Below are 432,301 nucleotides of genomic sequence, written 5' to 3'. Positions count from 1 at the left end.
TATAATTATTATTATCGGTTTGATTCCCTGGTTAAAAAATTCCGTTTTGCAAATAAATAGGTTGTTTTATAAGAATTTTTTAGTTTTCATTAAATTTTTTATTTTAATGAAACTGGCTCTTTTTTGGTGAAATTTAAAAAAAAAAATGTTGTCGCTTTTTTATTTTAATAGGTGGCAGCCCTGGTCACACTTTACATCTTTTATTCGTGCTTCTCTCTCGCAAGACAAAGTTTGCCTTATCTGGCAACGCCATATTAAATCTTGGAGCATCGTAAATGCTTCTTATCTTTTCAAAACAACCATTTTTTTGTAATTGTTTACCACAAATATAAGCTGCTCTTCCCTAAAGCAAAGCGCGAAATTCTTTAGCAATCAAATAGTTGCCTCAGTTTGCCCTTGCAACTCGCTCCATAAATTTTATTAATCTATTTACATATCGATTTTAACTATCCGAATAGTAGGGCAAAACTTACCTGACAAGTTTGAACACAATTCATTCTGATAATTACTACTATTTTTATCGTTTGAAGTTGTTTTTTTTTAGCTAATTTAAGTTTAGCGTTCACTTGAGCACGATAAACATAGCTGCTCTTAGAGATGATAGTTTAGATTTTGTTATACAAGTCGATGACTTAACTCGGTGTGTTGGAAAAATATATCTTCTTTCCACGATGTGTTTTTCTACATTTTCCACTTATAAATTTATTTGTTTTTATTTTTTACTTTTTGCGATTAAATGTGCAACCGAAAACCTACTATAATTACTTAAAGCTCCAAAATATTTTTATTAAATGTATTATTTAAGATATGGATAATATTGTGATCGAGATTTCTGCAAAAAAAAAAAACTGAAATACGTTTCCAAATATAAATTTTTTCAATTAGGTTTTTTTTACTAACATCAGCAATTGATTGTTTTTATTGTCAATAAGCATAGTGTGCTTCAAAATAATAATATTCAGGCCTGTTCCGGTTTTCACTTTCGGCAAGATTTGTCGGAAGTGAAAATCTTTATCCTGTTTTTATTGCAATCTGGAAATATTTAACGCATTGAATTCACTTTGAGTTTAAGTTTAAGTCCAAAAAAGTGATAAAATATAATTTTAAAATATTTAGCCCAAATGCAACGTGAAAAATTACACTTTTTTTAAATCCGATAAAATAGAAAGTGAAAACCTGAACAGGCCCGATTAAAATGTTGTATTTAATTTTATTTTCAGTGAATGTCATGAGAAATGTTATGAGAAATTGAAGCTAAAAAATGCTTACAAATTGACCTATTGCAATGGCGCCAGCTGTCAGTTTGTGTGATTTCCCGTCAAATCTGGTCTTTTTGTAAGGCCAACTGCGTAAAAAAAATGGGAATTGCGTAAAGCGGGAATTGTGTATAGTTTTGAAATGTGTTTGGTTTTATTTCGCTTTTTAATTTTGTCACTAGCTTGACGCAAACTATCATCTTCAGTGTTGCCAACATAGTTGTTGGCAGTTCGATTGATGGAAAAATTAGCAAATTGCATTTAGCTGAAATCTGGCTATTTTTACTATATATTTTGCTTTTTTGCTATTCATTGTTTTCTAAAAAAATAAATTATTAACTCTGTCTGCAATAATAAAAAAAAGATGCATTTGGTGTGTCGATACTCTGTCGATATTAAAAATTGCACATTTTCAGCAAACTGTCATCACTATGCGATGATCTTTTGGTAATCGAAATTCCTTTAAAAAGTTGGTAGCACTGTTTACGTTTGTTTTTGTTTGTTTGTAAATACAATTTGAGGTTTTCTAAGTGTAATGTGCGGAATATTTTGTGCAATAAGTGAAAATAATGAGGTAGCATGTGAATTGCACAGTGCATTGGAGCAACTGCTGCATAATCGTGGACCCGATGTTAATGACAAGTACTTAATTGATAACGTGCTGCTTGCCGGCAACGTTTTGTGGCAACAAGGCGCTGCGCCTCAAAAGCAACCCATAACTAAGGGCGAATTGTCGCTACTTTTCAATGGAGATTTGTACAATTTGGAGACAGACAAACCGGCAACACAATCCGACAGCGCTTGGCTAATGGAAAAGCTTACAAAATGCAACAGCGACAATGAGCTGTTATTGTTGTTGCAACAGCTGCAAGGTCCCTACTGCCTCATTCTCTACAATAGGTGTGTGTGTGTGTGTGTGTCTGTGTGTAAAACAATGATAACCATTTGACCGATTTCTTCAATATCTCAGATTGGTTGGGATACATATATGTATCTCAAGAAGTATATAGTAAGACTGTACTTCACAGGATCATTTCTGTAGTCAGTCTTCTTTTCTTACTTTCACACTAACTGAAAGCCTTTAACTGTATCCCAAGAAATAGAAGAGCTTTTTAAACTAAATATTGATTTTTGACCAATCGTTCCCATGACAGCTATTTGATATAGTTATTCGATCCTGCCAACATCAAAAATAAATAACCTGTATCAAGTTTTATTAAGATAGATTCAAAACTAAGAGACTTGTTGTTTAGAAACAGACTTAAAGACAGACTCAGCTTGTCTCTGATCAAGCTTTTTCATACTAAGCAATTCACTCCAAGTGTGAACCCCAAATTTGACAAACTAGCAGGTCGAATTTTCCAAAAAGCCGCTTAAAAGCCCGATCAAATCATCTCAGCTAAGTTGCGTGAAAATTTCAGCTTTCTAGGTCTAACGGCTTAGTCTCCACAATGATCAGTGAGCGAGTCAGTGAGTCGGAGCAAAGAGTTTTATATATATAGTAGGTCCTATGGTTAGGGCTGTGTAATGATCAGTGAGTCGGTCAGTGAATGCGGATATATAGATTTAATCTGTACAAATTTCGAATAATAACCTATTAAATCCATTAATTATAATTATTATTACTTTGTAGACATGAAAATACTTTGTACTTTTGCCGCGATGCTCTGGGCCGAAATTCGCTAATCATCGAGAGGGACGCACAGTGCATCAGGCTGTTGAGCACCTCATGCCACTTGAGGCAGACTAGTTCGCTGGAGCTGCCACCTCTCGGCCTCTATAAGCTGAAGCTTGCCGCATTTAACAAATGTGAACTTTATCCTTGGCAGTGCCTCAATGAGGGCACAATGCAACAGCTGCAAATACTGAACGCCACAATGCGCTGGGAAACGCATGTGGCATGCCCCATAGCGCCGCAATGGCTGAGCAGCGGCGTACAAACAACGGATATCTACGATCTTTATGATCTAGTGGACAAAACGGAGCCAAAGCTGGAGCAGCTCTATGAGAGATTACTGGACAATCGGCAGCTGAAAAAAACGCTGCAAACCTTTGATAAATTGTTGCAACATTCAGTGGCACAGCGTGTATTGAATACAGCGCCCGTTTGCCGCAATTGTGTGGCATGTGGCAAGTGTGGACATGCCAAAATATGTGTGCTCTTCTCCGGCGGCATTGATTGCACCATTTTGGCGCTGTTGGCCGACAAATTTGTGCCACAAACGGAGCCCATTGAGCTGATTAATGTGGCATTCGAAAGGGTTGCAAGTGCCACAACCGAGTCCAGTTGGAATGTGCCGGATCGTCAGACGTCACAGCAATCCTACGAGGAACTGCAACGTTTGTGCCCGCAACGCATGTGGCAGCTGCATGAAGTGAATGTGACACGCGATCAATTGAAACAACAATTGAGCTCACATATCCATCAATTGATCTACCCACTCCAAACGGTGCTCGATGAATCTCTCGGTTGTGCCTTCTGGTTTGCCGCCTCCGCTGCTAAGTCGACGGCACGTGTTGCACTCTTGGGCAGCGGCGCCGATGAACTCTTTGGTGGCTACACGAGACATCGCAATGCCTACAGACGAGCTGGCAACGATCTGAAGACATTGCACCATGAACTGGAGATGGATTGGCAACGCATTCCGGCACGGAATTTGGCACGTGATGATCGTGTCATTGCCGACTGTGGCAAGACGGCGCGTGCCCCATTCATTGAGGAGCATGTCTCCCAATTTGTGCGCTCGTTGATGCCACAACAGCGTTGTTGCTACTCGCTGCCCGAGGGTGTCGGTGATAAGTTGCTGCTCCGTCTCTATGGCTACAGTCTGGGATTACGGGATGCGGTGCTGCTCAAGAAACGCGCCATTCAGTTCGGTTCCCGCATTGCCGACAAGAAGCAACAGGCCAACCAAATATCCGAGTATCTCAGATTCGAGTCCTTGCAATTAAATTGATTATTTGGGCCAAAATCAGACATTCAGATACTTTTTAAACAAGGTTTCCCCTTTGTTAGACTCCATTTGATAGAACAAACTTTAACCTTTTATAATCTTTCAAGAAACATCATCAAATTCAGCAAATCAAATGAATAACGGCTTAAAATATGGTTTGAAAATGTCAGCGAATTAATTTAAAAATTTTTATTTAATATTACAATGATGATAGCTAAAATTGCTCACACTTGTCTGCCAAATAATTGTTTTCCAAAATGTAGAAAATATTTCTTTAAATTTTTTTATGCGTTGCAAAATCTTTATTTTATGAAACTTATTTATTAGATCAGATTTATCAGCAACTGAATTGATTACAAATTATAAGTAAGCTTAAGACATTTCTTATTTATACCCTTATTTCCGTTTTATACCCGAATCACAAAATAATTTTTTAAAATTTATTTACCTTCAAGGAATACTTAAAACTAATTTTTTTCTATTAAAAAAAATAGTTATATAAGATTATAGAATTAAAAAGTACAACGTTTATTATGCTAGAATTTTCTATGTAAGTCTAGACAATTTTAATAGCGTGCTAATTTGTGAGCGAATTCGAAGAATTCCATTTTTTGCTCCCAGGCTCGTACTTTGCTCTCAACAGAAGAAAAGAGCAGAGGAATTCGCAAAACTCGTATTGTTATGAAAAGTGTAGAGGTAGGTTTTTGTTGGGGTTACATATGAAAATGTTAAGCTTTTATGTTTAGCTAAAATCTTGTGATCACTATTGAAAGGAATAAAAAAAAAGGTTGAAATATTAAACTATCCAAAACATCAAGTGGTTTTAATTTGTGCGAGTCTACTGTATTTTCAATTCTAGCTGCGCTTAACTCTGAAGTGAAGTTTAACTCAAAACTTGAACAGAGTATGAGGCACAAAATTAGGCTTAAGACCTGTTTTAAAATAAGTTTTGCTTAAGCTTAATTTTCATCGTATTAAAAATGTGTTTTGGTTTTACATTCCACAGCTGCAAAGTTGAAATATTCCCAAGAAATTGGGCGAGCTATGAAGTTGTATATACATTTATAAATAATATATATAAATATATATTTAAGTGTATGCTAAGTACATAACGGACATACAGAATTATGTACAAAGGGAATTTATAAAATATATATAAAGTTATTTACAATACAAATTGCATAATTGGCTAATTATGGAATTAACTAAATTGGTAAGGAGAAGGCTCATAGATCATTTTTTGGCCATGCGACCGGCACGCTCCTTTGTGGGATCAGCCAACTCCCATGCGGGCTTATAGCAACCGGAGTCGGTTGCGTCCGGACTTGGATTGCAGCTGCGTTTCAAATGCGGATTGGGCAACGTGTTGGATTTGTAACCAATCGATGTATATCCATGAGAATACAGCGGACAATAGGGTACTTTGTACATGTGTATATAATGCCATATATCGTGATAGCTCCACTCCAGCAATGGATTCAAGCGCATCATTTCCGGCCAATCGCTGTCCGTTTTCTACAATCAAAGAGAGCAAAGAGTGAGAGAGAGTGCATGTGAAAGAGAGAGAGAGAGAGAGAGAGAGAGAGAGAGGAGAACTAACCTGCATCGATTGCAAACGCTCACAATATGGATCCGTATTGCGGCTACCCACAAATACGGCTTTAATCCGTGGCATATCCTGTGTCATGTGGGTGAGTGCCACCTTTAGTGAATCCTTATACTTGATCAACTGGACATCGTAGAGCTGCACACAGCTGGAGACAAACTCATCGATCTCGGCAAATGAATCATCCGACTCAATGTAGAGCATGGGTATATCCTTGCTGGCAATACCCTGGGATCGGCAATAGCGCATCAACAGATCCAAAAGGACCGTGCAATCCTTGCCGCCATTAAAGCAAAATATCAACTGATCCACACGATACAATTGCAGTGTTTCCTCAAAGAAATCATAGGCTGTCTGAAGCCTTCTTTCAATATGCACACGAATCTCCGGTGTGATTGTGACGGGACAATTGTTGACACATGAGGATGCACTCCTGTTGCTCCCGTTGCAAGTTGTTTTCTGGTTGTTGCTTGTGTTGTTGCTGGTGTTGTTGGTGTTGTTGCTCTTGCTGTTGTTTTTGTTGGGGAACATGTCAACAATATTGGACGACTTTGTTATCGTCGCCTGTTGTGTCGTCTGTATGCAACATTTGTTCATGTTGAATGAATTCAATTCCTGACCGACTGACCGACTGACTGACAATTCTGCTTGTTAACTCGACCGTGCCATTGTCCCGCTCTCTTATCTGCTCAAAAACCACAAACAATATAACTATTAAGTAGAAAAAGATACAGTCGAGTGAGCTCGACTGTTAGAGTTCCTGTAACATAAACATTCACAGAATAGAATAACTTTTGAGTTTATTCTCAGTTCTTTATCTAATTTTTATGATATATTCCGACTTTAATACTTAATATTCATACTAAAACTCAAGACCGTAGCTTTTAAAAGTGATCTTGTTACATTTTATTTTATTTGCGGGGACAAAATGAATTAATTTTAGAAAGAAAGAAAATTGATACAATTAGCTCATTATTAAATTTTACTTGATATTTTATGAATTATTCACTGAACGTAAGAGAAGTTTAAAAAAAAAAAAAAATTTATTTGTTTTTTCTGTTTTTTGAATCATTACACTTTTTGGAATATCATCAGACTTGAATTTTAAAATTCTCTAGTTTAACTGCTTTTAGTTGAAATCAAATATAACAGACTTTGTAAATTTCAAATACAGGGTATTAAAAAAATTTTCACTAAACTTAAGAAAAGTAAAAACAAAAAAAAAATTGTTTTCTTTTTTTTATGAATGAGTTTTTCTAGATGTTTGAATCAATAAAAATGTTTTTTTTTATATCCCCGGATTGGAATTTTAAATTTTTCTAGGTCAACTGCTCTCAGCTGGCAATTAATAAATCGACTCCGTAAATTTCAAGTACAGGGTCTAAATAACAATAATCATGTTAACTTTCACCACAGTGCACAACAGAGTGAACCTTCTTATATAATAATAATATTTTGTCTTTGGTTTTTGCAGATTACTGCACAGCCAATTGAATGCACAATATTCCAGATTACTGGTGGCAACATAAAACAATTATAATAACAATAACATATTTTGTGCAAATTTTGCGTTATCTGCACCACAAATTACATCACATAATGACACGTGCACTCACACAAACAAATACTCGCACACTGCTTTTACTTACAATTGTTAAAATGAGAATGTTACTGCTGTTGATATCGCCAGCAAACTTTATTAAAATGCAGCTTGCATTCGCAGCTGACTCGCCTTTTTTCCTTATATTTTTTTAAATTTCTAGTAATTACCATATGGCGCTGCCAGAAAGCGCACAAATCAGCTGTCTGGTAACTGGTTCACGAGACGAACTAGTTTGCTTTGGCTTGCAGCACTCTGGCAACGGTAAGAATAGTGCTGTAAAACGCGACGTTTATTTGAAATGTGTTGTGTTGAAAAAGCGTTTTATTTGCATTGAATTACATATTTTCGATTTTTGAATTTACATATAACAAATGTGTCTCTCTGTGTGTTTGTGTGTTTAAAGTTTAACAAAAACAATGCAATATACGCTTTACATAGAAAAAAAAAAAACAATACAAGTACATTTAGTTGCTAGTTATATATAAAATATGTATAACGAATGGGCACTGTCGGTTGTTGTTGTTGTTGTGTTTTTGTATATTGCTGCTCGTTAGCTAAACATCCACATTGTCAAGAACATTGTCAATGAGACCGACAACCTTCTGTTTAAAGCGTCGATTCTGTTTGCCACTCATTTCCTTCAAATAGGGATGCAGGCTGATTAAAAACGAATAATCCGCATCTGGCGGCGTACCAGCAACTGTTGCTGATCCCAGACCAGCTCCAGTTCCAGATGTTGCTAGCGATGCTGGAGCTGGTGTACTGGCAGTTGGTGGCGGTGTGTTTGCTGTACCAACAATATGTCCATGATGCGACAACATATTGTTGTGGTTTAGGCTGCTGCTGTTGTTGTTGTTGTTGTGGTGTAGGTGATGGAACTGCAACTGGTTGGCGTTGCTGTTGCCTTTTAGCCACTCGGTTAACTCCGTCCAATCGAGATTATTGCGTAATGCCGCCGCCATTGTCACCGGCAGTGTGACCAATGAATGTTGTGCAGCAGCAGCAGCAACAATTTTATCGTTATTCTGTTGCTGGTGATGTTGTTGATGCTCCACTTTGATGGCCTGCAATCTTAGTGGTGTCTGTGTTGCATTTCTATCATTATCATTATCATTATCCTGCTGATCCTGCTCCTCCTCAGACACTTGCACTTCCAACGGCTGAGCAACTGTTGCTGCTGCTGCAGCAACAACTCCAACTGCATCGCTATCGTTGCTGTCTTTGGTGTCCTCATCATGGTCAATGGCATTCGCATTCGCATTGCTGTGATGTCGCATCTGTCCAATTCGTGTCATTGGCTGTGTGCTCAATGTGGCCAAAAATGTTGCTGCCGTCGTCGATGTACTTGGTTTGCGCAACACCATGCCTCCATTTGGATTTGGATGTGGATTTGTATTTGAATTGGGATTGGGATTGGGATTGCAATTGGAATTGCTCGTGGCATTGGCATTTTGATGGGCATTCGGTGGCATTTGCTTGTGACACGCCCTCGACTTAGTGTAGGGTATCAGAAACTGCAAGTACTTGGACAAATAATATTTACGCTTGCCTCGTCCCGTCTGTGTACGGGCCAATTTCAAGGATCGCAGAAAACTGCTCCTGATGGTTCGCCAGCGTTCCCTCGAGTTGCGCACTTAAATTAGACCAAGACAATAGACAAGTTATAAAAGTGTAGTCACATTCGCTGGGGGGCTTGTGTGTGTGTGTTTATGACAGTAAATGCGCTATTAATGAAGCCATAAAATCCCTGAACAAATCACCTATCAACTTGGCATGAGTAGCGTAAGGAGCAACTGAACAATTCTGAAATGTATTCTAATATCTCAATTTGCTATAGAAAACCCTCTAGGATACCCTCTAGAGTACCTTTTTAAACTCCTTCCCTTTTTAAACACCCACTCATTAATTCTTCTGCAACATTCTTTATAGTTTCTTTTAAAGCAACCTCTATAACTGATCGTTATTTACTCCGAGCCGATTATTGAACAGTCTCAGTCTAGATATTCAATCGAACTGACTTTGAATAAGGAATGAATGTAGAGAGGTCAAACCATAATTAAAATGGCATTCCACTTGAAAATCGGAACCGTCTTGACAAAGTTATTCAAGTTTGAAGTTTTAGCCATTATCAAAATGACATTTCGTTCGAAAATCGGTTCAGTTTTGACAAAGGTATGATATTTTTTTAATATAAAGCAAAAAAAAAACTATTATTGTTCAAATGTGTCGGTTTTCGGTTCTTAAATAATAAATTATTTTGGTAACGGCTTCGGTTTCGTTGCCAAAAATAAAACGCTGAGTTTCGGTTAACGGTTCCAGTAACTAATCATTCGTTATGAAAAAAACTTAAATCATTTCAAACAATAATTATAAATAATTATAATAAAATTCCAAAATCTCAATAATTTAATTATTCACGCGTGTTCCAGATATGTAATCCAACCAAATATTTATGGTTTTTATTGTTAGGTTTTTATTTCTGGAAGGCCCCAGATTTACTGTAATTTAAAAGCTTGCATCTAATTGGAAGCTAACCTAAAAAGTGCGCTTAATCCCAATAAGGGACACTGTGCAGTGTTGTAAATGACAGCAAAATGATCGTTGCTGCAGTACAGTGTGGTTAAAGGCTGCGGCAGTTGCTGACAAAAAAAACTTAATTACATGCCAAAAGCGGCAAAACAGCAACAGCAGCAGCAGCAATAAAAAAACAACAATAACAGCAGCACCAGCAGAAACAACAACAACAAGCAAAGCAACGACTAATTGCATGCAAACGCCGCGCGCTGCGATTGCTGTGTGTGACACAGTGACACACCTACACACACGCACACATGGACACACTCATATACGGGCAACTTTATATTTACGTATATGTATGTATGTACAGTGGCTCTCAGCTCATTTGAAATTTAGAAATTTGAAATGAATTTATCTCTTAATGAAACGGAAATAAAAATATAATTTAAAAAAGATTTGTTTATTAATGTTTAAATTTAAATAAAGAATTTGTATTTAATAATAGGAATGTATAAGAAATGAAAAGAAATCATGGCTAAAAATGTAGTGGGTTCATTAAGCTGGAAGTCACTGTATGTACACAAACGCAGGCGAGTAAGTGCAAGTGAGTTGGCACGACTACAAATTGCGATTGCATTGAAATTGCACACACACAGATACACACACACACACACACATGTACAGACAGGGGCAGTGAAAAGCTTGCATCATAGGCGCGCGCCAGCTACATGCACACACACACACACGCATACACTCGCACATCAAATGAGCACGCAATTGCAATGCGAAAAATAAAGAAAACACAAAAAAAAACATACATAAGCAAACTAAAATGGAAATCTACAAATGAAAAGTTTCTGTTTCAATTTGTTGCATTTTTCGCAATATTATTGTATTTTTTTTGTTTTGTAATTGTTGCTAATGCTTATACCTGTGTCCTTTATCTCATTGGCCACATGTTGCCAAGCTTTTTGTACCTCCTCCTTTTTGCTGTAGCCCGGATGCGTGTAGTTCCACAAGCAAGCCTGCTTCTCAACGAGTTCCACAAATTTCACATTGAAAACGGGATCATCCTTGCGTGCCATGCTCGCGCAATGTGAACGCTTTACAACACTGGCACTGCACTGACTGTGGCACCGTTAAAATAACAACAACAATAACAGCAGCAGCAGCCACAGTAAACACCAAATACATTACACCACACAATTTCAGCGGTAAATGCGCGCGCTGCAGCTGTCAGTTGGGGGAGGTGGAGTGGGGGAGTCAAGTGCAGTCGATTGGATTTTTTCTTCTTGTTTTTTTTTTAGATTTTGCGCGCGCTCAACAGCTGCAACAAAACGAGTAGCACTTTATTGTTATTTATTTTGGATTTTGTATTTGAGTTTTTGCTATGGCACAGCAACAACTTGTCGCAACGAAAGCGCTGAGAAAACTGAAACTGAAACTGAGCGTAAAAGCTGACAAATAAAAGCTGCAACGTAAACAATGCCAAACATCAAATGCAGCAAACAGCAATAGCAACAACAATAACCAAAACAACAACAACAACACATCCAAAGCAGCTGCAGCGTTAATGATTAAAATAAGCTTGTGTTTGACTATGTATGTATGCGGATGTGTGTGCATGCAAAAAAAAGCTTTAGCTTTAACTCGCAACGATGACGTCGCAGTCGGCATTTGTTGCATGCAATATTAGACACACACACACACACACACAAACCATCACACGCATTGCAAATTGTGTCAGCCTTGCATGTGTGCACAAGTGCATGTGCATATTTTATGGAACTGCATACATGTATAATGTACATACATATGTACATATGTAATTTGGCACATTGCAGCATGTTTACATATTTATGAATAAATATGGCGCCAATTTAAATGTGTCGCTCTTCCCAACACTTTTAGCGAACAGTGGCAGCACCAATAATATTGGCAAGTTGTTCGTTTAGTCCACATGTTTGTAAAATGTGTGCATTTTATTCTATTTTATTTGTATTAAATCTAATATCTAACAATTATATTTTACAATATAATATAACAAGCCAATTTAATTGTTTGTTTTTTGAATGCGTTTTGGCTCGTCACAAAAATTCAAAAGGCCGCTCCTCACAAAATTTTTCGCTCACTGTGGCAACGTCGGCAACTGTTGGCTCCAACTCCGGTTCCGCGACTAGTTCACTGAGCGCATATGTAACATAATTTCCAGCTCGCTGACTTGTTTTGTTTTAGATTGACTTAAAATATGGCAGCAAGTGCTAAATTAATGGTAACCAGTCTGCTGCAGCACAGACTGACACAGGTGAGTGGTTCGCCGACAAGTGCCATTGATTATTCATACAACAAATGCCAATTAACAGCTCACGCGATCATTGCACACACAACCCGCACTCTTGTCCAACTTTCGCTCGTCCCGGGAAGTGCAACCGTTGGATCAATATCCCGAAGTTGAGGTTGTACACAATCCGCCCGAATGGAAGTTCGTGGAACGCCTGCTGCCGCCAACAACAGTGCCACAGCCGGTCGCCAAGGCGGCATATCCATCCGGGTGGAAGCCACAGGCAAGCGATGGCACAACTGATGGCTACTTTGTGGCACGCACCAAAAATCACATGGTGCCCGTCTATCTGCACACCCGCTTCCGCGGTCAGCGTCGCCTAACCGTCGTCCGACGCGTCCAGGGTGACATCTGGGCACTGGAACGTGATCTCCGTGCCGTCGTGGAGCGTGCGCGCAATGGAAAACTGTGTGCCACACGTGTCAACGAGCTAAGTGGTCAGATTCACATCCATGGCGACTACGTGGACGTGCTGCGGGAGCATCTCAAGGCTAAGGGCTTTTAGCTGCTTCCATTTCATGTTATAATTGCCTAGAAATGTGCTGCAATAAACAATTAAATGTTAAACTATACAACATTTCGATATAGTGACGATATTGAGTTCTAAACGCAAATAGCGACATTGTTATAAAATGTTTTTGTTGATGTAAATAAGCCTACAAGTTTCAAACTCATCTACATATATCGCAAGTATTTGAAATATTATCTATATACATAAAATAATCAAAAAGACCGCAATTCAAGTTACGACAAATAATTTCACAAAATTTCGAAAAAATATATATTTTTTTTTTGGTTGGTTTTCGGTAAGTTTGTTTTTCTGGAACACCCCTGAATAAGTTTCAAACGCATCTACACTTCAAGTATTTGATTTATTATCGATTATATACATAAAATATATCATGTATATACATATATATATCAAGTTTCGACAAAAAATTTTCACATAACATTTTTTTTTTTAACTAAAAGAATACTTTACTCTGTAAATTTCAATATAGACGCTTGCAATGTTTTCGCGTTTAGGACTCGATATAGTCAGAAAATCAAATTTTTATAGGATAATTCAGCAGAAAAGTTCTTTTAAGAAGGGAAGAAGAAGTTCTTACAAGTTCTTGAGAGGCTGTTTTGGAAACTGTAATACATATAGACTTAGATTCAGCGAATTAATCTTAAAAATAATAAAAGCCTATACCATATACAAAAAATAAATTTTCTTTAGAATATTGTACTCCCATATTCATCAAATTTGATCAGAATGTAAAAAGCTATACCGAAAGGTATTACAGCAAAATCACTTTTAAAATCCAAGTTAAATATCCCAGGACACAGATAAAGCACGGATTTCTTTTTTTCAGTAAATTGACTCGGAAAAAGCAAAGGAGTCAGTTGTTTTTTTGACCAAATTGAATGGGATTCTTGGCACACCCGCGATTGTGTTTTTGGTTGAAATATCTCAAGGAACAAAATCTTCATTGATCTTGAAAACTAAAGTTAGTTGCATATATAGTTAGGATTTTCATATATTGCACTCCCGAAAAATATTTCCGTCTATTTGTCTATGAAATTCGACTTAAAAATATGCACAAAAAAAACAAATTATTTGAGTCACTTAAATTTTTGTTCGCTTTTTTAATATTTTTCGGAACAAATATAACACAATTTTATTTGTTTACTTCATACAGCAGTGACTGTGTAAGCCTTTCGGCTACCTACATTTTGTTTTAGAATTGTTTAAAATCTAATGCGTTACACAATTAATTCGATTGATATTCGAAAAATTTAGAGAAAAAAAAATGGGATTTATTTTGTGTACAATTTGATGTTCGTCTCTAGAGTCTAGAATATATATGCTTATATAATAATTATACATATAATAAATTACATGCATTTACTGCGGGGATGTGTGACCTTTATTACACAATGTTTTCTCGGACAACAACGTGGTACGCGTTATTCATGGAGCTTTCAAAAGTTTTATAATTCATTATATACAATTTGCGTGCATAAGTTTATAACTAGATTAATTTATACTAAATGTATGCGCTTAAAATTAGTTACATTTGTTGTATCTTTCTTGATTTTTTGTTTTTCTTGTTTGTGTGTGTTTGTTTAGACTAAGCAATAATAAGTCATAGCATAATTGAACGTAAGATCGCAATCGTAAGATCGTAATGATAATGTTAGGGGCAGCAGTTAACAACAATAGTGAGGTGAGTGGAGGAGCAGCCGCTTGTGTCAGGTAAATTCCGTGTTGCGGGCATGCACATGGGCATAAGCAGCAGCAGCTGCACGCCACCGTTATCCATTGGCCCCCGCCATTGCGGTGGCCGTTAAGGGTACGCCCACCAGACCACTGACTCCACCCGCCGTTGATGTGGCACCACCGCCAGTTGCTGCCACGGCCGCCGTTGAGGATCGTTTGAGCGCCTTTCGTATAATGGTCCAATCCTCCATAATATCCTCTTCGCGCAGCATATATACAACATAGGGACCCGTAACAGTGACTGCCTTTTTTCGTCCCGGTCCTCGCACTTTACTTTGCCGCTTGTCATTGCCCCAATTATCCCACGAGATCTCCACATTGTGACGATCCTCCTCGAGCCGTCGTATGCGCTCCATTAGATCCTCCCGCAGATAATCTAAAGTCATTTGCTTTTCACTCTGTAAGCAAGATGAAAATGCATATAGATATGGTGACTTTGGCCTAGAGATTGGGTTGGGAACATACCTCAAAGTGTTGGGAGGCTGCCTGCTCCTCGGACAAGTATTTGTGTTCAATGTTTTGCAGGCGAAACTTGCGCAAGACGTCGGCGACCTCAATCCGCGTGCGATACACCTTGTCCAGTTCCTTCTGTGGCTGTACAAACTCCTCGGATCTTCCAGATCGCACCTCGGACAGTTGCCGCTCAATGAGACTGATTCGCTCGTAGTAATATTGTTCTCGCAATTGGCTAAACTGCCGCTCCAAGCTCGCTATTAATGGTTACGGATAATTGTTATTTACAATTGAAGTCCACAAAATTGGCGCCAATTTATGCATACCCAAGTCTTCCATATGTTCAGCTCGACGTCTCTCAATTTCGCTGGCATCCATTTCGGATGAATCATCGGAGTCGCATTCATTGGCCTCCTCCTCCTCCTCGTCGGAGGTGTCGTGTGCCTGGCTAGAGTTCGAGTGCTCCGACTCTGCCCCAGAGACGTCGCCCTCAGCATCCGATTCGCCATTTTTTACTGGCATTTGTGTACCTCTCGTTTGTTTATGTTGCTCACGCGGTCACGTTGCTGTTATTGTTATTGTTGCCGACAATAGCACTCGTTTTGCACGGCGGTGTACAACTGTGATTTGATTTGATTATTTTTGTATACCTCCCACTTTGTTAACAAATCGAGTGAAAAATGTTGGAGCTGCGAATTGTTTTGTGCTGCAGCTGCAAAAAGTGTTGGCTGACGACGCAACGAGCTCCAGTGTTGTACATTTCAATGTTATCGATTGCTTAAGCATATCGATGTATCGCTTCGAGCAGCTTAGCTATTTTAAAGCTAGTTCTGGCTATTTTTAAAAATCGATGCTAGAAAAATTTGAAATTAGCTGGAAATATGGCTATGATTTAGTTTTTTTTTTTAGTTTATTAGCAATAATTTGTGATAAATAAAAATAAAAAATTTTATGAACAGTTTGAAAATTCTATTTTGCTCAGTTGTTCATGCCTAATCAGTCGTCCTGTTTTGTTCAATTGCTCATCTTTGCTCTAGTTTTCCTTAGCACTTGTAGATCGGAAAGAACATTTTGCAAAGATTCTGTTAGCTAATTTAGAGTTCTTGCTCGTCTTTTCAAAATATACTATACACATTTTTTTAATTTTAGTTCTATGTATGTAATACATACTATGTATCATATCACAATGAACAAGTGAGAAACTGAGCAATCTGAGTGAGAAAGAACAAGAGAACTTGTTCACCTAAATGAGCTGTGTTTATCCATTTTGCAGCGCGATTTCAGCTACTTTCCGAATGCTTTCCAGCCAGAATAGCTATTTATTTTTCTCTAACAAGTTGGCAGCACTGTATATAATACGTTGAAGGCAGCTCCAAGTAAACAGCTGACGTATGAGTATGAGAAAAAACGAGAAAAACAAATAGTCAGTGAGATAAATACGTGTTAGATTTGCGGCATAAAACGTTAGACAATTCAATTGTGATTGGCATCAGCGATATGGAAACACCGACCGCCGATGATTTGCTACAGTTTCGCGACTACAGCGCAACAAATAGCGGCGCACCAGCACAAATCAATGTGAACTCGCCAACGCATGCAACTGGCGGTGGCGGTGGTATTGGTAGCGGCAACTTTAACGCACAGCGCCAACGTGGTGATCCACTGGCCGATCTTATCTATGATATGAGTAATACGGCACAGTCGATGACTGGCGGTGGAGGCGGTGGCTCTGGCGGTGGCTCTGGTGGTGCACAAGGCGCCTCAACGGATGCGGCAGCTGGCGGTGCACGTCTCTCCTTTCTGACCATCGAATACTATCAGCAATTCTTTAACGTGGACACATATATGGTGATGGAGCGTATTGTCAACTCGATGATACCAAAACGCGCGGCTGCCAACTATTTGCGCATGAACATTGGCGAGAATCCGGATTTGTATGGTCCCTTCTGGATAACCATAACGCTGGTAGGTATTTGAAAATAAATATATAAAATATAAAACTAAAGTTTGTCCTCCTTTTTAGATCTTCTCGATTGCGATTAGTGGTAACATTGCCAGCTATTTGCAGCAGGCAAATGAAAAGTACCACTGGCATTATAATTTCCATCTGGTCTCTTATGCTGCCACCTGCATATTTTTATATGCCAACATTCTGCCAGCCATTCTCTGGGCACTCTTTAAGTATAGTCTCAAGCCGGTGGATCAAGCGGATGCCGTTGAAACGGACAGTGTAAGTTTAACTTTGACATGCACTTGAATGTTGCATCTCTTACTCACTCATGCGCTCTCTCTCTCTCCTTTCTTTTTATGTATTTTGTCTTGCTCGGTGTATGCAGGCGAGCTACACGCCCACTTTGTTGTCCCTCATGTGCATCTATGGCTACAGTTTGGCCATCTATATACCCGTTTCCATACTCTGGGTCATCAATGTAAGTATTTCTATTTATATATGAACATAAATGGGTATTCCCAGTATCCCAGTATCTTTAAATTTACCTTTGATATAATGTTTGCTTACGTGTTTAATGCCTTTTACCATAACTATTTTCATTAAAAAAGACAAGCTTTGAAGACTTGTCGTTTTCGAATTATTTATAGAAAACAATGCATCGCGAACGCGACAGAAAAATATAAGTAATTTTTTACTTTATCTTTAAAAATCCGAAAGTCTGCGAAATGTGGCGAGTAATTTAGAAGAAAATATTCGTTAACCATAATATAAAAATGTAGTTTTCCATTTTAAGAATTATTTTGATTTGTTACTATTATTTTTATTTATTTTACAAGATTTCTTAGTTATGTCTAACGCAACATCGCGAAAGTGACAAGATTTCCACCTAGGTTTTTGTTGCAGAAAAAGAAATTTGCTTAAATAATTGATATAATACATACTCTCCATTTTGAAAGTCAATTTGTAAGAAAACTTGAATAGAAAACTCAATTAATTCATATATTCATTCGGAATAATCATTCTAGTTGGCTTATATATGTGTTAATTGTTTAAATAAGTAGCTTAAACTTTTTTTTCGAATGAAAATTTAACAAATTTAAGTTTTTGGCCGCGGTGGACCTTTCTGTGGAATTGCCCATATTCTTTTTATTCTATTTATTTTTATTACTCCCTATTAAATATTTATTTCGACTCGTGTCACTATTACTACACACAGAAGTAGAAACACTTTGAAAATTTATAGACATTTATAGACAATATGATGATTTAAATTTGACATTTAGCTTTATTTATTTAACTTCTATTAAAGTTATATTTTTTGATTTGACTTAGTAAATTTAGTTATAAAAGATCTATTGAGTTTTTCCCTGTTTCTAATGTAAAAACTCTTGTTTTTATTGCAGATATCATTATTACAGTGGCTGCTGGTTATAACGGCCGCAATGCTCTCTGGCACCGTGCTGATTGCCGTGCTCACTCCTGCGCTACGCAATTCACAGTATTCCCTATTTCTTATCATTGGCATACTCAGTGCTCACGTTGTTCTGGCTGCCGGATTTCTGCTTTACTTCTTCCATAGTCCACCCGATCCTTTGACGGGTCTCAAGATGACACCGCCACCACCCGTTAATGCCATACAAAAGATGGTCACCCAAGTAGTGTCCGGAGATCTGCCGCCGTCTAATCAAACGGGCTAGATAATATATACATTCCTGTGCAAATTACAGGCGACAAATATACTTTTTTTTAATAATATCTGTTGTACATTAAGTTCCACGTTTTTTTATCTTTCCCTATTTCCTTGGTCTGACAAATATATCTACATGGATGCATATAACGAGATGATACACCGGATGCAGCCAGAACTGCAGCTGTACTTTAAATAAATTCTTAATTGTTAGTCTACACAAATGAGTTTGATTTAAGGGCTCTACAATTTATAACTCTTCAGAGGGAAGGCTCCGTCGTCCACCTAATGATTAAATGATAAAATGGGTCAAAGAAGGATTACCTTCGGGAAATAATACTTTTAGATCTGATTGAAATGTAAAAAATTTGACTTTTTGTAAAGACATCTAAAAAAGTACTAAATTTTTTATACAACAGTGTAATTTTTATAGGTTTTATTCCTACGACAGTTATATGATTGAGTAAACTAATTGGTTTGGTTTTAATATATGTTATAACTGTTGCCAAAAGAAGAAACTGTACCAAATTTCATTAAAGGAAATCTCGTAAAAGCCCAGATCATATAGATAGTTAGGGCATTTTGTTAGGTATAACTTTATATACGCATATTATAGAAATAATAATACGTAAGCTTGTTGGTAAATTATGTAACACCCTTCGTGCTGCTTTCGTCACTAACGCGAACTGCCGTCCGCAGTGACTACAAGAAAGTTTTGAGCTTTTGTGGTAAATAAATGAAATTTTTATAAATTCATACATCCAAACAAGATTATATTATATTATATGAAAATAGTTAAAATTATTGGTCTAGCATAAATTTGATAACTTTAAAAGCGTTCTATTTGGTATAAAGAGCATTGTAAATAAGTCGAGGCTAAAGCTTTAAGATAAGTATATGTAAATACTTAAATTTATATGCATCGCATTTAATTTCCAGGTTCACAAAATGTGCTCCAGAGTTGCCCAATTGTTGTTGCTGTTTAGAGCATCACTAATATTCTAATGGTAAAGCGAGCACGTGCACACACACACACACATACAATCACCCACACACACACATACTCGCACACATACAAAGATATTTGTGCATAGATTCGTGTGACGAGCATCCCCTGCGATGGGGTGGCTCAACTTGGGTTGTGTTCGCTTTGACTTGGATGCCAGTTGAGTTGAATTCTAGACACACATACACACAGATACACACACACCCACACAGTCACACATACACCTACAAACACAATGAGAAAACACGCTCAAGCAGCGCTTTTTTGGGCATTCGATTGTGTTGTTGGTTTTCCCTCAACGAGTTTCCTCAATCCTCCATTCTTCTTCACACCCAGTCCAACAACTCCACCATTCTCTCTGTCCACCACTCTTCATTCTGGTTTGCTGTTGTTGAAATGTGCTTTGGTGAATTTTATTCGCTTGGTTTATTTATTCCAGCAATGTGCAAATTATTTCTACGGGTGCAACATCTATTTAAACTGGGTGTTTCTTCTCAGACATAAAAACTCGACCGATGTTGTTTTATTAAAAATGCAACAAAAATTAACAACAAAACGAATACTTAAAAAACTACTTCTTTAATTTCCATAGAGCTTATCTGAAATTTATGGAAATGTTTATTAATTTGCTTAAATACTATACACGCACAACGAACTTTCAGCTTTAAAATATGAATTTTAGCAAAATTTTACAGGGTATAAGAATTTCCAATTATGGCATTCTTTATTGAAAGCTAAGTTTTTCACAATTAAAATTTGTTCACTGTATTTACTTACTTATTCATGAACCTACCACAAAATGTCACCCTGTTCTTTGTATATACTCGCTAGAAGAGCTGCATGAATACACAGTGAGAGCCAGAGTAAAACTGAGTGAGTGTACACCTACATATGTATGCTTGCTGCAATACAGTGTAGACACAATAAAAGCAACGACTAGTTCCTAGCTTAAAATTTTAAATTTATAATAAGTAAATAAACAAAATGTTTTTCATATGGCAATTATTTTTGTACATTGCTAACTAAAATTTTGGCTATAACTTAAATTAAAAAATTAACTTGTTGTTTTTCAATTATATCGAAATATTTAATTTATATACTTTTATATGAATTGTAGAAATTGATTCGAATAAATTTTAATTAAAATAATATTTGATTTAAGTTTGAAATTTTCTGTCGCTCGTCGTGTGCATTTTTGCAGTGTTTAAATACATGCAATATTTACTTTCATCGAGCACATATGTGTATGCACATACACATTTGATCACGTCATACACACACATACACACGCACATACGATGCATATAAATAGAGGGATAATTTCTCAATTTCAAATGCAAATATTCCAGCAACGCATCGTTAGATTTGTCTGTTTTTTTACCCTGTAAAAATTTAATACAATAAAATGAGGGTATAATTTGTACACACACACAAACATATATGTATTTGAATTTCATTATGTATCTTAAATTTTTCAAAAAATCTAACAATAAATACGAAAGTTACTGAAACATTTCCAAAACACTGAGTATGTTCTAGTCGAGCATGAAAAACATTTGCAAGTTGCATGATTCTTTTACTGTTACCTTCCTTTTGCCTTTACACCTTTCTCCTTTCCGATTTACCGATATATTTGTGTGCGAGCGAGACAGCCACAGCGTTTGTTGCATTCTCTCTGCTCTACTCATTTCACTCACTCGTGAGTGTGTAAGTGTATGAGTGAGAGCTGAATTTACACGTATACATTCATGCGTGAAAATGATGTGACTTTGTATGTGGGAATGGAATGCTGCATAGTTTGGATTGCAGGGCGTATACGCAATGTCAGCAGCAGCGCGGCAAATGCGAATGGGAAACGTTACTTGTAATTGAAACACAAAATTCGAGTTATCTTTTCATGCATTTCAATTAAAATGAATATATAAGTATTAAATTGCGCAAATATGCATAAATTAAATGCAGAAATGTTTGGTAAAAGATGAAACTCGTTGTGTGGATTGACTGACTGGTGGATTGCTTGAAAGATGGATTGAAAAATAGCTCACAAAATAACAGACTGACTAATTGACAAAGAGTACTGACTGATGGACTGCATAAAAAACTGACTGATTGATTGGAAAAAATGGCGATCTGAACGAATAAATGAATAACTGATTCAATTTCAAAGGTATACTATATTCCCCCTAGGTGGAAATCTATTTAACTACATATACAAACATGTATACGTAAAATTTATCTGATTACTTTTTATTGAACGAAAAAGTTTAATCCAAATAAAGCTTACAATGAATATTAAATGTAAAGCACTTTAAAGGCTTAAAAGGAAATTAACCCCGATGGGAGGATAAGTACATACATATATACACTGATAAAAAAAAGTTCTAAGATCAAGATTTTGGTCTCAAAACTAAGAAGCCTTAAAATTCAAAAAATAAAAAAATTAAAGGAAATTTTTTTGTAATATATAATTTTTCTTATTGTTTTATTTCGAAATATATAATAATAATAAAATTTGACATATTTATACTTTCTTATCAATTTAAAATTGTTATTTATGTATTAAAAACTGCGATTTTTAAATAAATATTCTTAGTATTAGTAATATGGTCTTATTTTAAGAACAAAATATTTAAGATGAATTTCAGAAGTTGGTCTTTTTTTTTTAGTGTAGTAAAAATATATAGTATAATTACTTAAATAATAAATATAATAAGATTAAGAATAATAATAATATTGAAAAGTCTGGTTGAAGTTCAAAATGCGAATTGATCGACTACGAAGTTCTAAGAATGTTTATAAAATGCACGGCCAATGCAGAAATAACCACAGATATTTGTTAAATAAATACGTACGCGAATATATATTTGCATATGAGAGTTTCAATAAAGCCACCAACAGCCGCTGGCCATGTTGATTATTTTCCAACTGATTAGTATGCGTTTCGGGAAGCAGAATCAGGGGTAGAAATGAAATTGAGGAGGGAAGGGGGCTGGCAGACACCTTCCCCTACCTTTTGTAAAAGCACTCATCGTTGTCGTTGCGGAAACGGAAGTCACTCGACAGCTGCTTTGAGAATTTTCATTCTTTTTTTTTTTTTTTTTTTTTTGATAAATTAGCCAATGTGCAGCGACTTGTGAGACATTTGTTGTTTTTGAAATTTCTCCCATTGCCACTTAAAGCAATTAGTCGGTCATGTGTGTGTGTGTGTGTGTGTGTTGCATAAACCCATTCAGCCACCCTCGTTATGCATTTGAAGCGTTAAAATGCCACTTGAGGACTGGGTAAACTCTGCATGTGGTTGCGGTTTCTTCCTGTGCCTCAAAAATGTCGACCAGTAACAGCAACCGACTGGTCACATGGGGGACAAGAAGGGGGATGATTAAGCCAAAGTGCATAAAACATATTGGCCAATTCGAGTCGTTAAAATCCACTTAATTTAAGGATGTAAATTCTGATTTTAATAGATGGAAGTTTGATTTTATGCCATGAACTTTGTTCAGGATTTTGTTTTCTATACAGGAATTATATATTTTCTTTCGAAACTTTGCCCTGTAAATTCGGACTAATATTATAATACGTTCATACTTATTAATCCCTTTACTGAAGCTATTCCTTTGAGGTCAAGATTTCACTCATCCGAAGTTGCAGAAATCTTATTTCCAGCTTCTATTCTCTAAAGCTGCATCGTGTAAGACTTGGCTAATATCCTAAACCTTTCTTTTTGTTTTTGTTTGGTCGAAAGTAAAGCCATTTCTCTTTATTTTCATTATACTTGTAAACTTTGTAATCCGGACATCACCCAATTTTATTACCTCTTAAATCCGGCCACAAATGTTTTTCTTTGAAAAAAGTCATACATGTAGCGAAAATAAGTGCAAAAACAGTCAGTCAGGCGAATTTTAATGCTTTGAGAACTATCCGTTTATATATTTTGGTCTTGGAAAGAGAGTTATATTTGTGTTAAACTAAGGTTGGTAAATCCGTAGCGTCGGACAAAAATGTTAAGTCTTTAAATTGATAAGAACTATAAGAGGGGTTTTTTTATACATTATTGTTTATTTTTTTAGTGACATAACAGAACTCTCTAACTAGACTGGAAAAATGTCTCCAAAAACTAGTGATGTAAATTCAAACTGTGAATCGAGTGTAAAATGGAAATTTAAAAATCGTCAAAAAACAACCGAGCTGTCGAACACTCGTCAAATAATACAATGGGTTACAAATATTGAGTTTTCCCAAAACACTTATTTTTTTTATTTAAACAGCATCAAGGGGAAAGTATGGAAAAAGTTGACATGAAAATTGATTTAATTAACTCGATTAATCGTCAAAAAAAAAGTATTGTGTTAAGTACTTGAAAATCGCTTTCCAGAAAATCAAGTTGTCGATTTTTCAATGTATTTTTACATCTTGGATACTCTATATCCATATTGAATATAGATGTATATGTACATATATAAAATAAATCAAAAAAAATCGAAGATGAAAGTAAATTAATAAATAAATTAATTCATTTGGTAGAAAAGTTTTATAAAGAATTCATTTCGTAGAAAAACTATATAAAAGAATCATACTTGGAATTTCTGTAGTCTATTGAAAGCCTCTCATAAATTTGTCGAATTATTTGCTATTGGAGAAAATGTCCAAGAGCATCATAAATTAATCTCATTAAAATTGCAATTCTATCCCAACTTGCTTGAAACTAAAGCGGCTTCAATGAGAAATTATTAATAGAAATGTCTTTGTTTTCTAGCTAAATTCAGCATTTAAGTGTGTTGATTTGCATACCCTGTACTAGGGGTAAAAAGCAGGTATGCACGGCTGTTGTAAGTATAATTCTGTTCAGTTTCTGTAGCATATTGACATTATTGTCGTAACTGTACGATTTGGTTCAACACTTTTTGTTGCTTCACTTACAGGGAATTAAACAGTCTTTAAAATATACTCTCTTCGTAGCTAAGGACTATTTATAGGCATACTATTTATAGGTTAGGTTGCCTTTTCCTTATGCCAGTTTTCCGCATATTTGATTAGCTTATTCGAAGCTTGCACATGCTTATCCAACTGGGAGTTCATCTGAGTTTCGGACTTAAGGAACTTGGCTGAGCGTAAGGATTGATTAGAAGGGGCGTGAGTTGAGCTGGTGTGTTTTTTATGGAGAGGGGGAGTGTGACACGTGTTTGGAGGCAAGTGGCCTATATGGCTTTAATGCCAGCGCAATTTTTGTGCTAGTCAAGTTAAGGTTAAAGAGATGCTACAATTATTGAGAAAAGAGATGAGAGTTGACCAAATCCATATATGGAAAAAAGTCGCATGATGAAGGAGAATGGGAGGGGGGGGGGAAGGTAGGTAAGTGTGGATGCCGATGCCGGCCGGCGCTTTTTCGGGGCGTGTCTCTTCGCCTCGCCTACTCGCCAAAAGCTTGACACAATTTCGGATGCGGCAGCGTCGGCGGTTGTGTATCCTGCGTTCTGCAGGATGTTGCAGCCCCGTGACGAGTTGCTCCAATTTCAACTACAATGGAGGAGGCGGAGAGGAGTGGTAGGCTGCCGAAAGAACTCTACACGGGCTCGACTGCGCCCCGGCATAAGTCTACACACGCTCCAGAGGCAGCGCCCCTACGGGAGCTTTTCACTAAAAACAAAGTGGAGAAACAAATACAAGAATACTACAATCGAGTGAGCTCGACAGTGAGATACTCGCTAAAACTAAAACTAAACTCTAAAACTATTAAAAAATAATATATATTTTTATTTTAGTAAAAATTTGAGTTATTAGTTTTACCGAATTGCAACTCAGATATAAAAAAAACTTATTACAAATTTGACTTTTTAATGATTTTTAGACTCCGTAGATTCTTCTATATTGCAGGCAGGTCAAGCTTGTTTCTTTTTTTGATCGGACCACTATATCATATGGCGCCCATATGAACAATCGGTCGAAAATCAAGTTTTAGTAAGATAAACTTTTTTGTTATATGAGATATCATAACCAAACTTATAAAATATGCATTTAGGTTAGTCCTATACATTCTTACTGAAGTTGGTTCAAATCGGACCACTATATCACATAGCTGTCATAAGACCGATCGGTCGAAAATCAAGTCTTAGATCGAAAAACTTTTTTGTTTTTTGAGATATTATAACCAAACTGATATAATATGTATCTTACTTGGTTTTATATATCCTGACTACAGTTGGTTCAAATTGGACCCCTATATCATATAGCTGTCATGGGAACGAATGGCCGAAAATCAAGTCATAGAATGATAAACTTTTTTGTTTTATGAGATATCATAACCAAACTTATAAAATATGCATTAGGATTAGTCCTATACATTCTCTCTGAAGTTGGTTCAAATCGGACCACTATATCATATAGCTTACATAGGACCGATCGGTCGAAAATCAAGTCATAGTATGACAAACTTTTTTGTTTTTCAAAATATCGTAACCAAAATGATCAGTCGAAAATGTAATACAGCGCTCTGCAAGGGCGTCAAGTGAGCAGAATATTTTTGAAATTTTCGCAGTCTTAGCTTTTTCTATTGTAAGTGCGGGGTCTCCGACAGTCGAGAATGCTCGACTGTAGCTCCGTCCATCTAGTTTTTGTCACATTTTGCCGTACGATTGTAGAAATGCTTATGTTGGTTATATTAAACCTGCTAAAAAATCCTTGAAAACAACAGAGATCTTAATAACATTAATTTTGGACTGATCGTTCCTAAGGCAACTATATGATATGGTAACTAATTGCAAAATTGTAAGTCAAAAATTCTGATAAAATTTGAAAATAGCTATGTATATCGACTTGCCTGATTAATAATATATATTATTTTTAGAGTTGCAGATGCCTTCGGTTACATACATAATCAAAAAATTATCATACTACACTTTGGTAGCGGAGTATAAAATGCAGAAAGCTTTTTGCGCTGTGCTTTGCGCAGTTGCATTGATTTTGTTTTGCCTGCATTTTCGTATATAGAGCAGAGGCACCACACCACCGCACCACCCTCTTAGCTGATTATGTATGCAGCACAGCTTTTGGCTTAGATAAGACGAATGGTGAATGCCCAAGCGGACGCTAGGATCCGGTTGCCTAGTGTCCCTCCAGTGCACCACCCAACCACAGCGGCAATGTGGTGGTGCGAGGGTTCGGTGGTCGGGTGGTGCCTTTGGCAACGGCCCAGCAACCGCACATAATTTCATTATTTATTTTAATTAATTGAAATTGTTCAAAAGCAACTCCATTTACTCTTCCCTCTCATTCTCTCTCTATACCTTCTCCTGTTTCTCTCTTTTTTCCTCTTCATCTTGCATTCTCTTTATCCTTCAGCTGTTGACCCGAATGTAACTTGAGCTCTCTAATTGCAATTGACGAACCCTCCGAGCGATTCTCCCATATATCTAACGGTAGTTGCAGCAGTCCTTACTTTGCATACGACAAGGAAGTGGGGAAAGCTCTCAAATGAATTCAGTATCTAATTATTAAAAAGAAAAGTACTCAAAGAACAGAGCTAAAGTAATAATCTGCAACGCGGATTTTCAAGAGCTCTTCATTAATGTTCGATGTTCAAAAAGAGGGGGAATAACTAGCTAGACTTGTTTTTTTTAATGTGCAATGTAATATTAGAATGAATTCTTACTTTTTGTACCAAATCCCTATCAACTTTGATCTCTACATTCTGCAGCAATAAGATTAAACATATTAGATTACCTCAAATTATGTTTATTAGAGTGCATCGATTTGTATGGGCCAAACAAAAATTCAGATATGGTATCCCATGTTCGTAATCTACGGTCAATTCTAAGATATTTTCCAAGTCCTCGCTTTTTAAGTTGAAAAAGGTGATTTTTTTTATTTTATTATTATGAATTATTACCATATCTTTAGCATTTGTAGTCCGATCCTGACAAGATTGGTATCAAAACTCGTGCTAGAACAAGGACTTTCAAATACAAAGACCTTAAAACATAATTTTCGTAATGCTAGGGACTAAAAACAGCTTAGAATTGACCGTAGATTACGAATATGGGGTACCACTTTTTTTTCTTTTTTTTTTCGAAAAATTAATGCACCCCTATGTTTATTGTGTTAACATCTTAAATTATATATGAATCGATTTTAAATTTTAAATTCTGACTGCCCTAGAAAAATCTCATTTGAATATTTCTGAGCTTGCAAAAACCAAAGCTCACATAACTGGACCGATTTTGAAGCGGAATGTCAAATTCGACATGATTTGGCCTCTGCACTTAAGCAATAAATATCGATCAAATATGTTTTTTTCCTCTAGATCTAGTCCTCGGTTCTTGAAAAAGAATTTATTTCGGTTACTGTTCCGGTGCTAAAAATAGAACGATGAGTTTCGGTTCCAGAAACGGTTCCGATATTATTCCCTGCTCTTAATAGTTGTTTCGGGGATATATATAACGATTCGCTAAACCAACCTATCTGGCTCTTTATGGTTCGAGCCACCGAACCTTTTCCAACATATTGAATAAAAATAAATGTACTTGACTTTCTTAAAGGATACTTTGAGAAAATTTGATATTGTATGAACTGATAAGCCCTCAATTAGTGGAAACAAAGCACATATATACGTATGGATTTGCGTATATCCCATTCTGTATAGTTGAGACTTACTGCAAGTGTGCACAGTGTGTACACACTGCAAATATATGCGGGGCAAAATAAAAAAATAACTGAAAATGTAAAATGAAAAGGCAACGAGAAGGACAGAAGTTGAAGAGGACATGTCTGCAAATGACATAGATTATATAGATTGTATTTTTAGTGGCAAATGATATCGGCAATGATGACGTATATAAGTTAGTTATGCATACATATGTAGTATGCACATATATATAGTTGCCTTATATAGTACAGTTGGCTATATTTAAGTCAACTGTAGCTTGTTTGTAAATTATCAAATGCAGTTGCCAACAAACGAAATCAAGTTTTGCTTTGGAGACTTGTCCCAGTTGCAGTCGCAGTCGCAGTCGCTGCGGCAGTGGCAGCGCAGCCTTGTGTAGAGTTTGATGCCGGAAAAAGCTGTGTTGAGAGCTTCACAGGAGCTTTTCGGGGCGCCTTTAGGTGCCGCCCGCTGTTGGGGCAAGTTAAAGCATTTGTTGTTATTGTTGCGCTCGCTCAACACAGGATACGTTGCGGCCGCTGCTGCTGCTCCTGCTGACGTTGACGTTGGCTTCACTGTCTCTGCCGCTGTCGCTGCCGCTGTCGCAGTCGCAGTCGCTGCTTGGTGGGCGAGCGTCGCTCTCTCTCTCAATCAGTACGAGTCAAGCAGTCTTCGGCGTATCCAGCAAACGCGGTTCTTTTTTAAGCGCGTTTTGTATTATTCTACTCATATAATTTATCATTTGCGTCGCTGTATGATTTCTCCTTGTTTCGTAGTACACAAAACAACAACAACAACAACAAAACCGCAACAACAACCAACAAAACAAAAATAAACAAAACTAACTAACAAACTAACTAACTGGTAAACAAACACAAAGCGAACAACAACAGCAGCAAGCAAAAAAAAAAAAAAAAAAAACAAACAGACTTCAACTAAGAACTTAAAGAACAACCACAAACGTATTAAGTACATATATTAATGAATATATGAATATATTCTACGCCAATTTTAAAGTCGAGCTCAGAAGAGAGCGCACGTCGTCGTCGCCTCAGTACGTCCAAAAATTCAGGAACTTGTAGATCTACAAACATATCTCACAGCTCAAATTTTAGAATTTTATTTTATTAATTGTAATTATTTTATGTTTATATAGAGCTCTATTGTATCTATCCTACATGTAACTTTCAACTAACTCAAAAAAAAAATTCCCTTCTTTTCAAACAAGAATTTCTATAGAATTTCATTATAAACAAATTTATTCAACACATCCAATTGAACATCTATTCTGAATGTATAGTCGTACCAAAGATCGTTCACGTTTCATTGTGATACTATTACTTAAGATTTGTCAACTTTTGTTTTAAAATTAAGCCTAAACTTAAGTCAAACTTTTATTTAGTTTAGAAACGATGTCACACTGTTAATACGCTGTTGTAAATTCTATCTTTAAAATTGTCTAACATTGTCTGTAAAGCTACTGTTAACATAACAGTAGAAGTCTGCTCTTTGAATCAAATTTATTTATAAGTTTAAATTATACTATACTCAATAAAATACAATAATTTATATTTCATTCAGAATATCTAATTTTTAGTTTAAGATCATGTAAAATAGCATAAGCACATAAAACCCAATGCTGTTAAAGTCTCAGTAAACATTGTTAACAGTTGCCTAATATTGTTAATTTTTTTATCATTGCAGATAACTGAGACTCTCATAAAAAAAGTCTGCAGGCAGCAATCAAGAAAAGAAAAGAGGAATTTCTCAATAATATGCTTAAATAAGCAAAAAAAGGCATAAAAAGGAAAAATAAAAGTGCGATCTTAGTTTTACATAAAAGAATTCATTAAATTTCCCACGGTTACTTTGTGTTTAAATTTTTTGAATGTGAACAAATGGAGATGAGAAATTAAAAAAGTGGAAAGAAGAAAAGCAATTAAAAAAAATACAAGTGTGAAAATTTAACGTAGTTCGCGTGTTTTTTCATCAAAGTTTTTTAAGAAAGTGTTGTACGATATATCGTATAAGAGATATACAGAATCATCGGTAAAGAAATTCACGGGTTGTTTCTCAATGCTCAACGTTTGAGTTTGCGAAAGCAAAGGCGGTCTGCGAGACGATATACCACAAGGTTTTTTTTACAGAATTTACAGGGCGTTACGAATTGGGGACGCACTACGAAACGAAGGTTCGGGCATATAGTAAATATATTATTATAACACCAAATATAGTAAAGTTAGACAAGTGTTTTTTCTATTATATATAGGTATATATATATATAATACGAGTAAAATATATTATATATATATTAACATTTCAAAACAAGACTTGAACTTCTTAAAGAAATTAATGTTTATACAAGACATTTAGAGAAAAAAATTAAAACAGATAAAAAGAGAACACCAAACGGACTTCCAACGATTTCAAAGTACGACGAAATATTTTTTAGAACAAAACCAAAATAGTAAATTCCGGTTAACAACAACAACACCAAAGAACAAACAACAACAACAACAAAAGCAGCAACAACCAATTTGCCAAAGGAAGAGCCATTAAAACAATTCTATTTTCATCAAATCTTCATAAGAAGAGATATTTGATTAAGGGCAAGATACAAGAATTTATACAAAGAAAAGATCACAAAGAAAGATCACACGAGAAAGAATAACAGAGGTTGGCTAAAGAGCATCGACGAAAGAGAAAGAGACAGAAAGAGAAAGCGATCAGCTGCTTAGTGATATTTTATAACACAAAATATCAGTTAAGGACAAACAATTATAAGGTAAGTCTTAAAAAACAATATATTTAAACAAATAAATATTTTAGAGTTTCTAAGGTTGTAGTTACTGGAATAGTTGCGAATGGAACTGCTAACCAAGGCTGCAAGCCTATAAAATTAAAATAAATAATTGCGTAATATTAGAAAACTATTAAATTTATTTAATTTTTTTTTTCGAGCCGAACCTTTTATTTTAGAAAGCGGTTCGGTTTAGGTTCGGGTTTGCAAAGTAAATAATTTTAAGGGTTCGGTTCATGATCCGGTTCAAGCTGCTTAAAATCCCGAACCGAACCGGTTCTTCGAGGTTAGGCTCAGAACCGGTTTGCAGACTTACTGCTAACAATACAAAAAATTACTTAATTTCTAAAATATCAGTTCTAGAGTTTCTAAAGCATAATAAATTTAATAGAAAATGTCTTTAGGGTTACAAATTAAATTGAAAACTTGAATATCAAAGTGATAAAACTTTGGGATACATTAGGCTTGTAGTATTGAACGCAATGGGTAAACTTTAGAATTAAGAATCACAGAATTCTTAGAGTTTTACCTAAAAGTTTTCTTTAATAATAGTTTTAGTTATTTTCTGCTGTCGAACTAGAAACAAATTTGTTTTTAAAGGATTTCGGGCTAAAAACAGAATCGTTTCTTGAATAAAATTCAACTATAATAGTATTAATAATACTTGATATAATACGTATCAAATCTCTCCTAAAAATGCACTGAAAGTTCGGTTTCCCTGGGGAATATCCGTAGACGGTGTGAGGCGCTGACAGCACAAAGGGTTCAAGTGTTGTCAGGGAGTCTCCCTCTTCCTCTTCCTGTGTCTCTCCCATTCTGTCTCACTCACACTCTTAATGTCTTGATTTTTCATGTCTGGTACACACACACACACAAAAACTCATGTCCATATTTACACTCCAACTCATTCAGAAAGCAATTTATGCATTAATTGTAATCGTTGATTGCATTGTTGTTTTCAATGATAATAATGTTGTACCATGTTAATAATGACGATGTCCCTGATGGCCCATCACTTCTCTTCTGTCCTCCAAAAATAGACAAATCGCGGCATTACTGCTGGCAGATACTGTCAGAGAACACTGCACAAAATAATCCAATTTGATCGATTTTTAAATTGAAGCCCATTAAATTAAACCGTTTGCAGTCTAAAAATTGCCATCAATAAGTAATTTCCATTGGCTAATTTGAGAACAATTTCGACCAGACATGATTTGGCCATTAGTAAATGAATTAGTTATGACAATTCTTGAAAAACAAATTATCAACAGAATTGACTATCGTATGGGTTAGAATTACCTAAAGCTGTGAGTTGATTTTTTGCAATTTTACTGAAAAAGCTAAATAATATGTTACTCACTATTTATTAATTTTAAATCAAACATTTTATAAATGTGTGTTGTTTATATCAATTTATGTACAATATATATTTTCGAAATTTAATTTTAATTGATTAAGACATGCAGAAGTTTTTAAAGAAATTATATCATTTAAAAACTGTATATATTTTATATGACAAATAAAAGGAAAAAAATTTCAAGCAGACAAAAATTAAACAATTTTAATTTACTATCTCTAATTTAAATTCAGTTTATATTAAAAAGTTGGAAATTAATTTTTTTTACATGCTTAGAGGAATAGTGAAAAACAAATGCGAAAATAAAATAATTTTTTTGTACATAAAATTAGCTAAGGCTGTAACCAAAAACTAGGGCTAAGGTGTTTCAAAAAATCGGCTAAATCTGGTGGAAAATACTCCAAAAAGGAAATCACCGATCGTTATATTTAATCACAGTAATGATTGTCGGTTGGGGACCCACCCAGATTAGATCGGCAGATGGGGACGTATGGTAGAGATAACTGTATTTAGTTCAACAATTATGATGTTTTCTCCACAAATCCAACAACAACAACAATGCGAACGGACAACGCCTAAAAGCAGGCAACAAATAGCATGCATATTTTATCAAAAGAACACGGCAAGGAGGGAAGGGCGGCATATGGATTGGAGGGAGTAAAGTTGTAGGTGGTGTGAAGAGAGAGGAAGAGAGGACGAAAGGAAGAAGGGAAGGGTGGCACTTATGTAAAAGTCAGCACGGACGGCAAAGTCAAACAGACAGACGAAGGAAGGCACACAAAATCAATTATTTAAATGTAACTCGACAAAAGTTCAGAGTTCGATGCAGTGCAGCAATGGACCTGGACATTTAAACAAAATCAACCACTGTACACCCATCCATATGCACAACCTTACACACACACACACACACACACACACACACACACACAGTTGTCGCTTGTGCGCGATGGCATAAAATTAAAATGAAATGAAATGAGATTTGTGTCTGTCCATTGAGAGGAAATTATACAATACAATAAAGTGCAGCATATATATATATATGTATATTTACACATGCACATAATACATGTATAGCTCCTCTATATAACTGTATTCTATATGTATAATATCATATACTTCCACTGCCTCTTTCGATTGATGCAACATCCCAACCAAAAAAGTGCACGGAACGAAGCCATCTTTGTTACATGTGTGTTAGTGTGCAGAGTTAGATACAGATACACACCGTAAGTGCTATAAAGCTTTTGCAGTCTTCTTGTGCCCAGCCCACCCCCTCTCTGACCATACTAAAAACTGCCTGTCACTCGCAGCAACAACAATATCACAGCACAACAACAACACCAGCAACACCTCCCACATTAACACCACTGTCAATGACACCACCATCATCAACACTCGCCACACTGTCCATTAACATTATTTTGAACATTTCAGTTTTTAATTTTTTCTGACTGTTTCCAACATATGTCATTTTGTTTCCACCAGGTGAAAAGATACAAATGTATCTCATAAAAGCAACATGAGATGCTTTTGTAACTACACATGAGACTACAATTAACTTTACAACTTAATTTTTTTGACTATATTTTTAGCTTGCAGATGAACATTTGTAACTCTTTTATCTTTAAAATGTATTTAAATTTTTTTTTTGTCTTTATAATTTATATTAGCCTAAATTGTAAAGATGTTTCTTAAAAATGTTTCAAAATGTTCTGTCTGCAACTGAATGTATCTTCTAAGTTGCCAGCAAGCAACGATATTTCATTAACGATATTTTAACTACTTGTTTGATTATATTTAACGGTTGCCACCTCATCAAAATGATTGGATTTTAGAAAATATTGATTAACATGAAGATTCTTCTCTTAACACAGAAATACCTTAAGCATTTAAAAACTTTCTCTAAAATGACAGATATAAAATATATATTTGCCGATTAAAATACGCATCTAAAGAACACTAACAGATAGAAGGATTAATTAGAAATTCCTATTCAATATTAGACAGTAATATACTTTTATATTTGCTATACAAACTTAAGTTAATTTTAAAAAGTAATTATTTTATTATAAGAAAAATGTCATACAAAGTATTTCCCTCAGTGTACAACATACGCTGCGTTTCATCGTTCATTGTTTGAGCAGCCTTCCTATTGTGTGCTTGTATGTGTGTGTGTGCTCCTGTGTGCATGTAATTTACAGCAACATTTTAGTCAACGCTCGTGCTAGCTTGGAAAATGCTTGAGATGAATTTTCCACGCTCAACAAATGAAGATTTTTAGCCACAACTTATTGCAGTTTTACAGAGAATAAGTGGTGGGTGGTTGGGTGGTTGGGTGGTTGAGTAGTTTGAGTACTCTTTGGGCTCAGTGAAAATGCTATTATGAAGCTTTATCTCTGCATGTTTCTCTCCTTGTTTTTGTGTTCAACGCATTTGACAAGTTAACAGAATGCGGCGAGCAAACAGAATTAAGCCCAGCATAAGAAATTTAATTTCAAAGAGTTATTTAATATTTTCTCTTTGTTTCTTATACTCTTTTTGTTTTGTTGTTGCCTTGCTTATGCATTATTGTGCGTCTTGACTCTTGAGATACATTAGTTCTTCCTCTTTTTATACCCTGAGCCCATTGAAAATGGCCAAAAAAGGGTATAATGTGTTGGGCAGAATGTATGTAACAGGCAGAAGGGGGCGTGGCAGATCTCCCAAAGTATATATATTCTTGATCAGGATCAACAGCCGAGTCGATTGAGCCATGTCCGTCTGTCTGTCCGTCTGTCGCGTCAATCTTAAAAACCATAAGAGCTAGAGACTTCAAACTTGGTATGTAGGTTCCTGGATACCATAGGCAGATCAAGTTTGTTTTTTTTTTTTTGGATCGGCCCACTATATCATATAGCTGCCATAGGAACGATACATCGAATATGAAGTTTTAGTATAGAAAAGTTTTTTGTTCGTTGAGATATCAGAACAAAACTGATAGAATATGCATCTGGGCTGGTATTATACATCCTGACCAAATTTGGTTGAAATCGGTTTACTATATCATATAGCTGCAATAGAGACGCTCAATCGAAAATGAAGTCTTAGTATGAAAAAGTTTTTTGTTTTTTCAGATATCCTAACCATACTGTTAGAATCTGCATTTAAGTTGGTTTTGTACAGTCTAACCAAATTTGGTTTATTTCGGTTCCATATATCATATTGCTGCCATAGGAACAGTTGGTCGAAAATTAACTTTTATAAAAGAGTACCTGGAATTAGGGTATCCTACTGTCGAGCGTGCTCGACTGTAGCCGCATCTCACAGCGAGCGAAGCGAGCAGGGGGCGGAGCCACCTTATTTCTTTTTGACTCGTAAGGGCTTATTTTTGCTTTTTATCACTGCTTTGCCCATTTTTCATTTCCTATTTGCCATTTCCGCACATCCACATTTTTCCATCATGCTCTTTATAAACAAGTTAGCTGCCTGACTTGTTTTCAGTCTTCCGTTGTAGATTGGGAACAATGCCTGAGCAAATTTAATGAGTTTCTGTCCAGAGTATTTTTGTTGAGCCAACTTAATTTCATTTTACTTGCATTTCAAATAAAGTATTTACTGTGCTCATCAGCTGTTATTTCCTCCCTCACTCTTCTTATAATACACCCTCTTTCTTTCTTTCTTATTCTCTATATTTATCTTTAGTTTCTTAAACTTTACATAGAATTTCATTACAGCAAGTTCTTTTAACTCAAAGCTTAGATGGAAAGTCTAGTAAAGTTTGTAAACTATTTGTGGCATTTTACAAATATTTATATACAATATTTTTTATTTTGTTTTATGAAGAAAATTTCACTACTCACTGTTAACTTCGTAAATACATTAACACAAAGTTTACGCTTTATTTGATTGGGAATTATAAATAAAATCTACCAAATAATTTTATTTGCCAAATCCACTCGTAATAACATTTCAAATATGTTTAACGAATCTGCTGTGCATGTAAATATATAATTAGAGAGCACTGTGAGTCGTATAGAAATCCATTCAAATCCCCATAGAGCGCATATATTTGTTTTCTGATATTTCAGGCGAAAATGTGCTTATTTTTTTCATAGAGACAAACAAATATTGGCGCTTGGGCAACTCTGTGCTTTACACACACACACAGACACAGGAAGAGAGAAAGAGACGTAGAGTTTGGAGGAAAGAGACACAGCATAACAATTGAAACAACGCCAATTTGTTGAATAGTTGTGGCTATATTTAAGCTGCGTTGATTGTTTTTTGTTCGATTGCAATGGGGATTTGTCAGATCGAAAATTCTAAAACTCCTCCCCTATTCCCACCCATTGGAGGTGCCACAAACTCGTGGCAACATGAGATATTAGACAGCCTCTTCTTTTAGATTGAATATTGGCACTCCGATATTGCATATTGCAGCTCACATTCCGGCAAATTTTGTCGGCAAATTTGGGGTTTCCTTTTGAAGCTCATTTTTGGGGGCCGGATACGTTCAAATGGCAAAATGAAAATCAATATGACGCATGCGCTTGCCCCCCAAAATAACACACACACACACACACGCTTGTAGGTATGGGTGTGTTCCGGCAACACACAATTGCAGGATATAACTAGGATATTATAGCACATGGGTTGCATTATTCAGCCTCAACAAGGAATTAAAAAGCTCGTTAAGTCAATTCGATTATCGGCAACTTTCTTAAAACTCGTTACTGTTGAAGTTAACTTTTAGTTTACACTTACAGTGCGTTAACATGACTTGCAAGTGTTGGTAAATGCCTGTCACAACTAACTTTGATAAAATTGGTTTAAATAGTTCAAATGTAATATTTATGAAAGGATGAAAACTTAAAACTTTAACTAACTGTTGCAATGAAATTAAGTTTGATTTTAAAATGATATGAAATATTAATATAACAGGGAACACTGCTAAAGCTCTGTTAAAAGTGCAACAGCAATGTTATATATTAAAAGCGTTTACATCGCATACAACTAAAAGAAATAACTACGCAAATGTTTTGATAAAATTGATCTTAATAGCTCACATGCAATATTTAAACATATAATAACTTGACTTGGATTTTTATCAAAACTATCCATAACATTTACAGCCTTTATGAACTGAGTTGCCCAAAAGACTAAGCTGCTGAAACTTGACTATTTACTGGTTCTATTTACATTAAGTAAAGCAGAAAAGTAAGCACAATATGATATAGATGACACAGTTATGTATCATCTTAGTATTAAATATTTATACTAATTTCAAACTTTTTAATACATATATTTTTTTTTTAATATCCTTCTGTAAAACATGGAATTTAGTTAGGAAAAGTCTTTCTCATTAAAAATATAGAGCAACATCAGAATTTTATTTCTTATTTAAACTTTAAAAACCTTGCTTAAGTGTTCTAAATAAACTTTCGTCAAGTAAAACTTGCAGTTTTCTTCTTCTCTTGTTTTTAAATACATCACAAGACTTTCTTGTCAACTTTTCATGATTTGTTGGTTTAAAAACTGGTAACAATTTGTATGGCAAGTTTTAACTAAACTCTAATGAAATGCAATTGAAGTGCACTTCACAGCAATCAAAAAGAAACAAAAAAAAAAAAAAATAAAAAAATAAAAACAATTTTAAAAACAGCCACCAACTGTGCGAGCACCACCCTAACCCACCCAGTGAATAAAACCGGCCCAGGCATCCATCCATTGCCCAAACTCGCACAAAACTGACAACTTTCATTACCTGCGCGACAGCAACCATAAAGTGCAGCAGCCACAGCAGGAGACGCCACCACCAGTCGCACTACCCTTCCAAGCATTAGCAGCAGCAGCCGAAGGAGATGGAGAAGGAGAAGAAGAAGAGAAGAAGAAGAGGCATGGACACCACCAGCGGCAACCACATGCAAATCCATATGACCATTAGCAAAGTTCAGTGTAGTCTAAAGGACCTTTGGCCAAACAGGCATACGCATCATGCAACGCATTGTGGCAGCTGTAAGGTCGCATCGATGTTGCCTTTTTTATACCCATGCTAAGGGTATTATAATTTTGTCACGAAATGTGTAACGCAGTAAAGTAGATAGACTCTATAAAGTAAAAATATTGATCATACTAGTCTTTCAGTTTGTAAGCTTTAAGCTTATGTAACTTGATATCGTCAAACCAAACCAGATCTGATTGCTATGTCATAGAGCTTTCATAGGAATGTTTCGTCGAAAATCAGCCCACAGAAAAATATTATTTTTTTTTTAATATTTCTTATGCATCAGATAACTATACCATAAAACCAGAAATATATATCATATTATACCATTAAAAAAAAAAATCGAATGATAATTTAGATATAGTGGAAAAAACTTCGTTGTCTTTTAAGATATCTCACCCAAACTTGGAAACTGTGTATTTAAAAATATTTTATTCATTCTGATAAATTTTTGTAAACATCTGAATACTACGAGTATAGCAGCCATAGTATCAAAAGGCGAAAATTAAAATTAAATAAGACTAACTTTTTCGGTTTTGCGATACTCTAACTAAAGCAAATGTTTTATCAATGGCAAGTCAGTTGGAATGTATAGAAATTAATTTCAAATACAATAATATCTCTCAGTTAAAATTTTTTTTGTATCTAATTGTTTCAATTGAGTTGGTTAGCTGGCTCGAGGTCTCTCAGTTAAATTTTAGCTGGACTATAAACAAAACTAAATAAAAAGCAGTTACTTAAGATACATTAATTAATGTACATTTTTAATGAAAATATAATACTTGCTAAAAAGAGCTGTTGTTGGCAAGGGTATCAAGTCTTCAGCGTGCCGAAGACAACTTTTCTTCAGTGTTTTGTTTTTTTTTTGCTTTTGATTTCTATAAACATCAAAAATGTATAAACTGACAACAGGCGGCAGCAACAACAAAAACAACAACAACAAAAACAACAACAACAAAAACAAGAACAGCAGAAACAATGGCTGCAAAAATTCAAAATTCAAGCACCACTCCAAAGCGCCCAGCGCACGATAATTGAAATGGACAGCATCCGGTTGCAGCAGCCATAGTCCTGCCCCTGTGCCACAACACCACTTGCCAGGGGGTGGGGGCATTGTGGCAGGGGGCAGTGGTCCTCGGGCTAGGACCAGTTTTTATTTTCATTCTTTTTTTTGCATTAGAAAATTACGTATGCCATGAAACTGGCTGTCGAAATGTTATGTACATTGTCTGCAACTTGGGAGCGGGTTATACATAACCTCAACAAAGAAAAAAAGAGAGAGAGAGAGAGAGAGAGAGAGAGAGAGAGAGGCAGAGAAAGAAAAATATAAATCTAAACGAGAAAAAAATAGAACTGCAGCCAGTCCGCGAAACTTTTGCAACCCTAGTCAAATTTTAAAGTAATCCTTCAGTAAGACCTTTAACAGAATTCATCATCAAGTTGATTGCTGCTTTCCTTTTTTTAATTTCTTCGCGCATAAAATTAAAAAAACAAGACCCTATTTGAATGTTACAGCTCTGTTTTAAGTAAGCTTTAAAATAACTTAATTCTTATTATCTCATCATCATTATTATTATAAATTTGTAAATTCAATTTCATCATAATTTGTCTTTTTTTTCCATTTCTTTATTTGCCTGCAGTTTTCCTGAAAAACTGTGTTTGAATGTGGCATATCAACTAAAAACATTCATTCAATAGAAATCTCATGCACACCAATTATATATTTCACTATCCACATAATCGTTAAGTGCCACTAGTTATCCATTTAAAATTCGAGAGTTACACTTCAATAGAAACCTCATCTATACAAATATATTCCTTCAATCTCATGCAACACTATCGCTAATTGCTGTTCTATGAAATTTTGCATTAAAAACCACAGAGTACTATGCAAAATTGCAACTAGTTATTAAAACTTGGCAAGCCTTATACAATTTAAAAGTAATCCTTCAATTGAAAACCTCATTTATGCAAATTACATTATAAGCATCATCGCTTGCGGTTGTTACTTAAAATTTCTGCTAAAACAACCTGAATAAAACGTGCACACTAATGCAGCTCGTCATTCAAATCTGGCAACTCTGGTGGATTTCCAGCGAATTATCAAGAGGCCTTAAGTTTTTCGTCGAATTCAAGAGGAATCCTTTAACAAGAAACTCATTATTAGCATCTTCATTACCGTTCTCATCATCATTTACGGTTGCTGTTTTCATTTAAAATTTTCCATGCACATTTTTAAATTTGAAAACAAGAAAAAGTAAAGAAATGGAAAAAAAGTTGCCAAGTTACCAGGCAGATGAAGTGCTAAACAATTAATTAGAAAAGTTTTTTCTTTTCTTTTTTTTTTTTTTTTTCTTGTTTTGGCCATTGGCCGACTTGACTCGACTTCAAAAGCAATTTTCAACTTGGCAAGTAACGACAACAGACGCTGCCAAGAAAGCCCACGCAATCGCAACAATGAAAACAACGACAGCAACAACAATATTGACACAACAACAAGCACTTGCAATAGAAAAGAAAAATGTATTTTTTCTACTGTCAAGTTAATAGAACATGGATATTTTTAAAGTGTTACTGGAAAAGCCCAACAACGAAGTGTAAATACACTGAGAAGATTAGATTTCAGGAAGATTTTGCGTGCCACTTTCAATTTTATTTCGGAAACAATGTTGTAGCATACTTTTTGGCAAAATTATATCTAAGGACAATAATATTTAGTTTTAAGGACTCTAGACGGATTTGAATATATATAGGATTTTCTTAGCTTATAAATAAGTGATCGAAGTACATTCAGTTGAATTTACAGATTCATTGTAGTATTATTTTTATCAGACTTCAAATATTCTGAAATTTCCCAAAATCCAAACTAATCAAAAGTTAGTTGCAAAAATAATATCTTTCGACAACTTTCCGAAATTTTAAATGGGAAAGTTTTTAATTTTAGATTAAGTCTAATTATGTATGAATATTTTTGTATTATCAGGATTTTTCTTATTGTAAGGGTATTTTTTGAGATAGGAATTTGGCTAAAGAATAAACTAAGGGCAATGCCAATAAATTTAGAAATATGCAATGAAATAATTCTGCATACATAACTGATTCTGTTAAATATTTTTTTCTATTTTTACGGAACTAATTATGTAAATATATATGATTTGGTTTGATGATTTTTTTTTTGTCCATTCTTTGTTGTGTTAAAGCATATCGCTGTTAACAGTTTTATATTATGTTAGACTACTTGCAAGGCTGTTAACAGCTGCTATGTTATGATAAACGGAAATGGTACTGTGATTCTTTGGGAAAAACATTTACTTCAACTTAAAACTAAGTCTAGTTCTTATTATCAATCTTAATGAATAAAATTGTGTAATCTAATCAACTTAAAGGTTGTTCAATCTACATTTATAATCACAGCTGCCTTTTGTATGTCCTCGCTCATGTTGAAGTTTCCAACTTTTCGACTATTTAACTTGTTAATGGGGGAGTTTTCGTCCTCTTCCCCGCAGTCCCCAGTAAAATGTTCATGTCTAAAGCAAACTATTTGAAATTTATGTATAACTTTTCGGGCACAAATAATATGCAATATGAATGGGTATAACCTCCATATACCTCTCCATCCCCACCCCCTCCCCACTACTTACCCGGCAAGGAGGAATCCATTTAGATACCGTAATATTTGCTACCCTTCGTATCGTTTTTATGCCGAGAACGTTCAATAAATGTTAATGTGCAATTTGGAGTTTTCCTTTCTTCCTCAGCTGGCAGGTAAAATGTACATACATATATGTACATATATGTCTGTGGGATATGTATTACACACACACACACACCCATAAACATACACGGAAAAAATCAGGGGATTACAGTAGTAAGGTAATTCCGGCTTTTGTTAAAACAAGTAATAAATACTTTATCTTTGCAAAACTTTTTTCAGCAATATTTTGAGCTATCAAATATTCTTTATAAAACAATAACATGCTGAACAAATACTTAAATTATACAAAATGGTAGAATGGATAAAATGGTAAAATCCAGAATTTCTAACCTGAAATTTTAGAAAGATTTTTTTTCTGTGTACACATCTGTGTGCGTGTGTGTGTGTACTGTATCTGTTGCAATTTATGAAAAAAAAATGAGCAAGAAAAAACCATCACAACCATTTTATGTGCTAACGAAATAACAAAAGCCGGTTCCTTATGTGTGTGTGTGTGTGTGTGTGTCACATGTACATATATACACACACACACACACACAGGCATATCCTCAACGTCGAGCCACGTCGACAACACATAAAATGCAATGAGGCAACTTTTTTTGCTCTGCTTTTGCGTTCTGCGTGTTGTTTTTGCATTGCTGTTGTTTTTATTGTTTTTGTTGTCGCCTTTGTTGTTGTTGTTGCTTTTGCTTTCTGCCACAAATTCAATTTCCGCACATTGTGCGCAGCTCCCCAAATGAAACGCCGCCAAAGCAAATTCCCAAAGAAACCACACACACATGTACACATATACATATATCCTTACCCACACCCACACATATAAGAGCTCTCACTGACATGCGCCATCTGCAATGGTCGCTCTCACGGTTTTAACTCTTATTCTCACGCTCTCCGGCAGTTGCTCTCTCGCATTCAGTTTGCTTCCTGCCTACTAGAAAATGTGTGTGAAGCGTAGATTGCGCAATCTATGAAAATCAAAACAACGCCCCACAAATACAAAGACAAACGAGCACACACACATACACACATGCATACACTTATAGAGAACATGAATGAACAGCGCATTGTATAGCAGGAAGAGAGAGAGAGATAGCGTGGACAAGCGCGCGCGCGTTAGAAAGGGAGAGTAAGAGTGGGAGAGCTTTGCAGTTAGTTGAACAGAGAAGAGCGTGTGAGGATGGGAAAGCGGTGAGGGGGGTGTTGGGGGAGCAGCCCGCATAGACAAGTTGGCCACCGGCCGGCATCGGGCATTTTTCGGCTGTAAGGAGGCGTGGCAAGGGGCAGTGGGTCTCGGAGGATGGGACACGCCTTTATGTTGTACATACATACATACATACATACATACTGTGTCAGAGTTCAATATCCTGCATGAGCGCACAGCCTGCAGGTGGCGCTGCATTGTGCTCAGGTGATTGCAGGAAGTAGTTGCAAATTAAAGAGAGACAGAGCGAGACAGAGAAAAGGAATAGGAGAGCATATGCATGTGTAAATACACATACCATACATATGTTACATACATATGGTACATATGTGTGTATGGTCTTCCTAGAAAGCTTACAAAGTCCCAGAACCGATCGCAAAAAAAAGGACAAATGAGCAAAGAGAGAAGCAGCAAAAAAAAAGGTTAGAGAGGTTTTGTATGGGAACAAGAAAGGGAAAGGTCCAAAAATTAAGTTATGATAAGAAAGTGACAGAGAGATAGAGAGAAATACACTTTCAATACTTTTCAGTTGAGCTTAAACAATTCACTATTCTTGATTAAACTGGATACAGACTTGTCTTTTTGCTGTAGACAGTACATGTATGTCTAAGCTGAGCGGATCTGTTTACTATACCATATAGCTATCATGGAAGCAATCTACTGTTTGTTTAGTTGATGGTGTCTCATATATCAAATGACCTGACCAAATTTAAAGAAAATCGGATTACTCTATCCTATAGCTGTCATAGGAACGATCAGTCAAAACTCAAAGTATCGGATCTTCTTTAATTTGTTTTCTTCTGCTATTTAAACTATAAATTTAATTGTTTAAAATAAGCATAGAGTTGGTTTTACTTATGAGCTTAAATGTATTGAAAGCTCATCTACATTAAAGTAAACTAAAGTATTGAATGCTCAAATTATAGCGATCTCGATTTGTTTTCTAAAATGAGCTTTATAGGTACAAAGAAAGCTCTACAATCATTTAAGTGCTTTTCTGGTCAAGAATTTTAGTGTCACGCTCGAAGTAATTAACCCAAGTAGAATTTGTCTATAATTATGATGGTTATCGGGGAACACGACCTCACCTCTTGCAACACGGAGTGCCAACCCTTAACCAACTAGGAATATAAAGTGGCATGCCACATGTATGTAAATGTGTGTATGTGTGTGTGTGTGTGTGTGGCACGCTAATGAAGGCAGAAACCGTCAGAAGCGTTGCACAAACCGTTGAAACGTTTTGTCTCTGCTGTTGAGGGTTGCTCAACAGCATACCATGCCTGCCAGGCTTCACTGTAGTCCGCCTAATGTCCGAGAATAAACAGCTGAGGGCTGGACTTGGTCCATTGGACTGATTGGTTGGGACTTGCATCAATTTATATCAATTCAATTCAATCTTCTACCTGAATGAAATTCCAAGTGCATTGAACTCGTCGCTAACAAGCTGCGAATGAGAAAGAGATGCATAGAGAAATTGCGAAAAATGGGGCGCTAACAAATTTTCTAACAATGCAAACTGTGAACCTTTGCCAGAGGCGTCGAGCAGAAAATTGACAGAAATGGGGGTTGATGCAACTCAAACAAGCGGGTTCTAAACTATCTCTAACAAACCAAAAACAGGGCAAAAGCAATTGTACGTATTTCAAAATCCAAGCAATTTAAAAAATATTATAAATTTTAAATTTAATAAATAAATAATTTATTGAATATTCAGCTAAGTATTCAATTTTAGTTAGTTAGTTTTAGTTTTTGATTTTTAATAATAAAAGTTTGAAAATTAAACTCAATTTATGGTAGTCGATATTTTTGACTCCGATAATATGGACGAAGTATGAAGTCGGATTTTAATATACTGACATTTTCTAAAGCAATTTCCATCAACAACTTTAAAAATAGCAATTTTCAACATTTAGAATGTGTCATTTCCATTAAGAAATTTTGATATTCCCCTTAAAAACTCCCCACGCCTCTGGCCTAACAGAAAATGTCATTACATAAGATTTGGCTGTTACATATGGCTTGCAAAAATGCAAACCCTGCAAACCCTACTGCTAAATGTCAATAAGTCGCTTGTTCGACTAGAGATTTGACAGCTGTGATCCCTTTTGTTATGTTAGGAGGTGGTGGATCGTTTGCTAACCCTACGATGGTGGTGATCTTGGTGGTTGGTGGATCGCTCGAAAGTGTTACATTTTGCGCAGTCCCTCGAAATAAATACAAAGGACCAGAAAGAGAAATGCAAATCGATTCGTTCTGGTTCCGACGAGTTACCGTTTACACGCGTCTAAAAACTGGTTTTACAACACTGTTTTCCCATTGTGATCCCTCTATTCTCTTTCTCGTTCTCGTTCTTTTTGTTTTTGTTTTTGTTGAAAACTTCAAAGCATTTTGGCGTTTTGACACATGTCCTGTGTGCATTTTAAAAGTCGAAAATGTTTTGCAAAATGAAGACATATGGCCACATATATTTTTGATATACTGCACAGCAAACTAAAAAGGGGTTGCAACAGATCTTAAACCTGTTTTGTTCTACTCTTTTTTCCCAAACTTATTAGTCTTGTAATAGAGGAAATAAAAGAAAGTAAATTGAGAAAAGAGGATTACGCCGAACTGCATAAAACTGTAATGATAGCTCTATTAGCTATAGGAACAATTTACAAAACTTTCACTGATTTTAAAGGACATTTTCTTCAAGGTGTGCAAGCGAGGATCAAAATGTCTGCTTTCATACCTTGAAATATTTTTATTACAGGGATCAAAACAAATTAATATTATTCTTTAAAGTAATCTTTTTAATAAGTTACTACAGACAATAACTCTAGTTGGTTTGCAAACAATTCTTTACCATTACCATTTAAGATTGGACAACAATTCTATGAACTTAAGCATATTTTAATATTAATATTGCTGTTAGGTGCGTGAAATATTGACGAAAACTGTTAGGTTTTCGTTAAGTCAATATTGTAAAATTTCTGAAATTCCGAAATACTCGTACTTTGAATCTTTTGTATATTTTTCGCCCACATTATGAATGGTTATTTAGCACACAAGCTATAAATGGCAAGCAACCACTTGACACTCAATACTCAAGGCCTCGTACATGCACACACCCACACGCACACACACACATATATATATATATTAAAAAGAGAACCACCCCAAAACAAAATTAAGCGAATTGGGTCAAAAGATAAACGGAATTATCTTCAAGAGCCTATGAGTAAGAAACACTTTAAATTGCAAAGTATGGGAAAATGGGAAGAAAAAAATACGGAATGAAGCATAACGAAGGAAAAATACAACGAAATCCTTTAAAAAAAATGCAAACGGTTGCCACTCAAGAAGCAAAGCCAACCACCCCCTAGGCAACCACCCAAACCCACCCAAAACCACCAAAGCAACCAACTGATGTTTAGGTTGACTGCGTTTACTTCCCCATCCAAAAGATTGCTCCACAAATTTTGCTCATCTTCAGTGTTGTCAGCTCTGAATGCTGAAATTACATTATTTATAATACGGAAGCTGTGTGTGTGGTTGTGTGTGTGTGTGAATGAGAGAGACAGTTTTTGTGTGTGTGTGAGTGGCAAGTGTACATATATGTAACTCTGATTAATAGACTGTTGTTGCAAGGTGCTCTCTGCTCTCCACTAACTACCGACAACCGGCTGCCGGCAAAAAAACTTGCGCTCTCGCTTTCTCTCATCTCTTATTCTCTTTCTTTTTCCCCCTCTGCCGCTCATTCTCTCTCTCTCTCTCTGCATGCGTATCCTTATTGCGTTTTATACCAGAAGAGAGAGAGAGAGAAAGAGAGCGTGCAGTACCAGGAAAAAGGGTAGCGTGTGCGGCTGTGTCAAAATTTTTATTGTCTTTTGTCAAGCTTTTATCTAAAATCCAGTTGGGAATATCTACAAATATAATCCAATTAACTTGTCTAAGAACATGAGCACAAGCAGCTGAAGTTACATCTATAAAGCTTATATAGCTTTTAGATTGCAAAATTAAGTATAGCTGTTAAGAGCACTTAGTTGAGATCCAATTAAAACTAAAGCATCATATTAAATCCCAACCAAGACTGCAAAACTCCAGAACTCAAGAACTATACATTTCTTTTATATCTCAATTGTTTTCATATTTAATAGATATTTTATTTATTTATGATTTTTATTTTTATTTTTTACCTTTTTCAAAATTTAGCCAGTTCATATATGCATGTATATATATAAAAAAAATATTTTTTGGTTTTTCTATCATTTAGGTAACCCCCGTAAGTATTGTGTAAAATGCTATATTAAATTTTATGAACATTTCGAGAGCTATAAGCTTAATCTTTCTTGGCAATGAGTTTTATCATCGTATTTCATTGTTTGCACTTCAAGCTAGCTTTGATCGTCGATAATTTGTTTGGATTTATTTCGCTAAATTTTTAAAGTGCTTTTGAGTTTCAACTTGGATTTAAAAGTGGCTTTTATTCAAAGCTTCTGCAACTGATTTGCATATCAAAGTATATAATATGTATATCTATTGCTATAGCTTCCTTATATAGGTAGGTACACACTTGCATATTTTGCATTCAAATTTCCCCCACTAGTGCCACCCACCACATCCCAGACTCTCGTTCCCACCCACTAACTGCTGCCTACTGCCAAGCACACGCAAATTCACATCCCACATTCCACATCCCACATTCCACACACGCATACATATATGTATGTATGCAAGTATGTACGCTCTCGCAAAGCCAAGCAGTGCTCTCTTGATGCGAGAGAGCAAGTGTGCGCGAGCGAGATAGTGAAGCCGAAATATAGCTATTGGCCATTGCTATCTCGCTCGCTCGATAGGGTGTGTACCAGCCGGCCGGCGCTAAGCTGCGCTCGCAACAAAACTGCACAGCGCTATGGGTGCAAAAGGGATACAAATATATTTATAAGGTGGTGGATTGCGCTCTCTTGGCGTTCTGAGTGCACAAGCTAAGTGGGGGCAAAGGCGCAAGAGAGCAAGAGCAAGAGCGAGAGGACGGAGAAAAAAGGATACTTTTTTTTTTTCCTTTTGGTTTTTTGGTTTATCTAAGGATACGAGTCGCGGCGAGGACCGGCGCCTGTTTTCTGTTTTCAGTCGTACGTGTTCGTTCGTTGCTTTCGTTCGGTTTTGATTCCATTCGGTTGTGTTTCTCAATTCGAGAACATTCATTTATAATTTTTTGACTCCTCTGCACCAGTTTTTGTGTTGTATTCAGTTACGAATTTGTTGTGTTCTCGGTTTTTTCCAAACTAAACTAAAAAAAGCAAAAAAAAACAACAACAACAACAACAACAAAACACACAGCCAACAACAGGACACGGCAACAACAACTGCAACAAACTGACTGCAATAACTGTGCATGACGCTCTCTGTGCAATAGTATAGCCGATATACATATATGTATATATATATACAAACTATCGCAACTATCGTATAGCATTCTATACACTTTTCGAATTCGATTCGTTTTACACGCTTTATTGTTTATTTATTCGTGTCGGGCCCTGACAATTGCAATAATAATAATTATACAAAAAAATATATTAAAAAGAAAAATTAAGCAACAACAACATCACATCGATTGTGTTCAACAGTCCTAGTCAAATTTTTGTCTATATTTTTTTTACGATCTCTGTTGTTAATCTGTGCGAATTTCCCACTCGACAACAACAAGAACCACAAACATTTCGTGCAAAGTGACTGTCAACAACTACAACTACAACAACACTTACACCTTAACAACAAGAACCGTTAGCCGCACCATTAGACAAAGCCGCTAGAGCGAGACAGCTGCTGCATTCCCGAAAACCGTTAAAAACCGTGCGACGTGGCGTCGTGCAAGCGAGACAGCTGCAAGCTTTAGCAATTGGTGTGAGTGGGAGTTAGAGAGAGAGACAGAGAATTTTGCAATCAATAGACCGAGTATTGTATTTTCTACTTCTCCCAACAAGGAACTCGCTTGTCTTATTTATATAGTACATATATATTTAAAACACTTTTTGTTGCTGTGTTTTTTTTTTTTGGAACGTGTTTGCAACGCGAGATTGTCGAGTGTTGTCGCCTATTGCCAGAAATCTGTAAGTATTATCATCTGTTATACAGAGTATTATAGATATAACAGTTGGTTTTGTTTTTTGTTTTCTTTTTTTTTCAAGTGTGTGAAAAATGTGAAAAGTGTTATACAAATCTTATAAATAAGATCTTTAAATATGACATACCCAATCTATATGATCGAAGGAATATATGACTTAAGTGTCATATAATAATAAGAATAATTTATATTATATTATAAATGCAGCTCAATTTTAAAGTGCAAAGTAAAGTTTAGCCTCTTGGTATAACAGTTAACTGTGCTACAATTTGGAGGTTAAATTGAGAGTTGAATACAAAGCTCAGCAAGGGAGCGTGTGTAAGAAGGGGATGCAAGAAAGTGCAGGGTTGCAAAAGACAAGGGAAAAGTGTTGAAAATTGTTCATTTAATTGACGACTGTGAATAATATTAAGGGCTGAATAAAGTAGAAAATACCATATTTAAAGTTAACAGATTTTTGAAAATCTAAGGGCTTTTGAAGATTGAAATTTGTTCAATAACAAAGTGTGACGATTTTCCGCAGAATTCCCTAGAATCGAGATATAGCAAAAAATAGAGACTGGCTGACTCGACTGAAAGTGTGATCATTAACTAGAGATTAGGGCTAAAATGACTTAGAGAACAATAAAGCTACAATTACATATGCACAAGAGAGAGAGAGAGAAAGAGAGAACAGATACTGAGATAGAAAGAAAGAGTGGGAGAGTTATTCAATCATAGCTTTATCAGTTTTTTATATGAACTGCAGCTGTCTTTGACTAGTTCTTCAGCTTTGTCATGTCTCTCTCTCTCTGCCTCTCTTTTTCTGCATATAGCTCTGTCTCTTTTACTTTATCCATCGCTCTGTTTTTTACTTGAGTCTTGCACCCTTGGCCGTCAAGACATATGCCCTGACCCACCTCAAGGTGCTCGGCTGCGGGCGACACACATTTTAAATGAGGTCACAGATATCGGCGCAAAAGTGTCAATTACACATTTCCTTTTCTTTTCCTTCCCATTCTCTTTGTTTCTTGTATTTTTTTTTTTTTTTTTTTCATTTTTTTTGCACATGCTATTCACATATAGACACACCCTTTGCACAGCAGGGTCGCTGCCCGTTGGGGTTGGGGGGGTGGCACATAAATAAAGGGAAGAGATCTGAGATGCAAGCTCGCATTTTTGCAGCACAATTAAACGTTTGCCTCTAGGCAAGAGTGTGTGTGTGTGTGTGTGTTGTTGAAGGTGTAAGGTTGTGCGTGTGAGTGTGCTCTTTGCTTTCCTTGCATGCCCCTTTGTGTTGCACGCCTCCGCAGATGTTGTTGCACTTCTTTTGTATTGGGGTCGTCTTTTTGTGGCTTTCGCTTTGACTTGCTGTCGTTGTCGTTGTTGTTGTCTCTCTCGTTGCAGTTGTTGTTGTTGTTGTCATTGTCTTTGCTACCTTTTAAGCGGTGTCCTTTTGAGTGTCTCTGTGTTGTGGCAATCCTTGTTGTCATTGTCCTGGTTAGGCCGCTTTTTGAGTTCATTGAACGCAGCCGCAACAGCTGTTTCCCTTGCTTGTCACATGCCACAGAAGAGCAACCACAATTCTAACAAAAACAACAACAACAACAACAAGAACAAGTCAACGATCTGCTCGCTACGAAAAATGAGAAAATGCCGAAAACTCGGAAAGGGCAACAACAACAGCAACAACAACAGCAACAAGAACAATCCAAACACTGGCCGCAACGCGAGTTCATTGACCCAACGATTGGAAACTCAAGCCCAAAAGCGATTGCTTTGAACCTAACGTCCATATCCTGTACGGGAACGGTGAAGGGAGACAGGGTAGGTTGAGGGGTGCGGGGTGCGGGATACGGACCGCAGGACGTGCCGGCTTGTTTGTTTGTTTTTCGCGGCAGGTTTTTACCCTATTTTCAATGCGTTCCTTTCTAAGCATCTACATAGTCAGGGGAGTACCTTACTCTCTCTCTCTCTCTCTCTCTCTCTGTCACGATTTCAACCCTCTTCAATGTGCATCCAATTGGACCATAATTCCAATTGGAGTTCTTACCTCTGGCGTAAGCGATAGCGTCATATGGCTCCAGCTGTCAACTGATTCAGATTTCATTACGATTGCAATTGCCAAATTGCATATTGCAAGCAAAAACATACACTGTTGTGATCTAAGCGACTAGCCAATACCCTGCAATGCTTTCGCGTGAATTTAGATGCACTCAGCTTTTTTTTATAAAAAATATATAAAAGTTGCGATACTTAGGGGAAAAAATAAACAAAATATTCATATCTTTTATATTTCAAATAGAGGAGTATACGTACAAAAAGTCAAAGATTCTATATTTATTCTGGCTTTTTAATTTTAAGTTTAATATAAAATTTTTAAGCTTTTAGGAAATCATTTAAGGCTTTATTTTGTATAATATTGTTTTGCAATGATAATACAAATAATTTATTATTTAATTTTTAGCTCGTTGAAATTTTATAAATTTATAAACTTTTCTAACTACTACAAAAATTAAATTTTTAAAACTACTGCTTATCATATCTTTATTGTTTTTTGCTTACAACTAAATTAAAAGAGATTAAAGTGAAAAAATAACAATATTTCGGAATAATAAAAAACAATTTATTGTCATATGCAAGCGTCAGCACCAAGTTAATATATCCAACAGTTTATAGAGTTGCAACTTGAGTTTTCATGAAAAATGTGCTAGGCAAGGCGAAAAGAAGTGAACTGTCGGCTTTCGAGTGCAATCGCTCTTAACGCATTGAGTACTCGCTGTTCTGTGAGTGGTTGCTCTAATCCACTGAGTCGCTGAACCGCTCAACCGCTGAACCGCTGAGCCACTCGCATATTGCGCTTTTTTACATGCACACAAAACCATTAAATTAAATTCCAAGCCGTCAAGCAAAGTTTTTGCTGACAAAAAAAAAAAAAAAGAAATTACTGAAGAAAACTTGATAAACAAATTTGGGCTTTGAATTTGGAGAGGGTATTAGCTAAATGGACTCAGGGTGACTTTCGATTCGCTTCCTCTCTTCCTCTTTCACTGGCAACTCGACTGTGTAACTTGCTTTATAGAGGGATTTATTTGATTGTCCTTAAAGCTGATTAATATCTCCGTACTTAATTAAATCTCCAAATTTTTCTGTTATTCTTGCAGATTGAGTAAACCGAGCGAGCAATCGAATAGCTATCATTTATCACGGGAGACAGCCAGTAGGACGAAAAAGTATAAGAATAAAAGGAAGACAAGGTTTAATACTACGTATGAGAAAGATTTTTAACTGCAAACCAAGCAAAATAAAACCAAACACCACCAAGCAAAAACCAACAACTATTAACATAAACAAAAGAAATAATATATAACGAATAATCATATTTAAACGTATATATACAAGAACAAGAACTATAACAAATACATATACTATATTATATGTATACATATTTGCATAAACAAAACTAAGTTCCAAGGATTATTTCACGAAACCAAAACCAAAATCGAGCGAAAGCAGATTATAAACCAGCGCAAATTAGTAAAAAAAATATAATATATATAAAACAAAAAAAAAAAAAAAAAAGAAATTATTGCTATCTTTTTGCATTTTTGCAATTTTATATATAAACGAAAAATAAAAGAAAAGAAAATAAAAAAAGAAAGAGAGAGAATACTCAAAGCAAAGCGAAATCAACACAAAACAGTTGAAAAAATAAAAAAGAAAAACCAAAAAAAAAAAAACATTAGCAAAATTTACTCTTTTATCTAAAACTAACTAAAATAAAACATAAAGAAAAACAAAAACAAATTACTTCAAATTTAAATTAAATTTTAAACTCTAAGCGAAGCCAAAGAACGGTTAAAAAAAAAAAAACAAAAGGAGATACTTAAGATTAAATAAAATACTATTTTTTTTGCGATCGTAGTTGATCTAAAAACCCAAAGAAACGTCACGACGACGATTCAAAGAGAATAAAATAATAAAAGAATATTAAGAAAATAAAACATTGCGGCAAACAACTTCACGGGACTTGTGCAAAGCGCAGTCAAAGCTCTTTATGAATAAATAAAAGGAAATACCAAGAAATAAGAACATATATTCTAAGCGTAACCAAACAAGCAGTGAGATTAAATACTAAGCACACAACACAACCGAGTGTAAAAGCAAAAAGAAGCCAAAAACCAAAAAAAAAAAACAAACAAAAAACTGAAATTCACATTTTGAACATTACCAGCAACTGTTCGACTGTAACTGTTAAGTTACAGTTCAACGCTAACAGCATCAAGATTAGCACTAAAAGTAATAGTAACAGTAACGGCAACAGTAACGGCAATAGTAACAGTAACAGTAACGAAAGCCTGAACAACATGACCAACGCCATGGATATTGTTAAGAATGGTGGGAGCGCCAATGGCTCCGTCGATGGCAGCAATGATGAGTCGCGTACCAATTTGATAGTCAACTATCTGCCACAAACCATGACGCAAGAGGAGATGCGTTCGCTCTTCTCAAGCATTGGTGAGTTGGAGAGTTGCAAACTGGTGCGTGATAAAGTCTCAGGTAATTTGGGTAAATATTAACCAACATTCTAACAATTATTATTACTCGCATTCATAAATATACATTTTTTTTGGAAATAGCTGTAATTTTATTATTGCCATATATTTATTATATAGATCTTATATATAATTTTATTCTTAATACAAAAAAAAAATCTAAAAAGTCTGCACATTGAATAGTTGACTAAGGTTTATTAAAATTAATTATATATTTTGCAAAATATAAAAGTTAAAGCATTTTAAAGAATGTTTTTTAAGTTGGTAGATTATCTTTAAAATTGAAAGACAATCAGCGGTGTTCCAGAACTACAAAGCAACCGAAAACCAACCAAAATCCCATATGATTTACATTGTTTTACATTTCTGGAACACACCTGAATATCTGAAATTCGTATCCATTGCTTTAGAATATCTATGAACTTTTTTTAGCCACATATTTAAAATTTGTGTCTTATGTTTAAAAAGTTTAGAGGTGTAGCAAATATATCTATAATCTTGCTGCACTTAAAACGCTTACCACAATATCTATAATAGCATGTTGAACTGAACAAACCTATTAAAGCTCTTCTTTAACATGACAAAAACTTGCTCAATTTACAGTCTTACCAGCATCATTGACCGCACTCAATCCAGCTCTGCAGCAGGGTAAGTATCGATAACAGTACAATAATTATCGATGTATACTTATGATGATATCTTATGTAAAACTTAGGTCAGAGTTTGGGCTATGGATTTGTAAACTATGTGCGCGCCGAGGATGCTGAAAAGGCTGTGAACACCCTGAACGGTTTGCGTTTGCAGAATAAGGTTATTAAAGTATCATACGCCCGTCCAAGTTCAGAATCTATAAAGGGTGCTAATTTATATGTATCGGGTCTTCCGAAAAATTTATCACAACCAGACTTGGAGGGGATGTTTGCATCGTTTGGCAAAATAATTACATCTCGTATACTCTGTGATAATATTTCTGGTAATATCAAAGAATCACTTAAACATTTAGTATACGGATTATTCGAATATTAATAATTTGATTGTTTAGGTCTATCGAAGGGTGTCGGTTTTATACGTTTCGATCAACGCAACGAAGCTGAACGTGCCATACAAGAGCTAAATGGTAAAACTCCCAAGGGCTACGCCGAACCGATAACAGTCAAATTTGCCAACAATCCAAGCAATAGCGCCAAGGCCCAGATCGCCCCACCATTAACCGCATACTTGACGCCTCAAGCCGCGGCGGCTACTCGACGTTTAGCCGGTGCTCTACCATCGGCCGGACGTATCAGGTGCGTAACATTTAATCGATAGCTATCGATAAGTGATATCGTTTCAGTTGCTTTAAGTGGGGGTAAGATGATCCGCCCGACTGTATTCGATATGCTTATGTTTATATGTCTCTCTCTCCCTATCCCTATCACTTTGACTATCTCCTTGACATTTAAGTTGGGGTGTCTGTACAGTTAAAAAAAAAAACTAATATAAAAAAACCAACATTATTTAAGAAACATTTTTTGACTTCAACGAAAGGAAGACAAGAAAAATCTGAGACTTTGACATCAATTTGTTACAATATGATTTGTAATAATTATATATTTAAGTTGATTATTTTCGATTGTATTATTATGGATTTTTAACATATATACATAAAAATACTTTGTTTCTATTTCCTACCTCTTATGTGGCATATTTCGTTTTTCTTTTTTCTTTTTATAAAAAAAAAACAAATTTCTCATCATTTATAGCATTGGAAAAAGTCCCATGTTAGCGATTAACAAGGGTTTGCAAAGGTGAATTTTTCGACTTATTCATTTCTCACACACACCCAAAAAAACACACACAGACATACATATACATATATTGATTGCTGTTTTCAAATATTGTTTTAATAATTGATATAATGAAACAATAGGAAACTAAATGATTTTATTAAATGTTTAGATGAAATGTTTGTGTGTAATTGTTATGATACTTACATAAAATACGCAAATGTTTTCAAAGTAACTCGTAAAAAAATTAACCTATTTTTTAAGAGCTCTTTTCCAGTGTCTGTTGTATTTTTTTCCTCCATATCTAATTTGCACTCACACTGCGGCTTTTTGTGTTCCAACGTTCGATTCGATTCTGTTACAGCGCATGTATCGATTTTTATGATTTCTATCTATTGATACAACCTATAATTTATCTTTATCTATATAATCACTCTGTGTAACATATTCTTTTAAAATACATATTAACTCTTTCCAACTATGCTTTGATTTCCTACTTGATATAAACTTAATTACAAAATCTTTTCAATTGTTTGTGTTTTCATTTTGAACGAATTCAGCGACAATTACATGCTTGTGCCTTAATCGAAATAATTAATTGGGTTCCCACAAAGTGGCATTATTTCGTCACAAAAAAAAACTGAAACTAAATTATTTGCAGCACAGTGTAATGGTGGCCTACACATAGAAACATAACCTATGAAGCATGTTATAACGAACCAAAAAAGAAATCAGAAAGTAAAGCTTACTTTGGAATTGCCAAAACTTTAATACCCTTGCAGTCAGAATCAGATGAAAGTCATTCATAGCAGTCCGATATAAAATATAAACTTTATGAGAAAGACAGAGATAAAAATACACTAAGCATATCGATTAATTAAACAGATAAAGATAAAGTTGAAGAAAATAAAAATCACAAACATACAATATAAATATTGAGAAACGACTTAAGATCAAGATAAACATATAGTTATAATTATATTAATTTTACGTCTAAGGATTAGAAAAAAAATATATTTACATATTAATTGTTTATAAAAATAAAATAACAGTAAAGATAAATTGCAGGTTAAGGAAATGTAGGTATTCAAATTTTTAAAAAAATCTGATACATATGAAAGGAAAAAATTGGTTTTTTTTCTTAAACCCTTTCATTTTCAACTGCAAGGGTATACACGAAGAAATAAAAATAAAATTTAAATTGAAGAAAACACATACCCAGTATAGCGATACACATAGTTTCCTAAGTGTTTTTTTTATTCAAGGAGGGACCGACACCGTTAAATGTACCATAAACTGAACAATGAATACAACCTTATGTACTTAATCGAACCACAGCTATATCAATATTATCTGAAAACTAATCTCTATTAAATTTTCTTTCCATCAATATCAAATATAAATTGATTAAAACAGATACTCACCGCTGGCTGGTGATCTACTGGCCAATTCGATATTGCCGGGCAATGCAATGACCGGATCTGGGTGGTGTATATTCGTTTATAATCTGGCACCGGAGACCGAGGAGAATGTACTATGGCAGCTATTCGGTCCATTTGGGGCCGTGCAATCGGTGAAGGTAATACGGGATCTACAGACAAGCAAATGCAAGGGATTCGGCTTCGTGACCATGACCAACTATGACGAGGCTGTGGTAGCCATACAATCACTCAACGGCTATACCCTGGGCAATCGGGTGCTGCAGGTTAGCTTTAAGACTAACAAAACCAAAACAACTTAAGATCAAGTTTTTCTGTTTCTGAGATTCAAAACAATTTAAAGTAGGTTTTTGATTTTTCGGTCTAAAAACAACTCTCTTTACAAGAAAAAGAACAGAATGAAATAACACAAATATATAAATAATATAGTAATGATAAATATAATGCAAATGATAATGAGGAAAAATACTATGAAGCACATTTGTACATTCGACATTTGACAGCGAGTTGTAGTCAAAATTACTTAATAACATAATTGATGAGAGTGTGTGTGCATACTAAAAACAAGAAGAAGAAAAAATACTTAATAAATATATTGATTTATGATTGATTGATTCATTGATTCATTGACTCAATGCAATCTTAGCAAAAATTTATATTCCTTTTCTAATATTTTTCTCGTGGAACAGCACTACATAATCTTAATTTACAATTTTCTAAACACAATAAAATACCACTTGAAAAAATACTAAAAAACAAAGCTTAAAAGAGGCAACAACAAGAACAACACCCGAAATGGTTAGAGCAACAGACGAATGTCTATAAATTGACTAAACAAAAGACAAAAAAGAATAATTGAAAAGCCACATTTAAAAAATACTTAAATGAAAATACAAAAAAAATATTATTATAAAATAACTTAATTTTTTTTAAATTAAATTAAATTGAATATTAATATTACGTAACTAAATTATTTAATGTTTATTCATTTAACTAAGCAAGTAAATACCAAGAAGAACAACAAGAAAATAAAAATACCAAAATAAAATATACTTATATAATTAAATACTATTTATTAAAATTAGCCAGAAGTGCATCCGCAATGGATCGCCGAATGTGCTACTACAATTTCTATATTGTATTTGTGTTCGTTATGCAAAACTTAATTACAAAATATATTAATTATATGAATTGCATTCACTTTAAATAATGTTTATAATATGCTTATATTCAATTATGTAGATTCGATTCACATTAATTTGAACAAACAAACCCAAAAAGCCGCGTTCACTCAACGCAACAAAATAAACATACATTCATCATACGTACATCATACATCATACATACTTATAACCATTATTATTATATATATGTAAACATTTACTTTCATTTTTCGTCGTCGTCTATCTTTAAACTAAATGAAGAAAACAAAAAAATACCAAAGTATATTCAATATTGTATGTGCAAAAGGAAACGTAAAGAAACCAAGAAAAACTTATTATATTATATTACATTATATTATTATGCCTACTTATTATTCCATTTTTATAATTATAACTTATGAATAAAAACCACAAAATGCAAAAACATCAACAAAAACAAAAACGAGAAAATATAAAAAAAAAAATATGAAAAAGTATATAAATATATAAATATATATTTATTATTAAATAAATGTGTGACTTATTGAAAAAAAAAAACTATGCGAAATGAGAAAAAAACAAACCCAAAACCAAGAAAAAAAAACACTAAATTTGTTTTCTTTTTTTGCAACACACACAATCAGAATAACAGAAGAAGCAAATAAACTTGAAAAAGCAAGTGAAAATTGGCAACGTTGCCTGTCAGGTGCACAACCAAATTGACAACAGCGCATTGATTGTGTGAAATTTGTCAAACGCACAATGAAAACTGGCAACGTCGCAACGACTTGCTGTGCCAGCAATAACAATATTTTTAATTTATTTTTGTTGAAATACAGCTACAAATGGGTAACTGAAATGTGGCAACAGTGCCTGCACTACACAACTGCGCAAAGTCAGAATGCAGCTCAAAATTTGCTTGGCCTACATACATAAATAAAAAAAATTCTTAGCTACAACAATTAAAAGAAGCAGAAGCAGAAGAACAACAACAGCACTCGCATTTTTTAAATATAATTCAATTGAACTCGCAAACGTTCGGCTTAGTTTCAATATGATCTACAATGTAAAGGGATAAGTTTTAAACTGGTTTTCGAGTCAAATGCATAACTAACTAACTAACAAGATAGGTACCAACAACAACAGCAACAAAAAAATATACCAAATAAATATACTAAATATATATAGACATATATACTAATAAGAAGTGAGCCTATTAGATACACCCCATTTCACCCCCATGTTCCTTCTTTTGGGCCCCAATATTCCGTAGCGCTAAACAGCAATCAATGTGTGTGTCAGTAGAATTAGCGAAAAAAAATACTTACTTTTAATAAAAACCAAACTAATAAACATTTTTAAAAACGAGACTCTTTTTTTCTCAAAAATAAGTGCTTAAAATATAGCCACATCTACATGGCAAGTGGGCACTACGAAAAAAAGATTATAAGGTAGAGAATGGGAAAAGGAAAAATTCTTAAGATAGTTAAATCTCAAGCAAGGCAAATGTTGTGGGAAGTTGCATGCGTAAATTGAAAACACCAAATTTTAAATATATATATATATGTATATATATATATATATATATGCATATGAAATATATATAAAATATTTATATATATACATATGAAGGATGTAAAATTTTTTAATCGAAGATTTATAGTAAAATTTATGAATATATTAAATAACAAGTATATATACATATATCTATATATATACAATACATGTCAAAAAAATATTAACTAAATGCATGAGGCAGCGTTTAAAAAATGAGTAAAAAATGTGAAATTCATTTAAAAAACACCAAAAGATTGGAAATATACCCAAAAAAATCAACACGGAAACTGACAACAAATACCATAAGATTTAAAAAAAAAACAAACTGATACCCGAAAACGTTCGCCAAATGTGCCCATAAAAGATCGTAAAATCGGAATACAATTGATGGGCAAATACACTTAAATACTCGACAGTCGATACATTCGATAACAAAACTACTTACTATTTAATATGTGTGTGTACTCGTGCAAACGAATATAAAATGATTGCATTAACTACAGAACCTACAAATTTGAATTTGAATTTGAATACGAATCGTTTTGCCATCTATCGAATCGTTCATTTGCCGTTATTATCTCATTAGCTTGACAGTTCATCTTGCAAGTGAACTCTATATAAATTACCATACATACTCCATAAAGATACAGAAAAGTGAAATTCTATTTAAATACATACTCATTATGTGTGGATTGAGCTACAAAAATGTAAAATGAACTTAATGGACTTTAATCACATTTACATAAATCAATCACATATAATATTATAATAATAATAACCATCACATTAGCCAGGTGCTGATGAGTCCCAAAATACCATTGGGAACCCACAAAACCTCAGGGTTGTGTGTCATTATTCAAGAAAGCAATATTAAAATGTGACTTGAGGTTGCTGTGCACAAAAATGCAAAGAAACTAATAGGATACCAAGAAACTCAATCGATTTTACCATTTCAATATGCATTTCTACATCCAAATACCAAAGTTTTTTATACAAAGACGAGTTTCAGGATTCTTAAGCAGCTATTACACAACTTGTTAGTAACTGCAGTTGCTGGTTCCAATATACAGACATTATTGATAGATTTTTGAAAATTGAGTGACAATCGAAGGACTTTTACCAATTAAGTCATTGGTAAAATCTTATTGATTAGAAATTTGAAGCTTTTATGAAAGCAAAAGGATGCGTAACAGTAGCGAGCTTTCTTGAACGCACCCTTTGTGCTGCTTTCGTCACTAACGCGGACTGCCGTTCGCAGTGATATATATTAAAAACTACCAGTGAAGATAACAAATCCTCAATCTGAAGTTTTTTTTAGCATTTAGTATTTTCCCGTCAGACTTTAAAAGCTTACTCAAAAAGAAACAAAGCATGAACATATTATAGTATTCTCCTAAGGGGAAGATAATTATTTCTAGAGAATTCTTTGCCTAAGAGAGGTGCTGCTATTGTACAAAATCGTAATTCAGCGACTCGGTCACAGAACTCAATGCGTGCATGTATAAAGTGTATGCTATATAATTACCTAATAATATAGCTAAAGAATGTTAGTACATAAAAGAAGAAGCTAGATGATCAGAGAGTGAAGGAAGATAATAAATAAAAGAAAAAGAGGACGAATCATGATTCACTGATAAATAGTACGAAAGTACGTGCATGAACACACTGCACAATTCAGATAAAAGATAGAGAAGAATTCTATAGAAAAACGATAACGACAGAGATAGAAAAAGAAGATGGAGAAATATGAAGGTAGCTGAAGAGAAAAATACCGAAGAAGGTAAAAACTGAACCCAACTGAAAACGTGTGAACGAAATAACAATGAAAATCATAAACTAAGCATGAAATGCATTTAAAATTATTTCAGAAAAAATTAACTACATACATTTGGATATACATATGAATATAGGTGTGCATGTGTGTGTATATTTACTCGTATATATACATATACATATACATAAATAGTTATAGAGAAATATATGGTTACCCATTTGGCCGGACAAAAAGTAGATCATCGTACAGCGTAAAATAAGAAAAACTTCCAACATTTTTACAATGTACAACATTAACACACAAACACACACACACAACCACACATACTCATACATATACATAAATATAATGATACACACACACACAGACACAGACAAACACTTGCAATCAAGGATTTAAACAGCAGTTTTCAGCAGTTATGCAATCGATATCGATATCGATAACGATATTTAGTTAATAATAATACCTTAATCTAATACGAGTCGAGAGCAAGCCAAAATGATGCCAATGATGGGCGATTACACGGTATACAAGTATACTCACTTAAATTTGAATGAATGAGTGTATCCGTATGTTAAATACAGCCTAAATGTATGCTTACTGAGCCGAGGCGACAAAGTGCTTTCCTTGAGAATCGCGTAGGCAGGCGCTAGTCGCTGGCTCGACATTAAGCAGTGATTAAAGCATAACATTTTAAATATAAGTACTTAGCATTGAGTAAAAAACAAGACCAGATATCATCAAATTACAAAGATGAACGAGCAATGACTTGGACGAAAGCTTCGTGAAGAATGAGAGAAAGTAATACACGAAATATACTTAGCCGCTTTTGTCAACGGAACGCGCCCAAAAATTAAAAAATAAAATTTATTTTAACATTAAGTAATTGCTAATAGACGAGTAACAAGTAACAAATCCTGAATAAACACACACACACACACACACACAGATACACAAACAAATACAGATACAGCTACAGGTACAGATACAAGTACATAGATACACTCCAAAACGTTGACTGTCTATTTAATTATGTACGCTACTTATGATTGTCTATGAAAAACAAAATATATATTATACTTTTTATGCAGCATTTGTACTTCAATATTTATATTGCATTACTTAGTTTAACCACATCTTAACCAACTTAACAAAACTTAACAAGAAAAAAACAAATTAGAAAAACTTTCAACATATTTATAATAAATTATATTCAATTATATTATATTGTATTGTATTGTATTGTACTTAGCATTGAAATTGTATTGTATGATTCATATTCATGTATCTATTGGAAGTGGTTCTTTAATTGTGTTTCTGCTTTTGTAAAATCCCCAATACAGCAACAACATCAACAGTTTCCCTCCCTCAAAAAGTATCTAAAAAAAAGCAGCTAAATGAATCTATGGTTATTCGAAAACCTCGTAACGAGTATTTAAGGTATTAACTTAACTGTTCATACGTACATCTATCTATGAATTATAAGAATATGCATAATTGTACAAATATATAGCTCTATATTGAAATGGGTTAACAACATTTTGGGGCAAGCACAAAATAAAACAAAAACTAAACTGAAATAAACTAAAAAAAAAATAGCAGAATTTTTGAGAGTAAAAAAATCCGAGAATCGATTTGGAAAGAGGATATGAGATCGCATTAAGAGAAGATCATAGTAGATTAACTACAAGATTTACACATTTATATGCATATATTATATTATATTATAACTTATTACAAGAATTTAAACTATACTCGTACATACTTATAATTGATATGAATGTATGTATTATTATTAATTATAATTAAATTTATAATTATACAATTATCATTGTATTTGTATTTGTATTAGTTTTGTTCTACACTCTTTTGCTCTTTCATAAATAATAAAAAACCAAAAACAAATACAAAAAAGCCGGCAAGCAATGGTATAAAAATAACAGAATAATTAAATAAAAAAATCAAACACAAAACCAAAAAAAAAAAAAAACAACGTGAAATAAAATGAAATTAAAAAAATATATACACATAATTGTTTTATTTTTTTAGATCATTGGCTGGGATTAAGATGAAGTATATTTCCTCTATATCTATTCAAATGCACTCCCTCTTTCCCTCTATCTTTCTCTGTCACTTCTGATGGAAAAAGTTAAAAAATTCAAAAGTTTGTACACATTTTGAAAGATAACATGCTTTATTCTTTTTAAATAGTTACATATATGTGTAAGTATATTTATGTTGATCGGGTAAATATAATACTATCAAGATATATTTGGAATCATGTTTCAAATTCTCAATTTATATGCAATACACAAATATTTTCATGGAATACTCTTCTGGTCATATTTCAACTGATTCACAAATTTCTGGAAACAAACTGGAATTCAGAACATGTTCGATATATATAGTATATTAGAGTTGGTCAATTTGTTCTCGACCAAGAGGTTTTCAATTTCGTAATCTAAGACGAATTCTAAGAAGATTTGCCTAAGAAATTATGGGGCTAAAATCAAAATCGAGCTTCCCATTTTTATATTTGATCCACTCTAATATATATTATACATATGTATATATATTTTACACTCATATATGTACTTAAAATGTATATGAATATATTTTTATTACAATGTTGGCACAAACATTTGTCATTTAGGTACATGAAGTACGTATGCGGTTAAAGCTCGGGACGAAATTTCCACCTGAATATTTATAACTCTCCTGTGCCTTGATAAAAGAAATTTTTCTTTAGACAACCAACTATACACTACAAAAAAATACGATTATACCTATAATAAGACTAGAAAATCAATTGGAATAGCCACGTTTACAAATTTCAGCTGGTAATTGCATTACGAACAATATTGTAAACATTGATAAAAGAATAACAATCTTTGGTTTTTTTTCTTGAAATTTGATATGCCATCTTACATATGAAATACCTTCTTATATTGGCCATAAATATATTCATATGTATATTTTAATTAGTGGGACCTTTTTTCTGTTTTGCTTATATGATTCTTAATTCCATTCTTTACTCTGTTTCCAACTGCATTTCTGACAGGATTTTTTTTCCGTATTTCTCATTGTTTTTATTATTCTCTTCTATTCTTTGTACTGCATTTGTTAATGAGTTGCTTATTGGACCTTTTTCATAGTTCCTAATATGGTTTCATTGGGATATTGAATAGATTCATTACTGGAATTCTTACAATGTAATTTACTGGGTTACTTATAAGGTTCTATATAAATTTCCATACAGGATGTTAGACTTAAGATTCATACTGAGTTCTTTTCTGTATCTTCTTGTGGGTTTAAGATAACTTTAGTGTACTTATTAGTGTTGTCCTTTTTTTTTTTTTTTTTTTTGTACTGCATTTTTTTTACGGGTGTTTAAATGCATTATTTATAGGATGCTCAATTTCCCAAAGTGTTTTTTTACTGTTTTCTTTGATGATCTTCGTGGATCCTTAAAAATTTCTCTGCAAATCTCATTATTGGGATGCTAATTTGCTTATAATTGGATTTTCATGGTATTCTCTACTTGGAACAAAGTTCCTTTGAAGGTTTCCTTAATTGTACCTCACTGCATTCTTACACATTCCTTTACTGTTATTGTTACAGAGTTGCATACAAATGTAAAATTTTTTAGTTGATTTCACATTTTTTTTTTTTAGCCGATTATAAATGGAATTCAGAAGCGTAACTGGGTCATATCGATTGCTTGTATCTTGTTGCGTCTTTGCTTAGACACCCAGCTCGCGACTGGGCGTGGTTGTGGCCAATTGTCCAGTATTACTCCCGGCAGGCGGTGGTGACACCAAACTGGGCATTAACTTGTTCAACAGAGTGCGTACGGCAAAGGTAACATCATGGTTGACAAAACAGAACAGAAATGAAACAACAAATCCCTGTAGACTGACGAGCACAACCGAGAGTAACTGATAGAAACGATCCAATTGGGTGCCAGCATCGGGTCTATAGGGCAACAGAAAGTGTTGCAATCCAAAAAGTGGCACCAATATAATTGTGGCACGCACTGCCTTACGTATGGCCAATGGTGCCGGTTGTGCCGATTGTGGATGCAACTTGCGTACAATTACCCTCAGCACATTGATAAGAAAGACTGCAAAGAAAAAGCGAATTTGTAGTCAAATCCATATTTGTGATATCTTCTGAAAGAGATCGAAGAAACTTACTGAAACTGGCTAAGAGTGAGAGTGTGATGGGCACCGAGAAGATCCATAGATAGAAGCTGTCATTGATCCAGCAGCTGTAAATATAAAGAAGGGTTTTATTAGTAGACAATAGAATAGATCTTTCTACAGTCTGGAGTCTTCACTGGCTACATATATGAGATCTTTTATAATTCGAGTATATCAAATTAATTTTTTCTTTTGCCTGAGATAAATTAAAATGTACTTTAAATATAAATTTATAGGTGAAGACAAATTTAAACTAAAACAAATAATAATAGGTATAAAATTCAATAAAGACAATCAAATATTATATCTGAATTTTCGTGGAGGCAAAATTAAACTGCTAAGATAATTTCTGATATGAAGTCATGCTACTTAATATCTATAATATCTGAAAGATTTTCAAGATTTTCTGTTGCTATAATAAATAAGATAGTGAGCCAATTATTTATAAATACTCACTGCTGATTATCGTTGGCACTGAAGTGTCGAGCTATGCCATAGGGTATTACAAAGAGTAGGGGCGACACCCAACTGAGTAGCTTGAACCAGCGCATCACAATCGTATCCTTAACAAAGACCTGCAATAAGAAAATCACAAAAAGAAAGAGAACACACATGCGCACATATAAACACATAGGAAGATAAGGAAAATGATGGACAGATAGCATTTGGCATTTGAAATTTTAATTTGGCAAGAGAAGAAGAAGAACAAGAATATAGGTATCTCCGGTTCGCCGAAGAGTTGATACCCTTGCAGATTAACAAAAAAATGTTTAATTAATAAAAATTAAAAAATCAGCTTAAAAAAATACAAAGTTTTATTTCACTTAGCTAAAATATTTTAAAAAGCGAAAATGCTATTCATTCAAAAATTCTACACTGATAAAAACAGTTCAAATAAAGAGTTTTGCTTAAAAAAGATTTTAAGAATAAAATATTCAATATTGTAGAAACTTTTTTTACCATTTACAAAGTAGCTTTAAAATCAATGGACAGTAAAATAGACAGACGAACATAAATATATTTATTTTTATTTATTAATTTACGTCTACTAAAAGCAGTCAACAAAAAAATTGTCATAAATTTAAAATGAAAACTAACTGCATTTTCCATAATTAAAAATAATAACATGGTCATTACTATAATGGAGTATACTTTTTAAAGTCTATCAGACCTGCTTTTGGGCGTTACACATTTCGTGACATAATTATAATACTCTTTGCATAGATAAAAAGGAAACATAGTTGCCAAATTTGAAGCGATGCTTTCACATAAATTGAAACAAGACGAGGCAGCTGCAGCTGCAACCTCGTTGCAAGTAAATCTTATTAGATATTCACAGCAGTTGTTTGTATGAAGTATTCACACTTGCACAGAAATTACAGCGATTTGCATGTGAATGAAGGAAAAGGAAGGAAAGTCATTCATATATATGAAAAACTGTATATACGTACCACAACCAGAACCAAGTGTAGATGCAAACCCTCGCAAAACATCCAAAAATAGTTGACCAGCATAAAATAGTGTACGACCAAGTGGAGACCAATGCACCAGGGCTGCAAATGAAGGCAGATAAAACTTTTGTTGTTTATTGACCTAAATAACTCTTGAAATTCTTAAAGCTACAACAGAATGTTTACAGAAACATGCACTAGTCAAAAGATAATAGTTAGATATTATAAATGTATTATGGTATTTAATCGTTTATATTTGAATATGATTGTTCTTAATTTAGTTTTTCTTATTTTATTATATTAAATTTTATTCCCGTTGCTGTTTTTTTAAATTAAAATCTATTTGCAGCAATCTAATAGTGGGTTTATTTTCATTGCTTGTTTTACAACTTACTGGACTTTTTTTCTTTAACTTACTGGACTTTCAGCAATGCGCTCGTAGTGGTCAACAACCAGACGATACCACAATATCCAGGCGATGCAGGTGAAAGCAAGAGAGGCAAATAGATGCACATGTATCCTGATGCGAGTGCAGCGTAAGGATCTGTAGGATAAAGCATCAGCATCATCATACACAACTGGAGCTAATTGCCAAACTCGTACGTACTTAAAGCCCAAGAATATGATTATCGATATTAATAATGCCAGCAAAGATAATGCATATCCCTTCACATACAACGCATTGACAAAATGACGAAACTGAAAATGAATCCAAATATAAGTAGCTAAATTTTACATCTTTAATGTCAACTCACATCCAGGTCCTCGTAGTCCACACAGTTGGTGTAGTTCGACCAGATTTGATTGCTTTCCGGATGTCGATACCAAGAGCCATTTTCCAAGCATCTACAAATCAATTTGGGAGAGGAAATGAGCTTGGATTACATTGGGATTAAACTATTAAACTATTCAATTAATGAATTATTGACATAAGCAGCTATGAAAATATATGTAATTAAATAGGCATTTGGGAACAATTTGTTGATCGAATGAGAGCATAGAATAAGTTTCTTATTGACAAACCTGTCAAGCAGTTTTCTAAGTTGCTTGGATTATAGGAAAGTGGTACGAGAACTTCAAGTTGAAGGACACAATTCACGGCAGAAGTGATTTCAACGAAAAAATTATTTCATTTATCATTTTGCAGTTGAGTTTGTCTTTACAATTTTGTCAGTTTCCCATTATAACTTGAAGAATTACGTGTATATAAACAAATTTAAAATTAAATGGCAAACTAAGTAATACAAAATTAGTAATACCAATTTTCAGAGCAGCTAGGAAAATTTGCAATTTGTTACAAGGTTAATTAATCTACACAGAAAAAAAATGCATTCTAAAATTCAAGCTTAATATTCTTGATTTTAGCACGTTTTTTTTTTTAGGTTTGAATTTAGGATATTATTATTAAGTTGCGATAACGAAATTAAAAACTCAACTTTAAAAAAGTTAAAGAAGCCTAAATTATTTGATCTTACTGAAAACAGATCTTACAGAACCCCGAAAATAAAAATAATATTGAGAAAAATCGTGCTTGATTTAAGTATATTGTACTTGGTTTAAAAGAATTCTGACACCGCATTGTATTAATTTTATCCCGGAATCCTGGATTTTTTTTAGTTTTGTGTTTATAGTAATATTGAAAAGTATATTCGTTGCAAGGATTTGATATTGAACTCACGTTTTATGGGCAAAAAACTTGGCATTGAAACCCTCAACAAAGTCGGGGCAATATTGACTTAATACGGTGCCAGCTGGTGTGCGTGGCCAGCACAGATATCCATCAAAATTCACGGGACAAAAGAGGCGTTCGGTTTCGCTATTGTTGTTGTTCACATTGTTGTTGTTGTTGTTGTTGTTGCTGCCACTGTATGGGATGGAATGCTGATTTGTTGCCATTGTTGCGGTTAGAACCGTCGCATAAAGCTCATTGTCACTGGCCGATTGCTCATCAACATCCTGCATATCAATGTTGCCCTCATTGAGTACGGCCTGCTCTAAGAATTGTTTGGTATAGTCCTCCAATAGCAGCTCCTCATCGCCAGTCTCTATATGGAATATGTAGATGGAGAATCTATCTATTGGTAAAGTGAAGAGGGGCGGTTTGATTGGCTGACCTGTTGCCTGGTCCTTTGACGTGACATTCTGATAGCGATAGACGCACTCGGCATACAAATGCTTTAGGAATGTGCGTAGATTATCCTGCGGGTCTGGTGACATCTCCTATGATGCTAATGCTTAGAGAGTTCCTGTTATTGTTGCCAGTGCTGTAAAAGGTGAAAGGGAAATGTACTAAAACTGTAGGTGTGTGTTGTGTATGAAAATTGATTTATTCCCACATACGTGTATAAAAATAAACTCGCGCTTTAATGTCTGTTTGTTTTTTATATTCCCTTAAAAGTATTTGATTTTGTTGTTAAATAAGTATTTGAGTTAGGTAATGAACCTTTGTCAAATGTCCGCTGAGGCACAAATTCATTATATATTTCAATATCTATTATTTAATAAACATTCCACATTTCAAAAGACAAAAGAAAGTTAATCTTAAGTAGGTTTATCTTAACCAAATTGATTATTTTGACTAAAGAATTAATATTAAGTTTTCTATTGAGCTAGTTGAATTTATTCAGAGAAATTGTTGCATTTTAATTATAATCGCAATAAATATTGACTGCAGTGGTTGTCAGTTTATTCAGTGTTGCAGTGAAATTAATTTACAAACTGTTGTGAAGCGTTAACATCAACCACACACACACACACACGCAGCCCACAGGTGTGTAAATATGTTTGTGTGCTGTTGATGCCTATGGCAACAAATTGCACAAGTTGACAATGTGATGGCCTGAGGACATGTAAGTGACAGAGTCCTTCATCTACATACAGGACAAAGCAGAGCACTGTCAACAGGGATGCCAACAGATTCCAATAAATCAGTTTATTGTCTAATTAATGAGCATTCATTTCAGAGTTTGCCGTTGGGTATTCCACTTGTAATTAAATTTAAAGTTTGCAACTTTGCAAGGCTTAAATAAAATGCGCTTCTTTCATTGCATCGATCGAAGCATATATATTACACTCCAACACACTCCCACACAAGTTTCTTGTCTAACTTCGTTATATTTTTAATCAAAACTCATTTCGCTTGATTGAGTTTTAACACTAGAAATCCCTCTCTCTCACACACACACATACTTCGACAATTTGTGTCTGTGACAATTTGGTTAATGCATTTCAGACCAGTTCCAAAAAAAAAAAAATACAAGTTGCAAGTAGCGGACAACGTGACGTATGCTTAATTTATTATTTACGCTCTGTCAGATAGTGTGATAGTAATAATAGAAAAGTTCTAAAAAAACTAAAGGCAAAAGGGTATAAAAATGGCATATGCCACATATGGAAAATAAATTCTGTAGATTTATAAAAATGTTTTGGTTTTTTGCTAAAGTTTTGTTTAATGATTTAATTAATTTATTTTCTCTCTCTTTCAATTAAATTGTCCTCAATGATCACATTTATTGCTGTTTACTTGCAGCAGAAGCTTATCACAAATAATCTTTTTTAACTGCTCGTAAATAAAATTGAAAATAAATGCCAACGAGCTTTCACAAAATATAATTGCTAAATTCTTTATCCGTAGTCACTTTAATTGCAGTTTATTCTGTGAAAATTCCAATAAATTAAAGCGAAAAATTAAGGTAAAATAGTATAATTTTCTTAACAGTTCTTTTGTTGCTGTGGAGCTGTTGTCAATTAGCTGGTCTACCAGTGTGTGATTTGCAGCCTATTGGGATGCTCTTTATTCTTATTGGATGTAATTAATAAGAGCTAATTTAATTTAGAGACATTGTGTATACGCCATGTGCAACACGGTGGTATTTAAAGTCAATGCCCAGTCACGTTTCATCTTCTGCCTTTCACTCTTCCTTTCTCGCTCTCGTTCTATCTCTGTATGTTAAAGAAATATGATATTATCATTGCATACATCCAGGACCTTTAGCTTTGACCTGCTTTTTGAACCACTTTTCCTCTCGAGGCTTTCAGTAATTGCCATGCACCCAGCTGGACATGAAATTGTAAACGTTTTTGTTCTGTTCCTTGTGTATTATGATCCTTTCATAGTTATAAAAGGCCTGTGATTGAAGCTTAGGTCTAAAATTAGCATAAAATGAATGTGAAATAGGATGAGAACGACAAAAAAAATTCTTAAGCAATTTGCACGCGTTGTTTTCAAGAAAATGCAGAAAATATGTCTATGGAGGACGCAAGTAAAAAGAGTTATAATTTACTTTAAATTAATATTTTGAAGTTGATTTATGCACTCGTAGTCTTAAAACAATTTGAAGTGACTAAGCTGTTGAGTTTTATAGGCAGGATAAAAAAGAAGGATAAGACTTGAAAAATAAAATAATGGAGAACATAATTCAATAATAAATTGAAGGAAAACAAAAGAAGAGAATAAGGAGACAGCAGATAGATGAGTTGATGTACATTAACGGAGTGTATTTCAACAGGATCTTACATAAACGCATAAACCAATTCAATAAATTATAAAATACTGGATAAATATGAGAATAAATTATGGAAAACATAATTACAAGAAAAAAATACGCAAAACAAAACGTTTCGTTGCATAAATTAAATAGATATTGAAATTTATGTTTTCTAACAAAAAAATAAAAAGGGAAGAAAAACTGCCGCCGGATACAAAAATGAATACGAATAGGAAGGCGAGTGTGGGTTCGAATATGAATAAGAGTTCGAATCGATATTAATGGTTGCGAATCGAGCTGTGATAATTATATGTACACATAACATACTGAATGCTGAATATGGTTGATGACTTGTTACTGTTTGCAGTTTAGCGCACACACACACACACACACACACGCAGTGTGTGGGAGTGGGAGTGTGCTGTATATCGTTTGTGAGTCGTCTAGTTAATGATGATGGCAGCGCAAGTAGCTTGACAGCGGAAATCGAAACACACACACACACACACACACATACACCCACAACATATTGCCAACTCGATTTGTTCATGCTACAATTTTTTTCGTTGTTCTTTTTTTTTAAGCAATTATAATAATAAATGAGTTTAGCTATTGCAAATGTTGTCCACTCAATTTGCTTGTATTAGCCTATATGTGTGTGTGTATGGGTCACTAAATGCAATTATGCTTTTGTGTGTGTTTGCGCAAATTTTGCGGCTCACTAACTGGTTGAGAGACGGCTTTAACATCCTACAGCCACAGCACAGTGGAGCTTTAAATCGTTTTTCTTCTTTTCCCATAAGTTCGAAAATCTTATAAAATATGGCTCAGATGTGGGCACTAGATCCTTTTATTTGATGGCAAGCTGTGAAATGTGGCACCTTAGGTCTTTTTCTTAAAGTACGGAACAATTTCAGATAAAATAAGTAAAATACATTTGATTTAACTGTTCGATTTAATATTTTGATATTTTTATATTCAAATTCCAATAAATAACTCTAACCTTAAACTATCATATCAAAACTATTTTTATACCCGTTACTTAAAAAACAAGTTAAGAGGTATATTGTGTTCGTTGAATTGTATGTAACAGGGAGAAGGAGGCATCTCCGACCCTATAAAGTATACATATTCTTAATCAGCATCAACAGCCGAGTCGATATAGCCATGTATGTCTGTCCGTCTGTCTGTCTGTCTGTCTGTCTGTCTGTCTGTCTGTCTGTCTGTCTGTCTGTCTGTCTGTCTGTCTGTCCGTCTGTGTGAGCGCCTAGATCTCTGAGACTATAAGAGACAGAGATACCAAACTTTCACCTACAGACTCCAAATGCGTTGGAGCAGGTCAAGTTTGTTTGAAATCTCTACAGATTTCTATAGACCCCACGGAGATCAAGATCAATTTCGTTATCTATAATATCACTTAACCGCAGAAAGATCAGACAAGTAGAACTTCAGTAAAAGCTAACCAAAGTTATTAATAAAGTTATTATTTCGTTACAATCACCTAAAAGTATGCAATAGTTTTCATTAGGCCGTAATATCTTTAAAGTACTTTTATAGTATATATATTGAAATAAGTAACGGGTATCCTATGGTCGGAATCTCGTCTATAGCCTTTCCCACTTTTTTAAATATCTTGTTTGCAAGGCTAGGGATAAATAAAAAAATTTCAGCAAATAAAATACAAATGAGCGTTTAAATTTAAAAACTCTTTTAGGAATTGGAAGTTTGACACTACTTAAAAATTCACTTATTTTCATTTTTATTTTAAAGTAGAAAATGTAAAGATCTGTTAATCCGACTAGGTCAACAATCTGTAAATTGTATCCGATCAGTTTAACACAAAACATCTGGAAAAACAAAATAATTATAATTTAACCAAAGCAATGTTACCAAGATTTATTCACATAACTTGCAAAATAAAACCAAAATGATGTACTTATTAATAAACTGTTGAAAATAATCCAATTAAATAATATATAATTCAGTTTTTCGTCCATTGCCTTTATATATTTTTCCTTATAATACTACTATTTACTCCATAGTACAAAGTTTTTCCCTTATTCGCCGGATTTGGCATTTTGTTTAGCTGATTACCTGCTAGTCTGGCACTTTTTTATGCGATTATTTTTTCCATTTGTTTTCCCGTAATTTGTAGCTAATCAAAGTTAGTTAGTTGCTTATGTTGTCGACAACAAATTAATACAAAAATCGTCTAAAAAAAGAAAACGAAAAATACGCGAACATTTTATAGGAAAATATGATGAACCCACGTAATTAAATCGGCTTTTGTTTATAAAATTTGCTCATGATTATAAATTACTTTGTATCATTTTTTCGCATTGTAAAATAAAAAAATTAATATCTTCACATAATTTCGGAGCACAAATAAACAAATTTTTGCGGAACGTGAATGCGATTAGTTATACTTGACTAAATATAATTCTCTAATGAGAATTTGTATAGTACTGCTAGAATCACTTACAAATGGTTTCTTGTTCGGTTTTCTGCTTTTGTATTGTTTAATTAACGCGCTGCGGCTGCTGTTTCGCTTATTATTTATTTATACAAAATATTCGAAATTTATCTGGCGCCAAAAACATATCACAAGTCCCGAAACAAAACTAAATGCTGTCTGATTTCCCAATCGACTGTTCGGCCGCGTCGCAAGTTGGCAAATGAACCAAAACGAAACGAAACGAAATATTTCTTATGGCCACGCAGCAGAAACTGTCCATCATTCACACATGCCAACATCCCAAAAGCCACACAGTACCACTAACAGCCAACCACAGCCACAACCACCTCATGCTCCACTGCTGGACTGTAAACTGTGCAAAAAGCCTGGCGCACTGCTTTGCCGACGCCTATGATGGCTGGGAATGTAAGTGGAATGTAAGTGGTGTGCAAGTGGATTCCAAGTTGGGCACAAAGCAACAAGTTGCACAAAGCAAATGGCTTAGCATTGAAAATATGATACTGTACAGTGGCACATGGATTGTTTGTGTGTGTGTGTGTGTGTTTGTGTGTCTGTGTGTGTCTCTCTCTCTCTTTACTGGTGGGTGTTACTGTGAGTGTTTTCTGGCAACTATACCCTGTAACTTTCAAAGAAATGCTGCACAGTAGCTAGCTGTAGGAATTTTTCTTAAAGTTTAGTAGTTTAACAGTTTAACAGTTGTAAAATAATATAAGACTCTTTTTGTTTAGCCCATTTTTTATAATTCCTTAACTTAAAATAGTGAATTATAAGTAAAATAGAACAAAAACCAATTATCCAGCTACTCTGTATTTTATGGACCTGAATTGTCGCGTTCAACTGTTAGTAAGTTGATAAAAAATTTAAAACGTTTATTTTTCCAAATCCCATGTCAAAGAGATTTAGATTCATTTTTTTAGTTATTAAAAAAAATGTTATTATGATTTAGTGTATTGTAGTAAAACTGAGTTTCCTCTCTATATTGTTTTTACATATACACTTCCAATAAATGACAGATGCTACCTTAAAGTATTTTTTTTTTTGTATTTTCCAAAATTGTACACAAAAAAAGTACATTGATAAAATGACCGGCTTTTATAATAAAAAATATTCGTGATACCATAGCAATTTTTTGACGAATATTTCAAGTTTTGACACACAATGTATAGTTTTTAAGCTTATTTAATCAGAATACTCTTCGTGCAATTCTCTCCACTCAAATCACACTATAGGGTATCAACCGACAATCGTTTTGTTCATCTTGACAGTTGCACAGCGGGTGAACTATGCGAATTGTGGCGATATAGAGGCGCAGTGGGATAAGGGACTTGACTGATTTGCCAGCTGGTAACAGAGTCTAGAAAATGAAATGTTGCTTCAAATAAATTGAAATAGTTCTCCCTTTAATTTATATCTAAGAGCCGAGTTGAGCAACTCTTTCAAGCAAAATGCCAAATGCTCACAGCTGTTGTTCGTTCACACACTGTTTCAAAGATGACAAAGGAAATTGAATATCATAAATTGATAAGATATTCATCTGCGACATAGGAAAGCGCAGCTGAGAAGTATCGTACACATTGATTTGCCTAGATTTACACCATGGTACAATAGCATAAACTTACTTAACTTAAGCTTATTATTGTCAGCTGTATTCAAGGGACTAAGAAGGACTTACTCAACAGTTGCATGTCGAAATTTGAACAAGGAAATTTGTAATTTGTACTGACTGTTAACAAAAGAGACTATTCTAACTGGAGACAACTTACTAGCTTTCAGTATACAATTTAAAATTCTACTTAAATTTCTTCGAGCTTCATTATTTTTTTGCATATTTGTTTTAAAATTGTTGACTCTTCTAATCTTTATGTTTGCTTAAAACATTACTGCATTCGTCATATGATTACAGTGAAAACTAAAAGTCTACTCATTCTAATACTCGTATATTCTTAATCGTAAATATTGCTTTTTAGTTATAAGTCCCACAAGTTTCAGCTGCTATTCTCTGATTAGTTCTAACATCTGCTACGAATGTTTTAAATTAGTTTTTGTGTAATAGTTGATTGAAGTGATTTTTCTTGCCTCAGCTTGCTTAATAATTGGTCAGACTTTGTATCACAATTACTTTGTGAATTTTAATTACTTCGTGCTTCAATTACAGCACATCCATTGTGCACTTTTACTTGGATTACAAGTAAATGCAACTAATGACTCTCTTATTATTTAAACAATTTCGTTTTTAGTTTCATCACTGTGAAACTCATAGATTTGTTCTTGGCCATTGACTTGCAAATTGAGTTCTTTATAGGTTTGTTTGCATTAAAGGCTGTTATTAGTACACTTTAAGCTTTTTGAAACCGACTTCTTTTATTTTTACTTATTGGCTTTCCGTGTTGAGGTGAAAATTTGTTTTAAAAAAAATGTACAAACGAACATAGACTAGTTTTAACAATAAAATTTTTAATTAATTATGCAGCAATATTGACATAATTTTATACTAAAATTAACAGTTCAAACACAATTAAAAAAAAATTCAGCAACTTAACAATAAATAAATAACACAAAAACCAATAGTCATTTGTTTTCATCTTCTATGGGTTTTTAAGTGCAGCATTTTGGAATTTTCTTAAGAGATCTTAAAGGGTTTGAAGTATTATAGTGTACAATTTTAAACATTTTCAAGTCTAGTTAGTTGAGAAAAAAACATAAAAGTTGCATAATGAATTCGAATATTTTTTTGACCTCAATCAGAATGAATAATTGAATGTCACTCTGAACGAAAGTGCGAACTTGATTGATTTTGAATTCATTTTTTTTTTTTTAAATTTACATTGCCTTTATTATTGAATCTTCTCCAAGGGAGACTTACAATAAGTTTATCAAGTCAAAGCTTTAATTATTAATTCATTAAGTTAAAAAAAATGTTATGTTTAAATTGTATGTTTTTGCATAATTGTTTTTTGTTTCGTAACTAGCTTATAACAAAAAAAGAGTTGGTCAAGTGCACGTAGGGGTCAGATAGTAGCACTTGCAGAAGCATAATAATATGAAAGTGAATGTTCTTTGGTCGGGTGAGTGCGAGTTGCAACGAGTACCCGGTCTAGTCGAGTTTTAATCACGTGCCACAGCGATAGAACATGAATATGAATCTGTATTGTCGGAATGTGTGTTTTGTCGACAATTTATGTGGGACAAAGGCGAATTGGCGCCATCTGACGCCCAATAAAAAGGCGGCGTTGCAGTTGGCTAAGACATCAGTGAGACGACTGCACCACAGAGTTAACACCACAAAATGACAGCTCTAAGTTTCACTTTGCTCATCAGTCTGGCATTGGTTGCCACTGCTGAATATTATGGTGAAAATTACGATGATGTTTTCTCCTTTGGTCAGTATGGTTCAGCTCCCTCCGGCTCTGGATCGATACAAACGGATTATGCCTACGGCGAAGCGGCTCCTATTTTTGGTGGATCGGCTTACGGGAATACAAACTTCAAGTCTAGCGCCGCATCGAGTGGACTTTCTTATGCGTATGCCGCAGCTGGAGGATCGAATGGTGCCAGAGCAATTGCCGAGGCACCTGGCCCGTACCTGAGCTCCATACCTGTGCCCTACGCCAACAAAATGTATGCAGGAAAGCCGGCAGCTTATGCTCCCACAACAGGCAGCTATCCTTATGGCGCCTATCCAGTAACATATGCAGCAGCAACAGAAGCACCAACAACAGAGACACCGACAACAGAGACACCAACAACACCGACCACAGAGACACCAACAACACCGACAACAGAGACACCAACAACACCGACAACAGAGACACCAACAACACCAACAACACCGACAACAGAGACACCAACAACACCGACAACAGAGACACCAACAACACCGACCACAGAGACACCAACAACACCGACTACAGAGACACCAACAACACCGACAACAGAGACACCAACAACACCGACAACAGAGACACCAACAACACCGACAACAGAGACACCGACAACACCGACAACAGAGACACCAACAACACCAACTACAGAGACACCAACAACACCAACTACAGAGACACCAACAACACCAACAACCGAAGAGGTCACAACTCCAGAAACTACAATAGATGTAAGTGCAGCAATGTTAACACTCAGCAACATATAACATTTCTCATCCCTGTCTCCTTCTCTTCCCGCCTCTTCTACTTCTTTGCAGAATAATTCTCTTCAAATAATCATTAATGGCTCTTTGATCTCAATTTTTGATTTTACGAGCTGTGAGACACCCAATATCATTGTATCTTTGACAATTGCTGGCGTCTTAACCGAAGTTCAAGGCTGTCTTTAAAACTGGAACACTTAAAGGGATCAGAAGTATCAAATTATTTAAAACTGCAATAATAGCGACATTTTATATCAAACTATTTAAATATTCTAGTATCAACAAAATAAAAGTGTATTAATAAATATATTTTTATAAGTTATCAACAAGTTCAGCTCTGCACTATAACAAAAATTTTGTATAATGTAATTTCAATAAAGTTGTGTTGTGATTGATTGATCATAATAATCAATTATTTGGCTTATCATTTTTGAAAACCCATAACTCATTGGCATTATTTTGTTACTGAAGTCTCTCAATCGAAAAATTGGATAGCTATATTCATCTTATTGAAATTCCAATTGAATAAAATTTTAGTAGTAAACTTCACTTATCAAGACACACATTTACGCACACTTTTCATTCGATATAAAAAAACAATTTTATTCTTAGAAGTTATTTTTTAATAAAAGTTAACAAGCACAAGTTCTATGCCATCTCACATACCATTTCCAAGTTGTGTAGAATTCTCGAGAAAAAAAGCATTCTTACAATTTAAAATTTAAATTTCTAGCAATATAAATGTGGGGTATTTTGACTTCAACATAAAGACTGTAGTAAATGTTCTATTTTTTTATATTCAATTTTCTGTTTTCTATATTTTTTTGCGGCTTTTCCGCTTTGTTGTTGTTCGCCATTGTTCCCACTGATCTGCCTACAATAAAGTGGCATTAAAAAGCTTAAAAAAAAAACAATAGAGCAGGTTAGAGAAAAACCTGGAATGGGTATGGTTATGGTTGACGTGTAAGCAGTGTGGTAAGGGGGGTTGGGGAAAGGTTCTCCTTCTCTTTTGCCATTGCGGAAATTAAGAATAGGCCATGGCTGATGCCGTCGGCAACACTTTGCATGACAAACAAAATACATTTAAATTGTCTCTTGTTCAGCCTTTGTGAATATCCGTTGATTTTATACCTTAATAGCATTCCAGGTACCAATTTCATAATTTATTTTTCCATTATCTGCAGCCTCAAGTGGCGAAAAAAATATATACAAATTGTCCTTGACTTTCACTCTTTAATTGTAATTTGTGCTTTTCTATTAATTTTGTTTATTTTATGCAAATTCAGACGTCCTCCATTGCCTTTTATGGCTTTAAGTGACTGAGGTAATATCTTTTTTTTTCATAAATGTTTTTAGTTAAACTTTGTGTACTCCATTTTTATCGCTCAAATGTACTATGTATTTAAATGCATTATCTTTCTGTTAAGCCATTAAAATTCTAGTCTGATTTATGTATACATTTATTCCATTTTATTTGCCACTTTATTCGTTTATTTGTAAATTTCTTGGTCTGCTTAAAATAATTGCAATAAGGTGCCACTAAATTAAATTTTCTCAACTCCCAAAGCAATGTAAATATCATGAAAAGTTGATTAAGTTCATTTCATTTCATTCACGCTACAATTTGCATCTTCTTCTTTTTTATTACATTTAATTTTTTTGGTTTTTTTTAACTATTGCGAATTCGTCCAAAACAATTTATAATTGAATTTAATTCCATTTCGTTTTACTTTGATTTGATTTGTTAGCACTGAACGCCGCGGGCTCCTCGTCTTTCTTCAACTGCTGCCAATAATTTTGCTCATTAAAAGTTTTCAGAAACGCGAAGAATGAGTTGAAAATAGCTCAGGTGAGACTAGGGCACACAAAAGATGAATACCCTGGAATAAGTCAGATTCTTATTTCTGGAACTGAAGACTTGAACTTTTAGAAACTTTTGCATACAAATTTAATCAATCTCTTAGTTTTAAAATTACATTTAATTATCTTTGTTTCTCTCGCATTTACAACTAATATACCCAATTGTTATTATTTGTAATAAAAAATGTATCGACTTTAAATGCACCAATGTCTCTTTTTAGGTTTCTCACACCTTTCGGCATGTCGAAAGGTAAACACAATAGAGAAAAAGAGAGTGAGAGCGAAAAACGAATGTTGATGCCAAAAAAAAAATAAAAAAATATGGATAAATGTTGAGCTAGTGAAATTTAAAAGCCAGCTGCTTTTCTTTGCCAAGACCGATAACTGTTATCAATTTAGCCAAGCCAATTGTTCTTCCTCTTATGTTGTGGCCATTGTTGTTGTTAACGGCATTTTAAGCCGGTTATCGACTATCTATCAAGTCACATAAATCAACATTTTTTTTTTATACCCTAAAAATGGGTAATATGAACGTAACTATCTGCAACGATTCAAGGTACATAAAGTATTATATTTATATGTCAGTCTTTATTTTATTTACTATACTTTCCAAATGAAATGTGGCCTTATAAAAGAGACTAATGTCTAAAATCAAGAATATTCGACCTTTATATTTTATTTTTAAAATAAGACTATTATTAGAGAAAAATACAAATACGACCACTATAATATATGTATCTTTTCATAAACGTTTTTTTGATATAAGTGTATAACCGTTCAATAGAGTATTAAACAATCGTTTTTCTGAATCGTGTTGCTTACTTACATCTTATATTTTTTAATAAATTTGCTTAGCTGGGCAAATATTTTATTTAAATTTCAGAGGGCATAAATCAAAGACGATCCCAATACTCCATGGGCGTTGTTGCGTTGACGGCGTTGTAAACGTTGCTTAGCTCAAATTTGATTTGATTTCATTTGATTTTGAATTGATATTTATGGCCGTAAAATTGGCTTATACTTGTGGCATTACGTATACGCTCTGTTGTTGTTTACAATTAACCGAAACAGAACCGATGGGGATGAGCCACAGAGGGACAGGGGTAGGGGCATTTGTAGGCACGGCAGATGTGTGTTTGTTATTTTTATTGGTTTTGATTACTTGAACTTGCCCGAAAAGTGTTTTGCACTTGACTCCACAGTGTGTATGTGTGCGTGAGTGTGCCTCACACCATGATGCCGGAAATCAAATGAATCGATTAATGCGCTACAATTTACGACACCTGCCGGCCTATCTGCCTGCCTCTTTTTCTGCCTGTGCCACGCTTTGAGGCATAGAATAAATTTCTTGCCCCTTTTGCACTGGGTACACTGATAAAAAAATGTTCTAAAATCAAGATTTTGGTCTCAAAACTAAGAATTTTGGTCTAAAAATTGCGTCGAGAACATAAAATTCTTGAATTAAGAAAACACTTATTGGTCTTAAAATCATTTCAAATAAAACCAAGTTTTTGTTTTAAGAATATATGTTCTTGAGATGAAAATCAAAAAATAAAATAATTAAAAATGATTTTAAAATTTTTAATTTTTTGTTTTTTTCGATTTATAAAGATATTTATTTAATCTTGGTAATTTTATAAATCTTTGATTTTTTCGATTAATGTTCCTAAAATTAGGTCTTGAAATGTTCTTATTTTAATATCAAAATATTTAAGATGAATATTCTTGATTTTATGGGCTATTTCCACGACCACTCACATTTGCCACATTTGCCCACATTTAAATGTGTCAGATTTTTGACTTTCCACGGCCAAATGTGAAACTGTTAAAACATTTGCCATTCACCCGAAATAAATCAGTTGTTCGGCTTCTGTGCAAAAATTATAAGAAGCTGAAAATAAGAAATTTTTCATATTTATTTTGAAATTATAATTGGCGCAAATTTTATGCTTATCTTATTTATTGAACAAAACATCTGGTTAGAGAGATTATTGCTTTTCTTCCACGAGTTTATCAATAAACATCGGGTTTTCGATATTAAAATACTGAAATTCAGCAGTGCGAATGGCAAAAAATGTTAACATTTATTGTGAATGAGGCAAAATGATCATTCGGATTTTGTAGTGAAATGAAACATTCGGTCTGAATGATGAAAATGGCGTCGAATGTGCCGAATGTGCTGTCGGGGAAATAGCCTATTAGACGTTGGTCTTTTTTTTTCAGTGTAGAAGAAGCAGAGCTCGAGGCGGACTGTTCACGATATCGTAATCCTATTTATGGCTTTAGCATAAAGAAGTCATGAATTGCATGCTTCCAACTGGTTCCATAAAAAATTAAGATTTTCTTATAGCCCATAGACGTGCTTGTTAGTTATGAGCTAAGAGAACAAAAACTTCTAAATAGACTGACATGAGTTACCCTGTATAGCATAAAAATAAACCCAGTAGAACACAACTTCGTTAAACATATCATTAGTTCGTTAATAAAGTCTTTAATAACTCTTGCAAAAGAAAATTGATTTAAATTAGTATTGTAAGACTGATTCAATAGCTTTGTAGATTTGATAACAAAGATCTTTTTTAACACCTTTTCATTTTAGTTTTGTCTTCTTTTGCAGCTCCATTTGAAAGGATACAACTTCTCAAAGTGGTCACTTCAATGCCAAGTAGCTTCTCAGTCTCAGTAAATTCTTAGCTCACTTCAGGGCTGGATAAGCAGCTCGACAGTATCCTTTCCGTTGCGCATTACTTATTTAATTCACGTAAGCCACTTCTCTCTGCCATCCTTTAATATGTTTATGCTATAAAAAGATTCCCCCGTCGACTAGTTGCATTCAAAATGCCCAGTTGATTGTGAATAAATCTGATTTAAACAATTTTAATGGTGACTCCACGAGGAAATAGAGACAGATGTAAAATAAAATAAAATTATATTTTAAAATTATTCTAAAAAAAATTGTGGCAAATATCAAGTGGCAAGTGGCAAGTGGCAAACGGCAGTCAACAAATTGGGGCACGTTGACAGCAAATTGTGGCAAAGGGCAAGGTTGGACATTTGGCAACTGTGCAGTCAAGAGAATAAAATAAACAAAAAAAAAAAAAAAACAAAATTAAATATACATGAAGTGCGCAATTACCAAATTTGTATGTTCAATGTGTGTGTGCGTGTGTATAGATGTGTTTGTGTGTGTGTGTGTGCGGTGTGTGTGTGTGTGTGTGTGGCAGCGTCGACGGCAATGAAATTCAATCCAGTGTCCATTTCTTGTAATTTCTTTTTGTGTTTTTTTGTTTTTTTGTTTTTTTTTTATTATTTTTTTTTGCTTTTCCTCCCGCTGTTTGTGTTGGCATAAAAATTTAATAAGCGCCCAAAAGTCGGCTACAATAATACTTGAGTTGTAGTTGCCGTTCGAGGCCGGTAAATTCATAAGCCTCCGTTTGTCCGTCTGTCCGTCTGTCTGTTGGTCCAACATTGCCCCCAAATTATGCTATTAAAAAAAGAAAACAACACGAACACAAAATGAGCAAACGATGTGAACGGCACTTGAGCCCAAATTGACATAGGATCTAGTCCTGCGGATAGGCATCCAAGCTAACCTGGCCTCCAAGTGCAAGTGGGAGTTGAAAGGTACACGTATGTGACCATACACCAATATATACCAAAAGACTGTCGCCTCATTAGTCACGCCCAAAAAAAATGTGGAGGTATCCTCTGCCGCCGGCCTAAGCTCTTTGTTTGGGACAAACTGTAGGGGATTCAAGGTATACATAGATTCACATTTCCTTAGGCTATTTTTTTGGTAGGTGAAAGCAACATGTAGAAACTTAAGCAGTGACAAAATATAAAGAGTAAGAACGAAAAAGCGACGTAGAGATAAGAAGGACCTAAATGAAGAGCCTTAAAATACAAACATACTTTATCTATTTGATCCATTGTCTTAATGTTTTTGCCAATTCAATTTTTATGAGCTTATTTCCAAGTTTACTTTGAAATTTTACGCTTTAAATCAATTTTCTAGTTATTCTAAAGCATAGTTTTGGTAAGAGTAATTAAATTCAATTCATTTTTAATTAAATATGTCAGGGTTCCTCAAAGTATGCTATGGAATTTATTGCGGAACTATTTTTGGCTTTTGTGGCATCTAAATTAATTATGGCTTAGCACTATTACTATCATAGCTGTAGCTTTCCAAAGCTGTATCGAAACTTTGGTCGAAACCAGAAGTCCTCCAATGTTACTTAGCCACACAATATATCCTGTCTGTAACTATTCCTAGCACACTTAAAGCCAGTATTACACACACTTGTAATCAATCTATAGCAATTATAATAAAACAGTTTTCGAGTAGCTAACATAAGGGAGGAAAAACCCCTAGCCTTCCCTTCCCTATGATGCTTCAACTGTTAATCGAGCGTTGTCATATGTATTTATGTCCTGACCAGAAAAACGCTAAGAGTTTATTTTTTGCTTCATGTTTATGTAAATGTTTGAACTGTGTGTGTTTAGAAGGTTTGTGGGTGTGTGTGACAATCTAATAAGGAATGTCAGCACCTGCTGTGTCGCATGGCAACTTAACAAAAGAGAGCGAAAACGTAGCGAATAATGTATTGAAAAATGAATTGAAAAATATTTATCACACGCATTGCAGAAGACGTAGCGAATTGTTGTCGATATTGCAATCAACAATAGCGTGAGTGGAAAACTATTGAATGGTAAGCCAAAATAGACACAAACAAGCCCAGAACAAAAGCCAATTGAAGGCCAACTGTCACTCGAGCCAAGAAATTAAAGTTATATTCGCTACAGATTTAATACCCTTTCAAAACACTATGAATGAAAAAATACTTTGATAAAAAGTAACAATATTTAAGTGATATATTATTTAGTTGAAATGTCTTAAGAGTCGAAAATATTTTTCACATATAAATTAAATTTTTTGTACGATGGTTTCTTCTTCAGCTATTCATATTTTCAACAGGATTTATCATGGCGTGTCAATGAACGTGATAATATCATGTATACAATTTTTAGGTGTCTATTTTTAGCTTTTACCAACTGAAAATTAAAATACTATAAATTTTAATATTGCTGTTTATATAAAGAATGGGTATTTCTTTGATAAAAAATGATAAAGTTGCTTTTGAAAGAAAAATTGTGTTCTGAGAGAAAACTGGACATAGCTACCAAGACGTATGAGTTCAAATATTAGCTTGATGAAATACTCTGTATTTGGACAGGGTATCCTCAACATAGGATAGTTTTTTTTTTTTTTTGGTATAAAATTTAATTTTAGCTTTTACTAACCAAAAATATAAAAACAGCTATTAATTTAAATCAGTTTTAATTTTAGGCTTTTAGCAAAATGGCTGAGCTATTTAGATAAAATTGAGGTAATTCTTTAATAAAAGTTAAAAATATGTTCTTGAACGAAAAATTGTTTCCTGGCTATATTGACGATAGTCATGAATACGCGCTTCCATTTAAGCGTCACAAATTTCGTGACAGAAATTTATTACCCTCTGCAAGGGTATATAAATCTATGGTGAGGAGGCGGCAGGAACAGTGCGCAGTCAGTTGTTGCCCGCTCCCTTGATATAATATGAACCTCAAACAATTAGAAAATGTTGCCCGTGGCAGCGTATTTTGCTTACACGTGACGTGCCACAAGATGTTGATGCCACAGTCCAACCCGCAGGGCCATAATGAGCAATGCTTGATGAGCAGGCGGTGGTGGCGCGATGATGATGGTGGTGGTGGTGGTTAGACAGCGGTTAGGCAGCTAATCGAATCAGTAACCGCAACAGGGACATAAGCAAAAACAAACATGCGACAACAGCTAACGTTGCGTATACGCAGCGAAAAACATTTGCGACTATTATAGAGCTCTGTGCAAACATGAAATACAAGAATCAGAGAAATCAGTTTGTTTATTTTTGCCATAACATAAATGTATTTTTAAACCATATTTATTCAAGCGGTTGAACGTAACGTCTGTTCGTCGGTTCGTGCCACAAAATTTATGGACTTGGGAATAGGCATACCAAAGGGACGAGAAAGGCAAGGGTAAAAGGGAAGTCAATGGCAGGGCGACGGTTACGAATGAATGAATAAATCATAAATGCATCAAAGGCATTCCCAACATGATATTTCAATCGTTTTCGGTCGAGGAAATTGCACTTCAAAACACGAACAGCACTCAAACACTCAATATATGTATTCACTTTGCATTTGACCAAATAAATCTCCTCAAATTGAATTAAGACTTGAGAAGTTGTCTGCAGTGCTAAGACCGAACAATATTGTGGACTCACGCGTGGCCAAGAGTAAACATTCAAATCGAATCAATGGCACGAGCAATTTAATGCTACCCTCATCAAAAGAATACAAATAGAGTTCAAATACACGGATATTAAGTATACGTATCTAAGACCGGCCACTTACCTGCGCTTGCGGCCATCTGCACGCGATGTACTTATTTGTTTATGCTGTTCTTCTTGTTATTCTTGTGCCTGGCAGCACTTAAAGACTAGCAACTAAATCTTTGCCACTCACATTTATTTACTTAAGATTTTATAGATATGAAGTTATTTCTTTATTTTATTGCGCGCGCTAAAAATCTGTTTTCAAAACAACACAAAAAAAAAGTAATAAAAAAGACGAAAATGTTGAAGAAATTCTTTGAGTTGCCGTTCAAAAGATGCGACAACCGTTTGCCACAACTGCGAGTTGGTAAGTGTTGTCGCTGTGAAGCTGTTCTCAATGCATTCTGTGGCTCGCAGGACCTTTTGCTTTTATCCCTAAAGGTTTGCCGACAAGCAGTGTGTAACTGTAATTCGAGGGCTGCTCGAATTGTTTGAGCAAGTGAATGCAATCGACGCGTTCTTAATTTTCAAGTAGCAAAATATATTATAAAATATATATTAGAAGAACAATATATATCTGCAGAATATTTATATTAAGTTATTCATTAATGCACAAATGCAGATTACGACTGTAAAATATGTTCAGATTTAGAACATATATATACAAATTTATATTAATGAATAAAGTTCAAAAAGTTTTTTTTATTATAAAATAATTGTTTATATTTATCATAAATTTTTTTTTTTTTATTTCAAAATGTTATAATTATACATGTTATATATACTTACTGTGCTTTGGCTCTGTAAATGTATCAAGCAGCCCTTGTGGATGCTGAGTTAAAAGTTTACTACTTTATGCTGTATACTGCTTGTCAAACCGCTTGCCAAGCTGTCAAAGCTCTTTCAGTAAGCAGCGCAAAAGCGCAAAGCAGTGTAGCAAGCAGTGCAGATCAGAAAACGACTGGAAATGTTTAAGCAGCAGCAAATTTAACTAGAATATCATAACTTGACCACAAATGTTTCCAAGTATTGTTGGAGTAACTGCAACTAAATGTTTTAAACAAAGACAAGATAATGAGGGTTACGGACAGCCTTAATTAATTAGTCGGCAACAAAGTCTGTAATCAATTGCCTTTGTTGGCGCCAAGCTTTACATGTGCAACAAGTGTTTAAGACGGGCACGTAAAGCGTCTAAAGTTTTGATAAGCCGTCTGCGGCTGGTTGAAATTTAGCTGAAGCAACAAGTGAGTGCGTCTCGTTGCTGATTCTGGTTGCGTTCAATGTATAAATAGCTAGTGTAAGGTCAGCTAACCATATCATTGGTAAAGTACTCCCCTTTCAAGATGTATTCCAAGCAATTCAGTCTTATTGCCCTAATGGCAGCACTCTCGTTGCTTCTTCTGGTTGAGGCCCAGCTTTGTTCGGACTACCAGGAGCAAGAAACTCGAATTTCATTGGACTATTCGCCCTGTGGTCGTCCTGTGTGTGCTACCAATGGCTATTGTTATCGCACCTTTCGCAGCATTTGTTCCATGAACACATACAATTTGCAGCAACTGTTTGCGGGACAAGGAGGTAAGTTGACAGTCAAACAAAGAGGATTACTTTCTTAAAATGTTCTCTTTCTTCCTTTTTTTTTTTTAGAACTTGTGGAGGTTCACATGCAGCACTGCTTGCCAACGCCAACTTGGTACGACTACAACATACCCTACGGAGCACCACGTCCTGTACCATTGGCCTACGGCTCGCTCTATAACTCATACCCCCCTATTGCACCACAACATGCTCAGACCTACAATCCTTATAAACACTTCAACCATCGGGGTTATTCCCAGAACAATGGGTATGGCACTAGGGGTGGATATGCTGGCATATTGAATCATTATGATGCACCAAAACAATATCTGCAGAGAACAACATCAGCATCAAATTATTATACTAAGTTATTCACGACAACACCTTATATCACCACAACTGAGTCAACAAGTGAGTCAACAAGTGAGTCCACCACTGAGTCCACCACTGAGTCCACCACTGAGTCAACAACAGAGTCGACAAGTGAGTCCACCACTGAGTCCACAACAGAATCCACAAGTGAGTCGACAAGTGAGTCCACAACAGAGTCCACAACAGAGTTCACAACAGAGTCAACAACTGACTCCACAACAGAGTCGACAACAGAGTCCACAACAGAGTCCACAACAGAGTCCACAACAGAGTCCACAACAGAGTCCACAACAGAGTCCACAACAGAGTCCACAACAGACTCCACAACAGAGTCCACCACAGACTCCACAACAGACTCCACAGCAGAGTCCACAACAGACTCCACAACAGACTCCACAACAGACTCCACAACAGAGTCCACAACAGACTCCACAACAGACTCCACAACAGAGTCCACAACAGAGTCCACAACAGACTCCACAACAGACTCCACAACAGACTCCACAACAGACTCCACAACAGACTCCACAACAGACTCCACAACAGACTCCACAACAGACTCCACAACAGACTCCACAACAGACTCCACAACAGACTCCACAACAGACTCCACAACAGACTCCACAACAGAGTCCACAACAGAGTCCACAACAGAGTCCACAACAGACTCCACAACAGACTCCACAACAGACTCCACAACAGAGTCCACTACTGAGTCCACTACTGACTCCACAACGCCGTCCACAACATCCACAACATCAGCTAGCGGTATAGACGCCGTAAGTAAACGTCATATAGCTTCCAGCGCTGCTTCCTAACTTTAAGTTTTGCTTCGTTCTTTCCTCTAGAACACTCTGGTCTCCCTCCTCTTCACAAACCCCGAAGGGCAAGTCTTGAGTTTGTCGCTGGTTGCTCAGAATACTGACCCAATAAATGGTTATAAGACATGTGAAGGGGAGACAACGATCCTGGTGAGTTCCAAGGACTGTCCAACTCCCCGACTTTATACTGGATGCCTTAAAACTAGCTCATCAAGTTCCACAACAACAACAACATATCCAACTCGAAGGACGACAACGACTCCAACATATAAGACACCCATACATAAACCCTATGGATATCATTATGGTTATACGTATGGTTCTCAATATGGTGCTCATCCCTATCATATTCCCCATGGTGCATACGCTTCCGCTGCCGCCTCTGCTTCCGCAACGGCTCTTGGATCGCATTCGGCATCGGCATCGGCATCGGCTTCCGCAGTTTTTCCATTTAGCTGGACTCATTTCTACACACACTAGCCTATCTCATTGATTCTTTTTTTAAAAAAATACGATAATGTTCTAAAAATGACCTAATATATAATAAATAAATCGGTAAAACTTTTTAAATGTGATTAGATTCATTACCTAATCACCTTAAATTAAATACGAATCCCAAAAATATTTTTTATTAGCTAACACGTGTTTGTCTACGTGACATTTAAAACTAAACATAGCATAGATATTATATTTTTTGTATCCTAATTTCTATTTAAATACATAATTGTTATCGAATTCTTTCCCACAAAAACGTTGCAGATAATTAAAGAATCATTGTAATAATTAGCAAGACTTACAGCTAGATTTTAATTGTATATCATCGAATTCTTTCCCACAAATACGTTGCAGATAATTAAAGAATCATTGTTATAATTAGCATGACTTACAGCTAGAATTCGCACACGTTGGGCTCATTCAATGGTTTCAAATGATTGCATATGCTCATCACTAAATTCTTTTTTATAAATACATTGTAGATAAGCGAAGAATCAGTCATGAGCTCATAATAATACGATCAGACTGAATTCGGACACCTCAAAGTTATCTGCTGACCTTGACATTTGCCAATAACATATCATAATATAATGCATGCCTGGGCAATTACTCATTATCATTCGCAATTTACAGTACGATATTCGTAATTGCTTAACGAATAATTTTAATTCACAAATTTTCCCATTCCACAACATTTACGAATAACACGAATAAAACAGATATGAGAAACAGTTCGCAGAAAATAATAATAATAAAACTAAAAAAAAAAAGCAAACAAAAAATTAACAACAGTCAAAACAGAAAGAACCGTAAGTTAATTGTCTGAGCTTTTGACCAAGCACCAAGTTGAAATATATAATAACTGAAATAGAGCTCTAGACACGTAGACATTGCAATGATATGAGAGCATAAGCCCGTTCATCCATTGGACTTGAGGTGGTATAAAAAGCGCAGCCTGTGCTAGCCTTCCTCATAGTTAACCTGTGAATCGTCCCACAACATGTTGTTCTATTTCTCCAGTTTGAGTCTCCTAACAGTCGCCTGGAGCTGGGGCTATGGCGGATCAGAATATTATACCCCATACTGTGATCATATTGTGTGTCCGTCGACCCCAAGTAGAGAACGTGTATGTGCAAAGTCGATGATTACAAATCAGGAAGCCACCTTTGACAATGCCTGCGAAGTTCAACGTTATGACTGCTTATCTGAAGAATGTGAGTGTCACTTGGAAAATTGTTAAAGAATATAAATAAAACAGGGTTCTCTCTTATATATACTTAGCTTGGCATATCATCAATATGGGTACTTGTGACTGCCCAACCGAGTGTCCCCGAAATTCGAATCCCGTCTGTGCCGTACTAGGATCAACTTGGAGAACCTTTAAAAGTGCCTGCGAATTGCGAAAGCACATATGCTCTTCCAAAGAACGTAAGCTTTTGGCAGGAATAAAAATACTTCTCTACAAATGTCTGTTTTTTTCTTTTTACAGTCTGGAGACAAGATAATGATGAAATGTGTGTGCTTTTACCTCACCTTGAGCCTTATCCTCCTTATGGTCAACCTCGATATGGAGCATCTGCTTATGGAGCCCAACCTTATGGTTCTCCTTTCTATGGAGTCCCTCCAGCTTATGGACCACATGTTTATAAATCTCCTGCTTATGCACCTCAACCGCCAATATCGTATTATAATGCTGGTTATTTGAATCCCCCACCAAGTCCATATCAGAAGTCACAGATGCTGCCATACCACATATACATATCCAGGGATACTTTGCCCACTGAGCTTAACGGTGCATCTAACTTGGAAACCACTGAATCTTCAGTTAGCCCTGATACCGAAACAACTTCAAGTCCGATTCCAACAGAATCTACAACAGATGATAATTCGACATTAATAGCTGCATCCAACAATGCTCCGAAAATTCGAAAGACCAGCAAAAGTAGAGATGGAATTGAAGCTTCCATGGGTAATTCAACAACTGCCTCTAGTGTTACAACAGAAACCCCAAAAACTTCAGAGCAGTTCACGACGCCTGAAACAACAACAAAAGCTCCTTTGAGCTCAACACCGCAACCAAATCTGAGCTCTTCAACAGAATCCGATCTTGAAGCTCAAAGTTTGAACAAAGATGCCAATATGAATCCTAGTCAAGGTGCTTCAGATAATAGCACATCTACTTCGGTAAAACCAATCAGTTCTGAGGAGTCAACGACCCCAGAATCAAGAACAGAAGCGCCTTTGAATGAGACTTTAATGACTTTAAATGATCCCACAACAATTCGAACTGATTCCGCAATTGTCGAGAATGCTTCAGATCTTGAAGCTAAAAGTTTAAATGAGGATTCTACGTCAATTGCCGTTTATGAAATTACTGAGAACTCATTATCAGGCTTGACGACAGAGTCCACAAAAGGGTCAAAAGATTCTGCGATAGCAGAGAAAGATTCTGAACTTAAAATTATAACAGCCAATGCTGTGGACAATACCACATCTTCCTCGGTTCCTCCACAATCGGGGTCCTCTTTATATTCCCAGGATTCTACAACACCTCCAGCAGTCAATTCTAGGTTAGCTTCTTCTGGTGTTTCAACTGAAGCATCATTAAGTTCCACATCACAAACTAAACTGAACTCGACGACAGATTCAACTACGGAATCAAGGTTAGCAAGTTCATCTGACCCCGAAACAGCTGAGAAAAATGTAGATCTTGAAGTGAAAAGTTTAAATGAAGACTTTACTACTACTTCTTCAAAGGATTATACATCCTCTACAGCTATCAACTTCAAATTGGCTTCCACCAATTCCTCAACTGAAGTTCCTTTGAAGGATCCCACAACTGAAGCTCCATTGAATATAAGTTCTCCTGATTCCTCAGTAGCAGAGAATGCTTCTAAGCTTCAAGTTCAAAGTCTAGACAAGGATACTGCAGATGACCCTGTAGCCCCACATTCGGAGTCCTCATACTACCCACAGGATTATACAACCGCTTTGTCAGTCAACTCCAAGTTGGTTTCTGCTGATACTACTACTTCATCATACCCACAGGATTATACAAACTCTACAATAATCAACTCCAATTCCTCAACTGAAGTTCCTTTAAAGGATCCCACAACTGAAACTCCATTGAGTACAACATCCGTTTCCAATTCGACGACAGTTACCGCCACAAGTTCCCCTGATTCCTCAGTAGCAGAGAATGCTTTTAAGCTTCCAGTTCAAAGTCTAGACAAGGATACTGCAGATGAATTGAATTCGACATCACAAAATACTCTGAGTTCGACGACAGAGCCGACAACAGATTCAACGTCCAAATCCTCAATAATATCTTCTGAATTCTCAAAGGCTGATAAGCCTTCTGAGCTTGAAGCTATAAGTTTAAATAAGGATTCTACTAATGTGACTATTACGACTTCTTCCTCTGTTCGCCCACAATATGATGCGGCAGGATCGTCAGCATACGATCAGGATTATACAACCCCTCCAGTTAGCAACTTGTCTTCTGATGCCCCAACAGAAGCTACTTTAAAGGATTCTTTAACGCCAACAATTTCAGTAGCAAATAATGATCCCGAATTTCGGTCTACGAGTTCCAGAGAGAATCGACCTTTACGCTTAGAGCCCAATACATCTGATAATAATACACCCTCTTCGTCATCCATATCTCAGGAAACAACTCAAGGTTCGAGGGATCCTTTCACTGATTCTACGACAAGAGCTCCATTAGATACAACGACAGTTTCGGCTAAAAACTCGACACCAGAATCTCAAGATAGAGCTATGGTGATACCTTCAAATGAAAATACATATCCAAGCCGAGTTATTCTGCAACTGTCTGAAGATGAAAATGCACAAACAGTTAAGATCAATAATTCAAACAGTAATTCTGTTTGGATCTTATTTCTGCCATCGTCGAAAGGCAAACCAATTAATATTGTAAAACAGGACTGATCCAATAACACCAATTATAATATGCATATTTTCTTTAAATTACTAACATAAATATTAAACAAATTAAAAAACTAAAACTACATTATTAAATTGAAACTGATTAAATTAAATGATAACATTCTATACTTTATTTAAAGAATATTATTCATGGGAATATTTGACATGCGGAAGATTTCTTGAATGTAAAATAAAATGCCTTTGGGTTCAATATAACATGATTTCTTGATTGATCAGTACCAGATGCTATATATTTTTTTTTTAATGGTATTTACATTTAATTTCTTGGTCATGATATCATAGTACTTGGATCTTGCTGATGTTAAATATGATAAACATTATTAATTCTATCTTGGTAAATTGATCTTTAATTGATCTTAATAGTTGACTATTAAAAAAGGGTTTTAATAAAATATGTACCCATGTATGTGTTGTTGTCTTTGATTTTGCTTCGATTTCAAACCAATAAACTTCTTTATTCAATAGAAATCTTTGAACGTTTATTTATTTACTTTTTGATTTTGTGAACATTTGGCTTGGATATTGGGTTTTGAATTTGTTTTGCGGTAGTTTTCACATTTCCTTTGAATGTTGTTGCATTTTTGGCCACAGTCAATGGATTTAGAATTGGGGTAAGGGTGGTGCCATTGAACTTAGTGGTACCGCTGCTAGCAACTTTGCTGGTACCGCTGCTGGTTCCGCTGCTGGTTCCGCTGCTGGTACCGCTGCTGGTTCCGTTGCTGGTTCCGCTGCTGGTTCCGCTGCTGGTTCCGTTGCTAATGCTGTCGACGCTGGCATTCACCGTGGGTGTTGATGTTTTGTTGTAGGGCAGAAGAATGATGATTTCTTTCGGTGTGATTGGTTGTGTTGTTGAGTTGGTGGACGGAAGGGTTGTGTTTGTGGGCTTGGGTGTTGTGGTTGATGTTGTAGTTGTCGCTATGCTGGTGGTTTTCGGGGGCGTGTCAGTCACAATGCCGAAACCAGGTAAATACAAGGACAGATTCGAGTCCATTATTTCAGCATAGTTGTCACCCATATCGGGTATATTATAGACACTGTAAGCATTGACAGCTTGGGACACCGAAACACCTGGATTCGTATTGCTTAGGTATTTATGAAATTGCATTGGTGCCGGTGTTGTTGTTGTTGTTGTCGTTTTTGTTGTTGTTGTTGCTTCTCTTCTAAGTGCTTCCGTTCGTGCTGACAATTTAACAAAAATAGTTTTTGACCCTTCCTCTTTAATAGTGCTGTTGGCAATCGGAGTGGCTGTTGTGGTCGTGGTGCTGGTACCACGTCGTCGGTGCTTACGTTTTCCCTTCGACTTGGACTTGGATTTGGATGTTGACTTTAGCTGGCGACAAGGTCCGTCGTTTAGAAATTTCTGAGCTGGAATTTGAATAAGGTATATTATGATTAAGTAGCTTATTTTTCTGTCTGCTGTTAACGTTGATTAAGAATATTTATACTTTATATTGAGGGCATACACTCAGATAAAAAAATCAAGATTTCCGTACTTAAACAGGCCATTTTCAAGTACAAACGATCTAAAAAGCTGTCTAAGTTCGTAATTTCTAAAGTTGAGAACAAAAATCTTTCGTACGGAAACCCTAAAATGAGATTTTTTGGTGATACTTTAAGTACGTTTTGGATTTTATTCAAGTCTGAAAAAATTGAAAACATACTATTTTAAGTACACAAAAATCTTGAGCTAAACCCAAAATGTACTTGTATTTAGTACAAAATTAATAATAATTAATTAACTTTAATCTTAAAACTTACACTAGTATGTGTACTAAAATTGGGCAAAATAGCAACATTAAATACCATTTAATAATGGTGTACTTTCTTGGCTAGCGACCTTTCGGAATAGGTGCTGTTTTTTTCCAGCGATCCAAGCTTAACGTCATATTTGCGTCACTAGAACCAGTTGAGAATTCTAAGGTGCGACAATGAAAAGCAAATATCCCAAAACGTAATTGTTTTTGGTACGAAACGATCTTATTTGTAACTTTCTTTCATTCTTGAAAAAAACAATTTTATGTACAAAAAAATCTTAAACTAGCATAGTACAAATAACTCAATTGTTTCTGGAGGTATCTTTACGAGACTCACGGACCATATATATTTTCCATGCTCTTATATATTCTGACTAAGTTTGAATAAAATCGGACTACTGTTTCGGATAGCTGCCATAGTAATGTGAAGTCAAAATTCTAAATTTAAGATCGATTCATACTTAATTCCAGATTTTAAGTACACAGCAATCTTAAAATTTTAAGAACGAAACTGTATTAATTCAAGTACGGTCGTACCTAATTTTAGGATGGCATATTTTTCTGAGTGTAAGAAACCATAATTAACTATTACACACTACACTCTGGGTACCCACTAAATTCAGTAATTTAAAACTTGAATTCTAGTAAGATTTTAGTGTTTCGTCAGTATACGTACTTTCTTTGGTAATGCATTCACGTCGTCGCACCTCACACTCATTGGCATAGGTAACGCCCTGTCCCTGATGGGGTCCAGTTTCTGGAGCGGCACAAACAGGCGCATATTTGGTGGTGCATTCAATGTTAGCACAATTGGGCATACAACGCTCCAGTTCGGTGGGTTCCAATTCTGAAGACGAAGATGATCATCATCGATGATGAGGTAGACTTTGTCCAACTATTTTACTCACCTGTGCCATACTGGAAGAGTGACTTTATGTTGTGCGCCTCCAGTTTGCAGTCATTCTCAAAGTAAAAGTATTTCATGCCATTTGTTGCACAAACTGGTTGTCCACCAGACTTGCAGTTGGGTTGATAGTCCACATATTGATACTGAAAGGGTCCAAAGTGCTCCTGAGCAGGATTACTACCCGTTACCTGTCCAAAGAGCTTTGCATACTGAGCGTTGTCATATTGTTGACCATTGTATTGCCAATTATTATTAGCCTGTTTTCCTGCTGCCAGGTTGATCATCCAAAGTAATAGCACTACACGAACTTCCATCCGTTTCACCTGTACATGTATCATCTTGGCGCTTGTCTCATTAGCTATGCTCAGCTTACAGCAGCATCACAGCATTTTATACATGATCTGTAATCTATTCAACCCTCCCACAACGTGTCGATATGCAATGTTTATATCGCGGTAATCGACAATGAGGCAAAATGCATTTTTGCCGTCTCTGCAATCGACTCACGACTCCATAATTGGGTTAATGAACGCAACAGCTGGGCAAAAGACATACACTGATACATATATCAAGTGAATATCGATTCATACGTTCATTCACTACTTTTCTCATGTGTAATAGCCTATTTCCACAGCAGCACATTTGGCTCATTCGAAGCCATTTTCATCATTTAGCCCGAATTTGGACTTCATTTCAGTACAAAATCAGAATGATCATTTCGGCTCATTCATAATGAATAGTATTCAGTATTTTTTTTTATCAAACACGCGATGTTTATCGATAAGCTCTTGAAAAAAAGCAATTATCACCTTAACCAGCTGTTTTCTTCAATAAAAACAATAGGCATTAAATTTGCGCCAATGATAATATCAAAATAAATATTAAAATGTTGTTATTGTCAGCATTTTATAATTTATGCACCGAAACCGAACAGCTGATTTGCTTTGGGTGAATATCAAATGTCTTAACAGCTTCACATTTTGTCGTGGAAGGCCAAATATGAGCCACATTCAAATGTGAGCAAATGTGGCAAATGTGAGTGGTCGTGGAAATAGCCTATAAATCATTTATTTATGTATGCAGGTTGTACAGATTGCAGGCGTTCATTTATTTGGAAAACAGATGAGAAACTTTACCAAAAACTTTGAATTTTTGTTGATTGTTAATTGTTGAACAATTCCAAATGCTTCATACTTCAATCAATATTTGAGTGAGCAGGGCATAAATAGTAGCGATTGTTGGTTTTTCAAGGAGTGAGCGATCTATGTGATTTTCTACAGCATTTCTTAATCGTTGATTTACTTGTTCATGCATTCCCATTTAGTATAATTGCTCAAGAATTATAAAAAATTGCTCATAAAAAAAAAATTTACATTAATTTCATTCCAATGTCTTGCCTCACATTTCAAAAAGAACGTTACAAAGCTCCCAATATTTTGTTGACATTACTTTTTTAAGTTTTTAAGGTCAATCCACTGTACAAATGCATTGTAACTTGGAAGATTTGCAAGCTTAGCAATGTTTCAATAATTTTATTAAGTGTCTTGTTTAATATTAAAAAAAATACATATCTAACAGAAGCTCTTAAAAACTTAAATATTGACATAACTTTCTTAAGCTTTTAAGCTGCACCCACTAAAGAAATTTGTCTTGGAAAATTTGCAAGCTCAGTTCCACCACCAGAAATCAAGCTTTTGTGTGTGTGGTGAAAAGCTCGCCGAGTTCTTGCCATAAATGTTTGCTATAATTCTTAGCAAATCACTTTTTATGGATTTTACCTTCTCGGCATTTAGTTGCACAGTAGTTTTACATGTCAATTTTAGGTAAAAATATGCTTTAAACCTCTTTTTAATTATGTGATTTTACTTTTGAACATTTTGTTTACCAAATGTGACGAAAATGTTGGACAGCTTGTATTTTATTTACGTCAACTGTAAATAAGCGAACACTATATTTTTTTCCATTCGCTTCCAGCTTCAATAGCTGCCAATTAATTATGCTAAATAGCTGGGAAAATGCAATTCGATTCGATATGGTTCGGTTCGGTAGACAAACAAATTTGGATTGCAATTCGTAATCCCTGTGGCTCTTTTAACCCTACACTCAATCGAACAACAAATTGTAAATATGGATCTCATTAAAATTGCAATTTACGTGGTTGACACTTTGTAGTTCGAATGCCAAAATAGTTAAGGGAAAATAAAAATCAAATCTGAAAAATACTTGTTTGGATGAAATTTGTTTCAAAAACGTCACTTTGATTTAAGCATTTAATATTATAATTTATTCGACAAGCATTGTGTGTTTGATATGTTATGTTGTGTTGTAACCTGTTTGTATAATACAAAGTTCAACTGTCATTTCACTTTCAATCGGCATTTGTATCAATTGTATTTTGTAGCACTTAGTAACACTTATATTGAGAACGCTCCCTCATCACACCTCTCCCCGCAAGGTCCTCTCCCACCACACTAGGAAAAGCTTGTGAAGGTGGGGGTATCACAGGACGGGAACGGTGACGTCAAAGTTCAGGCTAGTAAGGTAATGTTTAGTGTTATAAAATTACAGATTTTTTTTAAAGTTTGACTTACAAAGTTGTTTACAGTTTGACTAATTATCTGCGCGGAGTTATGGATTATGTAGTGACATTGATTTAGCCCAAAAACAGATTCACTTATTTATTATTTTTTTTATCCGGAGGACGCCATCCACGCCCCTTTTTTGCGAAAATTTAGAGGGTGCGGTACCGTCCAGCTGTTGAAAGTAGAAGTAAAAAATTTTTTTTTAGAATTAATCCGAAAACTTGTTGTATTCTGCAACTTACTATTAATTCGGAGATTTTGCGGTTAAATAAAATATATCATTGGTATATTCAAAATATATATTATTTTCGTGTTTTGATATCCTGCAATCTAGACTGGTATTAAATTTGGCTTTCAATGTATTTAAGTTGAGATGGATTAAGAACTATTACCAACCTTGTAGTTTGCTTGCATCTTAATGCCTTGTGTTTTACTTTTTTTGGTAGTGAATCTGTTCAAATTGGAAACTCGAATGTCATCAACTCAAATGGGAGCTACGAAATATAAACAGAAATATAAAAAAGGAATTTAAAAATTTTGATTAATTGTATTTACGGCTAAGATGGGTAGAAACCTTGATATGCTGTGATAAATATTCCACTTGGCTCCGCACACCGAGTGAATGCTTGCTCCTTATGCACTGTGCATATGATTGCCTACAAAGATTCTTGAACATATTTAAATCCCCAAGTCCAAAAATCATTTATCTGCAGAAAATGGTGAACGTGTTCAGCGATAAAAATTTGAGTAACGTTATCCAAAATACACGAATTAACAAAAATGAAAATATCATTAGATATTTTTTGATCGACACAATTTGAACGACATTTTACTACTCTTAATTTAGTTTATGCGAAAAATACGCGCAACAAAAAATAATTTTTTTTAAATTTAAATAAAAGCCGAAAATTTTGTTGTTTCCCAGTTAAGATCTGGAACAAACTGATGAATTAAATGTTTAGCCTTGTGCTCGACGATGAAAACCACGTTTCAAGGCTAACTAGACTTAAAAAAAAAGTCATGCAAAGTTAACTACGATTCATATATTTTAAAAACATGTCGGAAAATTCTAGTAAGAGTTATCGGCTACGACTACTTGGTTTACCTCCATAATATTTTATAATATTTCTTCAATCATTTCTAAATTGGCGATAAATTTTTATCTAAAGTACTATACAATAATTTCAAAGTCTTAAAAAATTGCTTAAAAAAATACTTTCCTGCTAATAGTAAAGAGAATGCGCCTTAAGACTAAAATTGATGTCTTGTTCATTCCCCTTAATTACCTGGACAATCAAGTGTCTCTATCACTTAGGGCCCTATCACTAGGAGCCTAAAAAGAAGCATATAATAAATTGTGACTACCTTATGAGGGCACAAATCATAATCAAATATGGCAATTGAAAAACGCAGCCTTCATAATATAATAGAATAAGGTTAATGTGACCAGCATCTCATGATGATGTTAACAACCCCCAAATTGGCAATCGATCATTATAGCCATCCCTTGTGTCACTTTGCCTCTCCTCTCTCCTCTCTCTTTGTCTCTGTCCTTTTTCAAGCTCCCACAAATTGTATGAATTATTTAAATATTGATTTATTAGTTTTACATCTAATTTAATAGGCCGTCAGGCGAGGGGAGCAGATAAAGTGAAAGAGACGAGAAGAAAGGAGAAAAAGGAAGTTGCCTTGTTCCTCTGGTACACTTCAATTTCAAGTTAAATTTATGTGATGACTGAAGGGTGTTGGGAACATGGCAATCACACACACACACACACACACACAGACAGACAGACAGACAGACAGACACATATTATATGAAAGCGGCATAAATTGAAAATTAAATGTGGAAGATGCAAGCCGTCAAGCCTTTGACAAGCGACTGAAACATGGCCACAGATTGTTGCAAGTGTTGTTCTTGTTCTTCGTCCTCTTCACTGTTGGCTAAATTAAAACTCGTTTATTAATCGTCATCTATGTGTGTGTGTCCTTCCCCTGTCTCTCTTTCTCTTTTGCACATTCAGACTGTCGCTGTGGCAACAAAACAAAAGCAAACATGATGTCGCTTTTAGCTCAGGAATCTCATGGTCAAAAAGCGCACAACACACTTGCAAGGCCGCACACATACACATACACAGTCTCACACACAGACACACAGACACAGTCTCACACATATTTATACATACGTGTATGTGTGCATGCAAAGTTTATCCAGCGTCCGTTTTGCACATTAATTTACTGACCTTTTTGTGCCTTTTTTACATAGTTTCCCTACAGCGCCCACACACGCGCCACGCCTCCCCGCCACCCCCACTTCGTCCCCCGCCGCCGCTTCCAATCACAGTTACCTAGTCTTCACATGACTGGACTTTTGGCCACACAACTTGACCATGTCCCCGCATCGTCTCTTCGGCCATTAACAGAATGCGGTTAACTGAAAATGCGTTCAACCGAGATGGCAACATCTGTTCCGTGTATAAGAGGGAGAGAGAGGACTATCATATTGTCCGTGGGCAGGTGAAGAAAAGGGAAGGGAAGGGCTACAAGGGCTGTGTCAGTTTTGGGGCTATATTCGCTACTATGATGAATGTGTGACATTTTTGCAGCTTGTTTGTTTGTTTATGGTTTCCACTTTAACTTCTTTTTACTTTGCGATGCGATGTGAAGCAAAACGACGGTGGCTATTGCTCTCTTTCAGAATACACACAGAACACACACTCACACACACACACTCACACACACACACACACACATTTTAACGGATATATTTAACAAAAAAAAGAAACAAAAGTACATGACTCAAAGATACCTCGCATCTAGTGTTTTATACCTAAAAATCACTATTAATTTAGTCACAAAAATTCTTACCACTTGAAGGTGGAATTTTCCCTTAGAACTCTAAAATTTAATCACAAGTGACTAGTACTTTTAGCTCTTAAGCCAGTCAATACCACAGTTTTTATAAATACTTCCCTCTTGTGAGTGTAGTATTTTCATCTCTTGTGCCTTTTCACATTATAAATGGCAACTTTAATAAGTTTTTCATGCATTGCCAATCACTGGAACAGTCAGGTGTTTAGTCAGCTGTTTGCATTGATAAAATTGGTGCGAAACTTGTATTGACTTTGCGCGCTTGGCATTTGCACACTTTTGGAGCAAAACTTATTGTTAATATTGGATATTGAAGGTCAGGAAATGTGGAGTGGATAAGCCAAAAAATATTTTGTTAACAATTGCTATTCGTCATTTATGTATATTGTTTTATTTTGTCCAAGAATTAAGAAAATTCAGGAATAATGCGGGTTTTGCGATCTGTAATGTTAAAATAAAGTAGAAAGTGTCTATTAATTAATGTTTGTAATGCGTTTTGCGGCCTTTTGCGGCCTTTTCGGTACTTTAAATTTGCAAGTAAGCTTGAGTTCTCTCATACAACGCTATTGAACATTTGATCGACAATATCTGAACATATATGTATGTAGTTTTGTCCACCTAAAAATTAGTCATAATTCACTTAATATTTGTAATTTTTCATATTTACGACTATTTTGCATTAACAAAAATAATAAAAAATCTCAATCAATATTTATATTTCCTTTGTACAGGAAGATTACGTATCCGCAATGTGGTCTTATACGGGCGGTCAGGGTAGAAGTGGTCAAATTAACTCAAAATTTTGTTTGTATATTTTCCTACTATATTTATTAAATATGCCAAGTTTCAACTTGATATCTGCGTTTTTTGATTTGGCCTAGTGTGCTGTGGGTGGATTTCTTCTACCTTAGATCATAAATAACAACTAATGCAGGCTCTTATTCAGTCATAATTACTCAAACAGTCAGTTAGTTTCTCAATAAATCTTTTTTCGTCGAACTATTTCACTTGTGGGTGTATTTTTTCCCCTCTCTGCACAGTAATATCATAAATGGCAGCTACTACAAGCGCTAATGCATTGCCAATCACTTGGACAGTCCGTTAAACTGTCGATTCGCTTCTGATTTGTAATCGAATTCAATTTCTTTCCCCCAGCTTTGACCACAAGTAGTGCACTTGCGAGTGTCCAATTTAAAGAGCTTTCTCTGTACTTATGCCAGTCTTAAATAATAACTTAGTTGAAATCAGATATGAACTTAATTTACAACTCAATAACTGGCATAAACTGAGCTTTGTGAACATCTGGACGTAACCCGATTTTAATCTGTGGCTTTCCCAAAGATTTCAACAGAATCAAAATTATGAAATTTGCTTATATTTATTTGCAGTAAGCTAGTAATTATTGCAACCCAAGTAAATGGACACAATGAATGTGCTTAAAATGGAGATCAAGTAATTAAAATCAATAAAAACAAAATACAAATACAAAATTAAACCAATTTCAGTGAAATGGTTAGGAAGCCATTTTGGTCATCAATGCCGTTGAAAATATTTGTTGGACTTGTTGCAATTGGAGCTGTGAGTGCATTCTCAATTTAACAAGTTAAAGAAGTGGATTTAATTGTTACTCAGCTTGTTTTTAAGCAAATTAAGAGGTGCACAGCAGAACTTACACAATCTACTTAGTTCCACAACAATTGTTGTTGCGAAAAGCTGAATAAAAATGTTCCTAAAGTTCATTTTGGAGGGCTTCTCTATTTCCAGTCAGATTAAAGTGGTATCTTTTTCAAATTTTTTATAGAACGTCAATTCAGACTCGTAAAATAATGACAATTGAAATGATATAGTGGACTGTGAAATGCAAATCTATACTAGATATTCTTTTATATAAAACTGAGCATCTGTGTTGATCTTCTTAATAGAATACTTCAAGATAGAATTGAATTTAAAAACTTATTTTCCCCTATTTAAAATTAAAGAATTCGGTGTAGTATAATTACTTATACCATATTTATATATATTTATGTTATTTATGTTATTTATGTTATATTTATTTCCACGAAATAATTTTACATTTTCATTTATTTGTTGATTGCATTAAATTTTGTTTTGCGAGTAGTTCCTAGAAAAAAGATACAATACATAGTTACTGGTTAATATGATTATTTATATTTATATCTGTATCCCTGTAACTATAGTATATAATTATTATAACCTCGTAATACCCTTTGCAATCTCTCAAACTTTTACAGAGCCCCGGGCTACAAAATTTGCCGTACGTGCCAGTGTGTGGAGCAGTTTAATAAATTGTATCTTTTAGTTCACGCACGCACACATAAGAATATGCAGATTACTTTATTGTGATAGTGAGGAGGAAAGAGAATGAGAGAGAAGGAATGTGTGTGTGTGTGTGTGTGTGTGTGTCGCAGACCGGCCATCCTTTTCCATTTTCAATAACTGTTAGTGAATAAACTTTCACAGCAGTTTGTGTTTTTGTTGACGTTACTTTGGGTTGTTGATCGAAGGCCTACAAGCCAAAAATTTGCAGATACAGCTGTGATTGCCATAAACACATAAACAAGAGCTGAAACTGTAACAAATTGTGTTTGCAACCGATTCGAGCGTCCTATAAATATATATGACTTTAAGTAGGGATGTACTACAACTTGATACATCGATATATCGACTTTTGTAGAATCTATATACAGATATTTCTTGTGCAAAAACCGATTTATGTCTTAACATTACTTATTCATACAAAATTATGCATATAGACATATGTATATATGACAAATCAATATCGATTCTTAATTTTCTTTTTTACATGTCTAACTTTAAGGAAAGAACTATTAAGTAATTTTGTAGCAGAGTTGAATGTAAAGTCATGTTGCAATTTGAATATCCTTCCATTAGTATAGGAATATATTTATGTAATAAAAGTTATAAAATCCTTTAGTATTCCACAACTAGTAATCATGATATTTCAAACATGATGTAATCGTCTTCAATGGTCTCTTCAATTTGATAGTCTTCAGAAATATCCATTGATTTATTATCAAAATCTTCGGTTGTTTCCATTCTTTCGATGGTTTGTCCCATATCTCCATTGAATAATGGATCTATTGTATCCATATCAGCCGGTGGCATTGTTATGGTTGGCATCATCGAACCCATTTCTTCATCAAGCAATGGCTGCTCCACAGTTTCTATTGACCTAGATAATACCGGTCTCATCACTGGTTTCTCGTGTTCGAATATGAAACTTGTCGGATCCGTATATTGAACCATTCTCGCGACTTTAAATAGCTCAAAAATTCTTTCCTGTTCTATAAACATTATGCAGAAAAAACTTTTTTTTAAGTTTATAAACAGATTTACTGAATTTTAATATAACGTACAAGCTGTTTGACAAGTTTTGCCCTGAGACTCTGTTCAAAATGGAAAAAATTTTATGATTTTTATACAATATGTTTTATGTGTATTTCCATAGAATTGATAAATAAGTATATGACAATTAATGCTCTGCATTTCATGCTCAGTTATATTGAATGTAGATCAGTGTTCCTTTGAGTTTATTCTCCAAGAAATTTCTATAAAATACATTCATACATCTCGACATTTCCTTTGTAAAATGATTTCATTTTAATAAAATAAAGCAGCAACAAATGCAACTTGCAGATTGGATATTTGAATTAAGAAATGTTATTTAATTAAATTGAATAAAGGTCTTCAGACTCATCTGTAGATAATTCATAGTAGTTTATGGTTTAGTTTCAGTTAAGCGAAAGTTTCTAAAGGATTTCTATTTGCATATCAAGCAAAGGCAGAAAACAGAGACCAACAAAACGGCCACAAATAATTTAAGATTTATTTCTCTTTGGCTTGGGTTCTTTGTTAACCCATCTTCTTTTTTGCTTGTCCTTTATTGTGCTTTTAATTTCAATTCCAATTTCACACGAAAACTTTTGTCCTACCCGGACTTGAACTTGTAAGTTAGAAGTTGTGGACACCTAAGGAACTTTTGTCGTTTTCTCTCGAAAGTTTTCTTCTTTCTTGTGTTAATGTCGTGTCAAGCCATGTCGTGTCGTGTCGTGTCGTGTCGTGTCGTGTGTTGCGGTATCGTGTTGTGCCGACTGCGGTAAATGATAATAATAGCACCATTGTTTACCAAAGGATTCCATTTTACTTACTTCTAGTCTGCCTGTTGCTCATACGATTTATTTCTACTATATTTCCATGCCTTTGCCTAGCTTAAGCTAATAGACGTTGATACTGGTTCAAAACTCTTAACACAAATCCCTTCACTCAGCCTTGAGCGACAGCTGTCGCCTTTCCAACCAGAAAGTACAATAAGAGACTCGACTGTATAAATAAAAATCAAACTATTTTTGTCCAGCTAGCAGCTCAACTTGCCACAAATAAATCAATTTGTATTGCAACAAACTAAGTGTGAGTTAACTCAAACTTTCAACAAACTTTATGTGGTCAAATTATTGTTGAATTGACAGAAGAGCTTTAATTAATTATTTGATGTGTGTTGGAATAAATATATCACTCCATCAATGTGTATCACAGCTTCAAAAGTTTGATTTTTAAATCCGTACTCGGCTCTAATTTCCATCACGAATTTGCATACAAAATATCAGTAATACCAGTTACTGTAACTCAGCTACGACACTCAACCATTTGATAATCGGCTCAATAACTAGCTGCTTAGCTTTTATCAACAGTTTTCTCACACAAATATCCGATAGCACCAAGCATGTTACTTGTATAAGAATATATTTGATGCATATGATATTTTATTACATTTATTCGTCATAGAAATGTGAGGTGTCGTGTTAAAATTGTAGTTTTTCGTCCTCCATGGTCTGTAATTGTGATTGTCCTTTGTGAAAGCTTCTGAATGCACATTACATGAATGAATGTGCACATCGTGTCTGGCGATTTGCGAGAGTCAAGCAGGCATTTTAATATACATATGTACATAAATATTATAGCAGTTAATATATACAAGAAATACACACACACACACACACACACTCACTCTCACACACATACGATCACCAAGGACTTCCTGTGTTGCAGAGGCTTTGGCAGCCATCTTGGCGTCAGTCTTACAACGGTAAACAAGTCAACGGTCTAAAGCGAGCAACTCCAACTAAGCGTTACTGAGTATATTTGTGTGTGCTTGCGTGTGCGTGTGTGTGTGCATGTATATAGATATATCTGTCTCTGTCTGTGTGCTGGTGTGTGTGTTGGTAGGGGATGCTGCTTTGCCACAACAACGACTATAATAACAGCAATGACAACAAGTAACAATGACAAAATCACAATATGGTCGACTACTGAATACCCTGCCATGAATGCACACTAAAATATTATAAATAATAATAATAATTCCTCTTTGCGATTGGATTATTCCAAAACTAATATTTTATTATCAAGTTTTTATTTATTTGTGCCAAAGATCTTTAAAAAATATGTTTAAAACTGATTGAATAAAGTATAAGAAACGTGAAAATAACAGTTTATATCGTATCAATGTCATTGTTCGACATTATATTGCATTTAGATTAATTAAGTGTTGAGAAGAACCTTTAAAGAAATATATTATGTAATGTACTAGAATGTTGAATCACGTAAGCTGTTCATACCCCATTTAACGTAACATCCAGCTACAGGGTACCACAGCAAGAACGTGAAACCGGAAGTGAGGCATATTTTCCGCTTAAAATGCCACAATATGTTGACTCCAACCAGTCACAACGACAACGACAACGACAACGACAACGACAATGACAATGACAATGACAACGAAAACGAGCAGAAGCAACAATTTATTTATTTTTATTTTATTTCTTTGGGCCCGCTTTACAGTTGCCTTTCAATGTTGTTGGTTACACTTTAACATAAGACTTTTCACACCTTTTATGCAGCATGCGAGATAAGCCTTCACCGCGTTAGAAAGTCTAAATAAATAAATACCAAACAAGGGAAATGCGTTCAAATACAAACATTATATGTGCAACGTTTGTTTTAATGTCACAAAAATTGCAGACATTAATAAACGCTTTAAATTATCAGTTGCCCCAAAATTCCAAATTAATCTGATGAAAATATAACTTAAAACATATGATTGCCTATTATATATCCTTTAGATGAATTTTTGATAAATTCTCTGATTTGAGTTAATTTTTTTTGTACAGATTCAACAGCCCAGATATTTTGTGAAAGATTTGTGGTCTTATTCCTTTAACAGCCAAAGTCGATTCTGTGTGTAGCCTTTGCTTAATACTTCATACATAATTCCCCATTTCGCAAAATGAGCAACGAAATCGATTTATTTGCTATTTTCTCTTGAAATTTCAGTTCGCTTTGCCACTTTTGCTTAAAATTAAGCGGAAAACCACTTTGTGGTACTTTGTGGTCAAAGCCAGAACACAAAAGTTATTCCTCATAAATTGTCACCAACAGACCGAAAACTGCATCCATGAAGTGAGGCAATCCCTTCTCGCATAGTCCTGTTCTGCGGTTATCGAGGTCTTGAGGCCTTCATCCGTTTTCGTTTGGTTTGCCACATTTCAAATTATTTTTACGAGTTTCTCGCTCACTTTACTCAAATACACGATATACGATTGCGCATTTGTTTATGTAAGTTTCATATGAAAGCAAATAATATACAAGACAGTTATATGACAATATCAAAGGCAGCTGAGTCACAGCAGGAATGATACAAGTTCCGAATGTCAGTTGCAAGTTGGGAGCGATATGAATTACATTTGGAATATGACAAATTCGCTTTTGCCAACACACTATTTAGAAACATTATTTTTTTTGTACCTATCTGTCCTCTATCTAAGCAAATAGATCTAAAGTTAGAGATTTTTACAGATTAGTCATATTTGCATGTCTGTAGATTAAGCGGATGACGATTAAAAAATATAGAGACTATCGAAAAAAAATCTTGAAGTTACAAAAAATTGGTATTCTTAAATAAATTCGTTTGAAATATTTGTAAATTAAAAGTTTACTTAAGCAGTACAGTTTATATGTTGGATATCTGGATATCTCAAGTTTGATTGTGAACTGCTGAGCTTTGAGCTTTTCTTTGGAAAATCCACATTCAGTGGCAATCCCTGATGCAAATTCCTCAAATACAATAAGAGAAAGAGGGGGGGTATGAAAAATGGAGCATGACTAGAATATAGGACAATAGTTGGCATACGTGCTTAGTCCATCGGGTATTTTCGAATATGATCTATCATTCATATATCCAGATTTTTGTCTATAAAAACACAAGTTTGTACAGACAAATTTTTTTATTTAGAGGCCAAAAAAATTGAAAAATCCAGGGATATCATCAGGGATGCATCAAAACTATTTTAAGAAATTTTAAAATTTGTTTTATACTAATTATGACATAAAAAGCTGATTAAATGTTGAAACATGAGATTAAAAATTTTGAATTTTCAAAAAACACAAGGAGACCATTTGCATAAATTTGAAGGCAGAAATCTGATCAAAACGACAATCCACTTGGATATCGGTCCAGTTTTGACAAAGTTTTGAAAGTTAAGAGTTGATCCAACTTATGACTTAGCAACTTTACAAATCAAAAGATATATTCCATCTGCAAGCATACAGGGTAGCTTGCTGTTGAGCACACTTGATTAGAGCACTTTAACTTGGTCTTATGAATGTGTGATGTGTTGTGTTATGGCTTTTGTTGTGTTGTTCTTTGCATTCACTTAATTGTGGTCAAATTCAATTTATCCTGTGCTATTGAATTACCTGCTGCAATATGCACTTTTATGCAATGATTTTACAAATGCAAAGTTCGAGTAAAATTTGCATATATCCCTTCTTTTTTATTATCCGCTATGAAATGTAAAACCGTAACTTTACATTTGTCACAACAGATGTTTGGCTTTATTTTAAAGAAACATTTCAGTCTGTAGTCGTACCATGATTAATTAAACTCCTACAATAATTAAGAAGAAAATTTTACATTTGCTGTATGGGATAAAAGATAGAAAATTATGAGAGATTTTTGTTAAAGCTAAACGAACTGTGCATACATCTAAAAAATCGAAAACATAGATCAAATTGTAACTTCCAATTCACTCTGTTCGTGGACTCTGAGAAAAGTAGTTTCCGATAAAAGGCAAATTCAGGTAAAATTTTACAAAAATTTCCATATCGTAATGAACATATCAATATGCATCCAAATACATGAATTTACAAATTTTTTGTTAACATATTGGTGTGTACGTGTGTTTGCAATTGGAGCGTGCCTTTGAATCATTTTAATTCAATTGAAACGCAGCTCTCACTCCCTGCAGGTCTTCCATATATTGGTAAATATACAGATAGATGTATTTACTATATAAGTAAGAGAGCTTGAGAAATTTGACAACAATCTAGCAACGCATTTTGATAGTAAAAATCCATTCAAGTGAAAAAAGCAGCTAACCTAAGACATTGAATTCCAGCATTGCACTTTTAAATGACATGCGACCAATTAAATTTATCAAAAATCCTAACATTTTTGTTGTTGACAGATACATGCTATGAATTCAAGGGGAATACATGTCGGAATACCCTAGAGTTCAATTTATAGTGCAGTTAAACGTTTTTCAGATATTATAATCCCCTTACTTCCCATTAATTTCAAGTAGTTAAAAAATTTGTTCCTTGGTTTCAATAAAGCCTTCTGCATAGTTTAAAAACACAAAAAAAAAAAACAATTTTTTTTGTGTCACAAATAAATATATTAAACTATTAGCTCATATTAAAAAGGAAATGTTATAGAAATACTGTGTATGTGTACAGTCACCAGACACTCGTTTTAATTAGAATTGTCTAACACGCCCTCTTTATAAGCTTGAATTACTGCAGAGTATTTACATAAAATAAACACCTGATAATATTAAAGAGTGGGAATGCTTTGAAAACTGATGCCTGAATATATTTGCTTTTGTTTACACAAATAAATAAACAAATAATGCATAACGCAAATTACTCCTTGTCCATGTGTATGGTAATAGCTGCAAATGATAACGAAAGAGATGTCGTACTATAAATGATCAAATTAATGAGGTCGAATCATGCACAAATATCATACATGAATAAATGGAAATTAAACAAAAATATTCGATGCAAGTCTAGTTCCGAATTTTAATTATAATTCAGAATTAATACTAAAACAAAGCTATTTGCGAAATGTCAAACATATTTTGCAATTTGTAATTAATGAGTAATTGCTTATCTATCTGTGTGTTAACTTTAAATTTCAATTATGTCTCCAATATCATTTTTATAGTATTTATAATTGATTTCAATTCATTTATTATATTAAATTATTTAATTAGGAAAAGAACTATAAAATGTCATTAACGCCAAGTCTACGTAATTTGAACTGAAAACCAATATTATCTTTGTAATATTACATTAAAAAGTAATAAAACGTATTATATTCCATTCGAAATTAATTTAATTAACAATCAACAAAACGATGAGCGCAATTCACAAATCAATAAAGTTGTGTATTCTCTTAAATTAAGCACCTAACCGAGCCTCTTTCATGTCACGTTTATAACAGAAACACGGCCCAAAGGTAAATCAAAAACACAATTTTCCATTTTACCAACCACAAAACTGTCTGCACTCGAAAGACCGAAAACCAACTAGACCTTCCTCAGTTTCGACAGCTGAACATGTGTTGCGAGGGCTGAAAATGGAATTTGATAAAATCTAAGTGAGTATCAATATTTCATAAATACTTAAAACTTTTTTGTACGTATATTTATTGTGCTAAAATTTGTTAAAATTACTAGCATGGTCTATTCAAATGATTGATAAAGATAGATTTAAAATAGGTAAATATCATCAGTAGAGTGATTTATTATATATGTTACATAATTATACTGCAAAAGTTCTAACGAGTTTCATGTACTTATAATAATTATATAATTAAATGAAAGATAAAAGGCTAATTCGATTTTTGAAACTATCTTAACAAGCATTTTTTCGTCATTAAAGTGTTATATTTAACTGACTGATCTACCCTCGTAGTTGCGGTAGACTGCAGTATATATTTTGTAATCTGTGGTTTCACATCATGGGAACTTGTAATTGAGTCACTTAGCATTCAGGAATTGGCAATCACATCTCGAGGCAGACAAATGTGAAGAACAAATGTTGCTTGTAGCCAGTGTCCACTGTGTGGCCAACTGTACATCTTTGAAAGCAGTCAGACGGAAAAGAATGATACAAAAGGAAATGCAGCAATTTTACCAAAAACACCTACGTACTATCACACACACTCACACACAACCACACACACATAGACTCCTATGTACTTTCCTACACTTGTTTATCAAAGTGACGGTGCTGATTGCAATTTCAACTTAAGTAGCATGTGAGTTAAGGAAGCTGAGATTCAGTTTCAGTGTGAGGACTTTAGCTGGTTGGCCAAGTCCTTTCAACTTGGTCAAAAAGACTAGGCATCTTGTAAATAATATATATTACAAATATGTTATTGTATCCAAAAGACGTTTAATGCCATGCTAAGCAAATAAAAAATCATAAAACATTTGATTTGTTTAGCTGGCTGGGATGAATATATTTGACTTTATGTCAACTGCATTTGTAGATACATTAAAATTAAGACTTTAAGGTCAACGTTTTTAATTCATTTAGGATAAGTTCTTTAAAACATAAAAGTAGCTTAAAAAATATAAAAAAAGTTACTCAACTTGAACGAATTTACTGGAACTGACCTTAAAATTTTTTTTATAATTTATATGATTATCTTAAAAAGGAATTTATAAAATCAACTTTTCAAAATTTCCCCTGTCTTTGATTTTAATTGAAAGCTTTTCTTTCTTTCTCTGTTTTTTAATGTTCTAAATACTCTTTAAGCACAAAAACTTAGAATACAAATGATGATTAGTTCGCTCTACAAATCAACAACTGAGTAGTTTTATTTTGGAGATGCTGTCAGTATGTATTTTAATCTTAGTTACCTTTTATTTCGTTATTAAGTTTTTTCGTATACAATGTCGTCTGCTTAAATTTCAAATCTTTCATTTATTTAGTAATAGGATATAGAATAGAATCAAAACTAAAATAGCTGCAATATTTCTCGATCAAAAGTATAGTCTAAATATTGGCAATAACCAAAGAAAATAAGTATATAAATAGCAATATGTCGGAAGGACGTTCGCGTATTAATATCTACGTACCGACGGTTAATCGATTTCCGGAACTGAATGTGATCGGCGGTTATAGGGAACAGGATGCAACAGAGTTGCCACCGTTGAGCGAGGAGAAGACAACGGAACCATCGGCAGATGTTAATATTGCAGCCGCCGTCATGGAGGAGGAGCTGGGTATCGGCGGTAGCGGGCGTTCACTGTACGTCATCGATAGCCAGGGACGTCTATTGGAGCATGTGCGTTACCAGGGCAACGATTATCGTAGCGCTTTACGTGCTGCCACAAATGCCATGCCAAATCATTGGAAGGAATAACCACTTAAATCCCAACCACCCACCACCAATTTTCTCGACTCAACAAGAAAAATAAATTTTCAGTTTCAATAATCATTCAACATCCATCAAAGGATTGCCTCAGCTGTGGTAACTGCGACCTGTATTCAATTCGACATCAAATATGAATATGTTTAAGTATTCTTCATGTATTTGAAATTCGAATATTAAGGTAATACCTTACTGCACGCAGTCCACATCATCATAGTTGTTACTTAATATATTAAATATTGCACAAATTTATGTATTTATTTATTGGGTACTTTCCGTTTATGTTGTAACACTTTAGGTATATTTTTAAAATTTTAACAGTCTGAGGAAAAGTTCATTGGGCTATTTAATTTTATATTTATTTAACAACCAGGCATCACAATCATATTAACATAGATTTAACTAACATATAAAATTATAAAAAATATATTCTAGATGTGAATAACTTTGAAAATAAATCGGTATATTTGATTTAAACAAAAAATAAAAGATATTAAGTTGGCAAATTATCTTATGAATTATGTACGATTCTTTCAAGTTATGTTTCGGGTCTGTAAAATATTTTTAAATTTGCTCAAAAACTTATCAGAAAGGCTGTTGCTTAAGCCTTAACATACATACACCAATTAAGTAAACTTGTGGATTCTTTTGTTGAGTAACATAACACAATCTCTTGTCACAGCACGTGTATGCTTTAAATCTCAAACTTTGTATATCAACTCATCCTAATAAATTCAAATCAATGCTGAGCACAATCTGTACAAGCATAATTGAGTTATACACTTATAAATATGTTTACCTCAGCTAATAAATTGCATTAATTTGCTGAAAGAGGTTTTTCATAACCTCGAAAGTCGATTTATTTGATGGACTTTGAAATTGTTGTGCTGGACAACACAACTGACAAAAGCAAAGTTTGATATGTTTGTTATATTTATAACTTAAAACCAATTTAATCAAAGTTAGCTTTGAAATTTAAGCCCCTTGAGAATTTGGTTTGAATCAAAAGTAAAATATTTTAAACTTATTATATACGCGTATGTTGCCATGAAATGTATTGCATTTGTGTGGAAAAAGTTTATCTACTGAATAATGGATTGTGGGTTGGCTTGGTAGTGTTTTATACACGTGAACAACAATAAAAACAGATGGAGGAGTGCTTAAAGATGATGTACTCAACGAGAAGATACCCTATACTAACGAGTACATAGTACAGAAACAATGTTATATAAAATGGATTACAAAATATTTGTATTAAATATTGTGTACACCTAAATAAAAATAAAATAAAGCTGTGTAAAAGTGAAGTGCAATAAAATTGCATGGGTTGAGGTGACAGAGTCGTGGATAGAGCAATTTAAGGGGGCATGTGTGGTTGACTTGAAATTGAATTGTGTCCTGATAAACCTACATTGATGTTAGCGAATATTAAATCTACTCGGTTTTATGATGACAAAGGAGGTGCTTGAATTGCATTTGGTGCAGCCTTTTGTGACGCCTAAAAGCATGCAACAGTTTGCCAATTAACTGCTGCGTTGCATGGGGCGGAAAATCAGAAATAGAGCTGAATAAAGAGAAACAGGGAGGCGCGAGAAGAGTACTCCAATAACCGTGGCCCGTGCACAAATTGAGTGAGCTAAAACAAAAAAAAGTCAGAAAAGTTATCTGCATCACACCGACGAAGATTTAAATGAACATTTAAATAAGGAATACAACATTTAATAATTTGAAAAAATTATGTAAGCTTAATTTTGGAATACAAAATAAATATTTTATTTTATTTGGTAAAACATCTTAGATAAAAGTGAAAAATTCTTTACAAAAATGTTTTTGTTTTGACCGATAATCTCAGGTACAAAAATACTATTTTCATTAAATTTGGTTTGCTTAAGGAACGTCAAATCGAGCGGACACAATCAATTTTGCAAACTAGCAGCCATATAAATTAGTTTAATATTAACACTTGCTCTTATGTCACCAAATTAAAATTAAAATTCACACGCTACAAATGCCAAATTTATGAGCCACAAATGTTAAAATAAGACGAAAGCAAACAAAAAGGACAAAGCCGATTAAAACACGCATTTTTTGTTGCACTTTCGGTTCGCTTTGAGCTTGTCACTCACCAAACGCTCTCATTCCGCGACGCTTGTATACCCTTCCCAAAATTGAATTTATTATGCAGTAAAAATGATTTCACCAAACTATAGAATATTTCTTTATTTTGGTCATACATTCGAATTTTAATAATAAGTGCTCATCGCAATACATTCCACTGACATGCTGTGAAATATTTTACTGCTGGGGTGATCAAAGATTCGTATGCCCTTTATTTAATTACACTCTTATGAAAAAAAGGAGAGTCCACCTCTCTTTCTCCCTCTGTTAGCGTTTTAAATGACAACGCTGGATTGACAAAAATACATTGACTGCACCAGCCGTACTAAAGGGCTTTTATTGGATTTCAGCTGGTATTAAAAAAATTAAAAACTAAATGTTTAAATCTTATAGCCTATTTTCACGACAGCACATTTGGCTCATTCGACGCCATTTTCATCATTTGGCCCGAATGTGGACTTCATTTAAGTACAAAACCCGAATGATCATTTCGGCTTATTCATAATGAATGTGAAGATTTTTTGCCGTTCGCCCCAGCGAATTTCAGTATTTTTTTTATCGAACACGCAATGTTTATCGATAAACTCGTGAAAAAAAGCAATTATCACCTTAACAAGATGTTTTCTTCAATAAAAACGGTAGGCATCAAATTTGCGCCAATTATCAAAATAAATATTAAATTGTTGTTATTGTCTGCATTTTATAATTTGTGCACAGAAACCGAACAGCTGATGTGCTTTAGGTGTCTTAACAGTTTCGCATTTGGTCGTGGAAAGCCAAATATGAGGCACATTCAAATGTGAGCAAATGTGGCAAATTTGGCAAATGTAAGTGGTCGTGGAAATAGCCTATTAGTCTTAAGAAAGAATCTTTAAATGTTAGCAATTGTTATGCCATTAAAAAATATGGAATAATGGAAAACAATTGGGGAAATAAATTGAAACCTACGCCCGCATTAATGCGTTACACACGTTGTGACAAAGTTATAATGAACTATGCTAGGGTAAAACAAGCTGAAAATTGGCTTAAATGGCAAACAGAGGTCCAGCCAAAGCCAGTGTCAGGTAAACACAGAGAGAAAGAGAGCGAGAGAGAGAGAGAGAAAGAGAGAAAGAGAGAGAGAGATAGTCGCTTACTTGTTGCACTGCTCCATCATCTACTACCCGCTTCTACCCTCTCTCTCTGACTCTCTTCCTTCCTTCTCGCATCATGCCACTTCTTTTCGCGTCAGGTGTTTTCTCACCACCCCATTTAAAGTTTCAAGTTGCCCAAGCGACACTCGATAATGGCGAACACACGAGCTGACTCCCTGAACCTCTGCCTCCCCTCCCCACTCCTCACTCGCGTACTTGCGCTCACATTGCCAATCCCCTCAGACTTAACGTAATTTATGACTTTTGGTCTTCCAATATTACGAATGTACCTCGCTGCGGATGAGCTGACTCCTAAGCGAACCTCTGCTAACCTGGCGGGCATTATGTTAAATTTTATGTGTCTCAGCCATGGCAACAGGTCAAACAGCGCTGTGTGTAGTCGTAACCGTGTGCATGGGTCAGCACACACACACACACACAGAAAACACCCCTGTCTGTCTACCTCCATAACTGTAGAAGGTCGCACAGCCGCATTTAAAAGTCTCGCAATACATTGTAAAAATGCTTGTTGTATTCGCGTTTGAATGGTTCAATCGTTCGTCGCGTTGCCAATGCTTCAGATTCAAACACACACACACACACACACATACACAGATTATACCTTCCGTATGTGTGTGTGTGTGTGTGTGTGTGTGTATCATGTGTGCGCTGAACAAATTATTTGCCATAGATACCAAACACCTGAGCTTGACTCTCAGTTGAACACTCGATAACGATTCATGCAACAAACAGTAGAAGCACAGAAGCTTTCAACGAGTTGACCACTTTACTCCTAATTGGTTCGATAATAAAACTTACATAAATTACTCATTCGAAGCATACAAATCAAGACCTTAAGTGTGTAAAGTGAAGATAATTTTCAGAAAATTACACTAGCTAACAGACAAACTGCATCTGGTGCCACAACAACATTTTCTGATACAATTAGGGCCCAAGACAAATACAAAAGAAACCATTAAATAAAAATACCTACAAATTTAATTAAATAACTCTACAAATTTGTAAAACTTTCCCAACATTTTTTTATTTGTTTTTATTACTTCTCCAAACGCTGTATCTGTAAAAAAAAACTCAATTTTTTTGGAGGTCATCCTGAGGTGGTCAAATTGGTCGATAAATCCAAAAATTTGACATAACTGTGATTTAATCCCAAAAGATAGTTATTAAAAAAATAAATATTATTTTTCTTAAGTAGCCCTAGCTGTGTGTTTTCTAAAACCATATCTACTGTTAAAATCGGTGGAAAAGCATCGGACTTACAAATTTTTTACGAAAACCAATATTGGTAAACATCCGTTACATTTTAGGCGGACACGTTCTATTGGAATGTGCGCAATGCATGAAGAAGGCACGTTTTTTTTTGCAAATGTTCGAATGAATTCTTTAAGTTGATTTATTATACCCCATACTTAAAAAATAATTAAAAGGGTATATTGTGTTGGTTGGAATGTATGTAACAGGGAGAAGGAGGCATCTTCGAACCCATAAAGTATATATATTCTTAATCAGCATCAACAGCCGAGTCGATATAGCCATGTCCGTCTGTCCGTCTGTGCGTCTGTCTGTCTGTCCGTCTGTGTGAGCGCCTAGATCTCAGAGACTATAAGAGATAGAGATACCAAACTTTCACGCACAGACTCCAAATGCGTTGGATCAGGTGAAGTTTGTTTTAAATTTTTGTCACGGCCCCTTCCGCCCCCGCAAATCGCGAAAAACCGTTCGTTCGTCTGTATAAACAAAGGGACCTCAGAGACTATAAGGGGTAGAGAAACGAAATTTGGCACTCAGATTTCTATATTCCCCACGCAGATCAGATTTGTTTAAAATTTAAGCCACGCCCCCTCCGCTCCCGAAAATCGCGAAAAAAAACCACCATACCCACAGTTTTTAAGATAACACGTTTTTTTGTGGTAATAAACTTTATCTATTAGTATTATCAATTATTCCACTAAAACGCATCTTGTTCGGAGTAATACAAGTAATTTCTTTAAAGTACTTTTATAGTATGTATATTGAAATAAGTAACGGGTATCCCATAGTCGGGATCTCGACTATAGCCTTTCCCACTTGTTGGAATGGAAATTGAATTAGAAACAATAGCTTTGAGAACTTATCAATTTTCGAGCTCTGGAATAAAAGACTTTTAGAAATATATAGCACATTTTCAGACATTATCCGGCCTATTTCAGTTTTCACTTTTGGAAGATTTCAGATGTCTTAGACTTTCGTCCAAATTCCATTTTGGAAATATTTTAAGGATTGTATTTAATTATAACGAAAAATTATAAATCCTTAGCCTGAATTCATCGTGAAAATTAACATTTTATTAAACAATGTTGAGTGAATTCTGGCACAGGCTTAAATATAACTTAAGACTTTCGAAAAGTTAGCTATAAATTTGTGTATTGTTTCATCTGTTATAAATAAATAGCAACATTTGGTAATTTTGTTGATTCTCCTGTCGCAAAACGAGATTTTGTTGTGGCTGTAGTTGCTTTTGTTGTGTGGTCAGTTAATTTGAATGCTTAGCTTTGTTGAAGTACGGCGGGATTTGTCGAAATATTTGCATTGCACACAACTGAGTGAGGGAAGGAGGGTGGTAAGGAGGTTGAGGAAATCCCCGACGTGCCGCAACGAACACGGATTGTGCGCTGTGGTTGAGCATCAACGTATAATGCGCAATGCACTTAAGCTGACAGACCCAAAAAAAAAAAAAAAAAAAAAAAAAATGTCTAATTAATTAGATGAGCTGACGAAAATGTTGCACGTAAATACTGACTACCCCTCCGTCCACTGTCACCCCCTTCGCCAATTGCCGAGTGTGCTGAGGCCACAGGAGCTGAATGTGAGCGACCAATGGCTGTTGAGCTGTGCTTGCCCCGCCGCACGTTGGGCGCCTTGGTGTCTGGAGCATGCGCTGAATGGAATGAAGGGGGCAGGGTGGAGTGAGTAAGTTGTGTGCGTGCGAGCGAGCGAGCAGGCAAGAGCGTAATACTTGTTAGCTGGCCTTGGCAGAAAACAAATGTCCCTCAAATGCTCAAGGTTAACCTGTTGAAAGTGCATATTGCGCATACGCCTCGTGTTCGACTCGCCTGAACAACAACAGGTAAAGCCTCTACCTCTGTACGAGTACGTTCAGTGTGGGCGTTACATATGCTTCATATACAAATGTTGCCCCTTCCCCTCTGCCCCTCTGCCCCACAGCTGCTGCAGCCCCTCTGTGTGCCCTCAAGTGAGACGCATGCATTTGGCGGTCACACTATCGATGCTTGATGTTATCAAATTGCGTATACGCAGCGTCTGGCCGCTGCTTGTTGATTGGATGCAGCCGCAGGGGATGTGTTGCACCATCAATGTTGCACTGCCGCCGTGGCAAACACAATTGGGCAATACGTGAAGCGTCCAAAAGTCTAAGGCGTTTTTTTGGCTTTATTTTGTGAGCCATTCACTCGCAAGTTGCGGCAGCTTGTTGCATGCTACATGAAGGGGCAACACAACAACACAAAAACTAGCAGCTCTTCAAGTTGCATGTCTGCATTTCTGCAAGTTTGACAACTCTGTACTTTCATTGCCTCCGACCATTTCGTGCTTGCCACAAGGTAAATACACGCATTGCCCCTCGATTTAATTCAGCATTGGCTGAACAAAATCTTGTTTCCCCTGTGAGTCGCAGCATCGTCAGCTGCCACAGCGAGTGGCACAGACACCCACTGGCAACACCTGGTTGCCTGTTGCTGTTGCTGCCGTCGACGTCGACGTCGCTGCTGCCGTCGCTGCTGATTGTCCTTCAGCTGGGAGCTGCTGCTATAAAAGGCGGCGCAGACAAACGGCAGCGATTAGTCAACTGTGCAACGTGGGGCAGCTATATTTACAAGAGGCGAGGCCAGCAAAGCAATTGCCACAGTTGTTGCCACTTGTTGACGACGGAGGCCGTACCCACACACACCCACACACAACACATACACACACACACACACCCAGCAGACGCACACAAAAAGAAGGACAAAAGAGAGACAGGGACAGATACAGAGATAGAAGGAGAACGAACGACAGCAAAGGAGCGACGCAAAAGCCGACAGCGACGCCAACGTCGACGTCGACGCCAGCGCCAACACAGAGACGAGGCTGCCTCGTCAGTCGGGCAGTGTGCCGTGCAACAGATGCTGTGCAACATCCAAGCCCAAAGGTTGTGTGTGCCACAAGCCGCAGCGAATACGGAAGCCAAGAAGCAACAAGCAACACGACGACGAAGCAACAGCCTTCTCCACGGCACAGTCCACAAGGTCCACGCAGTCCACGAAGTCCACACAGTCCACGAGGCCCCGCACAGAGTCCACCACACAATTCACTCGCATGTTGAACGTGCAACAAGTTTTCAAAACTTCTGGCGCAAAAGCTTGAACAAAAAACGATACCAAAAACGAAACAAACAATTCAAAATATTCAAAGTTATCATCAAAATTTTCTTCATTTTTTTTTGCGTGTGGTGTCTCAAAAATTCAAAGTGTTTGATTTTTTTTTAAACGTTCTTGTTAGCAATGTTCATTTAATTGTTGCCACAAACGGTGGTCAGTGCTACAGTAATACCTAACTACAGTAAATTCAATGTACAAAACTTAAACGCAAATAATAACCAAAATAAAACAAAAACCAAAAACATAAAAAACTCATTCACAATATCACCTGATGATTTAGAAAATAACCCAACGAATTGCAATTGATGCGATGATGAGATTACCTGAAGTCAAAGTACAACTGATTAAATAGAGCATATATTTATATAGAATCCGTTACCAGAACAGTTCTGCATGTTTAAATATATACATATATATTTGCCAATTCATAGCAGACACATAGAGATAAATACTAAATAGATCCAGAATCATATTTTGTTTAACAACAATCCCGTTTACCGAACTCAAATTGTTGCATTGTTGCCTTCTCTTTCTTGATGACAATTAAAATAAGAAGAAGATGAAGAATATATATTGGAATATATATACAAAACTATTTAAAAAGATGAAAACGAGCAAAGATCTCAAAATTCATTAAGAAATCTGCATAAGAAGCTGAAAGTATGCAACTGTATCATAACAGAAAACTATAGAGAAAAACATTGCAATAAAATTAATTAAATTGAACGAATAATAACAGCAGAGCAAAAAAAAAGCAAATCATTAAGATAAATCAATTCAAGGACTCAATACAAAGACAAAAACCAAATCAACAAAATGTGAGTATTCATTTATTGATACAAAATATGCTAATTTTTGTCAAGTCTTAAAGAAATATTTTATAAAGTTTGAATAATATTAAATTTTTATTTATTTAAGATTCTTTTAAATTAGATTTCGTTGAAATAAATTAACTTGCAGAAGGTTATTATAATATTCAAATATCGAATTGCAACTTAAAGTAATATAGTACATAATAATTTATAATTATTTATATATATTTTATGTAATGTTGTATATATGTACTTTAGATGTTCCGATTGGAACAGTTTTCTGCAAAATACCTAGCCCTAAAACATTTTAGATTGGTTAATAATGAATATCCGATAATTTGTTCATAAAGGTATGAGTAAATTTCTGCATCATATGTTTTCAACGATATGTTTAGAATGAAATATTCTATTTTATTGTATTTTATAGTTGACATTTGAATCCTTAAAGTATTCAAGGAAACTTTTAATCAATATATAATTGAAAAAACGAATTTTAGAAATAATCTCTAGCAATTTACTTCATATCATATTGTAGCAAAAAAAAAGAAGAAAAACACAAAAAAGGGTTGCATAAGTTTGACCAAAAGTAGATGAGCCGTCGGAAAAGTTTCTTCCAATACTATACATCGAGTAATTATTGTATAACGAGTACTTGTTAGGCGAGCATACTATATTTACTCATTATTTCAATAGCTGGCAAAAGAATTGTTTATTTATTGGCACATTGAAGCTTCAGCACATCGATGTTAGCTTAACACATTTTTACATGAACAAATAATATTTCGAAAATTTTATTCTCTCACAAATAAATGTATATGTATGCACACATATATGTGAATTCACTCACACACAGATAGAAATCTGGGTTTACGTTAAAATGTGGTTGCATATTTGTCTACCAAAGTCTTTGTGAGGACGAAGGACTGTGGATATGGAAATATCCAATAATTAAGAGTTGTTGATAAAAGTTCATTTCGATTTGATTAAATTGAATATCACATCTGATTAACTCGACCGTAAAAAAAAAACATTTCAAATGAAGCAACTGAAATTTATTTAAACAATGTTTGAATTCAATAATAACTCGAATTACAATGTGGAATTTTCAATTATAATTAAAATTGGAAAACAGTGGGAAACGAAACTACGATGATTTAAATTGATATTGTTGGAGCTCGCATCATATCCATAAGTTTATCATCAAATGATGTGCAATAAATAAAGGTTGCAAATTTAATTAAATTAGATTCTCGGTCGCTGCTTAATGAGCCATTCAACGGTGCCAATTATGACCATCAAGCAACCACCAAAACCTTCACAAAATCAAAATCCCAAAATGCCTCCCTCATTTTCCTCTTCGCCATTTAACTCAGATTCCCGGCAGGGGTTGGGGCTCGGGCTATACAAGGGACACCCCTCCAGCAATTGTCCTGTTTCCAGGGCAATAACATGTTTTTTCCCATACATATACATTTCATATACATATAAGAGTATATTTCTTAAAGCAGTTGCACAAGCTATCGATTATGATGGGTAATGTGTTGCCTTAGTTATTAAACAGTTGTTCCAAAATGCTATTCATTCGTATTTACCTGCGAATATAGCCCCAAATGACATCTTCTTAAATATAAAAACAATATTTGTATACCGATAATGTCTAACAAGAAAACGGTGTTCAGTCTATAGATATAGTACAGCGATTTTTATCTGTTTCTACTTAGAAAAATGGTAAAGTTTTTAATCCTTGCACCTATGATTAATCGCATGGTTTTTATGGTACATAGTAAAATTAGCTCAGGTAAGTATAATTTAAGTTAATACTTAAGAAAATAAACGAAATTATTCCAAATGAAAGGGAAAGGCAAAATCGTCAAGATATCACACTTATTATAGGTAAAATCTCACGAAAGTGGCAAACAAATTTCAAATAACGGCAAACAACTTTTTGTTTACATTTCTAATACAGTTGAAGCGTTAACTTGTTGATTACTTTTGAATTATTTATATATAGAAAAACTGTCTGAGCACTTTAACTCGGCTTAAATGGTCAGCGATTCAGCCTTAAACTCAAGTTTCTACCTTCGTCTGGATGAACTTGTTAAGTCGTCCAATCAAATAAACATTTCAAGACGTAATTTTTCTGTTTTTTTGGGTACTTTTTCGTAAATGTTGATAAGAAAAAAGTGCAGACAGAACGCACGAGCGATCAAAATGATTAAATGTCTTGAACTGTTGTGTGTAGAGGTGTTGGATGTGTTGTGTGTGTATGTGTGTGTGTGTAATACTGTGTGTATTACACAGTGTTACAATGTTGTGGACTGAATTGAGTGGCAGCTCCACATTCATTTGTAAAATCAGTGGCATTAGTCAAGTCGCCTCATCGCTGGCAACTGGCAACTGGCAACTGACGATTGTCGTGCATCCTCTTACGCTCATTAGTAGCACATTTACCCAGTACGTGATTTAGTTGCAAATGTGCAGATACTTAGATGCGGATGCGGATGCGAGATACAGATACAGATACAAATACACACGGTTATAGTACAGAGGAGATACACAGTTTATAAACCAATCCCAGTGTCAGCTACAGTTGCAATTTGATTAAATGAATGGAAAAAATATAAATTTAAATTTAAACATATAATATATAAATTAAAATATATCAACATTCATTTATGTAACTATTAGAGTGCATCGATTTTTATGGGACAAAAAAAATTCACAAATGGTAATCCATATTCATAATCTACGGTCAATTCTAAGATGTTCTCACCAAGAAACCATAGTTCTAAAATCAATTCTTAGTCCCCAATTTTTGAGTTGAAAAACGTGTTTTTTTTATCATGAATTATTACCATATCTTAAGTATTTTAAGTCCGATCCTGACAAGATTCTTATCAAAACTCGTGTTCGGACCAGGACTTTCAAAGAAAAACTGTTCATAAAATATAATTTTCGTCCTTGCAAGGACTAAAAACGCAAAATTTTTCAACTCAAAAAGCGGGGATTTTAGAACTATAGTTTCTTGCTAAAAACATCTTAGAATTGACCGTAGATTACAAATTTTTTTCCGAAATAATCGATGCACTTTAATAACTATAAATAAATTCACGCCAATTTATCAGTATCAATTTCGTCATAGTCGAGTACGACTGTACCAACTCCAATTGTGTTAGACATGAGCATGAAGCACAATAATAACTGTTGCTTTTGTTGCTCAACTAGAGTACAACATAAGAGTGTGTATGCATGTGTGTGTCTGTGTGTGTTTGAGTGGTGTGTGTGTCTGTTTATGTGACACGTTTGGGAATTTTATGTGTACTTTGTATCCTGCTACCGCTTTTTGTCTGCTGCTTCCCATTTTCCCACTCACCTCCTGTCACCTGTCACACACTTTTCACATTTGCATTTTGGGAACGCAATGCAATTGGAGTTCTGTTTCTATTTTTGTTTCTATTTCAGTTTCTCCATATATTTAACTTGATGTTGTTGTAGCTCTTGGTTCGATTGCACTTAGTACTAACGGGGACAAGTGGGTGGGGTCACCCAGTTGAGATATAATCGTATCCAACGAGCATTTCACAACTCCCAAAGCCAACTTAATGCATACCAAATAACTCTAGATATTTCCTAAGATATGTCTGAAACATATTTGAACGAGTGATGATGATATAATACTTCTGCAGCTTATATACAAGTGTATAATATAGCAATCAGATCCGTCTCTTATATATTTAGATTCGAAACAAATAAAGATCTATTATACATCAAGCTACATTTACAACATTTACTGAATTTGACAAGAAGATTCATGAACTTAATACGTGTATACTTTCCCTTTCAATTCGCTACATAACACATGACAAAATAATCAATCCCTTTTCTTAAGATCCTTCTTTGCCTTCTGCAGAGCTTCTCATAATTAAGCTCTGTTATATTTTCACATTCCGATCGTCAGTAAACTTTTCCGATTTTCATAAGCTACAATCTATGCAACCAACTTTTGAACAAAACTGCTGTTATTATGCTTGACGTTAAATCTTTCTAAACATATTCGTGCTGTAAATTCTGCTAACAATAAGCACACATCGACACACACACACAGTGTGTCACACAAATACGGTGACAAACCGATCAAGCGCTGACAGACATATTTCCGGCACATGGCTGAGTTTCCGATTTATATCGTAGCTCAAGAAGAGCATATTGGAAGAGAAAAAGAGAAAGAGAGAGAGAGAGCAAAAAAAGCGAAACGCGCCAAGTTGATTTGCGCTACACACACACGCACACACACACACACACACACACACACACACACACACACACACACACACACACACACGGAATCACACTCATGCCTCAATGAAAATTTTCACTCAATTACGCTTTAAGACTTAATTTACAAAATTGGAGCAAATGTCGTTAACGGAAGTGGGCCACTGGGCAACAGTCAACGTCAGCCAATGTTCTGGCCACAACAGCACCAGTAACACAACTACCTTTGACCACACAGAGAGCGAGAAGTTGAGAGATGGGGAAATACACGTAGAATGGGAGGGAGAAAGGGAGGAAGTCACTGGAGAGCTGCCTCATCGTTGTCATATATATTTTATCATGGTTTCCTGAAGCGGCGATGCTGTCACTCAACTCCTATTGGCTAGTTGTAGTTTTTTTTTATATTTTCCATACCTTGTTAACATAAAATGACTAGCAAAAGGGTATGCTAAGCTGCACTCAAATGGAGACTACAAATATAAAATAGAGAGCAGTAGTAAGATCACTTTATTTTTTAATTTTTCCTAAATTTCTCCTAAAGTTGCCCTTCATTAAAAATAAAATAAAAGCAGTCTTCTTTTTAATCAGTGTCTCACAAATGTAGAGCATACCCCATAGATCTACCCTTAGGGTATGCCATTTTAAATTGTGTTACGGTTTATGTTCATGTTGCGGTTGTTGCGAATTTCAACTGCCTGTTGTGGCGACCATCAGTATCACAAGTAATTCATTATATTTAATGACATTCTCCATTTTTTGGGGTTTGAATAACAATATTTGTATGTGTATGTCATTTAGATTTAATTAGTAAATGGACCAGGAGTTAATCAATATAAACACTCAAACATTGTCCAATAAATGATATTTAACTGAATTGGCTAATTGCTTGTATGTTAAAGTGACACTAATTATGTTAATGATATGTTAATGTAAAAATGCTATGTCAATTATCAAAGTTACTGTATTAAAGTGCATATTTGATACTACTTATTGCTGAGCTACCTAAATATTATACTTCAATGTAATACAAAGCTTCCGTTGAAGATTCCTCGGACTAAAAGTTGCAAGTTAAGTTTCCTCAAATGTAATGTTAATGTGACAGCGCGCTGTTACCTATTAAAATTTCTGTTTCGAGAGCAATTTTTGAAGCGAGTCAATTCTAGAAGGTTTTTTTTGTTATCTTTCTACTACTAAACTACTCTTACAATTTGATGAAAGCAAAATAATTAATTCAAAAATAATGACAGCTTGGTTTGTCAAAGTTGACAATACAATCAGTACTTGTAATTGACAAGAGCATAACTAAGGGGAAATTTATAAAGCGCAATCCAATTTAGTTAATGTTACACTTAATTTGACAAAGACACTGGCCTTGTTTGCATAGCTGGCAATGCAATCTGCTTCGATTAGTTTGTTTGGCTCTAAGCTGGCCATCAGCCTGCAAGCCTATTATGCAGACACCGACAAGGACAAGGAAGCGACAGCACAGAGAGAAGAAGGGAAAGTTGCATAAGTTGGTTATAAGTTGGTTATAAGTTGCTTATAAGTTGGTTATTACTGTGAAAGTAACTTAAGTGCATTGTCTTTATACTTGAGCCAGCTTGGACGCAGACAAGGTGTATCTAATTTAGGACTAATTACTTGTAGGCTTTAAATAGAGTTATAAATGACACTCAGGTTTCAAAGTGAAATGAGCAAGCGCTTAACTAAAAGGCTTTCGCTCTCTCTCTCTCTCTCTCACTCTCTCCTTCTCTCAGGGTTTACAGGCACGCATTGAAAAAATTTAAGGTGCCAATAAGCTATAGGTATAAATAAATAAACAACACTCACACACACTCGCACAGACAGCCCGTGAAATGTATGTCAACCCTGCAGGGTTGTTCCAAAATGCATTCAAGTGTTAAAATTCTATCGATTCGCCGCTAAAAATAAATATTCACAGCTCGAAACAGGCACAACATATACACACGCATTTATGTATATACATTCATATATATGTATGTGTATATCAAGTCAGCAAATGGTTCAAAAAGTGTTTCAGTTTTATTTCTTCAAAAGTTCAGCAAGTACAAACACGAAAATTGGCATAGAATTGGTATTTTGTACAAAACCTGAGAATATTAATTTAGAATTTTCTTTAAAAGTGACTGCAATTTCATTACAGTATATTTATTTGTCGCTTGTTACGGGTAGTAAAAAGATTCTAATTGTATTGTCAAAATGTAGTTTAATGGAAATCAAATTTTCTCAAAAAGTTTTCAAGCTGTGTATCTATTTTCCTATTCGAAATTCTGTCTCTTAGTGAACTTGATAGAAAACCTCAGCTTGGCACAGCTGCGACACCAAAAAATAAAGAAAAAAAAAACACATTTGCAGAAAATTTTCAACTGACCAAAAAAAGTTTAAAAATATAAAAAAGTCAAATCAAAAAAGAAAGGAACCCCGCAAAGTTTTGGTGTCAGCCTTTGTGTGGATTGCCAGTTGGAAAAGGGCTTTAGAATAGGGGGCGTGGCAGTGGAAATAATTAAAACTGAAAAGTGACACACTATATGCAAAAAAAAAAAAAAAAAAAATCAGAGAGAATTTAATAAAAATCATGTCAAAGCATTTCACGTTTCAAATGCCAAAAGAATAATTTAATAAATCATAGAGCATTCAGCAATGCGTGACTAGAAGATGCCCATTAGAAAGATGAAAAATTACTTTAAAAATTTCTTGTAAATTTAAAAAGATAGGGTATCTCTCAGCTGACTCAGTTAACTCTTGAACTTGGTTATTGGTTTATAGTAAATAAAATCGGGATTAGTTAAATGTAATTAATAGCATGTATTTATTTACTAAGCAGCTCATTTAGTGTGCTAATTTAAGAGCAGGTTATTACACACGCACACACACACCACACAATTTTCCTGGAAAAATCAACAATGTGCACGGCAAATTTAACACGAGACATTTCATTGACAGACATTTTTCAGTTGGCAGACAAAAGGGTTAAGGCGTGTTGTAAACCTATACCACACACACACACACACACACACGACGCACACTCACGCACACCTTCACATATTCTTCTTTATCTTTGTGTGTGTGTGTGTGTGTGTGTGTGGGTTTGTGTGTCGCAGTCTGCTTCATTCAGAAGATGCATTCAAGTGTGGCCCATACAATTTCCAAGCTGAATGCATGTCAGCAATTGTATAGGTGTTACCGCAGCTTCTACCCCACCCCCTAGCTACTACGCCCCACCGCCGTGCCCGCTTATCGTGCTCCTATTCTATTTCTTAGTCAGGCAAGCGTCAAGGGCGTTGGTTTAATAATAGCTATAACTAAAGTATGACTTTAACATTATCCAGTCGCCTGTTGTGCTTTGTCCTTGACGTGCAACGCGGCGTATGAGCAATCGCAGCTGTGGCACTGTCCCCAATGAAATATTCGAGCTGAATAGTCGCTGCAGCACCAAAGATAACCAAATGTCAAGCAAATAACAAGCCATATATGCATGCATACACACACATATATACTATATACACCTACCACAACACCACATACTCGCATGTACAGTGTACACTGTACACCCCACCCACCAACATTAGCCACCTGCACCACCCGGAATGTATCCACTGTTTGGCTTGCCTCGGCATTTGACATTGGTATGCCACATATTTAATCCTGACCGGACAGCAACAGCAGCAGTAGCACAACAAGCACACACATCACACACATAAAACACACACACACACACACACACTTTTTTGATCTGATGCTCAACTGCAACAGTGGCAATTAGACAACTCGAACTATCCTGTAAATTAACAGGCAGCAGATTATCAATTAGAAAAATTAAAATAAATACAATTAAAACAATATTAACACACATTGAAGGTCACTTAAAATACACTTTACACACATATACTAATTAAACTAAAATATTATATTATTTTCTGCTATTTACAAATTGTCTAATTAAGCTAGTAATGGGCTAGTAACATATTTATTTTTATTTAAAATATTTGAAAAACTATCCTAAAACCATACATAAAATCTGTCATATGCGATATGCGTGATAGAAATACCCTATACACATGGGAAAGCAGCTGAGTATGCAAGTGTGTAACAAGCTTTGCATAAGAATGTATCTCTTTTTAGACCCCGTACTTAAAAAAATTACAGGGGTCTATTGGGTTTGTTTTAACGAATATGTGCGTAACAGGCAGAAGGAGGCGTGGCAGACCCTATAAAGTATATATATTCTTGATCAGCATCAATAGCCAAGTCGATATAGCAATGTCCGTCTGTCCGTCTGTCTGTCTGTCTGTCTGTCTGTCTGTCTGTCTGTCTGTCTGTCTGTCTGTCTGTCTGTCTGTCTGTCTGTCTGTCTGTCTGTGTCTCAGAGACTATAAGAGCTAGAGACACCAAACTTGGTATGTAGGTTCCTCTATATTGCAAGCAGATCAAGTTTATTTCAAAATTCGGCCACGCCCCCTTTATCGCCCACAAATCGAAAATAAAATTTTAATACCCAAATTATAAGAACAATTTAAAAGCTAGTGACACTAAATTTGGTATGTAGATTCCTCAAAATAGCAGGCAGATCCAGTTTGTTTCTTTTTTTAATCGGACCACTATATCATATAGCGCACATAGAAACAATCGGTCGAAAATCAAGTTTTAGTATGAAAAACTTTTTTGTTTTATGAATTATCGTAATCAAACAGATACAATAAGCATATAACTTGGTTTTATATAGCCTGTCCAAAGTTGATTCAAATCGGACCACTATACCATATATCTGTCAAAGGACCGATCGGGCGAAAATCAAGTCTTAGTATGAAAAACTTTTTAGTTTTATGAGATTTCATACACAAATTTATAGAATATGCATTTAAATTAGTCTTATACATCCTTGCCGAAGTTGGCTCAAATCGGACAACTATATCATATAGCTGTCATAGGACCGATCGGACGAAAATCAAGTCTTAGTAAGAAAAACTTTTTTCCATTATTAGTTTTTGCCATAGTAAGTACGAGGTCTCCGACAGTCGAGTATGCTCGACTGTAGCACCGGCCGACTAGTTTGCTTTGTGTGTGTGTGTATTGGCAAGTAGTTGTTGTTAATTTAGTTGCTGCTGCCGACACTTGAAATAATTACAAAACAACAGCAACAACAACAAGGACAACAGTTGCAAGTGCCAAAGAGCAAAAGACATTTGCTAACACTAAAAAAGATAACAATAAATAAAATATATCAGGTAAAAATGGCATAAGTTGACCTAAATATGTGACCTGAAGTATTAGTATACTAAATAAGTGGTTAAGTCAGATATGTGATTACATAGTCGACGGAGGATAGACAATGAACAGTCTGAATGACAGTCAGAAATGAAACTGAACCTCCTCTTCCTGCTCCTCCTCCTCGTCATCTACTGCTGTGTCCCCCCTTCCTCTGTTGTCATGTTTTGCTATGTCCTCTGCTCTGATGTCCTGTGTTGGCCAACGTTGATTTCAATCATCGCTTGGTCACAATGCGAAATATGTTGAACAATGGCAGCCAAGAGTTCAATAATAAACGGCAAAGCTAATAGAAAACTCAATCGTATTCGCAATCAAACTGAGATTTACAGGACGTGAGTGAGCAGCGGAAATGGAAGAGAACAAAAAGAAAACACACACACACACACACAGCAGCAAATCTATTGTACAGGCTTCAAATATATTTAATATTAAAAATTACTGATTGTATTTGAGCGCTTAAATTCAAAATGCACTAGGGACAGCAACCGTAGATAGAAAATTTAAATGCATAAATGTTAACGCAATTGCAACTTATAAAAGATACTCAAATGTCATTATACTCATTCAGATATTTCATGCGTTCTTCTTTACTGAAACACAGTGTAGAAAAGTTTCTAAGAGTCATAACAATGCTTTTGTTCACTGTTAACTCAGCTGTTAATATTTTAAGAGTTGTTAACAGCGATTCACAATTAAAAATTCGACTTTTAATTAACATTTCTATGATCAAATATAAAACTGAAATGTTAAAATATCCAAAAATTACTTGATAGACTGTAATCATAAGTCTGAGTTAATCAGACTTTGGCGATACATAAAACAAGTTTTCTATATTGTTCTAAAATTTTAAATTTTGATTCAATATATATACCCTTTATTTAAAAAAAAAAACTGACCATAATCAAAACAATTAATGATGATTAATTTGATTTCTGTATTGTCAAATCATATTAGTATATTTTACATACCCATTCTGTCCAGGCAAGGTCCTGGCAACTGCAGCGACCCTTCGGTAAGGATGAAATTTTGTGGTTATACTTTGCAATAAATTCTTTGCGGGTCAGTAAAAGGGGTGGGAGGAGGGCAACCTCGGCTGCATATTTTTGTACAAGCATATACAACGACAGGAAATTCCAATAGGAAAGTAAAAATATTTGATCATTATGCGGTTGTCGCTCTTACACCGATATTCCATCCTTCTTCCACACCCCAAAATCATGGTCCATTGGTCCTTGGAACGAGCTATTTTTTTTAGTTTCATATCGACTTTGCTTGTCAGGCATTCAGAAAATATTTTGATTTCATGCATTTTTGGCTCATGTTTTTCGTGGCGCTTTTATACATAATTTCGTTGTTATCATATTGAAACCGAAGGTTATAATAACGTCCTTTTAAATTAAATTAAAGTGTTAAAATAAAAGGAAAAAGTTTATAACACATTTTAATAATAACTAGCAATGTGTAAATGCTTTGAATTACTTCATTAGTGCTTAAAAAATGATACCCAAGTCATAACACAGTAGTTATTTTTAATGGATTAATAAAATTTCGTATTTAGGCTGATGTTAAAAGTATTTTTGCTTTAAAAGTGTTTACTATTTGTGAAACAAACTCAAATTCGTATTACATTGCTCTTCTTATTTGCTCAAAATTTGATTAAATTTCATTGTATTTTTCCGCCTAGCGATTTATGAATTGCAGTCAAAGGAATATAAATGTAAATTTGCACAGAAACAGATCATTTACAGGTTGTATTTTGAGCTAGTTGGCACTTTTTTTTACAGCAGCTGCTGTTGTTTTTTTACATTTAAACATTGACAGGACTTTCCCTTCACACTTTCCCCCACTCTAGTTTCCCTTCTGTAACCCATGCGACAGTAACAACTTTAGCCATTGCCAGTCGATTTTATGCAAATAACAGAAGCAACAACAAATACAGCAACATTTCTCTCAATGAAAAAATGTAGCACAGTTTTTTGAGCTTTTACTGTATATTGATGTTATGTCATGTATTTGTGTGTGTGTGTGTGTATGTGTGTGTGTGTGTGCTTTTGACAGACGCTAGCGAAATTGATTGAAATTTGGCGGGCCCGTAGTTGAGGCATAACTTTATTGCATTGCAAAAAGGCAATTGCATGATGCCTTGTGGCCGGCACGAGCAGAAAATTAAATACTGATTGCAAGGACATGTTTCATATTGATATTAAAAAGCCTGTCAATTGCAAGTTGCCACTGTAGCTGTTCCCTTACGCAGGCTATCCTTTATTAATTGCATTTCATTGCATTTATTTGGATTAACTGTTTACGTAGCTGAATTTACTCTTATTGCAAGCATGTAAATAATGTGCTACTGCAACATATATTAAATAAAGCTGTGCTCAACATGCTAAGGTATTCTGAAGAAGTGCGATCAAGCAGTGCGAGCAGAAACTGCTCTTTGGCACTGCTTAACAGTTCTGAAAGTAGGTGAGTTACGTAAAGAAAGTTTGTCTGTTATTGCAACGTTCCTCATTTAGTACTTATTCATGCCTTAGAGCATGTACAGCTGTGCACAGAACATCCCAGAGTGATTTCACAACATATTTTTGTTGTTTTTTTATACCCGTTATTTAAAAAAAAAAAAAAGGGTATATTGTGTTGGTTGGAATGTATGTAACAGCATCTCCGACCCCATAAAGTATATATATTCTTGATCAGCATCAACAGCCGAGTCGATATAGCCATGTGTGTCTATCCGTCTGTCCGTCCGTCCGCCCATCCGTCTGTCCGTCCGTCCGTGTGAGCGCCTAGATCTCAGAGACTATCAGAGATAGAGACACCAAACTTTCACACATTGACAAAGGCGTTGGAGCAGTTTAAGTTTGTTTTCAATTTTTAATACGCCCCCTTCCGCCCCCGCAAATCGCAAAAAACAGTCTGTTCGTCTGTATAAACAAAAGGATCTCAGAGACTGAAAGAGATAGAGTAATCAAATTTGGCATACAGATTTCTATATACCCCACGCAGATCGAGTTTGTTTTAAATTTAAGCCACGCCCCCCTCTGCCCCCGCCAATCGCGAAAAACCACCACACCCACAGTTTTTATGATAAGACGTTTTTTATGGTGACTACTATTATATATTATTATTATATATTATCCCACTGAATCGCATCAAGATCGGATAAGTAGAACGGCAGATATGGCCGTAGTTTGCAAATAAATATATATATATATATATATATATATTTTAATATAAATATATTGAAATAAGTAACGGGTATCCTATGGTCGAAATCTCGACTATAGCCTTTCCAATTTGTTTTTATTTATTTTATTGAAAATTAAATGACTGTGTACACTCTGACTGCTAAACAGCGATGATTCTTTTGACTCTGTTTCGTTGCATGCCACAGGCAAAATGTACTGCAAAAGAAGCCAACTGAGCTAATTAAAATGGCCAAAATGTAAATAAATGACAGTCGACTTTGTCAGCCAGACAGCAAGAGCAACAAGGCATGAGGGAAAGAGAAGGGGGATCCATCACTGTTACAGTGGTTTATGCTATATACTATATATAGCTATATTTGCAGAAGTAACGTTTGTTTATTTCGGTTTTAAATCAAATAAATATATATGTACATTGTACATACTCGTATATTGGCAGATTTAATGCTTTACAATTCAGCTTGAAAATCGCGTAACTTTCCCCCCTTAACCCCATTCCTTATAACCCTCCTTGCCCGTGGCTTGAGTGTTGTGGGTCGCAAGTCGCGGGTCTAAAATGGAAACGGAGCCAAAGCCCAAAATACTCTACATGTTATTGTTATTGTTGTTGTGCTTGTTGCAAAGGTTGTTGTTGTTGTTGCCTTGCCCGCACACACACACACACACACACCCTCGCACACACACACCCTCGCACACACACACACACACACTCGCACACGTACACTTAGAATCACCTGTGGGTTGTGCTATGAAAGGCAAATTTTAATGCCAACATTGACAGGTAACGCCATATGCCCCGCAAGCATACATATACATACAATTGTATGTATGTGTGTGTGTGTGTGTGAGTGTGTGTGTGTGTGTGTGTGTGTGTGTGTTTGTGTGAGCAAGGCAACGAAGCGTATAAGCCAGGACGAGGAGGCAGCTGCCAATGTAGCCAGGCACTCAGCCATTGCACGGCTACTGGGCCAATTGAGTGTGTGTGCGGGAGCGTGTGTGCAGGTGTGTGTGTAAAAAAGAGAATGGTGGCATACCCAGCTTCCACTTTACTCTGCCTTTCACAATTCTGCTCTCTATATCCACAGTATATTTTGAGTTTTGTCTTTCCATCTACCCTGTCGCCCTGTATGTATGTGTGTGTGTGTGTGTATGTGTGTGTGTGTGTGTGTATCTCGTTATTGGCAGCTTAAGCCGCTTGTGTGTTTTGCTGTATGTGTGTGTGTGCGGTAGTAGCAGCAGCAAAAGCACAAAAATAAAATGAAAACAAATCGAAGAAATATTAGCGGTATATTCCCTTTGATTTTTTATTGCGCGTTTTTTTTTTTTGCCATTGGCCCACATACACCTCTATACGCATACACAGCAAGCGTGTTACCTTGACGAAATACCAGTTAGCGTAACCGAGTGTGACCAGGCGCTTTAAAAGCTTTAAAGCAATCAAGTCGTTCCTATAAGCCAAACAATTCAGTTCAGACATAAAGCATATATAAATATTCTTATATAAAACGTAGAAAAATATTAACGAGTTTATTTATTATAATGCATTGCCATTTTACTAAAAAAAAAACAAATGAATTGCACAGTCAAAATAAAACTATATTAAATTTACAGTCAAATAATATAGAAAAATCTTGTTCATGAATAATACACATAAAGTAAATAAAGTGAAAAAACGCTAGTATTTATCTATTTATTTACATATACAAGCAATTAAAATAAATATATCTATTTATTTATGAATTTATTGTTCAAAAGCTTTCAGCAAATTTGGCAGCCAAAGGCGAATAATGCAAATTAATAAATGTAAATAATGAATTTATATAAATTTCCAAGGTACTCAAATAGTTAATATTAAATAATTGGTGGGTTTTTTGTTTTACTTACCGAACATATTGCTTGTTGAAAAGTTAAAGAAAATAAAAGAGAAAATTAACATTTGTTGCAGACAACAGGCTAACATTAAAATGGCCAACAATATAGCTAACTTCTTAATATTTATATTTATTTAGCTACTTTTAAAATATATATATTTGAAAAAAAAATGTATACCATATGAGAGTGCTGTCAACTGAAATTTGAAACAATTGAAAGTTGTTGTTGCATTGTGAAATGTTTGAAGAGTTCAATTACACTTCATGTTCGAGTTCTTGCAACACGCCTCCTGTTAATGGCTTCACTCACTTTGTGAGTGTACGAGTATGTGTGTGTGTGTGTGTGTGTGTGTGTGTATGTGTAGCCAAGTTTTCTTTTGTGCCAGTTGTTGTTGCGTAAAATTGTTTGCATAAATAATTTCTATGGATAAGAAGGCGACGAACTCATTGAGCATCATGTGAGCCCTGTGAACAACAACAACGACAACAAAGAAAGCAACGACAACAAAAAAAACAATAACAACAACAGCACCCACAACAACCAAACACCCCACGCATCAAAATTAATGATATTTTGATGTAAAAACAATTCCAGCCACTTAAGCTGCATTCATATCCATTGTCTTGGTGTGTGTGTGTGTGTGTGTGTGTGTGTGTGTGTGTGCGTGTGTCTGTGTGTAAGCATTTCAATTTGAGAGCAAAGCCCGTACCGGAGTTGGGTTGTGAGCCCCGGAAAAATGATAAGGAGTTCACTTTCAGACAGAACAAACTAAATAATCCCAAGCGAAAACTGCCTGAAGTTGAAGCAATCCTTTAAGTTGAATTTTCGAAGCGCCTCAAAAATAAAATACTACATAACTTTAGCAAAAATCATACACTTTGAAAAATGTGATATTTTGAGCAAAAAAAATAAGAATTAAATGAATTATTTATGCTTTCAAGCTGAGCTCTAATTTAACATATTCCGTTTCTGAATCAGTTTCAAGCCGATTACAATCGCATTTCAAGAGCCTGAGTCGAGTCATTAATTTCATAATTTCATAAATTTCTTTATTTCAAATTTTATTGGTTATATAATTTAATTGTCTGTAACTATTCCTTAATGGGAAAAAAGTCCGAGATTTTTGCATAAACTCTAAATATAAAGCTAGAGACTTGAAATTTGGCATGGACCTAAGTTAGACAAATGTAGAATTTCAATTTTTTTTTAATTGGACCACGCCTTCACTCCTGCCCCTCCCAATCCGACTTTGAAGGAATGTGTAATATATTTACAAAAAATCTAATTATAAAGCTAAAAGCTTGTAAAGTGGACATTAATTTTTTTTTGTTTTTTAGCTGGATCTTATCTTCACCCCCTCCCTCTTAGACCAATACAAAAATTTCAATAAAGAAAAAAAATCTAAATGTAAAGGTAAACACTTAAAATGTTGGATATTTGTTAGTTAAACTAAAGTAGAATGTATACTGTTTTATGTTTTTTTTTTGACCTTGTCTTCACCCCCCTCGAATAGCGTAGTCCCGAAAAATCTAAAAAAAAATATTTTGGTTCTATCCTGAGTATACAGATTTAGAATATTTGAAATTTTCACAACAAAATATTTTAATTAAAGGCAAAAACATATAAGACTTTTTTCCCAAAATATTATACAAATTTCGTAAAAATCGTGGAAAGTCTTTCACTTGGCATCTCTCTAGTTGAGGTTTTTTGGGCAGTGTATGCTTACTTATTGAGGTCTGTAATTGTTTGTTCTCACTGTTGTCATGCGGTTCGTTTGTTCGCTTTTGTTGTGTTTGCTTCTATCTACTCTTTTTGTTATGTTAAAAAGAGAAGAAAAGCAGCGTAAGAAGCAGAATCAAAATCACAAGCAGAATCATAAGAGGAAACCGAATTGAAGTTGCCGCTTTGTGTTGCATTATCCGAATATTGCCTTTGGCGCGACCCTTTGAAAGGCAACAACATCAACAACAACAACAACAACAGCAGCAACAACGGAAGCACCCACATTTCATTTTCATATGATTTTTCCTACTTTGCGACGCAACCTTGTGAAATTATTCAAGGAGAATGCGCTCGTATCGCAGAAAAATATTAACATATAATTGTCATTGTTTTTATACAATTTAAGCAAATGCATAATCATTTTGTGAAATAAATCAAGAAGAACAAGAAATGCAAAATAAAAACATTTATGCAGGTCAATTATGTTGTTATTGTTAATAGAATTATTTTGCGGGAGTGGCTTTAATATTTTGGTTATTTATAAAGGCACAAATAAATTGCCATAAGTTTATTTTAAATTTCAAGTATTAAATAAATAAATAAATTTATAGTGGCTTTCTATAATGTTACTAAACATGAATTTAATATTTCCATAAATTCAAGAGACTGCTAGAGATTGGTAATAAGTAATTTTATAAAACAAATGTGTTAAATGATTTTATACACTTATGATAAAATTATCAGTTGTACAGTGCGATTGAAGTGTGGAATACACATCAAAAAGATCTGTGGCATATTTGCGATGAGGTTTCAACAGAAATTCTCGACTTTGACTCAAATATTAAAGGAAGTAAGACACACAGCTCTTTGGCAAATTAATGAAATTGCAACTGTATTCACAGGAGTCTGGATTGAGTTCTCTCACTCTCCTACTTTCTCCACAAAGTACATACATATTTGGAGTACTTAGTTGCTGGAGGCATAAGTGTAACTCAAGGCAACTTATCCATAAGTGTAATTAAATTTACGTATGTATGCGTACTGTTGACTTTGGTATTGTTGCTCTTGTTGTTGTTGTTGATGTTGTCGCTGTTGTTTTTGTTGTTGTATGTTTTTGACGAAACGTCGTAAAGTATTCTTTGATTTCGGGACTGGAAAAATCAAAGTCCCCTATGAAGAATAAAGACGAGTGAGCTGAGCTGATCTTAAAGGCGAAGCGGAGTGTGTCAATAGGTATTAACACAACCAAACGCTAAGCTGTAAGTGTGTGCGAGTGTGTGTGGGAGGGTGTGTGAGTGTGTGTGTGTCTGTCTCTGATATGTACTTCACGCTCTTTCTCTAGAGACTTAACGCTAATTCACTTTTGCGCGACTAACAAAATTAATTGCTGACATTTAGCCAATCATACATGGGTAACACACACACATACACACACACACACACACACACAGCAAACTTGAGTTTTTTATCATTGAAATTAAATGCACTGCTTGGTTATCATCTAACAAATAATAATCGCATGTATAGTTTGTCTACAATTTTATTGTTAGTACATATATCGGCTTATCTCTGTATATCGTTTTTGAACGGTTATCGGATTAATTTTTTATGTTTCCCCTTCGAAATACGCTTCACAAAAACAGAGGCTTAAGAATGAAAAAAATATTAATTTATAAACAATAATTATTGGATTTCAAAAAAGAATATCTGTTTAATTGAAACAATAGTTTTATTAAAAATATGTTACAAACATTGATTACATATTAACAACATAATTTAAATCAACGCTTGATTGAACCAATATTAACCTTAATGCAAGAATCGGTTACAATACTGCTATTTTGGTTTGAATAACTTCGGCTTTTCTGTTCCGGTATAGAAAAGGTTATGCTTTGTTTAGGGTTTCTGTTACAGTGTTGAATTTCGGTTATTACCGGTTAACGGTTACGGTTCCGGAAACCGTTTTAATTTCTGATTAGAGAGGCGATAAATTTTGTGAGTTTTGCACTTTACACATAAAGTAATAAGTCAAATTTGAGTGAATTTTCCCCATATATTTGAAAATCCCATTTGGATGCTTAATCTTTGATGAATCCTCTCTCATTGATTGATTTTTGCAATGTTTTTTGGGCTGAGACCCCACAGTACGTCACTTGTGTGTACGTGAATGGGAATGTAAATGTGAACTTGCCTCGCATCACTCGCAATTGCCAACAAATTTGCCAACTCTGAGTACGTGCTTTCTCTGGCACACCTCTCTCTCACACACACACGCACACACACCTGCACCCTTGACAGAAGTAAGTGTGATTTATATATTGTGGGCAGCAGTTACTTGCAGACATCGTGTCTGTGTTTTGGGAGCTCTAGAAACGCATGAGAAATCGACGACATCATTTGAAATGCGCATAAATTACGCATAGAACTTGGGAATCGGAATCGGAATCGGATTTGGAATCGGAAAATGGACCGTGGACAACTTGTTGGCCATGGCATGAACCCATGCAGACTGTTCAAGCGACTAATAGCTATGATTCAATTACGATATCCTGCGGTCTGCAGTCTGCAGTCTGCTCGATTTGTTGCTGATTTCCCACCTGCGCTAATCAGGTGTAAATTACACACATGAAATCATTGGGATACATCCATCGTGTTAACGGCGGATCGAATCTCGGTCAAGATTGCACATAAATTTGGCTTCAAGCAAACATAGCGATTGTCCTCATTTTAGCCATCCCTAACAATAGGTATTTTAATTGATTAGAAACACATTCTTAGACATATTTGAAATTTTTTTTTAGCCTGATTGACCAATTGTCTATCTTAAATGCAATGTTTCTGATAACATATCCTAACACACTTTTCAGATATTCAATCTACATACACACCCAAAATTTGGTTTTAAAACAAAAAGTTGGTGCTATTTTTGAATATCGACAATTTATCGATAGCTTTCTTAATATTATATGCTTAATGACCCCGAAACGATAGTTATTTAAGTCGTTTGGAGTACTTAATCTTAGCCATGCTTTTGAGGCTTGCTTTGTAGATGAAATTTAGAAAGTATTCTTAGCCATAGTTTGATAACTACCTAAATCGATATCGAGCCACTAACAGCTTATTCTGAAACCAGGAATTTTTTTTTTTTTTTTTATCCAGATACATGAATTTATTGTTGTTCCTAATTATATACATCTCTCTGCCGCTGGCGACGCAATCGATCCTTCTCCTCCATATAGGGTATAATGGACGCCTTTGTGGGCAAAATGACAACCACGGGCAGCAGCTTTTTGCACTTGTCCAAAATGTGATTCATCCGCTTTGCGGTGGGATAATCTAATAGAATAATTCCAATATTAGGTCTTTTATATAGCGTATGAAAAAACTCCTCAATTTCCGACAGCGGCGTATCTAAAATGTTAAGAGTCGGATAGAGAAAAAATAATGAGATATAGTGTGTATAACAAACCCCGTTCCACCATTAAATAGTTGCGAAATTTTTGACGATGATAACCAATGCCGACGAGCAATAAACCCAGTGTTACCTCCTGATAAAAATGATTGGAGAAAGTCAAAACAACCAATTTTAGATTGGAATTATATTTCAGATTCTGCTTACTGTGTCCGCTATAACACCGATGCGTATCATACTGGGATCTTCCGGTTCCTCTTCGACATTTTCATCATTGTCATTTTTGAGCTCATCATCTTTTTTGGCAGTGGGAATGTAACCTGTCATTGTATCTGGATATTATTATTAATTTTCTTTATGCTTCTAACAAATGAACACTGAAAACTGGAGCACTTTGTTAAGTGAAATAAAAATGTTATTTCAATTTGTGTTAACATTGTCAAAATTTAAAACGGAAGGAAAAATAGAAAACAACCACATTTTTCAGCCTATCTTATTTTTTTTTTTTATGACTTTTTAATAAGTTTCCAATAAATGGCACTCTCACACACACACTTACACACACCGGCTCTGGGAAAACCCCAAATAAGCAGAGCTTAAGCTTTAAGTCAACTGGAAACTGTAACTAAAGCTCTCTGGCGCATTGTTGGGTGCCAAAATTAGTTTTTTTTTTCTCTCTTTGTATTTTGTATTTTGCATTTATTTTAATTATTAAATTTTGGTGCTGCTCGGCTTTGGCATTGGCTTTGCCTCGACGAAATTAAGCCCAAAATGAAAATTCAATTATGACATGAGTTTACATATTTTGCGTTGTGTAACTTTGGGCTTTGGTTTCTCGAAGAAGCGGAAGAAGAAGAGGGCCAGCGGCATCTTTGTGGCCACTTTTAGAAATTTATTAACTGCGACTTAACGAAAATTCGTTTACTTTGCATTTTTCCCATCGTCTTCTCTTCTTCTGCCTGTTGTTCCCAGTTCCCAGTTGATTAACTCAGCTTTTTCCTTTTCCTCTCTTCCCTCATATCGAATTCACTTTAGATGCGGCTTAGAGATGGTCTCCAGTTTCGATTCAATTATGCTTGAGATACATATTGACTTTCGTCATATTAAGTTTTGTCATTTTAAGCAGCTAATGTACAAAACACCAAAAAAAAAAAGTGCTTTTTCAGTCGAAACAAAAAAAAGATCGTCAAGTAAAAATTAACTTTCTTATTGAATATTTAATATTCAAAGCTATTATCTATAAATAATAGTAAAAATAATAATTCATAAGCTTTCAAAAATAATTTCGAATTATGACAAAAAATGAAATTAATTTATAAAAATATTTCTAGCTGATGATGATGATTAAAAAAATGAGAATAAAGAAGATTTTCTAAACCACAGACTTGAGAGATACATGCATATATATTTGCTTCTCAGACCACCATTTTTAATGCAATACAATGCTTTTTTTAAGGAAATTATTATAATTTATATATGTGGCTAAAAGTGGTAACAGAAAATAATGGAAGCCTCAATCGTAACGGTTGAGGTCTTAGTTTGTTTGAAGGGAATAGCAAAAGCACAAACAGAGAGAAATACAAAGTTTGTGCAGCTGAAGGATTTCATTAGATAAAAGGACGTAAATAACAGTTATCGCTTCAGGGATTGGGTGAAAGTCTTCAATCACAATCTATAAATAGGTTCGTCGCCTGCTTATTTGCTTATTAAGTAACAACTCTGATAGCGACTGTCAGACATCTGATTAATCTAACCACAAGCCAATGCATGCAATCAACAGGGATACAAAAACAGAGAGTGAGATGGAAATATCTCCAAAGCGAAGGAGCGAGAAAGAGGGCAATTGGCAACAGGCAGTCAAAGTTCAGACAGACAGACGGACAGACAGACAAACCAAATGCTGCTTTTGCCACACGATTGATGTTGTTTTTGTTTCATTTCTTGCTTTGGTAACTCAACAAGCGACATAAACAAGTTAGTCAGCACGCACACACACACACACACACCACGACACACACACATTCATAGGACTCAACCACATCTACACACACTCTAACACACAGCAGATCAGAGCAGCGACTGTAAAAGTATGCCATAACAGATAAAGTGCTTCAAATAGGCAACAGATCAACTGTGAGATGCCCTGCAATAAACCCGAAAGCAGCCACAAAGTTATAAAATACAACAAAATTTGAGAAAAAAGCTTTGACACAGAGATTAGTAAAAAATGGCAGAAAAAATGACAGAGAGATACCCTGTACATTTTAGAAGAAATCAACTTAGACGAAAATCGATAGAAACAGAGCTTGAGGAAAGAGATGAATAGTTACAGGGAATATGGGTGTTGCAGACAGCTACCAGAAAAGCTTAAAGATACCCTGCATTAAATCTAAATCCATAAATTGTGGTTTAAATTGTCAGAAACAGAAACTAGAAATATAAATGTTTGGTAATCACAGTCCAAGAGCTACAGACAACTGGCATGATGACTAGCAGATACCCTGCAATAAGTCATTTATTTGCAGAAAAAGTAATTATTGAATGAAATAAACAAATCGAGGATTAAAACGACGGATAGATATTTATAGTAATAAGTAATTTAGCAAGATTAAAGACTTTATTTGAAAAATAAGTGAGGTTAAAAATCTTAAGACAATACTTCACAAAGCTAAAAAAAAACACAGCAAAATATTATTAAGAAAGGCTGCACAACATATGTTAAATACTCTGTAATTGAAACCTTAAAATTTGACGTATTCTTGATAATTTTGAAATTGCTGATAGATTTGAAAACTTCAAGTGATTGTTAGCTGCTTTTAATGAAAGCTTCGTATGCTCTTAGATCAAGTCGTAGATACCCGCTAGCTAGACTACAACAACCCTTTTTTGTTGGTTTCGTATGAAGAACAAAGCCAAAAAAAAGTTGACAGCCGCCATTTGGGCATTGACTGTGGCCCCTGGAGCCAGGTTGATGTTCGTAAACTGACAGCAACAGCAACAACAGCAACAGCAACAACAGCAGCAGCAGCAACAGCAGCAGCAACAGTCACGGGAGCAACAGTAACAAGAGCAATGTTGTCGTTAGTGTGGCAACAGCAAGTTGTACAAATACATACGCAAATAAATACACTGAAAAAAAACACCAACTTCTAAAATGAAGAACATGCAGCTTAAATATTGTTTTCTTAAAATAGGAACATTTTAAGAGCATTTTACTAATTTAAAGAATATTAATCTAAAAAATCAAAGCTCTTAATGCAATAAAAAAAAACCTTAAATTGTCCAGAAAGTATAAAAATGTACCGCTTCAGTTGTGAAGCAGTAGGCGCCGGTTTGAATCCCACTCGTAACAAATTAAAATAACATTTACAAATTTATTAAGATTAAGATTTAGACAAAATAAAATCTATATAAATCAAATTAAAAAAAAAAAGATTATAAATTTAAAACTCATTTTTAATTTTTTATTTTTTGATTTTAATGTCAAGAACAGTTATTCTTAAAATAAGAACTTGGTATTATATGAAATGTTCTTAAGACCAATATGTGTTTTCTTAATTTAAGAATTTGATGTTCTCAACGCATTTTTAAGCCCCAAATTCTTAGTTTTGAGACCAAAATCTTAATTTTGGAACATTTTTTTTTTATCAGTGTACGCAACTGGATTTGGTTTCGGCAGCCAGTGTGATGTGGCAAGTGAGCAGTTTTCGAAAGCTAAACAATAAATGCCGAAACACTGAGACTGCTTGAGCACATCTTAAACTTAAAGGGCTGCTCCACTTGCCACAACATGTTGCATCTTGTTTGCTGGCTGAAGTAAGGAAAATGCGAAAAACGAATAAGAAACGAGACTCAACGAGAATAAACTCAAGCCATACACACACACTGACTGCTAAATTATTGTGTTCAAAGTGAATATTACGTTAACCGTAACAAGGGTCGTTAGAGCAGTCGGACAGACAAACAGACAGACAGACAGACAGACAAACAGACAGACAGTCAGACAGAACGACAGAGCAACAGACTGAGAAAATGTACAATTACAAGTGTACAACATGTGGCAGAGTCTCTGACTCTAACTCTGACTTGGCCTTTAGTTTATCTGAGAAATTTGCTGCCAGCTGAAATATGTAAAAGCTCGTATGCCATTGAGAATATAAGTTTTATTCTAGACTATTTTGCTAAAACTATCTCAGGGGATTGGGGAGACTTTGGATTCAATACATTAACTCATTTCGTTTCATTCGATCGGGACTAAACATTAACTATTTGATGCATCAAAAAGCGTAAAGTATTTCGAATTTAATCAAGTCAAGCTTAAGTTTACAAAGTTGCGACAACACGAATATAATTTTCACTATAAACTAATATCTTAGTAAAAATTGAATTCCACCTTCAAATGACCAAAGTGCTCAATTTCTAAAGATAATTTTATTTAAATCAGGCATAATAACTGATATGAGATTAAATGTTCCAGTATTGCTTTCACTGTAATATTCATTCTGCATTACAGGGTATCTGTCAGACTAACAAACTGCTTACTTTGCACTGTAGCTTTCTTCTAGTATTTAACTTGAACACCCTAAAAAGAAGCACTCATAGTATAACAGTGTATTTTTTTAAGCCGAAAAAGCTTTTTGCATCGCATAGTATATTAAAGATAAAATATTTAAAATTGGTTATTTTCTTAATTTGCAACAAATTGAAAACATAGAAATTAGTTGTTGAAAAAAATGCCTATTTAGCCATAATTTCTGTTAAAGCTTCACAGAAATAGAATAACCGCATTTAAGTTTGTTGAGAAACACAATTATGGTTGACAATTTTATGAAATCTATCGTTGGTTGCACCACAAACCTGCCACCTTGCACCACTTCTTAAGCTGCACCACCACACACCACAAAGCAGCCGCATTTTTCTATGAGTTGAGCTTAGTATTATGTAAAAAGTGCCTGCAATGGTCACAGCAGATACATGAATGTAACAAAGCCTTTGAAAACACAAAAAACACACACACAGACACACACACACATAAATACGGACAATCGTATGCTGAGCGAGTTCCTTTTGGGATTTGTATTGTGTGTACGAGTGTGTGTGTGTGTGGGTGTAAGTGTGTGTATGGGTCAGATGTGGTGCAGCTTTAATAAAAGCACAAATTGCGTAAGCTACCAACAACCATTAATAACTTTTGTACACCTGCACGCACCCGAAAACAGATGCTGGACCACAGACAGGGAGAGTAAGAGTGAGAGTAAGAGTGAGAGTGAGAGAGAGAAAAGGACAGCTAAAGCGGCACACAGGTCGTATGCTCAATTTCATTGTGGGAACAACAGCCTGATGTGTGTGTGTGCGTGTGTTTGAGAGTGTGGCAATTGTTTGCCCTTTGCCGTCTGCTGCTATTCCACTCAACGCAGACATTTAAGAGCATAGACTAAAGTATACCCTGTATAATACCATCTGTATAATACTATCCTCAACACTGATGTTCTAAAATCAAGATTTTGGTCTCAGAACTAAGATATTTGATCTAAAAAATGCGTCGAGAACATCAAATTCTTGAATTAAGAGAACACATCTTGATTTTAAGAACATTTTAAATAAGACCAAGTTCTTATTTTAAGAATAAATGTTCTTAAAATTAAAATCAAAAAATAAAATAAATGAAAATTATTTTTTTTTATATTTATATTTTTTTTATTTTTAAATTTGATTTATTTATATTTTATTCTGTTTTAGTAATTTTATAAATGTTATTTTAATTTGTTACGAGGGGGATTCGAACCGCCGCCTACCGCTTCACAACCGAAGCGGCCTCTCTAACCTGAGCGCCACAGGGCCACCATTTGTTTGATACGAAATAGAACCTATTTATACTTTCCTAACTTGATTTTAGAACATGGTCTTTTTTTTCAGTGAAGGAACTCCGTTTTAATAGCAACTAGAGTTAGTATATTTTTGTATGCAACTTCTCAAATACTAGCTTTTTACCTTATATCATAAAAATAACTGCAGAGCTTTAAGGTACTCACATTTGTTGAACAATAAAAACTCAACAAACTCAGTGACAATTTTGAAAATTATTGTATTTAATTTGACCATATTCCATTTATTATTTATGCAAATTTTAAAAATCGTATAACAATTATGGTCTATTTGATGTAATAATTAAAGACAATGGAACAATAATTAAGCATGTTTTGTAAGCAAAAGCATATAGATTCTAGCATACTCCTTCAAATTGGTTACAGGATATACACTTAACAAAAGTACTCAGTGTGCGTGTGGTTGTTTCTCTTTATGTGTGTGTGTGTGTGTGTGTGTGTGTGTGTGTGTGTGTAAATTGTGTGCTGGCTGCTGCCTTTTAATTATTGATTTCAACACTGAGGTGATTAATATTTTCGAAGCACACTGAAACGAAACGAAACGAAACGAAATGGCCCAAAGCGACAGCCGTTGATTGTTTTTATTTAGCACCATAATTGCATTTCCTTGTCATACTCACTGTAGTTGTATGATTTTCTGTGTGTGTGTGTGTGTGTGTGTGTGTGTGTGTGTGTGTGTGTGTGTGTGTGTTTGGCAACAAGTGCATCATCATTTAACGCTGAGGGCGAAATGACTTGAAACTTGAACTCCCAACAAAGATGGCCGCAATTCAGTTTTCTTAATTGTTCAACATTTAAGCAACAGCAGCGCCCTCTGGCGTTCAGATTAACTGCTCTTTTCTCTTGTTTAATTTCTCACTTTCTATTTTGATTCAAACGCAACAAAAACTTCTCTGGCATTCAAGATCTATTTAGCTTTCAAGTTTCAAATCGAAAAAGTTGTCGCGGTTTTCTTTTAGTTTTTCGCGCCGCGTGGTCCGAGAGAAAATTGACACAGCTGCAAGTTTGCATTTGTAATTACAATTTAAATTGTATGATGGAATTCAATTAGCACAGAGTTACTAATACATATGCTATTTGAAATGCCCAACTGTTGCGTAACTGTTGCTCAACTGTTGCTCAACTAACTGCCTCTCATTCACATCCATCATCGAGACCAAAAAAAAAGTATGCTACGATTTTAGTGTGACACTCAAATGACAGAGTTTTATTTGTGTTTGTTGTGTGTGTACAATTGGTAAAGTAGGTAAAGCACAATATTCGCAAATTACTTCTCCTCCCCTGTCTCTCCCTTTCCCTTGCCCATCCCAATTTACATACATGTATGGAGTATGGAAAAGTTATTTTCTTTTCCTTTTCTTATTTTTGGGGACGCAAAGCATCAATCTTCCTCCATCATTGTCAGGGACCGATGACGATGACGATGACACAGCATCACCCACAGCCATAACGTACCTTCCCCATACACCACTATACACACACACACACACACACACACACCCATTGTAAGCATACAAAATAAATGAAATATCATTGAAGCCATTTCATAAATGTAGCAAAAATATATTTTCTCTTTTATTTTTGTTGTTATTGCATTCTTTATTTTCAACATCTCAAATAATAAATTAATTATTCATTTACACAACCATCAATATTAATTTAATGCTTATATACTCTGTAACCGCAGCTAGTGTATTATAGGGCATATTAAAATAATGAATTAAATAAATACTCGCATTACTGAATCTATTAAGAAGTTTGAGTGCTTACAGGGTATCTGTTTGTCGATCAGAGTGTGTGGAACTAACATTATTAACTAATTTGTTTGCAGAGCAAACTGTTTAAGTCTAAAGCAGTTGTAAAGCTGGTTGGTAATTATTATAAAATTAATATGCATTTTAGATGAGAATTGATTGATTGCATTACAACCACAAATTTCATAATAAAAAACCTAATTAAATACATGAAATACTGCACTAATTAGGCCTACACTAAGTTTCATTATAGATGGCAAACTATATATTAATATTATTAAAGGTGAAGGTGCAAATATTTAAATTACCGATTGAAATATTTAAGTCCTTGCATAAAAATATCAAAAACTTGATTGAATGTAATAAACATTTATGCAAAAAAACAGAAAAAAGTAACTAGTAGTGTATATCAACAAATACTGGATTTAAGGAAACAAATACAGGTATAAAAAGAATCAGTTCATTTAAATAATTTATTTTTGAAATATTGCAACTTTAGAAGGAAATCTAAGCTCTGAACTTTTTCTTTATCAGTATGCTTTCTGAAGGTATTGAGATCTCGCTTTATTTATATTACTGATCGTACCAGATATTCAAAATGTTGAAATAAATGTAACAAATGGACAAAGCAAATCATTCAAAAGTAACTTAGTTTTAGCTTTCACTTTGTGTATCACTCACAAGTAAATTCGAAAGTATTTGTCGCTCCAAACAACATAAAAGTCGACTTTAAAATATAAATAGAGCTATAAAAGTTGAATGTTAATGTAAATGTATGTGGCACATGTTTTTGTCAAAGAACTGACAAATCGTGTGCCCATCCTGTTGCCTTTCTCTTTCGTTCCTCTGCTCTTTCTCTTTTTTTTTTTTGGGGACAAAAAGTTTAGCCAGCTCTGCGTATAGAAACTCATAATTTTAATGCAATAATTCACTTAGCTCGGCGTTGCCTGCATAAACAAATTGAAAAAGTTTTTCCAGCAGCTTTCATTTTACACTTCTTGTGTGTGCGTTTTATACTTTGAGAGCGGGACAGGCAAAGTGAAAGACATAACGAGAAAGAGAGAGGGAGAGAGAGAGAGGGAAAGAAAGAAGACATCTCTTTTCACATTCCCTGCAGCTGAGTCTGAAACTAGTCCACTTCAAATTCTCAAGCCGACCACAGACAGACATAACACACTTCCTCCCAACCCCCCCTCTATCACTTCACCCCTTTCAACTTACATATGTATACGCATGTCTGTCCCAAAAACTTTTATTTGCCCAATTTTTTTCTCTTCTTTTTGAAGCAGTTTCAAGTGTATTTAGTTACGAGTAACCACAGAAAGAAAAAAAGAAAAATAAAAGAAACTACTGAAAAACCAAATGAAAAGAAAAACAAGAAAAACTAAGGGAAAACCCTAACCACAAACCGAAACGACCATAACCTCAAACAACCTGACTATTTTATGTTAAAGTGCAGCATTCAAAATGATGAATTTCATGCAGCTGGGCTTCGAAATGTTTAAGGCTTGAACTAAAAACTTTTCAATTCTAAATTCTTCTTACGTTCCCAATATCATCAAAAAATGGAAAACTTTAAGAAATGTTGTTAGGAAAGAAATTTTAGCAATAAGTGTCTGAGTGCCAGAAAAAAGTTACAACAACGAATTTTTCAAATGCAATTTAGGCGAAATTGTGTCGAAAGCGATTTATGAAAAGAACTGCAAAAATTCAACAAAATATAAACGATGGTAGAACAAGCACTTTTAAATAAAATAAACGAACATTTAAATGCAACACACAGATGCCCAGTTAATTAAATTCAGTGTCCAACACACATACACATACACACACAACTAAACACTCGCGCACGAAGACACCCTGTAAAAATCTCCAATAATTTAGATGCTTTACCTGAGAATGTCGGCATGTTTTGTTGTGTATAATTTAATATTTTGTTTGCTCTGGAGCTTAGGGCCCAGTCCCAAAATAAAAACCCATGATGTAGGCTTTCCCACTCCCCCCGCCCACAGCTATCCTCCATCAAAAAAACCGTCAAACGCTCCCCTCAACAAAATCTGCGTCAGCAACGAAACCAGCTAAATATTTCTATCAAATTTCAATTTGTTGAAATTTGTTTTTTACAATTTTGGGAGGGCGATTTGAGAGCTCAAAAAAAAAAGAAACGAAGTAGAGAGTCGGGGAGACTTTGGGTATAAGAGTACGTTAAAAAGAAAGAGAGACAGAGAGTAAGAGAGAGAGAGAGAAAAGAGTGTGAGGGTTGGAAAGCTGAGAAAGCCGTCTGCCACATAATTAAGCTGCATTTCAAACTTCAACGAAAGTCCACAAAAGCCAAGGCTGTAATTAGAAATCCGCGAGATACGGCATAAGGAATACGCATCTCAGACAGAGCGCGATAGAGACTAGAAGACTCAGAGAGTGAGAGATGAATATGAAAATATATTTTTATAGTATATAGTCTTATGTATATATTTAGATACATAATTAATTACCGCTCGTCAGGCTGCGGATTGCGGCTAAAGCTGAAGTAGAAGTTGAAACTGGAGTTGAGAAGCTGTTGCCTAGCTTAAATGGCATTTAAATGGTGAAATTGTTTTAACCATGGCCAAAAATACATTTTTGTGCTACGGTCGATACTAATTACCGGACAGTTGAACAAACGTTGGAGTCGGAGAAAATACATTTGATGTGCAGTAGAAAGTTATGGCGCCTCTGCGGTGCCACTTAAGCCGCATTAAATGCGGATTTTGTTTACATTTTTACTCATTACATTGACGGCAAGAGCAACAATAATAGAAGCAACAAAATCAGCAACAACATTTCACACAAATCCAGCTAATTTGTTTGTGTCCAACATTGTCTGATTGCCCAAGGGCAAAATGGCAACCCAGGTGGTCTTTATAAATTGTCAAAGACTGTGTCTAGTAGCAACAGCACAGCTCAGACAAATAGAAATGAAAGAAAATATGTTGACGATACAAGGAAACTAAATGACATGAAAAAAACGTTAGCTGAAGTCGATGAAAGTAAATTACAAGGAATTCATACTATTTTTTTAAGACTTTGAAGTGAATTCATTAAATAAATAATCATATCAAATCAAATCGTGCTATCTCAAATATTTGAGGTCTTTTGCAAAAACCGCCTATAAAAAATCAACAGTTAAGCTATTTTTTTCCACTTTTGGAACTTTAACTTCAGCCTGTTTTTATTTCCTTGACCAGCATTGTGTTGTACCAAAGGCAATATAAATCCCCAAATATAATTCCGAGTTTATGCCCAAGTTTTGAGAGATACTCGATGGTTGTGAAGAGCAGTGTTGCCATGTTCGCTTTTTTCCCGTCAAATCTGGCGTTTTTCAAAGGCCATTTGCTAGAAAAATTTGCAAACAGCGGGAATTCTGGCTTTTTTTTTAGTGTTTCAGCTTTTTTGCATCGTTCCTCCCGTCAAAAACAGCTTTTTTTCAAACAAAAGTTGGCAACACTGGTGAAGAGTGGATGGAGTGGAGAGCATTTCAAAACAGCATTGAATTTCAGTTTTTTTTCTCTCATATTTGCACCAGTTTGGCTGCCTAACTGTTGCTTGTTGCCATGCATACCTTGTACGGAATGAATATAGAGAGTATGCACGTCTGCAATACGAAATGTATAATTGTAAAAATCATAACGAGTTTTATTTATAGAGAAATTAAAGTTTGTTTTGTTTTTCTCCTATGGCAAGTGAAAATATAATGAAAAGTTTTCAAATTTGCTTACAGAATATCTGTAACTTAAAGCTTTGTCTTTTGCGGCTGACAAGCCGAAATGTGGCAAGTTATGACACACACACATATATATATATATATATATACACTCATCCAGCGCGGCACTAATTGCATCGTTAGCGATTTTCGAACTGGACTTTTGCGGCTCCTTCATCGTTTTTCCGCACCTGTCCCTCTGCCTCCTCCACTCCTCTGTTGCGACTCCCTAGTGGACATTTTGGTATCAGGTAGCTTCTGGTTGCGCCTTCGCCTTTCGCCACGCCCATATGCACTTATTTATTTATTTACTTATTTATGAACTTTATGGGCGACCCACTTCGTTATTGATTGCCATTACCCCTCTGTGCTCTGTGATGTTTGCTTTTGAGCCAGCTGCTCTCTTTACACACACACACACACACAAACACACACCAACACACCCCACACACACACACACACATTTGCTTCATACCCTGTACTTCAAGTTGATGGCGCAATTTTTGACTTGTCAACTTGGGCTCAAGTCTTAAAAATTGATTCCAATTGCCATTACTTTGATCAAAGCTAAATCAATTTTTGTGTGGAATTCTCCAACTTGCTGTTCATTTATTTGGGCTGATTTAAGTCGTCACAGTCCGTGTAAATACAAACATACAGATTAATAGAAAATGTACTAATTTAACACAATTTGTTTTTCAATTTTATTTTTATTTTTCGACATTTGAAAACATAAGACTTTAAGTTATCCCTCAGTGAGTTAATCAGAAGCATAAAGAGACATTTATCTTCGTTTCCTTCAGCTTCTATCGTTCCTTAGCCATATGGCATTATCTATTGAATTTTATTTTGTTTCTCTTGGCCTTGTCTACAGCATATATGCGAGTCGTAGTCTTTCAAAAAAAGTCTCTTCTGTCACATTTTTGCTTGTTTTAGTCCTGTTTTTCAGTCATTGAATCCTTGTGAATGGTTGTAGCTGTTATTGTTGTTGTTGTTATTGCTATGGTTGTTATTGTTAATGTGGTTATTGTTGTAGTTGTTGTTGCTGTTAACCACATTGCTTTGAGGCGCTGTCGCCCATCGGTTCGTCGTCCTGTCGCGCCTGACAGCCTCTAACTTTATTAGCTCGTTTGCTGTCGACGTCGAGTGGCGCCACAGTGTCTGCCACCGTCTCTAGCCTCTTGCCACCGCCCCAACATATCCCCCTCCCCTCCCCTCACCTACTCCTCTTGGCCAAAGTAACTGCCACTGTTTCTGCTTCTGCTTCTGCTTCTGCCACTGCAACAGGCGAAACATGTGGCGTTAAATGTGCGGCGCGCGTTGTTGCGGCAAAATGTTAAATTTCCAAGTGACGTCCAGCAAATGCTCAACATCTGAAATGGGGGCGTGGCATGCCACAAAGACAGTCAGACCTAGCCATAGTTTAAGTTTGCTTTGAAAATGAACATTAAAGTAACCGCGAAACTGTCCCATAAAACTTATGTTTCCCTTTTGCTTATGTCACATGTTTAACGCAATAAACCACAAGCATACGCTGTGTGTGTGTGTGTTTTTGTGTGTGTTGGACATGTTTGTGTATGTGTGTGTGTGTGTGTGTGTGTGTGAAAAAAGCTGCATATGAATATTACTTTAGCCGAAACACGAAAGCTAAAGCATAGCAACCACAACAATATGTCAACTAAGCAAAACTAGCACAACTTGTAGATACCCTGTAAATCTACAAATTGATAATAAAGAGATCTTGATGTACTTTGTGCCTCATACATATACAGCATTTCTCTAGCTCATATATAGTTTATAAACTCGTTTAAATAACCAAATTACAGGGTATACAGTTGACAATTAATTTTTAAGCAATTTGTATAGCATTAGAGAACTTACAGATATTTAAATATCAACTGACAACTAATTCACAGGGTTAAGTCCTTAAAATTTATTTGTTTTATAGCTTATTTCCACGACAGCAGATTCGGCACATTCGACGCCATTTTCATCATTCGGCCCGAATGTTGACTTCATTTCAGAACAAAGTCCGAATGATCTTTTTGGCTCATTCATAATAAATGCTAAGATTTTTTGACATTCGCCCGTCGAATTTAGGTATTTTTTTATCGAAGACGCGATGTTTATTGATAAACTCGTGAATAAAAGAAATTATGATGAAATTGCCATAAAATATGCGTCAATTATAATATCAAAATAAATATTGAAACGTTGTAATTGTCAGCTTTTTATAATTTTTGCACAGAAACTGAAAAGCTGATTTGCTTTGCGTGAATGGCAAAAGTCTTACCAGTCTCACATTTGGTCGTGGAAAGCCAAAAATGGTGCTACATTCAAATGTGAGCAAATGTGGCAAATGTGATTGGTCGTGGAAATATCCTATTAGATATATCTGCAGCTGAACAACTATATATTAAATTTCTTACCTCTCACTTTTAAAGATACTAAGATCACATAGTTAGCTGTACCTTAAGTCAAACAAAACTTACATAAACTTAAGTAAATACAATTTATAGGTAACTTTCGTGTGCTTAGTTTGCTTCAAATATTTCAACAACTTTAACGTTCGGCCTTTTGCAACTGAATCCTTGAAATCTAGGACCCTGAAAAAGCGGGTCCGAATCAGGGCAATAAGTGTCAAGGAGTTCATAAGTCTGAAAATGTGCACCAGAGAAAGACCAATAGTAATATCAATAGCCTGAAGAAGAGTCAAAAGTCGGCAAAACAAAAGGTGAATCGACAAAATAAAAGTTGTACAAAGAGTAAAATTAATATTAAATTTCGTTACTGGTTCCCAAAAGTTTGCCTTCTTTACCCATCCCCTCTTTATGCTCTTATAGAGCTTCGGCTCTTTTAAGGGATTTAGATAGAAAAGTAGCTTAACTGCTGCGTACCCTTTATCAAGGAATCTAGTTGCCTTTAATAGTAAAAACAGTGTCTTAAACTCGACTAGTAGTGTATATGATTACTGAGATTATTACAGAATTTTCCAAATTTTTGTATCTATTGCTAACAGGATTATTTTTCAAAATGTCACCACACTTCATATAGTCTAAAGCACACCCTACATAGTACAGTATTCTAGTAAAAAATCGCTCATTAAACATGCAACAAATTATACAAAACGAAGCCATAGCCCAGATCAAATACAATGTCAAACTGTCATTCATTAAAGCTGAGAAGGCAACGTACCTACCCCTCCCCCTACTCCTACCCCACCATACCATAGGTCCAAATCCTAGCTAGGGTGCCGAAGTCAGATCCGTTACACATTCCAGCAAAATGACAAAATAGCAAATCAACATTCGAGTCCTTGTAAAATGAAAATTAAATGCCAACAAATTCTTAGAACTTGGCCATTTTCCCCCTCGCTTTCGTTCATCCTAAATTGGAAAATTCCGGACGAACGTTTTTCAAATAATTAGCAGTCATAAACATTACAATTATGTAATTAAAACAACATTTATTGACATAAAATTCCCATAAATAAAGCAATTTTAAAATTTAAGACGCGCTGACAAATGTTATACTTTTAATTTAACGTTTAGAATTTTCACATCAATTTTAAACCTTTAAGGTTAAAAAGCATTCAATGAAGTAAGTAAAAATCAATATTTTACTTTAAATAAATTCAGTTTATGCAAAACTCTTTTTGAACCTTGTTTTTTTTTTATTAAGAACTCAACAAAAGTTACTTATCAATTGATATAGAAATTGTATATGTATAAGTATTCTTTTCGGACTGTGAAAAGTTAAAGTAAAATGATGTTGGGTGTGAATTTCTTTGAAATTTCACAAACATTTCTGAAGCACACTCCAGTATTTGTGCGTGCCACTTAAAACTTTTTCAAATCGCTTGTCCTCTTCTTGTTTCTCTCTCTCTCTCTCTCTCTCCCTATCACTCTCTCTCTGTTCTCGCCAATGTCAATCTGTCGCTGTTTTCATTTATCTAGCAACTTTATGTGCGAACTATAAAAAGTGAAAGCGTTATGACGAAATGTGGCACATAAAAGCCTGCCTCATCGTTGCAAGTAGCTCGTTTATTAATTGCTGCCGTGTCGAGCACATTAAACACACGCCCAACTTCTGACTCTGTACGTGTGTGTGCGTGTGTGTGTGTGTGTCTGTGTGTATTTGAGTGCGGCCATTAAATTTGATGCTGCAACAGCAGCATCGAGTTGCCAGTCAGAGCGTTATTAAAAACTGCCAAGAAATAATACCAACGAAAACAGCAACAACAAGAAAAGAGGCTAAAACGTGGCACAGCCAACGGCTAAGTTGGCATAGGCATTAACCTGTCGTCCTCGATGTTGTCATCATCCTTAGTACAGCTGCAAAAATAAACAACAACAACAACAACAGAAGAATAAACACCAACAACAAAACTCAGCCCAGAGACCAGAGCAAAAATTAAATGAATTCGACAACAACGAATTTTGATTTCACTAACTGCCACAAAAGGTTACAACAAACATTAATAAGATAAATCTGAAGACATTTTTCTTTGAATTCGAGTTATTTTATATAGTACATATGCCTCCCTTTATATTCTAGAAAATAATTTAAAATACTTAGAAGAAGATATAAATTGATAGCTCAAAAATTTGTGAACAATAAACAATTAATTTTTCTTAAATAATTTCTTTCTCTTCAATTAATTATTAAGTTTTTTACTAACTGAAATTGCTTTGTGTCCAACCCTGTCACATAGCTAATATAATCGCAACTTTATGTGCCATTGCAAACTACAACAACAAGAACAATAACGACAACAATAATAACAGGCAATGGCGTCAAGTAATAATAACTGGAAATTTGCAGAAAATGCCAACAGGATTTTCATATCGTTTAAGCATTTCCTTCCTTTTCGACTGATTCGGTTCATGCACCATTTCCTGTTGCTCGCTTCGTTTCTCAATTTTTTTTTTTTGTTTATTGTTTTTTTTTTTTTTGTGCTTGTTGTTTTTTATGTCCGTTTGATTTCCGTTGTTGTGTTGTTATTGCATTAGCATTCATATTACGCATGCCTCTTTCTCTGTTGTTTTTACCATATTTCGTTGAGTTATTCTTTTCAACACAAGCAACAATTGAAGTTACCCCATAAAATACTTAAGATTTATTGCATTGTCAGAGCTCATCCTGCTCAGCCGATCAACAACTGGTTTAACTCGTTGTGCTTAAAAGTAGGCAACATTTTTTTTAATTATAGTTTGCTTTTCTTTTATCGTTTATCAGACGCCCCAGAAACTCGATTCAGGGAATTAAACGATTCATTAGCATAATCTGTGGCTCGACTCTCAGCTGCAGTTCGTTGCAACACTCAACCATTTGCTGATGTTGTTGCTTATGTTTGTGTGCGTGTTAAATTTTAAAGCAATTAATTAAGTAATTTATTACGCCTGCAAATGCTGAATTTAGCCTGCAAGCAGTCCTGTGAAAATTTGCAAGCAATGAAATAAATATGCTGTGGCAATTAAGACAATTAAGCGAGAAGATTAAGAATTTTCTATAAGTAAAAATGGAAAGTATAAAATAAAAGCCACTTTCTTGGCTCGAATTGTGAAATAAAGAAATTGCTGAAGATTAAAGTTGATTGAAATCCAGTTAAATGGAGCGCTTTCAAGGGAAAACGTTTACGAATGATGGACAAAGCGAAATGAAGAAATACCTTCACTTTTTTTAAAGGAAGCTTTATGCGACAGGGAAACAGAAATTAGAAATTAAAGAGATGCAGAGAAAGCTGACAGAATGACAGATAGAGCAAGCAAGATAAGTAACCAATTGTGTATTCGATTTTACTCAATCTTGATTTTCAACAGCCTGAATCAATTTGTACACAGACAATGAACCGGTTCACAAGCCGAAACAAAACCAAACAAACATAATTGAAGGACTTCAAGCAAACCAAGCTGTGCTATGGGAATTGCCAAAATATGCAAACCCATAAACAAGCCAACATTCTGAGAAGCTCTAGAAACTTGGTTTCTGTGAAACTCAAGTGAATTTTGTGTCTGACTTTGACAGGAACTTCCAAAATGGAGGGAGAATCGAACACAGCAGCAAAGAAAAAAATGCACGCTGTTTGCTAAGAGCAGAAGTGAGATGTGAAACTCATCCGAGATATAGTAGAGTATAGTAGTAGAGTATAGAAGAGAGAGAGAGAGAGCTACGAAATTGCTTACATAGTTTTTCCCCCTCAACAAAAAAAAAGTTCCACAGTGCCGGCAACTGTCGCACTTGCAACTTGTTCCGTAAATTTCCGTTTTGAATATTAAACGACTTTTCATTAGAGGCATTCTCAGAGAGAGAGACAGAGAAAGAGAGAGAGAAGGAGAGAGTGTGAGGGAGATTGAAAGAGAGAGGTAGGGCAATGGCAAGTGCTCGTTGTTGATGACCAGCCAACTGAGGGGAGGGAGGCGAGACTGTGATTCTGGCCTGAAGTGGCATTCAAGTGTACGTTGGCCCGTTAGCCGGGCCCAAGTTCCATTCAAGTGGACGCACAGCAGCTGCCAGAGATGAGAATCCATGACGATATTTTACGATATTTAAAAAACAATTTGATATTTAATGATAACAGGCCAGATCTGATTTTCACTTTCAGCTAGATTTATCGGAAGTGAAAATCTTTGACCTTTGCTTATTTCCTTTCAGAAACATGATGCATATTGAATTTTTTTGGGTTGATGAATTTAAGTCTGATAAAGTGGAAAAATACAATTTTGAAGTACTTAACTTAAATGCAATTTAAGAAATTACAGACCTGATAACAAAATTATGTTTCCAATCATTCAATTTGATTTTTAGCCAGCTCAAGCTCTTAAAATGAGATACATCGATTTTTAATACGATACATCGAGAGGTATTTTCATCTCTTAAATTATTTTCACAACTTTTTCTCTACATTTGAAAAATATTTTGGTTTCAAGAGTATCCTTTCAGTATATAATTGTATTAAATGAATTTTAACTTTATTGTGTCTTTTTTCAACGTTTCAAATTAATTTTTATTTAATTTTCATCGTATATATTAGTTGAAATGTAAATGTATTAATTAATTTGGTTTATTGGCTGCATAAATAACAAAATGATTAATACCGATTTTTTCGTTATTTAATGCGATATTCCTGATAAACATATAATATTATTTCTGTTATCAAAACGTATCCTGTTTTACCGATTTGCATCTCTAGCTGCAGCAGCCAAAAAATTTGTGTGTGAGTCCTCAGAAAATGGCAGCTCGAGTGAGACAGCAATGGCGTGTGAAAGAGAGCGAGTGAGAAAAAGAGAACTGAGAAATGTCAGCTGGCAAACAATGTGAGCAATACGAACGCATATGAATCCATTTTAATGGATGACTATAGCAACTTCAACTATAACCGGACAGCAGGCAAGTGCCTACAGCATAGACGTGTCAAGGTGGGCAAGACAAGGGGGTGTGGCAGCAGGAAAACGGAGGTAGGAGGTAGGAGGTAGGAGGTAGGTCGGCAACAATTACAGTTCGCGTAAAATGCAGAACTTTCAGTTTTCGTTGCGAGACACATTCGTATGCTGGGCAGATGTTGATAAGCGACGTCAAAACCCCCTCCCCCCGTGAATACGACCCTGCAGCTACTGTAACTGTAAAAGAAAATGCCCCCCTCAGCGTTGTAGAGAGGGAAGAGCATTGTGAAAGAGGACAACAAAGCACGAAGGACAGTAAAATGATGTTTTTTGTTGCTATTTTACGAGCGCTTAAATTGCACGCATTGTAAACACACACAGATACACACTCATACATACATACATTCATGCATACAGTGGGACAGACAGACATTCGATTTGGCTGGAAACAGTTAAAAGTTGAAGAAAACAAATAAAAAAATAAAGACAAGCATAAAATCATCGAAGCAAAATGCAAAAAGCAAATACAATGTTGTAAGCTACTTAAATGCAGATTTCTTTAGCACTTTCCAACACGGACAGCTTTCGAAACCAAAAGATTACAATGGCATTATACGAACATATGCCAAGCATTTCGCACAGTGTGCACCATAATCGAATGAGCTTCAACATAAAGCACATTTATGACATGTAACTCTCTCCCTCTTCCATTGACGGCCCTAAATTGAATAGTTGTCTTCTCTACAATATCGTAATAATTTGAGAACTTCATTATGAAGTATGCCTTTAATTGAAAAAATAAACCACATGGTAAATTTATTGAGAATCTTTTTATTAAATTTGTTGTTAATTTATTATTAATTTTATTGTAGTCAGAGATTCCACATAAATTATGTTTGCTCTAGCTCTCACAATCTCTCTTGGGTTTTATTGGGTTATTCGTATATATTCTTATCATCTATATTAAAGAGAATTAACCAAGATATCTATCAAAATTCATCTATCAAAATAATCGTAAAGCCTGGAAAGCATTATCTAAATTCTTGAATATTTTCTAGAAATGAATCCGTATACCGATTTTCCTTGCTCTAGCTCTAACAATTTATGAGTTCGATTAGGTCTCGGAACTATATCTTACTCGTATCAATTATAGAATATATATCACCACAGAATTACAGAGAGATGAAGTCATATCAACTGCACATTAATCCACGTTCTAAACTCTCCTAGTAATATATTTGGAAAGTTCTTTTATCTTAATCTTAAGTCGCACCATTTTGACTACAAAATGTAGCAAAGTAAGGCCATTAAATGAATTAGGAAATACAGTAAGAGAATGAAGGAGAGATTGGAAGATTCATTAAGGATATTTTGTGAGCTACTTAGCTAAGCTGCTCATCCAACTAAAGTAGTTATTAATCATGTCCAGCAACAACAACAGCAGGTACAAAAGAGACTCATCACAGCTCTGAGTAAAAGCTGTTGCCAGAACATCAAGAGATTTATGTAGCAGTCTGTTTGAGGTACAAACAAGAGTCTTTGGATATATGAAAATGTCAAGGAAATGGCCTGCAGCTTGCAAAGTGTCTTGATGATTTCGCAGCAGGTATTCGGTCCAAGTCTTCAACTTGGAGTCTCATTACAGTTAACCAGACTCATACATTTTAATTATCATAATGATAATTGCCTTTGCACGAGAGAATGGTTGGGGGCTTAGCAAATGGTGTAGTTTTGTGTGCTAATTGTTGGAGGGGAGGCTGGGAATATTGGGGCAATGTCTATTTAATATTTGATCGCCTTCCTGGGAAGAGGATTCGCATTGGGGATTGGCAATGGAATTGGGGATACGGATTAAGGTATGGGTGCGCCTTTGATGTATCTGAGCCATGGCAGACCCTAATTGGATTGCATCTTTATTAATTAGACTACGTCGTAATGTTGCCACAAAATTGTTACACTCTAAGACTCAATGAAGCTTCAGCTCTTTGTCAAGAGCTCAGTTTTTCGTTTTCTCCATTTCGCAGTTTCACAATTTCAATGTCTTGTGTTGCCTAGTGTTGTGTTGAGTTGGCTATGCAAATCAAGTTTAAATAACTTAGGGCAATGGCTCTGTGAAATAATTAAAATATGCTGGCAAAGGCAAACAACATAAACAACAAACGAGCCGGCAAAAAACACGCAAAACAAATTGATAAATATGCAAATTTAATAGACTTGCGAGTATTTGCATAAATCTTCACTGCGCCAAAAAAAAAAAAAAAAATATGTAAAAAGCGAAAAAAAAGCAAAATAAATAAATAAATAAATTTGCAAACGCTGGGAAAAATCTTTTCCTCAACAGAAAATATATGTAAAGCCGCAGCTGCCAAGTTGTGAGAAAATAAAAAGAAGAACGAGTTGCTCGACTTTAAATATGCCCTTGCCAAGGCTTAAACTGAAAGTGTTTATCCTTATTCATATTCCAATATATTTACATATTTTAAGCAAACAATATACTCTTCAAGTTATTCAGCCTCAGGAAGTTTTTCTACATGAGCAATCTTTTAAATATGTTTCTTATAAATCTTTATACAACAAAAATCTAAAAATTATTTCAATTTATACAATTTCGTATATCAAATTAAATTCTATATTTTGAAGAGCAATGTAGCCTTACTAATCTAGATACAATTAGCTAGCTAAAATAATCTTATTCGTATTAAAATTGTATTTTACTGCAAGTAAATGTAACAAGTCCTTGAGATTTCATTCAATACTTGCCATTACACCTTCTAGCCCAAAGCTGTAAAATTAACAATTGATTAACTTCATCAAACATTTTGTAATCAGTTTAAAAGATTTTGTGGTGTGTAATTTGAAATTAAATGAAAGGCAATCGACTATGAATGCATTTTGGCAAACAAAGCAGATCAAGATACATATACATATACAAAGATACAGAAACTCACACAAGGACTTGTATACTTAAGGTCAAAATAATAAGTACACTAGTATAGACATTTCAAATCGAAAGAAAGAATAATTTGATTAAATAATGTTAAAGTCTTTGAAATAACTTAAGATTGTGGAACACATATTCTATTCATGTACTTATTAGAAATAAAAAAAATGTTTATTCAGATTGAATAAGGATTTTTCACTTTAAACTTTATTAAGCGTAATCATTTAAATAAAAAATATTTCTGCATTGATATTTTTATTTTTAGTTAAACTGAAATTATTTCAGTTTAAAAATAAATAACGTTCGTGTACCTATTATTATGATCGTTAGTGTATATGTTTTGGGTTACAGCTATCACTATAGAACTTGTAAGATATTGCGCATACGACACGTTAAACTGTGTTGTGCTTCTCCGCCCACAATACACACACACACACACACACAGAGATACACAAAAGATTTGTTACACTTTGGTTACAGACTCGCTGTTTACTTACCACCCTCCTCTTGGCAATGATCTATGCGTGTTTATTAACGTGTACATTATTTGTATACACGACTGGCTTTTGCATATTAAACACAAACACGCATAGTCGAACAGTTGAGCTCCCAGCTCCCAGGATATCAGATTTCTTGAGGAACATTTTGTTGGCGCCTTTTTGCACATTTCCGAATTTCCAGAAAGCAACGTCAATGATTTTCTGTTTGTTTAGTCAGTTGTTTAACCGCCACAAGCCGAATTCAAACACAGTCTTCTTTTCTTCTTTTGGCTAATAAACCCATCTGCGGCCAATGGCCAATGGAAAATTCGTGGGGCGTGTGGTAAATGTAATAACACAGCTTGAAGGCCCATTTGGATCAGCTAACAGCTTCAATGCATGCATTTGGCATGAGTTGCCCACGGGCCAAATGGAAGTTAATCAAACAGAAATAAAAAGCACATATACCCTGGAAGTTTTGCTAGCGAAGGGAAGTAACATTCGATAAAACTAAAATGCGTATAAATATGTAATGTGACCTCACTCAATAATATAAAGTTCCGATTTTGTAGCCTTCAAGCTGATTACAGGATATGCTTTAGATCAGCAGTGTCAGCTAGAACAAATTTATGACATTTATAGAAGCCATAGTTTCTTAATTATTTGTACTACATAACGCCGAGTATTATTACCTTCATATTCATAATAGAGTATTTAATAGTCGAAATTTGACAATATTAGTAAAGTATATGGGGTCCGAAGCAATTATCTTAAGTTTAAATTTAAAGTAATATTAAAAATATTGATTACAGAGTATCTTAAGTCGAGCAACACAAGAAGAACAAAGTTTGATATGAATAACTCTTACCAACCCAGATTATTTTTGTCCCTACCATCATCAAGTAATACAGGATATCTTCACGTCTTGTCAAGTTTTACAGTTTTGCAACAATGTTACCGACATTTTAAGTGAGATACTTTATCAATTCTGCAAACCATATTTGCAAGCATTCAACCGAAATTTCAAAAACCTTTTTGAAGTTCTAAATAGGGCAATGTTCAGATTAGTTTGAACTTCAACAAGCTGCAAATCGATCGCATTCGCTCAGCATTAACTTTCCCCAAACACACTCAAACAGATAGGGACAGAGAGAGATAGATAGAAACGGAGACGGAGAGTGTATACCGAAAAACAAAGTGCTTGAAACTGGGTAACAACATGGGAAAACACTTAAATGCTCATTCACGCCTCAACGATTCGAAGCGTGCAATGTGCTTTGAAATGCCTACACAGGGAAAGGCCAAAAGCTATACGAGTGGTGTTGGTGGTGGTGTTGTTGGTGTTGATGGTGGTGCAGTGTTGCTTCGTTACGTAAGGCCACGTATATTGGCTAACAAAAAATTTAAAACATAGTTTTAAGCTGTACAACAAGAAAATTAAGTTTATCTTCCCATAAATAGTAGCATCGAATAACAACACAAAATTTGTATTTCATTTGCTAAAAAAAAAAATCAAGTGGGAAAGGGTATAGTAGCGATCTCGACCAAATGATACCCGTCACTTATTTCAATATATATAAAAGTAATATTATATTTTATTAATACCTAATAAAAACTACTGCATACTTTAAGGCGATTGTATTGAAATAAAACCTTTATTAATAATTTTGGTTAGCTATAACTCCCATTCTACTTGTCCGATCATGCTGCGGTTAAGTGATATTAAAGATAATATAGAAAAATTACGTTAATTCCATAAAAACTGTATTATCTTAAAAATTGTGGGTGTGGCGACTTGTGTCAAAATTTAAAACAAACTTGACCTGCTCTAACGCATTTGGAGTCTGTGGGTGAAAGTTTGGTATTTCTATCTCTTATAGTCTCTGAGATCTAGGCGCTCACACGGACAGACGGACAGACAGACGGACAGACGGACATGGCTATACCGACTGCGCTATTGATGCTGATCAAGAATATTTATACTTTATAGGGTCGGAGATGTCTGCTTCTAACTGTTACATACATTCCAACGAACACAACATACCCTTTTACTTATATTTTAAGTAACGAGTATAAATCAATTTATTGACCAACGGAGTCCGGTGTTAATTAATATTGGTCAGGTTGAATAAAATGATATTATCAATTATTATAAAATTTTTCACCTGACTGGTGAATTTTATTAAGAAATCTCAGTTTAAATTTTCGGTGTCGGATATTCACTTCAACAAACACTTTTGTTTATTGATGCGCTTGTTTTATCTGATTTTGGTTTTGTGTTCAGCAAAACTACAAAAGTGCTTGAGAAGTAACAACTCAAAATAACACTTTTGTACAAGCTCACAAAGAAAATGCTTGTAAAGAGTGTAAAACAAAATACGTTAATAATGGAAATTTCTGCTGCTCTTGTGTTTATTTATAAATAATTGATATTTTTGCTTAGATTATAAAACAAAAAAAATACATTTAAAGTTTATTTTACCTATGTCTATGTGAGAAATAAATCAAAGAAAGTTTCTTGCTTGAGCATTGACAGCAGTAAATAAAATTTAGAAAGACATTTGGCTCTGTATGTAAAGTGTCTGTGATTTAAAAGTGCAACAACAATTGTGAACTCTGAAATTAAAATATAAAAAGAAGTCTTGTTTTAGTTTTGTTCGTTGACTTTTGTTTAACAATGATAAAGGCATCAATATAATTACAATAGTTTCAGTTGTGTTAACAGCTGTTTGGTTAGCCAAGCAGTTTTCAGTTGCCGCAGATTCTTGGCCAGCAGCGACAATGAGGCCAAGGAGAAAATGCCTAGGACCAAGTAAAGGTTACACTTTCGTCTTAGCCAGGCTAAGATTGGACTCTTGACCGGCTGCTGATTCGGTTGCATCTCTTCTTTCTTTAACTGTTGAGGCAGCAACTGATGTTGTGGTGGTTGTTGTTGTGGTTGTTGCTGCTGTTGTTGTTGTTGTTGTTGTGGTGGTTGTTGTTTCTGTGGCTGTTGTTGCTGCCTCTGATGTATCTTGTTCCATTGGCGTCGTCGAATGCGTTGCATCTTCTGAGTGTAGTTCATGCTGTAGACGAGCAGATAACGCACTTGCAACTCGTGTGGCGTCTGCTGCTGCTGCTGCTGCTGCTGACATTGACGTTGACAAATGGCAACACAACGCAGCAGCGTGCCACATAGAGAATATCCCCAGCCGGGACACCATTCAGCCATGCCACATGCCTTCTCCAGATCATCATAGAACTCCAAATTTGAGGAGTTCACATCTCGATTCGTTGTGGCAATCATTGAGTACAGTTCCTCCATATCGCCGCTGTAGTACAGACAGCTTGCCACATCAAGTGGCAGACGATCGCTCTCCCTTCGCTCCTTTCGATCCACACGAAACACAATGTGCGGCCGTGGCTGTGACTTCAGTTGCAATTGACGCCACAGCAGCAGTTGCTCATTGCGATGCAGTTGCCGCAATTGTGGCATGCCACTGTCGATGAGCAACCAATGCAGCAACTCGGCCTGCTTCGGCGGTATCAGATTGTGCAACAGACGACGCTGAAAGACACTCAGCTCTGGCATCGTGCCACTGATGAAACTCAGCGAATTGATGCTATATGCTGTCGGATAAGGGACTAACAACTCCCCATAGCGATAACTTTGGATGGCCATTACAAAGAGCACCCATTTGATGTCCACGCCCAGCAAATCCCTCTCCAGTTCCGTGCACAGTTCGTCAATGACACGCAACCGTCGCGATTCGTTCATCACATGGATTAGAATGGGATCCACATTTTTTCCGCATCCACGTCGATTGCAATCACAGTTGTTTTGCATCCAATCAAATTGTGTCTCTCTCTGCATTGTTCCTCTCGCTGTTCTTCTCCTCCTTTCTCTTGTTTCTTTAAAGTGCTTTATTTGTTATGATTTTGTTTATTCCTTCCAGCATTCTTATTAGATGTTCATTTATTTTCGTTTCTTTTTTTTTTGATTATTAATTATTTTTTTAATCTTATGAATATTTAAAGGTTTTTTTTTCTTTCCAAATTTTATGAAAATTTTTTTTATAGTGTTCTGTTGTTGTGTATGCAAAAGCTGAAAATATACTAAGGGAACCTGACCTCTCGCATTCTGATACCAATTCTGACATCATAATCAACTGTTGCTCAGTAAGGACTGATTCAAAAGTTTGAGCAGTGTTAGATAAATGATTTTGAGCTATATTGAATTATTCCATAATTATATTCCATAATTTTATTTAATATGATAATTTTCTAATCCAAACTCAAATACTTTAATTTCAAATTGAAAATTAAAATAAAGTGAAAAATTCTTGAAACGGTTATAAGACGGTTTTACAAAGTCCGACCTCAGAAGAAGAAAATTCAATACATTACGAAACGGTTATGAACCGGTTATATAACAAAATTACATTTATTATTAAATGACAAGCTCAAAACTTGAAGTGCAACTAAAGAGAACTTTCTAAAACACAACCACAAATCCGCCCTGAGGCAATTCCAACAGAGATTGGCCATGAAAGTTTATTTTGAAAACATCTCTGAATTGATTTTCAAGGCGCTTTAAAATTATATTTTTGTTAATTCAAAGTGTTGCCGCTGGCAGTCAAATGGGAAATGTTATGAACTGACGGCCATTTTGCTCAAGTTTCGGCCATATTAGATGACGTTTAATGGTTGGCAACGACAGCAACAACAACAACAACAGCAAAAACAAAAACGACAACATTCAAGCCAGTCGAGTGCCATATAAATCGTTACAGGCCAATTCACAACTGGCTTTTGTACAGTTAATTTTCGAGACGCCTGGCGTTCAATTACAAAAGTTTTTGGCCAACAAACTCGGCCAAGTTAATAACATTTATCGCTGTTAATAAAACATGTGTGTGTGTGTGTGTGTGTGTGGATGTTGAGGTGTGTGTGTGTGTGTGTTTTATGTCCTGTTGGGTCTTTCTAAAAGTTATTGCAACAAGTTTAACCTATTTTTTGTGAATTGCCAAGTGCTCTCGCCTGGCATATCCGGTTTCCGCTTGGGATCTACTTCTATGTTACCCCTACCACCCCCCACCCTGTAACCCTAGCCCAGTTTGCCTGCGAATTGACTTCTATGTGTGCACACACAACCATACAAACAAACTCTCGCACATACATACAAAAGAACTTACTTAATAGTTGTGCAATTCTTTTAAGTTCTTTTGCGCTTTGCGGCATTCACATTTGGATTGGTTTCCCGTGGGAATTCGCCTGTTGCGCTTATTGGCTTTACTTTACTTAACTCTTTTGACAGTTTGACAAACTAATTGTTGCTAATATGTTTAATACCCTGTAATCCATCTCATATTGGCATGAACTCAAGCGATAAGGCTGGAGAATTCAAAATTGTCAACTTGGATTTTAATAGAATAAAACTCAAAAAAGGAAGTTCACATAGCATTAAGTAAATATTTCCCAAGAAAAACTGATTCAATTTAATTTGGTTGCAATGCTTTGAAAATCACGAAAATTAATTTTTGTTACGCACCTTTAAACAATAGGCTATTTCCACGACCACTCACATTTGCCACATTTGCTCACATTTGAATGTGTCAGATGTGACTCTGTTAAAACATTTTCCACTCACCCGAAATAAATCAGCAGTTCGATATCTGTGCAAAAATTATAAAAAACTGAAAAAAAGTACAATTTTATGCTAACTTATATTTATTGAACAAAATAGCTGGTTAAAGTGTTAATTCCTTTTTTCACGATTTTATCGATAAACATCGCATGTTCGATAATAAAAATACTGAACATAACATTCATTATGAATGAGACAAAATGATCATTCGGATTTTGTACTGAAATCAAGTCCACATTCGGCCCGAATGATGAAAATGGAGTCGAATGTGCTAAATGTGCTGTCGTGGAAACAGGCTATAAGTTACACATTATCAACTTGCCACTCTTCACCAATTTAATCATACATTGAATTTCAAGCCTAGGGTATCTGCAAGGCATGCTTGGCTTTTCGTCACTTTGACTGACACATTTTCCTTTCCAACAATTTTCGACATTTTGCTTAAACAAATTTCCGCTTTGTATTTCCTGTCAGAGCCAACGTCAACGTCCATTGCCTAATCCATTGGATGCCCATCATTCTTTTGGGTTGGCATAAATTATGCCTGGCAGCCATCAAAAAGCTGGGCAAACTGGCCACTGCCACGCCCACAAAGACACGCCTTTCACACTCGCCAATTGTTTGATCTGACAACTACAGTGGCTGCAGTAGATATAGTACCAAAAAATCAAACATATAATAAAATTGAGAAAATAAAGGCAAGATGAGGGAACAAAATATGCATAAACAAGCCGACAGATGCCAGTTGATGTCCTGGAGAAGGACGAGACAATCGAGTGGTGATGGGAGATTAAAGAGGGGGCAGGGGCACAAACTTTTTATTGTCAGGTAGCTGGCAAATGAACCTTGACGTGAAACATCAAAGAGGCATTTGCAGTTGTTGCTCGTAGTTGAACGGCTTCGGCATATCAAACATTGCCACGCCCATTACCTCCCTCGGCACACAAGCTTAGAGAGTTGGCATTGCTTTTGGCCCTAACGGTCAACATATGGCCAACAGGCGGGTGGTAAACCATTAAAGCCAACGGCCCATTGCTACAATTATTGCCCGTCTTCCATATGCTTTTAGGGCCTTAACTAAGAAACATTCGATAAAGTATAGTAAGAATGATAAAATAGTCCATCAATCGATAGTTATTTCTTATGTATACAAAACTATACATTTTACTAAGTTAGTTTTGGCTTTAACTATTCTGTCATTTCTCTCTTTTTATCGTAAATTGATTGTGTAAAATTTTTCTTAGATGAAACTTTAAATGTATAAAAAAGACGAAATAATGGGAGAGAGATCTATAAAAAGACAAACTCTAAAATGCAATTAATATATAGTTAGGATGATATAAAAATCCATCTACACTGACAAAAAAGAACAACTTCTAAAATCAAGAAAATTCATCTTAAATATATTGTTCTTAAATTAAGAACATTTAAAGACCATATTACTAATACTAAGAATTTAAATCTAAAAAAATCAAAGTTCTTAATACAAGAATAGAAATCGTAATATGTTAGGAAAGTATAAATATGTAAGAACATTTATTCTTAAAACAAGAACTTGGTCTTATTTGAAATGATATTAAAACCAAGATGTGTTTTCTTAATTCAAGAATTTTATGTTCTCGACGCATTTTTTAAGCCAAAATTCTTAGTTTTGAGACCAAAATCTTGATCTTAGAACATTTCTTTTATCACCGATTTCACCTTGACAATTAATAAAATGAAATTAAGGCTTAGTTAAGGGCTAAACTTTTAGATAAGTCACACATCGTGCAGGCAGGCGAGAAGTTTGGCTAATTGAGATGACAAAAACGTAGCCATTGGCTGTCGGCTTAGCCAAAAAAAGTGAAGGAAGAGAGAGAGTGAGAAAGAGAAAATGAAAGATGAAGACCGAATTTCGGGAAATGCTTTACGCCGTTGCACATTCTCACTGACATGGGCAAACATTTTGAGTCTATTTGAAGCGATTTAACAATAAACAAAGAGGAAAAGGAATATCGCTTTTAGGATTTGCACACTTTGAAATCATCATCCTTCGTGACTTACCAAAATCCCCTTTAAAGCCTTACGATGTATAAGAATACACAAACATGATACCTTTCTCATTTAAATCTATTGCAAGGATGAATTCATTGATGTACTGGATTAATATATTACTCCACAAGACAGTTTGAGATAAAGTTGCCAAAACTACATATTTTGTACAAAAAGAAAAGATTAATTTTGTAACAAATTGAATATTGTATTAGGAAGAAGTGCTCCAACTGTTTTGAGGGTTGTTTTCCAATGATTTGCGATTTAGTATATTTGGTACCGACCTCTGACGCAGCATCACTTTAGGTAAAAATTTCACTTGAAAGTGCAAAACTTTTGGCAACTTGAACTTGTTCAAAATATAAGTATGTGTATGAATAAAAAAAGGAGCCTGCAACGCATAATGATGGACGAAGCCTAGCTGCAAAACTGGCCAAGAAGAATCTCAGTACTCGTATCTCTTCACTCTCTACATCTGCCTTTATCTGTGTGTGTCTGTGTCTGTGTGGGTGGGTGTGTGTGTGTGTGTTCTGATGAGAGGGACGTGTAGCTTGTTTACATTGCTCCCACGCCATACATGCCCCGGGCTGTAAGCTCTCCACAACTTCCCCTACTAAAACTCTCCCCCTAACCAAAACTCAACTCGAGTCTCGACTCAGCTTTCATCATCATCCATGGCTATGGCTTGCGGCTGGCACAAGCTCAAAAACATGAAAAGTTTGCCACAAATTCACAACCCAACCAAAAAAAAAAAAAAAAAAAACCAAGCAAGACATGAACTAAGTTTCTATGTATATGCTCAACTAACAGTTATCGTGTAAAAAAATATTTCCTATTAATTTTTTAATATACTTTTGATGAAATCCTTATTTTTGTTTAAGGAGCTTTCAAAGTTACTTAAAAGCTTGTTTGTAGTTTTTTGTATATGTCGACTTATTTGCTCGTTTCATTGATCTTATTTACCAAGTTTTTGAAATATAAGAAATCTTTCAAGGTCAAGCAACTTACAAGTGATAATAACTCGTTTTACTTGCCAAATTTTTGGTATTTGTAAGTTAATATTTATTGTATTAATTTATTTATTTATTAGCTTACAAATACCAAGAATTTGGTTGAGTGATACTTTAAAATGTGAATAACATAAATGCACAAAAAATAAAGTAAATAAATTATTTGATTTAGTTTAATGCAGAATTGTCAATGAAATAAATTAAAGATACATTTATTAATGACTAACTTTCAGACATTTTTAGAGACACTTAACTGTTGATATTTCATTCACATTTTGCTGTTAAAGATATTGGCAGTAAATCAGGTATTGTGTTGTGAATTTGTTGTTGGTATTTTTTGTTTATTCAAGTTAGTCTCGTCCTCAAATTTAAAATGTCGTTAAATAATTGTGTTGTTGTTGGCCTTTATTTACCCGTAGTTTGGCAAGTTGTGACTATAAATAAAAGGGCATCAAATGCGTTGATGCCTGAAATTGATGTGCCCGAAAAGCGATTGCAATGACAGATGCGCGCTATTAACGGTAAAAAGGTGAATGCCAAAACCAGAGAATGAAAAGTACACGGAGAGGGGGCAGAGGAATACAGTGAGACTCATAAATTCTCAGCAGTTGCCAGGCAGCAAACCCTGAGGGTCCCTCAGGCATATACCAACCAAAAAAAAAAAAACGAAGTGGGCAATGCAAAACATTTCAATAATGAAAGCAAAAATAAAAAAAATGAAATCAGAGCAAAAGCTGCTAAGCATACACACACACACGCATATCATATGTGTGTGCGTGTGTGTGTGTGTGTGTGCAGTGAGCCATTTTATGTTAACAACTTTCTTGGCCTAAAGCGTTTTTCATCAAGAAGCAGAGAGCCGTCTTTATCATCATTTTGTTTATCATTAACAACTCGTCAGACATCATGATCATCATGATGGTGATAATGATCAAGATGATGACTACGCTCAAGTGTGTGCCATATGTCACACACACTCACACACACACACACACACATATATATATATTCGCACTAACACACAAACAAATAGAGCAAATCCAGACAAAATCGCGACTTGCGAATGAAACATTCAAAATAATAATCATAATAATAAAAAAAAATAAATAAAATGAAAAGAGAGAAGCAAATCCGTTTTTGGTTTTTATTCAACGTAAATCACCAAAACAAAAAATACATGTATAAATAACTCAGACAACAGATGGCGCTTGTGCGCAGGTTGAAAAACTTTATGAACCATAAAGCAGGTGGAAAAACGACGCATAGGCACGCGACGTCCTTTTGTACCTTGAATTTCCATTCCTCCTCCCCCGTCTCTGTCGTTCGTCTCTTAACTTAGCTTTGGGCGTGGCTGGTCTCCTTTTGCATATCATTCATCTGATGCTGAACTCTCTTAAAACGCCATTAGATTGCAAAAACGTAAGATACTTTTATGGTCATACAGCTCAGCGAAGGGTTTGCCGCTTATAAACCTTAGCTGACATTGTTCTGGCAGATGCAAAGAAGGAAACACGTTAGACTATGATAAGTTGACTGTACAGGATACACTTGGAACACTTTCTAGAGGTCAATATTTGAGTAGGTAAACAAATAAGGTATACTATTTATATACATGGAAAGAACGAATTAAATTTACGGAATCAAACCGAAACAAATTGCGGTTGCAATATAGGCTTTAAAATCGAAACCCAAAGGGAAACATTTTTTTTAGTGAAATCAATTAAAATTGAATGTTGAACGCATTAAGAAGTCCACCTATTATCAAACTTACATTATTTGTTAATATTATTTCTTAATAAAAAAAAATAATATACAGAATAAAAATAAATAATTTTTGAAAATTTGCACCGAAACTTATTATTACTTAAGCTTTTCGGGTTAAAGTTCTTGAAAATTAAAAATAACATGGCTAAAATTAATGTAAATACTTGTTTCAATCGAATTTGATTCATGAATCAGTTCAATATACTTCATTTAAAAACCTAGTAATTTGCTCTTTAGCAAATGAAATGAGTATATAAAATGTACAAATAATAAAATAAAATTCAATCGAATTTTATGAATCAAATCAGTTCAACTGAATATTTCAAGTGCTTATATTTGCTGTTCAGCTCTGTCATTAAATTGAGTTAAATTATATAGCATGACGTGTGGTTAGCTCAAGTCATTGAGTCTTATAAAGTGGAAGTCATGCCTCGAACAGATATAATTTTGTTAGACAGTGTAATCACCATTTCGATGCGATAATTGCGAGACCGACCTAAACCAATTGTCATTAGAGGTGACCATTTTTGTGGGAGAGGGTCGAAAAATAACAAAGAGTACCAGGAACCGAATCCGAGCCCGATTTCAAGGGCAGCCAAGCAGCCAAAAACGATGGGGAACAAAAGACCCTCTAAGAACATGCTATCAATTTTATTTGTATTTATTTTGCTGCCTCCACTCTCGGCACATTTGTTTGTTTTTTGGCGCTCAGCTCAGCCTCAGCATATTTTGTAGCTCGTAAAAGTTTTTGATATAAAAAGTAAACAAGCTGCCAGAGAGGGGAATGTGTGCTTGGGTTTTTGGGCTGAAACCCAAGGAAAAGGGGTGCAACGTGTAGCATCAACCATGAAATACTCGCGCAACACGAGACTTTAAAATGATGCCGCGTTTTACAAGCGGCAACCCGAGAAGTTTTCTCCACCAGCCTTTTTGGCACATTCCGCCAGAAATGTTGGCCAAAAGCTTAAGCTACAACCATTTTTCAGCCCTTCGATGTGCTCGGTGTTCACGCACTTGCATGCATTAATTAAAAGTTCAGGGCCGCCGACAGAAAGACAGACATCAGATGCCAGGGCGTGATTACAAATATGCCAAAGAAGCAACCAAACAAGAATCCATCCTGCCAGCCAGCTGAGTTGATCTATATTTCTGGCATACAAACAAAACTGAAGAATATAAGCTATCCAACTAGCAAGTACCCTATGCTATGTTAAGTGTAGTAATAATAAATAAAAATATTCTTAAAAAAAATAATAATAATAGCTACAATGTTGCAGCACTAGCACATACCCTGTTGAAATGTACATATGTAATTTGCTGAAAAAAAATGCAAAGTTGCCATTGAAATTTGCAGTACTAATGGAATATGATTTCCCCAGAGTCAACAGATTAAATTATACTCTGTATAAATTTGAATACACAGCTTACAATTTTTTTCAAGCCAACTATAATAAATTTTGAAACAATACATAGGATATCTTAGTGCAAAAAAAATAATATCTAAATAAACAGCCATGTTTCTTATAATATTAACAGTATACTTAATGTAGTAAGACTGTCTTCAAAAAAAAATGGTAGGGTATAATAAATGTGTAACCAATAACATTTTTAATCTATCTTACCCAGAAGCTTTATACAAACTTATTGAGTGGGATGGCTTTACTTAAAGTTTTAAATGAGCATATTATGTTACTAGCCACAAAAAAAAAACAAAAATAATAATAAATAAAGCAACAGATTGTGGGGAAAGCATGAATTAAATAGTTTATAGAGTGTGGAGTAATTGTATAACACAATTGAATAATACATAACTAGATTAGCTTTAATAAAAAATGAGTTTGTTATTGGAAAATGAAATGAAAAACAAAATAGCATGTGAAAAATGTGCTGAGGGAAGCTGCGATCGAAGTGTGCAAACAAAGAGGGAACAATTTAATACAGTATAAACATAAGCGTACCCTATTGACTTTATGGTTACAGGGCATTAACAACAAACAAGCTGTTTCTCCATCCGACATCTAACCAAAAAACGACAGAAGTACAGAGAGAGAGGGAGGGAGAGAAAAACCAAAAAAAAACCGTGTGCGATAGTTGACTTGCCGACGCAGTTGCTCCACCGCCTGCCATTTATCAGATGGACAAGCAGCCAAAGCATGCGGGCAAAAACAAAAGCAATACCTACCTCCTCTCTCTCTCTCTCACACACACACACAATGGCTGCTCTTTTCCCCGGCCATTGCGGCCCTTGGCTTGCTTCCCTGTGGGTCATGGCAACTGTGCGTAACTATAATTAATTTCATTTTAGACTTGTTAGCAAATAAACGAGCAAACGATGCGGTCCATTGTTTGGCTTTAGACTTGACATAGCAAAAGTGAAAGTCACAAACCAGGTTCGCAGGCAATAGAGGCGGGAGAGGGGGGAGAGGCGAGAGAGGGCTGAGAGTGTGGAGGTGACACTATTTTAGCATCATTTAGTTTACTGGGTTATTCGCGATGGGGTGTCTGCACTTGACACCCCACCATGACCTCAAGTCATTAGCAAGCACGGTTGCCATTTCAAATATATAGTTTATACCACACTTAACCAAGAGCATAGACTGTAAGAGACTCAGTACTAGGACACGACTTTGTGTCCAATTGTTTCTTGATTAATTTAGCATATGTGACAAATCTGTAAACTAAAGTCTTAATAGTTGTTTATTTTGAATAAAAATATATTTATATTTATCTCATAATTTATAATAAAAAAAAAAAATAAATAAAAAAACATACTGGTTCGATATGAATATATATATTTATATTTAAAACAAAAATCTTCATTTGTTTTTCCCTTAATTTTTGTCAGTGTACATATCTCAGAGATCTAGGATGAATCGGTTGTTGACTTTGATTTAGGTTATATAGACGCCTTCATCTGCCGCCTGCACATCCTTTTTACATTGACAAACGGAATAGACCATTTGCATATTTCTATACCAATTAAAAATACATCGTCATAGTAACTAAAAAAAAAGTGGCAAATATTAAAAAAAAAAAAAAAAAATGAATAGTTCTTATAGAATTGTAAAAGGAAAATAAATTTCACTTTTAAGCTAAAGTCAATTCTTGAAATCGCTAATGAAAGACTCTTCGATTGCAGACATATTTCTCATTATTATCTTGAAGGGAGACTCGTCATGTGGGAAAAAAGTTGTTTGGGCATCACCTGGGCAACAGCTTGAGCCCCTCAGCCATTCAGTGTGCACTTGAATTATGCACACACAAACACGCACACACGCACACAGCAACACACACATACAGTTTCTAGGAAAGTTGTTTCCAAGGTGGCTGTGGCGCATGCCAAGGAAATTAGATTTTACCTCCCCAACAACGAAAACAACAACGAGAGCAACAACAATGACTCCTAGCACACAACAAAGCGGAAAACGAAGAACATTGCTGTGTATGGGAGCGAGTGTGATAGCAAGTGGAAAGAGCAAGATGAAAAGGGGCAGCTGGTTTGGGGCATCTCTGTGCTGAAACGGCTTAAATGTTTTGGCATCGCCTTTTCGCTTGATTTGCATAATGGCTGCTGGGGTTTGCATGTGGCCGTAAAGTATGCTACACATTTGCACACTTTCAATCGACTGTCAACCAGGAGCGAACTTTCATTTTAACGAGCAGCTGTTTTGTCGAATCCCTAAAAGACATGGTTCAGAGCATAATATTTGGTATCAGTATTGAAAAAGAAATGCTAAAATAGGGACACAAAGTTAACTAGCTAGTTAAAGCACTCTTATAATCACAAGAAAATAAAACTTGAAATTTGACATTACTTTTCTTCCCAAAAAAGTAAAAAAAAACATTAAATCAAAACTCTATTTCATATAAATAATCTTAAAAAAAAACACAACATTGAAGAGCATGAACAATCTAAAAAAAGTAACAATTTTAAAATTATAGATTTGCAATTATATGTAAAATAAAAAAAAAAATTAAAATAAAATATAAAAAATAACAGATCATAAGTCCCACTCACACGAAAAAGACGCTGCATTTACTAAATGTAAAGAAACTGAAATAACGTATATATATGTAAAATAAATATTTAAAGATCTAGTTGAATACTTTAAGCGAAATGCAAAAAATATATGTAGTCAAAGCGTATGAAATTTATTAAACGTTCGCAGACAACGTTCTGCTGTCAGGGCCCAGTTAATACATTGTTACAGTCCTGTCTGTCGCCAGCTGTCTATTTTGTTCCGTTCCGTTTGTTCCGTTTGCTTTCTTTGGGCCATGAAGGCGTGCCGCATTGTCAGCGGAAATTATTTTGCTGTCAGCTTCTGTCAGTCATCATGTGAGGCAACTTGGCCATTAATGCGCCTTGTGCATTTCAAGCAGCGACTTAGCCAGCCGCTGACCCAATCCCCATCCCATCCCATACCATCCCATCCTAACAAAAGGAAGTGACCAACCTCACTGCCCCTTACCTTCCCTTCCCTTCCCTTCCGTTCCGTTTCGTTCCGTTCCCATCCCTTGTTAGTGCCACAACAACAGTCCGTCCTTGCATCATCAGCAGAAATCCCAGCAAGCGGATGCTGAATGCATGTGCCGCTCCGCTCTCAAACTTACTATGCTTCACTTTGCGCATATTAAATTGCTGTGTGCACATCAAAACTGGGTGAACTTTAATTATTTATTTATTCAAATGGTCATGGGCTAAGCTGACAGCAGCATTCCAGGCTCGAGGGCATTTTTCAAAGGCTATTTTAAGGTGCTTTTAAGGTCCATTTACAAATAAAAACCGAGCCAAATAGTATCCGCACGCTTTATAAATCATGCAGGCTACAAAACATATTTAAAATACTTCAAAAAAATCTAAGCCTATCACACTTGAATGCTCCCCAATGTTTATTCAGGATTTATCATTTTTGACTCTATAAGGAGTGTGGGTAATTTAATTTACCAATGAAATGTGTAACTGGATTTTTCAACAATAGTTGGCCATGAAAATGTTGAGGGAAAGCGTATTTAAGCTTCGTCACAGCACCAGTGTCAAGAATATTCGTCTTAAATATATCAACTTTGACTTATTTAAAAATTATTAACACGCTAATGAACAAAAAAAACTTGGCTTGGAGATGTTTTTTTTATTAGTGTACAAACTTTTCAAGTGTCTTGCAATAAATATCACATTATAAGTTTTACGTAAAGTTTCCTTAAGAGAAGGTAAACCACTGCCAGATTCAAAGCTCTTAACAATATTTGAAATCAATTAGCAGATAGTAAGGGTATTTAAAAGTCGTACATGCGTACATGCTTTCGCTGACTAATTTAACGAAAACAAATAAATTGAAATTGCAAAATGACTGAAAAGTCATTTATAATATGCGAGTAGTTAATATAAAAGAAAGTAAAAGCAAAAAGAAAGAGCAAAGACGTGAAGAAGAGAAAAGCGGCTTGAAGGGAAGGCAAGGGAAGAGAAGAGAAGAGGAGAAAGCAGAGGTGCTCAAAGTATATTTACAGGCCAAACTGCAGCCGAGTTACTTTTACGAACTTTTGCCCCCTCAAAAGCAGATAAAACACAAAAATGAAGCAATTTAGTTAAATGGCGGTCATTTACCGCTGCTTGTGCTGCCCATCCGTCTGTCTATCTGTTGGTCTATCTGTCTGTCCGTCTGTCTGTCTGTCTGTCCGTCTGTCTGTGTTGTCACGGCCATCGTGTGGGCAATAAAATGCAATTTCTTCAAATGAAAAGCAAAAATTGTAAGTAAACCAAAAACATTTTGTAAGTCTGCCACATGCTTAAAAGTGGTCAAATTAAGTGCGGTGGTGCGGTGGAGCTGCTCCTAAGTAACTTTTCATGTACATTGACCAAGGAGGGAGCAGAAGGTAGACTAGGTAGCTGTTTAGTTAATTTTTAAGCGTCGTCACTGCCTTTGAAAAATTACTTGAGCCTCTTGCCAACTGCTTTCTTTTGATGTAATTGCCGAGCAGCGTCAAGCATTATGAAGGACAGACTGTTGGGTGGGGTCAGCTGGGGGGGGAGGTGGTCAGCTGGATGCGGCTATTCATTGATTAACTGCCAAGGCTCAACGAAGCTGGCTTGGATGCCTCTTGGGCTCTTTTTCATTTGACATTTTCATTTTCGGCTTGTTGTGTTTCGCTTCTTAATTTTTTTTTCTTCATTTCGTTTGTTGTTGTTTTTGCTGCGTCGTCAGACTGATTGTTGTTGTTGTATTTGTTGTATTTGTTGTCTTGGGTTGCGCCTGGCATTCAAAGTTGAAATACCTGAAAATGTTTGGTAATTTAGATCAAAGGCGGACAAGTACGTGCAGGCATTTATGTTTTACTTCCCGCCTCCCTTAACAAATTTTCGCTCTTCCCCTGCCCCTGCCCCTGCCCCTTCGCCTGTCCCTTGCCCCAAGAGCAGCAGCGGCAGAGCCCCAGCTTTGTGTGACACACAAAAATACTTCTTAAGTCGGATTAAGTAATTTGCGCGTGCCACTTTCCATTTGTTGTTGTTCTTCATGTTCTTGTTGTTGTTGTTGTCGCCTGCATTTGCTTAAAGCTTTTCACTCGATTTTCCTTTGAAGAGGTGCTCAAATTTTTTGTCTGCTATTTTCTGTAAGGCTTTTCTTTTATCCACCTAAGCGTTACACGCACTTTAAAACAAGCAAATGTTTATATACACACTTTTGAACATGAATATATATTCACTTAACACATTATAACAACATCCAGTTTTGTTATTTGTAAACTGACAAAAAAAACCTCCGTTTTTAAAATCAGCAAATTTAATTCTAATAATCAAACTTTTATTTAAAAAAAAAAAATATGTGTAAAAGCAAAACGAAGAAAAAACTGTTATTTTTTTAGTTTTTGTGGTCTTGATGGTTAAATTTTTCGACAAAATCTACGTTATATTATATTTGAAAAAATGAAAGAAAGTAGTAAAATGTAGATTGTTTTGTTTTCTTAATAAGCCGATTGACAATCTATAACAATAGTCCAAATAAACAAGAATATCCACCTTCAATCCACTTGGACAGTCTTTCATAAAAGTATATGAACTCCAACTGAGTTATGCCCAATTTGCAAAAAGTGAAACGCCCTCCACTTGATGAGACTGCAAAGTCTCACTGAGGAACATTCTGTCGATGCTTAAGTATTTTGCCACCATCCTCTTGGTTAGTCTAGTAAAACAGCGTGAGTTCTCAGCAGGTTCCTCTGGGCCTCCGTCAGTTGCCAAGACGTAGTCGTATTTTAATGAGATATAGTCACCCTTTGAGTGTACAGCTTTCAGTTGTTCCATGAACTCCTCGGGCAGCTATTTGATGAAATATGTACTCACTTTGAGTAGTAGTAGTAGTATTAGTAGTAGTTGTAGTAGTAATAGTAGTAGTAGTAGTAGTAGTAGTAGTAGTAGTAGTAGTAGTAGTAGTTGTAATAGTAGTATTAATAGTAGTAGCTGTAATAGTAGTAGTAGTAGTAGTATTTGTAATAGTAGTATTAATAGTAGTAGTAATTGTAATAACTATTGCTGTCCTAATAAACTAGGTATGACACAACATTTTTAATCACTTTTATTTATACAAAATCCAAAGCAACATGAAAATATTGTGTCTGGAATTTTGCAAACTGTTTTAACACTATGTTATCTATATATTGATACGCTAAGAAATTCCCAAAAACATTTTTTTAAATCATCCAATTCTGCGATTTTAAGATACAAAATTATTCGAACTCTGGGAGTCTAACATTGAGAAAACTACAGAAAGAGCATAGAGTTCATTAAGTGAATTAAACATGGGGAAAATCAATCTATTATAAAACACAACAGATCAAAACATGCAATTGTAGCAAGAAAAATTTCAAACATGATAGAAAAAGAAGTTTTGAAATAACCTTATGCTTTTTTGAACACAAATGCTTGAACATAATATAATAATATATAATACTTATAGTGTGAGAGAAACGATTACTGCTGATCGAACAGAGTTTAAATTAGAAACCGCGGCTATTGAAATTGTTGGTGTGATTGCGAATTTAGCAACAACAAAGCTGCCACAAACTAAGTATAAGTATATGTATGTGTGAGTGTTTGTGTTTACCGTTTACTTTGTGAAATACTGTTCCGATAAACTAACGGTGCTTAGTCCAGGTAAAAACAGAACAAAATTTTGACTGCAATATACCCTTTAAAAATATATGTGTATTTTGAAGTAAAATGCAAAGAGTAAATATGAAAAAGTTGTAGACATTTATAAACTATGTATATTATAAATTTAGTTTGACATTTCAAGTAATTTCTTGATATTATAATATGACATAAATTGAGAATTGATTAATTAAATACACAAAATATGATAAATGAATTTTGATGTTTAAATTAATTTTCGACTTAATCTCCGATTGCTATAAAATTGACAGCAGCGTAAGAGTTACGCCTAACAAATTGAGGTTTGATTGAATTGCAGTCAAGTTGATGCCTTATTTGCATAATTGAATCATACCCTGCTCAAGCCGTTTTCGGGTCGCAGGGTATAAACTTGGAAACTTTGGGTGGAAATTGCTCACGGCAAACGCTTGACTGGCAATGCAAATTGACAGCTGTCAATCAAACGGGTCCAGACCCTGTCACCTGCCACTTGCCACTTGCCACCTGATGTTGCAGTGTGTGTGTGCTTGCCTCAAAATATGATAAGTGGTGTGTGGCGAGGATAGAAGATGGTTGCAAAGGGGGCAGGCTTAAGATATCCCACCAACTGCAACTGGCGTTGCACTTCAAATTGATTAAGTGAATGCCGACAGCTGACAATTGGATTGGCCAGGTTAAGCTTCGACTTTGGGTCATTAACTTTCCAAGAAGCCGCAGCAGCTTTTTAAAAACTATTTCGTTGAGATTCCCAGCCATTTTCCTAGCCATAAAAGTGTGTGTGTGTGTAAGTGTGTGTATGTGTGTGTGTGTGTGTGCTTGACAAACAACTTGAGCACACTTGGCACAAAATGACTCTGAGCTGCCAACTTTTCTTGAAGCTCGCACGCACTTAACAACTTCCGGTTGTGTTCATCTCTCTTCCTCTACACACTCACACACACTCACACACACAAACATAAACATAGATAGTCTGGTTGGATTTCAGCGTCAATGTCTGCCAGTTATTAAGTTTGCGGCCACAAACTTGTGGCCCAATAAAGTTTACGCTTCATTTTGATTGGCTTTGTAGGAATTTATTGCACTCGCCTCCATCTCAAAAATCCAACTCCAACTCTCGCTCTTTCTATTTCCAATGGAAACGTTGATAAGTCCATTAAATTCAGTTTACCGTGCTGTTTTTTTTTTTTTTGTATTTGTTTGTTTTATTTTCCTTAATGCGGCTTTGAACTTCTTAGAGTATTTGTTGCCAGCAGTACATTCAAATTGTATAATGCTTGGTATTGGGGGAATGGAAGGGTGAGGGCGGGGGAAGGCTTGCCACTTGCCAGGTTTACCTAATAATATGAATAATATATATAATCTTTGTTATTAGTTGGCAACGCAATTTCATGTTGTGGATGTTCTCATATTTTATTTCGCTTTAATTTCACTAATTATATTCAAAGCATACTTTTTGGGGAACTAGATGGTATTTTTTCTGAAGTAAAACGCTTCTGAAATCAAGTCCATTAAGTTTTTGTTGCTAAGTACTTGAATTTAAAGCATTTTCTATATTTATTCCTACAAAATTTCTAACCTTTATTTCCTACATAAACTTTATTTCTTGACGAGCAAAATAGACCCCCAAATAGTTATTTGGTTTGGTTAGCTTCACTTTGGCTTATTTAGCTTAAGTTTTGTTTGCGGCATTGACGAAAAATTTAAGAGATTTTCAGTTTTCTCTGATAAATTCGTACTGAGCACTTTCCCATTTATAACTTAGCCCAGAGCCTTTGTTATCTTTAACTCCTGCTCCTTAGTGTATTTTCTTGTTCCACTTAGTAGCAGCCTTTTCAAATGTTATTATATGCAAGTGGCCCAAGTTGCTGGCAGCCAAACAACACCCTTCCACTTTCCCCACCCCATCCAAAATTCCAGGAAAAAGTTTCCACTCGAATAAAATATGAAAAAACAAGAATGGGAAATGTTTACCACATTATTGGAAAAATAAGAGCGAAAAGACCAGAGCCCAATGCAATTCACATAACAATGGAAAATAAGTGCAATTATTTTAAATACGTACATCTGCGCTTGCATGCGAATTGAATAAACGAATATTCATGAGTACCTATGAATATCGAGTAAAGTTTTACATGTATCAAAACAGACCCATTAGTGGATATTTCAACATGGCATTTTCAAAAACAGCAATTAAAGACAATAATAAATTTATAGTATAAAGGTTAGATACAACTTTTTGGAACATAATATGCAATATGTCGTTTGTACCTTGCTAGAATGTTAAAAGATATGTGATTTCTGAATAAAATTTACTCGGTGTCAACACTGTCAATATTTACACGACAAACTCTCTTAATTAGAAGATAAACTCTTGATAAACAACTATAAACTAACTAATACTTTGACCGAAGGATAAACTTTTTGTTCAAGTGACTACAAAGATGACAATAATATTTTTTAATTGCGAGCTAGTTGAGAATTATTCTTCTTGTCCTTCCCTTATGTGGTTATTATTTTATGATAATCTTAATCAATCACACAAAAACTCGCTGTAAACTTAAATTTCACTTTACATATCAAAAGTTGCCTCCTACTTTTCTGACTATATTATAATACCTTCTGCAATGATAGAAATTAAAGTAAATTTTTTGAAAATCAATAAATAAAACTTACATTACAAACAGTTACATTATAGCATAATTGATTAGAATATTTCGCATGCTTGATTTGAGCCAATTTGAAAAGTTAGAAAGTAATATATTTTATTATTATACGTAGCGTAATACGTAGAATTGTTCGATTATTTAAATTTCAGTTCAGTTTATGATTTCAATAAAAAAAAACTACGTTTAGTATTTTTATTAAAATTTTCTACAAGTTTAAATTAAGAATACACTTACATTATCGTAGTTTTGGACCCTCAAAATTAGTAAAATGACGTTTAATAATACATTTTAAATTATAAAATCCCCTCAATGTTTTTTAAAACCGACAAATATTCTTTTCTTCGATTTTTTTCAGTGTATCTCTGTGTGTAGCAAATTCCCTAATTCCCCGCCCCCCTTAAAGAAAATATTTAAAATACAACCCAACAAAAAAACAAGAAAGGAAGAGCAAAACAATTACAGTAAAGTACGAAATCATGACTATATTCGGCCAGCCGAAGCTTAAGATACTCTTTCCAATCAGAAAGTTATATTTGGAAATATTCTGTATTTAAAAAATGGAATATTTACCAGATTGAATTTTATTTCATACAAAAACCGTTTTTGCCATTAATAAAATACAAATTTTTCTGATGAAATTATTGTTTGTGCTATTGTTTTACATTGTAAATTTTACATAATAAAGTCAAATTTTATGGCGAGTCCGTGATCCGAAAAAACTCCAAATAACATTGGAAAATGTGAAGCAGAATTAATGTTCTCAGAGATTGAGAAGAGTATTGTAAATGTCAATTGATTTTATTTGATTCAGCAAAACAAACAACAAAAAGTACAAAAATAACAGTAGCAATAAACAAAGACAAATTCAATAATGTTACATGTTAAATTTGGTGAATTTTAAAGACAATGTTCAGTTTATGCAATGTTGTTAACTAAATAAAACAAAATACCAAAAATAAAGAATTTAAAAAAAAAAACTTTAAAAAAAGTGCAGCGAAAAAAAGGCACAAAAGGAATCACAGGAGGAGCAGCAGCGACAGCATCAACAGAGGATAACAAGCAGGGTCGAAAGGATCAGGATAGCCACAACAAAGCTGGCCAGTAAAAAAACGGAGTTTGTAAATTTTATTGGATTCATTAAAGGGATCTGCCAAACAGCAGACACAGAACGCCATGCGCCATGTCAAAACTTCGGCATTACAGGTCCATGGATCAGACCAGCACCGGCGTCGTCATACGCAAAAAGTTAGCTTATAATCCAATCTACATAATTAATCAACTTCTTGATACGACAATACAAAACCAAAGAAAAACTTTACAAAATACAAAAAGCGATACATCAAAACATCTTCAGCTTCTATCAATGCTAATCCTTTCTCACTCAAAACTTTGCTATAAACAACATCTTTTCACCTTCACCACAAGGCACATAAATTCACCACCACCACAACACACAAAACAACACTCGACAAAAGCTTAAAGCCCAGCATGTAACACTCCTGAAGCTTTTACAAGCACATTGCATGCACATTTATCTAGATAAATGCAAGTTTATAGCATCCATTTCCTTAATGAGCCATGAGCTTTTTTGCACTTCAGTACACGCAAAGTTCATATACACACGAAAGCTAAGCAAAGTTGTTTTGCAAAGCTTTGCGACCACACCATGAGCTTTCTCACAGCGCATCCTTAAAGCTCATTGGAACCCATCATCACATACAAAAAGCACACTTTATATGCATGCCTGAGCTTTTGCTTGCACCCTCTATAAATCATGGCATGCTCCCTCACAATATATCTATTAGCTTCTATATGTCTAATCCTTATCGTTGCAGGAATATGACAGCAGTATGCTTCGTCTGCAACCTGCCTATTATGTCGCACCAGGTTGGCCTGGTGTGGCAAGGCGGCAACGGCTGGGACGACTTGGTTCGCGAGCAGGTAAGCCCAGTTCAATACTTATATCATTATACCCTTGAAGAGGGTATTAAGTACAATTTTGTAACCGCATTTGTTATGCTTTAAAGATGACGTAGGCAGCCATATTTGGCAAGAAAAAACTCAACAGCAACTTTGTAAATTTTTGTAATTGCCCATAAACAATTTGTGTTCAGCGCCTCGACTCGAAGCAGAACGTTTGCTGTGCTGTGGATTTTTTTTTAAATATTTGTCATTTCTTAATTGTTTTCCCAATCTTCATTATTTACTTCTGATAGTTGGAAGAGTCAACAATACGTCAACGTCTTGGCGGTCGTCGGGACTCGGCGGCACAGATCACAACACCGCCAAGCACATCGCCACCGCCGGGATTGCAACGACGTCGGCGCAGCTCGTTGGCCCAGTTAACTGACATATTACGCGAATGGAGCGGCGGTGCAAAGCAACAACAACAGACACAGCAGGTGGCACGCAACAAGGCTCAACTGAATCGACGCGAAACTCTTGCCGATTTGGCCCGCAGCTTGCCATGGCGCACCTCAACCACCGATGCCAGCACTGGCGCTGGTGGCAACACCACCGGTGGCAGCACCACATACGTCACACCACGCAAACGTCGCGAATCGAGCGCCGATTCCGGCATACGCAGCATGAGATCTCGTCGCGACTCCAACACCGCCGAGTTCGTCAAGCATTGGAATCGTCGGGAAAGCACCACAGTTGAGGAGCAATCCGGCAGCGTCGTTGTTCCCGTTGTCATTGAGTGCAGCAAGAGTGTGAGTAAACTCCGTTAACTGTAGCATCTAAGAGAATCTTCAGCTGACCACCAGACACCTTCTATTTGGGTTCATTTTATGGATTACAGATATTTCAATTTTGTAGATTCTAGAGTACTAAATCACATATTTTTAAGAAGATCTTATCATTGTTTTTAGAAAACTTCTTTGAAATTGATACTTAACCTTAACCTTAGTAACTTATAAAACAACCATTTGAACACTTTATTAATCAAATTAACAAACTGATCAAAAAAATAAAACCAGTTTCTAAATTCAAGATAACTAGTTTGAAATATTTTTTTTATTGCTTGATAAAACTTATAGTATGTCAAGTTTAAAGTAAAGTTTAAAATTAACAAACTGATCAAAAAAATAAAAACAGTTTCTAAATTCGAATAATTCGTTTAAAATATTTTTTTTTTTTACTTGATAAAACTTATAGTATGTAAAGCTTAAAATATCGGTACCTAAAGCGAATTCTGATTCTTAAACCACTCAAATTGATTATTCTATATTTAAGATAGTTAATTACTTGGCGATTTTGTCAGAGAACAAATCTTAGTTTTGTGACAAAAATCATGAGTCTTACCTTTGTATAGTCCTAAATAAATAACCTAACCGGAACTTGAAATCTAACCAAAGTCCAATATCCTAAACCAGTTAACCTAACCTCTGCATGCCTCTCTCTCTCTCTCTCTCTCTCTCTCTCTTTCTTTTTGTTATCTTTTGGTTGTTGTCCTTTACCAAATCCAATGAAGGCCTCACGACGCGGTTCCGGCGAGAGTTATCTGTCGAGCAGCCGGCGAGATAGTAATGTTGCCGGACGCGTAACAACGCCGCCTCCACCACCCAAATACCAAGTGACCAAAAAGCGTGACTCGCTTGCCGCACCGGAGTTTCCCAATTTCCGGCAGGAGCAACGTCCATCGACAAGCTCTGCCGGCTCCTGCTCCGACTCAGTGCCATTAATCTCAACCAGCACTTACCACCATCAGCAGGTGGACTCCGCCTGTCAGGCATTACCACCGCCCACAATTATAACCAGCTCGGTGACACCACCGGCCACAAGTCCAACGGCACCAAAAGGACGACGCGACTCCACCACCCAATGTGGTCGGGTGAATCGGCGCGACTCCAAGGCGGGCATAAGTCCAGAGCGTGCACCACGCCTCCAGCGATTGCAACGTCAGGCAACCGCCTTCGATGAGAGCTGCCTCCCTGGCGGCGGCAGTCGACGTGGCTCTCAGCCCGCTCTCAGTCCCGATCCGCCCGAGGAGGGCGAGCGTCGCACCTCACGGCGTGACTCTCTCTCACCGGACAGCGCTTCACGGGGCGGTCGTCGTGATTCCCGGACGCATCTCTCGCCCGATCGATCCCACGAGCGTGATGGAAGTCCTCGTCGTCATACGCTGCGACGTCAGAGCAGCTCGGCGGCTCGTTCGCCTCGCTCTCCAGACTCCAATAGCTGCTCCTCGTCGCGGGATCCCAGTCCCGGCTCTCGACCACCGCCGTTAACCACCGTCGAACAGAATCAACGGCCTGCCATACGGAGGCAGTCCACCACCGAGGAGATTCTCATTGCACGTGGCTTTCGCCGACAATCGACCACCGAGGAAATGATTCGATGCCGGAACTTTCGTCGACAAAGTTCTCAGAGCGATGATGTCTGTCGGTTAGTAACGAAATCATACTTAATCCAATTTATTTCTATTCCTATTCAAATGATATATTTAATAAGCAGCTATCGTGGAAGACGCGACTCTTCGGCTCAGATCATAGATGGCACCATTGGCACCATGACCGTGGAAACAACCAGCACTTTCTTTGACTCCAGCACTCAGACAGGTAAATTCAGCCATTATATTATAATGATCTTTGGATATAAACAGATGCGTTTAAGAATAATTCCAGAGATTTTTACTTGTTCAAGATACTTTCATAATTCAAAAAATTAAGTATTAGAAACTGAGTATAAAGAATGCAACCAAAAATTCAAAACATTTCTAGAATTAAATTGATTAGTTAAGGCAAAGATAAATTTTACATGATTTGGTATTTTAGAGAAAAAAACCTAATGTTTTGAAATTAATAAGACAGTTTGAAGAACTATAAATATTGAATTTAATGTATTGTATTGTATGAAACTCAAGAAAGAGGTAGAAATAAAGATAAAAAAAGTAAAGGTCTTTTAAGCTTTGAAATGCACATTTTTAGACTGAACTAGAAATCTTTCAATCAACTGGAACTCCAACTTTCACACAAATAAATACTTATAGTAAATTAGAACTCCTGTGAAATCTTGCTGAGAAAAACGTTTTCCAATAACAAAATTTACTTCACTAAAAGTTCGTTAGCAAGTTAAAGCCTTATTTTGAAATTCCGCCACGTAGAAAAGTCATAACATCCTTTTTGGAGCTGCCAACCTGGTGTAAAAAGCTTTTCGAAAGCTTTTCTCACATGTTATTTGTTGCTATAGCTTTTTAAGTCATAGAAATAAAGCAAGCTTTGCAAACAGTTGTTAAGTCAGCTGTTCAACCGAATAGAGCTGCCAACTTGTTTGACAAAGGGATGCCAGCATTATGCCGAGGAGACGCTGTCAATGCCGCCGCTTGCCGTGCCATCAGTTGGTGTTGAATACGTCGACGTGCCACAACGCAGCAAGCACCGAGCACAGACAGCGACAGAGAGAGAAAAAGAGAGATTTCCCAAAAAACACGCACACATCATACACCAAAAAATAAATAAATAAATAAAATACAAATAAAGTACGAACTTCCGCGAATTCGTCAATAGACAGTTGATAAGTTTTGAGTTTGAAAATTTTCGAATCGAGAATCGGGAAACGAGAATTTTGGTAGCATTTTTGTTGTTGTGGTTGTTGCATATCGTAACGTAGTAAATACTGTAAAATACAAATGAAAATTGCCCCACAGCATTGGATTTCGTTGCTCCGCGTGCGCCCTTGTCCACCACCTCGCTCCGCTCCCGCTCCCGCATTCACATTCGCATCCGCATCCGTACCCGGATCCGCATCCGCGCCCTCGTTTGTGCCCAAACGCGTTCGCCTTCACTTTCTCGGCCCTTGCGCATAAATTTATTGTGCGTTTCCCGCTTCTTGTTGTTATTTACATTACTTTTGTGCTATTTTTTTTTTGACGAGTTTTTTCACATATACATATGTATGTACGATAATACCAAAACAACAACAACCAGGAGATAAAGAAAGTTGCGTGTGTTTTTTTTTTTTATTGTTTTTTTGTTGTTACAAGAAAGTGCGCGTGAGCTGCAAACGCGTGCTTGCAAATCTATTTTTTGGGTCCGTTCAGCGACAACAACAAACGGCAGCGCAGTGGCCGAATACGTTGACGCTGTCAGCGACGTCGCGGCGCTGCGCAACGGTCGCCGTCAGCAGCAGCAGCAGCAGCCGCAGCCGCCGCAGCAGTCGACGAGCAGCAGCGCCAGCAGCAGCAGCAATCGCAGTCGCAGCGGTCTGTATAAAGCCGATAACTTATCCCTAAAGATATATGTTATTATACATACTTTATATGTAGTAAAACAATTTAATAAATATAAATAGAAATATAGAAATATATGTTGTGTGTATGTCTATACACAACCAACATTTCAAAAACTGATCAAATATAGTATGATATGTTTAATTTTTGAATACTGTCAAAATATGTTTTCCCCACATAAAACTACTGTCTATTATTTGATCTCTTGGGGCCGTTTTCTCATCTTGCTATCAACCCAACCGTCTAAACAAATTGGCTTTCAAAGAAACTTTAATTTTCTTGTCAAAAATTTAGTTTTCGACTGGCTGTAAGTTACAGGGCAGGTCATCAAAACTTTAAGGGCTTAACATTCGCCAACTACGATTATTTCGGTGTTGCTAAGGGCAACGCCATACAAAATAATAATTATTGCATACCTTTAGGAGCCTGAATTTTTTTATCATCATATATCCTAATTTATTACCGCGATGTTTATCTGATATTAATGAGAATAAACAAAATAACAGCTAAAAATAACACCAAACGTTATTTAATAACAAAAGAGTTATATATTCAGAAATGTGGGAGTAATATATTGTTTTTGCGATTTGCATTTGCCAACGGTGGCGTGGGAAAAAAAAATTTGAAAGGCTCTTGAATTACTCCACCATTATGGTAGTCGGTCTGCCAAATTTGGTTGCTCTAGCTCTCAAAGCGGTTAAAATATAGGCACAATTCACACAAAAATTTCAGGATTTTAAGTTTTGCGCCAAATTTTCCGACAAGTTTTGCTCATTTTTAAAAAGTTTAACCCTTTTTGTGGAACCGAGCTGCCAACTTAGTCACAATTCTAAATGTTATATTAAAATCAAGATGAGAGAAAAAAGTTATGGCCTACATTTAGGATAAAGTTCCCTATACGTAAAGTAGGCTTTAAAATAATGATGAGAAAACGGCCCTTATTCGTATATGCAAGTAGTTTATACTCAACTAAAAAATCAAAAGAGTGATAAAAAATCGGTTATATACATTTTTTCAGGAGCAACACTGATAAGCAAGTTCACAATTTTAGCTGCTGCTTTTGGTCCCGAAAAGTAGGCAATTTCTTTTTCATTTTTCCATGAAAATGTGTTAGACACGATCATTAAAATTATAAAAACTTAATCTATATGAAACATACTTTTCTGCATTAAAAAGGCAAACAGCACTTGATAAATACTCGGGTTGAATAATATTCGAATGTATATGTATCCCAATCGATAATTGGGGTTTCCCTATCGTTTCGTACATTAAGAAAAGTCAGCTCTAAAATTCAAATAAAATTTGCCAAGGTTGGTTCATGACTTTATTTTTATATGCAATGTGTTCCAGCTATGCTTAGTCTTAAAATTATTTTAGTGTTGCAAGAGACTGGAATTATTATTCCAATAGAGACGATAGGCCCATTACCTATTCGAAGGCGACGTGTGGCGGACACTTCTGCACTTTGTAAGTGGAAGTCCCCAACGTGTCCAAAAAGTCGAGATCATCACAGCGTCCCGTGATCACATCTTCCATCATATTGCTAGATTGCAAAATAGGTCGTCGACCTGTTTTCCGAGCAGTAAAACGATCCATATCCATAATTATGGATGGTCCCAGTCCATCGCAATTTCGTATTCTCTGCATTTCTATATTGTAACTGAAATCGTGAAAGTTAAATTTTGAATCACGCAAATTATTATTCTGGGTCAATTGGCTTGAACAGTTCGGCTCATCGGGCGAAATGACTTTGATGGTTGTATTTAGGAGAAGTTTGTCTGTTGGTCGAATTTTAAGCGACGGTCTTAGGTCCATTTTAAGTAAATATGTACAAGATTTACAAAATTATACTGCGTATAAAATTTTCTGAGATTTCTAGAATTTTATTAAACGTGCTATGAAATTTGTTGAATTTAAATATTTCAATGTAGTTACTCTACAAAAAAAACAGTGTCAGATATCAACTTTTAGTGGCAGTTTATGCTGTGCACACTTGTAGATAATATTTATTTTTATTTATCTTTTAATTTCTAGATATTTTCCACTAAATTATATGCAGAAAACAAATAACTTTCAAATGTATTTTTAATCTTACATAATTAAGAAATTTGGAGAGCTTCACTGCATTATTTTAAGAATGTCCGAAAAAATATATAATAAAACGTAAAAACTATTTTATATTGAAGCGATGAAGATATTATATTGTTTGTTTTTTTAATTAACGTCATTTTATTTCACATTAAATAACTTCAATTATATAATTATGTGATTCGTTAAACTTAATCCAAATGTGTCAGCTGTTGCTCTTACCACAAAATAAAATCACACAGTAAATAGTTATATTCGTCACACCGAAGATTTGATACACTTGCAGTAGATTGAAAAGCGTATTAGTTAAAAGTAGAATTAACGGACTTCTTTGCAATAAAAATCAATTTTTAATTTAGATAATTAGAATACATTGAAAACGAAGAATTGTTCATACAAAAATTAAATTTTCTACCGATGATAGCTATATGCATACAGCAATGTTGCACATTAGAGCTGAGAGACAACTCTGCAAAGAAACTACTTATTGAATCTTTTCAATACGTTATTCAAACCCTGCTTTTTAACACTTCTGCAGAATAGAAAAATATATACTAAATAGTATCTACCATCTGTAAGGCGTAACATATTTCGTTATAAAACGATAGCATCCTTGAATATAGCGTATTAAAAGTTAGACAACGCAAGTGACACACATTCAACGCTGCACACTCTGTTTACATTCAGCTTTCACACTTTCTCTCTCACTTGTGCTTTCGCTGTGAAGTTCAAAATCCAGCGGTGTAATATATATGTATCTATACACACACACAGATAGATGTAGCTTTAGATAGATATATGCGTACTTGCATTTGATAGCATGGCCAAAGCGTTACCCAAACGGTCTGCCTCGGTCTGTCACACTGACTTTAATGAATGAAAGTGCCCGGAGTATATATATCAATGAGTTTCTGTATATGTGTGTGTGTCTGTTGACAGCGAACAAATGAATGAGTGTTCACTTGTCTGGCATTCGTGTCTCTCTATCTCCCTCTCTTATGAATGAAATGTGAGTCAAGTTTTGCGTTTTGCTTTCACTGGAAAAAAAACACCCTAGATTCACCATTAAACCACCCCTGCACATCCACATCCCACCACAAAGTCAAACTCTACAACTAGCTGCCACAATCTATCGCATATTCTGTGACTCTGGTGCAACAAGTTTGCTTTATACTTGTTGGCAATGTTAATATTGCAAAGCGGCCTTAACTTTGATAAACCCAATTCAGTCATATTTTTAAAATTGAAAATATTTATTCATTTCTGATTTCCTAAATGAGTTATACTTTCTTTAAGCAATGATGAATTAGCTCAATATAAAGCGCATCACTAGATGGCAAATACTAAAATTATCTTTATCTGTCAACTTGGGATCTTATCATTCTCTGGTTTCTAAAGATCTAAATTAAAAATATTAAATTTTTTCAATGTTTACTTATGTCTCTAAAGTCTTGCTCTTTCGTATATTTAACCCTTTTTCTATGCATTACACGTTTTGGGCTTATATTTTAACACTTTCAAATAATTGTCTTTAATATTCGCATTAACTTTTATTGAGCTCCAAAAAGTATGCTATAAAAATGTTGAACGTTTATAGCGTGTAATTCGGATAATTTTCAAATTTTTTGAAAAGTTGTTTTCCTTTTCTGTCGAATTCGAAACGAATTCCAACTGACTTCTGACCCACAATTAACAAAAGCAATCGAATTTTCATTATTTTAAGAAATTTATTAGAATTTTAATCAAAATCAAACAATTGATATAACAACTCGGGTTTGATGTTAAACAAATATCCGACAACGATAGATTTTGTTTAACGTTTAGTTTTTCAACAAATTGGAGCGGCGAAATTTGCATGTGGCATGTGGCAAGTGGCAAGTGGCAATGTAACGAGCCAAAATTGGGAGGCAGGCAAACTGAGGCCAAGCTGATGGCTTTGTTTGTTTATGGCCCAATAACTTTATTGCATTTTACGAGCACGACCAACATTAATTAATGGCCGCCAAAGGCAATTCCAAAGCGGACGACAAGCCAAAAACAAAAAGCGAAAAAAATAAATATAAAAATAAAAAATGGAAAAAGATGAGGGAAAAAAATAGAAAAGAGAAGAGCGAAAAGCGACAAGTAGATAAACACACTTACACGGCTAAAATGCAGAAGGGTTTTTGGATACCGGACTGTAGCATTACTCCGAGTTGTTGTTGACTGAAGCCCATCAATATGACAACTGAACCGAAAATGTGTAAAAATATTAAATGTGCTTTCCTTCTTCTTCTTCTTCTGCATCTTTAATAGAGACACAAACATATTAAAGTTTTATAGAAATGTCTTGTTGTTATTGGGGTAATTGTCGGCGTAATGCATACGTTAGCCAGACACTAAAGTTTGGCATTGACATTGCCGTTGGCATTGCGTATCTGGTTGCATTAAACTTGCAAATTGTTGCACAAATTTGCTGCACGAAATCAAACTAAGTTGCAACAACGCGTTTCAATGTGGCAGGTGGCACAGGTGCCATAGTTCCTTATGCCTACTACAACTTGACGGTTGAGTCGCTTGCGAGAAATGCAACGCTGGTTCCAAGCAACCATAGTTTCCAAATGCCGCAGGCAAACGCAGCGAACTTTTGGTAAGCCAATTTAGCAAACGCACAGACACACACACACACACACGTACAGACTCTCACACTCACACTTGCCTTAGTTTGCTGAAGATACAGGATGAAATATGAGCTGGCTCTGTTTGAGATACATGAAAGTGCAGCATTCCAGCACAAGGCAAACTTGCAAATTGAATATGCCACACATCTTTGTGTGCGCCACATGCAAGCAAAATTCCAAAGCCACACACACGGATGCACACACACACACACACACATACACACTCACACACACCGGCATACGTTTGTTAACTGAACGTATACTCAATTTAAATTTGATGTAGTCGAGAACATGAAATAAAACTCGCCTCGTTCGCTAATAAATTCATTTCTATTAATAAACTGTCTGACATTCCGTTGTTTTATGGCAGCCAAGTGCATAATATGGCAACGCTGCACCACATTACATGCTCAATTTCGTTGCAACATGTTAAATTTAATATGAAAAGTTTTCCGCTTTGCTCATACTCATGCTCACATTGAAATAAACTACATCAGCTTTTGAAGTCAAAGTTGACTTAAATGTGTACTCTTCATTATCCAGTGATCGAACTTGAATAAAATTTCTTTTCTCAATGTTAGGTGATTGTCAAACTCTGGCAACCTTTAAAATTTCGAGATTATTATATATTGTACCATTTTAGTAGAATCTTGAAAGCTGGCAATCTCCAATTGAAATTATTGTTCTTACTTCCTATTGCTGTAAGATATGTAAGACTAAATCCTCAACAAAGATTATATCACAAGTATACTTCTTAATTTTAGTGAAATTTAAAAGTCTAGCCACCTTAAAATGCATTTAAAAGATGAACTTTAACTCTCACTTGAACCACAAATTAAATTTTATTGATTCTTTTTCATTCATTAATTGTTGTCCGACAACAATGTTAAATTATTTGACATCTGAAAATTTAGATATTTCATTTTAATAAAGATGTGACACTTCAAAATGTCTGGCAACAGAGTATGATGTTTGTTAGTATAGTGAGTAGCAGAAAAATTAAAAACTAAATAGAATCATAGTTGTCAACCCAAGTAACAGCAATTTGAATAATTCACTAACTAATAAGCTAGAAGTCAAATTGATTGTTCAAACATTGAAAATAAATCGTCACTTTTCTGAAACTTAATTAATTACGTAAGTATAACATAAGCTTTGACGAATTTCAAATGTATTTTCAGTTAAATTCCAGTAAGCCTCACTTCACAGTTTTATTGTGGCATTTGAAAAGTTAATTCCATCACAGTATTCTAAACTTCCTTTCTGTTTAATTGTAAAACAATTTAAAGTCGTTTATTCCATGAACAATTGCATTTAAAGTCAGTTTAAGTGTTGGAATAAAGTTAAAGCCTTGTCTGTTCCGGATCTTCTCATGAATTTCTAAAATATTTTATATTAATTGTTGTACATTTTATTAAAGCCAAAGCGCCTTGAGAGACTGCAGCTGATGGTCTTGTATCTACATATTGAATACCCAGTAGTCATAAAATGTTTTGAATATAATGCGCTCGCTACTATAATACGGTATTTTATGACGAGAACTTTCAGAGTTTGACACTCCAATACTTTATCTACATAAGTTTTATTTTGTATGTGTATTAGACGAAAATAAATTTCAGATAAAGAGTAAGTTAACAACAAGAGTTAAGAGATATATTAATAATTTTCGAAACATATTGTTATCAAGTTTTTTTTCGATAAGAATGTCACGATCTTTAGATTTACAAAAGATACAGTAACAACAATGTTCAATAAAATTTTAATTAAGCAAAAGTATAACGACATAAAACTAAAAGAGTAATGTAGTAATCTTTAAATTTTCGTAGGTCGTTCAGAGATAAAACTGTTACATTGAAAATTCTTAGGGCATCTAGGTATTTGTCAGACACAGAACTCATAGAGGTTTAGACAACACATGGGAGTATCATCATACCAATTAGTTGTCCACCTGGTGACGCCTCTGTTAATTTATATAATTGCACTTTGACGATGTAACAACAAATAAAAAAAAAACGATAATCCTAACTATACACATGCCCTGCCAACATACTATAGTAGGGGATTATAAAGGGTTTCTTCTTCATTTTATGCAGGGTGCGAAATAGCAACTTTAATTTATGAGTGCCACTGGCATTTATTGTACAGTTTTTAACGTACATAACATAGATGTGTCCCCAATACTCGTACAATGAAATGGCAACAAATGGGAGCGCAACATTGCGGTCCATTAGGGAATGCACAATGGGGTTTCTAACACTATCAAGTGAGCTGAACTCCATTGTTATTGGGTAGTGTAGTACTTGTATGTTGCCTAACTCATACAACGGCATTGCTATGACCCAAATGGCCTGGCCAATAGCTGACCAAGGTCAAGCTGTTGACTTTGAGGCTCGATTCGACTCGACTCAATTCGTCTTGTCTTGTCTTGGTTTGATGTGCACGTTTCATTAGCCATTGATAGGTTTATGAATGCATTAATAATGTTGCTTTTGCCATTGGCAATTGGCTATTGGCTATTGGCAATTGGGTATCGTCGTTGTCCCTTCGGTTTCTTTTAATTGATGGATTATACTTGATTGATTTATGAAGCAAAAGGCGTTCCATACACTACTATGTAAGTGTTCATCTTCCTGTTCAAGTCGCCAGCTTAATTATAAATGTGCGCGCGATGCATACTTGATTGATTTGTTAATAAGATGAGTTGACTAACTAATGGATTAGTGCTTAACTTATTAAATTTAGCTTGTGCATGTTGCGTTGCTTTTTTTTAAGTTGATTTCTATCGGATTTGGAAGTCATGTATGTGATTTCTTATACATAATATTTTAGGAGTCTACCCTCGTCTTATATTTATATAGAATGCAAGTTCCTTGGCATATATTATTACTCTAATTTCTTTTGGAATACAAGATTTTGAGATATGTTATATTAAGAAATAAAATCAGTGTTTTATTCTGCATATAGTTGAATAGGTTAAGCAGTTTGAAAGATTTGTTTTAGTTGTTTATGAGTTTAGCAAATGTGCTGTTAAAAAAGATTTAAGCTTGAAATATTTTTCTCTATAAAACTAATGTTCAAAAGACTAACTTGAAAGCATATTTTTGGATTGATTTATCTTTTTTATACCCCATTATTTCAAGTACTCTCGATATTTTCCTTCATTTAGTATACGCATAAATATGTATACAATAAGTGTCGGGCTTAATTCAAATAACAGCATTTGTTGAGTAAGTGCTTAAATAACGTTCGGATTAATAATAACGATTCTAATTAAATGAGCTAAGGGGGCGACTCTCGTTTAGCTTATTAATCCAACTAGTCACAGCTCTGTCGAGTCTATAATTGATTTATAAATGAGTTTTGTTTGACTAACTGATTAATTGGCTGCTAGGGAAATCATGCTGAATGGAGGCTTTTGAATTGTACGGTTGTCATAACGCAGCTCGTTTCGGCCAAATGCTGCACACAGCTTTTAACAGCTGCCGCATACAAGGCTCAAAAATCTGCAACAGTTTTCTACGTCTTTTTTTTTTTTTTATTTGAATTGTGTTGTTTGTGTCGAAGAACATAAAACGCAAATTGTTATAGCAGCAATTCTGGGCCAAACACTCAAGTTCTGGCCATAAACAACCGACGGCGCCAACAAAACTGCCCAGCCATCGATGCCATCAATCTAAAGGTACGATGCCCCTCCCCTACCCCGCTCTCTCTTTATCACTCACTCTCTCTCACTCTCTCTCTCTCCTCTTTTGAATACGTTTCGTTTCGATTTTGGCAAAGCAGCTACCATGCTATCAGCAGCACTTAGCGGCGGCTCAATCAAGCGACGTCTCACCTGAACCTCAGCGCAATGTCCAACTTAGGATGTATAATGCCATTAACAGCTGTCATTTCTTGAAATATTTGACAGACCGACAGACAGAACACACGAGCGGGGAAGCGTAATTCCAGTGTCGCAAAGAATGAAGGCAGATAGAACGCTACAGTTGAGTGTGCTCGACAGTGAGATACTCGCTAACCCCATTTTCAATTAAATCGCAAAAAATCAAAAGATTATCAAGAAAATTATATATATAGAAAACTCTTATTGCATACTTTTTGCACATAGTTGTTGTTGTTGTTACTGTTCAAAAACATATACAAACTCAGTAAAAAATGAACGAATGTAGATATAATAAGTCTTATTTTGCCTGTTACATATTTTCCCACAAAGTTAAAACACTTCTAGCGAGTAGCGAAAATAAAAATATATCCATCTTTCCCCAAAAAGAACGTAAACAGAAGTCGCCATAGTCATAATAATAATAATACTAATAATAATAATATTAATAGCTATAATAATAATAAAATTATTATTATTTTTATTGAGACGGTATTTTATTTTCGTTTCAATTGGGGACGTGGCATTTATTCGCCCAACGAGAGTGGAAGGCCAAACAATTCCCGTTGGCCGTTCTTATTGTTTTTTATCTATATACGAGATGGTTGTGGCTCTCTGAGTGTGTCTGTGTGTGTATAGACTGACCCCAATTGCCCCTTACTCATTGCAGCTGCTGAACTGTTTTGTTTTCATACCTCTGGCAATGTCGTCTAACCAGAAATAAAAGCCCCAAAGCTAATTTCTTGTTAGTGCATTAGTTTAAATGAACTTGTTCTTGTACTGGAAAGTAAACTTTAATTAAAGGAATTATTTAAACGGACTTTTTAAAAGAAGTATTGAATTCATTTTATAAAGCATTCAAGTGAACTTAAGTGATCAAATTTGATTGAAAAATTTGAGTAAATGAATTAAAAGAAGAATTCTTATAAACAAATGAATGGAATTTTGGAAACACAATTAAATGTCTGAAACAAAAGAACAATTCGATCTAACTAATCCAACATGAATTTATTTTAGTTAAGGATTTTCCTGCCCGATTTTTTCCAGCTTTTCCTTTGTGATTAAGCTTAATTTCTTCTTAATTTATTTATCCATAAATTGCAATTAGTTACATTTCAAGGATTAGTTAAGTAAATCTTGCTTTAATATTCTATTTTATGGATTTATCATTGCATATATTGGACACACACATACGAGTAGTTTCATAAATCAAATTAACGCACAACTTGACAATAAAAAACCATGTTTTTAGGACCTAAAGCAATGGGAACGACTAGCAAATACGCTGTAAAAATTTTAAGAAATTTTTTAATTAAAATTAATTAAATACAATTTTATTAGATACGTTCTGTTTTTAGATTAAACACTTGATTAACTATCAGAAATATAGCCTAATAATGTATAAAAATCTCCTTACTAAGGGTAATATTAGTTTGAAAATAAATAATGTGCCAATACACTGGGGATATGACCAAACTTCATTTCATTTAGAATTATGTGTTTTAAGAGCGTATAATACTACTTGGGTATTCATTCACATGTTGCATACTTAAGTACTCTTCGTGTATACCCCATACGCATGTTTACAGGGAAGAACAAAGCAGCGACTTGAATTAAAGTGCTGCCAACACTCACTAATTGAAGCAGCCTTGTCAGGTGGGTTATCTATAACTTGCAGGACATTAAGTAGAGTCAAGGGGTAATAGTAAAAGGGGGTGTAGAGGGGGAGGAGTGGGGAGGGGGCGAGCGAGGATATGGGGATAAGGCGACGCGACGCTAAGACATAGCGTTCAGCTTTAGCTCAATTAACAGCATTTACAAATAGAATGGCAGACTACCCAGGCTACAGATTCATTAAAACACGAAAAACACACACACACAACACACGCACACACGCATATGCTGGACAGTTACAAGCCAAGCCCATACAACACATACACACACACACACATAGCCATGCTTATGCTGTTGGAAGTGAACGCAAACAACAATATAGGAAAAAGAAAAAAGAAAAAACAGGAAGAAATAGTAATTTTCAACGCATCGAAGAATCAATACGCTTACAAAGTACCATAGACTAAAAAATGAGAAATCTTAAAATTTTAACTTTTAACAATAAAAAAAAACAGTTTCAAACCACTTTGTAGCCCCTAAACATAAAGCTTTAAGCTTTCTACATAATTTCACATTTTTATTAAATTCTTTTTTTTTTTGTGACAGTATAACGACTCAGTTTGTTGTCTTAATTAAGAATATGGTATATAGAGCTTATTTTATGGGATCTGTCACACTATTCGTGACAAAATTATAATACCCTGTGCAAATGTTATAAAAATAAAACAGTTCAAACAAAGCACTCAAGAGGGGACGTCTTTTTCCCTCTTTCTCCTCTCTCTCTCTCTCTCTCTTTCTATGTGTGTGTGTGTGTGTGTGTGTGTGTGTGTGTATTTTAGTAATTTGGATTAAACATGCAGAGAGTCCAGCGTGAAAGTCGAAGGAGGCAGCAGCAGGCGACGACAATAGAAAATCACCTGACCCATTAGACGGCAATGTGTATAAAACTTAAATGACATGTGTGTGTGTGTGTGTGTGTGTACCTATGTGTGATCAACATGTATGTATGTGTGTATGTGTGTGTATTGGTGTTGAAGTTTGAAGTTATTGCTTTCATTTGGCCAGACTGTAGTTAGTCGTTAGCAGAATTTCCTTCCGTCGGTCTCATTTTTTGTTCTTCTCTCCTCTCTTTTGTTGTCGTTATTGTTGTTGTTGTGTTAAGCAAACGTTAAGAATTTAATTAAGTCTAGCGAATTGTGCGGCATACTAACTTACACATGTATGTACATACATACACATAACTGTTTACAACATGCATATAACATTTTATTTATGCTAATATAAGCATATTTACTCGACTCGTTCTACATATCTATATATACAGCTTATAGCCTTGAGGATTACTTAACTGAGCTCTGATCAATTAAGTTGCAATAACTGCAATTCCAAAAAATATATATGTATGTATTCTATGGAGGAGAAATATTTATAAATACCGTTTACTATACTACTATAATTACTCCAAAAGCTTTCTGATTAGTCCTCTTAAATTTCTATCATCCTGTAATCAATTTACTTAGCAATAAAAAAAACACAAGTCAAATCGAGCTTCAACAAAACAATTAACATTTAAATGCGCAATGAATTATAATGACAATTCCTGACAAAAATATCATTCCGCTTGAAATCGGTTTAGTTTTGATAAAGTTATGACAGTTTGAAGTTGGTTAAATCTTTGACTTGGCAACTTACAAGTCAAAATATTTGTCCGATTTGTCATGATTGTTTACAAAAAAATGAAACGTCTCAGAATCAAAATTAAAGTATTGTTTTATACTAATTACGCTATAAGGAGTTGATTAAATGTGAAAGCTTGCGATATAAAATTTTCATTTTTTAAAAAATAACAAGGGGGGACCCTACGGTATTAAAATCTAAACCCATATTTAGAGGGAACTTTTTTTTTTACGAAATTAATTAACTTTAAATGCAGAATGAATTAAGAGGCCAAACCATGATCAAAATGACATGCCGCTTGAAAATCTGTCTAGTTTTGACAAAGTTATGAATGTTTAAATTTTATCGAACCTTTGACCTAGCAACTTTACAAGTCAACATGTTTGTCCGGTCAACCAGGATTTTTTACAAAAAAATGAAACGTCTCAGAACTAAATTTAAAGTGTTTAATTACTCTATAAGGAATAGATTAAGAGTAAAAATTTAAAATTATAAATCAAGAGCCCGAATCATGATTAAAATGGCATTCCGATTGAAAATCTTCACGTTATGACAGTTGGAAGTTTGTCAACTCTTTGACCTAGCAACTTTACCACAACCTTACCGGTATAAGCGATTCGGATTTCGGTCCTTGCAAGAGAATTCATTTCGGTTACGGTTTCAGTTCCGGTACTAAAAATTAAACGGTTTATTTCGGTTGACGGTTCCGATATCGGTTACGGTGTTATTTCCTGGTTATTTCAATTGCTTTCAATGCATTATTAAAGGAAATGTTAACTTGCTACTTGCTAACATAGACGATATTTATATAAATGTATATAATTAATGTATTAAATCATAGCTGCGACTGTGATTTCGGGATCGATTCATGAGATATTTTGTGACTTGTCCAAGTTTTTGATATGCGATGCCACAAAATTTCAACAAACATTGAATCCAAATCCCCAAACGCAGTGGAAACACAAATCAATCCAGCCGAAACACCCCTTTCCAGCTTCCAAACCAGCAAAATCTCTGCCAGAGTAAAAGAAATAAATATAAAAAAGAGAGAGAGAGAAAAAAATCAAGCAAGTGGCAGACCAAGGACAGCAACATGTTGATGCTTTGCTAATTGGAGCAGTCAAAAGACAGAGAGACAGCATCACAACGGGAGGAGGCGAGGATAACGGTTGGGAGAGTGAGAAAAGTGTAAGAGGAGTGACGAAGATGGTAGAGGTGATGGGGGATGGGGAAATGACGTGGCAGCAGCGGTAGATGAAAATAATTACAAAACAGTTTACTCAATAAAATTCCGAATGATTTAACTACAACAAACAGGACAAGGCGAGTACAGAGGACAGAGAGAGGACACAGGAGAAGTCGTAAGGCGGCGAAGGGGAATTGAATGCGGGGAAAAGCGAAGGGGACAGCATGACCACAGACAGAAAACAAAGGACAGACACGGGGGACAGCATCAAAGGCAAACTGAGCGAGGCGAAAGTTTTCTAGGACGGGACAACATAGCTGACATTGATTGAGCGAGGACGCGGACGAGGACGAGGACGAGAGCGAGGATGTGCGACTAGAAAGAGTAAGAGCAAGAAGAAGATGATGGCCAAACACAAGATGTGAGTGAATAAGCAAAGATTGCATACAACACGACATAGGTTGACTCTCTCCAGCCCCTCTCGCTGAGTCACCTTTTCCAACTTAAATCCAGCAAAAAGAAAAATAAAAGAGAAAAACGAACTCTGCTTTTTTTTCTTTTTTTTTTTGTTTGTAGGTACGTTGACCGATGACGATGACAGTGCCTGCTAATTCGCTGTGCACGCAAATCGTCAACCGTCGACAGCAGCGAGCATCAGCCGGATTATGAAATACCCTTTAGCTTCAGCATAATTCAATATTTATTAAGCTTTTCCCCATCAGAATCGCTTGGGAATTGCAAACAAATTCATGCTGTTTGTAAGTCGCACAATTTTTGCCATACACGAATACTTAAGTACTTGAACAAAAGGGCCGCTTTAATAATTTCAAAGCAATCTCGAGTTAAAGAATTCAAAAATATCGCCTATAATAATTTATGTAGGGTATGCCAAAGTGCGAGTGGTCGTTAGTGTGTAGAAAAAGAACCTTGGCAAAATTTCGGTTTGTTCACTTGCCAAACTTTTTACAAAAGTTTTTCGCTTTTCGTTTCGGCACGCAAACATAAGATTTTCACACGCACACACACGCACACACACACACATGCGTTTATGTATGTATAGTGTTTTATATAAGAAATTTTTGCGCGTTTGAAACCATTTCAAAACTGAATTAACTTTTGTTGCACTTTGGGTTCAGTCTTTGCTTTTGTGGCCGCCCCGAGCTCAAATCTCAAATCTCAAATCTCCATATGCCTTTCACTTCACCCAACCGAAACTTTCTTTCTTTCTTTTTTTTATGTTAATTTCAAAGCAACACACAGCTTCGTGCGAGTGTGTGTGTGTGTGTGTGTGTTTCTATGCTCATGTTTATATATACGTGTAGTTCTATGAAGATATGTTTGTAGAATTCTCAAACATACATAAGATTATACTTATACTCGTATGTTGAAGTGTTTTCCTCAAAGTGGCCTTTGGAGGTTTTCTTGTTGCGCCTAACAATTAAACAACAACAACTCTGGAGAATTTCTTTTACTAAACAGTTGGCAATCCTTTGACTAGAAATGGCCTAAAACTTTGGCATTCGATTTAAATATATTACTCATTAACTGAATATATTGCTCATTTTAGCTGCAGAATTATGGCAAACTTTTATAAATATTTGTTTTTTTATGAAAACTCCTCTTGTTGTGAATTTAAGCAAAAATCCAATGAATTTCCACATGCCTGGGAGCATTTTCAGAATCTGAATCGCGTTATTCGTACAGTCTTAACACACTGAAAAAATAACTAAAACTGTGAAATATACTCTTTTTTGATAGAATTATATTAACACTATTTTTGATGCAAAATTTAGGCATGGTCAATTTGAGTTTTCCCAAAAATATTGTTATCGTTTTCTATGTTGAAGTGTACGGTTTTTAACTTTAAACAAAAAATTGACTAATCAGCTTATCTTATCACAATCAATCAAGCCAAAGCTTAGTAGTTTTCTTTATATGAATCTCTCGAGTAGATCAATTGAATATACTATAGCAGTATTTAAATATTACATTAAATTATTTACTGTCAAACTTTAAAAAATCTAAAAATATTTTTTTTTTCAATTCTGCGCTCTTAATATAATCAAACTTTTAGTCGGCACTAAAAGCAATTAATTATACTCAGCTCAGTTGTGTATTAAATGGAATGCCTATTTCTCTGACTTCTAAGAACATCAGCTGACACTCACATTTCACAGCATACTTCAAGCAGGAAAATTCTATAGATATTACAACGAAACTCATGCTAATGTGGAATTCCTCAGAATTCCTTTAAGGTGAACTATTTTGCAACTCTTTGGTGGAAAATGTTAATTGTTGTTTAGCCGGAAGCAATTTGTGTTTGCAACAAGTGGCTGGAATGTGTTGCATGTTTATAAATCAAATTTGCAACGCATGAAATACACTGCAATTTCTATCGCTCTCCCTCTCTCTGTCTCTCTCTTTCTTTGTTTTGCTTGCCAAATGGCCCGAAAATTAATCACAACAACCGCCTTTAAAAGCCAAACGATGAAGCGACGGCTTTGTGGCACAAAGTTTGTGCCACAGATCCGCACATGTGTGGCTTGAAACAATGTGCTACAAGGCATTGAGGGGTGTGGGGAGAGTGGAGAGTGCAGAGAGAGGAATTCTCCGGGTATCTTTGGCGTTTAGTACGTTTAGCCTTAGAGCGAGAAACATTTTTACGCACGTTAATACCATTAAAAGGCGCATTATGCCGCTGGTGTTTACGTGCCGCATGGGCGTGGCCTTGGAATTTATGTTGCATACTTTTTGGCGACACACACACAAACACACACACACATACAGACAGTCAGAGTCTGAGACGTGAATGTATATGTAAAATTTATGATGGCAAAGATTTTGCAATACGACGCGCTTATCAATGCGTTGCTATAACTGATTCCCCCCTTGCCCCCCTTGCACCCTCTCCAGCCTCTTGCACCGTCTCGTCATCCTTTACAAATTAATTAAAAATGTATGTGCCTTGAAGTGAAGTGACCCAAATGCCGTCACAGACATCGGCGGCGTCACAATGACGCGTCAGCTCTTTCGCCTTTCCTTCAACGGACTTAATTCCATTGGCCCAAAAACAACAACAAACAAGTAGGTAACAATCGAGTGAGCTCAACAGTGAAATACTTGCTTTTCCCAGAAATCAAACATACAAAAAAATATATATATAACGACGTAAATCAGCTAAAGATTTTGTCACAGGACTTAAAACTAACTATACAGAAAATGATTATAAATGAATATATATTATTTAACCAAAGCTGAGAATTTTGAGAACAAAAACCTGTTATTTCTGCCTGAAACATACGTTGGAACAAAGATATTTTACTTCTGTAAGCTTTGGCTACCGGGTATGACAATTGTATAAAAAACCACTCAAGTCTCCGGTGAACAGCTGAACCCTCCTCATTCCACCCTGCGCCTCGCCCACAGATGACTGTCATATTTGTAAAGTGGACAACTCTTTGTTGGAAGTTGATTGCTCACATGCACTAACAAGTTGCAAGCTAGGAATCGTTAGAGTGGTCCCAACTTGTGGCAAGTCCATAGCAATTTGTATAATTGTATGCTTCAATTTAATTGCAAGGACGCTAATCAAGAAATGCGACGACAATAGAGCCGAAAGTCCCAAGTAACCTGGAGTTACATTGCAGCTTTGGCAACTCTGGTCGCAGCTGGTCGGCAACCCTATGAAACACTAGCGATGTTCCTAATTACTATTGACAAGCATATAAGTATTTTCTGTAATACAACTACTTAACCTGGACAGAAACCAACGGCAACTACAGGAAAAACAACAACACATTTTAATTGCTTCTTCCACACCTCAAATACTCTCTTCTCTCTCTTCCTCCTTCTCTCACTCTCTCTATCTCTTTCCCTCTCTACGGCTATGCCTGTCTATAAAACTTTGTGAAAGTTGCAGTCCAAGTACATTTTGAAATAAAGCTGGTGTTGCTTTCTTATATAAGAAATATGTGACAATTAGGAAATGGAAATAATTAAGTGGATATTGACATTGCCGACAGTCAAAGAAGTGACTCGTTAGGTAGTAGGGCAACAAATCTGTTGACGTATCTCACGACAATTGAGAGAACTTGGCTTAGATTCTGGTTAAAGTCAAGATCCCTTAGTTGATGCTGTTAAAAGTAGATTTTAATAAGAGTTGTTCCTACCCATCCTAAAACTAAAACTGAAATTGATTTTAAAAATACAATTGTTGATTGGAAATTTGCGAAAGCTATTCAAACTTTTATTAAAAAAAACGTAAAATTAAGATAAATAGATTAACAACAAACATAAGAGTTTTTTTGCAAATGGAAAATAAAGTTTAATTACTCTGATTATATCAACATAATTTTTGAAGAAAATTAACTAAAGAGCAGATTCAAAGAAATTGTCATGAAAAAATCGTTGTCTTTATTGAATTAAATTTCTGATTATATAAACTGCCTTATCGACTTTATTTAAGTTTCTTGATAGATAAAGAGCAAATAAGTTTCAAAGATGGAAACTAAAATGGAAAATGAAATACTTGAAATTGCTAACATTTTTGCTTTAATTAAAACTAAAAGCGTCATTTTAATATACCAGCTTCTGTTTCGGTTATCTCAACAATCTGCAGCAGCAACATAGTTGTCGAGATTAAATTAAATAAATTGCTATCTCTATTATTTTTTCTTTGTATTTAAATTTCACCTTTATAAAATCACAAAGAACTGAAGGAGCAAAATAGCTATCGGGCTTCAAGCTATAACCTACAAGTGCAAACTTTAATTTCTTTCGCTTTGGGTTCATTTCTGAAATAAAGTGATGACAAACTTGAGAAGTTCTTCAGTTAGAAAATTCACTGTAAGGCGAATAATGAAATTCTTTGGTTCGTATTCAATTCTGCTCTGAAGCAAACTCCTCGTCATTATTAACGCTCAATTAACTAAGGGGAATCTCAAGTTGCCAGGAACCTTTTACTACAGCAGCAACAGCTAATAATTTGCAATTCTCAGAGGGGCAGAAAAGACAAAAGGCAAGGGAGGGAGTCAAGTGAAGGTAGGAAAGGGGTTGGAGCCAGTACAATGCTCCCTAAAATGCAATTCACTGCAGTCACAATCTGTTGGCTTTGTCAGGCCACGTTCCGTTGCCATATTGCAACTACCCCTCACTTCATCACAACCTCCGGCCATCAAACCGCTTGCCACTTCAGTTCGAGCTTGAGTTTCGACTGATGCTGACTGCCAGTTACGAGCCATTAAGCAGACATTGTTTTTGCCTGGCCCTAACAAAAAAAAAAAACAAAAGCAAGAAGCAAAAGTAATGTTTGGCATGTCGAAAATTTGATACGCTTGCAGATTGAAGCGGATTTAAAACAAAAAAAAACTTAAGAGGCAACGAGAAGTAAGTTTAAAAAAAAATATATGTTTATTAAATTTAAATTAATTGAAGAATTGTTATTATTATTAATTAGTTGTTGCTAATTCTCATCAACATAAATGTCGTGCATGAGCAATAAAAGCAGAAAACAAAATTTAATGAAACATTTCGATCTTTTTATTCAACCCATGAAACCAACAATATTCGTAACTGTAACAAGCTCTGGTAAAATATTATTAAATACACACATATTGTGATAAAATTATAATATGCTCTGGCAGGATAAATATATGAGTTAAATCAAAAACAACAAGGAAAATACCCATGATTAAAGGGGTTCGAGTAGGGGCGTTAGCCTTATACCCTCTAAAAAATATCTGTCCTTCTTCCTCTACCTCTCTTCAACCTTGCAGCGTTACACGCTTAATTTGAAGCTCAAAAAGTTGGCATTCGCTCATATACTTAAAACCAGAAGTTTGCCATTCTTTTCGGTCATTAGTTGGTAATTTATCAAAGTCATGAATTTTATATTTAAATGTCGTGGCTCTCTTTCGCTCCCTTTGCCTACTTCCTTCCATCTTGGTCACTCTCTCGCCTTTTCCATTTCATCTTAGACAAACCGGACTGCAAATTGCAGATGCAAAGTTTCCATTTTCTTGCGGTAGATGTCATAAAAGCAAATGCCGCAATGAATGAAAAGTGAGTGAGCAAGAGAACGCGAAATGAGAACAGAGACAGAGAGAGAAAGAGCGGAGGAGGAACAGGACAAGGGTAGCTAGAAAAATTTGCTTGGTTTTCAATTAGCAAATTTGTTGCCTGGATAAAAGACATTCTAAAGTTTCTTTCCTAGGCTGCAAGTTCAGAATCTGAAGACCTTAAGCTGCACTTGAAAATGAAGCAAAAAGCGAGTGTAGCCTAAGAATACTCTGTAGTATATTAATATAGGGGACGAAATGTAGTCAGTATATTTAAAAACAAATAGAGATGTATATAATTAGCTACTGAATAGCAGATGATGTAATATTTGGGTTAATTGTAGATTAAAATATTATAAATTAAATGCATGTAGATAGATATAACTTAAAAGTATTATTAAAAACAACAGTGAAAATAAATATAATTAAATTGATTTGAAAAAAACTTATTTTATTTATTAGAGTAAGAGATTGTAGATTTCAAATTTAAAACCTTAAATTTTAAAGCAAAGGTAAAGATAGATAGTTTGGGATCTAGCGACAGAGATACAGATAAAGATACTATTGCAATATTTACATTTTCACATTTTCTTCAATTTAAACTCGAATCTTTTGGCCTGGTTTTTGCTTAGTTATGAACAAAAATCACATATAAGAGATAAGAGCCCTTATCCGTTGTGCCGCAATCAAATAGCCATCCAATAAAAGTCAAAAGCAATCACAGCAAAAGAACAAAAATCATGAAGCAGGAGAAGAAGCTGACGATGCCATAAATGATTTGGACTGCAATTCAGAACACAGTTTGTAATTTGTGTCATTCATTTTACAAGCCAAAAAGCCAGTAAACCACCGCACCATCCAACCACCCAAAGATACCCACAGTCAGCAGCTGCCTTGCACTTGACAATGCAATTTTATGACTCTGCCCCCTGCTGACATTCATTACATAAGTTTTCTTTCCTCCTACTTTTTTTTTCGTTTTTTTGGCAACAAGTTTTATGCAGTGCATCAATTAGACTCAAGAAGCGAAACGTTTTTCACTGTTATTCTTGACAGAATAACTGCTGCAACAGTCAGCTAATTTAGCACCAGTTCACCTGAGGCGAACAACCACAAAAAATACCTACAAAATAATTAACAATACTAGAAGGAAGAAGAAAATGTGCTAAATGAAACTGCAGTTAGACATAAAGAGATTGTGCATTGAAAATTGCTGTCAAGTTTATTAGCCATATGTTCAATTGACTTGTTGATTGTTCTAAAACTTTGCGAGTAGCTGCGACATTAAAATGTATAGATTTGCTTAATTTTTAATAGATTGCGTATGCTTAATATTTGTTTAAATCGGAACTAAACATATATTTATGAGTTAACTGTCAGGAAATGCTGTAACTAGCTTTTACTGAATAGGATCTGCCAATACTTTGGTTTGAAAATCTGCAAGACCTAAATAATTACCTTTTTTCTCGTGTATTGAATTTAAATAATATTACGCATACGCACAAAAAAGTTAATATATGTATTTTTTTTTTTTTTTAATAACATAAAAACTAGTTTGTGATCATCGTGTATTACTCAATTTATATTTATAAAGAATGTTTGTATAATTTGGTAATACAGCACTTGATTTAAAATATATTAAAATTTTTTTTTTTTCATCACAAAATGGTTTCTATTTTGTAAATCTTAATTTAAAATCAAAATTAAGAGTTATAAAAATAATAAAAATGTTAATTTAATTTTACGTTTAACTAATTAACTTAATTAACTGAATTCAAATGAAAGAATGTGTGTTTTAATAGTAAGTGTGGTCGAAAAGAATTGTAGTTGATTTGTTTGCGAGAGGAGCGCTCTCCACAAATTGAAATTTGGATAATGCATTTACATTAATGCCACAGAATGCGAATCAATTCAGGCAACTGATGATGACTCTCTCTCATCAAAAGCACACAGTGCACATTGTGGTTGTCCGTCGTTGGCTGTCAGATGTGGTACCAATTGTGAATGGTGGGGAGGTGGAAAGTGTGTGGCAGCTACAACACGCTCATTAATTTGCATAACGGGACAAGCTAATGGGTATGGCAACGGAGAAAGGAGTAGGAGAAGGAGAATCAGGATGAGGATAAAGGGATGGCGTCAATAGCAGCCGTCGACAGTTTGTCGAGCGACTCAATTACAAGCGGAAATGAGTTTCTAATACAAGCAAATTGATGCCTCATAGACCAATACACACACACACACACGCACACACGCACACACACACGCACACACACAAAGCAAGTCGGCGCCAGGAAAAGCGCAAAAATTTGCTTGTTGAGTTGATGAATGGCTGTTGATAGGTTTTGCTGTAGGGTTAGAGTTTGTCAGAGGATCCCAGGCGACAGGCGGGTCCAGGGGATGGGGTGTGACATAGGCGTGACAGCCTGTTTTCAGTGTCATAGCAATCAAGTAGCTATATTGATAATAATCACATGTGTATGGCTGTGTGTGTGTGTGTGTGTCTCACATTTAACGCTCGACACCGGAAATCATAATTAAATGAATCAGGCAAGTGGAAACACATTATGAGCATGTGACAAACATTTAAACATACTCATAAACCCTTGCAGACAGTATTCTGAGTGTTATTAGCTTGCGCTGAGACTAAAACTGAGACTGTTTCAAATTGCAAACGACCAAGCCCAGAAAGCGATTTTACAATGCACTTTAAATAACAATATGAATACAATCATGAGTATTTGAAATTTTACTACAGCGATTCTCATGAGTTGGGAAACTATTCTAAGGTAATGACACCATGTTAATTCTATAAACCCTATAAAACTACAGAGAAAGTAGACAAACTGCATAAAATATAACCACATGGGAATAGCATGTAAAAAAATATGTTGAGCACAACAATTTTGAGTTTTATTTGACAAGAATTTATTCTCATATTTTGCATACATTTCAAATTTTTACCCCTATGGATGGAACATGTCTAAAGATTTTTGAATTCAACTTGTTTGTGCTTTATTTTCAAACTTTAAAATCCACAAGAATTTTTAATAATATTTGCAAAAATTCATTAAATGTTTTATCTATTTTAGACAATAAAACACGCCAAGCTTGAAATTGAATCTTTTATAAGAGTTTATTTGACTAGACTAAAAAAATTATCAGTATTTCTTATGACATCTGTTAGAAGTCAAATGTTTTATGAATTTTTAATAATGCATACATACCTGAGTGGAAAACCATATTGTGAAATATTTAATAATAAATTTATTTTATTTATTAAAGTCATAATTTTAAAGCAGAACATACAATGTATCGACAGATACTCGCAACGTACAACGTTATAGATTGTTTAACATAATTGACAATGAATTTAAAATAAATTAATGTTGTTATTATAATTAATTAAATGCAATGTCTTTTTGCTTTTGCAGAGCCTTCACCGCTTTATGATAACAATCATTATCATGAGGAATGCCTGCGCTGCAATTCTTGTGGTTTAAATTTGACTGGCCCGAACCAGAAACGAGCCAGAAGGTTCAAGGTATGTATGTACAATACACACAATACACACAGTCATATGGCACACATACATATATAGACATTGTACAATGTACATTGCCGAGGTAAAACAGAGCTCATTTTGGATGCATTTGCTCATTTTGTGCAGGTCATAAAATGAACTCATTACGCATGAAATGTGATTTCAGGGCCTGGGCCCTCAACACACAGATCACATACACACACACACACACAGTGAAAGTGAGACAACACACATACATACATGCGTATGCATATACAATGTTAATAAGGGCAATTTAGCCTGGGAAATATGTTGTTGCATACTTTTGTGCGTTGGCCAGTTTCTCATTTCAAATGATGCAAAATAACTAAATAAATCATTTACACTCTCTCTCTCTCTCTCTCTCACTCTCTCACTCTCTCTCTCACTCTCTTTTCTCACTCTTTATTCGTCATATTTTCTTTTGCATTCCCCATAGAACCAAATACTGTGCGATCTGCATTTCGCCGACGTGGCCCTAATGGAGTGCTCCGATTTTATGCAACAGCTGCGAAGCTTCAAGCCACAATCGCTGGGCTGTGCGGTCGCCAGGCGCAAAAGCTCAACGACGTTAATATTTCCACTGCCGCCGCAAGCTTGTTCAGGTATGTGTAGTCACTTTTCTTTCGCCCCCGTCCGCCATCGTCACCCTTTGCATTTTCGTTTTACTTATTTCATTTTTTTTTTTTTGTTCAACTCGGCGTTGTAAAAGCCAAATTGAGCCCAACAGCTACAGCTGAAGCTAAAGCATCAGGCAAACCTACTGGGGCAAGTGTTCGGCTTACAGAAGCGTGTTGCCTGCTTCTTTTTATTTTTCCCTCATTCTTTTTTAACGCTATTCGTACCCTACACATATGCGGCCTGCTGCCGTACACATTTGTATGTATATTTATGTCCTTGGGGCATATGCACTGTCTGCTGCTCTTTGTGACTGCAGCAATTTGGTCTGCTAATTGATCAAAACAAAGTTTTCTCATTGGCTCATGAAATACATTTTATAGATTCAATTCTTTTTATATACAACATTTATGCTTATCATGTATGTTTCACTTCAAGGCAATTTAATTTTGTTTATTTTTTGTTTTAAAAATTGAATCTAGTGAGAAAATATTAAACTTAACACTAAGTTTGACGAGCAACTTGGCTCTTCGACTAACAAATAACAATTTATATGGCTACGGCTAAGCTATTTTAAAACTTAATGATTTTTAAAATAACTTAATGTTGAACAGATGAAGCATTCGGGTTTTTTTTTTTTAATAAAGTGCAACTGTACTGTTAAGAATTAGACCGAAGTGCTAAAAGTGTGGTAAATATGTACAATATTACATATGCTGTATGCTAAACCTACCATAGAAAGAGTATACTATAGTCGACTCTTTGAACCTTTTAATATCACTCTTTCTATATGCATGTGTGAAGCTGCCGGCGCCATCATTATAATTCAAATGAGATTTGCGCGCCTAGCCATCTGTACACACACACACACATAAACACACACACATAGATACCAGATACACAGATACAAACATGTAGTAGGTCAGAAAATGGAACAGAGAGAGGGAGAGAGGGAGAGAGCGAGAGAAAGGCGCTTGCAAGTCCACAAGTTGGAGAATGTTTGGCATTTTGCACAATAAAGTTGTTCAAACATATCGCACACACGCACACACACACACACACACACTGACACTCACTTGCACACATACAGAGCAACACAGATAGAGCCGCCATTTTTTCGCTGACATAAACTTTCAATTCAGTTTTTCATTTCATTTCAGCTTATTTCATTTGATATCATATTTTTTTTTTAAATTTTTTGCTGCCAATTGCCTATTTTATTTTTGTCATTTAATTAAAAGCGGAAAATGCCAAAAAATAGAACGTAATATCGTTCAAAAATCATTGCGAACCATTATCGAAATACCCTGTTAAACGAATTGATTTCAGCAGAAATAGTTAAAATGTTCCATTTGTCAGTTTCAACTAAACTTTTGCTTTGTCAAAGTTATGTCTACAGGGTATATAAAGAAAATATGTTTGCATTTTATACGTATGTATTTTTGCAATTCAGAAACGAAAAGTGTAACTTTTACATGGTCGTATTTGTAACTGGTTTTTAAAAGACTTTATATGTGTATTGACTGACAACTGAGGCGAAGTTCATTAACTCGATTTTTATTACGAAACTTTTCCTTCATCCTGCTGTTCCACTCTTTTCCTCTCCCTTCCTTTTCGTCGCTCAATTCGTTTGCCATGCGTTTTAATTATAATTTGCCATAAAAAAATGAGTTATTTTTCAAGTGTGTGTGCGAAAAGGAGAGCTATCTACGGTCGAATGAAATGGCAGCATGCAAAAGTATTAAGTTTAATTTGAGTCCGCTTTGAGCCTCGGATCGGATTATATTAAGAGCTCATGATAATATTCCAATTAATTGCAACTGTTGACTTTCTCATACATTGCGAATGCGTTGCAATTTCTGAGTTAAATTTAATCGGTAAATTTCTGTATGCTTTAAATTAACTTAAATGAAATCTAAAGAGCATTTAATTGAATTTTCTTTCAATCAATTAAATACTAAATAAATAATAGAAATATGTTAAGCACACTTTGAAGCCCATTATAATAAAATTAGTGAACAAACAAGAGAAAGCACAACTATCTAAGTTATAAATTACATGAGCTTGCTTAAACTACGCTGAAGTGGAAACGATAAAAATTACAGATTATTAAGGTGTTTAGGTGGTCTGAAATTAAAAGTTACATAACTTTAGATAAATGAAAGAGCTGAAAAATATGCAGTAAAGCCAATGCAATATTTTGAGTTTATAAATTTTAAAGAAAGAGGACCGTTAAATATCAAAACAATCAGTAAAGCTGTATAAAAAGTTAAGTCTCCTTATCTAAGAACAGTTATTAAAGCTATCAATGCCTTTTCTTGTACTTTTAAAACTCAGCTGTTAAATATTTTACCTTAGGTTTGTAATAGTGATCTAAATTCAAACTGTGAATCGACTCTAAGATCGAAATGTAAAAATCGAAAGAAAAAAATTTTAAAAAGAATCGAGCAAATAAAACATCGAGTAACAATTATCGAGTTTTTCCAAATCACCTTTTTTTTGAAGATTGTAAGGGGAAGAAAGGAAAAAAAATAGAGTCCTCCAATATTGATGCTGAATAAAGTTGGTTTTGAGTGCTCGATTTTGAATGAAAATCGATTTAATTAACTCGATTAATTGTCACAAAACATAATCGAGTAAAATTAGTTGAAAACCGTTTCCGCGAAAATCAAGTTGTCGATTCCTCGATGTATTTTTATTTGTCACAAGATAAATATGAATCTTCCACATACCAAAACAGTTAAACATACTCAAAAAAAAAATAATGCATCGCACCTGAAATATTCAACAAAATTTCTAAAACTAAAAAATGATCTAGAGCTTTATTTATGCTCTGTCTTTTGCCTTGTCACTTACACTGAAATGTGTGCCACTCTCTCTAATTCATTGCATACTTATTTGCACTTAATGCTGGGCTATGTCAACTTTTGCCTGCCACACGGATGGCTGCAGGGGCGTGGCAGGGGGGCTGGGGGTATTAAGTGTGCTTGTGTAAAGTGATTTGATGCGTGTCAGATTCAAGTGCAAGTGCTGCTTAGAAACTTGCCTCACATATTTGTATGCTGCACTTCAGTGCCAAAAGGGAGCAACTATAGCACGCACTGCAACACACACACACACGTACACACACACAAATGTATATCTATATATAACTGCAGTTCGCATGCATTGTCAACAAAAATGATGAGGCAAACTTTTGTTGCCTGACACATCTCTGCTCTCAATTGTTGCTCCCCCTCGTTCTTCATCTCGTTCTCAGCTCACGGCTCTCTGTTGCACGCAAGTACAATTTTTTTCTAGTGGCTGCGGACTCATGTTTTACCTTGCAACACTAACAACTACACAGGCACAACATCAATAACAGCAGAAAAATAACAGTCTTTAAGAAAACAGCAAATAAAAGGAGGAAGCATAAACAAATCTGGGCTTTTAACGAACTCGCAACATATTGTCAAAAACCTTTAAACTGAACGTAGTATTCAATGTATTCAATTTCAAGCTAAACTAAAGGAGTTCAAGCTACCAAAAACATAGTTTCTATATCTTTAACAACTTTATGTGTCAGTCAGTATTTGTTTAGTATCACAGTCGATTTAATGTTCTGAGGCGCTGTTATTCCTAATTCCTTATATTTTCTTATCTAAATTATAAAGTATTTCTTTAATGATTTAAGAGTTAAAAAGACTCATTTTGTATGGCATTATTCATTAAATGCAGATAGACTGTTTACTTTTGTGAACTTTTATTGCCAACTTGACTTTATTTCTTTAACAGTTTCCACGACTGATTTTGCCATTTAGCTTATTTCGATCGATCTGTCTTTTATAGGATTACATGACCAATTTTCAGTTCCCGCTCTAGATACCATTAGACCTGTAAAAGTAGTAGATAAATTTGATGTTGGCTTAAAGCGAAGTTTTTGGCGCAAGCAAGCAACTGAGTGGGACAATGGCAAGGCGCACAGCTCATAAAATAAATGAAATTATACAGTAAATAAATCATTTAGAACGCTGATCCATATTACGCATACGCCACGTAGCCGCTTGTAAAAAAAAAAAAAAATAAAGAAATAGACGTTTATGGCCCCCAATCGCAGAAAGGGAAAGAGACAGAGTTATAAACACGTATTACTTATATGCCCTAAATAGATACGCGACTTGGAGATACAGATACTTAGCCAGTGCATATTCATGTGTGTGTGCGTGTGTGTGTGTGTGTTTATGTGTACGTGACAATTAAATTTATGAAACTCGAAATTCCGTACCGAAAGCCGAAAGGCCATGGCACACACAACACTCACAGATAGAAGGCTAAGTCCAAGTCCAAGTTCAGAAAAGCCAGTTCAGAAGTCGCCTCGCCTCTGAATTGAAGAAAATGGGCGCGTGACTGCTTCCAAGATACGCCCAACTTGGCCCATTAGCAGACACACAAGTCATGGCTAAAAATGAGGTAAGGATCAAATAGCCTCAACGGCAAACATGGGAAATAATCCAACCAAACAGCTGTCAAATGGAGTTGGAAATGGAACAGCGCCAGTTTTTACCCTTTAGTTCATTGCAATACAATTTTCATGAAGTAAATTTAGCAATTAAATCAATGAAAACAATTCAGATGTCATTCCATTTAGCTATTACTTCGATCGACTAGCAGTTGCTCTAGAACCATTGACATACTGTAGTCGACAGAACTTATAACTATAAACAAAGCTCTAAATAAAATCAAAAGCAAAGATTTTCGCTCAATGATTAAAATAAATAATATATGTTTTGATTAGAATAACTTCTGCATTCATCAGGTGAACCTTTAAAATTGTTTTAAATATGTAGGGTTGATATATGAAATTCTACAGAAAAAATGTCAATGGCAATTAAAAAGGAAAAATATCATTTTATTTGTAAGCTATAAAAAATGAATTATTTAAAACAAAATGACAGCTGAGCGGATGAATCTTGCATATACCCTGTAAAGGCACAACTTGTCCTTTATCTTAAGTAGAGTATTTTATTGATTGTTTTTTTACTTCTATGTACTATATAACTTGCCATCTCACCTGATCTAGCATTTACATTTTAATATGCATTATTAGCTAAATAATTGCTTGAGAATATTTTGCCTTTTGGTGTTTGGCATAAACTTCACCTCCATGTCTATTTGACGCCTCTCCCCTTACCAACTTTGGACCCACCCTTTGGTGGGGCTGTCACTCTACCATTTAGCAATGGTTTTCATGCCACGCCCCGCTGTCATTTGGGCCATAATAAATTCAAAAGCAGCCACAGCACTAAGACCAGCACGCCAAAAATAAAACAACTAAAGAACTTATTTAAACTCGAATATTAAATACTCTTACTAATGTAAGCTTATATAAACTGAGAAAGAGTAGGAAGGAAAATCCTTTAAACTAATCAAAGAAAAATCTGTCGCGACTTTAATACAAATGTGACATTTCAAATGTTAACAGTTAATATTTAATTTTAATTTTTAATTTTTTTTTTTTCATAAATTCAACTGACTATTATTTTGAACACTTTTGTTCCTATGCTAGCTACCTTACATAGCTTCCCAAAAAGTCAAAGGTCCCTTGCAGAATCATGAAACAAATGAAAAGAAGTGCAGAGAAAAATGAAAAATAAATTATTTTGGCCCTGGCTTCCTCGTACATTTGTCAGCTGTGTGTTCTATTTGTTTGTGACGCGTCTTTAGCTCAGCTCCTTTGCTCCTCCCCTTCTCCCCTCCTCCCTCTTCACTCCTCACTGCTCAATGCTGCCGTTGGTTCCCCCTTCGGGGGCTATTTTAATATTTTAATACATTGTGGCACGCATTTTGTCTCATTATTTGCGACACGAAGCAACATTTTTGTGTTGTGAAAAATGATATTAATATTGCGCTCAACGTTGCGCAGATTTTCATAAATCGACTTCGAGTTTTTTATTTTTATTTTCATTTTTGTTTTCATATTAATTAATGGGCCTTGCCTAACACTGCCAGCAATTAATTAATTGCCTCTCCTTTTGTCTGAATTTGTATGTGTGTGTGTGTGTGTGTTGGCTTATAGCATGTTTTGGCCATGCTAAGAAGCTTACCACAAGAAAGGGAAATAATAAATCCAATTGCATTGCATCTTATTGATTGCACTTTGCAACCAGATCCTTGTTTCTCTGGTCAGGCTGCAGCACTTAATCCTTCTTTTTTTTTTTGCATACATTTTTAGCTTTCGTTTTCTATTTTCATTAGTTTGGCAATGCCATTTAAAGAAAAATGCAATCAGAAAAAAAAAAGAAAAAACCGAAATAAAACCCAAATTGTATGCAGTCGGTATGAGTAGTATGTAGGGTATACTAGGCTGTTCGATTAGATAATACCCAGTAAATTCTATTTATATTATCTTCTCTTTCAAATAATTTTTACTCTTTACAACAACACTCCAATTTGGTTACTTGCAAACAGTCATTAAATATATTTATTTAATGAATACATTTTTCAGTAATGTAATGAAATTCAAAGTTATTCTTTAATTAATAGCTTTTTGGGTCAAATACAAATATCAAATGACATCAATTTGAGTATGTGGCATGCAACGCTGCGTATGTTTCATCTTTATGGAATGTCAGTCAGTGTCAAATATCAATTTCTAGACAAAAAATTTAATTGGTATATTAAATAATTTTTAGAATAGTTCATTCATTATTTTTTGAGTAGTAAACATGTTAAACTTGTAATTGTCTTTATTCAAATGGTCGCAAGAAGTAACCGAGTAAACACTTAAAAAAAATTAGTTTTTTTCTTACGTAATAAATACATTACGTTTCAACGAATATTAAAAAGACTGCAAACTTAAAAATTATTTTAATTTAACGAAACAAGTTAAAAAGACTGCAAACTTAAAAATTATTTCAATTTAACGAAACAAGTTATCTAAATGGAAGTAATTTTAAGTCATTGATTTGTTTGTAAATAGATAATTTGTTTAAAATAGTAAATATTCTATTTGCTTCACATACCTTAAAATCTCTTCTATACTCCGCTTTCACTTTCTCTTTCGCGCATCGCATGTGTTGAAATTGTTAACAAAATTCGCTTAACTCAAAATACAATTGTGTGTGTGTGTGTGTGTGTGTGAGTAATTATTTTGCTGCTGGCATGGACATAAAAATAGACACAGACAGAGACACAGAGAGTTGTATCTGCTTAATGGTACACTCGTATAAGGCGTGGTTAGGCCCCGGGGGTAATACTTGTATTCGATTGTTATACGCACTTTCACAGAGACATTAAATTATTTGTGAAAGCAATTAAAATGAAATCTATAAAAAGTTAAGAAAGTAGAAGTCCTTAAGAGCATCATTTGTGCGTATTAGAGTTGTAAATAACTCTCAAGTTTCTCTCTCTTGATTTTGTTTTGAGTAATTGAAGTTGATAAATCGATTGCAAATTTTACTGAAAACAACCTAAATTCAATTTTATAAATTATAATATTATTTATAATTTAAATGTAATGCAAACCGCACCACATTATAAAATGCAGTCCACTAAAATCAAAAACTAAATGTATGATTTAAAAAATCTTAAGCTAGCATAAAACTTTCTGGAGATGTTTCAACCAAACTCGCAGACTCTACAAAGATATAAATAAGATATAATAACTATTAGGGAATCGACCAGCCGAGTTCTCGATGCTTTGCCAGTGCATTGGTTATCAGTTGTTCCTTGAATCGCCAGATGTTATCATCACGCAGTGGAGTCGGTTGCTCCAGAGTCGTTTTATCATCGGGTTCCCGATAGTGCTGCAATTGTGCTATGGAGGTGGGGACATCGTAGGGTCCACAGGCGGTACGCCAGGACATGGGGAAATGATTGTGCACCGCGGTCACAAAGTGTGTGGAATGTAGACACTTGATGGCCGAATTGGGGTTCAAATGATCGGCAACACGACGCACGTGTCGCAGCATATAGAAATGATTTGGAGGCGTCTCATCGATGGGCAGACTCTTGGGAAAATAGACATTGCGAAAGCAATAGCTGGCACGTGCCTTGCACTCATATCTATAAATTGCATCCATTGGAAGTGTGCTATTCCGTTCGAGATGTTGCACCAACTGGGGCCAAGTGTGCAACTCGCCCAGTGGCATGATCACCTCGTCCACATCAATGATGGCCACATAATCGAACTCGTACATATTTCGATAAAAGCAATCGATATACATGAGAACCTCATTGAGTCTCTTGCACAATCCCACATTAATCGCCGGCTTCGGATGTCCTTCGAGTAGAGTGTGTGCCCGGAGTTGTAGAAAGCCATCATGTTGCACGTAGTGCTTCAGGGTACGCCTTGTATTGGGCAGCAGAGAGTCGCCACCCAAATCGTAGGCTGTGACACGTTCAGCGCCAAGGAGACGCATTAATTCAAGCCATTCAACCCAACGTACGGACATGTCCATTGTGGGAAATTGTAGATCCTTGACGCAGACAGCAAAGCGTGTGGCATGCTTACGTTGTGGCGCCTCGTAGACAACGCGCAGCGCATTTGTGGCACGTGCACAACGATCCGTGAAAACCAAGGACACCAGCTGTGGCACACGATAACTTCGTGGACTATCTTGAAGTGGGCAATTCAATAGCACCGGATACACCTGATCTGGCTCACTGCCCCACACATCATACCAGGCAATTTTCTGGATTTGCATCTCCACAATATCCGGCGTATCGCTGTCCTCGTACCACACTTGACAGTATGCCTGCTCAAACGGTCCCGGAATGCTGCTCAACATGGCCAGAATGGCGATACTTGGCGCATACTCAACCGCATGACGACGATCATAGTACGCGGCAAACAAATAATAGCTCACATTGCCACCGACCGTAAACTGATAATGCACATTCTCAATATGCAGATCCTTGTGACGTGGATAGGGAGCGCAATCCCCATCTAGGGACCAATTCTTTTGGGCATTTCCATCCAACAGATGCTTCAATGCCAGCGGCTCATTTGGCAACGACATCGGAGCTGTAATAGAAATTTGTGAAAAGAAAATTATCAAGCTCAGTCACAGAAAAAAAATAAAAATTAAATAAAAAGAGGCAGAATGGAGGATCCTGTACTCATTATATGACAGATATAAACACATTAAAGCACCCTATAGCGTCAGTGTTCTCTTCTTCTTACGTTATTCAGACACTGCGTATAAATGTATTTGGAATAACTCTCGATTTTATTATCCGATCGTAATGAAATTTACAGGGAACATTTGGACATCAGTATATATTATAAAACGCCAATATTCAGGGCTGTTTCTTGAACATAATCCATTTGTATTATTTTTTCGATAAAGAAAAAACTAAACCAAAACTTATTTGCTTGGAATATAACAAAAAAAAAAAAAAAAAAAAAAATTGGGATCTGACTAAATCGACTTCTCATCAAGAAAATATATAGATACATAGGATCTGCCATGAAAATAAATTATAATAACCTCTGCAAGGTCATATAAAGTTAGCTTCGATCATTTCCATGTCCTTACCATGTTCTGCTCTTCTGGAAGCCGGATCAGCGCTTATCTTATTCGCTGGCAATCCATGGATATGAGAATTTTCCACAGGAAGTTTTACCAACGATAAGATCTTGACAATAGTAGCCGCGAATATAAACCAGACGAGTATCTTCACCCAATGCGACAACTTGTACACCTTCATGACGAAAGTGTCAAACACTCAATGACAGCCTCCATAATCGTGGCAAGACCAACAGAACCAGACTCGGAACTCACTTCATAGACAACGACTCCCCGAAACGAGTATAGACTCAAGTCAATCAGCTAATTGACGACACGCATTCATGACTTATTAACATAGAGGTATTATCAACTTTTACTTTAAATAAAAAAACCTAAGACAATTGAGAGCGTTGGACGAGCAGATACTCATTACAGTTCAGATAGATCTACTTCCTGGTGGGAAACGATGAAAGTGTTAGTAAGAAGACAAAAATAAGAAAGACTGGCACGAAACTGACATATTTTCAAAAAAAAAAATATTTCAATTTTCTGTTATTATTTGTTATTGTAAAACATTTCAAACCATGAAAAACTACATTGTGGCTACTTATTTCAAAAAATAAAACCAAACATGATCATTTTCAGACAAAACAATTATTTGACATACTGTATACACCTTGTATGGTCGTAGATAAGCCTATCTACATTTTCACAACAAACTCTACATTGTTTTGTTTACACACCTTCCAAGTAATTACTTAAGCAGCTTGTTAAACTCGGTAATTGTTGCACAATCTCATATGCAACTTTCAGCATGCAACGTGTAAGCATAAATAAATTATCATTAAGCGTGCAACTTTATTTGGAAACATTTATCTTCAAAAAAAGTGTTGGCAAATATATCAAGAGGGGAATAATTGTAATAATTTAATAATTGCTCAAAATTATTGTCATTATAATTGAACAGAAATAAGATATAAATTTGGAAGTCAACGATTGGTTTTATTGACAAACATACTGATAACTTCAAATCAGGTGTCTGCTTCTGGCAATCTGTTCTTGTCGATAACAATGTTATCGTTTGACGACATCTAACGAAAGTAAATGACACCAGAACAGAAACTCGAAATGGAATCTATGTCAAACAACTTGTACTTAAATATCTAAGCTGAGTATCAATTTCCACTAATTGTATTTATTTTAATAGCGAAATTTGAGAATTTAAGGCACAAAATAAAAAAACATATATTAATGCTGATAGAGCTCAAAATTATTTATTATGTTGAGTTTAAAAAACGAATATCAAAATAAGTTAACAACTTAAAATACAAGAACAGCATTTTTTAAAAAGTGCAACAAATGGAAATGAAACAGTTGTGATTTAAAAATAATTGATAATTAAATAAAAAAGAGAATTACACAAAAGTTTCATTGCCTAAGAGCGAAATACATATCTGGAAAATGTGAGACATTAAATAAAACATACAGATAACGAGCCAAAAATTATCTAAAAAATTTAAAATGTTCTTCTACTACAGGATTTTAATGGAAACGGAACAGACTACATAAATATACGAGTAGTGTACAATACTTGATCAACTTTATTCCACCATTCACGAACCTTTGCAAGAAAAAATTTAATGAAACGCCTGAAAATGGAACTCTTTACTTTTTTTTAATAATATTATGAGCACGCTACATGCTACTTAAGGCATTTTCAGTGCAATTTCAAGAATTAACGGAACAGGTTGGTTACAGATCTTTATAACATTTCAGGGTTCGAACCCAGTTATTTTTTAAACTGTGGTTCTAGTCATTTGATAGGTCAGCGACTCTAACAGATGGGCCAGCACACACAAACATATTACTATTATAATATTTTAGTCCTATGAACTTGGATTACAACTTTGCTGCACAACTTAACGTTATGCATTCTTAATAGAGTTTAAACTAAATTGTCCAGACACAAGGTAATCGCACTGGATTTTTTGCCACTATACCATCCTGACACCTGACTGCCCCTGTTCCCGTCTCCATCGTCATCTTTATGGCACAAAGTTCTCATGTCGACGCATTTTCAAGGGCTCTAACAAGCTGCAAACAAGGCCTGAACACATGGCCTGACATTATTATGGATGGCAACGTTCCGTTAACGCGGCAAATGGCCAGAATGACAAAAGAAATGGACACTGCCCCGCCCCTGTTTGCCGTCCCCTTGTCAACCACTTTAACACTGACAAGAGTATGGTGTGGTTGATAAATTGAAGGAGATTGAGGTGTTGAAGTTGCTGTCGGGGGAGGAGAAGAGGAAGGGGAAAGAGATTGGAGCGCCGCCGTCACCTGCATTAAATTATTGATTCGATTTCGCGCGCGGCTCGTTTTCCATTGTGGCAAATATTTGAGGCCTGAATGAATTGTAGCCGAGTCGTGGAGCCATTGTCAAAGTTTGGCGCCGCGTTGCTTCGTCTTTGTCTCCCCAATCCAAAAACATTTTTATACCCTTACAAAGTGTATTAGAAATAAGTCAAGTAATGACTAAAGGATCCCATAAAGTAAATATATATTTACCCTAGATCAGCAGGACGATATGTGTTCGCTTTAAAGCTATGTTCGTTAGACCTAATACAGATTCGTCCTTTTGCTCCAAACGAATAGAAAAACTATATCATTTATGTATTTAGCCTTATTATTTATGTATTGATACATTTACTAATTGTTTAAACTTTAAAGGATCTACATATAATGATTTTATTATCTTTCCATTGTTTCTAAATCGAACAATATCGCTAAAAATCAATCACACCTGCAGTCTTAAAGTTAAACTTAAAACACTTATTTTAGTGGTTAAAGCTCTCATTTATTATTAGCTACAATCTTACTTCAAAGTAACAAGATCGAATAAACATTTATGATTGTTTTAAGTTCTTATGCAAGTCAAGCGCCTAAAAGTATGCCCTGAAAGTTTATAATTAATAGATACAATTAATGTTTATCTATAGAATATTTTCTCATAAAAGAAGTAAGTGTTACTTATTGGAAAAGCTTATTAAAAACTTAAAATTGTTCTGCAAGAGTATCAACTCTTTGTCGTGACGAAGTTAACTTTATTCCTGTCACTTAGTCAGTTAGTCAATATCTCTTATGCCTTCGATGTGTGTCTATACATGTGTTTGTGTGCTTGTGTGTTTGTGTGTGTGTGTGTGCTATAATGCCACGCCCAGCAACGCAACAGTAACAAAAACAGAAAACAGAAAACATAGAATCAAATTTATGTGCGGTGTGAGTTGTCCTCATGAGTGTGTGTGTGTGTGTGTGTGTGTGTGTGTGTGGCACTTCTACTGTTTGCCAGGGTGTCTAAATATGTCAGAAAGAGTGTGTCTACATGTGTGTATTTCGTGGTTGTATATTTGCTAGCCAGCAAACAAGACATAATCAATCACTTAACCCAAAAAAAAAAAAAAAATGAAAGAAGAAAGAAGAAAGAAATAAGTAAAACGCGTGCCAAACGTTCGTTTCAATTAAAGTTTCGCTTTCATTCAGTCGGTTCGAGGACAAACGAAGTCCACGCCAGTTGCCCCCAAAATTGACAAAAGCTACCTAGCCCCAATCAAGCTCAGCCCTGTGCACAGTGCAAACTAAATGTTTATTGACACTATGCTCTAGCAACTAGCTAAGACACTCTCTGTTGATTATTTATAGCGAATTTTCGTTAGTTAAACACGCAACTTGTGAGTTGCTTCCAATTAAATTCAGATTCAGATACATCATAATTCTTAAAGATATATATTATTATTTCCAATCACATTGGAAACAACACTTCAAACACTTCGAATTTCATCAAATCTTGGCCCATTTTTAGGCGGACTGTCTGTCTGATGATGATAACTTAACACTTAACTAACTAACCAACTGAAACTACCTTTCTGTAACGAAAAGTATACTATACTATATACTTTACTCAACTTATTTATATGTTTTCTGCTATTAAAATAAATTTCCTTATGGTTTTCTTTTCAAATTACGTATTACATGAGTTTTTCATACAACAAAGATTATTATATTTACTTAAGAATAGTCCAAATGACAAATTGAATAAAAGTATTATCAGGCCTGTTCCGGTTTTCACTTCCTTATTTATCGGATTTAAAAAAATACAATTTTTTAAAATTATATTTGATCAATTTAAAGATAATTCAATATCCCAAATATTGCCAGATTTATATAAGAAAAGGCAAAAGATTTTCACTTCCGACAAGTCTTGGCGAAAGTGAAAACCGGAACAGGCCAGTATATTTTAAAGGTCTTCGGGTCGAATTGAAAACTCAAACTACACATGTTTACCTGTTTTCGTGCAGTGTACTCGCATTCATAGCATCGTCATTTTTTGCATAGAAAATCAAGTAAGTACATGACGTGTATGGGTTGCTGATAGATGAGGAAGGAAAAGAAACATGTTTAATGGCGTGATATGTGAAAAAGAAATGGAAAAAAGGGTGTGGCCAGAAGGGAGGGGGGGGCAACTGGACTACGGTGCGACGGAAGCTACCAATTTCCGGCTTGCAGCAAGTCCTCCGAGCTCATTTTGCATACATTTAGGCGCTCTGAGCACACACGCAATTTCACATATCACATCTGAACTGCGAACAATGTGAAGTGAGGAACGTGGAGTGAGGAGGGGGGAAAGGGAGGGGGAACAAGCCACATGCCCAACGGTTTTCAGCTAGAGAAAAAAAATCATAAATCTGTTGCTCATTGTTGTTGCTGCTGTTGTTGATGCTGTAATTGAAGCAATGACGCAGGCAAAAATATGCTTCTCAAATGGTGCCTCCTCTCACCAACCCCTCTCCTCCTATTCAGCAAACGGAACCCCTTCCATCTTGTGCTTCCCCGACAAACTGCACCTCCTGGACACATCAAAATCAATTTGCTAGAAAGTAATTTGTTTTTATTGAACTGCGAGAGTGCAAGTTCTTTAAAAGCTGCGACATTTAGTTATATTTAGTATCGAATGCACTGCACAAAATTATCGACTACTTGTATAACTCTTGGAACTTGGCCAACAGCCCTCTCGATGCTTCGTGTCCCTCTGGCAGTTGCCAGACTCGAAATCACATTTTGCCGCACATTTAGCATAATTTAGCACTTCATTACGAAAGTACAAGGCGTGTTGGCAAGCACAAAGCAAAAGCCGCAAGAATTCCCGCGACAGCTGCCTGCCTCAACGTTTTTTTTTTCCCCACTTTCCGCTCTCTAACGTCTACATCCGTCCCTGCCCCTTCCAATGTCTTGGCAAGTTGACGCAAGGATTATGCGATTTGCGGGCAATGAACAAATTGACAAAATCTCAAGTCGAAAGTTGCAGGTACGCATCGCGTACTCGTTATCTCGTATATAGTATGTATGTGGCAGAGTGATTATTATGCCCAAAGACAGAGGCTGCAAAACAACACAAACTCATCTAACAAATCATCCCTTACACGTACACCCTCTAACATTTAAATCCATCCCTAACCCATCTCTAACTCCAACTCCAACAATCTGACAACTTTGTGAGTTGTTCGAAATGGAACTGAAACTCTGCTCTTAAAAAGAATTAATCTCAAACTACTTTTGTTTATATTGATCAGTGGTTGAAATTTTTTATTCTTGAAATAAGAAAAGTTTAAGAGAAAAAAACCATCGTTTTTAAATAAGCGATCTTACAATTTAATTTTATGTTGTCATTATTTTCTAAGGATTTCTGATTCTTGCTCTGTCGTTTTCAGACAATTAATTCAACTTTGTATTTTTGCTGATTTTGATATTGTCTTAGTAAAAATATTTCCTGTTAGCCAAGATACCACAAGATACTCTAACTGTCCGTAAACATTCTATTAATTGATATATCATAAAGGTATACTATATTTACCACCAATATAAATCTAAACTACAATGTTTAATAAATATTGTATAAGGGGAATTAAGGTTTCTAACTTAATCGTATGTTTTAATTACGATTTCAAAGTCACAAATAATAAAACGAAAGAGGTTCGAGTTTGGGTTTGAAGTGTTAAATAATTTTAAAGATTGCATTTGTTATTATCTCTATATTGAAAACATTAGTACTTTTCCATCGAAGAATGTTTGCTGTTTGTTTTTCCCTCTTGGATCGCTTTAAATGAGAAAGTCTCCTGTTTTAGCCAACAATCCAATTGCAATGCGAAGTCATTTCGAGTTTGGCCACAAAATTGCTGGGCCAATTGGGTTTTCCAGGGCCGTGTCCTGTCAGCACTTTGCGGTGTTCAGTTTATTGGCCAATTTGCAAGTTGATTAGACCAAAAAGCAACGACAGTTTTCCAACTTTCTGCATATTGCAGTTGAAAAGGAAAAGCGATTGTTGTCCCTGTTACCCCCTGCTTACCCCAAGGCTCTCTTCCAATTCACCACAGCTTTTACATTTTTGCCCCCAAGTATGCAATGGCATTTCCCTTGCATTGTCAATATTTAAGTGCGTGTGACGTGAATAAATGATTGAATGAATAATGAGTAATGCTCAGCATATAAAAAGCGTGCAACACTTTGAAGGCAATAAACTTTAATTGCTGATTACGTATACGCCACCGGTGACGCTCACGACAAACTCACGCGCTGCCAGCGTCAACTGCGCCGCCGACGCGACCGTCGTGGTTGCATTGCAGTGCAAATTGTGTTAACAAAACATTCGCAACGCTGACAAACTTTTGCCGCAACAAAGAAAAATATTTCAATAATCTGCTGCTTCTGTATTAGTTGTTGTTATTGTTGTGGCTCCGCTTGTTGGTGGTGTTGGTGGTGGTGATGTTGGCGATGAGGCTGCTGCTGCTGGTGCCGCATAATTCGAAAATTGAAATTTCCATCACGTACATAACGCCGGCAGCGTCGCCAGCGCTGCTCCACTTGTCAACATGAATTTCCAATTTTCTGTTAACGTCGCCGCGCCATTTTATGCTGCCATTTTGGGAACATACCCTTACTTCGAAATGTCATCAGAGCTTTGCTCAAGTGCCTTGTACCCGCTGCAGGACAACCCTTCTGCCAATTCATATGCTTGACAACTCTATTAGCGTATATTCAGTCTCTTAAGCGGAGCAATGTGACAACCCTAGAGTGAGATGCACAGCATATCAACCCTATTAATAAGAAAGACTGCACTTGATTTCACTACAATATATTGATTACATACTATATATGCGACAACCTTTGCAACACATGACAACACTGTGAAAATTATAAAACGTTGTGAATATTTGACTTCGATTTGTTTTTGCAACTCTGTACATAAGACAACCCTAGCTGAATATTTTTATATAGTTACAACCTTATTAAAAATAAAAATATAAAGAGTTAATTTAAAGACACGGATCCCATAATTAGCCTTACTTTAAACTGCTATAGGCGACAACCCTAGGAGGTCTATTCAAGAACAAAATGGGTTATAAATTTTTCCGTGTTGTGTATTTTTTTTTCAATTCAATTTTAAAAGTTATTTGATTTTTTTTGTTGTGTTATAAGTGCATCTTTTATTTTTTTTTTTTTTTTACGTATGTATTTTCAAATCTGTCATTTTTTATCTGTAAAAACTGGCAGCAGTGGTACCGAATTTTTTAAGCATTTTTAAGTTAATACGTGTATTTATTATAAAATAAATGCATGTATATGCAAAAAGAAAGATTCCTAAATTCGATACAATGTTAATTAATGTAAACATATTATTACATTTGTTAGAGCATCCAAAGTTCTACTCTGTTACTCTACATTTATTGCATTAATGTATTTATATTTTCTCTTATAAGTTTTTTGTTGTTTTTTAATAAGTGCTTAAGCAACATGGTTGCTCTTTGTATTTCAACTTTCTGAATGAAGTTGTTGGGGTTGCAAGGTCAACATTTTCATTTTACGTAAATCTACAAGTTCTCTGTGTGTGTGTGTGTGTGTGTTTTTGGGAAAGTTTCAAGAGTCTTTCAAGTTTTGATGAGTTGTTAAAATACTTGAAAGTGCAATCAACATGCAACATTAAATTGAGGCTAAGTTCTGTCTGTTCAATGTTGGGGTAAAAAAAACAATTTTTGAATGAAATAATTTATTAAAAATTTGGGCATTAGTTAAATGTGTATAAAGGCGATATCATATGGAGAATTCTTCGATTTAACGTTAATTTATTGGGTTCGGTTTGCTGCCTTACTAAGCTGGGCTTTGTAAACTATTTAAAAATATTAGGACAGACTATGAGTATGATCCAGTTAAGAGTATATGAGCATTATTATAGACAAATAGGCTGCTTTTGAAAAATATGTGTATTTTCTTAAAAAAAAAATCTGTTTATCATTTAATTTATTAAAGGCATATTTTGCAAGTAATTCGATTTTTGTGAATATTAGCATTATGCTGTCTCCCCAAGCAAACCGCATTGTGATCTTCACAAATTTATACTGTTGTCTCGAAAGCTTGTCTGTTAGCTGTAAACAGCCGCTGGACAGCAGATTATGTGTGTTTGGTGTGTGTGTGTGTGTGTGTGTTTGTTGTCGTCAGCATTATCATTATTTTGATTAAACGCAAACAGCGTCGCAACAAAATTAGTTGACATTTATGCAAATGCATGCCGGACGCAACGATTACGAGTATAACAAACCATTTGCAGAGTCCAGCAAACTCCAAGCGGTTCCATCCCCAACTCCCAAATCAACCCCAGAGTCCTACCCCTCCACCATCCACCCACTCCTCATGGGCACCCCACTGTCGGTTCATGCTTATCGCCAGACTCATCTGGAGGTGTAACCCCTTGTTTCGTACCAAGTTACAGGCGAGTTTTAAATTCGCTTCAACTTTTTAATTTTTTTCGCTTCTTTTTTTTTAATTTCATATTATTAATTTTTTTTTTTTTTTTTTTTGGTCTTTGTCTTTTATTTGATTTTGGCGCTTTAATCTCTGGCTATCGCTGTGTGCTTTGCTTATTTGTTGTTGGTTTTGCCTTTTGCCAGATTTTTAAATTAATAATAAAGAAATTTCGTGCTTGCGCGTAGATGAGCAGACTTTTTTTTTCTTTAGGGTGGCCAGATTTCAATCAAGGAGAGCAAAACAACAGCAACAACGACGCAATTTACTTTCAAGTTTGTTATCAGCTTCTTAATTTCTTTGCTTTTTTTTTTGGGGGGCATGCAACTGACAGGGGACCACGAAACGATCACCAGTCAACACACAACCACACAACACACACTACTTACCTTATACATAAAAATGTTAAGCATACGCCGTGTAGTCGCAAGTGGCAAGTTGCATGTGGCATGTGGCATGTGGCAAGTAAACGATTGACGTCACGCCCGCTGTAAAATGTAACAATCAAAGCGTCTACTTTAACCGCTTGGTGTTACTTCTTACAGTGAATGCGACGCCTCAAGGTCCAATCGAAAGTTTTGTGAGATGAAGAAAAGTGCAATAAGTCGACAATGGAAATGTGAAAAGTGGAAATGTGGAAATGTGGAAAGTGAAAAGTGGAAAAGTGTAATGAAATGCAAAAATCGAGTGCTGCTAATGCGATCATCCAAATGTGTCTACAACCACACACATACTCACACTCACACTCACGCTTATTCACACATTCATATTCAATCACTCATCGACACAATCAAAAAAAAAAAAAAAATACAGATGAAAACTCAGTCACGTTGCTTGCTGGAAATTGAAAAAACGCTTTTCTCCTCTTTTGTGTTTTTTTTTCCCACTCCTCCCTTTGTGTTCGTCTCTTGCCGTTTTGCCCTTAACTTATAGGTTATCACCACTTTCTCATCTATTTTTGTCACATTTTCTAATCGCGTTTTCATTTCATTTCACTCGAATCATTCATAATCGTATCCATCGAAATTATTGCAAACGGTTTTTTATACTGTTTTCATTTTTCTGTTTCTTTCAATACAAATTTTATCTCTCGAAAATGTGAATTTCAATTGTATATGCTTCAGCAAATTAAGTTTTATATGAAATTCTATATGTTCATTTTCATTTATCTTATTTTTGTTATTATTGTTAGTAGTCCTTTATGCAGATCATTATTCCAAGCCTTTCAGTATTCTTTTTAAGACTTGAAGAAATTGTAGTTTTCATAAAAATTTTATATCAAAATTTACAAATATCATATCATTTTAATTCCAATATTTTAATATGAACTCTTAGTAAAATCTTACATACAGTTCTCAATACCACTCATTTCAAAATGAGTCAGCTTATTTTTATTATAAATTTCGTTTGGTATTTAATAAATATTTAATGGTTCAACAGTATTCATATCTTGGCAGTTCCATATGTTCCATGCCTACTCCAATATTTTTCATTGCCAGAGCTATTCACATTGTAACAAAAAAGGGTACACAGAGTGCGATCAGGAATGAAAGTAAAATAGGTATTGTGTTTTTCTGATGGTTTTTCGGTATCGTTTGATTTCTGTGCGCTTTATCAATTGGATTGTTGTCCTTGCCTATTGTTGTTTCACTTGACTTTCGCTTTTGTATAAACGTCTGTATACAACTTTTGATAACAAGAAGCGGTGACAAAGCCAAAGAAAATTCCAAAGCATATAACATTGTCAAAAGCTAAAAGTTCTACATGGTTTATGTTGGAGCTCTCGATTGAAATGAAAGCCCAGAAATGCGTTGCCAATGTAAAGTCAAAAAACCAATTGGTACTTAGAAAGGACAATAACAATATTCGGCCTGACAATTAGCAATCGACCATCAAACGCAAATACAGTAATTGGAGGGGGCAGCATTAAAAAAAAAGTGAGAGAGATAATGTGACTGCGATAGGGATTGAAGGGGAGGGTGTGGGAGTGGGAGTGGGAGTGGAAGCGGGATTGGCGTCCACTTGACCGAATCGTGGGCACTTTGTTGAGTCTAAGGCCTAATGTTTATAATATTTATTTGCTGACCTTATTGTCGGCATTGACATCATTAATGATGCCTCAAGTGTCCTCCATTTAGGCTGAACGAGCATTAAGAGAACAAATAAACCAAATGGCAAAAATACACGCTGAAACTGGAGCTGGTGGGTTGAAGTGGCAGCATCAAGCTTAATACATACAAAAATGCAAGTACAAGACACAAACGCGTTAAAAATCACGCCCCCAACCCAAGTCAAACAACAAAGCAGAACGCAAGAAATGGAAAATAAAACAAAATACGCAACGCAAAAAAAAAAATTAGGGAGGGAGAGAGAGAAAAGGAAATGCGAAACGATGCGCAACAAATTCAAATACAAAGATAAAAAAGTCAAATGTGATGCTTGACATTGTCGCTTGTTTTGCTGCTCTTCCAACAATGACGAGGATTGTGGCACTTCATTTTCATGCAACACACAAGTTTGATGGGCTGCCAGCGATATTGGAAAATGAAATAAATCACGAAATTATTACATTCTGGAATTTGGCTATCATTGTTGCAAAACTGTGCAAATTGCAACATGATACGTCAAAAATGCAACAATTTTAATAAAAAAAATCTTAACAGCTAAAAAGAAAATTTAAAAAAATTGCAATTATGACAAGTAAAACACCTAAAATTGGAACAGTTGAAAAGGGTTACTATTTGCTTAATATGCGAACACTTGCCTTAACCACAAGGTTTCTATTAATGCATGAATCTATAAAACCCATAATTCCTTACATAGATACATATATATATAAATAAAAATATAAAACTCTTTGTCCTGTCTCACTGGCTGACTGACGGACTCACAGACTCATTGCACAGCCCAAACCATAAGATTTACAGAGACAATTTCATCGTGTAATAAGATGGCGTTTTGCGAAATTCGAATTGCAAGGGGGTCAAAATGGGGGTCAAAGTAGTCTATAAAGCTTAAATAATGGAGCACTGAAAATTAAACACAAATACACTTTGCACAATTTCCTTAATCTTTAATTAAGTCTTTCTGTATTACCCGTTTTATTATTATATATTCTTAGAGATGAATTTTTATTTCTGTTGAATTCATTTCGAAATTTAATTCCAATATTTTGGAACATTTAGGAAGCTTAAAAGGAGATACATTGTTTATTTTTCGTTTGTTTGAAACGTTAGAATATGAAACACATAAGTTTACTTTGAAATATATTTATTAAGAAGAAATCTTCTTCATGAAAGCAAATGCAAGCAAATATGCATATGCATCCCTGAATGCATTCACTTGACATTTGAATACGAATATTGGTGTGAATTCCAAGAGTATTTAAGGCAAGTTTTAGTTAACGTTGCAGTTGCAGCTGCAACACGTTGAATGATTAAAGTGACTTGGCCATAAGGTCAGCTCAGTAACAGAAAACAACAGCAAATGGCAACAAAGTGTGGCGGACACTGTTGGTCATGCAATGTTTTGTGTGTGTATGTGTGTATGTGGGTGTGTGGGTATTGTTGTCATTTGCTATGTATTGTGTTCTTGTTTTGGGTGGCAACTAACAAAGGCGACAGCGTTGTTTGCGACTATCAAAACCGACAACAAACAACTGAGACGAGGTATCCTATCCATTGACATGGCCAGTGTCATTGCCACTGCCACATGCCACATGCCGCAGACAGAAAGCTGTGTGTAAGCGAATATCCTTTGGCTGGCGTTTAACTGAAAGAGATTCGCGCAACGATTCGCGAATATCAAAACCGAATAACTAAACACTGAATAAGTACATAAAACACTCAAAGCAAACTTTTCAAACGAATTACATTTCGACAGAAGGCAATTAAGTCAAAAAGACAAAGCACAATTAAATAAAGGCAAAAGCTCAGTTGAGCAGAGTTAAAGAGAGAGAGAGAGAGAGACAGAGAGAAGAGAAAATCTGGGAGATACGTTGAAAAAGCGAGAGAAATGAAACAGAATTTCTATAAACGATTTAACAATTTGCTCAAATGGTCCTAATTGTTGTTTATTTAGGATTGTTTGCCAATTGTGCAGCATTTAATGAGCTTCGACAAAAAGGTCACGTGTTATTGGCTTGTGTCAGTTTTACTTGCTGCATGCCACATGCCACATGCTACACATGTTTCACTCACCTCAATTGCATCTCATTCCTGATATGTTTTGTGTGTAAGATATTATGTCAAAGCCGCTTAAAATAATCTATTGATCGAATGTGTGTGTGAGTGTGTGTGTGTGTGTGTGTGTGTGTGTGTGTGTGTGTGAGTGTGTGTGATTGATTTGCAGCTAATCATACGACAGGCGGGGCGTATACGTAACGCGAGCACACACAGACATCATTCAAAATGCGTCTCCTGCTGTGCTGCAGATGCCAATTCACAAAATATATACAATAAATAGTACATTACAAGACAGCATACAGTCGACTCTCAGATACTCTACGAAACAAAAACCATAATTTACTTGATTTACATTATATAATCTTGGAGAACTTCAACAACTCAGTATTCAGGCAATTTTTAAATGCTCTAAAAATTCTAATTCATTCTCTCCTTAGACAATAATAATTAAATTATATTTATCCACTTTTTTCTCGAACAACTCAACTGGTAATCTAAAATATAATTTCAATATCATTTTAACAATCGCTGTGAACATTAGAATTCTGCACAAATTCATAAATTCTTGCATAGTTCGTTTGTATACTTGAAACTTAACGTGTTATCTTAATCAATAGGGATTAAAGTTAGTATAAATAGCTAGCTGGTTAAGTGTATTCGTAACTTGCCGTTTGATATGCCGATGCCGTTTAATAAGTATGTTATGTGTTCAATACTCGTAGCGTCATCAATGTGTTCGATCTCTGCGAAATTTGGTTTAGTTGATAAACTTTTATAGGTTTAACATTTTGTTGCACTTACCCAAGTCATGATTATAATTGTATTTTTTTTGTATTTTTCTACAACATATTTATATGGTATATTTCCAACTTGTTTCCTATTTCGAAATAAAGTGAATATAACAACAAAAGGCAACTATGTAAATTTTCAAGCAATGGGAATCTGATAGAAATGGAAGAAGCAGTAAATAGAGAAGCAAAGTGAAATTAGAAGAGGTGAATGAATAAGAATTGAAGAACGAGAAGAACATAGCAGCTTAATTCGTAAAAATGCTGAAATAGAGAGAATCAAAGAAGTAAATGTGATCTGAGAAGAGAAAGGCAATATCAAAAGTTGGAGGGAAACATTTTCTGAAGGGAGAAGCGATTAAAGAAGTCACTTGTCAAACGAAGAATCCAACGCACAATAAAAAAGTGCGAATTTTTAATAATGCAAGATGTGATATAATGCAACATACAAAGAAAAGTCAAAGAAGAAAAGAACTAATAGAGAAGTCAAGCTGGAATCGAAATTTAAGGAAGTCAGCTAAGAAAAATGACTGAAGCGAGTGGCGAATACAAAAATAAAGCAAAAAATGAAAAGTAAATGCGCTTCAAAATCAAATGCTGAAATAAGAAGCTCGAGTGAAGCTCAGTCCTTCACCTAACAGCAAAGGTTGTAGCGAGAAGCTTAGAGAGAAGTTGAAAAAAAAGTGCAGCAAAGTTTCAAAGAAGTTCAGACCTAAGCACAAAGGTTACTGAAAGGCGAAAGACAGTAAAAAAGATAAAAAGAAAAGCTGTCAGCTTTCAAGTCATGCAATTGGAAATGTGCGCACTCTTTTGTTAGGGTATTAAAAACTCAGTCTGACCGACGCGACTTTCACCATTCGTCAGCTTACAACGCGAGCTGTGGTAAATTTTAATCCCCAAACTCTGCATAAAAGTTTATTTAGCATTATGTGCCTGAGCAAGAGATAGAGACAGAGAGCGGGAGAGCGAGAGAGAGAGAAAGAGAGGGGTAGAACTGGGCTCGCACTTTAGAGATTCAATTTGCGGTTTCGGTTTTGTGGGCAACCGCAGAACGCAATAAGAATTTGGCACTGCTATGCAAATTGGGACTAGAGCTCCATCGATTTCCGGCATGGGCAATACGCAACATGTTCCCGATAACACACGTCGCACAGGACGATAACATTGGACGCGTTTATTCCCTTGAGATAGGCCTCAAAAGTTTGCGTCATCGTTGTCGTCATTGAAATCGTCATCGTCATTGTAATCGTCATCGTTATTTTTATCGTTAAGATGGCAGGACGTGCCGCCAGTCAGTTTTTAGTATTTTTGTATTTTTTGTATGACATATGATTGATAGACGACCCTTATTCTCAGGTCTCAGTTCCCAAAGCGCTGGCCAACCGAGCATGGCATAATGGCCAATTGGTTTAATGGAGAGACACACACAGAAAGAACGAGAGAGATAGAGAGCGAAAGTGAAGAAATAAGAGCAAGCTCGACAGTGAGATACTCGCTTTCATAGTAGCTAAAATAAAACGCCAAAAGCAATCAAAACAAAAAAATTAAACTGGGGAAAAAAAATATATTTGCAATTATGTTATTTTAAAATAATATTTTTTCTGTTTCTTAGAATAAAAATGCAGCACAGTTCGTTTACATACAAGCAAACCTAAATGTGATTGTATCGTTGTTCAAATTGCTTTATATACAACAAAAAATAATCGCAAATTTAACCTAATAGTCTTATTTCGCTGGTCATATTTTCTATTTTTGTAAGTATTTAAATCAAGGCTGCAAACCTCCAAAATTTTGTTAAAGGTTCGGTTCGGCAGTTCGAACCATGAGCAAGACATGAACCCTAGGTTTAGGTTCGAACCTTGGTTTTATTTCCTTAAAAAAAAATATTTGTATTGTTATACATTTTTCTCTTCAGGTTCAGGCTGCTTAAAAACCCGAACCGAACCGGTTCTACGAGGTTCGGTTCAGAACCGGTTTGCAGCCTTGATTTAAATGCATAACTGCTTTTCACGCTAGCCTCTTGTATAAATTTCTTTCTCTTAAAACAGTTTTCAATGTTAAAAGATACATTTTTTCAGCTAATTATGTATCATAAAATAATAATAAAAAAAATAGAATACAAAAATAAATAAAAGTAAAAATTAATTTACAAATTTAAAAGCTGTATGTGCAATTAACTCAAATGCGGTCTATTACATAATTAAACATGAAAATATAACACTCATGTACCGTTTAGTTAACGAGTATTAAAGTTGAGGGAGAAAGTTGGGAAAGCTCATGAATTTCGGCGTAAAAGTGTCAACGCTGATAGACATCCCAGTCCAAATGGTAAATGAAATGCCAACCTAAAGATTTGTACACATCAATTTGCTCACATTTCAACCTGCGGCTATTGAAAATAATACGACCACTAACGCAAAATTGTTGTCCAGCATTTAACTGTTAGTCGATAGAAACTTAGCCAGCTGCTGAACTATTTAAGATAGATAGAGAGGCAGAGAAATAGATAGAGAGAACGGAAGGAAATGGATCAAATATCGAATTACTTTATTCCACTTTCTGACAGATGCTTAAGCAACATGAAAGCCCTTTTAAAGCCTGGATTCAGCATTTGCCACACTTGGCGCCACTTGCTGCAGCTGCAATATATGTGGCATAAAGAGAGCCAGAGAAAAGGCAGCCAAAGAAAAAATATAAAAGTATATTTTAAAATCGCTAGAAACAATTCCCCTAACCTATTTTCTAAAATATTAAAAGAAGCATTTTTTACAATCCAAAAAAAAAATCTTGTAATTTAAGCCTTTTTTTAAATGTTATTGTGAAATTAAAATGTTTGCCCTATTTACTTACATTTTCATTAAAAATTCTAATTAAAGTTAGAATATGAGATCTTTGTGCATAAAAAAATACGGACTTAGAAAGGAAAAACCATATTTTTAAGAGATTTTTTTCTAATAAAAATCTAGGAGGCAAAAACCAAGGTAAATGTGGATTTTCGACTGTCTATTATTTCCTAGTCTAAGGATATATCAAGAGAAAAAGAATGAGATAGAGAGGTAGAGGGAAATGCGAGTGATGCGTAAATCCAATTTGCCTAAAATGGTCACGAAACTGTCATCGCCTTTGCCATTGCCTTTGGTTTTGCCATTGCCTTTGCCCGGTGGCTTAACTGGTCTTAAAAATAAAATGTATGCCATATCCGGGGGCGTTTGTTCGCTCTTTGTGCTTACAATTCACACGCAGCACAAAAGCACAAAATCTGACCAAAGTTGTCTTTACACATAAAAAGCGTGGGTTGAGTGTAACTATGTAACTTTAGTTACATAGACTATATAATTCTCTATAAAGATTGCTAAGCCAGTCTTGTATTTATAGCTCTTATCTCGTAGTGATGCCTCGAAAAGTGTTAGATTGAAAAACAGTAGTAATTATGTTACTATATTTGAACAATTATTTTATAACACATAACAATTGACACTTTCAAAATCTTTAACAACTTTTTAGGTCTGTGAATTATAATATTGAAAAATCATGCAAAAAATTGCAGAAAATCGGAGAAATATGAGTACTTAGAGTATTAATTATTTTTTTCCTATGATTTAAAGGCATTCCTTTAAAGTTTTGTAGTTCTAAAAATATAATTAATCTGTAATCAATCACTTTGGTACTTATGTTGTTCTTTTATAAGAAGCATGTGTTTTATAGGGTAAATAAGTAGCACAGTTAAAACGACTACAAACACAAGAAAATACAGTGTGCAATTTCATAGCCTACTTAGCGTCGCACATTGCAAGTTATTTAAATTTGAATTAGTCGACACCCGAGAGCCAGTCCTGAGACAGAGATTCAGACTGGTACCCGGAGTCTGTGTCTGCTTCTGGATACGGCTTTGGTGTCCGGGGTCCGGGGTCATGTTATTGTTTTATGACTGCCTCAGTATTCTTAAGCAGCAGCTGTGCGCGATGATGCTCCAAAAAGTATGCAACACACAGAGCATACGTCACATGCTATACGCTACATGCTACATGTTGTAGCATGCTACATGTTGCGGTAAACACGCGGCGCTCCTTAATTAGATCATAGTTGCTGCAACGGCTGCCACGTAGCATTTTATTGCCAGGGCTTCGCAACTTTGCTCACATGTCGGGCCACATTATGCTCAGAGGCAGCGACTCTGTGCTGCCAGTGTACTATGGGCGAAACATAGAGATTTGTCAGGACTAATTCAAAGCAAGCGTTAAATGATATTTGGAATATATTTCAAATATATTTCGAACCTCCATAACATACAGCTCTAATAGAACCCTATGGCGAAATACTTAGCGAATTATTTTTAAACATCTGTCAGCCATAAATACAACATTTTAGTTATTTTTTATACTTAATGTTTAACACAGATAAAACTTATAAGTTTCTTAAATCTGGAATACACGTCTTAAAAAAAAAAAAGTATCGCCAACTTAAAGAGAATAATACAAAACAAAGTAGTTTAACAAGAAAGACGTTTGCTTCTTTTTAAGAACTTTTATTTTTTAACTTTAAGAGAAAATTTTTAGTTTTGTGACAAAAATCTAAAATTGTACCCTTTTTTTGTCAGTTTTCAAATTCAAATCGAAACACAATTTCATATGTAAATATCTAAATATCTAAATCAAAATTTAAAAAAATTATATTCCTATCCGATATTTGTTAAATCGGTTTTTTTGAAAAATTTAAATACGATTTTGTGGTAAAAGCTATAATTTTTTTCTGCAAATCTTGCCGTTTTGCGCATAGTACAATGGCAGGGCATAATACAGATGGGGTAGGGGACAGTTAATAGGAGACGTCTGTCAAAGTCATGGACCCGCAATAGACTTTATCGTACGCCAGTTGGCCCATTATTGACTTACGCGCTTCACAGCGCGACTTGTTCGTGCCACAGACACACACACACACACATATACTAGTACACCGTGTATGCCACATCAAATTTCCAGCTCAATCAGTGGTTGAAACTTTGCTCCTTTTATGGTTCATGTGGCACAGCTGTGAGTCTGTGTACGGTGGCAGGCATCTGGTTGCTTTTAGCCAGAGAGTTGCGGTATTTGCATTTTAATTGAATTGCACTAAATTATTTTGTTTACACGAGTAGTTTAATGGCAATTGGCTGCCATATCAAGTGGCAAGCCAAAAGCTTTGCACGCTTCCTTGCAACACAATCACAGCCACAAAATCCGAAACGTGAAATTTTACACACAAAACGCTTTTCGAAAACTGAATGTGGCAAGCTCTATCTAACTTTATAGTCTCGACTTTTTTTCGCTCACTACCTCTACCTCTATCTCTCTCTCTCTCTCTTTGTATATTCGTTTATAATCTAATCTTTAAACAGGGATTTGTTATTTGTACAACAAATTTAGCAATCGCCTTATACCCTGTAGTTAATAAAGCAAACAAAAAAATGTCCAATGTTAATCCCGATGCAAGTGACAGCAAGGGACAGAAAGGGACAGAAAGGGAACAGAGATCTATATGACTTAAACATTGAAAACAATTGATATACAGAATCAAAACTGCATACAGGGTATCCAATAGAGGAGTAGCTTTACTTTTCACTTCAAGCAGTCAGCCTGTTTCCTGATTAACAATTCAAACAATCACTTAAGCCGACATGCAGCACAAAAGTGTACAACTGTAGATATACCCTGCAGTCATCATGTTTCCAGGGGGTATTGTAGGCTAGTGTGGAATTATGAAACAGAGAAGACAGACAGAAAGAGAGGTAGAGAAAGGTACAACGTGAAGAGGTAGACCTATGAGATTCAATAGTAATACTATTTACAGGGTATTTGTAAGCTATACGCAACTCAGTGCTTCCCTCTGCTTCACTCAAAATTACAATGCAGCTGATGTTCCAATTTGATTCCACTCGACTCCTGTCTGTGGTTGGCCATCAAATTGTCAAGGGGCCACAACAGATTGCAGTGAACAGGGACAGCTGAATAGGCGAAGAAAGAGACAGAGCGAGACAGAAAGAGACAGAGACAAAGAGAGGATAGCAGCTGCAATCAATGTTAAGCATACTTAAGTCCATTGAAACATTTGCGGTTTACGTTCCGACGGCATTTGGTCGATTTTGTAATGATATTAATCGGTATTACAATGGCCAGAACTTGGTTAAGTGAACGTTGTTACGGCTAATAAGCAATTATGACACAATTCTGAACATCTGCTGTACACCATTGTCACTTGAAATGCAATTGTTACATTATATGGCACTTGTATAGCAGTAAAATGCAAATCAAAAGAAGCAGGAGCAATTTAAAACAATAACAACCTTGTACTGAGGGATAAAATTAAAAATTAAATTAATAGCAGCTAGAATTGGTAAATATTGAATAGCTGCGAAACATATCCTATAAATTTGCACATTTTTTGTGATTTTTGCAGATGAATTCTGTGAGGAATATCCACATAACTTGATGCCCACGCCCGGATATTGGATAGAGTGTTCACGTCAGAAGATAACGCTGCCAACACCGCATACCATCTGGGATGAAAGTGATTCGGAACATGAGGATATACGTGCTGGCAGTGCCAGTGATGCATATTTGGAGCGTGAGTGCAGTGATCTCTATGAGGATGATGAGGACTCGGAGGCAACACCGAGTCCCCGAAAGAAAACAACCATCGAGGAGCAATGGGATCAACAGGGCGCATTCGAATTAATATCCGTTGAACAGGAGACATATGAAAAGTATTTTTATGGCACCGAACATTGGAATTACTTTACAAGTGATGAGGATCTGGGCCCAGTCATTCTATCCATCAAACAGGAGACGCTCAATGGACGTGATCAGTTTCGTATCCTCGTGCGAGCTGGTTCCTATACCGTGCATGGACTGATACCGGCCTCCTGTGTATTTGCCGATAGGTAATATCCCAAAGAAGCTGCAAATATTTAATCAAATTGCAATTATATGTTGATGTTTTACAGATACAATCGCGAGGAGGTAGTTAGATCTTTAGGTAAAGAAGTTAATTTAAATCCACCTTTAACATTAGGACAATTACCCGATACGCCGGAGGAATTACTAAAATTAGATCAGGTAATTAACAGACGATACAAACCATGATAAAAATAAAAATCAGTTATTAAAATCCAAAATAATTAAGAGAAAAATACATAGACCATAAAAAAATAAATTTGGGACTTTTCTTTGCAAATATAATTTTTTCTAAATTTTTATTTAAGCTATAAATATTATAATTTGACAAAACTCCCCTATTTTAAATTTAACAAAACAAAATCTTGTTTTAGGTTTTTATAAAATCCGAATTAAAAGTGGGCGTTATTTTCGTCAAAGAGGATCAATACACCGAAGAGCAAATTCTGGACAATAATGAAAATTCACCGCTCTTCGATGAGTTCCTCACGCTGCTCGGCGATCGTGTTCGATTGCGCGGCTTTGATAAATACAAAGGTGGCCTTGATACGGTGCATGACCTTACAGGTAATTCCATAACTACCAATTATATAATATATATATATAGAATTATCTATATACTGCTTGCATATATCTGTAACTTAGGTTTATTCTCCGTTTATACGAACTGGCGCAATATTGAGATTATGTTTCATGTTTCGACACTGCTGCCATACGAGAAACATGATCCACAGAAATTGCAACGCAAGCGTCACATTGGCAATGACATTGTCTGTGTCGTGTTTTTGGAGGCGGACAACACCCGCTTCAGTCCCGCCTGCATTAAGAGCCATTTTCTACACACCTTTATACTGGTAAGAACATTTGTTTGTCGAATAAAAACGTTAATATCTAACTTTAAAAACGTATATATAGTAGTTGGTCTTTCAATTAATCAAGTAGTAAAACCGCTTGTAAACAAAAGCCGAAAAGCTTTATTAAAATTAAAGATTCATCTCACTGCAAAGAAAAATGCAAGAGGCATTTGCGGCGCTTAGAAATTCAGTTTATTTAAAAAAAACTCTAGTTTTTAATAATTTGTTGAGTTTCAAGCTTCAATCCACATACTCAATACAACGAAATCCTCTAAAACCTTAGCACTACTTAGAGAAATAGACCCAAAGTCGAGCTTTTGGTTTTCAACAAGTCAATTCTGATGCAGTCTACCAATTATGCATATTAAAAGCAATCAAATAATAATATTGTAATGAAATACAATTGGACATTAATAAATCAAGCCTCAAGTTCGATAAATTACATAAACACAATGTAAATATAGTTAATACTTTAACCCAACACTTATTGAGCTTATGTCGTTAAGCAATATGTAAGTTTTCGCTTTTCTTATCAAATGGTGGATTAATATGTCAAGGCTTGGACTTGCTCTATAAAACCATAAATAACCCAAGTTAATGGCGCACTTTGAGCTCGTGTTATTTTAACAATTTGTACCTCAATGTTTAATGGCAGCTTTAAAAGCACCATTTGCACATACTATAAAAAGCTGATAAGTCTATTTCGAAATACAGGTGCGTGTGTCGGCGCGTATTAAACACAAGCCCACACGCTACGAGGTGTCTGTGGTGACACGCGATGAGGTTGGCGCCTACAAACCCTACCTCTGGGAACAGTCCGTCTTCGAGAAGGGTCCCATGTTTCGGTAAGTCGCAAATTGAACAACAAATCGAATGTGATTAATTAATTATCAAATTTCATTCTAAATGATACCCTTATATTTTTCATCAACGCTTAGAGTGTTTCTCAAGCAAACTCATAGATTAATTTTATTATAATTTAATTTTATTTGATTTTTTATACATTCTTATTGAGCTGTTATATTTATCTAATCTGATTAAAAATTTAGTTTTATCTTTCGTTTTTTAAGTCTTTAATGTACACGAAATAAAACGTAATTATACCCTGAACCCATTTAAAATGGACAAAAAATGGTATATTGTGTTTGGCAGAAGTATAAAGTACAATAAAGTATATTTATTCTTGCTCAGTATCAACCGCAGAGTCGATTGAGCCATGTCCGTCTGTCCGTCTGTCTGTCCGTCTGTCTGTCCGTCTGTCTGTCCGTCTGTCTGTCCGTCCGTCTGTTTGAGCGCGTCGATCCCAGAGACCATAAGAGCTAAAAACTTCAAACTTGGTAAGTAGGTTCCTGGATACGGTACGCAGATCAAGTCTTTTTTGGATCGGACCTCTATATCATATAGCTGCCAAAGCAACGATAGATTGAAAATTAAGTTTTAGTACGAAAAACTTATTGGTTTTTTGAGATAATTCAACCAATCTAACACAATATACATTTGGGCTGGTATTATACATCCTGCCCAAATTTGGTTCAAATCGGACCACTTCATCATATAGCTGCCATAGAGACGCTCAGTCGAAAATCAAGTTTTACTATGAAAAAGTCTTTTGTTTTTTGAGATATCTTAACCAAAATCAAAGAATATGCATTTAAGCTGGCTGGCACAGATCGGCTTTCTATATCATATAGCTGCCATAGGAACAATCGGTCGAAAATCAACAATTAGTGCAGAGTATCTGGGCACAAGGTATCCTACTGTCGAGCGTGCTCGACTGTAGCCGCTCACTTGTTTTTCTTTGGAAAATTTGATGTTATTTTTTATGAAAACATCTAGGTTTTTGATCTACAGGACTCTGCAAGGGTATAAAATCTTATATCTATTAATTTGTGAATTCTATTTGTAATTTTCTTCCATTCTTTAGTGAATGGCTGTTAACAAAGATTGTGAATGGAGAGCGAGCCTCGTATTCGGCACCAAAATTTGCCCGAATGCAGGAAAGGACGCGTTCCCAAATGCTGGAGGATCTCGTGATGAATTTATCGAATCATGCGGAGACTGGACAGATACCGAAACCATATAGGCGCGGCTCCTGGCGACCCATTGGTGAGGATGAATATTTCAGAATGTTGCATGCCAGAGTGTTAGACAACAACGAACAACAACAACAGCAACAACAAATGCAACAACTGCAACAGCAACACTACAACAATTGCTGCTATTGCAATTGCAATGTCAATGCCAAATCAAATGACAGTCAAGAGCAGCAACAACAACTGCTTGTGGCACTGGGTACAACAGCAACAACCACACACAATACACACACTAAACAAACCAACAACAACAACAACAGCAGCCAGACAGCTGAGCAACGCCAACAGCAACAACAACAACGGCAACAACAGCAACAACAACAATCAGCAATGCTTGCCACACAGTCAACGTCGTTGTTGAGCCACAATTTGTGCTGTGCCTCTGTGATGCATCTCTGTCTGAGACATAGTATGTGTACACTGAACCCGCACACACACACACACGCACGCACACATACACACCCTCTCACTCACACACACAAACACTCTCACTCAACCACACAGAAAGTTATTTAAATGTTTATATCCTGCGTCCATTCAAATCAGGGTATTATAGCTTTTTGCATTTGTATGTAACAGACAGAAGACGTTATTTTTGATTTCTTAGTTTGTTTCTTATTCTCATGTGTTCATATTAGTGATGGATCGAGTTTTTTATCGAAATAGAAAATTGCCAAGAAAAAGTATCGAGCTGTCAATACATCGAAAAATAAATATTAATTTTTCTTAAAAAAAAAAATAAATTTAATTTGAATACACAATTATAATCACAAAATACACGTGTACTTTTATTACAAATCTTATTTTTCTTGTATCTTTTTTATGCCTGATTCAATTTTGATTACGATCGTTCATCGAAAATTTAACGACTAAACTTAAATCTGTTAATTTCCTATGATGAAACAGCCTCAGTGAGTTGTCGAAATCGATTTTTATCAATTTGATAGACTGTCAAAAAAAATTATAGAGTTAAATTACACGTGAATCACTTCCGCCAAAATCGAGCTGTCGATATCTCGATTTATTTTTTCTGTTTCTGCCGGCGGAAAGTTTTTTATGGAAGGCGACTTAAGAGAGCAATACTAAACGCATAAGTCTAAAATTCAGAATATTAATTTTATGTGGCAAAAAACATTTAATTCGTTTTTTCTTACTTTATTATAATTTGTAAAAATATAAAAAAATAAATCATAAGATTTATTGAGTTGTAACTATTAAGAAAAAAGCAGCTATGTAATTTTTATGTCAAAACAATTACCAGACTAGATATACACATGGTAACTAACAAAATATCCATGGATTTTCTTGCATTTTAGTGCTGGGCGTAGGGTATCTTGTAGTCGAGCACACTCGACTAGAACGTTGCTGAATGGTGGGATAGAAGCATTTCATTCCGTTGACTTCGACTCTGCATGATTAATCGTTTAGTCAAGTTTTGTGGTTGCTGTTGTTGTTGACGTTGCTGTTGCAACACTTCCGCCACACACAAACACACACACACACATAGAGAGAGAGAGAGAGAGAGAGAGAGAGACAGAGCGAGAGCGAGAGGGGGAGACATTCAACATCCGTTTCCGCCATTAACACATCCGCCTGTGTTTGCACTTAACGGAATCATGCAAGCTCCCTTCCACCCTCATTCCATCTATTCCCGCGCCAGAGCCTGCAGCAGCGACATGTGGTGACAAATCCAACAGCACATTCTGTTTGCTGCCACGCCCCCCTATGCTGCCCGCCCCCTAGTTACCACCAAATGTACATACATTGAAGCTTTTGTGCGTATCTTAAGTTGTCCGGCAAGAAATATTGCACATTTTATCTGCTGTGGTCAATCTTTAGCGTCTTAGCAAACACACACACACACACATGCACACCCGCACAACAATTGCGTATGTGGTGTTGCTGTTGTTGTGATTTGCTTAGATTTCTTGTTATTTATTTGTTGCATTAAACAAAACAAATCTAATTTGATTTATTCATGCACAACAACCACACACACACACACCCACATCACAGGCAGGCGTTTGTCTATAGCCCCCTTTGGATCCTTTTGAATACTATGTACATATATCTGAACTCTAGTTATGCATATTAAAATCATGCTCTCTCTTTCATTCCTCATTTTGTCACTGGGGAATCGTCTTTCCATCTGTCCATATTTCCATCTGTTTGTGTCCATCTCAGATGCATCATTCAGATAACTCAATTATGTTGACCAATAAGAAAATGTATCAAACACAAATCACAAAAGTAGAACACGGAAAAGAGGAACGTAACCCGTATAATACATTAGAATAATAACTTAATTCAAGACGATTTAACTGCTTGTGCAAATAAGAAATATCAAATTTGTTGAAAGTGCTCTGAATTTAATTTTATTAAATTTCTGAGTTTTAATAATATGGCTCGCTTAAATATCTTATTTATAATCAAATAAAATGTTGAAAGTTTGCAATAGATAACTTGATATAAATGCATTCAAAATAGTAGATATTATATTTATATTTTGATTTATATTTAGTTGAATTATCATAGCAAAGAGATTAGAGTCATTAAGAAAGCTTAACAGCTAAGAGCTTTAATAAACCTCTAATTCCATCCAAAAAAAAATAGAAATTTAATAAAATATTCGAAAATAGTTGGAAATAACTATAAGGAATGCAGCTCAAAGATCTCTATGTCATAGTACTTTTATATTATTCATATATTTTTGTTATTTTATAAAGTGAGTGAACACTTCCAGAACATTTCTAAATTTATTTATTTATTTACTCTTCACTATTACTTTTAATAATTATATAAACCAAAAGGAAAACCTTTTAAATTGCCCAACTAATGAGAAAAAAATCAAAATGGCATATAAATCCCATTCAGAGCTCTGTTTGTGTCAGCTTAAATGATGCTCAGAAAATTCGCATAATTATAAAGTCAAAGTCGAAGCAGTGAATAGGCCCATAATTTATATTTACATTTCATAACCGAAAAGAAATGTATCTGAACCCGAAAAAATGGAGCAAAAAAGGCAGCTGCGTTTAAGTGCTGGCCATGGCCCATAGATTCTGGCCCACGCTATTGATTACACTAGCAATTTTACTGTTTTGGCATTTGTATTTGTATTTGTATTTGATGGTAATAACCAGCATTCACCTGCAAACATTGCCACGCCCACACACAACAACAAACGCCCCACTCATGGCGAAAAATTCAATAAAAGTGCAGATGGAAAGGGTGAAAAAAATGGAAATGGGGTTGGTCTATTGCATGCAAACAAAACAAATGAATTGAAAGAAAACGAATCGAATCGAATGGAATTGAACTGAACTGAACTGAACTGAAACAAGAGAAGAAGAATTGTTCCGTGGGGAGAGGTGGGCGGTAACCTGCAGAAGAAGCTGGTAACGTGAGCTGTTGTCAAGTGCATAACACTATTTCCATATGGCAGCTGCGGCCTATTCACAAAAAAAAAAAAAAAAAAAAAAAGAATGCGTTGTTCAGCAATATTTTTGTATCTGTACAAGGTATACGCAGTGTTGTTGCGCCAAGAGTTCTTTCTATGATTGATAGCACACATTCTACACATACACACATACACACACACACACAAATATTCCATGGTATGTGAGCTGGGTACCAATTGGTTGCTTGGCTTTTTAGTCAAAGGGTTTCCTTTTCCATAACTCTGTTTCTTAGCAACGCCTTGCCCTTTTTATTAATTGACTTATGTACATACAAAATATGTTAGCAAAATATTTCATATACTTTCAAAGTAATTTCAAAAAGTTTCAAATGTTTCAAAAGTAATCTGATGTCGAGAAGACTTTAAAATCCACTCAAAGAACTCCCCTTTCATCATATGAAATTCTTTTTACACACAGTTAAATAAAAAATTTTTTAATTGAAACCCAATTTACAGAAATACTTATCTAACAACCACTAAATCATTCTTATAGAAATTTTAAACTCTACTTGTTTTATTCATTTTCATTCCAATTTTAATCCAGTTTTCAAAAACTTTAAATCAGTATAACAGTGAAGATATTTCAAAAATTAGTTATTTTGAGAATGTACTGATAATGATTTTTAAGAATTTCGATCCAAAATGCAACCAACCTTTAAGACATCTATATCTTACCAAATTCCAAATTTCCTGAAAAAAAAATACACTTAAATATTCTCTCATGTCACTTTTGAGCTTGTTTGCAATAATCTTAATGCTACGAATTTATCTAGAACTTTCCGTTCACAACCCAAACAAATATTAGCCTTACAATTAAAATTCTACGAAATAAATATTATGTACATAATTTTTCAACCTTTTTTTAGGGCACTCACTCAACCATTTTCAGATATAATTATGTGAAAACAATACTCCAAGATTGTATATTTGACGCATGAGCTTTAATTTATTAACATGCCAGCTTATCTATAGCATATTAAAGTTTTTGTAAAATTCAAGATAAATATTTCTGTTTATTTTATTATGTTAGGCCACATGCGACCGTCTTCACCGCTGCTCGATTCGGTGAGGGATCAGTTCGAGGATTATGATCAACTAGCCAAAGACTTTACGCGTGTATTTTTAAACGAAGAACCATCGTGCCTGACAAATGCCCATCTATTCGATGTAGTTTTTCTGGTGGGTCAGTCCAAGCAAAAGGCGCGCCTTATTGGCGTACGTGCAATATTGGGAGTGCGAAGTCGCGTCTTTCAGGTGAGTAATTTCTATTCGAGACAATCATCCTTACTTGTCTTCTATAATAAATGAACTCTTATTTTAGGAAATGCTATACGGCATACAGACGGGATTTGGCTCACCTCAAATACCAGTGGCTGAAATCTTTGCACGTCCAGCACCTTCGCTGGTATCGCCACAAAATCAAAAGCCAAAAAGTAACAATTATTTAACCGTACCGGACTCGGATTCCATAAGACCAAAAAGTGTACCATCATCACCGATGGTGAAGCGTGCTTTCTCACGATTGGGAACGATAACCGCTGGCTGGGGACGTTCGATAAGGAATAAGAATACGAATCAACTGAATCCGGATGATAAAAAGAAATGGATATCATCTACAGATTGTTCGAGTAAGAGTTTTCATTTAATGCAATGCAACAATATCGATGCGTGTTCTTGTTCTTTTTCTCTCCGTTTTGTTCTCTCTTCTATTATGTACTTGATTTTCCTCAACAAATGTACACCATAACAAACACACACTTATACACTTCTACACTTTCACATACACGCACACACACACACACACACACACACAAAATGAATATTCAAATATATATATACAAAAATATACATCTACTACTACGTCTTCGCTCCTACGTTCTACGTTCTTGGTACATCGTACTCCGATCCTACGTACTTCGTAACTCCGTAACTGCCTGTTTTTTATTCTCCTATAAATACTACTACTGCCTACTGCCTGTTTGACTTCTTGGCTAACCAACTAAAAAAAAAAAAAAAAAAAAAAAAAATTATATGAACTTTTCGTACAACTCGCACATCGCACGCACACGTCTTAATCTGTCACCTCAATTATGATATATGATACATGATATATATTATAATATAATTTGTTAATTGACCATATACTCTGTCATTATCGTTATGGTTATCGTTATCGTTATACTCCTTGACCTTGCCCATGTTGTGTTGTCTTCCATTTCCATCTATAACAACGACAACAACTAACTTAACATGCTCTTCCTTGCCTTCCTGCCATACAATGCTCTTCCTCTCCTTTCTCTCTGATCTCGATATCATTTATTATTATCTATACGTTTGGCATTCTTCGCCTTAAATACCTTGGACGTGTGTTTCTATTTGTTAACGACCAAAATTGGCTGCCTAACTTTCTATCAATTTTAATTTGTTTTTAATTTTTTTCAAATTGCACCTACGTCTACTATATGGCTAAATGTTTCTCAACAAAATCTCGATACTCACCTAACTTATATCACGTTCACTTCGTTCTTCTTCTAACTGCTTTTCATCTTATCTATAATATTTATAACAATTATGCACTAAATTACACTCATCGCACATGTTTTTTCAATCAAAATGCACCACATAAACTCAATACTTAACACAACACTCAAATTCACACAATTATTTTAAATTAAATTGCTTTAACAAACAAATTGGCTATCAATAACAATAAACATAATTCACCACACTGCAACTTTTGTCCTTTCTCTGTCTCAATTTGTTTCTTCTAAATCTATCTCATTTTAACCATACTTAATCAATATTATTAATTAAATGAACTGAAACGATATTCACCAAAATAATTAAAACAAATAAAATTTTTTCATTTCTCATCTCACGCGCCTGTCTAACCGCCTCACCACCACCACCAACACTACCCTTCTCTTTCTATCTCTCTCCCTCTTTCTCTCTCTTCCTCTCGCCTTCACCAAATCAATTATTGCTCTTCATTTTGCAATGATTTCCTTAAACGAACGTGCGACTGACCCCAATAATATCATTTGCCTTTTTGCAATTTGTTTTACATTTTGTTTGATTTTCATTTCAATTCCATTATTTCGCGTCCGCAAATTTCCAAACCAAAACCGAAACAAATACCGACAACCAAAATAACCAACTAATAAACCGATTACCAAAAAATACCAAAAATACCAAAAAAAAAAAAAAAAAAAAATTAAAATAAAACCAAAATAAATAAATAAACGACCTTAAACCTGGCAGACAGAGATAGTAAAGACAAGGATAAAGACAAGCCGGGTAACAACCAATTGGCCGTACCGCGTCTCTCCGTCTGCGCCGATGCCCAAAAGGTGGATCGAGCCAAATTGGCCCAAACGGAATTCAACATTATCGAGTTCGATCCGGATACATTTCGGGTGCTGCTGGACTATCTACATACTGGAACCTGCCCGTTGACCTGTGTCTCTATACCAGGTAAGCAATTTTTAGCAAAGAAACGCATCTATTAATTAGATCCTTAATTATTAATTTATTTGAATTACATTGAAATATTACAAGTATGCTTAGTTTTCGAATGCAAATATATGCTAAGTTTTGGAAAATTTGGAACGATCCGAATCATTAACATGCTTCTACTGATAAAGCAATATCGTTTTTTACATATAGAACCATGCTTTTAAAAAAGAAATATATCTTTACGCTAGAAATTATAGAATTCATTTAAGCGATCTTATCAAAATTTTAAGTATTCCTGTACATGTGTATTGCTAGTCGCCTTTCGCACCCTTCCTGATGCTTCGTCACTAGTGTGGATTACGGCCCACTGTGATTACATTTAACACAGCATTTTCAATTTTAACAAGGGGGCTCCGCCCCCTGCTCGCTTCGCTCGCCTACCCCCGGCTCGCTTCGCTCGCGGTGAGGTGCGGCTACAGTCGAGCACGCTCGACAGTAGGATACCCTGAGCCCATGTACTCTTTTATAAAAGTTGATTGTTGCCCATTTTCAATGGGCTCAGGGTATCAAAAAATTACACACGCGAAACTATGAACAACTTTCGGTTTTCTGAAGTCACTGTGCTTATCACTGCAGACTACGTTATTAATGCCTCACTGAACTAATACATCACTCGATTACGATTACGACTTGCGATTTACCAATTTATCAATTTCTAATTAATTTTAAATAAGTTTAATATAATAAACTTTAATATAATAAACTTGTTTAAAATTAATTAGAAATTGATAAATTGGTAAATCGCAAGTCGTAATCGTAATCGCTTGCAATCGATGCAACTTACGCAACAAATTCAAGCCTGCCAAAGGCTGCTGCAGTGCGCGCGAAATTTGAAATAAAAGGCAATGTCTAATTTTATGAGATTCTTAAAGCGGAAAATGCTAAGTTTTTTTTTACAACGATAATAAGCAGATACTTATTATATATGTGTAAGGAATCGAAAATATTAATAATTAAAATTATTATTTTGCAGCTTTCAGTGCTCGGCAAAGATGCAAGAGTAGTGCTGCAAAATGATCGCTATTTCTCTCATGCAATTTCATACATACATAGCTATCAGCTTCTGCTGATTTTTGCCATGCAAAAATACATATTTATATATTAACACAATTATATTTTAATCAAATTGTATATTTGTATATACATAAATTATACATTAACATTTTCATTACATGATATCGATAATATTTTTGCTTATCGCTTAATTCTTATTTGGTACCAAAAAAAAAATGGGTACTTATTCGTTCTGTCTTTGTGCGCGCCTTGCATACAAACGTGAACATGCTGTCTCGCTTGCACGTTTGATTTGCCATCCAAATGTAATTATTCAACTAAATCTAAATTCCGAAATAACTTCTTTATTTATGGGTCAATCGCTTTGAAATTTTCAGGGTCGTTTAATACGCATACTTCTCAACTGATTGTTCAGTTAGGGACTGCTATGTCAAAAATTGCGCCTGCAAATCGTTTTGTGCAATTTGTGGGCGAAGGGGGCGTGGCACCTAAAATTGGAAACAAACTTGACCTGCGTATGGTATCCAGGAACCTACATAACAAATTTGAAGTCTCTAGGTCATATAGTACTTGAAATCGAAGCCCAAAAGAAAATTGGTACTATTTTTAAGTCATTCTTACTGTGTTTGTGCGCGCCTTGCATACAAACGTGAACATGCTGTCTCGCTCGCACGTTTGATTTGCCATCCAAATGTAATTATTCAACTAAATCTAAATTCCGAAATAACTTCTTTATTTATGGGTCAATCGCTTTGAAATTTTCAGGGTCGTTTAATACGCATACTTCTCAACTGATTGTTCAGTTAGGGAGTGCTATGTCAAAAATTGCGCCTGTAAATCGTTATTTTTCAATTTGTGGGCGAAGGAGGCGTGGCATCAAAAATTGGAAACAAACTTGACCTGCGTATGGTATTCACAAACCTGCATTCCAAATTTGAAGTCTCTAGCACTTACAGTCTCTGAGATCGACGCGTTCAAACAGACGGACAGACAGACGGACAGACGGACAGACGGACAGACGGACAGGGCTAGATCGACTCGGCTGTTGATCCTGATCAAGAATATATATACTTTATGGGGTCTGCCACCTCTCCTTCTGCCTGTTACATACATTCTGCCAAACACATTATACCCTTTTTTGCCCATTTTCAATGGGCTCAGGGTATAAAAAGTATTAAAAGTAAGCAACGTGATCTTGTATCAGACAGACACCTGGATCAACTGAGATATATGAATAAACATGACAGCATAAAATAAAAATAGAAAGGAAAAAAATAATTTCACTGCACTCATTGACTACGTTTTCCACTGTAAGCTTTTAGAGTTTTTGAGCACTTACTCTTTTCAAAAATGTTTGTATATATATTAAAAAAAAAATAAAATAAATTACTATTTTAGGCATACTGAAAGTCGAATCAAAAACTAAATCCTCTTCGATCTCTGTCTCTGTTTCTGTCTCTGTTTCTGTCTTTGTTTTGTATTACAGGTCTTCTCTGCGCAGCAGAGCACTATGATCTACCGGAGCTGTTGCAAGCATGTTTCCATCACTGCAAGCAGTTTCTGCGCATCGAGGTCGTCTGCCCGATGCTGATTTCGCTGGAGAATTACTACTGGCGCTACACATCCGCCTCTGAGCTGGTCAACATGATACTATCGTTCGTGGAGAGCAAAGCGCACTCGCTATTCAAATGTCCCGAATTTCTGCATCTATCCGAATCGATGGTGCAGATGATAATGTGCCGAGAGTTGCAGACACCAGAGATACGTAAATTTGAGGCGATGCTGGCGTGGGCACAGCACAAAGTCGGAAAGCTTAAGAATCATCCCAATAAGGATACACAATTTGAATTCGAATGCATTATGGAGCGTCTAACGCGAGATTTGAATTTGTGTCGCATTTCGCCGAGTGAACTGTTAACGGTTGTGCTGCCCTCGAAGTCGATGAAGAACGAACGGATCATGGAGACGCTCATGGTGCAGGTGAATCTCGGCACCTATCGGATGCCCGAGCTGGATGCGTATCGTCAGCAGTTGCGACAGCAGGAGTCCGCCGAGGCCACCGTGCAAGTCCATCGGGGTGGATGAGACAGTAAGAATGTGAGTTTCGATTTGGATCAACAGCCAGCGCAATTAGCGCTTGCATTAAATAATGTCACAGCTGGCACAGCTGGCACAGCGGACACAGCACATACACCGGACTACAATACAAATAGCATCACCAGCACCAGCACCAGCACCAACATCACCAACAACAATAACAACACCGCATTCAACACAGCCACAACACCCACCGTCGCTGCCGTTGGTGTTGGCAATGTTGGCGCCATTGGCGGCATTGGCATTGGCATTGGCATTGGCAGCGGCATTCAACTTGATGCACGCGCCTATGCCATGGCCTCCGTTGCCGTTGCCCTCGAGCATCAACAGCAACAGCAACAACAACAACAACCACCTCGCGATGCCACCGATGAGGAAGTGGAGCTGTATGCCAGCTTTGATATGGCGCCCAGCACAAGTCGTGTTGCCGCCCAAATGCAGGCTGCCAAAGAGGCAAGACGCAAGCGTTGGGCCGCCGATGGCGCCAGCGGCAGCAGCGATGGCGGCTGCGCCAGTGGCAGCAGCGGCAGCGGACGGCGACACTAAAAAAAAAAAAATAAAAATAAAAAAAAATATTTCAAGCAATGACAAAACAATAATAAAAAAAAAAGCCAGACTTTTACCCCTGCAGTTGACTACACCCAGAGAAAAAAGCAAACACAGAAATATAGATCCATCTTACAATCAAGTTTTAACTTAGATATTCGGTATATCATTTTTAATTTTAATTCTCAATTTAAAAAAAAAGAACGAGATCAGCAAATTAACATGGGATGCGATTTATTTAATACCTTAACGTCTGAATTTTTTTTTTTTGTGTAATAGAACATAATTATAGTTATATTTGACCCTTCGTGCTGCTTTCGTCACTAGCGCGCACTTCCGCAGTGATTTCATCATTTCAAAACAAAAATTTATTAATATTAAATATAAAACCAGGGAATAACACCGGAACCGAAACTAACCGTTTCATTTTTAGCACCGGAACAGAAACCTTACAAGGAAATAAATTCTCTGTCTAAAACCGAATACCGAAACGTTTGTACCGGTACGGTTGTGGTAAAGTTGCTAGCCTACAAAATTTACCAACTTCCAACTGTCATAGGTTGATCAAAACTGAACCGATTTTCAAGCAAAATGTCATTTTGATCATGGTTTGGCCTCTTAACTCATTCTGCATTTAAAGTTAATAAATTTTGTAAAAAAAAAGTTCACTCTAGATATGGGTTTGGAATTTAATGCCATAGGGTCCCCCCTTTAAAATTTTGAAAAATGAAAATTTTAAATCTCAAGTTTTCACTTTTAATCAATTCCTTATAGCGTAATTAGTACAAAACAACACTTTAAATTTGATTCTGAGACGTTTCATTATTTTGTAAAAAATCATGGTAAATCGGACAAAAATTTTGACTTGTAAAGTTGTTAGGTCAAAGGTTTGATAAATTTTAAATTTTTATAACTTTGTAAAAACTAAACCGATTTTGAAGCGGAATGTCAATTTGATCATGGTTTAGCCTCTTAATTCATTCTGCATATAAAGTTAATTAATTTGGAAAAAAAAAAATTCCCTCTAGATATGGGTTTAGAATTTAATACCATAGGGTCCCCCCTTTGAAATTTTGAAAATTCAAAATTTTAAATCTTAAGTTTTCACTTTTAATTAACTCCTTATATTGTAATTAGTATAAAACAACACTTTAAACTTGATTCTGAGACCTTTCATTTTTTTGTAAAAAATCATGTGAAATTGAACAAAAATTTGGACTTTGAAAGTGGCTAAACCCGCAGTCTGACCAACTTCAAACTGTCATAGCTTGATCAAAACTTAACCGATTTTCAATCGGAATGTCATTTTGATCATTATTTGGCATTTAAATTCATTCTGCATTTAAATTTTATTAAATTCTAAAAATTAAATATTTTCCTCTAGATTCTACTAGATATTGATTTCGATGCTAAGGGTCCCCCCTTTGAAATTTCGAAAATTCAAAATTTTAAATCTTAAGTTTTCACTTTTAATCAACTCCTTATATCGTAATTAGTATAAAACAACACTTTAAACTTAATTCTGAGACCTTTAATTTTTTTGTAAAAAATCATGTGAAATTGAACAAAAATTTGGACTTGTAAAGTGGCAAAATCCGCAGTCTGACCAACTTCAAACCGTCATAACTTGATCAAAACTAAACCGATTTCTAAGCGGAATGTAATTTTTATCAGTATTTGGCATTTAAATTCATTCTGCATTTAAATTTTATTAAATTCTAAAAAAAAAATATTTTCCTCTAGTTTCTACTAGATATTGATTTCGATTCTAAGGGTCCCCCTTTGAAATTTTGAAAATTCAAAATTTTAAATCTTAAGTTATCACTTTTAATCAACTCCTTATATCGTAATTAGTATAAAACACTACTTTAAACTTGATTCTGAAACCTTTCATTATTTTGTAAAAAATCATAAAAAATTGGATAAAAATTTTGACTTGTAAAGTGGCTAAATCCAAAGTCTGACCAACTTAAAACTGTCATAACTTGATCAAAACTTAGCTCAAAAAATTTGTTTTCTCTAGGTCTAGCTATTGATTTCGATGCCATATTTATTATAAAACGACATCTTAACATTCTAAAACGTTTCAAAATGTATTTGTTGTACCGGTACCGATACCGAAACCGAAAGAAAAAGACTAAAATAGAACCTTTTACCGAAATAGTTATTTCGGGTCGTACCGGAACCGAAACCGTAACCTATATTTGTTTCGGTTTTATTCCCTGTATAAAACACTTTGATAATAAAATGTAATGATACATTTCTTTCTAAAATATTTTAAGCAAAAAAGTTTATTATTTAATTTAAATTAAATATATAATCAAAAAAAAATGATTTTATTAATATTTATTTTAAAATAAAGAGCACACAATTTAGATTTATTTACTCCATATTTGACGCTCAATCAAAATGTACATAATAACATTTCTGAGCATTTTTCTCTGGGTGTATAAATTATTACCTTTTCAAAATCCAACACATTGTGTATTCTTCTCAATTTCTTTTAAACTGTACAAACCCAGCCATATATCTAGTAATCTTTGTAAACAAATGATATAACCAAGACTTAGAGGAGATTAACAACATTAAGAATATGAAGGAGGATCTATGAGAAGGGCATTCAAGTAAGCCTTAAAATACTGACTGCATATGATGCTGTCAATTCAAAAACGATTATATTTTAACTTTTCAAACTTATATTCACGAAAGAACTTGTTTTTGTATAAGAGAAAAATATATACTCATGAGATTTAGCTGAGTTAAACTTTTAGAAGATCTAAGGAGATCAATACCAAGTAATTTGTAAAAGATAACTTATCCAATATTTCTGTGAATATCAAAATCGAAATGTACAGTTTATGATGTAATCTGAGTTTTTTTTAATTCTATAGAGCTTCTATGCCAACTATTTCTATCTTATCCAAGGAGTTCATTAATTTTCAATTTCATATGATCCTATTCCAGTTCCAAATAGATTTTCTATCCACTTTAAATTAGTTCTGTGAATTGTACACATAATTAAAATAACATAATTTTCAATTGTAAAACTACAAATTTAATATCAAATTATGAGATGAGATTTACCAAGTTTTCTACTTCAACTGCAAGGGTATGAAAAAGTACAAGAGAAATCGAACATAAACAAGGCCAACAGTAAACTGTGTGTATGTGCATGTGCATGTGTGAGTACGTCTAACCCACCGCTCAAAAGCGCCCCAATTAAATTGAAAGAAAATACAAAAAAAAAAATGCCAAAGAGAGAAGAAACTAAACTATCCAAATCGAAGCTGACATTGTTAACTCTTACATTCACCCCGCAAGACAAAAAAAAAGTATTAAGAAAATCCAAAAAAAAAAATAATAGAGAGAGAGATGAAAAACAAAAAGCGATAAGCATTTTCTACAAGTATTAACCTATGATTAAACCGCATATACAAACTATATATATACAAACTTATATATATAAAAATAATCCTCTAGTTTGAGAAATTGGTAAAAATTATAAATACAAATTTAAAAAAATTGGCATTTACATTTAATGTAAACAATGCTGTGGCATTTGGTTTTTTGATATCCCCAGAAAAAAAAGAAGGCCCCCAGACGAATGCTGCAACTGCAGGCAAATCCTAACAAAAATACCATTAAAAACTAAGAAAAAAAAATATTTAAAAAAATTTTTAAAACGCTTACTGATGTAAAACAAAGACTTAAGACAAATGATAAAGAAATTTTTTTAACCAATGTTATTGAACAATGTAAGCTCTACTAAGTTTTTGGCAAATCTAAAAAAAAAAAAAACTTTCTCAAAATACCACAAAAACTAAACCTAACCCAAACTAAAGAAACAAACTTCAAAAGACAAAGAAAGTCCTAAATATTTATGTATATAGTACTATATATGTATTTAAATGTTTATTGTAAAACTAAAACTGATTGAATGGCTGCGTGTGAGATTCTAATGAATAGAAATACAATTTTCCCATTTTTTTTAAATCAAGAAAAAAGTATTGAAAGTACTGCACATACACATGCATATAATTGTGCGTATGTATGTGTGTGTCGGGATATTTACATGTGAATTATGTATACATTATTAACTTTATTAATACACAGAAAGAAAAAAGAAAACAAAACTAACCTATGATATCGTTAAACTTATCCCACAAAAAAATTACTAAAAGACATACTTCAAATTTAATGAAATACATATGTACATATAAAAGAAATACGTATGTGTTTGTCCCACTGCGTGTGTTAAATGATCCAATCGCCTAACCAGAATATAAAAATACATATATATATTATACTATATGAAGATACATATATGTATACCCCCACAAAATGCAGTAAATTGTAATACCCGAATTATCGCTTAGCCAATGATTATCGATTGCTTATCGATTGCTGTTGCCGTTTATTCTTCCTCCCCCCCAAACGTATACATATTTAACATATGCATATTTTCATGGAATAACTCTAATAAAAAACGTGCTATATTAGCAACTACATATGCAAAATACAAACTATACACATTTAAATAAAATGTAAGTGGATTACAGTTTCTGTTCTAATTGTTCTAACGAAAATATCTGAAAAACCAAAGTTCTATCGATAGCTTCAAGAAAAACTAAAAAAAAATCAAAAAAATGGAAAAAATAACAAAACGTAACGGCAGCATTTTCGAAAGGGTTTCACTTAACGGTTCAAAATTAATAACAACAACAAAAAAAAAAAGATAAAAATACATGACTACAAATGTTTATACATACATACTATATATACGAGTATACATACATACCTACAAATATATACCGGTGCAGCGCTGGGCATTTGCTTAAAAACACTTAACCATAATTGCAAGATAAACCACAAATACAGAAAACAAAAGGGAGTTCAATTGCTTTAAATGTGAAAATGTTAAATAAAGTAACTTTAATCAAGCCACAAAAAAAGATAGAAAAAGAAGAATGCGAATTCTTCAAATCAACAGAGCAGCTGAATTTGATATAGAACTACTATTTTAGACAGCTATACCTATACATAATCTCACGATTCAATTATAAAATCGAGTGAGAAAAAAGATCAATTTGTTTTTTTTTTTTTTTTTTTTGATATTATGGCAACTTTAAGACATGATAATCCGATCCTTTCGGTATTCACTTGTGCACAACAAGTTGCAACAACATAAGTAGCTCATCTAAAAGGCTAGTTCTTTATATACAGTGCTAATAAAAAGTACACGTACACTTTAGTACTTACTTCATAGTACCCATTACTATAGAAAATTTGAAATAGAGTTTTTAATCTTGCTGTAATGAAACATATGAAAATGGAACAGTTTTTATTTTTGTCGGAGTAAAGCAGACGAGCCGTAACAAAAATGCGATACAACTTTTATTGCGCTAAACGTTGTCAAATTGAGTCTTCAATTCGTTTGAACTGAGCAAAATATACAAGTAAATACATACTATACCAATAATAAATGGCTAAATAATTGAAACACTTATTAGAATGCTTAAGAACACACTAACAAACCCTTTTGGGGGATTAGCAGAACAATAACTCAAAACAGACCATACCATACTTACTTAAACCCAAGTGTCTAAAACAATAGCTGATGTCGGGAAAACTACACATTTGCATACATTCATAAAAAAAAATATTTTGCATAGTTGCTACAAAGTGTTTCTAAGTGTTTGTGCCGTGCTGTGTTAACAACAAAACCAAAACGAGCAAAAGCTTAAAAATCGATAAAAGCCCAAAAAAATCAAAATAAAATTAAAAAAAATAAACTCTTAAATTCTTGAAGAAATTTAATTGAAGAATTTCGGAAGTTGCCGAATTTTTTGCATTTTTCATCCCTTTCTAACATAGAGAAGATATTCGAGAGGGGGATTCGACATGCAGTTAACGAATTTTTGATTGAGAAAAGAATAAAATGAAACTCAGTGTAATATGCCGTGACTTCTATTGAGCTCATCAACTCGTATACAGATACCGATACCGATAAAAATAACGATACCATAGTAAAAGCTATAAAGATCCGAATACTCGTTTATCTTTAGCTAAGTGAATGTTGTAATTACCAGAGAACAGAACTCGTACAACTTTACATAAAAACAATACATATTACATACATATATACACAACAAAAAAACACTCACACATCAAACTATATACACAAAAATTAATGTACTCGATATATTCGATACATGAACTAAATGCCGCCGATATGTCTGTCAACTGAATGTGGCCTCAGGCTGGGGACAAGGCTGGATTTAAAACCCTAGTACGGATGTATGTATGTGTAGATGTCCCTGGCCATCAAAATTTGATAATGGCTATGTGTAGGAGTAAGAAGTATACTTATACTACCTATCTATACATACGATATGTGTATGTGTAATGAATCTATACAATAAGCAGCATCTAATTGATCTATGTATATCTATATGTGTATGTGTGTGCGCGTATGCTATATATATATATATATATAATTATATACATATATATACAAAAACAAAAACAAACTTATATACATTATAGACGCAGTCGTTCCATCTTACCACATTTCATATAGCATATCCATTGGATCCTATAAATACATACAAATATACGATTTGTAATTCATAATATTTACCTTGAATCCATTACGAAATTTAAAAACAGTATTTTTTTTGTGTGTATATAATTTGTTCAGTACTTCGTCAGTATTTTCTTAGGTCAAAATATGTGCTATATGGAATGTTGGAAAAAAAAATGCAAAAAATGTTTGAGATTTAAGGAAGACAATGCGATATATTGAAAATAAAACTGAATTTGGAACAAGTAAAATTTATTGTATTTTATTTTGGAAACATTTGGATGGGAAGTAATCTTCTACAATGTAGAATCTACATGATCGCTTCGAAGTGAAACAGTAAAATGTCAGATTGATTTGTTGAAATTCCAATAAGGTGTATATAGTAAAAGTGGACTTTTACGATTTTTTTTGCCATTGCATTTAGCATTTGAGAGACATTTATTTTGACTTTGATGTACCATTTATACCGATTATAATCGATTGTAACTTTAATATCATTTGTTTTTACTACAGCCGTCTCCTATTCATTTTAATATAAAATTATAATTTGAGTCAACTACAATAAAGTAAAGGGTTTGTTTCGGTTTTTCTTTTTTTTATTTATTAAGGGTTTTATAATCGATTTTCATTTTATTGAATTGAATTTGTTGAATTATGGTATTATAATTATTATTGGTATTCATAAGAGTTTACATTCATTTGTGGATTTACTTTGTTTTTAATGCCCGCAACGTTCTTCGCACTTTTGTTACTTTATATAATTTGTTTATATAATTTTTACAATATTTATATATATTTTTGTATACCTATGTATAGAGGTATTATATACGTATGTATATGTGTATTTATATGACATACATATGCATGCGGTAATATAACTAAAAATTAGACGTACAGTACAAACTGATGCGCATGTATATATACATAATATATATGTGATTGCTATACATAGTATATTTACATGCTAACATATTTATATACTTCGTACGCTCCACTCGAACTCCAAGCTTAAACTTTAACACATAAATCAGTCGAAAATACATCTTCATTTATTTCAATTTGTGTTTTTCTTGTGTTTTTAATAAATTAACATACAAATAAATTGGTTTTACTTTTACTTTCCATGGTTTTTCTTTTTGTTCAACAAAACACACACTAAAAAAAAATACAAATGAAAGTGGCAAACTATAAAACAGCAAATGCAACACCCTCTCTCCTAATTTTCTTGCAATATACATTTAAGTTTCTATTTTATTTTATTAAATTTATATACAATTTGAGGTTAGGTTCGTTGACATAACCTACAGTTCAAAAAAAAAAAAATAGGTGTTATTTTTTTGGGATTGTTATTCAACTCAAGCACAGGAACAAAACATTGAGGTCGCTAGCTGCATACACGCACACACACACATTCAGACTCACACATACAGACACATACATACAAAATATTGTTGTTTGGAGTTCTCCCTTCGATTCTATGTAGGTATTATATGTATAAGGTAAGTAAGTATTTTGTAAGGAACTTGCTCAAAACAAATTTAAAGCAGAAAGAACAGTTATATTCGGCTAACCGAAATTGTAGTACCCTTGCAGATCAATCCTATATGGCAGCTATATGTATACACATATGTATGTAATGAACCGATTTCTATCACAAATTGTATCAAAAATACAAGGGAAATTGTTATTAGCGTGTTTCCAATTGTTGCTATGGCTGTCTATATAATATATTAAAACGATTTGAAATCTCGCTCGATTATTGCTATGCTATATGGCAGCTATATGTTATAAAAATGCTACAGAGCTAGAAAACTGATCAAAAACAGACGGACAGTGGGAGTTTTTGTGTCGCAAGGGGCATATAAATATTGATTGAAAGGCTTTCAGCTTGCATATAATTTGGGCTGATTCAAAATTGCTTTTACGATACAATTACAAGTTTATATATTGAGGAGCATCTCTATATATATTTATAGGCATTTTGATTTGATTATAGCAAAGTATATAGAAAATCGAAAAGTGAGAGAAATGATGTTATTGCTTTCAACTATTGCACAATTATTGTTGGTTTTAGGCATATTTCAGATATATATGTTTGTCTATGTAAAAAAGTTGCTGTTACGTCAATAGCTATAGGTTACATGTTTATGTTTATGTATAGGGCACAGTGTTTTTTTTTTTTTTTTATATAATTATTAATTGTTGTTACGTTCTGATTTTGGCTATATTTCTATGTATATAAATTTATATATTCCGATATAAATACGGATACCTATGTATGGCTCTATTGCAGTTACATTTTAGTTGTTCAACTTTTAACTTGATTGTTGTCTAGGCTTTAGATATATACAATTTACACACGCACACAATTACATACACAATTACGCACAATAATTAATAATAAATATATTTATATATATTTATGTAAATGATTATATAAATTAAAACAAAAAACATTGTGAAATAACCAATTTAAAATAAGAAGACGCAACTATAGCTTTAGCTACACCCTAAACTTATACGTTATAAGACTTTTGAACACTTTCGTTTGCTGTTGCTGTTTCTTGTTGTTGTTGTTGTTGTTGTTGCTGCTGCTGTGTATGTTTTTTTTTTTTTGTTTTTATGCCCAAGTCAAGCATCACAAGTCCATCGAGTGTCTGTGTGTTGCAGCTGCTTTCGTTGCTGTTGCTGTTGTAGCTGAAGTTGTTGCCGCTGTACGAGTTGCAATTGACGCACTTGTGGTTGTTGCATCATCATTATCATCATCGTTGTCGTTAGCAACAACATCATCGAAGCCATACCAACATCACATGACCATTATTTGCAGCGCTACTCATTGATCTATTGTCCTATAGATGCGACGCTGTGGCTCGGGAGTATAATGGATGCGGGTGCGAAAGTGTTGCGGTGATCCTGGCACGCTCTCCGAACCACGACGCGGTGGTGGCAACGGCGGTGAAGCCGACACATAACTGTGAATGAAATAGATATGGTTAGTTTTGCGTGAACTAAAGTGAGAAGACAAATCACCTATGATTCGACTCGAAAGATTTTTAAACCACAAATAAGAGAAAGAAACGTTATCTTTGAATTGCAGACGGATGAAAACTTTTCTAATTAATTTAATTTATTAATTCTAATATGACACGAGAACTACTTAAGTAAGAATATAGTAATATTATCGACGTCAAAAAATATGGTTAATTAGGTAGAAATCGTTTCGATTCTTGAATGCAAATATAGTAGTAAAGTTGTTGGTTACTTAAAAAAAAGTGTTTTTGTAAAATAATTTAGCTTGTTGCCTAGCTTATTTATTCGTTTTACTCCAAGATATATAGATGTGGCTGGTAACTCGTACTCACCGTCGTTGCAGCAATGGGGAACCGGGCGGTTGTCCGCTCAACTCGAGCAGATTCTTCCGGAGTAGCAGCGGCGATTGGCCGCGATTGTAGCGCGGTGGTGGATCCGGACTGCGATGTCGTCGATCGAGACCCGCCAGCAGATGTGGACTTGGTGGTGTGCTGATGCTGCCACCGCCAATGCCGCCGCCAATGCCACCACCAACACCACCTCCGCTGCTCGCATAGCGACGCAAAAAGCCGCTGGTGGAACAGTGGCCAATGCTGCTGCTGCCAATGCCACCACTGTGGTTTAGTGGTTCGGTGGTGGGTGAGGTGCTTTGACTGGTATTGTGGCTGCTGCTACTGCTAGCCGCCGACAAGGTGCGATAATAATACGATTTGCCACCGCTTCCAGTTGTTGTTGCTGTTGTGGTTGCGGTGTTGCAACCATTGTTGATAATGCTTCGATATGCTGGCGGTTGTGGTTGTGGTTGAGGCGCCAGCGCCGGATCCAGACCGCCTATCAACTCGTTCCCATTAGCGGTGGTGCTTGGAGTCACTGGAGACGTCGCTGTGGAATTCAATTGGGTTTTAACATAGGTCGCAAATTGTCGCTTCATGGCGCCAGCGAATGTATTGAACCAGCCTGCGCGTTGGTTGATTGATTGAAGTGTGATTGGTGTGTGAATGATTGAGTGATTGTTGTATGATGGATTGATGGAGTGATTAATTTGTTGGTGATTGATCGTTAATGTATGAGTAATAGATTAATTATTCATTAATGCAGGATTGATGAGGGATTGATGAGTGATTGATAATTTATTGATACGTTATTGAATGATTTTTAATTGATAATTAATTGACAAATAATTGATTGAATGATTGAGTGATGGTAATTGATTGATTTATTGATATGTAAATAATTGATTTAAGATTGATTGTTTAATTGATAAGTGATTGATAAGTAATTCATTGAGTAATTCATAATTTATTATGTGTGATTGATAGATTGATGAGTGTTTAAGTGATAATGTGATTTACAAGGTATATATTGATGCGTAAATGATTGATGGATTCAAATATGATAAATGATTCATTGATTGAAGAGTAAGTCAAATGTTTGATTAATTGATTAGTAATTGTTAAGTGATTTATTTTTATATTATCACGAATAGATGGTAGATTAGTAAATGAGAGATTGATGAGTGATTCATAAATGATGGTTTGACGATTGATTGATGGTTGATTGCAATGAATTGAATTGTGGTTGAAGTGCGCGTGCATGTTTGTGTGTGTGCGTATGGTTGTGGTTGTGGTTGCGTGAGCGTGTGCGTGAGGTAAACAAAGAGAGAAAGAAACACACAAAAAAAGAGGACAAGCGATGCAAAGAATTAGTTGATAGCAACAACAAAGCGACAAATAGCCAAAGAAACAAATCACATTAAATTAAATAGGTTTATTGAAGTAAACCAATGAGACAATCGATGCTTCAAAATTAACTTACCCGCATCCGATGTGCCGGAGTACACATGTTGCTCCCGTCCATCCAAATTATTGCTCGAACTTTGACCCAACAGCTGACGACGTGCATACAATTTACTGAGCTTACTGCCCACCATTGAGACACCGCCACTTTCTATCGCCGGTTGCAGTTGCTCCGGCGATCTGCAGGGCAGACTACCGTACAGTGCGCTTCCCGTTGTATTTGTTGTTGCTGGTGCTGTTGTTGCCGTCAATGTTGCTGCTGGTGTTGCTGTCGGCAATGGTTGATATTGCAACTGTGCCGCATTGCCGATACCAAAGTGTCCAGCAGCTGTTGCTGCAGATGGAGATGGAGAAGGAGTTGGCGGGGCTGCAATGCCGATTTGTGAGCATGTCGACTGTGTGGACGATTGACTAGAAGTGGAGTGCGATGAGGAAGGTGCCACATAATTGCTGTGAAACGGATTTGTGCTCGTTCCAATCGGTTGACGTGGCAGCTGCTGTTGCTGCTGGTGCTGTTGTTGCTGCTGTTGTTCTTGTTGTTGCTGCTGTTGTTGTTGCTGCTGCTGCTGCTGTGGCAGTGGCAATGGCTGATGATAATGAAAATGTTGCTGATAATAGTTTAGCTGTTGTTGTTGATGCTGTAGCTGCAGTTGCTGTTGTTGCAGTTGCTGCTGTTGTTGCTGCTGAATTTGCTGATGGTGATGTTGCCGCTCGGCCGCCTCCTTTTCACGCAATTGATTCTGTTGATGGTAGAAACGCTGTAGCACTGCAAAAAATAAAAACAGGAAAAATATATATTTAAATATATATATTTGGAAAATTCAGAATTTTAAATCTCAAACAGCATGTCGTTTTGCTCATAATTTGACCTCTCATTCAGCATTAAAATTTTATTCATTTTGTTCAAAAAATGCACTTTTAATCAACTCCGTACGTGTATATCGAAATTAGTATAGAACAAATAGTGTTCATTATAAGTTTCAACAATGTTTTTGTTCATACCAATTGGACTCTGATTGCCTGGTTGCAGGCGCTGCTGTTGTTGTTGCTGCTGCTGTTGTTGACTATTAAGTTGCAACATTGTTGTTGTCACGGTTGTTGTTGATGCCTCTGCTGTTGCTGTTGCTGTTGTTGGCTCAAAAATCAGCTGCTTGCGCTGCAACGTTGGTGATCCCAATGCGTTGCTGGCGTTACAAATACTATCACATGTGTCAAATGGCAACGTCTTGTCCGTCGCTTGTGGCAGACGCCACGTAGGCGTGCCCAATGGGTCAGTGGGCGTTTTAGGGTTAATATGCGGCAGTGTTGCTGTTGTTGTTGTTGTCATTGTGGCTGTGGGTAAAATGGGCGTTGTTGCTGTTACAGTTGGATTATGTTTCTTTTGGCTAAAGGGCGACGTTGTCAAATTGCGTAAAATAGATTGGCCTGCAACAAAATAATAAGAAATGAAAGTTAGTTGTTGGTTGTGGCATGTTGCAATCATTGCCGCACACTGCAACACTGCTTGGCTTACCTATGCTGCTAAACACCGACTCCTTTTTGGGACTCTCATCGATGTATTTGTAGTGCGAACCGTTGCTCAGTTTGCGTTGCATGAACGGCGATTTGCGGTACAATTTGTTGATATCATTGATGCCACCGCCTCCCGGTGGCGACATTGGGCTGGCGCTGCTGCTGCCGCTGCCACCACTGCTAAAATAACTCAATGGGCTGGTTGCTGTTGCTGCTCCAGTTGCTTGTTGAAGTTGTTGCTGATGCTGATGCTGATGCTGTTGTTGGTGTTGTTGTTGTTGTTGTTGTTGAGGTAGTTGTGTGGCTGATTGCATGAAATATTGGGACCCTCCTTGCGATTGTTGCTGTTGTTGTTGATAGCTTGGAATCTGCGTCGGTTTTATTGTCTTTGTTGCCGTCGTCGTCGCCGTAGTCAGTTGGGAATTTGTTGGACTGCGTGCCGTTAAAGTTGCCACATTTCTGCCATACTTTGTGGCAGCTTCCTTAGTTCGTGTAGTTCCTGCTGTTGTTGTTGTTGCTGCTGCCGTTGTTGTTGTTGCTCTGTAAGTAACACAAAAGTTTGTTAATCAACTGTTGCAACTACAGTGAAAGCCCGCAATGTGCAATAAAACACACAAAATGTATATGCCACGGTTTTTGGCTGCGAAAGTGTGAAAAAGACACAAAGAGAGAGAGAGAGATAGACACAGAGAGATTTGTGTGTGTAGAGATGGTACACATAACAAAAATGAGGAAATGAGAGCAAGCGAATAATGACGAAGAAGAGATCACATATTGACCACGGTTAACACTTGTACTAAATATTTGGTACCACATTTCTCTTTAACTCTCAATTTCTTCATCTAGAAAAGGTACCATTTGGAAAGTAAAATGATGGAAAATGTATGTGTTGGTACAAATGTAACAAAAATCGGTTGCCACTCAAAAAAATGTTTACTACCATATATTTGAAAAACTACCAGTACTTTAACATCTGAAAAATAAAGGTCCTCACTTGGAAACAAAATGTACCAAAAATAATTGTTACATTGTTCTCAAAAAGGGTCTGGATATTTTTTTATTAAAATATAATTGTGAAAAAAAATTGTGATAAAAAAGTGCCAATATTGCAGAAAAAAATTTTTTCATATTTTTTAAGTACCATTTTTAATAGGATACAACTTACAAAGAAAACAAGGGGGCACCCCCTCGGCACGCTTGACAGTAGGATACCCTGTGCCCAAATACTCTGCACTAAAAGTTGATTTTCGACCGATTGTTCCAATGGCAGCTATATGATATATTCAACCGATTTGAACCAAATCTGGTCAGGATGTATAATACCAGCCCAAATGCATATTCTGTCGGTATGGTTAAGATATTTAAAAAAACAAAATAGTTTTTCATACTAAAACTTGATTTTCGACCGATCGGTCCTATGACAGCTATATGATATAGCAGACCGACTTGAACGAACTTCGGTCAGAATGTACAAATCTAAGTTAAATGCACATGCTATCAGTTTGGTTAAGATATCTCAAGAAACAAAAAACATTTTCATACTAAAACTTCATTTTCGACTGAGCGTCTCTAACCAGCTATATGATATAGTCGATCGATTTGAACCAAATTTGGTCAGAATGTATAATACTAACCCAAATGCATGTTCTGTCCGTTTGGTAAGGATATCTCAAAAGACAAAAAACTTTTTCATACTAAAACTTCATATTCGATGTATCGTTCCTATGGCAGCTATATGATATAGTGGTCCGATCAAAAAAAAAAAACAAACTTGATCTGCATACGGTAACCAGAAACCTACATACCAAGTTTGAAATTTTCTAGCTCTTATAGTCTCTGAGATCGACGCGTTCAAACAGACGGACAGACGGAAAGACAGACGGACATGGATAAATCGACTCGCCTGTAAATACTGATCAAGAATATATATACTTTGGGGGGTCTATCACGCCTCCTTCTGCCATTTTATACCATTTTTTTTGTAAATTTTTAATGGTCACAGTAATAAGTCGAATTCAAAATTAATCCGTTTTATACAAATTTACAAAAGATGAGATAAGAGTGTAACAATTCCTGTTTTCTTCTTGTATATATACATATGTGACAACCGTGGTATTCAGGGGTGCCACAGAATACGAAACCAACCGAAAATTTCCCAAATCTCCTTACATTTTTTTTTTTAGAATTTCGGTGGGTTTCGGTTTCTGTAGCACCCCTGATTATGACTGACTACACTCCCTCTCTTTCTCTCTCTCTCTCTCCTTCTTCCTTGCTCCCGCCTGTGTTTCAATATTCTGCGTGTTCTGCGGAGAGTGTAGTCAGTGTACGCCAGAGGGCGCTGTTAAGCTAAGCTCAAAGTGCTGAAAAGGGTCATGAAAATGAGATGAAAAAGTGAATAACATATAAATACGTATACATATATACATAAAGAGTCAAAGAGCGAGAAAGGAGTGAACAAGAGATGAATTTTGTATATACAAATAGCTGTGTTTGTATGCAATGTTTTGGCTATGAAACGAAACGGAATGAAACGGATTGAAACGCAGAGAGATAGAGAACCAAGCGCTGCAATATTTGCTACACGACAATCAAGAGCAAAAATTTAAATTATAAATATTTAAATTTTTTGTATAGAAAATTAAATGAAAACTTTTATGCAATTTACCTCGTTGGATGGGTGAACTTTTTATATTCTTTTTCTATTTTCTGTTTATTATAAAGTTTGTCAGATCAAGCAAATGCAAATGTCAAGCAACATGCAAAAGGCGTCATGCAACATAATAACAGTAACAATAACAATTTTGTAATTAAATATTAAATTAACCAACAACCCACAAATAAATGCACTAGTCGAGTGTAACCGACTGGTAAATACCCTGTATCTAGCTAGTGTGACGAATAAGAAAAAAACACACTTTCATCTGTCTATGAGTTTGAAAATAAATACCGACCATTTTTTAATTAAGATATATATTAAGCTATATATATCTAGCTTTTAAATTCGTTACATGTCGTTCTTTTCAAAAAAAATTTTCGAATATAAATTTAAAATTTTTTATGCTCATATGTATACCGAATATTAAAAAAAATATATGTATTTGCAATGATTTTTTTTCATCTTAAATAAAAACATGTTCATGATTTGGTTATATACAGTGATAAATCCTTGAACAGACAATTTCAATTTCGGATCGACATTTTTAAAGTTCAATATTTCCTTGATCGAGCATAAATATTAAAATCGTACAAATTCACTGTGAAAAACAAACAAAATAACAGTTTATCTACATCTTATATTAAAAAACATTTTTTTAACAATTTTATGGTGACAGGGTATTGAAACTGTTAATGAAAATTAGTATGCCAATTCAAGAGATAATAAAATGATTAGAAACATAATAAGAATAACAATAAAAATAATGATAATAAAACGCGTCGTACTTACTGAATTGGATTTTTGATATTGGGAAGAGTTTTTTATGGTATTGAGTTCTGTTTTTTGTATTTGTATCGTTGTTTATATATTTATATATATACACACATACATATATATACATACGATATATTATGTATACATATATATATATATAATTGATTGCTTGAATTTGATTATATTTTAAATTATGTTTTGTTTTTGTATTTTTATACATGTTTTTATGTTTTGGTTTTAATCGGTTTTACAGTTTGTCTGGATTTGTTTTCTTATCTTTTGCTTTTATTATAATAATATGTATTAGGAATTAAGTAACCTACAAAAGATGGTAATAAAAAAGATGGAAAAAAGAAAATCAAAAAACACACAAATTAAATAGTCAATAAAACGCAAAAAATATTGGAGGGGAATTATTGTTGTTTAATACTTATGTATATGTGTAGGGTACTGGCTTATGGGATGGTACGGGGTACGGGAAGCTGGGGGAGAGAGGATAATACTGCTCACCTAAATTATGAGATTGGCTAAAAGAGAGCAAGAGAGAGATAGAAATATAGAGAGGGGCGGAGGGTAGTGGATTCGCATATGCAATTTAACCATGCACTCTTCATAAGTACTGACAACTTTTGTGAATCTCAACAGATCCAACGTTTCAGTTCCATTATTTCGAAAGAAACGGAATGGAATGAAACGGATATTCATGCCAGTACCGAGAGAGAAAGTGCTGTCAAAACAAGTGCTTTAGAGCATTGTGAACTACATAAATAAGGTGTTATAAAAAACAAATTAAAAGTTAAAAAGGTAGTAGCATTATGTTTAAATAGTAGTAGTAGTAGAAAAAAGTAGTCAAATATTTATCCAAAATGAATCGAAAAAATGTGTAAAAAGAGAGTGTAGAAAAGTGTGTAAAATGGGGAGACATGCCTTCTAATTATTATAGAAAAGCTTTGCCACAACAGTTTTCTGTACTTTTTTATTTTCTTTACAGCTAAAAATCAGGATTATTACAAACTTTAGCAATCACCCTACGATTAGGTACAGTTAGGTAGTGTAGATATTTTTTTAAATATGCTTTAGTTGTTTTTTTTTCCTACCTGTTAACAGATTTTTGTCTATATATTTTTATTTATTCGGTTGTCAGAGTTAGCTAAAGAAATAAAAAGAATACGCAACGAAACGGAATAAAACAAAAGCGGAAACGGAAACAAATATTGAAACGAAGCATTGTGTTTGGCAATCACTCACACTGGCACACACACACACACCCGCACACTGGCAAACACACACACATCCACTCGCACAGCAGACGGCAGACAGCAGGCAGTGGCCTATGGGAATTGGATGACTTTGGGAACAGCAAGGGTATTTTTAAGGGGGGTGGGGTGGTGTGGATCATTTGGTCGTATATATTTGTGGATGCATAATCGATCCTCACCTCGTCAGCGTGGAATCGCCATTGGCGCGTATTCGCTTGCCAGCGGCACTATCGACGACAATCTGAAACCAATTGGGAACATCGACTTTGGCTTGCTCGTAGATCTTAATGAATGGCTGCTCCAACAGCTCCGGATACTTGGGCCGATCCTGATGGTTCTTTGTGAGGCTGCAAACGACCAAATTGTAACTATTTCAGTTTTGAAAATTTAAATTTCTTAAGTTTACCACTTGATGACGAATTCATGAAACTGTTGACTAAAATTGAAGCCCTCGCCGCGTGGTAAACATGGTGGCTCCGAGTCCAGCACCTTGGTAAGCACCTCAAAGTCCGTATTGCAGCCCTCGTAAGGTGAACGCGCTGTAGCCAATTCCACAAGCGTTATGCCCAGCGACCAAACATCGGCCCTTATATCGTACTTTGGTTTCTTGGGATCAATGCGTTCCGGCTAAAAGAAAACAAGTCCAAGTTAATCTTAGCCAAGTGTATATATATTTGTTATTAACTTACAGCCATATAGGCGGCACAGCCAGCCGAACGTGTGTTCGCCTTGGAGTCGACCAGTCTGCCGCTTATGCCAAAATCGCATAGCTTTATGTTTCCACGTTCATCGATCAAAATGTTAGAGGGCTTCACATCCCGATGAATGACGCCGTGTTTGTCCTTCAGATAGGACAATGCATTTACCGTCTGTGGGGAATAGAAGAGAAAAATATCAGTTATAATAGTTAAAAGTTTAACATTATTAGACAGCGCTGTCTAACTAAACAGTAAACTTTTCTAAGCATTTTTGACAACACTTTTCACGCTTGAATAAACTATTTAATGCAATTTTAATTAAAATAACCTCATTAAACTTTTTATTTCTAAATAATTTTTAAATATTATCATTAATCTGTGCTTTAATAATTAGGAACAGATAAACAAAATCATCTTACTGAATTGAACTTAACTAACTTAATTTAAGCTTTTCATTTACATTTATCATATAAATGGATATTTATACTGTCCTTTAATAATTCTATAGACATTTATTACCACTATAAGTTATTCCCTTTTGCATTGTTTATCATTTTTATTGCTTTTTCTACGATTCTTAACTTTGAGCTTTACTAACAACATTTGCTTTGCAAGCCCCCGAAAGCTCTAATCAAAGTTACCTTGTATAATCCTGAATTAATCCAATGCTTAACAGCTTTAGTGATTGGTCTACACTTACCGCCACAGTGACTTTGCCAAGTATGGGCTCCGGCACCGGTTTTTTGGAGAGCTTAAGCAGCTTATCAAAGCACATTGACATGAGTTCCATGCAGATCCAGACATCCGGATCAGTGACAAAGCAGCCCAAACACTTGACTATGTATTTGCAGTCGTGCGACTTTAGCACAACATCCAAATCCATGAGAATACGTTTATTCTCCTCGGCATTGCCCGTGCGACGCATCTGTTTGACAGCAATTATCGTATCGCTGGACAGGTGCAACATCTTGACCACATTGCCACTGGTTCCATTGCCCAGATCACCCAAATGCCGCAGATCATGAATATCCGTTGGATATTGACGGCCATTAATATTAAGTTTACCCGTTTGGCCCATTATCATTTTAAGCTTTTTGTCTGTTTCCGTTTCCGAGGGATGAGCTTGGGTTGGCAGTGGCAACATCATTCGGCGACGTGTGTGTCCAGAATCAGCTAAAAGATAGAGAGAGACAGAGAGAGAGAGAGAACCATGAGAGGGAGATACAGAGTCGATGGATAAAAATTAAGTTAAAGCAATTTGCAGAGATAAACAAATAATAACAAAAATTGCCAGTCAACAAATTGTTTTCGATTTTAATGAACGTAATTCAAACAAAGCACTCAAAAGCTTTTACATGCACATACATATGCACATGTTTGTGCGTATATGCATGTATGTATGTATGTGTCCAACTATTTGTAACATACATAAGTGTACTATAACGTCTGCACATTAAAAGTCGACAAACAGTGGGACAAACCTTAATTGTGCTAGCAACATTATTAGACTCAATGTCAAAGCTGTGATTGTCTTAATATAAAAAAAAAGTTGCGATTGAAATTTAATTAAGAAAGTTACTTTTTAATCTGTTTATTTTAATCCCCTTTTTAACGCGAAATAATACAAACTATAGTTATATAAATGAACAGCAGAGTAAAATTGAGCAACAGAGTAAAATTGAGCAACAGAGCAAAAGTGAGCAACAGAGCAAAAGTGAGCAACTGAGCAAAAGTGAGCAACTGAGCAAAAGTGAGCAACTGAGCAAAAATGAGCTAGTATGAGACTATATACCAAAGTTGATACAAAATCTATGTTTTTAAATATCTGTCGTAGTCAAAGAATATAACTTTTTCTGCCTTTTAGACTTTTTTAACATAAGCTGCCTTGACTAAAATTAGATAAGATCAACTGTTAAATTTTTTGTCCATTTAATATATTCGACTTGCATTTTTTTTAAGCTTATGTGAAACAATTTTCACAATAATAGCTGATTTAATCCAAAAATGTATTAAGACTTTAATATGTTAATCAAAATAAAGCTTGTTTACACTCCAAGCATCTGTTACGGCAAATGTCAATTTACACCAATAAAATAAATATGACATGCAATATTTGCGGATCCAAAAAATTTGATTATATAATTAATTATAAATAAAATATCCCTAATATTGGTATATATATATATAATAATTTAAAATTCTTGTATTTTTTTATAGTCCTATATGAAACTATGTAAATAACTTTCAGAATATATCTGGCTTGTCCCACTGTGCATTACACAAAAGCGTATTAAATGTGTTGTTATTGCTAATATTATGGGCTGGTACTATTATTATTGTTAACGTTAAATGAAGTTTTAACATTTTAACACATTCGAATGCAAAATTGCAACAACAAATGATCATAAAATATATGTACGATATATACATATGTTTGTGTACTTATGTATATCTATGTTTATATACATATGTATATGATATTTGTAAACAAAGCGCGAATTTGGAACGCAAGACGAAGACAAATGTTGTTGTTGTCGTCGTCGTCGCAATCCCCACGCGAGTCACGCTGTCTCCTCCGCCAACCGCCGTTGAATCTCTCAAGTCTGTGTCTGTCTGTGTTTGTGTATGTGTGCGCGTGTGTGCGCGTGTGTGTGTGTGTGTGTGTGTGTGTGTGTGTGTGTGTGTGTGTGTGTGTGTGTGTGTGTGCGGGTGAAGAAACGCAAAACCAAATACGAATAAAAAAAAAAACAAATAACAATGCGAGCGAGAGGCGTATCAAGACATTACTCCGGAAATGCCGAAAAAAATGCCAAGAGACTTGCCAAATGAAAGCGGCGACAACGACACACACACACATACTGTGACACTTACACACGCTCTCTCACTCTCTCTCTCACTCTCTCCCTTACACACACACACAATCTCACACAACTAGCAACGTTTAAATGGCAAAAGACAAAGCCATGCCCATTAAATAGGAGTACGTATTGGAAGTAGTAAAAAAAAAGTTACAAGTTGCATTTACCGTTAAAGCTGACCGGCAAAAGCTTACTAGTAACTTTTAGGTAATTGAAGCAATACAAATCGAAACTAGTTTAATAGATTTTCCACTGTCTTAATTTTTCATTCACTCCATAACAAAATATAAAATAAACAGCAAAATGTATATAAGCTCATTAATTTGAGCAAATAATCTGCTACCAATAGAAATAAATTTTTTTTGGTTAGTTAGTTAGTTTTTCCATAAATAAATACAAATTATTGAACGACATTTAGTTTAGCTAAAAACAGTATCAACTTTTCTTAAATTAAAAATATAATTTTAAATAAAATATAATATTATTATTATTTTAAGAATTAAGAATTAAACAAATATTATTTGTAATGTATATAAAGACACATATGTAAGAAGAATTCTAAAAAATATTTTTTTTGTTATAAATTTTTCTCTACATTTTGAACAAAATTTTTTTTTTTTAATCAATTTTGATGATAATTTAAATTAATTTGAAGATTTTAATTTGACTTGTTTTAATCCAAAGTCTCAAATAATTGCTTAATATTAGAAAACCATTAAATTTATGTAATTTTTTTTTCGAACCGAATCTTTTATTTTTGAAAGCGGTTCGGGTTCGCAAAGTAAAAAATTGTAAGAGTTCGGTTCATGATCCGGTTCAAGCTGCTTCAAGCCGAACCGAACCAGTTTTCGAGATTAGGTTCAGAATCGGTTTGTAGCCTTGGTAATATTACTCTCAAAACAAATCCCATAGGAAGAAATGCGAATAGGACATAAGCACAACATACACACACACACACACACATAAGCACACCCACAAAAGCTTTACACTGTAAACTTTACAGCAACCGCGACGTCGACTGCGACTTCAGCAGTAACAGCGACAGCGACGTTTGCAAGTGCAAATGCTGCTGCCGCTGCACTTGACAAAAACAAGTTTCTTGTTGTTGCTGTTGTTGTTAATTTTGGATTTGCGCTTATCTATGCAATCAAAAAGTAGGTATCGATAGCGCGTGCCCTTTGTTAAGGGTACACTATATACCAGTTTATACGACAGATGAAGTAGGTTTTCATGAAGAGTTAGACAATTTTGAAAGCGCTTTAACGCGGGATGCGATTTAGGAAAAGCTTTCTTTTTAAAAACGTAGTTAGTTGATTTTTATTTAAAACTGCCATATGTCACATATTGAACAAGAGCTCAAAAGGAACAACTCTAAACATTAAATAATAAAAGTGTAAGTGTAAACGACACTGATTAAATCAGGTTTAACTGCCTTATAAACTTGTTAACAGACATCAAAGCATTTATCGCATCTATCGAAAAACTTTCTTATCAACGCACACACACACATATCGTATGATTGTATTTAATGTATTTTACTTACAAATAGGCAGACTTGGCGTTGGGCGCATATTCCTGGTGGGCGGCGTAAATCCACCGCCGACGCCGCTGCCACCGAAGATGCCTGACGCTAGTGACGTTGGCGCCGGCAGTGTTCCGATAGCGGCAGGTCTTGTTGGTGAGGGGACGGCGGCGGAAGCAGCGGCAGCGGCATTAGCAACGACTGCTGTTGCTGCCGCTGCAGCTGCTGCGACGTTGGCGGCCGCTGCAGCATTTGGTGTTATTGTTGTTGCTGCTGTTGTTGCTGTTGCTCTTGTTGCTGTCGATGTCGCTGGCATTATTTTTGTGGGTCGGACACGCGTCTTATCGGTGCGCGTATTCGATAAGACGATTTGCTCATGGGATTCGTTCTGTTTCTGCAACGCAACCTCCAACGATTGCAGGCGGCTGCCAATTGTCTCAAATTCAATTGTGCTGGACATTGTTGTAGTTGTCTTCTTTCTCCTCGCCTTCGTCGTCTTCTCTTTTGTAGTTGTGTGTCTGCTGTTGTTGTTGTTGTCGTAAATTCGATTTTCCTTAGTTATGTATTTATGGCTGCAGTTGGCGCTGCTGCTGCTGCTGCCGCACACATACACATGCACACACACACAGACACACACTGCGTGTGTGTGTGTCTTATTTTACTATTGTTTATGCACTTGTATACGTACGCTTGAACTTTCCACTTGTACTAGCAAATAACAACAACAAAATTCAACCGAAAAAAAATAAATAAAAACAGAAACGAAGAGGAGCGACAGAGACGCACGAACGCACGCACGCACGCAGCACACACAACAACAAGAACAACAACAACAGCTCGCAATTCTTCTTTTCTTTTTTATTCAGCACTCGATAGTTTTGTAGGCCGTCAAAAGCGTTCGCTTTGCAATTGAACACTATTTATTCGTATGCTTATTATTATGGCTGACTGGCGCGAACACTTGCACTTTTGCATTACACTAAAATTTGCTTTATTTGCTGCTTAATTCGCATGTACATCTATTAAAACAATGTGAAACAGTTCACCACCAACACTGTTGTCAACTTAGCTATTTTAAAGCTAGTTCTGGACATTTTCAGAGTTCGATTGCTAGAAAAATTGTAATATTGCTTCTGGCTGGTAATCTGGCTATTTTAAATATATTTTCAGCTTAGTTTTGTTATTACTCATTTTTGGTAAATCTGTGCAAAAGTGCCAACAAAAACAAATTTAGATGCATTGCAACCAGAAACAGCTATTGTTCCCCCTGAAAACTTGGCAACACTGGTGTGGAAAGGCTGCCACCCGGCACAATTTTTCGATTTAGCAACATAAACCATTTTAATCCAATTGCAAAAAAACACTTGCAACTAAGAAAGTGTAATTTTTTTTACATTTAAAAAAAAAATGCAGAATTTTGTTAATTTTTTGATATTTTTTTTAAATTAGAAAATTTTTAACTTCTCTCCCCTTGGTACTGATTCAGTATTAATTAATTACCAGATGCTCTGGTATATTTTAGGTAAACAATTTAACGACGTTACTTCTCATTAACGAATTGAATTACGCTTAACATAAGCAAACGCGCAAAAATTTTTTTTTTTTTTTAGTTTTTAGCAATAATATGCTAAGAGGCCGTTGATAAACAAGTTGGCTTGTATTTTAGCTATTTTGCATAGTAATTTCAGCTGTTTTCCGATGAATTTTAGCCAGAAATAGCTATTTTTACTTATAAAAAGCTGGCAGCACTGACGACCAACAAGAAAATAGGGTGCACTGTGTGCCCATGCACGACAACGCTGTAAATACACCAAAACTACCAACAGCTGATATCGATGAATTGAATATGACGTATCGATTTATTAATTGGTATAGCAATTTTATTTGTTTTTGCCAGCTAATTATATCGTTAAAGAATAATTATATATTAAATAGCCTTTATTAAAATGTACTTGTTGAACGGAACATCTGCTGTCAATAATTAATAGTTAAACGACTAAACATTTGGAGCAGCCGCCTCAAGGACAAATATTTGCTAGTATTGCCACTGGCCAAAGAAAATACTAGAATATCATAAGAGATTAAAAAACGTAAGTTTAACTGGTGGAAAAGGCTGAGTTGGCAACACTGCGATTACCCACTGGATTGTTTTCAACGAGGACGAGTCGTGCGCGAGTGTTGGGTGAAGAAAAAGAAAAAAAGATAGAAGAACGTCGAATGAAAAGGGCCCAAAAAAAAATAGAGGCATAGCCTACACAGCGCGGCATTTGTACAGCATTTTTCTTTTCGCACAAGCAAACGAGCAGCGGGCATATTTCCACGACACGCTTTGACCAAATGTGGTAAAAATAGCAAAAGCAGCAGCCGTCGCCGCCGCACCATCGACGTCGCCGTCGTCGTTGTTGTTTTTTGTCGACGCCGACTCAATAAAAATCCACACACAAACAGCAGCAGCAGTAAAAGAATAAAAGAAAAATATTAAAAAGCGCCCGCCAACAAAAAAGTGGTGCAAATAATTTTTAGTTACCAACTAAAAAGTGCAGCGGCACACGCGTGAGAAGCATAAAAGAACATAAAAAAAAGTGCAAGTGCAGGCCGCCAAACACGCACACGCACATACACCCACCTAAATACATCGATATACACACACACCCACACACAGACAAATTTAACACAGCGCTGCGCCGCAATGTCACGACAACGTCCGCGACCCCCACCCATTGGAATTAATCGTGATCCGGAACCGGCACTGTAAGTGCAATGGGGTTATGACACTATGACACTTGTTAGTTTTGCAATGCGTGCGAGCAGTGTGGCAATAGAGTACAAAAACATTTCGTCAAAATAATCGAACTTGTTGCCATCTCTAATAAACAGTTATCAAAGTCTTAATTGTTTGATAACCATGTCAATCGATCTCTCAGAGTGCTGTGTAGTAGAGAGGAGAGGAGTGGAGGGGAGAAGCATCTGTATCAAGTTTCATGAATTTGTTAGCTTTTAGAAATAAGAGACGAATAAGATGTTGCTGTCCCGCTCACACAATGGCCATTTGCCAAAGACTAACAAGTGTCATAACCTTATAAAGACGGTTATATCAAATAATTACAATTTGTTATTGGTATTTATTTGTATTATTTATTATTGTTTTTGTTATTACTTAACATTGGGTTATAGTGTGCCACCACGTAATCTTGACTCACGGGCAACCATACAAATTGGCGATCAAACATTCGATATCGATGCCGATAGTCTGGAGAAGATTTGTGATTTGGGACGCGGTGCATATGGCATTGTGGAGAAGATGCGTCACAGGCAGACGGGCACAGTGCTGGCCGTTAAACGCATACCAATGACTGTCAACTTTCGGGAACAGCAACGTCTGATCATGGATCTGGATATATCGATGCGTTCCAGTGATTGCCCCTATACGGTTCACTTTTATGGGGCCATGTATCGCGAGGGCGATGTCTGGATCTGCATGGAGGTGATGAACACCAGTCTGGACAAATTCTATCCAAAAGTCTTCAAAAACGAGCTAACCATGGAGGAGACGGTGCTCGGCAAGGCAAGATCAACATTTACATTTATATTTACATTTAAGTTTCATTTCAATTTCAATTTAAATGTATTTACAATCTAAATTTATTTCCTTTCCATTTTGTAGATTGCGATGAGCGTGGTCAGTGCCTTACATTATCTTCACGCCCAGCTGCGCGTCATTCATCGCGACGTGAAGCCTTCAAATATACTGATCAATCGCAGTGGTCAGGTCAAGATTTGTGACTTTGGCATCTCAGGTGAGCATTGCTTGAAAACCATATGATTTTGTGCCATCTCCAAATCATTATAAATAATTAAAAAAAATTTTAATCAAAATAACAAATGTCCATTTACCTAACTTATTTCCTGTTTTTATACCCGTTACTCAAAATGAATGTAGAATGTATGTAACAGGGCGAAGGAGGCATCTCCGACCCCATAAAGTATATATATTCTTGATCAGCATCAACAGCCGAGCCGATATAGCCATGTGTGTCTGTCTGTCTGTCCGTCCATGTGAGCGCCTAGATCTCGGAGACTATAAGAGATAGAGATACGAAACTCTCACACGTAGATCTCAAAGGCGTTGGAGCAGGTCAAGTTTGTTTTAATTTTTTGACACGCCCCCTTCCGCATCCGCAAATCGCGAAAAACCGTTCGCCCGACTGTAAAAACACAAGGATCTCAGAGACTATAAGAGGTAGAGTCTCCAAATTTGGCACACAGATTTCTATATATAGTTGTTTCGGGACGTACCGGAACCGATATTTGTTTCGGTTTGATTCCCTGGCTTTAATAATGGAAAAGCTGTGTAAAACGTAGAACAATGCTTAAAGTACTTAGTTAATACCCTATTGACCTTTAAAATTGATCCTTTTCAATCCAAAATTATAATATCTGGGATATTCTACATTTAACAATTACATTTTTTGTTTTTACATTAACAATTGAAAATAATATAAATCGAAAAGTCGCTTAAGCGTAGGATTTTAATGAAACAGATATAACGTATGATTAAATTCCTTTAAAGTGTAATATTTAGTTGTGAAACTCTTGAAATAAGTTCTGTTGTAACTTTTATTTACAGGTTATCTCGTTGATTCGGTTGCCAAGACTATAGATGCTGGCTGCAAGCCTTATATGGCACCGGAACGCATTGATCCGCAAGGTAATCCAGCCCAGTATGATATACGTTCCGATGTGTGGTCACTGGGCATAAGTATGATCGAAATGGCCACTGGCCAATATCCCTACAACAATTGGAGAACGCCCTTCGAGCAGTTGCGTCAGGTAAGAAAACTAAAATAAGTAAATATATATATTATAATAAATATGTTATTCTTTTTGGTAGGTTGTGGAGGATGATCCACCGCGATTGCCATCGGGTTCATTCTCATCGGAGTTTGAGAACTTTATAGCCACATGCTTGCAAAAGGAGTACACGGCGAGACCCAATTATGAGCAACTGCTGCGGCATAGCTTTATTGTCGAGCATTTACAGCGCAACACGGACATTTCCGAGTTTGTGGCAAGAATATTGGATCTGCCCGATGAGAAGTCGCCGCAGTAGAAGGAGCTAAAAAATTTGAGCATGTTTTTGTACGATTCTCCAAATGTACGATCCAAAAAAATGTAAATTGCCGCCGTCTTCTACGTATGCATTTGTATGTGTGTGTGTATCTCTCTGTCTGTCTGTCTATGTGTGTGTTGGCTTGTGTATCCAAGTATGTATGTATATGTGTGAGCAAGTTAATTGCAAAAAAGAATAACGAAAGAAACAATCGCTAGCTTAAGAATCAATGAAATGCAATCAACATACAACAATCTACATGCAATACATAACATACTCGATATACATATATATATATATTGTATAATATAGATACTTTACTTACATACGTGCCGTTATATGCATATACTGCAAAAATACCAATTATCGCTCTTGCAGCGCTCAAAAGAAAATGAAACATGAGAATGAAACTAAAAGAAATGAAATGAAAACAAAAGAAAACAAAAACCAAATTGTGCCTCCGCCTGCGACGCTGCTTGTGTTGCTGTAAAATCTAGATTCTAGAATGAAATGAAATATTAATTTAAAATGCCGCATGCAACATGATAATGATAATGATAATGAAGCCCCAAGTAAAAAAGAAAAAATTGTAAATTGTTTAACAAATATACGTCAAATAGCTAAATAATATTTAAAGCGTACAAAATTTGTGTAATTATTTGTTGATTTATAATTTTTAACTTTTTTTTTATTAACTTATACGCATATACCTTAATATTTAAACTCACTGTAAAATGAAGCAAAAAAATGAGAGTAAAAAGCAAAACGAAAGTGAAGTAAAAACTATGTTAGTTATAATAATGAAATGAAACAAAAAAAAACTGTGCATTGGGTTTCCCAAGAATTCAATTAGATTATATTCAAATCAAATGAACTGCTTTATTAATATATATATATACATACATACATATGTACATGCGAAAGCAAAACAAACAAATACATACATAATATATGCATGCAACATACATACATATGCACAACTAAGTACATTATGTACAAACAACATGAAATTGTTGTAAAAACAATTTAAAATATAAAACGAAAAATCCCAGATATAGTATAAACAAATGCTTGCATATGCGTGTATATGTGAGTGTGTATGACAATTATAACTTGGAACGTGGAATTGAGACACGGCTGTCAATTACATAAACATACAAACAAACATATACATACATATTGTCATTTATTTATGTGTTAAGCAATATAATTGAACAGAATAAATTGCAAAAAAAAAATGTTAAGAACTGCACTTCGAGTCGTTTCCATTGTGACTTTCAAATCAATAAAGTCTGCACTTTATTCAAATATTAGATACCAAAGCTTTTAAACTGTAACGGCTATACGCGCCTTGCTTTTTTCGTTCTACTGAATAAAGTCTCGTTATTACCGATACTTGTCTATCACCCGACCGCCACAATTCGCTCTGAGCTAAATATAATCAGGCGCGTAACTCAAATAAGACATTTTATTTTAAGCTATTGTTGAATTTAGCAAGAAGATGATAATTAATTAAACCATTGAAATTACAAACTAGATAAAATAATGGTGATAATTTTTATGAATGTTGCCAGTTCAGGTGTTGAAGTTGTATAAGATAACTCTAATTCAAAATCCGAAATTTAAGAAAAATTTGAACAAAAAATCTGCAAAAATGTTCAAATACAAGCATCAAAATTTAAAAAAAAAAATCTTCTGGAAAATGGGTCTAAAATGAAAATGATCTGGATCCATTTGTAAGGCTGCCAGACCTTCAATTTAACGGTATTTTTTCAAGGTTGCCAGACGTTCAGCTGAACTATATGAACCTACAGTCAGAGATTTAGTTCTTTCATTCATTTTAATCACGTAAGCGAAACGGTTCAATATTTCTGCAGAGCTTTGCAAATTTGAATTGAATTGTATTCAATAATTTACACCATGCAACTGACATACTGTTATACTGACATTTTATCGTACTTCCAGTGAAGGCTCAACTGTTTAATTCAACCCAACGCGGATATAAGTTTTTTGATGAAGGTTTAGAAAACATTTACATATATTTATTTAAAAAAAAAATACATGCATATATTCATAATATATATGTATATATAACAAATATAGTTGGCGTGTATTGAATCCTTCTTATGGACTTATTTACATCATATATAGGGTATAGGCATATTACAGTATTGCATTAAAAACTATGACTACAATACATATTGAAACTGCTAAAACTGAATATTCTATGTACAATCGATTGCCTTGCTATAACAAATGTAAATAATAATAAAATTAATAAATAAAAAATATATGATTTTAATGTGTTTAAAAATCGTTCACACACATTATTCTTAAACATATACTATTTAGAAAATGGGATAAAACAAAAAAATAAAAATTTTAAGAACAAACTGGCTGGCTACTTATTCGATGTTTATATCTGAATGTTTTTTTTTTGTGCATTTGTATAACAGTTGGTATTTGTATGACAGCTTCAGTTGGGAGCCGTTACTAATACACGATTGATTGTAAAGGATTTTGGCATAATTCTATAGACGTTCCTTGCACTTTGTGCCTTGTGTTTTATAACAGTTTCGCAACGAATTCTTAACTACTGCTCTGTTGTACTCTCAATTCGATTTTGATATGAAACAATCTAAAACGAGTTTAAGAACAACAATTTACAATATGTTTGATTTCTTACAGATGATTCAAAATGTAATTTCTTAAAAGATAACATAAAAAACGTACACGTACTTTATAAAATATTAGTAGGAGCGTATATAACAGTTGCTGGAGTAGCTGAGGCAAGAATTGGGCCACATTTCTTCATTTACATTTTATTTTGTTTTTTTCTTTTTGGCTAAGGCGGCATTCCACAGTTACATTTCGATTAACTTCAACAGCCAATTTGTATAACTTAAGCGGTAAATGTATAACATAGTTTAACACTTAGCTATTTACTAAAAATATATATAAATTGTAGACATACATATATAGGAATTGTTGTAATTACATAATATTTATAGTTTAAATAAATTATTTACATTTGCTAATGGATGAGAGTGGCTAAAATGACAAGCTAAATTGGTCCTGAATATTGGCTAATGGCTGTTGTACGTACACTGTTATACAACTGTTATACACTCTTCCCAATTCAAAACTTACAAACTACTTTCGACAAAGTAATCTTTATATATAATAATATTTATGTATATTTGTATATTGATTAATCCTAAGCAAGCATTTTGGCAGCTACAAGTTATTCCCCCTAAACACTCCCTTCCCTAAGAAGTTTTCTTTCTTTCCACGCTTCTTTCCCACTTTATTCTTTTGTTTGAGAACTAACTAAAATAACAATTCTTGTCCTATCATTTTGAGCATTAAAAAGTTTCACTTTAAAGCAAGGCATTTACACAGAAAAAATAACGACTACCTGATACCCTGTACTCAAACCTCGGACAAGCTATGTACGCTAGGTGGCGCCAGCAATGTCGACTTGAGTTAAATATCTTTTTTTTTTAAATCTTTTTACAATGACTACAGGGTATCAAAATTAAACAACAAAAATTGTCTAGATCGACACACACACACGCACACACAATCAAACACACTCCCTCACACACAAACAAACGCATTTACACACTTGGAAATATATAAATATATGTTTTTAAAGGAACTGATGATTTAATTATGTATAACAGTTTAAAGCAGTGCTCCCTCTCGCTCGCACTCACAGCCGTGAAGCAACTACTTTTGCAGAATACTTTTGTCCTCGTATCGAATGATGGCATCGCCAATCTGTTTGCGTGAGGCCAAATGGATGCACTGCTTCCGCCCACAGCTGCTGGGCAACGAAATTGGCAACTTGCCACCGCGTGCCAAATGATTGCGCACATCTAACCCAAAGCGGAGATGGGGCTCAACCGCTCGCAGGATGTGCACCGTATGCTGGGCAGCCACAAACATATCCAGGATGCTCTCCACACCCGACGGACGCTGTGGTGACTGCAGCAGCTGCTCAATATCCAGATCAGAGCGCATGATGGGCAATCCCTGAGAGTCCAACAATTTGCGAGCTGTTAAATATTATATAAAATATATTTAGTAGGAGTTTAAGGTTTGGGTTCGAACCTTGGTTCAATTTCATGCAAAAAAATATTTTAATTTTTATATATTTTTCTCTAAATTTTGAACTAAATATATATATATTTTTTTTTTATAGAAATCAAATTTTCATGTTAATTTAAATTTATTTGCAGATTTAAATATGACTTATTTTAATTCGAAGTCTCAAATCATAGCGTAATATAAGAAAACCATAAAATTTATGTAATTATTTTATTTTCGAACCGAACCTTTTACTTTGGAAAGCGGTTCAGCTTAGGTTTGGGTTCGCAAAGTAAATAATTTCAAGGGTTCGGTTCATGATCTGGTTCAGGCTGCCTAAAAACCCGAACCGAACCGGTTCGACGAGGTTCGGTTCAGAACCGGTTTGCAGCCTTGGTTTAAACTGAATAAAATGGCATAAAATTCTTTATAAACGAATTGTTTTTTATCAAATAAAATATACCAAAAATTAAAAGCTTTGTTGTTAACTGGACTGTTAAAAAACAGGCTTATATCAACCAAGTTTTGGAGTTAACGAATAATGGAGACTCACCTTGAACATAATCGCGACTGTAGAAGGCGATGACATCGTGATTGTGACGATCAAAGTATCCGCTGCTCTGACTAATATCGCAGGTATCGCACTCCTTGCAGAAATGCGCCCAATTGCAGGGATACAACTGGAAACCAATTGGAGCATACACCTGGAATCCCTGTATGGTATTCATCCGCACACGATTGAGAAAATCCGTACGGAACAACATACTAGGTGTGGCCAACAACACGAGCGATTCCAGGCCAAGTTTAGGAAGTGCGAGATCGGCAACAGCCAAGCTGAGCAACTGCCTTGGTCCATACATAGAAGCATGCATTAGCCAATCATCTTCAGCAATTGGAGCACTCAACTCCGATGGCAGCCTTATAGAGACCCAAGCAATGCGAGAACCATCCGTTTTATATTTGGATGATAAGTCGAGTGCGACCTTTTTTAACGTCTTGAAGGGATCATCGTCTCCCTTGCTGGACGAGTCCAGGCGATAAAGGAAGATCTAAAGGAGAAAGACGAATGGAAGTAATTTCAACTAATTACTGAAAGTTAATGATGGCCAAATATATTAACTTATATTCACAGTGGCAATTGCGTATAATGCTCAATAATTTATAACAACACACCTACAGAATTCATGATAATTATCAGCTGTATTTAAAACATTTTTTAGTTTATAGTCAAGTAGTGTTGGTGTGCTTATTATTTCAACCATCAGTGTATGTACATTGTAAATTTGATACCTATCAGCAGACTGTTAAATTCAGAAAGCTGTAAAAGCTTTAACAGTGGAGCTGATACTCAATGTAATTGACATTTGACAGAATGTTAACACTACCATACAGTTTGATAACAGTTAAATGAATATGGTCAAGGGACTCACCAGCAGCAGACTGTTAAATTCAGAATGCTGTAAAAGCTTTAACAGTGGTGCTGATACTCAATGTAATTGACATTTGACAGAATGTTAAAACTACTTTACAGTTTGATAACAGTTATGAGAATATGGTCAAGGGACTCACCAGCAGCAGACTGTTAAATTCAGAATGCTGTAAAAGCTTTAACAGTGGAGCTGATACTCAATGTAATTGACATTTGACAGAATGTTAACACTACTATACAGTTTGATAACAGTTAAATGAATATGGTCAAGGGACTCACCAGCAGCAGGAAAGTATTGTCCTGATTGTTCATGCAAATACGCTCGTATTGTGCCACAAAGTCGAGTGCATCCGGCACCTGATGCTCAAAGGATGGCACCAACAATGCAATTCTTGTACTCTCCGTGACATATGGCGATGGCACAACCTCAACACGTCCCAGGGGCTTAGCCACCTCAAAACTCTTGAGTAGCAGACGCTTTGGGGTGGCGCCCTCATAAAGATTCAAATGCAATTGATAGTCCATGCCGCGAGTGGCATCAAATTTGCGGTAAGCACTGTGCAAACTATGGTAACGCAATTTGGGATGCTTCTGTGCGGCATATTGAAGTGCTATCTCCAGCACTTTGGCAAAGTCCGAGGCATCGATGCGACTGAGCTCGGCCACCGCATGATCCGCATTCGCATTGGGCAGAAAACTGTGCGTCCCATTGAGTAGCTGCCACGTGAGCATGTCGTGTCGCGTCTCTGGGGCACTGGGCGGTGGCACGCCCAATGGCCAACGTATTTCGAGTATCTTATTAGAGATGCTGCCATTCGCAATGCGATACGATTTCTGCTCCAGCTCATAGCCACGTTGTTGCACAAGCTCCAGATGATGCTGCAAATAAGCATAATTCATTAAATTCCATGTTAAAAAAAAATAAAAAAATGTTTATAATTTGTATAAACTAAAAAATAAATACAAATAAATATATAAATATAAATCATTGGTTATAACTAGTTTTTTAAGTAAAAACCGAATTCGTGTGAATTTTCTATTTTGTCAAAACAATTTCATGACATTGAGTTGAATTAAAAATACATCAGTTGATAGTGAAGATATATATGTTTGTGTACGTATTATTTTGACCATGAGTGTTTGCTGTAAGTGAAATTAACACTTAACAGCATGTTAACATTACAGTTTGTTATGGGCTTATGGGAATTTACCTTGGAGTTATAAGCGTGTAGCCGATAGAAATCTGCTGGAGTTTGCACAGGATAAACAGTGGTAGCATTCAGAAATGCCGGCTCCTTGGAGAGAATGCTGAGATCCTTGTTGTGGCGTGTTTTCGTATTCAAAGCATAGCTATATTGACGTATACCCTGTAAAAGATTAGAGGGAGATCAGCAATTTAGTTGGCGCCATCAAATGTTGCATGAAATTAAGTTTGCGTCATAACATAATAATGCCAGACCCTAGTCCAGTTATGAACATGTGTTTTAAAGATCACTTTTGCTGACTAAACAAAACAATTAAGTTCCTTTATCGACGCGTCGCCTTTTACGATCCCATTAAAATCAACTAAGACCCCTCTAATTTTCTCAACACAGCAGTCACATTCCCATTCGCATTCCCATTGCCATTTCCATTGCCAATCCCCTTCCTCTGCCTGTTCCCATTCGCAATCCCATGTAGGATATGCGTGCGGGTTGTGGAAACAGCAAGCGAATAATTAAATTAACATTTCCATGCTAAAAGTCGGCGACTTGTTTCGAGGAGTCAACACACTCTACCAACTCCCTCTCTCTCACTCCTTCATTCTCTCTCTGTCTTCCGCACCAGACTCCGACTCCACTTAGATGACTCTTCCTATTGCACTCAGCATTATTTCGCAGAAAATTCAAACAGTTAATTTGCCGGCACTCATTAATCAATTCAAATGTTCAAATGTTTAAGGAGGAAGCGCAAGTAACGGCACTTTAAAGCTTATGTTGGAAAGGGTAATGCAATTCTAAGATACCCTGTATGCGTGCATTTAAGCTAAAGTTGTACAACATAATTAATTTTTGTTTTTGGAAATTCGACATATTTATTTTTTAAGTGTGTGTGTCTTTTAAGATTTAGTGAAATTCACTCGAAATAAATATGTATGATTTAGGGAGCAATTCGGGGCTTATGTATATGATGAAATTACTTCATAAAGCTAGAAAATATAAGTACAGGAAATTGTTCTTCCTAATTTCCTTGGATGTCAGCATAGGAACTCTTTATGAGACAGACTAGTGACAAGTGTCTTTAAAAATATATGGTACGTTAATAAAGTTAGAAACAATGAAAATAATGGAAAGAATAAAACGCCTACGAGGGAAACTTTAAAAAGACATGTACTATGTATGTTTATTAATTTAAAATGAGCAAGTTTCCATCGTTCTTAAGGACATCTTCTTATAGCATTTCTTCAAATTTTTTTATCAAACAAATCTTTTATCAAGTAATTAAAATATAAAAAATATTTTACCATTTTATGTTCATATTTCGGTCTACTCAAATAACTATACTTCATAGTCGGCACTTTAAAGTTAGCAAGCGAATTACAGAAAATAAATGTCCTGCGATTTATTCATGCAAATCCCGACTTAGTATACCCGTACTTTTATCAAAAGCATGCAAATGTAGTTATTTTTCAAAAAGCTAAAATGCTGAAATCAACACTTTATCACACACGCACACACACACAAACACAGCACCGCATAAAACATAAATCATTCGATGGTGCCTCTCTGCCGCATAAATAAAAAACCAAAATCCAAACAAACGAATTTCAAGTGAAAGACGTGCGTCAAGTTCTTTGGCCCTGCGTTTCATTTCTCCACACACAAATATACATACATACATTCTACAATAGCAACAACAACAAAAACAATTATAATGCTTGGTAAATTGTTTGTGCAAAATGCGATTCCAATTTCGATTTGTTGTTATAATTAACCAAAAAAAAACCCAGCGCAAGTTCAATGAAAAGGAAATGCCACAAAGTTAGGCAATGCATGTCAAACTGTTGGGCTTCAAGCTTTCAACTCGTCACTCTGCTAGTTGTGGGGCAAGTTGTGAAACTCTCTCTTGGAAATTAAATAAACTGACTATCAAGTGCTTGTTGTTTGTTGGTGGCATGTCCAAATGTCTGTTTGCCTGCAACAAAAACGTTTTAGCAAACGAACAAAACTGTTGTTGCTTCCTTAGATTTTCTCTACTCTTGCGGAGGTTATTATAATTTTCTAACAAAATACAGCGGCTCACAGCTTTTTTTAAAAAGCAACTAGAAGAATGTTTAATCAAGTATCAAAAACACACTTAAAGAGATATGAAAATGATTTAGCCGCAGGTTGTTAGCCCTATGTTTTAACTTATCGAATTCAATTTAATTTATTTTTTAAGTATTTTTTTTTTTTTTGTACTATTTTTAGCAATTTAAAAATTAAAAAATTAACCAACAATAATGCACATGCAGACTTCATAACTGACAACTTATTTGATCTACAACACATTATTATTTTTTTGTATTTGAATTGAACTTTAAAATTGAAGGAGATTTAAAGAATATTGAAACACAGATTTGATAACTTTTTTTTTATTTCAACTAAACATATTCAACTTAATAAGCTTTTATAGGAACAATCGGTGAAAATCGATGTTCAGTATAAAAAACTTGGCTGTATCTTTAGATATGTATCCCCACCGATTTCACAGAATATGAATTTGATGTTCTTTTAACTGTACATTCCGAACTAATTTGCCTAAAATGTACATATAATATAGTTCGGTCGAAAATTAAAGCTCTGCAAGCGTATGAAATCTTCGGCGTGCCGTTGAAAACAATTCTTTTCCTTTTTTTTTATTTGTCTTCTCCTCTTTCCGCATCGCATTTCGCTCAGCCGTTGATGCTCTTTTTCAGGGTCACTTTTCTGTATCAATGAACTGATTTTTTTCATTTTATTTCATTTCATTGCTGGCATTCTGTTTGCATGCGTGTGTGTGTGTGTACGTGTGTGTGTGCGTGTCTCTCTGTGCGTCTTTTTAGTCAACGGCAAATTGTTTAAATAAATAAAACAGCGTGTAGGAAGCAACAAAGATCACACGACAAGCAAACGGGCAAATTAACTCGCAACACACACACGCATCCACATACACATACATTTAATACTACACATAGATACAACTGTATGTTTGTTTGCTTCTTTAATGAACGAATTACTGCCGACAACAGTGACTCCCAAACTGTTAACAGCTGCTGCAGACAGATAACGTTTACAGTCTGTTACAGTTGCAGCTGCAAAAGATCTGTGCTAATTGCTGTACATAGTTTTTGTTTTTGTTGTTGTAACTTTGTTCTACATTTCATTCACGTTTTCGTTTGACAGTTGTTGTGGTTTACATTGTGGATGTGAATGCTATGCAGATGGGAACGTATTTAAATCGCCTGTGGATGCCGTATTGCAGCATGTGTTTATAAATTTCGCAATATAAAATTATTTACGAGTATGTTGAACTAAGCGTTACGTTGTACTAAAATGTAGATTCGCTTAAGACATACACATACGCTTAGTCAAGAAAGTACTTTGAAAAAATACAAATTTTATTTGCGTAATATAAAACATTATTTTTTCATCGAATTTAACCATTTAAAAAATAAAAAGCAAATGCATATGTAAATATTTATATTTTTATCAAAACACTTTCTTAACCAAATTTATTTAAATACTATAATGCGTTACTCTGTAGTAAGTTTTAGAGACATTTATAACACATTTTGTAGTGAAAGGGTATAAGTGTAATAAATCTGCTGCAAAAAAAATTAATGCGATTTTATGTACAGTGTTATGTTGCTAACATGCATGTCCTATGAGCTGTTCAGCTGAAAGAGTGTTAATTAACTCATCACAAAATTAGTGGTTCGGGTGTCCGACTAGTTTATGGCTCTTAACTTAAGCTTCTAAGCTCTTAACAGCATGACAGTTAATTACTGAGCAACTTGGCATGCCGTTACATTCCGCACATGCGCAGCTTTTAAACTGCATTTTTTTACAAATGGAAAAATGTCTAAAAAGTATGTATGCATATATAATAGCTTCTTTCAAATATGTGTTAGTATTTAAATTCCATCAGTGCTAAAATCAAAAACACCACTTTTAAAGACATCTCGTTAAAGTTGTAAGTTTATAATAAATAAAAAAATGTCGTGAAAATAAATAAAATGGAAATAAAATTGACAATGAACGCAATATATTTTCGCTTATATTTTCTTATGATTTTTTCAAACTTTTTTTTCTCTTTTTTTGCACATTTTCCTCCTTTTCATACCAAATATTTTTTGAGATCATCACAAACGAAAAATCATACAAATTATAGGCGAAGATATTTTTCAAAAATTTTAGAGAAACTTTTTGCATCAAAAAGTTTTTTGTTTAAGCCCTAGGAAAAAAGTCAAAAAAGTAGATTTTAACATAAATTCAAAATTTGTAATGGGTACTTAATGGGTTGAGCAAAGTTTTGTATCATTCATGCAGACCTTTCCATTGATGCCAAAATGTAAATGAAGTAACTTTAAATAGCGAGTAGATTTAACCCTAGTATTCTGTAAATACTTTTGATCACCCTGTATATGTAAATATTAAGCGCTTATTATGTTTATATGTTCTGATTAACTAAACGCGATGAAGATAAAATTATAATAAATTTAAGATATTTAAGTCAAATTAAATAATTGTTTGCAATTTTATGTTTTATCTAAACTTTTTAAAAATAAAATAAAAATTTTGCAGTAGTCGACAAAGGCATCAAAACTTTAGTTTTTACAAAATCGAATCGGTAACTCACCTGAAAAGTGTCCTGACAGCCTGACACACGACTTGCATACTTGACACATCGGCCAATGTTGACACTGTGATCGCTGGTGATGCCAATGCGGACACATCGTTCCAGATTGTTGCGCATCTTGCGGATGACACTACTGCTGAGGAGAATGCCCGCCTCGAGGGCACAATAGTTGCGATCACTTAGGCCCGCCGCATCCGAATCATCATTCGATTCATCTCCGGCATTATCATCAGATCCTGCTGGTGCATCTCCAGCACCCGCACCCGCACCCGCACCCACACCCGCATCAGCAAATCCACCCGCTCCCCCGCCTCCGGCTCCTACACGTGTCCCGCCCATATACAGATCGAAGGTGATGCTCATATGATAGAGCAATGCATTTAGTTTACGCGCATCGACATAAACATTATCCGGCACTAGCAGAAAGTAATCATAATCATCCAGATAATTGTCAGCTATATACTTGATCACATGGAATGGGCGGCGACTTTCTCGGGTGTCGGTAAACCCGACAATATTCTTCAACTGATAATTGCTCTTCACGCTGTCCGCATTGATGAAGAACTTGATCTTATTGACCAGATGGGCGGTGGTGCGATTAAAGGCGGTCGCAAAGGTATTGATGTTCTCCTGGGAGGTCAGCACACCAATAAAGATCTTCTCCCTTATGCCCAACTCCGAGGAGTAATAACGCGGTCGCATTACATTTTTTACCTGAGAGAAGAAAATTAAAAATAACAATTAGAATCAGACTTGTGCACTGTGGTCGGTCTTGTATGAAATCAGCTGCCAAAAATACTTATAGGTGTGCTATCGCTATGAAACTTTCACAAAAAATCTAGAAAAATATTATAAATATGTAATAAAAAAATTGCGCAGATCGTACCACTCTATCCTGTAGCTTTCATAGGAACGATAGATCGAAAATGAAGTTTTTGTATGAAAAACTTCTTGGTTTTTTTAGATATCTCAACCAATCTCACACAATATACATCTGGGCTGTTCCTATATATTCTGACCAAATTTTGTTCAAATCGGACCACTATATCATATAGCTGCCATAGAGACGATACGTCGAAAATCAAAATTATCAAATTATCTGAGCAAATATTTACTTTAAACGAGGGTAATTAAGACTAGCAGCTACCCTGTACACTATTAAATGAAATTGAAATTATTTAAGATCAATCGAGAAACTTTGTTTTTAAATATAATTATTAATAGTAGTACATAGTATTATTTTTGAATTATGTATTAACAATGGACATACTCAACTTAAGATACCCTTTTAATACCTTTTAATTTGCGTTAATTCGAAATGGGCGAAAGGCAATCTCAAACTACGAGCAACTTACAACAAACATGGGAGACACCATTCTCATACATACATATATGCGACTATAATCTTTAAAAACTTCAAGACAAATAAAATGGGGCTATATAATGTCGGTTGTTCATATTGATTAGATATATGAATTAATACAAAATATATACTTCAAATTGAAAGCCTTTAAGATGATCGATTTAATGCAACAGAAAATGTTATTAATACTAAATATAGAGTTGAAATACCCAAAGTTATTAAATTTAATTTTAAACTGAACACTTTAAAAAAAAGTTCCTTAATCGCAAAAAGTGTACTAACATAAATAAATTAAAACTCAACCTATTGATATAAAAATGCGAAAACAGATCGCTTAATAGAACAATTAAACTCAAGAGTTATGTTCGAAGGGTAAGTGTATCTACATATATCATTATATAGCTATATTTAAGTACTTTGACATAATTAAAATTATCGGAGCAGCTGCATACTGGGCCTGGCCTGCACGTTTGCCCACTTGAGAACTCAAACCGCTAAAAGACCGAGAAATCGAGAGACAGACAGCTCAAGTGGGTACTCAAATTGTGGTTCGCGATGATTACAGATGATTATGTTTATTCATTTATTCATAAATGAAGTACAAGTAAAGGAAATACATTAACAAAATAAGTGGAATGAGTTTATCTATTTTGTATCTAGTTAAAAAAAAAAAAAACGGAGTTCAACGTTCGCCATAAAATGTTTACGATTCTCTTGAGCCGAGTTTCCTGGAAAGAATGTTCATGTATATATGTGAATTTGATCAACTTGCGAATAGTTTAGCAACACGAGTAACTACTGTAGCAGTCACTGCATTCCAATAGGGAATATTAAAAAAATTTGCAATTAAATATTTCATTTTATTTAATTCTGAATACTTTTTATTTTTTGATGTCAAAAACAGTTTACTTATATTTATTTATAAAAAATTTGCATATTTGTGATGATGTGCAAAATATTTGATAAAAATATTACTTTTAAAATAAGCCATATATATTTTTTGTATTGTTTTGAATTGAGTTTTTGTAATCTAAAGTTCTGTTTCGTTTCGTTTACTTTTGTGTAAGGAAGACAGCTACATACATACAGAATTATGGTCAATTACAAGTGCCTAATAATTGGCCACTGTTTATGGGCCTCGTAAACTGGCGGCCTTCGTTCGAGGTCGGACACGTTTTATAGACTCTGACGTCAGTCGCCCACCTGCCTGACCCTTGGAGATTACAATCTTAACTAGCTTCAGTTTTAGTCTTAATATCTTGTGCATCTGCTTCAGCTGCACACTGATACACACACACACACACACACAGTCACTTGTACACTGTCCACATTGTGTTATATGTAAGTGGAGGGGGCGGGGCAATTGGTCGACATTGAAGTGAAGCTTGGTGCAACAATTAGCGCTAATTGCAGTTACTATAAAAACTAATACGTATAACAACTCACTACAAGTACCGCCAGCAAATAACAGACTAATATACACTCTGTAACCAGTTTTATGGTAGTGGAATAAAATAATAAATATTTCTTCAATTTATATATATTTAAATTAATTTATAAAAAAAAAGGAAATTTTTTTAATTAGCTAGAGTGCGATCATTTAAATATTATTAAAATCAGGGAATAACACTAACCGTTTCATTTTTATTACCGGAACTGCAACCGTAACCGATAATAATTCTCCTTCAAGAACCGAAAGCCGAAACGCTTGTACCGGTACGGTTGTGGTAAAGTTGCTAGGTCAAGGAGTTGACAAATTTCCAATTGACATAGCTTGATGAAAACTGACCCGATTTTCAATGCCAAGTTGATCATGATTCGGTCTCTTAACTCATACTTCATTTAATTTTTTTGCATTTAGAAAATTCTACTATTTTTCGACCATCATAAAACAATACTTTAAAATTGAGTCTGAGACGTTTCATTTTTTTGTAAAAAATCATGGTAATTGGACCAAAATTTTGACTTGTAAAATTGGTAAGTCAAAGATTTGACTATCTTCAAACTTTCATAACTTTCTAAAAACTAAACCGATTTTGAAGCGGAACGTCATTTTGATCATGTTTTGGCCTCAAAATGTATCCTGCATTTAAAGTTATTTAATTCCGTACAAAAATAAAAAATTCCCTCTAAATATGGGTTTAGAATTTAATACCATAGGGTCCCCCCTTTGAAATATTGAAAAATGAAAATTTTAAATCTCAAGTTTTCACTTTTAATCAACTCCTTATAGCGTATTTAGTATAAAACAACACTTTAAATTTGATTCTGAGACATTTCATTTTTTTGTAAAAAATCATGTCAAATCGGACAAATATTTTGACTTGTAAAGTTGCTAGGTCAAACGTTCGACTAACTTCAAACTTTCATAACTTTATAAAAACTAAACCGATTTTGAAGTGGAATGTCATTTTGATCATGGTTTGGCCTCTTGATTCATTCTGCGTTTAAAGTTAATTAATTTCTTTAAAAAAAATAACATAACTTAATTTTTTTATTTAAAGCTATCAAAAATAACTCTTATTTAAAATTTTTATTGAAAAAATTAAAAATAAGAGTTATTTTTCAACTTTTACATTAAAATTAATTTAAATTTATTTTCCCAAAATAAAAATTTTATTGCGATATTACACAGAGTTCAAATTTGTTGAGAGTTCAATATATATTTATATCCATACATAAAATAATTGTTCACAGGTTGTCCAAAAATTATTAAGAGTGCCAAAAATAAATATTATTGAAACTAGGGAGTTTTAAGAGTAGAATAATTGAGAGACACTATGCACTGTTACACAACCGGGAGCAAGATACAATACAATTGATAGTAGTAATAGAAGTTGTATCTGGAATAACAGAATTAAATTGTCACTAATTAAGCTTATTTTAGAAATGTTGTACATACCCTTTGTCGGAAATTTGCAAAGGGTATTACAGAAACAAGAAACAAAACTAGCAATCCTTTTGTCGCTTTACTTAAAACTCAACTCAAAACTACATTTAATGAAAGTTAAAACACCAGTGTATACCCTTTGTTCACCACTTGTACAGGGTACAACAAGGTGCAAGTGTATAAAGATCACTAGAGCAATGCCTTTGCCTTCAGCTATGATGATTGGTAAATCAATGCAACTTCATTATGCCTAAATTTATTAATTGTCAGGGGTAGCAGTCGAGTCTTAAAGCAACGTGATAATTAGCTAATAACCTGGCCAATGCACCCCATTAACCCCTCCTCGCCGGTGCGTCTGTAAAGTAAGCGTAAATCCAAGATGACCTTGTGCTGAAATTACGGCACCACATGCTACGGCAGCAGCCGCCGTAGATACATCCATATACGTAATTAATAGTGTAAATATCTAAACACAACACACACTGCACAAACACACACACACACACACTATAGGTAATGGGTAAACATTTGCCAAACCACAAATGGATTACCCCCTCCCTACGCTTCCTCTTTCCACCTAAAAAAATCTTTATATTGATTCCATATATTCTTTTTACTTATGGGAGCTAAATGAAAATACTTTCCAAAATTATGTAGATGCTTGTATTTAGGTGTATGTACATATATTGGAAAATGATGCATTGAAATTCTGCGAATTTCCAAAATCGAACGAAATTTTGATCGCTTAAAGCTGATGCACGACGCCCAATATTCCTGAAAACTGTATTTGCTTTGGCATTTCGCAGTTTCTTATGAATTATGATGGTGAATCAACAGATTGGGAAAATACACTCATCTATTTTATTAACAAATTAGGCTAAATTTAGAACTGAACTGATCATTGAATAAAGTTTTTTATTAAAGCTATATTTTTTAAAGAAATCTGAGTTTAAGCCAATTGCCATAAATAAAATCAGTTGGCTAAACTTTCTTATTGTACTACAACTTTGACACTAGGCAAACAGAAAATTGCAAATTAAAAGTAAAATCAGTTAAGGAAGCATCTTAATTGATTTATTCTACACATAACGAAGTCAGCGCCTAAACCAGTTGTGAATTGGAAACGAAATACGTTCAGAAATCATATCGATTATATATTAAAGCAGATGCGTAAGTTTATTCGCTGCACGTGGCTGTGCAATCTCATTAAATTTGATTTGTTTTAAGAAATTGTTGGAAATTGATAAGACAATGAGTTGAAGCCCCGGCAACCTTGTGACGTAAGAGGAAGTGAAAAACGTTACGATGAGCAACTACGAATACGAATATTTTCAATTGATAGTTTTGTGGTGGCAAAACATACTAACAAAACAGAATTTACAACAAATAGCCACACTTTTTTCCCTCTTTTAAAGTGTTCGCTTTTTATCAGTAGCCGAAAAAAAAACAATTTTTGTTGTCTTATCAAAAGCGAGGCAACGTCACCAATGACAACGACAACTATGAATATTTCAATTTCCATTTGAGAAAATGTTAATTAAACATTGATATTGAATTATGTTTATTTGTTCAGTTGGCCATCGAATAGTTTGACCCACCTTCCAATTGAGCGATCCACCTGGTTTACAATTTACATTTAGCAGTCCCCTTCATTCAAATAACACTCACACTTGAATGATGACTCAAACCATGGTTCAAGTTGACTGATTATATGGCCTGGCAAATGGCTGCGGTTTCTGGTTCAGGTTCGTTTTCAGTTACAGTTTCTGGTCGGCATTTGGTGTAATAAATCTTGAGATAACTTTTGCCACGAGCACTTCGTATATGGCCCATTTATATGGCGGCTACTTTGGGTGCTCTTCCAGCAAAAGGCAAAGCCCAAGGGCTAATGAATGAATGCGTCAAGAGTATTCGTTTGAATACGCAGAGGGTCTGAATCATTCAGATAAAGATGCAATTTCAATATTTAATTGAGTTTTTTTGTGTCACCTAATATGAAGTTTACAATGGGTTGAAAATTATGTATATTTTTATGCAAATGAATACATACATATAAATATGCTCGTATTTATTGGGATTGCAAAGTGCTTCTCCTTATAGTGTATTTCGAATACATTTGCTTTGAGAAATGCTTTGCAGTATGTCATACTGTTAAGATTATTCCGCTTCAAGTGTTTTCAATTACTTCAGTTGCAGTCCAATGTTTCGAATAACTCGAATACATTCATTTTACTTTCAGTAACTCTATTTGACTTAACAAATTTTTGCAAAGATAGTTTCGCTTCTACTTCTTAATATCACAAAGTATTCAGTTTCAATAATTTATAAATATTTCAACTACTTAATTCAAATGAATTCACCTGTTTCATGTTATTCGAATGTATTTGCTTTGCTTTTTCAAATTATTTGCGACTCGTCAAAGAGCTGTAAAGCTGCGTGAATTGATTCTCAATAAAAAATACAGCACAAATAAATGAAGTAAATCAATTCAAATCAAATGATTCGAATGTTTTAAGTAATTCGACTGCATTCGTTTGCTTTTTAAAATTATTTTCAATTCAACAAATAGCTGTCAAGCTGTGCAAATTGATCCGCAATACAATACACCACAAACAATCAAAGTTAATCAATTTCAATCAAATGATGAATGATGAACTTATTTGAGTGCATTTTAATGCTTTTAGTTTCCCTACAGTTAGTTAGCCTACATCTAAGCATCGAAAAAGTGCAACAGATTATAATAGGCACATATACATGATATGTATGGATATAGATAGTTAAGTACGGGTAAATGGAATGATATATTGCATGTGTCCCAATCTCAGTTCGTTTTCAATCGGGCACAAAGCCAAGTAGTCACTATGGCATTGCATTGGATTTGACAAATCTTAATTGAAACAAGTGCGCAGGCGGTGGCTACGAGTTTGTTTGCTACATATCAGTGGAGGTGATGGTAGTGGTGATGCTTTGCCGGTTGGTGGTTCAGTTGGGTCGACTAAGTCTCGCGCTTATGACAATTAATTGAGAGCGCTGTTGTGCACACACACACACACACACACAAGTTCACATAGACATATATCCACTTATATTTAGATCTATAAATATGTATCTACATATATACGTAAGTATGTGGGCCTTAAGCCGGAAATGCGACGCGCTTTTCAATTAAGGCAACAGCTAAAGCTGCTCAATAGACTCACTTACTTAGTTATTGCGTCTGGGTGAGCTCTATCTAAATCAAAAGTATATCAACTGTGTCTCTTTATGACTAGACGATCAAAGCTCTTGACATATACACACATACCTCTATGTACATATGTGCTTGACATAGATCGAACGGTAAGCTAACATTTCACGAAACTTTAAAGCTCCTTGAATTGTTGAAAACTAAAAAGACGACAGAGAGTTAATAGATCAAACGTCAGAAATGTCTGGGAAAATATTACAAATTAAATGCGAGACTTATATAACCTCTAAGCTTGCTTCCATCCTTAAATTTCTAAGAAAGTTTTAAGCTTTTAAGTTTTTAAGTTTCATTGTTACTTTAAATTTATTTGCATTCTTAAATTGTTGAGAGAGAAAGTGGGAGAGAGAGAGAGAGAGAGATAGAGAGAGAGAGAGAGAGAGAGAGAGAGAGAGCAAGAAAGAAAGAGCTGCTGGAACAAACCGTACATTATTGATCACAGATAGAATCATAAATGCTAGGTTTTAAAAAAAACCTAAAAAGCTCCCCCAAGTTTTCTACAGCTTTTAAGCTCCCTTTCATCCTTAAATTTATAACAAATATGAGAAAACTGATATTTTAATTTAGGTTGAGAATTAATTGGGTGAAAATATAAATATATATGTTGATAAAGCTTAACTTCTATTAACTATTTTAAATAGCTTAGGTAAGATTATACTTTTTCGAAGAAGATTTTATTTAAGTCAAACAAAGCTCGTCTCAATCAAGTAGCTTGTTTTATGATGTGGCATGATCGTATATAAGAGTCTGTGATGCTATTGATCCTGTGACTGTTGCTATGCTTATCGGTTGATCAGCTGATCAGTTGACCAGTTGATCTACTGACAACATGACAATCGTGTTTTTTACTAAACCTCTTCGGGGTCTTCGCTTGTCAATGCTGTACGTTGAGCGTACTTTCCATATATTGTATATAGTACTAATTGATAAGAATGGGTTTTATTTTTAGACAGCGTGTGTGCTCCATGGACAGGCCTGATAAGTGGTACAAGTTATGAATTGAAACTGTCACGGAGCAAACACAATTGCCGAGCATTTATTGAAGCAACAAAATTGAACGGGTAATACAGCTCTATTTCTATCTATTTGGCATGACCATTGCCATGCATACCCCCATTGAGCATATACTTATCAAATAGATAATCGCCAAGATCATCCTGAGCCCTCTCCAATTGCCTGATATAGTCGGCCAAGACCTTCTGGCCATCGACTTGCTCCTGCAGAAAGTTGGCCTCAATAAAATCACAAAGATTTGGATCATTTTCTTTGCTAGCCAATGCATGGACATCCAATAAATGTTGATTAACCTCCAATTCCATTTGCAGTGCATGTTTAAGGGCCGACAAACTATCCGGAAAGCAGGGCACGGGTTCCGGAACGGCACTAAGTTTAATAAGGCCTCCACGTTTGTTCATATATTTCATAATTTTCTCGGCATGTTCACGCTCCTCGGCGCTGGCCTTCAGAAAAAAGCCAGAAACACCTGGAGAACTAACGTCGGCACGATCGAAATGAAAGGCCTATCAAAGTTGCGCAAAATACAGAAAGAATATTAAAATTAATGCCGCATCTTTAAACCATTTAATTGCCACCTACCATAGCCAGATATTGATGACACGCCTTTAGCTCCATATTGATTTGATCGTTCAGTTTTTGCTCACAACTTTTGCCAAAATTTTGACGCATTATCATGCACATATGCCGTGTGATCAGACGAAAGCAATGGACCATATTTCTAGAGGTTTAAACTTACTTTATTATACCAAAATTTAGCAAAAAAAAAATAAAATTGAATTTAAATGTGTTTTTGTTTTTTTAGTTTCTGATGTTTATCTGACTTATGCCTGCATAGCTACTAGGTCGATCAATCAGTTAGCATTTTGTTATAGTACTTAGCTTAGTTTAAGTCGGCATTGCCCGTGTATCTTCATTACCGTGATTGGCCAAAAATTCTTACACAAAAATATTTCAATAAGTGTACCTTCAATAGAAAGTGTGGATGTTATATAATTTTTCACAAAGTTTTTCCCTTTTCAAGCATTATTTCTTCATTAGGGCATAAACCCCTAAAAATCAATTCATAATGTTACATGATTTCCAATCATTCAGTAGAGGTAATAAAAAAATAGGCTTTATTGAAAAGCTAGCCAGTCATAATTAAATCAAATAATTTATACTAAATCAGAAATTTACTTAATTATTTTGTTGTATTTTTTTATACTAAAAGTTATCAACAAAAAATATTAAACAATTCTTTAAGACAAAAATAAAAAAGAAAAGAGTTTAAATTAACAAAATTTTCAAAATTAAAATTTGGGAAAGCTTCATTGTATCGAAGTTTACTGTACAGAGAGGTTCGACTGTTTTAGAAAGGGAATCGTTTCGGATTCTGTCGCATCGTCCAAGATATTGTGTTATGTCGGGTCATAGTTTAAAGTACCGATCCGACAGCTATGATTTCACTTTTTTTTTTTCATTTAATTTTGCTTGTCTTCTTTTTGTTTTACTGTGTCGCCGGGCACTTAGTCAGTGTACACACACAAACACAAACACACACACACACATACACACACTCAATGTGTGTTTACTTAGGCTACAACAACAACATTAACAATGTTGCGCGTTAAGTAAACTCAGTTATTGTCATTTATTAAGTGAATGGAAAACGACTTTTTGCTCAAGTTTTTTGTCTACGAACGAGTTTCAAATATATATTATCTCTATCTCTGTCTTTGTCTTACTCTGTTTCTATATCGTACATTTTTGAAGTAAGTAACTTACGCACATTAAAACACACACACACACGCACACCATTAAAATACACAGTGGGCACATAAAGTTGATATAATAATAGCATAAAAACATTAATTTTAAGCATCGGTAGTTGTTGCCACACGAAACGCAAATCATCGTTAAACTCAAAACATTTTCAACATTGACCAGATGAGTGAAACTACTTTTCCAGTTTAATTACACACAGCTGGTGGTTCCAAGACATTGTACATTTGCATTGATATCCGTTAACGGTTATCGCTAAGCAGTTGCAATATAAATCTAAAAGAATCACTCAAGTTAATCCATAAAATTTGAATGAATATCCTGTTGATTAAATCGACCCGACAACATAACATATCAGTTGATAATGCACCTTAAAACAAACCAGATACTACAATAAACTCCTTGTCAGCACTATTTTAACTCTTTTGTAACTTAAACTACCAATGTCTCTATTTCATCTGCATTTTATTTGCATTTTTAGCTACTTTATCTCAATAGATGCCGTTAATATCAATAAAAATCGTAAATTAATATAAATTTCAATTTGTTAACTTGTTGTTAACGAATTCGCCATGCCAATTGAATTGATGCCACATTAGTTTGATGGGCAATCATTTGCCAAAACCATGATTAGCTTAACTCGACTGTTGTTCGCTTTGTGGCTAAAATGCCTCGAGAACTCACAACCAATTGGACGATATGCATTATCTGTAGTGGAGAACTCCAACACCAAATTTATCAAGTTATTAAAATATTTTTTTGTTTTTTGTTTTTTTATTTTACTAATTAAAACGCAAACGTTTGCATTGTTAACTGAATAAAAAACGAGAGACAAACAAAACGCAAATCGCACGAGGTGAAAAAGGGAAAAATAAATAAGTAAATTTATATTTTCAGGGTGTCGATTGAATGTATACCCTTTAGTTGCATGATTGTTAAGTTGGATATGAATTGAATTGGATTGTGGGTAGAAATTAAAGAACTGATCGGGAATATGTGAAACATCTTGAATTAGCATCTTATAGATAGCACAGAATATATGTAGAGACAACGAAAAAGATTGAAGGAAGAATCATGAACATGTGAATCCAAATTATATATTATTAGTTGTTAAATGTGTGTTTCATTTTAGCTGTTTCTGGATAATAAGCAGCATGATATATGAAAAAAGGATACCCTCAAGGCTATTAATATATTTAAAATGTCATTCCGAATGTCGTTAAAAAGTTCTTTCAATAAATCTATAATTTCATTCCTCTTGTTTCCAGCTCAAAGTTTGCCTAAATCAAAGAAGAGGAAACTTTCAGAATTCGGAAAGAATAATAAGCAGGGTATATCAATATTTAATTGATATTCTTTGGATATTTTTCATGTTTACTCGTATTTAATTCAATAAATTTTGCTGCGTTCAATTTATGGTACACACATATGTACACACAACTACTGTACATACATATATGCATGTGGATATTTATTAAAGTGTGGCATGATGCATGATCAGCTAACGTTATATTTACTTGACTCTGGTTTATAATTGAAATGCGTTTATTTATTTAAATGTAATTTATGCGCGCGCCACTGGAATTTTTGTTCATCGCCTGTTTTATAAGTAGTTTTCTTTTTTTCTTTTTTCGTTGTTTTTTAATATACTTTTTTTTTGTGGATCTGATCATGTTTTTTTGCAAACGATGCAAATATTCGCACATATTTTAAATCGCATTAAAATGTAACTGTTGACAATTTTCCAATTGCCATCAGACTGTTAACAGCTAACAGTAGCATTCACACTGACTGTCAAACTGTGAGATGCATGGTTGAAATTGCTGCTGCTGCGCGCCAGGTGCTAATTGTCTAGAAGCGACTAGCAAATGATTATTATTGTTGTTGTTCTTGTTGTTATTTGGTCATTGGACTCGCTGCTAGGTTAAAATCTTGCACGTCTTCAGCTGGCTAAGTCATAATGTACAAACTTAGGCCATGATAACAGCAATTGAAAGCAAATGACGTCTGCACTGACGATCGTTATATGTATATATATGTACAATGTACATTTATATGGGCACAGTTGGTCAAGTAATTATTTTGACAAGTGAAAATTCAAATATTTGCTTATTATTTTAAAAAAAAAATAAGCTCAATGGATTTCCTTTATTATGGTTTTTATTAACAAAAAAAAAAGAAAACAATCAAAAGAAAATATGTTTTTTTTACAAAATTCAATTTGCGAATATTTTGTATTTTGTCGAAACAATTACTTGACTAACTTTAACATACATAAGTGTATTTCCCACCCAAAATGAGGAAAGGCGAAGTACGAAAGCGAAATACGATAAGCCAGAAGGTCAATAAATTGCTTCATATAATGAGCCATGTGCACCAATACAGACAGACGCTCAACACTCAACACACATACACATTTGCATTTGCATTTGTATATGACAATTGCTCTCGCACTCTCTTCGATTACTGATCTCTGATTTCTGATTGGTGAGTGACCCACGTGCAAATAACACACTGATCAATTTGCAAGAGCAGAGGAAAGATTATGGCTGGGATGTTGAAGTGAGAGGGGTAATGCTTGAGTTTTATTTTTTTGGTGACTTACCGGCTTTTTGGCCGCCAGCGGCTTGTTGATTAAATTCAAATGTGGCTCAAAATCCTGGCCAAAGCGTTCGATAAATAGGTTCTCGGCCGCCTCCTGTGGACATTCCTCCTGCTGCACCAGCTCCCAAATGTCCTGCGGTATATAGCGACTGAGCACCAGGCCCAGCAACAGTCCAATCACAAAATAATGATTGCGACTCCACGCGGACGGTCTACGCATGTTTCAGGCGTCTTGCAAATGAAGTCACATACACCGTACACATACACATTGACACGCACACGCACATATAGGATGCTGATGCTCAACGATGTTGTTGTCATGTGTACATCTTTGTTGTTGTACGCACTGCTTCTGCTTCTTCTTTTGCCTGGACTTGTTGCTTGCCGCCTGTTGCTCCGTTTCCCTTCGATTCGTTTTTTATGTTCGTTTCTTTTCTTTTTTTTTATATTTATTTTGTGTTTTTTTACCGCAAGCGATAAGCGGGTAGAGAACTCAAACAAGTGCTCTCTGACTATGCCGGCTAATTTTGGCACTAGCGCTGTATTGTTGTTGTTATAGTTGTTGTTGCTGTGCAGCACGCACTTGTGTATCGATGTTGTTGTTGAACTAAAGCCGATGTTTGCTTTTGGCGCATTTTTAATACAAATTCACAAGTACACAAGTCATATTTACACACACTAACACTGTATTGCACAGTTTACACTTTAATTCATTTGAAGACGCTAATGCTACGAAAATATATAAAAAAAATTAATTCAACAAGCGCAAAGAAGCGCCGCCTGGCCGCCGCACACCGCGTAACGTAAAAAAATGGGATTCTTTATCTGCATTTGTTTCGCATTTTTAGCAGCGTACCTTGTTATGTTAGCCGGCTGTAATGCTTAACTGCTAACTGACTGTTATCTTAAAATGATCTGCCAACTGGCCGCTTTTATTAAGTATGCTGATTACAGATCATGTGATAAAATAATAACTTTTCAAATACAAAATGTTCAAACAAAAGTGCTGTAATTTTTTTAATTATTCAAATAAATATATATATTAAAAATACATGGCAATTATAGTATATTGCGATATTAATTGACATGGTGTGCGTACTGGCCTTATGTTAAAGGAGGTTTGCAATGTTTAACATAATGCTCTGCATTGCGTTAGCATTAAAGTATGCTCTTTTTGTCGCTCTGTTATCTCTATTTTGCGTTACTTACTTTTCAATACTCCACCTATGTGTGGTCTTTGCGAAATTTAAATGTGAGCTTATTTGAAGTTCATTTAGCAATAAGTTAGCAATAAATAGTTAAATTTGGTGAAAATTTTAAATACGATATTAGATAAAGTAAGGGTGAAGGCAAATATAGTTCTTAATTTAGACAAATAAATAAAGAAAAAACATTTGGAATAAGGCACTGAAATGAAAAATGATCTAGATCAGTTTTCAAGATTGCCAGACGTTCAATTAGCTGTAATTTTTTTTTGCCGTGTGGCAACGTCTTTCAAAAACAGATTCATAAAATCCAAAAAAAAAAAAAAAAATACATAAACCATATAGAATTTCTCGAATGGCTGTGGTTGTGCTTGACAATGGTGCGTACACAGCCAAAGTGGGACTTGCCACACAGGAGGAGCCCCAAGTGGTGCCCAATTGTATAATGAAGGCGAAAAGCGAACGACGCCGGGCATTTGTGGGTAATCAAATTGAGGAATGTCGCGATACTTCAGCGCTCTATTACATCCTGGCGTTCCAGCGTGGATATCTACTCAATTGGGACACTCAGAAAACCGTGTGGGATTACATATTCAGCAAGGAAGGCATCGGATGTACGCTGGAGAATCGCAATATTGTCATCACGGAGCCACAAATGAACTTCCAGAGCGTCCAGGAGGCAATGCTCGAGATGCTGTTCGAGGAGTATCGTGTGGCTGGAATGTACAAGGCGACAGCTGCTGATCTGGCTGCCTTCAATTATGTGGCAGACAGTGAGGAGCGCACCACAATGCAAAACCTCAACTGCATCATTATCGATGTGGGCTATAGCTTCACGCACATTGTTCCATTTGTGCTGGGACGGCGAGTGCTCGAGGGGATCAGGAGGATTGATGTCGGTGGCAAGGCGCTAACGAATCACCTTAAGGAACTCATCTCCTATCGCCATCTAAACGTCATGGACGAGAGTCATGTGGTGAATCAAATCAAGGAGGATGTTTGCTTCGTAGCCGAGGACTTTAAGGACATGATGAGTGTGCATCACAACGAGAAGCGGAGGAGAGAAGTGGCCGTTGATTATGTGCTGCCCGACTTTACGACTGTGAAGCGTGGCTATATACGCGTGCCTGGCCAGCCGCGTGAGGATGAGGAGCAACAACAAATGGTTCCATTGTGCAATGAACGCTTCACTGTGCCCGAAGTGCTCTTCAATCCCTCGGATATTGGTATATCACAGGTGGGCATACCAGAGGCCGTTGCGGATGCACTTCAAGCGTGTCCCTGGGAGGCACATCGCGAGCTCCTGCTTAATATTCTAATTGTGGGCGGCAGTTCACAGTTTCCCGGCTTCTTGCCACGCCTCAAACGTGACCTGCGTGCTCTAGTTCCCGATGATCTGGAGGTATCCCTCATTTGTCCAGAGGATCCGGTGCGATACGCTTGGTATGGCGGCCGGGAAGTCGCCACCAGTCCAAACTTTGACGAGTTCATTTATACGCGAGACGATTACGAAGAGTTTGGCATCCATGGACTGCAGCAGCGCTAATTGGCAATCTTTAATTTTTTTTAAACTAATTTAATAGGCCTATAATTTATTTGTATAGCTCGTAAATTGTATAGATATGTGTATTAAAGAAATAGCCATTGCAGTGTGTGTCCCTTAAAAAAAAAAACCTGACTTTTCATGACTTTTTAGGAGCAAGGGAATTCAGGGCGGTACAATCTTGGTTTGAAAAAAAAAAAAATGAATATTTTATTTTCTCGAATCCATTTCCATTTTTAAAAAAAATTGCAGATCATGAAATAATTTTGTATTCATTGCAATTATTTTCATCCGAGCCAAAGATTTTTTCTAAAGCAATTGATCCGATTTCGGGATTAAATAGATTTTTAAGGGAAATTAGGATATCTTCAATAAGAACATCGATCAACTTTCGAGTTCATTTTTCTGTATTTCAATAAAGCTAAAGACACACAATTGCTTTAACATATTTTATGTTTATATTTGAACTATATACATGCTAATACATATATACGTATAATGTTATTTTAACAATTACCTAAGAACAGAGTCAAATAAAGTCATTTGCAGACCGATTGCTATTTAATTGTATGACTAAAATGTAACTACAGAAAACAAATCTTAAGCATATTTAATTCTTCATTTTTTTTTTAGTACAATTGATTGGTGTCGCATGTGGCACAACACTTTGTTTTGAGGAAGCACCTTAAAACAATTGCCCATATTTCGCAAATAACAGTTAGAAAAATTAACAAGCTGTAATCTCTACGTAAACTTAGATAATTTAGGTGTTTCTATTTTGCGAGGCGGGTGCGGTTCTGTAGAGATAATGGCACTGGATTCATCTCTCTCTACATGCTGAACGATTCGCCGCAACCACAGGTGCCCTTAATATTCGGATTGTTGAACACAAACTCACTCGAGAGTTTCGATTCCACAAAATCCATTTCGGTTCCTGCAAGAAACAAACACAATTAACAATATAAGCAGCATGTGTATACCCGGTACCAGTCTCTAAAAAAATTATTGTTATATATTATTTATTTTAGTTATCCAGTAGTAAAAGTTATTTTTATATATAAAAATTTGTTGAACTTAAGGTAGTCAAAAAACTTGATCTGCATATGTTATACAACAATTAAGAAAACAAATTTTGACTTTTCAATAATATCCAATACAATACCCCCGAAGTTCATCTTAAAACAGTAAAAATTATGCATTAAGTTTAGTTAATGTTTTAGTTAACTAAATGAAAGATATTCTGATCTAAACGTATGTAAAATTAATTTCATTACAACTTAAATTTTAAATCTATCATTTGGTTGAAATTGCGAGCATATTTATATTCTACTTGAAAATAAACAGGAAAAAATTCACATAAGTATGTGTATTTTATTTTTGAAAAATATTTAACTTATGTTGTAAGGATAGTAAAAAAAATAAAGTATTTTTCCATACACATGTTTTGTGAATTTTTTTCTTTGTTGAAACGAAAAACCCAAAGTAAAAATTAAGAAATATTAGTAAGCTAAAATTTAAACCGCCCCCTATTTTGATTCTTCCCACAATCGGACTTTATACTTAATAACTATAAAGACTATATGTATGTACATATATAATATACTATATTGTATATGATACGTCCCACACTGACTGTTACATTTAAATAAAGTGAATGCCTGCTTGGTACAGGGTATTGTTCTGGAAGCAATTGAAATTATATAGCGAGCTGCACTTGCCTAGCAAAGATAGTTGCGCCTTCTTGTCAATAAACACCTTGATGCCGTCCTGCAACACTTCCTCGTCCATTTTATCTGATTGGCAAATGACACACATACAATCAGTAAAATACAGGCGATTAATCTATGTATCTATCTGCTTACCTTTGCTGTTGGCATAGTCGAGTGTGTAGGAAAGTCCATTGCATCCTCGTTGACGCACACCAACCTTGAGACCGATCTGCAAGCAAGTCTCAATGAAAGCCAAACTGAACTAAAACACCACTTATTGCATACTTACAACACCTGGCTTATCCTGCAGCAGTGATTTGATTCGTTGCACTGCAGCTGGTGTCTGCAAAAAGACACCAAAACAAAAGGTAAACAACAATGTATTGGATGCATCTTTTTGGCTGTTACTTCATCACATACGTATGCGAATTTCATCACAATATATGTGGCACTTACCAGCGTTAATGCGGCTCGTGTCGCTATTAATTTGCGTCCTGTAACAGCGCGCACCGTTGCTGTTGCCACAACACGTGTTGCCATTTTATTTTCGAGATTTATATAATTTGTTATTGCTTACAATTTCAACAATTTCACAGAGTTTCGAAAAGTGTTTACTAACACTAGAGATGAATAGAATATACAGTGCTGCCAGCATGTTAGAGAAAAATTTGCTGTTTCTGGCTGGAAAGCATCCGTAAAATAGCTGAAATCTTGCATCGCAAAAGCTAAAAACTAACCAAAGCACGGGTGGCAGCTTTGAACGGTGTTGAAGCCAGCCACAGCCATTTGGAGAATTTTTTATAATATTAGTTCATTAAATTAATTCCAAAAATTTTAAAAATTCTACAACAATTTGCACAATCTGAATATTGGTCAAAGTCCGCGAAACAAGCCTACCTGCAAGCCCGTTTTTTTTTTGCCACAAAAAAAAAACAAGTCAATGCCAAAAATGGAAACTTGACAATTGTATAAATTTTGTAGAAAATTTCTAAATTTTAAAACTAGAATTTTTTAAATTTTTGCAGAATTTTCGTTAAAATTTTTTTTTTTTTATATTTGTTTAAGATTTTATTATGTTATTTTTCTCCCCTTGGGGCGACGAACTTAAAAATTTCATTTAAAATTCACCTTTATCTTAACTAATTTTGAATTAGTAAATTAGTGAAATTGGCTATTTTTAAAAATTGTTTTGGCGCTTTTTTATTTAATTAAGTTGCAGCCGTGATTTCATCACAACTGCCAGCTGTAACATCAGTGATTTACTATCGGTTGTTGTGTAATATTATCGATAGACTTTTGTCCGTTTCATACATTTTGTAAACAACTCAAAAACATAATGAGCGCCTTGAAACAAATGTTCAAATTATATGCCAGTCTGGGCAGACTGACCATCACAACTCCGACAGCACGGAGTTTCTGTAATGTACGACGTCAATACCACTTGCTGACAACAGCAACAGAAACAGCAACAACAATATTAAACAACAAACACACGTGCCTGCAACGTTTCAGCGATAAGTGCAAAACAGAAACAGAAACAGGAACAGGAATAGTAAGTATTAATCATAATATGAACAAGTGCGCGACTTTTAATGCCAATTTCGTTACAGCAAGATGAAGCAAATCGCGGGGTTCGCAATCAGATACCATTGGCTGAGCTGGTAACGAAAATGCAGCTGATTTATACATGCAAGGTGTGCCAGAGTCGGAATATGGAGACCATTTCAAAGGTGGCCTATAATCGTGGCGTGGTCATTGTCACCTGCAAGGGCTGCAGCAATCATCATTTAATTGCGGACAATTTGAATTGGTTCACGGATCTCAATGGCAAACGAAACATTGAGGAGATACTCGCCGAAAAGGGAGAAAAAGTTGTTAAAATTGTTGATGGCAAACATGAATATTTGCCAAGTGATTAAACAGATTATTGCGAGCATTTGTTAACTATAAACGTAGGCAACTTTATTGAGTAATTCCAGCAAACGATTGAACAGCGGCAACGTGCGCAATTCTCCAATAAATTGAGTGCGACATGGCGACTTGGGCATGAGCAGCAAATGCGTGAGGAAGAGCATCTCATCCAAGGAGAGACCAACAGTAACAATAGGCGCCTCATCAGCCAATTTTATGTCATCTAGCTGCAAGTGGAGCAAGTGTTGTGTCCAGTAGACGTGCAAATAGCTGCCAAGAGCGTTGGCAAAGCGCAAATGCATCAGGGAGCGAAATAAACGCGATAAATTGTTACTTTTGCCATTGGCTACAAATCTGTAAATGTTGTGCACAAATCTTGCAGTGGCACTGGCTACCATGGAGTCGGAGGAGCCGGAGATGCCCTCGGCCAGCATATCACAGATCATTTGGCGCAGTAGATAACAGCGCATATACAAAATACTCTCCTTGGGCTCACGGAACAATTGCAGCCACAATTCGTAGCCAATGTGATGCATTGATCGCTGCAGTGCGATTCTCATGTCCTCCACTGTGGCCAGGCGAAAGATGCGTCTCACCAGTGTACGCATTTGTAGGACATCTATGTTCAGCTCAGTGGCTGTTGCTACATCCAGCGTCTCATTGTTCTTGTTCTCCACAAATGCTGACCAGTTGAGTTCTTTGATGACACTCCACGACGGCTGGACATCCGCGTAGGCTTTGTGCATTTGATACAAGAGTGGCGCATATGTGTGTCCATTACGTGTGCCGTTAATTATGTATCCACACAACTGTTTAATGCACTGCTCCCGATTTCTCTCGCAGCTCTCATAGAATTGTCGAACCGCTGCCTGGGCATATGTGAAATGCAGGAGCACAGCTTCCACAAGCTCATCGCCATAGCGGGCATAACATTCATGAAGGTACAATGTGGCCTTGAACATGCACTCGATGTCCGTATGATTTAATTCCAGCTGCTGCTGCTGCATCTGCATCTCATCCTGGCAATCCAGCAACCAGATCAGCAACTTAGCCGAGTGCATCGTCGCTTGATCCAGCGTTGTGTCGCTGCTCACGCTCAACTCATTTCGAATATACGCCTCCATCGCTGCCAATTTAGACTTTCACCACGGCTTTTATTTTTTAACAGCATAAATTCATGTTGTGCAGTTCGCTTTTGTTATTGTCGTCGAGTTAAATAAATGCATTTGAACCAGATCTGTTATCGATAACAGTATGAGTCCCTGCAATCTCGATAAGATCATGCAGTGTTACCACATTTATTTTTTCTTTCAATTTTTCAATAAAACACTTTTGCACTTAGTTTGATGCTCTTTTCAATTTTTACTCCATCGCGGCCAAGTTCACCATTCAAATTGTTGCGTTGCGGTTGACAAATATATTTTAGCTAGATCTGCTATCTAAAAAGTATGCATCCCTGACATCTGTTATTCCTTAAATCTCAGACAGTGCGGCCACAAACAAACCCAAGCAAATTGGGCAGCACTGGCAATTCAAACTTGAATTTTTAAAGTAAAACACAATTGCAAGTAGTTTGATGCTCTTTGAAGTTTATTTATATATAGTCAATGAGTTTACTCATCTCTCTCTCGCTTCTTCGTTTCATCCATTAAAGTTACATTTACTCATTAAAAAGATAAACATAAAATGCATAACATAGACTTATAGTTACGTCAAATACCTTTGCTTTTCTTCATACTTTTTTCGTGCATTTTATTTTATTTTTATATATAAACAAGAATCAAAGCGTTATGTGCACTTTATGCATTTGCTTTGTTCCACACATATCAAAGTTTTTATTTAGTTTTAGTTTTCTATTTTATTTTTTTTACTAGACTTAGGAAAATAAACATTTAATCATTATGTTTCGTTTAGTGCTGTATTTTTTATCATTTAAAATTAGGGATGCAAAAAAATATATTAAATATAAAAAAATCATAAACAGCTTTCGAATACGTTATTGTTGACTGATATACTTCGTTCAATATGACTGTATTTTTTTTAAATGTTTTTCTTTTTTTAGTGTTTTACCATGTTTTTGCTTCTTAGTTTTTTTCCTTTCCCGTTCTCTTTTGAAAATTTAAGAAAATATATATATGTATTAATATATATATATATGTATGTATGTATGTATATATATTGTATATAATATACGCGCGAAAATTAATAATTAATTCAACATTTTTTATATATACTATATAACTATATGTACTGTATATGTTGTCGCTGTTGTTGCTATCGCACATTTTCAGTGGCTGTTCTAAATAATTTTCGTCGCAGAGTTTATTTATGTTATTTAGGAATTGTTGAATGTGTTTCTGTATGTGTGTTTCTGTGTGTGTGTGTGTGTGTGTGTATGTGTTGTTTCTGTGTACATGTGTGTAATTGTTGTTATTGTTTGTTGTTGTAATTATTATAATAATAGCTTAGGCAAAGCCAAATCCTTCTGAGCACTCGTGTATAGCCTTGAGCAAACAGCTGCGCAGCTTATCATACGACTTGTACATGGGCAGATCCAGTTGATTGAAGCTATAAAAAATAAATTTATGTTATTAAGTTACACTTTACTATTCATTTTATCCATATATTTACCAGGTGTGTGCGCAAGGCAAACGATCTGTAGAACGATCGTCGCGATGTATTTGGAACTTCTGTATGCCATTCATGCCCTCTAGCGAACCAAAGCCCTGCAAAGGCACCTTCGATGTGCCCGTGACAAATTGTAGGAATTTAGCACGATCCGCCTGATCGAAGCTGCGCAAGGCGCGCCAGAACCATTGAATCTAACAAAGAGAAAGTTGTATAAAAATATTTAATATATTTTTAATTCTGATATAAAAAACAATCAAAAACAATTGATTTAACAGGGAGTATTCTTACCTGTGCCGATTTGGATGTGTACTTATGGTATTCGGTATTTGCCTTTAGATCTTCAATGTCAATATCTGGCAAGCCGGATATGAGAAGCTCTAGTTCCTGCTCGTTAAATATTGATATTAAATGCTTTGGAATAATGTCATAGAAGCCCTCAAGGAATGCGTCCAATCTGCAAGTGAAAAAGTTTATAAATTTAATACAATTAAGTTTATTTAAATCAACAACATAATATTGTTAGTTTATTTAATTAGGATACTCACTGCTGTCGTATGGAGCCGCTCATCTTTAGCTGGCAAACGAGTTGCACATATTCAAATTTATTCTCCTCGTTGACGGCAATGTCGCGTCCATTTGGCTTGAGATCACGGATTTGTGTGACGCCAAACTCTTGCACCTCCGTGGAGAAGGTTAACTCATAGCCCAGCGTTGATATATCATTCTTCATCAGATAGTCCAATCCCTTATAGAACTCGTAATCCTGTGATTCCATATCCGTATGCTTCACCTGTTTGCCCAATATGTGCTTATAGAATGAGCGTGTGAAATAGCATTCCAGCAGCTTATTATCATGCACGGCCTTGGCTAAAAGAGTGAGATAGAGAGAGTGAAGATTTAATATGTATATCATCAAGTGAGGGCGGTATAGGAATTATCCCCAATACTTACCTATAACACGACCGACAAACTTAAAGTAGCTCAAATGATTGGGATTGGCATGGCTCGATGGATTGATCATGTAGGTGACGCGATCGCCCGGCGATACGCAGAACAATGCATACATAGGATTAAAGATTTCCCGCGAGATTATCACATACCATTCGCGGAGCAAGCCGCCGGCATCTTGGCCTTCCTCATCTACACAAGAAAAAAGAACGATATATATGAGTCAACATTTAATATAATTAGGAATTTCAACATGTTAAAATAAATAAAGTAAACAAATTACTCAGATGCATAGATTTAAGAAATCTTAGTGCTGTTTATATTAATAATTCTATAGTAAGATTTATGCTTGGTTTAAATTTAAAAATTTATGTATCTTTAAGGCTCACCCTCAAAAACAATGTAGAAGCGATTCTTCCATTCCTCAGGACCAAGACGATAGAGCACACGGAACGAATCCTCAAAGACGGTGACGCGACGCACACTCACAGTATGCTCCTCCCGTCTAATGCCCTCGTCCAATCGCTCCAATTCGGTTTGGAAATATTTACGCTTCACGTCAAAGTCTAGAATGCGTGTATGATCCACGAGCACGGCGAATGGCCCATCGGAGAGATGTGTGGCAGATTGGCGTAGGATTTGATTGAGAACCGTGCGATGCTTTTCCGCAAATTGCAGGAACTTTTGACGATCTTGTTTGAGTTGTGCTTCGTGCGCCGTCAGCGTCAACTGTGGACCAGCACTCGCTGTGCTTGTGGAGGCATCCTGCATGCGGGATTCATCTGCAAGAACAACGATATTAGTATAATAATGTATAATAACCAAGGGCAACACTGATGCGGGAAATCTGCAACTTTCCCTCTTTTGTTTCTTACATACATTGCAACGAATACAAAATACCCTAGTACTCTATGCTCAAGAGGTATAATACAATTTTTGCTCACCTTCAAAGCTGGCGGAATTGTGGGCTTGACTGCTGCTATTGCTGCTGTTGGTGTCATCCAGCTGTGGACTGTGTTCGGTGGACACGGGTTGTGGCACGACGCGCAGTCCAGCATTTGAGGCACTTCCGGTGGCACCACGACCTGGTTTTTTCGGCATTACACGATGCGAGGCATGAATGAGAAAGAATGCCTCAACAGTCGGTTGCAGGACCAGCACTGCAAACTCATCCTTGGACTCCTCCAAGGCGACCAGGCACTCGCTCAACGTGTGCCACAAGACATCGAGGCAAAGTATTTGACTTAGAGTCGGTTTCGTACATTTATTATTGGTGGTGCCACTGTTGCTATTGCTGTTGCTGCCACTGTTGCTATTGCTGTTGGTGCTATTTGATGCTTCGCTAGTTTCCATGCTGCCACCGCTAGCCGATGCTGATGCGGATGCAGATGCCGATGCAGATGCCGATGCGGGTGCATCGCCAACAATATCAATGATATCCTCGTTGCTATCATCGTTGTGACTATTTTGGAACTCGTAAATATCACGCACCTGCATAAAGATCTTGAGTGTGCGCAGGAAATATGGCTGAGCGGATGAATTGGACATGAGTTTCTTCATCGAAGGCAATTGCAGCTCACAGGTGGGCTTGGCATTCTTTGGGGCTGATATGATGACCGATTCGGATGTGAAACGATCCTGCATCGTGCCCTCATGGACGGTTAAATTGGACAACAATGCGGCACCGCCGCTGCTTCCACTTGGTTGTGGTTGTTGTTGCGGTTGTGGTTGTGGTTGTTGAAGTGGTTGCTGGCCAAGCATATTGTAAGATCTAATCTCATTGAGCAACGTTTGAATCGCCTGACGCACTTCCTCGGCCAGGCCAAGTATGGCTGCCGTCAAGTATTGTATAAAGATGGCATTGGAGGCCTGCGAGCATTGTGTGAGATTGACAATCAGCTTGGTCACATTATCCAGGCCCTCGGTGGTGCCACATTGATGTGTCAGCACCTCAATCACCAGTTGCAACTGCGAGAAATTCTTGGCATAGATTTTGCGACGGGGTTTATTGGACAATGGTGGTGGCGGCGGTGGTGGTGGTGGTGGCGGTGCCGCTCTCAATGATGCTAGCTCATCATCATCATCATCTTCGTCGTCCTCATCGTCATCGTCCTCCTCATCTTCGTCGTCGTCATCATCATGCTCGTCCTCATCATCGAGCGTCAGCTGTTGATCCATTTGCTGTGGCGCCTCAGTCGTAGTTGTGGCAAGTGGATTGTCCGCAGGCATAGCCAAGGGATCTGTAGCTGGAAATTGATTGATGGGCACTAAGGGAGGCAGCACTGGCGGCTCCTCCTGTGATTGCTGCTGCTGCTGTTGTTGCTGTTGCTGCTGTTGTTGCTGTTGTTGAGGCTGTGCTTGCGGTTGTGGTCGCGGTTGGAGCTGTGGTGGTGCTGGCAATTGTGGCTGCGTCTCCTCCTCCTTGGGGAGATCAACGCTCAGCGAGGCCAGCAACTTGACCAGCATATCGGTTAAATGCGGCGAACGACAGATAACCTTATAGGGCAACATCTCGAGCAATTGACCAAATGGTGAATCGCTGAATGATAAAAATTCACTGCTGTTCGTTTGCCACTTCCAGGCGGGTTGCGATGTCAGCGGGAATTGCGAGACATTAGCCATGCGGAGAGGCGTCTGTCTGTCAATGTTAAGCACCACATCCCAAAAGTTTTGTGCGTTTGTTTGATACGCAACCACCTTATTGTTATTATTTGGTTGCTTGGTTGCACTGGCGGCTGCTTTGGCGGCAGCTGCTTTCGACGTGGATGGCGCCTCATCCAGTGGCAACGTTTTGAGCAACTGCGTCTTTGGCTGCTGTTGCTGCTGCTGCTGCTGCAAATGCTGCTGGAACTGATGATCATCCAAAAAGCCACGCAAACGATTCGCAATTTGATAGCGATGATATCGTGAACGCAAATCACCAGATGCTGCACCACCTCCTACGCCTCCTCCACCTGCGGCCGCTGCAACAGATGAAGCAGCATCATCCAGTCGTGACGCATTATGCATATTAAAGACGGAGCTCAGCAGACGTGTCCTTGATTTTGGCTCCCGATTGTAGGGCAAAAAGCTAAACGGATAATGCTTGGCAAGCACAAAGAGTAGATCCAAACAATTCCGAACAATCATCTGTGCTGCTTGAGGATTAATGCTAATACTCCGTGCACTGCCCTCATACAAGCGATTTATCAAAAAGATGTTACTCTTATAACCAAATGCAGCATCCACACGGAGTTTCAGCCATTCCGGTTTACTGCCCGTATTGGCAGCACCAAAGTTGGAATTATCCTCGTTGGTTTTCTGTATAATGCTTATCAATGCCTTGATTATCCAATCACGTGTCGGCTCATGATGACATAGATTCCTTATCACACGATGCAAACGTACGCTGTTCACCTTTTGATCCTCTACAAAGAGGAAGAGCAAGAGTGTGGCCAAAGAATCCGGATCCAATAATATATTCTCATCCTCCATCATGAGCAGAGCCAATGGCTTTCCAGGTGTCGGCGCAATATGATGATGATGCACTATGGTCGTATGCTGATGATGTTGCGGTTGTGCATTCCCACTGGCATCATACCAGATGGCGCTGTGCCAACGTGCCTCATCGAGATTCTGTAGCGTTGTCTGGAAGCGAGCTAAATTGTTACCGGAAAGAGAAATAATTAATCAATAAACTTCTTTAGTTAATTAACTTTTAACTATTATTACACAGCGCATCTCTCGGCGGATGTGCGTCCATGCGTGTGCCATTGCGGGATTCCCAATCGCGTCGCAGGAATTGCGCCTCCGCAGCCAGTTCCGGCGGCAAACTGGCTATCTGTGAGTCCTCCATGTCCGTTAGGATCTGCAACAAAGAAATTTATTATTATTAGTGGAATTCATTTAGAAATCAATAAGCATATATTGCGAATTAAAACTCACCGCTTGACGCAGATTCTCGGGCAGATTTTGAAAGAACGCAGCCGTATCGACGGGATCATCGGGATTTGCGCTCTGCGCCGCCTGACGCTGCTGTTCGATGCGTTGTTGCATCAGGACCTCGGATTGTATGTTCGGTGGTAGTGCTGCGAGAAATTCTGGATTTACTTCGACCAGCGAATCGTGTGCAATTTGTATGGCATTCTGTTGGGCACGCTGACGTATCCGCTGCATGCGCAAATGCTCCTGAATGACTTCCTCGCGCATCTCGCTGGGTAGCGCGGCCAAAAATGATGGATCCACACCTTCGGGCACCTCCAGATCACCCAACGCGGCACGCACCTCGGGGCTCATATCGGTGACAACAGCTGCAGTGGCAGCAGCACCGCCAGCTGCACCTGCTGCTCCTCCTCCAGTGGCATCTGCTGCTGCAGTTGCTCCAGGATCAGTTGCAACTGTTCTGGCTACCTCGTCTGTTGGCTCAGCAACATTGGCAGCTCCTACTGAAATTTCATCTGCCTCGGACTCACGCTCACGCTCAGCTGTCACTTCCAGCGACTCTTCTGCCGCCTCCAACTCCACATTTGGTGCAACGACAGCGACAACGTCGGGCACACTGTCTCCTGCTGCTTCTTCCGCGCTGTCAGCGACAGCAGCGGCAGCCAATGCGGCATTATCGTTATTCTCAGCTGTTGTGGCTGCTTCATTGTTCTGCGTCTCGTTGGACTCGGGTTGTTGTTGCTCATTGGCCAACAGCTGTGCTGCCAACTCAGTGATTGTCACCGTTGGCATTGCAGTTGCTGCCACAGGTTGTGCATCAACTGTGCTCTCCTGTTGTTGTTGTTGTTGCTGCTGCTGCTCATGTTCAGGTTGCGACTCGGGTAAATCCAAATTCAGTGGCGCCATCAGCGGGAAATTCATAACGGCGCTTGATACACGCACTGGAGTCTCAGGCCAAGGTTCATCTGTTGCAGCTGCCTCAGCACCACCGCCCGGATTAAGTCGCACTGTCATCGCCTGCGAGCGACGTTGCAAACTGGCGGCTAAATCCCGATTGCTACGTGCATTCAATATTAGAGCGCCTGCGGTGCGTGAGGAATTCGCATTTGCATTGTTGTTGCGACGTGGGGCATTTAGCATACGTTGATCGTTGACCTGCAACAAAAATAGAGTGGTCAATTTGAAATAAACTCTCTCTAGTCGTGGCATATTTTCAGAAATTTCAGATTTTTTCTTATCCTTGCTACAAATGTTGAATCAATTCCAAATATATGCCCCAGGAAAATTGCACTCACCTGCAGTTCGTAGAGATCAACCATTTCGGGGCGTGGACGTGGTCGTCCGCTTGAGGGCAAATGCGGCACAGGCGGATGACGAGCCGTAACGCTTGATGGCGTCGGCGCCTGGACACTGGGAAACAATGGGCGTGCCATATCGTTCAAGGCGGCGGCAACTCCCGTTGATGCTCCAGCACCGACGGCAGAAGTCTCCTGTTCATTGGTCAAATCAATTTCAGCATAAATATTATAAAGTGCCTGATGACGCGATGCATTCGTGCGATGACGTGCTCGTAGAGACTCTATGCTATTGCCTGTAATGAGAAATACATGGATTAGTCAAAAAGTAAGAGTAGGAAAGATGTTAATGCTTAAAGGAATCTCATTTGAATTCAACTAGTTGTAAGGACTGACTGATAAGATAATTACTATGATATGGTCCACATAATAATGACATAAATATTCCATAAATTTATTTATTTTTAATATTTATTGTCAGTTAAGGAAATTAAAGTTCATCTGTCAATTCAGAGTGTCAGAGGTGGAGTTTTCTGTTGTGTTGTATACTCACCAGATGTTGCTGATGCTGGCACGGCATAGATATTGCTGCTGCCAATCATTGTTGGATGAATCATTGTGCTTGCTGTGACGACATTGTCGCTGGCGGATGCGGATGCTGATGCAGATGCAGATGGTTCTGTTTCCGATGCAACGGATGCCAATGATGCGGCATTCACGAATTGCATCGAGGGTATCAGTCTCGGTATGGAACTGCGGAAATTGTTGGTTGCTGTTGGTGCTGTTGTTGTCTGCATAGGAACAACTGCTGGTGTGGTTGTCGGTGGTGCAGCAGCAATTGAGGTGTTGTTGCCACTGTTGCTGCTGCTGCTGTTGTTGCTGTTGTTGCTTGTGGTTGTGGCATTCGAATTGGCATTGCCACCAAGGGAACTGGCTGGAAGTGGTGCAACTACAACAGCACCACCACTGCCACTTGTTGCAGTTGCAGGTGCTGATGTTGTTGTTGTGGTTGTTGTTGCCGCATTCGATGCAGCGGCTGTTGCAGCTGCTGCGGCAGCTGTCGCCTGTCGATTGGCCTCCTCCTGCTTGCGCTGCTGATGAGTTGCCTTCAACTCTTTGATCAGATGTGGCAGCAGGAAATGTGCCGCATAGAGGCATGCATCGGTCTGGCTTTCCATGTCCAAGGCCTTCGCCTCCTCCAGCCACCAATGCAGCGCTGTATTGCAAAAAAAAAAGAAAAATACAAAAATATTAATTTCTTGACTTTACCACAAGCAATAAAGTATCCGGGAATATTTCTTCCAGGAGACTTAATTTACTAAAACCTATCACAAATATATCAATTGTATTTTTTTCTTTTTTAATTTTTAATGAACATATATGGATCGACTTTTCATATAAAGTTTTGAAAATTTCTTTAAGGGAAATAGATCAAAAATTATACTTTAACTCGTACATGTATAATATAATATATGTTACACATTTTCCAAAATAATCAGAAAGTTTGTAAATCAATCAGTTAAAGTCTAATCCAATGCACTTTATTTTGCTTTACATTTTCTAATCTACAAATGAAATTATTTCTTTAACGAATTTCAAAATTTTCTCAACATTTGGATTTTTACTTCAATGGTCCTTATGTTTATCGTATCTTATTACAGTTAAAAGTTAATTTCATTTATGAAATAAATACTCCTTAGGTTTCTAATCTTTTACAATTATCTTATCTAAAGTTCCGCCCAAATTCTTTATTTTTCTAATCTTTTTAATTTTCTTATGAAAAAATATTTAATTATATCTTTAACGAGTTCTTAGGATTTCTATCTGTAGAATTTATTAGATATGAAATTATGCATTAAATTTTCGAACTCAACTAGTACTTTATTGAATTCTTAATACATATTTCTATCTTTTAGACGGTTAGTCTATGTATTTGGGTATCTTCCCTGTTATAAAGATGCCTTCCAATTATTCAATTTGTTTCTAACAAAATTTTTGATGTTTTTTGTTCTTATCCAAAATTTCGATTATTTCTCAACTGAAATCCCAGCATGAATTTGTATCTTTTAGAAGTATTTGAGTATTTCCCCATTAAATAGATCCCTTGTCAAGTTTTCTCTACTCTATTAAGTTTTATATAGTGTTTTATTGGGAATATTACTCACCATCCTGTGTGAATATCTCCATTTGTGTCTCTTCCGTGGGATTCTGATGTGTTGGCATGCAGACGCAGTACTGTTGATCGAGATAGAGAAGTCGCCGACGCACTCCGTTGGTGCAAAGGGTTCCGGTATTGTTTTGATGACTGCCAGCTGATGTGGCAGCAACACCACCGCCTGCACCACCGCCAGCACCACTGCCATTTGCGGCGGCTGCCGCAGCGGCAGCAGCATTCACCGCATTGTGTGCTGCTGCCGATGCCGGCGGCAGTTCATCGAGCAAATTGCTCATATTCTGATTGTTGCCACTTCCTCCACCGCCGCCGCCCGCATTGCGTTCCATTTGGATGATGGCGGGGGGCAGAAAAGCATTCACATTGACATCGGAGGCGTTGCCACCGGCACTGCCGCCGCTGCCGATAAAATTAAAGTCGGGCGCCATCCAAGATTCGGATGAGGAACGCAATGCGGCAGCCACGGAATTGGCACTCGAACTGTTGCGTCCTCCAGGTCCAGCCGCTGCAGCAGACGAGGAGGAGGCGCCTCCATTCACATCAATGTCCAGCGGCAGCGCAATAGAACTGTTCATGCGCACCCGGAAACTAGACGACGATTGTGGCATGACATGACCATGTCCATGTCCATCTCCACCAAGGCGTTCATATAGATAAGCATTCGCTTCACGTGTGGCATCCTCCAGGCTGCGATTATCGCTGTTGCTGCCACCGAGGCCACCATTTGGTTCGATGGCGGCGCTGCGACGTGGACGATTGTTGGATGAGGCAGCTGCCGAGGATGTGGAACCGGAACCGGCACCATTCACCTGGGCAAGCACTTGATCAATCAATGTCACATCCGAGACATTTTGTGCATTTGCTTCCACGTCATCGACATCATCGTCATCATCCTCATCGTCGTCATCATCCTCATCATCATCTTCGGCATCCACATCCGCATCGTTAGAAGCCGTCTCCGAGGATTCCGGTTCATAGATGTGATCAAAGACCTCAATAAATTGTCGTGGACGCTCCTCATCGACATCCGTCTCACTGTGCTCATCCACATCCTCATCGGCGGCCTCATCATCATCATCGTCATCCTCCTCCTCCGCATTGCGTTCATCGGTGGATGCCTCTGAGTCCGAATCACTTGTACTCACATCACCTAGCAGTGAGGCATTCATTTCCCGAGCACTGCGTGCACCACCACGTCCGCCACTGCCACCACCATTGCCACCGCCAGCTGTATCGGATGATGTGGATGCACCATCACTGCCACCACCGCCACCTCTGCCTCCACCGCTGCCAGTACTCAAGCCATTGTCATTGACAGCACTGCTGGAGGCATTGCCACCAGCACCACCGACATCCACATCGGAATTGCTGCGTAAACGTGGATCACCAATGTTGCCAGCGCCCGAGTTGCCCGCTGTGGTGTTTGTGGCACCACCAACGGCACCACCTGCATTGCTGCCATTCTGTTGTGCAGCTGCGGCACCACTTGCACCGCCAGCATTGCCACCAGCACCGGCACCACCTCCAGCACCACCGCTGCTGTTGCTGCGCGATGCCAAAAAGAGACCTTCACATTGCAGAAAATCATCCCAGAGCTGATCAAAGTTAAGCACTGGACGCACCGAGGAGGAGCTGCCGCCACTGGTGGTGCCACCAGCACCACCACCACCGGCACCACCGCTGCCTCCGCTGCCACCACTGGCACTGCCTGACACTTGGGGTGCCGGGGGCTCAGCTGCCTCAGTGCCATTGCTGCGCTCATCGACAACATCGATGACCGCTGCATTGTTGCTGCCAATGATGCCAGGAGCAGCACCACCGCTCGAAGCCACATTGGCACCCGATGCTGCCGGTGGTGCAGAGTCCTCCGAATCGACGGCCATCTCATCCGAATTAAAGATAAACTCAAAGGCATGACGACGATCCGACAGCACATTCCGGATGATATCTCGCAGCACATGCTCGCCACCAATGGCATTGGAGCGATCCACCGCAGCGCTGACGGCGGATCGTGCGGCCAGACGTGGATAGAGACGACGATTGATGATGGCACTGACGGTGTTGGCACCACCAAGTCCATTGGCATTGCTATTCCCATTATTGCCACCATTTGCGCCAGAGCTGGCGCCACCAAAGAGAATCCGCTTTGATCCCAATGTTGTGGTTGCCACATTGAAGCGCAACAAGATCTCCATGGGACGCAGAATGGCGCCCAGAGTACTTAACGTATTGTGATTGGATAGATCCTTGTATTGGGCCACCTTGGTCAGATAGGTCATGACACCTTGACGCAACAGGACACGGTACATTGTGTTGCGATGCATGTGCACCTTGTCATACAACATGGGCGACTCAATCAAATTGGGAAACAGGCTCATCAGCACCTGAAGACGTGTGTGCTTCTCCGCCGAGTCCGGTTGGGCCAAGGCACGTGCAACCGCGGCATGCAACTCCTCGGCAACCTGTTGCTGCACACCCGCCTGCTGATAACAATCCGAGAGCGAGCAAAGCAACACTCTCGCCATTGTGCTCACCTCGGGCACATGCTGACGTTGCGTAAGCGGCAGGAAGCGATCCAGGAGCACAGCCAGAAATGTTTGTTGTCCCCCATTGTTGTTGTTATTGTTGTGGTTGCTGTTGCCGTTGCCGTTGCCAATCAATGGACTATCCGCTGGCATATAGACATGGGAGAGCAGGACACGTGGCACAAGCGATTGATAGGCGCGTGTTGCGTCCGCCAGCAGCTTGAGGAGTGTGGCACGTGACAACGTCGGCTTGGCGTGACTGTGCGCACTCGTCGGTATGTGCCACGTGCAACAGCATGGCTCATACTTGTCCGTGGCAGCGTTGCCAGCTGTGCCAGCACCTCCCAGAGTCGTTGCATTGCCACTTGGTTTCTTCACGGCGGGCGAAGAGTCCTAGAAAAAGAGAGAAGAGATTAGACAGACTATCTTAATTCAATTACTCATCTCTTCGACTTACCTCATCGTCCAGATTGCCCATGGAGCCAGTGGCACCTGGCGGTTGATCCGGTTGCAACAGCTCTGCGGCATTTGGTGGCTGATCCGCCACATTGCCGCCATAATGACAACATGGTTGCACCAGTGCCAACAGCAGTTCCTTCAGCACAGCCACCGATGATTGCACCAAGGGATCATCTTTTACGTCCTCCTTGAGCGATGGCTGCTCCTTGGCTGTGCCACTAGACGTTGCAGTCGATGTTGTGGCAGACGACGTGGTGGTGGTGGCAGTGGCAGTGGCAGCTGCAGCCGCTGTTGGTTGTTGTCCAAACTTGGATTTGACCATGACACGACCATCGTCACATAAATTATTGCTATTCGCATTGATCATATACTCGCCCTTGAGCATCTCCTTGGCGGCGGCCACAAAGATCTGTGGATCACGCGAGACGGCTGTAGAGACTTGGGTGAGCACATAGATGAGATCACGATGTCCAACTGGGACAATGCCAGCGGCACGCATGCCCAGCACACGTTCCATGGCCTCCTGTAAAACTGGTGGCGCCTCCAGCACATGACGCAATATGATGATGGCATAGGTGGGGAATCCCATAAAGCTGCACGATTGTTGCAATTGCAACAACATGCGAACACCGCCGCAACGTATAAAGACCTGGGCGTTCTCATAGTTGCGCGTCAATCGGGCGCACAGACGCAACAACGACAACTTGGTCTCGTGATGCAACAGCTGCGATGGTTGCAACAGTGCCACAATGCTGCCAATAATGCGGCCACAATCAAATTTACTCAATCCCACATTCTCCTCATTAAGCACAATCTTCTGCGTGCGTTTGGGTATGCTTGGTATGGTGTTGCTGCCACCGGTGCTGCTGCTGCTGTTGCTGCTGGTTGTGGCAGCTGCAGCCGCTGCTGCCTTTGCTTTGGCCGCAGCTGCAGCGCTTTTCTGACGCGATTTACTGCGCGTGGTCATCGCTGGCGGTGGAGAATTGTTTGCATCATCCATGGTGGTCTCCTCAGACTGTTGTTGTTGTTGCTGCTGCTGTTGCTGCTGCTGAGTTGGTGTTGACTCTGTTTGTGGCACGGCAGGCTCATTGAAGTTAATCAATTGCCGCAGCGGCACCAACTCATCGGTATTTGTGGTGCCATTGCCATCGGGTGCGGTGCGCACCACACGATTCAATAGATTATCAGTTTTATGTGGTGCTATTGGATTTTGCAATTGGCTGATGGCCTCACAGATCTTCAGAGCCGGATACACGGGACGATGGCTGCCACTTGCCTCGCTCACCTGCGTCATGCAATTGAAACTGACCGTGCAACGTTGTCGTCCAATGTTGATGTGAAGCCAACGCTCTCCAGCGGCATAAGCATTACGGATGAGCTCATTATTGGCCTCGGAATAGGCATTCCATTTGCCCGTGGAGGCGTCGTACCAACGCCACATATCACTGCTGACGGCACGCATATTTGCCTTGCGCTGCAGTATATGACTGATGCTATCGATGGCATCAATAAGATCCACCAGATTTTGCACCCAACGCGGCACTGTGGAGCGTGTTTGGGCCTCCAATTGTGCCTGCTCCAACATCCACTGACTCATGCAATCGAGTAGTTTTACTAGCGACACCATCGCATCCTGTGCTGTGATGGCTTCCACAAGTGGACGATGCAAATCACTGTAGTTCTCCTCCAGCAACAATGTGGATGTCTTGAGGCGCACAAATAAACGGGTCGCTGTCATGCCGGTCAAGCATTCCTCCAGTCGACCAGCTTTGGGTGCCGTCTTGGGTGCGCCTGATGATGCAGTTGCTCCTCCGGCTGTGGATGTGGATGCACCTGATGCTCCTGCTGCCGGCTCAAAGAGCTGCAGCGTAAAGTCCACCCACTGTATAATGTTACGCACAAAATTGGTGACAAACACCTGACGATTCAAGTGGTTAAGGCGCCTGTATAGCACGGCTATGAGATCGGCAGCGCTATTAACTGTATCTGGGATTGCCTCCATGAATTCAAAGGCACGCGAGACGGCCTCATCGCAAAATCTATCAAATATCAATGGGGGCATCAATTTCAATTGCCTGTAATCATAAGCACTCGTTGCAGCACCAGCACCAGCAGCAGCAGCTGCCGGTGGCAGTGGCTGCTTGGAGGCGCCACTGCCTACACTGGGCGTGCCAGTATCGGTGGCATCCGTTGTCATGCTGGATGCACCAGCACTTGGCAACTCCATATCAATATCCATGTCACCGGCAACGGCAGCATTCGATGCAAAGCTGCCTTGAGATAAACTTTGTGTGGAACCAGTTCCAGTTCCTGTGCCAGCATTTGTATTACCACCAGACGGTGCCTGGCCAGACAGCCCGGAGTTGGATAATGCACTGGCTTCGGGATTGTTGAGCAGATAATCGGTTGCCTCCTCCAGCGAGGCATTGCTGCGCAAGGCTTCAATGATGTGATAATGCCTAAAGCCCATATCCGTCAATGTCCGAATGTGATCCGCATTGAGACCATCGTCGGTGCTGCGTATGTAAAGATTCTCAAATTTGATCTCCTTCATGCGCGTATTGTAGCGATCGAGCAGCATCTGGTGTGACTTGATCAGATGCTTGAGTATCAATATAATTGTTTCAAACATGCTCGCACCATAGTTGGGAATGGGACGACGACACCAAATCCGACGCAGCGCCTGCATTGCCAGCTGATGAATGTGAATCAGATAGAAAACCGGCTCAAATGGTACATTATTTAAGCGGGGACTCATCGTATATGGCGACTCAAGCATTGCACGCGGATTAACCATCTTCTCAAGCAGCTGCAGCCAGGCATCCAAGAATTCGCCAGTGCCCTCGGGACAATCACGTTTATCATCATCATGGGATTGCATTAAATCATCCATTGGTGCCCATTGATCAAACACAAACTTTTGCGATACATTGTCCAATGACAGTGCCCAATAGAACATCTCAAAGAATGCCTTAAGTCCATTTTCAGCACAAAATTGTGAGATCATTAGATGGAATGCACTTCGTTTATCATCAAAGAGCATTGGTCCAGTGAATCCCACGGAGCAAATGAGAAATGTTAGCTTCAGTTTGGGAACTGGTTTGGGTAAGATGCTCTCATGACTGAATCCATTCACAAGTATTGAGCTGAGTATGCGGGCAATTTCTCTTGCCTCCGGAGTAGGAACTTTATTAATGTTGCTAATCAAGTCGTTGATGCGGCGTTGACGTGTTTGTGGTGAACCCACCGATAGCTTCACCAGTGTCCCCAACAATTCAGCCAGTGCACGTCCTAGACGTGAACTTGCCGCCAGCAGAGATTTAATATAACGAAACTGCTCCTCGGGTGTATATTTCGTGCGAAATTCTGCAGCACGCTCCAATTTGCGTGAGAGTTCTGCTTCAGTCATTGGATCCGCTGTGCCGGCTGCTGCCGACATTTGTGCAGCGATCTCATCCCAAATGAGATCCGGATGTTGTGTCGGCTCATCCGAGCATAGATTCAACAAAATGGTACTCTCCCAAACCAATGATATATATAGCTGAACCAGTTGTTGCAACAGTTGTACGCCCGTCTCACGATTGGCGCCCCAACGCTTGAGCAGCACAGTGCGCATCTCCGTGGAGGCATTGCGACAGAGATGTACCAACATCACAACATAGCCATGAACAAAGCTCATATTATGCAATATCGGTGTATATTCAGCATTGGCAAATCCATCCTCCAATCGTTGACAACAGACGAGTTCAGCGAGCAACACACTTCCGCCGGGAAATGTAAAATGTTTAATTAATGGCTTCAATTGTGATACAATGTCTGCCAATTGTTTCAATGCCACATCAAGAACTTTTGTCTCCTGCGCTTGACTTAAGATTGCCTTGCAGACATTCGCCACCGCTTGGGATGTGGTAGACACTGGTGAATCCACGGGTAAATTGGGCAATGAGAGCAACTGCAAGATGGGCGTTAAACCATCCTTTTGTACAAACTCACGACAATGATCGCCATTTGGGCTATTGCTAAAGATTGCCTCAATGAACTTCATGACATTAAGTATATAATCAATTAGAGGAATTGCCTCACGTTCTGGCTGTTGTGTTTGTTGTGGTGTTTGCATAGCTTGCTGTTGTTGTTGTTGTTGTGGTGGTTGTTGCTGCTGCTGTTGTGGTTGCTGTTGTTGTTGCTGCTGTTGACGATTTCCTTGTGGCAATTGTTGTTGTGTTGCACGCGTTGCTTGTGTCTGTTGTTGCTGTTGTTGCGATGCCGAGCTCATTTCATCATCATCGTCATCATCATCGCCGCTGCTATCATTATTATCAGCTGCACTTTGCAGCACAGGACCAGCAGCAACCATAACCATTGCCGATGGTGAGGGCGTTGATGGTGCAACACTATTTGTGGCATTTGCCACACTGTTATCCTTATTGGCACGCCAACAAATGAAACTCGGATCGGAGCCCAGTCGCACCAGCTCATTGAGTAGACGCACAATGGCTTCGGTTGCATCGGCACGCAAATATGGATGATGTTTGATCAAATCATCCATGGCATTGCCCAAATTGGTGGCTGTATCGCCCAATGGATCCGAGCTGCGACGACGACGCATGGCAACCAAATAGTCCGGTGAGAGTAACACCTTCAATACCTTATCGAATGGATCATACGATAGAAACTCAAAGAGACCACGCTCATTTAGACACAATGCGGAAAAGACATTCGGCAATGAGCCAAGCACTTCACGTGTCGCTGGCACATCCTTCTGTAGCAGGGCCTTGAGCATAACACTGGTAATGCCCAAATCCTGCAGCGATGACAACAACGATGGCTCATTGAACACATAAACGGTGACCACATCTGTCGCCAGTAGAAACAATGATGGACCATAATATTCGGCATTTGCAATAATATGACGCAACGATTGTGTTAAACTAGTTTCCATAATGTTACGCATATTGCTGAAATGCGCATGATCCTGTATGCTCTTCTTGAGGAAGTTTAACATGGATTTCAATAATGCCGCACGCTGTGTCACACACGATGGCTTCTTTGGCTGCAAACTGCTTGGCAGCTGGGACGATAGCTCCGCTTTACGTTCAGCCAATGGACGTGCATAGTAACTATTCGCTGGATATTGTATTGGACGATCACGTGGGGCTCCTCCTCCTGTTGCATCACTGCTGCTACTGGCAGCTGCTGCCAGACTGCTCAACGCATGCATTCCCGATCCGCGAGCTCCAATATCCAGCCAACCAGCGGCGGCAGCTGCAGCAGCAGCTGCTGCACTTGAGCTGCCGCCACGATGCGAATCACCGCCACTATGCTCCATGAAGACATGATAGGCACGCTGGGCATGATCACTGGCACTGCCGCCGCCATCACTACTTGAATTATCGCGACGTGGTGATGCACTTCCGCTGGCCACTGAAGCATTCTCTGTGGCAGCATCTGTAAATATATAAAATAGAAATAAATAAATGGATAATGCATTAAGGTGTACTATCAACTACAAACATTTAAACCGTTGTACTATATTATTTTGCTGTAATTTGAACTATTAGTCGGAAAATTAATACGGGGCTCTGCAAGGATATTAAATCTTTGGCGTGTCAATGATAGCATTTAATTTTAGTGTTCAAAATTTAAATAAAATGTTCCCTCAAAAATAAATGTCATTTTTAAAATGCCGACAGTTAATTCTATAGTGTTTTAAAATTAAAAGAATATTAAATTTAATTATCCATTACTTACCATCATCATCTGCCTGCTCCAGGGAACTGTCTAGTTTATCTGTCAAGCTGTGCTCATCGCGCAGCGTTGATTCCTTAAGAGTTATGCCAATTTCAGCCAAAGCACGGCAACAACTCTTGATCTCCTTCTCGAGGCGATCGATAAAGACATTGAGTCCATTATTCTGATGGAATCGAGCAATGTCAATGTTGGTAATCAAATCAATAACGCGTACGGCACGTGTCACAAACGTTATGTGCTCCAAATCAACTCCAGGCCAGCTGATAACCCGTAAAAGTGACTGCATCATTCCGCTTTTGACCAACGCTGAGCCGCCCAGTTCATAGCTGGCCAAATGATAAAGCAGTGAGAATAACGAGGTAGCCAATATCAATGGATAACGCTCCGTTAAGCCGTGTGTCGTTAAATTATCAATGCAATCGCGCACCAATAATGGCAATGTACCGCCCTGACGCTCTGCGCCTGTGTAGTGTACAATCTTCATCAAACGGGATCCAGCTCTGTTGCAGGCAACGTTAATTATGAAAGTCGGGGATAATTGTAAAACAAACAGATTACAGAAGTTAGAAAAGCAACAAGTAAAATTCAAAGGATAAGCAAATCGATAAGTTATCCAACTACATATTGTTTAATAAGATATTTAAGTTTAAGAAATTATATACAATAATAATAAGTAATTGAACTGTATATAAAACAGCTTAATAAAATATGTCAATTATCAAAATTTCAATCAATAACTAAGTACATTGCAAGTAATTTAATAAGTTCACAATAACTGCGCTTTTCAAACGTATTATCAAATTACGTTATTTCAAAATGAACATAAAACCAATTGATAAGTAACGTTAACTCTCGACACATTCGAAACAATCAATAACAAACACATTTCGCAAAACTTACCTGGGCACACTGGGATTTCGATCAAAGTGCAGCATGGATGTGAGTGTGCGTAGCACAGCGGCACGTATCTCCACCAGATGCACATCCTCCTTATCAATAAGCTCGCACAGCTCCTCACCGAAGCCGGCATAAAGCACCTTATCTGTGTTATCCTGCAGTGCATTGGAATATATCAATATCGATACAGCCTGCAGACGAGCCTGCACGAACTGCAGACGCAGCTTGTAATTGTTGAAGCCAGAGATAAGACGCACGCGATGCGCAATACGCATCTATAAATAAATAAGATGTAACAATAAATAATAGACTCTTTGGTTTATACTCTGTATAAGTATAAGGGTTATAAAGACCAACCTTAATGGCCTCACTGGGCTTTGAGATCTGTCCGGCAATGGTTTTGATAACCTCTGGCGCAGCCGCTGTATGACATAGATCCATCATATCTGGTATTTCCAGCTGTGCAGCATGTCCATGCTCATCGACATAGTCAATGCACAGCTGATAGAGGAACTCCAGTTTGGGTTCACCAATGCAGCAATCCTTAAGCGAAAGTCCATAATTTGGATCGCCCCAGCGCTGTAAATAGACAAATTTCAAATGTTAACCGAATGTTACCAAAATGTGTTGTCCGATTAGCGATAAACATACCTCGGCTATGTTAAAGAGTTTAACGATTAGCAATTCCTTTTTTTCAAATGGCAAGCGTGGTATGAAATTGCTGCGCTTGGAAAACATGTAAAGCAAATTGAGGACGGCCAAAACAATGTCCATGTTTTGTGATGAGAGCAACTGCGTCAAATGCTCAATTGAATTGTACAAATGCCGCGAAAATGAATGCTCAATCAGCAATGTTGTAAAATTGAGCACATGCAGCAGCAATGTAACATCCTAAAATAAATAAATAAATATGAAATATTATTAATTATTGATAAATCAATATCATTACTTACCGTATCGAGAAATGTTGTATCGCATTGCAGCACAAACTCATTGCCATTGACATGACGGGCCGCCTCCTCAAGAATTTTATCAAAACGATCGAGTATTTCGATCCAATGATATAGTTCACACTTGCCATAGATCCACACATGCACCGTGTCCAAGAATTCAAGAAGCTCGGCACGTGTGCGTCGTTTGGTTAACTCATCGATTAATTCGCGACATTCCGAAGTTAACTCCGAAGAGCCCTTCTTCAGTTTAACAGTATCCACTTTCATGGCTGACGCCTGCTGCTGCTGCGGCTGCTGCTGCGTCAGCTGCCGACGCCGCCGTGCGTATGTGGTGGGCTCAATCAAGTTGCTGGGTGTTGTTGTATCCTCTCTCTGTCTATTCTTATTAGTTTCGAATAATGCGTTAAAAGGTAATTTCTACCCTTTCTTTTTTAACAGCAATTCATCGAGCTGGGTTTATCTTTGCTTTTTTTATCTTTTGCGTTCAAATTTTATACGTCAAAGTCTTCAATAAACTGCAAATGAAAAACAAACATTAAGAAACAATAAATAAATTTAAATTAATATAAACAGCAAGCGATAATAATTAACTAATGTCACGCACAAAATTTCATTTTGATGGATTTGACATCACAAACGTTGGCTAAATGAAATTAACGCGAAAATTAACTGCGCTTGTCAGTTGTCAGCTGTGGCGATGAAAAAGACAACAACGTCGCCGTCGATTCACTTTAATTCTCGAATTCGCCTCAATTTGCAACAACAATAACATAAAACAGTAGGCAATTGGCAGCGAATCGCAACTAAAAACGAAATGGCGAAAAGCTAAAAAAAAAATAAAAATTAAATAGCGCGCGCGCACTGTCTGTACGGGTCAAAAATGAATTAAGTTGTAAATTGTACAAATAAATATAGACACACTTTGTAAAGGATTTTAAACAAAAACAATTTAACAATTCATAGAACGTCTGTAGGTCTCAGTAAAATGACAAATGATAGAAATTTACAAAATGTTATCGATAAACATCAGCTGTTCTACACACACACACACACACACAAATACACACAAGTGACGGCGGCAGCCATCAACCAAAATGCCAAACTTTGAAATTGTTTGATTATTGTTTTTGATTTATTTCGTTTCCGCAGTATGCTTTGTGTAATTTATACGAACTTAAGCAGTTGCAATGCACATTGCATTAACGACTTGGAATATTATCAACAGCTGGTTGCAATTAAGTATATGGTCATTCTTTGCGGGAATACCATTATTAAATGAGCGTTAGTCAGGCTAATGCAGACAGGCATATATACATACATACATACATATGCAAGGTTGCAAAGGAGTGTACCATTATGTTGGTCAATGCTGTAACTATGTAAACCGCAACTTGTTTATTTTCTTTATTTCTATTAATGTGCGCTTACGATTGCGCCGCACACTTGAGAATAAACAACCAGTCTGAGGTGTCATCTTCGCCGCAGTCGCAGCAGCTGCAACCACAACAGAAAGACGAATTCGCCGGAAAAAAAAGTAGCAACAAATGTACATTTGTATGTGCATTTTACGAAAGTCACTGCATATAAAAAAAGAGTATGGACACAAAAGTGTTGTTGTTGCATTTTAGACAACAGCAACAAATGCCTTTGGTCTGACATTTTAGCATAAATATATATACATATGTATATAATCTGCATGTATATAATCACAACATTTTGCATTTAGCAGAAAACAGCATAATACTTTTAAAATTCTTTAATTTGGAATACAACTAATGGTGCTTCGCTTATTTTCTCCGACCTATACACTCACAAACAAACTCAGACACACACACGTACACACAATTTTGTAGCATGAAGTGCGAAAAACTCAAAGGTACCGTAGAAATATCAAAATAATCGTGCAGTCGCAAAAAAAAAAAGTAACAAAAAGAAAAAAAAAAAGAGATTGCCACAGACCACACAATGCAGCGTGCATGTGTGCGTTGTGTGTGCATTTACATAAAAATGTTTTAACTATACTTACATTTACATAAAAGTGCAGCATATTGCTGCTATTAGTGTTATCTTATTTTGGATCAAAAACGTTCTTATTTGGTTTGACAATTTGTAATTTCAGTTTGTAAAATTCTCTCTTCACGCACTTTTTACACACACTTTAGAAACAACACTGTCGTCTTTGAAGGCTCACGAACGACTTGATTCAATTGAGCGAGCTACTCTCATGAACGGACTGTGATCAATTGAACACACATTTGCAATAATTGCATTTTTTCATTTTGTTCATTTGTTAATTTTTAATATTAATTGTAACACACAAAGTTTTTGATTGCTAGTACCGCCTCATATCATGGGTTATACACCTGAAGCCTAAGTAATTATTAAATTTCATTTAGTTTCGCTCTTTGAGCGGGAAAACAGCAGAGTTCGATAAATAATCGTGTCCTGCTAAAATAAAGCCAATCAATATCTATATAATATCGATGGCTATCGGTGGTCAACTTATTTTGTCGATATTGTCGCCCATCACTGATAAAAATGGACAATTAAAAACTCGCAAAAAACAATAAACAATACATAAATTTGATGAAAATTTAAAATTCAAAACTGGAAAAAATTAAGGTTAACATTTTAATGAAGGTTTGAAGCTTGTCAGATGAAAAAAATAGAAAATTTAATTAAAAAAAAAAAATATATATCAAAATAAAGAAAATATTTTAACAAAAATTCTGCACAAATTAAAAAAATTTTAGATAAAAAAAAAATTAAAAGAGGTAAAAAATTCAGAATACGCACGGAAATGTGGGTATTTTTTTAAGTTTAAAAAATCAAACCAGATTGGAAATGTTTACTGGATGTGCAACCCTCGGCTTAAGGACGCACGACCGAAAAACAACGGCACTTTTCCCCAACGGGACAATTTGATTTGATTTTCTTAAAATTATTAATTTATTGCAAAGCTATGGCATTTTCATATTTGCAAAGCCTAAATTTAAATTTAGCGACATGGCGCAATCTGAATAATGAACTAGTTCACGACTGAAAAATAACCGAAATTTAACTAGATCTAGTCACTGAACTAAATGACCTACAATCAGGGATTTAGTTCGTTCGTTCACTTTAGGGACTAGTTTAATAGAACTTAGTCCGAACGATTCGATACTGTTGTTGTTTGTGGGTGGCGGAGTTTTGCTTTTAGTGGCCGACTTGAGCAAGCATGGCGGATAAACGAAAATACAAGCGATCGGTAAATAAAACAAAACAATTCAAAGTGTAAATAAACAAAATAACTATATCTAAATATGGGTATGTTTATATCTGTTTTGCAGAAAGAGGAAATCGCGCGTGAATTTGACTTGCCCGAGCGCAAATCCAAGATAGCAACAATACTTAAGCAGGATGATCAAGCCTATTGTATTTGTCGAACATCGGATTGCTCCAGATTCATGATGTAAGTAGACTGACAAGTTGACAAGCAGAAATTAATTGATACTCATTGATTGCAGCGGATGCGATGGCTGCGAGGAATGGTACCACGGTGACTGCATCGGAATCACGGAGAAGGAGGCCAAACATATAAAGCAGTATTACTGCCGCAAATGCAAGAAGGAGAATCCCGAATTGCAGACGATATTTCGTCTGGTGGCCACAGAGCGAGCAGCGGCAACAGCTGCAACGTCAACAGTAGCTAGTGGCAACAGCGGCAACAGTGTTGGCATTACACCTGGAACGCTTCCAGGTAATGGCACAGCTGGTACGGGACAAGGCAGCACTGGCGCTGCAGCTGCGAGTGGTCGCAGGAACAATAACAATAGTGTGGCCAAAGAAACAAAGGCGGCAAGACGTTGTGGCACTTGCGACGGCTGCCGGCGGCCCAATTGTAATCAATGCGACGCTTGTCGCACACGCGTTGGCCACAAACCGCGTTGCATCTATCGGAACTGTGTAATGCAATCAACGAATCCGGCTCAGCAGCAGCCAGCGACAGGCGGACGAAAGCGGGAAAAGGGAAACCCAATGCAGCAGCAGCAGCAGCGCAAGAACAAAGTGGTGCGAACAGCCAGTCCAGAGATATTTGTGCACCCAGAGCTGGAGGGTATACGTCAGTGTCATGGTCCCGGCTGCCGCTGTCAGGCCCGACCGCAAAGTAAATACTGTAGCGACAAGTGCGGCTTCAATCTGGCAACTAGTCGTATTTTCCAGGTGTTGCCGCAGCGTCTGCAGGAATGGAACCTCACACCGTGCCACGCGGCCGAGGAGAATCGGGAGCAGCTCGAGGTGATACGGCAGAAGCAATCGATGGTACGTTTCGCACTCGCCGAACTGGAGAAGCGGGCCGAGGAGCTGAACATGGTGGTGGAGCGTGCGAAGCGCAGTTCCATCGATACACAGCGGCCGCAGGATAACGGCGATGTTGAGGATGAGCAGAGCATGTACTGCATCACCTGCGGACATGAGATACATTCACGCACCGCTATTAAGCATATGGAGAAGTGTTTCAACAAATACGAATCGCAGGCCAGCTTCGGCAGCATCTTTCAGACGCGCATGGAGGGCAACAATATGTTTTGTGACTTTTACAATCCGGCAAGCAAAACGTATTGCAAACGCTTGCGCGTACTCTGTCCGGAGCACAGCAAGGACCCCAAGGTCAGCGATACGGATGTGTGCGGTGCACCGCTCGTTCACAATGTCTTCAATCCCACGGGCGAATTCTGTCGTGCGCCCAAAAAGAATTGCTTCAAGCACTATGCTTGGGAGAAGATACGCCGGGCGGAAATTGATTTGGAGCGTGTGCGTCAATGGCTTAAAATGGATGACCTAATGGAGCAGGAACGCCAGCTGCGACAGCAACTTAGCTCACGTGCCAATCTACTCGGTCTTATGCTGCATTCCACCTACAATCACGAGGTCATGGACGAACTGGTACGCAAGCAACAGGAGCATTTTGTCGAGCTTGAGAAACAGAAGCGTCGACAGGCGCATTATCAGCAGGTGCAGCAGCAGCAACAGCATTATCAGCAGTTGCATCAGCAAAAGCAACAACATGTGCAGCAACAACAAGTGCAGCAACAGCAACAACAGCAGCCGATCCATCAGCAACAGTTGCAACATCAATAATTAGAATTAATTATCAATACAAATGCTAGCTAATTGGTCGTACATCTGTCACATTAAACATATATAGTATTTAGCAATTAAATATAACACTTCTGTACACCAGCCCTTTATACATTAAGCAAACACAAATACATTTGACAAGCATTAAATATTAAGTACACCGAAACCGATCACCATGGATATTGACTATATATTAAACAATAATGTCGTTACCATCGGCAACCTGATCAACAGAATTCACTATAACTAACCGGCTTGCCTCCCCCCTTTCACTCTTTTACTCTGCCCATCTCCCTCTTGTCTCTGTTGCACCTACTATATCTATCCTTCTCTCTGTCTGTGCCGTGTGTTGGTTGCTATGTGCCAATTCGGCTTGCCCCTGTTTGTTATTGAAAACTAAGCATCAAATATATTTATTGATAGCAAACTGTCGGCAATTGACACTGGGCTAACCACATACTCTCACATCATTTACATGTGACTTAATATAAATTATATTATGCCGATTGGTTAATAGCACATTAAAATTCGTATTGTAGGAAATATATAATTTTAAGACCTTTTTTGCATCAACTCAGGATCAAATTAAGAACGCGAGCTAATTCCAGAATTAAATTAAGTACATATGTATATAAATAAAACAGAAAAAAACTTAATTGATTAAACTCATTGTTTGTTAAATTATTTTTTACAACTATTACAGTCATTTTAAAGTTTTTTGAAAGATTTTCGATTTCCTTTTTAATATTGCACAATATTTCTATTACAATTGTACACTTCAATTCGAATTGACTTAACTTGTTAAACATAAATAAAATTATTTAAATTAATATAACAATTACTTTAATTCCAAATTCAATCCATTTATCAGAATTGAGTAAAGTAAATAAAAATAACTTTATAGATTTTTTTCCTTTTTAGTATTATAGCAAGTTTTTTTTCATACGCATTTCGCATATTTTATTTAATTTTGAAATTAATTGAAAGATATTCGAATTCGATTTGATTTAATCAGTGACCGCAACGGTTATAATTTTTAAACTAAAAATTATATGTAGAGTTTTATAAAAAAAATTGGAAAATTAACTATTATTTTTGAATTTTATAATAAAATTGGAAAAAACGAAGTGATAATGTTTGTTTTTTATTTAAATTTAATAATTTAAAAAGACTTAAATTCTTAACCCGTTTCCAGGAAATTGTTTTAGGTTTAATTTTTTATGCATTAACTTGTATATCCCTTGATATCCATAGATTTAATTAATTAAATAGAAAAAAAATTTTTTTTTATAAATGTATTAATTTCTTGACGTAATAATAGAGGTTGAAGTTTAATTTCAAAACAAAGCTGATTCTGTTGTCAATTTGCCGGCACGTGAATGATACGTCCTGAGGGACAACGCTAGAAAACCATAACCATAGCCATAACCACGAAACCGATAACAGACCCAAATGCATTTGGTGTAGACATGTACATATGTAGGATAGGATACAATCGCTGTCAGTGTCAGAACGGAACAGAACAGAACGGAAAGAATTGAAAAGGAGAACTATAAAGTGAGGTGAAGTGAAAACTAAGTAGTCTGGGCGTTAGTCGTATTGACCCTTTGAAATGCCGTAGACATTTAGCAAAATATATTTTGTATACCTTCTACACAACTCGACAATAAAAAAACACACAATTTTGTATTCAACTTTTGATCCTAATTTTTCAAAAATCGCAACGCGAGTTATCCGAGACGGTATCCCTTATTTATATACATATATATATATATATATAAACATATATATATGATAAAAATATATGTATATATGTTCAAGTGAAGTACTCAAATTGAACCGCGTAATTCGAAAGTGTTGCGGGGTCCGCAAGTGGAAAACGTTCAAATTTTCAAGTCGCAGCAGCTAAACATTCAATTCTCCTAACAACAATTAGAAAACCAACATCATCAACAACAACAACTGGATGCGGATTGATCAATCAATATAGCTATCAATCAATCAATCACTGCGAGTTTGTGTTTTGACTTGCTTTTTTTTGTTGTATTGCTTTTGAGTTTTTCAAAATCGTGGATTTTTAAAGGTAAGCTCATCCGAATTAAAGACATACATAAATTCCCTCATCTTCTGTCATTTCGTTTAATCTTTTGCAGTTTATTTTGGATTCGTGTTTAATCTTAATTATTTCGTTTTATTTTGTCTATCATAAGTAAATTGTAAGTTGTTGTTGTTATAATCATCATCAAACAATATTTCCATTTTCAGCTACTTCCTACACATTAGCTCAAGCAAGTCATACTCTCATACTGTGCCGGAGGTGTGAAGGTGTGTGTGGAGGTGTCCTCAACCCCAATAACACGGCCAGCTCCAGCTGGCCCCAATCCTTCACAGTCGGCAGGTAAGTGACATGCATTTTGCCACTTGATTTTCAAGTAGCTGTGCCAAAATTCTATTTCCTATTTCCATATTCAAAGCACTCATACACTATACTACACAATATTAAACAAAGGGTTAAGTGGGATTTGTATGATATTTGTGATATAAAGTAAAATTTCAACTAATTAAGATTATATTCAATTTTCTATAGTATTGTTGTCAAATTAATTCGCTTTTTTTTCTCTATATTTCATATACATCTTAAATACTTAAAAAATATTAAAGATAAAATCTTTAATACACAAACATTTTTACCGAAAAAACCAATCTCATCTACATCTCAAGTATTACAAATATTGTAAAGAATTTAAATAAAATATTAAATATACTATAGATTTCACCGAGAAATCTTTATAAAAATAAAAGAAAACTAGTAGCCTCGAAAATAACTTATGGTGGTTACGTTGTTTTCGTGGTTAGTGCTCAAAATATGTCTTAAGTTTTTAAGTTTTATATTTTTGAAAAAGTTATGTATTTATCATAACATGCGATACGTGTAAACACGGCAAGTGAAATCCAATTTTCAAATTTTTGAAAGACAACCGCTGTTCGGCTGCACAGTGTGCAGTTACTTGGAAATGTATAAATGTGTCTATGTACATATGATTTTTATAGGCATTTTCTATGCATATTTATTGTTAAACAAATTCAGCTTACTTCATTTGCGATTGCATGCACGAGAAATAACTCAGTCGATGGCATTTGAGGCGTCGTTTGATTGTTTTTTCTGGGGTTGCCACCGGCTGACAATTGCAACAACAACAACCAGCAACAACCACGACGGCAGCAACAACAGCACGTGACGTTGCCCTGGGCACTTGAGGCTCCGGGTTACGTTTGTCCATTTGTAGGCATTGCTAGGCCAAATTATTTTCCCTGCTCCTGTTTCCTGTCCATTGCACTTGTGTTTGTTGTTGCTACTGTTGTCGCCCACTTTCGCTTTTCGATCGATCTAACAATAATTCAGTTTCAATCAAATTGCTTCATGATATTATTTGTTGTTGCTTTTATTATTGTTATTGTTATTATTATTGTTGCTGTTTTTTAACATATGTACATTGTTTACCTACTTGAGCAGCATTTGCATATGGAGAAAATGCGAATACGAATGTGAATTCAAATAAGAATGCGGCGAATGCGAATTTGAATTCCAATCCGAATTCTTCAGCGGCATTCGCACGCGAGCTCTCAAAGCGTAACAACAGCAACTCTGTAAGCTTATCAGAGCTTAAAGCTCATTCGGCTTAGCTCTGCTTGATCATGGTGAAATTAATATAGGCTATTTTGCTATGAGCTTCGTGGAGTGAAGAGTATGAAAATATACATCTTACTATATTTCGCTCATTGCGGTGAACAAAATAAGAACCGTGGTGAATCGAATACGACACCTAATGTAATTTTTATCATGGCGTGTGTGTGATCGATCAAGCTATAGTGGAGTTATAAGGTGATGTCAAGCGCTCTGTTAAGGGTCGTTGTTTTAATATAACTATGTATATACATGAGATAGAAAGAAAAGAAAAATGTGTGCGAAACGAAAAATAAAGAAAATTGTCATACTTATACTTCGCGTTAAAAGTAAAAAAATTATATTAAAGAAAATGTGATTTTAATTTTAATTGAGCAAAAAAATGCAATTTTTTGTTACGAACCTATAAAATCTATAGTATTCGGGAATTTGGTATATTTGGTTTATAATTGTGCACTTATTTACTTAGTTTTTTTTTTACATATACATGTTTAAGCCAGATTTACTACTTGGTACAAAATGTATCTTAGGTAGCAAATGTACCAAAAGTGGCAACCGTGGTATCAGCACCAATTATTATCAGTAGCTCAATCCTTAGGCGCCATATATATATATCCCAACAAGGTGTTGGAGCTACAAGCTGGCGCCCGCTTTGGACGAAGAGAATCGACGTCAAGTCGTTCAAAAAGTTGGTCTATTTGTTGACAACATCATTGCCATTCCAGAACTGGAGGTGGCAAAGCGTAAATATCGTCGCCATCGGCACCGTAAACTGGAGCAGCAGCCTCCGCCGCCGCCCCCGCAGGAGCAGTACCAACAGCAGGAGCAGCAGACGGAGGAGCGACAGCACCAGCAGGTGACACAGACTCAGGTGCATCTGGTCCATGAGCGCACAAGTGAGCCGATACAGCGTCACTTAATCAAGGATAAGAACAAGGAAAAAAACAGGGATAAAGAAAAAGATAAAAAGGAAAAGGAGAAGCTGATGGCAGAACGACAATCGAACGCTCAAGAGCGTCGCATCCATGAGCTCGATCAGAATGTTGAGCGTTACTTTGAAGTGCGCAAGGTAAGCAATAGCAATCGTTATTGTTATCGAATGATCGATAAGCATAAATTGGCTTGGGTGATGTAAATGCAAAAATCGAGCATCGATTTTATATTCCTATTTAAGGATCGAAAGTGAAAAAAATCGATGCATTGTTATATCAAAAAATTGAGTTAAGTTCAATTAAAGCTTCGCCTTTACAATAACAAATATTACTTTGGCATATTTATAACTTTTGCTTTTGCAAATTGCTAGATTTGAGAAAAGTAATATAAAGAAAAATAAGTAAAAATTGAATAAAATATGCATATTTTTCCATGAACATCGATACATTTGCATTAAAATCGTCATTCTAAAATCCATCTATAACTCACATCACTAATTATTATCGCCTGTTATCAGCGCTTGGGCAAGGGCGCCTACGGCATCGTATGGAAAGCAACGGACAAACGCAAAAAGGAAACCGTTGCACTCAAAAAAATCTACGATGCGTTTCGTGATGAAACCGATGCACAACGCACCTATCGAGAGGTTGTCTTTCTGCGCGCCTTTCGCCATCATCCCAATATTATTCGCATGCTGGACATATTCAAGTGAGTCTTCAGTCATCAATTGAATCCATATTTTATCCAAATACCCTTGCCACAGGGCTGCCAACAATTTGGACTTTTATTTGGTATTCGAATTCATGGACAGCGATCTTCACAATGTTATTAAAAAGGGAGACGTACTCAAGGACATTCACAAGCGATTTGTCATGTATCAGTTGATCAATGCCATCAAATACATGCACTCCGGAAATGTCATACACCGAGATCTTAAGCCGAGCAACATTCTGATTGACAGCAAGTGCAGGTGAGTTGTCCTTGCTGATTTCCTTTCATTCAGCTTATATGGCTTTGAAAAAAACAATACAAAAACAGAAATACTTGTATCGGTACTGTTTTGCCAAAATTTAGATGCAGAATCAAATAATTAAATAATTAATATTTCTAAATGAATAATTAAATTTTCTAAATGAACAAAAATTGAAAACAGAATGAATATAGAGGCCAAATCATGATCAAAATGACATTTCGTTTGAAAATCGGTTCAGCTTTGATCAAGTTATGACTGTTTGAAGTTGGTTAGACTTCGGATTTAGCCACTTTAAAAGTCCAAATTTTTGATTAATTTCACATGATTTTTTACAAAAAAAATGAAAGGTCTCGGAATCAAGTTAAAAGTGTTGTTTTATACTAGTTACGAAATAAGGAGTTGATTAAAAGTGAAAACTTGAGATCTAATATTTTGAATTTTGCAAATTTCAAAGGGGGGAAATTTACATTGTTTGCTTTTACTTATTACGTTATAAGGAGTTGATTAAAAGTGAGAATTTGAGATCTTAAATTTTTAAAACCGAAACCAGAATGTAGTCAAGCCATTCAATTTGAAAATCGGTCGAGTTTTAAGAAAGTTATTGGTGTTTAAAGTTGGTCAGAGTGAAAGCTTGAGTTTTAAAATGAAGTTTGAATATAATTTTATATTTGCTACAATTGTAGACTCAAAGTAGCCGACTTTGGCCTTGCGCGCACACTGTGTCCAAAGCGACGCAACAATTTGGACTTCGACTGCAAGGAGGAGCTGGAGAATGAGGCCATGCTCACAGATTATGTGGCGACACGTTGGTATCGTGCACCCGAAATTCTCGTCGCCAGTCGCAAGTGAGTGTGCGAAATATACTTAATATATATAGAAAGGAAGTCAATAAATAATTCAAATAATTATCATGTAGATATACAAAGGGTATTGATATGTGGAGTCTCGGCTGCATATTGGGCGAAATGATACGACAGAAGCCGCTCTTTCAGGGCACCAGCACAATCAATCAGGTATATTCGAATATCTATAAACCCTGTATACCCTACACATATACATTTGTATATCATGTATTCCATCTTGTGCAGATTGAGAAGATTGTCAATGCGCTACCGGAAGTGACAGATCGAGATATCGAATCGATTGGAGCCAGCTTCGGTTCGGTGCTGCTCAGCAAGAAGATTGTGCGAGATCGTCGTCACTCGCTCGATGAGATGCTGGGCTGTTGTTGTCATGATGCCATATCGCTGGTCAAGTCACTGCTGGTGCTGGATCCGGATGGACGACTGACCGCCAAGGAGGCAATTGCACACTCCTATGTGCATCGCTTTCGCACCGCCTCGGCAACTATGGAATTGAACACGGATATCAAGCCGCCGCTCGACGACGATGTGCGCTACTCTGTTAACGATTATCGTTCCACATTGTACGACATGATTTCACCCGAAATGCGCTCCAGTGCCCGCCATAGTAACTCCACGACGATGACGCCCTCTAGTGGATCGGAGGTGACGCAGAGAATCACCACACGTTGCCTCAGATCCGTATCGAAATCCAAGTGAGTAAACCACATACATTTCTATTATTTGTATTTGGTGGCCTAAGGCGGCGGAGTGGGGCGTGTCAGGGCAGAGGGAGGGGGAAGGGGGAGGTCATGGCAATTTTAAGAGCTTCTCTAGTTGCTCGCTCGCTTTTGCAGATCTCGTCGCTCGTAGCATAGACGCTCAACGTCATCCACAGCGACGATGGCGACCAGCACAACCACAAAGACAAAGACAGCAACAACAACAACAACAACAAACGTACAGCAACAACAAGCACAACAACAACATCGAGTGGCTGTCAACAAAGCAGGGCGGGAGACGTTAGCATCCACATCAACGTTAACATCCACTTCAGATTCAACTTCAATAGATTCCACAACCATTCACCAAAATAATCCACAACCAAAAGAACTGGTCCAACAACAGCAACAACAACAACAACAGCTTCAACGCAATCCTCGATCAGTTCAACGACGTTTAACATATGCGTAAACGCAATAACTTTAAATAATATATTTCTTATCTACGTTATAAAATTAAGTATGTATTCTGAATGACTGGCAATATTTTTGATCCTTTTTTCCGTTGATCTGGCAGCCAACGATATTAATAATAATAGTAAATATATATATTGTTCTTAGGTTAGGTTAAAAATGTATCCAAGCTTAATGAACTATACAATTGAATATCTGATTTAAATTATATAATAACAAAAAATTATTATGATAAGCAATTTGGGGACAATAGTTATGAAAATTAAAGGGAAATATTTGCCGATAGTGTGACAATAAGTCGTAATTATAAGTGTAGCAATAGGTCGAATACAAATTATGTAGATAGGTTCCAAGTACAAAATACATGCATGTATTGAGAGTTTTTTTTTTAAATTAATCAACATAAAATTCAATTAAGAAATTATGAATCAATTTATAAACAATAAAAAATAACTTGCAATTTTTTTTAGGAAACAATTTAAAAAACTTATTCAATGAGGATTGTTCAGCTTAAAAATGATTTAAAAGCAGAACTTGGAAATACAATTCATATTGTAATCGCAAAATTTTTCATAGAAAATAGAGTCAACATTTATGTGCAGCTAGTCATAATTGTTTTGATTATATAAAAATTCTCATACTTTCTTTTATTTTCAAAATATGTAAATACGATGAAAATTATTTCTTTTATTTTTTTTTTAAAGGAAAAATCCATAAAAAATATATATATATTTTGCAAGGAGATTGTGATTTTGTCAAAACACTTTCTTGTAAATATGTTAATACGATGAAAATAATTTCTTTTTATTTTAACTTGACATGACATGGATTATAAAATAAGGATTAATGGAAAAATCCATAAAAAATATATATATTTAGCAAGGAAATTGAAGCTCTTATAGGAATATTAATATAATTTTTTAAACTGCCCGCGCCCAACAATACTCCACCAATTATTGCCACCGTTGTATCCACATAATTGCCTTCAGCTCTACTTTAACCAGTAAAAATGCTTATCGTACTCCTCCCTCCTACTCCCAACTCCACTTCATAGACAATCCTCAAGCCATGTGATGACGACTAAGACCTTTCCCGATTACACCAAGGTCTGGGTGGAGCAGCAGCGCAAGCATCAGCAACTGCAGCAGCAACAGCATGAGCAACTGCAACAGCAACAACATCAGCAACTGCAACAACTGCAGCAACAGCAACATCGTAGCAAACGCTTCTATCCTGAGCACAATCAACAGCCAAGGGGAAGCACCGGTTTCGCTGTGGAACCAAAACCGGTGGCATTGCGTCGGGAACTTGCTGCCGTGGCTGCAACGGCGCCGCGTACTGCCAACGGGGGATTGTGGCAGACGCCAGTTGTGGCACAGACACAAGCACAGATCCATTCGCAGTTGCAGCCACAGCCACAGCCGGCGCTGCATTTATGGACAGAGCCGGTGCCAGTGCCCGGACCACTGCCCATACCCGTGCCCGCTCCGGAGCCGGAATCGATGATGTCAGCGTCGCAGCTGCGTGCTCGAGTCCGTAGGCTGCGCAAGGATTGCAAAGAGAAGCGACAATCCAAGCAGAAGGAGTCGGCAGATGAGCAGCAGGCCAAGCAAGCACAGACACAGTCCCAGACACAGTCACAGACACAAGACCCGGATCTGACACAGACCCAGATGCAGGAGCTGGCTCATAGTCAAGCGGTCAAGATGGCCAGGGCAGAGTTGAAGGTGCAGCGGGAACGCATACGCAAGGAGCAGACCGTCGACCTGGCGATCACATTGGAGCGACTGCAGCTGGAGCATGAGGAGCTGCAGAAGAAGAACAAAATCATTGAGGCGGAGGCAATGAAGCAACAACATCCTCGCGAGATGCAATCGCAACAACAACCAATTAAAGTGAAAGCGGATGACTTTTACACGGCGAAGGGAACGGTGCGGGAGGCGAGACCCGCTGATTTCAAGCGCCTGAAGTCGGAGGCAACGTTGAAGCAGGAGATTGAACAGAACTTGGGTGGTCACATGACCGCATCTGCCGCCTTTGTCTGCTACAAGTCACGCCTGAGCCGGCTGGAGGAGGAGATGGCCAAGTGCAAGCGACAGCTCTTCCACTACGTTCAGGACAATGAGCAGTTGCTCCACAAGCGGAGTGTGCGTCATCATGTCGAGCAATTGCTGCAATCATCGCCAAGTCCGCCGGCCACGGCCAGCTCGAGGCAAACCGACTCTGGCGTGGAGGTGGAACTGCAGGCGACGCTCCAGCGTGACCAGCAGCAACTGAATCTGGGACATCTCAAGCTGGAGCGGGACAAGCAGAAGCAGCTGCAGCTGCGCGAATTTCTCGCACGTGACGAGAGCAATGCCAACGCCTATGAGCTGCCCAATCTCAGCAATGTCTACAAGGTCAGCAGCTGTCATGCCCAACTGCTGCCTCAATCCCAGTCCTACTCCCAGTATCAGTCTCAGATCCACTCCCAGTCCCAGTCTCAGTCCCTGTCCCAGTCTCAAGGCTCATCACAGTCACTTCACAGCGCCAACAACTATGTGCCACAGAAGACACGCCACAAGCAAATCTTCTCCAACTACTTCCCTCCGGAAGAAGAGATGCCGTGTCCTTGGAATGAACCGAAACAATCAACGCCCTATCATGATCGCATTTGTATTCAGGAGGCCAACTTCTATCAGGATTACGATCTGGCAAACTTTGAGGATCAGCATCTTACTCGCAAGTAGCCTGACAGCAAAAGATCTTCCTTAAAAAAAAGGAAAGATCCAAAAAAAAAAATATATATTACTCAACATGGCTTCAAAACAAAACCAAATCAAATCACCTTGCGATACATACAAATACTATATGTACATACATACATAGTATATATAATGTGCCATAGTTTCGAATAGAGTTAAAACTTTTAATTAGTTAGACCAAAATATCGGTTAATTTATTTATTGCAGCTGTCGTCTCATTCAAATCCTCAATCGACTTCTATTAAAATTCTAGATTTACTATGCAAATGTTTAGAGCTTTCAAGGATTATTCCAAGCTATTATTTATTTTAAAATTTGTTTAGATTTTAATAAAATCACATTACCGTTTCATTTATTCATTCAATTAATATTCAAAAAAAGTTATAATTTCATAATTAAATTTTTACTCAATCTTTTCAAAGCCATTACAACATTTAAGTATTAAAAATGCTCCAAATTATTTTTGTACGTTTTTTTTTAAGTACTTAATTAATTTCTGTTTGTGTCCCAAAAAAAAAAAAACGGAATTGAATTTTTTGTAAACCACTATCAGCAAAAACTTCTCTGATGTTAAGTGAAGTTTCAATAATAATTCAATGTTTGTTCAGTAAAAATCGACAATCCACTTGAAGTTCAATAATCTACAGTACAATATTGAAAAGTTTAAATATAATTAATCTGTTGACGATATAAATGCCCAATTAATAAGCAAAAATGCCAATCAAGAATTTGTATAAAAATAAACAAAGCGGGTATGATTCTGATTTAAATATAGTATTAATTTTTGTTTTCAATTTACTTACTATAGAATTGTGTAGAATAAATATCAGACCTTATATATCGGGTTAGATTAATCGCCATTATAGCCTATAGAAAAGACTTGGTGATTTTGCAAGATGTTCACTGAGAATTTTTATTATTAAGCATATAGCATGTAGATAGTTTCAACAACTAGAAATACATTTATGTGTGTGTTTGTGTGTTTCTGTATATAGTATATATATATATGGTAAATACATTTTTATATATGTATTTGTATTGTTTAATTGCAATTCGATGGGCAGCTAGACCAGCCCACTGACTATCAAGATTGAACACAATAAAGCTCTATATAGGTTTTAATGTATGCATACAAAATGAAAATTTGAAAATAGCTTCGTTCGATTATAAGATCAATAAAATGATGTAGTTAACACATATAAAGCGAATGTTTTAAATTCTTGGAACTGATTATAGTTTAATTTTTGGTTGTTAAACGTAAGCGTTAAATTAATAAATGTACGATGAAGGATATTATAAATGTACATACATACATACACCTAAATACATTGATAAATTGAGTTAAAAAGTAACGACTTTTTATTCTCTACCTAGATAAATGTATAATGGAATTATACGCACTAAATACTTAATACTTATACGAGTACACCAAAAACTTAGTTAAATTTTTCTATTAGATTGAAAACGGCAACGGGGATTTGCTTATAAAAGTTTTTTTCCGGCCGCATTTTAATTTTTTTTTTTTTTGTTGTATATAAAAGTGTTGCAGTGATCCATTTATTAAGTGTGACTGTCTGTCTGACACTTTGCAGCGTGGGAGACGCGTCCGTTGCTGCCACAAAATGGAAGACCCCAAACGATTGTTTTGCATGTTGAACGTTTTGCGATCGATGCGATCGATCCGAGGTTTAAGTTTTGCGCTTCTGCTCAAGTTGCTGTTGCGGCAACTCCTCCTGCAATTGGAGAATATGTTCCAACGGCTGTGGTTTGCCATCCTTATCAATTAACGCCGGCTGCACGATGCCATCCTTGCGCAGTTGCTCCAACAGATTGACTAGTTGCAGTGCCTCGTATTCCTTTTGCTCTTCGGACATGCCTTCGAGTGGATTACGTTTGGGCTGCTCCACACAGCCCAGCACTGGATTGAAGCTCTGCTGTTGCTGTTTGTACTCCTCCGTGTCACTGTCCTCGCTGTCCGACGAATAGTCGGCACCCTCGATGCGTCGACAGTCGAGCACGCCACGTTTTGCAAACAAACCCGCCGCATTGCCGTAGCCCGTGTATTTGATCATGCGACCGACATCCTCTTTGCACAGCACAAACAGCAGTTCGGCGGCCAAGTCGCGTAGTATCATGGCGGGGAGCGTTAGGAAGCGGCACAAATGATTGCGCAGCTCATGGCCAATCTCTGGACGCTGGCTGACATCCTTTAGTGGCGGCAGTATCTCCTTGCGCAAATAATGACGCATAATTCGATTGCTGCGCGCACATTTCACCAACACGGTCAGCACTGGCGACAGCAGCTCATGGGAGCTAGCCTCCGTCTCCTGCTGGGCCAGTCCACCACGCAGATACTCCAGCAGCACCTCCAGACAGCGCACGTTACGCTTCTCAAAGCATACGGCACAACATTTGCCCGGAGACTGTGCGGCGCCAGCAATGCACTCGGTAGCTGCACTCGGTACGGACTCCGTTTCAGTTTCATTGCTGCACTTGAGCGTGAGCTCGGAGAGGCAGCTACCGGAAATGTTGGTCAGCAAATTGATGGCATGCGTTACAACGGCGCGTTCTCGTTCCGTGGATAGGCATCCAAAACGCAACAGCAACTCTCGCAAGACGCCCGTTAAATGGAGACTTTGGATTTCGTACTCGTTTGGACTCTTATCCGGAGCACTGGTCACCGTGAACATTACCTTGAGCAGCTCACAGATAATGTTCAGCTGCTCGTCACTGGTGACAGTGGCAGACTCGGCCAACTTGTCGTCCAGCCACTTGGTCATGTAAATCAGACCGTTGAGATCAATTTGGAGGCGCGTACGTGCAGTTGGCTCCAGTGCCGTGAGTAGAAACAGCAACTTCAAGTCGTAGTATTCCAAAGTACTTGGATAGTTGTGCATGGAAGAGTCGGTGGCCAAACGCTTCACAATCGCATCGAGGGAATGTTGCCGCAAGCACTGACGCCGACAATCGGCACTCTGATAAACCAGATTACACAGGCATTTCAATGCCTCCGCCGTGATGTTCGCCTGTGCATCACTCAGCTCCTCATCCAAGTCCACCTCGATGCTGCTGGCATCAATACGGGCCAGGGAGAGCAGCGTGCTCAGCTCCTGTTCGATGTAGTGCGTCTGCAGGCTAAACTCGTCGCGGGTCAAGATGCGCACAGTGTTCAGGCATTGGGAATGCAGCGTTGCCATCGTCGCATCATCGAGAATGCCAAATATGGCCAGCCAGAGGTCATGCCACTGGTTGTCCGTATGGAAGCTATCGAAGACCAGCAGATCTGCATTCTGCGGGCGTTGCCACAATCACCCGCAATCAACAAATATAATTAGTCACAACAACAAAAATCTAGTGGGTGGTGAGTGGGTTTTTTACCTTTGTATTAAACTCGCTCAGTATGTCGGGGATGTGAGCTGTTTCCTTGCGCTCAAGCCGTTTCAGCTGCTCCGCATCCATGATGCCAACTGGGTCAACCTCGTCAGTCCCTATGGTTGCTAATTGGATTTGAATTTAATTTAATTGTAGTTGCAATGTAATTCAATGTCAATAATGCCCAATAGAGCTGCAAAACTATCGATGGCGCTATCGATACCTCAAATTTGTTTGGGATCCCATTCGATGACAAATTTACTTTATCGATAGTGCCATGCTATTTTTCATCGTAAAAGCAAAGAAAACATAGGGGAGTATTTTTAGCAAGCAAAAAAAGTTTTTAATTGTAGTTATGTACTAAAATATTAAGCTTAAAATTAAAGCAAATGCTTAAATATAATTTATAGACTATTTTTTATATATTGATGGTACTAAATTCTCGATACAAAATACCAAAAGAGCTGTAGCACATACAAATATCAGCCGTTAAAAAATACGGGGAACTCACTCACACTTGACAAAATCCATGAAAATTGGCCATTGTTTTATCAGTCAGTCTCATAATCAATTGCTTACGAAAGTAAATAGGAATATAACCATCATTAAACAAAAATACCAATCATTTTATCGAAAAAGAATTGGCAATAAAATTGTTACAACTTTATTTTTATGTTGTTGCATTTTGCAACGTCTAAATAAAGAATATATTTTATTACAAAAAATACATATTCAGTGTATACATTTATGCGTAGTGTATGTTTGTTTTGATTGTGTAAAAATATAAATATATGATTGTAGAAAATAATACGTAATATTTTTAAAAAGTTACCATTTGTGTAGGTTTTCGTCTGTTTCATATCTTTTCATTTTACTTTTTTTGTTTTCTTAAATATTTATAGTTTTCACAATTACATATGATAGTAGTCGACAAATTCGACGGATCTACGACGCCTATAGCAGATTGGATCCAATCTAACTGGCTTCCACTTCTTCTTTTTCTACAAAAATGCGCGCAAATGCAGTAAGAAAAAAACGTTGAAAAAAAGAGGAAAAAGAAAGAAAATAATAATAAACAATTAGAAATAAATGCTTGTAATCATATGTATACATATACATTTGTACGCATCAAATTAAATGCAAATTATAGAGAGAGTGCAAAATAAGCAGCCAAGGCTGAAAATTATTCATAATCGATAATCAAAGTTGCTTCTTGGGTGAGTGATACTTTTGTAAATTTGCACTATCTATGAAATATATAAATCTATGAAGGATAAATGTATATGCATGTTATACATCATGAAAGTTGTGTGATTGTATTTTTTTGTATGTATAGTGGAACAAAAATGTCTTCGTACAGCAATTTTTGTTTTATTGGTTTACAAATTTTCACATAAAAAAAAAGGTATTATATATTGTATTAACGAATTTATATTGTAAGCAGATTAAATTGAAGTAAAATGGAGCGTTTTTTTTTTTTTAATATGAATAAGTATAGCAAATATGCATATTAATCAGCATTAGGTGTCATACGGAAGGTAATAAATGAATTCAATTTCAATTTGTATGTAAGAAGACATCATTGATCACTGTATGCAGTTAACAATGCTTTTGTCGTACACTTCACATGGCATGCACTTGAGCTTAATAAATTGTTGGATCATTTGGGATTCGGTCACAGTCTTATATAGCATACAAATGATCACTGGTAGTGTGAGTGTGTGTGGGTGAACTGTCACCAAGTAGAACATGCATCGTCATATATGTACATATAGTATGAAGTATAAGACATGCATACCATATGTAGTACTTATTTAATGAATGAAAGTGACTTACAGTTAGACCAACATTTACTTGTACACTCAGTTTTTATTCTTTAAAGTTTTTAATAGTCAAGTTTCGGAATATGCAAATTTGCAAAAAGCTTTTTTCATGTTCGGTAATAATTTGTTTACCTAATTTTAACCATTTAAAACTCAAATTTCGCGTTTTTTATATATTTTTTTTAAAATTATTTATGTATTAAAAATGTAAAAAAGTTCATAAATACTTGGAGTGTACGAATAAGAGTTGGAATGAAATGTGATGGATTAAAAATGAGAGATGCTTACATATATCAAATGAGACTAAAAAGCAAAATAATATCAAAATACAATACACATATAAATATAAATATAAAAACGAATTAGTTTGTTGGGAATGAGTTTGAAAAGCCTCGCAGCATGCATTTCTCGCTGGTTACTTGGTCACTGGGCAGGCGCTTGAGCAATTGTCTTTTCCTTTTTCGTTTATATTTTATCACTAGGCATGAGATTACTTTTTAGCAGAGCAACAGCGGATGTGTGTTGTAAATTTGGGTGTGGTGTATGTGTACCAAGTACCAACAGATGCCAAACCAGACCAGATCAGATCAGACCAAACTAGGCCACAATTGGCCAGAACACAAACGCGAGTCGCGTCATTGTTTGGTAATACATATGTATGTCTTTTGTATGTGTGTATGTTGGTTTATAGGTAGTAGGTAATAGGAATAGTAGCAGCAGCAGTGGTCATAGTGCATTTAGCAGTACAACAGCTCATATACAACTACAACAACAACAGCAACAACAACAATAATTGAAGTGTAACTAAACTGTAGCACTAGCCGGCGGTTGTGGAGCCGCTGGCGGTATAACATTCGGTATGGCAACAACACACGCCCCAGCACGTGCCTGTGACATGGGCGCCAGTTCATTCCATCCATTGCGCACCGGATCATATTCCTCAACAGTCTTCAATGCTTGATGGCCATCGTATCCGCCAACAACAATCAAACGATCACCAAGCAGAGCACAACCAATTGCATCACGTCCCACAGTCAGCGAGCAAATCTATCAAAGATAAAGTATAAACAGTGAGACAGCCAGAGGCAGAGAAAGAAAGATAGAGAGAGAGAGAGAAAAATAAGGTATCAGTACCCAGTGGCGCACTACTTCAAACTAATGAATATCTTGCCGAAATCATATGAAAACTTGAATTTTAGGTATCCGAATCATTTTGATATAAGAAAATATCCTATATCTAAATATAAATGATGATTAAATGTAGGATGAAATAAAAAATGAATTTTTTTCAACTTTGGCATATAGCAAATGCATTTCAAGTCTGTTTACTAGCCTGTCGATAATATATTAAGTTGTATAGCATCTGCATTTTATCAGCTCATACAATTTTACAATTTTAATCTACTTTTTAGGCAGACTGCCTTGAACTTTGATTACACTTATTAAAAAGTAAATTATCAATAAATAAATTTTGTCATTTTTGCGTACTTTTGCCATTTCAAGTAATAAAGTTTTCAAAGGTAAACTGCCTGCAAAAAGTAATATTGATTGTACTCAATATTTCTATACTGTAAATTTGCGCCACTGGATACTTGAATATTTTCACCGTCGCGACGGTTATATTATATCATATATATACCAGAGTCCACGTATTGCTGACAGGATCATAACGTTCAACTGTATCGGTGCGACAGACCATGGGATTACTGGCAGGACAGTTGTGTCCGCCCAAGGCGTAGAGAAAACCATTTGCCACAGTCACCTGCAGTAGTTGTATATTCAGATAAAGAGTTCTTTAAATGTCAAGGATTCACATGACGCTGGCGATACTTACGGCAACGCCGCCACGAGGTTTATTCATTGGAGCAAGAAGACTCCATTTGTTGGTATGCGGATCGTAGCACTCGATGGTGCTGTGACAAACGGATCCATCGCGTCCACCCACCGCATAGAGGCGACCGCCCATCACCGCGACGCCAGCAGTTGAACGCATTGATGACATGGGCGCCACATAGCTCCAGGTGCGTGTGATAGGATCCCAGCTGCAATGATAACAATACAATTAATTCCATTTGCTTCATATGTATCATTTGTCATGTTATTTTACCGCTCAACAGTGTTCAGGTAACTCCAGCCATCATGTCCACCGACCGCATAGAGTGGTCCTTCGAGCACTGCGACGCCTAGACCATGTCGCGGCGTTGCCATGGGATTCAATGGCGCCCAGGTCATCGAATTTAAGTCCAAGCTCTCCACGGTGTTCAATGTCTTGAGACCATCGCGTCCGCCCACCAAAATCAATTTATCCTCCATAACAGCAGCGCCAAATTGCAAGCGACGACCGGTCATATGCTTCCAGGAAGTCCACTTATCGAGACGCGGGCAGTAGCTTTCAATGCAGATGGCCCCCTTGTGGGCATCCATGCCGCCCACGGCCAGCAATCGTCCAACTGTCGATTTGCGAGGCGTTGTACGCTCGGTGCGTGATCGTCGCTCGGGCATGAGATGCCATTTGAAGGCCTCCATCACCAGTTGTTGGCACTCATTGGAGCTGCAGACGCTCTCCACGTGATCCATGATGAATGCCGGCTGCAGCAATGGCAGACGAACGAGAGCCAGCAGCTCGGCAATGTGTTGCTCTCGATTGGGTGCATCATGACGCACCCAGGACATCAGACTGTGAAAGACATCCTGCTCGGATGGTACATTGAGATCATCGCTGCACAGCAGCTTGCCCAGTTGATCGGCATTTAGCTGGAAGAACTCCTGGTTCTGGCAGACCTGCATAAAATACTGGCAAGTATATGCCTGCGCCAATCGCAACAACGTCGTGCAGCTCTGTTGTTCCGCAAAGAAGGCAAAGCCCAGGCAGTTGGATGGATGCAGCTGGCGGGCGAGGAAATTGCAGCATGCATTTACCACCGAATTTAGCTGCAACAGACAGGCTGTGGCAAGCAGCGTTTCCACAGTATCCTCGCGCAGCTCTATGAATCCTGTATAGCAGTATTGCACTAATAGCTGCAGTGCATCCCCATTCACCTCGCCCAGTGTCACCTCATGCTCCTTGGTCTCGCGCAGCGATCCCGTAAACATGGCCGAGAAATACGCACTCGACGCAGATAGCACCAAACGATGAGCGGGCACACTACGGAAAAAGATGGGAATATACATACATATATACATACATATAATAAATATTGATAATATACAAAAAGAAATCATTTAGTTTTGCAAATGGCTTAGCAGTTTGATAAGTATACAGGTTTCATTCATAAACTATGTTTTTTTATTTCTTTATTAATTTAATCTAAAATCCAAGCAGGCCAACGAAAATGGCTTTACTCCGGATTCTCTAAGTGTAGATTACACTTATAAATTGACTTTTTTCGCTCTCTCTTCCTGAGCAGCTTCACTCAAGAGATTTTAAAGACAACCAAACGACATGTCGCTGTACCTAACATATCCAAATATTTCAATTTTCATACAAATTTTCAAAGTTACTGACATATATTTAATTTAAATTTCAACGAAATTATTAATAATTAAATATTTCACTAAATAAATAGATTTATTTAAAATTTATGTTATTTACAATTAAAAAGTTACTTAAATGTTATTCAATAAATTTTAAGAAATATTTTGACATTGGTTGCTAGGGGGTTTTTGGAAAATGTCTAATAATAACGAATCAGTCAATTCAACAACAATACTACATTTTAAAATTTTGAACCGTTCGTGACCTTCGATCGAATTGCCAGAAACTTTGATAGAATGACAATTATTATAAATTAGAATATCCGTTACTCAATTTAAATGTACATAAGTGTATTGTCTTTATTTATGAATTTGATTTGTTTTTGTTTTTTTTTTTCACTGCATTTAAATTTTAGACCTTTGAATTGCTTGTAAGCTTAAAACAGCTAACACTAGCGTTATATTTAACCGATCTCAATTAAATTAAATGGGATGATTGATGATAGTAAAAAATCTTAATATCTGTGGGTGTGATGGGGAAAGAAAGGGGCACGGTAAAATTTAGAAAACACTATAAAGTTTATTATCCAATATCCACTGTGCAGAGCAGCACATCAATCATACGCCATATATTGCAAACTATCGTTCTCTCGCTTCCGCTATCTTTTGCTGCTCTCAGCCGATAAATTGGCAAACGGGAGAGCGTGAGAGCAGAAGAGAGCGTGCATACAGTAAACGCAATTAGTGTGTCGCGTTGTGTTTAATGCTGGAATTGCGTTGCTGCTTCGACTGTTGCTCTTGTTGGTGTTTGGCTCTGTCACTGTCGCCGTCGCCGTCGTCGTCACCGTCACCGTCACTGTCGCGGCTGTTGGAGACTGGGGAAACTGGTGTACAAATGCGACACAAAGAACCAAGTGAACTGCGCTAAAGTGAAGGTCAGACGATGGCGAGGCGGGAGATCTTATACCGGATGGTGAATTGCTAATGAGTCCAATAGGTTAAAGGGGTACGAAAAGGGGGAGCCAAATGAAAGAAAAAGAATTGCTTTTGCGTATTCCAACAACTTTCCATTCTTTGTCTGTTTTGTGTGTCCACTTTAGGGATGTAAACAACCATCGCGGCATCGATGTTTTCCGATGAAAAGTGAATATTACTTATGTAAGTTAAATATTCTTCTTTCATTTTTAATATGTACATATTGTATCTAAATTAAGCAATGAAAACAGAGCATAGATAAAAATGTTATTGATCAAATAAGCTGGGAGGCACTGTATGTTGATGTCCTACATTTGAAAACTTATGTACATACATAAATAGTTCGTTATTAAAATCTGTGGATTTAAGATATTAAGCATAAGCATTAAAGTCCTCCTTTAATTTTAAGTTCTTACTAATTTGAAAGTCATTTTAAGTTTTGTTATATTGTAATTTACTGGTGGAAAGCTTAAAAAAAAATAAATATAAAAGCTGAAAATAGCTATCTTAAAAAAAGTAACTTTATATTTATTTATGACATTTCTCTTATTTTATCTTTCGTATATAATTTACTCCAAGATCTGAGCTTCGGAATTGTTAGCCTCTGAATCTGGCATTTTTGCCTATAATCCTTATACATATTTTAAACTGACAATAAGCCCATTTCTTCAATTAGAAAAAAAAAAATGATAGATATAAAAGTAGATATAAAAAATCTATCTTGGCAGCACTGATCGGTAATCCACTTACCGCTTGCCATCGGTGCCAGCGATGAGCACCACATCGCACAGCTGCTGACTGTCCACATATAATTGCATGCGCTTTAAGACGCTGTCCGCATGATCACGACAGCGAAAGAACTCGTCCTGGCTGCCAGCTGAATTGAGGCTGGCCAGGCTATAATCCCTTGAAAGTGACTCCAGCGTATTCTCAGTCATCATTGAGATGTGTCCCGATGTCGAAGCTGTCGAATCGCGACTGGGACTCTCTTTTTGGTTCACATTCACAGTTGACATTTTGAAAATGTCTTTTGATTTTATATTTTTTTTACTTAATTTTTCACTTAAATCCTCCACTTGTCCTCCTCAGTTCATGTCAGTTTATTCCCAGTTGCCAGTTGCCTGTTGCAGTTGCAGATTTGCCAGCTTTCTTTTGTTTACTGGCGACGCGAACGTCTGCGTTGCAGCGCTCAATTTGACTGACTGTTTGCCTCTTGTTGTTGTTATGGCGCGTGGTAAGCTGTTGCTTTGTTTAGTTGCACTTGCATTTCTCGTCTCGCACACATACACATAACACATATGCACATACATATGTATCTGCACACCAACTCCAACTATTACAGCGCGCAGTTGTCGTTGTCGTTGACGTCGCAGTCGCAGTCACCGTCGTCGCGCCTCTCTGTCTCTGTCGCTGTCAACTAACAACTGCAAATTTTACAGCAACGCATGTACCTAGGCGCTGTTGCGGTAGGCGTCGCGTCGCTGCCTCTGTCGCGTTCGCGCAGACAAAGAACTTTTACTGCGTCCGGAACTGAGGCGCTGCTACTGCTACTGCTTTGTTTTTGCACCACACTGGGACTCAATTTTCAATTACACAGGAAATACTACATATGTACATGCATAATTACAATTGCGTATTGAAACTGAATCCGTGACTAAGCATAATGAACACACACTTATCAAAACTAACTACAGCTGCTAATTGATATATTTATTTTGGCACACGGACAGAGCAACAACCGCAACAACAATAACAACGCATAGTTTTGATGTTTTCATTTTGATTGCTGTCGTCACAGGTTACGGCGTTGCCAGCCAAAGCTCGACCAATGTACTTAACTAGACTTGGCAAACAGTGCTGCCACATCGTTTAAAGCGGGTAGCCTTGCGCGCCATTTGAATAACATTTAAAATCGCACTGCTTTATCCAGGTGCATGTTGTTGCAAAATTAAATAATATTAATATTAAATAAAAATAAAATACAAATTATTTGTAACCAAAAAATTCAACTCAAGGAATCATCTTTATTTTGTGAGAAACAATATAATCAAACAATTCCAAGTCATGATGAAACTGCAAAGAATGTTGGTATATTTCTCGCTTTTTGAAAGTAACTATATATATGTAAGTAAATAGTTTATTCGAATAAAAATAAAACAAAGTTTATTATTTACGGTCCCTGGTTTATTTGCTTAAGGACTATTTCATATAATATTTGTTTTTAGATTTAAGTTTAGTTGTTAACCTCCTTGATAGGCTGAGGTATGCCGACGGTAAACTTAGATAAATTCTCCAAGAATTCTATGTACAAGGCATGTTCACGTGCAGTAGCAAAATCCGAAAGCTTTCTTCCAAACTCTTGTGTAATGCCCTTTTCCTCCAGAGTCTCCAAGATCATGTCTTGTAGATCGTCATCAATTAACGATGCGTCAACGGTAAAACAGCTATCATTCCAGCCCTGATTGTATAGAGAGAGGTCCTGTATCTCAAATACATCATTCTCCTGAAACGGCTGAGCCATCGAATCGGACTCCATATCCTCAAAAGCAGATGGCTTGAATACGCAAAATATGGAGAGCATCAAATCATTTCTTTTTATTAGCACCTCGAATTTGGGAACACTTCGTACCGGGGAAAGATCGCTTGCTTCATCGCTGCGACGTGGTACACTTTTGCTGACATTAAAGAATATGTTAATGCGCTCTCCGGGCGACTCTCTCACTAATTCCACCTTGGAGCCAGAGAAGTGACCAGTAAAACCGTCTACCATATATGGTGGCTGCAGTTGCAACTGCACGCGTCGTTCTTCTACAATTTCGGCAGTAACAAGTTCGAGTAAATTGCGCTGTAATGGAGTTAGACCTTCAGGAGACTGCGACGCAGGCTTTTCTGCTTCAGGCATGGGATTCTTTAAAGGACCATCCTTCAGGTTTTGCAATTGAAACGCACTAAGTGAGATTGAACGCTGGATGTTGGCTAAGCGACAGTTGGTCATCGCGGTGCGTCCCAACTTAAATATTTTTAAATATTTGGACATTTCGTTACAAAAAAAAAAATATTTTTTAAATTGTAAAAAAAATTTTCGGACTAAAATTATGAAAATTTGATATTGCTACAACAATGTGAGAAAAGCAATGATTTTTCATTTGCCAAGTTATAATTATAAATACTTAAAACTCTAAGCTTACTGGTAATATTTGGTATCTTGGATGAAAATTGGAGAAATTTATGGAAATTGACAGTTGGTGGATTATGGATTACCATCTCGATTTCGATTCTTTTATTTTTGTTTTCTTGAGTTTTAGATTTTCTCCTTTCTTTCTTTGTGTGTGCTTACTTGAGTATAAAGACCAGAGACGACAAACGCACACGCAAAAAGAGTGAGAGAAAAATGACAGAGAGTAGGGGAGCAAGTTGATACAACAAGTACATAACTACATACAAATAAATAACGTGTATGTGTGCGATAGGTGCGTGCGTGTGTGAAAGTGTGAAAATAAAGGAATGATGATAATTAGTTGGGCGATGTATTGCGTTTTGGCGTCGATGGTGGCAAGTCCATTGTCTTGCATACCCAACCCGATATGTCGACATCTTCCACCTCCGCCTTGCGTATCCATGGATGGCTCTACCAATGAGAAAGAATCGAGGCTGAGTATAATAATAGAAACATAAATAAATATGACCTTTGCTTACCAGCAATGTCTTGAGATCGGCACGCTCATCGGGCTGTTTCTTGAGGCATATGTCGACAAAGTCCTTGAACTCATTGGAAAATATCTTGTGTTCCAACTTGGGTGGCGGCTCATTCACAATATAGTCGAGCAGTTCGAATATCGCCATCACTTTGGGCTCCAACACCGTTTGGTTGCCATCCTCATTGGAATTATCCGCAAATATTGACTCCAGCGTTACAGTATCTGGTGGCGGTATGGGATACATGCCGATCGCCATCTCCACCAGGGATAGGCCCAGAGACCAAATGTCCGACTGCACCGAATAGTGTGTGCCCTGCAATCGTTCTGGCTGCAAATGTAATATTAGATTAGTTTCAAATATCTTAGAAAATCGAATAACGCATGAATAATTTGTGAACAAGGTTGTCACTTGCAGAAAATATTTTGTACCAGATTTTAGCAAATGTGTACCATCTTTCTTTTTAAATTCATTACGCGTAAATAGTATTCTTTTATAATTATCTAAATTTAAAACTAATATAGACTTTTAAATTAAATTTTTGAATGTGAAGAAGGCCTTTTAGATTTATACTTTAGTACTAAATTAAAGAAACTAATTTTTTTTTGTTATGAATCTATAAAATTGGTTTTTTGGTATCGTTTTAAGAAATGCACTAATTTATTTAGATTTATATCGCTTTAAATACGTTATATTTTCTATACTTTGAAATCGAGACTTTAATTAAATTATAAATATAAAATGTTCGCTGTAATGATATAATAAAAATAATATAATATAATAAAATAGGCCTATGAAAAGTGTACCATTTGAAAGAAAGTGATGCAATATACCAACGAATAAAAACTATGTAATTTCGCTTTAATAAATGTGGCAATGTGAATTGATATAGAAACTTAATGATTGACATACCGACATGTAGCTGCGCGTGCCCACAAACGAGTTGGCCATCGAGTCAATCAGTTGACCGGAAACGCCAAAATCACAGATCTTGATCTCGCCACTGCTGTTGACGAGTATGTTGCTTGGCTTGACATCGCGATGGATGATCGCATGCTTGTCCCGCAGATAGCTGAGTCCCTTCAACACCGCCAACGTTATCCGGCCGAGTATTGATTCAGGTATACGTCCGGCACGCTTCAGTATGAGATCGAGGGAACCACCGTCCATGTATTCCATACAGATACTGATCTCGCCATCGCTGTAGAAGGCGCCATAGAAGCCAACAATATGCGGAAAATTGCATTCATGTAGCACTTTGAGTTCGCGCAGGATTTGCTTCTTGATCGCCGGCTTGACCTCCAGATGGATCAGTTTTCGCGCCATGATCAAGTGTGTAAGTGTATGACGGACTTTCATGACAACACCGCCATTGCCAGAGCCAAGTTCACCCAACTTTTCCAGATCCTCCTCAGACAATTCGCCAATTTTCTCCTTTTGACTAAGGAACACTTTGATTCGCTTGCGTTCCGTGTCGTCCATGTCTAGGCCCTCCAGTGTTTCAGTTAATGCATCGATGCTCGTTTTTGGCTTCCCCAGCAAACTGTGTGTTCTTTAATTTAACTTTTTAATGAATTTTTGCAGAACCAAACGAAAAGTAACAACAACAATTGGGATTGTGAGCGGGTTAAGAGCGTGGGAGACAAGAGGGAGAGGGAGGATGGACAGCAAAGATTTCTACAGACACACGCATACATACACATGCATGTATACATAAGTGTACATATGCATGTACATATGTCTGCGAGTAGGTGTATTTGTGTTTATCTGTTTGTACTGCGTGCGTCATTTCGAATAATAACAACAACCAAAATCACAACAACAACAACTTATTATCTTGAGTTTTCTTTGCATTGTGGGCGGGTGAGGGGAGGCGTGAAACCAAAAATTTTTTGGAATCTTAAAATTGTATGTATGGAGTATGAAAAATCATATTTACTCTGTTCCCGATGGCGTTTTAAAGGGTGGCGTTGGTGCCACCTGTGTGGCAGCAACAGTTGCATCCACATTCACCGGTGGCAGCACCAAGTTTAGTTTATTTTTCGACATCTTGACCAACTAAAAGGCACGGCAACAACACTAAAAAAAAATCGCAAGCGCTCGTGGGTCGCCGACGTTGCCGAGGAGGATGGGAAAGACGGAAGGATTTTCGGTTGCCAGCAGCAAAAGAACGGCGTTGATTCTTGTATAATCAGAAGCAATAAATAAATGTATTTGCGGTTCCTCTTCAATAAAATACAAGTGCTGGGTAGAGTTGTATCAAATCGTTCGAATTAAGTTCTATTGAACTAGTCCCTAAAGTGAACGAACGAACTAAATCCCTGACTAGTGACTAGAATTCTAACATAGTTCGTTTAGTGAATAGATCCTAGGCAGTTCGCTTGTTGATTCGGAATCCCAATACAATCTCGGTGTGAACACACACTGTTCATTATATAATCTAGTAATTATTTTTATATACGGATTAAGATTAGTTCGTTCATAAAAAAATGAGCTACTTAAGTAAATCATTCAATTGAACTACGATGAACAGCTCGAACACACACATACACACACAGTTGGCTGCTTGGCTCTAGAGTTGCCAACTTCAAACCCTAGATTTAAAATTTAACAAAATATTTATTTATTTATGACAAAAATCTTGTAATGAATAATAACAAACTTTTACGACGGCTAAAAGTTTTTTATACAATTAATTATACTATATGTAATTAATAAAATTTATAAATGTCACAAGTGAAAAATAAGAGATAAAAATTATAAAATAAAATACAATAAAAATATAATTATACAATAAAAAAAAAAATATATATACATATATAAGCAAAACTATGTTTTCATTTATAAAAGTTTGATTGTTGTAATTCGTCTTGATTAAATTAATAAATAACGTAACTCTGTTGGATTTAAAAGATTGGTGCTAATTTATGATCCGCGCGGCGCGGAATCCTTAAACCACGGGCTGCCCATCCGATAAAAGTTTCCGATCTGGCTTAATTCTTTTTACTTAAATATGTATGTAAATTTCCGAAAAATGGTATTCTGCAGTTTTGTACCTTTTATCAAATTTATATATTTTTAGGCTACAATTTTTCAAATTGTGCATAACTTTTTTTTAGAATTAAATTTTCGAACTTCTCTTCCTTAACGAACTTCAAACCCTAAATAAAATGTTGACCTTAATTTTGTCTAATTTCTAAATTTTAATTTTCATCAAATTTATTAACTTTTTATTGAGTTATTTCGTTTTTAAATTTGCAATTTTTATCAGTGAAGGCGACAAATTTGTTGGGTGCTGCAAATTTCTCGAATTTTAAACGATATTCGAGCTATCGCAGCGTACACTGTGAATTTCGATAGTTTTGAATGCTTATCGGTTGCTGTGAATGGTAAAATTAGTTGCAGTTTTGTTGTTGTTGTTTGAAACTTTCAAATAAACCATAAAACGTGAATTTAGATTAAAAATCAGGTGCGCTCTAGCACTGGCGACAGGAAGAAGATGAAGAATCTGCTGGTGCCGCTGAACGGCACCAGTGACGAGCCAGTTCCTAGCAACAACAACTGCAACTTTCACAAAGATGCACTGCTTGGATTTGCACTCGATGAGCAGCTGGACAGTGCGGTGATGCAGCTGCAGGCGGCAGCAGCGGAGCAGCAGCAGCAACATAGTAATAATAACAACAACAACAACAGCAGCAACAGCGGGGATTATCATCAATCATTGCTGCAGTGCGTCGATTTGATGCCGACAGCGGTGGCACCGACAGATCTGCCAGAATGTTATCAGTTTGACGCAGACGCCGCTGCCGCTGCCTCTGCCTCGGAGCTGGTTAATGTTGCAAACAAGGACTGTGATTCGTTGGCCAAACTGGCCTATAATCTGTATCGCCTGGCCAAGGAGGATCATATTGTCATTGATCGGTTAGTGCTCCTCAATATATATGTTACCTAATAATTATCATATTATCACAGGAAACGGAATGAGGTGGTGCGCACCAATGCAGTGACCAACCAGAAGACAATCTATCGCTGCATGGACCCTGTTGGCATGGGCATGTGCTCCACTGATCGCAGTTCTTCAGCGCAGACGTGTTTCAAAGTAACCCGCTCAAAAAAACGCACGGCACCTGCACCCGCAACAACAACAACAGCAACAGCAACAAGAACAACAACAACCAAAACAGAGTCAAAGGCTGAAACTATTGCAGCGCCAAATGGAGCTATCAAGAAGCAAATGAATGAGCCCATCCCAGCAGCAGATGCTGATTCGATGCATCGCACGCGATCCGGCCGAATTGTACGCGCTGCGCTGCCACAAGCGGCGGCGCCTATGTCCTTAGCAAAAGCATCAGCTCCAAATTCCACGCAGATGATGGATATGCTTGTGGCAGAGCTGAGAGACAAGGATTATCGGGCTCCAGTAGCAGCTGCAACGCCTTCGGCGCCGCCTGCAGTGGCGATGCGGGAGCCAAGAGCTGTGCCTCAAAACGCCATTTGTCCAGGCTGCAACAAGATCTTTTTGGGTCGTCGTTTGCAGCGCCATTATGTGAAGTTTCCCGAGCATATGCCCAGTGCCATTGCCGTTTGCCAAGAGCAACAGCAGCAACAACAGCTGCAACAGGAGCAACCGCAACCACAGCAACAGCAACATCAACAGCAGCAGCAGAGCAATGTGCCGACTTTGTTTGGATTGCTTACAGCTCAACTGCAGCGCCATGGTCATCTCAACGAGGAGCAGCGTGCCGATTTATTTTTGCACGAGTTAAATGATTTTGTGGAGCAGCTACAACTGCGGAGCACTCGCCTCATACGTAATACATCTGGACTGCATTTTGTTAACGCTCGTATTGCACGTGTCCTGGGCATTCCGGAGGGTCAGTATGCCCTGGACATGTCGGCAATGGAGTCGGCGCAGGCGCCCACTCCGGAACCGGAGCTACATCAGCTAATGCACGCCAATGCTGTGCCAGGTCCACGAAATCTGGTCGACTATCCGGGACTCAGCATGTCCCTGGATGACACTCTCACTGATGAAGCTGCACAGCGGCTAAATCTGTCCGCCGGCGGTAAATTGCTGCCACCATCCGAAGAGAGTCTCCTGCGCAATGTCAGCGATCTCATGCAGCCTCCGGTGGCTGTGGCACCGCCCACAGTGGGTCACGTGGCAGGGGCAATGTTGCCGCACTACGATCATGCCAGCGACAATGCTGTCGAGGCGCTCAGTATGAAGGAAACACCCAATGCGGCTATTTTGGATCTCAATGTTGATTTCTTTCAGTTTAACAACAATTAGCTAGAACAATAACACACAAATTTTTACTAATTTTTTTTACAAATTTACAAAGTATTTTTATATAGAATATTCTCTTATTATTTACAATTGCAAAATGAATGTACAATTGTTTGTGAATATATGAACATGAAATGCTTTTGCATTGAATTTTATGATTGAACTTAAAAGTGTTTCAAATTAAAACGAGAGTGCTCGACTACAATATACCCCGGTCCAGTAATAACTGCCGATATTACTATCCGTTCATACTTATCATGTGTGCCAAAACTTAAGCCTTTAGCTGTACAATATTTCTTGTTATTAAATGTCGATGTTAATAAAAATATTTATATTTATTGGGATCTGCCATCTTCTTTTGCCTGTTGCTTTGCACAAACCCGATATATCCTCGACCAGGGTTTAAAAATCTCCTAAGACAATTTAGTTGCATACTATTAGGCGGTAAATGTAAATATTTTATTACGCGACAGCGCCATCTACATTACGAATATAGAAACATACAGGGCTGTTCCAGAAATGAGAACCAAACGAATATCAATCAAAAATGTATGGGCTTTTGTGTTTTTTTTTTTACATTGTTACAAAACAATCGAAAGCAACTGCCACTATCGATCATTTTTAGCTGATTTTTTCTGTTGACGCACAAAAATTACATTAGGCAGAAAAATTGCACTATTGTGCAACCGTTTGAAATGTCGGTGTTCCCTTAATGTCAGAGATTTAGTTTTTTCGAACATATTTTCGAAGACAAAAAAATTGGCTTACTTCCAGTTTGAACAACATTTTTATTTTGAGGAATATTTTGTATAATGTGCAAAATTGTAAAAAATGAATTTTATGCATTTTAATTCAGTTTACATATTATTTTAATTTAATTCAAAAGATATTTGATTTTGTCAAATCTCTCAACAATTTTGTATACAATGCTTGATTATTTTCAGGTATCCCAACAATTGCTTTAGGGTTGCTTTGGCGCTGTTACAGATTTGTAGAACAATTCTGATTCGAGTTATCATCAAGAATGCGACCTCACCCCTTAAAACAGCTATCAAAAAAATGCTTGGGTTATTGGTAACCAAAAAAAAAAAAAATCAAATTTAAATTAGAATCTGAATCAAATGAATTATTTGAATATAGCCACAGAATGCATCGGGATGTCTTTGAAATCGTATTCGGATTGGGATTTGTTTTTGTTTAGTTTAAAGTTCTGTTGCTTTGTTGCTTTTGCGTTTACGCGCTGACCATTGTTTATATTATGTACTCGTATTTTATGCCCTCAGCTATTTATATACTGTTGCCGGCACCATGTGGATTGGATGGAGGAACAAGATTGTTACTTATGAACACGGGACCCCAATGTACATACACTATAAAAAATTCTTGATTTCCGTATTCAAACAGGGGATATTCAAGTACAAATGATCTCAAATGCTGACTAGAGTTCAGATTTTTCGAAACTAAGTACAAAACATTCTATTATCTATATATTAATATATTAAATATATTAAAAATAAATTTTTTTATTTAATAATTTTATGTAAAAAAGATTCTAAACTAGTTCAACACTACAAAAAACTACTACAAAAACTACAAAAAGAATTTTAGTACGCAACAATCTAAAAATTTTAGGAACAAAACGGTTTAAATTCAAGTGCGGTGGTACTTAATTTCATAATTGAATATTTTTCTGAGTGTAAATGTGTTTCCTTTGAACATTGGCGAAATGTCAATGCATTTGCATAATTTGCACAGTTCCGTTAAACCCTTTTGTTGTTGGCAAACACTGCACCATTGCCACGCCCACTGTGCACGGTGGACATTAAGCGACACTTGACGAGTGCAATTCAATTTGGGACTTATTGCAGTCATATTTGCCGTGTGTCAATATGATTAAGGCTGATGAGCAGCGATTTGGATCGAAATGTAGCCTCAACTATAAATGCAAGGTGCGGGACAAATTCCGATGTCAGTTTCCATCATGCACATCCATGGGGAGCCCAAAGGGCGAATACGCCACCTGCCGTCCAATAGGGAACACCACAATCACAGCGGTGACTCCAGCGACGAGGAGCTCACGCTCTGCAGCCGTGAGGCGATCAAGAAGAGCGTCAAATATTATCTACAGAACAGCTCCTTGCATGGCCTTAAGTATATAGCCGAGGAGCGTATTACAATTCCAGAACGGTGTGTTGTGAATCCAACTCAAATTTATATGACTATATTATAAAAAGACTCTTGATGTTGGCTTTTGCAGCGTCTTCTTTGGCATATCCTTTATTCTGGTCGTCATCCTGTCGGGATTTTTCATTTCAAACATCTACATCAAATGGAGCGCCTCGCCCATCATAATCTCGACCAGCGCCAAGCAGTTGCTCACCAGCAACATGCCGTTTCCGGCTGTTACCATCTGCAATTTGAACCAGGCACTCCGTAGTCGCGTTCAGCGCATCTCACGGTGAGTATCGCAGGGATTTGGTTTTTCTATATTATGGATTCTAAATTATTTACTTTAAAGATTGAGTTGCTATTTCAAAATTTTTTGGACTGTAAAATTTTTGAATTGTATTCTCAGGAAAAAAGATTCTATTTCTATTGATCAAAGTACATCTTAAAATCCGAATCTCTACAGATTTTTTATACAGGCATGTTCTACAAATTTTTTACAACCCAAAAGAACAGAAAATGATTCAAAAATTTACAATGGCTGCCTTTAATTATCAAAATTATTTAATTAAATTCATTCTATATTGAAAAAAGCATAAAATACACTTTAAATCTATTATATTGTGTTCGTCGGAATGTATGTAACATGGAGAAAGAGGTATCTCCGACCCCATAAAGTGCTTATATTCTTGAACAGCATCAACAGCCGAGTCAATCTCGCTATGTCCGTCTGTCCGTCTGCCTGTCTGTCCGTCTGTGTAAGCACCTAGATCTCAGAGACTATAAGAGATAGAGATACCAAACTTTCACACACAGACTCCAAAGGCGTTGGAGCAGATCAAGTTTGTTTTAAATTTTTGACACAACCCATTCCGCCCTCACAAATCGCGAAAGACCGTCTGTTTGTCTGTATAAAAAACAAAAGGATCTCAGAGACTAAAAGAGATAGAGTAGCCAAATTTGGCACACAGATCTCTATAGACCTCACGCAGATCAAGTTTTTTTTAAATTTAAGCCATACCTCTTTCCGCCCCCACAAATCGCAAAAAACTACCACACCCACATTTTGTAAGATAACTACGTTTTTATGGTAAATAACGTTATTTATTAATTTTATCTATAATCTCACTCAACCGCAGCAAGATCGGACAAGTAGAACGGGAGTTATAGCTAACCAAAGTTATTAATAAAGTTATTATTACAATACAATCACTTAAAAATAGTAATTTCTTTAAAGTATTTTTATATAAGCAAGTCCTCATGCGCCTAGCTTGAGGTTTGGTCCTATTATTAGTTACTATACTTGTGTTGTAATGTTACTATTTTTTGTATTGTATGGATTCAACGCTTAATATAATTAAAAAAAAAAAAACTTTGATGCATATTGAAATAAGTAAGTGAAATAAGTATGCAGTATTTTTATTAGGTAGTAGTTTCTTTAAAGTACTTTTATATATATTGAAAAAAGTAACGGGTATCCTATGGTAGGGATCTCGACTATAGCCTTTTCCACTTGATTTTCTTTGATATACTCTCATTTCGTAGGTCGAGCAGTAATTACTCGTTGTTAATGAGCCTGTGCAGTCAGGGAGATGACCAGACAATCACGTATGTTGGCACCTGGAAGTACTTCAAGGCGTTGCTGGTGGATGTGGCACAGCCATGTGATGATATGCTGTTGTATTGTAGTTTCGGTTCGCGTAAGGAAGCTTGTTCCATGATCTTCAAGTCGATATTGACCGATGACGGGCTGTGCTGCACGTTTAATGCATTGGATCCGAGTTTTCTCTTTCGCAATTATACGGATGATGTGCGTCTGGAGCCGGTGCAGGAGAGTTCAGTTTACGAGGCCATCGATTGGACACCGGAACGTGGTTATGCAAAGCAATTGCCCGAATATTATTATCCAAGAACATCGGGCGGTACTGGCAGTCGCATGGGTCTCACTGTTGTGCTGAATGCCTCTACAGCGGAGTATTACTGTACCAAGTCCATGAGCAATGGCTTCAAGGTCGTTGGCAATCGATTTTTCTCTGAGTACTAAATAAATCTTCTTTCGTTGTGAACAGGTGCTAGTGCATAATCCCGCCGAGCTGCCCAAGGTGAGTAACTATGGATTCATTGTGACATCTGGACGGGAGGCACGCATACCCATTGAGCCCGTCTATGAGGATGCCACACTCAGCATAAGATCGATCAAGAAATCGGTGCGACGTTGCCTGTTTTCGGATGAGAACGATCTCATCTATTATCGCACGTATTCCCGCAAGAACTGTGAGCTGGAGTGCGAGGCGAAGTTGCTGCTCCGTGACTGCAGCTGTGTGCTTTATTATCTGCCCAGGATTGATCCGGCGGCCCGTGTCTGCGGACCCAATGACAACAACTGCACCAATCGCGTCCAGACCGAGATTGAGTCATCGAAAACTGAATTGTCGTGTGAGAACTGTTGGCCGGGTTGCTTTGAGCTCACCTACAAGACGACGTTGTCGACCTCGATGATTGTGGCGGGTCCCAGCTACCAGAGTGCCGAGGATCTGCCCGAGGCTCTCTTCAATGCCATCAATGATTCGGCAAACGACGAGCTATCCATTCTACACTTTTATTATGTCTCCAATAGCTTTCGAAGCACTACCAAATCCGAAATGTTTGGCTTCACCGAGTTTCTCTGTAAGGGGAGCAACCAGGTCGACAATCCCTCGTGATCCTAACACTTCTTTCTGTATTGCAGCCAACACTGGCGGTTTACTTGGACTTTTTATGGGCTTCAGCATCTTTTCCGTCATTGAGATCTTCTACTATGTGACAGTGCGTCCGTATTGTGCCTCCCGTACGCTGCAACAGCGTCGTCAGCGGAGAGAGACAGAGTTGCGTTGGTTGACGCCGGTGCGAAAGAGACGACGTTTCATTCTGCCCCACCGTCCGCCTCCCTACAGTCAGTTACAGGGCAAAGTTTTGCTGGGGCCAAAAACCAAGAAAACTCTCTGGCAATCATTGCGCTCATCCCGAGATCCCCTCGTCTATCCCTATCTGGACTAGCATGTTGTTGTTCTTATTTTTGTTGGGGTTAAAGTACATTTTATGGCCCTTAAAATGCAACGGATGAGGCCACAGGCTGAATAAATAAACCAAGGCAACGCTAAGAGGCCAATGAACGCGGCCCATTAACTGAAGAGACTTATGGGTGGGTGGATGAGAGGAGGGAGGAGGAGGAGGAGGAGGCAGAATGAGAACTATCGGAAGTGCTGCACCCCATGCTAACCAATTTGAGGTCGGCTATCAAATGGCGATAATCGCTAATTGCCACGCGACTTCCATTTCAATCCGTTTACACTCGGCAACAAACAAGTTTCTCTAGGCCAGTGATTTTCAAGACAATTTTCAACAAAAGTTACCAAACTTTGTCATCGAGTTTGCTACAACAAAAGGGAACATTTCAATGGTGTTTAATCAACAAAATTAATGTATCTATACTTGCAAAATATTGTAATAAGCTACGGATCAAAAAGAGGCCATGGAAGAGAGTTGAGTAGAGTGAAAAAGATTAATTCACCATTTGATTTAACAAAAAGGAATAAATAAATAATATTGTAAGTGTTAATGGCCAATGGGATTTAAATTATAATAAAAAATAATTTGGATAATATGAATGAATATGGAGCATAGAAAAATGAAGACTTTGAGCAAAAAATAAAACTCAGGAATATTCATTACTTTTGATCAAATAAATAAATCTCATAGAATAATGATTATTTCTTGAGTTTAATTTGTTTTAAATCAAGAATAAAATTCAAGGTGCTATTTTGACATTATAAAAAAAAAATTTAAATGAAATAATTGTATTATTGGAAATTTAGTTTTAAAAATATTTTAAAACTTTTTTTTTAATTTAAAAATGGTTCAGTGACTAGGATTATATATAAATTTTGTCTATATGTTCCTTATAAAAAAAGTCAAAATAAGACCATGAGTTTTATTTTTGATTAAAAAAATAAAACTCAAGAAATAATTATTATGCTATTAGTTTTATTTTTGTTTGCTCAAAAATAATGATTATTTCTTTAGTTTTACTTTTTTGCTTAAAAATAATGATTATTTTATGAGTAAAAAATAAAAATTATAAATCTTAAGATCATGGTACAATTGCATAGATTATTAAAGAAAAATTTTGGTATATTTCACGTTTTTTTTAAGTTACTAGAAGTTACTAGAAAATAATCATTATTTACTGTTCCTGGATAAAACACAATGCTAACTAATTAAAAATGTTAATTTTACTTACTGAAAAGATCTTATGTATAATTTACATATTATAATCGAAATACTGAACTTAATTCTACCAGTCTTAAATTTTATTCTGCGCTTTATACAAAATATAACTGCTTACAAGATTTTGTGTAAGATCTTGAATTAATATTTTATAATACAAACTTAGCTAGCTTATAAATTAATTGAATTTTTAATTTGATTTAATTTAATTTCATTGTTCTATGTTGAAGAAGAGTTTAAAAAAAAAAGCAAAACTTGCTTAAAAATTAATTAAATTTTTAATTTGATTTAATTTAAATGAATTGCTCAATGTAGAAGAAGAGCTTAAATAGAAAAACAAAACCCCCTAATAAATACTCGTAATTTGAGAGCGTATTGAGCATTCGTATTCTTGTCAATTGCATAGGTTTCGCATTGGTTCCTAATTTTGAGCTTTGTGTGTCAGTTGTAAATTAATGGATAGAAATTGTTTTTCGGTGACCAATTGTACCAATCGCCTGTCTGGGGGCCGAAACCGAAAATGGCAAACAGTTGTTGGCTAAAAACGTCGCACTGATGTCACTCTGCTTCGAGACCGAAGTGCGTTTCGTTTCTCCAACTATACTATATGTAAGTGTGGGATACATTTACACCACAACACAAAAAAAACAATAGCTACAACAATTACATATAGGAATTTTAACGACTCAGGCGCGTCTAAGTGTGTTTGAGAGCAAATGTCACTAGTTGCCCCGTCAATGTCAAGTGGCCAAGTGGCGAAGTGGCCAAAAGGCAGCCACTTGGCTCCACAAAAATGTGTCTGAGCATAGGCATAGTTGTTTTTTTTTTTTGGTTTATTTTATCTTTGTGGTGGGCAATTCCGTTGCGCTTTATTAGATGCCAGCTGGAAAAGCTCAAATCGCGCCTAGTTCAACAACGGCCCGTCGTCATATGCGGCGTATGCGCGATCGCAGCGCTTCTTCTTCTCGTTCTCGCTACGGGCGTGTTACAGGGGCACTGCCAATGTAAACAAACAAGTGGCGTGGCAACGACCAGGCCCAAAATGTTTTGTATCTGTATCTGTATCTGTATATCTTCATTCGGTTATGTAGCTTTTTTGCTCTGTTTAATATTTTTGTTGGCTGTGATTCATTCACACCACAGCAGCCCAAGAACAACAAGTACAACAACGACATGTGGTGGAAAAAGTCTGGAATTAACTTTTGACGTGACCAACAACCACGAAACATCCGTCAAAACTTGCCACATGTTCTATCGAACAAAAACCTAAAGAACTAATGATAATGTTAGTTATATATACTATAATATATAAAATTACAATAGAATTATTTGTGTTTTTTTTATATACTATATGCTTTAATTGTAATACTTATTTACATAAAATACTTTTATTTTTTCACAGTTGGCAGAGGGAATTTTCAAAAATTAATTGATATCGATTTGAATTCAAAATTGCGAAAAATAAGCTCACTTTTATCTACTATACATGAGCATACAATATACATTATAGTTCTTAAATAATTAATTTATTATTTATTTATTTTGATTGTGTCTTGCAAGTTTCAACAAAACATTCAAAATACGTATACAAAAATGATAATTTTCCATAATAATGGTTTTTAAAATTTTTTACTGAGTTTGCAACTAAAAGGTTCAATTATTGCAGTTCATTTTTATAAGCTTGATGGTATTTTATTGCTTCAGCGATTTAATGTTAAGTCATTTCGGGGTAAATTCCCACAATTAGTTCAAAGCTCAAAGAATTTGTTCAGTATTTAATATAACGCATACGCCATGTATCGCATTATAAGATCGAGGCTGGTTCTTTGGAATTGTTTTGTTTTGAATGTTTTTCTTCTTTTTGATTTTGTTGATGCTGCTTCAACTGTTTTAAATGTGAACAAAAATGACATGCATTGCCATTTGAATGTGTGTGAATGAGTATACGCACACACACACACACACACACACACACACACACATACGAGTACACTGACACACTCAGTGAGACTCACGCCAACACAGGAACTGAGCGCAGCGGCATTTAATTTCCTTCTTCTTCTTCGTTTTTATACCCGTTACTTAAAAAATAAGTTAAAGGGTATGTTGTGTTCGTTGAAATGTATGTAACAGGGAGGAGAAGGCATCTCCGACCCTATAAAGTATAAATATTCCTGATCAGCATCAACAGCCGAGTTGATATAGCCATGTACGCCTGTCTGTCTATCTGTCTGTCTGTCTGTCTGTCTGTCTGTCTGTCTGTCTGTCTGTCTGTCTGTCTGTCTGTCTGTCTGTCTGTCTGTCCGTCTGTCTGTCCGTCTGTCTGTCTGTCTGTATGTCTGTCTGTCTGTCTGTTTGTCTGTCTGTCTGTCTGTCTGTCTGTCTGTCTGTCTGTCTGTCTGTCTGTCTGTCTGTCTGTCCGTCTGTCTGTCTGTCCGTCCGTATAAACAAATGGATCTCAGCGACTACAAAAGGTAGAGCAACCAGACTTCAATAGCCTTCGAGCAGGTCAAGTGTGTTTTAAATTTAAGTCACGCTCCCCTCCGCCCCTGCAAATCGCGACAAACTAACACACCCACAGTTCTTAAGATTATATGTTTTTTCTATCGATTTTTATTATCTATCAACCTGCTTAATCGCAGCAAGAGCGGTTAAACATAACGACAGAAATAGCTGATTAAATTGTTAAGGCAATTCAAGCTCCTAAAAGTATTTAACGGGTATCCTATAGTCGGAATCTCGACTTTAGCCTATCCGACTAGTTTTTTGTATGTTTATGCTAAGCAATAATAATAGCAACACCAACAACACGGTCAGCCACGTGGGTGGATGTGTATGTAGATGTGAATGTGGTTGGGAGTAGCCACCGCTGACGCTAGCGCTTCTGCTGCTGCGCCTCTGCTGCTGCGCCTCTGCTGCTGCTGCTGTTGCTGTTGCTGGTACAATCAAGCACCTCCATCTCCACCGTTGCCGCCATCAGCGTTTGATGCTCTCTGAGCATCCTCAGCGGAAATAGAAATTCAGTCAGACATTGAACGTCGCGCGTCGAACTGTGAATTCGCTTAACTAGAAACTGTAACCGTAACTAAGAACAGAGCTTGCAACAAGAGGCCTCACCTGGCCGCCATACCCCATATCCATATCCATACTCCTGCCATCCATAACCATACCTATTCATTCATCCATCCATCCATCCATCCATCATCTTGGCAATCTTTTTTTTTTGCTGTCTGTGCCCGCGCAGTGATTTCTGTAATTTTTTCAAATTTGAATTCCGGTTTTTCGCATTCTGTTTTCTGTTTTGTTTTTTTGTGTTGCCCCTTTGCCGTGTGCGGTGCGTGAATTGGCATAAACATTTAGCGCGAAATTGTGTGCAGCTGTTTGTTGGATCCATTGGATTTGCAACAATTGCAGCCAACTATCCAGAGAATCACTGGCATAACGATAACAACAACAAAGTTGGCAAATGCATTCCACGGCATGCGGCGTTGGCGCCTCCGCCACAAATCTTGCATCACTGCAAACGTAAGTACTTCTTTCAGGCATGCAAACGGAACTACATGCAGTGTAAAGTACGTGTAATATGTACGCTTAAAGATACACATACATTGAACAAAAAGACCAACTTCTAAAATTAAAAACATTCATCTTAAATATGTTATTCATTAAACAAGACCATATTACTAATTCTAGGAACATAAATCTAAGAAATCGAAGTTCATAATCCAAGAATAAAAATCTTAAATTGTTAGGAAAGTATTAATATGTCATATTTTATTGTAAAACAATAGTGGTATAAAAATTATACCAAATCAGAATAAATTGTTTATTTATAAAAAAGAACATTTGATCTTATAACAAGTGTTTTCAAAACCAAGATGTGTGTTTTTAATTTAAGAATTTCATGTTCTCGACGCCTTTTTTAGACCAAAATTCTTAGTTTTGAAACCGAATTCTTAATTTTACAACATTTTTCCCATTAGTGTACACTGTACATATGTTCTGCTGATATTAAAAACTCTCATCGCACGGTTTCTTTTATAAAACTTTCCTCCTTTCCCATAAGTTTCTATTCCAAACGATCTTATACCATATACCATTTTAATCTCAAAATTGTACGCTAGAATGTATACATTTGAGCAAATTATAAAAATTTTACATTTCAATAAACCATTTTAGTTGGTTATTTATACAATTAGTTGTTAATCTTACAGTTAATATACAAAGCTGACATACAGAGTATCTTTCAGTCTCTCTCTCTCTCTCTGAACTTTTTCATTTCACCCTCAATATTTAATGAGATTTCCCAACAAACTAAGAAAATAAAATGAATTTCTTTAGAAGGAGCAGCTGGGAATTGTATGATATGTGCAAACTTTATATCGTATTATTTATGCTCGCATTGAATTTTGTGTTTTGTTATTGTTCAAATATGTGATAAATAAAAAAGTAAATATGTGTACTTTATAATGATGTTTAAGCAGAACATAATTAATGGATAATTCAAAAAACGCAATTGGCTTTGAAATAACTTCAAGGTTTTTGTTAGCGTGGATTATTTGGAATACATTTTCTCGTATATAGATAAAAGTTGATTATTTGATACTTGGAAAGATCCAGTTCTACTTAGGGGTGGAGGGAAAAAACCTTGTAGCTTCTCGTATGCTTTGCCACTTGCTGTCAGGCCATAAAGCATCTACTTATAGCCAAGAAGTGCCGTTCAATAGACCACAGATAATCCATCAAAGTGCGCAAAAGACAAACAAATGTTGAGGGGCGTGACTATGGATGGGGATGGGGGCGGATGGGGACATGAAGCGATGAATGGAGGAATGGATGTAGTTGGGTATGGATGAAAGGGGGAAATGCGTCGGATCACACGCTGCGTAATAAAGTAGCTCAGCAGAAGATGTGCGGATTGTAAACAAATATGTGTGTCAGCACAAGCATTGTAGGCAACTCAAAATAGTTGCAGTACGACGTTCAGGAAAGGGGCATGGAAAGTGGCAAGTGGCAAAGTGGCAAGTGGCAAAGTGGCAAACGAAAAGAGGGGACGGGCCAGATGAAAGCGCAACAGCAGCCAGAAAAAGTAGAGCACTTAAAAAATGTTTCCTCAACTAATTAATGAGAATTCTAAGTGCGCTACACAAACACATCTCGTACATACACTGAAAAAAAAGACATCTTACATTTTTTTTTTAAATAAAAAAATTTTATTTTACTAATACTAAAAATATTAATCTAAAAAATCAAAATTCTTAATACAAGAATAAAAATCTTAAATTGTTAGAAAAGTATTAATATGTACTGTTTCATATAAAACAAATGGTGGAACCGTGGCGCTCTAATTAGTGAAATTAAATTTAAAAAATCATTTTTAATTTTTTTATTTTCGGATTTTAACTTTAAGAACATTTATTCTTAAAATAAGAACTTGGTCTTGTTTAAAATGTTCTCAAAACCAAGATGTGTTTTCTTAATCTAAAAATTTTATGTTCCTGACGCATTTTTGATTTTTGAGACCAAAATCTTGATTTTGAAACATTTTTTTATCAGTGTACAGATACAGATACACACACGCAGATACAGATACATTTGCCTCGTCGCTGACTGACAGCTGCTAAAGGCGAAGGGGAGCAAATTTATAAGTCACAATTTATGTTTATAGTGCCCCAAAGTGTCGGCCAATTCGTGGACCAAACTGTTGAATGCCCCGCCTGAAGTTGTTGTTGTTGTTGCTGTTTCAGCTGTTTAGTTAGCTCAGCGACAAGTTCAATTGCACCGCTTCTCCTTCCTTTCTCTCTCTGTCTCACTTGCTAACACTCTTCCACTGTCTGCCAAATCTTTTATGGCCTAACCATACTTAAAAGGCCAAGGGCAGCTCCCACACACACACAGACACACATTGGTGACGTCATCGCGTTGGCGTCACTTGCAACGGCAACCGCCTACATGCAACAGTTGCAGTTGCAGTTGACTTTGTTGTCACAATTCCAACTCGACGCTGCAGACTCATTCCTATAGCTATACCAATATTGATCTCTAAGCTTATTGGTAAAGCAAATCAACAAAGTGAGATATCATATAAAATCGTGTAGATCGGTACATTTTTGCCCGAGTGCCTGTGCGTCTCACTGGCGCCTATCAACGATACATAACGAATAGAACACTGGGAGCAGCAGGAGACACGCCTTTGCGCTTTGATAGGTGCCAGTGAGACGCACAGGCACTCGAGCAAAAATGTACCGATCTAGAGTGAGCTTTAAAATATATTTGTATATTTAAATATATATTTAATAAATTAAATGCTTGCATTACTCGCACCACTTAAATGCCCAGGCTAAACTCAATAAACTCTATTAAATTCTACGAAAATCTTAAAATTTTATGAACATTATTTTAAAAAAAACTCCGTCCCAAAACAACAATTTCGATAAAATGTTATATTTCGGTTTTGTCCTTTCGGTTCCAGTATCAGTACCGTGACGACAAATCCATTTTGAAAAATTAAAAAATGATTATGCGCTGTTTGATATTAAGACTTAGGGAATTTAGAGGCCAATCTTAGATCAAAATGGCATTCCCTTTGATCGGTTCAGGTTTGACAAAGTTAAGAAAGTTTGAAGTTAAGTTTTAATACAAAGAAAAAAGTCAACATTTTTGTTAATTTTTAATACAAAAAAAACATAAGAATGCAGTCAATAAAAAATTGTTTTTAGAAAAATTGTATAGAAACCGTATGAGTATAAGAGTTGCGGTTTTTAGTGCACGGATCTAAACTAAAAATTTAAAGTTTAGTTTCGGTTAACGGTTTCGGTATTATTCACAGCTTGTACGTATGTACATCTAATTTTTCCAATTATTGTATTTTTTTTTTTTTACAACACTGGAGTTAAGTGTCATCATTTAAAGGTAGCTCACCTGCCCCCTTAATTGGGGCCCATCCTATGCATAACTTATTCACATTAGCTACCCACCAATATTAAACAAATACCGCCCACATCCGCAAGTGCCACTTCAAGTTATTAAGCCAACATTCAAAGTGGATTAATTGATTTGCTGACAGCGATCCACTGCGTTATGGCTCTGCTACTGCGCTGCGGCTGCGCTGCTGCGTCGCTGCTGCTGCGCTGCCTTAAAAGGTAACTGGTAGCGCTGTTTGATTCAAGTACTGAACGCATCTTCATTGACAGATTGTTAGTTATATGGACTGACTGTGAAAATACCATGATTAGCTGATTGTATACGCATTTTTGACCCCGAACCGCCTACACCTCGTTCCCCTGGCTCCGACTCCCGACCCTCGTTATTTTTCTTTTTTGTTATTTTCAAGTACAAAGCTCATCGCATTTCCATGTGGCAACTGTTGCTGCCGTTAATTTGTGCAATTTGTTGACACACATTTCAATGTTTCGCTCGTTGGCACGACATCGACATGCTTCCATGATCCGCTCCGGCTTTGTATCATCGCCGGACCCGGACCCGGACCCGAACCCGAACTCAGAGCCGCTCACTTACGAGCAGTGATGCACCGGATATCTGAGGACGCCCACCAGCAATGCCGTTTGTCGGACGCAATCCAGCGTCTACTTACGAATGCCGCCAACGTCACACACTCGCACACACACACACACACAGACACATGCACACGCTGAGCGGGAGAGTGTGAGGAAGACAGAGGACAGATCTCAGATCTAATCTGAGTTTCAACTACTGCGAGATTTCGTTTGATTCGTTGCAACAAATTTGCGATTCGAAATTTAAATTGTTTTTGGAGGTTAATTTACAGTTATGGCCAAATCATCATTTAATCTATTTAACAAATTTCAAATATTTGTATACAAGGTTGCAAACCGATTCTGAACCGAGCCTCGTAGAACCGGTTCGGTTCGGGTTTTGTATGCCGCCTGAACCGGATCATGAACCGAACACTTGAAAAAAAAATAATAAATTTTATGATTTTCTAATATAACGCAATTATTTGAGACTTTGGATTCAAATAAGTCATATTTAAATTTTCAAATAAATTTTAATTATCATCAAAATTTGATTTCTTTAAAAAAAAAAAAAAATTTAATCAGTTCAAAATGTAGGGAAAAAACCAATTCGCGAACAGAACCGATGTCTTACTCTATGGCTCGAGCCGAACCTTTAACAAAATTTTAGAGGTTTGCAGCCTTGCTTGTAAATAAAATTTGAAAGCAGGGTATTAAACCAAAAAGAATATTGGGTTCAGTTAGAGTTTCGGTTATGTATGTATTTCGGCTTACGGGTATCGGTTTCGTAACGGTTACAGACTTATTGTATGTTTCGGTTTTGAAATACCTGTATAGTTTCGGTTCACACCATAAAAAAAAGTTGTAAAATTTGAAAATGGGCTAAAAAGGGTCCATTAAATTGAAGCGATATTCAAATTTAAAATCAAAATTAGTTTCAAAAACGATAATAACATCTTTGAATTGAATTGAATTGAATTTAATGCTTTATTGAATCGAAAATAATGGTTGGACATGAATCGGTCTAATCGGTTATTTCGGTTCGAATTATATCGGTTTTTTTTAGTTTCGGTATAAAAAGAAAGTTTTGTTTCGGTTTCAGTTACGGTAACAAATATCAATCGTTTAATACCGGATAAAGGATGCTGTTTTGATTACGGTTTTTAAGTATTAAAAAATTGAATTTTAATATTTTGCAAAAAATAATAAAAACATTTAAAGGGAATTTGGAGTTAAGTTCAGAGCGATATAAGTGAATATAATCAATTTTTATTCCGTAAATTATTATATCATTAAATAAACAAATAAATAAATATCCTTCCGACCGATATTTTTGTTGTAGCTCCGTACGCCGAGACTTAGTAAATATTTTCTTTATCGAAAAATCAGTGATTGCTGACATTTTTCTTATTTACAGTACGTCCAAGCACTTGGTAATATTACTTGTAAGTGGTATTTCTACAAACCAGATTGGGTTAAAGCTATATATTATATGCAGTCACATGCGGTCATATATTAATAAACTTATTAGTAATTTCTCTTCATCAGAAAATTAATTTCCGTTGTGTTAATTTAGCTTTTGAGGGACAAAGAATGACTGTATTGAAAACTGAAGAACTTAAATTCCCTGTTCTTGATTTTCCCTTACGTTTACTTGCTGTTGTTGTCATTTTTTTGATCGCCACACTGAAAAAAAAGACCAAGTTCTAAAATCAAGAACATTCATCTTAAATATTTTGTTCTTAAAATAAGATTATTTTAAGACCAAATTACTAAAACTAAGATTATTAATCTAAAAAATCTTAAAATCTTAATATAAGAATCAAAATCTTAAATGGTTAGGAAAGTATAAATAGGTACTATTTCGTATCAGACAAATGATGGCACCGTGGCGCTCTGGTTAGAGAGGCCGCTTCAGTTGTGAAGCAGTAGGCGGCGGTTCGAATCCCCCTCGTAACAAATTAAAATAACATTTATAAAATTACTAAAACAGAATAAAATATAAATAAATCAAAATTTAAAAATAAAAAAAATATACATATAAAAAATAATTTTCATTTATTTTATTTTTTGATTTTAATTTTAAGAACATTTTTTCTTAAAATAAGAACTTGGTCTTATTTAAAATGTTCTTAAAATCAAGATGTGTTCTCTTAATTCAAGAATTTGATGTTCTCGACTCATTTTCTAGACCAAAAATCTTAGTTCTGAGACCAAAATCTTGATTTTAGAACATTTTTTTTATCAGTGCATGAATAAAACAATAACTGAATACAATGAAAACTAAAAAAAAAAACACAGTAAAAAAAAAAAAAAAAAAAGACAAAACAAAAACAACAAAAAACTCAAAATGAAAACAATACACTTGAATTAATTTGTTTTTAGTTTTGTGCCTGGGGAATTTTTGGCAAAGTTCCCCGAGGAGTCCCCAACGTTTCTTGTTAGGAATATGTTGAGTAATATATAGGGAAGCTTTCTCATTCCTTGTTCCCAGGAAATCGCAATGTTAAATTCTTTAATCATTTTCATACAAACGGCCCAATGTTTCCTCAATGACTGGGGCATGTTTTCTAACTTTTCCTCAATATTTCTTTGAGGTCTGGTTCTGCTGGGAGCTGATCAAAGGTCAAAGTCAACTAGATACGTGTATTTATCAGTTTTATATTGGAGCTAAGTACTTATTATGTCTATGGACTCGAAGCACGCGAATTTTAATCGCTTGTATAGTCTGGACTTGTAATGATGATGTCATGAAATCGGTTGGCCAAAATCTGGCAGCTGATTTCGAACCTTGGTCTAGACTATAGTTGGGGGTGTTTGGGTTTGAGGTGGTAGGGTGTAGGGGGTGGTAAATGGTAATGGGTCGAGATTTTTGTCGTCAGTTTATCAACTTGTCGCTTCACTTTATGTATCCATTTTTGTGTGTCACTGTCAACAAATTGCTTTTAATGGGCGTTTGGGTGGCGCAGCTCAGTTTAGCCTCCCCACAGCTACCGCAGACGCTTCCCCTGCCCCTCTCTGCTCCACGTCAATGCTCATCCCTTGCCCGTTGCGTTAGCCGGCAGACTTCGGGCTCGAGTCGAGTCGGCTTCATGTGATAATCACGGCCTATGTCCATTGGGGCTGCCTAATTTTCGTGATTTCCGCACGACAGCAACAGCTATAACCAAAACAACAACAACAACAACAGCAACAGCAATTTGCACTGCAACAACAACAACAAGAACAGCAATAACAATAGCATCAACAACAACAAAGTGCGAACAAGTGACTCGTCTGGCCGAGTCGTATTGAGCGCCGCCTCCGTCGCAGTCGCAGTCGCAGTCGCGGTCGCCGTCGCCGTCGCAGTCGACGCTGCCGTTCAGTCGCGGCCGCAACACGCTCCGTTCTTAATTCAGTTGACCAGCAGCCAGCGCTGCGACGAGACACGCGACTAAAAAAAACAAGCAATAAAAGAGTCGAAAGAGAAAATATTTGAAAAACAAAAAAAAATTATAGAAATTTTCAAAAACTATCAGCGCATACAACACACCATAATCGTGTGCAAATAAACGATTATACAGTGTCAGGCAGCGGCGCGAATTTAATTGAAAATATATACGAAACGAATTTCACGCGTTTTCTGTGCGTTTTAAAAAACGCGCGCGATTTTCAGTGCGACATTTTTTTGAAAGAGGTGACAACACGCGCCACAGTGCGACAATAATTTAAATATTTTTATATGTATATATATATATATATACTTAGTGTATTATAATAATTTATTTGATTTATTTTCATTTGTTTGTTGTTGGTTTTTTATTTTTATTTTTATTTTTTTTGTCGTTGTTTTGTGCGTGTGCGTATCGTAAAGCAATGCAAATGTTTGTTGTTGCTGCTGTTGTTGTGTGATTATGTTGCTAGGCTGATATGGTGACACTGGTCGGATGCTGAGGCCCAGCATTGGCGCTCTCGACCAGACGCCAGGTTCGCCCACCTAAGACAACGCAGACGACGCACGTTCAACGAAAATAGCAACAAACGTTGGCGGGCAGCAACAACAACGGCAACAACAGCAGCAACAGCAACAACAACTTGAGCAACAATGGCAACAAGTCCAAGTCCAAGTCAATAATCAAGAAATACGCAATGCTCATCTGGTATTGGATAGACCCCAAATACACTTCAACAACAAAACAGACGCAACAGGCAAAAAGGCAACAAAATTGTTTCAGTTTCATTTGTCGAGTATTATTATCACTTTTGTTATTGTTGTTGTTTTCTTTCTACTGCCACTGCCAATAAATAAATAACTTAAAACAGCAACAAATATCAAAATATTCAAAATCAAAATGAATATGAAAATATAAATAAAAATATAAAAACAAATAGAATTAATGCCAGGCGCCAAAAGAGCGATCGCAGATGAACACTTGTTGAGATTGAGATTAAGATGCTTTCAAATTTTCTCTCAGGAATGAAAATTATGAAAATACATATTCAAAAAAGAGACAATGAGAAAATGGCCAAAAAGCTATCATAGAAAATAGACACAGCAAACGAGAGAAAGAGGGAAAGAAAAGATAGAGAAAAGAGAGAGAGAGAGAGAGAGAGGGAGAGAGAAAAAGAAAGGAAGTAAAACTAGAAAATGTGTTGCTGTTCAGTTGGACGCAGGTAAATAAAATTTAAAAAAAAATAAAAAGTCGTCACAAAAAAATTTAGAATCAGGTAATTAAAAAAAGGTGAATATAAAAATACCATAGTTCAATAATTAGAAAACCATGTTTTTGAAAATTATGAAAAATACTTCTAGTTTCTATTAAGTAGAGTTCTCTCAGTTGATTGTTTTCTGAAATATATACTAACATATATGTTTATTGTTTTCTACTTCTACTTTTTTACTATAGTACATTTTTTTAGTAGTTATAGCCAAAATTTTAGTGTAATTTTTGCCATAGTTCAATGTAGCCAATACTTTACGTAGTATTTAATTTAAAACAATGTTTTGCTTCAAAGTTACAATTTACGTTATCAATTCTCAAAAGGGTTTTAGCAGATATTTCCTTTAAATATAAATTTCAGTTCCATTTTCTAAATGTTTAGTTTAGATAAAAATTAACTTACTAGATGATATTTTGACGATATTTTTGCAAACTTCGAAAAGCGACTAAATTAATCCCCTTTTAAAAATTTCTCTGTTGGGATAAGTGTAGTATTTTGAAAAAAAAATCGCTTGCCATAAATAGGGCTAGCAAATTGATCAAATAAGTCTTCTCTATATTTGAAAATAAATAAAGTTGAGCTCCTGAATATTAGAATTTTTTTTTGTAATATTTTAAGTTTTCATTGCTTATGTATATGTATTTTCTTAGACTTAACGATCAATTTAAGTTTAGACTTAAGCCGACCGGCTTCGTCTTTAGTCACTAATTAAATTTTTTCCATTTTAATGAAGATGTTTTTATTGTTGGCCTTCAGTTTGAAACAATTTGAATAAGTCAGACTTAGTCTGAGTATTATTTGAATTACTTTTGAAATAAGTTCAGTTCATTGATAGCCTTCTTTCAATTGCCTTTCATTGTACACTGAAACAAAAAGCAGCCACAATGATAAGTTTGTACAGTTGTTCAGTTGATCTTTCTGTTGCTAATTTGACACAGCATAAATTTGTATGGTTTATCTGTTCTTGTTGTAGTTGTTGTTGTTGTTGCTGCTGTTGCTACTGTTGCTGCTGTCTGAGTTGTTATCTAAACGAGCTGCTGCCGCCGTTTGGTCTATTGCCGGCAATGTTCACTGATAAGACATTGCAACGCACTCATCTGCCTGCAATACACACATGTTGCTGCTGTGCCATGACAGCAACATGTCCGTTTTGTCAAGCCAAGGGACAACTGCTTGATATCACTGTGCTGGCCAGCGGCAATTCATTTGTTTTCAGAATCCAATCAGACACTTTATCAAGCAGCTACTGTGCCATCTATCTATTAGTGTGTGTGTGTGTGTTTGAAATCATTATAAAGCCGAGGCGAGTGACAGCAGCAACTTGAGTGTCAATTGTTAGCTCAAATCTCGGATACACTTTTGAATGGCAGCCACTTAATAGCCAGCTGCATCCCAGCAGCTACTTGGAGCTAAAGCTCTCGCAACAGCAACAACAGCAGCAGCAGCAACAACAGCAACAGCAACAACAACGGCGACAACAATAGCAACAGTTAAATCAACAGTAATATAGACTCGTTGTTACAGTTGCTAAACGGCATCTCCGGTGGGTTTCGGGGTTTATAATATCGGCTGTACCGCTGATTGCTGACAACTTAATCAACATTTGAGTATAACAATCTAAGGCATTCTCTAAATATACTCGTATAATACCATAACACACACCGACTACGAGTATGGACTATGCCAGTGATGCCGCCGTCACCAGCTAATAAGCCTCTCAATCTGTCTCTGTCTTCCTTTCGTCAATCTGATATATATATATTTTTTTTTATAAATATATATACAGATTTATATATAACACATACATGTATGTAGCTATATTTATGTATAATGCTGCCGCATGTGTGTGTGTGTTTGTGTGTGTGTGTGGACTATAATATTTGCCAAACGTCCCTGAACTTTGGGTGCTCTCAATTTGCACTGTCACGAATTGCGAATGTGTCAAAATGAGATGGATGATGTTTGCACGCAAACCTCATAGATCAATGCAAGATCTTTGTCTCCGTTTAGGTGCAATCATTGATCCTAAGGGTGCATGGGAACTGAATTACAACTAAAGTTTAATATTAGCTTGATTAGCGAATTCAGTTCAGTTTGTTGATCATAATAACTGAAAATTATAGTTATTGCTGACTTAAAAAAATTTTAAAGATTGTTTATATTTACGATCAGAACTCAACTAGAGCCAAATTTGAACCAAATAAAACTCTGTTTTGTTTCACAGTTTCTTTATATAAATTTGATCCTTCGTTAGTCTCATAAAATCCTTACAAAAAAAAAAAAAAAATCATAGAAAAATTTGCCGAGTGAATTACAATTTATTTGCTGACTAATCCTAATTCATTTTAGGTATTATATATAATTTATATATTTATTTTCTGTCAGGCTATAAGCAGCCGATCCTTAACTATACATTTAAATAAAAAATAAAAACAAAATATTATTATTCTGTAAGCGTATTTCCTTGTCGATATCTGAAAAATTAGTGTGGTTCATTGTTATTTCGAGATTTCGACAATTTTGGGTCATATTTATAGAACAACACAAAAAAAAAAAGTTTTTGTCCAAATTTATTTTTAGTAAACACCTTTCTTTTTCAGTGTATATAAGGGGGTTTTCCACTCGCTGATTATTCAATTGCTGTGTAAATCTTTCTTTTCATTTATTTTGTCAACTTTTTGATTACACTTATTAGGTTTATTTTGTATAGTTATGGGAAGGGCTTTCCACCGGATATATAGTATGCATAAATCTCAAATCAAATCAATCGAAATGTTTCTCAACCATTTTTGTGCGATTTTAGCAACTAGCAATGCAAAATTTTTTTTACTTATTAGGAGTCTTTTAACAACTCTTAGCTTTACTCGGACTTTATGTTTCTAAATTTGCGTCTCGAATGAAAACATAAACGAATATTCTTCGTAAATATATATAAAATTTTTAAATAAAACATGTTTAAATACAAAAAAAAGACTTACAAAAAATACCCAAACATATCAAAATAAATGGTCTTACAATTAAATTGTTTGCTCAATTTTTAAGAATTTATAGCTCTTAAAATTTTTTTCATAATACCAAGAAGCAATTTTGTTGTTATCAATGGATATGCCCAAGCAATATAATAATGGAGAAGTTATTAAGATAAAATAGTTGGGCAACTTTCGGTCTTATTAGTCACGTTTCTGCGAAATTGACCAGCAGCAATATTTGTATGACAAACCACGTTTGCCAAAAGTTTTGCTTAATTAGATGGACAAACATTTGAAAATTTCAAGTGTTTTTTTTTTTAACTTACCGAAGGCCGCCTTATAGACACGATTCGGCCATAGATCATGGATCATAGCCCCATGACAACATGCATACTTACGGCATGAATGAATGTACAATATACCAAAATCAATTCGAGTTTCATAGAGAATCGTTTGGGCAATTAAATCAACAGCAATTTGACAGAAATACATTAAAATGCATGAAGACAAACAAGCGCGCAAATAAATCAAATAAATCAAAAAAACCAAAGGGCGGACAGTGCCGGGTAATACCGGGTGTGGTCTCTCTGTGTGTTTGCGAGTGTGTGTGTGTGTGTTATTTGGAGGCCGAGACGGAAGCCCAAAGTCTATGGCGTTACGTTGAACAACGCATTTCCAAAATATCCAATTGAGCTACGACCTTAGACAACGCACTTGTCCCAGACGATGACAGACCTAAAAACCAACTCGAGACGCAATTGCAATGCCAACCAATTGGAATTTTGTGCAACAAGTGTGAAAAACACGACAACAGCAATTACAACAACAATAAATAACAAATAAAAAATGAAACACGCAACAACAACAGCAGCAGTGACAGTGACAACAACTGCAATTTGCAATTTTATTATTGTTGCTGCTGCTGTTGCTAAATTTATGTAGTCCGAATCCGAGTCCGAGTATTATGCGAATATGCGACTATTCTAATTGTGCGACAGCATCAACTGTCTAGCTGACCCCATTGGGCTTATGAGAACACCGCCCCGCCCCCACCCGCTCCGCCCTCGTCACGCCCCCGGTACCTTGTGGATTCAAAGTAAAAAAAAAACTTGTCGGAAAGGCTATAGTAGAGATCCCGACCATAGCATACCCGTCAAGTACTTTATAGAAATTACTAGCTAATAAAAACTACTGCATACTTTTGGGTGCTTGTATTGAAATAATTATTATTAGCTTTGATTAGTTAACTATTACTACAGTTCTACTGGTCCGATCTTGCTGCGATTAAGTGAGATGCTAGATAATATTAATAGATAACGTTTATTACCATAAAAAACTTATTAACTAAATGTGGTGGTTTTTCATTTAAAATTTAAAACAAACTTTTCATGCTCCAACGCCATTGGAGTCTGTGTGCCAAATTTGGTTGCTCTATCTCTTATGGTCTCTGAGATCTAGGCACTCACACAGACGGACAGACGGACGGACAGACGGACGGACAGACAGACGGACAGACAGACAGACAGACGGACGGACGGACAGACAGACAGACAGACACACATGGCTATACCGACTCGGCTGCTGATCAAGAATACATATACTTTATAGGGTCGGAGAAGTCTTCTTCTCCCTGTTACATACATTTCAACGAACACACTATACACTTATTATACTTACTTATTTTTGAAGTAACGGGTATAAAAATAACGAAACAATAAGAAGGAGATAACTACGGATATCCGAAGCGTGTGTACCCTGTAAGATATTCTGCTTGCAAAATCATTGCAAAATTAAAACATAAAATACAATGAAGTGAAATAAGATTTAATTATAATTAAATGAAATAGACAGGAATATAAATAGAGTGGGAAAATAATAGAAGTAAAGAAAGGACCATATAAAATTAGCTACAGGTGGAATGAAATGCAATGGAACATATACATATACATAATACAATGCAATTTGATATGTGGGAACAGAATACAATATAACAGAACTAAGTGGAATGAAGTAAAAAATGAAATTAAGCACAACTAATGAATCGGAAATAAACGTATCAAAGAGAAAGATAAATCAAAATGGAATGTATATGAAATCGGATATAATTTAATAAATAATATAATGCCACCTAAAGGCATATGGAAATGAGTGGAATTCTACGAATCGTAGAATAGAAAAGGCAGAAATGCAATAAAATATAATTGATATGCAGATGAGTTGAATAGAACAGAATAGAATAATATAACATTATATTCTATTAAAATAAATTGGAACTATACCTCTAATATGTATTATAATAAATATAAAAAAACTACATCTAATGAAATTGAAATTAAATTAGAGTGTAAAATATATGGTGGAATAGGGAAAGGTAGAATGGAAACTTGGAGTCATCAATATGCAGTGAAGATGTTATTGAGGGCGGCTTAGATAAAAGCGTTCATCGCAGATTAATTACTTTTTTTTATATTCTATATATTGTAAGAGTTCATGGAATCATTAAATTTATTAAATGACACGCCCATTTCATTGGCTGTTTGTCACGCCAATCACGAAATATATTTAATCGCCTCATGTCATAATAACGACATTAATTAAGTCGGGGAGTGCGGTGTTGGATCTTACATTCGGATTTGTAATCGGACTCCAAGTCGTTAACGGATTGTTAAGCTGCCATATTTGGTTTTGGGTACTGCGCACGCGCCACATGCAGACATAGAGGCAGACGGAGCGGAGACGGAGGTGGAGGTGGAGACGGAGACGGAGGTGGGGGCTTCCTTAGGCATGGCCCAAAGTGACGCCATCGACATGTGTCGCATGCAAATGTGCCACAATTGAAGTCGGTAGAGTCACCTGCTGGAAGGGGCAGGGGGAGTTGAGGGGCGCCGGAACGCAAATTGATCGTTGGCGAGTCCATGCAATTTCCTATAACTCTTTGGTGTGGTCTCTCACCCTCCTTTGTGCTTCATTCTGCTTGTTTTCTTTTATGCCTCAAAGGCGGGCGGCAGCAATGGGGTCGTAAACCCAAATTGCATTCCACATGCCTCAAAGTAATGCTCCGTAATTGTGGCGAGTGCTTCGCTTCAGTTTTTTTGTCTTTTATTTTTTTTTTTTTTGGTGTCGCCTCCGCCTGTTGCCGCCCTCTGGTGTTGTTCTTTTGTTGCTGCTGACCATGCGGCCATTTAACGAAAATGAAATGAAATTAAATGCAGTTGACCTAAAAATAGCAAATAGCCAGGCCATTTCAACCCAGTACAAACCAGGCCAGCACAGACCCGACCACATAAAAGGCGAGCGACCCACTAAACATTACATATTCGCATATTCGTAGAATCGCACAATCTGATTGATCGCGATAACGCAATTAACGTAAAGTTATGAATCTAGATTCTAGATACACCCAGCGACAGTAGGTCGAGGGTTACCCAACAAATACATGCAAATTTATTTGCTTTTTTTTACAAGAATTTTTATAAAAAATATAACCGACTATTTTTATATACTTTTATTTAAATTTTGCTGCTAGCTACTTGCTTTTTGCAATTAATATACATACATGAATGTTAATTGATTTAAAAGTTACGTTAACATTTAAAACTTTTGTGACATGATAATTTAACATTTATATTAAGTGAATATCAAATAAATCATGTAAACAAATGTTTTTTTGTTTTTTCCATTTTTTTAATTTATTTAATTTTTAAATTCTTCTGATATGATAAATAAAGCGAATCAATATTTAAAGTATATTCTAACACCAACGTTAGTGCATTTTACCTACAACATTACGCTGTTAACTAAGTGTTAAGTAGACAACAGCGCTCTTTTACATACAATAACTTTAACGTTGTGCTGTTAGCAAATTTATTTTGTACAGTTTATTGTTGCTGAAATTTAAGTTCTTCTCTCAAAAACGAATTTTCTCTTTTATGAGTTAAGATATAAGAAAATTAACTATGTTAACCACTTTGCCTCTTATAAATTGTCACTATTATTTTCGTCGTCTCCCACATGACAAGATATAATTTTTTGGATTTCAATGTAATAACATAATAAGCTTTAACATACAATAAGTGTTTGTATTTGAATAATTACTTATTTTTCTTATAAACAGTATTCGTATAAGTTGAGCATTTATTATACTTCATCAAGGCTGCAAACCTCCAAAATTTTGTTAAAGGTTCGGTTTGGCGGTTCGAGCCATTGAGCAAGACATCGGTTCGGTTCGCGAATTGGTTCATATACCCCCTAAGCCCAAGGTTTGGGTTCGAACCTTGGCTCAATTTTATGAACTAATTAAATTTTTTTTTTTTTATCAAATTTTGATTATAATTTAAATTTATTTTAAGATTTAAATATTTAAATTGCGTTCTATTAGAAAACCATTAAATTTATGTAATTATTTTTTTTCGAACCGAACCTTTTATTTTAGAAAACGGTTTGGCTTAGGTTCGGGTTTGCAAAGTAAATAATTTTAAGAGTTCAAACTGTTCCGATTCAAACTGCTTAAAAACCCGAACTGAACCGGTTCTTCAATATTAGGTTTAGAACCGGTTTGCAGCCTTGTACTTTATAAATATTTTTGGAAAAATTCGTAGTTTTTTGACAGGATATCAGAATAAGATATTTTTTTTGCAATTAGTTAAGAAGTTTCCTTCCAATGTAGAAGACAACTTCAATTTATAATATTTGCTTTATACAATTTAATCGAATATTTGTATTTTTTTCTGATAGTTAAAGATAGTTTAAATTTTTTCAGCTAATAATATATTTATTAATCACAGATAAAGTTGATCTTTGAAATATTCGAGTTGCTAAATAGATATATGTATATTTTTACTACACATTATGTTTTTGATTTGCTTGAAAAGCTGGTAAGTCCCTAATCACAATAGTGTAGTGTCTGTTGTTGTGGTTTTTATTTGCACTCGCCCATTGAGATAATTGCTGGCTCGCCCTTTTGGTAGCCACTGTCAATAATAACAATGTTGTGCAGGTCATGTGAGGGCAAAAAGGTGGCGATGTTAAGCCAACTGATTTGATGCCCCTCGTGCAACACTCTTTGAACGCGATGGCAATTAACCCAATTCACAGGAAACAATCTTTACTCCACACGTTGCCAACACACCTGCCACCCGCGGCGACGTTGCCAATCACAACATTCAATTATGGTTGTGGCAGCAGCAACAGCAACAGCAACAACTACTCTCGCACTCGCTACTGAATGCATAAAAGAAAGTTGCAAGCAACGTCGGCGCTGGCGTCGCTGTCTGACCCATTTGTGGCACACGCACACAGCAACAATATCGTGGTGTAGCATTAGAATCGGCACGAGAATATATGAATTGAGTGGGGGTAGGGCATGGGTGTAAGTTTGAGACACACCCACAGACACACGCGACCACAACGACCACATCCTGCCATCAAAGTCGACTATCAAAGTTGCCGGCAACGACAACGACAACAGCAACAACATCATTGCTGTTGCTGTTGCCAATGACGCAGGCAACAGGCGATGTTGATGCCGCGTGGCAGGTCGTGTTGTTCATTCAGTTTGCATTTGGACGCGTGCTAAAACTGTTGCATACTTGAGTGCGCGTCGTGTTACAAGTTCATAAGCTGTTGCATACATATCGAACTCGTATCGAACGCTCTTCTGATACGCAACCAATTCGTATTCAATTGCAGAACTTGCAGCAGCAGCAGCAACAGTGCAGCGGCAGCGGCAGCAGCAGATGCTCACAAGATGGTGCACCATAACAACGACGATGCCATGAATAAAATTCCACTCAAATCCGCCAGCGGATTGGACGACGAGGAGAAGAATGGCGGCGAGCTGATGCAGGACACCGCCGCAGCCGAGGAGGCGCGACGCGAACAGATGTAAGTATTCAAATATATATAAATAATTAATTACGATAATAACTAGCGCCAAATCGCTTTCTCCGCAATTTCGACAAGAGTTTCAAATGAAATTTACATAATTACTAACAAATTCGTTTCACAGCCTTCAGAAATGCTTTCGCAATCGCTTTTAGCGAGAGAGGGCATAGTAAAAGAGGGGCAACAATTTTATATTTAATCTATACTGAGAAGGATCCTATCAAAACTATCTATACATATTCATGATTCGATTGTACGTCTGTCCGATTTAAGAAATCTATGTATGTAATTTATCTGATTTATTGTATGATTTAAAATGTGACTTGCGGTATTTATAAGATAATTTAAATATGTCTCTTTAGTTACTCTCAATAGTATAGAAAAGTTAAGTCATACGTATTAATCATTATTTCTATTTATGCTACTTTTTAGGCATTCTGTTGGTATTTGATTTTTAATATTATCAATTTATAATAATTACTTTATTAATTTTATTAAAATACAGTTTTCATTAAATACTTTTAATTTGAAATGTTATTCAAAAATTATTTTTCTAATGATATTAATTCATCATAATAATATTGATTCATTTTATATATATGGAATATTTCATATTTTAAATTTTGTATTGTCAGTCCTCTTTACCCTGATCCCTTTAATTATAATTCATTTTATATATATCAAATATTTTATATTTTAAATTTTGTATTGTCAGTCCTCTTTACCCTGATTCCTTTAATATCTCGATTCACATTGCAGCCTAACTTTTCTAAGCTTATGTTTCCAGAACTGGCGATAACTAATACGTTGCGTTAAATATTATAAAAAAAATATAATCAATATTGAAATTATTTTCAAATTGTATTTATGCATTTTTGAAACGCTGGAGAATTCTACATTATGATGATATTTGTTTCAATCTTTTCGGCTGTTAGTTTATATAAATATAATGTTTAAAATATTAATTTTTAAATACATATATATATTCTTCTTATTTATTTGATATAAGAGTAGTGGATTTATTTAGCAGCAGCAGCTTTCTTAAGCGTAAATTGCAATTCATTCTGGCATGCTTCAGGCTTAGCTGCAGGATATCATCCAGTCGAATAGACTCGACTTAAGCGTGCTAGATTGTTAAATGGTATTGTTGTTGCAGGCATGCAAATGTGCTGGCCTGGATGAAGAAGCTGACGATTGGGGTCATCTGTTTTGTAGGGATTGCTCTGATTAGCTATCTGTTCATCAGCCTGTTGTTCAGTGGTAAGTGGTAACAGGTGACAATTGATAATTGACAACTCAGATAGTCGGCAATTCCACAACTCTAACCCTCAAACACTTAATGGCAATTAATCCCCAACGTACAACAACAGCATCAACAATAAGAACAACAACAAGATGAGAAATGTTGCACATGAGCTTTGCATGCCTCTTGTCATCCGTTTCACAACCTCGCATTCTGCTCTTTTTACTCGTTATGTTTAATTTCTTCTTCTTGTGGCACCAAAAATGTATTGACTACAAACTCTTACACCTTAACTTACTTAACAACAACAATTGCACCTGCAACCACAACAACTATAGACTGGCCAAAGTCAACGCCACTGCGAAGCAACAGCAGCAGCATTGTTGCAACCACAGCGACAACAGCTACAGCAACACCAGCAATATTAGCAGCAGCAACAGAGGCTGTTGCAGCAGCAGCACAATCACCAGCACCGACATCAACAGCACCAACAACCACACCCAAAGCACAACAGCAATCCTCAACAACAATTGCCCCGACAACACCAATAACTCGAGCAGCAAGAGCAGCAGACGATGGGTTCAAATCCAAATTGGGAGTCTACAAGCAGGCGGCTGTCTGCTCCGATAGACAAATTTGTAGTGATATTGGCAGGTATATCCAAATTTAGTACTCGTACATTAAAAGCTCACAAATTAAAGCACACGTTAGTTTAAATCAATTGTGTCTAAAGTGTGAATATCAGAAAGAATTTCCAATCTTTCTGCAATTGGTTTTTTTTATATTTATTTGTTTTAATTATAAAACGTCTTTCAATGTCTTTCTGTATTGTATTAAGTTTTTAAATTAATGCACATATTTATTTCAACATGAAAATATAAGAGGAAATGTGAAATATGCTTTATAAAATTCTCCTTTTCAAGTTTAGAGCCGAATTCAAGAATATCGAGATTTTCAATAATTAAAAAAAATTTGTTTTGAGTTTAAATTTAATTTTTTGTTTACTTTACCAATATGTGAGCGTTTATTGTGGAGAGTTAAGGATTAGGAATGTAATAAGCATTTAAGTTGAGGTTATGGTTGACATTTTAAACGTTAATTGCCCGCAGTGATATATTGGCGAGAAATGGCAGTGCCGTGGATGCCACAATTGCCACAATGCTGTGCAACGGCCTCAACACATTGGAGAACTTGGGAATTGGCGGCGGATTAATGATGAACATATATGACAGATCGAACCGAAAGGCTTACTTTGTGGACGCCAAATCGTCGGAGCCTGTTGCCACCGATCCGAATATGGAATATATCAGGGGAGTGCCCGGCGAGGTAATGGGTTATCATATAGCACATCAACGTTTCGGCAGACTGCCTTGGAGGGAACTCGTTGAACCCTCCCTAAGGGTCTGTCAGACCGGATTCATAATGAACAAAAATCAGGAGACTCTTGTGCGTGAGAAGTGGGACAACGCTGACGAGTCAACGCGACTGAAGTGAGTAAAGGTTATGAATTATTTTAAATATCTCTCAGTTTAGATTAATTAGCGAAGCTGCACAAGAGAACTTCAGTATAGAAATAATATTAGCTAGTTTGAATGTGATTTTACAAACGTTAAATTAATCACATTCTCACAACTACCTTTTAACTAAATGTTTCGCTCAAGTGGTTGACAAATCATATTAGTTGAGTACAGATTGTTTGTTCACATATTTTTTAAACTTTTTCTAGATTTCTAAAAATTAATGAACTAAAAATCAATGCATTGCTGATATAAGTAATTAAATAAAATTATATTACTGATAGAAACAAATTGTTTTTAATTCAATGGGAATATACATATGTTTAAAAATGAATTTAAAGCTTAATGAACATTTTTTTTCTCACATTATTATACTAAAGAGTTGATAGATTCTATAGTTATTGCTTATGTCATAAATAAATAAAAAATAAAAAGCATTGGTAATTTAGCTAAAAGTTGAGAAATTACTAAGAGATATGTCTCTGACTTGATTTAGTAGACTTATACTCTTTTGAATTACAGACTTCTCCGTAATTTTGTAGACCCTGAAAGTGGAAAGCCATACGAGGCGGGTTCGTTGTTAATGCCCTCGGAAAAGCTGTGCAACACATATCAATTGCTGGCCGACAATGGTCCGATGGACTTTTACAATGGGACAGTGGCCAAAATGCTGGCTGAGGATCTCAAGGAGCTGGGCAGTATTATAACCCGCGATGACTTGGATGCATATTCAGCTGAAATGCGATTGTCGATAACAATGCCCCTCGGCCAGGACACCCTGTATGCCGTACCTCCCGTGAGCAGTGGATCTGTTGTATCGCATGTTTTGAGTATTCTCGAGGGATTCAATTTCACTCGTGCTGACTTGGCTGACGATGAATCCTATGCCCTGACCGTTCATCGCATTACAGAGGCCTTGAAATTCGGATTCGCTCGTCGCCTCGAGCTTCGTGATCCACGATCCAAGGAGGTGATCAAACAGCTTAACACTCCGGAATATGCTGCTCAACAGCGTGCCAAAATCAATGATAACCAGGCACTGCTTATTCAGTATAATGGTTATATAATGCACAACACAGAAGATCCATATAGTACATCGGACACTACAGTAATCGCACCTAATGGCGATGCTGTAGCCGCAACCAGTTCCATTAATTCCCGGTAAGTAAAGGAACTTTAATTTGATAACTAAACAAGGTATCTAAAAAATATATTTATTAAATTATGTGAGGATCGGGTGGTGAAAGCGTTGATGAAATGTTGAAGTAAAATCCAACTTATTTCTAATAACGTCACATCTGTTATTATTTTTTTCCTTTTTAAATAAAACAAAATATTATCTAAGAGGCTAAGTGAATAATTATCATTTCACTTGATGCCAATAAAAATAACCGATCACTTATATATAGTATTCTCATTTATCTTGCTCTTCATAATTGTAAATCTTGAGTTCCTTTGCTTTATCGATTTTATATTATCGATTTTTAAGCACAGCAATAAAAGTACTTAATATGATAGGTACTTTTAATTAATTTGTTCGCATATAATTTATTTAAATACCGCCAAAAAATACTAACGGACTGCTATATTATAGAAATGATCAGTCGGAAATGGAACACATGATAATGTGTTGTGATCGATGATAACTTTTAATTCTTGTTGTCCTTTGCAGTGGTAGCTTCAATGTGATTGGACAGCGTACTGGAATTAGTTTGAACATTGCAAGATCAAGAATTAATGAACAGCACCTTAGGTCACAATCGCCGATCTTGCTGACCGATCACGAGGGCAACATACGACTGGCGGTTGCTGTTGACGGTGAGAGCGACACTGTCGAGGTGATTGCTCGAATTCTCTGGTTCAATGAGGATGTCAAGACGGCTGTGGAAATGCCACGTTTCCACAATTTTCAACTCACTAACTTGTTCAATTACGAGGACGGGTTATTGTCAAACTCCGTGCTGTCATTGCTCTACAATCGAGGAGTGAGACCGAGGAAAATAGATCCCATAATGTCCTCGGCTTGTGCCATTGAACGTAATGCGACCGCAATTTATGCCAGTGCCGTTGATCGAAAAGGCGGCGGTGTTGCAGGCTTCTAGCTACACACACTCACACACACACACACACACACACAAGCACACACACACTCAAGTTACACTATGCTACAGCAAACTACTTTGTAGCTGAAGACTTTCGATGGCAACTAAATAAATTAAATCAAATACATGGAAATTTTGTATAGCATACTTTCTTGCGAAAGTCCATTTTCATATGTATCATATTTAATTATTGACAGATTTATTACAGATAAAGCTAGTCTCGTGAATACGTATGTATTTATTAATTTTTATATTTAAATATTTATATTCGAAAGCGAATATACCTCATCCAATAAATTCACATTTATTTCCCAACAGATCTTGCACAATTTTTGAATCTTAAAACTATTGACTTTATGTATACTGAACTTGTATAATAGTTGTTAACTAATATTTAAGACTTAATTATGTACTTATGTAACTACTTATCTCAGTTATAAGAAGCATTCTCCAGATTGTCTTGTGTATACCGGAAATAAATCGGTATAAAAAGTGTTAAAGTTTATTATATTTCATGTCGACATTGAGGTGAAAGTGATTTTGGAGACATTTGTGGCAAGATGTTTGACTAATATTGAATGATTATTGCTGTTGCAGGCGTGCAAATATGTTGGCCTGGATGAAGAAGCTGACGATTGGGCTCATCTGCTTTATAGGCATTGCTCTGATAAGCTATGTGATCATCAGCCTGTGCTTCAGCGGTAAGTGGTAACAGGTGACAATTCCACATCTCTAACCACCCTCACACTCAATGGCAACTAATCCCCACCGAACATACACTATATATATCACCAACAACAACCACAACCACAACAACAACCACAACGATGAAAAATGTTGCACATGAGCTTTGCATGCCTCTTGTCATCCGATTCACCACCTCGCACTCTGCTCCTTTTACTCGTTATGTTAAATTTCTTCTTCTTGTGGCACCAAAAATGTATTGACTACAAACTCTTACACCTTAACTTACTAAACAACAACGACAACAACAACAATTGCACCTGCAACCACAACAACTATAGACTGGCCAAAGTCAACGCCCCTGCGAAACAACAGCAGCAGCATTGTTGCAACTGCAGCGACAACAGGTACAGCAACACCAGCAATATTGGCAGCAGCAACAGAGGCTGTTGCCGCAGCAACTCCACCACCAACAACATCAGCAACAACAACAACAATAACAGCAGAAACAACTAGCACAACTAGCACAAGAGAACATAGCACACATAGCAGCATTGTTGCAACTACAACAACAAGAACAACAACAACAACAACACCACCACCAACAAGCAATCCAAGCACAAGCAACACATTTATAACATTTACTCCAACAGATGAGCAACCGCTGCCACCAACATCGGAACAGAACAACGACAACATTGAAATGACAACAGCAGCCAATGGAGATTACTCAATGGCTGGACCCGCTATGGCAGCTTCCACATCACCAACAACTCCGCCACCGTCGACAGCAACAAAGCTGAACAACAATCAGAAATTCGAGTCCACTTTGGGAGTCTTCGAGAAGGCGGCTGTCTGTTCGGACTCACCGCCCTGCAGTCAGGTTGGAAGGTAAAACAACAGATCTACATAACTTTTATTAAAAAAAAAAGAGTATCTACTAAGCTTGAGAAAATACTGAAAACTATCCAACTTTAATCTATCGGATTCGAGTATAAAAAAAGCGGCTTGAAAAATATATCAAATTAGAGCGAAAATTATACTCAATTCCATAAGACTTTTATATAGGTTTTATGTACTTTCAATAGTTCACTTAACTGTGTAAAATTTAATCTAATGTAGATATATTCAGAGGTGTTCTACAAATCTTCAACAGCGCCAAAGCCACCCAATAGCAATTGTTGGTGTTTCCGAGTTCCAATTTAAATTTTGTTTCCAATTTAAAAAAAAAAAATATCTAACATTAGTCTAACTGAGGTCCATGCCAAATTTCAAGTCTCTAGCTTTACATTCGGAGTTTATGTGAAAAAATTTGACAAAATGTAATATTTATTTATACAAATTTTGTTAACACTGGAAGTAAGCCGATTTTTTTGAATTTGAAAATATGTTCGAAAAACTGAAATCTCTGACATTTAGGGAACACCGACATTTCGATCGGTTGTTTTCAATAGCAATTCTCTTCATAAACTTTAGAGATTTCTGGAACACACCTGAATGTGATTTTTAGATAAAAAAAAAAAAAAACACCCTTCCAGAATAAAATTAGAGTGAAATTGTAGTCCTTAATATCTTTTAATGAGCTTTTCAATAAGGCTGATAATAACTTAATATACTGCAACACGTTGCAAATATTTATGCATCTTAAATTCTTAGTAATATCATTAAGCAGGACTATAACAGATTACACATAGATTTCAGCAAGTTTTTAGTGCAAATTTGTTGAATATTGTGAATATAATTTAAATATTTTGCCTGTCAAATTTTTAAATATATTGTTATCTTATGCACAGCGACATATTGGCACAAAATGGAAGCGCAGTGGATGCAACAATTGCCGCAATGCTGTGCAACGGTCTTTTGACAGCACAGAGCATGGGAATTGGTGGTGGTAACCTCATTAACATCTATGATCGAGAATCGCGAAAGGGCTATCAGATTGATGCCCATATGGTGGCACCATATGCCGCTGATCCCAATATGTTTGATTCCAATCCCAATCCCAATGCCTCGCTGTTCGGACCATTGAGCATCGCTGTGCCAGGAGAGGTCATGGGTTATCATTTGGCGCACCAACGCTTTGGCAAGCTACCTTGGCGTGACCTTGTGGCGCCTTCCCTGAAGCTGTGCGAAACGGGCTACTATATGACAAAGCATCAGGAGATTAGTGTGCGGAACGCATGGCATTTAATCAAGGATAATCCACAATATATGTGAGTAAGACCTTGTAATAATTCCACTATTGCCCTAGATCTGAACTTCATCGGCTTTCACACAACAACGAGTCGAATTCATACAGAGATCTACAAAAAAAAAATTTACTTTAGTCGCAGTCCGACCAGCAAAGGAAGGAATTCTGTATCGCTCTGTGTAATGAATACACTGCGGCAAAAATCTATGAATCTTGAAACATTTAAATCTTAAAAAAGTGCAATTATTTATTTTGAAGGCTTATTTCACATATACACTGATAAAAACATGCTTGTTTTTAACCCATTTTTTGTATAATTCTTGATTTTGTGAGAAAAATATTAGTTTTTTAAAAACTTACCTAAATGTGTGGCAAGAACCTAGATTCTTAAATATAGTAAGAGAAAAAATTTATTCAAAAAAACAATGCTCAAAAAAATATTGTTGATTTTAGAAACAATTTTTTTTATCAGTGTAGCTATGTCACATTTAATAGTCTCCATTGGCGCCGGAAAAGTTTAGCTGTAATTTTAATGCTGTAAAACTTATAAAAAATTTTCTAGAGAAAATTTATTTCATAAATGATATTGGATTAAATGTTATCCGTATTATATATAAACAGATGCAATAGTCCAATATGTAAATAAAAACAAGTGGGAAACGCTAGAGTCGAGATCCCGACCATAGGATGCTCGTTACTTATTTCAATATATATAAAAGTACTTTTAAGAAATTACTACCTAATAAAAACTACTGCATACTTTTAGGTGATTGTATTGAAATAAAACCTTTTTAATAACTTTGGTTATCTATTACTTCCGTTCTACTTGTCCGATCTTGCTGCTGTTAATTAAGAATATAGATAATATTAATAGATAACGTTATTTACCACAAAAACTGTATCATCTTAAAAACTGTGGGTGTGGTGGTTTTTCGCGATTTGCGGGAGCGCAAGGAGGCGTGTCAAAAAATTAAAACAAACTTATGAATACCAGTTTCATAAGTTACGAACCAAATCCTGTAATAAATTAAAATTTTTTTAATTCTTAGGACTGTATTTTTAAACACTGAAACCGGTGAGCAAAGCATGGAGGGAGATTTACTGAAATCACCGAAACAATTGTGCAACACATATCAATTGCTGGCCGACAATGGTCCGTTGGACTTTTACAATGGGACAGTGGCCAAAATGCTGGCTGAGGATCTCAAGGAGCTGGGCAGTATTATAACCCGCGATGACTTGGATGCATATTCAGCTGAAATGCGATTGTCGATAACAATGCCCCTCGGCCAGGACACCCTGTATGCCGTACCTCCCGTGAGCAGTGGATCTGTTGTATCGCATGTTTTGAGTATTCTCGAGGGATTCAATTTCACTCGTGCTGACTTGGCTGACGATGAATCCTATGCCCTGACCGTTCATCGCATTACAGAGGCCTTGAAATTCGGATTCGCTCGTCGGTCTGAGCTGGGTGATCCGCGATTTAATGAGATTCGTGAATTGGTTAGCCAGCTGAACAGTCCGGAGTATGCTGCTCAACAGCGTGCCAAGATCAATGACAGCCATGTGCTGGATGGTCCTCAGGAGTACGGGGCACAATTTGGAACCCAAGAAGATCCTTATGGTACCTCCCACCTCGCGGTGTTGGCACCCAATGGCGATGCCGTATCCGTAACCAGCTCCATTAATTTCTAGTGAGTGTAATCAATGACGAATTGATCGATTGTTGTTTGTTGACATGAATGCTTGATCTTTTGCAGCTTTGGCTCCGGCTTGATTGGACCACGAACGGGCATCATATTGAACAATGGAATGAATGATTTTGGTGTGCAAAACAATTTATTTGGACTGCCACCATCGCCGTCCAATGGAATTGATGTACACAAGCGTCCCATGTCGTCGCAGTCACCAATGTTGCTGGCGGATAACGACGGCAACATACGGCTGGCGATTGGAGCCGCCGGCGGTACCAAGATCATACCAGCAATTGTCGAGGTCGCAGCACGTTTTCTGTGGCTCGGAGACGATCTGAAGGCGGCGGTGGATGCACCACGTTTTTACCATCAACTTTCGCCTGATGTTCTCGAATACGAGGATGGTAAATTTTCAGAAGCCGTGCTGCAGTTGCTCACAAAACGGGGGCACCATTTGAAGCCCTTAACCATTTCAACGTCCTCCGTGGTCTGTGCCATTGGACGCAATGCAACCGCAATTTATGGCAATGCCGATGGACGCAAACGTGGCAACGTTGCGGGATTTTAGATGCATTCACATATACACACACACACAGACACTCATACACACCCACACACACACACACCCACACACACACACACACAAGCAAGCAACACTAGCGTATCGTCAAGTGAGATTAGTTGGAAAAACGAAGCGAGCATCACAGAGAGAATGAGAGAAGTGAAAGTGAGAAGTGCAGGCGAAACTGCAAGTGCAGTTACAGAAAAAAGTATTTAAGCTAGCTATGTCTTTTTTACATACTTATATGTATGTATGTATATCGTATGTTATATACATTTATATGCTACCTACTACTACCTTATATAATAATAATAATAAAAACACATTTTTTTTTCACATTTCATGTTCGACTTTTCAATATTTCAATTATAGTTTCGACAGTATAATATTTCAGGGTGAATTAATTTTCAGAAAATTCAAATTTGGATAAAAAGTTATTTTGCATAAGTTTATAAAAGATAAATGCATTTCCAATTGCTCTTATCTGAATTCTTAATGAAATGTATTTATTATTCCTTATTTTCATTTAAGGCAGAAAACAATTTTAGACAATCTAACATGATTAAGAAAAAATCTGTCTATAATACCATTTCACATATCAACTACTTATGAATTGGACCAAAAATGATATTTGAGAAACTAGTTACAATTGTTTGACATCAAAAAATTGATTGCATAATTGGGAATCATTAATATTAATCCTTAGATATTTTTTTCAAAACATTCTATATTAATCAAAATATCTCCAGAAACAAGTATCTAAAAAAACGCACATTTATTTTATTTCTGTTACTTGTACTCACTAATTTTCAAAAAAATTCTAGCTTGTCTTGAAACGTTTTAGAGCTTCTATAACAGCCAAACAGATACATATTTTCCTCTAGTAATTATTATTTATTTGAAAAGCGAAATATTTATAACAACTGGGTAACAAATTTAAAAGCTTGGTACTTTTGAACACATTAAGGGCTTAAGCCGATATAGATTTGTGTGATTTAACAAAACAATTGGGAAAACGAGAAATGTAATTTAAACGAAACATCAACATGTCAAATAATATTGAGATAAAACTGGGGTAGCGTGTTTCTCGGGCAGTGCATGTTCTTCGGAATCGGTTAGACAATCGAGTTTCTCCGAACCTTTAATTAGTGAGTGGTCGAATTCGTAGACGCACGTATCGAAGGCTGGTGGAATGCGGACGGCCACGTCATTCAGGGAGCTAAGGAATGCGATTTCGATCATATCTGGGTGACTTGCGTAGATGTCGTCTAGCATAGTGATGTACCAGTACATCAAATCATCCAAGTGCTTTAGTTTGACATGGGCAAAAACGAGACCTGCCTGTTCACCATGCTGATGGGGATCAACGAAGGCGGCGATCGAGGTGCGCAGGTCAAGGCAGATGATCACTGTGCGACAGTCGGCGATGAGGGCTGCAAATAGATGGGATGGAATTTCCCAGTCATAGGGCTGCTGATAGATCTTCAAAGATGTTTGTAATATATGAGAAAGCTGCATGCTGATGCTATCAAAACCTCTATTATTTATGAAAACTTGTGTGTAGAACCATTCTTCCAGTTGAAAATCAATATGTTCATGTGAAATTATGGCCGAAATCGCATCCGGAATATTCAGATTCAGAGTTCCCGAGATCAGATCGTGATAAACTTTGTTGCCATCATTAATTGCTTTGCCAATGATGTCCCAGGCAAGTGACGGTAGAGTTGTCGCTTCCTGACTAAAGCTCAGTGTCTTATTTATCTTGTCCGCAATGAGTAAAGAGATTAAAGTACAGGAATTGCTACCACTCTCCTGGTAGTCCCCAAAGCGTGATTGGCTAAAATCCGGTGGGAACCACCAGATGCTCACATCGTTCACCTGCTCGTAAGAACTTGCCATCTTATTTGCAATAGCTTAGCTTGACTAGCCGGGAATAATCGGGAACATCTGCTTTACTCAAAAATGCAAGAGATTATCTTAAAGTCATGAAGAATTGGAATTATTTAAAAAAAGATGTTCGAACTGTAATTTTTACAAGTTATTTGCCTTTGTGGAGAAATGTGTGAACAAAATACCTAATCGACTTGATCAGTTTTTTTTTTTCACAACTAAGTGTTTTCCTGTGTTCTACAAAATTATATTAAAAATATAATACCAAGATTTATCATTATATTTAGTGTTAAATTTAAAACCCAAAATTACTAAAATTAAATTCGCCTCTTTATATTTTATTTAAAGAGAAAGTATAAAATTAAATTAAATTTCTGCATGTTAAAATGCTTTAGTGCTTGGTTTTTATAATTTTTATATATGTTAAATTCTTCGCTTTTAATACAATTGTTTTCGTGTTCTTTTTTTTAACAAATTGAAATAATACACCATGTTTTAGAAAGTCATAATTTCATGATGAAACGTATATTTTTGTTATATTTAATATATTTTTCATAGAAAGATTATAATGGCATTTAAAAATACGAAATATTGTGTTTTGACATATTCATCTACGTTCTCCCAATATAATTACAGTGTTAGTTATCTTAGTTTTTTTAATTTAATCATATAAATACATAAATACAGTAGGTGAAAAATTTAGATATAGATTTAAAAATATATATATTAAATAATTTGTTTCTCTAGGGAATTTGACAAAATGGTTGAGAATTTAAGAAATGATAAAGATAGAAATAAAAGTCAATTTTTTAAGCCATACACAAACGCTCAGATCCACATACATATAAAATGATCGAAGAGGCCATGAAGGAACTAGATACATTGAAGACAAATGGCATAGTATTCAGTTTGAAATTGTTAAATGCAAGAAAGTATACAACATCTAAATAAAAATGTAGTTCATTCAAAAATATGAACTCGAATGATTTCGGCCGATATTCATAAGTACATGAATAAAAGTGAATAAGTAGAATGGCTTGATAGTGATTAACTTAATTGCACAGACTTGAACTGAATTTAAAGTGCTGAAGAATTTTCTAACTAAATTATTGATGGACTGAAATCACTTTCGTATTGCACAAATGATAAATACATCTTCATTTGCTTTATCACGATTGTTGTAGAAAATTATTAAATGTGAATGTGCTCTCTTCTAGGTCGGCCAATACATGTTTATACTGACATATGTATATACATATACGAATGTATTTAAATAATTTATTCAAAATATCTACAATTTATCGCACTATGAAACTAATCGATATTGCCAATTATTTCTACAAGCTACTATAAAAAACTGCAAAATAATTATGATAGTTAAAAAAAAAAATACAATACAAATAAAACTAAATAAAACAAGGGCAGAATAAACTGGCAAAAGAAAGCAATGCTCGAATGATCGCATGTTTACTTAATGATGATCTCCGCTGGCGGCAAAATATTATCGCCATGAAGACAATACCAAATGCTGGAGTACCAGATGGTGCGATCGACCCATTCGCTGCCGGCCAGCACATGTCCAATGTAGGGAGCATCACGTGATCTATAATTAAATTGCATAAATTACATAATTGATTGTTTTGATTGCTTAACCATAGTTTACCTCATAATTTGCGCCTGAGTGCGCTCAACAAATGTGATGGCCCAGCTCCAGGGAAAGTCACGTTTGCGCTCACAGCCCAAATATGCCGTGGAGCTGTGCAGGAATATTTCCCGTATAATGGTCGTCTTATCGTTCTTATCCTTTTTGGACACAACAATTTTGCCATCACGCAGCTCACACTGCAGCGTCTTGAAGGACTTGGTGCGATAGTCGGCGAAGCGCAGCTCCTTTCCGGGTGTAACAGTCGCCAGATTCTTCACAGCGCGTTGCACCTCGCGCAGCATCTCAATTGGCCGCACCACCAGATAGTTGTGCTTACGATCCTCTTCGGGCCAGTAGGACCAGTTTAATATGACATCGAACACCTTGGCATCGTGATGCAGCGGCCGTTCCAGGCTATCGTTCAATATGACCTCGTATAGCGTCAGCTGATGTGTGGGAAGTCGCATTTTCTTCGAGTACTCGCGACATAGTTCATAGGCGGTTTTTGTCGGTGAAATTGTGGCATTTACCTGCGTCTTCTCCTGCAAATATTGATGGGAGTTAAGAGTCTACTTGATTGTAACAAGAAGGAAAGGTTGCTGAACAGCCCTGTATTCAATTTTCGACTGATCTGATCGGTTCTATTGCAGCTATATAATTGAATAGTTTTATATTAGCCAAATTTGCTTAAAATGTATTAGACAACAACAAAAACACAATCCTAAATATTGATTGAGATATCTCAAAAAACAAAATAGTTCATCGATCGATCGTTCCTATGAAACCTATATGATATGGTAATTCTAGTAAGCTATTTAAGCTTCGTCGTGGTTAGACTGACTCTGAATTACATTAAAAACTGATTATACTAATTATTATCAAATAATTCGTCCAGGGAATAACACCGGAACCTGTACCGGAACCAGTACTGGAACCGTTTACCGAAACTAACCGTTTCATTTTTAGTACCGGAACTGAAACCGTCACCGAATGAAAATTCTCTGTCAAGAACCGAATACCGAAACGTTTGTACCAGTACGGTTGTGGTTAAAGAGTTGACCAACTTCCAACCGTCATAACTTGATCAAAACTAAACCGATTTCTAAGCGGAATGTAATTTTTAACATTATTTGGCATTTAAATTCATTCTGCATTTAAATTTTATTAAATTCTAAAAAAAAAATATTTTCCTCTGGATTCTACTAGATATTGATTTCGATGCTAAGGGTCCCCCCTTTGAAATTTCGAAAATTTAAAATTTTAAATCTTAAGTTTTCACTTTTTATCAACTCCCCATATCGTTATTAGTATAAAACAACACTTTAAACTTGATTCTGAGATCTTTAATTTTTTGGTAAAAAATCATGTGAAATTGAACAGAAATTTGGACATGTAAAGTGGCAAAATCCGCAGTCTGACCAACTTCAAACCGTCATAACTTGATCAAAACTGAACCGATTTCTAAGCGGAATGTAATTTTTATAATTATTTGGCATTTAAATTCATTCTGCATTTAAATTTTATTAAATTCTAAAAAAAAAATATTTTCCTCTGGATTCTACTAGATATTGATTTCGATGCTAAGGGTCCCCCCTTTGAAATTTCGAAAATTCAAATTTTTAAATCTTAAGTTTTCACTTTTAATCAACTCCCTATATCGTAATTAGTATAAAACAACACTTTAAACTTAATTCTGAGACCTTTAATTTTTTTGTAAAAAATCATGTGAAATTGAACAAAAATTTGGACATGTAAAGTGGCAAAAACCGCAGTCTGACCAACTTCAAACCGTCATAACTTGATCAAAACTGAACCGATTTCTAAGCGGAATGTAATTTTTAACATTATTTGGCATTTAAATTCATTCTGCATTTAAATTTTATTAAATTCTAAAAAAAAAATATTTTCCTCTGGATTCTACTAGATATTGATTTCGATGCTAAGGGTCCCCCCTTTGAAATTTCGAAAATTCAAAATTTTAAATCTTAAGTTTTCACTTTTAATCAACTCCCCATATCGTTATTAGTATAAAACAACACTTTAAACTTGATTCTGAGATCTTTAATTTTTTGGTAAAAAATCATGTGAAATTGAACAGAAATTTGGACATGTAAAGTGGCAAAATCCGCAGTCTGACCAACTTCAAACCGTCATAACTTGATCAAAAATTAACCAATTTCTAAGCGGAATGTAATTTTTATAATTATTTGGCATTTAAATTCATTCTGCATTTAAATTTTATTAAATTCTAAAAAAAAAATATTTTCCTCTGGATTCTACTAGATATTGATTTCGATGCTAAGGGTCCCCCCTTTGAAATTTCGAAAATTCAAAATTTTAAATCTTAAGTTTTCACTTTTAATCAACTCCCTATATCGTAATTAGTATAAAACAACACTTTAAACTTGATTCTGAGACCTTTAATGTTTTGGTAAAAAATCATGAAATTGAACAAAAATTTGGACATGTAAAGTGGCAAAATCCGCAGTCTGACCAACTTCAAACCGTCATAACTTGATCAAAACTTAACCGATTTCTAAGCGGAATGTAATTTTTAACATTATTTGGCATTTAAATTCATTCTGCATTTAAATTTTATTAAATTCTAAAAAAAAAATATTTTCCTCTGGATTCTACTAGATATTGATTTCGATGCTAAGGGTCCCCCCTTTGAAATTTCGAAAATTCAAAATTTTAAATCTTAAGTTTTCACTTTTAATCAACTCCCTATATCGTAATTAGTATAAAACAACACTTTAAACTTGATTCTGAGACCTTTAATGTTTTGGTAAAAAATCATGCGAAATTGAACAAAAATTTGGACATGTAAAGTGGCAAAATCCGCAGTCTGACCAACTTCAAACCGTCATAACTTGATCAAAACTTAACCGATTTCTAAGCGGAATGTAATTTTTAACATTATTTGGCATTTAAATTCATTCTGCATTTAAATTTTATTAAATTTTGAAATGTTTCAAAATTGATTTGAATTGATTATAATTGCTGTTTGGAACCCATTCATACAGGCTCTTTAGGGTATACAAAATGCTAATGAATTCACCTCTGTTGTATTATCGGGATTGGGATTTAGACTGATCCAGATTTTAATATCACCCGACTGCTTCACAGCATCCTTGAGCGTTTCCGCGGCTGCATAATATTTTTGCAAGCACATCAGCATCGCTTGCTCCTTTTTCTACAAATTAAATGAGATAGAGAACAAAGTGTTAGACAGGAAGTGAGAAATTATAGATACAAATATAACGTAAGTAAGATAGAAATAAATTTGATCTAAGGAGATTTTAGGCTTGGATATCAATTAAGAGATTAAAAGATGCAGCTGATGAGCTTTGCATTATTCATTTTAACTTGTATGCTGATTTTAAGTAATACTTTAATGTTTGTAAATAATTAAAAAATTAATTATTGTCATGATGAATGGAAATGAATCTTTGCGATGAAGTTGAGTTTGAAGTTGTGATGTGGCTTCAAACAAACGATAATAGCATTGTTGGGATTAATACGAAGTATTACCATTTCATCGACGCTGCAGGGGAATAGATTCTTATAGAGCACAATCAGATCGCTTAGAACATCGGCCTCCCTTTGTGAGTATATGAGTTCGTCGCACTGTAAGCAAAATACAACAAATTAAACAAAGTCGAATTTGAATGGAATAAACACTAACCTTCTTGGCCAGCAGAGTGGGACCCCAGATCATGGTTAGATTCTGTATGCTCATCTTGTTCTTTGACTGCTGCGAGCTGATGAACACCAAGTGTCCAACAATGCGACGCAATGTCTCGTGCTCAATGGTGCTGAGACGTCCAAGCAGTTCCCTGTAAATCGGTATCTTCTCGGAGGCAACTGCCAGCTCGGTGACGAACACAAAGCTGTCCGTGAGCTTGCCAAGCAATCGCTCTGGCAGATCCCGCATGAAACGCTTTAGCACATTGGCCACATCGTGCTCATTGTATTCATTGCGTGTGATCTCCACGTTGAAGGCGTCGGCACGGAAGGCGCTCATCAGCTTGTGCATGGAGTTCTCCGAGCCGGATTTGCGATAAATGCCCTCCGACATGGAACCGTGTATATAGACAAAGTTGATGCACTTGTCCACAATGACTGGCACATCGTAACGTGTCAACTGCTGATCTCCCAACGAGAATCCATTATTGTGTGCCACCTCCCGGATGATGTGACGCCATATCTTTGTTTCCCGCGCCGAGCTCATGATCATGTACACCGAATATGGCGGACAGTCGATCATAAGCAGTGGACCACTCTCCACGTGCAGATTATCAATGGACTCGTCGCTCTCCTTCAGAACTGTCAGTCAATAACGAAATAGAAAGAGACATTACATCAGAGTGAGACAGGTGAACAATTAAAGAAATTATTAAATTTATTTCACAATACAAGTAGATTTTAATTAAACAGTTGCATGTGTAAAAAAAACAAATCTGTTGCATTTTCAAATTTAATTTGAATTTGCGGATGGCATTTTAATATGCGGCCTAACAATTTCAAACCCTATAACTGCAAAACTCGAAACAGATCCAAAGCACAAATTACTTTAAAATAGAATAGTTCATAAAAGTATATAAAAACTAAAATCTATTAATATAAAAAAGATGTAAATTGGAACTATTGTCAAACTATTTTTAAAATTGCATTACGAATATATCACACATTATATCAAATGTCTTATCTAAATACAAATAAATTTTATTTTATTAGAAATCAATATTAAGTGCGCTCAAGTGAACTGGTTGTAATATTTCAGTAGGTCATTCACTAAATAACTTCATTTGATGACAACAGCTGACCTTATTGAATATTTTTAGCAGCCAACTTTGCACTTAGCCGCTTTATCGTTATATATTTGATATAGTGAGGCTTGTTTGTAAAAAATATTGTTAAATTTTTTTTTTTTTCGTGTTTAAATTGCACTAAAAAGTAACGAAATGACTTAGTGAACTTACAGTGGTCGGCATATCCTGTTTGAATGATACAAAATTTTCCTTAACCCATTAAGCACCCAAATTTATGTAAAAATCTACTTTTTATGACTTTTTTCCTATGGCTTGAGCAAAAAATGTTTTGATGCAAAAAGTTTCTTCAAACAATTCTTTCTTTTTTTTTCTTATAATTTTCTAATATTTTTTATGATTTTTTGAATGGGATGATCTCAGAAAAATTTTGTATGAAAAGCAGGAAAAAGTTAGTTAGTAATTTTTAACAATTTTCAAAAAATCATAAAAAATATTAGCAAAGAGATTTTTGAAAAATTCTTTTTGCAGTCACTATTTGAATTGTTTGAAGAAACGTTTTGCATTAAGAAAAGTTTTTAAAATTTGACTCATGGGTTAGAACAATTTTGTATTATTCAAACAGGATTTAAATGACCTTTTCAATGATGTTAAAATCTTCATAAAGTTAGTTCAAATTATGAGTAGATTCAACTTTAACATTTTGTCAAAATAAATATGCCGACCACTGTAGTTTATCTAAGAATTTGTTGCAATAATAAATCAATTAATTTAATTATAAAAGATTCGCTTAATGGTCTGCTTAAAAGGGTTTCAAACTTGTACTTATTAAAATAATATTGTATATAGATTGAACTCACCAATGCAACGGGCTTTTCTCAGATCCATTTTCTCGACATTGCCGTTGGCCTCGCTAACAAAGATGAGACGACGCTGACTCTTGCGGAGCACAAGCCAAGTGCCGCTCCAGTCGGAGGTGATGGAGTTCTGCAAGGCAATGAGAGAGACGATAGAGCAGATCGGTAAGCAAAGATGATGATGAGGATCTGTTTACCTTTAGGTAGCACCAACCAGCGCGATAATAGTGGCAGGTATACTTAACGGGCACACTGTTGGTGAGGCTCTCGAGGATCTTTTGCATCCAGACACCACGCTCGGACTCCTTGTTGACGCCATAGAGATGGGCGACACGTTGTTGCTTGACATTGCCGCAGGCATTGCTGGTCATCAGGAGATTGGGATTGGAGGACATGTTGTCAGAGGATGAGGCACCATTCTTTGGCTGTGACGTCGTCAATTCGAAGCAATAGAAATGTGTGGCGCTGTCCGTGACGCGACTGTTGCTGACGCACTGCAGCGTCGTGATGGCCTCCAATGGTATCAGCTCCCTGGGCGTTTTCATTTCCTGATCGAGATACGTCTGAAACTGTCGATCCCGCAGTATGGCCTTACGGTTCTGCATCTCCTTCAGTATATCCTCAACGACGCCCGAGGGGAAACGCACCAATGGCCCCTCGTAGCGCACCAGCAACGGTGACAGACTTGGACGGGGCACCATCTGCAGTACCACCTTCACATCCGATTGACGTTGGCTGGCGCTCTTGAAGCTCACCCGTCGCATCGCATCCATACGCAGTTTAACATTCGAGAAAGCGTTCATTGTCTGCCGGAAGCGGGATCCGAGTGTTGATCTCGACTCGGAGCTGGCTGCTGATGTGCTTGGGGATGTGGTAATTGGCTGTCCATCGCCGCCAATGGCCTCCAAGTAGGTGGGCGGACAGTCGCCCTCAATGTGCGTCTTGTCGCCGACAAACCAATTGGTTCGATTACGCGATGGCGCCGCCAGATCCACAACTCCTCCGCCTCCTCCTACTCCAGATGTCGTTGCCTTCTCCTCGAGCCGACAGAGATAGGGTTTGGTACGTTTCTCAAACGAGTCCTCATCATCCAGCATTTGCTCCATGCTGTCACTGAGCAGCTGCGCATTCTGATGCACAATCTGCGGCTGATCGCGTCCAGCAGTTGCTCCTCCCGTTCCCGTTCCCGTTCCCATTCCACTGGAAGTTGAAGTTGTTGCGGTGACTTCGCTGCGACCATCCTCCTCGGAGGTGCACATGCTGACATCGTCCTGCTCACGCTTTATGGTGCCATAGGTGTCCTCCTCGAGCAGATGCTCGAGCAGCAGCAGCTCGTTGCTTTTGTTGGAGCGGGCTAGTGTCGAGCATTTGCTTTTCAGCGGATCAAACTCCTCGATCAGCTCGGCGGAAGCTGGCGGCGGTGCAGTCATCGCAGCTGACCAACCGCCGACAGCGCCATCGTTGCTGTCCAGCTCCCCATCCTCACTGATGCAGGCGAGCTCCTGCTGCGGCGTCAGCAACTTGCCACGACTGGTGCTGCTGGTGGCCATATCGCAGAGTTTGCCATAGGTCGCCTCCTGGTTGGCATACAGTGGCTCTGGCGAGGAGCAAGATTCGCATTCCGCTTCCGCTTCTGCCTCCACCTCCACTTTTGCCTCTTGTTCGGGTTCGGGTTGCGCGTCGTCACCGTAGAACTGCCAGGAGTCGCTGCGCTCGGGCTTCGGTGCACGTGCCTCCTCGGCGGCAATGCTGGCGGAGATTAGCAGCGATTCCTCGCGCTCCGCAGCAATTGCCACACGATTGAGCTCCTGCAGTTCCGCGGAATCCACATTGGGCCGACGCAGCTGAATGTTCTCGTAGTTCTTGTGCCGACGCTTGTGCCGCACTGGCGGCTGCAGTGCGTCCAACTGCTGGGACAGACGTGGAGGCGGAAAGGCGGGCATGGGCAGTTCCTCGCCCGTGGACTCGCCGCTGCTCGATTGCCGCTGCTGCTGATGACTGCGCAGCTGGACCATTTGGGCTGCTTCCAGTGCCAGATTCTTGGCAAGCGGCACTGGAGGAGCGGGACGTGCACGCAGTGCTTCATCGTAGCTGGGAGGCTTTGCCTTGGCTTTGGGCTTCGGTTTTGGCTTGGGCACCTCATACGCAATCTCCTGCTGCTCCGGCAGCGTCTTCATCTCGCTGAGATCCGTGTGCCCCCCACCGGCTGCATTTCGATGCAATGGACTGCTAAAATGTATGGTATTGAAGACATCTGTGTTGGCCATCGTGCGACGTCGATCCAACTCCATTTGTTGCTCTAGATCGAGCACGGAATCAGTGGCTGTCGTCCTCTCTCGCCTGCCCAATGAAAAGTTGGAGCCAAAACGTTTCCCGGCGTGCCTCAAGCGACTGCCAGCATCTGCTCCAAGGCTGCTTATCGCCTCCGTGGAACTCTTTAGATTCTTGTCAATGCGCTTCTTCGCTCCCTTGGCCTTGAAGGCGACACGCTCGCCAATCGCCTCGCCGAGTAGCTTCGATGTGCTGCCTAGCGAACGCAACAGATTCCTATGAGAGATTCGAAGATTCAAAGATCCAATTGGTATTGAGTGGCAATCGTGGCAATTCCCAGTTTTGGGTTAGTAGAAAGGCGCCTACAGCAAGTTTGTTAATTCCCACACAAAAAAAAAAATCAAAAAAACAAAAGAAGAACAACAAAACGGACGTTCGTCTCCAACATTCAAGCGCCAACTGATCGTGAGGATCCTGCGCCAGTTCCCAGCATTCAACTAAACGGAACTGTTGCCATTGATCTTGAAAGGCGACCGACTATATTTGGACCAAGTCGACTGAAAAGTGATTAATGCGTCGGCGGAAGTTGAGGTCCCAAGTCACCGCGGAAGTCTATAAATAGAGCGAGCATTGTGTGAAATTGAAACGGATCAGTCTGAAGGCGCCTGCCTGCTATAGATAGCTATAGATCGTGCCACATTTAGTTAATTCCTCGCTTAAGCAGTTCCAGCTGTCGCTTGGAATCATCCCTCCCCAAATTTAATGAGAGAAGATGCCGCATTAAAGAAGCATCTGTTTACTGATTGCAACGCAGATCAATGTCCAAAGTACATGGCAAGAGTCAAGGATCATTGGTCACTGATCAAGTAAACAACAATTCATTATTCAAGGCTACATAAAGAATCATCTCTTTATAAAACACACAATACTTTAATTAAACGAATATTAAAGTCTTAGGATAGTTAATTGCCAGGATTATATATAAAAAGTAAGATCAGTTCTTTTAAGGCAAAGAAAATGTCTTCTCAAGCTTCAATTACTTCATTGAATATTTATAAAAAGTTTGTTGGCATACCGATCAATTCAAGATTCATCTATATATAGTATAGAAAATTCAGTTCTAACAGTCAGCAGAAATCAAAGTAGAAAACTTGCAGGATCGCTTGATCTTTTTTGGTACGTAAATTTCCATTGAGATCAATTGACTCCTAATAAGACCAATATTCCAAATTCAAAATAAGAAATTTATTCTTTTAGTAAACAAACATAGAAACTTGTAAGCATTTACTGCGAATCCCAGAAAATTTAATAAACATATACTTTAAAAATATTGATCAGCTATCAAAAGTAATTACTAGTTTAAGATTTTAGGTGACAAATTTGTCTATTCAATATCAGTTGTAATTATTCGTTGTATTTATGAAATAGAAAATATTTTTTTTAATTTAACAAATATTTAAAATGAAAATGTACAAATTACAATGTAATTAGATATGAAAAATCTATGAAATCGGCAAGTTAATGTAATACAAAAAACGAACTCAGACAGGGATCCCAAATATCTTCGTTATTTATTTCTTATTTATTAGAACGATTTAACTGATCATCCATTGTTAAAGTGGGGTAAGTTGGGAACTGATATAGCATAGAATTTTGTAAATACTAATGTGATCATTGATCAAACAAAAAAGTTCACAAGCGCTTAAAATTGCAAGTTATTAAAAATTGTGTAAAAGTACGGAAAATTACCAAATTTGAATATTTATATATATATATATGATTTAAGAATGATTAACTAATTAGCTTCAAATTAAAAACTGAGCTGCCCACTCGCTTGTAGAGATTTGGAAATGCAACCCTGCGTTTTATATTGTTATTTCTTTTTTAGCAACTATTTCAAAAATTGTAAGAATATGAGATCACTTTAAATGTTTGTCACCATGTTAAATTAAGTTTAGTCTATATACAGTGTATGTAACCATGACCAAAGAAGTCTGTGTTTTTTTTTGGTGCAATCCAACAACTACTTAGGTGCTAAGTAAGTTAATTGAAAATTCTATTGGTTTCTACCGAGTTATTTACCGGATCCGACCCGTTGGTATTAGTTGGGGAAGGTGTGTATACTTAATAATAGTTGGAAAACCAAAGGTAATTTAAAAGATACCAGAGAGTCGTAAAAGCATTGAAAATCAAAATGAAAAATTGTTGCAAAATTTTACTTGTCATCGTCACAGCTCGCGGAAAGCTCCGACGGATCGGACGAGGCGGCGCCTTCCGCCTCCACTTCCGCTTCTGTCTCAGTTTCGGTATCGGTATCGGTTTCGGACTCGCCCACAAGATCATGCCCATGATCCTGATCATCTTCCTCTTGCTCACCCTCGACTACGTACCCGGGTGACGGCGACTTGAACTTGCCGCTCTGTGAGCTCTCGCTGCAGTCCAGCGATCCATTGGATGTGTACCGCAAATCATCCTCCAGCTGCCCGTTGCCGCCGATGCTCGTTGTCGAGAACTCGCTGGAGATGGAACAGCGATCTGGTCGACGTCGTTCCTGCTCAACATTCAATGGCTTGGATGGCACCTGTGGCGCTGCCCGCAGCGATCGATTTGATGCAGTCACCTGCTGTTTCTGTCGATCCTCTTGTTCCGCCGACTCCTCTTCCTGCTCTTCATGCTCTTCATGCTCTTCATGCTCTTCCTGCTCTTCCTGCTCTTGCAGGAGCTCAGCGCGCGCTCGTTGTCTGGGCGCTGGTTTGGGCGTGGCATACAATGGCTCGACGGGCACATTCTCATTGGCATCCGGCCCATAAATCGGCTGCTCTACATTAGCTTCCTGCAGTATCAGTTTATTGTGGCTGCTCGACGGCAGTTTCTTTTCCACACAACTTCCATGTAAATTCTCTACATTAATGTTCAACTTTTTGCAGGCACTGTTGTTGTTATTATGAGTGTGTTTGTGATTATTGTTGTTCTGATTGCTGTTGATGTTGTTGCTGCTGCTGCTGCTGCTCCTCACATTGATCTCGATATTCTCATAGTTGGCGGTCCGCATCTCTGGATAGAGACGACGCGGAGCCGGCACAGGACGTGCCTGCGTTCCCGCCTTTTCCATGTCCAAGCACTGAAATCAAACCAAAAAGCAAAAGGAAGAGTTTGACATAAGCATGAAGTTGATATATATATACAAAAGACAGGCTTTAGCAAAAAATCATCTCATCTGATTTATTTAAAAAAAAGGCTCTCAACTTGATAAATTCGGCAGGGAAACATTTTGAAGGTAATTTTGAAATATGGGATTTATGAAAGTTTTTATAATTTTGGGTGTTTCTACCTATGCTAGGAAAACCCAAAAGCGAAGCCCAACCCATAAGGCATATGGTAAATGGGCGAAGGATTTAATTACCTGTGGCTCAAAAATTAGAGCAAGGTCAGGTCAGAATGCAAGTGGATTCTGTTACTTGTTGTGTATAAAAGTGTTAACTGATTTGTGGCAGAGACACAGTTAACCAGATCAGTTCAACGGCGTAACATGCAACAGGTCGCAAGGGGCAACATCTACCAGATACAACGCAATCTATTGGAACTCTTGGTGTGTCTGGTGACGCAGTTATTCGATAAGATCTTCAGCGGTACATCGACAGTGGCAACAATCAAAGAGATGCCTCTCGAGAAAGTGGAGCCACAACGTCGCCCACACGCACCACAGCAGCAGCAGCAGCGACAGGTCACAGAATATGCTAAAGTGGAGCAGTTGTATCGAGTGCTTGTGGCACAACAGTTGCAAAACTTAGAGCGGCGTCGCCTTGTGCAACTGACTCTGGAGCGGCAGCAACAACAACGGCAACGCCAACGGCAACAACAACAGCAACAGCAACAACAGCAACAACGTCGACCCGACTTCGAGTTGAGTAATTAAAGACCGTTTATAATTTAAGTTAGTTTAAATTATTTTTTTGTTTAGCATATTTAAGTGGAAATTATCATAGAAAGAAATCAGACAAAAGTGACCAATAAAAGTTTATAAATACCGAAAACAAAAATACACACGAAAGCGAACTAAATTGCAAAGTCAACAAAGCTGGGCGAAAATGACAGACACGTGCTTCCTTTAGCCGTGTTTCCTCTGGCCAATTACTTAGGCAACAACAATCGATATGCTATAGACATCATTAATTGGCCATTTGGCTTTCACTTTCTTCATTTGATCGCTTACGATCTTTGCCCCTTTGTCTCTCTCTCTCTCTCTCTTTCGCTCTTTTTCTTTGTCTGTCTCTGTTTTCTCAGTTCTTCTTATTTAGCTGTAAGTACTGCGAAAAGAAGGCACTTTAATAATGGCACTTTAACATGGCCTATGCAACAAGAAAGCCAACTGTAAAAAGTCATTACAGATACATAACAACATTTATATAAATTTACGTTCATATGAATGAGTATGTACTTATAATCTTTATTGGGAAAGCAAATATCACTGCGTGTTATTCTTAGCCATAAAGTTCAGAAGAAAGTCGTAATCAGTGTGAATCTTCTGTACAATATATACAGAATATCTATCCAACTATGCTTTTTATGCGCTAAATTTAATACAATTTGATAACAACAATATGAGGCTGCTGTGTAAGGAATAATCTGCAAGGTTATTGAATACTCAGCATGCCAAAGATTGTTTACTGTTTTATCTCGAATTAAATTCAATGTGCTTATCAAGCAAATTCAAGATACTCATTTATTTTAATCCTGTTTAGTATTCCAGATGGAATGCATGCAATTCCTTTGGAAGATCAAATTCTGCATATGTAAAGCTAAATATTTAATTTATTATGTTTAAATCAATTAACCCTTTTTTGCTAAGAAAATTTGAAATCAAAATTATTCAATTTTTATCACCTTACATATTCTCGAAACTATTGTCAAGATTGATCCGATTGTGATCGATAATTGCATATAACTATTATTAGCTTGCGAATTAATTTGATTAATACGAGCACCCAAAGAATGCAATTTATCGTTTGATCAAATTATTTAAAGTTTCTGTTATAAACTTTCCAGTTATCTCCAGCTTCGTCTGCAATTTTGTCGGGATTGGACACCAGCTGTCCGTTCCGTGGGAGGGTTTTGTTGGCGATCATGTTATTGTTGTCGTCGTTGCTTAAGTGGCTAGCACTTCAAATGAAAGTTGTTCTCAATGATTTTGTTTACAGAATTAAATAAACTTGTTTGTTGTTGCTGCAAGTTGAATGAATGAACTTGCCACATGGCGCATCTGTTGCATGTCTGAATCATGGAACACAAAGGGTTTGACATTCTCACATCGCGACTGCGACATCGACATTGCCTATCAAATCAGTCCAAATTAATGCGTATAGAAACGATAATATATAGTCGTTATTCAGACAGTGCCACAGCATGGGGAAACATTTTCTAGGAACCAGAAAATTCATACGCCGCCTACTCGACCAAATCAAGTCGATTTGATGATTAATAGGAAAGCTGCTTCAGGCAATTGTTTTACGCTCTCACACAAATGTCCCAGTGAATCAATGATATATAAACATAACATATAAATATATTTACTTCTGTATATTATTCATATGTATGTTCGTGTAAGTATATACGAAAGTTTATAGCGATATGTGGTTACATATACACGTATGTGTATAGTGTCGGCATTGCGATAACAACAACGACGATTGCGACAATTATAAATCACGTATAAGGCATGAATGGGCAGCTCATCAAATTCATTAACCATCAAAAGATACGCCAAATAATATGATGATATATCATACATTTCCAAATATTATAGCACAACAGCTTTGCATTAATTTAATTGACATTTTGACGTATAGCATATCCAATAACGTTTAAAGAAAGAAATTGAATAATTAGCACAAGGTGACAAGTCCAAGCGGCTACGATAGCGAAGAGTTACACTAATAAGTAGATCAAGTTCACAGTGCAAATGCTCCTCGGTAGAAAGTGTTAACTTTATATTACCTTAAATACATATTTAATACAGCATGTTCATGAATAGATTAAAGATTTTATGTCTACAACGAATAAATGCATATTGAATAATAACATAATGATACAGTTATTCCATTCGGTCATTCAACTGAGAAACAAAATCCCAAGGGATATAATATTATTATTTTTACTATCTATAAGAGTATTTAAATGCTTAATAGGCTGGCTTTCTGTGTAAAGTCAGTGCAAAAAATATATATTCCAATGCAAATAAGAATTATACTCCAAGCAATTCTGTAACAATAATAACTGCCCTTTTAATGCAGTATTTATATACATACTTATATATACTTCAGCATCTGTAACCGACTTGGATTATGAGTTGAACTCACAGCTTCAATCAAGACCCATAAGTTACTAAGAGTAAAAACATTCATACTGCTATTATTATCAAAACGAAATGCCAAGTACTAGGTGCTCAGACCGCACAGCTGAGAAGCTGCTCTTATCAGTTGATTGTCATAAAAATGCCATTATAAAAGTGCAGTGCTCAAAGTATATCAGGGAATTTCAATTATGAACACAAAATACGCAAGTGTAACTTGGAATTATAAAATCGAACAAAAAAGAAAGATTATCTTCGGCACACCGAACACTTAATACACTTGCAGAGCGCTAAATTCACACTCGACTGATTTCAAAAATATGATAGTCTAGAACTAAATAAAATTTAAATTATAACTAATACATACAATGTTTAGAGTGTTGTTTACATAGCAAACTTTCTTTAATTTTAATATGAATTTCATTTAAAGTGAATTTTAATTGTCTGTCAAATGATCTTAATTTGCGCTTAAATACAGTATTTTGGTTATTTGATGTCATGCATGGATTGCCGGACGAATGCTTTGTACCTGCAAATAATGTCAACTACTTTTTATTCGATGTCATCGGTCAATCGAATATAATATAAATTGATATTTTTGCAAATGGAACAGTTCCATAAATTCGCTTTTTATTGCGACCCTTAGTCATGCTTTGTACAAATTTGCAAAGACTTTAATACACATGCAATATTATTTCCATTATTATTATTATTATTATGGAGACTAATTGAGCATAGTTCCGTCAATGGAAATGCTCGCTAAATGAACAGCTCTTTTGGTGTTGAACATTTTTCAAGTAAATAGAGTTTTATTATGAAAGGGCCCCCTCACAGGGCTGCTGGCAAAAGAAATCTTTCGCTTTGATTGGGGAATCGAAATGGAAATAGGCATGGAAATAGGGAAGTGAATCACTTGCCCTTCTATTTGATGGCCCTTGTATACGCAATTATTGTTATTGCTGAGTTTTGCATATTTAAGCGCTTGCCATAGATTCATTGTTTTAAATTGTGAATCATTTACAATACATATGCATGAATGTACATAAGTCATTATAAAGTAAGTATTTATAATTTTCTGTTTATCTGCCGGCAAAAGACGCTGATGTGGCAGAAGTTCAAGTTGCATTCCAAGCAACTCGATAAGGATGCCAATGTGAATATGAATGTGATAATCGCGGAAAGAGAGAGAGAGAGAGAGAGAAAAAAGAGTTTGGATTTATGCTGACACAGTTGCATGCTCAAATGTCGCTGCAAGTGTAAATATGTATGCATTGATCCCAATAATTTGTGATAAGGCACAGACAACTTCACGCTGTATTTTAAATGTCTGATTCTCATTGTAAAAAAAGGATTTCCAAAAATGTATAATAAGAAAGTGAAGAATCTGCTCATTCTTAAATTAAAATCAATTGACAATCTATTTATTTGTGACTCGAAAAGGACTTTCTTATTTGAGAGCTCAGCTGCTATTTAACAGAAAATACAAGTATATTCACTTCTTATCGATTTATTCTCACTGAGTCCAAGCATCGATTTCCAACTTGTTCGACGGCATTTTTTGTCGTAGTTTCCAACGTATTTGATTTGATTTATAGACGAGCCGGCGCATACAACATTTAAATGCAGGCAGCAACTCCAAAGAGGGAGAGAGAGAGAGCAAGAGAGTAAGAGAGAGAAGGGTACATGCGTTACTTGATTAGCTGACAAAGAATAACAAAGCTTAAATGTAATTACACGTACATTACATTTACATACATATGACATATGTCTACATGTTTTTATGAGTTTACATATATGTACATATATGTATTTGTATGTATTTGTTTGATACTACTATAGTAAATGTACATATGTATATACGCTGTTCAGTTGGAGGCAACGTGTCGCAAATGGTGACCCATCTGGTTTTTGGGCTTGTCGGCCAGTTGTCTTTGTTATTGCGTTTTGCTTTTGCTCATATTGTTGTTGTTGCTCTTGTTGTCTGCAATTGTGCTGTGTTTGCACAACAAGTTGAAAAGTTGAGTGAGTCGCATCCAAGTGACAAACTTGAACGATATTCTTCCGTTTTATGCCCTTTTAAATGAGTCTAAACTATATTTATTCGAATCAGCGTTGATCTCAGAGAGTTTAATTTAGAGTTTGTTAAAACCGGAATATCAATTAATTACAAACAAATATTTAACAATGTTATCTAATCATTTTAAAAGTTTGTTTATGTATAAATATGTCTGTCTGCACATAGTAAATATTAAAATATAAACATTAGTAGAGCATGTTAAAAAACTACTCCAACGTAATTAACAGGGTATCTAAAGGCGAGAATACTTTTTCCATTTTGTTCCCATGTCCAGGGGTCAGCATTACTACACAAAAGAAAAAAAAACGGGATTCCGAGATGAAATCAACCCAATGCGGTGACAGAAGTGCTCTTATCACGGAATTTCTTAAACCAAGCACAGAATACTTGATTCAAGCACGATTTATCTCATCAATTTTATTTCTCAAAGTATCTTTAGAAAAAAAGTCCTTGGAAATTTTTGAGTTTTTAAACATTTTATATTTTACCAAATCACTCCACAATTTTTTTTTACATTTGAAAGTATTTTTTTCTTTGTTTCAAAAGCACAGAAAAAGCAATTGATGTGATTGATTTGATTTGATACAACTGTAGGTAAATTTAGGGAGCTAAAAATATGTTCGAAATTAAACAACTCTACAAATCCCAATTCGAAATAAGCAATAATATTATGATAAAATTAAGCCAACTGTCAAAAATAAGTTGTTCAGATTTACTTGACATAGAAATGTGTGGATCTCATGTACCGTTATGGTTTCCGATATCAATAATCGATTATCGAAATGTGTGCGAAATGTCGTTGATATTTCTGATGGGAGATTCTTACACAGAGTATGTGGGAAATGTGTGTCAGCCGTCAACATCAGCAGCAGCAGTATCAAACTTAATATGTTTATAATTGTTTTAATTGCCAAACAATTAAGAGCGTTAAAAAACCGCATAGACAACAACAAAATGTCCGTCAACAAGAACAACAATAATGCGAAATGGCCCCATGGCCAAAGCGTGTCACTTGTGGCTTCAGTTGTGTCCCATTTTGTGGCAACAGGTGACAGAGACAACAGACAGACAGACAGACAAAGAGAGAGGGAGCGCTTACGGTTGACACCGATGAGTTTGATTCTTTGTTCTCGCTCTCACTCTCTCTGTGTATGTACATACATACATATATATATTTTAGTGCTGAATATTGAAGCGATAAGCAGTTAAAACAAAGTTACACGGTGCAAAAACTACATTTGTGCCAAAATGATAAAGTAACAGCAACAATGGAATGTGCGTTTGTGTGTGTGTGTGTGTTTAAAGAGAGCATGTTAAATAATGCTCTCTGTGAAAGCGCAGAGAAATGTTTGCTGGAATGCAAAACAACAAAAGAAAATGTTTAAGTGTTAGATAATGGATTATAAAACACACAAATACACACACACACATGCACAAATACACATGCACACGATGCACTTTTAAGGCGTGTATTGTTTGTCGAAGATGCGGGCGCAGGCGTAAAGGTTAATAAAAGAGCGGGAGAGCAAGAAACAAGAGTGCGAGCGTAAACTCGCTGAGAGAGCGTTGAATGCAGGTTTTTTTTGGTTGTTTTTTTTTTTTTGATTTGTTATTGTTATTGTTTTCGACACGCATCTCAATGTTTTGAATATGTTAACAATTTATGCAAATTAACCAAACAGAAATGATTAAAGAAGAAGAAGAAGAGTCGTTAAATACAAAATAAACTTTTACCTTTCGCTTTTGTTGCTGGACAGCTGTAAATTTCTATGCAATTATGCGAAATTTTTTTGTCGTCGTTTGTCGTTGGCCCACATTTAACACCAAATTGTTCACACGCACACACACACACACTGACAAAAATAAATAGTAAAAAAATAACAAGTAAAACAATACGTATTGCGTTTAAAAGCACTCGTTGGTCACTTTTGTTGCAAGTTGCAACCTACGCGCAACTGCGACGTCGACTACTTGAAGTCATTTGTATACAACGTATTTAATTGACGACGCGAGCACATACATTCATACATACATACATAATGAATGTACATATGTACATAATGAATGTGTTGAATGTTCCTGCTCCGTGCTCCGTTTATCGTTTCGTTTCGTTTAACTTTTGCTGGCTGGACAGTTTATTTATTTATGATTTGCGCTCACTCCTCACTCACGTAGTATAGAAACGGGAATGATTCATATCCAACACTAGTGCTCTTTGCTTTGCTTTTATCACAAGCAGCAGGTCGCCGCTCCCGATCCG

At 36.2% G+C, this 432,301-nt stretch overlaps 37 protein-coding genes, 4 long non-coding RNA genes and 1 other non-coding gene across 54 annotated transcripts; 22 read left to right on the top strand and 20 right to left on the bottom strand.

Moving 5' to 3' along the window:
• The first annotated feature begins 1,740 nt into the window (after positions 1 to 1,740).
• LOC117780955 (asparagine synthetase domain-containing protein CG17486) lies at positions 1,741 to 4,334 on the top strand. The gene is made up of 2 exons (XM_034617659.1): positions 1,741 to 2,156; positions 2,890 to 4,334. Exons 1-2 carry the CDS (start codon positions 1,792 to 1,794, stop codon positions 4,211 to 4,213), a joined length of 1,689 nt encoding a protein of 562 aa, XP_034473550.1. The 5' UTR covers positions 1,741 to 1,791; the 3' UTR covers positions 4,214 to 4,334.
• On the top strand, positions 2,268 to 2,345 carry LOC117794380. The gene has a single exon (XR_004618419.1). It is a non-coding gene; the product is annotated as a small nucleolar RNA U3 (small nucleolar RNA).
• A 245-nt stretch (positions 4,335 to 4,579) lies between the features above and the next one.
• LOC117780974 (probable FAD synthase) lies at positions 4,580 to 7,598 on the bottom strand. Its single transcript, XM_034617681.1, has 3 exons — positions 7,466 to 7,598; positions 5,811 to 6,501; positions 4,580 to 5,725 (listed from the first exon to the last, which is right to left on the bottom strand). Exons 2-3 carry the CDS (start codon positions 6,411 to 6,413, stop codon positions 5,444 to 5,446), a joined length of 885 nt encoding a protein of 294 aa, XP_034473572.1. The 5' UTR covers positions 6,414 to 6,501; positions 7,466 to 7,598; the 3' UTR covers positions 4,580 to 5,443.
• Positions 7,477 to 11,388, bottom strand: LOC117780966 (homeobox protein 5). The gene is made up of 2 exons (XM_034617670.1): positions 10,868 to 11,388; positions 7,477 to 9,052 (listed from the first exon to the last, which is right to left on the bottom strand). Exons 1-2 carry the CDS (start codon positions 11,019 to 11,021, stop codon positions 7,974 to 7,976), a joined length of 1,233 nt encoding a protein of 410 aa, XP_034473561.1. The 5' UTR covers positions 11,022 to 11,388; the 3' UTR covers positions 7,477 to 7,973.
• A 713-nt stretch (positions 11,389 to 12,101) lies between these two features.
• On the top strand, positions 12,102 to 12,847 carry LOC117780985 (probable 39S ribosomal protein L49, mitochondrial). Its single transcript, XM_034617691.1, has 2 exons — positions 12,102 to 12,241; positions 12,300 to 12,847. Exons 1-2 carry the CDS (start codon positions 12,185 to 12,187, stop codon positions 12,780 to 12,782), a joined length of 540 nt encoding a protein of 179 aa, XP_034473582.1. The 5' UTR covers positions 12,102 to 12,184; the 3' UTR covers positions 12,783 to 12,847.
• A 1,211-nt stretch (positions 12,848 to 14,058) lies between these two features.
• LOC117793714 (breast cancer metastasis-suppressor 1-like protein) lies at positions 14,059 to 15,740 on the bottom strand. Its single transcript, XM_034634096.1, has 3 exons — positions 15,323 to 15,740; positions 15,009 to 15,253; positions 14,059 to 14,941 (listed from the first exon to the last, which is right to left on the bottom strand). Exons 1-3 carry the CDS (start codon positions 15,516 to 15,518, stop codon positions 14,579 to 14,581), a joined length of 804 nt encoding a protein of 267 aa, XP_034489987.1. The 5' UTR covers positions 15,519 to 15,740; the 3' UTR covers positions 14,059 to 14,578.
• A 625-nt stretch (positions 15,741 to 16,365) lies between these two features.
• LOC117793832 (protein YIPF1) lies at positions 16,366 to 18,852 on the top strand. The gene is made up of 4 exons (XM_034634254.1): positions 16,366 to 16,961; positions 17,020 to 17,226; positions 17,333 to 17,425; positions 18,351 to 18,852. The coding sequence occupies exons 1-4, from the start codon at positions 16,494 to 16,496 to the stop codon at positions 18,642 to 18,644; spliced, it is 1,062 nt and encodes a 353-aa protein (XP_034490145.1). The 5' UTR covers positions 16,366 to 16,493; the 3' UTR covers positions 18,645 to 18,852.
• A 10,309-nt stretch (positions 18,853 to 29,161) lies between these two features.
• Positions 29,162 to 52,660, top strand: LOC117790800. The gene is made up of 4 exons (XR_004618002.1): positions 29,162 to 29,329; positions 29,980 to 30,466; positions 30,641 to 31,060; positions 52,587 to 52,660. It is a non-coding gene; the product is annotated as an uncharacterized LOC117790800 (long non-coding RNA).
• Positions 52,661 to 53,017: 357 nt separating this feature from the next.
• LOC117790776 (ELAV-like protein 1) lies at positions 53,018 to 57,750 on the top strand. 3 transcript variants are annotated; one of them, XM_034630344.1, is made up of 5 exons: positions 53,018 to 53,982; positions 54,582 to 54,626; positions 54,694 to 54,951; positions 55,021 to 55,264; positions 57,161 to 57,750. In XM_034630344.1, the coding sequence occupies exons 1-5, from the start codon at positions 53,790 to 53,792 to the stop codon at positions 57,483 to 57,485; spliced, it is 1,065 nt and encodes a 354-aa protein (XP_034486235.1). In that variant the 5' UTR covers positions 53,018 to 53,789; the 3' UTR covers positions 57,486 to 57,750. The 3 variants fall into 3 exon arrangements, with proteins under 3 accessions (XP_034486235.1, XP_034486227.1, XP_034486242.1); XM_034630336.1 differs by having other exon boundaries at positions 53,018 to 53,991; XM_034630351.1 differs by lacking the exon at positions 57,161 to 57,750 and adding an exon at positions 55,721 to 55,809 and having other exon boundaries at positions 53,018 to 53,991.
• A 7,588-nt stretch (positions 57,751 to 65,338) lies between these two features.
• Positions 65,339 to 69,552, bottom strand: LOC117791549 (calcitonin gene-related peptide type 1 receptor). 2 transcript variants are annotated; one of them, XM_034631345.1, is made up of 9 exons: positions 69,424 to 69,552; positions 68,988 to 69,354; positions 68,065 to 68,155; positions 67,917 to 68,008; positions 67,727 to 67,853; positions 67,310 to 67,411; positions 66,315 to 66,433; positions 65,853 to 65,926; positions 65,339 to 65,779 (listed from the first exon to the last, which is right to left on the bottom strand). In XM_034631345.1, exons 1-9 carry the CDS (start codon positions 69,524 to 69,526, stop codon positions 65,400 to 65,402), a joined length of 1,455 nt encoding a protein of 484 aa, XP_034487236.1. In that variant the 5' UTR covers positions 69,527 to 69,552; the 3' UTR covers positions 65,339 to 65,399. The 2 variants fall into 2 exon arrangements, with proteins under 2 accessions (XP_034487236.1, XP_034487228.1); XM_034631337.1 differs by having other exon boundaries at positions 68,988 to 69,546.
• An 8,721-nt stretch (positions 69,553 to 78,273) lies between these two features.
• On the top strand, positions 78,274 to 78,860 carry LOC117793421. The gene is made up of 2 exons (XR_004618267.1): positions 78,274 to 78,383; positions 78,471 to 78,860. It is a non-coding gene; the product is annotated as an uncharacterized LOC117793421 (long non-coding RNA).
• A 9,118-nt stretch (positions 78,861 to 87,978) lies between these two features.
• LOC117787962 (flocculation protein FLO11) lies at positions 87,979 to 90,025 on the top strand. The gene is made up of 3 exons (XM_034626606.1): positions 87,979 to 88,210; positions 88,280 to 89,361; positions 89,431 to 90,025. The coding sequence occupies exons 1-3, from the start codon at positions 87,979 to 87,981 to the stop codon at positions 89,881 to 89,883; spliced, it is 1,767 nt and encodes a 588-aa protein (XP_034482497.1). The 3' UTR covers positions 89,884 to 90,025.
• An 851-nt stretch (positions 90,026 to 90,876) lies between these two features.
• Positions 90,877 to 93,939, top strand: LOC117790021 (flocculation protein FLO11). Its single transcript, XM_034629262.1, has 3 exons — positions 90,877 to 91,112; positions 91,180 to 91,326; positions 91,388 to 93,939. The coding sequence occupies exons 1-3, from the start codon at positions 90,899 to 90,901 to the stop codon at positions 93,847 to 93,849; spliced, it is 2,823 nt and encodes a 940-aa protein (XP_034485153.1). The 5' UTR covers positions 90,877 to 90,898; the 3' UTR covers positions 93,850 to 93,939.
• A 196-nt stretch (positions 93,940 to 94,135) lies between these two features.
• Positions 94,136 to 96,866, bottom strand: LOC117787942. Its single transcript, XM_034626583.1, has 4 exons — positions 96,530 to 96,866; positions 96,298 to 96,468; positions 94,649 to 95,232; positions 94,136 to 94,162 (listed from the first exon to the last, which is right to left on the bottom strand). The coding sequence occupies exons 1-4, from the start codon at positions 96,864 to 96,866 to the stop codon at positions 94,136 to 94,138; spliced, it is 1,119 nt and encodes a 372-aa protein (XP_034482474.1).
• Positions 96,867 to 98,858: 1,992 nt separating this feature from the next.
• On the bottom strand, positions 98,859 to 99,986 carry LOC117784969. 4 transcript variants are annotated; one of them, XR_004617465.1, is made up of 5 exons: positions 99,666 to 99,986; positions 99,507 to 99,604; positions 99,353 to 99,445; positions 99,120 to 99,282; positions 98,859 to 99,061 (listed from the first exon to the last, which is right to left on the bottom strand). It is a non-coding gene; the product is annotated as an uncharacterized LOC117784969 (long non-coding RNA). The 4 variants fall into 4 exon arrangements; XR_004617467.1 differs by having other exon boundaries at positions 98,889 to 99,061; positions 99,353 to 99,433; XR_004617466.1 differs by having other exon boundaries at positions 98,889 to 99,061; positions 99,353 to 99,440; positions 99,685 to 99,986.
• Positions 99,987 to 113,003: 13,017 nt separating this feature from the next.
• On the top strand, positions 113,004 to 113,782 carry LOC117790149. Its single transcript, XM_034629460.1, has one exon. It carries the CDS (start codon positions 113,194 to 113,196, stop codon positions 113,515 to 113,517), a length of 324 nt encoding a protein of 107 aa, XP_034485351.1. The 5' UTR covers positions 113,004 to 113,193; the 3' UTR covers positions 113,518 to 113,782.
• An 8,185-nt stretch (positions 113,783 to 121,967) lies between these two features.
• LOC117793660 lies at positions 121,968 to 185,644 on the top strand. Its single transcript, XR_004618297.1, has 2 exons — positions 121,968 to 122,031; positions 185,574 to 185,644. It is a non-coding gene; the product is annotated as an uncharacterized LOC117793660 (long non-coding RNA).
• On the bottom strand, positions 141,526 to 142,194 carry LOC117793658 (V-type proton ATPase subunit F). Its single transcript, XM_034634041.1, has 3 exons — positions 142,009 to 142,194; positions 141,859 to 141,937; positions 141,526 to 141,800 (listed from the first exon to the last, which is right to left on the bottom strand). The coding sequence occupies exons 1-3, from the start codon at positions 142,126 to 142,128 to the stop codon at positions 141,571 to 141,573; spliced, it is 429 nt and encodes a 142-aa protein (XP_034489932.1). The 5' UTR covers positions 142,129 to 142,194; the 3' UTR covers positions 141,526 to 141,570.
• A 737-nt stretch (positions 185,645 to 186,381) lies between the features above and the next one.
• Positions 186,382 to 258,607, top strand: LOC117791631. The gene is given in 19 exon segments (XM_034631441.1): positions 186,382 to 186,463; positions 187,054 to 187,159; positions 187,435 to 187,932; positions 188,694 to 189,607; positions 189,677 to 189,780; positions 214,043 to 214,152; positions 214,610 to 214,775; positions 244,534 to 245,017; positions 245,081 to 245,192; positions 245,405 to 245,597; positions 245,676 to 245,884; positions 246,599 to 246,729; positions 247,809 to 248,386; positions 252,465 to 252,688; positions 252,756 to 253,062; positions 254,696 to 254,908; positions 257,451 to 258,061; positions 258,178 to 258,185; positions 258,325 to 258,607. Coding segments are annotated over 19 exon segments (5,316 nt in total). The 5' UTR covers positions 186,382 to 186,398.
• Positions 222,319 to 224,528, bottom strand: LOC117791641. The gene is made up of 2 exons (XM_034631453.1): positions 224,307 to 224,528; positions 222,319 to 223,792 (listed from the first exon to the last, which is right to left on the bottom strand). The coding sequence occupies exons 1-2, from the start codon at positions 224,476 to 224,478 to the stop codon at positions 222,435 to 222,437; spliced, it is 1,530 nt and encodes a 509-aa protein (XP_034487344.1). The 5' UTR covers positions 224,479 to 224,528; the 3' UTR covers positions 222,319 to 222,434.
• A 7,816-nt stretch (positions 258,608 to 266,423) lies between the features above and the next one.
• Positions 266,424 to 281,582, bottom strand: LOC117793779 (dual specificity mitogen-activated protein kinase kinase hemipterous). Its single transcript, XM_034634174.1, is given in 12 exon segments — positions 266,424 to 268,162; positions 268,553 to 269,177; positions 270,036 to 270,782; positions 271,019 to 271,441; positions 271,530 to 271,716; positions 271,718 to 271,813; positions 271,816 to 272,068; positions 276,397 to 276,564; positions 276,624 to 276,844; positions 276,907 to 277,086; positions 277,616 to 278,088; positions 281,317 to 281,582. Coding segments are annotated over 12 exon segments (3,540 nt in total). The 5' UTR covers positions 281,345 to 281,582; the 3' UTR covers positions 266,424 to 268,023.
• A 2,402-nt stretch (positions 281,583 to 283,984) lies between these two features.
• Positions 283,985 to 286,821, top strand: LOC117793781 (dual specificity mitogen-activated protein kinase kinase 6). Its single transcript, XM_034634176.1, has 5 exons — positions 283,985 to 284,046; positions 284,470 to 284,860; positions 284,960 to 285,092; positions 285,923 to 286,125; positions 286,187 to 286,821. The coding sequence occupies exons 1-5, from the start codon at positions 283,985 to 283,987 to the stop codon at positions 286,403 to 286,405; spliced, it is 1,008 nt and encodes a 335-aa protein (XP_034490067.1). The 3' UTR covers positions 286,406 to 286,821.
• Positions 286,822 to 289,223: 2,402 nt separating this feature from the next.
• Positions 289,224 to 311,459, bottom strand: LOC117793780 (chondroitin sulfate glucuronyltransferase). The gene is made up of 6 exons (XM_034634175.1): positions 310,666 to 311,459; positions 297,786 to 298,499; positions 293,138 to 293,293; positions 292,206 to 292,805; positions 291,051 to 291,546; positions 289,224 to 290,466 (listed from the first exon to the last, which is right to left on the bottom strand). Exons 1-6 carry the CDS (start codon positions 310,882 to 310,884, stop codon positions 290,138 to 290,140), a joined length of 2,514 nt encoding a protein of 837 aa, XP_034490066.1. The 5' UTR covers positions 310,885 to 311,459; the 3' UTR covers positions 289,224 to 290,137.
• LOC117793782 (ferritin-2 heavy chain) lies at positions 306,220 to 307,053 on the bottom strand. The gene is made up of 2 exons (XM_034634177.1): positions 306,879 to 307,053; positions 306,220 to 306,802 (listed from the first exon to the last, which is right to left on the bottom strand). Exons 1-2 carry the CDS (start codon positions 307,011 to 307,013, stop codon positions 306,365 to 306,367), a joined length of 573 nt encoding a protein of 190 aa, XP_034490068.1. The 5' UTR covers positions 307,014 to 307,053; the 3' UTR covers positions 306,220 to 306,364.
• A 618-nt stretch (positions 311,460 to 312,077) lies between the features above and the next one.
• Positions 312,078 to 313,542, top strand: LOC117783438 (actin-related protein 6). The gene has a single exon (XM_034620847.1). The coding sequence runs from the start codon at positions 312,225 to 312,227 to the stop codon at positions 313,413 to 313,415; it is 1,191 nt and encodes a 396-aa protein (XP_034476738.1). The 5' UTR covers positions 312,078 to 312,224; the 3' UTR covers positions 313,416 to 313,542.
• A 455-nt stretch (positions 313,543 to 313,997) lies between these two features.
• Positions 313,998 to 315,737, bottom strand: LOC117782575 (iron-sulfur cluster assembly 1 homolog, mitochondrial). Of its 2 annotated transcripts, none has more exons than XM_034619602.1 (5): positions 315,578 to 315,737; positions 315,411 to 315,464; positions 315,275 to 315,350; positions 315,131 to 315,208; positions 313,998 to 314,346 (listed from the first exon to the last, which is right to left on the bottom strand). In XM_034619602.1, the coding sequence occupies exons 1-5, from the start codon at positions 315,659 to 315,661 to the stop codon at positions 314,243 to 314,245; spliced, it is 396 nt and encodes a 131-aa protein (XP_034475493.1). In that variant the 5' UTR covers positions 315,662 to 315,737; the 3' UTR covers positions 313,998 to 314,242. The 2 variants fall into 2 exon arrangements, with proteins under 2 accessions (XP_034475493.1, XP_034475497.1); XM_034619606.1 differs by having other exon boundaries at positions 315,131 to 315,205; positions 315,578 to 315,735.
• A 661-nt stretch (positions 315,738 to 316,398) lies between these two features.
• Positions 316,399 to 317,072, top strand: LOC117793705. The gene is made up of 2 exons (XM_034634089.1): positions 316,399 to 316,673; positions 316,732 to 317,072. The coding sequence occupies exons 1-2, from the start codon at positions 316,458 to 316,460 to the stop codon at positions 317,038 to 317,040; spliced, it is 525 nt and encodes a 174-aa protein (XP_034489980.1). The 5' UTR covers positions 316,399 to 316,457; the 3' UTR covers positions 317,041 to 317,072.
• On the bottom strand, positions 317,058 to 318,284 carry LOC117793704. Its single transcript, XM_034634088.1, has one exon. The coding sequence runs from the start codon at positions 318,154 to 318,156 to the stop codon at positions 317,062 to 317,064; it is 1,095 nt and encodes a 364-aa protein (XP_034489979.1). The 5' UTR covers positions 318,157 to 318,284; the 3' UTR covers positions 317,058 to 317,061.
• Positions 318,285 to 318,601: 317 nt separating this feature from the next.
• LOC117787916 (E3 ubiquitin-protein ligase HUWE1) lies at positions 318,602 to 340,797 on the bottom strand. Its single transcript, XM_034626552.1, has 20 exons — positions 340,609 to 340,797; positions 338,583 to 339,097; positions 338,281 to 338,520; positions 337,987 to 338,208; positions 337,633 to 337,904; positions 336,733 to 337,232; positions 335,162 to 336,429; positions 330,983 to 335,089; positions 327,993 to 330,918; positions 326,381 to 327,043; positions 325,828 to 326,123; positions 324,536 to 325,687; positions 324,323 to 324,458; positions 321,556 to 324,249; positions 321,001 to 321,393; positions 320,615 to 320,803; positions 320,209 to 320,530; positions 319,952 to 320,117; positions 319,664 to 319,854; positions 318,602 to 319,600 (listed from the first exon to the last, which is right to left on the bottom strand). Exons 2-20 carry the CDS (start codon positions 338,847 to 338,849, stop codon positions 319,498 to 319,500), a joined length of 16,107 nt encoding a protein of 5,368 aa, XP_034482443.1. The 5' UTR covers positions 338,850 to 339,097; positions 340,609 to 340,797; the 3' UTR covers positions 318,602 to 319,497.
• Positions 340,798 to 341,730: 933 nt separating this feature from the next.
• LOC117790412 (CXXC-type zinc finger protein 1-like) lies at positions 341,731 to 344,099 on the top strand. Its single transcript, XM_034629861.1, has 3 exons — positions 341,731 to 341,829; positions 341,912 to 342,033; positions 342,089 to 344,099. The coding sequence occupies exons 1-3, from the start codon at positions 341,800 to 341,802 to the stop codon at positions 343,701 to 343,703; spliced, it is 1,767 nt and encodes a 588-aa protein (XP_034485752.1). The 5' UTR covers positions 341,731 to 341,799; the 3' UTR covers positions 343,704 to 344,099.
• A 1,216-nt stretch (positions 344,100 to 345,315) lies between these two features.
• On the top strand, positions 345,316 to 348,324 carry LOC117787898. The gene is made up of 4 exons (XM_034626529.1): positions 345,316 to 345,320; positions 345,719 to 345,786; positions 345,969 to 346,101; positions 347,987 to 348,324. Exons 1-4 carry the CDS (start codon positions 345,316 to 345,318, stop codon positions 348,246 to 348,248), a joined length of 468 nt encoding a protein of 155 aa, XP_034482420.1. The 3' UTR covers positions 348,249 to 348,324.
• A 29-nt stretch (positions 348,325 to 348,353) lies between these two features.
• On the top strand, positions 348,354 to 354,251 carry LOC117790403 (extracellular signal-regulated kinase 7). The gene is made up of 7 exons (XM_034629849.1): positions 348,354 to 348,457; positions 348,839 to 349,029; positions 349,085 to 349,291; positions 349,978 to 350,139; positions 350,211 to 350,307; positions 350,383 to 350,852; positions 352,387 to 354,251. The coding sequence occupies exons 1-7, from the start codon at positions 348,374 to 348,376 to the stop codon at positions 354,059 to 354,061; spliced, it is 2,886 nt and encodes a 961-aa protein (XP_034485740.1). The 5' UTR covers positions 348,354 to 348,373; the 3' UTR covers positions 354,062 to 354,251.
• A 712-nt stretch (positions 354,252 to 354,963) lies between these two features.
• LOC117793510 (synembryn) lies at positions 354,964 to 357,641 on the bottom strand. The gene is made up of 2 exons (XM_034633830.1): positions 357,455 to 357,641; positions 354,964 to 357,366 (listed from the first exon to the last, which is right to left on the bottom strand). The coding sequence occupies exons 1-2, from the start codon at positions 357,533 to 357,535 to the stop codon at positions 355,765 to 355,767; spliced, it is 1,683 nt and encodes a 560-aa protein (XP_034489721.1). The 5' UTR covers positions 357,536 to 357,641; the 3' UTR covers positions 354,964 to 355,764.
• A 682-nt stretch (positions 357,642 to 358,323) lies between these two features.
• Positions 358,324 to 365,524, bottom strand: LOC117789480 (kelch-like protein 5). The gene is made up of 6 exons (XM_034628513.1): positions 364,471 to 365,524; positions 361,379 to 362,416; positions 361,106 to 361,313; positions 360,911 to 361,033; positions 360,082 to 360,318; positions 358,324 to 358,449 (listed from the first exon to the last, which is right to left on the bottom strand). Exons 1-6 carry the CDS (start codon positions 364,734 to 364,736, stop codon positions 358,360 to 358,362), a joined length of 1,962 nt encoding a protein of 653 aa, XP_034484404.1. The 5' UTR covers positions 364,737 to 365,524; the 3' UTR covers positions 358,324 to 358,359.
• A 358-nt stretch (positions 365,525 to 365,882) lies between these two features.
• LOC117790599 (complement component 1 Q subcomponent-binding protein, mitochondrial-like) lies at positions 365,883 to 366,770 on the bottom strand. The gene is made up of 2 exons (XM_034630092.1): positions 366,350 to 366,770; positions 365,883 to 366,274 (listed from the first exon to the last, which is right to left on the bottom strand). Exons 1-2 carry the CDS (start codon positions 366,755 to 366,757, stop codon positions 365,954 to 365,956), a joined length of 729 nt encoding a protein of 242 aa, XP_034485983.1. The 5' UTR covers positions 366,758 to 366,770; the 3' UTR covers positions 365,883 to 365,953.
• A 192-nt stretch (positions 366,771 to 366,962) lies between these two features.
• Positions 366,963 to 369,691, bottom strand: LOC117790586 (dual specificity mitogen-activated protein kinase kinase dSOR1). 2 transcript variants are annotated; one of them, XM_034630079.1, is made up of 4 exons: positions 369,356 to 369,691; positions 368,329 to 368,959; positions 367,417 to 367,746; positions 366,963 to 367,348 (listed from the first exon to the last, which is right to left on the bottom strand). In XM_034630079.1, exons 1-4 carry the CDS (start codon positions 369,463 to 369,465, stop codon positions 367,235 to 367,237), a joined length of 1,185 nt encoding a protein of 394 aa, XP_034485970.1. In that variant the 5' UTR covers positions 369,466 to 369,691; the 3' UTR covers positions 366,963 to 367,234. The 2 variants fall into 2 exon arrangements, with proteins under 2 accessions (XP_034485970.1, XP_034485962.1); XM_034630071.1 differs by having other exon boundaries at positions 368,329 to 368,968; positions 369,356 to 369,688.
• Positions 369,692 to 370,790: 1,099 nt separating this feature from the next.
• Positions 370,791 to 372,869, top strand: LOC117785968 (E1A-binding protein p400). The gene is made up of 2 exons (XM_034624273.1): positions 370,791 to 371,337; positions 371,389 to 372,869. Exons 1-2 carry the CDS (start codon positions 370,916 to 370,918, stop codon positions 372,707 to 372,709), a joined length of 1,743 nt encoding a protein of 580 aa, XP_034480164.1. The 5' UTR covers positions 370,791 to 370,915; the 3' UTR covers positions 372,710 to 372,869.
• A 1,818-nt stretch (positions 372,870 to 374,687) lies between these two features.
• LOC117787888 (pickpocket protein 28) lies at positions 374,688 to 377,908 on the top strand. The gene is made up of 5 exons (XM_034626517.1): positions 374,688 to 374,893; positions 374,964 to 375,164; positions 376,418 to 376,883; positions 376,942 to 377,539; positions 377,601 to 377,908. Exons 1-5 carry the CDS (start codon positions 374,688 to 374,690, stop codon positions 377,906 to 377,908), a joined length of 1,779 nt encoding a protein of 592 aa, XP_034482408.1.
• Positions 377,909 to 382,162: 4,254 nt separating this feature from the next.
• LOC117790500 (scoloptoxin SSD14-like) lies at positions 382,163 to 410,354 on the top strand. Of its 4 annotated transcripts, none has more exons than XM_034629989.1 (7): positions 382,163 to 382,663; positions 399,993 to 400,187; positions 405,647 to 405,750; positions 406,387 to 406,624; positions 407,527 to 407,946; positions 408,974 to 409,618; positions 409,685 to 410,354. In XM_034629989.1, the coding sequence occupies exons 1-7, from the start codon at positions 382,605 to 382,607 to the stop codon at positions 410,184 to 410,186; spliced, it is 2,163 nt and encodes a 720-aa protein (XP_034485880.1). In that variant the 5' UTR covers positions 382,163 to 382,604; the 3' UTR covers positions 410,187 to 410,354. The 4 variants fall into 4 exon arrangements, with proteins under 4 accessions (XP_034485880.1, XP_034485854.1, XP_034485863.1 ...); XM_034629963.1 differs by having other exon boundaries at positions 406,075 to 406,624; XM_034629972.1 differs by lacking the exon at positions 405,647 to 405,750 and adding an exon at positions 401,344 to 401,447 and having other exon boundaries at positions 406,075 to 406,624.
• LOC117790525 (glutathione hydrolase 1 proenzyme-like) lies at positions 402,572 to 405,176 on the top strand. The gene is made up of 3 exons (XM_034630001.1): positions 402,572 to 402,920; positions 403,470 to 404,108; positions 404,620 to 405,176. The coding sequence occupies exons 1-3, from the start codon at positions 402,589 to 402,591 to the stop codon at positions 405,047 to 405,049; spliced, it is 1,401 nt and encodes a 466-aa protein (XP_034485892.1). The 5' UTR covers positions 402,572 to 402,588; the 3' UTR covers positions 405,050 to 405,176.
• A 710-nt stretch (positions 410,355 to 411,064) lies between the features above and the next one.
• On the bottom strand, positions 411,065 to 412,327 carry LOC117790439. The gene has a single exon (XM_034629896.1). The coding sequence runs from the start codon at positions 412,077 to 412,079 to the stop codon at positions 411,222 to 411,224; it is 858 nt and encodes a 285-aa protein (XP_034485787.1). The 5' UTR covers positions 412,080 to 412,327; the 3' UTR covers positions 411,065 to 411,221.
• A 487-nt stretch (positions 412,328 to 412,814) lies between these two features.
• Positions 412,815 to 431,894, bottom strand: LOC117786511. Of its 2 annotated transcripts, none has more exons than XM_034624814.1 (9): positions 431,776 to 431,894; positions 423,835 to 424,736; positions 419,542 to 421,891; positions 419,348 to 419,474; positions 417,404 to 418,044; positions 417,250 to 417,345; positions 416,777 to 416,911; positions 413,734 to 414,257; positions 412,815 to 413,673 (listed from the first exon to the last, which is right to left on the bottom strand). In XM_034624814.1, exons 2-9 carry the CDS (start codon positions 424,725 to 424,727, stop codon positions 413,538 to 413,540), a joined length of 4,902 nt encoding a protein of 1,633 aa, XP_034480705.1. In that variant the 5' UTR covers positions 424,728 to 424,736; positions 431,776 to 431,894; the 3' UTR covers positions 412,815 to 413,537. The 2 variants fall into 2 exon arrangements, with proteins under 2 accessions (XP_034480705.1, XP_034480714.1); XM_034624823.1 differs by having other exon boundaries at positions 424,006 to 424,736.
• Between the last annotated feature and the right edge of the window lie 407 nt (positions 431,895 to 432,301).

The sequence above is a fragment of the Drosophila innubila genome, chromosome X (assembly GCF_004354385.1).
Source record: "Drosophila innubila isolate TH190305 chromosome X, UK_Dinn_1.0, whole genome shotgun sequence".
NCBI lineage: Eukaryota > Metazoa > Arthropoda > Insecta > Diptera > Drosophilidae > Drosophila > Drosophila innubila.
Note: the sequence above shows the minus strand (reverse complement) of the source record. Positions and strands in the feature narration are given on the sequence as shown.

Coding starts and splice junctions, on each gene's coding strand:
- LOC117787942 (XM_034626583.1), bottom strand. CDS start 96,866: ATGATACATGTACAGGTGAAACGGATGGAAGTTCGTGTAGTGCTATTA. Junction 96,469..96,529: donor ACTCTTCCAGTATGGCACAG/GTGAGTAAAATA, acceptor CTTCGTCTTCAG/AATTGGAACCCACCGAACTG. Junction 94,163..94,648: donor ACAAAACATCAACACCCACG/GTGAATGCCAGC, acceptor ATTTAACATCAG/CAAGATCCAAGTACTATGAT.
- LOC117780985 (XM_034617691.1), top strand. CDS start 12,185: ATGGCAGCAAGTGCTAAATTAATGGTAACCAGTCTGCTGCAGCACAGA. Junction 12,242..12,299: donor TGCAGCACAGACTGACACAG/GTGAGTGGTTCG, acceptor GCCAATTAACAG/CTCACGCGATCATTGCACAC.
- LOC117793510 (XM_034633830.1), bottom strand. CDS start 357,535: ATGGATGCGGAGCAGCTGAAACGGCTTGAGCGCAAGGAAACAGCTCAC. Junction 357,367..357,454: donor TGAGCGAGTTTAATACAAAG/GTAAAAAACCCA, acceptor CAACGCCCGCAG/AATGCAGATCTGCTGGTCTT.
- LOC117790500 (XM_034629963.1), top strand. CDS start 382,605: ATGCATTCCACGGCATGCGGCGTTGGCGCCTCCGCCACAAATCTTGCA. Junction 406,625..407,526: donor CCCTGCAGTCAGGTTGGAAG/GTAAAACAACAG, acceptor TCTTATGCACAG/CGACATATTGGCACAAAATG. Junction 409,619..409,684: donor ACCAGCTCCATTAATTTCTA/GTGAGTGTAATC, acceptor GATCTTTTGCAG/CTTTGGCTCCGGCTTGATTG.
- LOC117790021 (XM_034629262.1), top strand. CDS start 90,899: ATGTTGTTCTATTTCTCCAGTTTGAGTCTCCTAACAGTCGCCTGGAGC. Junction 91,113..91,179: donor TGACTGCTTATCTGAAGAAT/GTGAGTGTCACT, acceptor ATATATACTTAG/CTTGGCATATCATCAATATG. Junction 91,327..91,387: donor CATATGCTCTTCCAAAGAAC/GTAAGCTTTTGG, acceptor TTCTTTTTACAG/TCTGGAGACAAGATAATGAT.
- LOC117793705 (XM_034634089.1), top strand. CDS start 316,458: ATGAGCGCCTTGAAACAAATGTTCAAATTATATGCCAGTCTGGGCAGA. Junction 316,674..316,731: donor CAGAAACAGGAACAGGAATA/GTAAGTATTAAT, acceptor ATTTCGTTACAG/CAAGATGAAGCAAATCGCGG.
- LOC117780966 (XM_034617670.1), bottom strand. CDS start 11,021: ATGGCACGCAAGGATGATCCCGTTTTCAATGTGAAATTTGTGGAACTC. Junction 9,053..10,867: donor CAATGAGATAAAGGACACAG/GTATAAGCATTA, acceptor GTCTAATTTAAG/TGCGCAACTCGAGGGAACGC.
- LOC117790412 (XM_034629861.1), top strand. CDS start 341,800: ATGGCGGATAAACGAAAATACAAGCGATCG. Junction 341,830..341,911: donor AACGAAAATACAAGCGATCG/GTAAATAAAACA, acceptor TCTGTTTTGCAG/AAAGAGGAAATCGCGCGTGA. Junction 342,034..342,088: donor GATTGCTCCAGATTCATGAT/GTAAGTAGACTG, acceptor CATTGATTGCAG/CGGATGCGATGGCTGCGAGG.
- LOC117787916 (XM_034626552.1), bottom strand. CDS start 338,849: ATGAAAGTGGATACTGTTAAACTGAAGAAGGGCTCTTCGGAGTTAACT. Junction 335,090..335,161: donor ATCGTCAACAGCAGCAACAA/CAACAGCAACCA, acceptor ATGCAAACACCA/CAACAAACACAACAGCCAGA. Junction 330,919..330,982: donor TGGGCAATCTGGACGATGAG/GTAAGTCGAAGA, acceptor CTCTTTTTCTAG/GACTCTTCGCCCGCCGTGAA.
- LOC117790599 (XM_034630092.1), bottom strand. CDS start 366,757: ATGTCCAAATATTTAAAAATATTTAAGTTGGGACGCACCGCGATGACC. Junction 366,275..366,349: donor AAGCAAGCGATCTTTCCCCG/GTACGAAGTGTT, acceptor TGCGTATTCAAG/CCATCTGCTTTTGAGGATAT.
- LOC117793782 (XM_034634177.1), bottom strand. CDS start 307,013: ATGGTCCATTGCTTTCGTCTGATCACACGGCATATGTGCATGATAATG. Junction 306,803..306,878: donor GTCATCAATATCTGGCTATG/GTAGGTGGCAAT, acceptor CAACTTTGATAG/GCCTTTCATTTCGATCGTGC.
- LOC117790586 (XM_034630071.1), bottom strand. CDS start 369,465: ATGTCGAAAAATAAACTAAACTTGGTGCTGCCACCGGTGAATGTGGAT. Junction 368,969..369,355: donor AAAACGCCATCGGGAACAGA/GTAAATATGATT, acceptor GTTAAATTAAAG/AACACACAGTTTGCTGGGGA. Junction 367,349..367,416: donor CCGATCTCAAGACATTGCTG/GTAAGCAAAGGT, acceptor TCTCATTGGTAG/AGCCATCCATGGATACGCAA.
- LOC117790403 (XM_034629849.1), top strand. CDS start 348,374: ATGGCAGAACGACAATCGAACGCTCAAGAGCGTCGCATCCATGAGCTC. Junction 348,458..348,838: donor GTTACTTTGAAGTGCGCAAG/GTAAGCAATAGC, acceptor GCCTGTTATCAG/CGCTTGGGCAAGGGCGCCTA. Junction 349,292..349,977: donor CTGATTGACAGCAAGTGCAG/GTGAGTTGTCCT, acceptor CTACAATTGTAG/ACTCAAAGTAGCCGACTTTG.
- LOC117782575 (XM_034619602.1), bottom strand. CDS start 315,661: ATGGCAACACGTGTTGTGGCAACAGCAACGGTGCGCGCTGTTACAGGA. Junction 315,351..315,410: donor TGCAGGATAAGCCAGGTGTT/GTAAGTATGCAA, acceptor ACTTGCTTGCAG/ATCGGTCTCAAGGTTGGTGT. Junction 314,347..315,130: donor GGCGCAACTATCTTTGCTAG/GCAAGTGCAGCT, acceptor TGTTTCTTGCAG/GAACCGAAATGGATTTTGTG.
- LOC117791549 (XM_034631337.1), bottom strand. CDS start 69,526: ATGTCACCAGACCCGCAGGATAATCTACGCACATTCCTAAAGCATTTG. Junction 68,009..68,064: donor TGGACTACGAGGACCTGGAT/GTGAGTTGACAT, acceptor ATTCATTTTCAG/TTTCGTCATTTTGTCAATGC. Junction 66,434..67,309: donor TACACTTGGTTCTGGTTGTG/GTACGTATATAC, acceptor TTCTTATTGCAG/GTCTTTGTTAAGGATACGAT.
- LOC117790525 (XM_034630001.1), top strand. CDS start 402,589: ATGCTGTGCAACGGCCTCAACACATTGGAGAACTTGGGAATTGGCGGC. Junction 402,921..403,469: donor GACGAGTCAACGCGACTGAA/GTGAGTAAAGGT, acceptor TTTGAATTACAG/ACTTCTCCGTAATTTTGTAG. Junction 404,109..404,619: donor ACCAGTTCCATTAATTCCCG/GTAAGTAAAGGA, acceptor TGTCCTTTGCAG/TGGTAGCTTCAATGTGATTG.
- LOC117787962 (XM_034626606.1), top strand. CDS start 87,979: ATGTATTCCAAGCAATTCAGTCTTATTGCCCTAATGGCAGCACTCTCG. Junction 88,211..88,279: donor ACTGTTTGCGGGACAAGGAG/GTAAGTTGACAG, acceptor TTTTTTTTTTAG/AACTTGTGGAGGTTCACATG. Junction 89,362..89,430: donor CAGCTAGCGGTATAGACGCC/GTAAGTAAACGT, acceptor TCTTTCCTCTAG/AACACTCTGGTCTCCCTCCT.
- LOC117793832 (XM_034634254.1), top strand. CDS start 16,494: ATGGAAACACCGACCGCCGATGATTTGCTACAGTTTCGCGACTACAGC. Junction 16,962..17,019: donor TCTGGATAACCATAACGCTG/GTAGGTATTTGA, acceptor CCTCCTTTTTAG/ATCTTCTCGATTGCGATTAG. Junction 17,227..17,332: donor ATGCCGTTGAAACGGACAGT/GTAAGTTTAACT, acceptor CGGTGTATGCAG/GCGAGCTACACGCCCACTTT.
- LOC117793704 (XM_034634088.1), bottom strand. CDS start 318,156: ATGGAGGCGTATATTCGAAATGAGTTGAGCGTGAGCAGCGACACAACG.
- LOC117783438 (XM_034620847.1), top strand. CDS start 312,225: ATGGCTGTGGTTGTGCTTGACAATGGTGCGTACACAGCCAAAGTGGGA.
- LOC117790439 (XM_034629896.1), bottom strand. CDS start 412,079: ATGGCAAGTTCTTACGAGCAGGTGAACGATGTGAGCATCTGGTGGTTC.
- LOC117793714 (XM_034634096.1), bottom strand. CDS start 15,518: ATGCCAGTAAAAAATGGCGAATCGGATGCTGAGGGCGACGTCTCTGGG. Junction 15,254..15,322: donor TGAACATATGGAAGACTTGG/GTATGCATAAAT, acceptor AACCATTAATAG/CGAGCTTGGAGCGGCAGTTT. Junction 14,942..15,008: donor CAGCCTCCCAACACTTTGAG/GTATGTTCCCAA, acceptor TCTTGCTTACAG/AGTGAAAAGCAAATGACTTT.
- LOC117793780 (XM_034634175.1), bottom strand. CDS start 310,884: ATGCGTAGACCGTCCGCGTGGAGTCGCAATCATTATTTTGTGATTGGA. Junction 291,547..292,205: donor ACAATACTTTCCTGCTGCTG/GTGAGTCCCTTG, acceptor TTTCTCCTTTAG/ATCTTCCTTTATCGCCTGGA. Junction 290,467..291,050: donor CAGTCGCGATTATGTTCAAG/GTGAGTCTCCAT, acceptor AATATTTAACAG/CTCGCAAATTGTTGGACTCT.
- LOC117793781 (XM_034634176.1), top strand. CDS start 283,985: ATGTCACGACAACGTCCGCGACCCCCACCCATTGGAATTAATCGTGAT. Junction 284,047..284,469: donor CGTGATCCGGAACCGGCACT/GTAAGTGCAATG, acceptor ATTGGGTTATAG/TGTGCCACCACGTAATCTTG. Junction 284,861..284,959: donor AGGAGACGGTGCTCGGCAAG/GCAAGATCAACA, acceptor TCCATTTTGTAG/ATTGCGATGAGCGTGGTCAG.
- LOC117791641 (XM_034631453.1), bottom strand. CDS start 224,478: ATGAAGGTGTACAAGTTGTCGCATTGGGTGAAGATACTCGTCTGGTTT. Junction 223,793..224,306: donor TTCCAGAAGAGCAGAACATG/GTAAGGACATGG, acceptor TTTCTATTACAG/CTCCGATGTCGTTGCCAAAT.
- LOC117780974 (XM_034617681.1), bottom strand. CDS start 6,413: ATGAACAAATGTTGCATACAGACGACACAACAGGCGACGATAACAAAG. Junction 5,726..5,810: donor AGCGTTTGCAATCGATGCAG/GTTAGTTCTCCT, acceptor CTTTGATTGTAG/AAAACGGACAGCGATTGGCC.
- LOC117789480 (XM_034628513.1), bottom strand. CDS start 364,736: ATGTCAACTGTGAATGTGAACCAAAAAGAGAGTCCCAGTCGCGATTCG. Junction 360,319..360,910: donor TCAGCAATACGTGGACTCTG/GTATATATATGA, acceptor TATCTTTGATAG/ATTTGCTCGCTGACTGTGGG. Junction 358,450..360,081: donor AACCGCCGGCTAGTGCTACA/GTTTAGTTACAC, acceptor GCATTTTTGTAG/AAAAAGAAGAAGTGGAAGCC.
- LOC117785968 (XM_034624273.1), top strand. CDS start 370,916: ATGAAGAATCTGCTGGTGCCGCTGAACGGCACCAGTGACGAGCCAGTT. Junction 371,338..371,388: donor GATCATATTGTCATTGATCG/GTTAGTGCTCCT, acceptor ATATTATCACAG/GAAACGGAATGAGGTGGTGC.
- LOC117786511 (XM_034624814.1), bottom strand. CDS start 424,727: ATGGAAAAGGCGGGAACGCAGGCACGTCCTGTGCCGGCTCCGCGTCGT. Junction 421,892..423,834: donor GCGAGCTGTGACGATGACAA/GTAAAATTTTGC, acceptor AATCTCTCATAG/GAATCTGTTGCGTTCGCTAG. Junction 419,475..419,541: donor CTGGTTGGTGCTACCTAAAG/GTAAACAGATCC, acceptor ATTGCCTTGCAG/AACTCCATCACCTCCGACTG.
- LOC117793658 (XM_034634041.1), bottom strand. CDS start 142,128: ATGACAGGTTACATTCCCACTGCCAAAAAAGATGATGAGCTCAAAAAT. Junction 141,938..142,008: donor TCGGTGTTATAGCGGACACA/GTAAGCAGAATC, acceptor CATTTTTATCAG/GAGGTAACACTGGGTTTATT. Junction 141,801..141,858: donor CTATTTAATGGTGGAACGGG/GTTTGTTATACA, acceptor TTAACATTTTAG/ATACGCCGCTGTCGGAAATT.
- LOC117790149 (XM_034629460.1), top strand. CDS start 113,194: ATGTCGGAAGGACGTTCGCGTATTAATATCTACGTACCGACGGTTAAT.
- LOC117790776 (XM_034630336.1), top strand. CDS start 53,790: ATGACCAACGCCATGGATATTGTTAAGAATGGTGGGAGCGCCAATGGC. Junction 54,952..55,020: donor ACTCTGTGATAATATTTCTG/GTAATATCAAAG, acceptor TTGATTGTTTAG/GTCTATCGAAGGGTGTCGGT. Junction 55,265..57,160: donor CCATCGGCCGGACGTATCAG/GTGCGTAACATT, acceptor TGATTAAAACAG/ATACTCACCGCTGGCTGGTG.
- LOC117787888 (XM_034626517.1), top strand. CDS start 374,688: ATGCACATCCATGGGGAGCCCAAAGGGCGAATACGCCACCTGCCGTCC. Junction 374,894..374,963: donor CGTATTACAATTCCAGAACG/GTGTGTTGTGAA, acceptor TGGCTTTTGCAG/CGTCTTCTTTGGCATATCCT. Junction 377,540..377,600: donor TGGCTTCACCGAGTTTCTCT/GTAAGGGGAGCA, acceptor TCTGTATTGCAG/CCAACACTGGCGGTTTACTT.
- LOC117787898 (XM_034626529.1), top strand. Junction 345,787..345,968: donor AAAATCGTGGATTTTTAAAG/GTAAGCTCATCC, acceptor TTCCATTTTCAG/CTACTTCCTACACATTAGCT. Junction 346,102..347,986: donor CAATCCTTCACAGTCGGCAG/GTAAGTGACATG, acceptor CTCAATCCTTAG/GCGCCATATATATATATCCC.
- LOC117780955 (XM_034617659.1), top strand. CDS start 1,792: ATGTGCGGAATATTTTGTGCAATAAGTGAAAATAATGAGGTAGCATGT. Junction 2,157..2,889: donor TGCCTCATTCTCTACAATAG/GTGTGTGTGTGT, acceptor ATTACTTTGTAG/ACATGAAAATACTTTGTACT.